Here is a 576,716-nt window from a genome sequence, read left to right as displayed (position 1 = left end):
AATTAAATCAGCATTTGGGTGGTTGTTTTCTTTTCTGATCTACACCAGACTGGTGTGTCTGGATCCTGTGATCAAGATAGATTTTCATTATCCTGGTTTTTGTCTGTGACCTGTCAGAGCGGACGACTGGGCCTGAACCGAAAGGCACCACATATGCTTCTGAAATGCTTAATTGTAGCAACACAGAAACATTGAATAAGCTTCACATTGAAAATGTTGTCAGTTCTCTTCCTAAGCCCCTCAGTGCTAAAACTGGGCAAAAAATAGACGGTTGAGCAAAGGCTGTTGTTTCCCTGATGTTCTCAGAAGCCAGTTCTCAGTTCTTGGCTTAGCCTTAGTGCCGAGTTTGAACTGAGGCTGGTGAGCAGGAAAATGCCATACAATTTCCCACAATGGAAATCAATTGTAGGCTTTGCATCTTTCTGGGGCATTGCACTAGAGTTCTGTTGATCTGGTTCTTTTGCTTTAAATGGAAAACCCTCCAGGGAAGTTTTGTGTACTCTAAACAAGATCTCTGTAGGATCAGATAATAGGATCTGTGTGAATGTAATACAAAAGAGAGAGAGAGAGGCGCATGCTAATGCAGATTAGAAATTATTCAGCTGAGACTTTCATTTACTGAGGCACATAATATAAAAATGCCACTCTCTCAACTGCCATTTTATTGTGATTTCTCAAAAGCTTTGGGGAAGCTTATTTTTAAAGCAAATCCAGTTTAACTCAAGAAGTCAGGTTGAAAAACAGAACTTAGTATGTGTTTCCCACAGATACTTGTCTACACTATTTATATTTTAAGTTGTACATGCCTTTAAGGTAACCTTTGAAATAAACAGTAGTGGATATGGATATGATTATCACTGATTTCATTTGGGTAATCAAGGAACAATTGATTTGAAAGGGGATCCTTTTTTTTAAAAGGGAAATATAATTAAATATCCTAACTTAATGATCCAAAGGAAATAATGTATACAGTGAAGATACTACTTTTAGTACTATGATAACCAGAAAAGACTGTGTCATGAAATCCCATAAATGCCAAGAATGTTAATCTTGGCATATCCAAATGTGTCAAAAATGTTAGTTCTTGGCGCTTTCCTTCCTGAATTAGTCAGGGTTCTCCAGAGATACAGATCAATAGGAGATAGATAGATAGAAAGATAGACAGATAGATAATAGATAAGTTTATTAGAAAAAATTGACTCATGCAGTTATGAAGGACCATTAGTCCTAAGATTTGAAATCAGCAAGCTGGAGATCCAGAGAAGCCAGCCACCATTAACAGTTTGAGTCTAAAGGCCTGAAGACCAGGATTGCTAAAGGTGTAGTTCTAGTCTAAAGACCAGTAGGCTCAAGACCCAGGAAGATCCAAAGTTTTAGTTCAAGTTTGAAGGAAGGATGGAACAATGTCCCAGTTCAAAGACAAATAGACAAGAAGAATTCCCTCTTACTGGAGAGAGGGTTCATTTTTTTGTTCAATTCAGGACTTCAATTGATTGGATGAGGCCCACCCCCAATGGCTGGAGCAATCTGCTTTACTCAGTTGACTGACTCAAATGTTAATCTCATCCAGAGACACACTCACAGACACACAAAGAATAATGTTTGACCAAATATCTGGGTGCCCCATGGCTCAGTCAGGTTGAAATATAAAATTAACCATCATATTTCCTGTTTACCATCACTCATCCTCTTATCCATCTGTCCACCCACCCATTTGTTCAATATACAGTGTAAGCACATACTATATGCCAAATTCAGGACTAGGAGCACACACAAAAAATAATGTGGGATCCATTTTTGGCACGAGAGCACACAGAGCTCCACGAACCTGCTCCCCAATGAAACTGGTCGAAGTTATTTTAAACCACAAAACAAAAACAAAAGAACCTTTTAAAGTCTCTGGAAAGGGTTCTCAGGGTGTACAACAAACCAAGAAACATTTATGCAGGAAAATCTACTAAACTCAGTAAGAAAAGAGACAGTTTGATATCTGAGCCTCTTTCCTTCTGCCCAGCTCAGTGAGATGAAAACCATGCTGTAGACAGGTGCAGTCAAGAACACAAGGATCCTTCTCTCCCATCTTCCAGTCAGAGGGTGATGCTAGCATCTCTTATCCTGTCTCCAGCTACCTGTGGTTGAGGCTAAGAGGTGAAAGTAGCCAAGAGGTGGTGGGGTAGGGGTGCTCTTTTCCAGCCAGCCTACACTTTGGGGTCAGAGGCTCCACCTTGGGTACAGTGTTAGTGAGTATACTGCATCCCTGATTACTCTTGTAACAACTCATAAGGTGATAGATCTATGCCAAGAAAAACAAGCTGAAAAGACCTAAGGCTTCTATCCCCAACCCCCTGTGCCAAGAACTCAACTCCAAAAATGAGTGGGGTCTTACTCAAAAAGAAGCACACCATTCTTCCCATTTCCAGCCTCAGAGGCTTTAAGCAGATGGAGAAGCAGACCACAAAGCAAAGAACTCCAAATCACTTCCTAAAGGAACTGAGCTCATTTGCACCAGAGTGTGTAGAAATTTAAGCCTACGGACACTCTCAAATACAATGGATTGGTGATAAAAGTAGTTGAGAGGAGATTGGTAGTTTCCTTAGAGATAGTTAACTCCAGACCAGTTAGTCGGCTGAAGAGAACCTGGGAAAGAGTCTTGTAAATTTGTGGAGTTTAAAACCTGGGCATGGTTAGGCAAAGAGAGAGTTACAGAAAGCCCCACCACTCTGACAAAACCGCTGTCATTTCAAAGTAACTGTAGGCTTACCCAAAGCTACATCCTGTGAAGAACAACATCAGAGACTTAACTTTGTGGAGAGAGAGGAAAACAGACTTCACCAAAATAATCCCGCAGTTATTAAACAAATAGACAAGAAATAAAAAGCCCAGGGGATAAAAAGTGCAATATCCAGAGTTGTTGATAATATATTATCTAAAATGTCCAGTTTCTAACAAAACATTATGAGACCTGAAGAGAAATAGGAAAATAGAAACTATGCATTGGGAAAACGACCAGGCAACAGAACCTGCCAGATAGAGCAATCAGACGTTGGATTTAACAAAGGCCTCAAAGTAGCCATTATAAATGTGTTCAAAGAACTAAAGGAAACCAAAGTTAAAGAAGGAAAGGAAGGGGGTGCCTGGGTGGCTCAGTGGGTTAAAGCCTCTGCCTTCGGCTCAGGTCGTGATCTCAGGGTCCTGGGGTCGAGCCCCGTGTCGGGCTCTCTGCTCAGCAGGGAGCCTGCTTCCCCCTCTCTCTCTGCCTGTCTCTCTGTCTGCCCCTCTGTGTACTTGTGATCTCTCTGTCTGTCAAATAAATAAAATCTTAAAAAAAAAAAAAAGAAGGAAAGGAAGGTCTGAGGACAATGTCACAATGTCACATCAAATAGAGAATATAAGTAAAAAGACAGAAATTACAAAAAGGAACCAAACAAAAATGATGGAAGTTGAAAAGTACAATTGACTGATGTGAAAATTTCACTAGAGGGACTCAACAGTAGATTTGAACTGGTGGAAGAAAGAATTAGCTAACTTGAAGATAGATCAGTAGAGTGTGCAATTCAAAGAACAAAGAGGAAAAAAGGAAAAAGAAACAGAGCCTCTCAGAAACATGGGACATCATGAAGTGCATCAACATACATGTAATAGGAGTACTAGAGAAAGATAGAAGGAAAAGAAAGAATGTCTGGAAAAATAAGGATCCTAAGCTTTCCAAATTTATTGGAAAACCTTAATATATAGGAAATTCAATGAACTCCAAGTAGGTCAAACAGAAAGAGATTCACAGACACATTATATTACAGTGATAACACTGAAAACCAAAGACCAACGACAAAATTTTGAAAGCAGCAAGAGAAAAATGTCTTGTCACTTGCAAGGGAAACTCAACAAGATTTATAATTAACCTCTCATCAGAAACAATAGAGGTTAAAAGTTAATGAAATAACATATGCAGAGTGCTCAGAGAAAAAAATTGTCAACCAAGAATCCAATATCTAGCAAAGCTATCTTTCAAAAATGAATGTGAAATAAAAGAAATTCCCAGATAAACAAAAACAGAAATTTTTGCCAGAAGACAAAACTATGAAGGGAAATTAAGTATTTTATTAATACTAAAAAAAAAAAAAAAATTCTTCAGGCTGAAAGAAAGTAACCCCAGATGGTAATTTGAATCCACACAAATAAAGAACACCAGTAAATATCATTATGTAAATATAAAAGACAGTCTTCTTTCCAATGTCTGCAAATGTCTTCTTTATTCTCTGTACTGATTTTAAAAGCAATTTTTTGGTTTATACATAATACGTATATAATGGAGTGTTGGTCTTATAACACATAGAAACGTAATATCTTTGCCAATAAAAGCACAAAGGAAGTGGGTGGAAACAAAGCTGTGTTGAACTAAGGAAGTGAGTCCAGATGGTAATTTGAATTCACAAGAACAAATGAAGAGAATCAGAAGTAATAAATAAGGCTAATATTTTTAAAAGCTATAACTATGTAATTTGCCTTCCTTTAGTTTCTTTTCCAAAAGATATGAAATTAGGGGCACCTGGGTGGCTCCATTGGTTAAGCATCTGCCTTCAGCTCAGGTCATGATCCCAGAATCCTGGGATTGAGTCCCTTGTGAGGTTCCCTGCTCAGCAGAGAGCCTGCTTCTCCCTCTGTGTGCTGCTCCCCCTGTTTGTGTGCTCTCTCTCTCTGTCAAATAAAATAAAAATCTTTCATTTAAAAAGATATAAAATTATAAAAAGTAGTCATTATAATAATATATTTTGGGGGTTCATAACATTGATATATATAATATGTATAAAAATAATACCACAAAAGTGAGGAAGGGGAAAGAGCTATATAGGAGTAAGATTTGTATACCTTACTGGAATTTAGTATAAATCTGAAACTGATTCTGATAAGTTAAGATGCATATAGTTAAGTTATCCCAGGGCAATCATAAGGAAATAACTCAAAAACTTTAGGGAAAAAAATCATTACAGGAATTAAATTGTACATTAGAAGACAATCACCTAATACAAGAGAAAGCGGGAAAGGAGAAACAGAGGAACAAAAAGTGACAGAGATATAAGAAACATAGTAAATAAAAAATAAAAGGGAAGATGATAGTAATATTCAATGTGAATGAATTAAAAGTAATCCCAAGGCAAAGATTGTCTGGATGAAAATACAAGATATAACTATATACAATCTACAGGAAACACAATTTAAATTCAAAGATACAAATAGGTGTGCCCAATGGCTCAGTCCATTAGGTTCTGACTTCTGGTTTTGGCTCAGGTCATGATTGCAGGGTCATGAGATTGAGCCCTGAGTTGGGCTCTGTACTCAGCAGGGAATCTGCTTGGAGATTCTCTCCTTTTGCCCCTCCCCCAACTCATGCATTCTCCTTCTCTCTCTCTCTCTCTCCCCCTCCCTGTCTCTAAAATAAATAAATAAATCTTTTAAAAAAAAATGAATAGATTGAAAATGAGGGATAGAAAAAGTCCATGAAAATAATAACCAAAAGAGACCTGGGATGGCTATACTAATATCAGACAAAATAGGCTTTAATTTTTTGAGAAAAACTGTTACAAGAGCCAAAAAAGATACTATATATTGGTAAAAAAATTAATCCATCAAGAAGATACAACAATTATAAACACATCAGTACATCACAAGAGAGCCTACAAATACATGAAGCCAACATTGATTGACTTGAAGGGAGAAATAGACAATTCTACAGTAATAATTAAAAACTTCCATACCCCACTTTCAATAATGGATAGAAAAACCAAGTAGAAGTTCAATAAAGAGAAAACAGACATCACTAACAGTATAAACCAACTCTAGTTAATAGACATTTATAGAAAACTCTGTCCCAAGCAGAATACACACTTTTCTCAAGCACCTGGGGAACATTCTGCAGTATAGACCATATCTGAGGCCATTAAACTAGTCTTAATACATCTTAAAAGACTGACAAAAAGCACAAAGTATCTATTCTGACCACAGTGGAATGAAATTAGAAAGGAAAAGAAAGAAATCAATAACAGAAGGCAAACTCTGGAGCTTATTACAGAAAAGTGGAACCTCTTGAGGCTTGTGACATATGGAAATTCTAGAACTGAAGTCAAGTAGTAAAGGTCCTTGAAGAAGGAGAGCAGAAGATGGGCTCCTCCCTACTTCTCTAGCACCATCAACAACCACTCCTTAACTCAGGTATTATTATCCAATGCAGGTAATTTTCTGCACACATTGTGCTATTTCTCAACTCCATGATTTTGCTAAAACTAACCCTTCTCTCTGGAAGACCCTTCTTTCCTCCTCCCCTGCCCAAACACGCACAAAGCTCCCCAACTTTCCTCCTACTTATCTGTCCAGTCTTGGCCCATTGTTAATTCAGCTAAAAGTTTTTCACTCATTTCTACTGGGCATGACATCTCTGTTAAGAGTGGTGATACAACATTAAACTAAGAAGGTAAGATCCCTACCTTCCCAAAACACATTCTTATAGAGGGAACCAATGTCACAAGAGAGGAAATCAATAAACAAGATGATGACAGGTCTGCAGTAAGTGCCACAAAGGGAATTGGGGGATGAATGTGAGGTAGACTAATGGGGGCATGTGGTACCATTCATACAGATACACTAGCAGGTCTTCCTTGTCTTTTTCCTCTTCTTTTTAGGCACAAAACCAGACTACCTTTCCCAGCCTCTTTTTGCATCCAGGTATGGCCATTATAGCCAATGGAATATGAGTGGAACTGCTATGTGTCATTTTGGGGTCAAAGATTTTGTTGTTGTTGTTGTTTGTTTTGTTTTGTTTTTAAAGATTTTATTTATTTATTTGTCAGAGGAAGCGAGAGCGAGAAAGCGAGCACAGGCAGGCAGAGGCAGAGGGAGAAGCAGGCTCCCCGCCAAGCAAGGAGCCCGATGAGGGACTCGATCCCAGGACGCTGAGATCATGACCTGAGCCAAAGGCAGCTGCTTAACTGAGCCACCCAGGCATCCCTAGGGTCAAAGTTTTTAAGATCCAGCTCTGTCCCCTCCATTCTGCCAGCTGGATGTAAACAACAGTGAGATCCAAGGAGACGGCATGGCCACGAGATGGATCTTTGTTTGAATCCTGCATCAAGAAAACCACTTGGCAACTAGGAATGCCCACGTGGGACTATTGCAGAAGTGACAAAATTATTTGTCTACACATTGGAATTTATTTGTGACCATAGCCTAACCCATTTGAGCAAATGCAAAATGCTTTAGCTACAGTGCCCAGGAAATGCCTGTCAAAGGATCTGGTGCTAGGTGTGAATAAAGAAGGGGAAGAAATGGCCAAGCTGAGAGCAGGAACCCTCCTGGCAGAGGGAACAGCACAAGTAAAGGCTCTGAGCTGAGAAAGAGCATAGCATGTTTGAAGAACAAGAAGAGAAGCCAGGACAGCCACAGTGCAGCAAATAGGGAAAGAATGGAATTAAGTGAGCCAAAGTAGTAAGCAGGAGCCAGATCATTCTTAGCCTTCTTGGCTTCCTGGAAGCCGCCATCTTAAACATCCACCATGATCACTACCAGCTCAGCTGGGTGACCAGTCCTGGAGCTCCCACAGTAACCATGAGTCTGCCTCTTTCACCACCTTTTTATTCCCTTGTCATGATCTGTTTATCTATTGGTTACCGTCTAGATAATGAGCTTTTTTGAAAAAATTATCCATTCATCTGTTTATCTCCAGCATGCGTGCCAACATGTATAGGTGCCCAATAAATCTTTCTGGTATAAATGGATTAAACAAATGGTGGCCTTGCAGCTCTCCACATGACATCTGCTGGGACTCCTGTGATGGCGCTAGGGAGCGAAGAAAGACGCTGAGACAACTCATCTCCATACACACTGCTAGTGTGATCTGACCTCCTTTCACGAAGTCCTTCCCTCCTCCCACCCACCCTTCCTTCAGATTCTTTCTAAGGATGACCCATTTCTAAATTTCTTCAAGATAACAGGTTGTTGGGAGCCTTCATTAAAGAGGAAGGTTTCCCCTTCAATGAAAATGACTGGGAACAGTGAAAAGAAGCTGAAGACCCCCTGCCAATACAATGACCCAGTTAGGAACCAAAACAAAGAATAGATAAATCAAGGGAATAAAAGTCTCCCCATTGTACCCTTCCATCTTCTCTACTCGCTGCAGTGATTTCTATGAAGTTTCAAACTTGAGGAGCTAATTTATTTCCCTAGAATTGGAAAATGCCATCCTCTACCTCAAAACTTCTTCCCAGAAAAGTGGAGATATAATTTTATTCACTGTAATGATGTGAGGAGGTCAGTTTTTATTCTCACTGCTAAGAGGGCACACTTCTTTCCATTATTTCACCTTCTTTCCCCGCCTCCCCTCCCCACCTCCATACACCTTAGAAAACTCAATTTCACCTGTGGCTCTCAAGGCAACTCAGCAACAACTCTCCACTTATTAATATTGCGGTGGGCCAAGTGTTGGAAGGTATAACAGAGGACTGGTGTGGTGAGGAAAAGGAAATTATATGCTTTCGGGAAGTGAGTTTTAAATATTTCTACCGAATGATCTCCTAATAGCAAAGAAAAATGAAAGAATACATCTTAGGGTCTGAGGTCAGAGCTTGAAACAGGTACAGACATGCCTAAGAAATTTTTGAAGTTTCTTCTTTTATCTTCAAAATTGTTGCAAGAGTTATATCAGACTCTCTCTCTCTCTCTCCTCTATGTTTGTATTAAAATTAAAATATTCTGTCAGTCAAATGTTTGAGTAAATTGGCAAGACAAACACCATGAAGTTTATACTGTGCCTTCAGATGCTTATATTTCCCAAGCACATCATCACCCCCTTGAAGGTACTCCCTTTTTATTTTATTGTATTTTGGGGGATATTTATTTATTTGAGAGAGAGTGAGAGAGTGAGAAAGTGAGGGGAGGGGTAGAGGAAGAGGGAGAGAGAATTTTAAGCAAACTCCACGTTGACCATGGAGCCTGATCAAGTGCGGGGCTCGATCCCACCACCCTGAGATCGTGGCCTGAGCCAAAACCAAGAGTCCAAGGCTCAGCCGACTACACCACCTGAGCTCCCCCATTTAACCCTATTTTAGAGGCTTGTTCCCAGGACATTCATCCTTGCAAATTTCAGACAAGCAGGCCTAGGGCATTGAGGTTACCTTTAAGTTTCAGTGAGACCATGGGAGACCAGATTCTCTATCACTCCTATTTTAAGGCCATCTCATTTGGGCATTTTAAAAAATGTGTTAGGGAAGATGTCAAAGATTGAAGAGGACAGAATTAACCCTTATGCCACCCTTTATGGCCGCTGATAGCTAAGCATAAATTTACAGCAGGTGTCCTTATTTATTTCCTTATGATCCATGGGCAGGTAATTGAGACATGAGCATGGAACACAGAAAGGTGGGCAGGGGTTGCTCAAGACGGCTCCTAGCTCACCAGACTTCGGTTTCTCATGAGCCTCCTTCATCTCCTCTACTCGACAGCCTAATCCATTTTCTCCTTCTTATCAGGACTCCAGAACGGGACGTGACTAGAGTTACTCTTACCTCATCTGAATTTTCTGAGCATGACAGAGCACAGGATAATTGTAGCTTTGGATATATATTTTTTTCCAACTAAAATGTGATTTTTTTTTTCTGTTGCTCTTGCAAATTGTCATTTTCATTGCAAAAGAAATGTTATTCCATAAATATTTTCCCTGTCTTGTCAATGCATTAGTGAAACACAAATCTACGGTACAAAAGGACTCCACACTATAGAAAATATTTTGTAATTTCCATATTTCTTTTGCATTGATTTTTCTTCCAATACTTTTATTATTTTTATTGTTATTATTTTATCTATTTATTTTTATTATTTTTATTATTATTATTCCAGTATTTTTACTCAAAGACTTGCCAACCTGTGGACTCAGGACCAGGTTCAGTGATTTTTTTTTTTTTTTCTTTTCTAGGAAACAGGAGGGAGAATTCCCTCTATGCCTCATCTAGGACAGGTGCTAAAGAAGATGTTCCTGCCCAAGAAACACACACTTCTGTTATGAAATAACAGCAAAGATGTTTTTTTATTTCTCAGTAGTATCACATCAGTTTTGCCCTGAGAACCACCAGTCAATAACTCTCTACTTTGTTTTCATTTTATATACAGAAAGACTGAAATTCCTATGGCTTATAGACTTCTAGCAAGTTAAAGAAGACAATTACTGGTCCATTATCTTACCCATTAGAAATGTCTCCAAAATGCCTGACAGAATCCCAATATTTTAAAACCATTTGCCTTAAAACTTCTTCACAGTAGTGTCCATTTCTGACCCATCTTTATGTCTTCACTGTAGAAGGTGGAGAGTCTAACCACGGTCTTATAGTACAGGAAACCAGTAGCTTTGTCATACAATCACAGAGCTAAGGCAATATCGCAGAGATAACATGCTGAGGAAATGGTGAGAAAAAGTTACTATTGTATTTGTAACTTCCAAGGTTAAAGAAGTTGCTCAAACCACTCATTCAGTAACCTATTGAGTTTTGTCTTCAGTTAACCCAGCTAAATCTTTTTTAAAAGTTATTTTTTAAAGATTTTATTTATTTATTCGAGAACAAGAGAGAGCAGGAGCAGTGAAGAGGGGCAGAGGGAGAGGGAGAAGCAATCTCCCCATTGATCAGGGAGCCCGTCAAGGGGGCTGGATCCCAGGACCCGGGAATCGTGACATCAGTGGAAGGCAGACACATAATCAACTGAACCACCCAGGCACCCTCCCCCACCCCAGCTAAATCTTTTAAAGTTAGAGTTTATCCTGCATTCTCTCTTGAATGAAGCTGTTACCATATTTGTAGTATTTCCTATGCAAACGTAAGCTAAGCCAAGGTCTCCCACCATTCAAGTGCTATGCATTTGTTCCTGTCTTGGGAAGGATGGTTGCCCCTGGATGGCAATCACAGGTGCCCTTCAGAGGTGATCTAATAGGCTCGTCCATATCTCCTCTGGGGGCAAGGCACTCTGGAGAAGACTTGGGAAGAGTTGGTCAGCACATTAGGATCAGAAAAGAAGAAGAGGGCGCAGAAGGAACTAACTCCATGAGATGTCTCCTGGGTTTGCTTTCCAGCTGCTGCTCTCAGGATGTTTTCATGGCTTCTTCCGAAGACCTGTTTCTTAAAAGAAGCAGGTGGCTCCAGCACAGCTACCAAGGTAGGCCCTGGGGATCTTGCTGTTAGCTTTCTTTCCTGACTCCCAGTGGTGGCCAATAATTTCTGGCTGACCAGCTAATGAGGGATTCCTGGAAGGAGAAGTGAGATCGCATCTCTTGAACATCTTTGCCAGGCACCTGACTGGATATTTTGCTGTGCTGTTCGGGTAGTTCTCACAACATCACAGGATATAATTCCCCATTTACAGGTGTAGAAATCGAGGCTCAAAGAGCACAATAACTTGCCCAAGTTCACATACTGTAGAAGTCATGTAGTAAGTCATGCATATAGTCCACAGGAGCAAGAATTGTAAAGAAGTCAAGAAAGAAAGACACTCCATCTGGAAGTGCTCCATGGGGGTCCCCCTGGTCAGAACCATCTCGAATAGGAGATGCTGTAGAGTCCTCCCTGTTGGACAGCTGGGGGAAGGCATGCAGGATCCCCCCGACAGGCCCTTGGAGCCCTGCTCATAACTGGCTAGGGACTTTTTCAGAGACCTCCCACCACACTATACCCTTCAGGGATGGTGGGGTAGGCAATCAGTGACCACAGTCTGGTTTTTCAGAGAAGATGCAAAGAGGTTAAGAATTTCTCATTCAGAAACCCTGATTTTAAGCTGGAGCAAATTGCAAGGTTCTCCAAAGTGCCCTAGCTCTCAGATTCTCAGCTACTGGAGACAGTTTAATTTCTTTTCTGTTTGTCCTGAGTTTTCCTATTTTGAGCTTCAGGAATTGTTTTTAGGTGAGGGGGAAAGATGAGCAATTGGTCTGCGTTTACTCTCTTCATGTAAATCTTTCTTTCTTTCTTTTTAAAAGATTTTATTTATTTATTTGAGAGAGAGAGAGAGCTAGCACACAAGAAGGCAGAGAGGCAGGCAGAGGCAGAGAGAGAAGTAGGCTCCCGATGCCGGACTTGATCCCAGGAATCTGGGACCACGACCCAAGCCGAAGACAGCGGCCCAACCCACTGAGCCACCCAGGCGTCCCTGTAAATCTTATTTCTCCCTGACTTCATCTGTTCATACCAAAACAGTCCTGATGGTCTTAGTCTGCCTCACACAGAAACATCAAGAACATGCTCTAGCTCAGTACCCATTCTCTTAACCATCAGTCAGGTTAGTGGCCCCAGGCAGAATGGAACCACCACAAATTCCAAGCTCCATGGCCACGGGAACCATGTGTCAATATTCTATCCCTGGTGCCCAAGAAAATGCCTAAAAGAGAAGTGCTTTTACCAGTACTGTTGAATTCAATGCATCTTTAAAAAGAAATTGGAGAGCTGGAACGAATCTACAGAGGATGGAACTCAAACTCCTCACTGTACAGAAGAGAAGCAGAACACGATAGATTTTTCAAGGATATGCAGGTAGCAAGTGGCATAGCCCCGGCTAGAAGCCACGTCTGGTCCACTGCTCTCTGCCACACAGCCTCAAAATTGAAGCAGGCTCCATAGTTTCTAATTGACTCTCTTTTAATAACTTGGTTCTGCTTTTCGAATCATATAGGGTCAGATGTGGTTTGTAGACTCACTTGCAAATGATTAAATGGCCCCCACTTAAAGCACTACATTAGATAAAATGCTTTGGGCTGCAAGCGACAGAAAATCCAAGCTAACAGGCTTAATGAAGAATTTTATTGGCTCACTTAATTGGAAGTCCCGAGGTAAGTCAGGTCTTACATATGACTTGTGGCAGCTTCTAACCTGTCTTCTTGTGACCCCACGACTCTGCCCTGCTCCCTGTTGCTATTCTCAAACAGGCAGTGAATGGTCATGATAGTCCCGGTCCTCATGTCCGTACTCTACAAGATCAGAGGAAGGGACTGTCTTCCCACGTATCTCTGTTAGGGACAGGGAAATTTACCTGAAGCTCCTAATGAACTTCCTCTTACCATGTGTGATGCTTAATTATTGTCAACTTGAATGGGCTAACGGATGTCCAGATAGCAGGGAGGATATTAGTTCTGAGTTTCTCTATGACAGTGTTTCTAGAAGAGATTAGCATTTGAACTGGTAGACTGAGTAACGAGCATTGTCTTCCTCCATAGGGATGGGCATCATCTGATCCACTGAAGGTCCGGAGAGAAGAAAAAGGTGAAAGAAGGGCAAATTTGGGGGCACCAGAGTGGCTCAGTTGGTTAAGTGTCCTACTCTAAGTTTCGTTTCAGGTCATGATCTCAGGGTCGTGGGATTGAGCCCCTCATGGGGCTGCACTTACAGAGGAGTCTGCTTGAGATTCTCCCTTTCTCTCCCTCCACACAACTGTGCATGCCTGCACTCTCTCAAAATATATAAATGAAATTTTAAAAATTAGATAAATAAGGAAAAACTTGCCCTCTCCACCTGAGCTGGGACATCCATTTTCTCTTGCCCTCAGACATTGGCTTTCCTGGATCCCTTTGGGCTTGGACTGAATTAATTACACTACCAGCTCTCTTGCCAATTCCTATAATCTCTCTCAATCTCTACCCCGACTCCCATGTGTGTGTGTGTGTGTGTGTGTGTGTGTGTGTGTGTGTGTCTACCACAGAATAAATTGTTTCTATTTTTCTGGAAAACTCTAATCTGCCACATTTAGGACATACAGACATGGAAGAAGGTCACCAAAAAAAAAAAAAAAAGCTTACAGTTTCTGAGTGGGAATTCCTGGCTATGGTTATAGCCCATGGGGAGGGAAGAAGCAAAAATTCACAGTCCTGGGGCAAGGAGAAGCCTAGGGAGCTTACCTCAACAGGAAGTTGGGAGCAAAGATCAGAGGATTCAGCCTGGTTGTAAAAAGAGAAACAAAGGCAAGATTCAAGTGGAAGCAAATGTGATGTGATGTTAAACCCTAGGGTGTTTAAAATTTAAGACTCCACTCAAGCAATGATCGCTCTTGAGAAGTGCAGATTCTGAAGTGAGAAACTGGGGATGGGGGAGGAGGAAGAATTCAGAGGTGAGAATGAGCTCAAAGACTCCTCTGTCTGCTGTGTCTTCCTTGTTTGCGTCTCCCATCCTGAATTTTTCACAGAGTTGGCCAATATCTGGGATGTTTGCCACCATTTTATATTCCCCACTCCCCATTACTTGCCTTGATAATAGACTTCAATTTCCAGCCCCATGTGGAGGCCCAGGGGTAGTTCCTGTTAACCTGTGCCAGCAATATCAAGATGTTTGTAAGGGTCATGACCCATTCTTGAAGTGATCAGTCTATTCATTAGTCAATCATTTCTTAAGACATACCCTAGTCAGAAAGAGTGAAGTTGTCTTCCTAGTTAAGACAATGAGGTTATAGTGCCACAGAGCTCAGAAAGTCCTTCCAAGATGGCTGTGTTCAGCCTTCCAAATTCTTACTGAAGTTGGTTTTACCACTCTACAATCTGATTTTGTAAATATATTCTTACTTTCTCACTCTAATAGTCAAGGGACTACAAGTTCTAAGAGAATTGGGTCTCTATCTGATGAATCCTCTATCTAGAATGGTGCTTGAACATTCTACTCAATAATGACAGACTGGATGAGCCAGATCCACAAATTACAGTCCAGGGTCACCTCATTTGTCAATGAGGGGGCAACCAGAACTAAGGTTTTTCTATTCCTTGGGGTTTCTGTATTACAAAAGCTAATATATACATATACATATATATATATATATATATATTTTACTTTACCATAGCTATATGTCTTTCATCATACCTTCCTTCAAAACATATTACAGTATTTTGCAGATTTCCTCTTTCCATTCATATTCCAGTAGAGAGAAATTATTACTAAAAAGAAAAATAAAGAACTTCCCAAAGGACTCACTGAGGTAAAGAATAGTGAAGACACCTTGTCACACAGCTCCATTCAGTTTCAAACACTTGTCTCCTTTGCTTTTCAAACTAATAGTTAAATCTCCTAGTCCCACTCCAAGGCAAAGAAAACGCTGCTAGCTTTGTCAACAGCAAATAAAACACGGGTAACTACTTTACAGTCAGTTCGTGTATTTATCTCTCAGCATCCATTATGAATCTATTATGAATCAAGCTATACTGGGCATCTCTGGGAAAGAGCGTGTGAAGCTTTCTCGCAGAACAAAAAAACAATAACACCCATATTCATGGATTGTGATATTCTGGGATAGCCATATGTGACTTTTGTGTCTTCAAAATATTTTATTCTGTTGATACATAAAAGGTTTGAAAATGTTGTTTTCTCGGCCTCTGCCGTTCAGGGAGGCTAGCTGGCAGCTAGCTGGATTTTTTTTTTTTTTCCTGATTCGTATGCAAAACCTATATGGGAAACCCCCTTCCGACATAAGAAGTTCATCATCTCTCCAAGAGCAAAGTGTGTGCCCTGCTTTCTTGGGCCACAAAAGGCACTGGGCTTTAACAGAAAGCGACTGCTAATAAGTTATAAACAAAATGGGGCCCCATTAGTGACTGTTTTTAATGGTACCATTGAATCAAACAGGACTCTCCCTGACTCTGAATCAAGTTTGGCATAGCAACATAAGAATGTTGTATCGGGGCTTCTGGGTGGTTCAGTGGGTTAAGCGTCTGCCTTCGGCTCAAGTCATGATCTCAGGGTCCTGGAATCAAGCCCCACATGGGGTTCCCTGATCAGCAGGAAGTCTGCTTCTCCGTCTCCCTCTGCCCCTCCCCCTACTCATGCTCTTCCTCTCTCCCTCTCTCTCTCAAATAAATTAATAAGACCTTTAAAAATATGCTGTATCATAAGGAGAAAGAAGATACATGGTTATATTCTATTTATTAGTATCTCATCTAGTCATAGGAAGGATTTAAGTCACCTTACATAGAGACTCACAGGGTAAGGAGAAGAAAAGTAAAACAGGTAAAGTAAGTGAGAAAAGTAAAGCCAAAGGAAAGGGAAGACAGTATATAAAAATTGTGTGGCATTTGAGATGCAAAGTCATACGTCAATGCCTGAATTTTTCACCCAAGAAATATGCACAAGTATGTCTTACTTTTTAGAGAACCGAGTACACGCAAATCCAGGCAAAAAACCAGAGAACTTAGGAAACTAATTCTGACATAATACCCTCTAGTTCCACCCATGTCATTGCAAATGGCAATGCCACCCAGGACTTTCATGGCTAAAGAGAAGTCAATGCCTGCCTTCAAAGCTTCAAAGCACAAAGTGACTCTCTCATTAGGGACTAATGAGCTGGTGACTTAAAGCTGAAGCCAATGCTCATTTAGTAGAGCAAAAATCCTAGGTCCCTTAAGAAAGATGCTAAATTGGGGTGCCTGGGTGGCTCAGTGGGTTAGGCCGCTGCCTTCAGCTCAGGTCATGATCTCAGGGTCCTGGGATCGAGTCCCGCATCGGGCTCTCTGCTCAGCGGGGGCCTGCTTCCTCCTCTCTCTCTCTGCCTGCCTCTCTGCCTACTTGTGATCTCTCTCTGTCAAATAAATAAATAAAATCTTTAAAAAAAAAAAAAAAGAAAGATGCTAAATTTACTCTGCCTGTGCTCTATAAATGGAACAACAAAGCCTGATGACAGCACATCTGTTTACAACATGGTTTGCTGAATATTTTAAGCCCACTGTTGAGACCTACAGCTCAGGAAAAAAGATTCTTTTTGAAATACGACGGCTCATTGACAACACACCAGGTCACCCAGGAGCTGGTGGAGATGGACAAGATGTATGTTGTTCTCATGCCTGCTGGCACAACATCCGTTCTGCAGCCCATAAGGAGTCACTTCGACTTTCAAGTCTTATTGTTTAAGAAATACATTTTGTAAGGCCACAAATCCTAGAGATAGCCATTCCTCTGATGGATCTTGACAAAGCAAATTGAAAACTTTCTGGAAAGCGTTCACCATTCTAGATGTTCTAGATGCCAGTAAGAGCATTTGTGATTCATGCGAAGAGGTCAAAATATCAACATGAACAGGAGTTTGGAAAAAGTTGCTTCCCACCCACAAGGATGACTTGGAGGGGTTCAGGATATCAGTGGAGGACGTCACTGCAGAAGTGGTGGAAAGAGCTAGAAACTCATAGTTAAACGTGGAGCCTGAAGATGGACTGAGCTGCTGCCCTCTCACGACCACAACTATACGGAGGAGGAGTTGCTTCTGATGAATGAACAAAAAACTGGTTTCTTGTCATTGAATCTGCTCCTAGTGATGATGCCGTGAAGACTGTTGGAATGGTGATGAAGGATTTAGAATATGGCATAAACATGGGTGATTAAGCAACACCAGGGTTTGAAAGAATTAACTCCAATTCAGAAAGAAGTTCTACGGCGGATAAAATGCTACCAAACAGCATCAGACACTTTAGAGAATTCATTCATAAAAGGAAGAGTCAAAAAATAAATAAATATAAATAAACAAATGAAAGGAAGAGTTGATCAGTGTGGCACACCTCATCGTTCTCTTAAGAAATGGCCATAGACACCTCCCCCTGCAGCAACCACCACCCTGATCAGGCAGCAGCCATCCGCACCAAGGCAAGACCGTCCACCAGCAGAAAGGTTATGACTTGCTGAAAGCTCCAATGACATTCAGCATTTTTTTTTTAGCAATAGTATTTTTAATTAAGGTATGAACATTTTTCAGATGAGGGACCATTACACACTTAACAGACTATGGTATAGTATAAACATAACTTTTATAGGCACTGGGAAACCAAAAAATTCATTTGACTTGCTTTATTGCAATATTTGCTTTATTGTAGTGGTGTGGAACTGAACCTACAATGTCTCTTGTGTGCCTGTATATTCCTATTTAGTGATGATTTTGCACTTCAAATACATTCATGTTGTTGTAGATAAAGCTCAGTTTATATATGGCATTTTGAATCCTTTCTGCTGATAGACGTAAGTAAATCATTTCTATTGCAAACGATGTAAGTGTACAAACTATGCAGGGCATGGTGTTGAGAACTACCTTAGAAGTATATTTTTTAATGTAATTTAATTTTTTTTCAGTGTTCCAAAATTCACTGTTTATGCACCACACCCAGTGCTCCATGAGATATTTAATCAAAAACATGCATGGTGGGTGCCTGGGTGGCTCAGTCAGTTAAGCATCTGCCTTCAGCTCAGGCCATGATCTCAGGGTCCTGGGATCGAGTCCCAGGTTGGGCTCCCAGCTCAGAGAGGAGTCAGCTTCTCCCTCTCCCTTTGTCCCTCACTCCACTGTGTTCACTCTCTCTCTCTCAAATAAATAAAATCTTTAAAAAAAAAATTCCTGGTAAGCAACCACCACCACAAACAGCATATGCCTTTCCAATAAAGCCCAGATGCCATGTCCCCAATCAACTGTAGGCAGAAATCACACCCTTATAAGTTCTCATCCTAAATCCTTCCTCATCCTCTAAAAAAGTCCCATCATAATGTTTACTAGGTTTTAACATCCTTGAGAACAAGCCTATCCACCTGAACCACCCCACTCAACACTATGAATTCAGTAGGAGCCTAAAATATTTCCTGACGTTTCCATGGGGAAAAGAGGGAACACATTTCTTTTTTTAAAATGATTTTTATTAACATATAATATATTATTTGCCCCAGGAATACAGGTCTGTGAATCATCAGGCTTACACATTTCACAGCACTCACCATAGCCAATACCCTCCCTAATGTCCATAACTCAGCCACCCTATCCCTACCCTCCTCTCCCCAACAACCCTCAGTTTGTTTTGTGAGATTAAGAGTCTTTTATAGTTTGTCTCCCTCCTGATCCCATCTTGTTTCATTTTCTCCTTCCCTGCCCGACCAACCAACCCCCCTGTCCTGCCTCTCAAATTCCTCATATCAGAGAGATCATATGATAATTGTCTTTCTCTGATTGACTTATTTGCTAAACATAATACCCTCTAGTTCCACCCATGTCATTGCAAATGGCAAGATTTCATTTCTTTTGATGGCTGCATAGTATTCCATTGTATATATATATATACCACATCGTCTTTATCTATTCATCTGCTGATGGATATCTTGGTTCTTTCCATAGTTTGGCTATTGTGGACATTGCTGCTACAAACATTCGGGTGCACGTGCCCCTTCAGATCACTACATTTGTATCTTTAGGGTAAATACCCAGTAGTGCAATTGCTGGGTCGTAGGGTTAGCTCTGTTTTCAACTTTTTGAGAAATCTCCATGCTGTTTTCCAGAGTGGCTGTACCAGCTTGCACTCCCACCAACAGTGTAGGAGGGTTCCCCATTCTCCGCATCCTTGCCAACATCTGTCGTTTCCTGACTTGTTAATTTTAGCCATTCTGACTGGTGTGAGGTGGTATCTCATTGTGGTTTTGATTTGTATTAGAGAACACATTTCTTACTGATTTCCCCATCCATGGTTTTTCCAAGTCAGAGGACGTAAGGTTCAGATTCATGCACACATTTCAGCTCAGCAGTAGATTAATTTTGGGCTCCCACTCTGATGTTGCAGGACTGACCACCAGTAGCTCAGCAGTGCCTCATAAGGGCAGGGACAGGTCGATAGGGTAGGGAGATGGGGCAAGAGGAAGAGGCCTTGCTGGGTAAGAAAGAGGTGACACAGCTGGTTTGACATAAGAAAGATAAGAGGGTCAGATATGAACAAGAAACCAAGTCACTGCCATGAATGGTCTCAAGGCAAGTGGGAGGAGATGCCCTTGACCTTTCCATTTTTATATCTCAAGAAGCAATACTCTGTGGGGTTTTCCCTCTTCAGGGCTGCCTTTGACATTCATTCTAATCATAAATGTCAGAGTTGTTGCCAAAGAGTGATTAAAAAGCCCTAACTCTGAGGTTTCCAGGATAGTCCTGGAAATGAAAACCTCCTGAGGTCAGTCCTGCTATGTATTCTCTTTTAGCTATTTTTTACCATCTAGATTTGCCAGTCATTTCTTTAACTCTGTGTGTGTGTGTGTGTGTGTGTGCATGCGCACACACACACACATTGCTTAGGGAAAATAATCCATTTCAATCAAAAGAAAGCTTCCTTTTTAAGTTTTTGTAAAGCCAAAATACATTCTGAACTTGAGAGTCGTATCTTTAAGAATGCTCTGGGCTATTCTTCCAAAGTAGTTCTTAAAATATATTGGAAATAATGTGGTCCAGTTAAAAGGAAAGTACTAAAGTTTTGCTTTTAAAATAAGTAGTATGATGTGGAGTCCCTTCTTAGTGTTCACATAAAATCCTTGAACAGTTAAATCCCCCCAAAAAGGTAAAATAAAAATCTGTGCCTTTAAATTTTTTCCTGTTTAAAGTTTGGGGTTTTTTTTGTAATTTATTTTTGCATTGATTGTTGGATGATGATGTACTACAGAAATATATAAAACACAAGCTGTCTCTTACTCTGTTTGGTGATAAAATGCTCAATTAAAAACAGGTTATGTTGCATGCCCTTGGCATCCTGTACTGATATCGTATTGTTCAGAAGAGTACATGTCACCCTAAATAATTTCACATGCATCTGTTTTATTAGTAGGTGCTAATTAAACATGCATCTTGTGGAGTGACTTCCCATAAGATCATTTTGCAGTTTCCTGTATTATTTATGTAACACTTTGGGATCTGTGGGTCACAGATCCTACTAGAAACTTTTCCTCCTAAAATTATTAATGAAAAGTGAAGTCCCTCTCTATAGTATTTTTCCAGACATGCTTGGAAATATATTCCAGCGCAAAATTCGAAACAAACAAAAATGTATTAGTAATATACACAGTGTTATCTATTTCCCAGAAGATTTATAAGCCACCACAAATGTTCATTAATAGATGGCAATGCTCTCTTTTCGCTGAAGGTCTACAACTCCTCCCCCCACCACCCCAATATCCATCCAGTCCCATTGTTGGGGCCAAAATATCCATGCAAGTCATGGTCAATATGAAGATGGCCGAGCGCAAGCTCCTCTGGTGCAGGGAGCTGCCTTGCCTAAACACTCTGCATAGTCCAACAGGTCATACCCACTGACTCAGTCTGGCCAGCATAGGGCTGCTGCTTCTGCCCCCTCCTCTTTCCCAACTTGTGTCAAAACCTCAAATCCATGGCCATTACTTGCTTCAGAAAGGACCACCATCCTTTCTTCTTCTGTTTCCCATGCAGTGTTACACCACCATGGTGGTCTGCATTCAAGTAAATCATTCCAGAGCCATGTGCATGTAGGTAGTTTTGTAACATAAGGCAAAGCCCTGGACTGCTCTGAGTCTTCTTTTCTTTTCTTTTCCTCCTCCTCCTTCTTTTTCTCCTTCTCTTTCTTCTTTTTTTTTTTTAAGATTTTATTTATTTATTTGACAGAGAGAGATCACAAGTAGGCAGAGAGGCAGGCAGAGAGAGAGGAGGAAGCAGGCTCCCTGCTGAGCAGAGAGCCCGATGCGGGACTCGATCCCAGGACCCTGAGATCATGACCTGAGCCGAAGGCAGCAGCTTAACACACTGAGCCACCCAGACGCCCCTCTTTCTTCTTTTCTAAGATTGATTTTGTTTGTTTGTTTGTTTGTTTTAGAGAGACAGAGAGCAAGCGGGGTGGGGGGGCAGAGGGAGAAGAAACTCTCAAGCTGTCTCCCTGCTAAGCACGGATCCTGCCGGGGTGGGGTGGGGGGCACCCTCCATCTCATCATTCCAAGCTCATGACCCAAGCTGAAATGAAGAGGTGGACGCTTCGGGGCGCCTGGTTGGCTCAGTGGGTTAAAGCCTCTGCCTTAGGCTCAGGTCATGATCTTGGGGTCCTGGGATCGAGCTCTCTGCTCAGCAGGGAGCCTGCTTCCTCCTCTCTCTGCCTGCCTCTCTGCCTACTTGTGATCTCTGTCTGTCAAGTAAATAAATAAAAAATCTTTAGAAAAAAAAATAAAAAGTTGGACGCTTCACCAACTGAGCCACCCAGCCTCCTATCCTTTTTGCTTTTTGTTCTGGAAAAAAAAAAAATCCGCATTTCTTAGAGCACTATGTTCATAAATTGAAAAAAGTATCAGGGAAATAAGTTTTTGACCCTCTTTGTGTTGTATATGAAACGTTCTAAGAAGCCCTATAGCAAAGAAACTCATTTGGCTTCACTTAACTCCATGTCCCACAGAGCACTGGCTCTGAGAACCTTTCTTCTGATCATATGTTGCCACCTTCAAAACTCATGAGAAAACATTTTGAGAGTGCCACACTCAACAATCTTTAATGGACTGTTCTAACAGTGATGGATACTCTACGGTTCCCTTCTGTGATCCTGCTCTTTCTCTTGCAAAGGATTTGAATGTTTGGTCTCAGCTCAGTTAAACTAAATGACTCTATACAATCAATAGTTTATATATATGTATATATACATATATATAAACACACACACACACACACATATAAATACATCCAAAAAGTATGGCTTGAACTTGAATCTGGGCAGCGGATCTACCCACCAGTCCCATAGTTCATGGCATTTACCACACTCACACTGCAGAATACAGTACATTAAATCTCTTAAAGAGTGACTAATACGCCACCGTGATGGGACAGACGCTTGGGGTTTTAGCCAAATCTTGTAAATTTAGCAAAGAATATCAGAGCAACTCCTTCTGTTACCCTAAATGTCATGGACTCTTACATTTTCATGAAGAACACGCAGGTCTTGGTTTTAAAGGTCTTACATGAGCACTTTCGTTGAAAATCATAAGGTTTGCCTACACTGAGAACATGAATACTGCAGTGAGCCCATTCCGGCGGTTCCAGCAGGCGCTGGAGAGTCCAGAGTTAGTGGGGGAGGGAGAGAGTTGGGGTGGAGGTGGCCGAATGGGTTGAACCTCAGCACTCTGAGAGCTCCAGAGAGCAGATTTCAGGACCAATATGACTTCTTTTCACCACAACCTATTTTTAAGTATAACACATGTTTTCTTGCTCTACTATCTAGAATTGAGACCATCCAAGAGCACAATTTGCCCCCAAATACTTCACTTCACCAACATAATCCAATTACCCCCTCTTCTAAGTAATCACACCTTATTTCCAAACCTAGACTACTTAATTCTTGCCTTAGTTCTACTCCACTGTGAAGTTCGTAAGACAGTCAGTGGAAGGACTTAGTTTTGAGGTGCCCACGGGGCTAGCACCTCATGTCTCTATGATTGTTGGCCCCCCGACCCATCTAGTTCCAGTTTATTTGCTGAGTTTTATCCTTGTGCCTTTGTTTTGATTTCCAACTTTGCTGTGTTCCTGACAGGTCCATTATTTTCAGAGAATTGGCCTCCCATGATTGTTTCTACCCACCCCCCCTTAGCTCACCTAGATCCTGACTCCAACTATAATTATAGCACAATACTTTATCCATGGGTCCATTTAGGGGTGCTGGGGCCACAAGCATTGAGCAAAGACTGCCCAGTACATACAAATGAACTGAGCACCTAGCAGCTGGGCTGAGTCATTTTGCAATTAAATGGCTACATTTGTGTAACACTTGTGCAAGCCTCTTGGGTATAGTTTCGTGATCTTGCCTTGTATGTGAACTTGAGCCACTGTGGATTGCTCAATTCAACGCTCATCTTCAGGAAGCCCAAAGAGTCTCTTTTTTTGAATTTATATAGCTCTTACAGTCTGTGCCTGCTGCCAGAAACTTACTTGAATTACCTTACCATATCTCTGGCATTGAATTATCCAATGGTCTCTTTGGCTTTCTGTTCACACAGTATAGTCTTCCTAACTAGATGAGGAGTGTACCTAAAAAAATTTTATATCTCCCACAATATGTTATATAAAATAACAAGGAAATATTCCCATAATCTCATCAACTAATGTGATACAGGACAATGAGATATCTATTTGAGTTAAGTGGAAATTGAGATAGAACATGTGTGTTGAGTGGGATTGATGGAAAAGGAAGAAGAGGCATTGAGAGGTAGAATGAAGAAGATAAGAGGGAAGTTCAACCATCTGTTCCTGGGAGTCTGGTTTAACTGGACCCTGCCATTTTCTTTGTTCCACAGGCTTTCAGAATTATCTTCCTGTTTACATAATTACCTACACTAGATGAATTAGACAACAAGGTCTTCCAAGAATTCCTAATGTCCCCATATAACAAGCACAACAAAGATCCCAGGAGGGGCACCTGGGTGGTTCAGTCCGCTGAGCATCTGACTCTTGATTTCAACTCAGGTCATGATCTCAGGATCTCAGGATCATGGGATGATGGAACCCTGCTTTAGCCTCCACGCTCAGTGGGGAGTCTGCTTCTCTCTCTCTCTCTTTCTCTCTCTCTCTCTCTCTCTCTCTTTCTGCCCATTCCCCCACTTACTCTCTCTCTCTCAAATAAATAAATAAATCCTTTCTAAAAAACCCAGGAATTAAGATTTAGAGCCTCCTTATCCCTCTGACAGCTCATGAAATGCTCAACTAAGGTGAGAAGAAAACTCGGCCAAAAATTCCTTCCTCATCTCCTTAACTCAACGTGAGCTTCCACGGTCTTTGGGAAGCTAAGACTCCTTCCTGCTCCGAAGACTACGGTGCCCTACTTAGAACAGCTGTAAAGCCAGAAACTCTCTTCTCATTATCACAAACAGTAATTTGTTTTTTCTTTGCAATAATTTATGCCTCAGAGTAATTAGTTTGCCCTCTTTACATATTCATATCTTTGTGTTAATCTATTATATGTAGCCATGTCTTTACCAGCTTAAAAAAAATTTTTTTTCTAGAAGGATAAACACTGGTTTCTTCATGGTAATATTTGATTAACCTCAATAAATGATTCAGCAAATTGTTGGCTTTTAAAGATGTGAATGTGAACGTGAATGTGAGGGAAGAGTTTTCTTTCCAAAATAATTACAGTTGTGCCCAGGCAATTTAGTGAGCTAAGACACTCCTAAATTGGAGTGTCAGCCTCCCCTTGGGGATCAGGTTGCAGAACTCATAAAGGCCTTATCAACTTACTTTCAGACTGATAGCTGTAAGCTGTCTAATTGCAAATGAGTAGTTGCAAATGTCCAGTTCCTCAGGGGCTGGGGCAGTTTCCTTTCATCTGTAATTATAAACAGGAGCAAATGACTGTCCATCTAGTAGGATGTTGAGAGAGAATCCCCATAAAGAACAGGTAACATAACAGACTCTATCTCAAAAATCTATCAGGTAGCTAGACTGCTGTGTGGATCCAAAGGGAGACCTATATGGTCTTAAGGTTACCTACAGCTGCAAAAATTAGAGAAGTTGGGATAGAGGAGGCCCCGGAAGTAAGATACATTTATCTCTAATTATTGGCCTGCTATCTGTGTGCTCATCAGGCCCGATACCATCCACTGGAGTCAGAAGACCTACGTTGTATGCCTTCGCTTTGCCTTATCCTCACCGTGTGGCTTGAAAAACTTTATATCATCTCTCTGAGTCCCATTCTCAGGTTCCTATTCTGAAAAATGAGGACACAAGTGAGTTGCCTCTCCATCCGAAAAGGGATGTCCACAATGAGGGTAATGTATGATAATTTGGGAACTGTCTTGATGTCCTTAAGAGCTCTGTGTCTGCCTCATTGGCAAGACAAGTCTAGGGGAGAAATCCCTCAAGTCTCCCTCCCTCTGTTCATCAGGTTGTTGTAGATTTCCATGCATGCCTGCAATTCACTAGCCACATGCCAGCCAACCCCGTCACAGACTCTGCTTCTGATCAGGTCCTTCTTCTCCTCCTCTTCCCCTTCCCACATAATCTTTCCCCCCAAATACCTTGAAACTTCCCAAGATGGCCTTCATCCAAAATATAGTGTCCAGATCCTTTTTGATCCACACCCAGGAGTCCTAGACTAGACCAGTTCAACACGTGTTCAACCCCTTGTCCTAAAACTCTGACAGGGACATGACCTCAGACTTCAGCTTGCCTGGAAGGGATTTAAGACCAGTTGATATGTGAAGGTGCTGTAGACTGTATAATTCTATATTCTGCTATAAAGTAGCCACTGCTAAGATCATGTTCGTGGATGATCCATGTGGCCCTTATGGCTTGTGCAATAAGGGGTATTCACTGAACCTTTGGAGGTAACCTATTCCCTCTATAAAAGAAAGCTCCAATGATTGAACTAGAATGTGGGTCCCAGTGTGGTCCCACTGCTACTCATTGCTACCATACAGAGGCCTAATCACCAGTCTGCATAATAATTAGAAACATATTTAAAGAAATTTTCTTTTCTGCCCCCCACCAAAAAAATATTTTTTCCCTGTTGTTTCTAGTAGATATATTGTCTAATTCTGTATTGCCTTGTTTTCTTATCTCTTAAAAACTCCCCCAAGCCCCCCAAAACCCCCCAAAAACCACCTCTAGTATTTCTAGCTTGATTGTATACTAATAATAATGACTAGTACTAATATTCAGCTAATAATCTTCCAACTCCTCAACAAGATTATAATGCGTGATTTTGTGAGATTTTTAATGAAGGTCCAAATGTAGACTAAGCATGAAGTCCCCAAAATCTAGATTATTTCCTTATCTGCAAGCCTGATACATTATCAACGAGAGAAATCAATTTTCTTTGACAAGATTTGTCCTTAGTGAATCCATGCTCGTTCCTGGTGATCACTGCTTCTTCTGGAAGTAAACCATTCTAGCATGTTGTCCAGAATTCACTTTCATTCTCTTTCTGGAAAGCAGAATGGCTTCTCTGTTTTTGAACATTCTCTGTTCTCTTTAACAGCACCCAGATTAATGGTAATGCCCCAGCAACCTCTTTTACATTTCTCATTTGTATCTTTTGATAAGGGATGAAGGGAAGAAACACTAGTTGGATTGAAGAATAAAAGCAGCTAATTGTGTGTGTGTGTCTGTGTGTGTGTCTGTGTGTGTCTGTGTGTGTTTGGTATGGGCACTTCTTTCTATGGAAACATAAACTTGTAAATTTCTGAGATCCCAGAATTCTCTTTAGAGAGAAGCTGGTGAATTGAGACAGGAGCTTCCACCATCTTGAAAAGTCAGAATCCACAACTTTCTTTGTTCATGCACAGTCCAAAAGAACATGCATTATTTTCCAGTAGGCTGGGTCCGCAGCAGGCGTAGGAGGGAAACAATCCTGAGCAGAAGCAAGAGGGAAGGGCCAGTAAATGATGGATGAAATGAATGAAAATTAGAACATGTGTTCTAAAGCTTCCCAAAGCGCAGCACCCCTAGAAAAGAGACAGAACTATATTTGTCTCCGTGTTTCTCCACTTGGGTTTGGCATAATCAGCAATATCTCCTCGGCGAGGGAGAAGACAAGTGTCTGCTGGTCTGGATTAAGACGCATTAACAGGGGAAGCATATGGTCTTTTACACAGTGCGTGTTCCCACACTGGGCCAAGGTTAACAAATTAATAAAAAGGGAGCAAGCCGCATAAATGTTGAACCTTATTAAGCATGAGATCATCACTCCGAGCTATCTTTATTTTACAAGAATCTAAATGAAAGAAATTCAAGCCCCACTTTCATACACACAGGCTGAAAATCATTCTTATAATAGCTGATCATACTTTTGAGGACAGACAACAGCACTTTTTAACTGGAAGATGGTGAAGACAGATTCTGTTCTAAAAGAGTTTTATTGAGATGATATTGGAAGGAACAGCATGATTTATTTAAGTACTGCATTGCATTTTCCTTTGTTCTTTCAACAGGTTAGTAATTACAGAAGTAGCGATTAGCCTTGACAGAGAGTACACAGAACATAAATGGATACTGTGCGCAGTGGAGGGGCTCTGTGGTGCCAAGCTTATAATTTTCAGTCGGAGCTAATTATCCTTATTATACTGCATGACTCTTTTTTCTTGAATTATGAGTGGAAAAGTGCTGAATAGAAATTTTTTTTCCAAAGTGCCCTGAACTGTTCAGGGAAATGGAAATCACAAACAATGAAAAGCTTGTTAGACCATGAGAGCAATCATCTATAAAGGGATTCTGAAGGAAGTTCCCTTTTCCTGAACTATAGAAATGTAAAGTGCTTATCAGAAAATGATCTGGGGTTTTTGTTGTTGTTGTTGTTTAAGTTTTGCCACGGGGATGGTAAGAGAGAAAGAGCTAGCTAGCCTCTGCGGCCCCCAGCCTCCAGCACGCAGGCTGGAAGAAAGAGGGAAAGGCTTGAATATTTGCCCAGAGCCAGGAAAGGCATGGGGAGGGAGGGCTGGGTTTAGACTCAGGGGCACAACGGAATTGGCGGTCACCTACTTATTTGGGCAGTTTAAGTCCCCGAGCGCCAGAGCGCTCCCAGTGAGGGAAGGTGTTGAGATCCTACCTGAAGCCAAGTGCCACCTGTGAACGGGTCGGAGATGAGAGGCTGAGTTTCCAATCCAGTTACAACAATCCTCTCTCCGCGTTCCCTTCTCCATTGCCCCCTCCATTATAGTGATGCATATGAGCAGAATTCCACAGATGGTGCATGCTTTTATGAGCTCAGTCCTGAAATTTGGTTTGAAATTTCCCCAGTGTCCTCTGTGCTTCTGTCTTTGCAACAGATGCACTTAAATGTTAGCAATTTATTTGTGGCCTGTGCTCCAACCCGAGCTAAAGAGGGGAGAGAGGGCTGTCACAGGAGAAGCGGAGCTATCAAGCACCGGCCTGGTGAGCCACGCCACCGGCTGCAGGAGCAGGAGGAGGGCTCTGTTTCTGCGGGTGCAGCCGGTGAGCCACGCAAAAATCAATTTTGCCTTCCCCTCCAGTTCAAGTCGGTTCTATGAATACGATGTTCAATCCAATTATTCTGGAGGAAGTTCTCGGCTTTCTTTAGCCTATCCTGCTTCGTACATGACATCTCCTTTTCCATTGTTACCATTTAGCAGGGCTCTAGATTTCAGAGGGCCAGGATGGAGAAGTTCATGAGAGTCCAGGAGGAGGCAGATTCTTTTTTAAGGACACCGGAGCTCTGTAAGGTGACACCATCTAAGAATACAGCCCTGGTTCCAGGGTAACGTGTGAGTCAACCCTTTTATTTAGTATGTCAACAGTTATATGCTCATTTAGCGCTACTAAAATATTCTTGAGCAGAAAGTTATGGGCTTTCTGTGTGGGTTTAGAAATGTCAGCCCAGATAAGCAGGCAATTAACAAGAGCATAATGTTATCTTCCACTAAAGCAATCATCACACATGTGATTAGGAGGTGATGTGTAATTTCCCAGAGAGGGGCATGCACTAGTAAAACACAATTAAGGCCGGTAGGGTATCAACAACTTCGTTGTTTAACTGGGATAAAATCCCACGGGTGCCTGTGATATTATTACATAAGGCAGAGAGACTACTGGCCAAATTGTCCAGATCCCGTTCTCCCCCCAGTGGTATTGGGAAAGCCACTCTCACCCCAGGGCTCACAACTTTCCATCCTTGATACAAAGCAAGTCTTGTCACCTTCTTCACCTTCACCTTTTCCACAAGGCTCTTCATTAAAGTGAAGATATTCCAATGTCACCAAGTCTACGTTTCTAATTCTAACGAACTGGGTTGAGTTTGGAGGTTCTTGAAGGGCCAGCCCTGCAATTTTGACCTTGCCATTTGCTTCTTGGATGACCTACGCAGGTGATGTCGATCTGACCCTCAACACCCTTATCCATAAAGTGGGGACACTGAGAGAACTTATTTTAAAGTTCCTTAAACACCCTTTCAGCAGAGGCCACACTGGTATCCAGTGTCTTCGCACACACAAACTGGGTCACGATGCTTGCCTGACGTGTCTGGTCTCCCGTGGCCTGCTTGGTAAGGACAAAGTTTCAGCACACGCACTCACTCAGTCATTCTAGTGAAAATTACTCTTCAAAGGGATTCAATTAGATACTTTAAAAAAAAAAAAAAAAGCTTAGCCCTATTCCTGGCATTCTAAGGGTTCATAATAACTGCTGTGTGTATCATTTTAATTAACAATACTGTTTATATTTAAATAATTAATACAGATTAAGTAAATTTATATTTAATGATTATACAATCAATAATTACGTGTGAATAAAGATATATTTCAGTAGTAATGTAGTGATATTACGTATCATAATCATTATTCTCTGATATGTATCTTGCTTCTTTAAAACAAAGCAGCACGCATTACATAATCATGTCAGTATTATACTCCTGTACTATAAAAAGACAATAATGCATTCGGCCATGGTCATCATCGCTTGCAAAATGTTAAGTAGAGAGTATCCATATGAATATCGATACAAAAGAAGCTCCAAATGGGGAACGAGTTTTCTAAAATCCAGATCTGATCAGATCACTCACCTGCTTAAAACCCTCCGTAGCCCCTCCGTAGCCCCCACGGTTCCTAGTGTAAAACCCAGACCTCCCAGTGAGACTTCAGGAGGCCCTTAGGACTGAACCAGGTCTTGCCTCAACACCTCCCTCCAAGCATACGCTCTGGGACTTCCTTCCCCTCAACCACCCCAACAGGGAGCAACTACACAAGCTCTAGGGGCCCCCTGGAGTAGGACTTCCTCCTGGATGTCTTCCCAGTTCTGCAGACCTGAGTTGGGTCTCCCTCTGGGTCTGATCATATTTTTGTTTTTGTTTTCTCACAAAGAATTCTCCAGAACTGCCTCTTTTCTTCTCCCCCACTAGCCTGGGAGCTCTGCAGGGGGTGGTGAGCTTTGAATTCACCACAGTGTAAGCACTGCGTACTTATGGTTCATTTACATAACAAATTTTCTAGAGTCTCTACATATGCAACGCTAAATCCTCCATCCCCTGTAATGTGAGCTGCATTGCTCAAATGGATTAGTAATTTAAAATTAGATTTAGCCTAATACACATACATATCATTCTGCTCAGATTGGCTTAGTCTAGTACTTTATGACTTTGGGAAACTCCAGGTGGTGGTCAGCGTTCGGGACACCTGCCAATAACTTCACACGAGTCAGTTTTTCCTAGGAACCCCCAAATGCCTTTGTGGGCGGGGCTAATGGGACAATCTGGTGAGGGCGGGAGGAGACATCTTGACGTTTATGTATTCATGGGGGTGCTGTGGGAGAAGGAGGAAGCCCCACCCACCAAGCCATCCTGGGGTCCCCACCGTGCTGTGTCTCTGCTAAGGCCTTCCGCCGCGGGTGAAATCTCGGGCTGGAAATTCCAGAACGCAGGAGCAAAGAGAGCTGGGCCTCCATACAGATTTTTGCAGGGCTGCGGATCCTCCTAGGGTGTTCTGGGTTGTCAGGCAATCCTGGCAGATGGTGCCATTCCCCGCTACATTTCAACACCTGAAGTTCAGATTCTCTGATTAAGGGAAGGGAGGCTTTGTGTTCCTTGTTGACAGTTATGAGCGATAATCATGTTTAAATCTCCCTGCAAACCGTATCTGTTATGCCAAAATAACTCTGCAAAGGTTTACAGCCTGCTCAGAAGAGTAACTCCTGACATTACTAGATTTTTAAGCAGCTGAGACGTAGTGCTCCAGAATTTATGTCCATGGAAATTCATAGATTTTGTTAAGTATCTTCCTCAGTGATAAAAAGAAGAGGGACCAATTTTGTTTCTGCTCGTAGTTTATTGTTTGCTTGGCTAAAAGTCAGGTTGCCATCAACTGGGAGGCTAGAGGATGAGTCAACGACTAAGAAAACTTAAAAAGGCTTAGATAAGGCTGCTTCAAGCTTTCTGAATTGCTGGTGCCCACTTAAAATAACAGATGGACTAATATTTTCCCCCCGTGTTACACAAATGCTAAGGGCAGTGGAAAGCTGATCTTCTCATATTTCTAAACAGTTTTAGTTCGATTATGACCCTGCACTGAAATGCTAAGATCTGCTGGGAGCTTTTGGCTATAATTATTCTGCTGCTGGTCAAAGCTGATGTGAGATCAGTGAATGGCAGAAGCGGGCACTCCTTCCCAAAGACCATGAGGCGTCTGCTAATTCCTCCAATAGGACAGATGAATTATATTAACGTGTCAACATAATTATGATAAGGATATGAATAAAACGAATGTATAGGAATAAAACATCTTTGCCTACGTAACTGTTGAATTCTGCCCTGGGGGAAAAGAAGTCTGGTGTTTGTGTTTAGTGATTTTTTATCTCCAGTCTGTCAGAAGCAATAATTATATTGTTAAAGGTAAAATGCCCTTCTCCTTCAGAGAGAGGAGCAGGAAAATCACATAAGTCCCTGAATATCTCCAGGGGAGGTGGGGGCCAGGGGTTGGGGGAGATGGACCGTCCATGTTGGCAGGAAAGGTCAAAGAGATAGCGTTAAGGTCGTTCGTAGGGTTTTAGAAGGATGTCCTCCAGATCTTCTCTATTATCTTACTCTTCCTCTATGTGCCTGATCAAGGTCCTGTCCTGGGGCAGACACACAGGACCCAAAGAGTACAGCTAGATCATAAAGTTGGCTGTTACTAGGTAGTAAGTCAGGATGCCCTTTCTCTTGCCAAGCATTATCAACCAAGGCAAGCGAAGATCAGCCTGCTGAAGGAGTATGCCACCTTGCAGATTACCTTGGTGACTTAAGTGACTCCGGGGGTCTGAAGGGAGTCAGTAAGCTCAGGTGATGCCCCGGGGGCATGAGCTCCCTGCCTTGGACCTTCTTTTTCTATCCTTTTCATTATTTCTCTTCCTGACACTTTTGCTTTTTCTTCTGTTTTCCTCTCCCTTTTCTTTTTAATTTTGATTTTCTGATAAGAAAATTGTAAGAATATGCAACAGGAGATCTCCCCTCTTAACAGATTTTTAAGTGTACATGCCTGACTTGTTAACTATCACTAGGCATAAGGTCGTACAGCAGATCTCCAGAACTCATTCATCTTGCATTCCCGAGGCTTCATAGCCATTGATGGTCAACTCCCTATTTCTTAATCTACCGTAGCCCGGGCAACCACAATTCCGCTCTCTGCTTCCCTGAGTTTGACTCCTTTGGATACTTCAGACAAGTGGAATCATGCAGTGTTTGTCCTTCTGTGACTGACTTTCCTCTTCCTTCTGACTCAGCAACCTTAGACCATGGGATTAAAGAGGTAGTCAAACAAGAATTTGGACTCCCACGTCCAAGAGGCACTTGAACCGTGATTGATGGAGGAGTTGGGTTTTCCATTTCTCTTGGAAGCGGGCATCACTCTCTCCTGAAGCAACCAAGCCAGTGAGTGAATGGTCAGTGAATGGTTCTTGCTGACCAGTGATTCTGCCATGACACAAGAGTCTCTGAACCGTAAAACCAGGGAATTATTAAAGACTTCCGAGGCTTCTTTATAAGACTGAAATCTCATCCTTTATTCTCTAACTCATTCTGTTTTACGAGCTGTGAAACAGTGTCGTGAAGGATCTTCGGGTTGGATGACCCACAGACGGCCTCCCGGCAGAACTCTGTTTCCATTTTGTGGAGACTGCATTATTTCTCTCCATATTCTGGAAATAGGTGGCTTAGTTCTTGTTTGTTGCTTTTGTTGTGCCTTTGATCTTTTTAAATTTTTATTATGTATTTATTTATTTATTTGAGAGAGAAAGAGAGTGTGTGTGAGTGGGGGGGAGGAGCAGAGGGAGAGGGACAAACAGACGCCCCACTGAGCATGGAGCCTGACGTGAAGCTCCCTTCCAAGACCCTGAGATCATGACACTTAGGACTGAGACACCCAGGTGCCCCTAGTGGTAACCTTTTATATGAAGTTCCGGATTTACTTAAAGGCTCTAAAATAAAATAAAATAAAATTGCATGAGCATTTTGATGTGCTTTTGTAATTCTTTTTCTGGTGAAAATTTTTATTTCAATTGTCCTGACCAAGAACCTCAATTAGTTATGGCTGTTGGTCTGTGTCACGTGGTGTGGGCCCTTTTGACTTTTACTCTATATACATCTCACTAAAACCATGACAAGGTATAAGTTACAAGCATTTTGAAATACAATATTCTGAAATTTTTAAAAATTAATTTACAAAAACATATATTCCAAAAGTCAGATTATCTCTTTTTTTTTTTTTTAAGATTTTATTTATTTATTTGACAGAGAGGGAGATCACAAGTAGGCAGAGAGGCAGGCGCAGAGAGAAGAAGAAGCAGGCTCCCTGCCGAGCAGAGAGCCTGATGCGGGGCTCAAGTCCAGGACCCTGAGATCATGACCTGAGCTGAAGGCAGAGGCTTAACCCACTGAGCTACCCAGGTGCCCCCAGATTATCTTTTCTTATAACACCATATATTTATTAACCTTACAAACCACCTGAAGAATTTTTTATTGAGGTATAATTGACATATAACACTCCTAGTGCAACATAATGATTTGTATTTGATATTACATCACAGATATAATGAATTGATATTATATGGCAAAATGATCACCACAATAAGTCCAGTTGACATTTATCACCATACATAGTCACAAAAAATTTTTTTCTTGTAATGAGGACTTTTACAGGGAGTCAGGCATGTCTTAAAAGGACGCTAAATATTTTTTAGTAGCTCATAGAGAAATTTTAGCTACCTTTTAGAGACAACTTCCGTTTTAAAAGAAGCAAACAACAGCGAGAACATATACAAAAATTTCTGAGAAACCTGTGCGCATTTAGAAATCCAATGTATACGTGTATTAATAGCAGTGTCAAGAGAACGGAACTCATGTTGAAGAAAACTGTGCTTTGTCCTTGTCCCACCAGGAACTCTCATGATGTCTGCACTGAATCTCAGTTCTTTGAGCCTCATTGTCTTTCCTGGAAAAGGGTGATAACATCTTCCAGCCTCCTGGGGTTGTCGTAAGGCCAAAATGAGAGGACTGACATGAAGCACTTTGCAAAATTGAAATTGCTGAGTCAATGCAACATCTCATTATAAAAATAATCCAGACTGAAAGGTCTGACGTCACTGAAAAATAGTTTGTAAAATAAAAATAATAATATGCTTAGAAAAGTCAGACAATAAGTTCTATGGTTGTATGGTTTTGTTTTGTTTTAATATAGATTCTCTGCCATTTTTTGGATAGTTTGTCATCTCTCCAATTCCCCCATGACCACTTGAAGAAGACTGTCCAGTGTTTCTGGGATTAATTTTAGATAATTGTTTAAATCATATAGGCCTAAGAACTGAAACACACCTTTTTCTAGAAATTCTCAACTTAATGAGACACTTTCCTATCCTGGAATCGTTTTCTAGTCTCAACTTTTCTTTTTAATTTTTTTCCCAATTATATAAGCAACATATGATTATTTTAGAAATTTGAAAAATAGAGAAAAGCAGAGAAAAAGAAAATTAAATTACCCATAATCCCATTGTGTCTTTTAAAAGTTACCTAAATCAAGAAGTAAAAGGTCCCTCTTCACACCACTACTCCCAATGCCCAGACACAGCCACCGTTGTCCCTAGGAACCCATATCTCCTTTCTTACTTATCCAAACATTGCCAGCCCATCAACAGACCATCCATAGATGAACAGTAATAATCGAATCCAACTGCTTTATAGCCTTCCAACTTTCTATCATATAAAACCATAGCTTTACACATATTTTTTTCGCCTTTGTCCATCTGAAGTTATATTTTAGTTAAAGAGCTTATTAACTTGATTTACCACTTTTACATACAGCCACAGATGGAAAGTGGCCTCCATCTGTGCGCTGGTCCCAGGCTCTCCAAATGCAGGGGGGGTGGGGGGAGGTGGGCCAGGGCTGAACCAGGGAGCCTGCTGCACGTGCTCCCTCGTCCCCTGGCTCTGGATGGCCCTGAAGGACCCCTCAGCCGCCATCTTGCTCTGCGTGTCAAGCCCAGTCCTGGACTTTCCTAGAGAAGCTGAGGCATGGGACAGAAGACTCAAAGAAAGTAGAGCAAAAAGGAGACCATGAAAAAGATGGAAAGGGATCCAAGGGCACACTGATCCCTGTCCTAATGACTATGATACTGTATTGTAAAAGTTTTTTTTTTACTTACCCATTCCTGCTCAAGACTGCAAGCTTGTAAGTGCAGCAAATGGGTCAAATTCCAGGTACAGAGCAGACACAGACAAACAAGAACTCTTGAAGCAGCTACCTGAATCACTAAACAAAGGAACAAATGAGTCCTGAAACCTTGAAGTGGAAATACAGAATGACTTACAAAAATTCTGAAAGCATGGGGTACCAGGTGGTGGGTATTATAGAGGGCACAGCTTGCATGGAGCACTGGGTGTGGTGAAAAAATAATGAATACTGTTTTTCTGAAAATAAATAAATTGGAAAAAAAAAACTTAAAAAAAGAAGAAGAAGAAAAAAATTCTGAAAGCACACTTCCGAGACTGTATGAGTAAGGTGCCTTTGGCCACCTCATTTCAGATGTTTATCTTCCAGTACGTTTGCGAAAATATCAGTGCCCTGAGCCAGAGTCCAACGTGAGGTTTTCACCCTAAATATGACCCCTAACACGGAGTCCTCTAGTGGAAGTTGTAACAGCTTTTTAAAATTAACGCGTCCTGCCTATAGCTGAGATCAACCTTTTTTTGGTGTTGACTCTGTCAATGTATTTATTATCAAGCTCAAGTGTGTGTGCTTCAGTTTGACAGCCTATCAGCCAGAATTGGGATTTCTTTGACCCTCTGCAGGAATAATGCAGTAAGCAATCGGAAGACAGCCGCGATAAGGTAAGTGAGGGTCTGTTCGTGCATTTTAAAGGCAGGTAAAACAAGCCGTGTCAGCTAAATTCAGAGTAAAGTTGCTAGTGCTGATCAAACAGTAGCCAAAATCTAGGAGCTTTTCTGCTGGCAGACCCAGAATGACCATTTTTATCTCTAGGATCGATGTTTATATAATATAAAGGAATCATAAAACAAAAACACAAGCATCACTGAAATACAGGGGTCAATGTTTCCGCTGGCCTTTTGCAATCACAGGATCAGCCATGCAGCTGGGCTTGGATTTTCCTACCTATAATCTGGCAATTCTACGTTTAGGGAATTTATCCTGAGGAAATAATCAGCAAGATATACTGATACACAAAGATACTCATAGCAGCCTTGCTTATACGAGCAGAACACTGAGAACAATGGTAATGCCTACTCCAGGAGAGTGGATATATAAACTGCAGTGTATCTATAGGACAAAACATAAAACCATTAAAAATCACGGAGTAGGAGGACATGGAATCGTGAGGGAAAAATAATCATGGTACCTCCCACAACGTACTGTTAGAGTAAAGTCTGCAAAACAGTATACAACGGGACTCTCCAGTTGTTTTTAAAAATTCCCAGGTATGCATCAAAAACTGACCAGAATGATCAGCAACAATATTTTACAGTGGTTATCGCTGGGCAATATCAGAGGATTTTTTACTTCCATCTTTGCTCCTTTCTCTATTTTATGAATTGCTTACAGTGAAAGTAGAATAAAAAAATATTATTTTAAGAAAGGATGACCCGATTCCAGCATTTCAATTTGTGATGTTGAAGATCAACTTCCACACTTGACTCGAAATCTGCAAAGTTCCCCACCCAATGCCCTCCTTGCTCACGTGGTGTTGTTGGGATGTCTGTTTGCCTTACTCACTAGATTGGATGCTCTTTTGACGGCTGAGTTCGTATCTAAGTCATTTTCATGTTCCCAACAGGAGATAAATGAAAACTCACAAAGCAATCCTAGGTTTTCTCGGAGATCCAGACAAAACTAACCAGGGGAAATCCTGAATTCCATGCCACCACAGAACACGACCTCTATCCTCTCTTGCAGTATGAGGCACAAGGCAATCGTTTAGGTTAAAACATCATAGAAGGGGCACCTGGGTGGCTCAGTGGGTTAAAGCCTCTGCCTTCAGCTCAGGTCATGATCTCAGGGTCCTAGGATCGAGCCCCACATCGAGCTCTCTGCTCAGCGGAGAGCTTGCTTCCCTCTCTCTCTGCCTGCCTCTCTGCCTACTTGTGATCTCTCTCTCTCTCTCTCTGTAAAATAAATAAATAAATAAAATCTTCAACAAAAATAACAACAACAAAAAATCATAGCAGACACAATGCGGTGGGCTCCCCCTGTGTCTCCCTAATTTACGTATACTTTCATAAGCATTTTACTATTCACTGTATAGACATATCACTCAGGTTTAAATAAATAGTTGATTAAACATGGTAATGGTGGCCATTTCAATAAAACCCTGAGAACTAGTCTGTTGTTCAGACCATAATCCTCATCACTACATTATTTCAAAGAGGAATCAATTTTTTTTTTTTATCTTTCTCCAGGAATGGTCTCCCTCCGAGAGTGCGAGAAATGCTCTCACACCAGGGGTTCTGGGGGTGGGGGGCAGGAGGGAGTGCCCATCATTCTACCGGAGCCCTTGAGTGGCGCTGATTGTCAGGATGCCATTAACCCACGCCGTAGGGAATGCATGAGCTCCAACTCCAGTCCCAGTGACCAAGGGCCTTCTTCGGAAGGTCTGCGGTGGCGTTAGACGCTCGTGCCCGTGCTTCTCCGGCAGGTCATCAGGGACAACGCACCTAGTCTAGACTGGGACTTTTCCAGCACACCCGGCCAGTGATACGCGTCAGGCTTATTGTTAACATGATTCAGCTTCAGTGACTCATTGGCAACACACACAGGACAGTCTGTTGTGTCTCGAGATGGGCAAGAGAGTTTAAAGAATTAAGAAACTTTTTTTTCTTTTTCTTTTTTTTTTTTTTTTTTTTTTTTTTTTTTTGGCCTAAAGGTGCAAAGTACTCCAGGGATGAGTGAGGAGAGCCTACTGGTAAGGCAGAGAGCAACGCTCGCTGATGCAGAGTTTTGTGAAGCGTGCGGACGGCTCCCTCCCGGCATTGTCTGCACGGCTGCGTTAGCACGCAGCATATGCTGCTTAGAATTGTAATTATTTTGCATTTATAGATGCCTCATCCTTCCAACTTTGTTACATGCTCCAGAAGGGTAGGGGCCACATTGCTTTCGTCGGTCTCTAGCCCCTTCCACCCCGCGTCAGGGAGCGCGGGGCCCCGGTAACGGCGACCCGTCCCGGTTGTGTCTCCGCGACTGTGGTGGCATTGTTGGCGTCACCAATTCTGCAGACCAAATAAAGGTAAAACTTTTAGAGGTGCTGTCAAGCTTGATTGCCCAGTGAAACTTCTTTGGCCTGCTAATCACTGAAAAACAGGCTCTCTCACTCATCTGAGATTTCCCCTCCTTCCTGTTCTCAGCTAGAAATACCATGAGAACAGACTGTCTCACAGTGTTTTCAGATTTCCACTTCTAGTCCCTGCCAAAAGCAGGAAGTGCAGAAGTGGGCGATAATTCTTTTTTTCTTTTTAGAACACTTTATTAAAGAGTTTTGGTTGTTACTTGTTTTTCCCCTTGAACCTCATTAGAATTAATTTGAGCAATACTTTGAATTTGCATAATGATTTTCTTATAAGGCTCACAAAGCATTTTATCAATTCCATTCCCCAGGAAGGAAACGTAGAAAGAGTACAGAGGTAATGGAATATTAGAGATCGAGGGCATGTCGGGGATTTTCTACTCCAGCTAATTTTTTTTTTTTTTTTTAACTAATGAGAAAATTGAGACCCAGAATTCTCACTTGTGAATTTCTTGCTCTGTGTTCGCACCTACTCCTGGAGCCTCACACTGTCTCTCCTCTTCCTCTCTACCACAGTGTGACCCCCTTGGTCATCTTGTCTCCCGCTTATACCACGGGACCTCCCACCTGCCCACCCTGCCCCCATCTCTTCTGCCCTCTCTGCTCTGCTGCTCCTTACCCAACAGTCAACCCTTTCATTTGGGGGAAATCAAAAGCAGATTACCATCACTAAAAGTGCCAAGAACCACAGTGTCTTATGATACTACTGAAAATGGAAGGAGAAAGAAAGAAAAGGAAAAGAGAAAGGAAGAAAGAAGAGTAAAATCTGAAAGACCAAGAACAAAAAAGGGAAGGAAGCATAGTTGCCGTCAGGGGCCAAGGAAATCCTTTCGCTGTGACTGGCCTGGTAACTCCTTTCAGAACCCTACAGGGCCACCACATGGTTGCTGGGATTGCTGTTCTAGGCAAGGTGCCATTTTGGTTCTACCCCCTGGAGGTGATTATCCTCCTTAACCTTGCTCTCTGATGAGTATTTCGGAGCCCAACAAGGTGAGTCCTCAAACGAGGGCCAATGTGAAAGCAGAAGTTGGCCTCGAAGGCGCTATGAGTTGAATTTTTGTCCTCCACACAATTCCTAAGTGGAAGCCCTAACCCTCAATGTGACAGTATTTAGAACTAACATTTTTAGGAGGTAATTAAAGTTAAGTGAGGCCATAAGTTGGCGCTCTAATCCAATAGGACTGGTGGCCTTACAGAAAAGAAAGATTTCCCGCTCTCTCTTTTCCTCTCTCTCTTTCTCTCTGAGAATTCTCAGAAGAAAGGACATGTGGCGAGACAGTGAAGCCAGGGGCCATCTACCAGCCACCTCAACATACCTTGTGGGGATAATGATTTCCCATCATTAGCTTCCATCTCAAGGAACAGACCTACACTAAACTGTTCTTGGACCGAAACAAGGTGACAACATGGAACAAAGTCACAAAAAGGCAAGTGATCATTTGCAAGTGTTCAGGATCATGTTCACTTCAGAGGTGGATTTCCTGGGAAGTTCACAAAGCTTTAGCTTCAGGTCGGCCAACCTTACATGAACCCTTCCTAAGCCCAGAACCTGATTCTGTACTCCTATAGCTCTAATTTTTAAAATAGAGCCACTCCCCGCCCCCCGATTGTATGTACCTTATACCCCACCTCTCACGTTGGCATCCAACAAATATTTAGTATACCAGGCTTTATGCTAGACACGGAGTATAAAGGAGGCAATAAGGCAAGACTGTCACAGCACAAGAGAATGAGTTTCATAAATAGATTATTTGTGTAATTTAGATAAAAACCATCAAGAATGTAATAGATGCGAGGAGAGGAGGGAGTTTATGTTCACGCCACAAGACTCAGTAGATGCAACCTGGATCCAGCTTGTTCCTGCGCCTGCAAAGGTCCCAGTGATGAGCACATCTTAATGGGAGGAAAACAGATTTATTGAGGACCCGCCATGCTTCAAGGAAAGTACTCCGTATTTTGCATATGCGATCTCAATCATTCCTTCTTTTTAAAAAAGGTTTATTTATTTTAGAGAGAGAGAGCAGAGGAAAGGGCAGAAGGAGAGGGAGAGAGTGTCCCAAGCGGACTCTGCACTAAGCACCGAGCCCGAGATCGAGCACTCGATCTCACGACCCTGAGATTACAACCGGAGCCGAAATCAGGAGTCGGACGTTCATTGACTGAGCCACCCAGGCGCCCCTTAATCGTTTCTTACATCCACGTGGCATGAGTTCTGTTATCTCCATTTAGTGAGGACACCGAGGCTCGGAAATGTGAAATGATCCGGCCCATGGTGGGGCTATCTATGTCTATGCCCAGTTCCACCTGACTCTTGCTTACAAAGCTTCCAGTTTGCCAAACCTGCCAATGAGCCCCTGAAGCTGGGGGGGCTGCTGACAGGAAGGGCGGGGAGGATGGAGGGAGAGCAGAGAAGGGATCCTCGAGCTTTCTGAGTTATGCCTGCACAATCCTTCCACCGGCACTCCTTCCACGTTGCTCTGACTCACGTGGGGTCCAGTTTCCGAGTGCAGTGCGCGGCTGTGGCTGTGAATGAGCGCGGGCCGGAGGCTTCACCATGCCCGGGAGTGCCGTGTTCCAGATCTTCCTCTGCTTTATATAGGGTTTTGAGCTCTGTAACTCTTGGGATTTTTAAATCCAGGAGCCCCCTGATTTATATTGATTCATTATTTGGATGCCTAATTCTACAAAAAAAAAAAATCATTTGAATTTTGAAAATTTTGGAACTGAATTAATCATGCCTCACTGTAAAATCTTCACCCCACATAGCCCTTATATAAGCTCTTTTGAGGATGCTTCCTGTGCAAACGAAAAAGAAAAAAAAAATTGTGTCAAATGATCATAAGCTGCCTCTCCTCTGGCTATGAGTATAACAAGAAGCACTAGTATGACATGCAGTTTTTCTCCTTTTATCTTCTTAAAAGACCAACCAGAAATCCAACGTGAAAAAAGCTAATGTGATACTAAGTTTGCAAATTTAAACTAGGAGTTCTGCAGTCGAGACATGTAAAAGTTTCCATAGCAACATTAACTCTCATCTTTAGGAGTTTCTGTTCTATTAAAGCCATTAAAAATCATACTTTTGTATATACATCAAATGTATATACAATGTGGTCAAATTGAAGGTCGAGGCTTGTTGTCTGTATTTTGATTCTAATTGATTCCTGGTCTGGGCTCCTGTGCCCGTTTTGCGAATGTGCCTTTTGTAAAGGGATACTCTGCAGCAGCAGGTTGAAGTCTTTTGTTCTTCGCCTAATTTTGTCCTCCTTTATGTTCCATTCCCTCAGTACCTGGGATGCCGAGAGCACGAAACATAACAGGCAGACAGCCATCAGCAACACCAGGATCCCACCTTACAATAACCACGGGGCCACCCTCACCCATAATGCCCAACCAGCTTCCTCTGGGAGGCAAGACAGAGAGGGGCGGGGACTGAGTGTAGGTTCTTCCAGACACCCCAGGACTGACCTACTCACACCGGCTTCCTCCATAATGCGTTTCCGGATCACTTTTTAAAGCTGGGAAGGAAATTGGCTTTGCCAGAGGTCACAGTCAGCCAACTCCCGGAGGGGGTTAAAAATGTCTCCTCAAACTCAATCTGAGCACAGAATCCTAGTAAAATCCTGCATCAGTTGGAAAGGATAGTTGTACTCAAGACTTCATGAGCTATCCATAGAAAATCACACATGTAATGAACATCTCCTTGAAGAAAGAAAAAAAAAATCCTAATAATCGTAAATTCTTGCTCTCGGTGTGGATGGTGTTTATTTTCCCAAAACAGAGTGAAGCAGATGGGGATGGGAAGGATGCCGGCAGATTCCCGTGAGCTCCCCTAATGTGAAGCCGTGTTGGACAGTTGAGGACATCTGGAGTGAACGTGGGGGAGGGAAAGGAAACATTTCTTCAACGCGCTTTTCGTCTGAAATAGTATCACGGTGTCATAGACACGCAGAAACCCTGAATGGAGCAGACAAATGCATGTGGCAGAAGGCTTAAAGTGAAACCAGCCTCCAATGATTGGGGCTATTTTTAGTTTTCTAATGAAGAAAGCAGCTGTATTCAGAAAGGCTGTCACTCGCTACTTATGAGACCTATTTGTTCTGTTCTGGGGGTTCCAGCATTCATCGCCAGCGAGGCTCCTCTGGGATCCTCAGAGAGGGGCCCAGAGCAGCCGGTAGTGTGGGGTTGGGGTTTTTAAAGGAAGATGGAGAAGATTCGTAAGAATCGTAGTTTCTAGACCTATGAGACCGGGGCGACTGATACGCTAAATGATAAGCTTATACCTTTCCAGTACAAACCTGGTCCCACACAAATCAGTTTCAGAGCCTGAAGGAGCAAAGCACACAATCCCAGCTTACTCTTTTGATGACCTACGCGTCAAGGCTCTGACTCTTCCAATCTCTTTGGCCTGAGCTGCTACACAAGAGGAGAGAAGACAGGAGACATTTTCCAGAAACTGAAAGGCAAGCACTGAAGAGTGACCCACTTTTAGAAATAAGAGCGAGCAGGAGAGTGATTTACTGCTGTATTAAAGAGGAATGGAAGGCATTGAGGTATTGTGAGTGAGAAGGCTGTTATCTGAGCTCCTGACAAAGCTGGTTTTCAGCACACGGCCTGTCACCCTCGGGGGTGGGATCCCGTGGACCCAGGAACTCCTCACTCTGACGTTCATGCATCAGCTCTGCCCGGGGCTTCGTCCAACATCAGACCCCACCTAGGACCTTCCTTAAAACCGCTCTTACTTGGCAATAGAGGATGTCTCTTATTTCTAAATATTTAACTCGCTGGTAGAAATTTCCCATTATGTTAGCACATGTGGGTCATAAATCACACCCACAGTTCCAAACCCTCCTCTGCCTTGGAAAAACGGAGAGGAGGATGGCAGACCAAACGGGCGGGGTTCCTCCGCTGAGCACTGATACGGCTGCAGAACCAGCCCAGCCCATCACTCCTCCCCCTCCTGTGTACCCAGTTGTCACTGTCCAACGTCGAGGGACCTGGATGCAACCTACAAGAAGACAACCACCGTAGCCACTGCGGATGAGGTGGGGCTTTGAGAATCATCGGGGCATACCCCCAGGTTCAACTCAAATGAGTTTGAAAATCTCTTGCAGGTTAAAAAAGACAAAGGGAGAAGGAGGTATTGAGGATGTAAAGAAGTAAGCTAGCGAGCGAAACCATCAATAACCACCAAGCTGTAATCCCGGATGCTGTCCTTCCGTCACCGGTAGAACAAGACAGCATCCACGATGCTTAATATCTCCTTCTAGTTCTCCAATTTGGACACAAAAGATGACAGAAACTCCCTCCCCACCAGAGCCTTCATTAAAATGTGTAAGCGCTCTCACATTGAGACCCCCTGGGTCTCAGCCCTGGTCACGCAATTGAGTTGCCTGGGAACTTTTAAAAACTAGTAACACCCAGGCCTGCACCCGGGCCAAGTAAGCCACAATCTCCAAAATGGTGGGACCCAGACCTCCCTATTTCTCCAGCTGCTCCATGGCATTTCCTCCTCTCAGATGTTCAGAACATCCTTGAGCTTGGAAACTCCTCCCCCAGACCTGCATGGCCCAGGACACCGTCCCTTAGCCACAGGGGACCCCCAGAGCCATAAATGGGGCTGAAATGCCTGATTGTTAAATTCACACCAGGTGTTTATGACTTAGCGTGAAGAATGCAAAATATATGATTAAAGTAATTGTATACTGATTACATACTGCAATATTTCAGATACATGGACTTCAATAAAATAGGTTATTAAAATCATTTTTACCTATTTGTTTTACTTTGTTCACAGGTGATGACTAGGAAATTAAAAATTACTTACACATATATTTCCACTGGACAGCACCGGGCTAGCCATATTTTAAGCTTCTGCTCATCTTTCTCTCTAGTATTCTCTTCCCCGCCTGGAGAGTCCTAATTCTTCCGACTTCTTCTCTTAAATGATTTTTCTAGGATGAAGGGCTGTTGTTCTTCTCTGAACCTCTTCCATGGTAGAGCTTAGAGTAAATAAAGCACATTTGGGCTCCAAATTTGGGAAGCGGCCGGGTCGGGGCATCTGTGGAGTAGCACAAAACTTCCTAAGCTTGGAACACCTCTTCCAGTTCTCCAAGGCCATTAGGAATATTCCTTCGGTTAAGACACTAGTTGCCCCAAATCCTTCACCAAATATTCCCCTAAGGACTTAACCCACGAACATTCACCATATCTGCAAAGAATAGCATTCGGAGGGAATGACATTCCTGCACAGTTCGCCCATGTAGATCAGAAGGGGGTGTCTGGGTTGCGAGTAGCCAGGGCGAGTGAGAATAAAATCGGAGACCTCACCAATAGCCCCTCTGTGCAGTTAGGGCACTCACCAGGATCTAGAGTTTTCTCCAGAAGCTAGAGAGAGCTAAGAGGCCCATGAGACAAATTTTGTCTGCTCAATAATTTTGCTGAAGGATTGTCCCATTCTTTAAAAAAAATTTTTTTTTTTAATTCGGTCCTCAGAAATAGGTAAGATGGGATGTGATTATTCATTTGGCCAGAGAATTCCTCTTTTAGATAAAGATGGGCTCTCTTTTGCCTTTAAATGGCAACTTCCCGGAAATATTTTTAAAAGCATTCTATTTACAAAAGTTCTACTTCATTCCATCCACCGCAGAGAATGAAGCACCTTGCACCACCAGACCAGGGACCAGCAAACTGTTGCATGTAATGAAACCTCATCCTCCTACTGTGGTCTGCATGCATTTCAGAATTGTTGTCTATCTGGTCACCAAGCGGAGAGCATCCACAGCGGCTTCAGCAACTGTCTCTCTGGCCGTCTCCTCCCTTGATCCTGTGCACTCGGCATTTCTCCCCAGGGCGTCTTTGTAAAGATTTGGAGTCCCCTTTGTCTCAGACACCCCCTTCAACTTCCCAGGGCAGCTTTCAGATGCTGGGGCCTTTTCTGAGTGGAGGGTGCACTAGGGCCACCCCAAAGGTCATTTTCCCAGCTGGGGCTCAGCCATAGGGTTCTTGTGCATGGTCCCTGTTTTCACATGCAAGTCACCATGGAAAATGCATAACACAGTATAAGGTGAAACTCCATGGGGACGGGGGCAAGGGAGAGGCAGTTGCTAAGCAAAGGAAGGGCGATTCCAGCTTCTAAACTCTTCCCTTTAGAGAACATCCTGCCCCCACCAGTGGGGAGCACTGCCTCTTTCCACATCCAAACCCAACTCTGTTGGTGTGTTCTTTAACCTGGATGTCCCTCCAACTCATTTCACATCTACTATCTGAAACTCCTGTTCTCACCGAACCATTTAAATTGCATTTGAAACCCCTTCCAACTCCTTCCTGTGGACTTTCTTTGCTCTCCACGGCACACTGCAGGGAGGGAATAATTCTTGGCCCTTCGGCCTGGGTTCTCGATCCAGCATCTATAAATCCATCTGGTACCGCCGAAGAGTGGTGATTGGAAGCCTGCAAGCTCAGTGCCAGGGGACGTGACGGGCTCGGCAACCCCATCCCAGGCTCCTGTCCCCACATCATATCTTCACATCTGGCCCTTGATTCTATCTATTTCTGCACCTATGCTGGTGAGCTAGGATTTGTATTCCAAGCCCATCTCCCCTTCTACTCCTTGAGGGAAGGAAATGTGTCTTATTTCTCTCCCTATGTGTAAATGTCGGATAAAGCTATCCACACTGGGGACCCCATGAGTGTTCAGCAAATGGGTGAATGGATTCCATATGCTAAACAGCTCTGCTCAGCAGAGAGACTGAAAAAGAGATGTCTCCCAGACTCATATCAGAAACCTACTTCACGAACCATTAGGAATGAAGATGTTTGAAGCAGAAATGAGACGTTTCTTAGGCCAGTCCCCATAAGAAAGTACACAGGAGGCAAAAAGGCCTAGCAGAGGCCACTGAATATCGTCACCAAACAGTACAGGGCAAGGAGGCTGGGACAGGGCTGGGAGAGTGACACGCCCCCTGCAGCAGGGCACCAGGCCACGGGGGCCCGAAGGGAAGGAAGCATCAGTTAGACGCATGCAGGACGGCACACAGCCCAGGGCTCTGGGGGTGGTGGGTGGGTGGGGGTCCTTGGATGCCCAACGACCTGGAGGTCAGAAGTCTGGCTGAGCCCCAGGAAAAGGGGCATGAGATGAAGGGTAGTGTTGAAACCAAAAACTAGCAAGAAGCAGCTAAAGACGACAGAGACTGGTCCGGTCCAGCACACTTCCTGTCCATCAAGTGTTGGAGAATATGCCGTTCCTCCTGTGGACCAGAGGTCCTGGGTCACTGACCAGGGACTCTGGGAGCAATCTGAAGTGGGCCGGGGAGCACGGGCTCACCTCCAAGCCAGAATCTCTTTTGCTAACCCCCCAGGAAAGGCATCTCCCGCCGCCACTGGTCCCTATGGTGGGGGTCCTGCGTGCACCGCCCAACATCACCTTTCTTGGAACTGAGCACACCTACTGGGGCCCACCCAGACCTCCTGATCAGGGGAGGCCCAGCAATCTGCATTTTTACCAACACTCCAGAAGATTCTGAAATGAATTCTGAGCAGGTTAGGCTCAAGAAACTCCAACCTTAGAGATTCTAATTGCTCTGGAAGCTTCATCCCCCAATGATTCTCCTTCACAGCCAAGGTTAAGAACAGCGGCTTATGGCTTCTATGAGCTCCTGTAACTCGAAGTCAGTTTCCTCTTCTCCCTGGGCTTGTTATGCCTTCTCTAAAACTGGGATAATGCTATCTTATTTACCTCAATGCAAGGTACCAAATTAGATGAGTTCCTAATGTACTTTTCAACTCTACAGAAAATGATTGCCTGGGTCCTTGAAAAAGAAAAGGAGAAAGAAAGAGAAACCGGGGGGTGGGGAGGGAGAAGGAGAGGGAAGGAAGGGAGAGAGAAAAGAGAGAGAGAGACAAAGAGAGAAGGGGAGGAGGGAAAGAAAGACCAGAAAAGGCTCGTATGGTAAAGAGCAAGTCAGCTAATGATGGACAAAGCAAGTCTTCTAGAGGAGGCCATGGGATATCTGTAACTGAATCACATAAATGGGACAAGCAATACTTGGTATCTCTCCATTGGTAAATGCATTTTTTTAAAAATAAATTTTATTTATTTATTTGACAGAGAGAGATCGCAAATAGGCCAAGAGGCAGGCAGAGAGAGGGGAAGGGAAGCAGGCTCCCTGCTGAGCAGAGAGCCCGATGTGGGACTCAATCCCAGGACCCTGGGATCATGACCCGAGCTGAAGGCAGAGGCTTAACCCACTGAGCCACCCAGGTGCCCCTGGTAAATGGATTGTAATGCAAGGACCATTTCAAGACACTTTTATATAAAAATCAAAGACTTGTGCTGTCAGCAGTTTCCATAATGAAAATTATGCTAAAGGCCAGACCAATATCAGACAAAGGGGCCCAGAATGGGACAGGCGTGGGTCTTTTTGAGATCATTTTAGTATTCCCGTTTTCTTTCCTCTTTTCTCTGCCCCTACCCTCTAAGTAGAGGAGAACTCTGGAAATCTTCTCTGTTTCCAGACAAACCTGGGACAAAATGGGACTACACCACAGGATAGCCTAGGGTCTGGGAGTGGGGGCACCATTGGAAATAAAAGCATCAGCAATAGATTCTTTGATGTTCCGTGAAGCTGTGTCCTGGCTGGGAGCCAGGGCTGTATTGAAAAGTCACTAGGCACTGCCAAGAGCATAGCAAGGGCCCAAGTTCCTGTGTTCAGAATAGTGGAAACCGAGAGAGGAGCCACTGGTATGGATGAACCTTCAGGAAGCTGGCTGTGCCAAGCGGGGATGATAATTAGAATGGCTAAAAGAGGACGTGTTTTGGGGACCAAACATAGATCACAGCTAGCGAGGGGCAGAGAAGGCCAGGATTCAGTGCCTGAGAAGAAATGTCCACTGTCAGGTCCATACACATAGATTATGATAGGAATGGTGCCCCCTTGAGTTGTGCAGTGCTCAGTGTGAACAACGGTGCATGGCAGCACCATAGTAGGAGATCAAGAGATATCATTGGGGGTGACCCTCTATTTCTTCCAAATAATGTCTCCCCCCGCCGCCCCGGGACTATTATGTTAAAGATACCACACAAAGGGCATGAATGTAATCTAGCTTCTAATTCCCTGTTCCTGTCGTTTCCCATACCTTCTTACGAACTGGTTCCTTAGCTTCTCAAAGACTGACAGGGTAGCTGGGATCAGAAATAGGGCTAAGCATTAGCAAGAGCCATTTGAGAGTCAATTAGATCACCCTTTCAAAAATATGTTAACATTGAATCAATTTGGCACAAATTTAAACTAGAAAGCTTGAATCTTTTCTGTTAATTATTTTGAGCTATAAAGGAAGAAAGAAATAAAGAAGAAAGAAAGAAAGAAAGAAAAAAGGAAGATAGAAAGAAAGAAAGAAAGAAAAGCAGATGACAAGATCATTTTATCTTGCAAACTTCTTTTCAGAGAAGTTATGCAAGATCCCCAAAGTGTGTCCTAAATAAAATCCTGGAAAAAAACGAAATCTCTATCCTCATCGGGATAGTTACTCGTGAGCTCTGAGAGAATAGAGTCATTTCACGAAAGACAGAAACATGAGCAAACGGGTGGCTTGGAAAGTGTCTTGCCTGGAGATGGCCAAGATACAAAGAAAAAGAAAAACGTACCTGGCATCTTGGCCACATTCCCTCCTTAGCACAGAACTTCATTTTATGGAAAGACATAATTATCTCCCAACTCCTCCAATGCTGGCTGTCTGGCTAATTCTATAGAGACAGCCTATTTAAATGTTCTAGGAATGCCGTGCTCGCATATGAAATGCAAGGCCTCCCAAAGAAATTTACAGAACGGTGGGGCCTGTGGTGCATAATTCCGTGGAGTGAATAGCTTGTCAGACCTAAAAGTAGGTACCTTTTACTTTTTTGTAATTCCATGCATATTTTAGAGACTATATACATTTGCTTGTTCTACTTATGGCTACATCAAGGTTAAGACAGAACTCGGGCTTCTGTCTGAAGTATGGAATCACTTAGCAAACTCACTGGGTGAGTGTTCTGTTGTAGGGACATACCTGCAGCACAGGGCCTTCAGGAACTGAGGGAAGTGGGTGCAAATACCCATCTTTAGGCTCCGCGGAGCTAGGACACCATAAACTCCCCAGACTGAGGAAGACCTACGGGGGAGTGGATCTGACTTCTTGTATCAGTCAAGGCCAAATCCCATGTTCCATTGGCCCCAGTGCATGGGAGACACAGAAAAGTCCCTCTCCTAGTTCTCACAGCAAGCTACCCTCAGATGAGTCCCTGTGAACGGGATCAATGATTGTTCATGGATGACCACAACTGATTCCCCGGGCTGTCATCACCCAATGTCCTGTTCAGAGAGAAAGTTTGAGTAGCCTTGGAGTTATGTCCTCACGGTGATGGGGAAGACATATAAGGAAGAGAGACTTCTCTGCTCTGTTCCTGAGCTCACTGAAGTCCCCTCCCCTGCTCAGAAGTGGCAGTTACTCTGGTAGGATTTTTGTGCTCCTGGTATTACCTTTGAAGAATCCCAGGAGAAGCCTTCGTGTTTCCAAAAAAAGCTTGTCATGAGAAGGGCAACGATATTCTGGGGGTGAGCAGGAGGAAATCCAGAGATGTCACCAGAAAAGGAAGAGCCTAGTGGGGAGGGTCTTGGGAATGCCCAAGACAGTACTAGAGGAAGGAACTGGAAAGGTGCTCCTGGCTCCTTGCTCTTTCTTCTTTCTGATAAAATGAATTCATGCCTCTATTTCTTTTCCCCACTGAATTTCAAAGCATCCCCCATGGATCAGCATTAGCTGAGGCATTAGACAAGTCCGCATCTGAGAAGCACCTTAATGACACCTAGACTCTGCACGTGGTGCAGCGATTTCATCCGCCTCCCACCAGAGAGTGCAGAAAGCCAGGGAGAGACTCATCCCCTCCCTTAGAGGGATTTTCGTCCTGACTAAGAATAGGTCCAGTACACATCGGGGTCACCACCTCTAGTCCTAATGGATGCCCAGTTTGAAGGTAAATGCACGTGTCCATCCAAAAGAAAAATTTCCAGGGTTGAAAAAGAAATGCTACCCTAGGACAGGGGTTGGCAAACTTTTTCCAGAAAGGGCCAGAGAGTCGCTATTTCAGACTTTGCAGGCCATCCTGTCTCTGTTGCAATGGCTCAACTTCAGTGCAAAGGTGGCCACAGGCCATTCGTGAATGTACCAGTGTGGCTGTGTTCCAATAAAACTTTATTTATAAAAACAGGCAGCCATTGGTCCCCAGCTAGAGTTTGCCAACCCATGTCTCCGGCTATAAACTCCAAGAGAGAGGGACCAAATCCCTCATATTCACCTCTATGTCCTACTGCCAACATCATGTCGAGCACACACTTACTGCTCACATTCTGATTATTTCTGAGTGAATGAATAAAAACTCCAGAGGGACCCATTTCTCATTTTTTTAAACATTGGAGTTCAGCATACCTGTGTGGACTGTGAAATACACACTTCTAAGTTCTGCCAACAGACTTGACAAACAAATTTCTGGAACTAAGACACCATATCCATCCAAGAGACACCATATCCATCCAAGAGACACCATATCCATCCAAGGGGTTCAGGCTCTCTGCAAATAGGAGTTACATCCAAATAACAACAACTACAACAACAACTACAACACACACATACACACACACACACACACACGAAAACAAGCAAACAAACAAAAAACCAGAAGTGACAACAATCTCCCGGATCTGTCCTTCTTCAAGCATTCTCTGATTGTCCCTCATGGACTCCTCTGTGGCACAAATGGTTGGCCTCTCCTACTGCCGGGCAACGCCAAACCCAAGGAGTAACTTGACAACTGCAATTTCTACCACTTTGTTCTTGATCCTCTGCCCCGGTTCCCCGAGGATACAGGCAGCCCAGTCATGAATCCCCTCTGGAGTCAGACAAGCTCATGGACCCGGAGTGATTTCCTCTCTTTATGCCTTGAGCTCCACACCTGCAGAAAGGAGACAGTGACGTGACTGTCTTCCCTGGTTAAGGGGCTGATGATACAAGACGACGCTCAGCATGTTGTCTCGTTAACAGGCCCTCAACAAAAATTAGCTTTACTGTTTCTGGACCAGCACCTCGCACCTGCTGAAGTCATGGCTAAGGGCAGCCTTGCCGTGGCTTTAAATGGACAGTCACTGCCTAGGAAAGAAGGAGCCCGAGAGGGGCCTACTCCTGCCCTCCCTCTCCCATCTTTATCTTCCTTCCTGCTCTTCCCCTGCCCCACCTGCTGGTTCCGCACACCTGCAGGAAAGGGCAGGGCCCTGAACCCTTTGGGAACCAGGACATCCCCTGGAAGCTGAAGAACATACTCCCAAGTGTTCAGACAAGAGAGAGGAAGCACACTTGGAAACCCCCTCGAACAAGCAGCTGGGAATGAGTGAACCGCGCTGTGCTCCTTCGGCTGGGCTGCAGAAGGCAAAGGCTCTGTTCCTAGCTTACCACGAGCAGGTCTGAGGCCTGAACCCCGTCGGAGCTTCCCCCTGTGCCTCAGTGTCCCCGTTTGAGAACAGGAAATAATAATTTGGGGACCATCGAGGAAATCATGAAAATGCAGATAAGAGCACTTTATGAAAACAAAATGTGATTATCATAGGTTGGCATCACTTAATGATGTCATGATTATACAGATAGCAGGATCGTAATAAAAGCCACCATAGGTCTAAAATCGTTTTAGAACAGCTCTGCCTGGAGGGTAAATGACCTCAAAGCACTTTTTATCTGATTCTCTATGACTGCAATACACCCCCACCCATGTCAGAATAATGTACTGGGGCGGGGGACGTGATGCCCCTCTGAATTACTGAAGAAATAGACTTTATTGCAATGGGTCCGTTAAACCCAGCTCTTCTAGAAAAAAAAATGGATATAGAATAACCAAATGTTCCTATGATATGTTTACTTAGTAACAGATACAAATTATTTATAGTTGCTTGTACCTGAGGTGTTTACAAAGAGTCGCAGGGAACTCAGAAACTGTTTATTCTCTTAATGTAAATTTTTGTCTGCAGCCTCTGGCCCCAGTCCTGGGGGTGGTGGTGTTTTACTTTTAGTTAGGTGTCAAAACGAAGATAGGAGCTCCTTCGTTTTGCTTAACAAGCCCTGTCTTCAGAGATAGTGCAGATCTAAACTTAAATATTGCCTATCTAAATCACACAATTTCAAAATGTATGGGATCTGCATCCCTAACAGCTTGGGCCCCCAGATTGCCATGCAAATTCACAGGAGTGTCGAGGGCTCAGCTTGGGCTTTTTGGGGAACAAGTGCTGGTAAACACAGAGGGACCTCTGGCTCGCCACCGCACCCTGACCCATAGGGCGCTTGGCAGCAGGGCTATGTGGGAAAGCGTGCAACCTCTGACCTCCTGGGAGGAAAAAAAAAAACAAATATAGTTAAATGACCTACTAGCCTGTGTATGGATCCTAGCCCATGAGAACTTTAGTCAAGGTCCAGAACTTTCGACAGCCAAGGGGCTGTGAGCTAGCTCACATAGTTTCTCGTTCTAAATGGGCTTGCCCTTCCATGACCTCTGTATTGACCAGACTGAGGTTAAAACAAGGGCAAGTTCAGAGCAGAAGTGCAAATTCCAGGGGGCAACTCCCACTGCATGCAGAGGGCTGGCCCAGGCATGCTAAAGAGAGGTTCAGCCAAGAATCAAGCTAGGACTGGTGCCTGGTCAGTGACAGTGGGAATCATCCAGGCTCCATCAGTATCTTGCTGTCTGTCACCATTCTGTGACCCTACCTCTAAGCCCAGAGCCCATTGCATAGTAAGCCCTCAATAAAATGAATGAAAGAGTAAATAGATATTTGTTTCTTGGTTGAATGAATAGAAGTATTCAGGCCACACAAAGTTATGGGTGAGGAGGTCTGGGGCAAAGTGCATTTACAAGGGTAGGCGCAGAGAGGATTCGGCAGCATGCTCCTTTTCTCTCTCTCTCTCTCTTTTTTTTTTAAATTTTTAGATTATTTTATTTTATTTTATTTTTTTATTAGTATGCTTCTTTTCTGAAATTGCTTGCCTCCGGGCCCACATTCCAGATGTCCACCCCTTGTTCAAAGGACAGCTCACCATGTTGGCTCTTCTGAGATGTGACCCCGTGATCTCTTTTAGAGTCTCTCCTCTTGCAAGTGGAAATTATCATTTTTTTTAAGTTGGTGATACTCCAGAGGCAGGCAGGTTTGCTGAAAGTCATCCACTTTTTACGATCAGCCAAATATTATCTTGCGTCCAGCAGATGGCACTTTGATAACGAAAGCCCCCAAACCCCTTGTAGAATATGATAATGGCTTCTTAAATTCATGCAAACTTTTAAAATATGACGATCCAGCCACAATGAACCATAATTGTGGTTATGGATGGTCAGTATTTGGATATAAATAACACCAACACTCTCTAAAGGTCCCTGATTTCAGTCTGAGATTCAGGAAGTGGAGAAATTTTCTGCAAAAATCGAAGGCAGGCAAAATTATTCCAAGTCCTCAAGAATCCTGAAAGAAATAAGGTCACAGGGCCTTCCCTGGTGCTGTGATGTTTATGTTCCATGATTTCTTTCTCTCCTATTAAATGTACCATCTGGAAGCAAGCTTACCATCTGGAAGGACGCGAAGTGGATTCCAGATGGATTTCCCTTTGATCCAATCGATATAGACAGGAGAACACAGAGAACAAGCTCTATTCTACATTTCGAGCTGGCTGCTACATTTCAGCGTGTGGCTCACAAACCAAGCCCCCCACGGACACATGGGGAGCAAACTCCACAGGGAGAAAGGGTCAGGCCCGAGAAACAGAAGTGGCGGGAGAGAAGGGCCGGGAGGGACGAGTCAGAGTTTGAGGACACCCAAAGTCCTTGCAACAAAACAGATCGCTGCCTCAGAGGAGGGTGGCATCATTTCAGGTTTTGCTTTGTTTATTTATTTATTTATTTATTTATTTATTTATTCATTTGATAGACAGAGATCACAAGTAGGCAGAGAGGCAGGCAGAGAGAGACAAAGAAGTGCCTGCTTCTTCTTCTTCTTCTTCTTCTTCTTCTGAGCAGAGAGCCCGATGAGAGCTCAATGGGGGCTCGATCCCAGGACCCTAGGATCATGACCTGAGCAGAAGGCAGAGGCTTTAACCCACTGAGCCACCAGGCGCCCCAGGCTTTTCTTTCCTTTGTTTTAACCAAAAGGTCACGGTCTGTTTTCACTCATCTGGCACATTTGAGAAGAGGGGAAGATAGAAACTCAAAGATTACCTCCACCTTTTCCCCCCTGAGGCTTTGCCACGCTGCTCCACGCACCACCATGCTAGGGGGAGAGGAGATAAAGTCAAGTGCAAGGTGCCTGGTGTGTCTTTTGAGCCACCCTGCACGCAGCCCCAAACCCAAAACGAGAGAACTGAGATGAGATTCCCCGGAGAGAAGGAGGCAGAAGAAGGCATGGGAAATGTGAGCGCTAGCTATGTCCTGACGTGAGAATACGGATCTTTACTTCATGGGGTTGTTGGAAGGAACAAAAGCATTCCTTTTCTCATGAATTTATGATGATTTTGCATCAATGATCTTGGAAAGGAGGTCCACATATGGAGACTTGATACGTATTTTTTTTCAGAGGTGCCTTATTTGGGGTTGTTCTCAATGGCCCTGTAGGACATCAAGTAAACCCTTCTGGTTGGACACATGCTTAGCTGTGTGTGAGTGTGTTTCTACTCTGGGCTAAAATACAGGCACTTAGCCTTGTTATTATTCAGAAACGAATAACCACTGTTGTAATTCTATGCTACACATAAAATTTAGTATACTTACATTTGGTAAATTGCACATAAAACAAGATACTTACGGTATTTAGTGTAGATGGATGATGGTGGCACATAATCCAAATGAGGGAAAGATAAAAGAAAATACCCTAAAGAGGAAAGAAAAAGGTATCTCTTTCATGTTTTATGATTATCCAATGTTGGGTTATATGGTTCTAATTTGTTCCTATAATTTTACTAAAGACTTCTGGGTAGTCCCCTCGTAAAGCTCTATTTATGGAGAGCTGAAAAAAATTAAAAAGCAAACTCTTGGCAGGGGAGAATTTTCGATGTGGTTGGTCATAGTCTAATTTTTTGCCCAAAAGATGGCTTTTTTCCAGGCCTGTTTAGCTATTGGAATAAACCTGGGTGCCTCAGCCACAGAAATTTATTTCATCTCATAAAAACATTGTGGAATTTGCATAACATATTTCCATACCCAGGAGATGTTCGGTTATTTATTTATTTACTAGTGTGCTTATTTATTTATCCAGTCCTATTTCTGAAAGACATGATAAAAAAATAGCAGATAGCCCCAGAGAGGCGTATGCTGACATTGTCCTGCCTCGCAGTCCCTGGTGCATGTGTTGAGGAATGAACGAGCCCGTCTCTCTTGGCATGTGATACACCACAGGCTCCTGTCACAAACTCGAAAGACCCAGAGATCAGTGGTTCTCGGTGGTGGGGAAACACGGTTTGGCACCCAGAGCTTCTCCTTCCCTGGGAGTAGTGGTTTAATTAATGATGTTGGAAAAGGAAACTAAACACAGACACTGTTGTAGGAGGAGGCGGCAGCATAAAGGCCCCACCTAGGGATTTGGGCCTCAAGCCAAAAGGAATTCAAGAGAAAAATGGCTGCCATCTGGCCAGCTCCTTCGGGGATTTTGCTGTGGCCAGGAGACTCACAGTGCGACGCTGGTGCTTGCACCTCTCTCAAGAGTTAAGATTAGTTACAAGTGCTTCTTGATCTCTTGTCACCTCACAACACGTTGAAAATAATATTTGAAGAAGGACGCTGGGGGGTATGAATGCAGTCCTGAGACCAGAGGCCCTAGTTCAAAGAGCTCAGTCCTTCCCCTCCCCCTCCCCATTCACAGTGGCTGAGGAGACCAAATTTCCTTCCTTCCTTCCTTCTTTCCTTCCTTCCTTCCTTCCTTCCTTCCATTTATTTATTGAACTCCAGTGTAATTAGCATACAGGGTTAGGGTTCGTACAATATAATGCTTTAATAGTTCTCATGACTCAGCGCTCATCTCAATAAATGGACCCTTGACCCCATCACCTGCTTCCCCCCTCCCCCACCCGCATCTCCTCTGGGGAACCACCAGTTTGTTCTCTAGAGTTAAGAGTCTGGTTTTTTGTGTGTGTTTGTCCCTCTCTTACTGTTGTTGTTCTTCATTTCTTAAATTCCACACATGAATGAAATCATATGGTATTTGTCTTTCTCTGACCGACTTATTGATGATGAAGAGACTGATCTTCCTGGTGGTCTCGTAACCCACTCCTGGTATACTGGGAGGACACCTGCAAATTTGGGCCCCGGGGAAGGAAGGAAGAGAGGAGAAGCATATAGACATCTAACAACAGTGCTGGTATTGGAAATACTATCAGTAATCCCGGTCATTACCATGTTTTAATGATCCCTTTCAATTTAAAATAAATACTTATCTTGGGTAAAATGTAGTTAAAGTATATACTAATCAAGTGAGAGAAGAGACACAAAACTACCTCTGGCTGCCCAATCAGGGGCCATTCCTTACAGTGATCAAGACGTTCCAAAGTCTGCTCTTCGGCTTTGCAGATCTGGACCTTTTAAAAAATTTTTTCAGCATACCCAGATGCTGGGGGTCTAGTTCACATTAACCAACCTCATAAGAGACTGATGCATAAACCACAACATCAATTTAAAAGTTTTTCATGGAAGGGTCGTCTGGGTGGCTCAGTGGGTTAAGCCTCTGCCTTTGGCTCAGGTCATGATCCCAGGGTCCTGGGATTGAGCCCCACATCAGGCTCTCTGCCCAGCAGGGAGCCTGCTTCTCCCCCTCATTCTGCCTACTTCTGACTACTTGTGATTTCTCTGTCAAATTAAAAAAAAAAATCTTAAAAAAAAGTTTTTCTTGGAAGTTATTTTCTTCTTACATCTTAAAATTTAAAGCTTATCATCTAGCTTACCCAATTCTCAATGTCAGAAAAGTCCATTTGTGTGTGTGTGTGTTTTAGAAAAGTCCATTTGGAACAGGATTTGGAGAGTGCAGAGTCAGAACAAAAAGGGATGGCCGCGTTCCCTTTAGAGATACTTTATCTTGGCCGTGGACGGACCATCCTTGCCTTACCTTGGAGTGCTCCTCGCTAGTGATCGTGATGTTCATAACTCCCACATCCAGTGTCTCAGTCCCTGAATAATACTGAACAAACACATTGTTGACCCTCTAACCTCTACTTTTAAAAAAATCTAAGCAGGCCATATTCTATGGTACAATATAACCGATCGGCTTAGTAAAAAAACCATACTCTAGTCACGTCCCTGGAATTATAACCAAGTCATTTTAAATGGTATTGATAGTTTTTCAGACCTTTTTTCTTTCCTTAAAGATTTAATTTATTTATTTGACTGAGAGAGAGAGAGAGAGGAATGGAGAGAGGAGAAGCAGGGGGAGCAGCAGGGGGAGAGGGAGAAGCAGACTCCCCATGGAGCAGGGAACCCCACTGGGGACTCCATCCCAGGACCCTGAGATCATGACCTGAGCAGCCAGAACAGATGCTCCCCTGACTGAGCCACAGTTGGCCCCATCAGTTCTGTACAGAGTCTGAGTGTCGTCAAGCCAATATTTTCAAGTTCAAGGGGACACCTTACTTCACTTTGCTTCACCAGCATCCTCCAATGACAGGTGAGAAAGGATAAGATCCATGTTCACCAGAACATATGTGAGTCAGTACTTCCTAATAAAAATTATAGACTTAAAAAAAAAAGCCCAGTTATCACTATAGCTCCTTAATCAGTTTACTTGGGGGAAAAGACTAACTTGAATTAGCAAAAGTCTTAATCACAGCTTTTGTCTTTTTTAAGCTCTGATTTAATGAAAAGGAGTCTGAATTAGAATGAGTATTCTATTTCCCTTTTCCTTTCACTTTGGGCAAGACCACTAACCTCTCCTAGTCTGTTTGCTCATCTGCTTTTAAAAGGAGACTCTGTAGCCAACATGCCTTCAGGGCCCTCCCAGTGTTTACTTTCTTTAATGTGTGTATCTGCAGCTTTCAAGAAACAAACTGTGGTTTTCAGGCTAGTAAGACCTCCTTGTACTAAGTCGATGATCCTGCCCCAGTGAGACACAATGTTTCATCCATGAAACTCTAAGGGGTTTAATGATGACAAAAACAACAGACACTAGGTTTCAAAATTAGTTCTGTGTTTTCTTTTAAGAATATACAGCATCTCTTGGTTACAGCTCAGGTCCTGATCGCAGGGTCCTGGGATGGAGCCCTGCATTGGGCTCCCCACTCAGTGGGCATCTGCTTGCAGATTCTCTCCTCTATCCCTCCCCCTGCTCATATGTGTGCACTCTCTCTCTCTGTCCTCTCTCTAAAAATAAATAATCTTTTTTATTTTTTTTAAGAAAATACAGCATCTGAAGTTGGGCTTGAATGAATGCCAACTGTTCAAAACCCTTTATGGACCCCATATTATTATTTACTTGGATTTGAGAGGTGAAGGGGAATCACAGAGGGGAAGACAGTGGGGTCCCTGCCCTCAGACCGCAGACACAGCAGGGGATGCTGCGTAGGCACAGCTGCTCTGTAAGATGGTACCAAGTGGGCCAGTTTACATGAAGCCCCCTGACAAAACACCCAAAGGATGGAGCAGTTAATTTTGCCCAAAAAGGAAAGGGGACAAGAAGTCTTCCCCAAGGAAGTGGTATGGAGTCAGGCTTTGCAGGATCAAGTAGAGAGAAGGGAAGGGTTGGAGCATGGGGTAGGGCAGCATGGAGGGTGAGCTGGGAAGGGGAAGAATTGTCCTAAGATATGGCTGGGAACGTGAATCGGAATATGAGTGAGCTTTGGATTTATGTACAAAAGCATTCGGACTGCATCTTCCACCAGGAGAGTTTCATGATAAGATTGGGGAAACCAAAATATTGTGGATGGGGGTTCTGAACAGGAGGCGAGACTATTATAATGGGCCAGGTGGCAAGGAATGGGGGCTTGTGCTAAGACGGTACCAGAAGGGATGGATTTGGAAGACATCCCAGAGGAAGAAGAGCCCACAGGAACTTGGCAACTAATTGATGTGGGAGTTCGGTAAGGGGAGTCATGAAAACAAGACTCGTTTTGTTGTTGTTGTTTTATTAGATTGGTAGGGCCCAGTGGGCAGTGGTCTCCTTTATGCTTACAGGCACAGATATCCTGTGACATACAGAGACACCGTGCTTACAAGAGATGAGGGAACTTGCGACTTGCTGCATTTGGATAATCATAATCCTTTATGATTATGACTCACCAGCAAAAGGATTCTTCATGTCTGCAGACTTTACATGACAGGGAGATATTAACATAGGAAAATCAAAATGACCCAAAGAAGTGTTGCATGTTGGGGAAAACATGGTTTTGAGAGTTTGAAGTTATATTTTGTTTAAGGTTATGTTTGCTTGCTTTGTGTGTGTCATTTGGTGTGTATGTGGGGGGGCATGTGTGTGTTTTTGCACGTGTGTGTGTTTAGTGTTTTCCTGCATGCTTCTTTGTTTGCCTAAGACACTGGTTATTAACCTTAAAATGGAAAAAATGCAGTAATAACAAAACAAAGTGTGACAGATGTAGATAAGCCCACTTCAAACACTAATATGCCCTCTTGCCCCCCGAGGGAAAAATTACTACAGGGCAAGTACAGGGCAGCATGCACTACAGTATTTTGCATTTTTATACCCAAACAAGATGTAAAATAGATTACTTTAAGATGAATGTTGCCATTGACATGTAATAAACGATCCTGTAACTGACTGTTCCAAGTGATTGTTCTAACAATCTTTATCATCCTGCTGAATCTCACAACAGCGAGGGTTCTTGTTTCTATTTAACACGTGAGAAAACTGGAGGCATAGAGAAGCTAAATAACTTACCCATGACCATGAAGCTCGTAAACAGAAGGACTGGAGTTTGAGCCAGGCAATCCAACCCCAGGATTTACGACCTTCAACTCTCTGCTATGTTACCTCCAATTAAATACGACTAAATGTTTTGCAATGTTTGCAATTAATAAACAATTAAATGTAGAACATTTGCTGGCCTGGCATTTGCTGGCTTACAACGAATTATTTTTTGAGTAAATAAAGTTGTGAAACTTTATACCATGTGGCATGGTATATAATTCTCTTAAAAATTACACTATGTGGGGCACCTGGCTGGCTCAGTGGGTTAAGCCTCTGCCTTCAGCTCAGGTCATGATCCCAGGGTCCAGGGATGGAGCCCCTCACTGGGCTCCCTGCTCGGCGGGGCAGACTGCTTCTCTCTCTCCCACTCTCCCACCTGTATTCCTTCTCTCACTGTCTCTGTCTCTGTCAAATAAATAAATAAATCTTTTTAAAAAATTACACAGCATATATTACACATGTATACACATTATAGACATAGAAGAAATTATATCCATAGTTAAACAGTGAGTGTCTCTGTGTGGTGGGATCATTGGTGATTTTTATTTTCTACTTAATAATTTTCTGCATTTGTCAGATTTTCTAAGCTACACTTAAAAATTGTATTTGAATTTCCAGTTGCTAGTCCGACCTGTAAAGAGCTTAAAAGTTGTCACCCCTGTCCTCACAACAAAAAAGAAATGGAAGAAGCTGAAATTCAATGACTTTTCTGAAGTCCCCCAGAGAACTGAGGTCACAGAGCAAACTGCAGCCCCCACCCACCCACCCACCCCCGCGAAACTGGAGAGCTGGGCAGGCAGATACCAAGGATCACAGCTGACACGAAAGGAAAGTCCATGGCTGTACTTGACAAATTACTGGAGGCTCAGTGTATCCTAGCTTGGGCATTAAAACTTCTACCCGGCCTCCTCCTGGAGGGGTCCCACTACTCCACTTTCCTGAGTTTTAAACCTCAAGAGCCCTACCGGGTCTGCACGGTGAGGTTGGGTGGAAAATCCCCTCAGCTTCTGGTCGGGGGTTGGGGGTAGAGGAGGAAACGTTTTGGAAGAAACCCAAAGCAGCAGGCTGCCCTCAAGAGAAACTGCTTAACTAAATGTAACCCACAGGGGTTTTACAGAACATAACCAACCCCAGGAAGGGAAATACCCAACTCCCGGCCCTTCTAGCCTTTGCTATGGGGGAAGGGATATACCCATTGCAGGTTCCCTAGAAGGCAGACCTAATGATAGGTCTGCAGAACACTTTCCCTGCCCCCACACCTTGCCATCACATCCATTAAAGCCTCTGTTTAATCATGGGTGATTGCATCTAGAAGACCTGTGAGCCTCGGACCCTACTGAAGGAATCTCTAGGAAATCCCAAAGACACGGGGGCAGATGAAATACAAGACACCAGAAGCTTTACCCTCTGATAGGATAGCTACACCAAAGAGATATCCAGCCTAACTGCTGGATGCACATAAAACCTCATGTTAAAAGTTTAACCACCTCCGTTTCTTCACCGCCCCCCCAACAGGCCATGTCCAGCTTTCAACAAAAAAAAATTACAAGGCATAGTTTAAGGCAAAACCCAAGGTCTGAGGAGACCAAAGCAAGCATCAGAACCAGACACTGACATGACAGAGTTGAGAATTATCAGAACAGGAATTTTAAAATAACTGTGATTAATATGTGAAGGGCTCTAACAGGAAAAGGAGAAAACATATAAGAACAGATGGGCAATGTAAACAGAGAGATGAAAACTCGAAGAAAGAATCAAAAGTAAGTGCTTGAAATCAAAAACACCATAACAAAAATGAAGAACGTCTTTGATGGGCTCATCGGGAAAATGGACACGGCTAAGGAAAGAATCCACTTGAAGATAGGTCAGTAAAAACTTGCAAAGCTATAACACAAAGAGAAAAAAAAATCAGAAAGACAAAACAGACTATCCAAAAACTGTGTGATGATTATAAAAGGTTTAACATACATGAAGAGGGGATACCAGAAGGAGAAGAAAGAGAGAAAGTAACAGGAAAAAAACATTTTTTAAAGTAATAATGACTTGAGACTTTTCCAAAATTAATAATAGATCCCAAGTCACAGATGCAGGGAGCTTAGAGAACACCAAGCAAGAGAAATACCAAATACACTTAATACATACAGTATTTAAACTGCAGAAAATCAAAAAGAAGGAGGAAACCTTGAAAGAAGTCAGAGATTTTTTTTTAACTTGCTGATAAAGGAGCAAGGCCAAGAATTATATCAGATTTCTTTATCAAAAACCATGGCAAGAGGAGAGTGGAGTGAAATATTTAAAATGTTGAAAGAGGGGTGCCTGGGTGACTCAGTGGGTTAAAGCCTCTGCCTTCGGCTCAGGTCATGATCCCAGAGTCCTGGGGTTGAGCCCTACATTGGGGGGAGCCTGCTTCCTCCTCTCTCTCTCTGCCTGCCTCTCTGCCTACTTGTGATCTCTGTCTGTCAAATAAATAAATAAAATATTTTTTAAATAAATAAGTAAAATGTTGAAAGAAAAATCCACCAACCTAGGATTCTCTATCCAGTGAAATGATCCTTCAAAAGGGAAAAAATAATGAGTTTCTCAGACAAATAAAAATCAAGGACATTTATCACAAGTAGACCTGCCAGGAAGAAATGTTAAGAGACATCCTTCAGAGAGATTGAAAATGATCTAGGTCAGAAACTTAGATCTGCATAAAGCAAGAAAGAACATCAGAGAAGGAATAGATGAAGTAAGCCAAAAGCCTAGCCTCACACTGACCATGCAGGAGCCCAGAGTCACTTACCATTGTCACCACCACTGCCAAAGTCGGAGCTCTATGAGGACAGGGCACACTCTGTTACCACAGTTGCTAGAATTTCCCTGCCCCAATAGGCTCCCAGAAGCTTCTGGAAGCTTCATCAGAAGCCAGAAACAAACAAACAACAACAAAAATGGCTTCTTCTCTCTTTAGTTAATCTTCCATCAGTCTCCCACAAATATTCAGAATGGCCTTCTTTTTTTTTTTTTTTTTCCCACCATCCTCACCATTCTACCATGTAACAAGAATTGTAGCAACATCGTGTCTGCCCGGCCACATGCAACTATTTCTATTATAGCAAAGATACCCTCACCTTTTCCCTAAAAAGAGGAAGCGCACAATCCTATCCACTACCATAGCCCCATCTGGGAGATGTTGATTCTGCTTCTTGTTCAGCCACAATCCTGACCTTTAAATTCTATAATCAAGAGACGAAATTGTCACGTTAACAACCACCCACAAAACCGACAGACTCGTCGCACAACTGACCAATAGAGCAAAGGGAGGAGACGCAAAGAGCCACCAACATTCTGCGTATCCAATAGGAGTAAGTACGGAGGAATAATACTGATTTTGTACACTGAAGTATGGTGGGTTGAATCAAGTCCCCCTAAAAGTCATGTTCAAGTCCTAGCCCCCAGGACCTATGAATGGAGCTCACTTGGCTCATCGGGGCTCTGAAGAGGTCATCAAATTAAGGTGAGGTGACTGCGTAAGTATTGGTCTAGACACACACGGCGGGAAGAGGCCACGTGACATTGGAGAGCATCAGGGAAGGCCAAGGACGGCCAGCAAACACCAACAGCTGGAAGAGACGAGGAAGGAGTCGCCCCTGGAGGCTTCGGAGGCAAGGCTGGCCCTACTGACACCTTGATTTCAGATTCCTGGCCCCTGGTACAGGAGCAGCTGGGACACAGCTGGGCATCTGGACCCCCTCCCCGGCTGAGTCTCACGCGAAGCATGCTTTGTAAGAGCCAAACTACAGTTTTTTTCCCCTAATACACTGTATCCTGACTTCATTTTTCAAATATGCATCTAATTTTCAGGTAAAAGCTTAGCTACTGTGGTATTGAGGAATTTAGATGAAAGTATTTAAATGATTTTTTAAGAGTATTTAATTCTCTCTAGGCATTTATCTGAACCACTAATAGTTTTGTTCATTTTTTTCCCCCATCTAATTCTTACCTGTATTAGTCAGGGCCCCAGCAGGAAACAGGTGACAGACAGCCTAACTCTGGGGTAATGTGAGGAGGTGTGTGCTGGGTGTGGGGAAAGACCAAGGGGTAGATGGCATAGAAAACAGGGACCCATGACAGCAGAACCACCACTGGGACCAAAGGGACATGTGACATTTGACTGGAAGAACGTATCTTAGAACAAATGTTTGGATTCCACCGTGAGTAGAAGGCAGGGGGCCGGGTGCGGGGGGAAAAGAGTAATTAATACACATTCTCCTCCCTCCTCGTGGGACTTTCCGAGCAGGTGGAAGACAGACACTCAGCAAATGACGACACAAATTAGTATCACAGACGGTGGGTGAGTTCCATGCATGAAAAGTGGAGGAGGCGATGAGATACTTCAGCCGAGCTGGGACCCGGTTCCCGCCAGCCGGGAAGGCTTTTCTGAGAAAGTGATGCTCGCGCTGAGTCTGCAGGATGCAGAGGAGGTTCCAGCTCCAGGAGTGGGCAGGGAGGGACGCGTGTGAGAGGGTAGGAACAGTGCTGCCGAGACTCCCACGCTGGAGAGGGTAGGGTGCATCAAAGGCTCTGAAAGAGGCCCTGTAAGGTTGACGCTCACCCCACAAGGGCGAGGGGAGAGACGTAGAGCTGGACAACGAGGAGGGACCAAATCATTGGGACCAAATCCTCCAAGGTTAGGTTGGGGATTTGGAATCACATGAAGAGACTCAAGAAAAAAAAAGGGGGGGGGGCGGATTGTAAACGGGGATGCCAGGATCTGTCTGCATTTCTAAATGATTCTTAAAGATGAGGGTGTATTTCGCTCATTTTCTAATCCTGTGTGGTAACTTTACACAGAATTGATACTTAACATATTTACTGAACTGCATTCCAATTCTGTGAGAATGGTATTTTGGAAATCGTGTTTAGTAGTAAGACCTAAGGGGAGGGAGTATGGAATTAAATCTGGGACTGGCCATACTTGTTTCTTTCCGGAAATCTATTTTCCCTGATTACTCAATGTCAGGGTCACATAAAATGAAAAAAAAAAAAAAAAGATGCAATTGCTTGAAACAACATAACATCAGCAGGAAAAAAAGGTATTTCTCATGGATACTGTTTAAAACCATCAGTTATGAAATCAGATTGTATGAATCTGTGCGTCCTCAAGTAGGTTCCTCAGCCTCTCTGGGCTTCCGTTTTCTTATCTGTGAAAAAAGATCATACTAGTGCCTGGTTCATCTCTTTGTTTCAAGATGACATGAGAACACAGTAAAAGCTTGTGGAGGATGGCCAGGCACGGTTAAATGCTCGATGAACGGTCCCCTATTACTAATTGCTACAAATTTCATGGTGTGTATAAAAAGTTGCTTTCCCCAACTGTAAAATAATTTGCTCTTTAAGATGTTCCCATTCCTTGATTGACGATAGCTATTGTTTATGTGCTCATGATAATTAGACAATGGCAAAATGACTTTTACAGAAATGTTTAATGCATCAGGGTTTGGTTGGGCTTATTACACCGAATAATAAGATCTCTCCCCATTAGTGAATTGTGTTCTGATATGTTCTGGATAATGCCCTTTGAGAAAAGCTGAATGCTAACAACACAGACGCGTCATTTTCCTTGATTTCCAGGTGATTAGAAGGAATACTAAACATGTCTGGAGTTCACGTACAGTCAGAGCCTTCATTTTTTTTTCTTTTGCACATACATCAACTTGCAGAAAACTATGTGTTTTAATATTTTTTTCTTCCCCATAACCCTCCCCCCCATATATGTGTAAGTGAAAAATCCACATGTCAGTGCATGAACACTCACACAAATTGATTACGGAGGCTCATGAAGGTTAAAAGTTATCCTTTAGCTCAGGAGACAAGATATTCATTTTCCTCCTCCCAGCTGCAAAACAAGATTTCTTGTCTGTTTCATAAATCATTCTCCAACTAGTCCATGACAGATAAAGATCAAAGAACAGGTTAGCACTGAACTGGTTACAGATTAGAGATCAGGTGACGGCAGCCCCCATTGTTTTCTTCTGTACTGTACCCTAAACGAGGACGCCTTTGTGCATGGGAGCACATGCCCATACTTGTTGACAGAATCATTTTTAGAAAGTAATGCTTTTCCATTTATAAAGCCCAGAGAGAGGCAGCAGAACGTGTAGGCTGTAGTTCCCAACCCTGGCTGCAGATCAAGATTACCTGTGGAGCGTTTAAAAAATTGCAGATCCCATGACCTCACTCTAGACCAGCGGTTCCCAGCCTGGGCTGCGCGTGTAAATCGCCTGGGGAGTTTTTGAAAAGTAGGATCCCTGCCAGGTGGCCCCACCCCAGACCAATTGCATCAGATTCTCAGGGGGTAGGGCCTAGAGAGAGGCACTGCTTAATCAGCTCTCCAAGTGATTACCATGGTTCTAGGTGGTTTGAATTCACTTATTCATTCAACAAACGTGTTCTGACAGCTACTCTAGGCAAGGCATTGCTGGCAACACAGCAGTTAAAGAAATGAACCTTCCCGGCTCCTCTGGGATTAGAAATCTGAATCAAAATCTTCCAAGTTAGGGCCTAGGCATCCGAAACTTCTAGAAGCTAATCAGGCAAGATTGAGAATCAGAGAGTAGCAGAAAGAGCAGGGAGTCTGATCCCTGCGTTTGAATCTTGGCTCCTCGGCTTGGCTGTTTGATCTTGGGTAAGTTATGTAACTGTTCTAAGTTGCTGCTTCCTTATCTTGAAAATGGTGGAAAGCAAATCTTCTAAGGCTGTTAGGAGTTTTAAATAATCATTTTTAAAAATTGATAGAAACCTCAGTGCAGGAGCTGTCACCTACTAAGCATTCAATAAATGTTCGTTTTCTCCCTTTGTCCTGAAAGTAATATGTGTGCTAAGTACATAGGCTGCACAATTGAAATATAAGACCCTGGCCTCAGCTTTCCAGGAGTTATGGTATAATAAACCATTAGCCACCACATCATACATAAGCTATTCCTAGGTGTCTGCTATCAGCTTCCTTTATTGTTGCAGGGGTTCTGAATGGAGAGAAATAATCACTGGAAATGAGGAGGCAGAGAATTCCTAAAGAGGAAGAATTTGAGAGGAGGCTTACCAGTGGGTAGGTTTTACCGGAAGAGGAGAAGAAAGGTATTACAAGCTGAGATTTGAAACAGCATAGCAAAGGAAACTTCTAGATGATACTTGAAGGCAGGTCATCTTTCAAGAAGACATTTACCTTGTCAAGGTTATTGGACACGCGTCTACACAGGTCATCGATCAACAAAGTGGAGTTTACCTCCCTATCAATATCTGTGTGAATAACACTGTTTGAGGTCCTTGTGTCTAAGAAGCTGTATGAGGTTTATGTTTTTAATGATGTATCCATTTGTTTTATAGGCATATTCCTGCACATTATTTAGGAAAATTTTGCCTGCATCTGTTCATTTTTACTCGCACTCTCCTTGGGGGTACCCGCGTGCCTTCTTAGACATAAGTCACTAGCCTAATAAATAACAATGAATTTTTCAACAACACCAGGAACAAAGAGCTGAATCAAGATGACATCATCCTTCTCCTAGTGAATTTTCATTCAGGCTCCCATTTAAGTCCTGCTAGAGATTTGTCCCGGGGATTAGTCCCTGTCCAATTGTAAACGGCCCAGAGAGTGGGTCTGGCGGCCGTTTGAGGCAGGTGAGAGAGCCCCTCGCGGTAGCCGCCTCCTGCCAGGCGGATCAGTGGGTCCGCTCCAGCCTCCCCTGCAAGGTCTGGACCTCCTCACGGGCTCTGGGGACGGTGGCTGCCGGCGCACCCCTTCTCTGCTGAGATGGCTTGGAATGACCTACTTTGAAAATGGTGTGAACTCGGCCCAGCGCCAAGGAGTTGGGGTGCAAACAGGCCTGCCCAGAGGGCCTCCAGCAGCAAAGAGCAGGCTCTGTCGGGGCTCTTCTAGAAGCCTGGTGTACGGTTTTGGTTGGTGGCGGGGTGGGAGGGAGGAGGAGGAGGGAAGGGGTTGCTCTTTTTTTTTTTTTTTTTTTTTAATTCCCAGGGCCTGGGCTGTTCCAATTCATCTTTCTGCTCTTGGAGTGCTGGCCACCGATTGGCGGAGCGTGGTGTTATGTCAGAGAGAGACAGCCAATCAGAGCAGGACTCTGCCTGTCTCCCGGCCGCCAGCGGCTCAAGCAGGGATTACCAGCTCCGCCGGGGCCGGCCCGAGCTCAGCTGCAGCCGGTCTTGATCTTTCCAGGGCAGAGCCGGGAGGAGCACTGGGACTCGAAGCTGAGTCACAGATCGGGGGACCTCCTGAGGCTTGTATCTTGCCCCCCACGTGGAGCGCTGGCTAAGCCTTCCCCCGCGCAAGGGTTCATTTTTCTCTGAGTTTCTGGCTTCTGAAACTAACATGGATGACTCTGGGGCGTGGGAAAGGGAGAAAGCAGGCGGCAGATACCAGAAAGGTTGTGATGACCTTACCTCCACCACTTTTAAGGGACGACTCCAGATAATCCCCTCCCCGCCCCCTCTATCTTCAGGACTGCCTACCCAAAAAAGGAGCCGGCTGCGAATCTAGGGGAATTATCAAAAACTTGTAAATCAGCTTAAAAATGACTTTTTCTTTCCCCAAGCAGCTGCCCTGAATTCAGAATAGGTAAATTCCAAGAGCTTAGCATCCGAGAAGATTTTCCTTAAGATGAAGTATTTGTCTGTACACATATGAAGAGAATGCGGTCTGGCTTCTCAACTTTTCTATTGGGATACTTACAGAATGATCCTTTATTTGTGTTGAAGGAGCTTGGGCTGTTATCAAATATGAAGCAAGAGAGAAATTCTACTTTAACTCCTACCTTTGAACTTAAAATGGGATATGCAGTATTTATCTGGAACACCTATTTAAAATTGTATACAGTTGACCCTTGAACAATGGGGAGGGGGTGGGGGCCTAGGGGTGCTGACTCCTGTGAAGTTGAAAATCCTTCTGTGAGTTTTGACTCCCTGAAAACTTAGCTGACAGCCTGCTGTTCACCAGAAGCCTGACCCACAACATGCACTGTGAATTAACATGTATTTTGTATGTTATATGCATTATACACTGTATTCTTACAATAAGGTAAGCTAGAGAAAAGAAAATGTTATTAAGAGAATCACAAGAGAGTATACACCTACAATACCATTCTATGAGAAAAATCCACATGTACGTGGGCCCACACAGTTCAAACCTGTGCTGTTCAACGGTCAACTGTACTTATAACAATTCTGACCTGCTGCTCAGAGTGCCTCTCCCCTTGTTTATTTGGAATTTTTAAAACCATGAAGATATCTCCCCCTGCCCCCCATGATTCTCGACCCTGAAGTCCTCTCAGTCTCCAAGGGCTCCTGTGAAACCTGCCACTTTGACTTTCATTCCAGCATTCCCATCCGTCTTAGACCATGGTTTATGGCACACCATCCAATGAGGACTAGAGAAACCTCCCTGAAAGAAAGACCTAGCAAAATATTAAATATGGGATCATCACCCCGAAATGCTATGCATGATTCTTCACATAAATTCACAGTTGGTAGCACATTGGTAAATGTTGGCCAAAAAAAAAAAAAAAGTGCTATTGGGGTTTTAAAACAGGAAAAGAGGAGCAAATTTTGTACCCATCTTGAAATGTATCCTGACTCTGTTCCATGCATGATAGACTCGGGTGTAGCGGGTACGAACCCTGTCCCGCTTGTCAGGCGGACGAGTTGCACGGGGGGAAAACAATAGAATTCCATGATTTTGACACGTAGCAGTTACTGGCTGTACTCACCATATGGGCCAGGCCAGATCTCACATTATCTTTGGCAACCTATTGTCTCTTTCTTCACTCTGACTCCTTGGGACCCTTTGACTGACAGATGTAAGAGCAGAAAAGCTACAGTGAAGCTGAAAATGTGTATCAGCAGCAACACTCACACAAGCCTCCCCCTGGCAGCGGGTTTTAATTTAAAACTCCGGATGGAGGTTTGCTGTGCCTTGAGACTTGATGGTTGCCAGGCAAAAAAGAGCCACACTCTTCCGGTGGGGGGAGAAGTATGTGTGCGGGAGTGGGGACCAAGCCCTGGGCTGAGAATGGCCTCCTGGATGCAGGAGGAGAGCCCCAAGCACTGAGGAAGAGAGAAGGACCCACAAAGGAAGACAAAGTCAGGAAGCCACGGGTCTGGTAATGTCTGAGCCTGGAGAACAGTTGTAATGATGGAGACACGGCTCTGTAGGGCAGCTTAGCCATGTGGGAGGGACAAGCCTAATGTGTAAACACGTCCGTATTTTTCCCTTCAAAGAGTGGAAACTGGTTTTCGTTTTCATTTTACAGACCAAGGAAAATGTCGCAGGCTATGTGAAGTTATCGCTCATCATCAATTAATATTCATTCCTTATTAAACACCGGGAGCATGCGATGCTCTGCGAGGCATCCCTCAAGAGTGGGGCAGCCCAAAAGGAATGTAGAGGCACAAACAAGGGACCGGAAAGTATCTTCATGCCCTTGACTGTAGGGTCCCATCTTCCTCCTCCTTCCCCTACCCCGGGAAGCTTCATAAACGTTTCCGTGTAGAAGAGCTACTTAACTTTCACCAGATCAGCCACAAGAATAACGGATACAAAGAAAAAGGGAAAAAGGGGTAAAGAAGGGGTGAAGGTTTGGATCCTTGGACACATCATAAGATGCTTGAGATTTTTACATGGTGGAGCTAAATTCTGCCTGAAGAAGAGACACTCACCTACTGATGAAAATTCCTGAGCTTCTACTGACCCCCTGTCCCTGAGTTTTCTCACATTTTCCAGGAGAGAACTTAGAGGTCTCTGGAAAGACCATCGAGATAGTCCGGCTTATGCCTTGACTCTACTTCTTTGCTTTCTTCCCCCCTGTCCTACACATCATCTATTTAAAGAACCACATTGAATTTGGTGGTAGTAAAAGCAAATACTATAAGACAGATATAGAAGGAAAAAAAAAGTGTTGTCAGTAGATACAGTAGAAATGGTAATGTTTGGGCAAGAACAGGTCTTAGGAAGGAACAGTCCCTCCACTCCAGGGGGAGGGGAAACGCCATGATGAGGAAGGAGAGGATTCTAATTTCATATCTGGGGTGAACATTTTTTTGAAGCCTTCCAAAGATAGAGGCGAACAAACCTGAGACGTGTTTGGGGACAGGGCTGTGATTAGATTTTGCTTTATCATCTTCCATACAAGTAAGCTCATTAGTAGGCAGACAATGGAGTGTTGTCAGCTTTTCACTGGGGAATACAAGTACAGCATCTCCTGATATCCAGCTCCCAGGAAGAGGCAAAGGGGAGGTAGGAAGCTATACCCACTGCATAGACATAAGACAAACATAGTGTTGCAAGGTCTCATTCACAAAGAGAAGAAGGTATCGAGAGTACAAATACCAATTAATGCTTAGCAGGGACATCGCATTTGCTGGTGACAGAACTGTGATTGAGCAAGGAGTTCTCTTGTCAGTGGGGGGAACGGGTCTTTGTGTTGGAAATGTCTATATGGCATCGTTGCGGGAAGGATGTTCATTTCATCCAGGAGATGGTAAAAAAAAATAAGCTAAAGCCGGTCACCAGGTATCAGAGCTGTGGGAAAGTGATTTCTTCTTCAGAGGCTGCGCTGGGATCTGCGTTAATATGAAATTAACCACACACTACTCACATGGAACTTAGCGTCTAAAAAAGGCTTGCATTGTGCTTTAAGCCTTGCATTACAAAATAATAGAAGTCATGAGGTTAAAGTTTGTTCCTGCAGTTTTCTCTGAAACATCTGTACAATTTCATACAGGGGATGAATGTATGTTCCATGTGGGTCTTTGTCCATTGAAAATGTGGCTGAAGAGCTAGAGGTTGGAAGCTGAGGCTCGCGCTCCCTCACCCCACCCCAATCACATACATAGGATTTCCTGCTTGCAAGCACTCCAGAAAGAAAAAAAAATTTTAGAATAAGAAATACCTTTTATGTTCACATTCATTGTCATTATTATTATTTGCTGTGTCTCAACAGTATGACTCATTCCAACTAAAAGCCCCCAGGGGAATAGAGGAGAAAAGCTAAGAAGCAAATTCCATTCAATAAATTACTATTGAGCTCCTACTATGTTTGGCACCGGGAGGCCAGAGTCCCTACAGAGTGTGCAGCCCAGTGAGTGGGCCCCGTCAGGCGGATGTACAAATAACCATAAATCAGTGCAGAGCTGGCTAAGTGTCTTACCAAAGTTGGTAAAAATGTGGAGTGGGGGGTAAGATCACCATTTGAAAAGGCTCAGCAAAAACCTACAAAAGGTTTTGTAGAGAAACCAGTAACTGGAAAAGGGTAAGTGAGCCCAGTGACAGCTGCCTAGCCCCTCCTAAAAAGCTTGTCTTTGAGCATTTAAAAAAAAAAAAAAATCCGTCTTGCTCCCCTTCTCATTACCTTACCACCTCTCCTCCCTGCTTCAAAGCCAAGATTCTCGAATGTGCTTTCTGTGGCGATGGTCTATACTTCCCATCATCCCAGTCCCTCCCCAAGCAATTGCAGACAGGTGCCTGTCCTCACGTTGTTGAAGCAATGCTTGCCGACATCTCCAAAGGCATGTTCTTGCCGAAACCCGTGACACCTTTCAACCTTATCTTACTTGACATCTTTACCGCATTTGCACAATTGATTCTATCTTCTCTTGGAGAAAAATCCCTTCTCTTGGCCTCTTTTGCTTTCCTTTAATCTCTCCGGCGACTCAGCGGTCTCTAGGAAGTCTCTCCTTCCTCTGTCAGTGCTCCCCTGTTTCAGACAGCCTGTGCTCTCTCTACATGCTACTCCTCCATGCACATCCAACCCTTGAGTCCTCCCTCTCCTGATTCCCTGTGAGGAATACATCCCCACGTCCGCATCGCAATTCTGTGGGGTATTAGCCAGCCGTGGCTGCCACAGTAAATTCCCACACACTGAATGGCTTAAACACAGAAATCTGTTTTCTCGCGATTCTGAAGGCAAGAAGTCCCAAATCGGGCATGGTCAGTTTCTGGTGAGGACGGTCTTTCAGGCTTGTAAGAGGACTGCCTCCTTCACCGTGTGCTCACCTGGAGGAGATTGAGAGCAAGCTCTATGGGGTCTCGCCTTCTAGTCTTCTGTGGACACTGATCTCAGCACGAGGGTCCCACCCGCCTGACCTCCTCTAAACCTCTTCCAAGGTCCCACCTCTAACTACCATCCTGTTGGGCCTGAGAGCTCCAATGTCTGCCTCGTGGGGCATGGACACACAATTCAGTCAAGGGTACATTGCTCTGAAATTCTTCTGCATTTCCCATCTCTGGTGCCATTTTTCTTCTTACCTGGATTATTTCAACGGTTGCTCAGCTAGCTCCTTTGCCTGTGTTACCTCCTTCAAAACCATTCTCCATACCGCTGCTAGACTGATTTTTTTTTTTTTTGAGTCAGAAATCAGGCCCCACCAGTCCTGCAAAAGATATTTTAGGAGCTTCTGATAGACTTCCTGGCAAGTCTACACACACTCATATGTCATGGAAATGCCTCCATGTTGGGGCACTGGTTTCTCTCTCAGGCCTGACCTCTCTCCCTTCCCCCTTGCACTCAGCAGTACCTCCGTACCACAGTCCTTAGGGCTCTGGGGACACACCCTGCCCTTATTAGATTTTCCACATTCTCAAGACTCAGTTTAGATGTCACCTCCTCTAGGAAGCCTTCCATGATCCTTAGGCTGGATGAGGTTCTCTTTCCTAAATGTCATCCCAGGCCCACAGCGTGGTGACCTCTGACACAGCCCTGAGCCCACGTTGTCAGAGTTGTTTTTCATCTGTCTGTCCTCTCCCCTCGGCTGTAAGTTCCTCAAAGACAGCAGCTCATCCTGACTCCTCACTTGATGCCAAATCAACGGAGACGGTCTGAGCACAAGTAGACACTTCGGGTTTATGAGGTGGAAGCCCTTTGGGGCAACTTCTTTTATTTATTTATTTTTCTTTTAAAAATTATTTATTTATTTATTTATTTACTTCATAGACAAAGATCAAAGTAGACAGAGAGGCAGGCAGAGAGAGAGAGAGAGAGAGAGAGAGGAGGAAGCAGGCTCTCCACTGAGCAAAGAGCCCGATCCGGGGCTCTATCCCAGGATCCTGAGACCTAGGCTGAAGGCAGAGGTTTTAACCCACTGAGCCACCCAGGCACCCCAGGCAACTTCTTTTATTGATGAGAAAACTAACAAACAAATGAGAGCCAGCATTGACACTGCTGGAAAAAGTGACTGGAAACAAATTATTTTACTTCTTTGGGCCTTTGTCTGTAAAATGAAGAGCTCATACTAAATCACCTCCTGAATTTCCTTCCAATGCTAAAAAGTCATAATTTCATGTATGGAGACTATAAATTCCAACCCAAATGGTCCAGTTGGAATTTTTCAGAAAGCACGAACTTGCTCTGCCAGAGGAGAATTTGGGGGTAACGGGTTTATAAAGACCTAGGCGATCAGGGTTTCCTCCCCACTGCCTGTTCATTTCCTCATTCATCCAACGTTTATTGAGCACCTACTGTGTGCTGAGCATATAATGCTTTTCAGGTTAGACATTTCACAAGCGCTGATAAACAGTAAGTTACAAGGGCCCAGTTCTCTACGAAGACAATCTGATGTGTAATTTTCCAAAGTTCAGACAGAGACGCAGTGACATCATAGGGGAAAACTATATGGAAGGAACCGCTCTCTTCAATTGCATTTAGCAACGGTTATATAACTATTCCGTTGAACAAGCATGACTCATAGGATGTAATCAATCATAAGGCGACACTTCAAATTGATTCCACAGAGTTAACACTTTCTCTGCTCTTGGGTGAAATTTAGAGCAACTTTTTATTCTCCGGTCACTTCAGGTAATAAAAATGTCCGTGGGTCGGTAATTAACATGTCTAGAGTCGTGTCATAGTAAAAACGCCCATCTGGTTTTGCCCTTAGTCTTCTCCCCTCCCCAGCTCAGCCTCCTACAAAAAAAAGGCTCCTGTCAGGTTGGAAGAGCAGCCCGTGGCCTCCCTTTTCCCAGTCCCTGAGATTTCTCATCTTTCTAACAGGGATTTCACACTTCTCTTGGGTTGGAGTAGCGGGAGGACGGGGAGAAAAGCAGAGCAGAGAGGTTCTTACTCATCTGGTAGTCCCGTGAAGATTTAGTATCTGAGTTCTCTCACCTTACCAGGTCTCCCAAGTTGCATCTCCAGTTGGTTTTTCAAAACGCCATTGGGTAGGGCCTCTCTCACCTGCGTTTCCCTGTCAACAGATGGGTTACGTCTTAATATGGCAGATCTCTTATCCTTCCCTCTGACTGTGGGAGTCTGGCACCGACGCCAGCCTTTTCGTTCATCTGGTCACCCATCCAGATGACCCTCTTAGAAAGGACACAAGGCGCCCTCATGGTAGGGGGTCTACATGTCCTCCAAGGGAACCACTCACACTTTCTTTGCCCTTGAAGATTTGGAAAGGCCAGGGGGCGAGAACATCCAGCAGACAAACTACTTGATACAAAGCAACCCTCTCCTTGCATCCCTGCTTCTCATGTTTAATGTAAGAAGTTGAAAAATTATGTGATCAGATTTTTGACAACCTCCCTTGCAAATTTGGCAAAGGAAACTCTCATACCTCACTTTAAAATACCTCCCTGATAGCAATGTCTCAGGTGCTTTAGCTGGAACTTTCATTCTTTTACGGTTCTGTCTGCCTTGCCATGTTAGAATGACCCATTTCTCATCATATCTTTGGTCTATATTCACCATGTCACGGTGACAAGTAGGCTTTTCCTCGATTCCTCTCGTTATCGAAGAGAAAGTCGATATGAGTTTTTGTGTAACTTAGAGCATTTCCTTTCATCACCTGGAAACCGGGCATCCTATGAGTTTTCTAGGGCTGCCGTGACAAAACACCAGAGACGAGGGGCACGGGGGTGGGGTGTAAGCAACAGCAATTTACACATCGCAGTCCTAGAGGCTAAAGTGAAATCCAAGTGTCAGCAGGACCACATCCCTCCAAAGGCTCTGAGATAGAATCTGTCCTAAGTCTCTGTCTTAGCTTCTGGGGGTTACCGGCAATCTTTGGCTTATGGCCGCCTTGCTTCAATTTCTGCCTCTCTGTTCACATATGTCTGTGTGTCTGCATGGCCTTCTTGTGAGGGCATCACTCATTGGATTTAGGGACTCCTCTAGCCCTCTATGCCATTACTGTAATCTGATTATGTCCGCAAAGACCCTACTCCCAGAAAAGGTCATATTTACAGGTTCCGAGTGGACATGGACTTTGGGCGGGGGGATACATTATATAATCTAGTACCAGTACTGTAATATTGTCTACAGAAAGGTTCAATATCCGTGCATGTATGATGTGGCATGTGTTCCCCCAATCATGTGTGCATGTGTGTGTGGTTTTTTCTTTTTTGTTTTTGGTGGGTTTTTTTTTCCTTGCAATGGAGGGATTACATTCATTTAAGAAAGGCCTATAGAAATAATATCTCTGGGTTTCACTGCATAGCAAGAGTCAGATTCATGGGGGAATATGACAGAGATGGCGTACAAACAGCTTAATAAGCACGGGTATGTATCATATAGGAGAATCGATGCAAGCTAATAATAGCTACCCCTCGAGATGAGCGAGCGGATGCTTTTTCCGCAGCTGAATCGTGAGCAGGGTGATGTAGTACTTGTTGATTTTGCCACATGACTTGGGAAAACAAAAGAGGTACAAAGAAGACAAATGACACTGCAATTCTGAGTGGTTTGACTGTACCCGTACTAAAGTTATAACAGCACGAGGAGTGATGTGCTGTGCTATATAATCATCCATTTTTAAACCTCTGCAACATTTTGGAAATTTTTTCTGGGGGTATTCTTCCCCCTGTACTGGATTTTCCTTTCTCCAAAAGTCCAAGCGGTGGCTTGGAACCTTGCTCAAATAATGACATCACAGCAGATATGCCACCGAAAGCAACGTCACGGTATCTATCAAAATTGGCTTGGTGTCGGGGCACCCGGGGGGCTCAGTTGTTAAACATCTGCCTTTGGCTCAGGTCATGATCCCAGGGTCCTGGGAGTAAGCCTCGTCGGTCGGGCTCCCTGCCCAGTGTGGGGCCTGCTTCTCTCTCTCCCACTCCCCCTGCTTGTGTTCTCTCTTACGCTGCGTCCCTCTCTGTCAAATAAGTCAACGAAAATCTTTAAAAACAAAGAAACAACTGTTTGGGTTTTTAACACAGACTTCAGTACAGTTTCCTCATGGTTTCTTAACTAAAATCTATCCTGAGAAAGTGTGGACCTTTAGCAAGGTGCAATGACTAGTGAATGCTTGTACAGACTCCATTTCCTATCCATTCATTGTTTCTGGTCTTGAGTAACTTCTTCCTTGGACCTCTGATTTTGCTTGGCCGGAAGTGCTTTCTGGAAAATCATATATTTACCCATCCTGGTTAAGTTCACGAGCTTGTGACGCAATTTTAGAGCCTGGGAGTGACTTCATTCAATAGCTGGTATTTCTTACTCAGAATGGTGTTAGACATTTTTCTTATGACTACTTGCATCGCTATTTTATACATAACTTCTTTTCTGAATATGGCGAAAGCCACCAGGTACCTACGTACTTTTGCAGGTGCAAATGGAATGGGGTCGGTGGACACTTACCCATTCCTTTTGGGCAAATAACTTATGCCAAATTTAAACCTTCCTTTGGGCAAATTGTTTTCCTTCTGTCTTACTGTGTTACTGCATCTTTATTGCAATTTGTATTGTATTTTCTTCTTAAGACATTTGGATTCTTGTGAAAGTGTTGTGTATGTAAATAATGGAAACAACACCCACACCATTTCTTAGCTCCTGTGGGTGCTGCCACACTTCTTTTCTTCCTGTTTTCTTTCTTTGCCTTCTTCTTCTTTTTTAAATCACCATAAGAATAGTTCTTCGGAATCAAGATGATGCAACAATCTTAAAGATACAGCCTGTGCTCTATTATTAATTAACGGAGAGTACTTTTTTTTAAAATTGTCCTCTGTAACTGACAGCCAACAGGATTGTTTTGAACTTCATGACATTTTGTGCTGGTTTAAAACACAGTAGCAGGTGTGATGCGCATTGTATAACGTTCCCCCTTAAATTGAGCATGGCAGGAGGCGTAATACCCTCAAAGGGAAATGGTGATATGGTAACTAGAGAGATTATTGAGCTTCTGTATGGCTTGGCCTCTTTTTATAGAGTGAGTCGAGCAGCAAAGATTTTTCTCTGCTTTGGAGAAAGGGCCAGAAGTGCAAGGGATACAAAACCACTGAGCCTGTTTGTACTCAGTAGTCTTCTAGGACTTTCAGAATACTTGTTACCTAACAGGCTCCAAGGGCACTGTCGGGAATTTCAAGGTCCATTCGGAAGCATGCCCATAGAGCCCTGCAGTGAGAAATGCTGAGAGAGGAGAAACTGCAGCTTCCCTCCGTCTCTGTGGGTTGCCTCGTCTTTTGGAAGAGACATCTGGGCATGGGACAGGCTGTGACCACATCAGCATAGGCCATGGGAAGGGGGAAGTAGCCAAGATCCAGTGGGGCACAGGGGCCAGGGCCCGTCTTCAGAAGCTGGCTCATCCCCAGGAGGCCGCCAGGCAGGCCAGTGAGCAGCGGTCAAAGGGTATGACGAGCTCAGATTGGGCCAGGCTGTTTGGATATCAGAGTGAGTCCTCTCTGCCAGCAAAACACAGTTCTGGAAGAAGGCCAGGTGACAATACTCAAAATCAGGCATAGTTCCAGGTGATCGGTCCAGCCACGGCAGGCCCCCCGCCAAAAACTGAGACGAGGGCTGGAAATCACATCCTGCTTCTGAAGAGCAGGGGGAGCACCAGGGTTTGGCAGAGCATCGGGACCTGGACAGAGGAAGCAGGGGTCCAGGGCAAGGAACCAGCCATTGCAGAGAATGAACACGCTTAGCAGAGCAACTGAGGCCGGCTGAGGTCACGAGGCTTTGGCCACGGGAATAAAAGAACTCGGAGACTCGGAGTCTACACCAGGAACCAGATTTCCAGGTCTCTAGGCAACCAAACCCGTTCCATCTATTAATAGGTCTCGGGCTGATGACACGGATCAGGACTGGCTCTGACTGGTTGGGGACGACTAAGAGCTTCTGGAGCTTCCACGTGGGTAAGAAGTACCTGGGATCTTGTTAAAATGCAGATTCTGATTGGATAGGTGTGACTGGGGCCACTAGTCTGTGCTCCGGACAGGATCCGAAGGGAGGCGGCTGGTTTGCTGGGGAAGCAAAACTCAAGAGAATCCAAACTTGCTGCGACTCCCTTCCCTACCCACCATTGCTCTCCAACGTTTTTACCTGCCCCAGCGACAGGCGCCTCCTCCCCAGCCCTCCTCATCCTCAAGGCTGACCATCTTCTTTTCCTTTCCTTTGCTTCCCCCTCATCGCCCCATCCCCGCCCCCGCCCCACCCCCACCCCACCCCTTTGTCCTAGAGCATTTCCTCCGTCCAGACCACCCACAGGAGAAGAGCTTTGGTTTGGATAATAGAAGGGCCAAGACAACAGAAGCCAAAAACATTGTTCCCCTTGTCAGCACACAGCCAAGTACTTCTATGTTGGATAGACATGAGTGTTCCAGATTAATGTCCTTTTCAGTTACTGTTCCTGTAGAGCGTAAAGAACATGTGACTTCTCCCCGTCCCCTCCAACAACTCCCGTATCCTCCAGCAGTGAAGAAATACCTTCTGAGGGCTCATTCCACAGCACACACACCAAAATTAGAACAATGCGGGACGCCTGGGTGGCTCAGTTGGTTGAGCGGCTGCCTTCGGCTCGGGTCATGATCCCAGCGTCCTGGGATCGAGTCCCACATCGGGCTCCTTGCTCCGCGGGGAGCCTGCTTCTCTCTCTGCCTCTGCCTGCCACTCTGCCTGCCTGTGTGCGCTCTCTCTCTCTGGCAAATAAATAAATAAGATATTTAAAAAAAATTAGAACAATGCGGAGATTATCAGGGTCCCTGCGCAGAGTGGACCCACAAACCCCTGAAGCTAGCCATCTTTTTCAAAAGTCATTAAAATGGGCACAAATGAAGAGCTATACCGCGCTTACGAAAGAAAGGAAGCAACGCCGTGAAAATTTTAATTCTACTCAAGTTCGTCTGTAAAAATAAAGCACATCCAGTAGAAAGCTCAGTCGAGTTTGAGTAAAACCCAATTCTAGAATTTCAATAAGAAAGCCAATGGCCAAGAATAGCTAAGAAAATTTTGGAGATAAAGAAGTACAGTCTTGGGGGGAAGAAAAGACTTGGGTGTGGGAGGGGAGTTTTCACTCTGCAAGAGCTCCAGACTTAATCTGTAGTCAGTTATTAAGATGGTAAAATAGTAGCTAGCTCCATTTAACGTGATCCTAAGCAATTTGGATTTTATGCCTCTCTTCTGATTTTTTTACACCAGTATGTACCAGTTTTGTGACGAAAAGTAAAACAAAAACAAAAACAAAAAAACCAAATGCTTTGAAAACTATCTACTGAAGGATTTTTTAAAAAAATCTGAATGGACTCACATGTTTGCTTTATATGCCTATTCCGACCCTAGATCTGTATAATATACACTGAATGTGTTTCCGCTTATAGCGTAAGAGGGGTCACTAGCTCCCAGCTTACCCTGAAACCGAGTTCTATCATGTAGGGCTGCCTACTCAAGCTCTCCGTGCTCCCACCAACGAAATGGGTGTGTTGTGAGCTTCCCAGCTCCCCCCGGAGGACTGGCTGCGGCAATTGTACAAGATCACATATGAAAGTGCTTAGGAAGCATCCGGCACCGTACAAAAATCACCATTTTTGAAACTGAGCAGTTACAGATTTTAGAATTTCGTACCTGCCTGTGTTAGCGTGATGGAGCCATGGAAGCCCTTTGTGCTGCCCAGGGAAAGAAAGGGAGTTAGTTGGCGAAGCCTTGTTTCTACCACTGCCCCACTCCCCGTGTCGTATCTCATGGACACACTGTTGTCCCTGCTCAATGATGGCATATTTCCTGAGCACCCTGAGGCACGAGGCCCAGAGTGGTGATGGCGAAAGACGCTGTCCTTGCACGCACGAAACCTACAGGGAAGCAGAGTATTTGTGGACACGAAACAAGGCAACTTCGAAACAGGATGACAAATGTGGTGACGTGGTGAGTGCAGGCTGCCATGAGCTCTGCTGGAGCCACCACCAGGGTTCAGATGGTCCCAGGATGGCTCGGGTCTTTTTGTTTTCTTTTGTTATGTTTTTAATTAAATTAGCCAACGTATTGGTTTAGCCAACGTCCTTGGTTTCAGACGTAGTGTTCAATAATTTGTCAGTTGCATAGAACACCCAGTGCTCATCACATCACCCGCCTCCCTAAGGCCCATCACCCAGTTACCCCACTAGAATGGCTCTTTAGCCACGGAAGAGTTACAATGGTGAACATGGTGAAGAGGCGGGGAGGGGGCCCGGAGATAGGGCAGGGCGGAGGGAAGGCTCTTTCCAGGCATCGGGTAGAACATTTGGACAACCCCCCTGGGGCATGAAAAAACAGTGGACCTACTCTGGGGTTAAAAAATAATAATAATAATTAAAAACTAGATCTTTTTAAAAATCTGCTTCCTAATGTTGTCGAGGCCAGGCTCAGCATGGGCTCAGTGGGAGGTGTTTTGTGTTAAGTTTTAGGGTGACCCTCTTCTGACCCAAGCCTCCCGACCACTCCCTTGCTGGCCTTTCCCCCTCATTGCCTGGCCTTTCCTTTTGAAAAGAGAACACTCTGAAGAGGTGGAAAGAGGCTTTTTCTCTTTTGAAGCAGCGGCATTATGAACAGAGAAGGAAAAGTCTCCCATGAGCTGTAGCAAAATCCCACAGATTGGTTTATGAATCAATGTAGCTTAGGGTAAAGCAACCTAATTTCCTGAAAGCCACTCCATGGCTTTAGGCTTCCAGAGGGGCATAAAGCTTGTATGATATTTACTCTTAGTTAAAATTAAATGGAAATGGTGGGGTGGGGTGGGGCTTGAAGAGGAATTCTTCTGGAAGGTCACATCATTAAAGAAAAAAAAAAAAAACTAAAGCCTGCAAAGCAAGTGGGGGGGAGGAAAACGTATATATTGCATTAAAGAAAGTCTGGCAATACACATACCAAGGTGTTGAATTATTAACTGTCTCTGAGTAATTGGGTTTCATGTGACTTTTATATCTTTTTTATTGTGAAATATAACACACATTTGGGAAAGCACACAATATATAAAAAAGTTTCATTTAAAAAATTCTTGTAAAGTGAACACTCACGTAACTTGCTACTCAGGTTAAGAAATAGGACAGGGCCCGGGATGCCTGGGGGGCTCAGGTGGTGAAGCGCCTGACTTAGGCTCAGGTTGTGATCTCTGGGTTGTGGGGTCGAGCTGGCGTCAGCCCTCCTCCTCCTCCTCCTCTTCCTCCCCGAGTGGGCTCCGCACTCAGTGCGGAGTCAGTCTTCTTCTCCCTCTCCCTCTGACTTTCCCCTGCTTGTGCTCCTCTCTCTCTTTCTCCCTCTCCTAAATACATAAAAATCTTCAAAAAAAAAATAGAACATGGCCTGGAAGCCCTCTATCCATCTCTTTCCGGTCTCAAACCCACCCTCTCCCCCAAGATGTCACTGTTGCCCTTACATTTATGACAATCTCTTTTCTGTCTTTTCTTGAATTTTACCAGCTAAGTCTATATCACTAGATGCTATAAATACTCTAGAATTATACCATGTACAGTGTTTTGCCTCTGGCTTCTATCCCTTAACATCAGATTTCTCTGTTTCATCCCCGTTGCTGAGGGTACTATGGTTCGGCAATTTTCAATGCTGTTTGATATTCCAAGGCTGGATATACACTCTCTACTTGTCTCCACTGTCGGTGGACAGTTGGGCTTGCTTTCAGCGTGGGGCTCTGGTAAATAGAGAGTCGCACGTGCACGTTACTGTTGGGTGTATACCCCTGGGTAGAAATCGGGGTCACCAGATATGCATATCGTTAACTCTCAAAGATAATGCCAAACAGTTACCCAAGAACAACCATAGCAACTGACATTCCCTCTAGCAGCATATGAGAGGTCCTGCTACCCTCCCCTCAAGCTTTCTGTAATTTTTTCCTTTAGCTTATCTGCATTTTCTATTTCTCCCCTATAATACATATCTATATATCTTTAATTAGGCGAAATGGTTTAATTAGGCAAAATGCTATTCTAATATTTCTTAAAATCATCTTTCCCAATGGGGATATTATTTTTAAAATCTTGAATTGAAATGAGTCACTCAGAGGAAAAGCACACAGATCGCAACTCTGTGGCTTAATGAATTGTCACAAAGTGAACACAGTCACGTGTGTGCCACCCAGGTCAACAGAGAGAACTTTCTAGCAGTCCCAAAGCCATCTCCCTGCCTCCTTCTGATCACCGTCCTCCCTCCTCATCAATGGGAAGCCATCAGACTTTGTTCCAACACGAGAGATGAGTTCTAAAGAATAGAATGATCCAATACACAGGATTTCGTGATTTGCCTTGTTTTCATTTTTGATCGAGAGGTTCATCCATGCTGTGACGTGTAATGGTAACTTGCTCATTTTTTCCGCCTTTTCTTGCCACAAGGAAGAAATACTGACCTAAAGGAGCTGAGCTGCTCGACACTGTTTCAACTCATGGGCTATGTATGACCAGGACCACACATGGGTTAGAACGCTTTACAGCCATTTGTATTTTTGTTGTTGCCACACAAATAACAAGCTTTGGGGTTAGAAAGATTGTAGGGAGAGGGAGTGGGGTACTCGTGAGCGGCCCTCTGGTTTCTGCAGTAATGACTCCTCTGGGAACCGTCTTTCGGTGAGAACTGATGTTTTCTCTCCCTTCTTGTCCACCTAAAATGCAAAGCAGTGTCCTGTCCCCAGGCTGCACACTTTTACGTAAAATAGAGCTGCCACAGGATTTTACTGGAAAGTTGATTTGTTTCTAAGGATCATGAGAGTCCAAGGATGAAACTGGCGTGTAGCCACAGAGGGAGCCCTTGACCTAGAAGCAGGGACAACTTCAAAGCTGTGTTGGTACATAATGGAACACGGCACTTTTAGCATGAATCGTACCCTCAAAACTTTCCAAGGTGGTGGGAAAAAAACCCAAAAACTGTCTTCGAAAAGGGAAGGTAAAATCAATACCTTATATTTTTTTACTCTTTCAAATAAGCAATGCTAAGCCCTTCCACAAAACACAATTGCTTAAATCAAGCTTTTGGGACTTTTTCCATTTTCTTCTTTCTTTCTTTCTTTCTTTCTTTCTTTCTTTCTTAAGAACAAACTGTCAGCGGAGCTTGAACTCTTAAAACGGAATCTTGATATCAGTCTATTTTTCAAACCCGTCCAAACGTTCTGATGTGTAACTCTGTGAAAGCCTGTGTGCAAATGCGTAGTAAACATCATTTTTCTTCTTTTTTTTTCTTTAGGCCTTGAGATATAATTATTAAAGCTTCAAATGTCTGTAGTGATATTCGCAGGATATTCAAATTTGGATCACAAGAATGAAACCATCTAAGATCTTTCCTCAGAATTATTCACGGAAGATAATTCTGCCCTCCCGCACCCACAAATCTGTAGGTAGACCATGGACATAGCCAGAAAATTTAGCAAGCATACTCAAAATGGTCAAATTGATTCTCAAAATAAAGAACTCCGCATTTAAACACAACAGGTAAAAAATTTTCCACCCCCAAAATAAAACAAAACATTGCTGAAATCATGTGCAAAAAGCGACATGTCAAAAATGCTGAGTAGAATTGCAAGATTTAGGAGTCCTCGTTTGCTACACGAGCTATTGAAGAGTTTACTGATAAACTTTCTGAAAAAAAAAAAAGGAAAGGATAACATTTCTTAAACAGCTGATTGAGAATTGTTTTTATTAGTGAACTACATAGATACCCATTGGAGAAAAATACCTATGACGGTATGAGTTATTTTTAATAAGAATATGGTTAATTTTGCAGAAATTTAAACTGTGAAATAAAGATTTCTTTAAATTGAGCAGGGCTAATGTGCTTTTTATCCTTTCTTTCACTAGGGAGGTAAAAATCACTTTTCCTACCCTCGTCCCCTCCCCCACTGCCCACCCCTCTCTCCGACTGGGGCTAGGAGAAATTCTTAAGACCAAGAAGGCACTGGGTAGAACGTTGTTGTTCTCTCTTGCCAATGCTTCTTAATCCCTATCTACCAATCTTCCCCGCTATTTCATAAAAAGGGGATCCCAGCTGTGCCAAATTGTGTGAAAGCTGTATAATTTCAAGCCACACAAGCCACAGGGGTTTAGGACAGAAATTAACAAATATGTTTCAGCTTGAAACCTCACCTAGAAAGAATATCAACTAGTTTCTCAAACATTCGTAGGCCAGAGACCCCATCATCTTGCTTTTTAAGAACCCAAGAGTGAGGATTACCATGAGAAAGGTCTTTTAGAATTGGATCTTGCTTGTCACAGAAACGTCCACCTTCTGCGAGTGCTCAAGTAGAGAAGTAGACGGCTCAGGTTCCAGTACTGAATTTGCCACCAACTAGTTGTATCATCGTTGCCAATTTCCTGCAATTCTTTGGCCCAGATTCCTGTCTATAAAACGAAAAAAAAAATGAACTAGATTCTGTAAGGATCCTTCCAGTTCTAATAATATGGTATTGTATAAGTTATATTTCTAGACTGTGATTAAGTAATAGACCACTCTCTCCCCAATTCTCTACATCCAGCTGGATTTACCAAGACCGTTTCGTTCTTGCAGACGCACTGAGAGGTGGTGTTAGGTTTGGAAACCAGACTCATTGCTGGTACCCATCTCAGGTCACTTCTCCGTGCCACTGAATGTGCATCTCATCTCCTTAGTTCCTTCTAGAGACATCCCGTATCATCGCTGGTTCTTCTCGGGCATTGGGATCCTCCTGATGTTCTATGGGAGCATTAAAATATCAAAGAGAAAAGCAAGGCTGGGTATGGAACTCTGGGCTGCCATATATGTTTGGGTCACTCCTTGGAGGACTGAGGATCCGTAAACACCAGGACCTCCTTCCTTTTAACCCTTCTTTTAACCTTGGAGAGTTATCCTCAGGATAGCATCAACATTCAGTCCCTGTAAGTAGAGCTCAGACGACCATCTGAAAGAGTAAGTTTTACAGCATCATCCATGAGACCTGACACAGGAGAGAATTTTCCCGCACTCGGAATGCCAGCGGGTGCCGCCATGAGGAGCTGCAAACGGGGAAGCGAATCCACTCCATCCTACGAGGAGCCCTTCCTGTTTTGTCAGCCAGCATGGTTTCCTAAATCTCAGATTGCAACAGAACTGTTCTGCAATTCCATGGCTAGCTATTTCGGGAGCCTAACACAGCAGGACAAATGTGCACAAGTCCACACAGTAAGACAGAAGAATTAAAAATGTATTTACCATCTGTTGGTAGTTTCCTTACGGGGCTTTTTTCTTTTCCTTTACTGCAGCCACAAATAGGGTCTTCTTACTTCCTTCCCTGCTCAGAGAGCAGAGTTCTCTCTTCACATCATTGCAAACACAGGGTTTTTTTGGTTACCTTCTCCTTCTTCTTCTTCTCCTTCTTCCCCTCTTTTAAATTCCCCCGGAGTGTTAACTCTGGGACGATTTTGGGTTCTAGGATCATTTCCTTCACATATAAAGTGGAACGAGTCTGTGACGAGGTTGTAGTGTTTTGTACATTTTTCACGGCTAGGTTGGTTTCAGATCCTATACTTGTGTTCTGGGCACAGTGGACTCTAGGAAGCTCCAGTGGGGAACAGGAGGCTAACTGAATGGAAGTCAAGTCCTTAAATTGAACTTGGGAATTCGTATTGGCCCTTTACAGTCTACTTAATCCTTACCATGATGGGATGTGCCAGATGGGAGCCAACATTTCTAATAGGAAAGGATCCGAGGGACGTGACCCTGGACTTCAAGGGAAAGCCATTTACAGGCATGTGATAGCATAGGCAAAAATCATAAGCGAGAGTATAGCTTTGCTAGTTGAGAAAAAGTAGAGCTTTGTTAACTACTTTGGTTGACCTGAAGCCTTTGGTTAATGTTGGAATGCTCAATTCTCAACAAAAATCACTCGCTTTCATTTCTGAGGTGCACATCTCATTTGCACAAAAATAAAATCTAATAAATAGAGGTGGGTATTGAACGTGTTGCTTTAGCCAAAATATTACGATGTGGTGTTATGACTCTTACTGACCTATTTCACTCGAGTTTTGTTAAAAATTTGTTAAAAAATTGTTAAAAATTCTCAGGCTGCATAGGTGGGTAACTTCACCTTGAAAAAACTGGGCAACCTGGGGCCCTATGCAAGACCTTTAAACTCCAAGTCTCAGTTTAATCACCAAAGAAATGGGGATCACGATCTTTCCCTCAGTGTATCCTTGTGGGATTAGAGGCGATGAGGTTTGCAAAACTCTTATCATGTTGCCTGGCATAGAGTAAGAGCTTGATAAGTGGTAGCTTTTATTAGGATTATTAGAAACCATAGCTATGCTACCATTTTTCTCAAAACCTGCCATCAGCTTTATACATTCTCTTCAATTCTACCTTTGAATTTTGTGTTTTAAAAAGTTCTTCGTGAATCTGAGCCTGATCATGAAATTCAGCCTGTTCTGACTCAGCTTTATTAGTGACACCAGACATAATTAAGTCAAAGATCAAGTAAATAGAATAGGCATTTGTACAGGATTAGCTGTAATAAGACTGCTGTTGTGTTGGACCTTACGAGGCTTTGTACATAGTAGGTCTGGAAAAATATCATCGCTCATTTAACAATCAATATATCTCTAATGGGTATCTATCATGGGCTAAGGACTCTTCTAGGCACTTGGGGTTTATCAGTGAGTAAGACAGACAAAACCCCTGTTCTCCTGACAAACAAAAATTTTAAAAATTAAAAAATAAAAGAAACGACACAGAATGCTCTAAGGTAATGCATTTATGGAATAACAGAGCAGGGCAAAGTGGGTCAGGAAAGTCGGAGGGTATAATTTTAAGGAGAGGGAGGTCACATTAGGCTTCTCGGGTAGGCTTTTTTTTTTTTTTTTTTTTTTTTTTTTTTAGAAAAATAAAAAAAAAGACGGAAGAAGGTGGAGAAGGGAGCCCTGGATAGTCAAGGAAAAGCATTCTGAGCAGAGGGACCAGCAAGCAGAAAGGCCCCGAGGCAAGAGAGAGTGTGGCTTGTCTGAGGACCAGCAAAGACGACATTGAGGCTGGAGCCCTGGGAGCAAGGAGAGAGTGATGGGCTATGGGATCTGAAAGATTGAGGGCGTCCTGATTGTGTGGGGGCTTTGTGGGCCATGGGAGGACCTTGACTGTGACTCCAAGGGGAGTAGAACCATTGGAAGCTTCTGAGCCAAGGGGAGGCATCACATGACGCAGACCACTGGCTGCAGTTTGGGCTGCTAAGCGCAGGAACAGAGACAGTTTAGGAGACTGGTGGGAAAACCCTAGTGAAGGATGGTAATGCTTTAGCTTCCATGGTGGCAGTCCACGTGGCAAGAAATGGTCAGATTCTGGCTCTCTTTTGGAGGTAGAGCTGGTTGGATTTGGGGGGCAGATTGGATGTGGGCAACAAAAGAAAGAGAGGAGTAGAGATGCTTTTGAACCCAGATGGTTGAAAGGATGGAGTTACCATTTCCTGAGGTTTGTATGCAAGTCTTGGTGTTTACATCCCATGACGAGTCTGAGAATAGATACCTCAGGATTCTGGGCTTGAGTGTAAATCAGAAAGACTGAGGTTTTTATAAGCACTTTTACAAGACTCCAATGAACCATTAAACAACCACCACCAACAACAACCAGCCGCAGTGATTTGGTTGTATTTACTTAATGCCAAACAATTAGTGTAGTTCTCTAGCCTTTTTTCCTCAACCTGTTCCACACACTGGAATGCCATTTCTGAAGCAGGTCGCCGCTGGTACCTTCTGGAATCTGGCAGAGGGACCTGAGGAAGCCGGTGGATGACTTTTGAGCTGAGGCCCACTGGGGAGCACAGGCTGCTCCCTTAGACCTCTGCCCCCCCAAACCCTGTGCCTGGGGCCAAAAGCCAGCCTTCATTGGAATGATGGGGGATGGTTCTGGAAGGTTCTTGACAACTTTCCTACTCCATCGGACCTTTTGTGTATTGGTGGTGTCATGAGAGACCATCCACACATCCAGAACTGATGACCTTTGCAGATTTATAAAGGAAAGAGATCAGACTGTATAGGTAAATAAAGAGAAAAAAGGAAGAACACAACAGGTCTGGAATCACAGATCTCATTAAGAGGGTGTATTGGTTTGCCCAAGCTACAGTAACAAATGGCCACAAACTGGGTGGCTTGAAACAAGTTCTCTCACAGTTCTGGAAGCTAGATATCAGACTTAAGGTGTCAGCAGGGCCGTGCTTCCCCTGGGGCTCTAGGGAAGCATCCTTCCTTGCCTCTTCTAGCTTCTGGTTGCTTGTCTTATGGCAGCGTAATACTGGCCTCTGTCTTTGCTTGGCCTTCTTCTCTGCATCCACTCTGGGTCTCTGTGTTCCTCTTCTTCTTAAGAGGTTAGCAGTCCTATTGAATTAGGGACCATCCTAACCCAGGAAGACCTCATTTCAACGAATGACATCTGCAAAGACGCTGTTTGCAAATAAAGCCACACTCAAGAGCTGCTGGGCTTAGGACTTCAGTCCATCTTTTTGGGGGGGCTAAGGATTCACCCTGCCACAGAGGGCAACAGGAACTCACGTGAAGAAATGACCTGTGGGACGAGGCATCGACGAGGAGTCATGAACTAAAGGAAAACAGTTGCATGCTGAAATGATAAGCAGAGGTCAAGATGGTCTGGAGAGGTACAGGAAGTGTTCTGATAAGAGACGCTCTCACTTAGGATACTCTTTCCATCTGTGCTGATGGCCCTGATTTTTTTTTTTCTGTCAGAGTTTTAAAAAAATATTGTATAAATAAAAAGAATAAGAAAATAGCACTTCTCTGACTCACACGTTGGGCAGAGCACAGACTTTTGTGATCATCAGGAAAGACTTCACAGAAATGTTGATGTTTGTGCAGGATCTCAGGGTATGAGGATAAGTCACCATGCAAAGAAGAGGTGCTGGGGGGGGTTGTTGAGGGGAGGGGGCTTCCCATACAGACAGACAAGCACATGCAAAAGCACAGTGTTATTTCAGGGATAAACTCTTTACTTCTGCAAGCAGGGTGAAAAGCCTTTAAAGGCAATGCTGATCTCCTCGACCCAATCTGCATTACTGAGAAACAGTGTTATAAAATGAAGGCGGGGAGGAGGGGGACGTTTTTGGTTTTAATCAATGCACAAATAGCCCACGGATAACCTGAAAGAACACGAGGAGCCTATAGAGGGAGGAGTTAATTGCTGGACGCATTCGCCAAAGCACAAATCTGGAAACCCCACCCTCAGCCAGATCTGGAGAAATCAAAGGGCTGAATGTGGTATAAATTCTTCTGCCCTGATTGCATAAGGAGATCTGCCAACATTTTTTCTCTGATATATTCCTTTCTGCATCAAGGACTGAACCGGGTTCTGAAAAACCCGATGGTGAACTGAGATGGGCAGTTCTGAATCACCCCCACGATCTAGGAAAATGAACTCCCCACTGAGCTCCCCGAAGAAGCACCCTCGCTTGTGGCCCCTGACATCGGGCATCAGGATCTGGCCGGGATCCTGTCATAGAGCGACTCCCCTTTTTTGGCAGAAGAATGTACAGGATGCCAGTAAAGTTCACCCTGGGTCATCTAAGTCTCTTTAAATGCGCGATGATTCATTGCTGGGGTGGGGGAGAGAGAGGACCGTGAGGGGGAAGGAAGTGCGGAGCGGAGAGGCGGAGCGATGTAATTATGAAATTGACTGCAGGGAAAAAAAAAAAAAAGCGAGCTCTGGGAGTGATGGGGTCACATGTTCTTACTATTGGTGTTTCAGCTACAACTTTTCCACGGGGGAGGAGGGGGGAGGGGAGGGGCTGGGAACCAGATCCCGGAAGGTGATTGGCTTTCGGAGGGGATGCGGGCACCAGACGCCTGACATATTTATTAGCCTCCCAACGTGTGGCTTTCTCCTCCTTTCTGACAAAGAGAGAAAAGCTCTCTGGTGACAGTACAGTTAGAATAAAAATCTGGCTGCAGTGGTAGGAGGGAACCATTCGTCTTCTTCTATTTGATTTACTCGCACTCGGGCTGACAGGGTCTTCCATTCTGTGCGTTCGTTTTGTACTTAAAAAGGGATTGTTTGTAATTTACAGCTTAAGTCGGAGTGCTATTATTCTGCTCTGTCAGAAAGCATCTGTGGCAGGAGCTTTTGTTTCCGGTCTATGCTGCAGACACCCGGGCAAATCGGCATCTTCAGGCGTCAGTCTAGAGAGCTTCCCCAACTCTGCCAGCAGGGAAACTTGCAAGGGGCCTGGCAGAAAAGGGTTCTTTCTGCAGATAACAGACAGCCCTCTCTGAAAGCCAGCTTCCTCCGTGAACTCTAGTTATGTAGGTCAAAAAGCGAAGTTTGCCAATGCATTTTTTCCCTGACCCTGCCTTTTTGGGGATAAATTTGATAAATTCCTCATAAAATAATTTTCTTAAACCCTCCCCCCCCCCCCCCCCCCCCCGCCACCACCACTTTATTTGGGTTAGCTTCTCCTGGCCCATGTTGACTCAAGAAAAATAAAGTAAGTGAGAGAGCTCAAAACGGTGTATTTTAATGTCATACGCTGGAAAAACAAAGAACTCCCATAGCAATCTGATGTTTATTTTTTTAGCCCGTTGTTGCCCCCATCTTCTTTTGAAGGCATCCCAAGCTCAAGATGTACAACCCATCAACTGCCACTACAAGTTCAAACAACGGTGGCTTTGGGCTTTGATATTAATTTGGGAAATGTATTTCTTTTGAGGAAACAAAATGCCAAATTGTTAATGAAATGCTTTTAATAGATGCCCAAATGCTCCCAGCCAGTAGCAAGCAAAGTTCAACTCACTTGTCCTAAGCCTAAAAAGGTCCCTTCTCTTTTCATGTTACAAGGTCTCTGTTCTGCAGATGGTGAAGACCATATATTCTGATCCTTCATAGGTCACTGCATTACTTTTGATCTTGGTCACAGTTGTATTGATGAACATCTCTCTGGGTCTTGCTTGCAAACTAAATAATGATGGCTAAAAATCACCTCATTTCCTTTTGACATGCTCTGTTGTACTGAATGTATTAGAACGTGTTTCTTAAAACACGGATTTCCTTTTGATGGCCTTGACTTGTTTTCTAGTTAAGTGGCAATTATGTAATTTTCATTATGAGTGCTCGTCGGTCACTAGAAGGTATCCACCCCCAGACCGTTTAGCTACAGGCAGCAATGGCAGCTGTAACTCTAGAATGCTATACTTTCTAAAACAGAGCGTTAAGTTTTCTAGCAGCTTCCCCAGGGTGGGAAAGGACCGGAGATCCTCCCAAAAAAGACCTAGTTAGAGATGAACCTAACAAATCTATGTTTTGCAGGCCCATGCTAGATCTGCCAGTGAGATTTCGGCTCAGTCCCAGGGGTCAATTTCACCAGGGAGAAGGCCCATGTTGTATTAGATAGTGCAAGGGGGAAACCTCTGGAAGGTAGAAAATAATTAAGTGATCTACCACACTCCTACAGAAAGCCATGCCAGGATCCTGAAGTCTCCAACTGTGGATTCTTAGAACTCATTCCTGTACCTCTCAGCCCCCTTAGCTCTACCAGTGCTGTCCACTTGAAATATAATATGTGGCCCTTCCATATGCACAATTTATAAAATTTTATAGTAACCACAGTAAGGCGTAAAAGGAAATATGCAAAATTAATGTTAACAATCAATTTTATGTAATCTAACATATGCAGGATAGTTTCAACATTTAATCAATACAAAAGGATTGAGGAATACATATGTGTAAGTATGTATGTATGCATATGTGTGTATGTACATGTTCATACTAAGTCTTTGAAACCCAAGGTATATTTCATACTTACAACACTCATGCGCTTGAACTAACCACAGTTCAAGTTCCAAATAGCCACGCTGGAGAGTGCAGACCTATCCCAAAGCACTTGTTTTGATTTTAAATCATAGATGGAATCTTATTGAAAATTGCCTAATGTGTATGCTGTTAAATTATGAAGTGTTGGTAGACTACAGTAACTTTAATTGCACTCTTGACTATCGGTGATGTCATTTGGATTGGCCAAAAGCCAGTCTTGCTACAGTTTGGTGGAGGGTCAAATAAAGATGATTCAGGATCATCAAGAGTCTCTGCTCTGCACAGGGCCCGGTGACTGTAGTTTGGGTGTGGTGAGCTTGACCTCAGACTCTATTGTGTGAGCAATGTGCCCGTTTGTTTTCGGTTTCTTTTACTTTTCTGGCCTCAGCAGCTTCATTTGGGAGTGCAATTTAAGAAAGATATATTTGTTTTGCCAGGACACTCTGATTGGCTCGGATTTTCAAATGACATATGTAGGGTAACACCCTCCCTGTAATAGCATGGTTAAAGGTCTGTCAGTGTTTCCGTTAAAAATTCAAACTTTCCAGGATTTATTACACAGCCATAACGAATGGCTCCAGGCAGAAACTTGGCAAATCCTTCTTGAATGTAGGAGGAAATCTTTTTTTTTTTTTTGACAATTTTTAAAAGGGGGAAAAAATAAACAAGTGTTTACCACTTCCATTTACTCATGTGATTCTTTTGATAGGAAAGACATTCAGAGAAAAGACACAGCCTATCTTTATGTTTTGTTTGTTTTACAAACTTGAGATATTAATATGAGCTTGCAAGTCAAATTTTGCCAGAAAGGTCTATAATTGTCCTCCTACCGGACAAGTTTTCAAGGATTCTAGTATTGGATTCTCAGGTTCCTACGTCTGATGAACATACTGATTGGGGAGGTGCTGGGTCAGTTGATGATGAGTCTTTACTCTTCATCCTGGCAAACATGGACAGTTTCAAAAGATACAATTTGTTTTGGTGGGAATTCCTTGCAGACAGAGAGTTCCTACTCATCTAGATTCTCAGGGTCTAGTTATTGTAGAGGTACAGTACACGACTATGGGAGAATGAATGATAAATACATAAAAAGCATCTTGAGAATTAAGACACAGTCTCTGTTCCTATTTAAATATTCTCTTATTAAATATTTGCTATCTAGTAACTTGGGACAATCTTTGAAACGGTAAACAGCATGCTGCTGGATCTTTCACGTCTATGCCTTCCCCTATCTGTGAACACCTTGGTGGGTTATTATAGCAATTAAACGACCCAATGCTTCGAACGCACAAGCCAGTTCCAAAACTTTTTTGAGGCTTGCCTCTCTCTTGTCTCTTCTACCTCTTGGGAGTATCTATCCAGAAGTCTCTGGAAAATGTGAAATGCTGTGAAGATATCATTCAAACGCAAATGCTCACCACTGCAAATGTTAAGGATAACCCCCCTCCAATTACTGGGAAAGTAAAACATGGTGAGAAAGTGCACATTCTCTCCTTGACATATCTGAGTCCAAATCAACCTGATTTATCTGATGTTGTGCTGGGCTGATGGACCCCAAAGCTTTTGAGATATGTAGGAGATAGGGGCACCTGGGTGGCTCACTGGGTTAAGCCTCTGCCTTTGTCATAATCTCAGGGTTCTGGGATCGAGCCCCGCATCGGGCTCTCTGCTCAGTGGGGAGCCTGCTTCCCCCTCTCCCTCTGCCTGCCTCTCTGCCTACTTGTGGTCTCTCTCTGTCAAATAGATAAATAAAATCTTAAAAAAAAAAGATGTATAGGAGGTACTCTTAGAGTGACCTTTTTCTGTATTCTATTATTTTTTCCTCAGTTTTACTGAGAAGTAATTGGCATACACCACTGTGTAAGTTTAAGGCGGACAGTGTGTTGGTTTGATTCGCATCTGTTGTGAAATGGTTGTTTTCTTTTTTTTCCACTGGAGAAAAGCGAAGGGGTCTTTTCTGAGTATGACTTTTGAAGTCCACTTAAAAAAATGAAGTCTAGAACTGTAAATAATATGTCTATATTCTACTTAACATCCAATCTGTTCACTTATTTCATTGTTATAACCCTGTAAGCTGTTTGTGTTTGCTTATTTTTGCTTCATTTTGTTTTGAACTATGTAAGAAAGAGGCTACTTTCAGTGAAAACATAGACTACGATTTAAAATCCTTCATGATTCGGAGGGCTTGTATGCTTGTTTTATTAAGCACTCTTGTGCTCCCTCTGCTGCCGTGAAGAAAACCTTCACATTCAAGACCCCACGACATTCCTCAGAGTCCACTTGGCAACGATGAAGCTGATTTCCACATGAAATCAGGGCTCTCGTCTGAAATACAGTACTATTGGACCAAAACATAAAATGTAATCGCGTTTCATTAAAAAGTGCAAATTATTTAAAGGCGGAGGGAATAAAAAAGGAATAAACTGAAGAATTAAGTTCTACATCTGTCGGCAAATGCACCTAGACAGCCCTGTATTACAGACAGCGTTCTTGATAGCGTAGCGTGATCGGAAATCACCGGAGGTGCTGGCTAAAAGGTGGTTTGCAATTCAGTAGGTCTGGGATGGATCTCTCATTCTGAATTTCTTCAAAAGCTCCCAGCTGCTCCGAAGATAAGGCTTCTAGCAGCAAGATGTAATACATAATAATATGATATCAAATATACTCAATAGCCCACTTTAAGCCCTCAAAAGTAGATACTATCAAAACAATGAATTAGATGTAAGGGATAAAAAATGATTTTCCATGGCATTTGAGCAACATAGAACACAGACTAGGAGTAAGGCTAGGCAGGCCTTATCTCTCAATTTCTTTTTAAGTTTGACTTATGCTTGTATGAATACAATATCAGATTTATGAATAGGATTGTAGTACTACATATTTGCCTACTGGCTTCTCGAAAGCCCTGCCCTTTCACTGAGTTTCTGTCTGCACAAGAGAGCCTTGTTTTTAAAGAATGAGTGTCAGTTATTTGCACGTTTAATATTTTGCCACCTGAAAATAAAACATTTCAGTACTAAAGGTAATGGAACAGATCAGGAGAATACCGCTTTGCAGGAAGGAATAGTTCCAGACGTTAACAGCACTTTCTGGCTTTAATCTTAATAACTAAGAAAGTAAATGACACATTTCTTATTAATTGTTTTTACTGTTTGGGTAATATACATACTTGGCGTCCTTAAGGGAACATTTAAATTAATTGACTCGCTCTAATCTGAATTATGGGTTTTAATTTGTTTAAGGCTGTTAAAATAACTTAAACTGCCTGTGTCAGTGTAATAATTAAAATATTAGCTGTTTTTGGCTGAAAAAAAAATCTCTCAATGTAAAAATGTCTAAAAATAGAGTGAAGGTGGATTGGACAGTCTGCAGAAGAAAAAAAACAACTCAGTTAAGCCAAACACATGGCAACCAATATTTTCTGTTACAAAGATATTTTAGATGGAGTTAGTTTTTAAGAAAGCTGTCCGAAGCGGAGATGAATAGCAGAAGGTCTGTTTATTCGCAAGGCGGTACTAACCATGCCCGCAGCACAAAGCACACGTCTTTTCAGTGCCCAACCCACTGCTTCTGATCCTTTCGGGAGCCAGCCCAGTCTGCCAAGCCGGGGGAGGAGTCAGTACCCGGTTCTGTTCTGAGATATTAGCCTTCACCTTGATAATGCTTGTCAACAACAAAACGCCAGGAAGAGCCTTTTCAGGAAACTGATTTCAACTGTCCACTAGAGGCTGTAATGAGACCAACAATGTCACTTTAGACCAACCTGGGGCTTTAAACTGTAGCAATCATTGCGTTTTAAATGCGAGGGGGAAAAAAAGTTGTAGAACCCAGTAAGAGTGAACAGTAGTAGTTTTCTTTTCTTTTTTTCAAATAGCCGTGTGTATGTGCATGGTATTTCAAAATGTGAGAAAAAAAATGATTTCCGGGGCTCTCCACCTTCCTAGTTGTTAGTATGCTTATTTTTATTTCTGTAGCACGTTGGCTCTACGATACAGTTGTTTAAAAGCTGACACATTTCTCTTGGTGATTCTGTATCCTGCTTCAGTTGGTGACTAACCGTTAGGTCATAAGGAAACTCAGCCAAAGGTTTCTCCAATACAGCTTACAGTCAATAGTGGTGGCTTCCAGGGAGAAACTTGGGTGGAAAGATCATGTTTCTAGACACTTGGTTCTAAGCACCTGAAAGAGGTCAAATGCTGCCCCGACACCTACTGGTCTTCCAGAATTATCTGCAGCAAGGAGCTCCGCTGCACTGAGCTCCCTTCAGCATGGAGGGAGCCTTCGCTTTTTTCCAGGCGCCACACCTGTTGGCAAGGGGCACCCCTGCACGGAAGATTCCTTCCCACCGAGAGCTCACACCTGGCGGTGGTACACGCAGAGGGGGCGGGGTAGTGGGCCGCTGAGAACCGCGCTTCACAATTGAGCGCAGAGGAAGTTCCTCCGCGTGGATTCACGAGAACTGCCATCTGATGCTCGGTTTGCTTTCTGTATCTCCTGCACTGGTTACCTCATTTCCGATTAAATTAATGATCCCGAATTAGCTGCGAGAGGAGTGCGCGGGTCGTCTTCCCAGGCTGGGGCCGGGGACTTCAGTACTCAAAGCGGATTTGCAGACCTGCAGAAAGCGAAAGGGGAGGTGGGGGCAGGGAGGACACCCGCTTTCAGAGGCAGGAAAGGTGACGGTGCACATGCAGTCGCGGGGACCCTTCAAACTTTCCTGAGTTGCACGCACAGGCAGTCCGCGCAGCCCCGCGGTCCTGGTTCCGGAACGAAACCGGTTTGGGGGTAAAAGTGCACGACGATCCGAGTCAGCCCTCTTAGACGATTCTCGGCGCGCCCGGGGCGAAGGGCACGTCGGGATCACACTTGACCCCCCCCCCCCTTCCCGGGGTGGGTATTTCGCCGGCTGCGAGCTGAAGCCCGACACCCCTCCGAGAGTCCTCCAGGGCGCCCTGAGTTGCACCCCGCTGTCGCTCTGTCCCCTCCAACTAGGTGCAGGGACCCGGGGAGGCGCGCGAGGACCGACCGGTCACCGCTAAAATTACCTCATCGCTCCAGCTCCCCGCCCCTTTCCCAAACCTGGAAGAAGCGTCCCCTCCGGCCGGAGTCGCACCCCCCGCCCCCTGCTCCCGAACCAGTCTCGGGCCACGCGCCGCCTCCCCGGGGGCCGCCGGGCCCGGGCCGCGCGCAGCCAAGGGTTAAGGGCGCCGGCCGGCCGGCCGCCGCGCGGTGCGCTCGCGGTGCTCCGAGCCGCTCGCCCCGCCGCCCGCCAGAGGGTGCCCCCCCACCCCCAAGTCGGATCCTTAAGCTGCGGCGGCGGCAGCCAACTGCTCCATATTTGGCTTCTATTACACATTTACATACTGGAGCGAGCGAGCGAGCGAGCGCGAGAGAGCGCGAGGGAGGGAGGGCGGGCGGGCGGAGGGAGGAGGGAGGGGAGGGGAGCAGGGGGGGTAGGAGGAGGAGGACGAGGAGGAGGAGGAGGAGGACGAGGAGGAGGAGGAGGAGGAGGACGAGGAGGAGGAGGAGGAGAGAGCAGAGTATACCGCAGACATCATTTCTACTACAGTGGCGGAGCCGTACAGGACCTGTTTCACTGCAGGGGGATCCAAAACAAGCCCCGCGGAGCAGCCGCCAGAGCTACAGCAGCCGCAAGACACTGTTTCTCTCCCTCTGCCCCCCCTTCCCCACGCAACCCCAGATCCATTTACACTTTACAGTAAGTGGCTATTTTTTTTTCTCCTCTGATTCTCTCTTCCCCCTCCCCCATCCCCTTCGCCCCTTATTTAGATTAAAATTTTGCCTCTGCTCCCGCTCTCCAGAGAGGGGCAAAAGCAACAACCAGCAAACAAACCCCAAACCCCAGTCGCCGGCACAGAAAACAGCTGGAAGAGGAGCGAAGGAAATCGACGCGTCGTGTTGTGTTGTGTGTGTGTGTATGTGTGTGTATGTGTGTGTGTACATACAACCTTCTCCCGCTCCAGCCTCCCGGGCCGACACCCCCGCTCCGGGCGCAGGGACTGACGACAGGGGGCTGCGGGGCCGGTGGGCGCCCGCCAGGCGAGGGGGCGCGCCCGGGCTGGGGGTGCGGGCGCGGGCGCGGGCGGGGAGAGCGGCGGCGGCGCCCCGCTCCGGCGGCTGCCGGTCCGGCCGCGAGTGCGGAGAGCCGCGTCCCCCTCCCTCGAGGTGGCGTAGGGGTAGCGGCGGCGGCGGCGGCGGCGGCGGCGGCAGCGGCCGGGGGTCGCGCGCTGCCCCCTCCTGCCGCCGCCCCCTCCTCAGCCCTCTCCCCACGGAGGGCGGCGGAGCGAGTGGGTCTGGAGGAGGGCCGGGCTTCCCCGCGGGGTGGCCGCCCGGCCTCCGAGCCCGGGGCGGGGGTCTCCCCGCGGAGGCCGGCCTCGCCGGGTGCGCGGCTGCGGGCCGGGACTTTGCGCGCGGCCGGGCGCCGGGCGGTGGGAGCGCGGGGGGCGCGGAGGGGTGGGCGCGGGGGGGAGCCGACGCGCGGGTGCCGGCGGCGCGGCTGGAGCGGCGGCAGCGGCCCTGCTGTCGCCGCCGCCGCCACTGCCGCCCTCTTGGTGCGGCCGCTTCCTGATCATGTGCAGCCGCCGCCGCCCGGAGCCGGCAGCCCGCGAGCGCCCCAGCCCGGGCCGGCGCCCCCGCCAGCGGCCGCGGCAGGAGCGGAGGAGCGGCGGCGGGCGCTGCCCTGCCGGCGCGGGGAGTGAGCGGCTGCGCGGCTGCTGGGAGGGTGAATGAAGCCAGGAGGAGGGGAAGGAGGAGGCGGCGGCGGCGGAGGAGGCGCTGCGGGGACTGGGATGCGCCCTGGAGCCCCGCGGCTCGTTCACTCTGGGCCGGGCCGGAGACTCCGCCACTCCCGCGGCCGCCGCCGCCGCCGCCTCCTACGTGGTTCCAGCGCTGCGAGCAGGCCGGTCCCGCAGGGGGCAGGGAAGGGGCCGGCCGGGCGGAGCGAGAGGTGAGGCGGCGGCGGAGCGCGGCGTGAGTGTGAGTGAGTGCGTGCGCGTGTGAGTGCTTGTGTGTGAGAGTGTGTGTGTGTGTGTGTGTGTGTGTGTGTGTGTTTGTGCGCGCGCGGGGGGGGGTGCGGCGAGGGCCGTCGCGCTGGGGAGCGGCCCCTCGGTGGCCACTTGGCTGACTCTGCGGCGCCCCGACCCCTCCCCAGCCCCCCGCCCTCGGGCCGCCTTCCTAAACTCCGGGGTTTGTGCTTTCATTTTATTTCCGACCACGTAGGGGGCTGACTGGAAGCGGTGGAACAATTCAGGTTTTCTGGGGAGATTGAGCAAGGACCTTAGTGGGGGGTGGAAGTAGGGTGGTGGTGAAGATCTTGCCAGAAAACAACAACAACCAAAAAAAAAAAAAATCAGTTTCCAAGGACCGTGGGGTTCGGTTCAACCCTGTGGCTGTTCTGTTTTGTTTTGCTTTCCTAGTATATAATCCTGCAGATAAGAGGGTAATATAAATACTTCGGGAGATTGGGAAATTGCTGAAGAGTAGTAAGGGCAAAAAAAAAAAAAAAAAAAAAAAAAGCCAGTCGGAAGCTGGTTATATAATGCGCGATGTGGCTAACGAGAACGGCAAGCTATTTTTATTTTGTTTACCGTATGCTGTGCAGTAGGGACTCCTCCAAACTGGTTCTGTCCCCGAAGAGATTCTTAGCTTCCCTGCGAGATCCACAGGATACAATTAGTAAAATTGGAAGACCCTGGTACACCCACAGAATAAAAACTACCGCCTTAGAGTGGCCTGCTCCCTGCACACCCCTTCGTGCATGCAGGGAAATGTGTATATGCAAATAAGCTCTCCCTTGGCAATCTAGTAGTCCCATCTCAATGACATTTGTGTTTTGTAATGCAGGCTGTTCTTAATATCTAAACATTGTGGGTACGTATCGCACAGAGCAGTGGGTAGTTACTTGATGGTTATTTTTAGGCATAGCTAGTTACTTTTCCAACCCTGTTAGGGAAGCCACTTCTCTTTGGGTTTCTCAGGAGTCTTGCAGTTCCTAGAAGCCCCCCCCCCCTTAGCCCACCCTGGGGGTTATTTGTAGTGGGGTACTTGGGTTTTTTTTTTTTTTTTTTTGGTTTGGTTTTGGTTTTTTGTTTGTTTGTTTGTTTTTTGGTGGAATGAAGCCTAACCACCAATCCCGCACATGAACTCCTGGAAAGGGGTTGCACCCTAATGCTAAAGCTGTGGCATTTAATATCCTCCGACTGTCCTACGACTGTGTGAGCCTCAGTCAATATTTTAGAAGCTCCGCAGACAAATGGGCTTGGGGGCTGCCTTCTGGGTACATCTGAGGGCAAAGGGCTCCCCGGAGCCTCCTGGCGGCCCATGTTTCTCTTCCTACAGATCCGTGTCAGGGGTGTAGGTTTTCCCTGCACTTACTCTGCGGATCACTCCTGTAATTAGATCAGGCTGCCATGGCAACAGACAGTGTACCTCGTCCATTCAGGTGGGTTTGTCTTGTGCCTGGACCACTTCAAGTGTTTCATGCACGGTGTTTGCGCCGTTCCAGCCGGAGGGCACACTTCACTCCCTCAGTTATGGCGTCTTTCAGTCATTTGGCCGGGAGTCACCGGATGAGACCTCGGAGCCACTCAGCTTTGTAAAGGAGACCCACAAGCTGGTCTTGCTGGGTGTGGTATGTGAGCTCCTATCCCACACTGTGAAAGGGGCCTGGCAGGCCTGCTGATGGTGATTGTGAACAAACAAGTATTTGGTACTTGTTAGAAACCTTTCAGAGCTTACTCAAGCCACATTGCTTTTGCAGTCTGGTGCCTTTGGCCTTGTGGGTACTTAACCCCTTCGAGGGGGAGAGCACCCGTCCCTTAGAACCTATGGTGTCTGTGGCCAAGGACCGGGATTCTAAAGGGTTGACTCGGTGGAAGTTGTTTATTTAGGAATGATCTCTCCGTTGTCACATTTCACAACTTCACCGTGACAGTAGCCGCTCTAATACCAAAAAATGGGACTGACTGGAGGGGCCATTCTGAAATGGATATGTGTTTAATTTGGACTTCTTGGCCATCCTTAGTCTTTCCATCTGTCAGTTCCAAGGTTCTTCTCTCAGGTGAGAGATGATAGAGGCCTAGAGCTTGGGGACTGACGTTGGGTGATGCTTTTACACAGGAAGCAACTTGCACTGTGATATATAATTTAATGAGCATTCAATAATTTAGAGAACAGCCACTCTCCCTTTGCATTAGGGCACCCCCTCATTAGGTTCACCAGGCAACGAAAAATAATAATCCTGTTGCCGAAAAATAAAAAGGAAAGAAAAGTAAGTAGCTTTGGTGGCTGAAGCTTTTGGGGCACAGGCGAGCCACCTGGGGTGGGGAGGTATTTTTAATAATTTTCATATAGGAAAGAGAAAGTGATTGAGAATAATAATGTCTTGATTTGGTCGTGATCCTGCCAGAGTGTTTCAGTTTTCAGTTTTATAGCCCCATAGCTAAATTGGTAAATCCTCCCCCCCCCCCCCCCCCCCCCCCCGCCCCGGAGCTAGGATTTGTTCCCCACGGGGGGTTTACCACTTTCTACCATTTAGTGAGTTTATGTGGTTGGTAACTTGATTGTGGCCTGTTCAGATCAAGTGCTTCTGTGGTTAAAACAAGCTATCCCCCCCCCCAATGTAAATAGATGAGAAGCAAGGATATGGAGTAAAGCACGGAAGTTTAAGTTTTACACACTTTGGAGGTCCTGGATTATATCTTGCAATATGCAGAAAATCTCTTGCAGTAAAACGTGAATGTGTATTTTTGAATGCAAAAATAAGTATGAAAATGTACTTGATGGGGGACTGTGAAAGTCAGTATTTTCCTCTCTAGATTTCGTTTTAAGAGGGTTTGGTTCACAGAAGTGATACTTTGTGGGGAATATTATAACTAGGCTCCAGGGCCTCTGAATTGTATTTTAGTCTTAGAGATGCAAGAAAAACTCTTAGCCGTCAGATTCTATGTCAAGTGCCTGTCGAAGGCCTTACATTTCATTGTTTGTGAGTCCTGGGAAAGGCCAGCCCTAAGAGATTATTAAAACATTAGTAAACACATTTCTATGACTCCTGTGTTTGTTGTCATTACAGAGTTTAAGGACTCACATTCCTTTTGTGTAATATGCCTTTATTTATTTTTTCCATTGTGAAACATCAAGAGGAGTTTACTTGTGCGCTTACCTTGAGTGACAGTTTCTGATGACTAACACTTCGTAGCAGCAGCTCCTTTTGTTTCCTATTAGAAGTTAGTTGATAAAATAAACATTTTTTATTAAAAGCCTAAAAATTAGTGTAGGAGTGAATGTTAATTCTTCCAAATATAGCTGTGAGCAGGTAACCCATAGTTTCGACTCTGAAAACTGAAATAGTTGCATATTCACGTGACAAGTAGGAGACAGAGTGGACACCGTTTTCAGGGTGGACATCAATAATTTGGTTTCCATTGCTTTTTATTTTCAGAGTTTATTCAGTAATTTGAAAGATTGGCTTCTGTGAGAGCTTTAGACATGGACGGGCTTAACTGCTTCAAAGAACAGATTTAGTTCTGGTCATATTTCCAAGGTTATCAGAAGCAAGCCCTCCTTATTTTGTACAAGCATCAAGAATAATACATTGCAGAAATCTCAGTAGAGAGAATCATTTCTGTCCCACGGTGTTCCATACAGGACTGCCCATTTTTTTTTTTTTCAGGACTGCCCATTTTTAAGAATGAATCTTGCAGTCCTCAATTATGCTGTTCAAATGTTGGTTTCATTGAATTCAGTTTAATAAAATACTCACTCAACATGTCTTTAAGGGATGATATAATAATGAGCATACAGAATGCTGTTTTAGAGAATATTTTTAAATGTTGGCTGAAAGCGTTGTAATTGGATCAAGGTTCTGAAAAAATATATATACATGCTTAAAATTGTAGGAGCGATAAAAAGATTAAGGTAGATCATCTCTATTTGTGGAGACAGTTTTAAAAATCTTTTTTCCTGTTTCATAATTTATGTATTTTTGTCTTTATCAGTGTAGTAATATATTTTGTGATCCTTATACATAGGAACTTTCGGGCTAGCATGCTATAAATGTTTGTAATGCGTATTACCATCCTGAATGTAATGAAACCTGTTTAGAATTATTACAGACAAAAAAGCGACAAGCATTGTGTTTTCCTTGATATGGGTGATGTTAGCAGAAACGTTTCATTGATTTTTCTATAACTTTTAATGCGTACTATTTGTGGAGTAATGAAAATGCAGTGGTAATTGTCATAATGTAAGCAAAAATGGTATCCCACCTGAAAATGACTTTTCAGAAAATTCACTGGAGTGTAATCAGAATTTGAGACTTAAGGGGGCAGAGGTTGCCCTAATTATGCTGTTTTGATTCAGGCTCAGAGGAACTCCTTATTCCACTTAGGGGTTCTTTAGCACGACACATTTTGAGGGAGTTATTTAGCAGAAGTTTTTAGTGATAATCGTCTTAGCTGCTAACCTATAAGCAATTTATCTCCTAACATGCGAAGAAAATGTATTCTTCTGTCACTGTGTATGGCAAATTGTCTTTTATTGCACCCTTAGATTTGGCCTACCCTCCCCGAATTATCTATATTATTTACTGTATTTATTCATCTATTATTTTCTCCTTACCACCCCATTAGTATTATTTAGGCCATCTATCTTGGTAATCTTCCTCTCTAAATGGAATTGCATTATGTAGTTCTGCTATGCTTTTAAAATATTAAGTATTCTGTGTTTAGTGCATATGTTGTAGGAAATGTTCTATAGGCTAGTATTGGTTGTTTTTTTTTTTGTTGTTGTTGTTTTGTTTTTTTGTTTTTTGTTTTAGTAATTTGTCTGTATGTTCTTGAAATGAATCTTCTCTGCCTTGCTTCTGTTCTTGTGTTTCTTCCCTCTGATGGAACAGCAAGTTATGTGAACTCGTTTAATTCCTGTAACTGGTGTAGCAACACAGATACTTTTGAAATAAGTAGGCATGCCAGTGTGAGAGTAAATTAATATTTTACAGCATTCGCATCATGCTTGACTGTCCTGTGCACTTGAGCAGAGTAGGAGGAGACTGTAATTTGGACTCTATAAAACCTTATCTGCGAGGAGGTATGCAACTAGGACTGTGTGCACACACGCATACACCAGCAAACACTCCACTGTTAGCTCTTAAAACAAGTGCTGCCCGTCAGTCCACAGTACCGCACCTTGTTCAGAAATGATTATCCCGTATGTTGATGCTGTGTGCGAAGTTACTAGTAGAAACAAGGAAACGGTGACTGCGGAAGGGCAGATAGAATTCCGTGAGCCTCTCTTTAACTTGGCCACCACTGACTTTTGTAACTCACCGAGCTTCCGCAAGGAGAGAGCCTCAGTGCAGTCTTCCCAGAGCGTCCAAGACGTTGTAGGCTAGGACAGCTTCCCCGTCTTCTCTGGAATCACAGATTACATGTGGAGAAGCCGCAATTCGAAAACTTCCTTCTTTTGCCTATCATTCCCCGGCATGTAGTAGATGCTTAAGGAAATACTTGCTGAACGGATTCGAGAGAAGTAAGGAGGCATTGGCTACTGTTCGTTGCTTTGAAAAGTGTTGGAAAGCGATCGAAATTATTTTCCTTTCCAGCTGGGCTGTGCTCTTAAAAATAGTGAGTGTATATGGTTGAAAATAATCATGACTACGGAGATGTGTTGCCATGTACCCAGGGATAATTGGCTCACTTACCTGTTTACAGATTATTCACATTGGAGATCGTGTTCATAACTCCAGAATAGTTTCTTTCTGATATCCAGCATAATCCTGGGCCTCCTCCTTCCTCCTGTTACCTGGCGTGGGCTTAGGAAACCCAAACTAAATTTAAAATCAGCCCAAACAAATATACACACCAGCTCCAGTAATCAAACGGAAAATCTGCCTAGCAATGACTAGTTGGGGGGTTAGTTTATAACTGTGCTTTCTGATTCTTTCTGTCTCATGTGGGCAGAGGGGAATGACCAGTATCTAAAAATATTATTTTAATAGGGCTGAGAACTCTGCTAGCAGATCAAGTCTTCAACTTCTTCCATTTCTGTGCATAGGTCTTTACCTCACAAAAACTACTACAAGCACCAAGGTCCCTGATGGAAAGGTATATGGATGATTCATTCATTCTCCTTTCGTCCGCTCGCACATTCACTCATTCATTATACAGTGGATGATTTTTCCTCAACCGTTTGCAAGGCATTGTGGCACAATGAACATGAAATAGACATGCATTCAAAGAAGCAATAGTGGCAAGTCTAGTGAACATGTGCATACTTTCACAGTTTATTCTGCATTTGATACATTTTTCTATCCCATTCGAACGCTATGCTAATAACTATGCTTTTTTTTTTCTTTCTTTTTTTGGGTGATTGTTCCTGAAGTTGCATGTTGATAGTAATACATGACATGTGAAAATTAGACTTTGGCTCAATTCCTATTCAATCCATGCCCATTTCACCTGATCTCCCTGTGGTTACCAGCATGTGTTTATCAGATGATCGGTTAGAATCATTAGGGAAAAGAAGGACAGTCCCTGGCTCAAATAGGGAGGCCAAGCTCTTCCTTTGATTGAAGGGAGGACCTTTTTTGTGGTGGTCTCCCTCTGAGCACTGTGGACTTGAACCAGGCCTGCCTTCTGAGCTGGCTGGTATCTGTAATTCTCATAAGACAAAATGCACAATTTGATATCCTTCAAGTTACTATTTCCGTATCCTTAAGGTTGGGGTTCTTTTTGGAAGCTGTTTGTCCTGGTTTTCATTTTGGATTTCTTCTTCTCCCCCTCTCCCAACCCCCTCTGCCGCCTTGACCCCTGCAGGAGCCCCAAGCAGCAAGTCGCCAGGGTGGTCCGGGTGGTCCATTTGAGCCTGGGATTCCTGTGTCATCCTCGCAAGGCTGTCCCCTCCCCCACGGCCACTCCAGGGAAGTGCGTCACGTATCAGGTGAGACTTTGGCTATGCTTGTCTGGTTTCCATCCGAGGATCCAGCCTGACCCGGAAAATCACCTCGTGCCCATGCTTTTGCGTGGCGTGAGTGGACTGTTTGCCGCCACTGCCTTTACAGACTGCATTCTGAGGGAGATTGAGAAATTGCCATGAGCATTTAAAAAAAAAAACAAAAACAAAAACCAAAAAACTTGGCTTGAAGTGTCTCTCTTTTTGACTTAATTGAGAAGAAAGTGGTTCATGGAGAAGTCTGTGTTTGACCTGGTGACCACTGGTGTTTGCTTGTTAGACTTGAGCCTGACCGTCTTCATTGTCCCCTTTTCCTTAATGTGATGAGACCATTTTGCTGTCAAACTGTGACCGTAAGTGACAGTTTTCGTGTCTTAGGTTTCTGTCGTAGCGTGCTTCAAGTGTAGGGAGACAGAGGCCTGTTTGTTCAGTGGCAACTGGTCTTTGTCGAATCTTGAATTTCTTGGTGTCTGTTTGGCTTTTACAACTTCCTGATTGCCTCACGTACAGTAAATTTCTCTGGCCTGGAGAGTTTCGTAGACGGAGAGTGTATGCGGTGTTGATGACTCATGGCTCTGTACGGAGAGAGGGCAAGAGGATCCTGCCTGCATGAAAGCAGGAGACATGGAAGTTAAAAGTTGGGGCGAGAGGGCTTGGGAGCACGGGTGTAGGCAGCCAAAGGGGATTGTGAAATAGATCCCCTCTTGCTGTTTACTTTGGGAGCGGTCCTGCTGGGACCTGTGGAAATGGACTCCTTCAGAGGTTCCCAAGCTTGGCTGAGCAACAGAATCACCTGGAAAGCTTAAAAAGAGAGAGAGAGAGAGAGAGGGAGAGCGAGCGAGAGAGAGAGAAAGACAGAGAAAGGACTTAGGGCTCCACCTCCTGAATCAAAATGAACCCTTAATGATCTCTTACAATTGCAGTTCTGCAATCCTGGAATTGTACAATTGTATCAGGGTTTGGAAACTGCTGGATTGGGTGGTCTCTGGGCGGCTCTTCCCAAGTCGTGTTCTTTTTCCTTGCTTGGCGAGAGACACCGTCTGCTGTTATCACACCTCACATAGAAGATTCTCGGTGTGCAACTCCTTTGTTGCAGGGTGGCTCTTTGCTTTCCCGGAATGTTCCGTCGAAAAACGATTCACCAGCTTTCTTTAAGTAAAGGGCTCCCCTTGTATACCTAAGATGGAGTTCATAAGTGAACATCTTATTCCCACGGCATCTGAGCGACGAGCATGGGGCTCCGGAAGCAGCCTGTCTGCTTGTAATCCCTGCAGCTGTCAACATGTCCTGGGGAGTCCTGTTAGCTTTCTGTGCCTCAGTTTCCTGATGAGTAAGGTGGAGATAAGATTAGAACTTTCTTTGAGGGCTGCTGTGAGAACGGCGTGAAATAGTGTGTGTTGGTGGAGAAGGAGAGTACCAGCGTATGGTTTGTGATCTGGGAACATAGGTTACCTTGGTGCTCGTGTGATCGAACCTCTTGACAGGATGATTACCACGTTCTTGCTCTGTGACGGTGGCTCCTGGACCAGACATGACTGGGAGCCAGCAAATACACCTGTACCTTGGTCTTTGGACCGGCCCTATAGACATTTGCAGCTGTGCAAAACAAATGAGCTTTTTATTTATTTTTCTGAATGCTGCGTGAGTCTGTCTCTCTTGTTGCGATAGGGTACATACGGAGTGTTTTACTCTTGTTGCGAGGTGGGAACCAAGAAGTTGGGCGCACAAATGAAGTTATTTGTGGTCTGAGTAAAAAGACACAAAACCCGGAGTGACTCAAGCTCAAATTTCATGATTCAGGAAGGGTAGCCGGCAAAGTCCTGCTTGGGGGATTGGGGGGGCGCAGGAAGGAATCCTGAACATTATATCCTTGAGAAATATGGACCTGAGTCCTTGACATTTTATGGCCAATGGGTCAGGGAGGTGTCATTTAAAAGGAAATAGAATAACCCCACGGTTACATGTCAAGGTGAGCTTCTTAAGGTCTGCAAATGTCAGCTGACTGGCCAGGGGCGAGACGCCTCCCCACCACTGCTTTGGCTCCTAGGGGTATGACCATTTCTTAGGCTGGGCAGAAAATCCTCACGTTGAATTTTTTGGGGCACTTGTTTCATTGCATACGTGGTGAATACGCATGCACCTTTTTATCCCCCCCCCCACCTGTGGTGTTTAAAAGAGAATTTCATCGTGAAAACACAAGCAACGAAAGATCCTATCTTTTGGCCAATAGGTGCAGCCTACTGAGAAGACACTAAGGTTTTTATAGTATATTGGGCAAGTCCGAGTGTCTTATGAATACGTATTGTATTACCGGCAAAGTAGTGCCGAGTCACCTTGAATTCTAAGCTGCTGACATTTTCTGTGACTGCATTTAAAGGAAGCGTCTGAGCATTATCTAAACATTTTGCAGAAAGAATGGCCTCCTTAGAGCGCTCACAATTGATGGTTAAACGTGAGCAGGGAAATCGTATTGTTTATGCTGTACTGTTAGTTTCATTAAGGCGTTTTTTTTTTTTTCTTTTTTAATTAAAACGTAGATTGCAAGTATTTCTGGTTCTACTTATTTCATAAACACGGTAGGGCTCTAGCAAAGTTTCGACCTAACTTGCTCCCAGGCACCATCTATGTAAAGAAATGATTCATTCATTTATTCACTGTGTCTTTTTTGAACTACTACATGGTGCTGTGGGAATGCCAGTGAGTAAGAGCTTCCAGAAAGAGCTTGCATTCTCCGCGGTCAGGTAGGGGAAAGAAGAAATGCCCGGAAAGAACGAATACAAAGCAGAATGGGGCGCGTTGTCCTTCCTGGGGTAAATTCTGACACCGAAGGAATTCGGAATGACGCTGAGTGGGATGGTGAGGAAAGGCTCGGAGGAGGAGGGATCATCTGAGTTCAGCTCTGAAGGCTGGTTAGCATTTCTGTGGGAAGAGATGGATGGAGCCGGGAAGGCCGTGTAAGTGGCTGGGAAAAACCAGCGAACGTGGGATGTAACCCACTAGGCCATTTTGGCCGGAGCACAGGTGCCGGTGGGTACCAGAGTTGTAGATGGGGTGGGAGATACAGTTGCTGAGAGGTCGGGTCTGGGGATAAATTTGGAGGAGTCACTGCCTTAAAAGGGGTCTTTGCAGTTGAGCTGTGGGTTTGCCCAAAGTTTGCCAGACGGGGGTTGGGGGGGTGGGGGCGGGGAATGACTATATTTCAGGACTGACATCAGTGGACGTGGAGTACCTGGAGGGAAGGTGAGCAGCCGTGGAGAGGAGCTGGGACATTGGCACAGCGCAGCCTTTGTGTGCTTGGTCTGGGGAGACCGAGGGCCAGGGGAGGCTGGTACCAGGCTGAAAAGGGTGGCTGGGCGGGTGAGCGGGTCTTCTCCCTGGAAGCTCAGCGCCAAGCTGCAGCTCAATGAAATCACGTTGAAACCTTTCTTCCTTTAAGACCTTAAAAAAAAGAAAGAAAGAAAGAAAGAAAGAAAGAAAGAAAGAAAGAAAGAAAGAAAGAAAGAAAGAAACCTGAGCTAATTTTAGCTACATCTAATATGTGTGTGTATGAAAATGAATGCCGCTTTTGAAATTCAGTGTGCGCGGTATCTCTTTCCATTTCAACAAATGATCCCTCTGTTTTCCTCTCAACAGTTTTATTAAGATTTTCAGCGAGGCCCTGTACCTATTAACAACAGTTCCAGCGTTTCCTTTGATCTTTTCCACCGTCGATTTCTTCATCTCCCGTGATAGACGTAAATCACTTTGTGCCATCCACTTGACTCTGGGGCAGTTGTTCATTTCGGGCCATTTGTTTTCTGTCCTTGGATAGAACGCATGAATATGGGTGTGTTTTGTAACTTTAAAGGCTTTCCTGGAGGCTTTTCTTGGAATCTTTTGAATGTGACATACATACAACTCACACATGTGAGGCGTGGCTTTCTGGGCAATTTGGCTTCTTGTTTATACTTTATTAGTGAGCCTTGACTCTAGGATGAAAAGAGGCTGAGACACACAGCTCAAAGTGAAGGGGAAGGCTGAAAATTACCTGGTTGCATGTCTCTTGGTTGGCAGTCTGCTTTAGTATATAAGTAGAGAAAATTGGCAGATTATTGAAGATTTTTTTTTCTTTTTTGGACCCGGGTTATTCAGAGGGCTTGCTTTTATTCCCCAAACTAGCTCGGAATGAGGCAGTGACTTCCCCACCTTCCATAAAAGACGAGAAGGTGAGGACAGGAGCCAGAAGGATGGAGAAAACACCTCTAGGGGCAGATCATTCTGTCTGCACATATTTACCGTGCATCTTCTGGTGAGAGGCATTGGGCTAGCTAGGACCTAACGGATTTATAGAGCCCATCAGTCGCTCACACTCACTGTGTATTAACTCATTTAATCCTTACCGCAGTCCTTGGAGGTAGGCACTCTCAGTACCCACTCGGCAAATGAGGGAAACTGAGGCACAGAGAGGAAAAGTAACCTGACCCAGGTTGATCAGCGGTTCGGTGGGGCAAGTCCTGCTTGGCTTCCATCCTGGAGCGAGGCGTTGTCTCTCCAGCCCGGAGCCCTGTCCGTGAGAAGCTTACAGTTGAGTGGAGAAGGCAGGGCGTGTCTGGGAGTCATGTTTAAAGCGTCACGGTAGACATGCAGCATCCTCGGGGAGGTCCAGATCGGGGAGGGGCTCGTGGATGCTGGGCCCTCCGTCTGCGTGCTCGGCCGCCTGCTCGGAGTTGCACACAGGCTGTCCTTGAGGTGTCACCTTCCCTCCCCTCACTCTTCCTCATGCCGCCCTGAGATTTCAATAATTATTAATTGAAGAAAGTGATGACAGTGGCAGTATGCTTATCGGTGTTCCCCAAGGATTGGCTTCGTTGGGCTCCAAACGCCACTGGGCATCAAGAGTCCCAGGGAGACGATGAACTTTTGACTCCCCTGAGAGCTTCCCTGGGTCATTGCTCAGCTGGTAAGATTTGGCAGATGATACAGCCTCCTCACGGCTCCAGTTTGCGAGGTGGTGAGGCTGGCAGCGGATGCCAGCCCCAAGAACAAAGCGTGCCGGGAAACGGGGGCACACTTGGGTTGCTGTGACTGTTGGGAAGCCTGGGTCTCCCATCCCCTCCCGTCCCCTCCCCTGCCCCCCCGCCGGGTCTTTCATTTTCTCTCCTCCTCTGGACCAGTCGATGAATCTTTAAGCGACTCACGTCAGACAGATAGAGAAAGGATAAAGATCACTTTTCTCTTAGGCTGCTTTGGGGAGACTAGTCTGTCTTTCTTAGGGTGAATGAAAATCATAGGATTGGAAAAAAAAAATGTCTTGAGAGGCACCGTCTCTCGCTTTATAGACACGGAGAACACGGGGGGACTTGGGTTTTACTATCCGTGCGCTAGCCTGGCAGGGCCAGCCTCCATCCCAGCCGTAATCATATGTGATGCATTTTTATTTACAGATTAGGAGGCTCTGACTCTGACATATGAGTAACCGGGAAGCTCCTCCCTCTAGCAGTCGTGTGTCATCTGCTTCAGAGAACTAATTGCTTGGCAATTCCCCTTTGGTAATTCCCTCTTTATTTTCTGATGAGTTACTTAACAGTGATGGGCTTGTACGGCAGAGCGTGGAGTTTAATGTGTGCTCCAGAAACTCCCCTGTAGGCCTGGGGGATATGTTTTTCGAATCTTGTTTGGCTTTACTGGAGGAACACTGAAACCATTATATATATGGCCTGTTAATATTTCACTCAATACGAGGTTAAAGCCAGAGCAGGGTGCAATTTTCCAAAAGAAATCAAAACCAGGCCTCTTTTTAAAAATGTGCCCCTGTGCATTTGAAAATTATTAAAAAGGAATTTAATATTTATAGAATGCTTAATGCTCTTTTAAAAATCTGATTTCAAATGGAGTAGCTTTCCAGGACGAGGCAGAGGGAGGGTACCGCGGTGGGGAACAGAGGGACAGCTCATTTGGGGACCGAGTTTCTGTTTCCTGACCTGCTGCAAGGGGACTGGGGATGCGCATTTTCCCTTGCCGAGCCTCAGTTTCCCCGTTTACAGTGAACGAGGTGACGGGGGACCCGATGGCTTGGACCCCTTCTCAAACACTGTGCAGTTCCATGAACAAATTTTCTTGCAGTCCTTCCCCTTGGCTCCCCTAAGACCTTTGCTCTGTCAAACATCATTTGCTGTAGTTTGACTTTGTTATGTTTTGTATTTAATTAGAATTTACATTTTTAGCTGTTATTGTGTCATAATTTATAGAGTATGTCAGAAGAGGTGCCTACAATCATTTATCACCCTATGTATATTCGGTTCATACCTGAAGACCTCTTCTGTCCCTTTTTACTATTCTTGCTACCATGCCCCAAACACCGCCCGTTTCTGGAGCGGCCGCCTTATGGCTGGAAGGAATCTCTCAGCTAATTGGGGAATTGATTTTTGCAAGGAGAGTGCGGGAGCTCTGCTCTCCTTGCAGTCATATCAAGGGTCATCTTGGGCTTTTAATTTGCAAGTAGAAATCCTTTTGATGTCACTTGGTTTTACCTGCACATGCCGGGTGGAGTTGCGAGATGATCCCTTTCCTGTTCTGCCACAGTTTTCCAGTCCGTGTGTGCTGCATTAGCTTATCTTATTGATTAATTTTCAAGTAGTTCCTATGATGTCTCTTGGTCCATTACCGTTTGGTCTCTTTAGGCAGTTAGTACAGACAGGACAGGTGACAAATCAGAGTGTTGTTTTGTTTGCCTCGTAGGCAGAGGGGAAGGGAAGAAGCCCTTCTTAGGGTGGGTGCCAGCGAGCCTTTGAAGGCAGGGAGGTTGAGATTTGAGTTCTGGCTCTGGCTCCTTAGGCGTGTGAGCCAGGCCACATTTCTTGAGTCCGTGATCCTCAATGTCTGCATCTGTAAAATGGGCACGATGACAGCATGTGCCGTACAGGGTTGTTGGAAGGATCAAATGAGCTTTTACCACATATAGTGCATGTGGGATGATTTCAATGCATAATCAAAAAAAGAAGGGGAAGGCATAGAACTTAAGAACTGGGGGGGGGGGGAAATGAAAGCAGAGGAAAGGGCTGTGTGTTTGGAGGTACTTAGGGTAGGAGGAGTCCCTAAGGTTTCCTTGTGGTCAGGCTTTGAATCCCAGATGGGCCTTTGCAACTTGGGAAGGATTGTGCACCCTCCGCTGATTCAGGAGTGATGTTCTCCACCAGTCCATCAGCCGCAGCCGCACAGAACAGGGTGTTTGCTACAATGTGACTGATAAGAATGCTACATTGTAAACGTCTCTGGCCTATACATCACAGCAATAAAAGAAAACCAATCAAAGCAAAAGTTCCCTTTTATCCCACCATCCCAGTCGGCAAATCACGTTCACTTCTGTGTGTTGTCTTCTAGTCCTCGATGATGTAACACATAAGTTTTTTCAGTTTTGCTTTTTTTTTTCCATTTAGCATAAAAATTCTCTTTTTGTAACCTAGATTTTGCAGTCATCATTTGCAAGGATTATGCACTGTCTCATGCAGTTGTTTTACCTTAATTTAAGTTTTGTGTTACATGTGGACATTTGCATGGTTTCTAGTTATTTACTTATTTCTTAAAATTTTTATTATTAAAAAGATTTTTTTTTACTGTGGGGTTTTTAAAAAGATTTTTTTATTAGAGAGAGAGAGAGAGTGTGTGTGTGTGTGTGTGTATGCACGGTGGGGAGGGGTAGAGGGAGAGGAAGAAAGAGGATCTCGGTCGGACTGTCCTCTGAGCACCCAGACCCATGCAGGGCTTGCTCTCACGAGCCTGAGATCTCATGACCCGAGCCAAAATCAAGATTTGGATGCTTCACTGACTGGGCCACCCAGGCTTTCCTACTTACTTGCTCTTATAAAGCAGCAGTGGATACCTTTGCACACTTAAGTATTTACTTAGGTTATAGTCACAGCAGAAGGCTTACATAAACTGCCATGGTGGGGGAGTGACTCTGAATTGCTTTCTAAAGGGCCTGTGCTTATTTCCATTGCTACTAACAATATGTGAATGTGTCTTTCTCCAACCTGATTAATTGTGGGACCTATTCCTTTTTGCATACTTTAATAGACGTTTTGGTTTTATTTTTTATTTTTCTTAAGATTTCTTCTTCTAAGAGAGAGAGAGGGACAGAGAGAGCACAAGCTGGGGGAGAGGCAGAGGAAGAGGGAGAAGCAAGAGCCCCATGTGGGACTCCATCCCTGGACCCCGGGATCATGACGTGAGCCCAAGACAGATGCTTTACCAACTGAGCCATCCAGGCACCCCCAGCCTTCTTGGTTTTATACTTGCATTCCTTTGATCCCTCCCAGAGATATTTCCATATATGTTTACTTGCTAATTTTTTAACAATTAATTTAATTTAATTAACAAATAAACTTACATGTTTATTTGTTAATTAAACATGTATGGTTTTTTTTGTTAATTTGCTAATTTTCTTTACACAATTAACAAATGGAAGTCTTGATACTTCCTAATCGGAGTATATGAGCTCTTCCAGTGATCTAGACCTCGGTCTTTTTATTTATTTTTTATTTTTATTTTTTTTAAAGATTTTATTTATTTGACAGAGAGAGGCACAGTGAAAGAGGGAACACAAGCAGGGGGAGTGAGAGAGGGAGAAGCAGACTTCCCGCTGGGCAGGGAGCCTGATGAGGGTCTCGATCCCAGGACCCTGGGATCTTGACCAGGGCCAAAGGCAGATGCTTAATGTCTGAGCCACTCAGGCGCCCTAAATCTCAGTCTTTTTAAAATCCCATTCGCTGCAGCCATTTTCCCGGGTCTGGTTTTCTTTTCCTTGGATTGTATTACTTTTTGGCGTGTGGAAGTTCAGGTGTTTATAGGATATCTGTGGTCTCCTCTGTGATGGCACCCAGGGCCAACCTGGAAGGGAGTTCGCATTCTGCGCCGGCCAGCAGCTTTACTGGGTATAGTTCTCATGCTCCTCTACCCACAGCTTTCCTTGGGAACTGTTCCCTGTTGAAACCCTGTGCCCGCTTACTGCCAGGGGCCCCTTCCGCTTTTCCTCCCACCTGTTCCTGACTCTCTGCCCTTCAGCCAACCTGGGCCAGTTTCCTAGGGTCTCCTCTCCCCACCTTTGGGCTTCTCCACCCTCGGCGGCTGACCCGTATTTGCTCTCGTTGGGCCCCACCGTGGGAACTGCGCTGGCTGTCTGGCAGCCTCCCTCCCAGGAACCTGAGCGATCAATCAGGAGTTTCAGACCTGGTGAAATTGAACTGTTATCAAACATCCTGGGTTGGGGTCTGATTTTCATCCACATCGGACTAGAGACGCTCACTGCTACCTGCATCTTTCCTGTTTCCCCTCTTCTCTGGAGAGGGCTCTTTGGGCGGGTGCTTGCGAGCCGTTGTCTAGGTACTGAGCTTTGGGGAAGGCTGGTGTCAAGGACTGAACTTGGACTCGTGGCTCAGCAGGGCAGGGAGGTCTGGGATGTGATATATATTCCCTGCATTCCCTCCCCAGATGTCCCCTTGCGCTGGTCCAACCCGTTTTCCTCTCCGGAGCCCAAATGCATGTTTCTTACGGCTAGAGATCTGTTTGCATCTGTTTTCCTTCACTCCTTCCCCGAATTTTCATGGGCCTCAGGATGAAGCCCACAGTCTGTAACCTGGCTCGGCAGGCTTGGGGGACCTTGCTTATCTCTCTGACCCCTTATCTGCTGCCTCTTATTTGGGTAACTTCAGTCACACTGCATGTCCTCCTGAGAAGCCCCTTGCGCCGCAGCTCTGCGGCTTGCTACTCCCTTCCCTCCTCCCTTTCTTGACGTCTGCCTGCTCGCCGCTATCTTTCTGGGTAACTTCACCTTATTTTTAAAATTTCAACTGAATCTTTTCCCCAGGGTTATATGCTGCCGGTCTGGGCTCCCAGCACCCTGTTCTCCCCCTTTTATAACACTTTGTCATCCTTTTTCGCAGCTCAGTGACAGCGAGGACCCCTTTCCCAGCCCCTCCCCGCCCCCATTCTTGGCATTTGGCACCTAACAGGCCCCCAGTGGATGGTACAGACATTTCCCCTGTGATGTGAGTTTTTCGGATACACACTGGATATGATTCCATCTGTTAAGGTAGACCATGACACATGTCACTGTGGTCCGGAACCAGCATGGGGCCCTAGTGGATGCTGGATTTGCCTAGTGATATTTAAATTTCATAGTACTGCACTTATCACCACACAGAACACTATTATTATAGAAATTCAGTGCAGGAAAAAATTGCTCTGTTTTTTAATGCCGAAAACGGTCTTTCTTGGTCTTGGAAAAAAATCCTGTTGAGTTTTGAGTACATACGTGTTCTTAGGAACACAGCCATCATGTTGAATGAGTGAAAGAACTTGAGAGTCACCTCAGTGACACCTGTCCTCTGGCCTTGTGACCCCGGTCTCCAACGCAGGTGGAAGTTCCTGGACAGAGAATTTTCTCAAGGAGATTATTTTACCTGGAAGAGAGTAGTTGTGGAGTCCTAAGCGAGGTTGGCCACATGGAGATAAAGCCCCCCAGGGACTGGGGAAGGCTGAGCCATCCTCTGTGTAACCCACTGTGGGGGGAGGGCGGGCAGTCCACCCGTGATATTTCTGGGCCCCTTCCGGGTGGCCATCGCCTCCTCTCTCTTGCATCCGAGTTCATCCAGAAGTTGCCTGTTGGTGCCTGTGAGGTTACGTTTTCTGGGTCCAGGGTGTTCATTTGTGGCCATTGGTGTGAGGAATGATACGCTTCTGACAGAGATTCTGAGGGATATGGGGAAAGGTATAGAAGCTGAAGCCTGCCCCCCCCACCATGGGATGCCTCACCCCCAAAAGGGAGTGCCCAGAGCCCTGTTCCTCTTGCTCTCTTCTGGCAAGTTCCTTCCAAGTGGGTGCTTTTTTTCTTTCCACAGCTCCATTTTCTTTCTTTAAAGTTTTATTTATTTATTTGACAGAGAAAGATCACAAGTGGGCAGAGAGGCAGGCAGAGGCAGGGGCGGGGCGGCGGGGGTGGGCGGGCAGCAGGCTCCCTGCCAAGCAGAGAGCCCGATGCAGGGCTTGATCCTAGGACCTGAGATCATGACCTGAGCCGAAGGCAGAGGCTAAACCCACTGAGCCCCCTCCCCCCGCCCCTGGCATTTTCATTTTACCTCTGGGTCTTCCTTGGTCCCTGCAACCCAGTCCATTGTGAGGTGTGACCTCGAGCTGCGGGTTTTGGGAGGGGGGAGTCGAGGGGAGAGACAGCCTTTCTTCTTCTTTTCTTTCTTTTTTTAAAGATTTTATTTATTTATTTGTCCAAAAGAGAGCAGAAGCATCGGGAGAGGCAGGCAGGGGGAGAAGAAGGCTCCCCACTGAGCAGGGAGCCCAGTACGGGACTTGATCCTAGGAATGAGCCAAAGGCAGGCCTTAACGGAGGGAGCCACCCAGGTGTCCCGAGACAGCCTTTCTGTAAGGAACCGGGAAAAGATTGTTTACCTTTGCTGCTTCTGCTATCGTGATCTGACACTTTTCGTAAGAGGAACAGTTCTGTTTTTCCTTTATAAGAGGTCATCCCAGAAGACAAGTTTATTATTTTATTGACAGGAGAAAAGATGATCTGGTTATTTATTCAGAAATCTCCTTCCATAAAACCTGGCTTTCGTTTGAGGTTGAAGGAAATGCGGTGAGAGCATCTACGCCCCAATTTTGCTGTTTTTGTATTAGCTTTCCTGTTCTGATGAAGCCTCTGTCACCCTTTGTACTTCTCTCTACTCTTCGGAAAGAGCAGATTGAATCCCCCCTCCCCCATTTCAGTGTTCTCCAAATGAACAGCACTATTTAAAAAATCTGTGTAAATCAATAAAAAGGGAGGGAGAAATTTCCCCCCCCTTCCTGCAAGCTTTGAATCCATTTCCGTCAGCCTAGAAGTCAGACGAGGCCAACGGGAGGAAGAAGCAATGTTAAAATGAAGGAGGCTTTTCCCAGTGCGACGTTAGGACGTGGGTCTTCCCAGTAGTAGAGGAAGCTTCTCCGAACAGAGCAGCGCAGTTCATTTCATCTTCAGGTCCTGCAGAGATGGTTATTAATCTATGGAAAGGAACAAACACTAGCTGTTGGTTATTCTGCTATGCAGAGAACATTCGGTAACCTGAGTAATCTCAGGGTTTCTGTATCTAAGTGGTACACTTTTTCCTCTTTGCCCTGAAATCTCAGGAAACCATATCCTTTAAAAAAATATATTATTATTTTTAGCTTTTCCATTTAAAATGTGCAGGTTTGGGGCGCTTGGGTGGCTCAGTGGGTTAAAGCCTCTGCCTTCGGCTCAGGTCATGATCTCAGGGTCCTGGGATCGAGCCCCGCATCGGGCTCTCTGCTCTGCGGGGAGCCTGCTTCCTTCTCTTTCTCTGCCTGCCTCTTTGCCTGCTTGTAATCCCTGTCTGTCAAATAAATTAAAAAAAAAATCTTAAAAAAAAAATGTGCAGGTTTTCCAAGACTTTGCCAGCATGAAAAGTCCTATATTTCCTTGCTTCTCTTGTAGGTTAGTCAGCACTGCCCATTTCTGTCAGGGATCTTTCGCGGCCCGAGCCTCTGATTTAGTAAAGACAGCCTTAGAAAGCACGGTCATTTAGACTGCATGAAGTGGCTGGCGTGTCACGGGTCTGCCGCAGCTGCTAATAGCTATCATGGAATTCGGGGTGCTTCAGATAAATTGTTTCCCTGGAGAGTCACAATGACTCTCTGCGTGGAGAGAATGCTCCTCACTTTCCCGGGGAGGAAGCAGAACACAAGAGGTTGACCGAGAGGCTGGGTTCCCGTGGCCAGAGCCCATGTAGTCGGTGCCATGAGCCCAGCTTTCTGACTTGGAGCTCAGCCCTCTTCGCCATCACCCCAGGAATGATGCAGTTGGGTCTCTGAACTTATAGACTGAAAAGTCATGACTCTGCTTCACCAACATGGCCCGACAGAGCAATTCTGAGATGGAGCTGGGAAGGTACAAGAGGACGGCCCCTTGAATAGAAATATATATATACAACTCCTGGCTACCTGAAATCATTTCATCATCCATTTCATGAGACGTGCACGTAGTGCCCCAGCCTACGCTTCACGGATGGGGCTTTCCCTTTAGCAGCCGCTGTACCTTTAACGTGGAGCTTTCTAGAGCTGAGTTTCCTTTAATGCATCAGTGTGAGCCGAGCCAGGAACATCAGGACATCAAACTCATCTCCTACATGGAATTTTGAAATCAGATGCCATCCCCTCGGAGACTGGTTGGACAGGCATCACGCTCAGATCTTTTCCATGCTGTGGTCCCCACTGTCTTTCTGCTGGACGCCATGGAGAGGATCGAGGAAACTCACGCAGCCGCCTACAAATCCGATGGCTACCTCCTGGTCTGGCCAGAGGCAGCACAGGACACTGGGACACTGAGCTCCTTTTCATGATGCCTGTCTATGGTCCTGCGACATCTAGAGGTCAATCATTTCGTAAAAATCGTCATCTGTCTCTTGATGCCGGGAGCTTCTAGAATCACTACGATGGGAGCCTTTTCTTTCTTTGCAGAAGTAATTCGGTGGCTGATGCCCAGGCACTTGGCTTCAGAGATACCTGGGGTCTGATTCACGTGGAGATTCGACCGCAGCTAGATTTTATGTGCGGAACCTCATGAGCCATTCTGCAAACACGATCGGGGGCATCTCTCTTTTAGGCCTTTCCCCCACCCCCACCCCCCCAGTCTCTTCAAGGCTTTTTCCCAGGAGCCAAGATGCTATAGCCTGGCGGGGGAGCTTTGCTTGGTGACGGAGTAGCTAAGAATGTTTCTCTCTAACAGGTCACAGAGAGTGCTGGTGGACATCTCTTCTTGCCCCAAGATCTTCGTTGGAAGTCCACGGGACTTGGTGTCTTTGCCGTTCAAAGTAGATATGAGCTCGCCGGGAGGCATAATGAGTCACCATTTTATTCTGGGCCACCAGCTTCAGAGACCTCCTTTGGACATCATCCCTGAGAACTGTGTTTTAGGTCTTCCATTGTCTGAAAATCTGTTTCTGATGGATTTTTTTTTTTTTTTTTTTTGAGCTGGCTCAGGCTTAGTCATTAAATGGCGAGCGTGATGTTGAATGTTCCTCCTTGAATCCATTCGCAGCCGCACACCTTTTGTCACTTACGGAGAGAGCAGCAACTCCCTCTTGAGCTCCCGGTGTGCCTTTACACAGATAGGCTTGAAAACGGGCACCCGTCCATTCTTTCCATCTTGGCGTTTGCCCACAGGCCCAGTCCTGGGATGACCCAGAGTCAAGGCAATGGAGGGTAGATTTATCTCACATGGACATGCTCATGCTGGCTCTAGACGATCTGTCTTGTGTTTAAAGACACCGTGGTCGGTTTTGTGTAGAAATGTGTGGATTGTTGGGCGGGAAGAATTTTCTCCCTTGATTTCTAGTTGTTTACAGAAGCAGATAAAAAAGAAAGGTTCTAGCGTGGATTTAATAGCAGGGCCCATTTTAACGAGTAGAGGCCCTCTATGATAGGTCAGAATAAAACATAAGCTTTAAAAAAAAATTTTTTTTTAATTGTGACACAGTTTAAACCCCAGAGGTGTATATTCATGTTTTGCCAGGAAAGGGTCAAAACCGAAAATTTGCAACAAAGGCCAACTAGAATAGAAGGAGTGCACACAGAAGCTGACAAGTGTGTGCCCCTTGTTGGGAGTTCAGCCCATGGAATGTTCTGTAGGACAAAAGGAATGGAAGAGATAGTTCAGTAACATTTTGTTCTCTGTCAAAAACCTTCTGAAATATAAATCTGCTGTGTATTGGAGAATGGATACAGCAATTGATTCAAGTTGAATAGCTTTCATTTAACTAGAATATCCCACAGAAAGCTGTTCTTGTTCTGACAACCGTATTTTTGCTTTTCTCGACTTAAAGAAAATTGAGTTCATGTTTACATATTTTATAGGATTGTTTTATGGACAAAGACACAGGTCAGATCGTATCTCAACACAGGGTCTGCTGTTACAGCAAATAGAAATATTTCTAAGTGAGATAAACGTTTCTAAGCTGTGGCCTATAATAATACCAGGTGGATATTATGAAACCATTTATAGATGTGCTTTTTTGAAAAACAAAAAACAAAACAGTTTTTTTTTTTTAAAATTCTAGTCTCTTTCCAACACACATACCCATAGATATACTTTGCACAGTAGAAGACCATGAGTATATGTTAATAGGAGTAACTTTATTTGGGGCTTTCTAGAACAGATCACCTTTTCTCTTCTCTTTGCGATGTTCCCTGAATTGTTTCCAATTATTGGCATTTCCTGATTGTTCACAACTACGGATGTGTCCTGAGTTGTCCTGTGTTATCCAACCCAGCGGAAAGCCAGTGGCCAGTGCTAGTGGTTTAAGAAGCTGAATTAGGACCCCCAACCCCTGCTAAGGATGTTCCTTTTTAAATTCCCCATTTCATACCTTCTCAAACAGAAATTAGGTGCTCTTCTTCTTCTTTTTTTTTTTTTTTTCCAATTCCCAGACCATTCTGGCATTGATCCTGGACTCATTATAAATGTAATTTTTAGCAATCAGTATTAACTCCTGAAATATTTTGGCTCTCTGTGGCCTGTGGTTCTGCAGAATCTGGTGTTTTCCCAAGTACATTAAAGGCTTAAATACAGAACATCTTGCAATTACAGGGATATTGGTCAAAAGCAGGCTTTAAGGTTCTTAATGGGATGCCTTATATTTTGTTTCCTTTTTGTGTTTGTACTGATTTGCTCTTTAGGTCTATTTTCTATTTGGAAACAGTTTTTTTTTTTTTTTTTTTTTGGGGTAATGCACAGTTCTGAAAACTATAAAACGGTTCCCACCTGCTCATTCTTACCTCAGCTCTCTTTTCTATCTTCCTGCTAGACCACTGCTTCTCTTTCTCCTTCTCTTCTGGGATTTGATCCTGCTCAGCACTTCTCGTGTGTGATTCTGAATTCTATGGTTGACGTTTCCTGACCACCTCCTCCCTGCATCTGAGTTCATTTCCTGTGTTTAAAGCTTTGGCATTCCATTCACCGTCCTCCTCCTCGTAGGCAGAACTGAAACTTCCAGTGCTAATAAGATTAGTCCTTGCAGTACTATTAATTTCTTCCTCTCAGTTTCATACTCCATTGTTATTTCTCTAAGATGAAAATTTCTTTGTCATCAGGAACTTCATTTCGGTGACACTTCCTCAGTGCCTCCCAGATTTTTCTTCTTCAAGCTGCAGCACCCACGAACAGGTCTTTGACAAATGAGTTGTCCCTACACACGGTTGACAATATTGCACTAGCTGTTTAAAAATAATTAAGCTTCTCTCAGTGTTCTTTGCTGTGGGTCAGGAACTTGACTGGCTTTGCCATCCAACACAGAAGTTAATCACAAACGGGTCCTCTGAACCAAATAATTAAAAATAGAGCAAAGTTTCTGAACCAGGCAGTTGGCAGAAAAGTCTGTACTTCCATCTGTGCACAGTTAGGAAAATATTTCATGATGTTTAAATAGCATCAGCTTTGCTCTCTTGTGTGTGAGAGTGTATCTGTAGGACTGCGTGTAATTCACTGCTCCGAAGTTCTGTTTGATTGTTTGCTCATATACATAGATCCATAAATATGGATGTATGTCCCTGGCGAGAAACAGGAAAGCAGAGCCAGGTGTTTTGTGCCTGTATTTTTAAAATTTATTATTATTATTATTTGCTGGTTTCTGCAAAGGGGACATGGTCTTGGGGTCCTTTTTAAAATTTTTCGCTTAGCCTGTGACTCAGAAAATTAGAGAGCATTGCATCTTAACTTTGAAATCTTGATGCCTTTGGATTCTTGTCTTTTGATTTCTCTACTCACAAGGCATCTTTGCTGATGACTTTTAGGAGCTGTTCTTAGACATGTACGGTGCTGTACGTGAATCTGTTTCAGCTTGGCATGCGGCAGATGAAGCCTTTCTGCTCTCTGGACGGGGATCGATGCCTGGATATACATCAGACTCCAAGACACTTTATGACTTGGGTGCAGATATCTGAGTGACTGATTTTGAGAGAAATTTAATCCTTCAACTTGGGTTTTCCTTTGTTCTTGCCGCTGATCTATATCTCATCAAACATGTTGAGTTTTGGCCAGCTTCCAGCTATGATATGCCTTTAAAAATAGATTTTTTTTTTTGTTTAGCATGTTTTAATTGCTGTATAATATAAAAACTGTTTCTCTCTGGTATTTTTCTGTTGCGACTCTTTCTATTTCTATTCCTGGAAAACTCTTATTTTTACGTTGATTTCCCCCGCCTCCCAGGAGAGCCATTGTGTTAAATAACAACTGATGTGTAATAAACACACCAATGGGAGATTAGAAACTATTAAAAGTAAAAAAAAAATTAATTTCATCATTTTGGGTCCAAAACATATGTATTTCTCTGAGTCACCCATGTCTTCCAGCTTCCAAAAGCTCAGAGCCCTGGCATATTCTTAATGCTTTGATAGTGGAATTGACAGCTGTGTTTTGACCATGCTCACATTAATTGAAATTAAGGAAGGAGGAATGTCATCAGTGAACTTCGTTAGTACAGTATCAACAAATTCTTGAGTTTAGCCGTAAAGTTCAGCCAGAGCTGGCGATTGTTTGGTCCTTTAGACAGTTTCTCATTTACGATGTAGGAGGGACCAAAGGCATCTTTTTGATTGGCTTCCTCGTTTTATTTATTTATTTATATTTATTTATAAAAGATTTTACTTATTTGACAGAGATCACAAGTAGGCAGAGAGGCAGACAGAGAAAGAGGAGGAAGCAGGCTCCCCGCCCAGCAGAGAGCCCGATGCAGGGCTCGATCCTAGGACCCTGGGCTCATGACCTGAGCTGAAGCTTGCTTCGGCAGCACATATACTAAAATTGAAGGTAGAAGCTTAACCCACTGAGCCATCCAGGTGCCCCATGGCTTCCTCATTTTAGATTCAACTTAATTTTGTTCATTTCTTATAAACCTACTGTGTGCAAGGCACTATCTCAGGAGGGAACGATAAAGTTGGTTAAGTTGTGGCTTGTGGCTTCAAACAAATTAATCTTTGATTTTCTTTTCAGTATTACTTAGGAGGGGCAGCTTTTAAAGAGATTATAAATGATTCTTGCTAATTGCTATTCTTCGTCGATCTGAGATATTAGGGTTTAACTTATTTTGTGGACTCCAGATACACATAAAGGTGAACGGTTGATGTTTTTGAAGTTTAAAGTTGACGCTGGGTTGGTCTTCTCTTCTATGATTCAGCTAACAGCGTTCATTAGACTCCTCTAAAACAGCACCTGGGTAGTCAAGTTGCTCGCACTTCCCTACTGGGATGGCTAAATTTGCATTTTCTAGACAGGTGTATGGAATCCGAATTTAAAAAGATAACAAAAAACCCTGCATTTGATTGTGGCTATCAGTGAATTATTGAGAAATAAATAAATGACTTATTCAGTAAATCATGCAGCGAACAGATATTTATTTACCAGATTCATGATCAAAAACACATGAAACAGTGCACACACACGAGGAAGGTCATCATGTAAGAACCGATTCTTTTAAGAATGATAATGGCTCACTGGCGTATTGAGGATTTAGGATGTGTCAGTCACTGTGCTAATCACTTAATCCTCACAGTAAACCTAGATGGGTGGCTATGATCTCGGGTTTACAGATAAGGTAACTGGGTTAGTAGCTTGCCCAAGGTCATAGGACTAGTAAGTAGTCGGACTGGGATTCAGCTCATACCATTTTAACTTCAGACCCTGTGCTCCCAACTTAATTTTTCTTGACTGCTTACCACCCTTGTCATTGCGGGACTTAAAATTGTTTTGATAAATATTGAGTGTGTATGAAAGCATAGTCACGAAACCAAGGTAAACTATTAAAATTTGAGAAGGATTCAGTAAGGCTCAAGTAACTCTCCACCTATGTTTAAAAATTAGCATGAATTTGATGAGCTCCCTCCGGGCCCCTTTCTTCCCATCTCAGAAAATTTTCACCCAAGAAAAATGGTGTTTTGAAGTATTTCTAACAGAAGTGCACACAAATGTGAACCATGCCAGGTGATTGTTTCATTTTCCTTCATTTTTCTTATCTCTCTTCCCTGCTCTGTCATGTCTCTTACTTCTTCCCCCTTTATATTCTTTTTTTTTTCAAGATTTTATTTATTTATTTGACAGAGAGAGAAAGAGAGCACAAGCAGGGGGAGCAGCAGAGGGAGAGGGAGAAGCAGACTCCCTGCTGAGCAAGGAACCTGATGTGGGACTCAATCCCAGGGCCCTGGGATCATGACCTGAGCTGAAGGCAGATGCTTAACTGACTGAGACACCCCGGAGCCCTTGACATGATCATTTCTTTGGTGCTGGCAAATGACACATCCCCTGCCAAGCAAGGCGTGCTACGTAGGGGCTCTGACAAACACACCCTCACCCCACCAGAGGGGATGATGTCCTAAGACTGTGTCGGCAGATCTTGACAATACTTCTTGGGTTATATGTCATAAATATTAGCTCTGTAGACATGTGGTTCCTTGATGGTATTATTCTTATAATAGCAAGACATTTTTGGTAAGCAGTGTGACAGCACTTCCTAACACCATCAAGAACTATTGAGTGGAACACGTTAAGATAATATAACCTGTTGTCCTTTCATGCTTTAGTGCAATCTTTCAGCAACTAGTAATACCTGGGACAGGACCTAAACATCAGACTGGGTTCTGGCCTGGTGGGAATAATACAATTCTTTCATCAGTTGGAAAATAAAGTCTAGTAATTAACTACATTAAAAAAAAAAAAAAGCAAGGAGTTCTTTTTGTTGTTGTTGTCGTTGTCGTTGGTTTGTTTTTTTGTTTGTAAATTGTTGTCTGTTGCATGAACATTTTCCCAAGGACTGTACAATTCTGTAGGAGGAGGTGGCAATTTAATGCAGCCTTAGCTATTAAGGATTTTAGAATTATGTTACTTTTAAGTTACTTTTGGGTAATCACAAAAATATGTCATGGATTTAAGAAGAATGAAAAAGAACCTCATCTAGCCAAACATAAAAATGCCTGTAAAGGCATGTGCAATGACCTGGATGTCATTATTTGCACATAGAGACGTATATATGTGTGTATTATATGAATATTTTTCTAGGGCTGTATGCACACGTATTATAAATATGGTGTGCACCCTCTATAAAACTAGTGTTAGGGGATTCTTTTGCAAGCCAACTGTATGATTTGGAGCTTTGTCCCGTGTAGTGATATTTTCGGGGGTCATGCTTTTAGCTTGTAACATAAGCAGCCACAGTAATGAGGTTGCAGGGTGAGTATGTGTCTGCTGTCTAACCTGTCTCTTCTCGTTTTGCTTAGAGACAAATCTGTGTTGAAAGATGTGTACGTACTTATTAATATAAAAGAACTACAAATGACACCTCATTGCAGTTTTGCACATTGTCTCAAAAACACCCCTTAAAATTACGGAAGCTAAGAAAAATCTTGGCAAATGGAGTCTGTGAGCGCCGCTGCTCTGAAAGCCGCATTTGAGTGTTCGAAGCACTGTTCTGTGACGGCTCTTAACTGTAGGAACTGGCACCAGCTAAGAAAATTTACAGTTTAATACTTTAGAGCAAATAATTGCTTCAGATGCTTTAAATAGCACAGGAAATGTGTAGAGTGTTTACTTGACATTTGTTATATTGAACACTAATACTGAAACAGATTCTTTGACCACAGAGAATGCCAGTGTAGGTGGGGTGGGGGTAGATGGGAGAGAGACAGGCAAAACCCAGCCAGCATGATTAGATAAAAATTAAATGGCAAATGAGCTCTTCATGATAGAGAGATACCAAGAAAAAAAAAAAAAAGCTTATGTGTTATATCAAGGAGTCTTCGAGTGTGGTAGCAGAAAGCAAAATAAGACAGCTCCTTGAGAGTAGGTATGTCCTGGTTTTAAGGCGTGGAATCGTGTTCAAGGCTGCTTTCCACCAGGGGTCAAGGCTCCCAGCCCTTGATTGTTCAGGTTTATTTTTTAAGGTCCTAAAAGCAAGAGGGATGGCCTCCCTTTTTATAAAAAAAGAAAAGAGCCTCTCTTGTTATCTGTTTAATCTGCACATGCTTGTGAATGTTTTTCTTATGACAGCTCGGGTGCCCTCATTTCTCAGCACAGCTTAGTCCTTGTGATGCCTTCTCCCCGAATGCCTCCCGCACTCCCAAGTCCTCTGTTCATCCTTCCCAAGAGCTGTGCCTCTGCTGGGTCTTATCTCAGAAAGGGGTCTTGTGGGGTGTATAGTGCAGCTCTTAAATGTATAACGTTTCTTCTTGCACAAAATGCTTGGCATGCATTGAGAATCAGCTGCACTTAGTTGGGGGTGGAAATCGGGTATGTTTTAGGCTCCCAAACCCTCTCCCATTCATATGTCTCTGAGTCCATTTATACCCTGTTTTCAAGGGAGTTTTAAATGCGTATGTAAAGAACGAATTGGCGGGTGTGATAGGTCCAGGAATGTGAAATTGTGCAATGTTAATGAAATTTGTAAAAGCGTCTTCCTTCTATCTTGTTAGCATGAGCTGCTTTTCAAGACTCCAGGGAATTTTGAAAACAGCAATCAAAAGTCAAAATTTCACCGTTGCAGGATGGCCCAGTACCCAGAACGCTCAGCTGCAGAGAGGCTGTATTTACGCCTTTTCCACTGACTTGAGATTTGACCTTGAATGCATCATGTTTAACTTCTCTATGCTTCAGTTGGCTTCTGAAAGATATGTGTGGTTGTGTATAGCCAGTGGGGAGGCAGTCACTGAAGTTCACAACAAAAGGGGAACGTGGAGGAGATTTTTATTAGAAAAGAGCGGTGGGCTTGGATGTAAGCCTCATACAGGGTGCTCTTAATAAAAAGTCTTGGGGCTCCTAAGGAAGGTAGGGGGCTTCTTATAATACTCTGGCTGTATTTGTAGATTAAAAAATATATATATGTATACACATTATTTTACCCTTTAACTTTAGAAGGCTTTGTGTTCATACCTCTTTTTCTGTAGCTTCTACCTGTAAAGGGGATTTTTATTTACCGGGCTATAATTCACATTGTGATCAAGCAGTAACAGATTTCCTTTAATTGCCCAGGCATTTAATTTTATTTTATCAAGGAAATTCTAAGGTACTCTTCATTTTAAAAAGCTCGTTTCTTTTGAGTCTGTTACTTACTACCCCTGAGTTAATCTAAGTGTTTGTTCCTCTGTTGGGGAAGAAGGGAAGAAAAGTAATCAACATTAATGGAGTCCCTATATGTGCCAAACACACAGCTAAGCACTTGGTCTTTAAGGATCCCATGTGATTTGTATTCAAAGGGCCTATTTCCCTTTCTTGGTGTGCCTGGGCTCCCTTGGGAGGGCCAGAATCCATAGGAGAAAATAAAATGTAACCATTGTGATCGGTAATTGAAAGCAGGTGCTTGGGGCACCTGTGTGGCTCAGTGGGTTAAGCCCTTTGCCTTCAGCTTGGGTTGCGATCTCAGGGTCGCGGGATCGAGCCCCGCATTGGGCTCTCTGCTTGGCAGAGAGCCTGCTTCCCCCTGCCTCTGGGTATGTTTGTGATCTCTCTGTCAAATAAATAAAATCTTAAAAAAAAAAAAAGGGGGGAGGTGCTCTTTGGTTGGTGGGCCCCGAATTGCCACAGGGTCACGTGAGGCTGTGGGATGTCAGCAAAGCAAAGCGGTAGCCCAGGTGCCCTCCACTCACAGACCTCCCCAGCCTGAAGGAGCGAGATTGCGCAACGGTGCCAAACCACATCTCCCTGGCCAAGCCATTGTACTGACTGCTTCGTTTTAACGTACATTGTTGTAAGAAGGACTTAGGCCCTAGGAGTTAAAGTCCCTGCAATTGGGAGGAAAGATGACGAGCTTTTCAGATTCTGGAGTCTGAGATGGTGTTTTGGGGGTGAGTAAAGACAAGGCCCACAGCTCCCAGCATAGAGGAGAGAAAACATTTCAGAGAAAGCCAGAGCAAGCTTACAGATGGAACACAGTCCCCATGACTCACTTTCTCTTTGCTCGTTCTGTCCAGCCGTTACTCATTTACTGCTCACCCCCTAGGAAGGCTCCTTTTGATGTTTTCCTCCGGCTGCCTTGCAAAAAATATAAATACACACCTTGGAGGAAGAAGGGTGAGAGTGAGGGAAGAGGCAGAGGTCACCACTTTTATCTTGGTTCTACTGATAACAGACCCTGTGACCAGATACTTTGTACAGCAAGGGACGATGTTTTTAAAGTCCATTCTGAGTTGCCAGATGGTAGCTATCACTCAGTGGAAGGGCTTGTCTCTGGGCGGCTCGCATGTCCGCCACGTTTGGGCTGTGGAGGGGCCCAAGGAGCCATCCATTTGGACCTGCTGTTGCAGACTTTTGGAGGTGGCCTGAAGATGGGACGGCAGCCTTCAGAGCCTTTAGCAATTAGGACTGGATTGTGCTGGGAGGCAGGGAGGTGGAGGCTGGGGTGCCAGGCTCTCCTGAGGCTGCTCTCCCCGCCCGTTGGGTGGGAGTTTAGGCCGTGTGGTCCGGTTGGAGATGAGCCTGCCACAATGTCGCCATCTTCTGTGATGTGTCCTTCCGGTTTTTGTTTGTTTGTTTGTTTCATCTGGAAAGTGGGGATCGTAATCCGGGTGGGGATTACATGAATTAATAATATATGCAGTGTTTGCCCTTGGAGCCTGGTAAACGCTGTCCGTGCTTGACCTACTGCGACCACGTTATTGTTCTCCTTTGGCGTTTTCTGATTTGCTTGTGTAGCATTTAGGGCACACGGGAGATGGCAAAAGTAGGGCTGGTGGGAGGCAGACTGGGGGTCGTAGGGAGTGTGGGCAAGTGCTGGTGTCTGCCCCGGGTCTCCGACTCTGCCTGGACCTAGGTTTATTTCTGAACACCGGGCTTGCTCGTCTGATTGCCCAAGCCCTCCGCCTTCCCCCGGCTGCATTCTGCTCCACTACGATGTCTGCCAGGAGCCTCCCCACCGCCCTTGCGTTTTATCGTGACACTCAGATGTCTTCCTTCCCATGTGACTGGAGGCTCTTGGCGCCTCTGAACATGCAGGGCGGTGAGGCAGAACGAACAAGGACCAGGGGCAGAGGGGATACACTCACTCTCTACTTTCCCATACACTCCTCGTGCCCAAGGCGTTTGGTCCCCGATCCTCCGAGCCCGTTCATGTAAAATCAGGGTCTAGATCTCTCCATTTCCCCTTTCATCGTTGTAGAGTAGTAAATGGTGAACAGTGTCGAATCGAACTGATGTCCTTTCTCCAGCGGCTCTGTTAGGGCCGACGTTGTTTTGTACCCACTAGCGCCTCCGCTCGGTGCATGGAGGAAATGGTCTGTATGAGGAGCTTTTCACTTTCATGGGGCAGATAATTTTGCTCATTTTGATCCTTTTATGGTCTGAATCTGTGTCCACGCCTGAGTTTAATGCAGTAATTTGTCTATGAGAAAAGATTTTCTGTGCTAAAAAGTAGAGCAGAGAATATCACAGACTAATAGATGTGAAGAGTACGTAAGAAAGGAGAAGCGCACCTAGGAAATCACTTTAGAAGTTTTTGTTTGCGTGCATTATAGTAGATTTTGTATATGATAACACAAATAATATACAATTATATAAACTCTCATATTGCAATCATTACAGAATTCATTGATCACATGGAACACTTTTCCAAGTACTTAAGAGACTTAAAATTATATTTCTTTTTAAAAGTTCATATTTTGGAATTATTTTCTTATTCATGTTAAGTACCTTATCTGCATACCCAGTATGTTCTGCATACCGAGAACATTATTTTTTGGTGTGTTAGGAGAGTTGACATATATGGTAGTCAGAAGTTTCAGCATCCTTCTCACTTTGGAATGATTTGTACATTTCATTTAATCCTTTTTCCTAATATCTATAGCCAGAGCCAAGATTGCTTGCTGGTTTTTTTTTTTAATCATTTTTAAAGTGTCTGTTTACTTTACAGTGTTACAGATGTCTGAATATTTTAAACAATTGTGAAAGATTTTGAACTTCCGGATCTTAACTTCCTAGGAAAGGAGGGGTGGGGAGAGAGAGAGAGAGGGAGCAGAATTTGGACACTTGTGTTTGTCACCATCTTTGTACTTATTACAACATCAGAGCAGTGGCTTAGTAATTGAGAAAAATTGGGGGGAATAAACTGCTCCTTTTTTTCAAACTGTTACTACTTCCTGGAAGAACTAGCTTTTGAAATATTTGTTATACTTGTTCAGACCAAGGAGGGAACATGTTCACTGTCTAATTAGGCTCCATATGGCTTGAACTCTTGGGAGATCCACCTGAAATAGGACCCTGTTAAGAAATTATTCTGTGTCATACATAATCAGGTTCAGGAGGTCTTAGGAATTTGCATTTCAGAATGATAATTGGCATTTTTCTCAATGTTGAGTTCTGCAAACTTTCATGTTTTCTGATTCAGTTTAGCAACAACACTAAGCTATATATTAAAACATTTTCTTTAAAAAAAAACAAAAAGGTTTCCGTGTGAGGAGCAGTTGAATAAAATCTTTTTAAATATTAGTGGAGGCCCTCCCCCACCTCCTTCAACTTTTTTATGGTTCACAGAGTGTAAGAAGTTTCTTTCTGGTATAGTCATCTTAATCCAGTGATCAAATTCTGTGTTATGACCAGAAGGAAAAATATATGTGGCTGTTGTGGGAAGGAGGACTTGGAGGACAGGAGGTCAAGAGGGTAGAGAAATATCAGCTGCCTTTATTTTCCAGATATTTATCCATCATTTAGCTTTTGTTCCTTGTGTCCTTGGATCTGAATTGATTAAAAAAAAAAAAAGTCTGTGTTTATTGAGGCTCCTTGCTGAGAAATACTTAGGCTTCCCTTTGATGCCCCCCCCCCTTCTTTTTTCTTCCCTTCTTTTTTTCTTTCTTTTTAAAATGGTGCAGAAAAATGTTGGAATAAATGTAGGCAATTTGTACGAAGATGGTTCTCTCCCTTATCTGGGCATAAATATTGTTGGAAGAGAGAGAATGTGGGAGTAGGTACCCGCCAAATATGTACACTGAGAACAAGTGATGATTGACCTCACCGACGGCAGAGAGGAAGAAAAATAGTTTAAAAAACTGTTTTTCACCGGATATTTCAACCAAGATGTTTTTCTGAATTCGGATTCTGATTTGAGAACTGGACTGAGCTGTGTTTTGTTTCATCTGAACACATTTGAATTGGAGGGGGGAGAGTGTTTCTTAAGCCTCCCTATCTTCAGGCAGTGAGTCATTTCCATGCTGCTGAGACAATCTCGAGCCTTTGCTGCCATGTGTAGTTCGTGCTTTGCTCTGGATGTTTTGACTTCTTAAGAAACTCGCAATAACAAATTAACAATCACACTCTCTGAATTGAAAACATGCGGTAGCCGAGTAATAAGCAGCAGATCTGGAAATCTGAGTAGAAACCTCAGCTTTCACATTGGAGAAGGCCCTAAAGAAGGAGTCCAGTATCCATCATTTAAAGCCAAAAAAACCCCAAGAAAACAAAAAAACCCAAAAAACGAAAAACCACACACACACACACACACACACACACAAAACCCCTCCCCCCCAAGAATGCACTTTTCATCTTAATCATCTAAAAGATTGTCACGTAAGCCCATAAAGCCACTTCTATTATTCAAAATTATTATTTTTAGTCATCTGACCTTCCTTTCCGCCTCTGGACCGTAAGTTAGTTATCACATTTGTCTTGATAGAATGAGTTATATTTGCTTGAGAACCCCACCTTGGCCCGGACTTCTCCATTTCCTGTCTTTCTTTGGTGAAACTGGGAATAGCGCCTGGGCGCAGACCTGGGTGGTAAAGACTTGAGTCAGCACAGCCCGCAGACAGAGCGCTTCTCCGCTCCACGCGTCATCCTGGAGTGTCCCGGCCATTGTCTCATTGGGAATTTTGTATCAGACCCAGGTAGTAGGTGGAGATCTCCAGTGGCTACTTTCCCCCCAGTGGATGGGGGCTGCTTGGTCTGGTGGTGTGGATGGAGTAAACTCTGGAGCCCCTCAGCACCCACATGTGGATATGTTAAGAGGCCACTGTCGGGAAAAATACTACAGCTCTTCCTCATCGTACGTGCTTGGCCGGCAATGGGCAATGGGCAATGAAAGAACGTGACAAAATTTCATAAATTTTCTCTATATTCTTTTTTAATATTTTATTTATTTATTTGACAGAGATCACAAGTAGGCAGAGAAGCAGGCAGAGAGAGTGGGGGGGGGGAGTAGACTCCCTGCTGAGCAGAGAGCCTGACCTGGGGCTCAATCCCAGGACCCTGGGATCATGACCCGAGCCAAAGGCAGAGGCTTTAACCCACTGAGCCACCCAGGGGCCCCAAATTTTCTCTAGAAAGAAAAGGACCAAAAAAAGAAAAGGTGATCAGAGGAGCTGGGGCTGGTGATTTTTTTCCCTCCTTGCCTGTTTTCAGTTTCTCCCGAAGTTTGTCCATATTTTAGCCTAACTGGTTGAAAGGGAGTGCCATTCGTTCTGTGCTTTTAGGACCAAGAAGCTCTTTCCTCACCTGCCCGGAATAGTGATGTGGTTGAACTTCTAGTCTGAGGCATGGGAGTCAGACAGAAGCAAAGATTTAAATGCTATTAACATGAGAAAAATCTTTTGAACATGAAGTCATCATGCCTGAGGTTTCTTTGAACTTTTCTTGTAGTCATTTTTATGGTTGGTACCAGAATCAGCATGCTTTAGTTTTGTACTGAGAGACGCAGTGGAGTAAAAATGGACACATATTTGAAATGACACAATAGCCAGAAACTTACATATTAAGGAAATGTTAATGCCCTAATAAATATTTAGTGAAGATACTTGACTCATGGGCTATTATATTTTTTTAATGGTTTCTGGCTTTAGGAATTTCTAAGCCAGATTCTTTGTAATTTAAATTTCCTTCTAAGCAAGGAAGTACACTATGTTATTAATTTAAAAAATATATACTTAGAAGTTAAAATTGTGTAATTATCTTAATGCTCCAGAGCCTCTTTTCTGACTAAACATTGGAACTTATTCTGTTGAATGCAGGGAATTTGTCCAGAAAAGCTTAAGGAAATTTAGCCTACGCAGGAACATTTGCTAGATTTATAAATAAAAGGTTTGACTAAAGGGCTGATACATAACACAATTTTGTTTTATCTATGAAAGATTGTATTTGATTTTCTGTCTCTTAGCCCTTCTTTTAGGATTAAGTATTAATTGTGGCTTACTTTTTGTGGTTGCTTTATAGTAGTAAGTTTTTTGTAAAACTTTGGGTAATTGAATTCATTTTAGCTGCATAAGGGTAGACTGCCTTTTATAGCATCACAGAAAGGTATCTTTTCTTATAAAGTGAAAATGTCCCAGAGACAGCACATGTGAGATCTTGAAGTAGTAAAGAAAGAAAATAGAAGTGTGCCATTCTGTCCCTTGAAGGAATGACCCCTTCTACTGAAAAGTGACTTTAAAGAATTCAAAGTTTAGGATTTTTAGTTGAAATCAGTTATAAATCATGGCACTTTGCATCCTTATAGAATTCTTTATTTCTAAGAAGGCTGCATAAATGTTTATATAAATGTAGCCTTAAATATTTTATTTATTTTTAAAGAATTTATTTATTTGTCAGAGAGAGCGCGCATGCATGTGAACAAACAGGGCAGGGAGAGGGAGAAGCAGGCTCCCTGCTGAGCAAGGAGGCAGGACTAGATCCCAGGATCCTGAGATCATGACCTGAGCCAGAGGCAGATACTTAACCGACTGAGCCACCCAGCCTTAAATAATTTTATTTTTATTTATTTATTTATTTATTTATTTTTTTAATGTAGTATACCAACATTACTTAAAGACATTATTCATGAGAGTGTGCATTCAAAGTTTTTAGGTAAAATCGCTTTGTATCTTCTTGCATAGTTGGTTTTATTTTGTTTTGTTTTTGTAAATTCTTGAAGATAAGCTTTCTGGAGCAGACTAGGAAACAAGTATTGTTACACTGTATACAGAGAATGAAAGAAACAACAGCTTTCAGCTTTAGCAGCTAGATGTTTTAACTAAAGAAGTTGAGTGATAAAACCTATTACTGCAGAAAATATTAATAGTTTTTGGTGAAGCTGATAGAGATTCAGGTATGGTGACTACAGTGACTCAGAGGTTTATAATCTAACATATTTTCTTTTTGTAATTTTAGGCTTTTCCTGTTATTTTGGATTTTTTTTTCATTATTTACTATGGGTTCAGCACCCACGTAGCCAAGAAAAGCAATAGCTCAGTGTACAGAGTCAGTTTGTTGGACAAAAAGGAAAAAAAAACCACCTTGTTTTTAATTTGACTCTCCTTTGGCTTTTAAATGTGGTGCCCCCCCCCATAACTTCACACACACCAGGCATAAAAGTGAATTTAAAAGAGGGCAAGACGTTGTAGTAAAATTAAAAATTCAAGCTTCTTTTTTGTGTGTGTGTGTGCATTTCCCACTCATTCCTGTTGGGTTGGACTGCTGGCCCATGTGGATGCCGGATGGCCACGTTGAGCAGTGCACTTCCTGTGGCCCATTCATGGGCGGTGACACAGTCTGGAGAATCCCTCATGTGCTGGGAATCCTAACCGCTTCTCTTCCACTACCTTCACCCTGGCCAGGGCTGCATGGTTCGTAGGGTGACCAGGGGAAGAGAATCATGTGTATGAGGGAACTCATTTGCCAACAGCATAGGAAGGTGATTGGGATTCTTTACTTCGGCTCACTGAGCTCTTGCAGAATTCCCGTGGCTCCTAGTCACTGTATGACGACACAGCATGACATTATAAGCTCGTATGTTTCTCTGGGGAGAGGGATGCAGCTTTCCAGGCCCCCAAAGGATTCTCAGAAGGTTAGTAAGAACCACTAATTATGGGTTAAGCCTCTGCCTTCAGCTCAGGTCATGGTCTCAGGGTCCTGGGATCGAGCCCCACATCGGGCTCTCTGCTCAGCGGGGAGCCTGCTTCCCTCTCTCTCTCTGCCTGCCTCTCTGCCTACTTGTGATCTCTGTCCGTCAAATAAATAAATAAAATCATAAAAAATAAAAAGAACCACTAATTTAGAATAAAGAGGTAGGCGTACCTTTGAGGCAAGAAATACAAGGGCTGTGCTACCTTTTTTATTTGATTAAAAATGACCACGGCATGGACACATATGAACTGCATTAAGGTAGCATTGCAAACACACCTGGTAGGTCTGTGGCACCCATGTGTTTATTTTGAAATGGGAGCGGGGAGAAAAAAACAACAACGTCTCTGGGCTCGTTGCATCTGCGTTTGGAGCCAACTAGATGCCGTGTCTTTGATGGTGGTAGCTCCATGTTTTTCCTGTATTTGCAGCTACCCAGCATGAGACACACGAGGAAATGTGTGAATGAATGAGTGAAGACACTAACAGCTATCTTTAGAGAACCATCTTCTGGTTTGCATTTGTATGAAGGACTCTGCAGAGCAGGAAAGTGTCGGTGGTGCGGAAGTGAGGAGTCTGTTACCTGTGCAGTGTGTCAGGCACAAATGTCATAGCCCGTTAGGTTTGCACAACACTTCACGGTTTTTGCAAAACTGAACTGAGGGGTATGCGTGACAAGGGCAGCTCCTCCTTGTGTGGATCCGAGCTCTCTCACCGCGCTGGCACGCTACCTGGCGTGCACAATGTCTGCAGAAGTGTTTTGTTGGCTGAATTACCTTGGTTGGTTCTCCTGGAGGTCCTGTGCATATAGACACAGCTAGCCTTGGCATTCCTTTCTGCAGACCGAAAGGGGGCAGTTAGTTACCTAAGGTCGCGTGGCTGGCAGAGAAAGCATTTAGGCTTCTTTACGCCCTGTTTTGAATTGACCCAGATAATGAAAGTGCAAAGGCCACCTTTTGATCAGCTGAGCTGCGTAGAAGAGAATTGGAGAGTGGTTGACACCCTTAGATATTCTCCAAAATAATAGGAGCATTCTTGGTTATAACAGGGAGAAAAGCTTATGCTAATATGCCTTGTTGTTGTTCTGAAGTCAGGCTTTTATCATTTAGTGGGAGAAAAAGACATCCCGTACTTGGTACTTGTTCTCATGCCGTCAGATATTTATTGACTGGCCCTACTCTGTCCCAAGGGTAGTTGTGTGCACTGGGAATACAGCAGGGGACGAATGTTGTGTAGGTCCCTGCCCTCAAAGGGCTTACCTTCTCATAGGGGAGAGATACTTCTAGGTCAGCCTACAAGTGTACTCTGTAGTTCCAGGGGGAAAAAATAGAACAGGGTATGTTAGGGGAAAGGGAATGATGGTTGCAGTAAGGGGGATTATTTGGATAGGATGTGGCATTTGTACAGGAGCTGGGGCTCGGAGTGTGAAGGAGCTGGTGCTGGAAGATGGGGATGCTGAGGAAGGGGGTGAGATAAGAGAATCAGGAGAAGAGCACGGCTGGGAGAGAGAACGGCCAAGCAAGGGTCCTGAGGTCAGAAGGAGCCTTTGAGTCTGGAGCTTTAGAGGCAGAAAGTCTGGGATTTCACTCTCAATGGGATGCGAGAATTCATTTCCTTGGACAGCCGTAATAAATCGCCACAGACTTGGTGGCTTAAAAACAACAGAAATCTCTTCTCTCTCAGTTCCAAAGGGTGGAAGTCTGAAATCAGGATGTCCAAAGGGCTGTACTCCCTCTGAAGTCTCCAGGGGAGAGCCTTCTCCTGCTTGGTTCAGCTTCTGGTGACTCTGGGCATTGCTTGGCTAGGGAATATGGCTCTTGTCTCTGCCGATCTTTGCATGGTCTCCTGGGTTGTTGTTGTTGTTGTTGTTGTTGTTGTTTTTTCTTTCTGTCTCTTAAGGATATTGGTCATTGGACGTAGGGCCCGCACAGGTTATCCAGGATGATCTTATCTCATTTTCCATCATATTCACAGGTTCGGGGATGTCTTTCTGTGGCGCACTTTTCTGAAACCATCGAATTCCCTAATGGTTCCCGTTATAGGAGCCACTGAGGAGGTTCAGGCACAGGGAGTGACAGCATCCACTGTATTTTAAAAAGATGGCCCTGGAGTTACAGGGGAATGGCCGCAAGCCACAAAAACGTTACCAGGGCGACCACGTGAAGGGCTGTCACCGTGATCCAGGTGATGGGGGAGAAACAGGTAGATTTTAGGCTGCATCACAGATGACACAGATGTGGGTTGTTGATGGAGTGCAGGAAAAGAAAAACATCCCAGAGAGCAGGTTCCTTCACCGGGAAGGGGAAAACTGGTTTAGGACCTGGCCAGTGCAGCGGTGATGACCTCCAGAGTTCTGTTCTGTGTGCGTGAACCAGGAGCAGTGGAGGGGTATTTAGGCATAAGTACCTGTAGCTTGTGTAGACATAACTTGAGCTTTGTCTGCCTAGAGATGACTATGTCTAAGGCCAACAGACTGGACACAGCTACGTAAGGAGAGGGTTTTCACGGAGTGGAGACTATGACACAGTCCGTTAGTGCGAAGGTCACAGATGCATGTACCACCCCAGCCCCTGACGTTTCCGTCGGGACCAGAAGAAGGACAGCAAGTGGGATTCGGCCACGAGGAGAGCCTGGCTCCCCTGGGATGGGCTGTCGTAAAGGCCACGTGTGGTGAAGTTTTACTTCCTAATTGCTCTTGGTTTCTTTCCAATCTTTCGTTCTAAGCCCTGCATGCCCGATTGGCAGATTGACTGTCTGCTTTTTCTGGTTTGGGATTCTGTGCTTTTTCTTAAAGCCATCCTCATCTATTAATCTACATTCATTTTTTAAAATTTCAGTGCCTCTATCAATAATTATTTTGCCTGACCATTTCTGACAGCCTGCTGCTACATTTAGCTGTTGAGCAGGAATTCAAAAGGTGATCTCAACTTGGACAAAGGGAGTAAAGTTGCTCTTTTATCCCTTGTTTTGGGGGGAATCTGGAACCATGGGCTTGTTTACTCTGCCCTGGGGAGTTTTTGATGTAGAAATAACTTAGTAATTTTCGGTCTAAGAAGATAGAGCACTGCAGAGCCCTAAAATTTTCCGTTACTTTGCATTTTGCTTATTTCGGAAATCCACTTGGAAGGCGGGATTTCTCTTGATTGGAGTTGATTCTGTGAGGTCAGCTGTTCAGCATTTGTACTCATTGTGTGCGAGGGACCGCGCTAAATGGGAGGGCAAATTATACACTGTCCTCAAGAAGTAGAGGGGACAGAGAAACAAAAGCCACCTCTAAAACGACAGCCAGAAATACTTAGAAAATGAGAATGTTCTCTTGCTCCATCTGTGCACCTGGGATGACCCTCCCTGGAAATTCCAAGTGAAAACGACAAACAAAAGTGCACGCTTGGCTTTTATATACATCACACACACACACACACACACACGTGTGAGCATATCACAGCCAAGGACAAACAGAGCTGAAGGCCCAACAGGAAGGGGCAAATGTCCTTTCTCCCGAAATCACAGTGTTACAATTCTTGGCAGTTTAGATGGTCTCTGCTGTAGCTGTTGGTTTACGTTTGGGTAATTTACGGATGAGCATATAATATTTAATTCCTGGTTGGATTGGGCAACTGCACACAGCATTTCCAGTGAAACAATGTAAAATGTGAAAGTAAGCATTTCCCTTGAGAACTTGAAGCTCACTTACTCCGTCGGTTCCTCCGTGGGTGTGAGCATGACCTCTAGGTTAGACGTTCTGGAACAGAGGGAAGAGAACAGATCGCATCACAGTTAACAGGAAAGGAGGTGCCCGGTACTCTCGCTCCCGTGCACTTGGCCCTGCCTGCCCTCCGTGGGCTGGGGGCGTTTGGCCTCCTATATCCTGGCATGATTTAGCGGAGCAGGTATGACCTCCTGGTGCCCTCTTTCATTTTACCCGGGCGTATTCATAGAAAAAATTCATGGTTACATTTTTGTGGCCCAAACTTTTCCAGCTCTGGTACAGAGCCTTTGTTTTTCAGCTTTATAGGGCAAAAGATTATATATAGCATTTTCTGGACACTAGTTGACGCTTCACTGTGATTTAGCTTTTTTTTTTTTTTTTTAAATACGTAAACTTCATTGCACCTGATTGGGACAGCAGTACTGGTGGCTGATGGTGCCCTGGGTCCTCGGCTGCTGCTCTTACTTCCTTCGCTCTGGTTTTTAGATGACTTACTTAAATCGGGTGCCGGTTTCCAGTCTGCGTATTTAGAGAGGGGCGCAGACATAAACTCCGTCCCGAGGTATCACGTTCTTTGGCTTCGTTGTCTAAGTAGGAACCAGTTGAAAGTGAGCAGAGCCGAACATGATGCATTAGCCAGGCGGTCGGAGAGGGCAGGCTGGATCTCCACGCCATGGTTGCCTCCGCCCTGGACACCAGATCTGGGTTCGGGTCTGTGTCTGGGCTTTGCCACGCTGACTCAGGACACCGTGGCCGATGAGGCCTTCATGTCAGTTCACAACGCGAGACATCATTTCCGTATTGTCCGGTCCGCTCGATCATCACATTCTGTCTCTACCGAGGAATGTAGATCCCACCGAGGAATCTAAATCCTAGTCGGAAGCTGCTTTGTTGATTCCTCTTGAGAAACTGGTACCTGGATGCAGGTAGCGATGGCCTTCTCAGCACCTGTGTTTCCTGCGGAGGTAGCAGATGGCATCCAAAGGTTGCTTGGTGAGCAAGGAGTCAGAGTGAGGACGTGGGGGGAGTTGCTGGTGAGTGGCTCCAAGCTGACATGGCTCTGCTCATCTCCGGACAATCACGGTGTTCCCTGGGGGATCAGAAACACTTACGTCATTGGCGACAGCCCCCCGTGGTCATCTCTGGAGGGCGGCCTTGCCAGTGAAGCCAGCTTCCTCCCCCAGCAGCCTTGGCACTGCCCACATTACTTTCATGACTACACTTCCCTTAGGAGGACACAGTCTTCATAGCTGCTGGCCAGGGCCGAGGTGATGGTGGGATACGTTCCTTTCTTCATTGGACTTTGTGTTCGGAGTCGCGTCTCGTTCTTCCTGTAAACCTCTTCCGGGCACTCTCTTTCCCTCATTTCCAAGCTCCTGGTGGGGAAGTGGTGGCATGTACCTCCTTGTACTTTTAATAAGTCCCTTGGTGACTTTCAAATAAACATTCCATGAACTAGACCTTTGGATCGAGCACTGTGAATGGCATGGCAACGTGGAGACAGTGGTCCGGACCAGGAGTAGACAAACGATGGCCTGCTGGCCAAATCCAGCCTGCCAGCTGTTTTTGTAAATAAAGTTTTATTGGAACACAGCCATGCCCATTCATTTATCGAACGCCTGTGGGTGCTTTCGTGCTACAACTACAAAACCGAGTTGAGTAGTTGCGCAAGAGACCGTAGGCCAGCACAGCCTGAGATATTTACTTTTAGGTCCTGTTCAGAGAATATTTGCCAGCCCTGGTCTGTAGAATTTGCAAGTCATCATTGCTGCAAGTGAGAACTAGAAGTGCCCCCACCATGTTGCACCCCCCCCCCGATTCCACAATGAATGGAGGATCAGACAAGGAAGGTGACTTGCCTGAAGGTCACAGAGCTGGTTAGGGGAGATGTAGAACCTGAACTCAGATCTTCCAATTCCTAGCATAAGTTTTCGCCTCCTACTTTTGTGAGTTTTAGGGCTTATAGGCAATCTGCCATTACAACATAGCAAAGCAAACCTTCTCTTGTAGTAGGTGCTTTCTTCCGTACTGACTTCCCCAGATAAAGTCACCAGCCAGATTGGTACCGATACTCATTTATGAGTCTCACCAACAGCCACCTGCTGGATCTGGGAGTGGAGGCAAGGGCTAGAGACAAGGATGAATGAATAGTGCCTTTCCCCTCAGGAAGTCTGCACGAGTGGCCAGATCGTTGAGCACCCGTTTTTGCAGTGTGTTAAATGTCCTAATAGGGCCGCACATAGGAGGCAGTGACCATGCAAGGATGTGTCGATTCAGCCTTGAGGAGGTAGTGTTGTTGTCAGAAGTGGCTCCACGGGTTGGAGGTATTTGGGCTGTGTCTCCAAAGAAATGGAGTCCTTCAGGCAGAGAATGGCAGCACAAATGGCCTGGGGCCCACTAGGCGTGAAGTTCAGGAATGCTTGTCGACCACTCCTAGAAAGTTGGAAAGGTAAATTGTAGAGCCTCTGGCATATCACGGTAAGGACTTTTAGTTTATGTTCTCGAGGTTTCTGATCTATAGATTCCAGAACACATGTGAGACCACAGTTCTTACATGTTGATCTGGCCATTAAGCATCGTCTGTAGATTTAATAATTAATATCACAAACACAGATATAGGAGCTTTCTCCCAAATATATGTAGCTGGCTGGTACTGTGATTCATCAACCAAAAGTTCATTTGAAATGTTATACATTAATAGTATCTTCCTGCTCATTGTTTATTTTCTTGATCAGCAGATACCGAGTAAAAATATCTGTTGCCCAAAGTCTGCAACATTTTTCATTAAAAAATAATACTGGGATCTACTGCTATTGATGACAGATAGTCATGAAGTTTTTTGAGTTAGCACATAGTACAAGTTCCAGAGTCAAGCAGCTCCAAATTTTACTGGCTGTGTGACTTTGAGCAAACAAGTTATTTAACCTTGCTAAGCTTTAGAGATCTTCCCTCTATTGGCCAATCAATAACATTTGCTTTTTAAGGTTGTTAGAAAGATACAATAACATATGAAAAGTGTGTAGCTTGAGAGGTGCTCAAGAACGTAAGCTATTCTTGCTATTTTTGGTGGTACACACAGATGTGTCTTAGATCTGACCCCCCTCCCCATGAGGATGACTTAGAAGTGGGGAGTTGTTAAGACCTTTTGTTATCTAGGTGAGAAATGATGGGGGCCTGGATCAGAGCAGAGGTAGGGGACATGGAGAGTATGGAAAAGTACACATTCCCCTTCAGCAGTGATGCAGAAAATGATGGGATAGGGAGGGAGACAAACCATAAGTGATTCTTAATCTCACGAAACAAACTGTAGGTTGCTGGGGGGAGGGGGGTTGGGAGAAGGGGGGTAGGGTTATGGACATTGGGGAGGGTATGTGCTTTTGGGTAGATTGGAAGGGGAGGTGAACCATGAGAGACTATGGACTCTGAAAAACAATCTGAGGGGTTTGAAGTGGCGGGGGGGTGGGAGGTTGGGGTACCAGGTGGTGGGTATTATAGAGGGCATGGCTTGCATGGAGCACTGACTGTGGTGAAAAAATAATGAATACTGTTTTTCTGAAAATAAATAAATTGGAAAAAAAAAAAAAGAAAATGAACCCAACTTCTGTTCCTTCCCAAAGCCAGGGACCAGGCAGAGACTAGAGTTTAGAGATACCTAATGGCATGCCTTCTTGGCACCATATGGGGTGAATTATCTATTAAGTTTAGATGGCTCTTAATTCCTGGAATTGAACTAGATAAGAATTCACCTAGGTTAAATTTATTTTATTAGTTTAATGAATTAATAGCTCCTGTCTGGGACTTGTCGAAACTAGAACTAGAATGTAAGTTTGTTGTTTCATTATGATTTAGGATAGCCCTGAAGTTTAGCCTATGCCCATACTATAGCTCTCAAAGAAATGTATACAAGATGAGGTGCGGCAGGTTCCAATTAGTAAACGTTATTAATTAAATTATTAATTTTTATTTTTATTAATTAATATATTACCAATTATTAAGTAAAATTTCTATATTATTAAATATACGTCTGTGTTTAGAAGAAGTCAGACATCGTAAGTGTTCAGTGTCATCTGAGAGATTTTTATCTCCTTCTTTGTCATTTCTATTTTTTCCAAAATGAATATATGTATTTTTAATACGTGCTAAAAAGGAAACCAGTAACAAAAAGGAACGGATCAGGAAGGCTGAAGGAATTTGCCGTGCCTGTCTTTTTGAGTAGCTGTTTACAAATGCTGGTGGTAGTGGGTGCCCTCCCAACTGTGTTTCAGTTCCGTCAGATGGCATGTTCTATATCTGGTGATATGGGGGCTAGCTCCTAAAGGTGGGTGGGAGTGAGAAATTAGAGTAGCAGTCGTACGTGCTGATGGGGCCAGTCAAAATTTGACTATTATATTTTATTGAATTATTTTTAATGTGAAACTCGAGTCCAGGCTAAGGCATATGATTTTCTGTCACTTACCATCGTTTCTCAGTCTGCAGATTCTCACACGCGTGGGTTTTGGCGCCCAGACATGAGCACCTACTGTCGATGGGCCTAGCATTCACCATAAACAGCAGGAACGCTGATCCAGAAATCAGGAAGTGGGCTCCGCTCTGTCGCTTAGTTTTGTAGCAGACCTGACTAAGTCATTCGCCTCCCTAAGCCCGGCTTCTTCATGTGCGAATGAGGGATAATCAGACAGTTCCGAACACCTCACAGGATTATTTTGGAAATCCATTTCCAACAGATTATGAAATGCCATGCCTCGGGGTTGTTGCAGTGCTGGCTTGGCCATCCTTCAACATGTGGTTATGGGCAGGTGACAGAAGTTCTCTGGACCCCAGTAACGTATCTTTAGAGTACTATTTTTTTTAAGTTTTATTTTATTTTATTTATTTATTGGACAGAGAGAGAGCGAGAGAAAGATCACAAGTAGGCAGAGAAGCAGGCAGAGAGAGTGGGGGAAGCAGTCTCCCTGCTGAGCAGAGATCTCAATGCAGGGCTCGATCCCAGGACCCTGGGATCATGACCTGAGCCGAAGGCAGAGGCTTAACTCACTGAGCCCCCCAGGGACCCCTATGGTACTATTCTTTATAGAATCTTTAACTCTTCTATCCATCCAACACAGAGATGTGGGGTTCAGAGATAGTGGGTCAGAGGAGCACCCCGGAGGGCAAGTGGTCTTCAAACAGAGTAGACATCAGAATCACTCAGAGTGTTTGCAAAACCTCGGATTTCTGGGCCTGACCCCCAGGGTTTCTGTAATAGTGTGGGGCCTGAGAATGTGCATTTCTAATGCATTCCTCCAGGGTCCTGGTGTGGCTGTCCCAGATGCCACCTTTAAGAGTACAGCTAGGAGGACTGTATGCTCTATGAGCCTTCTCATAGAGCATCCAGCATCCAGTGGTGTGGTGGTCAGTATTCACCGCCACCCCGCCAGGACTCACACACCCAAATCACCCAAACTAGATGTTTTTTGACATTCTTTCCTTTTCCTGAATATTTGGTTCTCTCTCGACGCCTCAACCAGTAGAAACACAAAGTGACTTTTGGACGAAGCAGTTCTCACCTGAGTCACCCTAAGTAACGTTGACAGATGGTGAGTACCCGGCCTCAGCTAGAACTCCGAGAGGCTTAATTCATACACGTATGTGCCCCAGAGGCCAGTGATGGCTTTTGGCTTCATTCTCCTTTTTTTAAAAAATGCAGTGAGTAAGCTAATTTTATAGGAATGTCTCAGAAAGCTATTCCTGTAAACCCAGCATTGTTAACATTGAAATAGAGGAAGCAGGGCTGATTAGTGCAATCTTACTGAAACCTCATGGTAGCTGTCCCTCCAGATTCAGAGGGTTTGCATGGGAACCCTCCTACTCACCCCTTATGGCTCTGTTGTATGGCGAAGTCGCGTTTGCTCACGTGGCCACTCCTTGTTCAGACAGGGTTAATACCTCCCCGGGATTCTTTCACTGGACGGGATGAGTAAGCGGGGGAGACTCGGTATTAACTGCTTCATCAACTGTGTGTGTGAGTCATCTCCTGCTTGTCTTATTAATTCAACTGGAAGGAGGAGAAATGTTATCTCTGGTTCCTGAGGCCAGCTTGGGCTTCAGCGAACTAGGATACTCCCTCGAGGGGCTTGCGATCGCGGTTTCATTCACTGACGAAGGGAATGAATCCGTTGTGAATCTCATTAGTGTAGCCTGTATACGTAAATACATAAATGGCAAACTGCAGCCGTGGTGGGATGTTTATGGATGATTAGCTGCCGCAGGTGGCATAGGAGCCCTGGAAGGGTTTTCTATGGAAGGTGGTTGACTTAAAAAAAGAAAAAAAAAAAAAAAGATAAATTCAGGTTATTCAAGTTCCTCTCCCCACTGCACGCCCCTCCTCTTGCTTCTGATTTGATTAACAGAGGTCCTGGGGGAAGAAGAGAACAGTTTTCCAAATAAAATTGCCTGGGATTTTTGTTCGAGTTTAATGTAGTAGCTGGATTATCTTGAAATACAGTTATATGCTTAGTTTCTACTTCTGATGCTCAGTTCGCTCGTGTCTTCCTGTTTGGCTTGTACCTTCCCCTTCTGACTCAGTTTTCTCTGTTTCTCTTCTTACTCTGCCAGACCGCTGTTCTTCCTCTCTGCCTTTGGCTTTTCTCACTTACCCTCTCCCTTGTATGGCCTTTTTCACTGAAGCATATCTCTCTTCACTCTTTCTGTATCCCACACAGACCTTCCAGATGGAAGGTATCTTTCTTTTAATGAACACATTCGTTTTGATTCAGGAAGAATTTACATACGGAGAAAGGGAACATAGATCTTAAACATGCAGTTCAGTGAGTTTTGATAAGTGGGTACCTCCCTGCAGTCAGCTCCCTGATCGGGATAGAAGACATTTCCATCACCCCAAAGAGCATCTTTCTTCCTCCTTCCTGCCAGTTCCTATCTGCTGCTCTTGGACTCCATACAAATGGAATCGTTGGGTGCATACCTTTTTTGTATCCGCTTTCTCTCGCTTAATGTATTTTTGCGATTCACCCACATCGTTGCATGTATGAAGACATCATTGTTTTTAATTATTTGTAAAGATTTATTTATTTTAGAGAGAGGGAGTATGAGTAGGGGGGTGTAGAAGCAGAGGGAGAGGGAGACAGAGAGAATCCCAAGCAAACTCCGTAGTGAGCGTAGAGTCAAACGTGAGCCTGGATCCCAGGACCCTGAGATTATGACCTGAGCCAAAATCAAGAGTCAGCCGCTTAACTGACTGAGCCACCCAGTGTCCCAAGATTTCGTGATTTTTAAAAATGCTGATTAGTACAGGGGTTCCTGGGTGGCTCAATCAGTTAAGCTTCCAGCTGTTGGTTTTGGCTCAGGTCATGAGCTCATGAAGGCTGGGATCAAGCCCACGAGAGCTCCACACTCTGTGGGGAGTCTGCTTGATGTTCTCTGCCTCTGCTCCTACCCCCACTCATCCTCTCTCTCTCTCTCTCAAATAAATAGATAAATCTTTAAAAAGAAATGCTGGCCAGTTTTCCATTGTGTATGTAGCTATACGTTATTCATTCACTTGTTCACAGATGTTTGGGTTGTATTCACATTTTCACTGTTCCGAAGAAAGCAGCTATAAACACCCTTGTGTTTTTGTGGACATATGTTTTCTTTCTTTTTCGAGTGGATTAAGTGGGACATAGGGTAGGTGTGTAGCTTTGTAAGAAACTGCTTATAAAAAGCAAGTGGTTGTAGCCTTGCATGCCTCCTCCAGAAGTATGTGAAAGTTCTAGCCACTCCAAATCCTCACCAATATTTAGTGTTCTTGTTCTTTTTAATTTTAGCTATTCTAGTGGTTAAATGAAATATCACAAGGCGTTAATTGCATTTCCTGATGACTAATGATGCCGAGCACCTTTTTCTTATGTGCTTTTTGGCCATTTGTTTTGTGTCTGCTCCAGTCCTTTGACCATTTAAAAAACTGGGTTGGTTGCCTTTTTTGGATGTGTAAGAGTTCTTTATATATGCTGGGTATAAGTCCTTTGTCAGAATATGTATTACCACATTTCCCCCCACTGTTTTGGCTTTTCTTTTCTTTTCTTTTTTCTTTGTTTCTTGTGTAGGCTCCACACTGGGGTGGAGCCCACCCAGTGTAGGTCTCAAACTCACAACCCTGAGATCAAGACGTGATCTTAGACTGAGAGTCAGATTCTTAACCAAATAAGCCACCCCAGCACCCCATATCTTTTCATTTCTTAACTGTGCTTTTAGTAAACAGTTTTTAATTTTTTTCTTTTTCTTTCTTTCTTTTTTTTTTTTTTTAAGATCTCATTTATTTGACAGAGAGATCACAAGTAAGCAGGGAGGCAGACAGAGAGAGAAGGCGGGGGGCGGGGGAAGCAGGCCCCCCACTGAGCAGAGAGCCCGATGTGGGGCTCGATCCCAGGACCCTGAGATCATGACCTGAGCTGAAGGCAGAGGAGGCTTAACCCACTGAGCCATCCAGGCACCATGACCTGAGCCAAAGGCTGCTGCTTAACCAACTGAGCCACCCAGGAGTCCCTAACATTACTATTTAAGTCTGTGTCCCATCTCAAATTAGTTTTAATGTATGGTGTGAGGTGTAGGAGTGAAGGTTCAAGATTTTTTTCATACATTTATTGAACTGTATGAAACCATTATGGTTAAGATTTTCTTTTCTTATCAAATCACTTTATCGCCTTTGTTAGAAATCAAGTGACTGTGTTTATACTGTTTCAAGACTCTTTCTTCTGTTCCACTGATCTGCATGCTATACTGTCAATACCATACTGACTTGTTTAGAATAACTTTACCGTAAGTCTGGTAGTGTGAATCCTCTAACTTTGTACTTCTTTTTCAAGATTGTTTTGGATGTTTTAGCTCTTTAGGGGTCCATGTAAATTTAAGCATTGGCTTGGTGATGAGCACTGGATGTTAACTAAAATAAAAAGTTAAAAACTAAACAAAATAAATAAAACAAATTGTACAGCTGAGAATAAAACCTTTTAGAAGTTTGTCTGGACTGCATTGAATTACGAGAAATCAATTTAAGGACAGTTGACATTTTAGCAGCTTTGAGATTTCCAATTAAAAAAGCACTATGTTTCCCTGTTCTCTTATTTAGTAATTTATTTAGTAATTTCTCTTAGTAATGTTTCCCTGTTTTGCAGAGGCATTTCACATTTTCTTTTTTTTTTTTTTTTGTAAAACTTAACCATATTGTAGGCTTTTTGATACCATAGTAAGTTTAAATTTTTAGAATCATATTTTCAAATTATTTAATATTTAGATAAAGAAATACTTTTGTTTATTGACATTATATCTTAGGGACTGCTAAATTCACTTACTGGTGAAGACACATAACCATGTTCCTTATCTTAGGGGGAAAGCGTTCACACTTTCACCGTTAACTGTGATGTTAACTCCTAAGTTTTTCATGGTTGTCTTCTATTGGCTTGGAGAAGTTTCCTTCTATTCCTTATTTTCCAAGGGATGTTTGTCTGTTGTTATCAGCAAAGGGTTTTGAATTTCATGTAGTTCTTTTTCTGCATCTATTAAGATGCTGTATCACTTTTTCCCCCTTAATCCTGGTGAATTACATTGATTGATTGATTTTAAAAGTTTACCAACCCTGAGTTTCTGGGATAAGAAAAAGTTATCATTATGAAGGTATCACTATTCTTCTTACCTACTCTTTCAATATTAAGTACTTTTTTTTACCATTGTGTCCATTAAGAATATTTGTCTCTTATTTTCTTCCCTTGTGTAGTATTTATAGGTTTTGGTGTTAGTGTTACGTTGGTCTCATACGATGTATGGTGTATTGCTGTCTTCACTTTTCCCTGAAAGAATTTTTTGTAGGATTTTATCTCTTTTAAAGATTTGGTAAAATCCAGTAGTGAAACCATTGGGCCTGGAATTTTCTTTGTGTAGAGGTTCTAAAATTATTATAAATATGATTAAAAATATACAGTAAAGTGTCTTTTTTTCTTATGGTATACAGTTTTCTGAATTTTAATACATCTATAAAATTGAATAGGCAGTCAGGATACATGACAGTTGACTCATGGTGTGCTAAGGTTTTGATAATGAATTCAGTTTCTTAACAGAGAGCAGACTATTCCCATTCTTAATTTATTCTTCATTATGTTTTGGTAAATTATATTTCCGATTTTTCAAGAAATTGTTCCTTTCATCTGAGTTGTCAAATTTATTGACACAAACTCTTTATAATATTTCCTTATTATCTGTTTAGCGTGTGTAGGATCTCTAAAAATATACCCCTTTTCACTTCTGCTCTTGGTTATTTTGTCTTTTACTTTTGTGATCAGTTAATTAATTTTATTTGTCTTTCCCAAGAATAAACTGTTGCTTGTTTTCTTTTCATTGATTTCCATTCTTACCTTTATTATTTCCTTCTTTGTCCTTCCTTTGGGTTTAATTTATTCTCCTTTTTCTAGATCATTGATTTGAAGTTTTTCTTCTTTTCTGTTAATGGTGCACACAGTTTTAGGATTATCATATCTTCCTAATGCGTATATACCCTTTAATTATTATAATGGTCCTTTGGCTCTGGTAATTCTCCTTGTCCACAAGTCTCCTGATACGGATGGATGTGGCCGTAATAGTTGTTGGCTGTTCAGATGTCAGTGACCAACTTGCCATGAATCCTCCTAGTTTTGCTGCTTGGCACAAATTCTGATGTATAATAAATACTTTTATTGTTATGTCACTCAGTATAGACGGGCCCCGACTTAAGATGGTTTGACTTAGAATATTTCAATTTTATGACGGAGCAAAAGCGCTATGCCTTTAGTAGAAACCACACTTAGAATTTTGAATTTTGATCTTTTGTTGGGTGTCCAAGTATGCAGTGCGATGTTCTCCCATGGTGTGGGGCAGCTGCAGTTTCTCAGCCTCTGGTCCCAAGAGTAGACACTGGCTCAACCGACAACCGTTCCGAACCATACAACCAACCATTCTGGTTTTCATTCTCAGTAAAATATCTAAGTGTTCTGAGCACATGGATGTAGGCTAAGCTGAGTTGTGATGTTCAGTAAGGTTACACCTATTAAATGCATTTTCAACTTAGGATATTTTCATCCTATACTGGGTTTATGAGGACATAACCCTCCTGTAATTCAAGGAGCATCTATATTTTGTTATTTCCATTTTCATTCCTTCAGGGATGTTTAATAGTAAGTATTTTTAATTTCCAGGAACATGGGGAGTTTTTGAACTTTTTTTTTTTTTTTGATTGCTAACTCCATTTTAATTTTTTTTATTTATCTGGTTTTCTCCAAAGGTGCTACTTTAAATATTTTGAAGCCATTTTGTTAGGTGCGTATGTGCTTTTGATCATACAGTCTTCTTCACTGATGATTCCTTTTGCCAGTATAGAATGTCCCTTGTGGTCATTTATAATGCTTTTTTAAAAAAAGATTTTATTTATTTATTTGATAGACAGAGATCACAAGTAGGCAGAGAGGCAGGCAGAGAGAGAGAGGAGGAGGCAGGCTTCCTGCTGAGCAGAGAGCCCAATGCCGGGCTCGATCCCAGGACCCTGAGACCATGACCTGAGCTGAAGGCAGCGGCTTAACCCACTGAGCCACCCCGGTGCCCCATTTATAATGCTTTTTACCTCATGTTCCATTTATTTGATATTAAAATTTCCATTTATTTGATATTAAAAGTCCTGGGTTTTTTTTTTATTTCATTCATATTTTTTTAGTTCTTTATTTTCATCTTTGTTTTATACTTCCTTTTAAATGGATCACTGTTTTTTCCCCACATACTGTGCAATACTAGTCTTGTTATTTTTTATTTCTTTAGAGAGAGTGTGTGAATAGAGCCGGGACAGAGGGAGAGAGGGAGGGAGAGAGAGAATCCTCCACATGAGGCTTGATCTCACAACCCTAAGATCATGACTTGAGCCAAAATCAAGAGTTGGAGGCTCAACCCACTGAGCCACCCACGCACTCCTACTAGTCTCTGTTTTGATTAGTGACTTTATACCCAATTATAATTATTTTTATTAAGACTTTTCAGTTTTGTCTAATTTATTTCTACTTGCCATTTATTTTTTCCCTTTCCTTCCTTCCTTTAGATAGGTTGAATTTTCTTTAGGTAGTTTAAAAGAACACATCTTATATCATTCTTACAGTGCTTACCTTTATCTTAACCTAAACTTAGCTTGTCTAAGACTTATCAGTGACTTCATTGTTCCCCAAATCACTCCCCACCTCATAACCATTAGACCTCTCCTGTCTCAGACCCCTGTTTTCCCCAGTTTGCCCCCTCCTGAATTTCTCCCAAGAGTTTCCCTGGATACTTGTGTTAGTGAATGGGAGTAACTTTGAGATGTGTTTCAGTCTGCAGCCTGTGCAACTGCCCCATCTTGTTTGGAACCAGAAGTGACTTGATCTTTTAGAAAGTTCTTGCTTCTAACAAAATGGAGGGTAGAATTGATTGGGGTGACACTGGAGACAGAGATACCCCTAGGGGTCTGTTGCAGTAGTGCAGGAGAGTTAGGATGGTGGCAGTTCAACGGAAGGACTGGGGGAACATTGGTGATCTTGGTGTGTTTGTACTTGAGGAGTGTGGGAGATAGAGAAATTGATGAAGCTAAGCACGGTGGTAAATATATTACATTTCTCTACTTTTTTGTATTCTATTGTATTCTTTTTCGTGTTCTGTTCTCTTCCAAATTCCAGTTATCCTGTTTCTCATGAGATTAAATGAGGAAAAGCATGTGAAGTACATGACATATTCTGGTCTAGAAGTGATCGTTTAAAAAAGTGAATGCTATAGAGGGCACGGCTTGCATGGAGCACTGGGTGTGGTGAAAAAATAATGAATAATGTTTTTCTGAAAATAAATAAATTGGAAAAAAAAAGTAAAAAAAAGAAAAAAAAAGTGAATGCTGATTTCCACCTTTCTGCCTCACACGACTCTATGAATGGGTATAAGAAGGCTTCAGGTGAGCCAGGAGGAGGAAGTGGCTTTTGTTGTTTGTGTTGTTTCTGCACTGGAGAACAGTGGATAATGTAATTATTTTATTTTGTTCTTTGTCACTTTAAATTTGAATTGCCGATGGGACATCTAGGTAGCAGATGCTTGGATATATAAATCTAGAGCTGATAGGAGACAGGGATTTGAGAATAGTTAGTAAAACTATAGGAGGGGCACAACAGAGTGAGAAAGAGAAGAGAGCCTTGAGAAAACATTTATGGGTTGGATTTGGAAGAAGATCCACCAGAGAAAATGAGGAGGCCTGGATTCTTGTCCCAGTTCTGACACTGACTGGTTTTCTTAACCTTTGGAGAAACAATCCTTTCAGGGGCTTCTCTTTCTTTCTCTTCTCTTTCTTCTTTCTTTCTTTCTTCTTCTTCTTCTTCTTCTTTGGAGAAACAATCCTTTCAGGGGCTTCTCTTTCTTTCTTTCTTCTTCTTCTTGTTTTTTTTTTTTTTAAAGATTTATTTATTTATTTGACAGGGAGAGAAATCACAAGTAGGCAGAGAAAGAGGAGGAAGCAGGCTCCCCGCTGAGCAGAGAGCCTGATGTGGGGCTCGATCCCAGGACTCTGAGATCATGACCTGAGACAAAGGCAGAGGCTTTAACCCACTGAGCCACCCAGGTGCCCTGGGGGCTTCTCTTTCTTTTGAGCTTCTCTTTCTCTTCACCCACCCCTTTCCTCCTTCCCTCCCTCCCTCCCTTCATTCTTCATTAATTTAACAAATGTTTCATGGACACCTGCACAGGATACAGAACCACAGAGAAGGGGTATGTAAATCGGACTAACTGGGGGGGAAAGGGGAGTCAGAGGAGGCTTTCAGAATACATGTCCTTCAAACTAAGCTTTTGGGAATGAGGAGTAGTTTAGACAAGCATGTGCAAAGAGAGACCAAAAAAAAAGTTGCAGAGTGGTGTACGGGCAGACAGAAGAGGTCTGGGAGGCAGGCCTGGCAGCCCCGGAGAGGTTCAAGGCTAGATCAGGGAGGGGCCTTGTGTGCCGAACCCAGGAACCTGGCTTTTATCCAGAATGTAAAGCCAACCCCAAACCCACTGAGGGCCCTGAGGTGGGGATGTGAGAAGGCAGGTGTGTGTTTTAGAGACCTCATTTTTCTAGTGCTGGGCATGTGGCATGAAAAGGGACCAGGTGGTTGGCAGGGAGACCAGAGAGGAAACAGTTACAGAAGTTCAGGTGACAGAGGAATGTTTATTTAACCACCGTGGAGCACCTGCTCCCTGGTAATCACTGGTTTGTGTGCTGAGGATCCCGCATGGGCCAGGACACGCAGGCCCCTCATTTTTAGGGAGCTTGGAGTGATACTGGAAGTGACAGACAGGGCAAGAGCCCACAGAGAAGAGGGATGTGAACGAGGCAGGATCTAAGGACTTGAAGGTGCGTGAGAGGGCAGGGTTTCTGCTTTGGACCAGCGGGTGGACAGCAACACCACTCATGGCAATGGGGAGCCTGGCAGAAGAACTAAGGAGGGCCTCCAGGTGGAGGTGTCCTCAGCTAAACCGCTCTAGACCTCAGAAGGGGCCTCTGCAGCTTACTTCTCTGCTAAATCAAAGAATGGAACTAGATGTTTAACTTGATTATATTCGATTCCATGACTGAGTCTCAGTGTCCGCCTCTGACGGTGGCTTCGCTGAGGACCAGACTTCCTTCTGCATCTCCCCAGAACCTCCTATGGGGCTGGCCAGTACAGTAGGTTACTCATGGTTTGAGGTGGACCTGGAACCCAGGGCTGTTGATTTCATTACTCTCCACGGGTCCTTGCTTTCCTCTGACCCCGGCAGTCACCCCCTTGCCTTTGGCTTGCTGTGTAAACTGCCTCGGGCCATTCTCCCATATTCCTATCCCCTGCACTCACAGAATGTTCCAGCTCCGAGAGCTTTTGGGATGGTTTGGGTCCACTCTGTGCATTTCACAGAGAACAGGCCTGGTGGCAGGTGGTGAGGTTTCCAAAGCAGTAGTGGGGCCAAGATTAGATCTCTTCATTCACTGGTCCCTCTGGCACTGCGTCCCCTTCCCTTCCCTTGGTTCACACTGGGGTCCTCAGAGAGTGAGCTCTCAGGTGGGTATTTGTGCAGAAGTCTGGAAATGATTAGGTCTGGTTGTGTGGCTCGGAGACCTTGCGTCAAGATTGCCAGGAAGCATCAGGTTCCTTTAGCTCCGAGGGAGACGGTCCTTGAGGCCACGCTTGGACTCGGGCAGCCGTGGGCCTGCAGGTCCCTGTGTGGGTGCCCTCCCTAGGCTCCCTGTCAGGAATCATTTCACCCCAGGTGGGGACTCACACTGCTCTGCGCCTTCAAAGAAAAAGTAAAAAGTGCAGAAATGACCCCACTGAGTGTGAGAAGCACTTCTCGCTGGTAAGAGTTTCAAGTACGGGAGAAAGAGACGTGTTGAAAGAACATTGACTTTCATCAGCTTTGAGCATCTGCTTTTTATTCTTTAAAAGGAAGCAACACCTCAAATTACAGCAGTCCCTCGGCAAGCAGGCACTTGAGATTTTGATCTGGGCAGATTCTTCGAGGGAGTGCCTCGCACGGAGCTCTTAGGAGTGATTTGTTGAATGACAGCTTTTGTGGGGAAGAGGAGAGGGCAGCAAAGACAGGGAAGGAAGCCTCTGCGAAACAGCAAATGAGCCATTTCTCTCCTGCCTGGGTGCTAGTGGAAACTCTTCTCAGCAGACCCCGGAGACCAAATTAAAATAGATAGGAAACGAAAGCTAAACACCATGTTTAAAAAAAAAAAAAAATTTTTTTTTTTTAATTTTTAATGCGGTGCCTGCTTCCAGAGCCCTCCTGCAGCGTGGGTCCCATCATCATTTCCCCTCTTTTATGTAGATTTTATTATTTTTACTGTGCCTGAAATGCCCAGCATAAAACTTGCCCATTAAGCATTTTTAATGTGGGGTTCCGTGACATTAAGTCCGTTCACAGTCATGTAGGTCACGACTATCCTACAGTGGCAGTTTTTTTAATTTTAGGGGCAAGTTTCCCAAATGAGGCATCTAGGGAAGTAGGGAAGGGTCACCCCTCACCCCACAGCCCAGCATTACTGCTGTTCTAATGAAGATGGTGGTCTCCTACGTCTTTCCACTTATCCATCTGATTTTGTGCAGACCTGCAGCCATGTTCAGGGAAGTCATATGTGAATTTCAGAGCTGTAAGGGAAGTTAAGGACAGTTCCCTCCATTACCCCCTTTTTCAGATTAAGAGATTCATAGCTCAGAGGGACGGTGGCTTGTGTCGCTGGGTGGTGGCGGAGCTGGGTCCAGCGTTCAGGTGCTCCATTGCCTGAGACCAGTGCCCTGGGCTGGTCTGTCTTTAGTTTCAAAATGTGCTATAAAAAATTCATCGGTGGTTTATTTTTAGGATAATCTTTCTCTCTCTCTCCCTCCTTCTTTGTGTGGTTTCCATGTCTGGATTTTTTAAAATGCTGCTTTCAAACAGGAATTTGTTTTATTTATTTTTTTTAAGATTTTTATTTATTTATTTGACAGACAGAGATCACAAGTAGGCAGAGAGGCTCGATCCCAGGACCCTGAGATCATGACCTGAGCAGAAGGCAGAGGCTTAACCCACTGACCCACCCAGGTGGCCCCAGGAATTTGTTTTAAAGATTTTATTTATTCATTTGACTGACAGATCACAAGTAGGCAAAGAAGCAGGCAGAGAGAGGGGGAAGCAGACTCCCTGCTGAGCAGAGAGCCCTATGCTGGGCTTGATCCCAGGACTCAGGGATCATGAGGAATTTGTTTTAAACAAGAAAATCACAACATTGTTATTACTTGTGACCTCGATGCAGCCAACATTCAGGGCTGTCTTGCCTGTGTTCAAATATGACTCTACCCAGGATCTTCCTGCCTCCCCGCAACCCCCCTTTGTTTTGCTGATTGTAGTAAAACCAAAGTTTAAAGGTGATTGTTGTTTTCTCAGGTTGGGGTTTTAGACTGTTGCTTTTCCTTCTTCAGAGCTCTTTCCCACTTTGGAAAATTGGGTGAAAACCTAGGGAAAGCAGAGCCTGCCTTTTAAGAACAGAATGTCTGCTTTTCCCACTTCACACCTTCAGGGCTGACCTGCCCATTAGATCTCCCCTCCAGCCCCTCCAGGCCAGCAGCGCTCACCTCCTCCTCCTGCTGGCCCTGGATGTCTGTGGGAGGTGGTTAGGAAGCCGGAGGAGGAGGAGGACTGGGGAGCTGGGGTATATTGTTGGGCTCAGCCATGGCAACCACAACAGTAAAAGGAACAGGAGTAGCCTTGTGCGGCTTTGCAAATGGCCACGGTTCAGCCCTTATCTTGGGACTCCCGCTCTGCTCCAGACAACCCCATCTCCCGGTAAGGTTAAACTTGGCCTCTCCTCCTGCCCTCCGTGATCAGCTCGGAATGGCCCTGGGGTGGGGGAGGGAGTGGGGGAGGGAGAGAGTTCAGAACCCAGTGAGATGTGCACCCAGCAGAAACGGGAGCTCCTGCTTTTCCAGGACTGAGCACCTGACTTCAAAGAGCCTGCCCAACTTAACCAGTGAGGCTGGCTGGAAGGGGCAGCCCCGGGAAAGTCGCAGAAGACCCCAGAATTGGTCCATAGGGAAGCTGGGACGCATGAACCGCCTGGCACATGCGTTTTCCTTAAAACTAATTGAAGAAGACAGAGGAAGCTCCCCTTGCTTCATAATCGCCTTTTTTTTTTCCGGGGCGGCAGCGGTGGGGGTGGGGAGAGGCACTTAGAATAGCATTTCTTTTCATTCAGCAAACAGATCATTTTCGGTGTCATTCCGTTTATTTTGAGTAGTGTTTCATCCTGAGCAGATGAAGAATTTTATTTTTTTAAACTCTGGACCGTGTTGCTTCCTACCCGGGGAAACTTGCTTTTCTTTTTTTAAATGCTGATGAACCAAGTCTATGTGGTCAAGTCCTGAACTTTGAGTATGTTTCTCTTCCAAGAGGGCGAAAGCGTTGATTCTTCTTCAGAATCATGTGAGTCTGACATTTCACTAGGGGAAGTCTAAGGAAGTTGGTGAGGGCTCCCATTAAGGAAACAAGCGTCTCTTTTTGCTCCTTATCACCTTTTAGTATCTGTCGTGCTGGCTCGCACGGTGTGGTCTGGCTGGGCTCCCTCCCTGGAAGTCACATCCTGCTTGAGAACCTTCTTTACAACCACCCACGTTTGTGGGTCTCCGGGCTCCACGGTGAGGAGCCAAGGGGGTGAAACCAGCAGTAAACCAAGGGGTCTGCGCTCCCCGAAGCCCACTCACAGTGTGCCTCTGGATTCAGGGAGACCTGCCTGGGGGGGGCTTTACACCCTCACTCACTGCTCACCTACAGGGCTCTGCTGTGCCCTTTTATTTTCACTTTTGTCATTTGAGTAGTAACGGATGGATGGGGAAGTAGTTACTCAATTTGTAAAACGTTGGGTGGTGAGGTCACAGATTCTGAGAGGGGCCTGCACTTTGTGCTGTTTCAGTGGGGACCACAGCAAGATTTTTGCTTATATATTTCGGGGCCGTTTTTGTTGCTCTTTTAAATGCAGTATAGGGGCGCCTGGGTGGCTCAGGGGGGTAAGCCTCTGCCTTTGGCTCTGGTCATGATCTCAGGGTCCTGGGATTGAGCCCCACATTGGGGTCTTTGCTCCGTGGGGAGCCTGCGTCCTCCTTTCTCTCTGCCTGCCTCTCTGCCTACTTGTGATCTCTGTCAAATAAATAAAATAGGGGCGCCTGGGTGACTCAGTGGGTTAAACCCTCTGTCTTCGGCTCAGGTCATGATTTCCGGGTCCTGGGTCCTGGGATCGAGCCCCACATCAGGCTCTCTGCGCAGCAGGGGGCCTGCTTCTACACCCCCCCCCTCCGCCGCCTGCCTCTCTGCCTACTTAGGATCTCTCTCTCTCTGTGTCAAATAAATAAACAAAATCTTTAAAAAAAATAAATGCAGTATAACGGGCAAAAATAGAAAAGTTGCTTTCTGTCCCCGAGCTGCTGAACCCTTGAACACAGCAGATCAGCAAATACAGATGAACTTCCACAGGCAAATAATATTTCTTGTCTAGCGGTGAACTGAACATTGCACAAAAGAAAACAAAAACAAGGGGACTTTTTTTTTTCATGGAAGTAAAGATCAGGTATTAATTTCTGGACAGACCTTGTGTTGCACAAGTGAAATTAAAAACAATTTTTTTCCCTCTCTTGGTTATATTTTCTTGACGTGGCTGAGCTCTTCTGCCTTCAAAAAATTTTGCTTAGTTAAAAAAGAGAGCAGTATTGAACACTGTATTTCATTTTATTGAATTGGAAGGACAATCATAAAATCAGAATTTTAGAGCTGATGAAAGGGGCTTTAATCTAACCAAATGTTCTGATTTTACAGGGGAGAAATCTGAGGTGTGGTGAGGTTAAGGGACCAGCCCTGCACACACACGGCTCATTTGTATGAGGGCTGAGGCTGAAAACACAGCTGTGCAGAGACTCCTAGCTCTGTGTTTTTTTTCTTCTTTGGGCAAAGCTTTTTAGCTTCAGTTAGGATCTTTTTCTCTTACTGGGATTATTTTTTAAGTGGCTTGGTTTTGAGAATGTGTGATTGCAATGTCATTGTTCTCATCTTTCAAGAAGAAGAAGAAGAACAAAACTTGACTCAGAGAGCCTGGGTGGCTCAGTGGGTTAAGCGTCTGCCTTCAGCTCAGGTCGTGATCCCGGGGTCCCAGGATTGAGCAGCCCCACATCAGGCTTCCTGCTCAGTGGGGAACCTGCTTCTCCCTCTCTCCCTGCCATTCCCCCTGCTTGTGCTCTCTTTCCTGATAAATAAATAAATAAAATCTTAAAAAAATAAAAAACAACAAAAAACCTTCCTCAATAAAATCACATTAGCATACAGCATGGAAAGTGTAAGTACTTAGACCACTCAGACTTTAATGATTATCAGTGTGCCCGAACTATCTAGAAGTTTTAATCCTCTTTGGACAAAGGTTTATTTGTTTAAGAAAAGCTCAGCATTGTGTTCAGTGCGGCTGTAGACCTGGAGCTGGAAGCATCACCCCCTAGGTCTTGGGAGGCAGAGTAGGAGAGATGGGGAGGGGTGGGGCCCGTGGGCTGCTCGGACACATTCTTGTTCCCGTGTCCTTCCCGGGTTACTCAAGAGATAGACCAGTGCAGCCCTTCTTCAGTGCAAGCCATGAATGACTAAGTGATGTGTTTAGATTTGAAGTTTCCAGGTGCTGTTCAAATAAATAAGGGACATAGTCTGTTTGCACTGCAGGTGAAAAGGTAATCATTCCGAGTGGACGTGGTTGCCACCCCCCCACCCCCATCCTGTTACCCGCTATGACATTATCTCTCGCTGTACTGTGGGCAGAGATGATTGGAGTGGGCAAACACCCTGTCCTGGTGTTCCTAGCCATAGGAAAGCACCAAGGGTGACACGTGTCTCCAGCGCGAGCAGGAAGGGGCTACCTTCTGTATCCTTGGGCAGAGCACTCCAGGGCCCCGTGGGTCTCCTCCCCCTCGCAGCTGGAGCTCAGGAGTGCTGTGGCTTTTGATTGGGGAGAACAGTACCGCCTCAAAGGACTTGATTATTTGTTTGTCCTTAGGTGTTGTGAAGGCTGATTTTCTTGTCGTTTCATCCCCATTTGGCTTTGTTAGAAACGTATTAGAAAGTCAGAAGGCAGAAATGTTTGGTCCCTTTGGAAAGGCAGGTTGGTCATTTACTCACTATGGGCACTCTATTTAGGAAACTTTATACTGCATTTTACAATAATTTTTTCCTGAAAATGCTGAGATGGTGGTTCCCCCCCCCATGTGAATAAATTGAAAACATTCAAGGATTAAGCCTAGTGAGAGTTTTGCCTCTTTTATGAGAAATTTGGGGACTTGGGGACAACTAGAGGGGGACAAGAACATAGAAAAAAGAATTTTAAAAAATGAAAAAAATTAGACTTAGCTCTTCAGAGACCACGAAAAATTTTTAAAAAAATGTAAGCGCAAAGAAACAAGAAAAGAATGGAATAGATGTTATTAAACAGCCATATTCTAAGTAGCTTTGCAATAACTGGGATCTGAAGGGAACACAAGGCCAGGAGAGGTCTTAGGAAAGTCTGGGGGCGGGGCGGGGATTACAGCAGTTTGGAGACATCCTTGTACTTGGAATAATTTTGTCCCTCATACTTGATAATACGTTAATAGTATGCCAAGGAATTTTCCTGATTTGTAATCTAAAGTGAAATCACCTCACACATACGCAGTCTGTGAAATCCAGTTAAAATAGAATGTGTGGGTAGGTGCCTCCCTGTCCTGTCTCCCTCCCCGCCCCGATGGGCGTCTCCACTTTAATATGGTGGCGTGGGTGTCCTGTGCCATGTCTTAGAGAGGAGTCAGGGAGCCTTGCCAGAATTTTCCTTAAAATTCCTTCTGACAGAAGTATCCTATATGTAGCGAAGATGTTTAAGAGAGGGAAGAGTTGGGCGCCTGGGTGGCTCAGTGGGTTAAGCCTCTGCCTTCGGCTCAGGTCATGATCTCAGGGTCCTGGGTTCGAGCCCCACATGGGGCTCTCTGCTCAGCAGGGAGCCTGCTTCCTCCTCTCTCTCTGCCTACCTCTCTGCCTACTTGTGATCTCTCTCTGTCAAATGAATAAATATAATCTTTAAAAAAACAAAAGTTAAAAAAAAAGAGAGAGAGAAGAGTTGAGAAAGTATTGGATGAAAAATGCCCCCCGTCTTCTCCTCTCTTAGCTTTCAGGGTCAACACTACCTTTCCCTTGAACATGAGAAGGGGAGAAAACCCTTTTTCCACTATTCCTGTGGCAAGAGATTTCAAAACTCTCTCGGCTCACCTAAAGTCGGGGGTTGTATGACCTCTGGCCAGTAGATCAGAAAGTAAATTTCTTTGATTCAAATATTTCTCCCCATAAAAGAATGCAACATTGTAATTCTTTCGAGTTCCTTAATGATTAGTCACTTTTGTTCCCTCATGTTTCCCTAGTAAAGATTTAAATATTTAATTTTGTGTACTCCTGGAATTAACTGCTTTCAGATCATATATTTTAGTCAGTATATTTAAAGGCATCAAGTTGCTGACATTGTTAGGAGGAAGGAAAGAAAAAAAAAAAAACCCACCTCCACATTTTCAGGAAGAAATCATTGTAAGATGTGGTATAAAGTTTCCAAAACAGAGTGTAAGATAGTGAACAATAATTTATCCTTTTTCTTGGAGATTTATTGTCATTTCTCTGAAACGATTACACTGATAACAGTACAGTTACGATGCCCCAGAAGCTTGTAATTCTTCTTGATGTCCGGCCTCTGCCCCATTCACTTTTCTTGGTTGCCATGTCTTACAGCTCCTTTCCTTGTCTCTGCCTGCCTGATCTGTTGTCAACTTAAGGGAAACCAGATAACCAAGCTTATAAAAATTACTAACCTGAACTGTGTACCTTAATTCAAACCCCTTTCTTTCCCCACCTGCCAGCTGGGTCCAAGGCAGTCACGGCCACATTCTGGGTGCCTGAGGCCAAGACAGTAGGGGGGGACTGTGCCAGGTTTCATGGGCTGTATGTGTGTGTGTGTGTATATAGAAGGCAAGGGCTGCCAATGGGCATGACGTTTTTTATTGAGTAATGGCCCAAATGGGTACTGAATAAAATAATAAAAATAAATAGGGTTCCTTCTCTGCTTCAGCCAGTCACGGTTCTAGATGAATCGGTAAGAAGACATCTGTGGAGGACTTCAGCATTGACTCCAACAACGCAGAACGGGGAGGCCTGTTTGGTGTAGACCAGGAGTGTCGGGAGCAATGTCAGTGCCACGCGGCTTGTCCCACGTGCCTGGCCGGCGTTGTCGGGGGACTTGGGTGGAAACTCCTGGGATCCCTGTGACTTAGAGAAAAGTCCATGCCCATGCACGCTCCTACTCCCTTCTGCTCTGTCATCCCAGAGGGGTCGGCCGGAAGAGCATGAGTCTGTTGGCTCTGGCACGTCTGCTTCTTGTCAGCTCCTTCTAGCTGAGGCAGGAGGGCCTGGCCGTTTTTATGTGTGCACCAAAATCCTTACCCGACTCATAATGGGGGGAGGAAGACAGAGTGGTAAATGATGCTGTGTGTGTGTGTGTGTGTGTAACATTCTTCCCCCCAAAGTAGCAGCAGTGATCTATAAAGGGGTTCTTTTCTGGAAAGAATATAAACCTGACCTTTGGAACTCAGAATATTTTTTAAAGACTTTATTTATTTATTTATTTATTTATTTTTATTTGTCAGAGTGAGAGAGAGAGAGAGAGAGAGAGAGAGCATAAGCAGGAGGAGGAGAGAGAGAGAGGGAGGGAGAAGCAGGCTCCTTGCTGAGCAGGGAGCCCAGCACAGGGCTCGATCCCAGGACCCCAGGATCGTAACCTGAGCTGAAGGCAGACGCTTAACCGACTGTGCCACCCAGGCGTCCCCAGAATATTTTTTCATGAAAGCAGTGTGTGCTCTAGCTGGGTCCCATGAAAGCCCACCAAGTCCCCTGAGGTCTTTAGGACCATGCCCATTGTAGTCTTAGGGACCCTACCTGCTAAAGGCCCTTCAGCTGGTTCGGCCCATGGTTATGAAGAACAGCCTCTGGCTTATGGCATGACGGAAAAATGTCAGTAGAAGCAGGTCATTGTCTCCCTGGTAAGATGAGCGAGGCTAGCAAAGGGCCAGATGGGAAGGGAAACCACTTACTGAAGTGGTTCCCGAGGCCCCAAATAAATGTGAACTAAGAACTAATAATAATGTGAACTAAGGTAAGGAGAGTTAAGAGTTCTTCCACTGGAGGAAGAACATTCTCACCTCAAGAACAAGCTGATTGATGAGGGACGGAGATTGACATCACCTAAGATTTGCAAACAGCAGTGGGAGGCCTTTCTCGGGAAGAATTCTACGGAAGGGAGCCATATATCGAATGGAGAATAATAATATACTACCCGTCCTTTTTCTTCTAACACTGAAATATGATTTTATTTCTTTATTTGACAGAGAGACACACAGCGAGAGAGGGAACATAAGCAGGGGGAGGAGGAGAGGGAGAGAAGGCTTCCCGTGGAACAGGGAGCCTGATGCGGGGCTCAATCCTAGGACCCTGGGATCATGACTTGAGCCGAAGGCAGACACTTAAAGACTGAGCCCCCCAGGAACCCCTTGTTCGAGTGTTTAAATTCATTGTTAGAAAAATGAAACCCATATTCAACACACGTAGGAGTCTTACATAGTTTAAATTTTTTATGATTTCAAGATTTTGACATTAATATTTCTGCACCTTAGTGGTCCTTAAGGATTATGCAGGGCAAGGTTCTTCTGACATTTATAATTAGCGTGCTGCATTTCCAGCTTTTCCTTCCCCAAGGTGGGTTGTGTTTTCCAGTAAACTCTGATAAAGTCTGGTTGGAGGTAGGACGGCGAGGACAGGCTTCTGTTGAGCAGGGAGAACCTGTGACTTTCTGTCTGTGCTTTTCCGAGGTCACCAGTTTTCAAAGAACTTGAGTATAATTAAATACACTTTATAATAAACTAGGCTGAATATAATTTAATCTTTCCCTGAAGGTACTCCGGAGTCTTGGAGTGCTCTGGGGTCATGGTGAACATCAATTACCTTCTCACGGTGGGTGTGCAGAAGGAGGCTGATAATAGAGTTCCATCTGATTGAGTCCTGGCTGACCGGACGTGTTCTGTTATCACAGGGAGTTCAGTTCGAGACTTTGGAACTGCTGCTTCCTGTGAAATTCACAGGCAGGAGTGAATGTGATAAAGATGATCTCTCTGGTTTTGAGAGGTTGAAGGATGATAATCATTTCTGTAGACATTGTGGTACAGATAAAACACTCTTAAGTGTCTAAAACTCTCTCCTATAACTTGTCCATTATTCGATTCTTCTTCTTTTTCTTCTTCTTCTTCTTTTTTTTAAAGACATTTATTTAATAGAGAGAGAGAACCCGTGAGAATGGGGAGAGACAGAAGGAGGGACGGATCCTCAAGCAGACTCCCCATGGAGTGTGGAGCCTTGACGCAGGGCTCGATCTCACGACCCTGAGATCATGACTTGAGCTGAAACCAAGAGTTGGACACTTAACCCACTGAGCCACCCGGGCGCCCCCATTATTTGATTCTTATGAAAGTCCTAGGAATGAAGCCTGGCAGCTGGCATCCCATTTTGACAGACACAGGTGGACCTCACCAAGTTGAAGTGACTTGGCTAAGATCATATAGTGTGTAAATGGCCGAGGCCGCTTGACTCCAGAATCCAGTGTTTTTATTAACATTCCAAGGGTACTAGACATTTGCACGTCGTAATATTTTTGAGTGCTTACTGTGTTCTCTGTGATGTGTTTATCATCAGCTCATTCAATCTTCATGAAAGCCCTGTGAGTAGGTAGATCTTGGTTCGGTGGATACTATTATGATTGCGATGTTTAGAGGTGAGGACCCGAGGCACACAGAGAGATTAGGGCATGCAGCTGGGGAGTGGCGGGGCTGAAATCTGAGCTTGGGCTGCGTGGTCTAGGCTCTCCCCTTCATGCCTTCCTGCTACTCAGTGTTCAGACACACCAGTGTGAGGAAAATCAAGATGTGTCTATGGGCACCTTCCCATCTGGAAAGACCTCTGCCTGTACGTTGGGTCCAGAATCATTCTGACAGACGTTTTGAGCCCAGGTCAGCCATTCTGAGATACTTAGCCCTGAGGCCCAGTTTCTTCATCTCTACAACAAAGATGCGGAACACCTGATTTCTTTGTAAGAACGAGACGAGGTTTGTGTGACACGCCGAACACAGTGCTTGTCCCATAGCCTTTATCTGTCAAAATTGTTTCGATGATCGTTTACTCACAACGGCCAAAGCCAGATCAAGACATTCCAAAGAAGCCATCGTATTTGTTTCCGCTTGTATGAATGTGTATGTGTTAGTGGGGGTGTATTGTCTTTCTTGAGTCTTGAAAATAGGCAAAGCTGATAATTACCTTTATTAATACCGTTATACCCTGCTGCCCTTGTCTCGGCGTTCCACTTTGTATCCTTAGAGAGCTAGCAAGCTGTCCAAGAACCTGACGTGATCGTCCAAATTCTTTGTCCTGTAGTCTCTCTGTGACTGTGATGAAGTAGATGTTCAAGCACAAAGAACGATGTTGATGTCCGTGGTTGCCAACAATTCCATAAACTCTGTAGAGCTCATTAGCAAGTACACAATGGCCACGCACCACCTAGAGCTGCCCATTTGCCCATCATTGCAACCACCTTTGCTTGGCTTTTATCTGTGTGTTCAAGGTACCTTCTCAGTAGCTCTTTGCCGTCCTTTACCAGGCTTTCTGGGCAGTGTGCTTTAGTGGGAGGAATCCTATTGGGATAACTGTGGTACCTACTTAATAGATAGAACTGGAGGTAACTGCGTAGGAGGAGATTTGTACTTTTAATATACCTCATTTTGATTTTTTATTTCTTATTTTTTAAAAAAAATTTTTTAAAGATTTTTTATTTTATTTATTTATTTTTGTAAAGATTTTATTTATTTATTTGACAGACAGAGATCACAAGTAGGCAGAGAGGCAGGCAGAGAGAGAAGAGGAAGCAGGCTCCCCACTGAGCAGAGAGCCCGATGGGGGCTCGATCCCAGGACCCTGGGATCATGACCTGAGCTGAAGGCAGAGGCTTAACCCACTGAGCCACCCAGGCGCCCCTTAATATACCTCATTTTGTAATAAATACAACCCTTCCCATCTTTTAACATTAAAGAAAAAAAGATTATTTATTTTAGACAGAAAGAGAAAGAGAATGTGAGTGAGTACGGGAAGGAGCAGAGGGAGAGGGAGAAAGAATCGTCAAGCAGATGCCCCACTGAGTATGGAGCCTGATGCAGGGCTTCATCTCAAGACCCCGAGATCCAGACCTGAGCCGAAATCCAGAGTTGGACCTTCCCCGACTGAGCCACCCAGGTGCCCCTTAACATTCTTTTAAGTTTTAAATAGGGCTTTTAAAAAATTTTTCCCCCATTTTCTCCGACTGTACGTGGTAACACCACATCGGCACTTCCAGGGGATGCATCTCTCTTCTTGCCTCGTAGGAGTTTATATTCATTCTTTCAGTGAATTTTGCAGAGTACCCACTTTGTGCCTTGTACTCTCTAGGTTTAGGGGATCTAATGAAGAACAACACAGACGAGGTTCCTGCCCTCAGGGAGCTTGGCCACTCTGCCTGAGGATGGCTGTGATGAAAAGAGTTCATAACAATTTGGGACCTGGGACCCCTCCAGGGAATTTCTGCGCAGGCATCCCATCCCCCCCATCCCCCCCGAAAGCATGAAGCACACATGACATTATGTCAACACTCATTCAAGGGGAATGAAAGGCACAGGTAGTGTTTGCAAATGCTAAAGTCGGTTGCAGTTTGAGTCTTTTTTTTTTTTTTTTTTTTACCTCCTTTCTTATTGCCTGTTATTCTTTAGTCTCATTCTCAATTTTCAGAGCTTAGTCATTATTGCCTACATGTTTCCTGACATGTAATCGGGGGACCCAAGGGCAGGGGGCACGGGTTGCTTGAATTGCACCATCTGCGAAGGGGACCGGCTGGGGAAGAGGATAGCATGCTGCGTGGCCAGGTCTGCCTTGAGACGGCAGTCACGAAATCTGTGTTGAGTTCAGTCTGTCTGGACAAGTCACTCTCTCTGTACCTCCATTTTCTCATTATTCGGAAAAGGAGTTGAAAGAGAAGGATTTTCTCAGGTCCCTGCCAATGCTGCAATGTTGTGATTCACATGTTCCTGAAAAGTTGAGTGTACTTATTTCAATAAATGGAAATATATTTTCCAGTGAGCCTGGAAATCTATTTTCCAATTATCCTCTCCCCTGGTTTATAACTTAGCATCAGTGTGTTGTGGCTTCTAACACTGTTGGCTGCTCTAAGCCCATCAAGAGGTTAATTACCTGTGAAGAATGAGGAGCTTCTGGAAAGCTGTAAAGTGTTCCAAAGAACTTTGGAGCTAATCTCTTTGGTAATGGGAATAAATAAATGGTCCTTCATGTATCTGGTTTCCAGGAGGAGGCAGAGCAGTATGGGTCTGTCTCTGCTGCACAAAGTCAAGTTGCTGGTAGAGGGGAGTAGTATAGATCATGGGCAAGCTTATCGGTATCATCCTCTTTCTCCTAGAGATTATTCAGCTGGAGCACAAATGATGCTTTTAAAGGAAACGACTGGGTCCTTCCATGTTCTCTTAGGAACGCAGAATAGTACCATTTTTGTTTGTTCCATCTCGCTCTCCTGGAGTGGTTAAAAACTCCAAACGAGGAAACAGATAAGGAATTTGTATAAAAAATATTATTTTTTTAAGATTTTATTTATTTATTTGACAGAGAGAGATCACAAGTAGGCAGAAAGGCAGGCAGAGAGACAGAGGGGGTGGGGGGGAAGCAGGCTCCCTGCTGAGCAGAGAGCCCGATGCAGGACTCGATCCCAGTGCCCTGAGATCATGACCTGAGCCGAAGGCAGAGGCTTAACCCAGTGAGCCACCCAGGTGTCCATAAAAAAAATTTTTTTTTTAAAGATTTTATTTATTTATTTGACAGACAGAGATCACAAGTAGGAGAGAAGCAGGCAGAGAGAGAGGAGGAAGCAGGCTTCCCGCTAAGCAGAGAGCCCTATGTGGGGCTCAATCCCAGTACCCTGGGATCATGACCTGAGCCGAAGGCAGAGGCTTTAACCCACTGAGCCACCCAGGCGCCCCCAAAATTATTTTTTTAATTGCCAACAAAGTTCATCTCCTTTTCCATTCTTTTCCATCTGGACTAGAACAGCCCCAGACCCTAAGCTTGCTTTCCTATGACTTCCGCAGACCTCACGCATTGCAGTCCTATAGCACTGCCTGACTCACAAGCTCTGTCCTAAAGAATAAGTATTGTCTCCGTTTGTTCTAGAATATGCCAGGCAGGAAATCCCCTCTGCATATAGGGAAGGTAGTATATTTCAACACACACACACATACACACACACTTATCACTAAGCACATCTGTTCCCATGCTTCCTTTCAGTAAAGCACCCCGGAAAAAGAAAGCTGTCTAACCAGCTTCTGGTGGCTGTCAGGGATGTCATTAGTGGGAATCTCAAGATACTAAATTAAATTTTATGAAGTAGTTTATTGGCAGTTTTGGAAGGGCATTACTTTTTAGATAGTCCCGTTTGTCACTGAGCAGGAGGAAAGCAGGTTGAATGTCACCAGGAATATTTTTGTGGAAAGCGGACATACAAGGACTTCCCTCTTTTCGCCATTACCCTTGTATTTTGGGATTGTCGCATTAAGTCCAAATGGCCTGGACATCCAAGAGGATGTTACAACTTTGAAAAATTATTCAGCCTTTGGGGTTAAGCAGGACATCCAAGAGGATGTTACAACTTGTGAAAAATTATTCAGCCTTTGGGGTTTCGCTATTTCTGAAATTAGTTAGTGTTTTACGGAGGAGGCCAAAGTTGGGGGTTTCGCCTGTCTTTGATAAGGGAAGCCTTGAGCTGTTGACTTGGTGTTCATGTACCAGCTTGCTTGCCTCTGGTACTGGGCTGAGAACCGTGTCTCCACTGATTCTATCTGTGACTTCAGAGCTGTTTTAAGAATTCTTTATTGGCTTGGCACCAAGCGTGCATTTCTCAAGTTATAGGGAGTGATGGACTCCCAAGAGACAGACATTGTTTTAGCCCCCACATCCTCCAATCCCTTTATAATAAAAAGGCTTTGTGGGGCCCCTGGGTGGCTCAGTGGGTTAAAGCCTCTGCCTTCGGCTCAGGTCATGGTCTCAGGGTCCTGGGATCGAGCCCCACATCGGGCTTTCTGCTCGTCAGGGAGCCTGCTTCCCCCTTCCTCTGCCTGCCTCTCTACCTCCTTGTGATCTCTGTCTGTCAAATAAATAAATAAAATCTTTTTTTTTTTAAAAGAGGGCTTTTTAAGTAAAGCCTCTAAATGATATATGTCATTGTCAAGGGAATTTGTCACTTTATTTATTCATTTATTTATTTTTTGTCTCCCATCTTGATACTTTTTACTTTAGGGAACCACTACAATACAGTATATATAAATCCCAGAGCTTGAAAATGAACTGAAGAGCTAATGTGATTAGAAAGTTCTCAAGTCAGTGATACAGGAACCCGGTGACATGTAATCCACATGGCGTCCCTCAGTGAACTGGGTTCTCAAGGGACTGTCACATACCGTTGCTGGTATGTGCTGCATACCACCATATGAGGGTGCTGGAAGGGGCCGCATAGGAAAGTACAGCTTCTTCACGCCTTATATTCTGTTTGGTGAGGATTTCTGGCGGAGACATTTTGGTGGGGAGGTCTCCTGGTTGCTATGGCAATACCGATTGACAGAGTTTTGGTGACTTCACCAGTACCAAAAAAGTTACTTACAGCAAAGGCATGAAAATATCAAGCAGATCATGTGTCTTAAATACAAATATTTCATTTAAATTTGTAAGCATCTTTGTCTTCATTCCTCATAGTGTGTTTGTTATCCTGTATGTGTGTGTGTGTGTGTGTGTGTGTGTTTCTTCTTTTATTCTAGGCTGCTTGAGGAAAAATGCTGATTCATAGTGTCATTGTCTTTTGTTTTCCCAGGGAAATTCTGGGTCTGTTTCTAAGTTCATTTTTCTATAGCCCAGGGTTTAATCTTTCTAGATAAATCTTTATTTTTTTTCCCCCTCTTACAGACACAAGGCATTTTGCTTTGTTTATGTTAATAAATGTCAGGCTAGTCCCAAAGAATTAGAAGAAATGCCAGTCATTTCCTAAGGCTCTTGAGCATGCTTTCTTTCCCCTCTGTTTCCTAATACATTGAACTTTCTGGAGTTTACATTTTAGGCATTTGAAGGCGATATTAGGAGATTCTAAGATTTTACTGACAGTATCTAGAAGATCTTGTCATCACTGATCTAGAACACATATCACAGGGGGACCCTCGTGGAAATGTTCTCATCCAAGAAGTTTAAAAGGTTTATCTTTTGGAGAGGAAGAAGTTTTTCAGATATATCATATAGATTTTGCCATAGTGAGGTGAGTGGTACTTCCAAATGACTGTTTCTCCTATAGTAGCCAGCAGACAGTTTGGCTTCCTGGTGGTAATTATATGCCATGGGCTTGGTGGTTATTATTTTAGAAACTGAGTTCATCATGGACTCCCCGAGCATGTAGAGTAGCACACCCTGATTGTTCCCATTAAGATTGTAATTCCATCCAAGGTTTATAGTGTCATCGTAGAAACTAGATGGAATTACAGCCCCGTGCACATTTTGGAAGGCTGCATTATTTATTGAAATACGTTATAAAGTTAAATAATTTTGTAAATATCCTGCAAGTACTTGGGACTTAGAAACATAATCTTCGCCACATAGAAGGTTCTCAGTAAATATTTGTTGTTTATTTGGTTGACTTCGTTTACGTCTTTAAATAAATTATGTTTAAAAAAAATCTGGAGAGGCTGTACTTGTATTTGTAGGACTTAAAAAAAAAAAAGAACTCTTGCCTTGAAATGCTTATAAGGTCTCCTGCTTGTTAATTGATGGAATTATTGGCTCCACGTAGGAATATATTATTGAATCTCTTCGGTTTCTATCCTAGAGTGTAAAATTGAATGGGTCTAGTGGTCAAGGATCTTTATTTCAGATAAGTCCACTTGTCCCAAGTAATCTGTTTTACCTAAACATCTCTTTTCGGCATCATGTTCCTAAACCCGTAGGTTGCATGCCTTTGAGGTAGACCCCTATGAGGTGAATAATTTTACAACCAGAAAAGTTGGCTGTCTGTTGGAGTATTGGATGGATGCCTTTCTTACTGGTCTTAATTAGGGCAGGGACTGTTAAGATAATTCACTAACATGGTGTGTTACCAGATTTGAATAGCCTCTGTTTTTCATGCCCCCGGACATACTACTTCAGAAAAGCATAAGGTTAGAATTTCACAAGCTAGATCACGCATTTCAGAGTCTGATATAGTTTTTATTTTATTTTTTTTTTAATTTTATGTATCATTTTTAAGTAGGCTCCTTGCCCAGTGTGGAGCCCAGTGTGGGGCTTGAACTCCCAACCCTGAGATCAAGACCTGAGCTGAGATCAAGAGTCAGACTCGTAATCAGCTGACCCACCCAGGTGCTCCTGGTAGGGTTTTTAAGTTGTAGACTCTGTTACATATCTGGGGATGATTATATATACTCTGCATAACAAATTATTACTGAATAATAATTCAGTTATTATTAGATGCTAGACGTTAGATGAATATGATGTGCACTGAATTAAGGTACTGAAATTCAATCACTGCCTGTAGTAGTTAAGAAGCTAGAAGTCATATTTTGAGTTTTTTTTTTTTTTTAATTTGCAATTTGGGGAATTCGCAGGCATGTATGGACAAGGTTTCAAAGCTAAAAAAATTTCAGTGAAGGAAGTTCTGTATTATGCTATTTTTTAATTATCAGAGATAAATAACATTATATTAATAATCCATTACTTATGAATGTATTTGTTCTGGAAGCACTCCAGTTTTAAGGGTTCGTAGCTAGAACTGAGATAACAAATAGGTAGAGCTAAAGTCCATGCTTTCTGCTCTTAAAAGAATTTATTGAAAAAGAAGATAATCTTTACCTTGTTATCTTTCTGTTTAAGGGCTTAAAAACCCTTAGAGAATGTTTCAGCTTTTAACAGTTTAAAGGTTGAACAATGGCTTGTCCCTCTGTCTCCTGATTTATTTTGATGGAAATTCCAACCTTTTTTTTTTTTTAATCACCTGTAAACATTTTATGTTAGCCCTATGAATTACACAATGGTTTAACTCAGTAGAACCTTTTGATACACCTTACAGTGAACAAAAAGCAGTATTTTCTTCTTCAGCTTCTCACAGGGAGTACTGCTAGATTTTATATAAGAAGTTAACTTTAAAAGTGGCGGTTTTTTGTGTGTGGTGTGGGCGTAGCAATATTGTGCATTTCTTTCAAACGGGTCTGTGGGTGGGGGAACTACCTATGGTGCCCTTACTACTTACTCACTCACTTGTTCCTCACCAGAAAAGGGGAAACCCAGTGCTTAGTACCCACTCATTCTGAATAACAGGGCTTGGGGCTGGGGAATGGTAGGATGCTGTCCTTCAGCAGAAGACTTCGTTATATGATAGCTTGGCCAAATGCAGTTTTATTCCTCCTTTTTTTTTTTTTTTTTTTAAGATTTTATTTATTTGCCAGAGAGAGAAAGCACGAGCAGGGGGAAAGGCAGAGGAGAAGCAGACTCCCTGCTGAGCTGGGAGCCTGATGTGGGACTTGATCCCAGGACCCTGAGATCATGACTGGAACCAAAGGCAGAAGCTTAACCCACTGAGCCACCCAGGCATCTCCACTTCAATTCTTTTACTATCAGCATTTATTACAGGTTATTGTACAGTGACACTAGTGATCAAAATGGCATACGACAGTGAACAAAATTTATACTGTACTTACACATTCATGGGACATAGACAGTGAAAGCACTTAAGTCCTTTCCCAGGTAATAAGTGATTCCTGGAGCCAGAAGTAGAAGGCTAGTTGTGTATTTGTGTATGTGTGTGTGCATGGTTTTGGAGAGGTTAACAAATACTGGTTCATTGACCATTTCCTTGTTTTTCCTACAGAATATTCCTTTTTTTTTTTTTTTTTTAAAGATTTTATTTATTTTACAGAGAGAGAGAGAGCCAGAGAGCATGAGCTGGGGTGGGGAGGGGCAGAGGGACATGGAGAAGCAGATTCTCCACTGAGCAGGGAGCCCGACGTGGGGCTCGATCTCAGGACCCTGGGATCATGACCTGAGGTGAAGGCAGATGCTTAACCAACTGAGCCACCTGGGCAAGACCCTACAGCAGATGTCATTCAGTGTGCTTCTCGTTTGTTTTCCATGAGGCCGCTGTCACTTCTAGAATATGAAGGTGAATTAATGAAGAATCTAAAATACTTGTAATTTAAGAAGGGGGGACACTTGCGTGTAAGACCATAAATATATAGGTTATGCCACAAATTCAAAGAAATTGAATTGGATAGCCATAAGAAGACATTATCTTTACTACATAGAAAATGCAGGTAAAGAATGTCAGTGGTCAGGCGACACCAAAAACTACGGGAAGTCAGGCTTGTCATTAACTATTGTGTGGCCTTTGGCAAGTAACCTAAATTCTCTGGGCCTTAGGGAAAATGAGGAAGTTGGATTATATCAGTGGTTTTCAGCTGTATCTTCAGAACCCGTTGGAGTTGCTGTAGGTCCCCCACTAGGCCTCTACCAAATTACCTGAGAGCTTGGGGTGGGGAGTGAGGTTGAGGCCCAGGAAACGTTGTGCTGTAATAGCAAGTAGGCGTTTTCAGTTTGTGGGACCTCTAAATCAAATGATTTTCAAGACCCTTTCCAACTCTTACATTCCAGTCAATCCCGAGGGGGGAAAAATCGTCCTTAGTCAGCAGGAAGCATTCTAATAAGGAATCAGGCCTCCACAGAAGAACACTTTCAAATGGGAAAGGAGGTATGGATTTGATCCTTTCCAAGGCCTGCTGCTTGTCCGTGGTCAGATAATTGAAGATCTTTCCAAAGGCCTGGAGAGGAGAGCTGAGAAAGGTTATTCCTCTCTACAGTCTCTCCTTCAAAGACATTGGGGATAAGAGGGAAAAAGGTCCCTGAGGTCGAGAGGGACCTCTGGATGTCCCTGTGTCATCATGTGATCAGTCATAGGCTGGCTTTGTTGGCCCTGTGGGCTGCCTCAGAGTAACAGACAGACGCGGATCACGGTGGCCATCTGTCATCATGCCAGACCAGGGAGGGGCTGGGAGAACCATGGCGTGAGCTGGGCCCCTGCTGGAGGCTCTGACCTCTCCCTGCCACCCAGACCCTGGCCTGCACCCCTGCAGCTTAGGCTCAGTGGAAAAGGGGACGAGGGGCAGGGGAAGAGAGAAGCCTGGAGGGATCCAGAGTGCCAATACCCATGGTGGCAGCAGAGCTGTTTGCCAAGAGGAAAATTCTCTGGCACTCGATGCCAAGCATGTTTGTACTAGAATGGGGTTCAAAAACTCCAACAGAACACTGTCTGTTTTTAAGGACTCATGTGAAAGGTTTGTTTGTCCCAAGCCTCAACCCAAGAGTCTGCCGGTCATAAGCATGATCCAGTTGGCCCCGGACCCATGGATGGTCATCGCCAAAATTCAGAAGATGGGACGCAGGGTGATGTCACCTCTCTGATGAGAAGTGGGAAAGAGTTCTTCTGAACACATCTGCCTTATGATTAGCAAGGGAGGGCTCCATGTTGGAAGATCCTGCAGGACAGTTAGCAAAGGGGAAAGTTGAAACAACCTTACAGGCAACGAAGCTGAGAAACCGTCCTCTTTATCCTTATAGTCACAATTAGTTTTGGAAGGCTGTCAGTGGAGAAACTCAGGGCGGCGATTTCAGAAGGCAGCTGTGTCGGCTGCATCCGTGGGGCACCACGCCTGTCTCACACCTTGTCTCAGTCCCCGGCGAAGAAAGCGGCATCCTGCTTGCCGCTGGACCCCCACACGGGGACCTCTAGACTTCCACTCTGAACACTCAAGGAAGTGGTTGGTCGCATGACAAAGGCAGCCCTCTTTGGCAAGTAACTTTTTTTTCTTTTGCAAAAGCTCGATGGAAGAAAGCAGAAGGAAGGATGCCTTTCCGCTAGTGTTCTGGAAACCTGGATCTCATCAGCTTTCTGGTTGGTTTTGGCTATCGAGGCTCCTTAGGCCAGAACCACCGTGAGCCAGGTTTCTGAGGTTCCTCCTGACCCACGTTGGCAGGCTTTTAAGAATAACTATCATTCCAAGTTCTGCTATAATATATAACTCAACAAATAAATATGTATAAAGCGTATGAATAGAAGTAGCAAAGGGAGGTTAGTGGACCCAAGAGTGACAGCCTTGCCATGAAAAATACTATAAAACACTCTTTGGAAGGTTGTTGTTTATGTTATTACTGTACAGTAAATGGAGAGGCTCTGACCCATTTCTCATGATCCGTGATTTCCCATTTCTCTGTGGCAGGTTTGAGGTGCTGACCCCCTACAGATTTTCTTGGGGGGGGGAACCCCAAAAACTTCCCTCGTTGTCTGTCCCTAGTTTCTCCCAAGCAGTGTGTGGGCAAGTTCAGCGTCCTGGTAAAAGACATGAAATGTCATGCTCACATCTTCCCTTCTTTTTTTTTCTAGAAATGTTCTTTTATGTTGTTGAATGGGATCTCCTCAAATAGAGGATTACATAACGTTCGCTGATCGCGCGTGCATGTGATAGACGAGAGAGGAGAGCCCAACGGAGAAGGGAGCGTCTACGGGCTTGGACCCGGTGCTCACTGCATCCCAGTACGGATATTGACAGGTTGGGGGTGGGGGCGGTTCTTAAGGAGAATGAACTGCAGACCCAGAAGATGTCAAGAGTCTGTTGTTCTTCACCTGCGGTGCCCGTGTTTTATCAAGGCTCTTCCCGACATGACCGTCGCAGAGGAGGGAAGATGCTGAAGCCTGGTTTACGGGGAGTGGTTTGTTACCCAGGGCGGCTCTCATTTGCAAGGCTCTCCTGTGTTCAGAAGAGTCAATGTTGGTGCTTTTGGTGTTCTTCCCCGCCCCCCCAGCCCCGCCGCCCCCCTCCCCTAGCTTCTGCTATCTGCCGTGCATATATTTCATTTGGCATTTAAGTGCACGGTTCTTAAAACTGCTGACGAATAATCTTCCTTTCACATTTTGCTGGCACCGTCGTCTCACGGCAAATGCTCTCTGCATGTTCTTGGGAAGTTGCATAATTGCAGGTACTCTCGCTTACTGTGTAGTGTGCTTGGTGACTAATGGCCTAATCAGGACTTGGAAAATATATAAACAGTTCAACAGAAGCCATTGATTCCCTGAGCTCTTTTCATCCCGACAAGGGTGAGCTAAGGGGAGTTAGAAAGACGGAGGTGTGCAGCCTTTGATGCGTGGCAGTTCACGGCGGTTCCCACAAACCCCGTGTGCTGTTGCTCATTGATGCCGGGCGTCCTGTTTCATATGCATGAGCCCGCGGTGCCAAATGGGCGTCCTAATTGGCTCTTCCTTGGTATTCCCTGATGTGGATGTCATGTGCGTTCCTACTTTTTCCCCCTTTCTTCTCCATACTCCTGAGGGGGACGGCTTTGGAGAGGCAGGCTGCCTCATCTCATGCGTTGCCCGTTGTTGTCGATCCGGGTTCTGGTTCTCTTGTCCTCAGCGGTACTGTTCCTTCCAAAACACCCTGACAAGGTGCACAGAGGTAGATATTGCAGTGGGGACAGAGTATCCCAAAGAGGACCCAGGTGTCACCCCGGAGCCCTCTCCGGTGGGGGAGGAGGAGTCATCACTGTCACGTGGGGAGCGTATTAGGTAGCCCCTAAATTCTGCATCTCGTCCCCAGCCAGTTTCTTCTCGTGCCAGATTTGCTGTCCCTTAGCTTGACCGCTGATTGAATTTCTCAATTTTTGATGACCTCGCGGAATCTCTGGAAACTAACATCTCACTGACGGAATAATTCAGAGCATCCGAAAAGAAAGAATTAATGGTGTGTTTTCTGAAATAAGACACATGTCTGTTCATTCATGAAGGATAAAAAAAAACAAAAAAGAGTTCTTTCACACGTTCCACGTCCCACATTCGTGGTAATGTCTGGACGTTTTTCTGGCTGTCTAGGAATTAGAGGGCCGCCAGGCTTCTTTCCGGAGAACAGTGAATGACCACTCACCACTGTTACTTGTTTCGCTTTTAAGTTTTAAGCTGCTGGAGCATAAGAGTGTAATGGGTTTCCCATGCCTTCCAGGACGCTGTCATCCTTCACTCTCTCGCTTGGGCGACATGCCCTCACCCTCGTGTGGGAACAGCCGTGGGCCTCTCTTCCTTGGAGGATCTGGTGAATGTCCGACACTTTCTGCTGTTCGTATCATACCCTGTTAGCTCTCCTGGAGGAATGTGTGTTTTGGAAAAGTACGGTGGTTGAGAATTTCTCCCGGAGCTCAGCATGCTGTGGTTTAGGCAGTGAAAAGAAAGGGAAAGGGGTAGAGGGAGATGTTTGGGAGCTGAAGGGCCTTTCTGGGCCTCTTGAAAGCAATACATGTTAAGGTCATCACCTTGACCCAAGGCTACCTGCAGCTCTGCTCTGTGCCCTGACCCCCACAGAAGTCATTTTGGGGGCTGCTGTCACCAGAAAAGCTGGCGTACAGAGCAGAGATGCAGGACGGCGTGCTCCCATAATTACTTAAATTCTGCATAATTTGTCAGAATTTTATTATCTGTATTATTTAAATTTTTTTAACATAGCAACCAGATTATAACTTTTTAAAGAAATTGTTTTTCAAGTTACTCTTAATACTGCTGCATTAAGAATCTGAGATACGAAGCCACAATTTCTTCAGCTACAACAATAGTAAATGTATTAATATGCATTAAGGTTAAAGAAGCTTAATATTACAACAGAACAGAGCAAGATCTGCTGGAAGGCACTAACGCTTAAGCGTTCTTCGTCTAATCCCTGCATTTAATTGCAGAGATGGAATGCTTATTTTAAGAGGTGGCTGGTTGGATGTTCCGACTTTGGTGGGTGAACCTCCGGCGAGTTCTTCCTCATTTAACTCAGTAGCTCCTGGACATCTGTGTGAAAGTTGCTGTAAAGAGTTGTATGCACAAAATCACGTTTGCAGTGTCTTACGGGAAAGCTAAGGGATTTTCAAAGCTAATTTGGATTTTATGTGACTTTTGCTTAACTTTTGAACTTAACCTTCCACATAAAAACTGTACTCTACTGTCTTTTGCTCCCTCTGTCTCTATTTTTCATCTTTTCTTTCCCTTCTCCTCTCCCTTCCTTTTTGGTGGATTAAATCCCACAGATTTTTTTTTTTCTTGCGAAATCAAAATAGTGGTGTCTACTTATATTCAAACCAGAAAATGACTAATATACTGAATATTCAAATCTCTTAGGAAAAAAATAAATAATGCAAGTATTCTGTAAAAGTCTATCTAAATTCCCTACCCTGCGTTCCTCTGTGGCTTTCTGTCTTCGGTTTCCCATTTTTAGCTGGAAACGAATACCAGCCAAAAGACAGCCAGGGTCTCTTTGCAGCAAAAGCATATCAAACCATCTGTAGATGAGAAAGGAACATTTTGGCTTCAAAGCCGCCTTCTAATATAAGATAGAATGGAGACGATCATAACTAATAGAGAATAGAAAATGGCATTGTGAATAAGAATCTGAAAATAAGATTTTCTTAAATAACCCAAGGATATCCGGTAGTTGGGTGAAGACTCCTGTGATACACATGTGTCCATTTTCTCAAAATCAGAAGGAATTAAACCAGACACCCAAGAAGTCAGATTACGAAGAAGAATGGCAAGTAAAAGATACGTCAAACACTATTGCCAGAATTTGGAAAAACGAACAAGCAATCAACATTTTGGCTCAAGCAGCAGGTCTGTTTAGGCAAACAGCCACAGATAGGTAAAAGTTACAAGAAAAAAAAAAATCTCATCGTACACCGAACGCTTTCAGATAGCCATTTGATTTTTTTTTTTTTTTTTTAGTTTTATTTGTTGAAGTCATCTCTGCACCCAATTAGGGGCACGAACTCACAGCCTTGAGGTCAAGAGGTGCATGCTCTTCCGAGCCAGCCTGGCGCCCCAACAACCATTTAATTTCTTAAAATCTCACAGGCATTTTAAAGAGAACAGTAAACACAGAAAACAGGTCGTGGTGATGGACGAAAACAGAACGAGTTAAGAGCACTTCTAGAAAACGAACAGTTACACCTGAGTTTCATCCATCATCCTTTGCAATTCTTCACAATTAGTCATCCCTCAAGAAGCAAATATAGGTGAGCATTTTAGCTGCTTCAAAGGACAAATGTTCGGGTTGAATTTCACCGAATTATAACCCTCAACAGACTGCGGTGTAAACAGGACACAGCCTTCCCTGGTGGGAGTGAAGCAGGATACAAGTAAAATGGGGAAAATAAATAAGATTTGGAGAAAAACCCTAGTATATAGAGAATTTAAAAATAGAAGACTTCCCTCCCCCTGCCCCATACCTGTATTCCAACTTGGAGCCCTCAGCCTGCAAAGTTCATGCCTTCCCAGCACTCACCACATACCTCTTGATTCACACCTCATTGCTTGTTTTCATATCTACCTCCCGGACTCAGGGTGGAAGCTTCTTTAAGGACAAGGACAAACTCTGGTTCCTTTTTACATTTCCCGTGGTGCTTTGCTCACTGCGGCCGCGCAGACATTAGTCATCGATTTAAAAAAAAAAAAGCACAGCTAGCTGGTAAGTGAAAATAAAATAAAATAGCAAAATGAGATAAACACTCAGATCTGAAATGGAACAAAATGATCGTCGATGGCTCTTGAACACAAGATCAGACGGACATGCTAGTCCAGACACTGTGATGGAATCATCGAGGCTGGTGTAAAACTTCGTCAGCTGAACATTCCATAATAGAGGCCAAAGGCATAGCTACATTTATTTAGTTAGGGAGGTGTTTCCAACCCGAAAGAATCATACTGAAATCCTTTTGTCACCATGAACAATCCACAGCAGAAAATACAATTTGTGAACTGGGAACCATGGTAAGAAACCCAAATTGATATTCTTTTCATAGAAAAAAAAAATACCTGTCTTTTCACTTGTACTGCTTCCTCTTTTATAGCCTTGGCTCCCTCTTTGCCGTTGTCTCTCATCCCACCACTAGATGAACCATATCTTGTTCATCTGTATTCTTGGGGTCTAGCACAAAGTAGGCACTCAGCAACTGTTGCAAGAAGAAATAAGATGTTTCAATTTCCCTAACAGCTCAAAGGATCTATAAAACCAGTGCTAAGATCAACAAGGGTTGGTTTCATATGCTGGTAATTGTGGGTTTGGAAATAAGGAGCTACTTTATACATTATTTTTATAGAAGTGTGTTGTATACCTGAGTAACTTTCAAAGTAAAAATTTATAGTTGTGGGATATTAAATCTGGCAGGGACTTAAAACCTGTAGCTCAATCCGCTTAAGAGCATTCCCCTGCTCTTCTCAACTAGCCATATAAAAGCATGGAGTGTGGGGTAGTAAATAATCTTTTCAGACTCTTAGCTTTGTGTATGTTTTCAGCAGATTGCAAACTCACCACACTTGCTACTTTATTGCTACTGTGGTAGAGTCATTCCTGGCCTGGGGAGGGTAGCTGGCTTGAAGACAGAGGCTCTGTGTTGTTCCCTGTCTCCATGTGCCCATTCATAATGCAGCGCTTTGGAATCTGTTACTTTTGCATGTTAGAGACAATGCCTAATGAGGGCCAAGTTCTTTCTCCCCACAACATCATCCTCATCCTCGGCAATGTGCTACACCCCAGATCTTAAATAGCATTTAAACAGCATCCGGTATCCATCCCCACTTCCCTGGAAAATGCTTTCCCCCTGTCCCTGCCCTCCTCACGTGACTGCTTGTCATGAATGCTTGAATTTCACCTCTCTGAAAAGTGTTGAGAAAGCTCTCTGTGGCTACCTCGGTTGAGTGCCCTAAGGCCAGCATCATTACAAAAAAAGTGAGTGTAGAATCTGTACTGAGTATGCTGTTTGGTTTAGGACGTTGGCTCTTCGAGCTTCAGAGTCACATGATCTTATTTTCAGGCTTTCTAAGAGTATTGTGCACTTGGATAAAGGCCTCTGAGAGAAAAACGTGAAATTCGAAAGTCTTAGGATTGATACGGTGGTCATTGATGGAGGATTAATCTACAGGGACTGCAGTTAAGTGATCAGTTAAAAAGCCATTGGTTCCATGTTCGTACTAGGGATGTGTATGCTAATGTTCCAGAAAGAACATTCTGTAGTCACTGCAGCTCCGAGATCCACCTCCGTCCAGAATTCACAGGGCCTTCCTGCGGCTCTGGCTTTCAGTTAGACTCGTGGGGATCCTGTGAATTTCACATCCCATGTTGGAAACTGTAATCTTGTTTCAGATTCCAGGAAGAACAGGATCTGTGTTTCCCATTGACTGTGTGGTTATTTTGAAATTGAAATGGCAAGTCTGAGCAGAATTAAGAATTACGTAAAACAGGATCTCTGAACATCTTTGTTGAAGTCCTTTTCTTAAAGAGACCTTGCCAAGGATATTATCTGTGTCTCTGCTAGACGGGCTTCTCATTCCCGGAGAGTGGCTATTTCCCAAGATCCGATTCCAAAACATCTGTACTGTCATCAGTCAGGCTTTCAGTCGTCTCCTATTTGATTTACACTGTGTTAAACCTTCTGATGGAAAGGACTTCTATTAATGATGTTTAGGTAGCGAAGTTGCAGAGGGCTTTAGAAAGTTACTTGTAACAGTCAAATAGCCTCTCTAGCAGCAGAATGGATTGCGAGCTCATTGGCAGGTCTGGGTTGTGGGTCATTGTGGAATAGCCATGTTTCCGTTGCCTGTGGCTGGGAATATGTGTAGCGGGGCCATTAAAAAAGCCTGTGGTTCAGTTTTGACTTAGAGCTGTTTTAAACTGCCAAACAGACTGATTCATGGCAAACTATTTGAACGAGTCCAGCTGCAATGTAAGAGTAGATGTATACACATATGCTGGGGGCTTCTCCTCCATCAGGGGGGACAGAGGGAGAGAGGAGCAGAACACTAGATAAATGAGCCTGAGACCAGTGGATCCCAGCTGGGGGGGGCACTTCCTCCCCGCTCAGGGGACATTGGGCAATGTCTGCAGCCATTCTGGGTTGTCATAAGTGGGGGACAGTGGGGTAGGTCTACTGGCATCCAGTGGGTTGAGATCAGAGATATTACTAAGTATCCCACCATGCACAGAACAAAAGAATGACCTGGCCCCAAATGTCAGTAGTGTTGGAGCTGAGAAGGTCTGGCTTCAACCCTCTCCTCTTTGTACTTTTCTAAGGTGATCCCCCAGTCTGGCGTGGGGGACGGTGAGAAGATAAGCTGCAGGGGTGAGTGGGAAGAGCTGGTTAAGTGCAGAAGTGGACAGAGGGAGTGGGGGTGTGGTTTGAAACTATTTGGGCCATAGCTCAGTTGTATGCAAGGGAGTATTTAGGATTCTGTCTTCGACGTGCTTGAGAAGACTGGAAAGTGTGTGGGCACCTGGACCAAGGCTTTCCTGTTGGAGGTAACCTGTGTGTTTATCATTTTTTTCCTCCAAAGAAACTGCATTCATTTTTTTATTGCTGCCTTGCAACAAATTAGCAAAAACTTGGTAGTGGAAGACAACACAAATTTATTGGCTTACGGTGTCATAGGTCAGAATTCCAACACAGATCTCATCAGGCTAATGTCAAAGTGTCTGCAGGGCTGCATTCCTTATGGAGACAATCTGTATCATAGCCTTTTCTGGTTCCTAGAGGCCACTTGCATTCCTTGGCGTGTGGCCTTTTTCTCCACCATCAAAGCCAGCAACACTGAGTCTCCCTGGAGTCACCTCTCTGTTGACTTTATTCTTCTGCCTCCCTCTTCTGCTCCTGAGGACCCTTACGGTTACACTAGGTCCACCTGTGTAATCAGGGTGTTCACCCCAGGGTGCTGACTGGCATCCTGTCTGTGGAGTTCCTTTTTTCTAGGCAAGGTAACATTCCCAGGTTCTGGGCATTAGTTAGGATGTGGACATTCTGGGATGCAGAACCCAATGTATTTGCCAGTACTGCATTTTGCTGACTCAAGCTAGATACATTAAGAAAAAAGGAATTATAAGAATTGTTTGAAATAGAGTAGTCTCCCCCGCCACCCTCCAATTCCTCCCCTTGTCCGTAGTTTCCCTTTCCACGGTTTCAGTTACTTGTGGTCACCTGTGGCCCAGAAACGGATGATCCTCCTGGCATACTGCTGGAAGGTCAACATTAGCTTGATACTGCATCACAATGCCGGCCCCATTTACCTCACTTCATCTCATCACGGAGGCCTTTTATCATCTCACATTATCACAAGAAGAAGATGGATACAGTACAGTAAGTTCTTTTGACAGAGAGACCACATCTCATACAAGGTAGAAGGGCCCCCAAATTGTGAACACTCCCTTGAGGACCGAGGGGATTGTGCACCACATCAGGCGTCCTGACCTTGCAGGGTGGCTCCAGAAAGACAAGCCCCCTAAAGTTCAGGTTTTGGACATCAGTGGGGATTAACCCAGGAGAATTATCGAACTATAAGAAATGGAGATCCTATTCTTTAAAGACGTATGTGCAAACGCACTCGCCCTGAGATCCAACACAAATTCACCAGATGGAAAAGCATCTAGACCAGAAGTGAAGGAGACCCACTTGCTAACATTAAAGCTGCTGCTGGAGAGGCAGGAACCTGCAGGAACTATATCTGGGGTGTGGAAATGCTGGTGGACAATGTTTTTGCAAGCTCATTCTAACTTGCTGGTGAAGGAGCCAACAGGCACCATTTTTGGTGCCCTTCCTGTAGCCTGCCAGAGCCGGAGGGTGTCCTCTGCCTACACCACAACATAACCAAGCTGGGTGAATGCTCCATGCTCCGCCTACCCTCTGCAACACAGGAGCTGTTACAAGGCTAGGCTTACACCCTGAGCCCCACCCAATCTGTGTAGGTGTTGAACCAAAACCGGTGGGATAAGTGCCCAAGCTCTGCCTACCCCATGTCATGGGTGAGCCACAACCAGGCTGGTGAGCACCCTGAGCCCTGCCCTCTCTTCATAGCAGCCAGGCCATAATCAGTCTGGTTGGCCACTCTGAGCCTGGCGCACCCAGCCCAGACACAGAACTGCAACTTGGACAGAGAAGTGGCTTGAGCCCCATTTTCCCTGCATAGTGACTCAGCTGCATTTGGGCCAGGTGAGTACCCCAAGCCCTGCCCTCCTGAAGCAGTGGGTGGGCTATCGTTGAGCAGGCAGTTGCCTAAGTCATAGTCAATGGGCACACGCAGCACGCATGAAGAATGACTATAGAGCACCTGGGTCTGGTAGCCAGAGAAGACTGAACTTTTGGGTCACAGGGAACAGCCACTACACAGGGCCACCCCAAGACTGAGGGAGGTAGTCATTTCTCCTAATACACACAAACACAGAGAGATAGGGAAAATGAGGAGACAGAAGAATGTGTTCCAGTCCAATGAACAAGACAAATCCCCAGAAAAAAACCATAATGAAATGGAAGTAAACAGTCTACCTAATAAAGAGTTCAAAGTAATGGTCGTAAAAATGCTCCCTGATCTTAGAAGAAGAATGGATGAACATGGCAAGAACTCCAACAAAGAGGTAGAAAATAGAGGTAGAAGTTGAAACTGAACTGAAGAATACATTAGAGGGTTCAGCAATAGCATGGATGAAATAGTAGCATGGATCAGTGAGCTGGAAGAAAAAGTAATGGAAAATACCCAAGCAGAGAGAGAAAAAAGAAAAAAAAAAACCAAAACCCAAGCAGAGAGAAAAAAAACAAGAATTAAAGAAATGAGGATATCTTAAGGGACCTGTGGGGCATGATCAAGTGGAATAACATTTGCATTATAGGACTCCCAAAGGAAGAAGAAAGAGAGAAAGGGCCAGGAAACTTTTTGAAGAACTAATGCCTGAAAACTTCCCTAGTCTGGAGAAGGAAGCACACATTTAGGTCCAGGAGGTCCAGGGAGTTCCAAATAAGATGAACACAAAGAGAAACACCGTAGGACACATTCTAATTAAAATAGTAAAAGTTAAGAGTAAACAGAGAATCTTAAAAACAGGAATAAAAGCAAACTACTATATACAAAGGAAACCCCATAAGGCTATAAAGCAGGTTTTTGTAGCAAAAATTTTACGGGCCAGAAAGGAATGGTGTGACATATTCCAAGTGCTAAAAGGAAAAAACTGCAAACCAAGAAGTCTCTACCTGGCAAGGTTATCATTCAGAATTAAAGGAGAGACTAGCAGTTTTCAAGATAAGCGAAAACTAAAGGCATTCATCACCACTGAACTAGCCTTGCAAGAAATGGTAAAGACACTTCTCAGAGTTAAAAAGAAGAGGCACTAATGATTAGTAATAAATAAGAAAACATACTAGAGTAAAAATCTTACAGGAAAAAGTAAATTAATAAAAGTTAATGGATCAGGGGTGCCTGGGTGGCTCAGTAGGTTAAAGCCTCTGCCTTCAGCCTAGGTCATGGTCTCAGGGTCCTTGGGATCGAGCCCCACATCGGGCTCTCTGCTCAGCAGAGAACCTGCTTTCTCCTCTCTCTCTGCCTGCCTCTCTGACTACTTGTAATCTCTATCTATCAAATAAATAAAATCTTAAAAAAAAGGTAATGGATCAACCACTTATAAAGCAAGTATGAAGGATAAAAGACAAAAGCAGCAAAATTAATAAAAATACAGTAATAATTAAAGGATACATAAAATAAAAATGTAATATGTGTCATCAAAAATATAAAATATGGAGGGTGGGGTAAAAATATGACTTTGAAATGTGTTCACACTTAAGTTCCTATCAAAGTAAAAGACTGTTACATACATAAAATTTTCTGTGTGAACATCAGTGTAACTACAAAGAAAAAACTACAATAAATATGCAAAAGCAAAAAAAAAGAAAGAAAGAAAGAAAAAGAAAAAAAGAAAAGAAAGAAAGAGAAAAAGAAAGGAACAGAATAACAAAAACAACCAGAAAACAGTTACCAAAATGGCAGTAAGTACTACTTATTACATTAAATAGAAATGGACTAAATTCTTCAATCAGAAGACATAGTATGGCTGAGTGGATTAAAAAAAAAAAAAGGCCCTTCTATAGGCTGCTTATAAAAGATTCACTTCAATCCTAAAGACACTCACAGACTAAAAGTGAAGGGATGAATATATCATGCAAAAGGAAAAGAAAAGAAAGCTGAGGTAGCAATACTTTTGTCAGACAGAATAGACTTTATAACAAAGAGTATAACAAAAGACAAAGAAGGGTATTACATAATGATAAAGGGGGTCCAACAAGAAGATTAAAACATTTGTAGACATTTATGTACCCAATACAGGAGCACCTAAGTATCAGTAACTAAGCAAATGTTAACAGAAATAATGGGAGAAATAGGTAGCAATACAATAATTGTAGGGACTTTAATACCCATGTACATTGATCCATAGATCATCAAAACAGAAAATCTAAATAAAGAAACATTGACCTTAAAAGAATAGATTATACCAGTCAGATGGACTCAATAGATTTTTTACAGAACATTCCATCCCCAAATAGCAGAATACACATTCTTCTCAAGTGCACATGGGACATTCTTCAGGTTAGATCACATGTTAGGCCACCAAATATATCTCAATAAATTTAAGAAGATTAAAATCATATCAAATACCTTTTCTGACCACAATGTATGAAACTGGGAATTAATTATACAAAGAAAACTGGAAAAAACATATGTCTATCAGCATGCTGTTAAACAACCAATTGATGAACAAAGAAATCAAAGAGGAAGTAAAAAAAATATTTTAGACAAATGAAAATGGAAACATAACATTCCAAAATCTTTGAGATGGAGCAAAAGCAGTTCTAAGAAGGAAGTTCATAGTGATACAGGCTTCCCTAAAGAAATAAGAAAAATCTCAAATAAACAATGCAACTTTACATTAAAAAAAATAGAAAAAGAGCAAAGGGTCATGTACCATGACTAACTGGAATTTATTCGAGGAATGCAAGGATGATTTGACACCTACTAATCAATCAGCATGGTAAACCATGTTTATGAAACACAGGATAAAAATTGTATGATAATCTCAATAGATGTAGAAAAAACATTTGACAAAATTCAGCATTCTTGTATGATTAAAAACTGCCAATAAAGCAGGCATAGAGGGAATGTGCCTCATCAAAATAAAGGCCATATATGACAGACCCACAGCTGACATCATACTCCGTGGTGAAAAGCTGAAAGCTTTTCCTCTTAGAAGAGGAACAAGACAAAGGTGCCTGCTGTAGCAGGCAGAGTGCTGGATCTGAAGTTCTCAGTTTCAGCAACTCAGTGATGCTGGGGTACCAGGAACAGGCTTAGTGGTTCCCTAAAAGGGATAGGACCTCAGAGTCTTTCTCACCATGCAGCATGACATCACTGCTTTTTCCTTTTGATCCTGTAGCTGACCCCTTCTTGGTTAGGGGTCATAGCACGTGGCTCCTTCAGCTTCACTTGGGGGGGGTCTGAGGTGTCAGGTCCTTGGGTGTGTGGGGGCCACTGATGTAAATGTGGAGGGAGGCAAGAAGGAAGTGTTCGTTTAGAGCTGCCCTAGTGTATAATGTGAAAGGCAGTTTAAAAAAAATTATCAGCCTAAGGTAGCTCACTTCAGATTTTTTATTTGACATAGTATTAGAGATCCTAGTGACAGCAATAAGGCAAGAAAAAGAAATAAAAAACATCCAAATTGGAAAGGAAGAAATAAAACTCTTGCTATTTACAAATGACATGATACTGTATATAAAAAACCCTAAAGCTTCCACCAAAAAACCGTTAAAACTAGTGCATGAATTCAGTAAAGTTGCAGAACACAAAATTAATAAACAGAAGTCTGTTGTGTATCAATATATTTATAATGAACTGTCAGAAAGAGGAATCAAGAAAATAATCCCATTTATAATTGTATAAGAAAGAGTAAAATACCTAATGAGCACTATGTGTTATATGTAAGCAATGAATCATGAAATTCTACTCCTGAAACCAATATTACACTACAAACTAGAATTAAAACACTGTATATGGGGCATCTGGGTGGCTCAGTGAGTTAAAGCCTCTGCCTTCGGCTCAGGTCATGGTCTCAGGGTCCTGGGATCGAGCCCTGCTCGGGCTTTCTGCTTTGCAGGGAGCCTGCTTCCCCGCCCCCTCTCTGCCTGCCTCTCTGCCTACTTGTGATCTTTGTCTGTCAAATAAATAAATAAAAAATTAAAAAAAAAAATAAAACGCTGTATGTTAACTAACTAGAAATAAAAACTTTTAAAACAAATTTTAAAAAATACCTAGGAATAAATTTAACCAATTACTCTAAAAACTCTAAAAGTTCTAAGCACTGATGAAAGAAATTGGAGGTGGCACAGAGAAATGGAAAAACACTTCAGGCTCATGCTCATGGATTGGAAGAATGAATACTTCTAAAATGTCTATACGACCCAAAGCAATCTACAGATTCAGTACAATTTCTATCAACATAGAGGTGGGGTGGATGGTTGGAACAGGTGAAGGGGATTAAGTGATACAAACTTACGGTTATAAATAAATCACAGGTATATAATATACAGCAGAGGAGAAATAGTTAATAATACTGTAATAAGTTTGTTTTGCAACAGATGGTAACTAGACCTGTTGTGGTGAGAATTTCCTAATGTAGAAAAATAGTGCATCCCTGTCTTCTGTAACTAAAAGTATATCATCTTATGTGTTCATTCTACTTAATACAAATCAACAAGTTTCATCATAGGTATGTAGTTATGGGGAAAAAACGTAGTAAATATAGGGTTTGATATTGTCTGTGGTTTTAGGCATCCACTTGGGGTCTAGGAGTGTATCCCCAATGAATAAGGGGGGACTACGGACATCCTCTTTTCAGTGGTGTATTTTCACTGTTTTATTATTTATTTATTTGTTTGTTTATTTTTAATATTTTTATTTATTTGACAGGAAGAGATCACAAGTAGGCAGAAAGGCAGGCAGAGAGAGAGGAGGAAGCAGGCTCCCCGCTGAGTAGAGAGTCTGATGTGGGGCTTGATCCCAGGACCCTGGGACCATGACCTGAGCCGAAGGCAGAGGCTTTAATCCACTGAGCCACCCAGGCACCCCAGTTTCACTGTTTTAGAAGCAGTTTTCCTTATAGTCATTATAAGGTGACACAAACATTTGGAGGATATTGAAGGATAATTCTTTAAATTGGCAAAGACACATTATAATAAAAGAGAAAAGGAGAGGGAAGCAGGTAGGGAAGGACGCTACAGGCCAGAGGTTTGAAAACTTACATGGGTAGCCAGTCCTCACTTGGGGGTAAGGGGAGAGCTTGTTGAAAATTCAGATTCCTGGGCCCGGGGAGCCGATGAAGTACGTTGGTGTTGGGCCCAGGGGATTTATTTCTTGTGATCTACTCTCCTGTGATGCATTTAGTGTTAAAGGTTCTTGGATCACATTTTGAGAAACAAATGTGAATAACTATTTTTTTTTTAAGATTTTATTTTTTGACAGAGATCACAAGCAGGCAGAGAAGAAGGCAGACAGAGAGAGAAGAGAAAGTAGGCTCCCTGTGGAGCAGAGAGCCCAATGTGGGACTCGATCCCAGGACTCTAGGATCATGACCTGAGCTGAAGGCAGGGGCTTTAACCCATTGAGCCACCCAGGTGCCCGTGAATAACTATTTTAAAGCAAACGTGTGTTTTAATAATTCAGCAAAATGAAATCATTGCATAATATTGATGTTAGGGGACAGAATAAATAAGTATAATTATTGGCATTCTTGACACTTCAGTTACATTGATGGGCATGTGATTTGGCTTTGGCAGATTTAAATTCTTATTTAAAAAATATTTATTTATCAGAAAGAGAGTGAGAGGGAGTGAGCAGAAGCAGAGAGAGCAGCAGAGGGAGAGGGAGAAGCAGACCCCCTGCCGAGCAAGGAGCCTGTTGCAGGACTCAATCCCAGGACCCTGGGTTCATGGCCTGAGCTGAAGGTAGGCGTTTAGCCGACTGAGCCACCCAGGCATTCCTCTAAATCCTTATTGTATTAAGCCATATTTATATTCAAAATACATAATGATTTTGACCCTTGATTGTTCTTGTTAAGACTGTCATCTTTTCTGTGTGATTTTTATGTTGCTGTAAACACCACTTTGGCTTCCGAATGTTTAAGGAGAACTAATGACTCTTGGGGGTGTCGATGAGTCCCTGAGTCCTTTTTAAACCAGTTACAAACAGACTATCATTCTGAGTTTGTTGGGGGTCACATTTGTGAACTTTTTAACACACAGAAGTTGCCCCATAAATGCTAGTTTGAGGGACAGCCCAATCGTTTGAGCTCGTCCTGGGACTTTCATTTTCGGACTGGAAACAGGAGTTCAGAATGGCCATCCATCTAATGCTGAAGGCTACCCACCTGCCCTAAGGAACCTTCCCTGAGACCCTTTCCTCTTGGGCCATTTGTGTACATGCTGTCTTCCCAGATAGAGGCTAAACTTCCCAAGGGCGTGTGGATCTGAGAAGGTTTCCTCTACTTCAGATGAGCGCCTGGCAGAATTTCCTTACAAAGCACCCTAAGAAGTGTGTCAGTGACTTGACTCACCTCCCCTGACGAGGATGGCAGCATCTTACAGGTTTTCGGATATTGTTCCTCACTTGCTTTAGAAATTGAAAAACTTTGCGGTGACTTTTTGTCGCATCAGCTCTAAGAATTTTGATTTACTGAGCTTTTTAAAGTCAATGATATCACAATATCAAAAAATGAGCTGGAGCGAATCTCCTTGAAGGAGAGGAGGGGTGATTCGCGAGCTGGGTGATATGTTCCACATGTCACAACATCCACGCGAAATGTGAGGTGGGGTTGTTGGCGTGGGGTTGTGCGGAGAAGCCATTGTTGTACGTTACTTGGTAGAATTCATATTCATATCTTGTCAGTTTACACTGAGCCAGAGATTTAAAATAACATTTGTTTCTGTTTTAGTAACTGCTTAAGAAAAAAAATCCCAGATCATTATGTTTTCATTTTCTTTAACTTGACTTCTGGTAGTGTTTTTAATACGTGGCCTTTCAAGCAGTAATGAAACGTATCAGTGCAACTTGGCATTGCCTAACAGGACATGCTTCTAGGATTATTCTTAATGATTAAAAGTCAAATTGAGTTTAAAAATTAAAAAAAAAAAAAGAAAGAAAGAACTTGACCTAAAATCTAGATGAGCCAAGAAAACCCAGAGGGGGGTGGGAAATCTGTGAATGAAACATTGGTTCTTGGCCTTTTATGTATCCTTCACATCTGTGTTCTCCAGATCTCTTCTTAACTGCACATTCACAGCCAAAGGGGAAGGGCGGTGGGGATCACCAAGTGTGATTTACTGATGCGTGGTTCATAGACCCCCTCCTTCTTCAGAGATACCTTGCAGGGTGCTGTAGTTATCCACAGTTTCGGGGTCTGTTGGGGGTTGCAGTCACGAGATCTGTTGGGGGCCACTCTGGAGAGCTAGTTGGAGGACCCAGAGAGCAGTCTGGGTGGGCGGGTGGAAGAGGGGGGTGAGAACAGAAGTGACGGTGCCAGAGGGGTGGAAAGGGAAGGATCCCGGCAGGGTTACCGGGAAGTAGAGTCGATAGGACTGGGAACCAGCTCCCTTGTGAAATAAGGGGGAAGGCGAGTGATCTGGAGTCCTCCGTTTCGGCAACTCCGTGATGTTGGGGAGCCGGGAACAGGCTGAGTGGTTCTCTGAAAGGGATGGGACCTCAGAGTCTTTCTCGCCATGCAGCATGACATCGCTGCATATTCCTTTTCATCCCATAGCTGACCCCTTTTTGGTTGGGGGTCATAGCACGTGGCTCCTTCAGCTTCACGTGGGGGGTCTGAGGTGTCAGGTGCTTGGGTGCGTGGGGACCACCGATGTAAATGTGGAGGGAGGCAAGAAGGACGTGTTCGTTTAGAGCTGCCCTAGTGTATAATGTGAAAGGCAGTTTAAAAAAAAAAAATGTCAGCCCAAGGTTACTCTTCAGATTTTGGGAGCACTGGGAGATGGACGTGCTCACCGACTAAGAACATCAGCCCTTCGCTAAATAATGGCAGTGATTCAGAGAACTTTCTTTTGTGGTACAGCACCCTGAGGGGTCTACTGAGACAGAAAAAGAACAGTGTTTCATAAACTATAATTACTTAAGTGTTGCCATAAGTAAATATTTAAAGTATACTAAAATGGCAACATCAGGAAATATGACTAAGAGGTCAATATGCAACACACCCTTCTCCCCACCTTTGTGGTTGTTGAAAATTTCCACCAAGAATGATAAAGAAGGTTAAGATCAGGGCTGTTAGGTTTCAGAGGAAGGCCAACATTTGCATGGTTCTGTAAATCTAGTCATGGTGTTCACAAGTGGAAACCCAGAGTTTAAGTTCCATCAGTCCATGGCAGTCATTAGAGATGCACTTGGCGATGGCTTTCCAGTCTCCTGTGCAGAGAAGTTCGGCACGGTGAAACAACAAAACAGGCCTGCTCCTCACCGTGTCGCTTATAAATACACAAGCATCCCATTTATTTAGTTGGTCTGAGAGAAGGGGCCGTTTTGGAGAATGAAATGCCCTTCTAAGTTTGATATAGTGTGGAAGGGTTTTCTGGTGTTGTTATCACCTGATAGTAGTTCATACCATTTTTTTAAAAAGAGTTATTTATTTATTTATGAAAGATTATTTGCTTATTTGAGAAAGACCACACACCCCTGAGTGAGCTGGACTGAGGGCAGGGAGGGAAGGAGCAGAGGAAGAGGGACAAGCTGACTCCATGCTGAGCACGGAGCCCTCCATGGGACTTGATCCTACGACCCTGAGATCGTGACCTGAGCGGAAACCAAGAGTCTGCCACTCAAGTGACTGAGCCACCCAGGTGCCCCTGGATCATACCATTTATACAAAGTATGAAGTGCCATTTTCCAAGGGTAATTATGGTGTTGAGAGAATGAGCTGGATTCTTCTGTGTTCTCTAGTCTGTGGTGCACAGACCTATTCGTTAAAAAGTTCCGTGCCAGTTTGGGTATTCATATTGAAAACAGATCTACCGAACACTTCAATGGGACATTTCCGTGTCCCTACATAGGTAGGGAATGACATTAAGAGTGGCTGAGCATTTAGAAAGGGTAAGACACAGTCAGTGGATTTCTGGGTATACCCCAAGTCCACCTTTTTCTTCTTTCTTTTTTTAAAAATCCTGCTTTCTTCTCAAATCAGTTCACATTATGATGGACCTGATCCTTTTTCCTCTGCAAATGGCACAAATAAACTGGCATGGAGTTTTCAGTGAACACCACTGATGTTATTGTAGACCACTATTCTCTTTAAAAGTATCTCCAGTTTCTGGCTGAATTCCACTGCCAATTTTGTTTAATCTCAGGACGGACTACTCTAAAGATGTTTAAAATAAAACTGACATAAAATTACGCTCCTGTGTTCTTTAGTCTCCAGCCAGTCAAGAAAAATACAAGCAAGCGTGATATGTTGTATTTGGCACCTGGGAAGTGATTAACACTGATCTAGGAAGGGATCTGGTGTATTTTAAATGATTCTGGGGTGGCAGAAGGAAAGCCCTTGAGGTTAGAGTAGTAATGGATACGATGCATAGTGACCCAAGAGACCTAAGGGTTTAGAAAGCACTTGAAAAGGAAGCCCAGGTGTATGTCATGTATTTCAGGTTTGGTTCCAGATTAACGCAATAAAGCGAGTATCACTATAAAATCAGTCGGTGAATTCTTGGGTTCCCCGTACATAACAAAAGTCATTTTTACACTATACGGTCAGCTACTAGGTGTGCACTAGCATCATGTCTAAAAAACAAGATATCTATCTATATATCTTAATTCAAAAATAATGTCTTGGTAAAAAAGGCTAACCATCCTCTGAGCTTTCAGTGAGTCGTAATCGCTGATCACCGGTTACTATAACCCATGTGATAATAATGAAAAATTTGAAATATGATGGGATTTCCCAAAATGGGACACAGAGACACAAAGTTACTTAGCACCCTCAGTACGTTTCTTAGCACTATTGACCTCCATTTCTTCATTTACTGAAGGTAGAATGAGGCAAGTGTCTACCACCAAGAATGGTTGTAAGACTAAAAGGAGATCATGTAATTTGAGCATTTAACACTCAAATTTTAGCTGTTGGGACACCTAGGTGGCTCAGTCAGTTAAGCATCTGACTTTTGATTTTGGCTCAGGTCATGATCTCAGGGTCATCAGCTCGAGCCCTGTGTCAGGCTCTCTGCTCAGTGTGGAGTCCGCTTGAGATTTTTCTCTCTCCCTCTGTCCCTGCCCCTCCCTCCTCTTTTAAAAAAATGAAAACCTCCACAAATATAAGCTATTATTATTATTATTATTTTGCTTGTGTACATGAACACCCAAGGATAGTCAGTGTTGTTTTGTCATTCTTAAAATAGTTCATGGTTTATGATTACATACCTACTTTTTTAACTGATTTCATGAAATAGGTCTTTCTGAATCTCGCTCAGGGTACTTAAAATGTTTGTCATCTTGAATGAAAACAAATCCTTACTAGATTATTAAAAACCTGCATTATTAAAAGAAAGTATTTGCTAAAGAAGTCTAGAGTATACCAGGTTCTTACCTGGAAGCATCCAAGTAAACAGATGTTCTCTTGACGGCATGCCCTTTCCTACTGGTCCTTCATGGCTATGACAAGCCTACATGCTGACAGAACCACATATCACAGAAAATTGAATTCAGAGGCACATTTGAGAACTTAGCTTTTTTCTGTTAAGACAGATATATCTTTTTAAGATTGATTGATTGATTGATTGGTTGTAGGCTCCATGCCTAGCATGGAGCCCAGTGTGGGACTTGAATTCACCACCTGAGATCAAGACCTGAGCTGAAATCAAGAGTCAGGCACTTAACGGACTGAGCCACCCAGGAGCCCTTGTGAAGCCAGGTATTAAAGAGATTTGCAAAACTTCAAATCAGTGTCTCTCTTCTCACTAACCTTTTTGTCTTGGAAGATATGGTTGCTTTTTCGTAAAGAAAGGTCATTTTATGTAACATGCAGTGGGTATATTACTGTTTGCCAGAAATGAATTAATTTTAACGTATTTCAGATTTTTCACAGTTTTAATTTCTTAAACAATAAATATTGTTCAATACAATCTGCCTAATGAAAAGCTCTTTGGGATCCTTAGTATATTTTAGGGATGCAAAGGGGACTTGAGGCCAGAAAGTTGGAGAACTCTCACCTCGGGTATGGTTTACTAGGATGCATTTTGGTCAGCGCTTATCTTCTGGCTGCCTATTTCTTCTGGGAAAAGGATTCTGTGGTCAAGAAGTATGGACCAAGCGGCATGCTTTCTTTCCTCCTTGAGATTTACAATACCAATCGCTACACCACTGTCCCTCAAAAGTGTTTCCCTGATGGGTCCAAGTCTTTTTTGTCCTCCTTTTATTTTCCCCATAACTTGGTGTTTCACCGTGGGACACAATGACTAGTTCATGATGTATGCTACCCTCTCCCCATTTTTCAAAAATAAAAAGCAAGATTAATCGAGTACTTTCTGTCACATCCATACTTTACTTAGAAGAAGACTCATGAAACTTTACCATCTGATGGACTCTCTTTTTTAAAAGAAAAAAGAAAAACACTTATCCATTATCGTTGGACACTCTTTTTGCTCATCCTTGTCAAGGCTGTCTTCACTATGCAAACACGTGTGCCTGCAAAACTGTTTCAGACATTTGTGTGTGTGAATCAGGAGCATCTGCTCGTTGGGTCACAAGACGTCGCAATGTCATCCCCACACAAATTGTCCGAATTGCAGGTTCATGCTGGCTGCCTAGCCACGGGGCTGTCACTGCTGTTCGGTATTTTTAAATGGCAAAAAATACCTGTGGGGATGCATCATGTGCCTTTATAAAACACAGTTTCTGTTTGTAACAGAAAGATTTATAAATGGCAGTGGGTTTTTTTTTCTTTTTTCTTTTTTTTTTTATGATTCTTTCTTTTCAGTTCTTTGGCTTCCACTAGTCGTGGGCACCATCTTAACAGTTAAAACAAAAAGATTCCACAGTATGGCTGAACATGTTCTTGGCTACTACTTGATGGGCGTTCTCAAAAAAATAAGGAGGATACAAGAGCCGGGAACAGTTTCCTTTCTGACAACAATGCCATTCGAAATTTCTATGGAAGGAGAGAAGTATAGAGATCACTTCTTTCACTTTCTGTATTTCACATGTCTGTGTCAGGGAAAGAATGGGAAAGTCTCAATTTGTTATAAAAACTAAAGGGACGATAGTTCCTGTACTTTATGTCATTTAAAAGCTTTTCTTCCTGATGGTTTTATTTTTTTAAGGTTTTATTTATTTATTTGACAGACAGAGATCACAAGTAGGCAGAGAGGCAGGCAGAGAGAGAGGAGGAAGCAGGCTCCCTGCTGACCAGAGAGTCGGATGCGGGGCTGGATCCCAGGACCATATTATGATCTGAGCTGAAGGCAGAGGCTTAACCCACTGAGCCTTCCAGGCGCCCCTGTTCTTGACGTTTTGATCTCACCAGTTCCTACTTAGAAACTTAAGATTGTTTGGAGGCACCTGGGTGGCTAAGTCGGTTAAGGGTCTGCCTTCGGCTCAGGTCATGATCTTGGGGTTCTGTGATCAAGCCCCACGTGGGGCTCCCTGCTCAGCAGCGAGTCTGCTCATCCCTCTGCCCCTCCCGTCCCCCTCCTCACCTGCTCACACACGTGCATGTGCACGCTCTCTCTCTCTCTCTCTCTCTCTCAAATAAATAAAATCTTTAAAAAAAAAGAAACATAATATTATTTGAATTCTTAGTGACTCTGTTGGCAACTGAAAATCAATTTTCCCTTCTTATTAAAAAAAATTTCAAGCAGAAATACGGTCACTATCTTATCCAGTATCTTGGCGTTTTTTTTTTTCCCCACTACTGAGTCGTTTTAGGGAGAGCTCTTTAAATATGCAAAGGGACAGTCAGTCCATAGGAATTCATATTAAAGCATTTGCAAACTATTCTGGAAACTCCCTCATAGTTAAGTCAAACAGATGAACCGTACTGAAATTAAAGAGCCATGGGGAGGTTACTCTTCAAATGGCAAGAGGCTACCTTTCCATCTTCGACAGTTGAGTATATATTGTAATATTTTGGGGATATTGAAAGTAGGATTGTAGAGCTATGTGACAGGTGAAGAAGTTGGCAGAGGTGCACGTGGGCCCTTGTTTGTATGAACTCTATGGTGTTAGCACTCCCTGCAGTGGAAAAGTCACATTTCAGGGATGCACGTCCAAGGGTGGAGAAGGTTATCTCTGAGTGATCTCGTCATGTAGTCACAGAGAGCCTCGGCTCTGGAGTCAGATGGCCCGAGTTGGATTCCCACCTCTGTCACATATGTGTGCTATTGGGCAAGTGATGCTTGCACATCTCCACAACTTCTTTGTGACTCAGTTTCTCCAACTGAAAAGAGTCGTATAAAATCCCTAGAAGAGTGCTTTTTGCACATCAGAAGAGTATTAGTTATCTAGTACTGTGTAACAAATTACCCTAAAACTTGGTTGCCTAAAACAACAAATACTTCTTTTATTTATTTATTTATTATAAAAGATTTTTATTTTATTTATTTGATAGACAGAGATCACAAGTAGGCAGGGAGGCAGGCAAAGAGAGAGGAGGAAGCAGGCTCCCCGCTGAGCAGAGAGCCCGATGCGGGGCTCCATTCCAGGACCCTGAGATCATGACCTGAGCCGAAGGCAGAGGCTTTAACCCACTAAGCCACCCAGGCACCCCACAACAAATACTTCTTATTTCGTAGTTTCTGTAAGTAGGAATGAAGGCACACTTCTGATCAGTGTCTCAGGCTTGGGATCTCTGTAAGGTTACAGTCAAGCCATTCATTAGCCCAGGCTGCAGTCTCATCGGAAGGTGGGGTAGGGAGAAGTTGGGATCTGCTTCCAAGCTCAGTCACATGGTTGCTAGCAGACCATGTGGGCCCATCCCACAGAATGGTTTCACAGCCTGGCAGCTGATCCCCCCCATTTTGAGTAACCCTGGAGAAAATGTTTGGGAGCATCCAAGATGGAAGCCAGTCTTGTCACTTAATCTCGGAAATGACATCCCATTGCCTTTGCTGCCCTCTGTTTGCTACACGGGAATGGCTCAATCTTGTCTATAGACAAGGGGAGAGGACTAGACAAGGGCACGAATACCAAGAGGTGGGATCTTGGGAACCACCTATGACAGTCAACTCATGCTTTAACTTGTATCTTCCATCCACATGTCTGTGAATTTCAAACTTACACATCCTACTGGCTACTTGACATTACCCATATCCTGCGGTCTGCACGGTTTCTCCCCAGGATGTCTACTAGCACCTTAGATCTGACATGCAAAAATGGAGTTCCCGACACCAGCTTCTCCCATGATCTTTTCTGGTCTAGTGAATGGCAACTCCATTCTTAGAGATGGTCTGGTCAAAAACTTGAACGGATCCTCCTCAACTCTTTTCTTTCTCTTATACCACTTGTCTACTTGCCCTTCAAAATAGATTCTTTGTCTTATACCACTTGTCCACTTGATCTGTAGAATATATCCAGAATCTCACCAGTTCTCCCTCCCCCTCCCCCAGTATCACCCATTCACCCGTGTGTTGGGTGTCTCACCTGAGACAGGTGAGACAGTCGTCTGACTGCTCCCCCTGCTTTCAGCCTTGTCCCATTATGGTTTCTTCCTTACAACAGACAGAACAATCCCTTCAAACATAAGGAAGATCGTTAGACCGCTTCATTCACAGTTTTTGAATGTCTTCCTGTGTCACTTGGAGTAAAAGTCAAAAGTCTCTGCAGTGGCCTACAGGGCCTCTCATGATTAGAAAATTATTTTTCTGTATTTAATTATAGAAAATGATGTATATATGTATAATAAATACCCTATATATGCATGTCCGTGGAAATATGTTTATGTTTTAATTATTTAATTTATTAAAATTTATTTTCTGAATTGTGTAAGATGGGGATCTGACTCTTTCCAAAGAAAGAGCTGATTTTCCCGGCCCTGTTTATTGACTAGAACATCCATATCCCCCTGAAGTGGTGTTTCACAATGAATCTGTTTCTTTCCTTTTTTTTTTTCCCTATGCTCCTATGCTGTATCTCACTGTTGAATTTTAGAACAGTGACGTACCTGACAGTCGTATAAGATACAATTGTGTTTTTTGAGATCTCATTTGATACGGTATACTCAAACACGTAGAAAAGCCGCTTGAATTCTAATTGGTAATTAATTATGGAGAATATTTACTTATGTCCCTTTATTTGATAGATAAGGAACTAATTCTACGTAGGATATGGTGCTTAAATTGAAAAATCCAGTTAGTGGCAAAACTGAGATGAAAAGAGAGAGGGAAAAAAAACCTCATGGCTTTGGGGGCACTGTTTCTGAATCGTGTTGATACAGTCTGCTGCTGTTGCTTATTTGTAAGTGTTTCAGAAAATTATTACAAAAATGCTTATCGGATTTCAGACCCCGTAAGGATATCATCTGGATTGGAATCCTGGTTTATATAGATAACTTCCCATGTTCAGGCAGATCTGTGAATGCTCTCGTCCCCTGGTGTTCTTTTCTTTTTTTCTAGACTTTTGGTCTTGTCTCTAGAGCTTCAGCTGGCAAACAAGAATGGATAGGCAAAGGAGATTAAGTTCAAGTCTGTTTGGTTATTACCAACACTGCTGAAAAGTTGACTGAAAGAGGAAAGGATATCAAAATTATTGTTTAAAACGAGGTGTATTAGAATGTCCAGTGGTTCTTCTTTTGACAAAACCCGCCCCCTACATGGTGCACTATGTGTAATTGAGGGTCAGCTCTAAATCCTGAAATGAATCATGTCCAACTTCTTCACATCTACAGAGATAAGAATGGAAAATCTTGTCTGGATCAGGCCTAGCTTCCCCTGCTTTTTTTGTTTTGTTTTGTTTTGTTTTGTTTTCTCCTCTCCAAACAGTGTGACTTGCCCCTCTGGACACCTGGCTTTGGCTGCGGGGGAAGGGCCCTGAGCTAATCGGGGGAGCCATTCTGCCTCTCCCAGATAAGTTGGGTCCACATGGTGGCAAAGTCTAACCCAGAAATGGATGGCTTTCTTTAGGGAAAAGCAGCACAGAAAGAGAACAAGTACCAAGAGAAGGTACTGAGTTTCTGGTAAACTCTTCGAACCAACGCCATACATGGCATTCAGTGAGTCAGTAGGCACGAGTGATTAAACCCTAGGTCTGCTTCAGGCCCAGATTAACTTGTGGTGTACTGTCTGCCCCACCGGGCCGGCAGCTTCCTTTGAGGAAGAATCGTGAACCAGACAACAGAGACCCTCCCAGTTAACATATCAGGATAGAGGGGTGCCTGGATGCCTCAGTGGGTTAAAGCCTCTGCCTTCACCTTGGGTCATGATCCCAGGGTCCTGGGATCGAGCCCTGCATCGGACTCTCTGCTCAGCAGGGAGCCTGCTTTCCCCTCTCTCTCTGCCTGCTTCTCTGCCTACTTGTGATCTCTGTCTGTCAAATAAATAAATAAAATCTTAAAAAAAAAAAAAAGAGAGAAAGCTGGTAACAAATGAAAGAAAGGCAGCAATTTATTTTTAGTAAAAGAAGATTAATATCAGCCAGGAACGTGCAGTGGGCTCACTTACATCTTCCTCCTCCCTTTAAAATTCTGTTCTTACCCAAACGGTAAGATAAAGACAGTTTGTCATGCTTTGAACTTCCTGGCTTATGTTGATTTGTAGCAATATGTTACTGTTACACATTTGAGTGGGAGCTCGGTTACATTGCATGAAAGCTGCTGGGAAAACTAATAAAATCGTGACAACCCCACTTTCAGTGGGTATTGATAGCATCAAGAAAATAAAAAAGACTTTGCCATTTTCAGGCAGTCGCTTTTCCAACTAGACTGAAAATATAATGGGCTTCAACTCAACTCACTTGTTTAAACATTAGCGAAGAGGAGCTTTCTCTTCCTCCTTGGAAGTTCTGAGTGCCTACACGCAGATAACCACAGCTAGACACTAACCCCTCCCCTCCAGAAGTTCTTTTCAAACCTGTTGAGTCTTCTATAAAGTCATAACTTCAGAAGGCTTTCAAGGAATTAATTGTTCATGCAGTCATCGAGTGAGGCATGAAGGTATATCCTGTCTCTTAGGGATGGGACAGGAACGTATATCCTGTCTCTTAGGGATAGGGTCATGGGATGGTGACCCGGCAGTGGCCTCAGGACCTTTGGAGATGCGGAGGGTTTGGCATCCCACGCGGGATGCAGTCATCGGAGTGCAAGAGCGGGTTGGCAGTCTTGCAGCGTGCTTTCAAAACAGACAAGGAAGAGCTCGTAAAAGGCTAGAAGAGGTTGCAGACATCTTTTGAAGCTCATTTCCAGACCCAGATGGCCATTGTCACAAAACAGTGGGGTGGACTTGTCTGAGCATCGGGAGAAGCTGGAACAGCACCCAGGGACAAGGGAACATTATAATCTCACAAGGCAGAAGAGAACTTTCCAGAGCCACCTTGTCACACACAGTTCTAGTGTGTAGGCTTTGTCAGCTGCTCTGAGTGGGGGTAAAGAGGCGTGCATATTTTAACCTTTCATTTCATATTCAGCGTGCGAAGTAAACGCCGCCTCCCAACTGGGCTGGGGCAGTTCTTTATGGAGATGTATCGAGTCAGGGTGAAAACCTGTCAATGACCTATTTGTGGTGCAAAATAGAAAATTTCCTCCTTCTAACTCTGCCTCTTTTTTTTGTGTTCCATCCTAACAGCCCGGTATTTAAAGATACTACTCTTAGCTCAGTGAGTCTGCATCTATAATGGGCAAAATCAGATGAACTTTAATTTGAAACAAAACAAATTTCCTACCCTTGGCGACTACACATCAGTTATCTTTAATTATGAAACATCATGGATGTTTCTCTGTGTCCTGATTTCAGTTAGTAAACTTAGAATTTGGTAGGCATGTCCCCGGTGGTGTAGATCATGATTTTTAAGATGTACTTCCCACCCCAGGAGGTGCTCTGTTTTCTTTCTTCCTCCCTCCTCTCACTGCCCCCCCCACCCCCAGCATTTCAGGGCACCCTAGGTAGATCAGTGGTGTGATAGCTTCATTCTGATAATTAACATGCTTGTTTGAGGTTATAAAATATACATCTGAGAGAAGCCAGGGATTTCCCCCTGAATATCAACTAACTGCTTGAAGTGGCATTTCTCATTCTGACTTGTTTTGTTTTCTTTTCCTATAGCATACTGCAGCAGAATGAAAGCATTTATTCTGAGGCCTCAAAAGTAGTGCTGCCCTAGACCATGAGCAAGAAGGCGTGGACTTCAGCCTGCACGGATGGTCTGGAAACACAAACGGCCGTGGGTAAGTCGTCTGAAGGACTCAGTGTTCCTTAGCTCTAGGTTTCATCAGTCAACATTTATTTGGGGTCTCGGGACCTCTTATTCAAGTGCCGGCTGTTTCTCTACAGCCCATGCATGCAACAGGTCGTTGGAGAAAATGTTGTTCTAGCAACAGGGAGCCTAAAGAACAATGAAATTTACTTAGTGTGTTTGTTTCAGACATTGCAGTGCAATGTAGTTGTGGTTAAGGAAGACCAAAACGGAGGGGGGAAAAAAAGAATCCCAAACAAATGAACACACAAATGACCGGCAAAGTTTGTCTTCCAGATTTCGCTTTTAGCTGAGAGCGAAGGGATTAGTCACACACGAGACTGTCGATCCGATCTGATGGCAGATTTCTTACCCCACAGTGGAGTATCAGGGTGGGGAGGGTGAGGTGCACTGGGGTTTTCCAGGTCTGACTCAACCTACATTTATTGAGCACCTTTTAACTACATGTGGTGCCCCACATGATGGCCTTGGTCTGGAGGTGGAATTCAGGGCTCCAAACTATAAAGAAACAAACAATACAGGACACCAAAATATTGTGGATTTCCAAGCAAGTTTGATCAGCCTAGTGAACGGTAGTTCTTAGAAAAAGTCGTCAAACGGAAACCAGTTCTCCCCACCCATCTCGGGGACCTCGGACAACTTACTCATCCATTTTTTTAGAAGTGACCCAGAAGGAATGGGTCACTTCTAAAAAAAACTCCAGTGCATGCGTCGGTGACCTCCAAGGTCTCTTGCAAATCTAAAAATTCCACAGTTCACACTGCTGAAATTAATTAAATCATTATCCCCTTTGATTCTCGCTCAGCCCAATAGATGTGAGCCCTTGGTGGGCTGTGTTGGGCAGGGAGGCTCCTTGGATGGGCCAGTGTGGAGACAAAGGGCCAGGCACTGTGGGGTCCTTTCTTCCCTCCTTCTCCCTGCGATCTTGTGAACCAGGCCTTTGATCAGACAGGCCTTGTGGTATCTGTGGTTAGTAACGCATTAAAGTAATGCATTAAAGACAACGCGACACATTGTTACATGAATACAATATCATATAAATGTCGTCCTGTAGTTTTCCGTCGGGGATCTCACTCCTCCTTCTCTGTTTGGCTGTCACTGTCTTCCGGGTTATCTGCCAGTCCCTGAACCCTTGGGGCGCCCCAACCTTTTTTTTTTTTTTCCTTAACATTGAACAGAATTTATTATTTTTCTTTCTTACTAAACATCCCTTTTCCGCAGCAGAGCTGTGAATGACACTTTAAATGATGCTCAGATGTCACTGTTGTTGGCAGCTGGCTGGCTGCCTCGGAGCAGTGCATTATTTGGGTTTCGTGACAGCATTTTTTTCTCTCTCACAAATGTTAAATTACGAACTTCAGGAAACCACATGAATGCGGTGGAATGAAAAGGCGAACGTGGCGTTCTCGGGAAATGCCGGTGTTACGGTTCTCCTGGTGACAGTCCCCTCCCTGCCCTCAGCACACGAAGCCCGTGCACCTGCCTAGTGGCAGTCTCTGGACTCTTGCCTTGATCTTCACTAACGCGGCCCGCCACGGCCCCCTTATCACACTGAGTCAGGAGGTTTGATAAAGACGATTGCATGCGGCTGTCTCTGCGCAGGGCCTGCCTGACCCCCGAGCCCGGCTCACCCACTAAGTCTTCCTGGTATACTCGGGCCTCTGTGAACTCCTGTAACACTTAGAACATGCATCCCGTGGGGCGCCTGGGTGGCTCCGTCGGTTAAGCATCTGACTTCGGCTCGGGTCATGATCCCGCATTGGGCTCCTTGCTCCACAGGGAGCCTGCTTCTCCGCCTGCCGCTCCTCCTTTGTGCTCTCTCGGACAAATAAACTTTAAAAAAAAAAAAAAGTGCATCATTAAAAAAAAAAAAAATCTATGGCTGTGTAGCGCCTTGTGGGGGTTTGTTATCAACCCATCTGGGTTGCAGACTTCCTGAAGGCAGGGATCAGATCGTGGCCCCATGTTTCTCCAGGGTGGTCTAGCCCCGGGGTCTCCTGCAGCCAGAGCCACCTGGGCATGTGTCTTAAAGTCACAGATTCAGCAATACTAGGTTCAGTGAGTCAGAATTTCGGGGGATGTGAAGCCCGAGAGACTTACCACAGAGAACTCTTCTGCACACTGAGGTTGGTGGACAGCGGCCAGCGTCTACTTGCTCATCCTCTGGGCCTCCATACCTGCCGCGTTGGGTCTGGATCTGAGCACATGGTAGGTGCCCAGGAAGAATTTGCTTGTTGATTTGAGTAGCCCCCAGCCATGAGGGTTGCCTTTATCCTTCAGCATCTTTGAGCCTTTGTGGGATGTGAGGTCTGCGTGTTCTCTGAACCCGGAAAAACCCCGTTTTGTCCAAAGGTGTAAAGTTCCCTTGGTCAATGGCTGTTCTGGAAACCTTTTGATGTCCCTTCTCTTCAACCGGTGGCTCTGACTGTCCCCTATTAGGGGCCTGGCTCCTGCTGCGGGCAGCCCAGCAGTCATGTCGGCTGTGGGGAGAGGGACCGGGGCGTCAGGACAGGTGGCGATCTGAGGCGGGAGCAGTGTCGTGGGAACCCCGTCGCTTCATCCTCCGATCCCGAGGCCACGCCCGCTGCCCTTGGCAGTTTATCTCCAATGCTGTTTCTTTGAGCTGTTGGGGCTCGGGGGTTGTCAATTTCAGCGGCGGGAGAGCCATCCCGCGGGGACACGGATCAAGTTCAGCCACAGTGGACACACATCAAAGTGTCGTCAGTGCGAGTAGCAGCTTCGAGATTTCAGTCTGATGACAGCAGCCTGCCGTGGTCACCCCAGGCCCCCTCCCTACCTCCTCCACTTGCGTCCAACAAGAGCAAGCCAAGCCTTGCCGGGTGGCATTGCTCCTAGCTCGTGATGCCCTCGCTGGCAGGTGCCGCCCAGGGAAGAGATCTGACAGAAGCCAGCCCTAAGAACCCAGAGAAGTCTCTCCAGCCTATAAGGGAACAAGTGGGTGCATCGGAAAATTTATTAGCTGTGACGACAGCCACCACTGCCTGCATGAAGGCCTTTTTTTTTTTCAACTTTTCTTCGTTTTCACTCTCGCTTAGTCATAGTTTCACTCAAGTTGTGTCACTCTTGAATAAAGTTTGTGTTAAAAGGCACATTCAGGCAAGGGATGGGAAGCGTCTTCTCCTGGGCGTCCATCTAATCTTGGCGATCAGAGCATTGAGGAGTGGGAAGGTAGAACACATTGGGAAATGGGTTTTTTTCCCCTCATTCTCAGCTAAGGGAGGAAAAGAAAGCACAGGTTTCCAAAGCAGAATTAAGAGCAAAAGAGGCTTTTGCACATGGTGCTTCATTGAAACCTGATTAGACTTTTCTCTGGATGGCCCCCCTTCCAGTGGGGATGGGGTGTGGGCTGTGTTTGTGATGCAGGAGTCAAGTGCGTAGGCTGTCAGTCATGGAAGGAAAATGTGCAGTTGTTGCCATCAGTGCCCTGAGCCTTCATTAAAGGTTTCAAGGTGGAGGAATACCTAGGGATGAAATTAAAGAAATTGTAAAACATATGATTTTAGTGAAATACCAAAGGCATTGCTGTTTTGGAGGTCTTCAGCAATGCATGGGATATTTCCTTATGAGTAGTCATTTGTGGTTGGAAAGGTGAAGAGCTGGTTTTAACAGAACATTTGACTGCATTCCTCACGTTGTTTACAGTGAAGCATTCTCAAGAGCTGCAGGGTTTCCAATTGACTTCCTAATTCATGGGCGCTGCTTTTGGAAGGCAGGTAGACATAGGAAAAGAGGCAGTTTGGTACCCTCCCTGAAGACCATCGTTGGAAAGCTCTTGAAAGGCTTTCCAGCTTAGAGAAGTTAGATACACTTCATGTCCCCAAGCTGACGCTCTGTAAAACAGTACCAAGCAAGCCTTCTGTGAAATGTGTTACAACTCGCTTCTCTTGCTCATACTATCACGCGCTAATTGCATCAGTCCCCTGGAGAAGCTGGGTGTCTGGGTATAACTGAGTGAAACCGCACCAGTTCAGGAAATGCAGTGAATGGTCTTATAATAGGCATCATCAAAACAGATGGTGATTAACTTGGAAGGTACCCTTCCTTGGTGACAGTTTGAAAGCTTTGAAAGGAGGTGTTTGCTGTGCATCAAAAGAAATTAGGATTAAACTGCCACGTGGGCACATGGTTGGAGAGAAAACAGAAAGGAGCTCACCGGAGCTCCTTACTACACATGCTTTCCCCGAAGACATCATCATCACATCCCGGCATCATTACTAGTTCCGCTCGGATGACGATCATGGCTCTCTCTTCCTCTCCGGAGCTTAAGATCACTGGCTTCCATCTTCCTTCCCAGATGGCTCCAACTGGGTTAATCGTAGGTGTCTTTGACTTGAGTCTACACCTCCTCCTGTCACTGTCCTGACTCCCTTTATGGGTCCTTGTCTAGAGAAACAGGATCAGCTGCCAGCCAGTCATGGGTGCTGGATACCATCCTCTCTTCCTATGCTTCACCCCTGGACCACGTGCTGGAGTTTTGCCTCTTGCTTATTTCATGGTCTAGCACTCTGCTCCATTCCCCTGCCCTTGGTCTGCTTCTGCAGTTAGCATCATTTGCCTGAGCAAATCACAGCCGTTTCCCAAAGAGTACTATTGCCTTAAGTCTGTCCTTCTGGCATTCCATTCACCCTAGGATTTTGAGAACGGTCTTCCCAAAGAAAGGGTCTGATCGAATTACTCCCATTCCTAAAAACGCTCAGTGGCCCGTGAAGTATGGAACAGTCTTTGTAATACAATGGAAGCCTCAGATACATCCTTCAAAACTGCGCCTGCGACGGATCACCCATCGGTACACATTGATTACAAAGTCATGATGAAAATGTGTGCGTGTCCACAAAGAGTTGGAGTAAATAGAGCAAAAATGAAGATGTTTAGAGCAGTTGGTACTTTCTTTAACAATGATAGTCTTCTGGTATTTTCCAGAGGAATGAGTGACTATGATGAAGTGGAAGAAAAAAATTCAAAGGGTTTGGTTAACTTCCCTTTCCCTGCAAGATAAAATGGTAACTCCATTGCACGCACGACATTCAGCATCCCTAGGAATTCATTATCGACTCACCACTGAAATCTCATCCCTCCCTCCCATCTCCCCACAGGACACTTCTTCCCTTTCTCCATACACCGTGTTCTTCAGCGACCATGCCTTCTTTCATGCTGATTCTTGTGCATGAAATTCTGTTTCTCCATCCAGTGAATTTCTCATTCATTGAGAAATGAATGAGAAATTCCTACTGGGAACCCCCCCTACCCCCTCCTGTGTTAGTCTGTGGGTCACAGATCTTTGGTGATGCTGGCTTCTCTGTGGTTGACCCATGAGGGTGGGGACTGGTTTATTTTAAACCTTGTCTTCTAAGTGGTAAACCCATTTCTCCACATAATACAGCTTAATAAATATTTACAAAAGGTAGAAAGAAAGAACTCATTTGTAAATATATAAGTAATCCTTCAGGTAAGATTTCACATTTCCTATATGCTCGGTGCGAATTACCATGCGGTAAAAACGACCCAAAGTTGATGCTTTGGGTGAAACAATTTTTACAAAGGCAGTTGGGTTCCACATCCAAGCACTTTTAAGCAAACGAGGAGGGTGAATCTTTGGTATCTGAAAATTCTAACATCAGGTAGAATCAGTTCAGCTTCTCAGAAGCCATATTTGTGAAACGACTAGAAATTGCTTTTTAAACTGTTTTATGGCCAAATCAGAAATCCACCAAAATGACACATCCAGTGTTGGCAACATAATAGGGATATGTGGTATTTTTTTCTTAAGGGAATTTAAAAAGCCAAGACTGGGTAACATTAAAGGATTGATGTAACATTTTCAGTTCTGAAAGGCTATTCTACTCTAGAAATATACTTGTTACTATTTTTTCATTTCTAAGAATTCTGTTTGGTTAAAATTGCAAAGGAGAAAAAAAATATCTTGGCTTAAACAAAATGAAAAGTCATCTCCAAAATTAATTTGGCATCCTCAAAAGTTCCTTTCCAAAGGGAGGAGGAGGAGGTTTTTTAATATCACATGTTAAAAATGCCACTAAAAAAAATCATCATTTGCACTTGTGAGCAAGAAATTCAGAATGGTATTTAATGGAGAGCAATGTGTGAGGCATGTCACGCATCCTCTGAAACAATATTTTGACATTAGGGAAAGGCTATTTAATAGTATATATTATTTTATAATGTATATTATATGTATCTACTATATTTTTCCTGTTAATGTTCTAGTTAGAGTCAGTAAGTTGAAATAGATCATTTCAAGTTAAGATTTGCCACTTTCCCTGCATGATATACTTACCCAGCCTTCAGGTTGCTTGCCTGTAAAATTATGACAAAAGTTGAACCACTGTTAGAGTAACAGATTAAGAAATTGGTCAGTCCACATGTACTGATGGACTACTAACTTGGAAACCTTAAATACCACATCCCTTGGCAGCATCTCACGGAAGCTGATCTTTGTCTGTTTTGCACAGTGAAGAATCGTTGCTGAATTTATTATTTATTTATTATTTATTATTATTATTTTATTATTTTTCTGTTCTGAGCCTTGCATTTATTGAAAATCCTGGCCATTTTACTGTGGAGAAGATCCAGCAGGAAATATGTATACTTGAAGCCATCAAATGTATGTAAAGTAGTTTCATTTAAAAAAATACACACACACATACACACACACACACACAGACATACCATGGCTAAGGTGAAATGATTTCACCTTTACCTAATTCTCGTTCTTTAGCTGTAATGAAAGCAGTTTTCATTACAGCTTGGGGTGCTTCCCGATGCAGTTAGGTGCTTATCTTGAACTGACCTCCACAGACCACGTAGATTGTGGCTACAACTGATCGAAGGCTGCTTGGCGTCAGCACCAGCAGAGAAGGGTCTCCCAGCACAGGTAGCCTCAATGAGGAAGGTGCAAAGGGGAAGACAGCTCTTCGTGAGACTTTAAAGATCTCAATACAGGACAGAATTCCTTGATGGAGCTCAAAGTTTTGAAAATCCAGCCCCGAGAAAACTGATGACTGTCCTCATAGGATTTTTTTGTTTTTTTGTTTTAGTTTTTTTGTTTGTTTGTTTGTTTTGCTTTTAGCAGTACACAATCCATTGCTCTACCACTGTTGGAAAACAATGTAATGTACTGTTTAAGAGCAAAGGTTCTTGAGGCAAATTTCCTGGGTTTGAGTACAGATGTGCCTCTCAATAGCTGTGCAACACGGAGCAAATTAAAACTCTTCATGCCTCAGTTTATCCACCCATGCCATAGGAGAATTAAAGAAGCATCTATCAGAGCTGTAAAACCTAAATGACTTCATGCCCATGAAGCTTAAACAAACAAACAAACAAAGTTAGCTCTTATGGTCATGTTACTTTCGTGGTGTTCAGTTAGACAGCTACTCAGTTTGTAACAAAAACTTTCCAGCCTTTATTCTGGGTGCCTTCCTTCAAACTGAATTTATGAGCTTTTACTCTGTAAGGGAAGGTAAAATATGGGAGTGGGCCCAATCAGGGAGGGTGAGAAAGTGCAGTGGGAACGTTAAAGGAAGGAGATAGTTGGTTTAATTATTACGTGGAGGAGGCGGTCTGAGCTCGATTTTGAAGTATGGACAGGATCCCACATGGCAGGAGGACAAGGGAACGAAGGTGAGGAGACGGAAGAGGATGGTCTGTATCTGAGGCACGTCATGGGCTAGTTTGGATCCAACGTGAGGTGCGTGAGCTAGAACAATGAAGGGTTAGGAGGGACAAGGTTGCTGTGATAATGATAGTAATAGTAATAATAATAATTAGCATGAACTATGAGTTGAGTAAGCTACCTGACCCCAGTGTCTGAGTGGTGCTTTACAATCCTCTGTAACATAGTTAGTTCCAATTTACAGGGGAAAACAATGGGTTTAATCCCATCCTAAAGGTTGGAATTTTATCTTAAGTGGTGGAGAGCCATTGAAGGTTGTGGAACAGGAGAAGGTGGTGGTCAGACTTAACTCCTGTTGACTTAGCTGTTCTGTTAGACTCTAATGGAAGTTGAAAACCGGTCTCCTCCTGTCCTGTGTTCCTCAACAGGATGGCTACTCCATAAATATTGGTGGAGTCTATTTTAAAAGCTTCCTCAACAAAATTTAGGAGACACGTTTGGTACATTTTCCCCTTTGAAGAGGAAACTAATCAATCTAAGAATAGTTAATAAACTAAATCCCTTTGTGCTTATACATGTTTCTTCTCATCTGATCCTCAGAAAAACTTTTATAGATAATGACTCTTTTACATTGAAATTTTATGTTATTGGAGTGGATGAGATTATTGGTGCCAAAGATTTCACTCACCTTGTAGGAAAAAAGCTAGGATATGAACCCTGGGCTCTCTGACCCCTTACCTGTACTCTGTCTTCACTCCTACCTCTGTTGAAGCACTTCTGATTTCCAATATGCACTACGGTTGTTATTTCACTGGTTTAAGGCCACTTTGCTGGGACTCTGTTGCTTTCAGAGAAAGTAAAGCCCCACAAGGACCTAATCTACTTTGTAGAGGTTGATGGGAAAGAAATTACCTTCAGCTGTCCTCAGGACCAGCATCCTTCTAAAGGACCCTGTTGGCAAGTGGCCATTTCTAGGAGTCCATCAAATTACTACTCAGAAGAGCCTGGTGTCCTGTGTTGGATACCACGCAGAGTGAACTTGCTCTTTGCAGTAAAACAGAGTTTGGGGGTGAGTACACGGCAAGAACCCTAGATATTTAAGGGAAGCACTTTGCGTCTTCCGTCTGATTGATACAGAATTTATTTCACTAAAAAACACTCAGCAACAGGCAGAGCAGCATGTGTTTCCAAATGGTGCTTGGATTTTGCAGTGACATTTAGTGAAAGGGGAAGTTCAGGTCCAACTATCAAAGGTCATAGCCCGCCAACCTTCGGGCACACATTGTGTAAATTCAACCCAAATCTGTTCTAAACTGACAAGTTTTGGAGTGGTTATCTGTTCTGTGAAATTGATCTTCAGTAGGCATCTTCAGAATATCAGATCTGCTTAATGCATTTAAATCGGTACTTGTAAATTCTTGATGCCCATGTGGGTGCCAATTAGCAGAAGCTTATCTCTCGCCTGCAGCCGTACCCACTTTGCAGGAATGGACATGGTTTTCTCTAATTTCCTGGTGGGCGCCTACATTGGTCTCACCCCCTCCCTTGCCGGCCACTGCCCTCATCCAGTTTCTCTGTCTCAGGTAACTAGTCATCAATCTAGCCACTCCATTGTCAGAATGTCTTTAATTTGATTTTTAAAAATATGGTTTTTTAATTATGGTAAATACATGTAACATAAAACTTGGCACTGTAACCATAAGAGTATGATTAAGTGACTTTAAGTATGCTTGCAGTAATGTGCTACCATCAGAGATTTTCATCATCCCAAACAGAAACTCTGTACCTGTTAAACACTTACTCCCTGTTCCTTTCCCTCCGCAGCTCCTAGTGACCTCTACTCTACTTTCTACCTTGATAAGTGCCTATTTTAGCTACCACATACACCTGGAATTCTATAGCATGTCTCTTTTTGTGGCTATCCCTTAATATATTTTTAACATAGTGTTTCAAATAAACTTTCCTCATGTATTCACTTTTAATACTTTATTGTATTAATAATTATCAATAAGATTTAATTCTCATTCTAATTTAGGAAACTAGGACCTGTAAGGATAGGTATAGGCAACAAACTTTAAAGTATAAAATAAGTAAGGCACAGATATTGAAGAATACAGCATAGGGAATAGAGCCAATAATACCATAATAATGTTGCATGGTGACAGATGGTGACTACACTTACACAGGACTGAACACTGAGTAATAACACAGAACTGTTGAATCAATTATGTTGCACACCTGAAATTAATGTAGCCTCGTAGGCTAATTATATTCCAGTTGAAAAAAGGAATACAAGTATGCAGAAGACATAGAAAATATTTTCATTAGTAACTGAAGAAAATAGCATTTGGAAGTCAGAACTTGAATGCCTTGAACTTGAATAGGTAATGTCACATTCCTCTTTGGGACTGATTGTCCCCTGCTTGGGGTTTACCCCTCTTCAGCTTGCATCCTCTGCAGAATTTCTAGAAGCAGGTTTGCATTTCCCTCATGCCTCCTAGGAAGAATTTGGAATTTGTTAGATACCATCTTGGGGCCGCCTTGCCTTTTCTTTTTCTTTGTGTTGATTTTCGAATTAATCATCCCATTTCCTTGCCCCTGTCCAACAGCAGGCAGAAACATGTGATGAGTGCCCTCGGAAAATTCGTGAATCACAGCTCTCTGCTTGCAGTGATGTTACGCAAAGCAGAAGTATTCCTTTCTGCAGAGGAACAGAAGCGTTGTAATTTTACTGCAGCAGTGAAATTGTAGTAGAGGTGAACATAAGTCTTCTTCTATTTACATCTTTAATGAGCCACAATTAAAAGTAGTGGGTTGGCGTGTCAGAGTGAATGTGTTATTTTCAGATTTCTATTCTAGGCCTTGCTGCTGCTGGTCTAAGCGGCACTTCCCTGGCACCCTGGGGCTCCCGGAGCCGTAAGAAAGAAAGCCCAGAAAGGTCTAATCTACTTCCTGAACGTTAATGGAACAGTAATGACTTTCTGCTGTGCTAAAGGTAGAGCTTTGCCTCAAATCCCAGAAGCCTGTGATTCTCAAATCTTCTATCATGGTACATCTTTTTCTTCTGTGAAATGTTCCATGGATTGATTTAATGTTGAGGTGCTCAGAGAGTTTTCCCCCTTCCCATTTTGCCTTGCTGTAATTAAGATGTAGTGGGGTAGGGCGCCTGCATGGCTCAGTCGGTTGGGCGTCTGTCTTCCTTCGGCCCAGGTCATCATCCCAGGGTCCTGGGATCAAGTCCCGAGTCAGGCTGCCTGCTCAGCAGGAGAAGTCTGCTTCTCCCTCTCCACTCATGCACTCTCCCTCTCTCTCTCTCTCGAAATATATATCTCCCTCCCATTCTCTCTCTCTCCCAAATAAGTAAATAAAATCTTTTAAAAGATGTACTGGGGTGCTCTTCCGGCACTGGATACCTGGTGTGGGGTGAGACTGAACATCGTGTTTTAAGAGGCCGTTTCCCCAGCTCTGACTGAGCCCAGACCCAAGCTCATCCCGTCTCAGGGGCACTGTGTTAGACCACTCAGCACTGTGTTCCCCCACCTCCTCCACAACCAAGGATAACTGCTGAGTTTAGCTGCACTGTGATGCTAACCTGAGATGATCTCTTAGGAACCCTTAGCTGGGTGTCCACAGATCATGCATGGCTGCTAAGTAAGTGACTTTGGCCAACAGCCTTTCCTCACAAGGTGGTGAAGCCACAAACTGGGATTCACATCATAGGTCATCTAAAACATCATGTGTAAAGATTTCTGTTTGCCTGCTTGAGCTCAGCCAAAAGGTGCCTGGAGGTATCTGCAGTCTAGCGTCAGAGAGGACTGTCAAGAACCATGTAGATCTTGGCCGATGGCAGATGTCCCCACCCTTGTGACGCATGCGTACGTCTGAATGTGTCACGGACCAGGCACACTTGTCCTGGCTTTAGCTGAGAAGCTCCTGTCGGGTGCAGGCCCCTCCTAAGACCTGGTATCAAATTCTAGGGTGATAATTTCGGGAACTCTTTCTGGCAGACCCGCCCACCAGTACCCTCTCCCATTCTTTGACTAACTTTTTAAGCTTCAGACCCCACAGACTGGACCCAGCCCTGAGGAAGAATATGTATAAAGCATCGCCTGTGTGTATGGTAATTAAATCCCTTCACTTCTCCTTCACACCAGTGGTGAAATTCCCCCAAATCTGCCAGCCCACAAAATAGGAAAATTAAGGGTCTGTGCAGAGCCCTTAGTATTGTTGCCGGTTGTTCCCAAGGAAATTTGTATCTTGGACATTTAGCAAATAATAATATGTTTAACTGATAGTGATTGTGTCCTAAATTTCCCAAAGTGATGACTAACAGTCATGAATCACATATTCCTTGGACCCTCCCTTCCCCCTCTTGCCCTTTGCCTGCAACATTTACAGTGTATCAGAGTTTCTTAGGAGTTTGCTACAGTCCAACTATATATATAACTTCTTGGCTTATCCCCGGACCATCTAAAGAAAAATTCATTTAGTGGCGATTTTATGAAACTTTTTTTCCTAGCTTGACATGATTATTTGAAAGTAGATAATTTTCCCTGGGAGGGAGTCACTTGTTACAGGTGACTTTGATTTGAGAAACAGCTGTTGATTTCTGGTGCACTACATTAATTTCTTTCTTCCTTTTCCAAAGAGTAGTTTTATGGTTCCCAGTCTTTCGTTAGGTGTAAAAGTGAATTTGGTCTCGATTAGTTCTTAAAATGCACCTGGTATTCAAGCTATGACATTTCCTACTGAAATAACAAAACACAACACAACCTTTTCTGCCTGGGCAGAAAAGACCCCAATTAAGTGAAACCCATTTTTTTAAAAAAAGAAGAAAGAAGTATTTGTCTATAGGAAGATTCTAAATTAATTAGTGATATTTATTAACCATTTACATTTTTTATTAGTCTGACATCTTAAGGAGGTGTGATATCATAGACCATTAAGGGGGAATGACAGTCGGTGTAGGCAGAAAGTCCCTAGGCATGATTCAGAGCAGAGTGACCGCTAGGTGCAAAACAGGCATATCTATTTCGTCCTGCCTGAAAAAGGAGGCCTATTCCAATGGCCTGCTTAACAACAAAACTTCTCTTGATGACTTGGGCCCAGTGGAGGGCTGGGAAGGGGGGATGATACAGAGTTAGAAAGTAGACTGCTTTGGGAAGAGGGGATGACTACATGATCTAGGCTTCAGGTTTTGCTATACCATGAATTTTTGTGCCCTTTGGAAGATTACTAACCTTTTTGGAGCAGCATTCTCCTCCAGAAGAGGAGGGCAGTAGCCCGGGTAATCCTTGGAGGTTCCCTTCTCCAGTGACGTTCTGTAGCTGAGGATTAAGAGACATCAGATTCTTATGGGAAAGGAGAGGGTTAGATAGAACCAGAGCAGGTGGAAGGGAGGCAGGTGTGTAAATGGTGGTCTAGCACACAAGGTGGAAATACCCCTGGTGTAAATTCAGGTGTGTGTTTCTCTCCACGGGCAAGTGACTTTGACTGGGAAACTGAGCACCGCCTGAGGTTAGGGTTACACCTTCCAAAGAAGCCCAGTTCCCTTGCACGGCCTGTGCTCCCCGCCCTTCCCCAGCACGGGAAGCTTTGTATTTGTGCTCAGGGCTGTGCTGCCTTCCTTGCTGCATCAGTCCACCCATTCTCCCCTCTCCTTCAGTCGCGCCTTCAGGAAGCTTCTGGAGATGCTCGTGAGCCACAGCAGGTCATCCTTCCCGTCCTGAAGCCCTGCTGAAATTCTGTCTCCGCAAATTTAGACGTATTTATTTATCTTGCCACTGTCCTACTTAGAGAATCAGATACGATTGTCTTTGTTTGTGCCTGAACTCACCGTGTGAATGAGCTCTTGTCATCAGCACAGTGGGTTGAGTCTGAAGGACGTGAGTCCTTGCCAGGCTGCTACTTTGTTGTTCGGTCAGCACCGAGCTCCCTCCCAGCCTCAGGTTTCTGGGCAGTGTGGGAAAATAGCTCTTACTTCTGAGAGTCAAGTAGGCAGGTGACGTGGACCGATGCCGTTGTGAGCGCGAGTCACAGAGCAATCAGAATAGGAATATTCATGAAAGCAATGGACGTTTTCTGAGCGCTCTCTGTGTACCCAGGTACTGGGCTAATTAGCACTTTACGTGCACTAAACGTGTGTGTCTGCATACAGACACAACAGAGCAAAAATAGACCTTTCATTCTCACGGCTCTAAGAGATTGCCATTATTATTATCCGCCTTCTACAGACGAGAAAGCCGAGGCCCAGGAAGGAGAAATAACTTGGCCAAAGGTACAGGTTAGGCATGCGGAGGATTAACGTTTTCACCAAGAGAAATCTTTGTTAGCACTAAGGAAGTGCGAAGTCTGTGGGTTGGGTGGGCGCCAGAACTGGTCAGGGTTCGTTCAGGTGGGAATAAGGGAGAGCGTGGTTTCAGTGGGGTTTTGTAGGAAGGAAAGCATCCTGATTGTGCGAAGCAGAGACAAAAGTGCATTTCAAGCTGGAGATGCTTGCCTGGGAGGGTCTGACACAAAGAAGCTGGACGACAGACAGGTTGGTTCGGCTGGAGGGAAGAACATCTCCCCCGATAGCAGCTAGGTAATCAGAATCAAATGAGCAGGGACCTGTTTTGTTAGCTGTCATGTAGGCATTGCCATAATTAGTAGCAGGTCAACACCTTATAAAATCCCTCTGGAGTGTAAAGACATGTTTCTAACAGCAGTGTGTTAGTCTGCGAAGGAAATAAGGTGCAGGCATTAACGTCCTGTCCTTCGGAGATTTCCTCTTGGGTTCTCTTTACCAAACGACACGAGCTTCACACCCTTGCCTTGTGCTGTCACCATCTTTCCTTGGGTTTCCATTAATTAGTTTCAACTCTTAGGTCTGCAGTCACTTGAGGTTGCTCAGGACAGATTTGCTCTGGCGTCCCTGGGCAGCTTGGGAGATTTGCCTTTTCTGATACATCTGCCTTGTCCTGGCAGCCACATTCCGTGCTCTGCACGGCGGGTGCCTCTTGGGGAGGGGAGTGCAGCAGCATCTGTTGGCAAACGCGCGTGGGCAGTGACAGCCTATGGAGGGCTCCAGATGGTAGGCATTGGGTAAGAGATTTGAACTTGGGCAAGAATGGGAGAAGCAGACTGGGGAGGCCTGGATTTGTGGGTGCTTGGGGAGAAAACCTCAAAACGAGGAGTCGTACATAGGTCATGCTTTTTTTGAGGGTTCCCTCCTCCAAACCTGGAAAAGAATAAAAAAAAAAAAGGCATTGGGAGGGATTTCCCTAGGCTTGTCAATGGCTGGTTTGTGTGTTTAATTATTGAATTAACTAATTGCTTTGTTTATAATCTTCCTTGTTTGGAAAAGATTTATGGCCATGCCTTAGATCTCTAAATCTGTCAAGCAAGAAAATCACATGAAATAGTCAAATTAGCAGGCTATAGTGCCTTTTAAATGTTTCTTTATAATAAAATGATTGTATATCAGGAAGAGATTTCTAAAAATTACTAGTTCATGGATTTACATTTCTCCTCTGTTTTCCGCTTTATAAAAAATGCGCTTTTCTTTGAACTTCAAACGGGGTAGCAATTTCACGTTTTCGAGCTTCTGTAGAGGTCGGTGTTTGTGAAACTCCGGTGTTGACATGGGAACTCTTGTTTTTTTGTTTTTCTTAAAGCCCCTCCTGCTCTTTGGAACTCTTTGAGTACAGTGGGGGCTGCCTCCCCAACCCTTCATCCCTGGGCTTCCTTATCTCGTCGTGGTGTGCCTGGCTGCTTGGCTCTGGGAAGTTTGAGTGGTTCTGGGTCGTTGACAAAACTCTTGCCTATAGGAATTCAGATCAGAACTCTGGAGAGCAAGGACTTCCTGTGTCCCTCTCAGCCCACCAGTCTCATGGAAATAACGGAGGCCCCCCAGTGCTTACCTCCTGCTTTAGTTCATCAGGCTTCCGTGCCCATTGCCATGTGAAATCCTCATTCACAGCTCTGTGTGCTGATTTGGACAGAGAAGCAGACTTTGCTGGGTCACCCCAGGGGGTGACAAGACTGGCTCCGTGCCTCCCCCACCACGCTGCCCCAGGAAGGGTGTCTCCAGCCTGTGCAACACGGGCCAGTGGCTGGGGCTTCTGTGGGGAGGCAGTGGGAAGAATAGGGAATAGGGGAAGAGATAGTGCTCAGAATCCACTCCTTGTCAGACTAGAGCAGAAGAGGAAGGAACTTTAACCTCATGCCGGACCCCCCTTTAGGACCGTGACTTACCACCTCCCATCTAGACCTCATCACACGTAGGAGATGAGCACTATTGCTTTTGATTTACAGACGATGCAAGACCAAGGCTGAGTCCAAAAGGGTCATAGCTACCATAGAACAAGGATCCTAAACCAGGCCTGCCGGATCCTAAACTCATGCTCCGTTTCCAAGCACGAGTGGGTTATTTTTGAGCTGTTCTCTTCCACTTTCCTTCTGAGGCTCAATTTTTAGTTATTTTACGGCAAAGGGAAACATTCCACAAAGGGTCTATAAGGGCAGATGTATCTGAAACAAAACTGGATTGACTAGCCCTTCGAATGAAGTTTTGTGGCTGAGATGAGAGTTTTATAGTCACCTTGGGATTTCACAGCACTGATTTGAAGGACCGAGAACTAAAGGAGTGAGAGTCCCATAGAAATGTGGATCAGGAAGCCAAGGATCTGAGTGAGAGGTAGTGGGGGGAGGGCCGCTGATGTTAGAGGCCCATGGAGTGTCCATTGAGACCTCTGGGGTACTGTGGGGGCCTTGGGGATTTAACTTTGGAGTGACATGGGATTTTGACCTATGACACCTGTGCTTTGTGTCCTAGCAAGAGCTGACCGGGTATGGCACCGATATCCAAGGGTGTCAGGTGGCAAATGGAGGTGCCCCTTGGGTCGGAGCAGATACTGAGTTTTGCAAACAGGGGTGACCAGAAGTGCCCGTCTTTCTAGACCCATTTCTGTGGTCATTATCCATTTCTATGGCCCCATGTCTCTGTAGGAAACACCATGCTTATGATGTCACTAGACTTTGGACCGTGGATATTCATGGCAGTGGGAGGAAGCATGGACTTGGGGGTCAGAGAAACAAAGTTCAAGTCCAGCGGCCGTTGTCGGTTAATTGTGAGAGGATGAGCAAGTTCCTCCAAGCCTCCATTCTTTGAGTGACACAGCAGGGAGAATAAGTGTGTCTCATAGGATTGTTGCATCAAATTCAGTCAGCACAGAGCTTGGCACATAAAAGCACCTAATTATTATCATTATCTAAGAGCAACGGTGGGTTTTTGTTTGTTTGTTTTTATTGTGATTGTAAAGGCTATGGTGTTCCAATGAAAGGGTCCTTCATCATTCATCAGAAGAAATCCTTGAAATTTCTGCTGCAGCAAAAATGCAAATTACCACTGGGTACATTTCTGGCAGACGTAGAAGCCATTTACATAATGAAACCTCTCTAATATTATTTCTATTAATAGCCACACTTCTAAGTATCAATCTGACCATTTTGTATTTAGAATCATTCTCTCTGTGAACAGATCCCTTTTATTGCAGCATCTTCTTAATATCTTCTGACAAGTGTCATTATGTCTTTCCTTCATCTTCTAGTGTTTGTGATTTTATGAACTCTCCAAATGTTAGTTTACCACCCAAGCAGCACATTTTTAAATAATGCATCCCTCGAATGTCAGAATTTTCTAAGGCACACGCAGTGTTATGGTAAGCACAGTACTAGGTAGGTTCCTAGTACCCAGGAGAACTAGGTCCTCGACACCTTTATGCTCCGCTGTCATCATCTGCTTTGATGCAGTCGCTTCTGTGAGCCATTGCCTACCTCCTCCCCTGTCAATGCCTCTTCGTTCTGGTCCAAGTTTGTTCGCACGTTTGGCCCACACGGTCGTCCGTCCCCTTGGACCCTTAGATTTCCCTCCAACCAGCCTTGCAATTTTAACTGGCCTTGCAACAGGCAGCTTTAACTTCACAGCAACATGGCTCGTGTCCTTTGTTAGGAGGAGTGCTCCTTAATGGCATATATGACTTTTTCCCGTGTTTGCTTCTGAGCCCCAGCAAGTGGGTTGCAAAATACAGAAGTCCTCTGATGCTTGTTGGAAGAATTAATGAGAGCGCTCCTTGTGAGGGCAAGCTTGGAGATGCGAGGGCTTACCCTTGGTACGCAAGAGTCCAAAGACCCATTCAGGTCCCTGACAGGAAAAACATGACAGGTGCGCTCTCCGAAAGCATCCCTCTCTCAGCCTTTGTGATATCTAAGAAATGGTCAGGAGTTTTTTTCTGTTAAGTTGCCCTTTCCACTAAAGGGTTAGAAAGGCTTTAAGCAGGCCACATGGATAAGTCCTAAAAAAATTTTTTTTAGGTGTTTATTATTATTATTATTTTATTTTTTAATTTTATTTAAAAAATATTTTATTTATTTATTTGACAGACAGAGATCACAAGTAGACAGAGAGGCAGGCAGAGAGACAGAGAGAGGGAAGCAGGCTCCCCGCTGAGCAGAGAGCCTGATCCAGGGCTCGATCCCAGGACCCTGAGATCATGACCTGAGCCAAAGGCAGAGGCTTAACCCACTGAGCCACCCAGGTGCCCCTATTCCTATTATTTTTTAATGTTACTGCTTTTCTGTTGTCTTTGAAATAGGGGTTCACTGATGAGAAGTCTTTTCATTGCCAGTGAGGGAAACTCATCAGGGGCAGTTTCAAAGAGATGGGCATTTTGACGAGGACATGGGAGCATCTCCTGGACTTTCGGGAAGGATGGCAGCCGGACCTTAGGTGCTACAAAGCAAAGCAAACAAACCCCAAGCCACAACTCACAGTCTGCAGTCTATCTGGGGCTTGGGTCATGGAGTAGGAACAGGACTGTCGCCCCCGGGGTGGGTAGGCGGTTTCTAGAAAGATGATTGCTGGACACACAGTCCGCTATGTAGCTTTAGAGATGGTACCACGGGTACGTGATTGTTTCTTTGCCTTCACTTGTGCCACTGTTGAGGATTTTTATAATCATTAGTGCTAATATTGCTGGAGAAAAAAAATTAATTAAGACATCTATTCTTCTGTTGTGGTAATTTCTGTTTGTAGGGCTCATTACCATCTGGGCTCTGAAGGAGCAGCTCTTTCCTGGCTGGTGTACGCGACAGTTACACGGTGTGCGAGCCTTCTTCTGCTTGTTCTTGTCACTTCCTCACGTCGCTTCAACCTGCTGTCCCCCAGGGGCCGGGGGGCACAGCGGGGCTGACTTGCATGGGTGATCCCCTCGATGGTAGGATGCTTACGGAGAGAGGGTCTTGCATGTGGAGCGAGGCTGGCTGATGTTGATGAAAAGGTTCAAGTGGGAAACGGGAAGTGTTTGAGGGGACGCCCCTGATGGCTGAACGTAGTGAAGGAAACGCACACGCACCCCACTGTCCTTTCTGTCCTGTCCTGGCAGGCAACACTGAGTTCCCCACAGGGTGGCCCCTGAAACGGCTTGCTCCTGAGATCTGCACTTGTGTCTTAAAAGGAGGAAGCAGACCCAGAGTAATGATGGGCTTGAGCGAGAGGTCGGGCTGGAACCAGACGTGGATACATGGGCTCCTGCCTCCTGTCCCAGCACTCTCTCCGCGGCGTAGCAGTAAACCTTTCTGTCTTTCCAGAATGACCATTTACAAGGCCGTAGCTCAGTCTTTGGAAACCTCTGTGGAGGGCAGCCATAGCAAAGAAGCACAGACTCAGTGGCTTAAACACGAGAAATGTATTCCTCACAGTTCGGGAGGCTGGAAGTTCAAGTTCAAGCTGTCGGCTGGGTTGGTTTCTCCCAGGCTTACGGTGCCCTCTCTTTCCTTGGCTTGTAGCTGGCCATCATCTCCCTGTTGTCCTCAACTGATCTTCCCTCCGAGTCTCCGTGTTCTGATCTCTCTCTCTTTTTTTAAAAATGATTTTATTTCAACAGAAAATATTTGTCTTTGGAATTAACATGTCACCCAGGACCACATATCAAAAACGTGTTTATTCACAAACTAATCGCTTTCATTTTACTAGTAAATGCTTTATTTTTTTTCTTTTTGCACGTGTTAGTTGGGTATTCCGCGGTCTGTATTTCTTCAAAGTCGAAGCTGTTCTCTTGCTGTATGGAGAGGCACCTTTGGCAGTTGTGTTAACTCTTATAATAGGACACTTGAGTGCCATTTAATACACCAGACCAGTACTATTTAGCACCCTTACGACAGAGTCCCTTACGCACCTGGGAGATTTGATTCAGCACCTGTGTTATTGTTTTAGAATTCCTCCCCAAAGGACACATTTCTCAAGGTAATGAAAAATAACTTGAAAAGAGAGAGAGCTTTCAAATTTTGTCGACTTCCTCTTATATAAGGGCACCAGTCCTATGGGACTGAGATCCCACCCGTTTGACCTCATTTGACCTGAATTACCTTTTAAAGGCCCTATCTCCAAATACAGTCATATTCCGAGGAACTGGGAAGTAGGACTTCCAACATACAAATTTGGAGGGAGGGACACAACTCAGCCCATAACAGTGTATGTAAATTGTCTTGATTCATTCATTGAACTCACTCATTGATTGATATCGATAATAGATTGTATTCGTGATCCAGTCTTTAGAAATCCATTTCAGCACATTTTACCGTCCTAGGCCACCAGCTAATTTAAAACTCTGTTGCCATTAATGTTTCTAATTGCTCAGTGGGAACCAGGCTCTGTGCTAGTCACCAGGGAGAACCGCACACAGGAAACGCTCAGGAAAAACCGCACACAGGAAAGTCTTTTTCGAGGTTGGAGTCTGTCAGGGAAGGCAGACAGAAAAAAAGGAGTTGTGAAGTCTGTTATGAAAGCGGAAGTACACATCCCATCCCTAGATCTTTGGTAAAATCACCCCTTTTTATTATTGAGATCTCCCATGGTGGCCAACTTGCATTAAGGAAAGTTGGTCCTTTGTCTCTCTGTGGGTACTGGAGCATTCGTGCATCTGGAATGCCCAGTAACTAAGGTTCAGAAGAGAAAAGCTTCAGAAGATAACACTGTGCTCATTGCAAAAATGCTCTCCTGTGGCCAGAATGTTCACTCACTAACTGGATTACTTATGTGTGCTCACTGCAATTTTTCTTTTTCTTTTTTTTTTTTTTGGAGAGGGCAAAGCTGCTATTTTTACCAGCTGTAGTGTTGCAAAGACTCCATGATGAAACTGTTTGGTACTGAACCCCCATCTGTCTCTCTTCTGAGGCCACGTCGCTGTCCTGTTTTTGTCCCTGATGTCAGGCATGGTGCCTGGCATTTAGTAGGTCTGCAGTAAATATTTGCTGAATGAATGTGTGCTGATTAAAAAATGGTCTATTATGACTAGTTCCCTGCACTTAGGATAAATGCCTTGCCTCTCCAAAGAGACGTGGGCTTCTGAGCAGGAACCTGGTAAGTCACACGTTGTGTACCTGACTTCTGTCCACGGAAGTGATAGATATGCCATCCCTCCATCCTCCAGCCCCTGCAGAGTGGCCAGTCATCCTTCTCTCGGGGACCGAGGAAGATCCTTCAAGGTGGGAAAAACAGATACAGGTTATTGCACAGACATACGTTAGAAACGTAAGCCAAGCAATTGCCATGCAATTTACTATTTGGGGACCTACGGACATAAATGCACACTCATTCCTTGTCCCCGGGGTAGTTCGTACTCTCTTCTTCGCTTCTGCAATCACAGCTGCCTTCATTAAAAAATCACAGGGAAGTGAATTAAGGTGAGCTCCAAGAGAAGGAGGAGATGGAGGAGCTGTAGCTTGCTGGACCCACGTGGGAGCAGGAGTGGGAAGGTTGTTCTAGACATAAAGACAGCATCAAAGGCGGCTTGCCTGTTTCTCCGTTGCCGGTAATCGTTGACAGTTTTTATGGTTTCACATTTTTTAAAGTGTCCTCTGAACCTCAGGCTGTTCAGAAACAAGCATTTCAGGGTAGCGATTATGTCAAATGATAAGAGATGCATTGTGTCATCAGTGGCAGACTCAAAGGTTGAAGCTGCCGAGTGATGAGAATCTAAACATACAGAAGTCAAAAAATTCAGGAGTTTAAGTGAAGCTGCAAGCGTGACTCAGTCCCCTTGGGCATATGTTAGTAGCATTTTCTGAATCGTGGCATATTCTGTTAAATTGAAGCCCTTGTTTTTGCAAAGTCGTTGTGTCAAGGTTGCAATGTGAGCAGTAACTTTAGACTCAGGATTTTTTTTTAATCTTCTTCTCACCCACAGTAGATGCTGTTGTAGCATTTGTGCACTGAAATTCGGTATTGCTTATAAAAATAAGAAAAGTGGGAAAATGCTCAGACTTTGGTGCACAGGCTATGTGACTTCATGAAAAAAGAAATTCTCTTTGCTTGAACATGACCGTATTAACACTGAAACAAAGCTACTTCTGGGATACATTTAGATACATACATTATATACAAATATATATACACTATGTATATATATATTAGTGTAATATGCAGTGTATATATTATATGTTGCATACATATAACACCTATTATCATTTACACTTCTATATTACATGAATATATAGTACACTAATATAAAGACATAGGAGTGTAAAGTACACGTAAAATTTACCATCTTAATAATTTTTCAGTGTAGAGCTCAGGGGCATTAAGTACATTCACATGGGGGTGCATCTGTCGCCAACGCCCATCTCCAGAACTCTCTGTTCTGCAAGACTGGAACTGTCCCCATGAACTGCTGACTCCCTGTTCTGCCCATCCACCCAGCCCCTGGTGACCACCTTCTACGTTCTGTCTCTGTGAACTGGACTATTCTAGGTTCTTCATGTAAGTGAGGTCAAAAAATATTTGTCCTTTTGTGACTGGCTGTTTACACGTTGCTGATGCATTTTTAATAATAGCTTTATGGTGAGATAATTCACATACCATAAAATTCACCTCTTAAAATGTACAATGCTGTGGTTTTTAGTATTCATAGCTACCATATTTTTGAAGGGAGGATGAATTCAGTCCTTTTTTCTTGGTTCTCAGAAATGTGCACATGCCTTCTATCAGACAAGTTTAGTTATAAAAATGCCACGAAATAAAAGGAGCAGGAGGCCAGGAGCAGATATCTAGATTATGCTCAGTTTGGTTCAGATTAATGCAGAGACCCACAATATCTTTAAGCATGTCTGCTTTCCTTGAAACATCTTGTTTTTGCATCATGGCTCCAGCAAGAGCTGGTTCTCAATCGTTGTTCTTGTTTGCGTGTGATGTTTTTGTGAGGAGTTAGCCAGACATCCAGCGGAAGTGACATTTCTTCAATTCTGGATTTGTTCAAAGACCAGCCTTGACTTCACTGAGGCACTTGAAGGATTCGAGGTCTGGAATTCCCAGTGGCAAAAAGGATATTTTGGTCTAAGATAGAAAAATGGCATTTCATGCTTATGGACAGCTGGTGGGAGTGTTAATTGGCACAAATATTTAGGCAAGAGTTAAACATTATCCAGTAAATGTGGACCCCCCATGACTCGGCAGTTTTCCTTCCATGTTGGTTCCCTAGAAGAACTTCCGTATACACATACCAGAAACCATGTGTGCTGTCCATCACAGCTTTACTGGTATTACTAATGGCTTAAAAAATACACCCAAACCACCCAAATATTTCAGAGTAGAATAGATGAGCAAAGCATGATATAATCAAAGAATATTGTACAACAATGAAAACATGTATGTAGACCAATACAGGTAAATCCCAACCGTCTGATAATTAAGCCAAAAAAAAAAAAAAAAGTAGGTTGCAGAAATATTCATACAGTGTGAATGACTCAGTTTATCAAATTCCAAAAATATGCATAACTAAACAGTAAAGTAGAATTATCCCGAGACAGTTAAGAGAAGGCGGAAAGCCTAGAAAGACATCTGCTAGAACCCTTTTCCCTCTGAGAGCATAGGTGGAAATGAAAATGTATTGGCTATTTCTGCCACTTACGTGCTCCTATGAAATTTCTAAGTACCCTGCCTCCTAACTCTTTAAGATACCACATACACGCTCTTATCAGGCTAAAGCCCAACAGAAGGATGGCTGGGGTAACAAACAAACATGCATGCAGAATATTTTCATTTCAAATAATTTGCATTCCTGAAATAGAATTTTCAGAGAAGCTTTTCTTGAATGATGTTAGATTGACGGATACACCTAAAAATAGAGCTGTAGTTTTTAATAAATGAAAATTAGTCGAGATCCTTATCAGTACTTCCTGTGTTCGATACTAATTTTGTCACTTTATGGCTTTAGTTACCAAGGGCGGTGCCTGTTCTCACATCCCCTGCATGCGGCTGGCTTTGGTGTCCTGGTAAGACCACCGCCAACCAACAGCAGCATCGTCTGGGCACATGTTTTGCAAGCCCTGAGCTTATCAGCTCCTTGCAAATGTCCCGTGGAATGCAAGCCTGTTCCTGCCTCAATCTGTTTGCATTACTGGTCCCTCTCCTTACGGGTCCCCCCGCCCTCCGTCCTCTGGCCTCATGACTCACTCTCTTACTTGTTTTGGATCTTTGCTCAAATGTCACTTTAACTGAGAATTAACTGTAAAAGAACACCCCCATCACTTTCCATCCCTTTAACTGCCTTCATTTTTCCTGATACCACTTGCATAAGTTTCTTTCTCTCTCCTTGCACTCAATTAACCAGAGATTTTGAGTCTATGTAGGTCGAGGCTGGTCTCCTCTGGCCTCTCTGGTCTCGGCATCTGGCCCTGCGCCAGCAAATCTCGAGGCTCCCTAATTATGCCCGGGGTAAATGACTAACTCAGTCTTTCCAGTCATCTTTGAGAGAGACATGGCTACTACCATTCTACGTCCTTTTCAAAGTGGAGGCTCCAAGGGCTTAAACTGCTTGCCCATGTTCACCCAGCTGGTGAGCTTACGGTAAGGGCTAGAATTCAAAACTAGAGTTCCCGACCCCAAAGCTTGTTCTCCTGCTCCCCTTTATCTGCCTTCTGTCACCTACCCCTGATGCTGATGTGTGTGTGTGTGTGTGTGTGTGTGCGCGCGCGTGCATCTTTGCTCCTCTTGAGATGATCGAATCATCAATGGTTTAATTCCCTAAACCCACCTGATTAACAAATAGCTAGGTCCCCTTTTAGGATTATTTCGGTCTTGTGTGCAAAGAATTCCTCCATGTTTCAGATTCAGTGAAAACATTTCCTTTCCTGTCCTCCGTATTGCCTTCTCCAGCCATGGCTAGTGCCGTTGTCCGGGCTCTGAGCATTGCTGGTGTGTGAGAGCCGCAGACAAGACTCAGAGTGGAACGATTTATAGATAACCCGCAGAGCTGCGTTATCTCCCAAATGCATGTGTCCTTAGACCATTTCTGATGGCATCTCATGACCTTGCCCGAGCCTGGTAATCTGCACTCATTTGTCATTTTCTAGATTTTGTCACTTTCTGCTAGATTTACTAAAATAACACGGATGGGGAGAGCAACATAAATATTAGGGATGCCTGGGATGCTTTGTTTTTTTTAATTTTCGTGGGCTTGTTTGGGAATACTGGAGCTGGTTCTCAAGTTAAAAATAAAACGACTGACGCGAGGAGCTGAAGTTGTCATCCTATGTAATAGAAACTCCGATGCTGATGGGGCCCCCGAGAGTTCCCGTGGGGTCAGTGAGGAGCGTGTGGTCTTGCAGGATGACATGCTCGGCTGGTGGGGGGAGGGAGCGGTGGTCCTAGAAACTGGGTGTACCAGCTGGCTTTCGGGGGCTCCTTCCACAGCCCAGCTGCCTTTCCCTGGGTGTTTGCTCACCCAATTGAAACGCTGTGTATACTACGTTAGAGTAAAAGCTTTTCTGGGACCACACATTGGCCAACTAATTATCAGCAGTCTCTGTTCTCTTAGATCATCCAGCTTCCTTATCAAAACCATCTTCTTTTGACCTTGGCTGACCATGGTGGACTGTCCACATAGCTCAAATGACCTCTGTCGAGGCTGCACGTTAACTGTTGCTCAAACTTGTCCTAATCCTAGGGCATGAGGATCTTCATCATGGGGTGGGCGGGTGTGTGAGAGAGAGACAGAGACAGAGAGAGAAGGGAGAAGGAGAAACAGAAGAAAGAGGGGAAAAGACTGCAGGAGGGGAAGGGTAGGAGGGAGAAAGAAAGAGAAGGAGAGGGAGGGAGGGAGGAAGAGAGAGGAGAGAGGGAATGAATATGAATAATGAGCATTTTGGGTGTACAACCGTCCGAGACTTTTTTCCTCTGGCACAGGAATAAGCCCAGACAAAATCTCTTCTATTGTAAAAGTTTGGAGGTGGATACTGTTGCTTTAAAGTCAAAATAATACTAATAAATATTATGTAGTAGTATATATTATAACTTGCCATGGTCCAGATGCCGTACTAAGCACTTTATATACGATGTAACATTCAGTCGCCACAGCAACCCAGTGCGGTGGTTACTGTTACTAGTCTCACTGGACAGAGGAGGAAGTTGAGGACAGAGTGGATAAGCAATGTGCCCAGAGTGGCAGAGGCTTAGAATGCGGGTGCTTTGGTTGTGAATCTGAGTAGTCTAACTCCAGAGCCTGTTTCATTGTTTCCCTGATCACAGAAAGGGCGTATATTCGTTTTAGAAATCTGGAAATGCAGAAAAGAAGTGAAAGGCAAATCCCACCCCTCCCAACCCCCAGCCAAGATAACCAAGAACGGGTTAGTATTTCTAGTCCTATACCCTCTTTAACTGGGATCAGTTAAATTGATCGGTGAACTGGCCCACGGAAGGGGAACATGTCGTCTTGCCACTTGTTAGTCCCATGTGGCACGATTGTATTGCCTATGTAGTTTTCCATCTCTTGTAGATAACTGTAATTTACACAAGTAATCTAATGTACTGAGCATTTAATTCTCCAGAGATTTTCCAATTCTTAGTAATGCTCTGATGGATTTCCTCAAACATGTGTCTTCTCTGGACCTCTCTGTGTTTTTAGGATACATTTTTAAAGTGGGAACTAGGGGTTCAAATAGAGCCTTTGTACGGTTTTGATACATATGATTAAAGTACTATATTTTATCACTCATCAGCCATGAAAAAGAATGTCTGTGTGTCTGCACTCCTGGGTAGCACTAAGTGCTGTCTATTCTGTTTTTAAAAAACAGAAAAACAAAAACTTCGTCAGTTTAATAAGTTGAAAATTATATCTTGTTTTAATTTTGCATTTGTGTGGTTTTGAGTGAAGTGGGACTTTTCCCCCTCATGTTTTCTGTTTCTTATGTATTTTTAAAAACTGTGTTCTTTGCTTATTTTTGTATTAGTTTTTTTTTTTACTTATATATATGTTCATTTTACATAAGATTGTTAACTCTGATGTTACAAATATTTTCCCCACTTTGATGTTTTCCTTTGAATTTTAGTCACAGTGAATTTGATGTACAGATACTCAAATGCATGTGAAGTCAAACATATTTTATTTTTTTATTTTATACCTAAAACAGCCTCCCATGCGCCAGGGTCAGATAAATATTCACCTATAATTTCTTCTAGCTCTTTTATTGTCTCATAGTTTATATTTAGAGCTTATTTTGATGTGTGATCTCAGGCATGAGGATCAGATGAATCTTGCCAAATAGCTCATCAGTTTCCACATGTCATTTATTTAATACTCTTTTCCCCCAGTGCTAGGAAACGCCACCTTTATCATGTACTAGGTACTTTTACAAACTTGGTATCTTTCTGAGCTTAAATGCTATTTTCTCCACCTTTGTAGTTTGGCATTTTAGTTTGGAATCTATGGCTTTCATAGTTTTTAATGTGCTGTCTTAGATTCCTCCATATAATTTTGTTTTTCCCAAAGCCCTTAGCTCTTTTTTATCTATTTGCTAATTTATTCTGCCATGTAAATATAGGGCCAGTTGGGTCATATTTTTTCTTCTTCTTTTTTTAAAAATATTTTATTTATGTATCTGACAGAGAGAGGTTACAAGTAGGCAGAGAGGCAGGCAGAGAGAGAGGGGGAAGCAGGCTCCCTGCTGAGCAGAGAGCCCAATGCGGGGCTTGATCCCAGGATCCTGGGATCACGACCTGAGCCGAAGGCAGAGGCTTAACCCACTGAGCCAGCCAGGCACCCGGGCCATATCTTTTCAAAATAGATTTTAATGGTCATAGATGACATGTTAACATAGAGAGAATTGAAGTCTTTATACTTTTGCAAGTTTTGTTCCATGTACTTATTCTTACTGAAGACTCCTGTTTTCTACCTGAGTCAAGCATTGTCTATTTTCATAGGATTTGCGTATTCTTATTACATTTTCCTTAGAGATTTTATAGTGTTGGTTACAGTTGTACACTTGGTCTTTATTTCTCTTATATTTTCAGCTTATCCCTGGTTTATAGGAAAATACTCCCTCTTTCTGTATAAGCATATATATGTATATATATGTGTATATGTGTATATATATGTATATATATATATTTTTTTTTATAAAACACAGATATAAATGTGTGTGTGTGTCCATGTACGTCTAACAACGGGCCATCTTGTGAACCTCACAAAGTCACAGTAGTATTTCTGCTAATCGCCTTAGATGGTCTAATTAGACAATAACAACATTTCTTTTTTGGTGGGGAGGAGCAGAGGGAGAGAGAGAGAATCCAAAGCAGACTCCATGCCCAGCCCAGCATGGAGTTCCACACCCGGCTCTATCTCACAAACCTGAGATCATGACCTGAGCAGAAATCAAGAGTTGAATGCTTAACTGACTGAGCCACCGAGGCGCCCCAATCATAACATTTTTAATAATGAAAATATTGTCTCCTACATTGTGATGTTTTTAATTTTCATTTCTTCTAGAACATCCCAGTGCCATGTTAAATAATGGTCGAGCCAGGTACACTGACTTCATTCCTGAATTTAATTACTGACTCTTTTAACTTTTAGTATGTTGACTATTGGTGTAGGTCAGATCTCTTTTACTGGAAAATAAGAAACATCCTATTCCAATTTTCAATACCCCTTCCCACAGAATATTTTTTAAAATGCCTTTCTAGCATCTTTAATAATGATAACTTTTTCTATTGAACCAGTGATGCTGTGAATGGAATAATGTAATCTCTGTATTATGTCCATGCCTGGAAGCTTTAACATTACTTGTCCCTCATGGGGCGCCTGGGTGGCTCATTGGGTTAAGCCTCTGCCTTCAGCTCAGGTCATGATCTCAGGGTCCTGAGATCGAGTTCCGCATTGGGCTTCCTGCTCAGTGGGGAGCCTGCTTCTTCCTCTCTCCCTGCCTGCCTATCTGTCTGCTTGTGATCTTTCTCTCTCTGTCAAATAAATAAATAGAATCTTTAAAAAAAATAAAATTACTTGTCCCCCAAATTATTTAACTCAGGTCCTTTTCCCATTGTATTATAAAAGCCTATCCTCCTGCCCCTGCTCAACACACAGTATTTTTCTACAGTAATTTTTCTGATCAAGATTTTTACTTCTCAAATTAATATTCAAGATTTTAACTTTTCTAGGATATCTGCCATTTCCATATTTAACATTTTATTAATGTAGAACCAAATTTTACATATTCTTAAAATTTAAAAAAATCCTCCATACTTTTGGTTTTATTCTAGTTGTTCATTCTTCAGCACACTACATTAACTAGCAGTAATTCTGTTCTATTTTGGGGATATTTTTAAGGGCCACCTTTTGAAGTCTTTCTTTTTTGTTTTTTTTTTGTTTTGTTTTGTTTTGTTTTTTAAAGATCTTATTTATTTGACAGAGAGAGATCAGAAGTAGGCAGAGCAGCAGCCAGAGAGAGAGGGGGAAGCAGGCTCCCCACTGAGCAGAGAGCCTGATGCGGGGCTCGATCCCAGGACCCTGAGATCATGACCTGAGCCGAAGGCAGCGGCTTAACCCACTGAGCCACCCAGGTGCCCCTGACGTCTTTTCTGTTTAAAACCTTGACTTTGTTTCTGTCGTGATTTGTGCGTGCCCTGCCTTCAGTTTGCTTTCCCTGAGCTCATTTCCCTTTTCTAATTTCTTGAGGTGATTGTTCTTCTAAGTTTTTCTGATGATGAAAGTATTTAAGGTATTGGCCTGAGTGTGGGTCTCCTCCACTTCAGTAAAGAATGTGCTCCTTATCTTCATGGTCTCAGTCTGCAGTTACGGGATTTAGCCTCCGTTAGACTCTACACCTGTTTTGAAGACTGTTTCGTAAATGTACCAATGTACTTGAATTGTTCGTGCTTTTGTTTATTCATGTGAAGTTCATCACATTGTGATCATAGAATATTGAGACATTGTGAGGTGTCCTTGATGCCCCCACACTTGACTGGTTTCTGCTAATGTCCCATGAGTTTCTGTAGAGAAGATGCGGGCTGTAATTATCAGGTTGATCTCATCGTGAGATAAGGCATATTTATTTATTTATTTATTTATTTATTTATTTATTTATTGACCCTACTTCTCTAGACCTTCATTAAATTCTTCATCTGCAGAACTAAAAGCACTGGGGTAGTCTTTAATAAAATTAAAGCATATCACTCAATCTCTGCTTATTTTTCTTCACATATTTCCATGCTGTGTTATCTATCTTGGCATATACCTCATATGTGTATGTGTTTTAAGGTTTTTATTTATTTACTGGAGAGAGAGTGTGTGTGTGTGATCACAAGCAGGGGTAGGGGGAGAGAGGCAGAGGGAGAGGGAGAAGCTGACTCCCCACTGAGCAGGGAGCCTGATCTGGGACTTGATCCCAAGACCCTGAGATCATGACCTGAGCCAGAGGCAGATGCTTACTTAACCCACAGAGCCAATCAGGCGCCCTTGGCACATACAATGTTAATATTTCTTTTGAATGTAGCCCTTGTCAGTAGAAACTGATACTCCTGTTTAATGCTTTAAATATTTAATTCTGATTTTACTTTAATGTATCACTTTTTTAAAGTTCCATTTAATTTATTTTTTAATGCTTTTATTTATTTTAAGTAAGCTCTATGTGCAAGATGGGGCTTGAACTCACAACCCCAAGATCAAGAGTGGCACGCTTTACCAACGGAGACAGCCAGGTGCCCTTAACACACTGCTTTTCAATGTGCGATTTCCTAGCGTTCCTTTGTCCCAGTCCTCTTGTCTTTACTGTTACAGGTTTTTTGCAGATAGCATAGAGGTCATTCTTAATTTATGACTCCACCGGAGACTCTTTTGTTCTTAAAAGAGAATGAATACCAGTCTTCAGTGCCGATCTACTTGTTCTCACTCTTGTCATTTTATTCTTTTCCCTTTTATGATTCCTTAATGTTTGCACCATTTTCCATTTCCATGTGATAAGAGTTACTCTGTGACAGTTTTCAAGTTACAATGTTTAATTTTTCAGTTATCTTCTTAAATTTGAAAAAAAAAAATCACCTGAATTTCTGTATGAGCAATGTCCCGAAGCTTGTTGACCTTACCTTCTCTTTGTGTAAGATGAGATTAACACGTCTTTGTTTTCCTTTGGGGTTCTCCTTTCCTTTTAAAAAAATAAATCTATAGATATTTTGATTCAGCTGATCATTTTTTAAATGTTGTAAATTTTCTTTATAAGAATTATCTAGTGACCTGTATCATTCTCTAACTATATTCGGTTGTTTGCCGTTTCTATCGTTTGATTACATTTATTTTTTAAAGATTTTATGTATTTATTCAAGATCGAGAGAGAGAGAGAGAAAGAGAGAGAGAGAGAAGGAGCTCCACGCTGAGCAGGGAGTCCAACTTGGGTCTTAATCCCAGGACCCTAAGATCATGACCTGACCTGAAGGCAGATGCTTAACCAACTGAGCCACCCATGCCCAGTTTGATTACATATTATAAACTATCTTAAAGCACAACTACTCCTTTCTTTTCTTCTTTTTTTTTCTTAATTAAATTTTTGGCTGACTATAGAACTTCTTCAAATACAGTCGACCCTTGAACAACATGAGTTTGAACCCTGAGGATCCACTGATATGCAGGTGGTTTTCAGTAACAACATTACAACCCTGTGAATGTGTTTTCTCTTCCTTATGCTTTTCTTAGTAATGTTGTCTTTTCTCTAGCTTACTTTAAGATTGTGGTTTATGATGCATACATGAAAAATGTGTTGATCAACTGTTAATGTTATTGGTAAGGCTTCCAACAACAGTAGATTATTTGTAGTTGTATGTTGGGGGAGTCAAATTTATACTCAGATTTTCAGCAGCACAGGGGTTGGTGCCCCTAACCGCTGGGTTGTTCAAGGCTCAGCTGTATAATATTTTTATGAAGTACATTTTCTTAATGATGCTTTGCATCCAGAATACCTCTTGCATTTTTTTAGATCTCATACCTTAACAGAAAACTTGGTTTGTTAGAATCCTTTTTTTTTTTTTTTAAAGACTTATTTATCTATTAGAGAGAGAGAATGAGCAGGGGGAGGGGCAGAAGGAGAAGCAGACTCCCTACATGGAGGGACTCCATCCCAGGACTCTGGGGTCATGACCTGAACCAAAGGCAGATGGTTAACCGCTTAACCGACTGAGCCCCTACGTTCCCCTTGTTGGAATTCTCGTATCAACATTCTCTGCCTTCAGAGCTGTGCAGTTCGTTGCTTGCTTTCTTCTGTTGTCAACTAGAAGTCTAAGGCCAGCCTGATTTTGTTCTTGCATCTTAGTGGCCTGGGTACCTTTATTTTTTCCCTTCCCCATGTGATGCTGGCAGTCTTCTTATTTTGACCCCAAAATTCCAAAGTTTCACTGGAAAGTAAATAAAAGACAGTTTTCCTTAATTTATGTATGTGCTTATGCAGATGTATCTATGTTTTCGTTCCTTGGTTGTCTCATACAGAGTGAGCTCCCCCCTCCCCCCCGCCCTTTGGGAACCCGGTATTCCTTCAGGTCAGAAAAGTTTCCTTACATGGTATCTTTCAGAATCGCTTCTGTGATATTTGTTCTGACTACTCCAGGTACCGGAAGTGTCTGTATCTTGGCTTCCTCTTCTGTCTTCAATATCCATGATAATCGACCTTTTTGTCTCTTTGCTCTCCATTGGGTATGATTTTTGAAGTTTGTTTTTCACATCACTGATAGGATTTTTGAGTCTTGTCTTTCCTTGGTATGGGCCCTAATGTAGGGTCAATACCTACCTTTTGAATTACACTTTTGAAAACTGACAGTTGAAAACATTCCTAATTATTTTTTGTATTTCAGTTTCTTTTTGGTTTCATTCACGTGTCTTTCTTTAATCTGTCACGCCTTGTTCCAGAGTCTGGGTTTTGTCCCCACCCCCACCTTTTTTTTTGGCAAGCAAAAATCACATCTTTTTTTTTTTTTTTTTTTTTAAGATTTTTATTTATTTATTTATTTGAGAGAGAGAGAGAGCGTGCACACAAGAGCATGAGCAGGGACAGGGGCAGAAGGAGAAGCAGACTCCCCACTGAGCAAGGAACCTAATGCAGGGCTCCAACCCAGGATCCTAAGATCATGACCTGAGCCGAAGGCAGATGCTTAACTGACTGAGCCACCCAGGGTGTCCCAAGCAAAACTCACATTTTGTTTGAAACTTGTTTCTATTTCCAATAGTGTATCTTTTTCCACATTACCTTTTTCCTTCATTTCTTAGATGTTTTAAGCTGTTTTTATCAACAAGTCTTTCGCGGCCCAATGTGACATCGTTTTGGCTTACTCATCATTGAATGATTAAAGGTCTAGCCCAGCCTGAAACTTGTTCCTGAAAGATCCCATACCTTCTGGAGAAGATAAGATTCCTTCTCTCAGTCAGAAACTGACTGAGACGAAATGACCTCCGTGGTCCAGCAGCTGCTGCACAAACTTGGAGGGAGCTGGAATCATGGGCACTTTCTGCTGGTGTTCTTTGCACGCTTTCTGCTATGTGTCAGGTGAAGCCACGGAAGGAGAGAGTTTCCTGACCCCAGATTTCTCCCTGACTCTGCTCTCACTCCACATACCCTGTGTGATGCTGACTAAATGCCTCTGATATCAGGGCCCTGCTATGCGGCGAGATCTCCTGCCTCTGGTAGGGTAACTTTGGGTGTGGTGGTGCTTCTTCTACTCTCATGCCTTCTGAATGCTGTGGTTCAGATCCCAGGGAGTAGTTTTGTCTCCTACCAGCCATGACCTCCAGCTTTCATTCTTCTCATTTAGGATGGGTACTCATGTGTTTCTCTCAAGATCTCTGCTTGTTTTATCCTCGATAGTGCTGCACTCCTTTCTCAAGAAGGAGAATCAAAAGTCCCACCTGTGGATCGACCTTTGATGCTACACGTCCTATGTTCTATCAAACAAAGGTGTTTTTAAAATGATGGCATGTGTCTGGTACCCCTGCTCTGTTTTCTCTTCTTTTCTTTCTTTTTTTTTTTTTTTTAAGATTTTTATTTATTTATTTATTTGACAGAGATCACAAGTAGGAAGAGAGACAGGCAGAGAGAGAGGAGGAAGCAGGCTCCCCCCCTCAGCAGAGAGGCTGATGCGGGGCTCGATCCCAGGACCGTGGGATCATGACCTGAGCCGAAGGCAGAGGCCTTAACCCACTGAGCCATCCAGGAGTCCCATGCCCTGCTCTGTTTTCCAGCAACTCGTGCATAGTTCCTCCTGTATCTACATTCTTTGGCTAGTGATGTTGAGGTCGATGGAGAGTGGGGCAGGGTGAGAGACTTCTGGAAGAAAATCTGGTATTTAGGGGCACCTGGCTGGCTCCCGTCAGTGGAGCGTGCAGCTCTCAATCTCGGGGTTGTGAGTTCAAGCCGCATATTGGGTGAAGAGATGACTTAGAGGGAGGTAAAACATAAGAGACTCTTATTCTCAGGAAACAAACTGAGTGTTGCTGGGGGGCCGGAGCAGGGCATGGAGAGCGTGGCTGGGTTATGGACACTAGAGAGGGTATGTGCTATGGTGAACGCTGTGAAATGTGTAAGCCTGATGATTCACGGACCTGTACCTCTGGGGCAAATAATACATTATATGTTAATAAAAAATAATAAAAATAAATAAAAAATAAAAATTATCAAAATCACCCCCAAAATAAAATCTTAAAAAAAAAAAGGAAATCTGATATTTCAAGATCTACATTTCTGAAAACACAGATGGAGAGGACTGTGAATTTTATAAAACATTTGTGAAATTCTCTTAAATAATGAACTCCCCCAGGACACCTAGCACATAAAATAATTTATAAAAGTTAGGCTTACACAGAAATTGTCAGACACACAGTCTTTGTTGATAGTAAAGTACACCTGTATCTCTGTGTAGTCCCCATGAGCGTGAAGCTGAGTGTGGTCCAGTTAGGCACAGGAGAACACGCATGTGGCAGACAGTCACTTTGCCTGCGATAATGTTTAGGATTCACAAGGATGTCCGTTTCACCCTTTGCACTTTCCCTGGCAGCGTTTGGGTTCTGATATTTCAGCCTAGCACGTGATTGCTTCACTCCAGAAGCTTCGGGGATCCTTGCAGGACCTCTCCTACTAAGGAGAGCAAGAATGCCCACATACTTGAAGGAAACAAAGAACAGTCGTGTCCCATGTCTTTGAATAAGAGTGGAGAAATAGCTCTTTCCACATCTGAGCACAATGTAGTCAGAAGCAACAAGAGAGTAGCAAAGCATACTTTCCTTTTACTGGTCCACCTTCAATGATTATCCATCAAGGCAGCTCAGAAAAAGAGACTGCTGGGAAAAAAAAAAAAAAAAAAGACTGCTGGGGGCGGGGGCAGCAAGGGAGGGAGGAAGAGACCCGGGGGGTGCGGGGGTGGAGTTGGGGGGGATTGGAAGAAGACCTAGGTGGAGCTGGTCTGCTTCCTGCCAGGACATCCAGGTCACAGACAGTTCTAGAACAGAGGGAGGGCAGCATGCTGGGGCTCTGTGGAAGAGACCCAGACTTAGTGCTGTGGCTTGCAGGCCAGGTCAGTGGCTCATACTGAAATGTCACTGTGTGCATTGCAGTTTGGGCTAAAGATCCACTTACAGCTTAAGACACAAACTCCTGACTTTTTTTTTTTTTTCCTATGAGACTTTAATCTCTCATTTACTGATAAAATTATATATGGGGAGGAGCCATGATGAGAAAACAGACGAGGAATCCTTCGCCAGTCCCTCAGCCCGGGTTCAGGGGCCTTGGTCTATAGAGTGAGCTGCTTCCTGTTCTTTGCCACCCTGGGCACGTCAGACCAGCTCATGGATCCCCGGAAGCACATGTTGTGATGTTCAGGCCTGGGGGTGACCACCTTAGGATCCCTGATCAATGTCTTTGAGATTTTGCATGTGAAAAATGGGCCAGGAGTCATCATTACAGATTAGGAAACAATGGTGGGGGGTTACCCTGGACCTAGGGTATCTTTGTTTCCCGTGAAACATTCTGATGTAAAAGCAAGGGCTGGTTCCTAATGATAGACCGTGTTGCATGTGGCAGATGGGGACATTGCTGTGTGTTTTGACATGTCAGATGGAAACACACCTGGCTCCTGCATGTCCCCCTTAAATTTCCCACCCCAGACAGGGACAGGCAATCTATTTTGAAATCGTACGTGAATATAACACTGACACATTGGAACGTGCTTTCCACGGTTACTCATGAACTAACACGTACCTAACCTTGGAAACACTTTCCACGTCCAGGTAACCATCACACGTTTAACACCGAGGCTCTCTTAGTGGCCTTGATTGATTACTGAATATTGATTGAGCGTATGTACTGTGCAAGGTGTTCTTAATATACGATTTCATCTCCTGTCACAACTCATTTGAATTAAGTATCATCATTTTATGGTTAAGGGAATATAGACTTGGAAAATTTCTGTAACATGTCCTAGGTCACATAGCTAGTAAGCTTTGAGGCTCATCCCGGGGTCTCTGGCTTGATAACCTACATTTTTTCCCTACTGCACTGTGCTGACTCTTGATTTTCTTACAGAAGAGAGGCTTTGTTTCTCCTAAAGGTCGTGTCATCCCAGAGTCTCTTAACCCAGAGTTCCAGAATCTCTCCTCCTGAGCTGTCCCTTTCCCCAAAGATCACACCCGTTTCCCATGTCTCTTGAACAATCCTGACTCATGAGCAAATGGTCCTACAGAAGGAGCGGGAGGGGATTGTGTCCCCACAGTGTTATCAAAGCACACAGTGTTGTAAGGATAAGCCTTGCAGCAGTGCAGGGATCATGAACTGTATTCACAGGTCCGTTCGGAACTGGTTCTCCATGGCTTTGGGAAGGCAGGACCCTGTCCAAGTTTCTACATCAGTGAAGTGAAAGGGTGAGGGTAAGGTCCGTTCTAGTGCAGTCAATATGCACTGGAAAATAGGAAGCCTGACCATCTAAAACAGAATTTAACGCTGTCATCAAATGGAACATACACAGTGAGTTAATGGAACACATAGCTCATGATTCAATTCACTGATACTGTGCCCCATAGTAGTTGGCTATTAGTGGGAGCAGATCACATAAGTGGCTATAATTTGTAGTACTTTTACACAATTAAAACATTTTGTCATTTTTCACTTCTTGGTTTGTTGACTAATGTCTATAATTAGTGGGTTTTCTTCTGATATGATACATAATTTTGATATATACATGTGTATGTGTGTAATTTACATATAACCTTCTAATAGTTGGGCTTCTCTGTATCTCCCTCTTCCAAAAACCTAAGTGTGAAGCATTTTCTTGATCCCATTATTCTTTGTCTCTTTTTATTGAGGGGCTCTTGGAAAGCATTTGCATCTGTTCCCCATTGCTCAGATCTGGGCCTTTACCGATCTCTCCTTCGTAAAGTCTTAGCCTAGGAGAGGACCAAACAAGGAGACCCTGGTTTGTGGATTCAGCTTCCATGGCCCTTCCCACCAGGTCCTGTTCTTTTGGGGGGAGGTTGGGGCTCCTAATGCCAACCTAGGAGCAGACCCAGGGACTGATGGGAACTCAGCCTGTGTCCCTCATGTTACAGCTGTGTTGGCTGCAAGCATCCCACATGCTCTTTGCCCTGAATCTTGCCTGTGGGTCCTCCTCCTTCCTGCATCCCTTCTCCAGCCTGGATGCCTCTTTGCCCCATAACTTCCTTTCCCTGGCATTCTGTTTGCCCCGCTTGGCATTTCAAGCCTCACCTGCTTCTTCCGCCTGTTCTGCTCTTGTGATCATGCCCTCTCCTGCCTCTCTAAACCTCTGCCACAGTGTTTATATTTGATCTGTGCAACTCAACTCAGATCCCCACAAAGCCTGAGTCAAGCCTGGTGCTTTGGTGAGCTCACCACATTTATGGTGGGGTGGGGCCTCTCTTCCTGCCGGGTCACTTGCACATCTCAAAACTTGCCTTTCCCTGTGAAATTTGTTTTAAATAAATTATGCTCCGGCTGCCGGGGGCTCAAGGCTGACTAACCTCAATTGTGGGGCTTTTGGAGGCACCCTCCCCCGAAAATTGCTACCGGATGGAGGACTGGGAGGAGGAGGGGGCGCCCTGAGGGCTGGTGCTGTATCCCTAGAATCCTGGCTTCCAGGATCTGGTGGGGGGGCTGAGAGGAGAGGCACAGAGAAGGGTGGTAGGTGAACTCAGGCAGGAAGAGAGCCCAAGAAAAGAATGGCATCTGAGAGAAGGACTAGTCCCCGACCTGCCTTTAGGGGGCGCCTGGCTCCAGGCGCACAAGCTCCAAAGCTGGTCAGAACCAGGTCCTTTTCAGTTCCCAGTGATTGTGGACAGATAGCCTTAGATGGGAAGGAATCAGCCCCAGGCGCTGCACCCACCTCCACTGGGGGAACCCCAGCGTTCTTTCTGAGGGTAGTGTATAGTCTTCAAGATAGCACTATGCCAGGCACTTTATATTCATGATCTCCTAATGAGCATATCATATTACATGGTATCATAATAATTCCTACTTCACGAACACATTCCTGAGGCTCCCATGGTCATAAGTTTGCCCATCGTCTTAGCAGAGAATGACCCCAGCCTGGGATTTCGACGTTTTTCCGTCATTATGGTGGGCCTTAAAAGTGAACCAAAATCAGCTTTTTAAAATGAGAGAGTTACTGTAATTTATCTCCCGGTTCAGAATGTTGGCGGCTGGCCTATGCTGGGGTTTAAAGGAAAGCAAAGCTTTCGATTCTTTGGTTAAAAAAAAATCAAAAGTTTTAAAGGACAAGTATTTTTTTCGGAGGGCAGAACACTGACCAGAGTATATTCATAGTGAAACAATGTGTTTCACTGGTGTTAATATTGACAGGGTAGGAGGGGGAAAGAGTTACAGAGCAGAAACCCCTGGGGCTTGAAGGGGAGGCACCGTGGGGGACCAGTGGGGAAGGATCCTGTAGACAAACTTCACCTACTTTACAATCTGGGTTAACACAGCTCTGCTTCACCTTCCCCTGGGATCAGAAAAATAGATGTTAGGCCAGTTCCTTGGCTTCTGCTTCGCTCACAAAGGACAGTTTAGTGTGGGGGTAATATTCATTCCTTGAATTCCCCTGGCGTGGGTTTTGAAAACTTTTAAGATTTATGGATTAGTTGAGAACCCTCACTCTGAAATGCATGAGAATTTTCTCCTTGCAAAATAGATTCCACTTGGACAAAATCTCGTTGTATTTCTCCTCTTGAGTTATTGAAACAAATAGATTTTAAGTGTCTGGCTGGCTCTTCACCGCATCCTGTTAGAAGGTCAGAATGGAAAAAGATGGGTGTTAGCTGTGCTGCTGGAAGAATACATTCGAAGCCCCCTGGGGAACCTTGGAACTCCACGGCTCATCCAGTATCCTGCAGGCACATTTTTTTCCCCCTTCCTCTTGGTATAAAATCAATGCTGGCATGGAGCGGTTTGCTCTCCGTGTCTCATTAGAGTGAAGACATTAATATTAGGAATTTCGTGTTCGGTTTTAGCCTTTTGATGGGGGGTTTTCTTTTTTCTTTCTTTCTTTTCTTTTCTTCTTCTCTCCCCCCCCCCTTTTGGACTACCTGTGTAATTTCAGGAACAAGCCCGGCTTTGTTATGCTTCCTTAATCTTACCTCACCTGGCCTAGATAACATGCATTCCAAATTGAATTGAGAGTTTGCAGGGAGGCAGCTAAGCAACAGGCTCTAACAGCTGGGTCATTTTCTAAGAATCAAAGGACGTGGCTTCAGTTTCCAGGTCTGGCTTTGGCCTGCTTGGTGAGAGCTGACATTTAACTTGTCTCAGCCTGTGCACTTGGGGATGATTAAAGTGGCTGTCTGATTCATAACTTATAGGTGATTACACTTGTAAAGTATTTGGAAGCCCTCTTCTTTCATTCATTTATTCAAACAAACATTTGTTGTTGAATGAATGGTGACTTTGATTTAAAAACACGACAGACATAAAACACTGGCAGCTTGTAGATAGCAATTTTTTTATTTGCTCTCCTAAAGGAATTTCATTACCAAATCCTCGTGAATCTTGAACCTCTGAGAAGAATAATCCTTTCCTTTGTTGGAGTTTTAAATTTAGAATAATCAGACAATAGTGAAACATTCTGTTCAAAGCATTCCTTTTAGGCTACCCATTTATTATACACTGCTCTTAAGAAGAGATGAATTTGATTAGCATTGAACATTCAAGTCGGTGTTTTTGCATTGCTAATACTGGGGAGAAATTTTCAAAAAGTTGTGCCTGCTGTTTAATATTATTATATAGTCAACTTTTAATTGTCTGTACTGATGGAATATAATCAGCGATGTGTGGACTCCAAAATCATTTCCCTTGGCTTTGGGAAGCTTTTATTTACCTTCCATTATGGTTTTGCTCAGACTAGTATTAGAATTGTGCCACATTCTTGTGCACACAGCTCATCATAGAACGTAGGATGAAAAGCCCAAAAGTATACCAGGGGGTTAGGGAAAGGTCAACTGGAATTCAAAACATTTATTACAGATAATACACAGAATGAAGGATTCCAAGATTATTCATCTTGATTATTAGATAGAAACTAATGGCCCATCTTTCACTGCAGTTGTCTAAGGGGGGAAAAAAGCACAATAAACCACTTACAAGTTTTCTGTGTACTGTTCTATTATTGTTGCCCCTTTTGCCTTTTGAAATTTTGTAAAGTGTAACCTGCTTAAGTCACCCCAGTAACCCAGCAGCAGTAAACGCTGTCGGATCTGTGACCTCCAAAGTGTGCTGTGCACACCCCTGGGGCTCTAGGTGGGCCTTTTGGGGGAGTAGAAGGGCTGGAGTCTTGACCTATTAACGTTTCTAAATAATGTCACTGTTACTGGTGTTGGCTCTTACTGTTTATTACTAAAAATACCTCTTCCCTTTTTGTTATTCAGGCTAAGCTTGTTTTTATGGGCAGCAATTACAGAAGGGAATTTTTGGAGGGTTTGTCTTCTGCATAGTGGCCTTCTGGATCTCAAAGGTCTTCTCCTCATAAAAATATATTTCTGTGTCAGCCTGCTCTAGAGCCCTCCCCTCCTACCATTTTTAGCCCTGTGTGGTTCATTCACCTGAGCGCTTGTGAAATTGCTTAGTTGTGCTTTTGGAAACCCATGAAAGCTGGCTCTTCAGTGTGAGATAAGGGATGCTCTGTGAGCATGAAGTTGCGGACACACAGGAAAAGAAAACCATGACGATGCAGTTTGGTGTGGCACCAGTCCTCGATAAGTCAGGAAGGAGGTCTCCAGCCCCGCTCACCTGGCCTGTTGGTTGGTGGAATCTGGTTGCCATCGCTGGGCTTCAACAAGTTGGAAACTGCACTTCGTATCTTCTGCTGGCCCGCTTGGCATCTGGTCAGGGTTTCACCTGATTCCATGCCCGTGCAGGTGACGCTGTAGTACACAATCCTTCATCACCCCAGCTGGACACCAAGCAAGGAGAGCCTTGGGAGGGGTGAGGCGTGGCTCTTTGGTGGAGGCTGGTTTCTAAGTTCATGTTCTTTCCAGCCAGCCAGCATTGCAAATACATGTCCGCTTGCAACCACCACAGGCCCTGGAGCAAAGCTGACTTCACATTTGGGAAACAGACTCTGTTGTCTGGCCCCAGGTCTCTTGCTCTCCGGCTGCCCCGTCCCCATCTTTGCTGACCCGTTCGCGTCATTTCCACATCTGGAAGCCAGCGTCCTCGTGTTGTCCTGACTTACTCCCTTGCTCTGACCTCCTGGAAAGGAAAAGAAAACCAGTTTCTGAATGTCTGCTCTGCGTGTGGTTTGGGCTGCATACTTTTATATACATAATTGAACTTTATCTTTGCACCGACTTTCTGAGGCAGGTGTTTGTCTCTTTTCACAGTTGATGAACTTGAGAGTCAAGCTAATACATAACTTCCCCAAAGTTACAGTAAAACTAAGATAAGTACCCAGCTTTGATTCAAAATCTGTTCTCTTTCCATACATGAGTGTAGTCCTCTTTCTTTCTTTCTTATTTCTTTGATATTCCACTTCCAAGGTAGCATATTATTCCTACATTTAAAGAGAGAGAATCCTTAAGCTAAAGGAAAGATTCTAATTATAGAGTTTCAGGTATCCATGAGTTGTTGGAGGGCTGTGCCCTTCCACAGTGCCACCCTGGTAGCCGGCCCCTGCTGGGTGTGACAAGCTCTGTCATGTGCATCAAAGCATCATTCTGGACGCGCTCTCTTTCTTTTCCTGAATCCTAGACGGCTCGCTTCTGTTTCCAGCAGTGTGGAGAACTCGGTGGCTTCTCTTTGCTCTGCTGGCCAGGGATGTGTGCTTTCCTGGTTTCCTAATAACACTTGAACGGTGTCGGGAGCGCAGATACCTTACTTCCAGCCTTCTCTCCTAAGTGTAGGATTTGGCAGCCCTGCAATGAGGTCTATGCTTCCCCTTCCACTGAAGGGAGCTTTATGTTGTTCATCAGAGGGCCGCGGAAGACATTCCTCCCAAAGAAACACTTTCCTGCCCTGCTGCAGTCATGGTGACCGGCAGAAGGCGCGGTCCCTACATGCCCAGCAGGACTAAGGGGCGTGGGTGAGCACATCCGTCTTGTACCCTGGAGACACTTCGCTGCTGACGAAGTTCCCTTACAGAGCCCAGAGGAATTTTCCTCCTTCCACCGGAGGTGTTCATAACCTCTAATTTGCTCACCATGACTCTTGTAGAAAGGAGTAGGAGCTGAAGCCACTGGCGGGCTGCCACGGAGCCGCTGCGGGCGCGCGTCCCAGAGCGGTGGCGCTGCCGCGTGGGTGCAGGGATGCAGATGGGGCGGGCCCAGGGAGGCGGAGCCACAGCGGCCCGGCCCCCTCCCCACGCCCCGGAGGTGTGTGCCTCGGCCCCCGGACAGCCAATCAGGGAACGGGGCGTGGCAGCAAAGGGGAGGGGGGAGAGGGAGGGGAGGAGCTGAGCTGAACTGGTGGGTGGGTGGTCCGGCTTGTTGGAAATGGCTCCTTTGCAAGACCTTAGAATAAATGTTTCGCCTTTTTTTTGTACTCTGTGCCTGACAGTGAAGGGCATAGCCCTTGCTGGAGATGTGTCCTCATTCAGGTTCTGCCATGGGAAAAGGGCTCCTCTGTGCCGCTGCGGTAACCTCCACTTGCTGCTGTGGGCATAGAAGTGGGCGCTGACCTCATTTCCCGTAGGAGTTTATGGGGATGGGAGGAGGACTAATTAGTCCCTCATTAAGCACGTACCGCGAAGTACAGTAATTCTCCTGAAAAGGTAATCTAGTCGCGGAATAAAAACCAGACACCCTTGCGAATCGGAATACAGAGTCATTTTAAATAAAAGCATTTTGTAGTTGTGGAAGATGATTGTGTTTGAATAGGATCTTTACATTACCGTGTTACAAAGGGATCCTTTAAAATGTGATTTGAAGGGCACCTGACTGGCTCAGTGGGTAGAGCATGCGAGGTTTGAACTGGGGGTTTTGAGTTCGAGCCCCACACTAGGTGTAGAGGTTACTTAAAAATAAAATATTAAAGAATTTTTTTTAAAAAAGGCTAATTTTATTTTAATATTTTTGCCCAGGTTGAAAGTTGTCTCAATCTGGAGTTTCAGCTGAGGTTCCAGACACTTTTTTTTTAATGTAAAAAAAAAAAAAAATGCTTCCAGCACCAGATACTAAATATCAAAATAGAATTGCTTTGTTTACCACACTTTTCAAAGTAAATGGGAGTCGGAGGGCTTTCTTGACCAGGAAGGAAAGGCTCGCTCTTTTTTATACTCCCTGGCTAGGTTCCAGCTTACTGGCCTAAAAAGTAAAGGCATTACCAGTGTGATTAGTATAAGGCCCCTTGGCCCTACTTAATTAAAACAGTGAGAGAATATAATAAGAAACAGAAGACTTCACTGTAGATGCCAGAAAGAAAACACACACACACACACACACACACACACACACACACTTAACAGTCCTTGATAACACTGGTTGTTTGTTTGACTTTTTATCACATACAGTGTTTCAGAGACATGCATCCTATAGTTGAAGCCTCTGATTTTTCCTCCCCCCCACCCCCCGCCTCCCGCCTGGTCCCCTTGCTGTCTGCCTCTTACACATTTCTTTGCTTGTTGGGGTTAACCAGTAAGAAAGAGACCAGACCAGAGAAAGAATGCAGAAACATGGTCAGGATAATTTAAAATTCAGATAGTGGTTATAACCCATAACGGATACTGTGGGGAAGAAAGTCAAAACTGTTGACAACAATATTGGCCAAAAGCTATGTTTCACACACCTCGGTTCATGTAAGTTACAGAAGGTAGACTAGCTCCTCCCGTGATTCACCTCCCTGTCTGCTGTGCACTTGTGCTGTCCCTTGTTACTGTTCCAGTAAAAAGAGGTTCTGTTCATTGTCTTTGCTTCTCCTTATGCCCTTTATTTGCTAACTCTCCACGGAGCCTCAGCCCAGTCTGTTGCTACTGGGCAGGGAAAGATCCAGAACTGACTAGTGTGGCATTCACACTCTGAGCCAGGATCAAAGGTCAGGAGCCTCGTGGTTCTGGTTTTTGGGAGAGGGAAGAAAACTTTCCCTCTATGCCTACATCTGTCAATATCCAATTTTTAAAATTTTGCCATTGTGAAATAAAAACTAATAAAGCTCTTCTTCATCTCTTGAGTATCAGTTCTGATTCTCTCTAATACTGAAGGAAATAAGGAATTCTCTCAATTTGCCGTAGTGTTATGTGTTTTAGGGTCCTACGTGACTTCCTATTCCCAGTACACAGTTTCGGTCTCTGGAACATAACGTACTCTAGGTTCACACTCTTTGACACCGTTGGTAGCCACCTTGCTTAAGAATTAAATGATTGGGAAATACGGCCATGAGGAACTTTCAGATTCTTTATCCTCATCCACTCTAAATTATCAGTTAATGCACATTTGAAGGTGAAGAAATAAACCTATCCTGGGAAGGAACTCTCCCTTGTAACAGTTAGTGAGGAGTAAAGTATATATTCACCAACGTGACAGGTGTAGGGTGTTTATTTCTTTGTGGATAAGTTGGGGCTACCAAGTAAAATAAAAAAAATACATTAAATAGGTCTTTTTCTTGATTTTAATATGATTTAAAGACTGGTGGTATACACTGCTGTTAGGACCACAGATTGGCATAGCCATTTTGGAAAACAGCTCAGCAGTGTTGGCTGAGTCTGTGTGTTCACGTGCCTTGTGACCCAGCTGGTCTTAGGCAGCACCCCAGAGAAACTTGGCTTCTTTGTATTGTTTCTAATAGGGGGAAAAATTAAAAATAACACTAGAAGCTGAAAGTGTCTTAAATCTATCAGAAGTAGAGTGTTGAAAAATTGGCACAAGGGAGTATTATACAGCCATAAAAATGAATAAAGCACAGGTTATTTGCAACACCATAGTTAAATATTAGAAACAGTGTGGTGTGAAAAAAAATTGAGGCCCAGAAGACTCCATGTAATATGAGAGAATGGTTTATAAAGCACAAAATTAAATTGTGTATTTTAGGGCATGATACATATAAAATTCAGGGTTGTGGTTACCTTTGGTGAAGGGCTTAAGGAAATTGCAGATAGGGGTATGCAGCACTGCTAGCAATGTCTTGAATAGGATGGTAGATTTATGAACACTCTGTTGTTACATTTTATAGATTACATACACATGGCTTGTATTCTCATGGAAGTTTCAAATTGTGCATAATACAAATATATATTTTTTGGATTGAAAGTTTTTTCCCATTTTTATGAGATAGAATTGACATATGGCAGTGGTCTAAGTTTAGGGTCCTAGTGCTGTGTAACGTTTTGACTTAACATATATCGTGACATGATCACCATGATAAGTTGAGTTAAAAGCCATCAGCTCATGTAAATAGAAAAAAAAAATGTTTGTTTGTTTGTTTTTAACCTGTGAAGAGATGTCAGGGTTTACTTTTCTTAGCCACATCCTTATATATTATAGAGTAGTATTAACTGTTGTTACCTTGTGGGCAAATACATGTTAAAAATAAAAATATTTTTAAGGTGATAACGTATAACACAAGTCAGAATTTTTTCTTGTTACTTCCACGTTCTACCCATTTCTTAGTAGAGTCCCCGGGGTCTTGACATCACACAGGAGTGGTTGTGAAGGTCTAGTCCAACAGTGAAATCCCTGGGGTCGTTTGGGTGGCGTAGGGTATAAAGCGAGGCTGACAGTAGCCACTAAGTGGAATGAGCTAGAAGACACAGAAACCCCCCCTTCCTTCCTTCCTGTGAACACCCCGAAAATCTTGGGGGATGGAGGAAAGAGGACCCAGCAGGTAAGGCTTGGTGACCTTTTGGAAAATCCATATTTATTGCCTCAACAGTGACGAATGGTTCCAAATGTGGACAGTCGGCGTGGCTGGGTTATTACGAGAAACTTGCTCTTTTGCTGCCCACTGTTCTTTCCCGAACAAAATATGGCCTTTTGAGTGAGGGGGGATTTGGCATGTGTGCGATGATGTAATCTGTTACGCAGCCAGGCAAAGTGTCACCGGCTCAAAGGTTCAGTCTTGCAGAATTAACATCAGATCTGCGAGAAATTGGTCCACGTGGGAGTAGGAATTACAACCAAAGTGGAAAATGCACGCCAGGGCTGGTGTTGGGTCCCGAAGTTCTCCACTGCTGAGACGCGTCACGGCTGCAGGGCCAGCGGGTCCAGGAGGGGAGGGCACCTGTCCCCAGGGAATCGCCAGCTCTGTCGTCAGAAGCCAAACAGAAGAAGGTGTGTCAAGCTGGTGTGCAGAGGGGGAGCCTGACTCTCGATTTCCATTACATGAGTGCGTGGAATCGATGCCCAACTGAGCGTTGGTCACGAGGACACGGGAGTGCCCCCCCAACCCCCGCCCTGTGTAGTGTGGTATTTTTCAGACTAATTCTCAGACAGGAAAATGTGCAGCATGGCTCTTGTCTAAAATAGTTTCGACATCATTTATGTAATGTCAGTACATCTGGAAGTGAAAATGCTAAGAGTTTCATTTCACTAAAAGTGGGAAAAAAAATTTTTTTTAACTTTAACCTTTAACTTCAGATCACAATTAGTGGCATTTTCACCACCGCATTGAGAGTATCGAAGTGTGTGTAATCATTGACACCTCGAGCCAGTATCGACTGAGAACATTTTATGCACCAGGAACCTTATGTAGGTTGTTAGGGAAAATGTGGAGAGGTGGTCAGTGACTCTCAGGGCCTCATAGTCGAGAGAGGGAAACATTACGTTGGACAAATAGGGTCTGTGTGGGGGCATGTCATAGGGGAAGTGAGGTTAGTGGTATCTGAGCTGTATCTTAAAGCAGGAGTAACATTTGAATGAGTGCAAAGGACATCCCCAACTGTTGATGAACCAGCATAAAGAGGAATTTTGCCTTATGAATCCCTAAGATTTCACCGGATTGTATGACACAAACACAAGCATCATGCTAATGAAATTAATAGTAAATTCAAATAAAAATAAAGTAAATTGAGACTTTTTCCCCCTCAATTTGTTCAACCTTTCCATCTTAATTATGTTATAAAGAACAGCATGTTTGGGGCGCCTGGGTGGCTCAGTGGTTTAAACCTCTGCCTTTGGCTCAGCAGGGAGCCTGCTTCTCCCCTTTCTCTCTGCCTACTTGTGATCTCTCTCTCTGTCAAATAAGTAAATAAAATCTTTTAAAAAGAAAAAAAAAAAAAGAACAGTATGTTTGCATTACGTTAAAGTGCCCAGTGGTTGTGGCCAACGAGTAGAATCATAACTCAGTTGAAGAGTAGTTTCATATTTTAGTGGTAAAACAATTAGAAGTTAACTAGTAAACTAGAATTACTAGAAGTAATTCTAGTTTGTTTCAAAAAATGGGTGAGCCCCAGTTAGAAATCTGACTTGCTTTTTCCTGTGTCACAGAGCTAAAGAGGAGCTGAGAACAGAAATCTCAAAATGCAATAATGCTGGTACGTTATAGTATTGCGGTACTATAGCATTCATTATGCCTTTTGGCCAGCATGCAAGAGAGAGAACGGTCAAGGGCCAAATTAAAAGTTTGCTTCTTAAGGTAAAGTATTACCAGTTCATTCCGCTCAAGCGTGTACTGGCAACACTTGTAAACAGTTCCTTCTCACATTATTTTTTTTTCCAAAAAACTGTTACAAAATTGCCTTGCCTGTTTTTCTCTCCTTTGCACAGTCTGTGTCCTTACGTTTCAGCAATTCTAAATCAGAGCGGCATCTGATAGATGACACATGGAATGTATTTGCTAATCATCTATGGCCTATTCATTAGGCTTATAGGGAATATTTATTTATCAAATCATGATTCTGTCCAGTAATTAAAAGAAAGGGACGAATTTGTATCTCTATCATTTTTTTTTTAAGCAAAAGAAGTAGTTTGTAGTAAGCACTTCTAATCATCTCAGCTGAATGTTAATAGTGTTGGAAGGATAAGATGTGTTGTTTCAATCATTTAGATTTTATAGATAATTTTTATACAGAAATACTTTTATTCTGTTGAGGCTTTTGTATCTCTCCACATATGTGGCAGATTACAGCTTTGCGCAGTGGCAGTATCGTAGCCAATGAGGTTTATCCGAGGCACGATTATTGCTAATTGAAAGAACAGTTTGTCCTTTAGCTATAGTAAGACTCTTCTTTATCCCTAGTTTGCTAGATGCAAACTTCAGCCATTTTTATGGCCTTACAGAGACAGTAATACTAATTAATGTTTTAATAGGAAAAAGTGTTGGCCAATAAAACTGTTAAATTTGAAGCTTGGATTGTAAATTCAACTTGGTTGCCCTAATGACAATGTTGATACTGATAATGATTATGCAATTAATATTTATGGAGTGCTTCTAGAATGCTGAGCTCTGTTGTAAATATTTTACTTATATGATTTAATTTCCCCAACTTCTCAGCTAAAGGAGGTGTTCTTAGGCCCACTTTACAGATGAATTCATAACCATTATATCTCACATTTAGTAATAATTAAAATATACTATGTTAATAACCTATTTTAGGGGCTCCTGGGTGGCTCAGTTGGTTAAGCATCTGCCTTCGGCTCAGGTCATGATCCCAGGGTCTTATGATCAAGCCCCACATCAGGCTTCTTGCTCAGTGGGGAGCCTAGTTCTCCCTCTCCCACTGTCTCCTAACTCATGCTCTCAGTGTCTCTCTATCTCAAATAAATAAATAAAATCTTTAAAAAAATAACATTTTAGGGGCGCCTGGGTGACTCAGTGGGTTAAAGCCTCTGCCTTCAGCTCAGGTCATGATCCCAGGGTCCTGGGATCGAGCCCCGCATCGGGCTCTCTGCTCAACCGGGAGCCTGCTTCCTCCTCTCTCTGCCTATGTGTGATCTCTCTGTCAAATAAATAAATAAAACCTTAAAAAAATTAAAAAATAACATTTTAAATACTCAACTCTGAAGCTTTGCACATATGAAATTTGTATGTATCATAATAGCTATGTTTGTATATGTATATGGTATATATATGCATATACATGTTTGTATGTGTATATATATCTAGGTATGTATGTTCTTTTGTTCATTCACAAATACTGATTTGTAGACTGTGTGTTATAGGCTGCTGTGCTAAACTGTGGAGATAGTACAGTCCCTTGCCTTTAAGGGACTTCCAGTATATTGGGAGAAGTGGACTCATTTAAGATAAAAGTACAAGAAAATATGATCATTGCTTAATATTTTTAAAAGATTTTATTTATTCATTAGAGAGACAGAGAGAGCACAAGTGGAGGGAGCAGCAGGCCAAGCAAGAAGCAGGCTTCCTGCGATGCGGGGCTCGATCCCAGGACTCTAGGATCATGACCTGAGCCAAAGGCAGACACTTATCCGACTGAGCCACCCAGGGCACCCCTGATAACTGCTTTAATAGGGAAAGTACAGGGTGTTGTAGAAAAATGGGCAAAGAATGGCACCAGCTTCCTAGAAAGTACCAGAGAGGTTTTCACAGAGAGGAGTCCTATTTCTGAGACTTGAAGAATGGGTTTGAAACAATGATGTACCAAAGGGACAGAGAAGGTTGGGGTACAGAGAGGAGCTAAAGCAAGGCAGGGTTGGTCAGGCCAGGAAGCCACAGGGATGGAAGTGCTACCAGACCAGGGACATGGCGGGCTGGGGTCGGATCTCAAGGAATCTCGTGTGCTGTCCGAAGGAATGTGGACCTTACATTCTGTGTGTTGAGAAGCCATCAGGAAGTTAATTCAGCAAACACTCATTAAATTATGATAAAGGATGCTCTTCTTCCCACGTTCTCTCCTTCCTTTTCTCATTTATTCATTCAGCAGATTTCTACTGAGTGTCTCTAATGTGCCAAGCATGTGTTGAATACTGAGGGTAAAGGGTGGGCAGGAACATACACAGTTTTGCTTTCCTGGAGCTTACTAGTTAGTAGGAGAAACAAGCATTAATCAACGAATCTAGAAAAAAAAAAGAGGCAAAATTAAAAAGGTGACTGGTATTTAAAAAAAAAAAAATCAAAGTGTTTCCATCAGAGCATGTGGGGAAGTCAGGAAAGGCTCCCCCAATGGGAAGAGGGCCGAGCTGAGATCTGAAGGCAAAAAGAGTACGAGGTCATCTGAAGAAGGTGGGTGATTTGGGGAGAAGTCTTAGTGAAGAGGAGATCATGTGCAAGGGTCCTGAGGCCTAGGAGAGCAAAGTGCTTCTTAGGAATTAAAAGAAAGCTGGAAAAGCTGGAGTGCAGGCTGCAAAAGAGCACAAGGACTGGACCCTACTGGGCCCTGGTGGCCACATTAGGAATTTTAGCTCAATGGAAAGTCACTTCATTACTGTAAGAAGGAGAGTGGGCTGAAGGGTGGCAGGAGCAAGGGCAGGGAGACCATTTGGAAGGCCAGTGCAAATTTCCAGTGAGTCGTGCTACTAGGTGGCCTAGAGCAGGGGTGGTGCTGGTGGGGAGAGGTAGAAGGGCAGTGTGCTGGTGGTGGAATCCATGACTGGTTGGTTGGGTGTAGGGCATGATTAGGGAGAGGAGGATGTCAGGGTGCTGTTGGTGCCCATTGCTGAGCTGGGAAAGCAGGGGAGGGCAAAATCCACTGCTTGGATTTCCAGGAAATATCAACCTGGGTAGTGGGGGGGTGGGGAGTGGATATCATAAGGAATTGAGGTTTGAGGTTGGCCTTGAAGAATGAGTAGGCATTTTCTAGTTGGCAAGTTGGAAAAGGCATGCTAATCAAAGGGACAGGCATGCATAAAAACACAGAGGTATCACCAGAATAGTCCGAAGAAATACACACACACACACGACTAAAAGGGAAATTAATATGTGACCCACAAGTAACTTTGCTGGTTTCCTGATGTGCTCACATTTGTTTTGTGTTGCAGTGATTTGAAAACCTATAGTATACAGAATTTGTAAATAGGTAAAAATGTTTAAGTGTTTTTTTAAACCACAGACATATAAAATATAGAAATTCCTTTCTTTACTTCCATATCTTAAATTAGGGCTTCACATATGGCTCTTGATTTTGTTAATCTGTCTTCTTTCCAATAAAATGTAGCCATTTAGGGAGGACTTGGATTTTAGGTTTTTCCTTTGTGGTTTGACATCTGGATTTGGGATTAGTTGGCATTTTTAATTGACTAAAATAACTATGAATTTACTCTTGATTGAAATAGGAACATGTTGATTTCAGTTTAGCTTGGGAATTAAAATTGCAGGGTAGCCACATCCAAAAAGACTGAGTAATGCTAAGACCTATGTAACATATCAACTTGGTGGGAAAAAATAAGGTGGTGTCAATTTGATAGTTAATGTTTTTATAATAAATGCAGGCATGTTGATAGCAGGATCAATTTGGGAGAGATGGTACAGTCCTGGAATTATAAACATGGCCTCTGTGCACAGTATTGGCTTAAATCCTGGCTTTAACACCTGCTAGCCCTCCGAACACTCAGATCTCTTGAGTAATGATTGCTAGCTACTTTGCAGGATACAATACAATGGGGGTAATGTGCATGAAGCCAAGAACATAGTAAGTGTTCAGTAAACATTAGTGAGGACTTGGAGTTTTACCACCAATAGCATGCTAGACCTCAGCCATCCACAGAGAGACACATACAGTTGTGAAAGCTGATGCTGGGCTGTTATGGTAAAAGCAGGTACCAAATTTGCTTCCCCTGTGGCTGGAAGGAATCTTAAGACACCATCAAATTCTGTAATGTTGCTGACATTTTCTGGAGGAGAACTTTTTTTTTTTTTTTAATTTCTCTGAAGTTTTGGAATCATTAGGGAAGGAGGAGAGAGAACGACATCATTTTGATGGGGACATCCCTGAATTTAGAAGATGGCCAGAAAGCTTCCATCCCCGGAGATGAGGACCAGCCGTGGGTCCGCTTGCTGAGTTCTTGACATTCTGCCATAAGAATTGTGGGTGTGGGTGTGCGAAGCCGGCAGGAGAGAGATTATGCAACTATGTTTCTCTTTTTTGTGACTTCAGCTGATGTGAATGAAGGCCACAGAAAGCTGCCTCACTCAGTGGGAAATTGTTTTTATAATTACAGGTCTAGCCATTTTACCCTGAGTTTCTCAACTGCCACCCCTTCCACTCCAGCACAATCGGTGTGGAGAGATCTGCAGGGAAGGAAGTGACTGCTTATGTTTCTCCAGTGTGATGAAAGCACATGGTACAGGTAAAGACCTCCCAGACCTTTAACTATGAAAGCAACTGTCATTTAGCGTAAGTTTCCCAAGATGGTGCTGACGATGTTTGCCTACCTGGTCTCACACACACACAAACCCACTACGTAACTGTACACCCAGAGATTCACATATTCTCCGGGTACTCATGCTTTCTGTCTTGTAAAAATGGAACCCTTGCTTTTTTTTTGTGGGAAAGAAAAGAGCTTCTAATTATTTTGGGATCACTGTTTAGAATGGATGATAAAGCATTGATAAGAAAGAGAGAATTCTGATGATGGCGTTCAGAACTCAGCTGGGAGAAACGACCATCTGACAGCAGTAGGGAATAATATAATATGTACTAATACCTAACTTTTTTGTTCCTCTTGAATATGTAATAATGAACATCTTTTGATACCAATGGATATATATTTATAGCATGATATTTAATGATTATATACAGTGGACCATTGAATGCATATCCTAAAATTTATTTAATTGATCTCCTCTATTGGACATTTAGAGTGTCTGTAATTTCTTTATTTTGGGCTTTTATGCTATCATGAATGTTCTTATAGCTTTATATCAGTTGCCATTACTAGTGACTTCCTTAGGATACTGCCTTACCAGTAAATTGGAGAGTTTAAAAGTTTTCGAGTCTTAAGACTTTTTGATACTACTTGTTGCCAAATCATTTTTTCTATAAAGTCATTACCAGTTTATATTTCCAGAGGCAGTATATGAGAGTACCTGTTTCCATACAGTTTTGCCGGTGCTGAGAATTTTGAAAACAAAGTGTCTTGCCAATTGATTATGAGAAATGGTATCTCTGTCTTATTTTTATTTTATTTTATTTTATGTTATTTTATTTATTTATTTGACAGAGAGATCACAAGTAGGCAGAGAGGCAGGCAGGGGCGGTGGAAGCAGGCTCCCCGCCGAGCAGAGAGTCTGAAGTGAGGTTCAATCCCGGGACCCTGGGATCATGATCTGAGCTGAAGGCAGAGGCTTTAACCCACTGAGCCACCCAGGTGCCCCTCGGTCTTATTTTATTTTATTTTTTTTGCAAGGAGGTGTTCATTTGTAAATTTATAATTCATACTGCTTTGAAGAACCTTCCTCCAATAGACAGTAGCATGGGTAAAACTCACCAGTTTTTGACATTGGTGAGATAATACTTAAATGGAGAAGGCACGGAAGGGTCCTAGAGAATTTCGAGTGTTCCCCCTTTTTATGGCCAAGTATTTTCAACAACCACAGTATCACGAGATAGCAATTCTTTTTCAATTTTTTCATTTCTTAGTAAAAGTATTTGCTCATGGCCCACATTAAACACGGATCTAAAATTATTATGAAATTAAAAGTACAGGTATCTGTGTATATTTATTTATGCATGCACCTGCCCAATGTCGGGAGCCTGAGTCAATGTGATGATGACAGCTCCATACGATTCAGATCACCACAGAGAAGGTTCCAGATTTCTTGGATTCAAATTCCAGCTTCACTGTTCTCCTGAGGTGTGACGTTGGGCAACTTCCTTCACATCTCGAGTGTCTTAGGCTATAAAATTTGAAGAATAATAGTACTTACCTCCTTGGGTGTGGTTGCAACAAAACATAGGTGAAATGTTGAAAATTATTAAAAAATCCCATTTCAAAACCATAATTGATGATAGTAGAAAATGCTTAGGATAAATGGAAAAAGAAACCAAAATACGACACTTAAACATAGCATACCTCAGTCTTGTTTGTACACATACAAAAAATGTTACTTTTTTCTTCTGCCTCTTTCTTTTCATCCTCCTCTGGCATCCCCACCCCCTAATGTGTAATATCTTTCTAAATGGGTTTAATTTGAATTAAGGGAGTCATCGCCGTTCTGGAGAAAGTGTCCGACCGAAGTCTGCAAGTCAGAGAGAGCCATTCACCCACAGAGCGGTGACATCTGTTGATGTCCCCTGGCCCCTGGGACCCTGGGAGCAGCCCTTGCATGAGGGCAGGCTGCATAACTCCTGTCCCCCAGTGAGCGCCTCAGGTCAGGCAGGCTTCCTGGCCTCTTTGAGCTGCACGTGGAGAATCTCCATCTGGTCCGTGCGTGAGCCGTCGGCCCCATCTCTTCCCCCACAATAAACAAGCTTCCTTTCCCTAATTAAATGAACGAGAAGGTAAAGTGAGAGACCTCCCCCCACCCCCAGCTGTTAGGAAGCATATGTTTCATCCCACATAAACACAGAAGGGAAACCTGTGGGGTTGTGCGGTGCCTCCATCCTTTAGCTACATCAGTCGGTTGAAAAATAAAAGGAAAAAGAGGCAACAGATGATTTGACGTTAGCGAGACAAATACAAGGCCATTCGGCGAGCTTCGGCTAACGCTCTGCACTGGCCTGCCCCGCAACCCTTGCGTGTGAATCCGCACGTTTGCTTTGGCCCACGCTTACAGTCTAATTTGAACAGCTCTGTATTTTTCAATATGAGGAAGAACCTCTGAGTTCCTAATTAAGACAGTTTAGCTTAAGAATTCCTCTTTAATGGCTCATAAATTATTCTCCTGTAAATGATCGTGAGAGCGAATAAGAAAATGCAACTTGTATTTGTATACATACATCGTTATTTTGATTAAATGAGTGAGTGCATAAAGGGAGAGAGGACAAGTGTGTCGGCAAATATGGGTCAGGGAAAGAGTTCACGGTGTCCTGCCAGACTTCAGCGAGGCGGCTCACGGGCGTAGGTAGGAAGGCTGGACGTCATGGTGGTAAGAACGGTAATGGCACTGCCATATGGAACATTTGGTATTTGGATAGCACTTGGACTCCTCCTGAACTACAGAATCAATAGGAACTCAAACACCGAGGAAGAAACCGTTCCCTTGCTGCAGATCACTGGCTGGGCCGCAGAAATGCCGATGTGTGGATTCTTTAGGGCTTTACCTTCTCTAGGAAGGCAGAAGAGTGGGGGGACTATCCCATCATATTTAACTGTGCTGTGGCCTCACACCTGTGGTCCCATCCTTTTTGCTTATTTCTATAACCAAACCATTTTTTTGCAATCGTGGAGGAAATCTGTCTGCAAGACCAGGTCAAGACCACTGTTGAAAACTCAGTTCGCAGAGTCCCATGGGGCTTGTGGAGTGGTGAGGACTCTGCTGGTACAGAGTGAATTGTAAGAGGCTGAGACCCTGTCTTCACATTCTTACTCCATTCAGTCCCGTTTTACCCATTTATTCATTCAGCAAATACCTCATTGGTAGGGGTACTATGTACTGGTATGGGTCTAAGCACTAGAGACTGGGAATGTAACAAGATAGACAGGAAGCCTGCCCTAAGGGTGTTCCCATTTCCAAGGGCAGCACCATCCATAGCATCAGAACCTAGTTCAGGTGGACCTGGAGCTGAACTGGGCTGTTTTAAAAGGAGGTAGAGAATGCATCTGAAATGAGAGAACCCAATGGAGAAAGACCCATTGATCTGAAAGGCAGAAAGAACCAGAGAACGGTCAGCCATTGGCCGTGAGGTGTTGGTTACTAACAGCAGTACTGGATTGGGAAGGGAGTAGAAGGTGGAGAGAGAAGAAGCTGCTTTAGTACTCTGCTTGGATGCACATGGTCAGGGCCAGGAACATTCCAGCAGCTACGGACTCAACGTAGGTAGGTCATCGAAATGGTGCCCGCGATTGGCAAGCCATATTTTAAACCGTCGTGGAATGAATATGTTGTTGTCTACGACTCTGTGAACGTGCTAGACGGAGGGGTGGGCGGCCCACAGTAGATGGCAGCAGTTGCTGTGTTCAGCCACGACCCAAAGAATGGGGGGAAAGGTTGATTTACCAGAAGCTGCGTACCTTATTCTGATTTTGATTAACCGCATCCTTTTTCTTACCTTATCCACCGTCATTCGTGTTATAAGGGGAGATTAAGTATACAATTAATTCTACCTTTCGTGCACAAGCATAGTTAACTTTACGTGGTTAACTTGAAACGGACAAAAGTTCCCGATCAAAATAGTCTCTTTGGCCGTCACATCTTGGTCTCTCCAGTATTTGGTGGCCTTCTGCTCTTCTTGTTTCTGGGACTGAAACCAGAAACAAGATTCTTGGTTCTTCTGACTTTCTTCTCTCCATTCCCGGGTGATTTAGTGGTCTCTTAAATAATAAGATCTGCTCAAGAGATTTCTTTTGTCTTCTTTGGCCTCCAGCATGGGTTTGGTAAAAGCTTCATTTCTGGCTTTGGATTGACTATCACTGGCGTGGGGGTGGCTTTTTCTCTATTTTGTCTCTCCCTGGTCAATGGCTTTCTTCTGGGGCTCCAACCTCTACCATATATTTTACCCAAATGCTTTTTCCTTCTTTGACTTGCCCATTTTAGTTGCTTATCCCACTTCCCAACCCAACCCACCCAACTACCCAACACATGCATGTACTATGCATTCTGCATAGTACCTCAGCAACGCACATTTCTATGGTTAAGAAAACCCTGTTGCTATTCGTTAAATATTTAAAATAGACATCTCCTCCAAACTTATCTTCCAGCATCGATATGTTCTTCCGTTTTCCACTCCAGTTCCTGAAAAAAAAAAAAAAAAAAAAAAAAAAAAACCTCCATAATTCATAGCCACTTTGGGGGAAGGTATTTATTTTGAAACACTTAATGATGTGTTTCATAGCAAAATGAAAAACGTAGAGACAAAGACTCAAGAGTACATAGTGTTTTAGATGTAGGCCTAGCTTTTCAAAACTATTGTGGAGTGTGTTTGAGTTTCTAAAATAATTTACCAGACTCCCGTGTAAAGCACTTTATTCTTTGAAAGCCTTATAAATCATGTGATTTTGTCAATGCACAGACCTTCACATGGTTCCTTTACCTCATGAAATAAGGTAGATTATTGTGTCACCTATTGGAGGAAAACATGTAAGAAAATGGTTGACTCCAAAGCCTACCATTTTGTCTTTGGGACCCTGAGGTGGAAAGCTGCAGAAATCCTTTCCTCTCGACGACATTGATGCTGCCCTTGACATTGGTACACTGCACTGTTCCAAGTGTAAGCAGTGAGTAGAAAGAGAAATATCAAAGGGTCAGTTTTCTGGAGTACCTTTCAAATTAATGCTGTTTGGTTTTTTTTCCCCCTTGTAGAGTTCATCAATGGAGATGAAACATTTAAACACGTTTTCTGAATTGTAGAATGTTAGGTATGATAGCTTCCGATGTTGTAGTACTTGGACGTGGAAGGGAACCTGAAGATCATTTAGTCGCCTTGACTCCCTACCTCAAGACCCCCTCCAATTTAGGATTTCACTACGTGTTTTAGTAAAATTGGGAGAGGTAGCGTTCATGACGTGGCGGCTATATTTGGTCCTGCTGTTTTCTCTTCAGAAAGATTCTGTCTTCTCTAGCGTTCATTTTCCTGTTCTTTAAAGTGAGGACAACAGGTCACTGTGAAGATCATATACATACAGACCTTTGCACATTTCCTGGCCTGGTGCTGTGTACTGCTGCTGCTTCTACTCTGCTTCTCCCTCTATTTCCACTCTGGTTTCTTGCTCACAGAGATCAACTTTAGATCCCGAGTGTCTAAAACAAATGAAGGGTCACCAAACAGAACAAGAAATTTAGTGCCGATACCACATGCTTTAGAAGCTGGAGCTGTCTTTGGTCCCCCAGGCAGAGCTGTGATCATTTGTGCATGTCTGTGGCTGAACCCAAGTTCAGCTGGTAAGCCCTTGGCCTGGGGGTCTGGATGATCAGGAGGGCCACATACACTGCGCCTCCAAATATTATATCTGTATCGAATGGGTTACTCTCTGCGGCCTCTTCCCTTCTAAAAATGATCATCATCTTCCATTCTAGATGTTTTAAGGCTTTGAAGTCCCTGTAGGAAAGAACCTGGGAAAAGTCCTAGTCGGTCTTTATATTCTCTTGGCACATTTGAGTATCTGCGTGCCGTGTTTTCTGGTAGGTTCCCCTGTTCACGCTCAGGTGGAGTTGATGACCTGCTCCTCCAGGAATGATAAGACAGAATAAAACAAAACACTCCCTTCCTGCATAAAGGCGTCCCCCCCTCCCCCAGATGCTTAACCTCTGAAGCTAGCGTTTCAGATGATATCAAGGGAATAACACTTCACTTGCCACTGAAATACAGCCGTCTCGGGAGTAGGATTTGGCAGCTGAGTTACAGTCAAGCTGCAGTACTTACATGACAGTTTGGGGAAAGGAGCGAGACAGAAATAGCAGATTCCAAAATAATCCAATTAAAACAGCAGGAAAGCGGAGTTGGGCGGCAAGAAGGGAGGGGTGGGGCACCCGGAGCGGGATCATTGCTAAGGTTGACGGTGTGGCCAGCGGCCTTGGCAGCCCCACGCTGACCGCCGCGAACACTCCCCTACGCTCACGCCAAAGAGGGGTCTCGCCCGATGTCCCATTAAGCTGTCATCTGGGGATTTTCTCTCTCTTTCTTTTCCTCGTGGTCTAATTATCGGGCTGTGTCGGCACATAAATAGATCTGTCTGTTTGGAGCTACTTTTCCTTTTGCCTCCCTCGTAGGGATTATATCGTGTTCAGTATTTATGACATCAGAATGTACTATGCTGAGAAGTCATTCTGTTGAGGCACCTTCTGAAAGGCTCAGGAAGAATGAGCTGGCAGACGACGCTTCTGTTTCATTCAAGGGTCTTCATAATAACAGTGGCCGGAAAGGAAAATTCAAGAAATGTGCATGCTAGACAAAGGCCATTGAATAAACATGTAGAACTCCTTAGATTTTTCTGGGGTGGAAGGTAACCACTGTGAATGCTGTTAGAATAAGGACATGGAGGGGCACATGGCTGGTGCAGTTGGTTAAGTGTCCGACTCTTGGTTTTGGCTCAGGCCGAGACCTTGGGGTTCTGAGATCGAGTCCTGCGTCGGGCTCCATGCTTGGTATAGTCTGCTTGGGATTCTCTCTCCCTCTGCCCCTCCAGTGTGTGCTTTCTCTCTTTCTGGAGTAAATAATAAATCTTCAACAAACATAGCAGTAGCAGTGGTTAAAATTGAAAAATACTGAGTAATGTGTGCAAGAATAGGAATTTTTAAAAAGCAAAGAATAAGAATTTTAAAAAAGCAAATAATTTTTTAAAAGCATAGAAATAATCAGATAATTTGATAATAGGACATCTGATCTCTCAAAAGGGAGGTTTGGGGATGAAGGAAGCAGGTGCTAAAGGAATGTGGGCATTTTAAGTTAACCAGAAAAGAGAGAACTTTAAAAAGAAATATACGGCTTCAAGGGTTAGTTACATTTAGAGGCACATACAGTCTTTAGCAGTGAGCAGAGTTCATACATCCTACTATTATAAAAATGGAACTGATGAATTCAGGAAGAATTAAGTAAAATTCATGTCATGGGGAAAAATGATACTTGGTATCAGAAATTCTGGTTTTGAGTTTCAGTTGTATAATTTACTAACTCTGAAATCACTTAAAATCTGAGGGTTGTTTTTTTTTTTTGTAATCTACAAAACGGAGACAATTGTATCTAATAGGGTGTTATCAAGATGAAGTGAGGGACGCTTGGGTGGCTCAGTCTGTTAAGCCTCTGCCTGCAGCTCAGGTCATGATCCCAGGGTCCTAGGATCGAGTCCCGCATCGGGCTCCCTGCTCAGTGGGGAGTCTGCTTCTCCCTCTGCCTGCCACTACCCTGCCCCCTGCTTGTGTGCTCTCTTTCTGTTTCTCAAATAAATAAAATCTACAAAAAAAAAAAAAATAGAGAGAGAGAGATATCAAGGAGGTAGGGCGTAAAAAATGTTTTGTGAACTCTGACGCCTGCTCCATGCTATTTCTGTCAGTGTGCAGTGTGCTTGCGGTGTGGGGAAGGTATCAGGGGCCGTGATCACCTTCGAGATCACCTATTAGAATACCCCCTGGAGAACCAGTCATGGACAGGGGGAAAAAAATCTATTGTGAAAACACTGAAAAATATTCACGAATTATTATTATTTTTTCCTGCTCCTCATTTTTCTGGCCCAGCACCCTTCTGTGTATATGGGATTTTTCCAAAATGTTTCCGTTGAATTCCATAACAGAGTTGTCCACTCTCTCTCGGGGCTTTACACCACATCATTTTATAGTAATTTCTTTTTTCTCTGAGTCAATGTTGAATAAAAGCCTAATGAAAAGGAACGCTCTTTTGTTACATTTAATAATGCTCCTTTTGGGGGGTCCGTGGGGGAGAGATGGGGCAGGGCGGTGTGCAGGCTAGGAACAAGAGGAAGGTAAGTAGGATGCTGAAGGAGGAAGGCTTGAAGCGGGAAAGGTGAAACACGGTAAAGCTTCATCAGCGTGGGCTGGCGCGCCCAACTTCCCTTTATGCGGCAGCCCATGTGTCTCCTTGGCTTCTGTTTCTTAATCACAGACGCCATGAAGTGTCTTCTTGGCTTTTTTTTTTTTTTTTTTTTAATGCTTTCTATCTTAATCTCCTACCAAAGGTAACAAAAGGAAAGCCACCGGATTGCATGCTGTGTGGTGTGTCTGTGTGTGTGTGTTCGTGTGTTCATGGACATGTCAGGCAGCGGAACAAGCTAGATTTCTACGTGAATACGGACATGGGGATGAATCGGCATGCCTATGAGGCTGTGTGTGTGTGCATCCGTGAATGTGCGTGCATGCATGGGGATAGCCACAGACGCGACACGTAGGTGTGTCTGTGTTGCATCTGTTGTATACACCCTAACATAGAAAAGACACATGGATAGGACTTAGAAAGGGCGCAACGGCATATACTGTTGCAACCAAAGTGCATGATGTAACATCAGGCATGTTGGAGAGCGTTTGCTTGTTCATCACAGAGAACAATGGTAGGAGTTAAATAGTAACAGGTTGAAGTGTCAAGAAGTATCTAAAAATACAAATTCTCTATTGTTTGCGGCTCTTGCAATAAGGCAAGGTCTCTTTGTGTGTTGGATGTGTCTCTGCTTGCTGGGAGTTCAAAATGCTTTGGATAAAGAATGTTACAGAGTGTAATTTGTGACAGAAGATGTGCCCCAATTGTTTGTTTAGTATTCTGGAGGATGTCTGCAGGTCTGAACGTGGAAAAGAACAGCTTTGTTTGGAAAATACAGTAGGAGCGGTACAAGAAAACTGAATTAAGTAAAGAAACTTAGGGAGTGCATCTCTGATTGATGATGCTTCTTATTTGCTCTTCATTATTCCCTGTGAAGGCATAAAAACTATGAAATTGCATTTGGAAACTGGATTAAGATAAATGGCTTCTCAGATTTTTTTTTTTACCTTAGCTCTTTCCAATTTTCTTCGTAAAGCATATAGTCACTATATAAAGAGTCTGTGTTTATTACATTAAATCTTTCTAAAAAGCATGCCCTTGAGGTTTGATTTTAAGAATTAGTTTAGATGGGTATACCTGCTAACCGTGTTACGGTATTTGTCTCTAGATATTTTATATGCCCACTTATTTTTATTATTTTATAGAGCAATGGAGTAAAAGGGAATGAAACATTGTTTTTCTTAAGGCAGTTTTTTTTTCTCCTACCACCCTACTCTTTTTTCTCCAGGCAGAGTTTACTGTAGTCACATTTGAGCTCTTGTGTTATTCCTCCAAATATTTTTTTAAGTGCGTTTTCCTTTTTTTTTTAAATTTTTTAAGATTATTTATTTATTTGACAGAGAGAGAGCGATCACAAGTAGGCAGAGAGGCACGCGGAAGCAGAGGGGAGCAGGCTTCCCACTGAGCAGAGAGCCCTATGCGGGACTCAATCCCAGGACCCTGAGATCATGAGCCGAAGGCAGACACTCAACCCACTGAGCCACCCAGGTGCCCCACTCCAAATATTTTTATCAGGGACTGGTAGATACATACACAGGAGTCTCTATTAACTAGACTGCAAATATGAAATAAGGAACTGTTTATTTGTTGTAACTCTGGCACCTAAGTTAAGGCCATGAACATTATCGGTGGAGTGACTGAATCAGTCAGTCAGTCAATGAGTCAGACACCTACTGTGTCCCTATCATTGTCTTAGACACAAGGGAAAATATCTAAGAATAGGATGTGACCATATTTGCTCTAATCGGGCCTAAAATTTAGCTGGGGGTTAGATCAGCTCTCATGATGAAATAATAGTGGACTGCAACCCAAAGAATAAAATAAATCTCCATGAGTCCATATTGATATAAGTAAATAATTGAATAAGTAAATTGGTAGGGCAAAAGAATTCTCCTTATGGAAGAATTCCAATAAATAAACAAATAAATGAGAGGCATCATTAGAACCCATAGCAGTAGATGTCATAGGGAAGTTCCACTGATGAATGCTAGAGCTGGTGAGCCAAAGATTAAGGAGAAACAGCATATGTGTAGCATCGTAAACTATCTCCCTCCAAAATACTTAGTAATTACAAAAAGAAGTAGGTAACTCCACCTAGAGAATCCTGACGGACTTGCCTTAACTGAGTAAGTTTTAGGGTCACCAATAATGCATACCGACATTGGGTGCCCCTTCATGGGAGATGCTGAGAAGGACACACCGCTGCTGTGGTATCCTTCCCACTCCTGCATCATCCCACTCAAACCCAGAGAAAATAGCCAACCCAAGTTGAAGAACATTCTAGAAAATGGCTGATGATGAGTACTCTTTGAAAGTGTCATGGTCTTAAAGATAAGAAAGGATTGAGGGACTGCACAGATTGGAGGAGACAGGATATGTACAGGTCCTGTGAAAACCTAGATGGGCTTCTGAAACAGAACAAGGATGTGAGTGGAAAAAACTGGTGAAATCCTAAGAAATTCCATGATTTAGTTGGTAGGGTTGACCAGGCTTAATGTTTTAGTTTTGATCATTGTCCCATGATTATGTAAGACTTGAACATAAAGCCTGGTGCTGGGGACAAGATAACTCAGTACTATTTTTGCAACTGCCTATAAATCTAAAATTATCTTTATGAAAATCTAGCTGAGGACACAGTACCAATCCCCAAGGAGCAATACATGACCGTATACAACCAAGAATTTGCAGGAGGCAAATGTTGAGAGGAAGAGGGTATGGCTGGAGGGGTGAGGGGTCAGGACGAGTTTCATAGGAGAAGCACCTTGAAAGCAGGTGTAGAGATGATGGATGGTGCAAACAGGGATAGGTCTGGGGGTACCTGGGGGGCTTAGTTTGTTGAGCGTTCAACTCTATTTCCGCTCAGGTCATGATCTCCGGGTCATGAGCTCTAGCCCTATGTCAGACTCCATGCTCAGTGGGGAGACTGCTTGAAGATTCTGTCCCTCTCCCTCTGCCCCTTACCCCCTATGTGCGCACTCTCTCTCTCTCTTTCAAATAAATATATTTTTTAAAAAAGGCAAAATAGGGATGGATCTAGGAGCAGGGACAAAGGCTCAAGGGAGGGATGTAGGTCACCTGTGTGGGAAAGGTGGAGGGGCCGGCCGAGGGATGTGTGCATTGTTGCTGGAGATCAGCATGAAAGGAAGCTGGGCCCGAGGGGAGGACAGAGTAGAGGACGACTAAGTTGTGGCATTGGAGTTTGAAGCTCATGGGGCAGGTGACGTGGTTGCAAATTCTTGCTCGAGGAAGTGACCCAGTGAGCTGGTACATATGTAAAATTGGCAAAAGCATGTCGAGCTGGCTGGGACTTGGGAAAGATGAGGACAGATGAGTTAGGAGTGAGAGCTGCCGCCCAGCCATGGCCAACCTACTGAGTTTTTCAGCATTGCAGTGGCCGGTGAGTCCTTGGACTGCGTCTCCTTTGAGCTATTGGCAGACAAATTTTCCTAAGACAACAGAGAATTTTCCTGCTCAGAGCATCGGGGAGAAAGGATTTGGTTATAAAGCTTCCTGCTTTCACAGGATTGTTCCGGGTTCTCTGCACTGGGGTGGTGACATCGTCACTTGCCGTCACAGCCTGGGAGGCCGGTCCTTCGGCGGAGAGAAAGTGGATGATGAGAATTTCATCCCAAAACACACGGGGCCAGGCATCTTGTCCATGGGGGATGCTGGCCCAACACAAATGGTTCCAGGGTGTTCATCTGCCAAGCCTGAGTGGTTGGATGGCAGGTGTGTGGTCTTTGGCAAAGTGAGCGAGGGCAGGAGGACTGGGTCCAGGAATGCGGCACTTTGGGTCCAGGAGTGGCAGGACCAGCAAGAAGATCACCATTGCTGACTGTGGACAAATGTAAATCTGGCTTGCGTGTTATCTTAGCCACCCGACCATTCCTTCTGTCCTCAAGAGAGCCCCCCATCACCCCCAACTGCTCCAAACATCCTATAAGCTGTGTGTTCTCGCTAGGGTCCTGTGGATCCATATTTTCCTTAACTCCCCTCCAAGTGTAGCTGGACTGCAGAGTTAACTAAACAGTATCAGACCTCTTCTCACAAGAGGCCCTAAGAAGCTATTCATCTGAGGCCTGGGGTGGGGCAGGAGGGTCATTAAAAAGAAGTAGGAGCCTATCTAAAAGCACTGGAAGAGGTAGACTTGTAGAAATTAGTGGTGGATGGATGTCGGGCATGAAGAAGGAGAAGTCAAAGATGATTCCCTGGTCAAGATCAAAGGACAGACAGGTGATGCAGGTGTCTGTAATTGAAATAATTCCATCAGCAGGTATTTGAGGATGTACATTGAGGAATTGTGTGTTCTAGGCAAAGAAGGGGGATGAAAAAGCTGCCAGTGAAACACGAACAGGAAAGCCCATGGCTTGAGCTGGGCCGAATGGCTTCATAAGTGACCAGCTCAGACCCCTCTGCTGGGGAGGGGGTGGTGGTCCCTGTCCTCCAGATGAAAAGAAGGGAGGGGATTTGAGGTGATTGCTGTCTTCCTAACAGCAGCCACGGACAGTGTTAGGGTTTTTTTTTTCAAGTTGACATTTCTCTCTACTTAATAAAGATGTCAAGCCTACTGTTCAGTCTACTCACCAAAAACCCTATTAAATCACCATTCTGCTTGGAAAAACCCCACACGTACTCTTTGAACTCTGCCGAGATAGAGATCTCTGGGTCCCAACAGTCCCAGACACAAAAGTTAAAATACTATAAGAGCACAAGGAACTTTATAGAAGAAATAGAAAATTAAAGTGGGGCGCTGAAGTGTTAGGCTCCCGATCTTTTGGCACTGTGTCTTCTGGACTTGTTTTATATAATGGTGCCCATCGGGCAGACCCTTCGTTAATGTTCTTCTGGACAGATTCAGCTGTGTTCTTCTCTTGGGCTTGTCCCTTCTCTGTGTTACTTAGCAAAGGGTTTCTGTATCCTTCATTCTTTTGTTTTCATCATTTATTTCACAATTTTCCACTTAAGCCTCAAAGATGACTATATATATGTATGTATATATATATATATATACATGTCCATAAATGTATGTGTGTATATATATATGTGTGTGTATATATATGTGTGTGTATATATGTGTGTGTGTGTGTGTGTATATATATATATATATATATATATACTTTTTTTTTTTTTTAAATCTCTGCCACAAGCTGGTAGCCTTCTCATCAGCAGCTATGAGCTGTTACCACACAGTCGGAATCAGTCTTGGGGCTTGACTAACATTAGGCTTGGGGCCGAAGAGTGGGTGTATTCACTTCGTACTCCCTTGGACTTACGCACTTGATTATGGCTGGTAGTAACCGGATTTACGTATTAAAGGCCTTTGCAGGTTATTTCCATTCCTCTCCCAAACAACATTTTTTTAAAAGTTATGTTTCTTAAACATTTAGTTCTTGCCCCCTTTTTCTTGATATTAGTCAATGGTTAGACAAAAAGAGACCATAAATAGACATTTGATTGAGAAAAGGAAGCTGAAGACCAAGTCAGCCCATTTTGGGGTTACCTGGACATGAAAATCGCTCGGTATTCTTACAGGCGTGCAATTGTGGTGGTTCTGATTCTGGTGCAGAATGACGCGTTGCGTATCACTTTTGCAGCATGTAAACGTCAGCTCCAAACATCTTCTTAATGATGAGAGCACTCCATGAACTACGAATTGCCTCCGGTGTTACTTGAAACATGGTTTAAATGGCAGTGTGTTTCATAATACGAATAGGTGTTTTGTGTAGAATTAAAAAGAAATGATGTCTTTCGTAGAGTGGACATGGGCAATGACACTCTATGGGGTGAGTACGAGGTCCCCTCTATGTTCAAACTAGCAGGGTGACGAATCTTTGTATGGTCTTTGTGTGGACGTCAGTATTTGTTTCATAGGGAATTTAGTTCTATATTTTAATCATAGTCAGTGCTTCCATATAAAGGTGCTTCCTTTGTCCACTGGTTCTTCCCACAGAGCCATATACACCAGTCGGCACCGTATCAGAGTGCCCGATGCGTCTGAGTAGAGTGCATTTGCTACAGAGGCTGTCTGCTTTTCCTTTAGTGGCAGAAGTCGGTGTCGTATGCTGAATTTAGAGAATGATTTGGGACTTAATCTCAGAAGCTTGTAAGGTGAACGAACACAGGCACAATCCCTGCTCTATAACCCTCAGCGGAGCCCCATAGGGATTGAGAAACCTATCGGGCTACCCTGATAGGACCTTTTCCCAACAAGATGCAACAAAGAGAAAGGCACAGAAAGCAAGAATGCTGCATGAAGAACGCCCGCTGGTGAGAGTTAACTTCCAGGATCCCCAGTTGGGGTGAACGTATCCACGGGGTGGAGACCCCCAGACCCAGACTCCTTCCATCTCAGGGCTCAGCCTCTCCCTAAGGTCACTGGGACACCTGAAGTTTCCTCTGCAGCAGTTGCGGGGAAGAGAGAGTGAGAGCTCTCATTGGACATTTAATAATGGAAGAGGTGTACATCACTCTCTTTCACGTTCCCTTGGCCAGATTTCGCCAAATGGACACACCCAACAGCCAGGAAAGGTGGGGAATGCCAACCTTTATCCCTTGGGAGGATGAGAAAGCTGGTGTGGGGAACACTAACCAGCCTCCGCTGGGTCCTGGCAGGTACTGGTACCTTCTTGAGCCTGATGTCTTCCTTCAGCTCCCTCCCAGCTGCTCTTGGGGGCACCCCTGGGGGAGAACCCAGTTCTTGGCAGAACAGCACAGCTCCGTCCTCGGAAAGTCAGGAGCCCCCTGAGGTTGCGTGTCAGGACTCCTCATTCTTCAGACCATCTTCCTCTGAACACCCATTCCCTGATGTTCTCTTCAGTGGGAAAGAGAGCAAGCAATCGTGTGTGGCTCCACATGGAAAAGCAGGGACATTTCTAAATACGGCCCCTAGGGGAGGGCACCCCCGCCCCCATCCTGGGCTTTAATCTGTGTCGGTTGGTGAGGAAACTGCTTCTCCTTAAGTTCTTCCAACTGCACTTGCAGGGTCCTGTTCCTGTTAACATAGCTAAATTCAAAAGAATTTCTGAGATTATCCAGTCCTTCCAACTGTCTCATTATCCGTGTTCTACGCTGAGAGCCTGGTTTCCCCCCATCGCACTCTCTGGAGATGGTATCTCCCACCAAACTCTGAAGCAAGCATTTACTGAACTGAACTCTCTCTGTAAGCTCTGGTCAGTCATCTGAGCACAAGAAGGGAAGTATGGGGGTGGGGGAGGGTCAACTATATAAAATTATTTGGGTGCTCTCTTCCACGCGTTGGGATGAAGTATTTAGATAAAGGGATTCAAATGAAAGTAGGGCTGGAAGTCTATCAAGAGAGGCAGGCAGATGCCAGAAAAAAACTTTGGAAGGGCCAGATGAGGAAAGAGAAACCTTCTCCCCACTCCCCGAAAACTCCTCTTGATTTCTGGACCTGTTGTTCCCTGCTCAAAATAGGGACGACTTGCTTGAGAGCTGTCAGTACGAGAATTTGTCAACATTATGGCCTTAATAGCTCTTGTTTGCCTTCCTGCAAAACAAAGCACTATTTATAAACTTTGTTTCTCTGAGAAAATGGGTTTGGAGTTCCAACTGACTAACTTACAAATGAACTTTGTGTGCACAGATCATTCATAAATTGAGGACTGCCTGTATTGGGCTTGTAACCCAGAGATAACATTTATCTGTGCTTTATCAGTATGGGCTTGTCAAGTTAACTTATGTTCACTCTTTTCTGCATTCATTTTGATGATAGCCCTGCTCTTAAAATTTAATACTGTCTTTATGTTTGGAGAAACATTTCCTTTGGAGGTGCCTCAAATATTCTCGTGAATTGGGAGAGCAATTTTATTTTATCTACCCATTTATCTTTAATACGATTCATGGCTATGAAAATCTTTTCTGCGGTGAGTCTGTAAATTGAGGAAAAATTGAGAGCCATTTAGAGGAAGTGGGGGAAAGAAGAGTTCTTTGCTCATATTACCCCAGTTTGTCAGATATCTTACAATATAATTACTGTGTTGGTTTGTAAAGGTTAAAGAACACTGAAGTTTATAATTCTCTTTTGGGTATGTGTTCCACACATACAAGGGGAAAAAAATCCAACACATCAAAGCAAAATGCCTTGTTAACATAAAAGTTCTGAACAGTTTATAGTTTTTCCACACAGAGACATAATTCATGGATTTTACATTTGCTTTTACAAATATCTGATGAGCCCAGTTATTTGCTCCAAGGAGCCAATTTGCAGATTACAGACCTTGTTTATCTCAAGTCTGTTTATAGGTGTAACGCCTGCACAGAACTATTCTTGCTGGCCTCGTATGGTAAAGCAAAAAGGTAGAACCTGGTCTTAGAGCTGCTCCTTCTTAGGGAACTCAGTATCCATACACAAGTGAAAAATTCTGCTGTGAGCAGAGCAGCTGACAGAATATGATCACAAATGTTACTGATGCTGTTCTGTTAGGAAGCAGAAATAGAATGCCCAGGATGGTGCAAGCTTGTCACAGTTAGATTGTCAGGGCTATGTGCTGCTGCATTGAAAAGAATACTTTGTTCCCCCCTCACACACACCCCTGCAATGGTAAGAAACTGCTTCAGCTGTTACTCTGATTTGCACTTGAGGCTCAGATGCTGATGCTAGTGTTGTTGAAATTTAGTGACTAGCAGTCATGTTTAATGGTCTTCCCCTCGTGTGGCCCTTGCTGGAAACATTTCCTTTTAGTTTTAAGTTTATGTATTTTGTTGTATCTTTTGCTGGTTCTTCTTTACTGTCAAAACCACCGGAACAATTATGATGTCATGATCTTTCTGCCCTCCCCAGTCTGCAGTCTCTTTCTCCCAAATTGTCCTCATGGATTTCAGGCACCTCTACTCTATGTTAAGTGATCAGTAACTGACTTATACTTTTGAAAGGGTTTAACAGAAATTGAACAGCAGAGCTATGGTTTAATACAAAGAAGCCTACATGGGTGTGAAAGAAAGCCCTTTATGAGCTGTAGATTACTATAGGAAAGTCAGGCATTATAATTAAATACTGTCAGGTTATTACTGAGCATTGACTGTCAAAACGTATAAAAGGCAACTTACATTTTCCCCATAAGTACACTGCTTATAATGTTTCCAGTGGAGCTCGAAGTTATTCCAATACAGCGAGAGAGTGTTTGGTGGAATCCAGTCTTAAAATGCCAACAATAGTCGTTAATGAAGGAAGAACTCTTGAAGCTACCTCCTTAAGACCCCACAAGAAATATAGTACCATTTGAATTTTTCAGCCTTAGCCAAATGAAAGCAGAATAAGGCATTGTCCTTCTTATATTTGGATGCAACCAATCAACAAACAAACAAAAGAAAAACAAACCATGAAATGCTGAATGTAGAATAAAAATCATTAAGTTTAATGGATTTCTGTTTTATGAACAGCTTGAGCTTACAGCTTTCTGGATATCTGGAGATCCATGAAAGCTTTGCTGTTATTATTCAACTTAAATCTTATATAATCTTCTCTTAACTTCCAATGTCATGAAAAATCTTTTTTCTCGGGGCGCCTGTGTGGCTCAGTGGGTTAAAGCCTCTGCCTTTGTCTCGGGTCATGATCCCGGGGTCCTGGGATTGAGTCCTGCATCAGGCTCTCTGCTCAGCAGGGAGCCTGCTTCCCCCCAATCCCCCATCTGCCTCTCTGCCTACTTGTGATCTCTGTTGAATAAATAAATAAAATCTTTTTAAAAAATCCTTTTTCTCCCTTTCTGGAGACCTCCTCCCCCCCTTCCCGCCATGCCCTGCCAGCTTGAGTCTTGTAGGTTTCAGCACTGATAGTATTTGGATTCATTTGTAGATTATACACACCAAATGGGGTTGGCACCTCTTCATGAAAATTGGACCCAGTGGGCTACTTACAGTCACTGAATGTACTTGTCTCCATGGAAGTTTATGTATTACAGCTGACATGCCACTGACCTGTGTAACCTGTCATAAAACATGGGACTTCATCATCTGTTCCGTGCCTTTGGTCCTGAACCTTGAAGCTGAAACACATGAAGAGACTTTATTGACATTTATTTTATTTTTTAAAGATTTTTTTCATTTATTTGGCAGACAGATATCACAAGTAGGCAGAGAGGCAGGCAGAGAGGAGGAAGCAGGCTCCCCGCTGAGGAGAGAGCCTGATGTGGGGCTCCATCCCAGGACCCCGGGATCATGACCGAGCCGAAGGCAGAGGCTTTAACCCACTGAGCCCCCCAGGCACTCCAACTTTATTGACATTTAAAGAGACCCGATTAACCCTATGGAGTAAAACGGCTTTCATGGAAGTCTCTGAGAAATACTTTTGTGTTCGATTCCTGGAATGTTTGAAGACTACGGCCAGGTGTGCTTTGGGGGTCAAAAGCCAGCACTACCCAGAGGCCGTTCAGAGCCGTGCAGACATACTCTTTGCTGTTGCATTTTGTTATCGTGATGATGAGGATTGCAAATGAATAAATGGGGATTCTGATTTTTTGACCGAAGTATTCCCTTAAAAACACTGCTGACTTTTGTGAAAAACATTGATTTCCTGGAACCGATAATACTATGGGTTTGCTTTGTGTAGGCAGAGTTATTGGCGTGTTTATCAGATAAATCAAACATCAAATGGGCCACGGGGAGTGGTTTTTCAATACCTTATCCTTGCAATTTGTTCCCTAAAGAAAATCATGTTGACTATTAACTGGAGTGGTCTGGAGAAAGCATTGCTTTTAGGGCCCCTGCCTCATGATGTGGAGAAGCCTAAAACCAGTGCTCCCGCACGCACCCCCTCGGTATTTTTTCATAAGCTTGAAACTAGGTATGAAAAGCCCTGTCCACTGAAAGCTTTTGCCTGAGAAGATCAACCAGAGATTGATTTCTAACCACTGTGCTCGTGGGGAAACCGAACGCAGTAGCCAGGACTGAAAGAAGCAGCTAGAAAGAAAAAGCAAAATGACCTCCCCGGCGCCCACCTGACCGTGTCCCCAGAGGATGAGGATCGATGTCTTCTGATATTCACAGTTAAAGAAATTGCTGGAATTCTGCATTGCATATGCGCTGCCCATCAAGATCTCTCACCCAGGCAAGACAAATGCTCTTTATTCAGGAGGTGGGAAGCAGGAGGCGTTAAGAGCTGTATAGCTGGATTTTTTTTTTTTTAAACATACAATCTTTCATTGTTGCTTTCTTCGCAGAGTTGGGCATCAGTCATCACCCTCCAAAGAACTCCCTGTGCGTTAGCCGTCACTTCCCATCTCCCCCAGCCCCTCACCCCCAGCTCCTGGTAACCACTAGTCTGTTTTCTCTGTCCGTAGATTTGACTGTTCTTGACATGTCATGTAGATAGAATCGGGCAGTATGTGGACTCTCGTGTTTGGCTCTTGCACTTAACATAATGTTTCCAAGCTCCGTGCCCCTGGGAGCGCGCACGCCATGCTGATTCCTTGGTAGGACTGAATTCTGTTCCCTTCCGTGAAGGTGCTACATTGTCCTGACCCACTCGTGAGCTGACAGCCATTGACCGTTGTTCCTTCTTGGCTCTCATGAGTTCCTGCTGCCGTGAACATTCCCAGACAAGCTTCTGGGTGGGCATGCTTTCATTTCTTGATGTAGCTGACGTGTAGGCATTTATAAATGAAGATAGTAAATGATCCCCCCTCCCCCCGCCAGCCCCGCTGTCATTGTTTGTTTCACTGTTCTCTCTTCTAACCTATCTCACTTTTCCAAAAAACAATTTTCCTTGAGCAGGTGGTTGTTAGAAGAGTAAGAACCTCAATGAATTTTTCACCACTCCCAGCCACCAGACTCTCTCCTACACACCGGATATGTGTTTCAGCATTTCTCAGACGGCTTCGCTTTCCAGATGCCAGGGCTGGGGTGTAGATGGGCCTCCTCAAACCTGAAGTGATTGAACCAAAAAGTGGGAGGAGCTGGGATTGGGACCCACGTCTATTTCACTCTTCATCACAGGGCTGTCTGCTGCCTTCCCCATCCCAAGATTAACCCACCTGTTCAGACTCCTGTTCCCCTGTCAGAGAACTCGATTTCTCTGCTTGAGCGTCCCCATCCATCTGATTTGGTTGGGAAAACTAAGAAATGTGGCTCAGGACCCTTTATCACACGCCCAAGGACTGGAGCAGGCATCCGTATTCCCCCCTTGATAAAGTGATCATGTCCTTTTCTGTTTGAGCGAGGGGCTCAGTCCAGCCCAGCCCTTAGGCTCTGCCCCGACACTCTGTCTCCTCACCTGAATCTCACCTCCTTGGGGCCAGACCCGCACATCCTGCCACCGCTACAGCCTGTTTATCCGCTCGGGCCGACACTGCTTTACACCTGTCCACATCCAAAAATCCGAGCTCCCTGCGACGCCCTTCTCTGGGCACAGCTTGGGGCCTCCTGCTTTTTCCTCCCAACTGCTGCCCCTCCCGCCCACTCTCTTCGAAACTTACCACCACTCCTTCTTTCTGCAAAGGAATAGTTACTCCTCCTGCTTTCTGAAACTCTCAAGACATAAGTCCTTCACCTGTCTCTTCTCTTCCGTTCTGTGTGGTGGCCCAGTCCCCTGGCCTCAGACGTAGCAGTGGGGCTGGCCTCCAGGATCAGATACACTGCACACCCCACAATGCGAGCCATCAGGAATTCAGAGGAGTCTTTCAGAGGCCAGTTGGGTAGGAAGCCTGAGTTTTATAGGATGTTTCTTGAAATTCTTTTGATTTTTCATTTCAGGGAGTTTCTCTGTGTTATGCACAAGCCTATTAACTGCTTACTCCCTCCTTCGTGAATGCAGATGGGAACGCGAAAGGGTCATTTTTCTCATCTATAGGACAGGAGGTTGAAATTTGGGGCTAAAACAAAGTTGCACATTACCTGTGAATTTCAGCCACCTCTGCCCTCCAGCCTGTCAGGTGGACAATGGTAAAAAAAAAAAAAGGCCTCTAATGGCTGAGAAGGTCATAAATGGGGAAAAATAGGAGAGACATGTCTCTTCAAGGGATTCCAAAAAGTTCCACTTGACAGAAGAGGTGAGGACAAATGGATTTTCTGCAGTCTCTGGGAGAGGGTTAGAACGAACAGTTCTGTTTGAGTCTGAATGCGCTTTGCTTTTGCTGACCGGTCCGTTCTGCCTCAGTGCACAGGTCTCCTTCGCAGGAAATCGGAAAGGAGCCAGGTGGGTACAGATTGGTCTCCATCCTCCTGTCTTTACCCCGCTACACACACACCACCCCCTTAGAACAGGTGCATTAAGGAAACGTATGGTGAATTCATTACAGTGTTTATCAGGACATTTTTATGGCTCTTTTGTTCTAAATTTAACTGATGGCCAATGAGAGACTTAATGTGGGGATGTGGGGGTACGAGGGGAGAGGGTGAACTCACCAAAGCCCCACGCATCGGAAGCTTTGCTGAATCCATCTGTTTTGCAAAAAAGTCGAGTCAGACTCCTGGATGGTCACTGGATGATGAGGGGTTTTCTTTAATTATTAGTTTTTTTCTGAAATATAACTATATTAAAAATAACCCCCAAACCTCTCGTACATTCGATCCCATATTTTGTTTATTTTGTATTTCAGTGTCCTTGCCATACTTGTTTTCTTTTTTTTAACTAAGAGAATTAACTAATTTGTTTTAAATCCCTAGAAGTATAAAAGGTGCCTTATAAATGTCTAAGGAAAAATAAGTTTCTTAGTTCTGTTCCCAAGTCATCAAATTCACTCCTAGTGGCACTCCTAGAGGCTCCATTACTGTTTTCTTTCCTTAGCATTCACGTAGCCTGAAATACCTTTCAGGATATTTTACAACTACATAAGCAAAAATATGTTTGTTAAAAAAAAAAAAAAAGAAACCATAATGTTTACACCATGCAAACTGTTCTTTACTTTTTTTTTTTTTTTTTGTAACCTAACCGTGTATCCTGGAATGTCTTTTTGTCAGAACTTAGAGAGCAGCCTTACTCTTTTTAGTATCTAAATAGTATTCAGTTGTATGGTTTTGCTACAAGCTGTTCCGGTCCCACATTGATGGACTTTCGCTTGTTTGCAATTATTTGCTACTATGAACAATGCTTGGGTGAATTACTTTCTATAAATAGCATTTTATATGTCAGCAAGGATCTCTGGAGGAGAAATTACTCAAGTGGAATTGTTGGATCAAAAGGAATGTGCAGTTTTAATTTTGATAAACCTTGCCAAATTGCCCTCCAATTTGGCATCCGCGCTAATGTACGCTCCCACCAGCACTGCGTGAGTGCGCCTTTTCTCCACAGACAGTGATATTAAACTTCATGGTCTGTGCCAATCGAAGAGGTGAAAAAATACTATCTTTTAGTAGCTTTCATGTGAGTTCGCTCATTACAGTGATGATTGAATATGTTTTCACATGTTGAAGAGCCATTCCTATTTGCTTTTCTGAGAATTGCATGCTGACATTCATTGCCCGTGTTTTCCGGGGTTTTTGGTCTTTCCAGCAAATGGATTTTTAGGAGTGCTTAGTAGTTCAAGCAAATTCGTCCTTTTGTCTTGTACTTTTCAATTGTCCCATTTATTTTTTGACCTATTTTCTTTATGCAGGATTTGTTTTTAAAATTATGTAGTTGTATCAGATTTTGTTCTCTGGCTTTCTGCCTTTTTTTTTTTTTAAGATTTTTGTTTATTTATTTGACAGAGAGATAGAGAGCACAAGTAGGCAGAGAGAGAGGGAGAAGCAGGCTCTCCACTGAGCAGGAAGCCTGATGCGGGACCTAATCCCAGGACCCTGGGATCATGACCTGAGGTGAAGGCAGCCGCTTAACCTACTGAGCCACCCAGGCACCCTCTGCTTTTTGATATGCATAGGTCTTCTCCAGTCAAACATTATGTAAAAAAATGGTCTCGTAGGTTTGCTTAGTATTTTTTAAATCATAGCTTTATGGAGCTAGAACCCACATACCATAAAATGTACTCTTTTAATGTGTACTGTTTAGTGGTTTTAGTGCATTTATGGAGTTGGGCAACCATCACCACAATCTAATTTCAGAAAATTTTCATTACCCCCAAAAGAAACCCCATATGCATTAGCTGACAACTCCCCCTTCCGCACCCCCAGCCCCCAGGAACCACTAATCTGCTTTCGTTATGGATTGGCCTATAAATGGAGTTATATAATTTTTAGTCCTCTGTGACTGACTGCTTCTACTCAGCATCGTGTTTTCAAGGTTCTTTCTAGTATTTTTATGTTTTCGGTTTTTGCATTTAACTCTTTGGTCACCCTGGAATTTGTTGTAGTGTAGATTAGGAACTAGGGATCTGATTCGACTTTTTCCAGGTGGTCATCTAAGTATTGAATGTTCCTTCTCCCGTTATCATGCGCTGAATTCGTTATGTCTTTGAGTTTATGTATTTTTTTTTTTAATTGATCTTACTTGCTGTTCCTGTGCCAGTGCCCACTGATGTAGTTTCCGGAGCTTTATAATAAGTATTTCTGTTACCTGCTCCGTTAGTCTTTCCTTATTGCTTTTTGCATCATTTCTCTGGATATTCCTTCCTATTTATTTTTCCATATGAACTTCAGAGTTAACTTCCTCATGGCATTTTTTGACATTGTATCAAGCTTATAGGTTCATTTGGGGGAGAATTACTGTCTTTCTTGATAGTGACTTCCTGTTTAAGAATAGGTAGAGCTTTCCAGATGTTCTCGGCCTCTCTGTTCCTCAGGAGTGTTTCAGATTTTTTTTTTTCATACCTCTTGCATATTTCTCATCCAGTTTATCATCTGAGTACCTTGGATTTTAGTTGCTGTTAAAAATGGGGTGTCTTTTTACCAGCTGTCATTGAGGAAGGCTATTGATTTTTGCATATGATTTTTGTTAATTACCTTATGGAATTCTCTAATGGTCTACAGTAGTTGTTCAGCTGATTTGCTCAGATCTGCAGCCACAGCATATGCAAGTAATGATTTTATTGCCTCTTTTCCAATTTTATACCCCTCCTTCCTTTCTCTTTTGTAATTAAATTGGCTAATTCCTCTGGAACAGCTTTAGATCACAGCGACAACGGTGGACAGCCTGGTGGTGTTTCTAACGTTAATGGAATGCTTCTTGTGTCTTCCCCATTAACAGTGAGGCCGCCTTTGGGGTTGAGCAGGGTTAATGTCCATTGGTGTTTGTAAGGCTTTATCACGAGCAGAGAGCAGTTTGGAAGTGCTGCCAATTCTCCTGCAGTGACGTAATGGTAGGCTGATTTTCCTTACCAGCACTGAGGACTTTGAGTGGGAAGTCCACGCTGGAAGGGAAGAAGGTGGCAATTATATCCCAATCCCCTGCTATTTTTCTTTTGCCAATCAAGTGAAAAGACCAAGGAGCTATACGAATATATAGCACCGTATTTACCGATCCATGAGGATTAGGTAAGGGCTTTTGCTAAAGGAGAAACAGAGGAGAGGAGAGAAAAAGGGATAGGAAGGAATAAAAGGTAAAAATGTCTTTTTCTTCACTGTTCCCTCCTTCCCCCCAATCAAGGCATGGGATAAACCAAAATATTTCTAGGGTCATTTTCCCCCCCAGAATATTATGAGCCAAAGAACGGTACAAAACAGAAATTATCAGCAAACGTGATGAAGAGTTCAAAGAAGGCTTAGAAGAAACAGTGAAATCTACCATTTGTAAGCAGAAGTGACTAATAAAAGAGTTCCAAATATTGAGAAATCACTGAAGGGAAAGGCATTCGTGCCGAAACATGTTTACATGTAGATTCTTTTTGATGTTGCCATTAAGAGAGCATTTTGATCTCTCGCAAAGAAACTGGAGAGGTATTTTATGTGCTAACCCTGAACCTGACATTACTCTAGTCATAAATACTAGGACGGGCTGTCCCTTGCATTAGCAGAATCAGAAAACAGTGACAACTGAGCCTTTGATGCTTGTTGGAAACGTTTAATATACAGAGCTGGTAGGTTGTGGTTAAAAACAAAAGGAGTTTAGGCTGACTCCACAAATGAGAGAAGCTGGTGGTGATTCTTGGGGACTCACAATCCCATCATCTGTATGGCATGCGGGAAAGAGAGAGTCCTGGGGAGTGAACAGACTGCATGGGTATGCCCCCTGCTCCAGCCCAGAGGATATGCGCACCCCTGGCTGATCTTGCACCAAAGCCCCGGATGTGACTTTCACACTGCACTCTGGGTACGTGTCTTCTCATCTTCCTGAGCCTGGAGCAGGAGGATCTGGTTCTAACGTTTGCTGGCTGATGAACTTGACCAAGTTCCTAAACCTCTCTGAGCTTACTTGCTCATCAGAAGCCGTGCCTACAATCGAGGACTTGTGCTTGTGTGGGTTGATTAGCTATTGTATGCATCTAGCATAGCACAGGGCTTTGTGGGAGCAGTCGCTCTGTAAGTGTTTGTAGATGGGCAGAGGAAGCAGTGGAGAGGAGGAAAGAAGGAAGAAGTCCATGTATCAGGCGCCATGATACACAGAGAATGCTGGGAAGACTCGTACAGAGAACCACAGCAGGATGGGGATGGAGAAGGGTTTACTGGAAAGATTTGTCTGAGAGATGAGTTAGGAAGACTAAGTCGGCAACATGTTCCAGGGAGTGCAGAGAAGGGCAGTGTTTTCAAAGGCTGTCAAGCAGTCAAGGAGCCTTAAACCCAGGGAGGCATGAGTAAGAGATTATGGCCGAGGCAATCAGAAGTTACGAGGTGGTAGACGGGATCAGTTGTCAGACCTGCGGTTGAAGAAGGTCTTGTTTGTCTTGCTTGAAATATCATTATGAAGGGGGTGGCTGGAAGCATGAGGACACTATTATGTTCATATTTTGGAAACCTTGCAGCAGGGTCTACGGGGCGGGTTTAGAAACTGGTGGGAGGGACTGGGGTCTGAACCACGGTGATGCTTTCTTCCATAGTCCCCACAAATCCTGACATGGTGCCAAGCACGTAGTAGGTCTTCAGGAGAAACTTCTGGATGGACTTGAACAAAAGCTGTTGTTTTGTCTGGCATCAAATTTTCCATGATTCACTTGCTTTACCATTTATAGATTAGTCTCATGCAGATTTGATCATTTCCCCCCAAATTATATTTTGCCCTCAGTTGAATTCTTAAACCATGTGTGTCATGGCATAAACACAGCTAGTCTACTTAAAGCGTGTCGTGCAAATGTCATTGTCATAAAAGAGATCTTAAAGGGCATTAGCCTCAAACTGCATGAAAAATTGCCACTCAAGTGTTGCCCTCTCCCACCAAAAAATGGCCTATGTGCAGAGGGATAATTGTTCCCAGCCCTAAATGCTGTAGGTTTTGCTCACACTCTCTTTCAAAAAAGCTTTCCCTTTTTTAAGATTCTTTCAAGCCTCTTGGTTCTCTCAAAAGAGAGAGCTTATAAAAGCTCTTAGTTCCTGATGGATTTCAAATGTTGCAAGTTCAATGTCTCATTTAGGGGAGATGATCCTCTCCTACTTAGGATGGCCATAGGCACAGGGCATGGAGGGCCACGGTCAATGCCAGATACGGCAAGAGATCATTGTACTTACCATGACTGGATGAATGAAAAGAACATTGGATTTTATATTCAATCAGTCCACTCATATTTTTTGAGATTCTACGTTTGTGCCGAGTAGGTTGCTGAGAAATTGGTCCCTATTCTGTGACCCTGTACATCATCATTATTGTAGTAGAGTAGGTGAACAAGTAACTGGTCGATTGCAATAGAGGGAGCATCTAGGAGAGGCCCCGACTCTCCCTTGGGAGGCCATGGGAGACTACCATGAAGATCCAGAGTCTCCTAGACAGAAAGAGGACTGAGGTAGATCTTAAAAAAAAAATTGAAGCATTGTGGATTTTGCTGTGGATTTATTATGAACTTTTCATATATCCATCAAAATTGCCTTTGAGCCGTGGAGTGTCTAGAAGGTATGCTTGGCTACCATGATGGGACTCAGTAGGACCATTGGTCTTCTCAGACCCCAGCTGTAGGGTGTGTGTGTGTGTGTGTGTGTGTGTGTGTGTGTTTCCCTGTGTGTCTTGACCATGTCAATTGTCCAAGGAGCACAAATCATAGAGGCCCATGGCCCGAAAGAGCAGAGCCTGGATAATATCTCAGAAGAGATCTCCAGGTCATGGGATGTGTGCTGTTGCCATAGGCAGTGTTCCTGAAGTTGGAGCCATTGTGCTCTGTGTGGTTTTAACAGTGTAGTGTCCTATCAGTTGGGATACACGGAGCAGCCATCCCGCTCTGACAGGGAAGCCGGGATCAGATTGCTCTCAAGGAGAATTCGCTCTGTGATCAAGGTGCTGTGTGGAGCGTGAGTGGCTGTCAGATAGGTGTGGAAATCTCGAGGGTATTTGAACAGGACCCATGTGCACCGGCAGGAGGAGACATCAAGGGGACACCGGCCCGTGAGGTGACATTCTGATCAGATCCTGGATAGCAGACCAAAGTGGTGGCTTCTGTCACAGCCAAGAGAAACGTTGAACGTGGGCCAAAGGAGGTAGGCTTGTCGGGAGAGTATGAGTGTCTTTCTAAATTCGGTGTGTGGAGTGGCAGCCCACCTACACTCTGAATTTTTGTGTTTGGAAGCGATGTCCGGAAGAGGGAAGCGGAATTCGTCTACATTATAAATGCTGCTTTATTCAAAACACACTGTATGAATTAATGTGCTACTTCTCCTCTTTGGGAAAGCAAAGGTTTTCACGGTAGTGTTTCTTTTGAAGCAGCAGAGTGAAACTTTAACAGGAAAAGACTAGTTTAGTCCTATTTTAAAAGGGTCTCATGGAAGTTGTTCACCGGTCTTTGGGGGGTTGCTCTCTGCCACATAGTGTCCTAAGAATTCAGGGGCCACTTGGTCTCTAGGAATAGAATGAGTTGGTGAGAGAGATGAGTGTGGGTCATTTTGGGTCCAGGGACAAGGGATGCTTGAGATATTGAGCCATTCAAGGTTCTGACTCTGTGCTGTAATTGCTATTTCTAAAGCCAACCTCTGCAGGTGCACGGGGGCAGCTCTGATGGGCAAGAAAGTCACTCTAGCTTGTCACTGAGAACTTGTGTCCTTGGATGGTATCTAACCACACTGCCCCAGGTCTCCCACTGTGAATATACATGTGCACGTTCCTTTCCAGGATTAGATGTCTCATACCGTTAAGAGCCTGGGCACAAGTTAGAAAGGAATGACTAACACAGATACTTTTTTTTCCCCCCAATTTAAAGACGTTGCTCTTTTTGCCCTGCCTCTTGAACAGGATTTCTCTGTTCCTCGTTTATGTTCAGTCTCCTCCAGGGAAATGTCAGTTTTTCAGACCCGCCACTTTGGGTAGAATCACAGAATGTTAGATCTAGAAAAGACCATGGAGATCTAACATACGCAGTTGGAAGTGCCTGTAGGATAGCCACGTAGAGACACCCAGCAGGCATTCTGGAAGACATATCTAGATCCTGGCAGAGGGGTCAGGGCCTGACTTGTGGGTTTGAGAGTCCCTCCCTTAGAGGGAACAGGCAGCACACATCTGGTGAGGTCGTTCTCCTGCCCAATCCCACTGGAAGCACCTTCACGTTTTCCAGAATCATCTCCGCTACTCAGAAGGGCCTTAGAGACCCTGCATAGAATGGTCTCCGTGTTTCCCTCCCACTACCGCCTCCCCACACGTGCACCTCCAACCACAGTGGTCTGGTGACCACGCTGGGATGCACATGTTCGTCAGCTCTCTTGTCTAAAACTGTTCTCTCCTCTTCTACTTCCTTCTGGAAGCCTGCTGTCGTGAATTCGGGTTGTGAAAGACCAAAGGGAATCTGGTGGTCTGTCGTGATCGAGAAAGCATATTGTCTTTCACCAGTCACAGATCTCATGTGACTTGCCGAGAATAGTTTTTTCACATTTTAAGGGACATCTGAGGTAACGGAGACTGTCCTGTCTCCCAGCGCAGGCAGGTATCTGTCCATTCTGACACCCATGACACACGGGTGTACCGCTGCTTCCGGGCAGTAAAATCAATGGGAAGTTACTCAGTTTTTTTTTTCCTTTTTATCCTTCAACGCACATTATTGTCTTTCCATTTTACATATCTCCAAGGATGCTGATGTTGAATTACCCCCTTTGTAAAGTCATACCCGTTTTTTAGTTAGTATGCAGAAATTCTTATTTCTCTCCGCTGTCAACTCCTTGGTCTCTTCAGGCAAATTACTTAACCTCTGCCTTCATTTATCATCCATAAAATGGGCCTAACGGTGACTCGCCTGTTTTTTTAGAAGGATACATAAAACCTCAAATTGAAACATTTCGAAAAATGTCTTAAAATGTGGAATTATAAACATAAGGCTTTATTGTTGCTACCATACTGCTTAGAGTCAAGAAAAAAGCTGAATCCTTGACAATTTCACATCGACTATGTCATATGATGTATTGCGTAAGAATACGGCACTTGACGTCAGAAGAGATGAGTCTATATTTGAGCTCTGTGATTTCCCAGCTGTGTGTCCATTACTGAATTACCCGACCCTTTAGTTTCCTCCTCTGGAAACTGGGAATCCCGATGTGGTCACTGCCTGTTAGAATTGTTGAACAGTTATAGTGTGCAATGGTCATCCTTGGAAGACCCCTTTTAAAACTGTAGAAGAGCATATTCATTTTTTAAATTTATTTTTTAAGATTTTATTTATTTGACAGAGAGAGAGAGAGCATGTGCACAAGCAGAGGGAGAGGGAGAGGGAGAAGCAGGCTCCCCACTGAGCAGGGAACCCAATGCGGGACTCCATCCCAGGACCCTGGGATCATGACCCGAGCTGAAGGCAGAGGCGCTGAGCCACCCAGGCGCCCCAGAAGAGCATATTGAACAGTGACCGTCATGGTCCAGTCATTCTGCTGGCTATAGAAATAGGTCAAAAATGTATTTTGATTCCCTTTTCTAAGATACCTCTTGGCTCGTCCTAAATGCAGAAGGACAAAGGAGAGTGGAAAATGTAGCAGAGGATATAAAATTGGCAGATGCTGTGAATGACTTCTGGGCAGTCCTGAGGTTGAAAGGGACCAAAGTGACATGCAGACTGCACCGGACCCACATGGCCCACGCTGAGGCCAGGTTCAGGAGGGAGGGCCCTGCAAACGGGCCCTGCTAACACGATAAAGCTGACCGATGCTTTGCTAGGGTCTGTCCAGAGGCATGGTGTGCTTATTCTTGAGTGCTCCTCTGAGCAGCCGTGGACAAGCTAAAACTCGGGTGGCATGCTCTGTGGGACAAGAGGGACCTCATGGGAGCTGGCTTGGCTTCCCTCCCTTGTTTCTCTCAAGTTAGGTGCAGATACGGCGGTGTTTTGCGTTAAATTGTGTCCCCTGCCTCCCCAGATGTGGAAGTCCTAGCCCCCTGTATCTATGAATGTGCCGTTAACTTGAAAATAGGGTCTTTGCAGATGACCCTGTTGAGATGAGGTCATTAGGATGGGCCCTAGGCCAGTAGGACCAGTGTCCTCATAAAAAGAAGGAATTTGGACATCAAGACAGATGCTGGGAGAATGCCACATGAAGACGGGACTGAAGACAGGCCAGTGAATACCAAAGATAGCCTGCCAAACACCAGAAGCTAGGAGAGGGGCCTGGAACAGATCCTTCTTTCATGGTCTCCGAAGGAACCAACCCTACCGATATCCTGACCTTGGACTTCCAGCCTGCAGAACTGGGGGAAATAAACATCTGTTGTTGAAGCACCCCCCTTCTCCCAGTGTGGGGTACTTTGGTTTATGGCCGTCCCAGAAAGTCAACACAGGCGGGTAGGCCATTTTCCCAGACCCATCTGCTTTTCTGTGACCTTGGCCCCGTCGTTCGGGCTTTATGGTGAGGTTACACATGGAAGGCATTTGTTGCCAGTGTCTAGGAAGAAATGACAAGATTTTCTGTGGTTTGGCTTTTGAAAGCAAGTGCATTTAAAGCCTCCGCTCAAGGTTTGGGGTTAACTTCGAACGGGGTTTCTTAAATGTTGTAATGACTTCCCTCCTGTAACCTCCCCTGGACGGGAGCTTGTGTTTTTTTGAGAAGGAAAAAGGATACCATTGAGCAGCGTAGTTTGGTCCATCGCACAAAACCCTGCATTCAGTTATTATTTTTCCAGGCTTGGACACTTGCTTGAGAATATTTGGTGTTCTGTTGTACGTCCCCTTCAGTTCGGGGTTTGGCAAGTCCATCACAAAGGGAGGGAATGTTTCTTTTTTTCCTTTTCACTTTCCTTGGGCTTGCCTGTTCTTTCTCTGAAAGATGCTAGAATTCCCCCCAGGGAGAGGGCCTGCCTCTTTCCTCTTTGGGAAATGTTGATTTATATTATATGAAACATTTGTTTTTCATAGAAACTTTCATTTCAACATGTTGAAATAGTTGGTTCTAATTTATATGTGAAAAATAAATAAACGTGTCATGGAAAGGCTCTCAGGGTACAGTTACATAATAATTATGTGTGCCCTCCCCCAAAGCCTTAACATGGGAGACCTCACCTCGCTGGTGTTTCTAGAGCTCCATGGTTTCTCACAGTCCGTCCCCAGATCTATGAGAACACATCAGAAATAACTGTTGCGACTTGGAGATAACTTTTGTAAGTGTGTCGTAAGTAATTGTATCTCATGGTGGCAATCTCGTAGCTCTACTTAATAGCCGGGACAATTAAGGCTCAGTAAAGTGCCAAATTAAAATTAAAATTAGATTAAAATGGAGGATTTGGTGATGTCTAACCCAGCGCGATGGTTGTTTTCTGTGTTCTTATTAACTGGGGTCCGGGGGTGGCTAGGGCAAGAGAGACAGGGGTGCTTGGAGGAGAGAGAACATTTGACCCTCGGGTGAGAAGACCTGGTTCCGGCCCCAGGACATTTGACTTGTCAGGCACTTGAGAAAATGAGGGAGGTTCCCAATGCCATGCTTCACACTGAAATATTTAGGGAGTCAATGGTATTTCTGGGATTTGCTTGCAGGCAGAGATCGACCACGAGTTGGTCATTATTGGTGCTGCATATCTTGTCTTCTCTTGCAAGTCCTTTGGGCTCGTTTGAAATTTTCCATGTAGTAGTTAAGAGAAAATGTTATGCTTCTAAATGTCTACCTTTAATTCTTTCCATCTACTCTTCTACTGGATGCTTTTCTTTAGCTCACTTACTTCTCCCGAACAACAGACTCCTTCCTGGGAAAGCAAACAAGCCCTTTCCGTTGGTGTGATCCTAACATATGTCTTATTAGAGGCTTTCTGACGCCTTGCCCATTTTTAAAAAAAAAAAAATTTTAACAGATAATACGGTGGCTCTGTTTTCATAATAAATTCAGAAGCTGCTCTCTTTTCCTCACCAGTTTGAATTGTAAAAAAAAAAAAAAAATGCAGCACAAAAGATTAGAGTACTTTAAAATAAATTTCAGCTAATTATACATACAACCGCATTCACGAAATGTGAATATTTTCAGGGCTTTCTTTGCTACCGAGTGCCACCTGCTCATGATTTAAATGGGCACAAATTTAGTTCCATTAAACGAAATACAGCAACTCTTCTCCTAGAGCACCGAGTTGTTAGGTCCTATTTTGGAGGTGGGAAGCCAGTCCTAGGGTTCCTTTGTGAGCTCCGGGCCCATGTCGACCGTTGGTGACTTGAATATTTTGCAGCCTTGTTTTACCAGTCCCAACCGGGAAGTAGTGTGTGATCAAGCCCCTTTGGGTAGTGTTAGAGCAGTTACCAGGCCTCTGAATTGAGGAAGAGAATACTTGCCTTGGCTTTTACAGCTCATTAAGGAGACTTTTTACGATCTATTGCCAAAAAAAAAAAAAAAAAGAGAGAGAGAGAAAGAAAAAAGAAAAAAGGAAGAAAAAAATTCTCCCTCAAAACTTTATGTTCTTGGCCCAGATTTTGGTCACCCCAGAAGCTGTGGGGTCCCACCTTGCCATTTTAAAGTTATAAAGTCATTCAGAGGAATCCATTCATGTGGACCATTCAGGATCTCTGTGCATCCAGAAGATGGTGTTTCTGGGGGGTTCGGGTTCGCTGGGGCAGCTTTCCCACCCAGAGAAGGGCTATCAAACGCTTTTTTACGAGAAGGGCTTTCTAGGAGGGCCTCATCTGCTACATTTGGAAGGTTAAGAAAAAAAAGAAAGAAAAAGAAAAAGAAAAATCCCACAAGCTGAAGTGCATATTTACCATGCTTGCAGAAACCTGATTTCCTTCCAGAAACTTCTTTGTCTCCAGATCTCTGGACCTGAAGTCCTTGATATGGTTTTGGCCACAGCTGTCTATCAAGAAAGGAGGAAGGAGCAGCTTCTCTGTCCTGCAAGTCCTTATTTTCTCAATCTTCCCCTCTCTCTACCCCACCCCACACCCTTGCCCTACATTCCTTTCCATTCTGCCCTTTCAAACACTCCTCCCTCCCTTAGAAAAGCTAAAAATAATGGTAATGCTTTCCAGTGATCTTCCCTCATTAGGATCGCAGATGCAGGCTGCAGGCAAAGAGGAAATCCTTCATGGGCTTGCCGGTGCAGAACTGCATGCTTACAAATCTTGGCTCACCCCAAGATTTTCTGATGAAAATCTCATCTTGGCTTTTCACTCTCACTCGAGTCCCCTTCTTCGAACAGGACTTAGCGTCATCACACACTCAGAAAGAGACCTTCCCTCTTCTAGGCACCCTGACCCTGAATGCCAGGCCCGCCCCCCCCACCACACCCCACCCCCACCCCAGGTTGCTTGCAGATTCAGAGAAGCAGGGACATACCTGTGTCCTCTCGCTGTGCTTGGGGGAGCCTTAGGCCATTGTGGCTACACTCCAGATTTTAAAGCCTCCCCTGTTACTTATTAAAGATCACAGACCCATTCTTGTGTTCCCAGGAGGGTGCTGACCTGCAGACCAGGGCCCAGAGGAAGTGGGGAAACCTGGAAGTTGGGTCTTCTACGCACAGTCCCCAGTTGTAGGCATCCGTGCTCCCTAACTTGGCTGGCCTGCCTGGACAGCTGGGGTTACTGTGGGAACAATGCAAGGAAGGCCCTTGTCACATTCCTCTGGGGTCAAAGGCACAACATTTCTAACACTCTTGGTCCCTATTGGCAAGAGGGAAAGACAAGGAGCGTGGAAGCAGAGGCTTAGAGAATGCAGATGACTGTAGAAATCCCTGAACTCCCTTGTTTCCCCTGGAATTAAAAACCGGGGCCCAGAGAAGTCCTGTGACCTCCTCAGGCCCCCCAGCCAGTTGGTGGCAGACCCAGGAGACAGGAGTCTTCTAACTTCTGGTCCCCAAATACCCTGATGTGTCTCTTAGCGTTTTGAATACTTCAGGCCTGTCGTGGAAAAGAATTATGGGTAAATATGTATTTCGTCATGTTATCATGTGCTGTCACTGAGTTGGGATTTAGGGATGACAACCTCTGTTACTTTGGCTAAGTCCTTTCAGCAACCGTAGGATAGGACGGGTGTAGCCCACTGACTGCATCTTCAGTAATCCTGTGGGAAGGCGTTGGCCTTGAGCCCCTAACCCAGAAGTTAGGGTTCATTTTTATGGACCTGTCTTCTCTGCACTCAGCTATGGATACCTGAAGCCATCTAAATCCCTCTGAGCCCTGACCGTGCTGAGGCTCTTGCTTAGAAAGGAGCTGAAGTTATAGAGGTTAGGACACATGACAATAGAATTACTGGGTAACATTTGTCACACATGCCTTGCTACAAGGTATTACAGTGCGTCGTTCAACTGGGAGGGACTGGGTCATTCTTATTGTCTGAGCCCGCCTTCCTGGAAGGAGTCTTCTGCAAGCCTTCCTTTAGCATATGTGCAAGCCAATAAAGGGATTTCATTTAAGATTTTTACTCTTTTAAAAATACACACTGGTATGTGTATGCCCTGGTCATGACCTGTCCCCCAACGAGAAGAATTAGAGACAATATTTTTGAGAAGACGCTTCTAGATGATGAGGCCAATTTTCCTTTCACAGGAAAAGGCACCGTACATTTCTTCTCATCCGGAAAAGCGGGGCTGCTGGGACATGGGCCTTCCCCCATAGAGTGCCACGATGGCCACGGTGGGAAGCGACCAGCAGAAACCACCGTGGCCCCGTGTGCTCTGCCTGCTGCTCATTTTCTGGACCCTGTGTCCCGTCATTCCTGGAGATCATTTGTGGATATCCATAGTTTAATGCCTCACTTTCTGTTTAAAAAATATATATATATTCTTTATCTCCAAGCAGACTTTTCCAGGTGCAGACACAGGACTATCTTCTCAGAAAGGCTGTAATCTTGGTCGTCTTTTGTCTGCCAGTGAGTTCTGTTTGGCTGCTGTGAAGGCGTCTGGGCTCACCTCCAACGGGACTTCCTAGGTGCTCCTGCAGCATTTGGTGGGAAGGTTGAGGGCCACCATATTTTCCCTCCACTGAGAGCCCCCCACTGTGAGAAACCAAAGATGTCTGCGTGTTCTCTGAGCCCTGGGATGAGCCCGGGAAGGGTGCAGCCCGTGGGAGGGAGAGCAGAAGAAAACGCTGTGCGCCTCTCACCGTGATGATCTCTCTTTCCCCTTACCCAAGCACAGTGCTCTCTGCTATTTGAAGAGAGCAATTTAGATTTATATTAAGGGATGAATAAATATGATGCAATGATGAAATCTCATCTGGAGTGAATGCAAATCGGGTATGCTAATGATTGAGCGGCCGCTCTCACATTCTGGCAGAAGCCGGGAGCCCATTGAAAGGCCTGGGTGCTTCTCCTGTCTCTTCCCCATTCACCCATTACAGAGCCATGTGGGCAGCCTGGAAAGGTGATCTTTCTGTAATATCTTTCATTGTTGCCCTTTGCATTAGGGGACCTCCTAGCACTTGGGACAAACCTTTGGGTGACTGGGGGGTAGGATGTTTTTTCCTGGAGGGCCTTTAGAGAGAATTTTGCACAGATGCATATTTCTTGCATCATTTGACATTGCAAGACAGTCTTTTGGTGCCTCCTGCAGTTTCCATCCTACTTTTGTTCCTTGTGGTTCTGCATGTTCAGGAGCAGGAAGCCAGAGATCTCTACCTGGAGCCGTGCCTCTCTGAACCCGGGGCGAAGTCATTGTATGTTGGAGGGTCACAGCGTCCCTGGGTGTTGGACAGGGAGTCTGGACTGCTGTCTCAGAGGCCCTGGCTCTTGACGCTTCATGTTGCCCGGGGCCTCCTGCCTGCTGAGAGTTGGAGCGACAGATGTCTTCCAAAATTTGCTCCCTCCCTGCTCAGCTCGGCCACCACTGTGGACTCGAGTCTGCCATTTTGAAGAATCCCAGATCTGATCCAAGGTGCCCCCGTTCTAGGGAGCCACTTGCAAGGCCCCTGAACCCACGTTGCCCTCTCTTGCTCCAGTCGGGGATGATGAAGTAGGTCACAAGAGCTTGCCCCTTTTCTAGTCATCAGCAGGGGAAACCCCCAGGGCTGAAAAGGGAACAGATACAGAACAGCTCCAAAGAAGAAAACAGAAAGAGATGCCTGAGAAAGGAGGCCAAGAACAGGTCTACGAGCCCCACTCCTCCCGAGAGGGAGAAGAACCAGACCCGGAACGCCAGTGGTTGCCGAGGAAAGGGAATGCTATCCTCTACCTCCTGCCCAAGGAGCAGGAGCCCCATGGGACTTGGAAATGGTTGGTCGTCCTCTGCTGGAGTTCCAAGGGGCTGCTCCTGCATTTTGCTCCTGGTCGGGGTCCTGGCGGCCATGCGAGGTGCCACAGCGGTTCTCTGCCTGAGGGCTGCAGGTAGACACGGGGTGGTCATGGGCCGGATCTAGCTGTCCCCCCTGCACCAGCTCCTCCTTTCACTCCTTTATGTTCTGAGTGTCTGTAAAAAGATTGTGTTTTCTTAAAAACGTTGCACAGCTTTGGAACATTTAAAAACCACTGGTAAGTCGGGGAGGAGCATGTATTTGAAGCAGCAGGACCCTGGACAAGTCCTTGGCTTTGCCTGGATTTTGTTTTTCCTGTCGGAAGCCAAGATTCATTGTATGTCCTCTGTCTCTGGCACAGACGGATTGAAGGATTAATTTCGAGTCAGTTACTCATTCCTTCACTCCACAAACATATATGGACACTTCTCCTACACAAGGCTCTGATGGGAGAGAAATTCATAAGTGAATATGTGGGACTGTTACGCTAAGGAAAGGGCAGAGCGTGTGCAAAAACAAAAACAAAACTTCTTACCGTGGTTGCTGGTGCTGCCGTGGACCGAAGTTCAAGGCGGTAACTCTGCTACTGAACTGGGTCTGAATCCCAACTCGGGCCACTTACCAGGGGGACGCCAGACACCTTACTTCACTTCCTCGCACCTCGGTGTTCCCATCTGTGCAATGGGGATGATCATAATAATAGAACGTCAGGTTGTTGGGAGAGCAAAATGAGTTAATACGGGTCAATTAAAAAAGAACAGTGACTCATACGCGGTGAGCGGTCTCCGGTGTCTCTTACCGTTACTGGTTTTGATCCTTGCACCAATGCATTGTGACATGGGCACTGCAGGGCGTGTTCTTTTTTCTTTTTTTTAGGATTTTATTTATTTATTTGTCAGAGAGAGACAGAGCACAAGCAGGAGGAGCGGCAGGCAGAGGGAGAAGCCCACTCACTGCTGAGCAGAGAGCCCGATGCAGGGCTCCATCCCAGGACCCCGGGATCATGACCTGAGCCGAAGGCAGATGCTTAACTGAGCCACCCAGGCACCCCAAGTAGAGCAGGTTCTTGCTGGAGGGGCCAGATGTGCTGTTCTTAGTGCCCCCAGCAATTACGCTTCCATTTTTGTCTTCCCTCCTGCCCTGTGCATCCCCAGAGGACACATCCTGTGTCCCAGAGGAAGGTGGGACGAGTGTCCCATCAACGAGAGCGTGCTCTGTTTCCATTGCGTGGAATCTCTCTTCTCTTCCCTGCTTTCGAGGTGGGAAGGCTGCTTCTCTCGGACCAAAGGATCTGTGTTCCGCGTGTCCTCCGCCTTTCAGGGAGCCGTGTGTATCCGACGGACGCGGGGTGCTCCCCGGAGGCGGCTGTGTTGGTGACGCGCACAGGCCTCTGTATCGATTGGTGACATAACAGTTCTATAGCGGGTGAATGAGGTCATTTTCACCGTGTTACTCAAGCCGCTGACCTTGAGGCCCATCGCCTGACTAAGCCACATAGGTGGATCCCTGGTTCCAGAATGTCCTTGTTTAAAGGTAAATCGGTGTGAGGGTGACTAATGGTTTTAAAGAATTGACTGCAGGCGAATTGCATGCCCCTAACTGAGAGGCAGTCTGTGTGAATAAACCGCGAGGCCACCAGGCGATCAACCGCGATCAGGGGGGCTGATTTTCAAGAGTTCCTTTTTCTGGGCTCCTCTCTTATCTTTTCTCATTAGATTCCAATTCTCTGTTAAGCTGGCCCTGGCAGTGTGTAATAGCGTCAGTGTGAAGTTCAGAGCAAAAGACTCAGGCCTCTGAGCTCGCTGGCTGGTTGGCTTTTTCTGTCCCTTTAAAAAAAAATTCAACAGGGGCGCCTGGGTGGCTCAGTGGGTTAAAGCCTCTGCCTTCGGCTCATGTCATGGTCCCAGGGTCCTGGGATCAAGCCCCACATCGGGCTCTCTGCTCGGCAGGGAGCCTGCTTTTCCCCTCTCTCTCTGTCTGCCTCTCTGCCTGCTTGTGCTCTCTGTCTGTCAAATAAATAAATAAAATCTTAATAAAGAATGTGTTTCCTTTAAAAAAAAAAATTCAACAGGAAGGTGGGACAGAGCTGAAAAGGAAAAGATTTTTAATACTGCAAGAAAAGAGAGGAAGTAGAAGCGTGATGATAAAATCTGCATGTGAAAAACCCTGACTTAAAAAAGGAGAAGTGGACAGCACCGTGAACTCTGCATTTAATCTGATGAACACCTCCGGCTTGCAAATAAGAGTTTCTGCCCGCGGACATCGCTGCTGGGGGTGACCAGGCCTTATTACATGGGAATAGGTGGGGGTCTTCAATGAGCAGATTTTGGACAGGCGGGCAGGTGAAGGGCAGTTTGGGGGTTAGGTGGGTGGGGTTCGTTGTTTGGGAATCCTTGGTGACAATGAACTGTTTTGGCCTTTGTCAACAATAGCAAATGCTGGTGTATATACAGTACTTCCTGCCAGGACCCTTGGGACTGCTTTTTTACATGATAACCCTTTCATCTTTACCACGATTGTTCTGCAAATGCTGTGCTTCTTCCTCTTTTTTTTTTTTTTTAAGATTTTATTTATTTATTTGTGTATTTGACAGAGAGATAGAGAGCCCAAGTAGGCAGAGCGGCAGGGAGGGGGAGAAGCAGACTCCCCGCTGAGCAGGGAGCCCAGTGCGGGGCTCCGTCCCAAGCACCATGACCCCAGCCAAAGGCAGATGCTTAACCACTGAGCCACCGAGGTGCCCCTGCAAATTGTGTGTCTTGAACAATGAGGTTAGGAGATATGTCCAAGGTCTTCAGGCCCCCCTGGCGTTGGCTCTGGAGTTGGCGCCCTGACTACTTACAACATGGGTAATGGGTGTTGGAGCTGCAGAGAAAGAGGGAGTTCCTGTCCTCCAGGGGCACATATCTTGTGCTGGTCCAAGGAATTTAATTATTCCAAATCCGGCAAGTTGCTGAGCTGCTCACCATGACTGGGTCAGGAGACTAGGGTGCAGACTGTGCACGTTATTCCCGAGAAGACCCTCCCTCTTCCTGGACCGCAGCTCTATTCTGGTTAGAGCGCATTTCCAATCCACAGCTCCTCCCACCCTGGACCCTTGTCTGAGGGTAAGCAGAAAGCCGGCTCCCACCCAAGGGGGCATCGCCTCGCAGGACAAAGACACTTGTTTCCTATGACCTTTGGAGAGGCTGTCGATTTGCAGAGAAGGCTTGTGGGACAGACCTCTGGACAGCTTTCCTATTTGCCAACACCCATAAATTTGTCAGGCCTCTAAACTCAGGACAGCGTACACCTAAAATGATCCAGAATGAGATTTTTATCTGTTAAAAAACACAGCAACAAACTGATCATTGGAATCAGAAGAGGCACTTTTTCCCCCCTAAATCATTTAATTAACTCCTATCTCAAGAAAAAACTTCTGTGTGTGAAACAAACAAAGAAAAGCACTATAGGAGCTCAGGCCAAGTAAGAATTGCAGGTCGAGTGAGTAAATGGGCAGGTTCATGGAAATTATAAAAGAAATAAATGTGTTGTAACTGTGCCATTTCACTGAGCTGTTTATTGACTGGGGCAATAATGACATATTTTTGATCAGTGATGAGTACAAATGTTGAAATCCATCCAAGCCACAGAAGTGGTTAGAAAGTTCCGCAGAGCCTGGAGCTCATATAATATACAGCTTTTTGCTAATTAATAAACATGGGCCTCAAGTCTGTTACTTAACCACCAAAGCCTAGCACACAGGCTGGCAAAAATGCTGTCTTTCACTGCAGGACGGTGGGAGGAAGTTTTCAGGTGAAAGATGTGAAAAGGAGAAATCAGGAAACTAATTTTTAAGACGTGTGATGCCAAAAAAGAATGAGATACATGTGTATTTGGGCCAAATAAACAATTCCCGAGAAACCATTTTATGATGATCATACATAATCATCCACAGATTTTTAAAATATACACACTTTTAAAGCATAATTTTAAACCTACAGAGAGGTTAGATGAGTTGCAAAGTTAATACCCATATACTTTCTTTGTGCCTCAGTGTTCCTATCGGTGCAGTGGGACTAATAATAGAACCTATCTCATGGAGTTGTTGGGAGGGCTAAGCACGTTGATCTTTATAGTCATTGGCATGTCCTACGCACTCTACCGTCTTTATTATTGTTACGTTTATCGTTGAGTTCAACAGCCCGCTGTGAAATGGCCACTGCAGGAGAAGTTCTTCATGGAGGGGCTGACTGTGCTGTTTTTGGTCCTCGGCATTGGAGTACCTTGTAATTCAGATTCAGGTCCTGCCACTTACCAGCTATCTCCCCCTCCCCCCACCAAGTGACTCAGCCAGCCTCCCTCTCCTTCAGCTTCCTCCCTGGGACTGGGAATCATGGGAGTGCTGCTTGGCTCTCTTGGGTTGTTGTGGGGATTAATGAAGTTGAGACACCTAAGAGTCTTCAAACAATTCAAGGCAAGTTTCACCTTGAATTTCTCCAGTTACCAAGTCTGTTGTCTCAGGCAAAAGACTTCTATCTCTTATCGTGTTCATCTGTAAAGTGGGAATGAAGCCATTTAACAGCCTTGTGAGGATTAAGCAAAATAACCTGTGTAAGTCACTTAACGGAGTGCTTGGCAGAATTTGTTAGTAGTAGGAGGAGGAGAAGGAGGAGGAGTATTAACCAAAGTCCCTACTTCATTGACATTTCCTTAGTTTTCACCTGATGTCCCTTCTCGGTGCCGGGATCCCTCCAGGGGACCACAGCCCGTGAGATGTCATGTCTCCTGCAGCTCCTCTGAACATGACAGTTTCTCTGACTTCTGTTTTGATGACCTTGACAGTGCTGAGGAGTGCTGATCAGTCGTTTTGTGGAATGTCCCTCAATTGGGGTTTTTCCTCTTTTTTTGTTATGATTAGAAAAACTCCAGTCGAGGGACAGTCTACAAAATGACTGATGAGTATTTCTCGAAGTTGTTCGATTGCCCTATCTCTCCCGGACCGTGCGTATCAAGGGCACACACTGTCGGTGTGACTTCCCGTGGCTAACTGGCACTTGATCTCCCTGCTGAGGTGACGTGTGTCAGGTTTTCAACACTTTCAAGGTACTCTTTTCATACACACCCCCATCTTGGGAAAGAACCCCCCATCTAAGGAGAGGGGAGCTAGGTTCCTACACAGGCTGGGTTTCTACACAGAGTTTTCAGAATTCTTGTACACGGAGACTGGTCTGTTCTTCCTCCACTCATGTATTTATTCAGTCGTTTCTTTGTATCTCTGTGAACGTGTGGGGTTTATTTCATACTATAGGTCACGATCTAGGACTAGTACATTGCTGTTTGCTTTGTGGTGTACGTCGCTCCAGTCTGGGGCATTGGCAGCTCTTTCAAGCATATAAGGGAGATTGTTTCCTGTTTCCCTCTGATACGCTGCAGTCATGGTGCTGGAGTTCGGGAGCATTTCCTTTATGCTCATCTTGACTCTTCCCGGCCCCAGTCTCGGAATCAGCCATTTCTCCAGTGAGCTCTGATGCCTTTTCTCAAGGAATGGTGTTAAGGGACCAAGTTCCGGGCACAGGGTCTTACAGGAATTGGATGCTCAACCAGTATTCGTTCCCTCGCTCCTTTGGTGGGCGTTGGGCGTGCACAGGAGTGCACAGCAGGAGAGCGAACTCACTGGAGCTGTCTGGGCAGAAGTTAGCCCCACCAGTCAAGCCATGGGGTTTCAGTGAGTTCAGGCCGGGTCAGACCCTGCCCTGTGCTTAGCCAGCACTGTGAGAGCTTCCCCTGCCTTCACGGAACCCGGCCCTCAAGAATCCCATGAGAGGACAGTAGACTCGACGGGCTGGGGAAACTTGGACTAGAGAAGAGCTCGTAAGATCTCAGAGCTGTTGGGGAAGGTTTCTTACATGAGATCGGACTTGAGTGGGGTTTATTCAAGATGAGAACACTAAAAAAAAGAAAGAAAGAAAGAAAGAAGAATGTGGGGAACAGATATCTTCTGGTGGATATGAAAAGGCTTGATTCCTGACAGACTTTAGCCTTGGTGGGGGAGCAGGGTTATTTTAGATAGGAAATGGGGTTTATTGATCTTGGTGGGATGATGGAGATGGGTTTCAGCCAGTGGTATGTGTTGGAGCGAGACTCACTGGCTCTCACAAGCCAACTGTTCCATTTTGAGGAATTTGGAGCGCAGGTTGGCACTGTGTTGTTAGCTTGAAATCGGCCATGGTGGGACTGTTTATACTACAGACATCTGCAAACACTACAAATCGGGGCTCCCCTCTCCCCTCCAGCTAGTTCTTCAGTATTTTCCTGCACGCTGCTGGCTTCAGCTTTCTCAGTATCTGGTATACACCCTTACCCTGGATTTTTTTTTTTCCCCTTCCTGTTGTTTTTGGGTTTTTTGTTTGTTTTTCGTATACACGTTTTTGTTCAATACTTTGAGTTCTCTGACAAAAACCTCTCAGAAATAGATAAGAAGAGATGGGTGCCCTCCAATGTAAACTACATTTTCCTATGTATTGGTTAAAAGTCTAATAGCCAGAAAGCATTGCAGTTTAGCTGGGAGATACGGAAGCTTTGATGACCATTCTGGGTAACTGGGTTGGAAAACCACAACCCTGTCTTACCTGTAACACGTGCGAGGGTTGGTCATCACCTAAGGGTAATCACCAATGTCCTCCATCAGCAGCCTGGCCATAGGACTTTTCTCCTCTCTCACGGTTGGGCTGGCTTGGAGGTATATTCCTATTTCTTATCAAAAATACAGGAAGAAGTGGTACCATTTTCGTTCAGCTGAGAAATCATGACTCGGCATCATTTTGCTTATAGAAGGAAATGCAGCCCTCCATTAGCTTGACTTTTGCAAGGATGATACCTGAGTAATCCATGGAATAATGCTAAATAAAGACAGCTTTCATGAGGTCACCTCTTATGCATGCGATATGGTATTAAGTGTTATGCTGAATTAGATTCAGTGGAACTTACATTTCATGCTGGTCAACTAATGGTGGTCCCATGTGGGTAGCCAAGGAGAGCAAGGTTAGGGAGAGAGAGAGACTTACTCTTACCTGGAGATGGTGAATTTCTCACTGTGATCCTAAAAGAAGATAGAGTTGCTGTGTCTTAATTACCGGGATTTTTTTTTTTTTAACCTTTTACCTTGCTTTGTGCCTTCCATCAAGGAGGTAAACTTCCCTAACTTTTTTTCCTGCCTATAATTGACATTCCTCCTGGTCTACTGTCAAATGGAAATCTGTGGGGATAGAACATTCAGAATATTGCAGGCATCCTGGCCATATCACAATTCTGTGTAGAGTTCACTCTGAGTCATCATATTCCCTTTTAGTCCAAATGGTTCCTAGATGGGAAGGCTCTCAAATTTTCACTGAATTCCTAGAATCCTCAACCCCCTTAGCTGCCTCCCATAAATCAGCCACCTCAAGCAAGAGTGACTTGGACGTCTTGGGGATATCCTGGTCCAAATAAATCACTTAAAAAGCTCCCACAGAGGACCAAGGGTTCATGAAGCTGTTTGTTTGTTTTTTTAATTGTGGGAAAATATATGTAACATAGAATTTACTGTTATTTTTAAGGATTTTATTTATTTATTTTGAGAGAGAGCGAGCACGCACGAGAGCATACAAGTGGGAGTTGGGAGGAGGGGCAGAGGCAGAGGGAGAAGCAGACTCCCGGCTGGCTGAACAGGGAGTCCGACGTGGGACTCACTCCCAGGACCCCGGGGTCATGACCTGAGCCGAAGGCAGGTGTTTCACTGACTGAACCACCCAGGCGCCCCTAGGATTCACTATTTTTAAGTGCGTAGTTGACTGACATTAAGTTCATTCATCTGGATGTGCAACTATACCACCGTCCATCTCCAGAACGCTTTTCATCTTCCCAAACTGAAACTCTGAACTCATTGGGCAGGAACACTCCCCACCCCCTTCCTTTCCACCTCTATCCGCCGGCGACTGGTTCCATTTCCTGTCTCTGTGGATTTTATGCTCTGAGCACCTCAGATAGGGGGAATCATGCAGTATTTGTCTTTTAATGACTGGCTTACTTCACTTAGCAAATGGCCTCCGGGTTTTGGGTATCGGGAGGGGCAATTTTCCCACATGCTGGCCAGCATGGTTATTTTCTGTTTTCATTGCTTTGTGTTCATCATTGTCTGTGAATGGCCACCATCATGGGTGTGAGCGACCTCACCGTGGCTTTGATTGGGGATGTTGAGCAGCTTTTCAAGGGTTTGTTGGCCACTCAGGTATCTTCCCCATAGGAATGTCAGTTCAAGTCCTTTGCCCATTTTTAAAATCAGGTTGTTTGTTTGTTTTGTGGTTGCATAGGTGCTTTCTTGATTACCTGGGTAGCACACGACTTGGGGAAGCTGAGGAATGTTTATTCGGTGTCCTGTGGGGGCAGCCCGTTCTGTTGGCACAGACGTGACGCAGAGATGAGCACACGGAGACTTGCCAGTCTGTAGAGCTCCATCTCGTATTGAAAGATCTGCCCTTGCTGCTTCACTGTGAGGGGTGTTTAACTAAGTCACTCACTGCTTTTGGACACTGTGTGTGTGGTATTACCATCTAACTTTGTACAAAGTATTAACCTTAAAAATAAAACTTTCAGTTACTTGTCAGCAAAAAAAGAATGACTGCTTGGGACGTGGAAGCGACAGAAATAGGCAAGTCCAACAAACAAAGAAGAAGAACGTTATTTTATGGAGAAGGAGGAAGTTGGGAGGGGTTGTGTGGAATGATCTATTGGAGAAGAACAAGGGCTCAAGGTGATGACCGTTTCTTACTGGTTGAGTTGCAGGGGTGGTCGAACTATAGGAGATGCGACGTGCATCTCTCCCTGTTGGGACGTGTAATTGAGGATTCTTTTCTGCTGATGATTCTTGTCTTGGGGTCTGTAATTAACAATTTTCTTACAATTGATGCTGAGTGGTACAGCTCCTCCTCACCAGCCTCCCCTTCTAGTCTCCCAAGTCTACGTTAACGAGGTTTCCTTTATTAATTTCCACGTAAATAGCAATATAATCTATTTGGGGGAAAAGGAGGAAGCTAAGATGATGTCTTCTCATTTCCCAGCATGATCATATTCTGGACCAGGGGTTGACAGACTCTGGCCTGTGGGCCAAATGCTACCCCCACCTGTTTTTGTAAATAAAGCTTTATTGGGGGGGGAAGATTTATTGGAACCCAGCCATGTCCATTGGGACAATATTGTTTGTGACTTCCGTGGTGTGGTTATGATACAGATCATCAGGCCCACAGAGCCTAAAACATTTGCTTTCTGGCCCTTTCCTGGGAAAGTCTGCGAGCCCTTGGCTTGTTGTAGACATTTAAAAGATACCCTTTTAAAAAAATCTCATATATAATATAACAATGTTGACAGCTGGCTCTTCACTCTATGGTGAGCACTTTGCAAACTATAAAGCTCACATAGATACACGTAGGATAGCTTTTCAAGCTTGCCTCCAACAATGTATCCTTTTAGCCTTTGTTATTTGGCGGGACCAGTAGCTCTGCACCCAGCACTCCCCTGTGCTGGGGCCAGAGGAGGCTGAGACGCGGCTGAGACATGGCTCTGTGCAGGGAGCCCCTGCAGAGTCGTCGTCCCTAACTCTGGCCTTTCCCCGGTGCTCTTCCTGTTGATACTGAACTTGGGTGAGGTTGCTGTGATCTTGAACGGCAGTGAGAGGAGTTGTATGGCAGGGGCATGGCCCGAGAGTGTGCAGCATGAAAACCTTGCTGCCTTTTACCCTAAAAATAGCATCCTGCTTCTCTTACTCCTCCCTCCAAGTCCAAGGTGCAGCTTTGCCAAGGCAGTGATTGCCAAGTTTGGAATTCTGAGATACTGTTGGTTTTGCTGATTTTGTTTCATCATCTGTTTTGCCTTTTGGCTGCACATACGATAAATGTATGCTGACTGCTTGAAGAATTGTTGAGCTATAGGGACAGGACACTGCCTTTGAAAAGTCTACATGGCATGTTTTGGCAATTCCAGAATAGTAAACATTTACTATATTTATATATCACCTTATTACTATAGATAATACTCTTTGAGACCATGGGAAATCCTACACACACACACACACACACACACATTCACTCATACCCACCCACAGATACCCAAGAAATCATCAAGCCAAGAGCGGCATCTACCTGAAGATATTTTTCTTATAAGTCATTTTGTATAATCCAAATAGGATCCCACTAATGGGGGAAACTCCTCACATTTTCCTACAGATATCATACTTACCTAAAAGCAAAATAGAGTCCTTGCCCCATTTCATAGACTCTTACTGCCTCAACTGAGATGTGTCAATGAAGTGATAGACATTGGTTGCGATTGAGCTGATACATTGAACACTTGGTAGTTCTTTCCCTTAACTTTCTGAGAAGGAAAGTTGACCTCTCTTCCCCCCAGCCCACTGCCCCATAATCCAATCATCATTCCTTCTCTTCCAGATCTGGCACTCTAACCTCCAGTGATTTTAATTACTCTTCTTGGGAACCATTCTCCAGATGCTGTCTCCCTCCTCAGTTATCAACTTTGCTGTTGAGGTTAGCTCTCTTGGGATGGTCTCTCTGTAGATGATCTTCTTTAGTCAGCATGAGGGCCGTATTTTTTTTTTTAATTTTTATATTTGTGTATTTTTACTCCCTAAGAGCAATTTTCCACTAAATGTTTGGTATGTATATGCCATTATCTTTCCAGTTTGAAGACAAGTCTTGGAATTCAGACCCTGCCCTTTGAAGTCCTGGTGACTTCTCAGAACAACTTGGCCTCCTTCATGCTTTCAGTAGCAGGCTTCTTCTTCATGGTCCAGTGAGAATTCATTCATTTCTGCATATTTTGATTGTCTGCCGTAGAGGCCAGACACTGGGCCAGTGGTTGGGAAGACAGATATAAATGATGTAAATTCCAAGCTCTCCGAGCTGGGCCACAACGGCGGAGCACATCCCGCAAAAATGTATAACAGAAAATGGGAAGTGTTCTTTGTAGAGGGATGTACGACTTGCGATATTAAGCCTGGGGAATTTGTAAACTTACTTGAATCTTTGAATTGAGTTTGATGGTGGATAAACGGATCGGATGAGAAACACATAAATATTATTACTTTTTTTTTTTTTTACTGTGAGGTAATAGATGGAAACACGGAATGAAATAAAATGCCCGTATTGTAACCAAGGGCCCCCAGCGAGGCTGGTGCTCTTGCATCATTATTGTTCTGGCACATTCTTGGCGTGTGGGTCATTAACATTGAGTCGAGGTCAGACGAGCGCGCGCTCCATCTGCCACGCTTTGATAAGTCAAGTAAAATGCTGATGGAGATCATTTGAGATCGTCTCCGAGCTGTTGATTGCATGCTTGCAGTTCGTAATCAGAATGATGCAAAGTAATTGTTAGACCAACTTGCCAAGGCTACATTTTGTGTCGTTGCGACTGTCAGCACTTTGGTGCTGCTGTTCTGCGCGGAGAATGCTTGCCTGGCACCTGTTGGACAACTGACGCCGTGCTCGCCGCACAATAGCCTGGATGACTCTTCTGGCGTCCTTGCTTGCCGCCCCCATACAGCCCCTTGGAAAAGGAGCATCGGCGTATTGGGTGAGAGCGAGTGCTCTGTTTTGTGTGGTGGACAGAATGCGGCGTATCGCAGCTTTCTTGTAAAAATCCCCACGCGTGGTGCCTGCTTTGCCTTCTCGCTTCGTCAGTGACTGGTTATGGGACCTCGGGTAGCTTGCGTGTCCTGAGCCTTGTTTTTCTCCTCTGAACAATGGGGCTAAGAGAACTTATTTTGCAGAGAGTTTGGGAAGATCAGAGATGACAGGTGCCGTCTTGTCGGCATGAAATAGCCACTTGGAACATGCTAGAAGCTAATGGGAAGGCGTCCAGTGTGGCTAGACAATGAGAAGACAAAAATTTCCAAAGTCAGTAGTCCAAAAATATATCGTTAAGTGTGGAATGTATGGTGTCAGCCCAGTATTCCTGGCTAGGTCGTACTTGCCAGAGGCACACCAGCGGACAGGGATGTTAGAATTCACAGTTGTCCGTGGCTCTGCAGGTCTGCTATACAGAATGCATACTGGGCCATCCCATGTACACCATCAAAAGATAGGAAGGCCCTTTCTAAAGCAAAGTTAAGGAGGTGCATCGTTTAGCCTTGACTGCATAGAAGAGACGTTGCCTAGCACATAACATGGCCCAACCATCTGGTTCTTTCTCATTGTGGAAAAAGCATTGACCATAAGAGAGTTAAGCAAAGCAAAATCTCCCTTCCTTTAAGAAGTTCACTGTCCGATCTAGGGACAGCCCACTGGCTCCTGAATTGTACCATCGAAGGAGATCTGGGAGTAGTAGTTCAGTCTGTATTCTGTGGAAGAAAGTCGCTGGTGTGAGTTGCCGAAATGTTTCTCTGATTTTATCCAGTGCTAAGTTCTAACATCTGTGTTCTTACCTCCTAACATCGACTCTTCCACGTGGTCAAAATAGAACAGTAGAAATCTCTTCCAAGAGCATGACTCCTTCACAGACTCACTTCCCCCCCAAAATTGCATCAGCTTGGAGAGGGATAAAGTCTTAGAGAATTTTTGTTGGAAGGTGGCACGCAAAGGGACCATCGCCTGTCCATTCGTGGTTTCACAAATCAAACTGTTAACATTTCTCTCCTTTGTTCCTCCACTTTAGGTCCCTCCGAGATTTTCTAGCTGGTAGTGGATTTGGCATTTTTCTGATGCCAACATTCAGTCCTGCCTTTCTCGGCTGCTCCCTCCCCGTCCCCCACCTCCTGCCTGCTTGTCCAAGCGATGTCGACAGTACTTAGGGTGCCTCATAACTGGGGGAGGCATTAGCCCCACACTCTTTGCAGATCATGGGGATACATTCACTCCCTCAGCCTCCCCTCAAAAGTGGTATTTTCCTGAAATGTTGCTAGTCAGTCACATTTCGAGGCATGGCACGATTTTCTCAATCGAGGACAAGGATATGTCGTGCAACTGAAGCAAAACTGTATCACATATGTTTTACCAAATCAACCATTCCCTTCGAGGAGGAAACTAGATTAGAAATACTGAGTCTGTACAAACGTTCCACCTCTTGATGTTTTCTAAATATGGTAAATCCTGATTTTTTTTTTTTTAGGTTTTTTAAAGTTTACGTAATGCGATTATAATTTTGAAGGTTAGTCAAGACTCTGCGGTTTTCAGTTTACCTTTATATCATTAAGTCACTTCACCGTGATCACGCTGAGAACAGGACACTCCCGTAATGTCACACTTGGGATTTCATAGCTGGACCATTGGCATCTTTGTCTACCCTCAGCCAGAGGCTTTAAAGCATTGTCCTCTTCCAATATATTGGAAACTCACCGAATATTGTCATTGGCGATGTTCCCTGTGGTGTTTAGTGCCGGTTTGTAATCTCAGGGACACCCACACAAACCCAAACAGTTTTTTGTTGTTGAGATTTCTGAAATTTATCACAGTTTGCTTTGCTCGATCTTGACAGAAATGTAAAAGAAAAAAGAACCGTGTGCTACCATGTGTAGTCATCTCTCGTAAACGTGGGGGCATGTCGGTAGACTCTGTACATTCAAGAACTGTTTAATGGTTCGTTCTTTGAATGGAAGAGTCAAGCATTAGGATAGAGGAGCACCTTGCCGGCTCAGTGAGGAGAGCAGGCAACTCTTGACCCTGGCCCTGGAGTTGTGAGTTCAAACCCCATGCTGGGGGTGGAGAGTACTTAAAAAATAAAATCTTAAAAAAAAAAAAAAAAAAAGAATGATGCTGGGGATGGATTTATTGCTATTAAAAGAGATTTGTAATATAATAAGGAAAATATCATCAGCTGCAAAACAGCATGAGTGCTGTCATAATATGTTAGGAATAAATTACAGGTATGTGTATAATTTTATTTATGTAAGTATTTGTGTAATAAACTCTGTGTACCTGACTGTAGGAGAGATCCTAAAACCACATAAGCGAGATGTTCATAGTGATTATTAGTGGGGCCTACTGACTTATTTTCTTTGTTTTTTTCCCTCAAGTGTGTCCTCTAATTACTCACAGTAAATGTTTTGTTCTGCTCTCATTCGACGACTCTAATTTTGCGAGGTTGGGGCACAAGCGAGGGCAATACAGGTACTCACATCCTGGCAAGTTATAAAAATCTCTCCTGTGTCTTCCGGATTGATGCAGACCTAGAAAGGCCTCGTGCCACATGGTGCGAAAGCGGTTTCTTTCCCCCAGTCTCTCCCACAGGCCAGACGCTGCCCTGAGAACGTGGAACGGGCTAGGAAGTGGGCACTCGTATTGCCACGGAGGAGAGCATTTTGAGAGTTTATACAACTTGAGTCCCACAGCTGATGTGCACCTGAGCTGAGAGGCAGGCTCGGGTCTGACTCTGAAATTAGCTTTTCTCATCTTGCTGGTTCTTGCCGTAGACATCTTGCTGCCGTTAGGATGAAAAGGTTAATGTATGTGAGCGGATTCTAAAGTGTTGCTTTAAAAAGAAGGTGCTCAGAGCTTGTACCAGCGTGTACCATCTTTTGCTCCTGCAAGTGTTTTCAGTGAGACTCTGAGCTTCTCAGGAGGCAGAACCACATGCTCTGAGTCGCCCTGCCAACCCCCAGGCCTGTGGGACAGTCTAGTGGGCAGGCTGGTCTCTGGGACTTGGGCGGGGGCGCACCTTGCAGAATCCCGGGTCTGGGAACTTGCAGCCCATGGACATCCCAAGGAGGAGACTGTCCCCGCTGCCTGAGCGGCCACAGCACTCCCTTCCCTGTAGGGCAAGCCGTGGTCCTCTTGGAGCCCACAGACTTCATCCCGAAGGCTCTGGGGTCTTGAACGATTTGTCAGTCCGGGAGCAGCTCTGCCTCACATCCCCTCCTAAACCTGCCAAGGCGTCTTTAAAACAGTCTCTGGAAGTTTCTAAAAACTTGGATCTTGAGCCGAGTTCCTTATGTGATGTAGATTACACAATCTGTTGCTGTCACCCCCTTATCTCTCTTTGTCTTTCAGGCTTCCGCTTCCAACACTCACATCAGCTCGGTTCTTTCCCACACTTGATCCCAAACACTGTGGCTTCCTCACGGGATTACTCAGTCGGCGTCTCTCTGCCAAGTCCACATTCCCCCCGAGCCGTGTTACAGACCCCTTTGGGGTAACTGGCTTCAGTGGTGGGGGCGTGCAGCGGCGGGGGGGGGGTGCCGTTTTGGGGTGGGGAAGGTGTGTGGGGAAAGGGCCCAGGGCAGTCTTGGGGTACGCTGGTCACTTATTAAGACATCCTCAGTTAGCCCCACAGTGGGGCTGCAGACATAGTTTAAAAGACCCACCTGATAAATGAGTTTCCAGGCACGACCCTCAGCCCCCGTTTTGTTGTGAGGTTATCATTTCGTGATAAAGGAGTCGCTCACAGGCTTACTTCCTACATAATAAATGTTCAAAGCTCTGTTTTCAAAATTCGTGTAGTGAGTGCCCTGTCCATCCGGCATCAGGGTTGCACCTACTAAATTTCAAAGCGACAGGATTTCATGTTGTTTATTTAAAATCTCTTTCTCTTCCAGTTTTCCAAAGAAATTAGTCCTTTTTCTGGGTGAAACGAAACCAGTTTGCTGTTTTCCTAGGGTGAGTGATCCTTTAACCCTTTTATATATTTTGGAGATGACTTTATCTTTTATATGTATTTTGTTTTACATAAAATATATTTTATATATTTTCCCATCAAAATTGTATCCGGTTCTCATGATGCTCCAAGAAAAGGGCTTGCTAGCATCCATTTCCCACTTGGCACCAAAGCGTTCTTTCTACTCCTCATATCTCTTCCTCCAGAAAGGACGGTTTCACTCCTGTATTTTTCGGCCATTTCTTTTTGCTGTACACGTTTTGCCTCTTAGGAATTATTACCATTGTTGCGCTTACCTTGTCCGGCTTACAGGGAGGAGGAGAGAGGGAGGTTTCTCTTTTTCTCAATGACTGATGCAGAGAAATACTGTGGGCGAGGAGAAACCATCCGTTTTGTTCATGTGACACGCTGTCTCGTGAATATCATGACAGAGAGTAATAAGAGGTGAATGTGAGATGGGACCTTAGAGCCCATCTGGCAAAGCCCTTGTGTACAGCTGGGGCAACTGAGGCCCAGAGGACCTCCCACCCCCCATCTAGGGACCTCTCGGACAGCAGCAGAGCTGGGATGTTGAGGAGTGCTCTGACTTCCGGACGCATGGTGGTCTCCCCTTGCTTTCCCCCCCAACCGCCCCGACCCACCCTCCATAGATCTGTCTTTCAAATCCCCTTTATTTCTGAGGTTACAGAGCTGTAGGTGGTGAGACGGAATAACATCCTTCCAAGGCATGCATCAGGAGGGATGCTGTTTAACTCGTTAACTTTGCAGTAATCGTGCTTGGCTACTACCAAGTGGGTGGAGGGGACAAATCCAGAACACTTCTGTTACAGACCTCCTCCCAGAGGGCGTATTTTCCTTGGTGCTTCCCAAACCTCTGCATTTGCAAAGTTCTGTGCCGGGGCGGGGGTGGTGCACTGTTTTGCAGCTAGGAAGTGCAGTGCACCTGCAGGGTCTGGCCAGCTGCAGACCCACACCACCCCCTCCCCCGAGCCAGACTGTACGCTCCTGCAGAGAAGCACCTACAGGCTTCCCTAGCGGGCAGCATAGATTTGACCCGCAGTCTCTGAGGCTTACGGAGAAACATTTCTTCATTAAAAAAAAAGAAAAAAGTTGTACTGTTTTTCGCGTGAGAGTGCAGTTGTGGTATATGATGGAGGGAAGTGTGAGACTCGGATCGTCCACTGGAATCCTAGTAGGCGAGCTTATCTGCGGCTTTTTCAAGGATGCCTATGCCGGAGCAGGCTCTGGGTCGTGTTCTTGTAGTTTGGTGAGCTAAGTGCACTCATTTCCACATTTCATCTCACCTGGGGACGGTCTAAGTATAGTCTTGAGAGCCTGTGTCTGTTATTTTATCCCACTTGTCAACTTAATCATCGTAGCTTAACGAGTGGGGGCTTCTCTTCTGCCCTAACTGGGATCATTATTAAGGAACGTGATGGCTTCTTAGCGGGGTGCGGAGATAGTCGGCTTTCTGCCATTGTCCGGAATGGGATTTGGAACATGGATTGCTAATTCACGGGCCATCGACTGCTTCCTTCTCTCATCCTGATCGTCCTGTCCTGAACTGCGTGATGTGGGTGAATGTGTGTCCATCAGAGGTCTCCACTTTGGGGTTTCCATTTTTTCCTCTTATCCAAGAAGAGCCCAACAACAGGTTTATCCCCAGAGCACACCAGAGTATGATAGTGGGACGTGAGCTCTCCCGCTCTCTGGAGAACCTCAGGGCCTCCACGGAACCAGCTGATGGATGGAGACTAAAATAAAGGACAGTTTAGGGCCCCCAAAAGTGGGGAGGGGACACATCCCATGCCTGCTCTGTACTAGTCATTTAGTAAAGAAGAAGCTGCTGGAGAGGCCTGAAGCTAGAGAGATAAAATTGGGGCCCCCTGAATGCATGCCTACCACTTGGGGGCCTCTTTGGTTCCCTCTGGGGTGATAAGTGGTTGAAGGTGACTGTTGGGAGTCACCAAATCATTACCCCCAAAATACCCCGGGCTGTTTGCTTTTACCACTTGCAGGAAATGAAACAAAACGTAAAAAGCCGCCCAGAGGCTGGTCGGCACGCTCTGGGCTCCTACCGTGGAGGCCCACACGCCCCATGTAGGTTCGCCTCATAGAACCTGCGAGGCTGGGCTCCATTCCATGGTTTGCAGGAGGCTGGACCCTGGAACAAGCCCACTGTTGTGCTCGATGGTATCCCTTTAAGGGAAATCTGGGAAAACGCTCCTGCCAGTGATGTGATTTTCTTTGCTAGAGGCCAAGTCGCAATGGCAGTCCTGGTTCCATAGCAACATGTCTGCGGCCAGAAAAAATATAATGACTGTGGCAGCCCATATATCTCGGGCAGGAGGAGCCAGCCCACATGCCCCTTTCCATTGCCCAAATCAAATCATTGATCTTTGCCCTGGCCGGCTTTAGCCCTCTTTCAGAGAGCGAGGATCTCGTAATTGCTATGAACTGTCCCCACCGTGAACAGTTACTCCCTGTCCCCCCGTCAAGCTCGGGACTTAACAAGGGAGAAGACGATGTCTGTAGTAGAATTCTGCCTGCCCCATCATGCCAGCAGAGCTTCGCAGGGGGAATGTCAGTGGAGAGTATGGGCCTCTCATCGGCCCTGTAGCAAAGCAGCACCATCAGGATGGCCCCGTGGGTAGAGCGTGTCCTGGGCGTCACAGTCAACAGCTTCTGGCTGGAAAGTGGGCAGCCACATGGACCCGTGGGGAATCTCGGGATCCCAACAGAGGACCCATTCTGCTACTTGGAGTTAGGACACATGTCCCAGGGTAGAATGTAATGCCAAGCACAGAAGGACTGCACAAAGACATGCGGTACACAGGGCTTGTGTTCTAGATGCTTCTACCAGAGGTGTGGTCTCTGATTCCAGTTTCTCCGGCATGTGTAGGTGGGGTTTTTAACGTGTCTCTGATGTTGTCCTATCTCTACACTCCTCCATGAAACCATTGTGATCACTCTTGAATTCAACAGATGCTATTCTTGCCCTGAACTCTAGGAGCATCTTTAAAAATCTCTACCATGTATCTGACATGCGTCTGGTGTTTCCTTTTTTTGACACATATTGCTTTAGGGGGTCTGAGCAGACTTTCTAGATGAAGGTAAGGCATTCAAGGTCAGGGACCATTTATCTTATTTGTTGGCATTTTTTTTTTAAATTTCCCTGATGTTCAGAATTGAGCCCTGTAGATAGTAACCAGGCCATTAATATTTCTCCCCAATAACGTTAGAGTCCCATCCTGTCTCCTAAGGAAATTGTGAAGCTAGTGTGTAAATATATTGAGAACGCTTTTAAATTCTTCGAAGATAAATCGAGCAATTCTTTTTCTAGCATGGTTTAAAAAAAAAAAAGACTGTAGATATGAAATCAAAAGCTAAGAATGTCTGAAGATTTCACATGTCTCCATCTTCCTCCTTGTGGCTCCTGACAGTGACCTGTGGGTTCTAGGGTTTGAAGCTGGCACTGAAATCTTCCTGTTCCTCATCCCATCCCCCGATACTTGTGCCTTCTGTTGAATTTGCCTTTTTATACCATTTGGGCCAGACTTCTCAGTCACACCCCTAGCAGTGTCTTTGGAGCTACTAAGTAAAAGATTTGAAAGATTTTTCATTAAGGTTGACAGGTTTGATAGATTAGGATAGTGGTTCCTAATTTAGTTTTGAGGTCTGTTGAGGGAGGGAAGGTTTTTATCATATAAAAACTTTTATCTTAATCATCAGAGTTCTCTTCCCTTCCCAAGTAGTTCTGAGACAGTCGAGAACTACGACAAGCATAGTAAGGCAGATGGAAGCCGAAATGCACGTATGCAGCTGCTAACAGTGAGCTGAGCTAGAAGCTGTGTCTTGGGTTGAGAACCCAAAATGGGCTTCCCGCTCCTTCATCCCTTGTCTGGGTCTGGAACAGCCCACCTGCAGGGACATTTGGAGTCTGTGGGCCACTGTCTGTGTGAAGAAAGAAGGAAAACACACTCAACATTTTAAGACTACTCAGTGGGAGATTCAAGGTTGGTGGGAAGGGGAGGTTCAGGGAAAATTCTCAGCATGGACAACAGAAGTGGGGGGTGGTATTCCCTCTGGCTCTGCTCATGCCTCTCCCCATTCGACACGCTACTCGGGCAAATGATCCCCAGCCTCACTCCAGACATCTTACCCGCTGTGTTTTCTCCATAGCTCTTTGGTTGATAAACTGGTTTACTGGGTTTGTTGTTTGTCCCTTTTATTAGATTGTTAGCTCAGTGAAAGCAAGAACCTCATCAGTATCCTTGACTTTCCTATCCCAGCACTTAACGCTGTGCCCATTGCGTAGGAAGCATTTGATACGTGTTTGTTAAATGATGGCCTGTTGTTTTATGCCTCTTCTCACACGCCTTAAGGGCCTGGATGTCCTTGTGCCCTCTCCTGTCTGGAAAATACCTACTCGTACCATAAGACTAGGCTGAGCTCTGATGCTCCCGGCAGAGCCTTTCCTGGGTTCCCTTCTTCCAAGGGGAAGTAGCACCTTCTTGTTTGTAACTCACTTGTTTGTATATTCATCACCCTGACTAGATTGTAAACTCCTGGGGATCTGGACAACCTCTTGTTCTTGTTCATCCTTGTTTCTCTGATATCTGCCATGTAGTAGGTGCTCAGTAAATAATAATATTAGCGTTCAGAGTACAGACAGCATGGCAGGAACTGTATCTTAGTACTGTATCTTAGTACTTAATTGTATCTTTGTACTTAAAACCATTTTCTAAGTTCTTTACGTATGTTCCCTTGTATGATTCTCATAACCAATTTACAAGACAGATTTTTAACTCCTGCTTTCAGGGAAGAAAACCCAGGGCATAAAGATACGAGGTGACTAGCTGATGCTCTTACGGCAGGTCTGATTCCAGTGGTGTTATTCTCAGCTGACTCTCAGAGAATGAGTTTATCAATGGATGAATGAATCAGAATCCCAGAATCCCAGATCTGTCTCATTTAATAGGGCCACAGCCATTGGGATCAACAAAATAAGTGAGTAAGAAATGATCAGCCAGCAACCTGGTGATGGGCCATGGTTAAAATAGAATATTGAGGCCACAGCTCAAGTAAATCCACACATGAATCCCTAAAGTCTTACTGTAGCTCTTGAGCTTAATTCCTAATTATCCATGCCGGCATAGTGCTTTCGGTTAATGAAAATCAACAATTATCATTATATTGGGGGTATTATTTCCTAATGTGAGGGAGAATATGAAGTCATCCGTTAGGAGTTAAACCATTGCTGTGCATGAGGCTCACTCCTAAATTTGGGGGGAGGTGGTGGATAGGGGGACTCCTAAACCCCGGGCATAGGAGTTGGGAGTTGAAGAGGAGATCCCCAAAATATAAACCAAGGTCACTGTATATGAAAGACTCCAGCCTAGTTGCAAGGACAGGAAGTTAAGGAAATGTAAAGAAATAAAGGGCAGCAAATAGAACTATCACAAAGCATTAGTACCCGTGATTATTTGCCAGATGGTAACATTAGAGAAAATGAGAGCTGTTGTATCAGTCAGGGTAGGATGGGGTTATGCTGCGTGAAGAGTCAACCCAACACTCTCACGAGTGAGAAGTTTAGTTCTCACTCATAGGGTGTCTGCAGTGGATCTCGTGAGTCTCCAGGATGTCCTCCAGGCATAGCGCTGTGACACAGGCTGCTCTGATCTTGGTGCCCTGTCGTCTGGGGGTCTCCTTCATGATCGCAGGGCAAGAGGGAAAAACTGGAGAATTGCACCAGCATTGAAATGCTTCCGAGCTTTGCCCTGGAAGGGACACAAGCCACCTGCTCTGTCCTAGACGTGGCATCCACCTTTTATACAGCTCATAACATTCCAGCCCTCTCATTCGTTTTTAGGTCTTTCTCCCACCTAGCACACGGTGGGTGCTCAGTGAATGCTGGGTAGGTGGAAGAATGAGAACATACCATATTGCCTAATGGTTTTTACCGCAGTGTGGTCACCGCAGCCTCAGAAGCACAGACTTGGTCATAGATGTTTACTAAAAAGAGCGTGAACAAAAGCAACTGCGTAGCTAGCATTAGTTAGCTATGGTGAGTGGGACATCATAAAGACATGATGCAGGCGACATCCAAATCCGTCGATGGTTGAACTCACACTTCAGTCCTGTCTGTCGGCCACATCCCTGTCTAGCGGTCCACAGTGAGATTCGCGGTGTGTTGTCTGGTGTCAGCCTGCCTTTTAGAAAAGGCTTCTTCCTGAGATACAGATCACTATCCTTATTTAAAAATTAAGAAACTTAATTAAGGAGAGGTTAATCAGTTCGGAATGCTTCCATGATTGCCACCCGGGTGTCTTTGACCGCACCGCACCGCACCATCTCTCTCCTGTTTTAGGCTCACTCCTTCACCCGCAGTTTCACACCCTGGGGTCCTGGTGGGTGGGCAGCATCTAGCTCCAGATCAGTGGGGCAGGAGCTGGGGGAGGACTGGTTTAGACAGGAGCAAACCATGTGCTGAGCAAAGCATACGCTGCTGAAGATGAAAAACAAATTGGAAACTGTATGTGTGATTCAGTACAGAGTGGAGAGTTTATAGAAAGGAAGTGGAAAATTGCCTTGGAAGGGTAGGTTGGGGTCATACCACTGTGTCAAACCAAAAAATGGGTCTCTCAACCACATCTTGCTCCATAATCATTTGTCGAGAGAAACCAGAGTACAACGGGGGACCCATGATCACGGCCACTAACAAATCCTAGAAAATGGTGCTTCTTTGTTTGTGGTTTGGGGTGGAGGTGGTGGAGAGGGAGGGGGCTGAGCCCTCTAACGGTCACTCTTCAAACATGAACACAGGGTCCTAAACCAGGGGTTGCTGGTCACTAGAGATGTTGCAGCAAGCCAGTGACATGACCCACCATGTTCAACCACGTAACCGGTGAGGTTAGCTTTGCCACTGTGTTCATGACGTATGAGAGGGTGGGGAGAAAACTGGACACGAGCGCCCCGTGAAGGGTGAGGAGGTTATTCCAAGCATAAGGAGATGAGATTTGAAAAGCTCATGTGGGAGCATGATGAAGAGGCAGATGTGGGAGACACTTCAAAGAAAAGCTGACCAAGGCAGTGCAATCCTTTGGACTTGAGAAACAAGAGAATGGAAAGAGTTGGCGGTAACTGGGTTTTTGAGTCCCACTGGCCTTGTAAGGTGCCCTGTCTTCTTTAGTTTGGGGGCTTATTTAAGTAACAGTGTCATTCTGTGAGTCAGAGCCTCCTAGCTCGACCTGGGGCATAGCTTTGGACCAACGCAAGCCCCTTTACGTAACCGAGAATGGTCTTAACCTTGGCCCTTCCACCATCTCTCCCTTCCCCTACCCCTCCTTCCCAGAGGTTTGGGATGAAATCTTCAATCAGCAGCAAAAACCAATTGTCAGGCTGAAATTTCATCTCCACCCAGGCCCTCTAGTGGAGATAAAATGGTTTAAACGTGAGCCAAAAAAGCAAAATCAAATGTGTGATTCTGCGCCTCGCTCCTGATAAGAGAGGGCTCCCCGTCCATGCCGTGGGACCTGTCCCCATCCTGCAGACTTGCCTTGCCATCAGACACAACCTCCTCACAGTTCTGGGAAACGAGTGGTAGTGTGCTGCTGGCTAGTCAAATTTTTGCAAGCTGACAGTTCTGAGGCTCGTGAGGCCGCCGTATACCACTTTCTCAGTCCTTCCGGTCTAATGAGAGACTCAGTGTTGAATTGAGAGAAAGGAGAAAGATGCTCTCTGATGGCAGAGAGGACGAAGGACCTGCATCCCATTTTCCTTGACAGGGCTAGTCTGCTTCACTTTGCCCAGGTGCCCGTCTGTGGCGGTAGAGGACAGTCCAGTGAGACAGGCTGAGGCTGTGTTCAGCCCACACACAACACCTGTTACCTCTAAGGAGCCGGAGAGAGTGTGTGGGCTCCCAGGGCTCCAGGACTCCTTCAGCCCCACATCTCTTTCCCCTGAAAGTCGGCGGGAGCTGGACAGATGCTACAGGGGAGGACAGAACTCCTCACGCCCTGCCTTTCCCCCTTGCTCTCCGCATGGCTGTGTGGAGCAGACACCTGGAGCAGATGCACAAAGTTTAACAGGGCAGGAGGGCCTCTTCCACAGGTGCCCTAACGCTGCCCTTATTGGTCAGACCCTCCTTCTTACTCTGCTGCTGCCCTCCACAAAGCCTCTCCCCCTCCCTGGGGCCAGGCAAGGCATAGGACCTGCTCGTATGGTAGACTGATGGCCTTGGCAATCCCTGCAGTGCCTCGTACATACCCATCAATGCGGCACGATTTGTTAGATTGATTTGTAAGTCAGGTTACTTTGGAGTAGCAAGATGATTGGGGACCTCTCTCATCTCGGGGTGAGGGGGTCTATATTTAGACAGAGAGCTCCCCTATTAATGGACCATTCTGTGTTGTGTTGCTGGAGAACAGAGAAGCTGGCTGTAAGTTTTGTTCCACATCTTCTGTAGTTTCAAAGGTATTTTCTCACTAGTACTAGAGACTTTAAACATTTCGAGTCTCCCGTGATATCTATATTCTTTTGATGTAGTCTACATGGAAACTGGAGCAGGAACGGGCTTCAGAGTAAGCCAACCAAAGCTTCTTGGGGCTTTTGATCACTTTCCATTAGCACGAACAGAAATCTGTGTCCTGTCGGATTTTGTATGAAAGGCCGTTCATTGTTTAATGAAGATAAACATGTTGCTGGGTATTTTAGGGCTGACTTGTCTCCTCAAGTCAGGAGCTAAAAAATTCATATGTGAGATCAGCCCGGTTGGCACAGAGGGCATCCTGAATGCCCCGAACATTTCCCTGGCCATTGGCTGAACTTTTGAAGTCAGCTTGCATGTAAAGAACAGATAACGGAAAAGAGGCTTTACTTGAGGCCGATGGGCCCCTCAGCCACATCTTTGCTACATAATATTTGGTCAAAAGAAACCTGAGTGCAGGGGCGCCGGGGTGGCTCAGTCAGTTAAGCGTCTGCCGTCGGCTCAGGTCATGATCCCAGGGTCCTGGGATCGAGTCCCACATCGAGCTCCCTGCTCACTGCGAGACTGCTTCTCCCTCTCCCTCTACCCCTCCCCCCCCCAGGCTCATGCTCTCTCTCTCTCTCTCTTAAATAAATAAAATCTGAAGAAGGAAACTTAGTGCAAGGAGGACACATGATCCCAACCACTAACAAATTCCTAGAAAGTGATGTATGTTGTTTCCTTCTGGTGAGATGGGAGCGATGGTGGGCAGAGGGTCCTACCCACTCTCCCTGCCCCTGCTGTATGTGCCGAGGATGCTTCTGGCTCTTGCACCACCCCCCCCAACCCACCCCGACTTGCAGGAGGGAGGGCATGGCCGTTGCCGGTGGCATCTGGAAACCGGTGGACAGAACTCTGGGAAAGCAGCTCTCAGGCCCGGCTGCGTGAGTTCCTCAAGCGCATTCTGGTCCTCGGGGCTTTTTGACATTGGGGGAGAAAAAAAGAAAAAAAAAAAAAAAGGCTTGCATTCTAAATTTGTTTCTAAAAGGGAGTGCCTTTCCAATGCTTAGAACTTGGAAGTGCTGTTGTTTTGTTGTTGTTGTTTTCTTTTCCCATGTAGTATGTGACAAATGGGGATGCTGACGTCACCCTTGGAGTATGGAGTCCAGGTTCCTCCCCGGAGAGAACAGTAAACAAAGTGCTTACTTTGTTTTTCATCTAAAAATGCGCCCCTTTCTGTAGAGTGGAGAGGTGACTTGAGATGTTCCTGTTTTCCCGTTCAGCTGTTTCCTGGTTCTGGGAGCTACATGGCATTCCATGGCTCAAAGTATTTGAGCAAATTGTGTCTTCTGCCGGAGCTATTTATGGATTCTCAAACAAATGGTGCTTTCTGAGGAAGGAGAAGCGTGTATGAAAACTCTTGTGGTAAAGCCTTTTGTGTGAGGCGTGGCGGCAGAACTTCTGAGAAGCTGGCTTTGGGGGGGATGGCATCCCCACCGGCGCCCGTGAGGCCCAGGGGAGGGCAGCCCTCCTTGTGTGTTCTGCTGTGAGCGAGCACCTGGCTGCCTCAGGGCGCCCGGCTGAGATGAACCAGGGGACGGGGAGGATGGGGTACGAGCTCAGAGCCCCGTCCCTACCAGCGAGGTGCAGGAGGAAGCCAGCTACGTGGTTCTCTGGTTCTGGGGCAGCCACAAAGGCCTCAGACGAACATTCTCACTCCCCCCTCAGAGTGAACGCCGTTGCCTCCAGACCTCCTGCCCTTGTAGGCCTGTCTCCTGCTCCCTGGAAAACGTGTTTGCAGAAGACATAAGCTCAGTTAGAACTTCTGAGACCGTTAGTGAACAGTCCAGGGAACAAGGCGGACGATGCAGGCTTTTTAGCTGTTGCTGCTGACGTACTTCTGAGGGAGAAAGGAAGAGTAGAAGGTTGGAGACCTCGGATTAGTGGAAGGCGAGCCCGCTGATGGCAGGGTCGGGTGTCAGCCCCCAGTCCTGCTGTGTGTCACGACTCAAGCTTATGCACTTAAATGTCTGTGTGTGAAAAGAGGAAAGAGGTCTGTGAGCCACTTTTATGTCTTCTTGGGTGATGGGCCTTCAGGAGGGCACTCCTTCGTGACGAGCACTGGGTGTTCTAGGCAACTGAGGAGTCACTAAATTCTACCCATAAAACTAAGAATACACTGTATATTACCTAAACTGAATTTTTAAAAAAAATAATAAAAAAGATAAAGGAGGTCAGGTGTAAGTTCCACATCACTGAAGCTGTGAGCTCGTTCCCTGCCCGTTTATGAGGGGGGAGTGGGAGATTGAAGAGGGGGGGTGCACTTAATTCACAAGCAGAACACCGTCTGTGGGAATGATGAAACCAGGATCTTTGTTTTCACGTCGCAGTGCCCTCTAGTGGTCAGCCTGGGGCCCTTCTAGAAGGTCATTCCAGACTCCCAGGAACCTCCTGTTTCCTCACTGAGTGAAGTGAAGCACCCACTTCTCAGTGGTGGAGTCTGTGTCTCCTGATCGTGATCTGTCTTCCACGTAGGGAAAAAAAATCAGAAGCTTTGTTACAGAGCAGAGAAGATAGTGCTATTGCTACGTCACATTAGGATGAATCTTCTTGGGGCACATCCCAGTTGGTAAATCTGCAGGATGGGACACCGGCCTCCGAGAGTCCGATGCAAGGATTTTCACAGCCAACCAATCCATTCCAAGGAGGAGACTGAGTAGGCAAGTCCTGTGCTGGCTTCCCACCCATACACAGACAAGCTTTACAAAACGGCAAAACCTTCTCAAGCTATGTAGTTGGCCAACGCAAAATTTGTTTTCCTCCCTCAGAAGGTTGATGTCGTTAACCGTCTGCCGTCTATACAGCTTTGATAGGGTTTTCCATAGTGAAAGCATTAGTCACTCACAATTATCTTTGAATGAATTATGTAAATCGTGTTTTGGTTTTGATATCTTGTTTTTCTCGTCACTTCAGCCACTTAAGTGGCTCCTGAGTGGTTCCTGTGGCTGCGGTCAAGTACGTAGGCATCACCTTAGGAATCTCGTTAAAGGCAGCTTCTCACTCTTGTAGGTCTGACGTGGGGCCCAAGATTCTGCATTTCCAGGGACCACACTTGGAATAACAAAGTAATAGGTGAATAACAAGGTGTTCGTGATGCGGGCAGACAGTCTGTCCTCAAAGGGACCGGAGAACGTTTACAAGTAATAATGGCATGAAGACAGAATGTGATGAAACACCTGGGTGGCTCAGTCGGTTGAGCATCTGCCTCTTGATTTCAGCTCAGGTCCTGATCTCAGGGTCCTGGGATTGCACCCCACATAGGACTCTGCCCTCAGTGGGGAGTCTGCTTAAGGATGATCTCTCTCAGTCTCCCCCTGCCCCTCCCCCTGCTCATGCATGCTCTCTGTCTCTCTCTTGCTCAAATAAATACATCTTCTTAAAAAGACAGAATGTGGTCATATGTGTAATAAAATTTAAAACATGCTTAATGTGATCACTTCTGACTGGAAAGATCAGGAAACATTTTCTGAAGAAGGTGATTTTGAAATGGGACCAGAGATTTGGGTTAGTTTGTGACAGGGATGGGTAGGTAAGTATGACAAAGGCAAATGAGTCAGAAAGTACAGGTTCTGGAAAATGAAGAGTATGTGCGAGGAACAGGAAGCTGCCATGTGCTTGAGATGGGGAAAGCACGAGATACTTGGAAAGGCAGATTAAAGTCCTATTATGGACTATCAGGAAATCTAGGGTGAAAAGGCTGGACTTGGGAAGCAAAGAGGAACCAGCCATGAGAGATTTTGAAACAAGGTGAATTGATTGAAACAAGATGAATTTGGCCCATGTAGTATGTAGAATAGACTGGAACAGGGAGGGATGTCATTTTCCGGACAGGTAGGGACAGGACGGATGGCATGAGGCATATTAGCAGGTGGGAGAATGAAGGATGAAGAGGTGCAGGAAGAATCCGAAGGCTCCCTGGACAACATCAGCATTCCTGTCCTGGATGGTGAGAAGCACAGTTGCACCATAATCCTAAATGGGAAAGTCAGCTGAGCTATCGAATGTGTTCAAACAGGAAAATGACCTGGATGAATACTCGAATGTCATTTCCAAGAGGCCTTCCTTGTCTGTCCTATCTAAAATAGCACCCAGTCTTCTTACCCTGCTTTACTGTTTTCATGACACTTTTCGGTGTCTACATCATTCTCTACGAATTTATTTGTGCCATGTCGCTCCCAGGAGTTTATACTCTACTGGAAGAAACAGACAATAAACATGTAAACTAGTAAATATAATTAGAAATGAAGAGGAGAGAACAGTCACACATGCAAAAGAAGAACAAAATTGGGGGGTGGGTCTATGTTAGATCGGATGGGTAAGGAGGGGCTCTCTTTGGAGATGACATTAGATCAAGAAGGGGCACACTGTGGGAGTGAGAGTGTGGGCAGAGAGAATGGCATATGCAAAGGTCCTGAGGTGAGATGTGCCGGGAACATCCAGAGATCATGAACTCGAACCACTGTTGCTGGAAGCTAGAAGGAGCTGGGAGAAGAGTAGGAGAGATTGATGTTGATGTTAGAATAGACAAGCCACAGAATAGATTGATGTTAGAATAGACAAGCCACAGATAGTGCAGAGCCTTGTGTCTGGCAAGGGAATTCAGTTTTATTCTAAATGCTTAGAAAGTCATGCAAGGGTCTAAACATGCAAGATGGTTTGGAGGGTGACAAAGAAAAACAGGGAAATAGGGAGAGCCTCTCCTTACCCAACAGAAAACCTGAAGTTGACCAGAGGAGAAGCAATAGTGGTTTGGACCTGATTGATAGCAGTAGAGTCAGAAGAGGAGTAGATGGGTTCATGGTATCGTTCATTCTCAAGACCAGCTGTGCATACCATGTACATTTTTGATGGGAACAAAGACATGATGGTGATCACCAGAATTCCCCAGCTTCGGGCTTGAGCAACTAATAAAATGAATGCACCGTCCACAGAGGTGGGGAGGACAGGCACATAGCAGAGTTTGGAAAATGTTGAGTTTAAGGTATACATGAGATTTTTTTTTTAATTGTGGCAAAATACTCATAAACTCTGCTGTCATAAAGCCTTTGTAGATTACAGTTCAGTAGTGGTGAGTACGTTCACATCATGCATTCAGCCTCCAGAACTCTTTTCATCTTGCAAGACTAGAACCCCCACACTCATCAGACTGCCACAGTCCTTCTTCCCTCCCCCAGCCCCTGGCAGCCACCACTCAACTTTGTCTGTCTGTCTGACTGCTCTTGATCCCTCATATAAGTGGAATTGTACCATATTTGTCCTTTTGTGTCTGGCTTATTTCACTTAGCATAGTGTCCTCAAGGTTTATCATACTGTAGCATGTGACAGAATTTCCTTCCTTTTTAAGGCTGAATAACACACACACACACACACACACACACACACACACACACACATTTTATTTATCCATTTATCCCCTGGTAGACGCTTGGGTTGCTTCCACCTTTTGGCTGTTGTGAATAATGCTGTGAACATGGATGGACAAATACCAAAATACCTTTTCAGGATCCCACTTTCAGTTCTTTGGGGAACACACCTAGAAGTAGAATTTGCTGGATCATATGGTAAATCTATTTTTTTTTTGAGGAACCCCTGTACTGTTTCCCAAAGTGGCCGCACCGTTTGCTATCCCCACTAGCAGCGCACAAGTGTTCCAATTTCTCCACATCCTCGCCAACAATTACTGTTTTCTGGTTTTGATAGTAGCCATCCTCATGGGGATGAGATGGTGAGACATTGTTTATAGTGGGTATTTCAGATAGGCTGTTCAGTCTTCAGGTCTTCAGATCAAGAAGAGGTCTGGCCTGAGATACACCATAAAGTTCAAGTTTAAGCCATCTTCCGTATTTTCAATTAATTGTTTTTTTTTTTTAATCAAGCATTTTTTTTTGAGATTTTATTGATTGAGAAAGAATGTGCATGAGTGGGGGTGGGCAAAGAGAGAGAATCTCAACAGACTCCCCACTGAGTGCAGAGCCCAACGTGGGGCTCCATCCTGTGACCCCAAGATCACACCTGAACCAAAATCAAGAGTCGGATGCTTAACTGATTGAGCTACTCAAGCGCCCTTTCAATGAGTTTTTATGCCAACTTAACTGTAAGCATCTAAGAACTTGGAAATTTAGATAAAGCCATTAGATTTCTGTTTCAACTACTTAGTCTCACAAACATGTTTGAAGTCTTGTATAGATTGATTTAGAAATATTGCTTTTGTGTGCTTTCTTACTATGTGAAAGAATTCATTTGCAGCCTTCATCTTCGGTACTGTATCCTCATCATCTTTTGAACCACTTTGTCAGTCATCTCACACAGTTCTCCGAATGACATCACCTTGACTTCCATCTGTGTCATCATCTTGACTTCCAAAACACATGCTGTGTTTTGAACCTGTGTGTGATGCTATCACCGGGAATTTCATTCCCAGCCACAAGCACCCATTTCTAGATCTACAGGTTACATTTGTATAGCTTACTGGCCAAAGCAAATCACACAGTCAAGCCCACAATTAATGTAACCATAGACACAGGGGGCATGATATATTGGGAACTGCTATTGTAACAATAGCGGTCCCAACTGGTATTATTCCATTCTTCTAGTGAGTATCTATTCATGAATTATACTACTTCCATTTATTGTATTGCTCTTGAAAGCAATTTTTATAATGCTTTTTTAAGTTTATAGTAACATCCAGTGTTTGTGACTATAAAGTCATACTCCAAAGAATAATTACTAGTTAAATTTATTTTCTTCCTCAAAAAAAAAAAAAAATCTGTTACTTGACTTGTATAAGCATGCAAAACCAGCAGTTGGCCCATGGAGTTCCAAGGGACTATCTTTTCCCCCATAAAAAGAAATTTGTTGTTTCAGAGAGAATTTATTGAGCAACAAAGAATATGATAAGCTTTATAAAGACTCAGAAATTAAGGGAAGTCATTCTGTTTTGAGTTTGGGGAAAACCTTACCTTGTATCAGGCTTACAGGATAAATTATAAACCTGACTTTGAGACTTGAGTGTAAGGAAGAGTTTCCACACAGTGAAAGTCCTTAAATGCTACACTAGTGAATGAGCCCATTTCTCATAAATGTTTAAGAATAATACGGGTCTGGTATGTTTGAAGTTTAGTCTTTCCTGGGGGCATGAGACTTCTCTCATCGTTCCTTCTGATCTTCAACAGTGTGATTGAGTGATACCTCTTACCTACCTATTCACCCATCTGTTTGTTCATTAATATCAAGCAGCTTTTCAAGTCCAGGATTTCTGAGTACAATGTAATAGAAAATCTTTGTTTTATCAGTTTAACAACAGAGAAACAGAAAAGCAGCAGATAGTGAACCAAAAGGATTTCATTATCTCAAAATTCCCCACCCCAAACTATATATAATATATAATAACCCCAAACAAAATACAATTCTGTAATTAAAATCCATTATATTCCAAGATCTGTTTCTCCAGGGATAATTGGGATTAGGAAAACAGGGTTCTAAGGAAGTGGCCTTAATATTATATCGGATATTAATAGAATATTAATAGAAGTGGCCTTCATATAACAATATAATATTTTTGGTTGCCAGCTGGACATTTGTGTAGCCAACCATCCATCCATTCATATATCCATACAATGTTTAGCTAATTTTTACCTGTATCAACTTGTTACATGGTATTGGATAAAGTTTTTAATAATCATGGACATGAGCTTTACTCACTTAGGTAAAAGTGAATACTGCAAACAAGTTCTCCCTCTTATCTTAAAGTTCATGGGCTTTTAAAAATCCTAATTAGACCCACTAGACCATAGTTCATCATTGAGATTTCACTGAAACAAATAATGATAATGTTCATTGCACATCTTTGACCTGGGAATTGCAACATGATTTACCAACATTAACTCATCAATCCTCTTAACACTTCTGAAGAAGACACAGATATTTTTAAACTCAACATATAAATGGATTCCCCATTTTCCAGTGAATTTACATGTCTTTGCCACCATTAAATATGGAGTGAGGAGAGCAATTAAAGCTAAAATCATCCTTTTCTGAACCACTGCTCCGTGGTCCGACCTACACAAGAATATCTTATCTTATTTTCTGGAAATTAAAAAAACAAAACAAAACAAAAACAGGGAGGTAGTGAGGGGAGAGCACCAACTTGACTTATGTCAAAGGATTCAATAAAACCATACTAGAGACCAAAAATCTTACAGCCCCCAAATGACAATGTTCCTTAAAACTCTCCCTCCCTCCGATTTGATGCTTAATAAAAAGATGGACCTGCTCTGCGTTGCTCCAGGGATGAGTCAGAGCCTGTGAGCAAATGAAAACAAATCAGCAGAGAAAAGGCCAACTTCTGTGTTACCCTAGAAATATTTCTTATTTTCCCAGGGCTTCCGATGTTCTTCCATTCCTGCGTAAACTCAGCTTATAGTAAGCCCTGGTGCCAAGATTTTTCAGTCAGTTCTCTGCCAAAACCATGATACTCTCAGCCTGGGACGAGCCACCGTCCCACTGAGGAAGAACAAGGGAGAATTACCGAGCCATATTTCTCATGGGAGGCGGTGGGGCGGTGTGCTGTTCACGGAATATCGTTCCCGGTCACTGGGCATGTGGAGGCTAAGAGAAAGCAGAGACTTTTTTTTTTTTTAAGTTTTTAATTTTAATTCTGGTAGAGTTAACATATGGCATGATACTAGTGTCAGGTGTACAAGATTCCACAATTCTATGTATGACTCTGTCCGTGCTCATCATGGTAAGAATATTCTTTTTTTTTTTTTAAGATTTTATTTATTTATTTGATAGAGATTAGAAGCAGGCAGAGAGGCAGGCAGAGAGAGAGAGGAGGAAGCAGGCTCCCTGCTGAGCAGCGAGCCCAATGTGGGGCTCGATCCCAGGACCCCGGAATCATGACCTGAGTTGAAGGGAGACGCTTTAACCCACTGAGCCACCCAGGCGCCCCGGTAAGAATATTCTTAATTCCTTTCACCTGTTCCACCCATGCCCCCACCCACAGGAAGTAGAGGGTTTTGTTTTTGTTTTTGTTGTTGTTGTTGTTGTTGTTGATAACTTACATAGTCTGGCAATTGAAGCAACACTAAAATTAGTTAAACGTTTTAAAGAGAGAGGTTGTCACAGTTTATGTTCTCAATCATCTGAAGTCATCCCTGAGACCCTAAATTGCTTTCTTTATATATTGTTGGTTCTTCCTGAACATGCTTTCGGAATAGGGGCCATGTAACAATGTCCACGGGTCGGTTATAGTACAATATTTCAGGAAATGTAAGTACTCTGCGAAGAGTCAGCTTCAGTTTTGTTGAGGAACAAAGACTGCTTTTTCAGCAAATCTGGCTCGTGTTCATGTTAAATCCCACCCTCCCCCTTTTCTTGCAAGGGGAAATTTCAAGATCTCATTGCTGTATTTAACTTTCTATTTTAGACGCTGCCAATGCACTTTTCCTCTCAAATAAAACCTATGTGCGTTCTTTCCCTAATTAACTTTTTAAGGGTTGGGATGTCCAGCCTGACCTGATGTTAGAATGCTCAAAAATAGTACTGATACCAGCACCCTAGGCAAGACCGATGGGGCCCTTTTTCATGCTGTTGGCTTATTTCTTGGTGAAGGAAGGTTTGGTGCTATGGCTCTAGCGAGTTAAGCTTGGCGGAGGATAGGCGGATCAGGCAAGAAGTTGGTCCTCTGGGGCACCGATATGATGCCTTCTTTCAAGCCAGGACTGAGTGGCTTCCTCATGTGTGTCTAGGTATCCGGGCTCACCACAGCTAGGAGGGAGAACTGTAGGCTGTGTCTGGCCAAGTTTTGGGCCCCTCACACAGCCTAGGTTCCCTGGACGGGTACGTAATTAGGTGCTGGGGGAGGTAGAAAGCAGTAATGGTCATCCAAGTTGGAAAACAGAGCTAGAATTACAGTGCTTCAAAAGTGGGAGTAGGAGAGCTGAACTCAGGGGGAGGAGGCTCTCCCCATTACCTGATGCCAGAACCAACCATGCCAAGGAAACCATTTGGCCCTTGAGCTTGTGTCCCGGTGTGGATTCTAGAGCAGCGTCAGAGAGCTACTGGATATTGGTAGAGGAAGGAGGTCAGGAAGAGCTTAACCCTGTTTGAATTTTAGTCTACCCCATGTAATCTATACATGGCAAATCTGAAGCTGGAGGAGGGGAGAGATTTTCATGGGGTGGCAGTTGGTACTAGATCCTGGCCTCGTGTCTGGGTCCCTTGCTGCCCACTGCCGGCCTCCCTCGTTCCCCAGGGTGACTTGTCACCCCTTCAAGTCCTTTTACTTCTTTGCCTTAGACTCCTCTACATGTCAGATTGGAAATGGGATCGTGATATGCCAGCATTTTAGACTAAAAATCTTCCCGTACAAATATGAAATATTTACCAGCTTGCCCCAATTTCTCTGATGCCCTGATTATAAGATGCACCACAGATTTAATGATTAGTTTCCTTGAGGGAGGAGGGGGAGATAGAAGTGCTATCACTTTTTTATATATTCATCATATGTGAAACAAGTTCTAAGTTCAGAAATGTCCAAATACGAATAACTCACATGGATATCACATTCAGGCTACGTGTGTTGTTTCTAGGCTCTGTTATACACATCCTCCTTAAAAGCATGCTTTCCATGAAGCCCAAAATAGTCCCCGGGTTGAAAGCTGACTCTTAACAATTCATGGTGGTAAGTATCAGGGAGGGCTTAGGAAAACAATTTAGAAAATTCATTTTGAACAACTTAAGCTGCTAGCTATTAGCTAAACTAGTAGCTAGGAGTTTCATTGACCACATGTCTCAACCACATTGACCACATTTCTCACAAAGGAGCATCCTAACTGTGGATGAAAAGGCATGAGCTGTACAGCAGGTGGGGGCAAAGGGGAAGTGAAGACGCTGGGCATTCCACACCCGAGATCATTAAACTATGTTATTAAGAGTTCTTGAGTGTATGTGTATGTAAGAATTTCAGTTATGCAAAATGAAGAATTCTGGAGATGGATGGTGATGATGGCTGTACACAGTGTGAATGTACTTAATGCCCCTGAACTGTACATTTAAAAGAGGTTAAGATGATAAATTTTATGTTCTGTGTACTTTATCACAAGTTTAAGAAAAATATGGATTTAATATATACATATGCTTATAAATATTTCCCACCAGTTTGATTAAAGAACAGCAAGCCATATTGTCCGTCCCTCCATCCGTCCACCCGTCTATCCCTCTTTATTCATTTACTCAACAGTTATGAGCCCCATATTATGTGCCAGGACCTGTGCTGAGGGCTGGAGTGAACTATAAATACAGTATACTCTTTATTCTTGAGATACTCATGACTTAGTTTCGGTGAAGGTGGCATGAGTAATTACCACCCAGCACGGTAGGGCAAAAATGGATGCATATATGGAGTTAGGATGGTGTCCAAGTGTGCCGAGTTGTGGGGTGTCTCTCACCACATTGGCGAGGGGCATGAAGGGATCAACTAATTTGGAACAACACGAACAAAGCACGGGGAACAAAGAACAGGGTACCTAGTGTGCACAGAGACCAGTTGGTTCTCCGTCACTAATGACGCATCGTGTGACGGGGATGGTGAGCTTGTAAGGCAGAGAAGTAAAGGAGCAAAGCATAGAAGGCCCCTGACGCCATGTTTAAGGAGTACAGACTCCTCAGACCGATGGAGGTCAGATCACACTCTCCAATGGGCTAAGGATTCCTCAAAGCCCACTAACCCTCCAAGGGCTGCCTGCAGAAGTCCTTGGTTATGATGGGTACAGAAGTGGGGGAACCAATGCAGGTCAACATGAATGGCCTCCGTTTTATTTGTTTTATGTATAGTCGACCCTTGAAAAATACAGATTGAAATTGTGGGGCCACTTGTTTCTGGATTTTTTCCTGTACAGGACAGTAAATGTATTTTCCCTTAGTAACATTTTCTCTAGTTTACTTTATTGTAAGAATACAGCATATGATCTATACAACATACAGAAAAAGTGTCAATTGACCCTTTTGGTAAGGTTTTTGGTTAACACTAAGCTATTGGCAGTTAAGTTTTGGGGGAGTTAAAGTTCTATGTGGATTTTTGACTGGTGGGTTTCTATGTTCCTATGCAAAATTTTCTATGCAAAATTCTATGTAAAATTTCCTTTGAAGATAGGGTTGTGGCTAAAAAAACAAACAAACAAAAAAAAAAACACAAAAACTGAACCAAATCACACATTCAAAAAAACTGCTGTTGGCAAAGAGGACTAGCCAAAAATTATTAGAATTGGTTATATTTAGCTTTTTGTTTTAAAAAAATCGATATCCTGAATTCAAAGCAATCGATATGTTTTATTCATTTCTGAACCTTGTATCTCACCTAGCAATACTTTGCACATGACATACACTCAACGAAATGTCCAATGGGAATTATTGTAGGAATCTGATTTACACGCTATATCTATGAGGTCAAGTTCGATAGCATATTGTCCACTCACTCAAAAGCAATTTGTAGAAATATAAATGAATTTTCTCTTTACTCGCTTTTTCTCTATGTAAAAATTGGAGTGCTCTAGCTGGTTTTTTTTTTTTTTTTTTTTTCCCCTGTTTCCTGTGTGTTGTTGAGACATTGGCTTTTCTAATTTGATGCCTTGGACCCGGTTGACAAGTCTGATTATATGGGATCGAACTTCGTAGAAAATAACAGTTAATTGTATTTTTTTTAATGCTTAACATGATATTCTGGGCAAGTTTTGTTTCTTTATGGACTAGAGCCAGAATCCTACTGTTTTTCAATTTGTTTAAATGCAACAGCTTATACAACATATGTACATGTTCAGTTGAAGATAAAAGATATCATTATTTTTAGCCTATTACAAAGAAAACCACATTCTCTCTTAAATGTCTTGGCATAAAGTAATTTGAACACAATTTCTGCACAAATCATGTTCAAGAGATTGGCTGTCAAGTGTATTTTTTAAAGTAGCACTCTCTCAAGAACCAATGAGACTTTGCAAATTTAGGTATATTCTCAGCCTGAAATGTGGTTGAAGATGTCAGTTTTTAAACAGCACTTTGAGAAGTAGTTAGCTTAAAAGTACAGCAATTCAGAGCACACTGAGAATGATTTTGAAGAGTAAAGTCTTGATACACTGGAAGGAAAGTTGACAGATTCACTACAATTAGGAGACAAGCAGGTACAACTCCCACTTGTAAAAACTTTTCTCATCTAACACACTTCTGATCCTGGCCTACGAAGACATTCAGCAAATCCTTATTGCTTTCTAGCGTCTGAGTCCGTTGGACAGAAATTCTCCCAGCTTCCTTCTGTAGGACACAAGAAGTGTACCCACCACTGCTTTTCTTAAAGATAAATAAATGACACCTATTTAAAAAAATGACAGGACCGAAATGTATTTTTCCTTCAAGCCTGGTGTGTGCATGTGAGTACACATTCATGCACACACACGCACTCATACATGTGTTTACACAAGCAGTCATGCCCAGACGCACACGTTGGTTTGAGTGCACATGTCTGAGGAGGAAAAAGTGACCTGAAACCTATTTCCCAGCTTTTACTGCCATTACCGATAGATTTTACCAATTCTGACTTTATTCTGCTATTATATAAAGGTTGGTGAGCGTGCCTTGTGCTTCAGCAGGCAAGAGGATATTGTGAGGGTGTTGTACCTTCTCCACCACCAGAACCTGAATATTTAAGGATTGGAGGTTTTTGCCTGATATCCTTTGGCCTTGCTGTCTTTAACGATGGAGCTTTGTAATCATATGTGGGCATCAGATTAAATTCACAAAGGAAGGAAGAATTAGTCCCCTCAGTATTTGTTTTTTGTGCACCGTAATAAAGGTTTATCATTGCCTGTTGCCAGTCTTATCAAAATACTGGAAAGAATTACTGCTGCCCAGCTGTCTCTGAAAACCTGACCCAGCTGCATTTTTGGAAGCATGTCATATCTTCCTAAATTCAGATGAATCCCCAAGGCCCACTTCCCTTGTATGGACACACGCACATGCTTGCGCACACGCAACAGAAAGGACAGTAGATCCCACTGTTCTCTTCAGTGAGGGTACACCCTCAGCCCCATCCTACAAAATGAGTGACGGATGGAAGATGTGAAATGGCTATTCTCTTTGTGGGTCTTGGAACCAAACCATAGGACCCTCCTCCTAATGGTTGGCTCTTTAAAAAAAAAAGATTTTATTTATTTATTTCACAGACAGAGAGATCACAAGGAGGCAGAGAGGCAGGCAGAGAGAGGAAGGGAAGCAGGCTCCCCGCTGAGCAGAGAGCCCGATGCAGGGTTCCATCCCAGGACCCTGGGATCATGACCTGAGCTGAAGGCAGAGGCTTAACCCACTGAGCCACCCAGGCGCCCCATGGTTGGCTCTTCTAAAATTATCGAGAGGGTTTACATGGTACAGACTTTGGGGTCGCAAATCACTTCACTGAAATCCATTTCTCTGCCACTTAGAAGTTTTGGGCTCTGGGGCTGTTGCTTAATCTCTCAGTTGGTTTTGTCCCTGGTCATTGGGGATACTAACAGTGTTTGGGGGAAGACTAAATGAGAACTAATAGAAGAAATTCAGTTTTTGTTAGTTTTAAAATGAGAAAACATAACAGAAATGGAAGAATGTACATCCCTAACACACCGCAAGTGGTGTGAGGTGGCCAGGAAGGCTGGCTCCGACGGTGGGGGGGTCAGGAGCCACTTCTGACCCCTGACTTAGGACACTGGCTCTCGTCTTCAGTTGTACATTAGAGCCCCATTGCCCAGGCAGCACCCCGGATCCATTAAGTAAGGGTCTCTCGCAGGCCTCAGCATTCTTAAAGCTCCCTGTGCAATCTCAGTGTGCGACAAGTTTGAGCAATGATGCTGGAGGGGGATTCGAAAGTCTCTGGTTCATCCAGTGGCTGAATGGTTGATGCCTGGAATTCTAAACTTTAATTCTTTTTCCTTAAAACTGGAATTTGGACATCATATTTGATGTATATTATGTCTGGCTTACTATCAACTAGATTATTAAGTTCTCTTTATAATAGGCAGGTATTGGGGTGGGGAAGAGAACAGAGGTGTTTAGATGTCGAAGGACTAAAACAATTCAGTAGAGGGGAAGAGACATGGAAACAAACGGAACTAAAAGAACAGAAGACCAAGCCATTTCAAGCTCCTCCTCGTTGCTTTAGGAAATTAGTCCCTGCAAAAGCACTACCCAAGAGCTCATTCTTTCTCTGAAAGCTCAGGATATGGTCCTTTTCAGTCAGAACCATTGAAAATTTGTTATATCTTCAAAATGTGGGATGTATTCACTGTAACCATAAAGTCATTCAAAGGTAATTTGCTAAAATTTTTTTCAAAACACACACACACACACACACACACACACATATAACACCTTTTTGGAAGAGAACAGATTAAAATAATTCCATACTTAAAACCTCTTTGACCTCTTTTTCACAAGTGGTGCTGGGATATCTGGGAAGGACAGATGAGACACATGCAAAGGAAAAAAAGAAAGCTGGACCCTTCGCACCACATCCAAAAGATTAACTAAGATGGGCCAACGATCTAAATGTAAGAGCCAGAGTATAAAACTCTGAGAAGAAAACAGTGGAGTGGATCTTCATGACCTTGGGTTTGGCAATGGATCTTTAGGGGTGACACCAAAAACAGAAGCAACAACAACAACAAAAATAGATAAATTGAACTTCAACTAAATCAAAAACTTTGGTGACTCAATAAACACTATCAAGAAAATCAAAAGACAACCCTGCAGAATGGGAAAAAATACTTGCAAATCATGTATCTGATCAGATTCTGGCTTCCACCATATATAAAGAACTCTCAGAACTGAACCACAAAAAGACAGACCACCCAATTTTTAAAAGGGCTTAAGTGGGTAGGAGAAGAATCCATGAAACAAGATGGGATAGGGAGGGAGACAAACCATAAGTGACTCTTAATCTCACGAAACAAACTGTGGGTTGCTGGGGGGAGGGGGGTTGGGAGAAGGGGGGTAGGGTTATGGACATTGGGGAGGGTATGTGCTTTTGGGTAAATTGGAAGGGGTGGTGAACCATGAGAGACTATGGACTCTGAAAAACAATCTGAGGGGTTTGAAGTGGCGGAGGGGTGGGAGGTTGGGGTACCAGGTGGTGGGTATTATAGAGGGCACGGCTTGCATGGAGCACTGGGTGTGGTGAAAAAATAATGAATACTGTTTTTCTGAAAATAAATAAATTGGGAAAAAAAAAAGGACAAAGGACTGGATGGACATTTCTCCAAAGAAGATATACAAATGGCCTCCAAGCACATTGATAAGACATTCAGCATCATTAGTGGCTATGAAAATGCAGCCCAAACCACAGCGAGATCCCACCTCATACCCACCGGGGTGGCCATAATGAATAATAAAAGGAGAATAACCAATGTTAGCAAAGAAGGAAGATCGGAGACTTCATACATTTCCAGAAAACGGAGCAGCCAGTGTAGAAAACCAGTTTAGCGTCTCCTCAGAATATAAAACATGGAATGACCACATGAGCCAGCAATCCCTCGGCGTACACCCAAAAGAACTGAAAACAGGCATTCAAACAAAAGTAGGTAGAATAATGTTCCAAGCATTCTTCCTAATAACCACAAAGTGGAAATAACCCAAATGTCCATCCACTGATAGAGAAACAGTCTCTACCTACAACCGACTATTATGTAACCAGGAAGGGAACAAAGTACTAGATGGATCCTGAAAACGGGATGCTAAGTGGAAGGAGGTAGGGACAAAAGGCCATATAGTACAGGAGTCCATTTAGAGGCAACATCCAGAATAGGCAGAGCCATAGAACGGAGAGTAGATGAGTGGCTGCCGGGAACAGGAGGAGGTGGGAATGGAGAGGGCGTATGGAGTTCCTTCCTGAGATGATGAAAATCTTCTTGAATGAGCTAATGGTAAAACCCCAGCATTGTACACTTCACAGATGATTAAAATGGTTTTACCGTGACTTTTACTTCAATTACAAAATCTCTCTCTGGCCCTGTCTGTTGTCTCATCTCTCATTCTGCTCAAGGGGCCATAAACCAATCACTTAGCCATGCCTGGAGGTCTTGTTCCATCCGTTAGCCTTGTAATTCCACTCTGATGCTAAGACTTTTTTTTCTCTCCAATGTCATACTTCTGTAGCATCATTCTCACTGGTCTCCTCTTCCCTACCAGAATTCCATCCATCACCCCTCCTTAGGCTTTGGTCCCCAGCAGAGCCATTCAGAGGAACATGGCGGACCGTTTGCCAATCTCCATCTGTAGATTCCATAATCTGACCTGGAAGGCTCTGCATTTGCACAGACAGAAGCTCAGACACCTCTTGGTGCCTCGGGGGCCTTCCAGGTTTTGAAATTAGACATCGGGTTTCCAAAGTGGCCATGTCACATAGACGGACTCCTCCATCACTGCCTCACCAAGGACTGTCAACTCTTGAGGACAGATGGAAGAGCTCACCCAGTATTTCCCGGCAGGCCCCGGTGATTCCTGCAGACTCACAATGAAAGTCACACGTACAAAAATGTAAATTTGTGTGAGATGGGATGCTGTTACTCACAGAGTTTAAGTGCTTTTAATTAAGGATAATAGATTGCTCTGAAAGCTTTAGAGATTGATCTCTGAGTCTAAGGAGTGGTCCAAATGTGGAAGGAAATGGTATTTGTCATTCTAATCTTTTTTCTTTCTTTCTTTTTTTTTTTTTTTTTCCTTCCACTCTTTTTCTGCTGGGGTCAGCAGAAATGGGAATCTTTTTTTTTTTTTTCCTTTGTAGATCAGTATTATTATGATTATGATTATCTGAAAGACCTGTATGGGAGGAATGCTGCAATCTGAATTAAAAATAGCATTTTTCCTCGCCCACACACAGCACTTGAGTGCTCTGAATGCCTTTTATAAATGCAGACTTTCTGCCTGGTTAGATAAAAGAAGCTGTCACTTCATTTCCATAACGAAGTCATTCCCGGGAGAATGCCATTGTTTTAGCAATAGAATTTTTGTAAAAGGCCTCTTATTTTGCCTGAAAAAAGGTAACAAAAATGAACTTTTGAGAGCTTATTCGACAAAACAATTAAGGAGCGAGAGATTTTCTCCTCCTTGGATATGTTGGGAGTTGCTAAGAGTGAGAATCCCCTGAGCCATGATAGGAGGATAAACCCCTAAACCCAGAGGCTGAAGGAGGAGGGGAGAAAACCCCGTATTCTTTCTTCTGGTAGACATGGGGTGGGGGGGGCAGGTAATGCTGTTCCCTGAGAATGTGTGTTCTCAGGCCATGTGACAAACAGATGTTGCTATGTCTGTGGAGTTTTTTAATATTTATTTTTAAAGAGATGCAGGGAACTTTTAGAATGCTCATTATGTCAAAAACTCCTTGGGATCTTTGATGAAACACCATCATTAGGTATTTTGATGGTGTTTCAGGACGGTGAAGGCAAATCATGGCTGCATCTTGCAGGGGGGGTGGCGCTGGAGGGCTGTCCTTTGCTCAGAAAATAATACTTGGTATTTCCCTTTGTTTGGCCTTAGAACATTGTAGCAAGTGGGATAGGAGGTCTTTCTTTAGGCAGTGTAACTTGTAACTAGCTCAAGCTGGCCCACGCCATGCACAGGCCCTCCTGCACCCCTCCCTGGGCTCCCCCCACCCCACACCATGGATCATCTTTACTCCAAATACGGTATCCTCTCTTCACCTCCAGATTCATAGAAAAAAGAATAATTGTATTTCTTGGTAGTTCCCCGGCACCAGGTAACCCACATCAAAGTATGCCTGCCTTTGGTGTTTCAACAGGTAATCCCCAGATTTCATGCCAAGTGGCATTTCTGTTACTTGGTGTTTACAGCTCAGACCATTGAAATCTCGGGTTTTAAGCTAGAATAGTTTTATTAAGCCTCCTCTAAAAGGAGAGAAGTTTACAATAGCCCCTTTGTCCTGCAATACTTTTGTACTGATTGCATCAGAAAGTTGTAATAGTTAAACAAGGAGGCAGCTACTTGGAATAGTATGAAAAAGAGATTAAAATATAAGGTCATGGGGGTGGGGGGAGCCTGGGTGGCTCAGTCGGTTGAGCATCTGACCTTTGGTTTCAGTTCATGTCATGATCTCAGGATGGTGAGATAGAGCCCCCAGGCTCCATGCTCGGTGTAGAGTCTGCTTGAAATTCTCTCTCCCTCTCCTTCTGCCCCTCCCACTCATGCTTTCTCTCTCTCTCTCTCTCCCTCTCTCAAATAAATAAGTATATTTTTAAAAATACATAGGGTCCTTATATTAGTTGGCTTTATTAATTCAGTAAAGCAGACAAAAAGGAAGACAAATGAGATTCTCCTAATAAAATTACAGAAAGTCCTCTTCTCTGAACCTTCTGCAGAAGTTGGGTAGTTGTGCCTATCTTGAGTTTGGGAAAATAATTCTATTTTAAAAAAATCTTTGGGGGCGCCTGGGTGGCAGTGGGTTAAGCCTCTGCCTTCGGCTCAGGTCATGATCTCAGGGTCCTGGGATTGAGCCCTGCATCGGGCTCTCTGCTCGGCAGGGAGCCTGCTTCCCCCCCTCTCTCTGCCTACTTGTGATTTCTCTCTCTCTCTCTGTCAAATAAATAAATAAGATCTTTAAAAAAAAATCTCTGAAGAGCCTTTTTCATGTTACTGCGCTCAAACTTACTTGTAAAGCATGAGTTGTAGAGCCGTGTTTTTACATAGTAGTATTTCATTAAATGGAAAGGAAGTTGTGGCTTTGATAGGATGCTTTCAGAGTTCTGTTTTGAATACCTTTGGTGAATTCTATTACTTGTATCTGTTCAAAAGTAGGGAGGTAGAGGGGTATGTGGATTCTGTCTTTGTCATTTTACTTTGACCCATTGAAATAAAGTATTTTGTGATGTCGGACCAAATCAAATGAAGATGCTATCATAGCATTCCTAATATTATGTCAAAAGAGAACGAGAGGGAAATATTTACATTTCTTTCTTAGAATGTTTACTAATTGTGTTCTAAATTTTGGTCTAATTTACTCAGTTTTGTCCTAGAGCCAAAAGAGCAGAAATGGAAAGCCGGTTAAAATCAGAGCACTCTCCCCAAAGGAGACCCTCTCACTGCTCCTGATTTGTAATTGCTTTTGTGAGCGATGAACCCATGAAGCGAGGGCCCCTCCCCACCTTCCCCAATTCTCCCAAGCCCTTCGGCAGCACCCAGGCATGAACACAACTCCTTCAGAGAGAAGGTGTGTGATGACTCATCGTGGTGGGAAAGGGGCTCGTAACCCAGAGAATGTGGAGCCTCGGTGTGCTGTCTGGGCTTCTGGAGCAAGATTCCTTCGTGTCCTGGGCCAAGTGCCTTCTGATGGGCTCTGGCAACCCTGCGCAAGCCAAGTTTTAAACAAATAAGGCCAGGAAGAAATTGTCAATAAGGATCACGTGCCATCTTGGTCTTAAAAATTACGATTTCCTAGAGATAATCATTCTACAGCTGTTCAATGCAGACAGCATGTTTCTCATCTGTATTTTCATTTTATTCTTGCTATGCAGACCTACTTTTCTCTGGATACATAATTTTCTCAGTAAACTTTGATCTATGCTGGTAAGGAGATGTAGTCTGCACATAGACACTTGCTGAACCTAATGTGTGTGGGCAAAGCTTTACCTTTGTGTGATAAGGTCTGCTACATAGTAGGAGAGAAACCATGGCATGAATCAACAGGAATTAGAATTTTTTTTTAAGTTTGGTCACAGGATTTTTTCCCAGCGTATGTATGTCTCCGATGATGTGTCCTTTAGATACATAATAATTTTAGTTTTTATTACCGAAACACAAACCGGTCAATATCAGGAGAAAATATCCCAGATGCCTCCCAATGCATAATCCAAGGATTACCAGTTTGGAAAAAGATTTGATAATGGATAAGTCACACAAATCATCAAATGTGGATTGAGTAGGGGTCCCACAAGGTGATGAATCCATCGTATTCTTCAGAATTCCTTCCCTCCGGGCTTCATGCGGCCCTTCCCCTTCCTCCAGGTCTTCTTAAAATCAGGCCGGACACCATCCTCTCAGGAAAGTTCTGCATTGACCTTCGTTGCCTTTTGGGGACAGAGGAGCTTTGGGGCCTCCGTGACTGACATTGATGCTCTTTTGTGAGCAGAATGGAGACAGAGGCTGGGGACCCTGCTGGGCTGAGCCTGCTTACCCAAAGGAGGTGATTCTGAACTCTGCAATTTCCAGCAGCGCCGGTTGCTTCTCTTTCTTCCTCAGAACAAAAATACAGAGTCTGCTTTGGTCCTGAGTTGGAAAAGGAGGCTCTTGCCCAACATATCACTGATTGAGCAGTTTCCATAGAGGCTTATGTAATGGTTTTTCTCTCAAGTCACCAGAAAGGGAGCTCTCCTGTCTTGGAACCACAGAGTAGAGGAGACATGTCAGAGTGAAAGTAAAATATCCCATTCTTAGTTCACTGATAAATATTTATCGTTTACCATTTATAAAAGCACTCCGACCAAGAAGGCAGATTCAAGCCCTGACTTCATAGAGTTTCCTGCAGTCGACTGGGGAAATGGTATCTGTCTTACATAAGGAAAAAAATTATTAGTATCCTAAGGCAAAGGAATAAAAAAACTGTCAGAGTTCACTTTTTATTTTTTAAGAGCACAGGAGTGCCCCATTTTCCACGGGGACTCCATTCTAAGACCCCCGTGGATGCCCAGAACCATGGATGGTTCCAAACCCAGGATACACTTCTTTTTCTTCCTATACATGCAAAGCTGTGCTAAAGTTTCATGTATAAATTAATCAATTTACAAATGATAAATTTATTTGTGATCTATTAATTATAATGTATAAACTAATAAATTAAAAAAATAATAACGAGTAACAAAGTAGAAAATTCATAGTGTACTCTAGGAAAAGTTAGGTCAGTGTGGTCTCTGTCTCTCCAAATATCTTATTGTGCTGTACTCACCCTTCTTTGTAGGATGAGGTGAGATGGTAAAAGTCCTCCGGGACTGGGCACAGTGAGGTGAATGACGTAGGCATTGACCTTCTGACTGTCCATCAGAAGGAGGATCCTGGGGTTTTGGACCTTAATTGCCTGAAGATATAGCTAAAATCGAAGAAAGCAAAATCACAGATGAGAGAGAAAGTTGTAAGATAGCAGGATGGAGGAAAGAGTGAGGAGGAAGGAGGCTTTGTGTGGGCTTTGGGAGCCGTGGCTTGGATTCCAAGCTGTGGAAATGGGAGCAGCGCCTCTGGCTGGGTTGAGATGCATCAGGAGGAAAACACGTAGGGACCAAACTGTGAGGGTCTCCGCCATCAGACTGTGGACAGTTCGCACACGCTGTAGGAACCCGTGATGGTACAGTATGGAGAAGTTGTATTACCTGATCTATTTTAGGAAGTACGACCCAACGGGGATGACTCGTGCAGGGTGCGCAGGGAGAAGACTGCAGGCGAGGAGACCCGGGAGCCAGGGGCTGGTGGAGGAACGGGGTCTGAGCCGGACTGGCGGCGTGGGCTTGGAGATCGGGCTCCATGACACTCGACAGCGAAGGGGCGCAGGGAGGAAGAGAAGAAGACAGTGGTGCCGTTAGCTAGAGTCAGAATAAAAAGGTGCCCTGGCTCGGGGGCAACAATGGGGAGTTTTGAAACAGACGTGATTTCTGAAGACTGGCTTGAAAGGGGGAGACGCCAGGGTACAGGTTGAAAAACTCGAGGCAAGAAAAGGAAATTGGCAAAGAAAGAGAAGAGGGCTGAGCGTGTCTCCTTGGGGAACACATACCCTGGGTCTAGAAGGAATAACCAGAGGGGACACAAGTGGAAGAGAGGAACAGCAGAGTCATGGGAAGACACCAGATTAGTACTGCCAGGGAGCAATCATGAGGACTAGGATATCTTGGTTACAAGAGACAAATGAAACTCAAGGTGATTTAAACAAACAACAAACAAAAACCAGAAAAAAAAAAAAACCAAATTTGTTGTATCTCATATATATTTGTTGTCTATTGCTGCATAACAAATTACCGTCACTTAGGGGCTTCAAACCACACCCCTGTTATCTTGGCCTCTGCACCTATCCTAGCTTAGCTGGCTTCTCCATTCAGGGTTTCATAGGGATGAAATCAAGGTGTTAGTTGGGCCACATTTTCATCGGGGGCCTGCCATCCTCTTTCAAGGTCATGTGGTGATTGACAGAACTTATTTCCTTGCGGCTGTAGGTCTAAGACCCCCATTCCAGGGCTGTCAGCTGGTGCCCCTCTGGTACCTTTTCATGGGCTGCAAGCCCCCTCCCCCCAACCCAAATATGTCCTCTCATTTTGAATCTCAATCTTGGAAGAGCCTGTCCCTTGGAAGGGATCGCCTGATTAGGCCAGGCCCACCGAGGACAACCTTTCTCTTTTAAGGTCCATTGATTGGGGGCCTTACTTTTAGCTGCCAAATCCCCTCACAGTGGTAGCCACTGAATTTGTGCTTGAATGAATAACTAGGAGAAGGTGTCTGTGCACTGGGACATTGGGCATTTAGGGGACCACTGAGGATTTTTGTCTCTCACAGTATAACTGAAAAATCCAGGGATAAATTTCACTTTTGGCATGGCTGGATCAAAGGCACCTCACCATCATCAGGAATTGGACTTTCTGTCTTGGGTTTGCTCCCTGTTACAGAGCCTCATTCTCAAATAGGTTTTCCTCATAAGGGAGTAAAAACAGCTCTTAGGAGAACCACACTTTCATGTTCTAGCTTGTCCAAGAGAGTTGCTGATTGGCTTTGATTATGTGCCTGTCCCTAAAACCAGTCCTCATAGTGAAAGGGATATGTATTCTGATCTTCCAGAACTAAGCCATGTGCCCATCTTTGCACCCAAGGCGTAAGACCACCCCAACCCAGATAATGAAAGGATGGGGGAGAGGTCACTCCAGAAAGACACTGTTGAGGCAGAAATGCTAGTCCACTGAACTAAAGTAAAAGGAAATTGAAGGAACTATTGAGAAGCCGTAACCAAAGAGTGGAAGAGAAGTCAGGGAGGGAAAGGCCACTGCTTTTAGGAGGCAGGTTGAGCTCTCTCTGGTATAATACCAGCACTGAATTTATACCACACTCTCATGTTCGTTAGTGAACAGGAGAGAGGCAACAGCCATCTGGGAACATCTCCTAGGGATAGCAGTGGCTGAGTATCTTGGCCAAGAAGTTTCCAGCAGAGAAGAAGAAGACCCAGGGGGAGATGAAGGGCAGAATTGACCCAGATAGGTTGGAGCCAGTAGAGGGGAGAGTAGACAACAGCCCAACACCAAAGCAACAGAAATTTCCTCCAGATTATAAGGTATGTGGGCCTTTGGGGGGTTTATCACCATTGCCACCTCTCTAGGCCAGACGGGTGTTACTCTTTCCACTGTAGCCATCTTAGAGTGATTAAATATACCTGAAAGATTTGTGGCCTCTGTCTGGCTAGATCATTGACTGGAAGTCTTAACCTTTAGAGCAGGCTTAGCTTTCATGGTTCTTAAAGTGTGGTCCGTGGACCAGCGGCACCAGCAAAACCCGGGAACTTGTTAGAGATACAAGTTCTCTGCGCCACACCACCCCTCCCCCCCCAGGTCTAATGAAGGAGACATTGGGGAAGGAGGGAACCCAGACATCTGTGACCTCTGGGCGTTTCCTAAGACCTATAAGTTTTTCTTTCTTCTTTTTTTTTTTTTAAGGTTTTATTTTTTATTTATTTGACAGGGAGAGAGCACAAGCAGATGGAGGGGCAGAGGGAAAGGGAGAAGGAGATGCTTCTCTGCTGAGCAGGGAGCCCTGCTGGGGCTCGAACCCAGGACCCTGAGATCATGACCTGAGCCAAAGACAGACATTTAACTGGCTGAGCCACCCAGGAGCCCTGACCTCCAGATTTTTCTGATAATGGTTCAGGTTCAAGGGCCCCTGCCTCAGAACATCCATACCTCCCCTCCACATACCACCAGGGTTTCCTTAACAGAGGCTTGGGAAGCTACGAGAATCAAGGATATTTATGGCAACTCTTGAAAAGCCGCTAATGACTCCAAATGTAATGGGTTGGAAGAACAAAAGACAGAAGGGGAAGTTGTAACTTAATTGTTCTCCCATTCATGGAGGGCTTTCATGTAGATGATAGAGACATGTAGGAGCTACAGGACCCCAGAAGAAGGGCTTAAATGATAAGCTGTAGAGCATTCCTTTGGAGTAAAGTTTAAGTCGTAGAACAGGTTTTGGCTATGGTTCATTTAATTTAAATGCAAGCTCTCCTACTAGACACTGTGAGCGGTTTGCAAAAGAAAGGCACTGCAAGCTTTCTTTCATCAAGGAGCTTATAAACTTTTTGAACCTCCAAGACTTAAGTAAATTCAGGGGCAAATAGAAAGACAGTATAATGGAGTGCTGAATTGAAAAGGACCTCGAGTCCAGATGTGTGGTGGTCACTGTGAGTGCTGTAGCAGTCAGGGAAAGGAGACATTGGCACTGTGTCATTTTCTTCTCTGGACCACAGAATGCAACTGTCAGCCTGGTACCATTTCCCAGGTCTGACGGTGGGGGTAGTGGCCGCTTGGGTTGGAGAAGTCCTTTTTCCTGCTGTCTCTTCTTTCCCAGTTTGTTGAAGTTTGTCCAAACTGCAAAGTCAAAGCAAGGAGTTATGTTTCGAGACTTTGAACTTGAAGTACTCTTAATGTCTTTGGTTATATGAGAAACTTGTAGGAGAAATTACATGTCGTCCTGGGTGTCTTTAGATGGGACGAGACTCAAGTGGCAGTTTGGCTTATTTGTTTCAAACAGACTTTCAGACTTGAACTTCGTTCACGGGGAGGACATGAATGAACCTGTCCCAGGATGCCTTTGTTTTGCCGGATGAAGAAAGAGAATGAGCTGATTTTCCTTCGCAGAAGGATTAAGTTGTACCAGATCGGGGATGATAGGGAACGAGAAAACACTTCAGATGAACGCAATATTTCCATTGCTTTTTATGCTTTTCATCCTGCTGCTTCCCTGGGTAAATAAACAGGTGACCAAGGCGAGAACCAAAAGAGAAGGCTCACAGGACGCGGACATAAAGGCTGTTTGGAGTCCAGAGAAAAATAATAAAAACATCTTAATAGTAAAGAGGAAGCCAGCAAATTTGGAACCTACTGCAAAGCACTAGGAAGATTTTTTCAGAACTTTATGGGTGATGCGATCTGTTTTTAGCCCTGGGGGAGGGTAGGGGGAGGGTCTTCTTAACTCCAGCTGTGGCGTGCAGGTGTTAACAGAGAGCTCCCTTCTCTTTCTCCGTGATGACGGGGTGACATGAGATGCATTAGGAAACCAGAGGCTTCCTCTCCTGTCACATCAAATGTCATACCTGTCTTGAGCCAGGCTCCTCTAGCAGAAATTACTCGTGTTTGTTGTTCTGGTAGTTGGGAAGAAGAAACCACTCTTATTTCAAGATCCTGACAACAGCTCTTGGGCTCATTTCCTGATAAAGGAGACCCAGCTAAAATGGCCGGGGGTGGGGGGGGGGGCAGAGAAAATAAAATACCAGAAACGAATCGTACCTGTCCAGTCAGATCACATCACGCAGAGGCTGTGTTCTCTACCTGCTGAACTTCTCTCACCTGGTCGTTTTGTAAGAAAAGCCGTCCGAAGCTCCCCGTGGCGAGTGTGGTACCCCCAATATGATTGCAAATCACAGTGTTTCTTTTTCCTTCCTAATGCCTATCCGATTTGCAGATTTCACACATGGACTACAAATGGTACACACTGGTTCTCATCTGCCCCTCTTGATGCAGTGATCTCCTTAAAGGTCGGGTCCTTGGCTGTTTTGTTCACTATTATGAACATACACCCTGCTGAATATAGGAAGAACCAAGTAAAAATTTGTCCAGTGAGTGAATGAATGAATGAATGAATGAATATGAAAGCACTTCGTACACCTGAAACTAATATAAACTTATCTGTCAGTTATCCCTCAATCAAGAAGAAGGTGAAGAAGAAAGCACTTTGTAAACTGTATTCACTCTAAAAGCCCCCCATTAATTATATTTGTATCAGATTCCTCCTTTCTCCCTTCTGTTCTAATTTCCTTCTTTCCATTTTTTTAGTTTTTTTGAGGTATACTTGTCAGTGTCTTACCAATTCCAAATCGAAGATTTGCTGTTACTCGTTTTTGCCTCTTTTTTTAGGGGATGAGGACTGCATTTTTCCCTCGAAAACAGGGTCACTCCTACAGTGCTAGCCCCGAGCCTCCCGTCTTTGTTCGGCATGTGCTTTGCGGCTTTGAAAGGGAACTCGTGGATGATTTGTCTGGGAAACTAACAGGGTGCCAGCGCGGCACTTAAATTCGTGGTTTCTCACGGTCCCCAAAGCCCGTCACGTACGTTCCCATACCTCAAGCCTAGTCCCCCAAGAATACCCAAGTCAAAATAACTTGATCGTGTTGGCCCAGACAGCGCCATTCCTGGCTCTGTGTTCAAGGAGGGGGGAAGAAATCAAGAAATCCAGGTGTGGAAAATATTAAGGATTGGGATATGAATAGGGCTTTTCTTTAAAAGCAACAAACAAACAAAAACTCTTCCAGTCCTCTCCAGCAGGGCCTCAGTGTGCACTTCTGGGCGTGTGTGTGGAAGTGTTACCCTCGGTGGGCGGGAATGGCAGACAGCCAAGTGGAAAATTTCACAGCCCTGCAAACCTCCAGTGCACTGAGCGCTGTCAACCAGCCATCGGAGGCAGCCCAGTGGCAGGGACCAAAGAACCATGCGCCTGCACAGGCCTTAGTTGTCAGCCACCTTCCACCCTCCACCCCCCTCCCCCTCCCCCTTCCCTTTGCTTCCCGCTCTGTTCCAGGCCTTCACTTTCTTTCTCCCTGAGCTTCCAGAAGGCTCTGTTTCCGCTGCTGGGCTTCTCCGGACCCCTCCGTGGCTGGGACGTTTTTGCACAGCAGCCCATGCAGACTTCTTTGCACATTCGGGTGCCCCAGGGAGAGCGGACCGTTGGTGGCTAGCCAAAGCTGGCTTTTAAATTCTGGCTCAGAGCTCAGTAACAGGCTTATGACCACTAATAATACTTGGCGTTTACATAGTGCCTTTCTTCTCAGGAACTCTGAGTACTTTGCCAGAGTGATCTTATTGATTTTCCCAACAACCCAGTGAGGTATGAAAATGGCAAGAGGTGATGGTCCCAGCTCCCTCCCTTTTGCAGAGAGTAAAATCAGGTGGCTGTTAGGAGACCGTATTGCACGTTTGCATCTCAGCTGGGATTACATCTGGACTGCCCCAGAACCGGCTTCAACTTTATGGGTGTGTGTGTGGGGGGGGGAGCTTGGGGGGGAATGGAGGGGAGGGACAGAGGGAAAAGGCTGACGGGGCCACGCTGCGTCTCCTGCGGCCGGAGCAAAAATCCTACACTGCTTTTTTTTTTTTTAAGGAAAGGGTCCTGGAAAGTGGTCTTGGGCGAGTCATCCGTGAGTGGCATGGACCACGAGACTTCATTGGTTGGGATAACCGAGTGATCGGATGGGGCATTTACCTGTTCCTTTTTCTTCTCTCTGACTCCCGCTCTAGGGATTTCTCACTCCTCTGGAAGGAAGAAAGAACACGCCTGAGCCCGGGAGCGCTCCAGCTTCTTGTGGGGAGTCTCTATGGTGAAGGCTCAGCCCCCGCTACCTGCGAACAGCACGCAGTGAATGTCGTAAGTGCTCGCGCGCGGCGTCTGGGGTGGCTGCTTCGCAAGGATCCTTGAACCATTGCGTGTCACCGAGCCAGGGAAACGAAGGGGCATGAGCATGCGTTCTAAGGGATCATCCAATTAATTTCTTTTTTTAGCGGAGAGGTGCTGTTTCTATTTGCCACGGACTTGCCTCTCTCTCTACTCATTATTTCCTTCTGGTGTAGAAGAGTGGAAGACAGTGATTCTTTTCAATGGTTAGTGCCCCCCTGTCCTGGGACAGTTACACAGAATCCACCGCAGAGTGGACTCTTTTAGCAGGGCTGTCCAGCTTCTTTGGGGTTCGGTGGGTAGAAATCCTCCGGGCGAACGATCAGCCACGAGAACTGGCACCCAGCCGATATTTTTATTCATGGAACGTTTTATTGTTGTTGTTGGTTGGTTGGTTGGTTTTTGGAATGAAACTTTTTTTTTTCCTTTCAAAAATCTGAGGTATGCAAATACAGTCAGTTGTGTTGGGTGCTTGTCTTACTCAGAATTGGCTGACTTACTGGTTTTTATCAGATTGCAAGGTCAAGGCTTTGGGATTAGTAAAGTATCAGGGGCTGGTTGCTTTTCATGAGGAGATTAAATATCAAGTCGTTGAAGAGATAGACCACACACTGGGTTGCAGGGAGCTTATTCCTGCGCAGAATTTAGGAATCTGACCAGCTCCTTTGCTTTCTGGAGATTTTAACCTCATTGCTAGATTGGGTCCAAAAAAAAGTTTATAAGGTTTTGATCAGGAAAGAATACAGCTGCAGGAAACCAGGGATGGGCTATGAGGGTATTGTCTTCAAGTTTTAGAAAATGAAGAACCAACTTTGACTAGGACTTCATGTGTGTGTGTGCATGTGTGTGCATGTGTGTGTATGCCTATATATACATGCAATACATATTTAATACATATATTTAATATGTGTCATATATTTGTGCATATATTATATAAACATAAATACATATTTTCTGTGTATATAGAAATATGCAATATTTATATATAATATTGTATATAAATATACAATATTATATATTATAATATAATAAATATATTTATATATACACACAAGTATATGTGACATATATATTTAGACATACTATATAAAATTTTATATAATCAGTTCTTAGCTTAACAGTTCAGTCAGGAAACTTCTCTAGGCATTTTTAACTTACATTTTTGCAGTTGCACAAATGATTTTGAAAGAGCAAGGGGCAATACTATGGGGGCACATACCAGGGAGAAAAAGCATTAACGTTGAAACAAAAAATTTCCACTGGATATTTTTTATTTTGTGGTTTTCTAAAAATTTGTATTAAAATATGCATCTTTATCCATATTTCCTCAGGGCTAAATAGTCATACTCAAATAAACTTATTAAATTTAAAACCTCCCAGCACCTCATAGTAAATGGTGGGAAACACTGGTGTTTTAATGTGTTTCTGTTTAGTGCATATGATCACATTGGTTCCCATGGAAATGTACATGCAGCTCCTGGAATCAACAGACCTGAATTCTAGCCCTGGTCCTATGGTTGAGGTCAAGAAAGTCAGCAACTTTGACAGGTCACTAACCCCCATCAAGTGTTAAGTCTACATGTTTACTTTTTATTTTGTAAATCTGTATGCAACAGCAAATAACCTGTGAATTGATCAGTTAACATCTTGGTTTGATGTCCCCAAAAGGGGCACAGTATTGTATAAGGCACTTTAATACTTACTTAAAGACAAACAAACAAAAAAAAAACTCTCTTGTCGAAGTTTCTCCCACTATTAAGGAATAATTTGGGTCCTAGAGTAGTAGGATATTTTACTAGAAATTATTTTCCCACTGAGATGGCCGTTAGAATACGTGATTTTTTTAAAGCATTTTTATCCTAGGAAACAAGTATTGTATGGAATAGTGTTGTAGGTTTCAGGTTACATCTAAGTGAATAACGCAGACACTGTCATCAAAATAGCTTTTGTTTCAAATCTGATTTTTTTTTTAAATATTGCTTTGAAATGCTCATGTGATTAACATTAAATGAGGTTTTCAGAGGAGTTCTGAAGTATAAACTTTAAGATGCCACATGCCCCACTAAAGTAATTTTAAAATCCAGCTGTAAATAGAGTGTGTTGAGAGAAAGGAAGAAAATACGAAATTCTGGTGAACTCCTTCAGTGCTAAGGACTTCCTCTTGCAAATCGCATTTGCTTGTTGGGGGGTGTTGGGGAGGATTCCAGTTTTCTCAGCAAGTTGTGAAATTAGTGATCTTAGTCATTAGTTATCTTTTGAGATCTTGGTGTGTTTTTACCTTGAGTTCATTACTTTGGTATCCTGGGTGCCCCAAAACCTGTGCCATTATGATCAGGAGAGCAGGAGATTTTTCAAAGAACATGTGCTTACATATGGGGTAGGAACGTGGATGTATAAATATTTGAGTAACCATCATAGCAGCCATTGGTATGAGCAGCTTCTGTCCTCAGCATTCCTTGCAGACTGCACCCCAAACTTAGTGCCTCTGTGGGACCCCTCTGCCTGTCCCATTTGCTACCTCTCAGATCTGCCACCGTCTTTTTAGCAGATGATATCTCAAAGTCCAGAAAGTGTCTCAAACTGGCCCAAAGATGTGGTATCTTGTACATGAAAGGGGTGGTCATGAAAATTTACCTACGAATCAGGAGACCTGGGTTTTACACATGGTGTTGCACTTAACCTTGGAATCTGGGAACCCCCAAAGCTCTGTGGACCCAGTTTATGAGGAGTAACATGAGAAAGTTAAGTGATGTCTGGTGATTCTTCTTGCTGTGTGTGTCACATTGCATAACATACCAGCTTGAATGAGGCATTCATTTTAGCCCGTTTGGCTTCTAAAAATCAGTGATTTGGCACAACTTCAGTTTACAACTGTTTTTAAAATATTGAGCACAGTTTTATGCTATTATATGTGTGTTATGTCTGTCACTGTCGTGATACCTGCCCTCCCAGATAGGATGATAACTCAAAGGTGTTCCTTTGGGGCTTTCTAAGAATATAGTTTTAGTCGTTTAAATTAAGGATCCACCGATCGGTCTTTTTGAAAATTAAATGAGTCGCTTTTGAAATTAAGTTTCTTAAAACTGTCCACCTCCACACTCAAATAATGCTTAGCACAGGGATGCCTGGGTGGCTCAGTCATTACGCGTCCAACTCTGGATTTCAGCTCAGATTGTGCTCTCAGGGTCCTGAGGTTGAGCCCCACACTGGACTTTGCACTGGGCATGGAACCTATTTAAGATTCTCTCTCTCCCTCTGCCCTTCCCTCTCTCCCATCAATCTCTCTCTCTAAAAAAAAAATATATATATATATATGTATACATGTATATATTCTTAGCATATATGCACAGAGGCAATGATCTTTATTTTTTTCTTAAGCTTCTCAGCCTCCTTAAGTAGGACTTCTCAAGTTTACCATTTCAAAGCAGCCTCTCCTAACCTACGTAAACTAGCACCCACCCCATCCCTCTGTACCAGCTAGCATACTTCGTTTTCTTTTTAAGCACTTTATATATTACATATTTATTTGTTAATCATCCATCCCCTCAACTAGACTGTAAGCCCCATGAAAGCAGGATGATGATGGTGATGATGATGATGATGGTCGTGGTGATGATGATGAGGAGGACGATGATGGTGATGATGGTGATGATGATGGTGATGATGATGGTGATGATGATGATGGTGATGGTGATGATGATGATGATGATGGTGATGATGATGATGGTGATGGTAGTGATGATGATGATGGTGATGATGATGATGGTGATGATGGTGATGATGGTGATGATGATGACGATGATGGTGATGATGGTGATGATGATGGTGATGATGATGATGATGGTGGTGGTTACCAGCTGAATCCACAACACCTAAAATGCCACCTGGCCCATTGTAGGCACTCAGCAAATAGTTGCTGAATGAGTGTCCAAGGAGAAGGTTAATGTACGCTGGGACTTCCCACGTGGGCTAACCCATTAGAAGGAGGAATATAAAGAGGGTTCTGATGAGACCTGCTTGAATCGGATAGTAATGTGATCAGGCAGGGGATGGCGTGGAGAGACCCATCTAGTTTCTTTAACTTAGAAGTCGATACTAAATGTCTGTGATGTGTATAAGTAAATGTGAGAAAGGAAACAATTTGTCTAAAAAAGTTTTATAGAACTATCAATAGAGTTTGGGGGTTTTCTGATACTCTTTTTAAAAAATCCTGCCCTGTGTGTATTTCCTCTCATGTTCCATTTGAGTGGTTTGCCTTATCAGTTCTTTCTGAGCAGCTTGCCCTGGCATTCTGTGAATGGAGGTAGCTTGGTCTCTCCCCATCATGTCATTTCGTCGCTCCTGAGAGCGGGAGCCGGCCTTGAAGTGAGCTCTCTCCCCAAAAAGAAACTCACCATTTACTGAGTAGCGTCATTTGCCCTGTCTTTACTGCTGGATGAGGCACCATTTGGAACAAAGAAATGGCTTGCTGACACAATGTAAGGCCACCTAGCGTCTCCTGTGGTGTGAGCGAGGGCCTTCACAAAGTCTTTCTCTCTCTCTCTCTCTTTCGAGATTTTATTTGTTTATTTGTCAGAGAGAGAGAGTACAAGCAGGGGGAGTGGGAGGCAGAGGGAGAAGGAGGCTCCCCAGTGAGCACAGACCCCGATGCGGGACTCGATCTCAGGACCCTGGAATCATGACCTGAGCCAAGGGCAGATGCTTAACCCACTGAGCCACCCAGGCGCCCCTCACAAAGGCTTTCTTAAGTTATCATCACTTGATAACTTTCTTAAGTTATCATCATCCCACGTTGCTTTCGAGGATGGCAAGAATAAAGGTTCCTTGCATTTTGTGTGTTTATGGACCCCCCCCTTTTCAGAGGAACTGCTCTGAGTGCAGAAGTTAGGTTTCTCCTAGGAAGAAACTGGGAGACCAGAATACACACCTCTGTGCCCATTTATACAGCATTATGCCGTCTTTATAAGCTTCGAAAAATGGCACCTGAATTTCTAGTCCCCAGAGTCAGAGAATTGCATACACACGCTCTGATAAGAGTGATTTGGGAATTTCCTGCGTGTCTAGCAATTTGTACCTTTTAGATTTGCCATCTGTGACACCACATTCTCTAGCATTATGGCAAAAAAAAAAAAAAGAGAGAGAGAGAGAGAGAGTGAGAGAGTGAGAAAGAGAAAACTGAAGTAGATAAGGGGGTCAGGAGAGAAGGGGAGACTTCGCTGTTAGAATAGGGAGGGAACCAGCCAAGCTGTTTTCCGTCCTCACTTCTGAAGGCCCCGTGACTTGGCCTGTGACTTGGCCTGTGTGTCTTCAGGGCTCTGACTGAGCTCTTCGGTGCACAGCAGAGTCTCGTGTGGTCTTTTTGGGTTTTCAGCTTCACCCTTTTCTCTCCCATTCCCAGACTTCCTTCCAGCGTGTCTCACTGATAGCCTCACTAATTCCTGGCCTGGGCCCCTCTGGCGGGGCCTCCAGAGGAATGCTCCTTCTGCAAGCTGATGTCAGAGCTCCTTCCTGAGTCGAGTCCTTGGCAAAGTCTAGCCCATCCCAGACACACCCTTTCCCCTCGGCGTCACCTTCCCCCAGCGCCCGGCCTCCTCCTCTGAGAGGAGAGGGAGAGGGAGAGGGAGAGAGCCACAGAGTCCCCAGAAGCTGTGGAAGGGAATATTCGTGTTCTGTGGGGGAAAGGGAGCCCCCGAAGCCTGGTGAGACTGTTTTCTAACTTGAGTGGTGCCAAGGTCAAAGTCTGTGTGTTCTCTTGAAGGTTAGAATTCATCACATAAATGATACTTAGGAAAAGACTCTTGGGTGCCAAGGTTTGCTGAAGTCTGTTACGGATACAGGGATGCATGATCGATGTTTGCCGCCCTCTGAGACGTTGCTGTTGGAGCTCTTGTCGGGGAGGGGGGTTTACACTCGGGGTGTGAGCCAGGTGTCCTAAGGGTGATGGGTCAGAGTGCTCAGAGCCCGGTGCTCAGGGAAGGCTTCAATCTCTGCTGCACAGCAGAATCAGGCCTGCTCTTAGCCCCATGGGCATGTGGGCTTTGAGAAGGCAAGGCAGGGAGGGCAAATAAAACCGGTCTCGTATTTACCTCCTTCTACGTTCGGGTACATGACACCTCTCCATCAGAACCTTCTTTCCATCAGAAAAGATGGGATAGGACAGCCAGTGGAGACATTGGATGGGGATTTGTAGCATCAGAAAACCATTCTCCTTTAGCATCACCTTATGTATCTCCTTGCAAAAGCTGAAGCCTAAACTTGGGGTCACTCAAGGAAAGGATGCCATTCAGCCCAAGTAGATAGAATGTTTTCAACTTGAACTTCGATGCAGAAACCATACCCCAGATTTAAAAAGTGTTTCTCCAGGGGTGTATCTTTGAGGTGTCCACTGCGGAAGAATCCTTGTGCACCAAAGTAGGAATGACTCACTCCTGGTGCCTCCCCCACACCTGAAACTTTTTTTAGAGAGAAATTAAGTAAGTCCCACACTTCTGGGCATCTCAGTGGCTGGCTAGATCGCTCATCTTTGTTAAGATATCACTGATGTGAGTGGTTTCTCACCCTGTGTCTCATCCCATAGTATTTGAACTGCTTTCATGATTCCTCTCAAACATGGTCATTTCTCGTTCGCTTTCAGACAGAAAAATGGGACACAAACAGGAACGAAATGACATTGTTTTGTCTAAAAGCCTGAACAGAATTCATTGGTTGTTTCTTACCAGCAAATAAATTGTTCCTTGGGACTAATGTCAAGGAAAAAAAAAAAAAAGACAAACAGAAAGATGACCTCATTCTTTTAATTCCCCCACACTTTTCACTTTTGTAAATAATCATTTTTTAAAACAACAACAACAAAAAAAGGCAAACAGAAAAATGGCCTCATTCTTTTAAAACCCCCACATTTTTCACTTTTGTAAAATAATCATTTTTTTAATATAGAAAGTCATTCAACCACTTCTCCAACATATATTCATATGATATTTCAAGTGGTAGCTATACAGTGAATTATGCTAGGTGAGATCTTAGATTGAAGGAATTAATTTATCTTCTATCCATCCTGAGCATTAGGTTAACTTTTTGCAGACGCTTAAATAAGTATGTTTACATGATTTGGAAAAAGTAACTCTCAACACGTACAAAATGCTTTGTGTGAAACCTTCGTTGGAAGAAGTCAGTTTTTCAGTCTTTTTTTTTTTTCTCTATTTGTGCTTATGTTCTAAAATGACTGAAGTTGAGTCCCCCTGCCCCATGGAAATATTAATGGGACATAAATGGCAGTCTTTTGAGCATCTTTAATTTCTAGAAATCAGGCAAGTTCTTGTCACCATACTCTTTGGACTCCAAGCCATCTTCTTCCACTTAGAAATCCCACTTTTCTCCCTATACCTTCGTCATGCACATCTTGTTGCCATCTGCCTTTCTGGCCTGGAAGGTCTGGTACCAGGATGGTCTTGGACACCATGCACCATGCACCATGCCGGCAGAATTCCTTGCTAATGACCCTAGTGACCCTTGCACAAGTCCTGGGCTCTTTCAAACTGCACACGGCCATCCTCATTGGCTTCTGGACACCCAGCTCTGGGCATCTAGAAAGAAGAACGTGCTTGCTGGGATTGTTTTCTCAAATTTCCATGAGGTTTCTCTTCTCTTCATTTCCCCTTTTTCTTCTCAAGCCTTTACAGTTTGCATGGAACTGAAAAATTATAATTTCTCCAGGGCTAACATCCAAGACTTTAATAGGCCGTCTTAATACTCTGGGCTCCTACGAGTTGCTACCCGTTAGAAACATTGTAAAACTCCGCAGAACAAAGAAAACTGGCCACAAAGATTATTCCCTTCCTCTACCGTGGCAAGCCCTCGTTTTCCAGTTTTCTTTGCCTTTTCTTTGTTCCCCAAGGAGAGGGGGGCATGAGATTAGGATGTTCTTGTTCGGAAAGGGGACAGCTCTGGCCTGTACAAACAAGATTTCCCATCCCCCCTTCCCTTTGGCAACCTGAGTGGTTCTACCTGTTTTCTGGCTCCCAAGCTTCTGCTTGTGAACAGGCTCCCTCCCCGCCACCTGCAGGACACTAATAAATTAAAGATACAGTCGTGAGTTCGTTACTATGTGTATCCACCACTCACAGAATTTATAATAGAGGCATTGGGGCTTTATCTGAAGTGAGTGTCTTGCCCCCTCCTCATCACTACCCCATGGAGCCCAAGTGTCGATTAAAGGGTAGTTTGTCAAGGTGAGAGCTACCCCCTAGGTAATGTTAGTCTGTCAGTTGCCCTAGCAGAGCCGATTAGCTGCCAATGGGTATCTTGTTGCTGTCATCGGACTTTGTAATCCAGGTTCCCAGCACGGCTGCCGAGCTATTTCTGTGCCCCTAGTGGTGACGCCAGTCGTCCTAGCAACCTGCTGGTTGGCACTTCCCCTAAGTCAGGAAAGGGAGTGGCAGGGGAAGGCGATGGCCTCCAGTGGGTCAGGAGGGAGCTGGCCGTCACCTTGCTCCTAGAGGACTTTCCATTTCCTTCACTGGGCAGGCCTCCAGGAAGGGATGTCAGTATCATGGGAGTGTCACTTACTCAGGATCATGGACCACATGGTCGTTCTGGAACGGATAGCATCCCATGGCGAATAACACACCAATGAGTGGATGGTCCAGGCAGAATGTGGGGACCGTCAGGCCAGGATATCAGTCCATCTCAGAACGTTAGATAGTATCAGGTTTTCTTGTGAATTGGGTTCATGTTCTTGCTGTTCATCACCACTACCATCCTAAGCTGGGGACCCAGATAGCTGTTTGGGAGGAATCAGGTCAGGAGAGGGAGCATGGAGGGAAACACCCCTATGGTGGACCTTGATTCCTTTTCTAGCTGTTGGCTCTGGCCCGAGAGCAGTTCGGTGGAAACAGAGCTTCCATGCTGGGTTCTGGTAATTGAACCACACACCCAGCATTGGAAAGGAACACGACTAACCTTGTGCTCTTCTTTTTCCTTACATTCCTCCTCCCTTTATGTGAAATTGAATTGGCACCAAATCATTTCCCATCCTTTTCTGATGTGGTTCCAACAGAATATAGAAATCCTGAGAATATAGAAAGTCCCTAACCTAGTTGGCCTTGCCTAGATGAAGTCTAAAATTGGGCCATCAGTTGACATGGGATGTCTTGGGGACTTCATGACACAGCCACTTCGTGATGGAGGGCCCTAGCCAAAGACTCCGGCTGGCGTTTCCTCCTAGGGCTGCTTCCATCTGGGTTAGCACAGAGAACGTCAGGACGTTTTTCATGAAGGAAGAACTGAAGGCGGGGTCTGCTTACAAACCTTGTTCAAGAGATGGAGAGCAAAGGGCAGATAAACGGGATGTCCCCAGAACATCTGAAACTGGAAATGACATAAAGTATCACTGGTACCTTTCCTTCGATTACCAAAAGGCTTTCTGCACCATCAGAGACCTCGTATTACTTCCTCCACGGAATGGCCAACTGCATCTTTCTGCCAGGGAGGCCAGTTGGAACGTGAGAGAACATTCACAGCACACTTTGAACACTCAGCAAATGCTCATTCCCCCTTCCATACCCGGAATAAGGGTAGACTGGAATTAAGAGAAATAATTTTTGAACCAAAATGAAGCACCTAGGTTGCTGTTGATATTTTCGGAGTGTCCTGTGATTCCAGGCTATTTCTTTCTTTTTTTTTTTTTAAAGATTTTATTTATTTATTTGACAGACAGAGATCACAAGTAGGCAGAGAGGCAGGCAGAGAGAGAGGGGGAAGCAGGCTCCCCACTGAGCAGAGAGCCCGATATGGGGCTCGATCCCAGGACCCTGAGATCACGACCTGAGCTGAAAGCAGAGGCTTTAACCCACTGAGCCGCCCAGGTGCCCCTCCAGGCTGTTTCTTAACACATAAAGCAGTTCTGTTTGACAATGTGTGTGCTGTGCCCAGTAGATCATTACTTTAAGTTGTTGAAGTGGTTTAAATGGTAGAAGACACTGTGTGTTCCTAGAGCAATGAATACCTATGTGAAATTGTAGAGAAGTAGAATCGTTTTTTTTTTCCCCCCTGAAATCATTATGTAACCCTTCATCCAGTATTTAATGGTAAATAGTCATCATTCCTCACAGTACACAGGCCGTGAGGACAGTTGTCTCATATTGACAGGAATAATGAATATAGCCAGTGTGAACTATGGTAAAGTTGGAAGATTAAAATCCTTCTCTAGGTCTGATGTTTGCTTTTTTTAAAGGAGATTGGATAAACAGATGATACCCAAGTAGGCCTCATCCACACAATGCTCATATTTTTCTTTTTTTAAGATTTTATTTATCTAGTTGAAAGAGAGAGTGAACACATGTGCATGGCAGGAGACAGAGGGAGAGGAGAAGGAGGCTCCTCACTGAGCAGGGAGCCCGACATGAGATTCGATCCCAGGACCCTGGGATCATGACCCGAGCTGAAGGCAGACTTCTGACCGACCGAGCCCCTCGAGCATTTTTCCTTTCACAACCGATCTAGACACACAGTGATTGGAAGAACACCTAGAATAGGGAGATCCTGATCTCTCTCTCTTGAATGTGTTGTTAGTCACAGTGGTAGGAGGGAACATAAATAATAATAATTAAGGAAAAGCTGGAGATGCCTTGGGTTGGATCCAGGAGCAGGAGTCTCAGGCTAAGGACAAACATCTGGTCCCCTTCCCCCAATTCCTGCCCTGCTGAGACTATGGGCAAGCTACTTTCTTCCTCTATGCCTCTCTTTCCTTGTCTTCCAAAGGACATAGTTATCATTCCTACTTAACAGCATTAGATTTAAAGGTATTAGTCCAAATAAGAGGCTTTTGGAATCTTCTTTTCTCTTCTTTAATCTTCTACTCATCAGCTCTGTGTCCTTGGGGAAATTGCCCAACTTCTCTGAGACTTATTCCCTTTTCTGTAAAATAAGGTTAATCATACCTACCCTGCAAGATTGTTTAGAGAATTAAATGAGACACCGTGGGTTAAGTTTTAGCCCAGAGATTGCTCCCTAGGAACGGTGCAGCTCTAATGCTATTAGGATGATAAGCTTCACAAAACAAAATTTATCGTAATGTGTTGCTAAGACGAACAGGTGAACAACTGCAACTTGCTAATCCCTTTGTTGCAGAGAGGTTTCCTCTATTGTACGAATTGTCATTAACCATCAATGTCATTGCCTTGATGGTGAAATCAGTTCTCTCCTGTTAAAATGTTCTGCTTCTTTGACATATATAGTAATTATAATGGTGAACGTGACAACATCTGTCAGAATTATCCCTGTGCATGTATACTGAGGGCCCTTGGAACTTTAGGTGATTTTTTTAGTATTAGTCAAACTGAAAGGCACAGTAAGTTTGGAAGGTATGATAGTCTCGTCTATAAAGAGAATAGGGAGATTCCCAAAGGCTATTGATATGAGTGGAACGCTCAAAAAGAAAAACATTAAGATATATTTTGATGTGGTTACCATGCCTAGGTGGTGAGAGGTAAAAATTACCTAGTCTAACTCTTTTCAATTAAGGTTAGAAAAAGGCAGAAGGTAGACACATTCCTGTATCTTCTTTCAGCAAATATGCAGAGAGTGCACTGTAAGGAAGACATCCACAACGGCCGAAGGAGCCTTCGGTCGCTGGGTGAGGGATGAAAGTAGACACCCCCTTTCCATGATTGCTGATGCTCTGTCCCGTGGTACCCACAGGAGGCTGCGGATACAAACCCACAAGGCATCTTCAGGCTTCAGGGAAGCCTTCATCCTCAAGACTTGAAGGATGGGCTGGTGTTAAGCAGGAAACAGAATGAGTGTATCAGTTTGCATCTACCGTGTAACAAACCACCCCACCGTTTAGCAGTTTCAGATCACAAACATGAATGGTTTCTTGGTGATGCTGCACGTCCACTGGGCTCGTCTAGTCTGACCCGCTTGGCTGGGACTGGTGGGACCATATGGCCTCACTCCTCGGTCTGGTGGCTGGTTGGAAGGCTGATGGGTGAGGGGAGCTTCCATGGGGATGGCTTGGGCCTGTTCCTCGTGGTCTCTCATCCTCCAGGATGCTCATCTGAGCTTCTTGGTATTGTAATCTCAGGGTTCCCAAGGGCAGCAAGAGAAGACAGACTCCAGCAAACAAGTGCCTTTCGGCCTCTGTTGGCAAGATCTTGGCTAATTTCCCTTTAGCCAAAACAAGCCACTTAATAAGCCCAGATTCAAGGGAGGTAGGGGGAATGCCAGCTTGGGTTGCTTTGTGGACAGCATGCACCGGGCACAGAGGTAAGGGAGAACCTGGCATGCTGACACCACAAGTAATTCAGAGTGGCTCACAGAGCAGGTAAGATGTGTCACGGTCAGGCGCTGGATCGTCAGGTGTCTTTTCAGTAAGCTCCACTGAGGAGCTGGGAGTCTGTCCTAAAACTGAGGAGTCATTGAAAGATTTTCAGCAGGATATCGACACAATCAATAAGATATCTAAAAACCTGGGTGGCTGGCAAGAGCCTGAAAGCATGTGTTGGCAGCCCAGACAATTCAGGGACGATTCCAAAAAGCTGTCCTGGGGGTACCTCGGCAAAGGCAGAAATGCTATAGTTGAGAGGTGGTTCCAGGTTGCCAGGTTCTATCTAATCAGTGGGCCCCGACTGAGGGTGGAGGTCCACCAGGGGATGTCGAGGCACACAGAGGAGGAGCAGGCAGGGAGCGTGAAGCAGAGGAAGTATGCGCGAGAACTCAGCCCAGCTTGAGGGAGTCAGATCTCGCTGGCTTTTTTCCATTCCTCGTGGGTGGATCCTGCCACACCTGTGTCTGGGGGCTTCCAAAGGCCTGCCCGTGGGTTGACAGTCTCCAAAAGTGCCTTCTCCTGGTGAATGATGTCACAGCGTCCCCCCACTATTTTCTTCCCAACTCGTTTCCCCATGACCTGGAAACCGACAGTGTCTCCCAAGGGCCCTCGGGCTCTTCCCAAAATCCTCCCCTGCCCTCGGATGGGACCAGGGCTCACCCATTAATTTCAAGAACTGACCTTTTAACTGTGTTATTAAGTGTAACTCTTTAAAATGACAAAAATAGAAATGACTGTTTCATTTCACTAATTCAAGTCACCGAGAGTGAGAACTTGTGGTTTTTGCCGATACGTTGGGGAACCAGTTTATTATCACTGAAGCTACCCAATATCAGGGGCGGGGTGGGGGGAAGGCAGGTGGGACCACCTGGGTATTTTTCAGAGCCTTGGATTATAACTCAAATGCTGAAAGTATTTATCTTTTAGAGATAAAAAGTAGGGGAGGGGACACCTCCATGTGCATTAAGCAGGTAATAATTTGCCATGCTTTCTTTCTAAATTTTCATTAAAAAAAAAAAAAGAAACAGAGAGAGAGACAGACAGACAGGCAGACATAGAAATGGACAGGCAGCATGGTGCAGGCTGCCGGGGATGGCCTCTGATTTCTCCTGTCTTAGCCTTGATGGACACCATCCCTAACCATATAAATGAGAATCCTTGGAAATCGGGGAGATGGAGGAAGGCAAGAAGGAAAACTACAAGCCCAGACCATAATCCTGTGAGGGCAGGTGGACAACTTTTGTAGCCGAGTCTCACATTTTCTCCATTTAAAGAGTGCCAACAGCTTTTTCTAAGTCACCATCCCAGGGAGGACCCTTGGCCATGGGAGTTTTTCGCTCTGTGCTTGCCCATAGGAGTGTTTGTCATGTCAGCTTTGCTTTGCTTGGGGGCCCGGACTGGTGGCTTCGCTCTTGGGTAGCCCAGATGTTCTTGCCAGGCACTGCTCCTTGAACGGGATACATTTTCGAGGACAGGAAAGGGCTTGAGAACCCCCCCGTGCTGGGTCAAAGGCGAAAGGTATTTTATTTTATTTTTTCCTGCTGAGAAACAGCAAGCATTTTTGGTATTTGTATCTGAGAGTCTCAGTCAAGCTGTTGTGTGGAGGACTGAGAGAAAAACGTGCCGCAGAAGACCTTGTCATAAGTGCCCAAATCTGGTGAGCCCCATAATCGTGTGACCCAGAAATGAAAACGTGGCATGTTTTGGAATTCCTGATTCTGCCTGTTTGCTTTAATAGCAGATCATTGCCTAAACACTGACTCATTGTATTTGACACTGAAAGGAAGATAGGGTTTGCTGTGCTCAGGCCAGTCCGGCTTCTAGAAGAGTCTAGAAGGAGTGCCAATGAACGGAGCAGGACAGGTAACCGTAGGAGTACCCAGCTCCTGTGCATTTGCTGTACATACCGTGATCTCCTCTGAGGCTTTGCAGGCAATATTAATAAGAATAATGTGCTCCTCTTTATAAATACATGTTCAGCCTGTCCTTGAGTATGGAGAGCATAGGAGAGGAAAATAGAACCTTCTTATTTTTGAAAGTGGGGTGCAGGTGTGTGTCTGCTGCCACCTGGTAGTGTAGCACTAGGTTTTGTCAGCTTCTTCTCTTGCCCACCGGTGCTTCCTATGGTACTGGAAGCAAGGCGACCGTGCCCGTCCACCGGGGACAGGAGTATACAAGTGAGGTCAACACTCTGATCAAAACCACCTCCTGTTACCTACTTTTTAAAGAAATGGTAGCAATACGGTGCAGTCAGAATGAGTGGAACCTTTTTCCAGAATCCACTGGATTGTTCCTTTGATTACTGTCCAGGGGCAGTCATTAGAATCTCCAGTCTGACTGACAGGGTACAGAGGGAGGAAGTAGTATTTGTTAGGGATTGGGAGTATCTTCTAAAGAGAGACAGGCTACCTCCATTCAGAACCTTGTTCTCTCCCCCCTTTGCTTATGGGTCCACTGTCCTGATGAGAGTAAGGTCTGGCTCTCCCTCCCTCTCTTTCTCTCTCACAGACAGATACCCACACGAGCCCCCCGGCAGGCCCTCCAGGGCAGCCCAGAGGGTTGTGATGGCGCCAGAGACCGTGGCCAGCTTGCTAGCTCTCTTGTCTCACTCTGTCACCTGGGCAGAAGGGGACGGTTGTGAGCTGCAGTGTTCACTTGTCTTAAATTAAAGGCCCTCTGACCCCATCTGTCCGTCTCACCAGAAGATCCTCCGTGGATCTTGAGTTTTCAAACGTTGCTTCCTCCTTGCAGCCGACTCCAGAATGCGGAGCTCTGAGGCCTGTATGTTTACGTATCCTACCTCAATCTTAAATTTACCTACCCTACTGCAGTGCATGAAACTGAGAACTCCAATTAGTTTCTGGGATTAAAGCAGTCTCCATGGCCGAAAGTGTTTGGCAGAAGCTATGTAGATCTTCTGATAAAATTCTAGGTTTTACGTCACACCATTTTTTTTTTTTTTAAATTGCTGGGGATCTTTCAGACAGAAGGGCGAGCATGGGGATGAAAAAGCAGAAATTGGATGAGAACCTGTGGCCAAAGGTCAGCCGTGGTGTGGGGAAAATTTCCAAGTAAGCACAGGCTGATTTCAGGGGTTCCTGCCTGTCCCTTTGTATCACATCTCCCCGTTCTCCTTTTCAGACCTAACCTTGCCTCCCCCTGCAAAGGCCTCACATCAATTCACGTCCCCTAGTTGAGAAACAGTCTGCTAGAGATACCTGAAGTCGGTAGGGACCTTGGGCAGGATAATTGCACTTTCCAGGGCTTAGGGACCTAAGGATTGAATGTGTTTAATGCTGGAATTTCAACTGATCCTGGAAGAAATCTTTGGATGTCATTTTTTCCAACATATCATGAAGCAAGCAGCTTACCCATCAAAATCAATACCTGTGCTACCCATTTTGATGCCTATACCATTACTTTTCATATCAAGTAACCAATACCTTAATAATCATTTAATTAACTTTGCATATAAATTTCATAGCTATGGTATCTGTCCTTTATCAACTTTCTTTCTTTTTTTTTTCTATTTAAAATATTGTGATAAACACATAAAAGAATTTACTATCTTAATCATCTTTTTTTTTTTTTTTAAGAGACTGAGGGGTGGGGGCCGACCAGGGGAGAGGGAGGGTAAGAGAGGCAGAGTGAATCTTAAGTAGGCACCACACTCAGTGCAGAGCTGGACATGGGGCTCAATCTTACGACTCCAAGAATACGACCTGAGTGGAAATCAAGAGACAGTTGACAGACTGAGCCACCCAGGTGCCTCCACCATAATCATTTTCAAGGGTATAGTCCGGTGGCCCTCAGTAGATTCATACGGCAGTGAGGACAGGCACTGCCATCTGTCTCCAGAATGCTTTCATCTTGCAAAACTGGCACTCCCATCCACCATGAACTCCCCATCACACATGAACTCCCCATCCCTCTTGCTCCCAGCCCCTGGCAAGCACCAGGCTTCTGTCTCTCTGCATTTGGCTCTTCTAGGTACCTCAATAAATACAGTATGATTCTAGGTGGAATTATACCATATTTTTTTTTATGATTGATTGATTTCATTTAGTATAACGTTCTTAGGATTCACCCAACTTGCAGTATGTGTTAGACATTGCCTTCCTTTTGAAGACCGGATAGTAATCCGTGGTATGGCTAGACCACGTGTTGTTTATCCATCAATGGACACTTGGGCCGCTTCCTTTCTCTCTTTGCTGTGAACATGTGTATGCAGATGTCCGTTCACCATCTTCACCAGCCTTGTTTTATGTGCTTGCCAAACGCAACTGCTTGAAGGAGACATACCCTTTCTGAGCCCTTTTTTATGATAGAACCAGGTAGATGTTCTGCCCAGTAAATGTTACATGAAATATCTTCTGGGCCAGTCTCTTACCTTCTACCCGAAATGCTGCTGTTTGCAGTCCCCACGCATTGATTCAACCTTCCCTTTGTTTTCTATTAAAATGCAAATGACCCTGAGACCTAGGCCACAGATAGAGATACCAACACCTTGGTATGAATTGGTTTAAGGGGGGTCCTGTCTTGGAAGCTTTCTCCGCCCACCCCTGCTCCACCCAGTCCGCTGCTCTTTGCTCTGTCTGTTCCTTCTTTATAGCCTTGCATTATTTCTGCAAGTACCACAACCATATTAAAGTTACTTAGTTATATTTTGCCTGTTCCATAGAATAGACGCTTCTTAAGGACAGGACCCTTGTATATTTCATGTTGGTTTTTCAGGCTTTAGTAAAATGTCACACACAGCTCTGAATAAACCATTCATTCATTCGTCAGGCATTTATTGAGTGTGTCGTGATTGAATCTTAAAATTGTGCCTTTCCGGGGGCTCTGGGTGGCCGACGAGCAACTTTATCCACTGCAAGGTTTGGCAGGTTTTAGAAATCTTTGGTTCAACCTTCCTATAACTGTAAGTGCAAGGACAGTCTTAGATGCATGGATCAAATAATTTTCTATCACAAATCTACCTAGTTTTTTTGTCCTTCTGCTCAGAAAAAGCATCAATCTATGTAAGTTTGCCTCTTATTCAAAGGTGAGACGAGATGGGCATCTGTGTCTCTTCTACCTTCTGGAAGTGACTTCTAAGGGACTGCTTTTCCCCCTCGCGGCTAGGAACAGTTCGATATATATTCTCAAACAGCCCTAAGAACTTCTGGGTGCCCTTAATCTCATTATTTGCGATATCCATCCTGTACCATTTACAAATGCATTGCCAACACTTACATGCTGCTCACTTCGATCCCCTTGGAAAAAGGGACTCAGGTTTGACTGGTTCATGTTGGTCTGTAATTGTGCACCTCTCTGTATGCTAGTAACTCGTAGCCCAGGGGTAACGGATGCTGGCTTCCTGTTCATTCATCCCTCAGCAACTCCCTAGCAAACAGAAGTCACTGTGATACCAGTTGGATGCTGCTTCCTTCCCCCTTTATAAGGTAACAGTTATTACCTTATAAACTAATTCATTAGTCTTCAACTATATTGTGGCTTTCAGCTCTAGCCTCAGAGTCGATGAGTTCTCGGGGATGTTACTATCAAGGCTATTCAGACCAGTCATTATTCTGATTTATATTATCCTTGCCACTGTTGTCCCGTGATTATTGTCATTGCTACAGTTTCACATTTGGGCGATAAACAGAGTGAAAATGCTCAGTGGTCACTACGTGGAACCCGAAGTTGAATGTCTTTACCAAGAGCATAGACATGTTCAATAGGGAACAGGAAAAACACGAATAAATGGGGTCTTCAGACCATCTTTTAGTCTTCCTTTAGGCAGTTCTGCTTCTTCTCCCATTAAACTTTTGGGCAAGTTTGTGAGCAAGTAAGAAAGATTAAAGTCAACTGTGGGGGCGCCTGGGTGGCTCAGTGGGTTAAAGCCTCTGCCTTTAGCTCAGGTCACGGTCTCAAGGTCCTGGGATCGAGCCCCGAGTCGGGCTCTGTGCTTGGCGGGGAACCTGCTTCCCCCCTCTCTCTGCCTGCCTCTCTGCCTACTTGTGATGTCTATCAAATAAATAAATAAAATCTTTAAAAAAAAAAAAGACATTGTTTAAAAAAATAAATAAAGTCAACTGTGTTACGTCTTACCTTCTGGCTTTCTCATACTCGTATTTTATCACAATAGAAATGGAAGTTACAGGAAAGATAACAGGGGAATGCCTACATAATGAACTACGGTAAATAGCTACAGTGAATTTATGCCCATAGAAAGGGAGCATTCTGAACAGATGGCTTTTGATTAAAGGTGCTTCCTGTAACAGATTTCAAGATGACACTGTTAGTTTAGGAAAGATGATAGATCTGTCTTTAAAAAGAGTGCTGGGGGGGATACCTGTTCTTCCGCACCCCCCCCCCGGCGGGGCCACTCTTCCCTCCTCTGGATTTAAAGCAACAATTTGAAGGCTAAGAACAAACATGAAAATCCGACACTGGTGACTGGACCATGCATCGGTCTGGTTTGTGGATGGGGAACACGACCGTGAGTCACGCCTGCTTCTGGCCATGCTGCTACAGTATCTTCATAAATAATTTGCATCATCGGGCGTTTCTGCATGTCTTGTGCATGTTACTGTTATTTTTAGCTAGGATTTTTTTTTTTTTTACAATGGTAATTTTTAAAGCAGACGAATCAAGACGCCTCTTCCAGCGATGGGGGAACAAGTGGTGGGAGCGTGGGGGTGGGGGGGGACGCTATGTCTCCTCTCTCCCCAAGGCATTTTCCTTTGCTACCAGGCTTGCGGCTCACGCCATGACTTTTTGTGACTTTAGTTTCTTGCAATGTTCACTCCTTTTTCCCTTATGCATAAAGATGTGGCTGTTGAAGTTATTTATGTAATGAGAGAATGTGCCACACGGATATAAAGCAACCACTGGCTTTTATGTAAGGCGCCCCGCTCTTCCCAAGGACAATGTTGTTGGAACTTGAAGTATGGGATCTAAAGAGCATTAACTCTTTCACTTAAAAAATTGTCTTTTACAAGTAAGTCGTCTCTGCAGTCACTTGAGGAGGAGTTAGGAAAACATAGAGCCCGAGCATGACAAGTCTGCCAGGTGTGGAGACCCATAGATGTTCACCACTGTTAGCATCTGGGTATGTTTTCTTCCAGAATATTTTCTATGCATCAAAACAGGAATCAATACACGTAACTTTCAAAACTGGCATTGTAATCAATAGGCTTTTCAGAACCTTTTTTTCCTACTTCATAATCTGTTATGAACATCTTCCGTCATTCATAGATTCAGATCTTTAAAAGACATTGATGGCTCCTGAGTTTCGCAGGGTCTGGGGAAGTCAGAGGATGTGCCCGCTCTCCTCCCTTGTTTTCTGTTTTGCCGCTCATGTCTGTTGCAGACATCTCGCTCTGCTGCTCATTGTGGTCGGATGAGAAATCCAGGCAAGAAGAAATGGAGGAACCCTGTTTTCTGGAGAGTTCCACTCTTGACTTCCTTCCTCACAGTCCGGGACTTCTGAGAAATTCTTAGTCTTCCATCTTGGTTTCTTTATCACAGCTCATCATGTCTTTTCCTAGAAATGTTACTTTCCTTTAGGTATCTAGGATCTTCTGTTTCTCTCGTGTTAGGCTGGTGATCATGGCTCCCTGTCTCCCATGTCTCGAGTGTAGCCTGAACCTAGCAGAGACCCTTCCTTGACTATCCTGCTGGTTCCATGATGGTCCTTCCCCGTTGACTGGAGCGACCCTCCTCAACCTTTATCTCCCATTATTCACCTTGTGACCTTATGTATTTCACGTGTGACCTTTGCCTCTCTGTCCAGCACAGAGCACTGTCAACGACTGTTCTGGGACATCCTACCCATCACCCGCACCCTTGTGGACACCCCCGTCAGACTCCGTGTCCCCCCAGTTCTTGACCCATAAGCCCGTTGCCTCTAGTCCCTTGAACCCTGGCTGGGAGTCGTCTTGATGGCACGTCTCTGGTTAATTCCATCTGGCTTTAGCCAGTATCTGGAAGGACCTCTGTGGGAAAAACCTCAAACTGCTGTCAATGCAGAGGTTGCTTTGTTTTTTGTATTCAATTGTTTTAATTAACAAACTCTATTTCTTTAGAGCAGTTTTGGGTTTATGGAAAAATTGATGGGAAAGCACCGAGAGTTCCCATATTCCCTGTCTCCTTCCCCCACCGCATCCTTCGTCACTTAATGTCTTGCATTGGAATGATACCTTTGTCTGCATCAATATTGACATATTATTAACATTAACTAAAGTCCCTAGTTTACAGTACGGTTCACTCTTTCCGGGGTACCTTCTGTGGGTCTTGATGAATGTGTGATGGCACGTATCCACCACTACAGTACCCTACAGAATGGTTTCCCTGCCCTGAAAATCCTGTGTGTTTGGTCTATTTATTCCTCCCTTCCAACCCCCCCCCAAACCTGATCTTTTTACTCTCCTCATAGTTTTGCCTTTTCCAGAATATCGTAAAGTTGGACTCAGACCGTCTGTGGTCTTTCAGATTGGCTTCTTTCACTCAGTAACAGGCATTTAAGGTTCCTCTGTGTCTTTCATAGCTTGATAGCTCATTTCTTTTTATTACTGAATATATCCCATCGCATGGATGTGGCGTGATTGACTTACCCATTTGTCTCCTGACGGACATCTTGGTTGCATCCATACTTTGGCAATTATGGATAAAGCTGCTATAAACATTGAAGTACAGTTTTTGATGTGGAAATAAGGTTCACCTCCTTTCAACAAAGACCAAAGAGTGTGATTGCGGAACTGTGTGGTAAGACCGTGTTTCATTTAGTAGGATCCTGCTCGGTTGACTTTTACGGTGGCTGCCCTACTTTGCAGTCTGACCAGCAGTGAATGAGAGAGAGTTCCTGTTGCTCCATACCCTCTCCAGCATTGGGTGTTGTCGGTGTTCTGGATTCTGGCCATGCTAATAGGGGTGTAGTGGCTTCTCAGTGTTGTTTTAATTTTAAATTCCCTAGTGTCATATCATGTAGGGCATCTCTTCATAGGAACATGTGCTGTCTGTTGGTCTTCTTTAGTGAGCTCTTAGTGAGGCATGCTTTCCTTCCTTGGTCAACCCATCTGTCTTCCAGAGCATTCCACTTCTACATGGTACACGCCCAGTAAATGCAGTCTCCCATCCCAGTGCCCAGCACGCGTTGTCCTGAGCTCAGAAACCTGGGACCAGTCTCATACATCCTCTCCTTTCCGCTGACTGTCATGCATGTTCTTTTCATACACAGTAGTGATGTTCACTTCTGAGCTCTCCTGAACGTGAGCTTATCTACCTCTTTGTGTGTCCAGGCTGCTTATTTCTTGCAATAACCAAGACAAGAGTCAACAATGGACAAGACAGTAGTTTGCATAACAAAATTCGCAGTCTTGGGGTCCCATTTTGAATCTGAAGTGGTGTTAAATTTAAGAAGTTGCCTTGGTTTCTTCACACTAATTCCCAAGTTTTATTCTCTGCTATGATTTAGTAGCATACTTTCAAAATGTTGTTTTTTTTTTTTCAATTTATTTATTTTCAGAAAAACAGTATTCATTATTTTTTCACCACACCCAGTGCTCCATGCAAGCCATGCCCTCTATAATACCCACCACCTGGTACCCCAACCTCCCACCCCCCCGCCACTTCAAACCCCTCAGACTGTTTTTCAGAGTCCATAGTCTCTCATGGTTCACCTCCCCTTCCAATTTACCCAAATTCCCTACTCCTCTCTAACGCCCCTTGTCCTCGAAATGTTATTTTGATGCCTGTTTGGTTTTACTTGCTGACAATAAAAGTCGTTTTAACTTCATCTTGTGGACCCGTTAAAAACACTAAGTCTGTGGGGCGCCTGGGTGCCTCAGTGAGTTAAAGCCTCTGCCTTTGGCTCAGGTCATGATCTCAGGGTCCTGGGATCGAGTCCCACATCGGGCTTTCTGCTCAGCAGGGAGCCTGCTTTCTCCTCTCTCTCTGCCTGCCTCTCTGCCTACTTGTGATCTCTGTCTGTCAAATAAATAAATAAAATCTTAAACAAACAAACAAACAAAAAAACAAACCCTAGGTCTATGGCAGTAAGAAGGTATAAGCTTATTTGCATATAATTTTGCATATGAATGCAAGAATAATTAACATGGGAAGAAATCAATACAAATGAGTGACATTTCTGGGTCATTGACTACACGATAGGTAAGGAGCTTCTCTATCCAGCATGTTACAAATGGGCTATACATATGTCAGAGTATCGATCACCTTAGCTTTGGGGGCACCTTGAACCCTGACACTATAGAGCCCTGGGCAGAGGGAGGAGAGAAGAGGGGGAGCCTGGATGTACTGATATAATGTAGATTGGGAAAAATAGTGCTTTGGAATGCAGAAGGACCCCATTCATTGTCCTGCTGTCTGCTTAGCTCACTGTTCTGTCTGCACACTTAAAATGGTGCTTGGTGCATAGTAAGTATTCAATAAATATCAGTTTAATTCATGAACTGTACCAGAATTCTAAAGTCATTGAGCCTGTTACTTCATTTTCTCTGTACCTCGGTTTCTAGAGCTGGAAATGTGATTTGTTTCTACACAACAGTTGTGAATTTCTCTGTAGATAATAGGGCTCTTGTTGTGACCTAAAGTGACATGACACATGAACCGTCTCTGTCGTGGCTCAGGGTAGGGATGACGGGGGGTCCTTTTGGTTCTTTCTTACCCTCACTCATTTGAATTATTTTCAAGTCTAGGTGATGATGATGATGATGGTGATGTTAAAAATGATGTCACTTGCATAGAGTTCATCAAGCTTATTGCCTTACGCTGATGTAATAATCAGGGCACTTCTTAGACCAGATTGGGGGGCCTCATTCAAATAAATGATCAAACTGAGGCTCAGAAAAATGCACACATGGCACGCCACAAAAATAGAACTGGAATCCGGATTCTTTAATTTTCTGACTTCCAGTCTCCAGGACTCTCATCTCTACCAAACATAATGACTTTTCATCGAGACTCACCTTAAAGACGAGATCACTTCCAGGGAGCCCGCTATTTGATGCAAATGATGGCGATACAGTAAATATAAGAAAGCCTCAATGAGGGAAACATTCCTAAACCTTTAAAAAAAAAAAAAACAGGCAACTAAAAGGAGGCTTAAGCTAAACGCTAGGAAGAATATTTGAATTCTAATTCTTGAGGTTCTGAATTGGTAGTGGAGTTTTAATGTGAATTAATTGTGTGTAACGTTTTCAGAAGATAAAATGATAAAAGCATAAACCTACACGCTATTATAAAACTTGGTGAGATGAGATGAGAACCGATGATGTACTCTGAGAACCAGAAGGATGTGAAGAGACAGGTTTATGTGGATACTTTAAATTCATTTGCTGCCGTCCATTTGACAGGAAAGTATGCCTTTCAAATCTCATACCAGCGAGAGGGAAAAAATGCAGCAATATCTCTTCTTTTTCACTCCTTTATCTGAATGTTAAGTCACTTGGTCTGTTCTGGTTTTGATTCACAAATGAGTTTTCAGAAACTACCCTTCTCCTCTTTGTTTTCTTTTTTAATGAAAGATTTAATTTTTCCTCTGAAGACTGATAGAGGCCTGCAACATGAGATAGGTTAACCCACTCTCCCATCTTCCCCATTTTGTTAGCTGGATTTATTTTATACTCTCTACAACTGGGGAGGCTTATTTTCTGATAAGGGCCAGTTCTTGAGCAGTGATGATGATCATCTCTGCCTTTATTCATTCTCCCAAGATTTACTGAATGCCAGCAGCAGGCCCTGTGCTGGGAGAAGAAAGCTTACCTCTTGGCCTTAGGAAGTCCCCAGTCTTAACTCTAGTGCTTGGACGCTCAGACATCTTGTTTCTCTTCTACCAAATTCCAAGCCTCTCTGTGGATCCGGTTGAATGCTGTTTGCAGACTGTCCTTGCCATAGTTATGTATCTGTCTTGCTCATTAGCCACAGGGAGAAGCTCACAAGTTGTACAGAAAAGGAAAGGGAATCTGTGAGTGGCTTTAGGTGCGGTCCCCTGGGCAGAGGACTGTGCCCGTGATGCTGAGGGACACCGTCTCACAGTGTCTTCTGTACACAGAGGAGGACCTACATTTGGCATCTCTGAAAGGCAAATAAAATAAGACTAAAGATAGAACACGGGGAGGGGGATGACAACCTTTTAACCTTTTAAGCAGCCATGTTTCTGTTCAGTTTATTCCTGTTTGCGCTAAGGGGGGAAAAAAGAGAGAGAAACTCTAATTACAAACTTCTTGTTTCTCTCAACTATACTATTTTCAATTCTATCTAATTTGTACAGCTGAAGAGGCAAATGATTGCTTTTCAATGTAAAGAAAAGGTGCGCCCCCCCCATTTAATGCTTAGAAAAGATTGACTTTGATTTCAATGAAAGGAAAATTCTCCATGCCTAATGATTCGTGACTTGTAATCACCAGGGAGCCGCCATCTTGCTCTGCACGGCCTTGTTCCTTGGCCTTGTGGGACACTGTCATTCTGTAACCCCTGCTCTCTCACCTCCCCTATCTGTTTTTCTCTTGGATCAGGTGACTGATGTCACGCTCACAGTTACAGATGACTACTACAGTGGGGCGCATGGCTGCATTCCTGGAAGGGGCTCTCATGACCGTCAGGCATGGTGTAGGCTCTATCCCTCACCTGGGAAATCCGTTCCCAAGATAGGAATTTGATGCCCGTGGCTGGAACAGCTTGATCAGCATTGCTACCAGGTCCCAAGAACAGGACAGAAGCTATTTCCTGAATGCTTAGCAAGGGGCTAGATGACTTGCATGTGTTATTTTTTTACGAGAAGTAAAGGCCTCTTGACAAACTCTTGGGTGGATTTCGCCATGTCTGTGCTACAGATACAAGAGGCTCGACCAAACAGAAGTGAGTCAGCTCAGAGTTACCCTGCTAATAATAAACATGCTGGCTTTGACCCTGAGTCTCTCAGAGTAATGACCCATGTTCTCTACTGCAGCACGTTCCCTCCCTTGCATCAGAGAGTACTTGGTGGGGAAGGGTGACAGCAGGGACCACTTTATCTCCAGCAGGTGAAGCCATTTCTGCCCCCCACCCTACTCTCTGGGAAGCTGTCCACGTGGGCAAACATGTGTCACATCAGTGATCGCTTCAGCGCTTTGCCTACTTGACTGCAAATGAGAAGACAATGACGTGCACTGAAACATGACTTCTATCTAAGCGCTTGCTATCATGGGGAGGGAAAGTTCCAGAAGGACTCATTTTTTTTGTTTTAGTTTTTTTTTTTTTTTTCCTTTTGTTAACACATTTAGGTCTCACAGAGCTACGGCAACAATCACCCACAGGTTCACATACCATTCTTTGCCTTTACTTGATGATTTACAAATATTTTTAGTGTCAGCTCCTTCTAGCACCATTTTATGTGAAACCTCAATATATAAACGGCTAAGGGAAGATTTTGTTAGCGTGGTGTTTTGTTAGATCTCATCTTATAATGCTGACTTCTAAAACCCAAGAAGAGAGAACAATGAGGCTTTGTGATGAACACAGAAATTTGAAATCATTGTTATAGATGACAGCTGCAGGCTTCTCTAAGTTCAGTTTCCAATTTATTCCCTTTTGTTGGTGGTGGTTTGTTGGGTTTTTTTTAAATATTGTTGTACTGAGAAAATCCTGGTTCCCTAAACTAAGAAGTTACAAATAAGAACAGCGTAGTTTAGGGTTGTTGGTTGCTTATGTTTTTTTGTTTTGTTTTGTTTTGTTTTGTGTTTTGTTTTTGAACAGCTACCTGGCAATTTCAGGATTTCTTTCACTTAAACTTAACCATTTAAAACTTATTCACTTAAAGCCGAAAGAAGAGTGGAAATGGCTTCTTTTAAAGTTGAAATCATTAATAGTATGAAACAATTTGCATTCTTTAATTGGTGAGCTTGCAGTTTGGGGAACCAATGATCACTTCCTTGGCCACTCTGAAATTTTCCATCAGAGGCAGAAAACACTTTTCAAATTATAATATTAATATTAATGAGATGCTCATTGATGTTGAAGAAGGAAGGGGAGGGGCAACAAAACGGATGAGCCCGAGAGCCGATCTCTGTCTATGCAATTTCAGAAGCCACAGATTCACCTTGTTTTTCAGGATGAGTCTACTTTCTGACTTGGGATTTCATCAAAGGACAGTTTGCCTCCCATAAGCATGTTACCTTTGACACTTCACTACCAGTAAATCATTCTGTTACACCATTTTATGCAACAGACTTACTGATTATTTCATACCAAACTCCACTGAAGACAAGGACTTGGCTGTTGTCTGGTCTTAGCCAGTAATTGAATGTAACGTACCCAGGCTAACCTAGGGTGCTTACTTAGGAAATTTCATGCTGGACATAGAGAGACCTTAAGTTTATATGTTGCAAAAAGGAAAACAATGAGGTTCGAGCTGCAATGTTTCTATTTAAAGGACGGCAGATAATATGCACTGAGATGAGTGGAGAAGCTTTGTTTTGAGATCTGAACCAGCCTCGTCGTCATGGAAATTTGGTTTAACTACCAGAGTGACCGAGAGTCTCCCTCTGGAGCACTTCTACTATCGTCTCTTTTAACCCTCGCAACAATAAGATCAATTAAATATTAAAGGTAGACTTACTATCAAGATGGAATTAAGGAACCACTACACACAAGCAAGAACACTTGAGATTTCTGTCCATGGGGCATTAAAGGTGCAGTGGTTCGGATGCCCACATGCACGGCTGTTGTAGATTTCCACTTGTGCCTTAGTCTAGCCCACTGGTTTTCAAACATGAATGTTCATGATAATTAGGGCACAGGGCAGTATAAAGAAAGAACCTTCTCTACTATTCTCGATGAGCAATACAGGGGAACTTTTTTATTCATTCATTAACTCCTAATGAGTGCCTTCTCTGTGCAGGGACTTTATGGGTGCTGGGTGGGAGCCGTGAGCAAAACTCCTACCTTCCAGAAGCATTGTTCTGGGGTGGAAGACAAACATGGAACAAAGAAGGAATAAATGGTAGAGGGTCCACGGTGATGAAGGCTCTGAAGAAACTTTACAATGAGATCAAAGGAGCCAGAGGGAGGCTGCTGTCTTAGCCAGGGAGATCCAAGGGAGACATCTGAGCAGAGACCCGAAGGAAGGGGACACATTTTGTGATTTGCCGGAAAAGAAGCCTTCTAGGTAGGAACGGGGTTTTATGGCTGGCACAGGAAAAGGACCAGGGAAGCTGGTATGCCAGAGCAGAGCAAAGGAGGGAGACAGACAGGAAGTAAATAGGGGTGTCTGTGTGTCTGTGTGTCTTTGGTGGGTGGGGGGTGTCACACAGTTGGGATCAGATCCTCTAGGGCCTTCTAAGCCTTGATGGGACCAGGAATGTAGATTTCCCAATAAATACGGTGGGAAGCCTCTGGAAGGGTAAGTGGAAGATCATTAGGATCTGATTTGCACCTGAAAACCTCAAGGATAATTTGGATCCCACATACTTTGTGGTGGGTGGCAACCTTAACCCCTGCATGGGGCGCTGTCCTACTGTGTGAGATGTGGAATGCTTTTTTCTTAAATTACATTAAAATAGTGAGCGATTTAATTTATAAATAAAATGCATTTGCTCCAGAGCCCTTCAGTAGAATGCTTGAGTTGTGGAACAAGTATAAAAGCTACATGCTTCAACAGAAATTTAATTAGAGGGCGCCTGGGTGGCTGAGTCAGTTAAGTGTCTGCCTTCAGCTCAGGTCATGATCTCGGGGTCCTGGGATCGAGCCCCACTTTGGGCTCCCTGCTCAGCGGGGAGCCCGTTTCTCCCTCTCCCTCTGTCTGCCACTCCCCCTGCTTGTGAGCTCTTTCTCCCTGTCAAATGGATTTTTTAAAAAATTTAAATCAGAAATCTTATAATGCCAAGCTTCTAAGACAGTACCTAGCATCTTAGTAATGTGTACTGAGTGCTGACTCTGTCCCTTTCTGCTCCCCCTTGCTTTGTCAGTACCTTCGCTGTTGAGGTCTGGTTTTCATTGTTCATCATCCGGGTGAGCTCTTTGTTTACCAAAGAGACAGAGTCATTCAACAAACTGCCAGCTTCTAGTGATAAGTACCATTATCAGAAAGAAGTGTGTTCTTTGTGTCAAGGATAGTGAACCCTCTTTTGGGAAAATAGCTCTTGTGATTCTAGGGATAGTTCTTGAATGATGTTGTAATTGGATTTGGGAGCACTTTTTTTTTTCTTTTTAATAAAGATTTTGCTTATCTTTTGTCAGTTGGCGTGGCTTCCATAAAAGAGGCACATTTTGGTGACTTCATCCAAGTGACATTGGGCTCTTTCCTCTAGTTTATTAACCCCAAGTGCTGAGCAAACGTTAGAAAGTATGATCTGTTGCCCTACTCTCATAATATGTGTTTAAAGTCACTTATCTATTGATCTATGACATGAAGAGAGGAAACATTTTATTGAAATTAAACAGTAGCATGTGAAGGATATTTTAGGTCACTGTAAAGTTCTTTTAGTAGGAAAAACAATTTTTCTATGGGCTGTTTAATACCCTTTGAAAACAAATAATTTATTTTATGCAAATAATTAAAGGCAAAATGAGGTGTGCAGATGACTCACATGCATAGTGTATCTAAAACGGCAGTTTTCTGGGCTTTACACCCAGATGTTCTGATTCAGAAATCTAGGATTGGGCATAGTTTTAATTTTATTAAGTACCCCCAAGTAGACGGATGTAGGAAATGTGACGTTTAGTAAGCCCTCTGAAGGACAGCTGTGGAAAACCACATTTCACAAACACCACTGGCTTCCGGGGGGCACGTTAACTCTGTGCTCTAGAAAATATCAAACACATCTAAAAGTAGAGAGACACTAAAATGAATTCCCATGTCCTCATCACCCCTCTTCCACAGCCACAAGCATAGTTTCATTTACTCCATCCATGTGCACAGATTATTTTGAGGCAAATTCCAAACATCCTAAATATTTTAGTATTCATATAAACAGTTGGGAGTCTTTCTTTATACACAACCCTGATAGCATCATCACCCCTAAAACGTAATTAACACCGATATCTTAACATCCTCAAATACCCAGTCAGTGTTCATATTTTCCTAATTATCTTAAAAGTAACTCTCTGTTATGTTGCAGGGTTTTGTGGTTTTGGTGGTGGTGGTGTTGTTTTACTGTTTACTTGTATCAGGATATAAATAAGGTCTATTTTTATGTCTCTTAAGTCTCTTTTAAGTTATTGGTTTCATCTCCATCTTTTACGTTGCCATACCTTCTGTTGCAGAAACCAGACTGTTTGTTCAGTAGACTTTCCCACCGTCTGTATTTTGATGATTGCATCCCTATGGTGTTGTTAAACGTGTTCCTCTGTCTCCCGCATTTCCTAGCAATTGCTAGGAAGTGCCAGAGTCACTGTTTTCTTTGTTTTGCTCTGCTTGACAACTTCATAGTTGGCATTGTGTTGCGTATTTCCATCAGGGGGGGATGGTTAGTATCTCCTTTTGCAATGAGATCTTGGTCCAAACAGATAAGTTTATTAGAGACTATAAATGCTGATACTCTAATTCTGTTATTCTTTGTTCACTTATTAGCGGGACTCATTGTTCGCAAAGAGACACTTCCCCTCATCGACAGTGTGTTTACTCACTGTTTCAGGTTTTAGACAAAAGGCAGGATTACTACTTGATTCTGTCCCTTACTTTATGAGTTTTCAAAATAAAGTTTTGTCCCTAATGCCCTCCCAAGTCACTATTCCTTAAAACTGTTACCATGAACTTAGGGCTTTAAACATACTTGGCGTGTTTCAGTCATCATTGTATATGTTTTTGTTTTAGTTTTTTAAGATTTTATTTATTTGTCAGACAGAGAGAGAGAGAACACACAAGCATGGGAAGGAGGAGGGGCAGAGGGAGAAGCAGAATCCCAATGTGGGACTCGATCCCAGGATCCTGGGATCATAACCTGGGCTGAAGACAGACACTTAACCATCTGAGCCACCCAGGTGCCCTATCATTGTTATTATTACCTTTATTGATGCTCAGATGGCATAATCTTTGACCACTGGTTGATAACCTATTCAGTTTAGCTGCTGAGTCCTTATAGGACAATACCAGCCATGTTTGATAGTTCCCTCGCTTTTCTGATATGACAGTATGTTCCAGGCTCATCTTGTACATTTCCTGCCATAGGCTTGGGATCAGCTTTCTTCCAAGGAAAACATGGTTCCTTTTAGTGAGAAATGGTATTTGGAGACCATGGTCTGAGCTCCAGGACTGAGTTTTACAACTGGGATTGTCCTTGTTTCTTAGTTTTTTCAGTGGGTGCAGTGTGAGGCAGGAGAGTTCTTTCGCATGTATGTTACATATATGTATATGTATTGTATGGTCTGTGTGTGTTTTTAAAAATCCAATACATCCCAAGTTTCTACTGATGTACTCATGAGGCTCTTCTTCATGTCATTGATCTTACATCAGCGTTTTCTTTGTCTTAAGCTACAAATGCCATTCTTAACCACACAGACCCAATCTACTCACTAGCTTTATCTCCCACTGCACGCACCACAATTTCCAAGAAAGAATGCCGATGACACCCCCAGCAATATGCTCCCTGAAGACTTTTTAATGTTTTTTGTTTCATTTTCTTTTAGCTTTTATTCCAGAATGGGATGTCTGCAGTCCCCTTGTAACCTGTCAGGGTCACTTGGATTAGCACCTCTGGGTCTGTTTATACCTGGATATACATTGACATCCACTGATCTTATTTTATTTGAGATTTTTAAAGGAGTCATTGAGAAAATTATTTTTTTTCAATAAGTGTGAGAAAATGTTTACATTTTCCTGAAAATCAAACCTACAAAATGAGTTGAAGTCACTGCAGTCTGTCTTATGTTCCTGCCCCCTTCACTCTATTTTCTCCTTTCTCTATACATACTCATTTCTCTATATATGTTTCATTTTTCACTCTAAGCAATGATATTATTTAGGTAAGTTTTTATATTTTATGATGCAATTATTATATTTAACAATTCCTCTATATAATACCCTTAATGACCTCCACTTTTTTTTTTCTTTTTTAGCTCTTATCTTTTGGTTTCCTACTACGAGTGGTACCGAAATTTCTAGTAACCCTTTCTTCCTTCTTCCCTCCTCTCCCTGTGGTCTGATTTGAAGTGATAATGTTTACTCGCCCTTAGATCTGAATCAGTGAGTTTATTCCTCTCTTGCACATGCTCTACCATATTGCTTTTTGTTTTTTGTTCCTTTTTTTTTTTTTAATCATTATACTGACTGCATCATCAGGGTAGATAACCATACTCTATAATGCATTCTGATATATATATATATATATATATATATATATATATATAATCAGTCATGTCCCCCTTGGTCATCTTTGAGGAATAGATCCACAGCTGATCATGGGCTTAATGTTCCCCCGTCCTTAACATCAGTGCCCTGCCAGCCACTCTGGTGGCTTGCCTCTCCTCCCTAGTGGATTATTTAAGGAAGGGCTTTTGGAATAATATTCCCTCCCTGGGTCTGTATGGATTCCTAACAAATTATTGTTGAGTTGGAGGTCATTTCAGCTGGATATAAAATCCCTGGTTTCATTGCCTTTCCTGATTATCACCCTTTTGACTTCTACCATGAAGCCTGGCTCTTGGAAAGTCTGTTGGCTCTCTGACTTTCTGTCCCTTAGAGGTAAGTGACTTGGTCATTTTGCCTGGATTATCCAAAGGATTTTTTTAAAATCATTTTTCTAGGTCATGTTGTGTCCTTTAAATATATAGTTTCCAATCTTTTTCTACTTCTGGAAAAAGCTCTTGAGTTACAATTTTTTTAAATATATTTTTTAAAGATTTTATTTATTTATTTGACAGACAGAGATCACAAGTAGGGAGAGAGGCAGGCAGAGAGAGAGCGGAAAGCTGGCTCCCTGCTGAGCAGAGAGCCTGATGCGGGGCTCTATCCCAGGACCCTGAGTTCATGACCTGAGCCGAAGGCAGAGGCTTACCCCACTGAGCCACCCAGGTGCCCCTTGAGTTACTATTCTGTTGCTTTGCTTTGCTTTTTTGAAGAGTCTTATTGAAATGTTAGGTTGGATTTTCTTTACCTGTCTTCTCTCTCAAAGGCTTTCTTTTGAATCCTTTCTATCTCTTTCTTCATTTCTTTTTGATGTCCTAAACTCTTTTTCTTTCCATGTTCTAATACTTATTAGGCATTCTCTGTTATGTGTATTCCGTGTGTGTTTCTTACTTTTTAATCTTCATTTCTACTTTTTTTTTCACTTCAGATACTTCCTTAGTATCTTAGTTCTGTTGCCTTCCTATCCAAAGTTTTCACCAGTCACTTCATTTCTGAGTTTCTTTTTTTTTTTTAATTAGATTTGTGTTCCCTTTGTATCTTCTTTTGTTTTCTCAAGTTCCTTTTAGTTCTTTTGAAGTATGAATGTGAAATTTTCATCTGTTTGGGGGCATGTCTCTGTGGTAAGAATGTTATTCTGATCTTTATTCCATTTCTTTCTTTCTTTCCTTTTTTCCTTCCTTCTTCCCCCCCCCCCCATAATCAATGTGCATTGGATTTGACCACAATCCTATTGTACTCATTTTTAAGTGAAATGAATTTTCCTGAAGAGGGACAAGGGATGGGCCAGATAAGCTTCTAAGCTCTAGAGCTCCCTCTTCTGTTGTTCCCATGAAATGACAAAATAAGGTCCATACATTGTTAGCTCTGTCTCCTCTGCTCCCTTGGCTTTTCTTTGCCCCTCCCTTTTCTTGGACCTTGTTATTATTGTCAAGTTCAAGGTGGATTCTACCCTCAAAATTTTCTCTTTATTGAAGTTGAGTTGTGGAAAGAAGCTGCATTTTATTGTTCTTGAGAGTTAATCAGCTCCATACCACTTCAGATACTTGTTGAAAACCTTCTGCAGTCTCTTGCACTTATCCCACAAATGGAATTCTGCAGGACTCCATGCCAATTATGCTGCTGGCTACAAAATAGCTCACCAACCAGCTTACCTACCAATGAGGACCTTTTGGAGATTTGGGGCTTCTTGTTTGAAAGCTTGTAGATGCTCACTGCCCTTCCTCCAGCTTTTTCCTGTCCGGCTGTCACCACCACTGGGCTCTACAGCTGTGGATGGTTTGGCCACACCCATTAATATTTTCAGGTTTATGGGCTACTCAGCCCCACAGTTTTATTTTCGTGTCCTCCATGGGTTTTTTGGCTCACGATCCTGATTTGTTTCATTATTTAGCATTGTTGTTCTTGGGGTGGGGTGGGCAGGGATTCCGGGAGGCTCTAGTCTTTTCATAGTGTTACCAGTGCTCAAAAAGATGGTTTTGCTAAATACCATCCTTCTGGATTCAAGATAAAACACTTCCAGTGGGAAAGCATTGGTTTTGATGAGATTTTTAGTAAGCAGATTATTAAGGAAAACTATAAAGTGCCTTGAAAAACAAAAAACTTATTACCAGTGTTACTACCTCTTAAAAACTAGAGAAAACTAGCCACACTTGGTATTTATTTGAAGTGAGTATCTAGGAAGTGAAATTTTCCATGTATCATTTCTAAATTAACAAAGTCAATAGCTTGCGATCCAACAAAAGATACAAAGTGTGTCAAGGTTAGGATGGGCTGGGATTGGGGGCTCTTAGTAAATGGTGGCTCCGTGGGTCTTCCTGATACACATTCTAATGACCTGGGCAAATAAGTCAGCCTCCCGCCTTTTCTCTTCCCAACAACCCAGGAAGTTCCTACCTCCGAGAAGTGATTTGTTACAACTTTGAAAATATAGTTGCCAAATTGCCATTGAAAATCACATTTCTCTCCTCGACTTTTAATCGCTAGATATTAATACACAAAAGGAACAATATGCCCTTTTTCTATTTTGTCCTTTTCATATTCTTGGAGGTCCTTCATGGCGTGAAAGACAGATCAGCAAACATGCTTGCCATGTATGTTACATTTGGCACCTTTTGGCGAAGGGTCTGCTTCCTGTGGAGTTTAAATTTAGATCCACTGAGATTCTGAGAAACTCAGTCCTGAAAGGAGAACTTTGGATTTTCCGCCTTTGGAAGCTCTCTTTATTAAATTCCACTAATGATTCCATTCAACTTTATCCCCATCTTACATGAGAGACTAGAATAGTAACTTGAGTTGCTTCCTCCTCTCACAGTCATTGCTTCAATTGAGCCTGATGGAGTGATGCCCAGGTACCAGGCTGAGGGCTTATACATATGACTCTTTTCTCCATTCCATTATTTTAAGAGTTGCTTGGTAGCCTACTTACCTAAGAAAGGCTGTTAATAAATTTATCTATTTCATAAATACTTTTCTGGCATCCTTCTTGCTGGGCTTTTAAGTATAAATCAGTCTTGGATAAAACAGACAATATACACAGTAAGTCAGCTAGTCCTATAATCATATATGCTCCGAGTATGGGCGTCTCCAGAGGGAAAATACCTTGGCATTCTTCAGTTAACCTGTCAAGATGACTAGGCTCCTCATTTCTGAATATCTAACTCATTTCAACTACAAGATTGAACCTCTCCTTTCCCTTTCTCTTTACGACTTTGAAACCTTGACCCAAGAGCACTTGCCGTGTTATGCTAAGTATCAGGGATCTGAAAAAAGGGAGAACAAATAAAAAAGAACTTTTTTTTTTTTTTAAGTAGGCTCTATATCAAATGTGGAGCCCAATGTGGGATTTGAACTCAGGCCTGAGATCAAGACCTGAGCTGAGATGAAGAGTCAGAACCCCCCCTTTTTAAAGATTTATTTATTTATTTGACAGAGAGAGAGAGAGAGAAGAAACAAGCAGGCAGAATAGCAGGTGGAGGGAGAAGGAGAAGCAAGTCTCCCTGCTGAGCAGAACCATCCCAGAATCCTGGGATCATGACTTGAGCCAAAGGCAGATGCTTAACAACCGAACCACCCAGGCGCCCCAAGAGTCAGACGCTTAACTGTCTGAGCCACCCAGGTGCCCCTAAAAGAACCTTTTAAATTTAGCTCAAGGCCCTTTAGCATCATCCGTGGTTTTCTTTCTTTGCCCTGCAGATGGCAGACATTTTAGGCCCTCTAAGGAGGCCTTGACCACAGTCACCACCTCTCCTGCTAGCCTGCTGCTGCTCCTTGAGCTCCCTTAGCAGCAGGGCCAGAGTGAGTGTGGTACCTGCTGGGGGACAAGGCTCTGTGGGAATTTGCATTTCCGAACGCAGGAAGCGCCTCTTAGAATCTCTGCCGCCCAGCTTCCTCGGTGATGGCCAAATTCTACTCCATTCTGAGCCAACTCACCCGTTTCAGAAGAGATGAACGGAAAACATCACATATGGGCTCGAGCAAAAAGAAATACCGATATTTTATAAGTTAATTAAACCATGGTAAGAACAGGAAGAAAGACAAGGAGTTCCGATGATGTGTGTGTCTTGTTAGAAAGTCGTCAACGAAAATATCCCGGAGTCTCATCAGTGCTGTGGGTGTTTGGCAGAAGAGGAGCGAATGAGGTCGTGAATTGTTCCTTTGATGGCCAGCCGTCCCTGGCCTCTGCTTCCGGTGGCCCAGCTGGCTTGCTGTCTGCTCAGCAGCTGAGGGCATGACACGTGCGAGAGGCACAAGCATCGCATGATGAGCTCTGACATCTGCCACGCACCTGTGCCGGGCAGCCCTCCCGCGTATACCCCTGTAACACTTGGACGTGCTATTTGATGTCCCGTGCTCACGGCCCATGACTTCCGTGGGGGCGGGACTGCTCAGACCCCCATCGGTAGCCACGACACCTGTCAACAAGCCCAAGAGTGAGAGTAGCGTATGGATTCTCAATATTCGGCAGCCCCCGTGCTCAGTTCTCACGCCTCCTTTGCCTTCCTGTTAATCTCTTAACACTGTCTTGAAGCCCACAGCTTCTCCAGCCTGGCCTGGCCTTTCAGTGTCAGGCTTGGAGACCCCACTGCCTTGTAAAAGGCCCCATTTGGATGAGTTCTTGACCTTCTCCCTCACCTGTTCCTCCCACTGTCTTCCCACATCCGAAAATGGCAGCTCCCTCCTTCCAGTTGCTCCCAGCAAAGGCTTTGATGCTGTCCTTGACTCCTCTTCTTCTCTCCTACACAACCCCCTGGGTCCAAACCACCATCACCTCTCGCTGGAGCATTCCAGTAGCCTCCTAACTGGAGGCTACTTCTGCCTTTGCCGCCATAAAATATATCCTCCGGAATGGACATGTGAAAACAGATTTCAGGTCTGGTCACTCTCTGATCAAAACCCACCCTTGGCCTCACCATTCCTTCAGAATGAGAACCACAGACCTTATCATGACCTAAAGCGTGTATCATAGTCACTCCCCCTATACCTTCATTTCCTGCTCCCTCCCTGCACGTAGCTAGCCCTGGCCCCAGCCACACCAGCCCCCATCTCCATGCTCTTTCTCTATCATGCCAGCCCCAGGACCTTTGTGCCTTCCGTTCCTTCAACCCAAAACAACCTTCCTGAAGTCGCCACATTACTTTCTTCATTTCTTCAAGGCTTTTGCTCAAATGTCACTGTCTCTATGAAGCCTCTCTTGGCAGACTTTTAAAAATTATATTCTAGACCACTGTCCTAGCCCCCTTTTCTGTTTATCCTTCTGCTTCTGTTTATCCCTCTCCTTGGGAAACTTTTTGCATGTTTATTTCCACGAGGATAGATAATTCGTTTTTGTTGTTGTTGATCATCCTGTCCGTGAGTCTGATACAATGCCTGACAGGCAGGGCCTCGATAACTAAATTTAACTGGTTAAGAGAGTGTAGACAAGAATAAAAGACTAGCGTGCATGTGCTAAGCAACTAATATGTGTCAGGCACTGTGCTAAGTGATTTGTATTTATTAAGTCTCCCAACAACCCAATAGGTAGGCGTTCTTTCCCTCGGTGTGCGGTGAGAAAATTGAGCTCTAGGGAAATTCGGGATTGGCTTTTAGTCTCATAGCTAAATGGGGGAGCCAGAACGTGAGCCCTACAGCCTGTCACCGGTACCTGCACTGCTGCCCCTGTTGGAAGACAGTCCACAGACTGTCCTCCATGGGCTCCAGCTTGGTCTTTACCCACTCAAGTCCACACTCTTGTCTCCCACTAAGGTCATCTTTGATTTCCATGTCATTGGTTCTCATCTTACTTGACTTCTCAGTAACATTGCCAGTGCTCTTCACTCCCTCCTTTCAAGTACACCTTCTTCCCTTGGTTTCTTAACATCCTTCTGATTTCCATCCTACCTTTCTGGTCCATTCTTCCTCATGGGGTTTTCAGTGTTCCTCCTCTGTATGCTCTCCACACCTACATGATGGCGTTGCTCGTGGCTTAGTCCTTGTTTTACTTCTCTCTTCCAGTTATGTTTCTATCCCAGATGATCTCATCCCAACTCCTGGCTTCCCGATGGATACAGACTTCTACATCTTTACCTCCAGGCCAGATTTCTTTACAAACTTGAACCTGTATATCCAACTGCCTACTCTATTTTTATATCATAAAGGCACCTTTACTGAACATGTCCAAGGCCAAAATATGAACCCTACCCCCCCCCCAATCTCTTCTTGCTCCTCTTCTCCAGCTCAGCCACTGGCATCGTCTGCCTTCCCAGGACAGATACCTAAAAAGTCACCCTCAAAGTGTCCCTCACTCTCTTCCTCTGCCTCTGTCACCAAGGCCTACTGATCCCACCTCTTAAATATCTTTAGAATCTGCCCACTTCTCCACCTCCACTGCCACACTTTAAGTCCCACACCTCTCTCTAGGAGCCCTACTTCCCTGACCTTTGTATACCACTTTCAAACATTCCCAATCACCCTATACTTTTCTTTGTGAGCCATTTTCACATATAAGCTTCTTTATTTGTGTGATTGTGTCATTTACGTCTTTTCTTCCCCAACTAGAATGTAAGCTCTCTGAAAGTAGGGACCACGCCTGTTTTCCTCATTCAGTCTGTACCTCCCAGCAGCCTGGTGCCTCCCATATGGAGACGATCCACTGATAGTTGGTTGGGTGAAAAAATAAGGTGGAGGTGAAGTGAGAAAAATATTCAAAAGCAGACAGAAAAGTGTGCCGTGTCGTATAACTCCCTAATGAATCGATGGTTATTTTGCAGAACACAGAGTCATCAAAGAAAGGTTAAAATGGGTTGCTTATTCTCAATATCAAAAGGCAGGTACATAGATCTAAAACTATCGAAGAGACGAATCTTAGCCAAGTATTCATTCAGTAAGCAAAGTTTTAGATGAGGTTGGGTGCATTTAGGGTGGTAGGACCATAGACAGCAGAGTCTTAGAAGGTGAAGAGGGATTAAGTTAATTTAGGTCACTACTTCATTTCCTGGTAATGCAGATACGTGTTTATGTCTAGCTGGGAGCACAAATGGCATGACCTCACTTATGCCTGCCTGTGGAGGCTAAGGCTACACAAATAGTTGAAATGATAATGAATAAGCAAAGGGACTGATTGATTTGCATGCTTTTCCTTAATCATGGGGGAATTGCCAGAGAATCTAAAAAATGGGCAACAGGAAAATGGAGAAACAGTAAGAATCTTGGATAATCCCCCACGGGATAATTAAGATTTAACTGGGTCTGTTTTGATGTGTGCACATGTTTCTGTACACGGAAAGGGATGAACCCACAAATATTACAAATGCCAATTTTCAAAGGCTTTTGGAAAATGCAACCCATAGCATATGGTATCAAATTAATTTGGGGTTTCACTTGTTTCCATCTGATTTGGGCACATTGAATTATGAGATAATAGCTTGGCACCCATGTTCACAGCACTGTTCATAAACCTCTCCATTGTGCAAAACTCCTCTGAGGTCAGAGGATGTGTGATGACCCTCGTGGAGCGGATGAGGAACAAGAGGTACAGTGCCGATCTGTGGTGTGCCTGAGCTTTGGAAATATTAATCGGGGAGCTGTCAAGACCTAGGTCTGCAGGCTGTGGCTGGAGCATCACCAATGCTGCCTTTCCTTTGGAACTTTTCTTATTTTCATTCTCTTCCATGCCCCCCCGCCTTTTTTTAAATGATTTATTTATTTATTTGAGAGAGAGAGAGAGAAAGCATACATGTCCAACCAAGCATGGGCGGGGGCGGTGTCAGAGGGAGAAGCAGACGCCCCACTGAGCAGGGAGCCTGATGCAGGACTCGATCCCTGGACCCCTGGATCATGACCTGAGCTGAAGGCAGAGGCTGAACCCACTGAGCCACCCACGCTCCCTCTTCCATGATGTTTTATGCAACCTGTTTCCTCCTGCGGCCCCGTCACATTAGACAGAAGAAAGAACTTAAAACAGGATGGATTGTGTTTGACAGTAAGGAGCTGCACAGCTGAATTCCAATCAAGACATAAATGTGCCTGTAGCCCCAAAGGTATTAAAACTTGCCAGCGGTGTTTTATGGCAGCCTTACCCGGACTCCATGTGGCAAGAAGATGCCTAACCTGGAAAGACATCTCTCTTGTTTGTAGTGACAGGTCGCTGTTACTTACCCACCTCCAAGGTCTCTTACTGAGAGCACTTGGTTTTCCTCTTCTCCCTTTATTAAAGCCAACTATCACATTTAATTAGATTTTGAGCAGCTGTTTCTCCTGCAGTCCATGTGAAATCGGGGGTGTCAGCTAATTGTATTAAATATGCCAGTAAAGAAGTATTCCAAAGGTGTGGATCACCAGTTGCCTTTTGGCAGAGCTGTTGAACAATGACTAACAGCAGTAGGTACTGTATTCAGCTGCCACATGAAATGCAAAAAGAAAATAAAATAAGATACTGCCTCCCGTTTACGTAATTATTTTTTCAATATTTGTAGTTGTTTCCAAGATTTCTCCAAACCTGCCTTTTTACCCAGTTGCTAAATCTGAGGCACAAAGGAAAACAATTTGGCTCAAAAGCCATCACGTGCCTGTTATTGATGCTGTAGATGAAGTTAAATGCTGCACAGTGAAAGGCCTTTGCACATCTCGAGAGCAGAATAGGATTGTTACATGTTGCTCTGAACTGAGAGGTGAGGATTTAGCTCTGTAGTGCCTCAGAAAATATCAAAAGAGTTTTAAAACATGAGTTTTGAGAGATTGGAATACATAGAAACTCAGAATGTTTGAACGTCGGCCCAGACGTTGGCAGACTTCCATTCAGATTTCGTTGTGAGTAAAATGTGTACTCAGCAACTAGGTTCAAGCCCTTGGTAGTTTGTAAGCACATCTCTCTGCTTTTTCTAGATTGTTGCAGGAAAAAAAAAAAAAATAGGTTAAGCAAATTTTGTGGTGCACAGACATGCACGGGGCCTTTACATCTTCCAAACTTGGAAAGCATATTTTAACAGCACAAGTATATCTAGGCATTTGATTTACATCAGAGCCTCTCTTTTTCCCCCTTCCTCACATGCTTTTTAATTATATCATTTAAATGTTTTACCTATTAAATCTGTTTGGTCTTCAAGCTGTAAACATCACACACAGCTAATAAGCTTTAGGAAAGAAAAGGAAATTGACATTTAGTATAGAGGTTCTACAAAACCAATGAAAAACTATGCAAATGAGCTATAGAACAGACAGATTTGCATCTCCTTGTTGGTTTCATGATGATATTCTCAGCATGAGCCTGGCAGACTTGCCTTTTTACCTCTTGGGATGATGCATGTACTAGTGGTAAAGCCTGCAGGGTCAATTTAACAAGTGTAACATTGTGATTTTCCATGCGGTTTCTCAGAACCACTAAGCAAAATGCAGCGATAAATAGTGACAGAGGAAATCGATTTTTGAAGTAAATACTTTTGGAGGACGGTGCGGGGAGGGGGGCGGATTGGGAGGGACAGTCTATCAGTCTTTAATGTTGCCAAGGTAGGATGAGCAATTTTTGGTTCTGGTACCGTGGCATTTCAAAATAACTATATTCGCTCACCAATTCCGCCACTCTCTCGATACTACCAGACCCACACCTAAAACTCCCGCCCAGAGACTGGACAGATTTTGTAAGCCTCCTTTGATTGCATCAGGGTCTCTTATCGGAAAAGCAGGCTAAGAAATCTGCTTTTGCCACTGTCCTGTTAGAATAATAAATAGTAGCATGTATTGTCAGACATGGATACATGGAAACACAATTTCCTTGTGGCTAAGAAGGACTTTGGTATTGTCAGCACTTGGATTTGAACTCATTTCTGGCATGCCTCCCCACCTTGGTTTCTCACCCATACATGGGCATAATAAGGTAGTTGTGAGGATTCAAGAAGAGAGAGTATGCAGACTTGTTTCCAGACTGCCGAGCTTAGAGTAAATACCTAATAGATGGTACCAATATTTTGAAATGCTTTCAAAATGATAATATTTTACTTTGTAAAATACAATTTTTAAAAAAAATCAAAGTAGCTTTCTGAAGAGGGGAAAGGAAATGAAACTCACCCCTGAAATGTACTTGGAGAATTTTAGAGGGTCTTTTGCAAGTTGTTATAAAACACCTCTGAAGTAAATTTGCCCATTTCTGCCCACACCAATTCTATAACATTCCAGGAATAAAATCTGCACTTGGGTTTAAAAATAAAACGGGTGGAACAAACTGAATTAGAAGTCTTTGGCAGACATCCCCCCAACAGAATGTTCTCGCAATTGGTGGTAGCGCAATAAAAGAGATGTATATTTTTTTAATCTGCCCTCGCCCCCCACACCCCCGCCATCCCTTCAGCCTGTTGGCTTTCTCTATTGTAAAAATCCCCAGTATGCTTGGATTTCACCTACCCCGCCCTCTGATATCTGCACCGCCACCCCTACCCCCTGGAAATAAACCACATCCGCACAGACAGACCCTCCTTCCCGAGAAAGCGCCAGGCAGAGCTGTCCTCTGATACCGTATATGTGCATACTGGACTGTGCCGAGGGCGTTAGAAGAACAGGGGAGGCTCTGCTGCGCTCAGTTGTAAAGACTGCCAAGAAAGAGAAACATTCTCCATATATTCACATCTCTCCCGCCTCTTTTTCCTTCTGTAAATATTCAGGCCCTTTGGAGAGACACTTTTGATAATGTGTTATCCCAGCAAATGCCATGAACCTTGGAGGGACGGAGTGCTCCCAGATCCTATGGGGATGGCTTAGTAAAGAGAGTGCGATCAAATGCAGTTGCGGGATTGGGCGGAGAATCTTGTTACTACGCGCGCGCACACGCACACACACGGGCGCGCGTACGCCCCAGCCACCCCCGGCCCATCATCACCATAGAAATGATGTAAAAACGAGACATTCTCCTCTCCCTCACACAGGCAGTTGCATCTTTCCCAAAAATGGAAGGGGAAAAAGCTTTCTTTGGCTGAGCCATATGCAAAAAATTATGGAACATCTGTGTAAGTAACAACATACAACAAGACAAATTATTGGTAAAAGGCAAAGCCCTTGTTTCAAAAACATGTCTGGAGATAGTGTGTATACAGAACCTTGCTTTGTGCTAATTAAGCAGAATAACTGTCAGCTTTGCAGACCACAGGCTGGGCTATCAATAACTCACGGTCTTTTCCTGTTTTGTTCTATCCTTCCTTCCCTCCTTCCCTCCTCCTTTTTGATCATCATTGAATGAACTGTATGGCTTTATTTCCATAGCTGCTGTGATCTGGAAGATGAAATCAGAGGCATGAGGGACTTGGGGGCTCACCTTTTGAAATGGACTGGTGGGCAGATGTCCCCCTTCACCCCTGATCCAACCTCTTCCCTCCAACACCAGCCTGAGGAACTCGGGGACTGTGGGTCCAAGCCTCTCACCAGTGAGCTTGAGGAATTTTTTCCTTCCCACATTTAACTCCTGTCCCGTTCAGCATTTAACTCACCACAATAATAGTGTCATTCCAGGCGAATCGGGTTGCTTTACTTCTGAAACTCACTGTGATCTTGCCTGAGTGGCAAGCCTCTTGGGCACATGGACTAAAAATGTGATCTGATACAGTGAGCTTCCAGGGGGAGTCCAAGACCTTGGTGTGCGCCCCCATTGGCACACCGTGTCATAGTGTGATCTTGGGGAGGGAAGCACTTAGCTATCCCTGCCTCTGTTTCTCTTTGTCAAGAGGGAGATGGTAATGCCTGCTTGAGGTTCTCATGTGGATCACGTGGGATTAAAACTGTAGAAACCCGGGTCCTGTTATTGTAAGAGAAATCCTGTTGCTGTTGTTTTTTTCTGCTAAAAGGGCTCTCGGCATCTCTTGAGCAATCTGCTGTCTTTCTTTGCGCGTTTGGCGGTGCCTGTGAGAAATGTGGGGTCTCCTCCGTCCGTTGAGAAAAAGGAGTTTAAATAATGGGATGTCTCTTATGGGGAAGAAATAGTAGGGCAGAGTTTAACCCTAGGGTTCTTAGGAAAGGAGTCCCACCAGAGCTGCAGACCGGATGTGCCCTCATCAGAAGCCCCCGAGCTCTCCGCACACGGCGAGAAGGGAGCAGGTGCAGTGACTGGTAGCCAAGGTGACCTCTGTCTTCCCCAGCCTTTCTTCCCTATCCCCCCTATTCCCACCATCGGTAGGTACAGCCGACCTTCCAGCCTAGCCTAACTCCCATCGTAATTCCAAGATTCCCCGCACTTTCACGTCCGTGTGCCCCTCATTCTGACCCAGCCCGTCACTCCTCCCCTGCTTCAACACCCCACTCACATCTGTCTCCTCGACCAGCCCATCTAACCACCAACCCATCTCGCCTGTCCCTCCTTTGGGTTCCCAGATCCCTTTTATTTTTTGTACTTCTTTGCTATGTATAACACTTAGCACCGCCTGCCTGTTAGTGCAGTTAGCTATTTGAGCAGAAAAGGGCAGCTCAGCATGCCCGTTAGATGGTTAGATGTGCTCGCGCTGGAGTGAGCCTGCCTGGGTTCAAATCCTCCCTCCAAACCCCCCCCCCACCCCCGCCATCTACTAGCACTGTACTCAAGCTAAGCGCTTAACCTCTCCATCTGGTTTCCTCCTTTGCAAACTTGGTCTAATAAAAGCACACAGACTGGTGAGGACTGAATGAACGTGGAGCTCTTACAACAGCGCATACCCACTTAAGAAATATTAGCTATTTACTGGTCGTCCCAGTGTACCAGAGAAAACGGGGCTGTGCCTTGTTTATGCTTTCATGCCCTAAGGACCGTACTTTACACATAAAAGAAGACCCAATCCATAAACAGCAAAGTCAATATCAGGTACATTGAGCAATGTGAAAATCTGTTCGTTTGAGTCAGCTAAATAATTCAGAGTGCAAGCCTCGCCTCCCACAGCCCCATCCCTCTAGTCACTGAAAATCTGTGAGGAATCAAGAGTCTTTCAAAACAACCTCAGAGCCCCGCAGAATACATTTTCAATCGTCGTCATGCGTCTGCTTTCTCTTTTGGGTGCAGACAGTTAGCAGAGCCCGATTATAAGGCATGCATATGTATGCAACATTATTTTGCAGAAGCTGAATGAGAGAATGGGAATTGGATCCTGCCTGAATGTTCCCGTCCAGGCTTTGAGAGCTTTCATGCTCCTGACGCTGCAGGCAGCTAAGGTCACTTTAAAAACGGAGCCCTTGACACTGTGCTTGGGCTTGAGATACATTCAAAACAAATCAGGTAGAAGGAAGTATGAAAAACATCAGAAAGGGGGACGATCTTTTCTTAGAGTCTTTGCAATCATATCAGATGTGTGAGAGAGTGTGTCTTTCAGTGTGTGTATTTAACCTTCATGCAAGAAACAAGAGAGTAGTTTTCACTTGGAATGAGCTAACCCTCCGTAAAGCTTATCTCGGTTGTTCTAATTTCATCCCCCAGGACATCAGTCTTGCACAGGACATCCGTCTTGCACAGGACACCCCCACCCCAAACACACAGCAGAGAATTAGCCAGTACAAAATGTCAGTAACACTGAGGTGGAGAAACCCTAATGAGGAATGTTGATCATATCCGTGTCCATCAGAGGCCATGGAGCTCCAGCTCTGGACTTAGACCACACACGTCCACAAAAATCCCTGGTATTCCTCCGTCCACGTCCCAGGACCCCCAGGCAGCCCGTGAGCATCCACTCTGGGGGGAGGGAGGCTGGTTCCGACTTTGTCCTTTGCTGGCAGATTATTTCTGCTCGCTTCATCGGAATCCTGCCTCGTGTTGGTTTTTTTATCATCAGTTGTTTTTTTTTTTAATCTTTTCGTGTCCTGAGATGATACGTATAGAAATGGGAGGGTTAAGGCAGCCGGAGGACGCTGGGTGGGGAGAAGAAGGGAGCCAGAAACAATAAAAGGAGAAAGGAGGGGGGTACCAGTGAAGACCCATTTGGTTTAATGGTCTGGAGTTTTCAGCTAGCAGTTTTGTCGCCAAAGTCTTGCCGTCCCACACGTGCACACACTCACACACACACACACACTGCTCCCACCACCACACACAGGCCAGGTGGCTCCTGCTTACATACATGGCTTGGCGCTTTTACTCTTTGGCTGAGACCATTTCACACATGAACAACACAGCCTCCTCCTAGAGATTTGTCATCCTTCTGCTTGCAGAAGGGCTGTCTGTTTCCCTCCGAAAACTGGTCCAATCAACATTTTCCTTTGGCCAGGGTGGCTTACCAGCAGCTTTTCCATAAGGTCCATAATTGCGATTTCTCATTCTCATTTGCCTGGCTGGCTTCACCCTTCTGTCCTCTCGTGACGCCTCCCGCCCAGCCCGCCCGCCCCCCACCCCCCACCCTCCTCCTCTCCTGTTAAGAAAGCCCGTCAGAATGAATGACAGAATCTGCTTCCTTCCCCCCAAACGGCTCAGTACTCATGACTTGAAAGCAGTGTTGCCTTCTGTCCTCGCATGATTTGCAGATTTCCCCTAGAATGATCCCCCTTCCAGAGTGAGATAGTGGATGGAAGCCTTGTCTCTCGCTCTCTCTGAGCTGCGCCACTGGAGCCGTGTTGTGGGCAAATATGCCACCGAGTCTTCCCTTGGGATCTGCTCCCGCCTGCCTCTCCCTGTATGCTGGCGGCAGACCGCGGTTAACAGGGTCTGTGTGCCCGGAGGCTAGCTCTCAGACCTCCCAGTAATGTCATCCTGCTGAGATGGGGCGCAGGACCCTCGCTGCCCAGCAAACAGGCTCTGGGACGCGGGCCACCACCCCTGACAGGCCGCCGTGTCTGTGGTCGAGGCGGGGAGCCTGGGATGGGCACAGGAGGGACCAAGGACCGAGCCGCGTTTCAAGGGGTCTCCGTTTCCTCCACCTGCTCCCGCAGGACTTCTCATTCCTAAACTTTGAGAAGTGATGCCAGTGGGATAGATGGCGTGAGAACCCAGAAGTAAAGCTAGTAAGAAACCCTTGGTATTTACAAGAGAATTGCCTGTGCTCAAGCTTTCGGAACCCATTTGACAATGGAAAGGTTTTATAAAGGCATCTGAAGTCTGCTGTTGGGAAGGCAAAAGAAAAATCTGGAGGATGATTAAGATGGCTGTGGTGACTCCTCAGCCGCAAAGGGGTGTGGGTTCTGCTTCTCTGTGGTTTACTACCGGGTGAGCGGGCCCTCTGACCAGTCTTGGTGTTCCAGGGTAATGTATTTGGGGCATTTCTAGACCGTGAGTTAAGGGGTAAATGCAGTGAAAATGCTGCTGTACAAAAACAGGCGTTTTAAACAAATCCACTTGAGTGAGGAATGCAAGTGCTTGGTGGGTCACTTTTGGTCAACAGTTTGGCACAGTGAAGTGAAACGGGTTCTCCTCTTCCCTAAACATGCAGTTTGCGGGTACACAGGGATCCTAAGAAAGTACTCGAGGATGTTTGCTTTTGCTCTGATCCATGGAATCCTGAAATCAAGCCTCTGTGCACTTTAAAATATGAAAGAATTCAGAGATCTAGGGCTTTGTAGTGAGAGAGCACAGGCAGGGGAGTGACAGAGAATGAGGGAGAAGCAGGCTCCCCGCAGACCAGGGACCCGGATACGGGGCTCGATCCCTGGGGATCCTGACCAGAGCCGAAGGCAGACCCTTAACTGGCTGAGCCACCTAGGTGCCCTTATTTATTTATTTATTTAAGTAGGCTCCATGTCCAGCATGAGGCCCAGCTATGGGGCTGGAAATCCTCCTGTGAGTCCCCAGACGAGCTGTGTGGGTGGTTCCAGAGGACCGAACGCCTGTGCATGCAGCCCGCTCCTACACACTTGCACACACACCTTGTGTACTTCTTTTCTGTGTTCATTGGAGCCCATAGCCCCGAGCCCATAGCCCCGACTCAGCTTGTAGGAGGAATTACGTTGGACCCACAATCACAAAAGAAATGAAAGTCAGAAAACCTGAGTTCTGCGCAGGGCTCACCACCCGCTCTCAGGAGGGTTGAGATCATACGCGAACGTAACAGGTGGCATTTCGGTTTTCAGACTTGTCAGTTAAAAGAAATATTATTCAAAGGTCGCTGTGTGATTGTAAGGCTTCTCCCCTGTCCCCCGCCCTGGTTAATTGTCCCTTCATTCAAAATGAATGTTAGAGGGGCACCTGCTGGCTCAGTCAGTTAAGCATCTGCTTTTGGCTCAGGTCAGGATCTCAGGGCCCTGGAACCGAGCCCCCGCATTGGCCTCCCTGCTCAGCCGGGAGCCTGCTTCTCCCTCTCCTCTCTAGCTCCCCCTGCTTGTGCTCTGTCTTTCTGTGTCAAATAAATAAATGATATCTTTTTTAAAAAGTGAATCAGATCAAATGCCATGTGGCATTTTTATGAAGATATAATTGACACATAGTATTGTTTAAATTTAAGGTACACAAGGGCACCTGGGTGGCTCAGTAGGTTACAGCCTCTGCCTTCGGCCCAGGTCACGATCCTAGGGTCCTGGGATCAAGCCCCACATCGGGCTCTCTGCTGAGTGGGGAGTCTACTTCCTTCTCTCCCTCTCTCTGCCTGCCTCTCCACCTCCTTGTGATCTCTGTCAAATAAAAAAAATAAAATCCCCCAAAAATAAAAATAAATTTAAGGTACACTGCTTATTGATTTGATCCCCCTCCCTGACCCCCCCCCAATAACCACCATTGCCGTGAGTTCATTTTGAGTAGCACTTTCCCTCCTGAGGAGGTTTTCCTGGAGGAAAAGTTTTCGCCACTGGGTCTGTATAATGAAGGAGGAAAGCGTGCCGTGTTGGGTGGATTCCATTTTTGACTGGCTTGGCGACTGGCAGGACCTCTTACTATTGCTTCTCCCTATTCCTTCCTCCCCACAGAGGGAGGAAGAGGCTTCCCTGATACCATCCTGCTAGGCACACAGAGCCTCAGAACCCTGCTTTGTCGGGTGTCTCTCCAAGACGTGGGGAGCTTTGCAAGTCGAAGAGTAATTACGTCACTAAATGCAGCTGGAGCTCTCTTGGGGCTTCCAATCATTTCTGGTAACGGTTTCGAAGATACCAGGAGAGGAGAGCACATCGGAGGAGCTGTGCTGTGACTCCAGGTGTCAAAGCCATGTCACGTGGCCACGCACACGATGCCCGGCTGCCTCCCATTCACCTGCGCCAGGAGCCCCACCGAAGCCTCCGTGTTGGCAGAAACAGGCGCTCGGCGCTCGCTGTGTTGCCAGAGGGCTTGAGTGTCTGATCCTTCTCGACGCGGAGTCTACCCCCGATCTCTGAAACCTCAAGACGTGTGGCCCCTCTCTAAGGAGAACTGTTGGCAACAAGCAGAGGCGGTTCTGTTCCAACTTGGAATGAATAAGAATATGATTTTGCCGTTCTTTTTTGCATACCGAGGCAAAAAAAAAAAAAAACCAACTGTTATGTACTTCAGAAGATGAATATCCTATTTAAGCTCATCTTTGCAACAGGTGCCCAGACGAGACTTGGAGGAGAAATACAGACGCCGTGGCCATGAAATGGGCTTAAAGGTCAATGTTGGCTGAACTGCATTTTAACCCTGTTTATCTCCATAGAAAATCACCTATGTGGGACTTAGCTGTGGCTGATTTTAATTTGTCGTGGGCGTGCTTACCGTCATCACTGCCCAGTTGGTCCGCAGGAATGTGTGCATCCGTGTGCGTGCCCTCCCCGCCCCCCACATGCATGTGTTTGCCTTTGCCTTCATCCTTGGGACTGTAAGTCACCTTCTAATGTCATTCGGTAACCTGCATACATGGGAGGCAGCCCAGTGTTTAATGCTACATTTTTTTTTTCTGTTCAAAATACTTTTTGAAAAATGCCCATTCAGAGCAAGACGAAAGACTCAAACCCAAGAAGTCTAAGCATTTTTACATCGCTTTCCCTCTCTTCCTCTTATTGTCGTATTGATCTGTTATTTAAAATTTACGGATTTTAGTCCTCTTTTATCCCAGGAGAGGCCAGCAAATGTAACTGTTGGTGTCCAGGAAGTGATTTTGCTTCTTTTTTTTTTTTTTCTTCTTTCCTGCTCTGCCTTTGCTGCTGTTGAAATGACACCACTGACGGATACGAGGGTGATAGGCGCTCTGTTAGTTTTAGTACAAACTATCTCACCCTTAAGGGCATGAGAACTGATGTCCTCTCCTACCATATTAGATACGAACCTAAAACGAGAGGCCCAGAAACAACCAGAAAGCTCATGCTCCCGAGGCAGCTCGAATTGCGTGAACCTGGTGAATAAATATGAAATTGTGTCCAGTCCTATGTGCTCCTTGTGACTCCCATCTGGGAACCTTACGGTTTCACAAGCACGCGGAATAGGAATGCTAGTACCCAGGGAAGGTGGTTTTTTTGCCACGAGCCAGGAAATGTGCACACATCCCATGTAAATCAGGGCGACAATCAGCTACGCGACTAACGAGAAATTATGCAAAATCAGATGGATTGTGTACATGTTTTCGGTTTTTGTCTCTTAGCAGTTTAAATCTTTAATTACACTGCAGGCGCAAAGGGCACAGGCGGGAACTGTTGGACTGTGTGTGCTCTGGTTGTCAGGTAGTAGCCTTCCAAGTTATTTTTATGGGTCATTCTATCTGGTGGCAACTTAGAATTTAAAGCCGTGTCCTAGCTTCCCCAAAGTAATGTCTGTTTTCTCACTTTCTAATAATTACTTCAAGCCTGAGAGTAAAGACTTGTCACCGTGAATACAAATGAGTGAGCTCCGGGGTAGGACTAAACGTGGATTGTTGGCGTCTGAGTTTTATCCCTTTGGGGCACAGTAGGGAGATATTATGGAAGTCTGCCTATATGCAGGCTACTCAGAACACCTGCACAGTGTCTAGGACCGTCTTCCTCATACAGCTGACCTTTGAACCACACGAGTTTAAACTGCGTGGGTCCACTTATACGTGGATTTTCTTCAGTAAATACAGCACAGCCCCTGTAGTTGTATTTTCTCTTCCTTATGATGTTCTCAATAACATTTCCTTTTCTCTGGCTTCCTTTACTGTGAGAATGCGGTCTGTAATACATAGAACATCCGAAATATGTGTTAATTGACTATTCATGCTCTGGTCAACAGAAGGCTATTAGTAGTTAAGTTTGGGGAAAGTCAGTTACATGTGGATATCCAGCTATGGGGTGGGGTGGCCTCGATCCCGATCCCCCACGCCTTGTTCAAGCATCAATTGGACCCCATAGTGTCCAGTTGTTAAATAAAAACATGCATGTGTGTGGAATCTCCCCCCGCCCCTCCCATTCTCAACCTCTTAAGTGGTACAGAGAGTAAATGCATTTTAATATTTATTTAGGAAGTTGGCATTCTGGGACTGTCTCACAAGATAGCACATTTGTTTGAAGGTCCCCAGAGACCTTGAAAGTCATACTGCCATATCTCTGGCCGCCTTCAGACCACAGAAGTGAAATTCAGAAGAGGCTACTCCCAGCTCAATGTTTATGGGGAACACTGGTGCGGTTGTAATTTCTGGTGGATTCAAGCTATTTCAAGCAGATTTCCATAATTTGCATGAACGTGTGACTTTCTATCATTGTAAGTGTGCATTTCCATTACAGCAGAATATCTGCGGGCTGTATCCTCTCGGGCAACAAAGGGATGTGTGTATGTATGTTTTATAAAAGGTTTTAACCTCCCAAACCATCCTTGGGCCATACATTTCTCTGCACCAAAGCTAAAGGCCTTCAATCAAGGCCAACGAGGCCAAAGAAAGAGGGCCCATCCTTTCAAAGCTCTGTAGATAAGAGGAGGAGCAGCCGCAGCTACTTGTCAGTCACACACACCCCCACCCCCGCTGTGCAGCCACTGGCCTCTGCTGGTAGTGGGGATGGATCGGACGAGAGACAAGGATTTTGCCAGATGCTGGCAGGAAGCCCTCAGATTCCTTCTACTGTGCCATCGGCTCCATTTTCCCTCCCAGCCTCACCTGGAGTGCTCTTTGGACCTCAGTGGCAGACATGGACAGTTGCTCACCACACGCACAAATCCAGCCGCCTTTCCCTCATATCCCTTCCTCCTCAAGCGTCCCCATGTTTGCTGATTATTATTTCCTCTTTTTCTTCTTCTTCAAAGGTTATTTATTTATTTATTTGACACAGAGAGAGAGAGACAGAGACAGAGCAGGGGGAATGGCAAGCAGAGGGAGAGGGAAAAGCAGACTCCCTGCTGAGCAAGGAGTCTATATGCAAACTCAATCCCAGGACCCTGGGATCATAACCTGAGCTGAAGGCAGACGCTTAACTGACGGAGCCACCCAGGCGCCCCTTACTGATTTCTTCTAAGGAAGATATAGAATGTGGTTTGAGCTGGGCCTCGCGCCTCCTGAGAATGGTACCACGGAGGCCCGGGCCCGCTCCTGGGCATGGCACGGTGCCCAGCAAGAGGGGAGTGAGGTCCATTTTATAGTAAACCATTTGGACATTTTAAACCATTCATTCTCAATAATATTTTTAAAAATGTAAAATACTTACAAAAATTGGATAATTCCTGGGCAAAGGAGTCATGAATAGATAGTAAGAGAACTATCCTAGGAATAGGCTTGGTTGTGAATTACAACAATAATCATGATGCTAGATAACATTTCTTGACATGTTATTCTGTGCCAAGCGCTGTGCTATGTGCCTCCGCTCTTCAGAACCTCACGACGGTGGTCGGGTGTGTGTGCTCTGATTATCCTCATTCAGTAGAAAAGGAAGTGGAGGCAGAATTGGGAAGTGGCAGAACTTAAAATCACAGCTAGTCGGTAGAGGAGCTGGTTCAATGAGGCTTCTGTGGGCAAATGAAGGGTAAAGTCCTGGGCTGGTGACGACCATGAGGTTCCCACATAGGTGATATGGGATGAATCCCATCCCCCCAGATGGTCTAGAAGAAGACCGTGTGGGCCAAGCTCCACACCATGACGTATGCCCACATCACGCTCATTCCCTCTATCTAAGGAACCTATAGAAATTTGTGTTATCATTTGTGCAAAGTCATCACCATTTGTACCTACAATTTTTTATAGATTATTTATTTATTTGATAGACAGAGAGAGATCACAAGTAGGCAGAGAGGCAGACAGAGAGAGGGGGGGAAGCAGGCTCCCCGCTGAGCAGAGAGCCCAACGCGGGGCTCGATCCCAGGACCCGGAGATCATGACCCGAGCTGAAGGCAGAGGCTTAAACCACTGAGCCACCCAGGCGCCCCTTGTACCTACAATTTAATTATGGGTATTACATGGTCAGACTATCCAAATCCCATGAGTGGCCCATGCTTCTGTTTCTTCTTTGATTCGATTTATGTCATGTTATATACTGGATGGATTTCTGCATGTGCTACTTTATTCCAAAGGCCAAGCATTTCTGAAAGCCTCTGTGCTCTGCTGGGAGGAGGCAGGGGGCTGATGGGAAGGGGTGATGAATGGGCCTAAGGAAAGAAGCACCAGTTAGTATGGCCAAAAAGAATTCCACTTCTGTACAAATACAAAAACTTCTTATAAGGAACCAGAGAATCATAGTTTAGAGGAAGCAAATAATAGCACAAGGGAACAATATCTACTTTGACAATGAAAATAATTTGAGAAATTACATCTTCCAGACGTAAACAGTTGAACAGGAAGAATTGTTCATTAATTCTTTCATTCAGTGAACATTTTTAAGCGCTCATTATGTGCCAGATATCTTTTCAGACCTTCATTATAGCGTTCATTTCCGAATCTTCTGCAGAACCAGAGTGATTCAACGCACGCTCCCTTTGATCACCCTCGATCACTTCTCCATCTTTTCATTCACTCATTCATTCCTTCACAGAGCCCCCATAGCTTTTTTTTTTAATTTTTTTATTACCATATAATGTGTTATTAGCCCCAGGGGTGCAGGTCTGCTAATCGCCAGGTTTACACACTTCACAGCACTCACCATAGCACATACCCTCCCCAATGTCTATAATTCCACCCCTCTCTCCCAACCCCCCTCCCCCCGGCAACCCTCAGTTTGTTTTGTGAGATTTAGAGTTTTTTTATGGTTTGTCTCCCTCCCAATCCCGTCTTGTTTCATTTATTCTTCTCCTACCCCCCAAGTCTCCCATGTTGCCTCTCCAACTCCCTCATATCAGGGAGATCATATGATAATTGTCTTTCTCCGATTCATTCACATAGCTGTTGACCTCAAGAGCCCTGAGGTTAAAGATGGAATTAACATGGAGGGCTTCTGAGAAGTTGACTTTTGAACCGTGTCTTCAAGGATGAATTTGGGTAGTGGTAGGTGGAAAACTGGAGAATCGAATTCTAAACATAGATGTCCCATTTTTGCTCAGATTTGTCTCTTCTTGATAACAAGCTAAAATTTAGAAGTCCCCAACTGGAGGCTGCGAATCATTATTCCGTGCTAGATTTATAGAGTCCTGTCCTTCTAGAACAGTCTACAAATTGTTAAAAAGTACATGTTTGGGGGGGGTGGGAGGTTGGGGTACCAGGTGGTGGGTATTGTAGAGGGCACAGATTGCATGGAGCACTGGGTGTGGTGAAAAAATAATGAATACTGTTTTTCTGAAAATAAATAATTTAATATAAAAAGGTACATGTTTATATAAATTGTTACTGAATATAATTGGACTGGAATTGGTCATCATTTCCAGTGCGCTGTTCAATAATGTATAGGGTTTGTATTGTTCTGTGGCATAGAAACTTATTTATTTGGCTTAGATCTCAGTGCAAAGGGTAGTACTGCAAGGACTGGTAATATCCTTTAAGTATGAGCTGTTGATAACATGCCGTTGATAACAAATGATCAGCCTTCTTTGGGGCAGAGTCATGGATTTTTTCTTTGAACCCAAATGGTATCAGTTGTTTGGTAGCTAGATGTAGTATTTATAAACTGAAAAGCAGGGAAGGCCATGAAAAAAAAAATATCACTCCATCTCTTTGTTAAAGTAGACCTATAATCAGATGCTTTCTCATTCTGATTTCTCTTAAGAACCTGACTTAGAAATGACTGGTGTGTGTCTTACCATCATGACAAAAACCTTCCAAAAATCCCAGATATATTATCTGTGAACCAAACCGGGGATAGGACCGGTGGTACTAGTATCAAGTCAGCCAAGATGGGATGGATGTTTTCCTTTTTATTCTTGAGAATTAACAATTTCAAGCTTGTGGAAAGAGCACAAGGTGCTCCTTTCAGGGGAAGTTGACAAAGAAAGCTTAAAATATTGTTACAGTTATTGCCTTTGAGGCCTTAGGATTTATTCCATTATACATTCATTTATTGACTCACATATTAATTTGTTTATTCAATAAATACTTGTTAAAATCGATGCTGTGTGTGGTGCTAAGCCACATTCTACTGAGTACACTGGGGTAAATGCGATAGGGTTTCTGTTTTCCAAAGACTGAAAGTGTCCTGGAGGAATTCAGACACATAAGGCCATCACACAAGGAGGAGGAGATGGGAATCGTGAAAGAAACAGGTGGAAAACAGGACGGGATTCAGAGGGGTCCAAGATAGAGTAGGTAATGAGGTCATTTTAAAAGCTAGGCTGTTGGCGATCTCTTTAGGAAACACCTCTCTAGTAAACAGAACTCTGTATACCGAGAGGACATTAAATGTAGTTGGCATTTATGGCATTCTTTATATGTACCAGGTACTGCCTAAGTGCTCTTTGTGCGTTGTCTCATTAAATCCCCGCAACAACCCTAGAAGGTGGCCATTATTCTTCTGTTTTACACATTGCTCTGTTGGATGTTGCATGGTTATAGCAAAGGCTTTGTCTGTTAAAGGCCCCACAGATAGAAGGTGCAGAGGAAAACAGATGTGTAATGTAGTATTCGTTATTGGGCCAGTCAGATCTCTCTAATTTAGATTATTTTAGGTGGAAGTCATTTTACCTTCATTCAAACTCAATTAGGGGACTCCTTCTAAGAAAATTCCTTGTGTCATGTCAGGTAGTCACAGCCATATAAATTATTGACAAACATTTTTTTTTCCCTAATCTATAAATACTACTCTTCAGGAACTAGATAATGACCATTCGTTATGGGCAAAATGGATGACCAAGAAAGCCTGATGTTGCTTCTTGTGAAGAAGTTAAACATCATTTATGTTACTGACTTCTGTGCTATTTCCCCTCACCGTGTATAATTCTCCTCCCTTGCTGAGGGAAGGGGAAAAAAAAAGATTCAGAATTTCTCCTCCTTCTTTGTCCTGCCTTGAGAGGATTCTTGCTTCTAGAAGAGCTGAGAGGGAGGGCGACTCTCACGTAGAGCAGGAAGGCTCTAGATAACTAGAACAGATAAGGTTTGAGCATTTGGGGGGCAATAACTGAGGGTTTTTTCCCATTAAAGAAAATGTTATTCAAGGATGCCTGGGTGGCTCAGTCAGTTAAGCAGCTGCCTTCAGCTCAGGTCATGATCCTAGGGTCCTGGGATCGAGCCCCACTTCGGGCTCCTCGCTTGGCAGGGAAACTGCTTCTCCCTCTGCCTGCTGCTGCCCCTCCTTGTGCACACGTTCTCTCTCTCTCTCTCTCTCTCTGTTAAATAAATAAATAAAATCTTAAAAAAGGAAAGAAAAATGTTATTCAACTTACCTCGTCTTCATTAAACAGGCAAAGGTTAAGTTAAACTTGTCGCCCGCAGCAGCCTTGCTGTTTCCCAGAGCTGGAGTAGGGGCTCAGAACCGGGGCAAGACTGGATGGGTCCCTCTTTCAGCCGCATAAGGAGACATAAACGTTAAAAGAACCCCCCACCTCAATCAGTACATTCTGTTGGGGTACAAATGAGTCTGGCCCTCCATAGGAATATCTAACTTCTGCCAGAATGATCATTGGAATTTGAATTCTGTCTTTACTTTTATTAGAAATTATGTTTTGGGAAAGCTGGGTGGCTCAGTTAGTTAAGCATCTGCCCTCAGCTAAGTCATGATCTCAGGGTCCTGGGATTGAGCCCCACTTGGGCGCCCTGCTCACCGGGATGTCTGCTTGTCTCTCTCTCCCTCCCCCTACTCATGCTCTCTCTCTTTCTCAAATGGATACATAAAATCTTAAAAAAAAAAAAAAAGGAAATTATGTTTTAATAGGTACCTTGATAAATAAAATCTTTAGAAAAGGAGGGGGGAGACGCCTGGGTGGCTCAGTTGGTTGAGCAGCTGCCTTCGGCTCGGGTTATGATCCCAGTGTCCTGGGATCAAGTCCTGCATTGGGCTCCCTGCTCAGCGGGGAATCTGCTTCTCCCTCTGCCTCTGCCTGCCTCTCTCTCTGCCTGTGCTAGCTCTCACACTCTCTCTCTGACAAATAAATAAATAAAATCTTTAAAAAAAAAAAAAAAGGAGGGGGGGCACCTGGGTGGCTCAGTGGGTTAAAGCCTCTGCCTTCTGCTCAGGTCATGATCTCAGGGTCCTGGGATCAAGCCCCTCATCAGGCTCTCTGCTCAGCGGGGAGCCTGCTTCCTCCTCTCTCTGCCTACCTCTCTGCCTACTTGTGATCTCTCTCTCTCTCTGTCAAATAAATAAATAAAATCTTTAAGAGGTACCTTGACAAACACATAAAAGAAAAATGAGCTCCATGTTTTAGAATTATAGATGCCTATCGCCACTCTTGTCTCTCTGCTTAATATTAATTAATTGGCCATCTTTTTATTTTATTTAAGCCTTCCTATTTTAAAACTATTATTTCTGTTGGAGAACCCAAGGCATAAGGTAATTTGGTATCACAGGTGGGAAAATGGATACCCCAGAGAGGTAAGTCACGTTCTGGGCTCCTGGTGTCCTGCCCTACAGCATACTGACATTATCCTTCTAGAATCCAGAGAGCCAGACTTCCCGTCCGTTGTGCTGAGCACAAATCCACAGATCCTTCCAACCATGCCATCTTGCTAACTTAATTTTCAAGAGCCAGAAAGAAGGACTCGTGAGGAAATGTCCCAATCTATTGGTATCGTTATGAAAAGAAAGGTCAATGTCATCCTCACTTCCAGAGGCTTCCAGCTGTTTATTACTTTCAAGAGGCCGGTATGGGCTTGAAACGTCGTGGCTGTTTTGGGGATAAGTAGGGAAGCACAGACTGACACAAATCAAGAGGCCCGAGTGAAGAGGTTCTGCTGGGCTTCTCTTTGGTCGCCATCATTCGGTTGTGTGTTTCTACACTGGTTTCTGGTTTATAAGCTGATGCAGCCGCAAGTGTGAGTGTGAGCTATGAGGAGCGGGTTTTGAATGCGTCTAGACATTCTGGTTATCTTCTGTCTAGCATTCATTTGTGTCGTGGGCGTCACACTCCGGGGATTAGTGTTTCATTATGCAGAAGCTGTTTTATCTTTGGCTTCCTTTTAATAGCTGACAGTGATTCTGAGCGGAGAGAGAAAAGGGCCGGGGCTTGGGATCGGCAGGGATCGTACCTAGATGGGCTGGACGGGTTTTCAGTGGGACCGATAGGCACAGTGACCTCCCTCTGTGACAGTTCAGTGACTTAGATGCATGTCCTTACTTCATTTAGTGCACCGCAAGCCTCGGCACTGGCCAGGATTCCCCGAGCAGCGAGAGGGGGAGGAGGGTAAAATCGTTTTCTGTATCAAGTATCTGACACCTTGTGTAAGTGTTAGCCGAGAGGGAGTCCAGCGGTGCCGTGGGAATCCGGGGGCCTGTGGGACACCTCTGTGTGCGTAATCTCTGCCTGGTCACATTTTAATTAGCTCCTTTAGGCTACAGAAAGCTGTTCAACGTTTAGCCCTTAAATTAAGCATCTCTTCTATAAGCAATCAACATTTCATTAAAAGAAAAAAAAAAACCTCAATGTGGAACAGTGTTTCATTTTCCTTCCTTTCTGACTTGGACAGTGGATCTCACACTGAGAAGGCAAATAGGAGTGTCACATTTGCCCAAGGAACCACCTCTTTAATATCCTTCTAGACGAAATCTTGGCCTCGGACTACGTTCAGGGGCCCGTAGAAATCAGCACGGTGTCGGGTGCGCCGCTTTGTCCGTGACAGCCCAGGTCCCCAAGACACACACAGGCTTTTGCTCCAGACACCAATATGTCCCATTCCGTGGATTAAAAAACAAAACAAAACAAAAAAATAAACAAAAAAACTTGTGATTAAGATTTACTGCTTGCCTAAGACCCAGATTGCCAAGTGAGTCCCAGAATGGACTTGTCAGTTGTGTGCCTCCCTTTCTTCTCGCACCCCTGGTTCACACTGATTCGTCCCTTCCTTCCACACTTGCTGCCTCCAGTGGACCTGCTGGCTGGCCTCCTCTGACCAGGCTCTCACCGTGTGGCCGGGAGCCCACGGTGACAAGAGGGTCACACGGACACTAAGTGGACATTCAGCCCAAGTCTGTAATTGAAAGGATGAGTCACGCCTTCTCCCCTTCTGCAGAATGGACAGGCTCTACTTTGTACCTAAAAACCAGGGTTTTTTTTCCTTTTGAAAGGCCACCTGGTGGGAGGGAAACGCATGGGCCTGGGTCTGCATCCCGTGGCCGCGCGGCGTTGGCTGCGTCATTTCCAGAAGGTTCTTGAGAGATTGGCGGTGTCTTTAAATGCCGTCCTTGTTTTTAGGCTGCAGGGTTGTGTGCACATGAGATGTAAAACATGCAGCATAATGATTGGCACATTGATTTTGTTACCTATTTATGAGAGAGAGAGTGTGGGTGGGGAGGAGAGGAGGGGCAGAGGAAGAGGGAGAAGCCGGGAGCCTGACGCAGGGCTCGATCCCAGGACCCCGAGATCCTGACCTGAGCCGAAGGCAGCCGCTGAAACACCTGAGCCGCCCAGGCATCCCGTGGTTGGCACATTTGAACAAAGTGTTCAGTAAGTGCTGTTTCCTTCCCCCTGCTTCACTTCCAAGGTGGTGTGGGTGGGGATTGAGGGAACCTTTTTACTCCTCCTCCAGGTGGAAACCTCATCAGTCTCCTGCTGAAGAACCATAGGACCTTTCCTTCCTGGGCAGTCCCCGTGGGGCAGTACCTCGATGCTAGAGGGTCTGGTTCGCTACCTCCCCACCTGCATGGCAGGTATCCAGGGTTTCACCTCCCCCGCCCCCCCAGAGACCTACTTTCCCCACCCTGAGCAGCGTGCATCACTCTGATGACGCCTGCAGCTCCCAGGACAGACAACAGCCCCGCTGCATGGCCCAGAGGACGGCCAAGTCCCTCACCAAGGCACTCCCTCTCGGGGATGCCGTTGTTCCACTGCCAAACCGATGACCTTCGGGGAATTTGAAAATTTACTACTCTGTGGGGGGAAGGAGACAAAGAAATTCAAGATGAAGCTTTGTATAAGTAAAGGGCTTTTGTGAGAAGGGTGTCGAGTTGGGTTTGGATTTTGCACACCCCTCAAATTTCTTAGGGTGTGGGTGAGGGCGTCCTGGGAGATTTAATTAGTCCCTTGAGAGGTGCTGAAGTTTGTGACAGCGAGGCCCCTTTTCTTCTTTTGTCCACTGAGGTGGGGGACCCTGGAAATTAAATTTCTGAAAGCCTGAGACTGTTGCCATGGGAAGACTTGTATGGATATTTGAATATAGTGTAGCTACTTGGTTGAGTGTTATTTTGTTGTTTTGTTTTTGGAAAGGGGAATTTAAAGAGTAAATCTGGGCACAGAAGGGTGTGTACAGTCCAATTCTAATGCTCTGATGGGCTTCCGGAATCAGGAGGAACGGGTTGCAGTGTTAGTAAAGCCTGAAGAAATAAGGATGCAGAGAAGGCTGCCCAGTCATCGGGACAAAGACCTCACGTATTTCAAACTGGATTTCCTAACTTTTGAGGTCTTGGATACAAGCTCTAAACCGGCACAGCAGAAGGAGAGGCTTTTCAGAAATATTCTGTCATTGGCAGAGTTTCGTCTTCTGTGGTTCACGGTTCAAGGAATCAACATTCCTATTAACTGAATCAGATGTCAAAATCTCAGAATGTGCATACAAGATCCCACAGCATTTTTACTGCCTTGATTTCAGCAAATCTCTGTTTCATGCCCTTGGTCATGTGTTCAGCGAACACGCATCATCTCCCCAGAGCAAGATGCTGGCAGGAAATGAATGAAAGCGTACGAGTTAACCTCAAGAAGGGTGACAGTCTCCCTGGGGGAGATAAGGCATATATATGAAACGACTTAAACACAGACAAATGGCACATTACGTTGTTGATAAGAGATACTGGACTTCCGTGGGTGGAGAAATTGCCTCTTTCTGGGGAAATCAGAGAAAGGCGTGCGATCTACCTAAGCAGGGACTTGGAATGACGGGAAACTCAGGTCCCCTGCTTTCACACTGCGAGCCAGCGGCATCTTCCCATGCAAGGACTTTTCATTTCTCTCCCCGGTCAGTCATGGGCATGAGACTGATCACCCTTGAACCTCATCAGCGGTCGGCGTCCTTGCTGTCATCCCTCCTTCCTCCCATCCTAACCCCCTCTCCGCCGCCCCTGCCGGTATCTTCAACACTGACACAGTCAGCAGGGTTTGTTCTTACCTTCAAGGAGATGGCTAGGAGAATTTGGACACGCATGTGGACTCCTGCTGCCTTCTTAAGAAAATAGCAGGTCCACGTGGCCTTGACTGTGTGGACTTTCTGCCAGTTGCCAGAACAACCTCACGGTCACGGGCTGTCACTGAGCATCTCTGATCAACAGGACCCCGAGTTTCCCTGTTTTTGCCTACTTATTTATGTATTACGAATCCATCATGGACTTTCATTCAATATCAGCACTGAAGTAACATGTGGTATTTGTGAGATTGATAGGAAGAGCCATACCCCAGAGCCAATAAGATATGAAAATTATTTATGCATAATTATTATTGGTTATGCTTGATATATGTCATTTTCTTCAGGAGCATAGACCGTAGCTAATATCAGCTAGCGTCCTCTAGGGTTTCATTTCCTAAGCATTTTGCATCTTTCCCGTTGGCCTTTCTCCTCCAGAAAGAGGACAGTTACACAGAGAGAACCCTTAACCTCACATTCACTTCGTTCTGCAGATGCCGTGTGTGACCTCAGTCTGTGGGATCCTCGCACACTTGTCACTCCTTGGAAGTTCCTCATTTAAAGGAAATTCATGATGAAGACTTTAAAGAATAGTTTAGTAAATCCAAGGATTGCATCACAGACTTTTATTATATTTGCCCTTTTTTTTTCTTCCTAAATGGGCTCCGTGTCCAGCGGGGAGCCCGGTGCGGGGCTTGAACTCACGACCCTGAGATCAAGACCTGAGTTGAGTTCAAGAGTCAGACGCCCAACCAACTGAGCCACTCAGGCACCCCTATATTTTGATTTTTATATATTTTGAGTTTTGTGCATATAAACCAGACGGCATCCCCTGACACAGGTTTAGACAAACCAGGGGCTGCATCCTAATCTCCAAAAGATTGCTGCCTCAGGAAAAGCCCAGCAGAGTCTGTGAAGTGAGTTTCGGTCTGAAATCCCATGCCGGCATCCAGGAGGACTGTTCCCACGCCTCACCTCTGTAAGTCAGGTTTATTCTTCAAAGGTCATTTCAGGCTCTCTTCCACGAAAGGCCGTGCAGCACCTGTTGGAAGCTCTAATCGGCCAGCGATCTTCTCTCATCAACCAGATTACAGATTCCAAGGGAGGAGGCCTCAATTAAGTGCAGAGGGGAGTCACCGTATTTCAAAATTGGAAGTAGTCATTGGGCACAAGGAAGGTGGCGTGAGGTGGTGACTTGCCCAGGGTCACAGCAAGTAACAGGCTGCAGCAGGACCAGCCCTAGGGTCTTCCCCACGCACCCCCCCCCCCCCCGCCCTGTCTTCCCTGCTTCAGGGACGCCACTTCCGTTAAAGCTCTCTGTACGGTGTTGGTGATTAGGCGTCTGTCTTCTGCAGCAGAGAACTTGAACCCTAGCTCAGTTCTCAAAGGGTAATTTCCAGAAGTGAAAGCATGCTTTAGAGCCAACTTGAGCCTGTTCCTTTTGCTGTAACTTCTCCTGGTCCCACACCGCAGTGTCAGCCCGGACACGGCCCCCGCTCAAGGCCAGAGCCAGGGGTACAGTCGCATGCAGAACCTGCCTAAAACTGGCCGTTGTCTCCAAACTACAGACCCAGGAATGGGAGGCGGAGAGGCCGAGAAGGGCCTGCCTTCTGCATGTCGAATGGTCCTCAGACAACATTCCAGCGCCCAGCTTTTTATATGACACAAACTGCAAGTCAGATTCTTAATTGACTGTAAAAAGGCTGTAAGAAGGAGGTGCAGGGTAGCAACTACAATTACCATGCTGCTTGTTTGTTCCTAATTTGCCTTTATGAATCAGTTGTGCTTTGCATGGAGAGGGCGAGAGCAAAGGCGAGGTCCTGGAGCTGAGCGACGTTTCCAGGTCACCACCTGCCTCCTGCTGATTTATAACTGTCCGGGCTAAGCTGGGTTTGTTTTGGAAAATAAATGTCAGAGCAAGTCGGAGTCATTTATTCCTTAGCAGAAAGAACGGTCTGGTGACACTGTTCGATTATAATGACCGTTTCCATTGTGTTAAATGAACGAGGTATATTTAACCAATTTAGGTGAAGAGTGGGGCTTCTTGTGCCGTTGGGTTGCCCTTTGGTCAGAAGTCCCTGCATTGTTGTAGCCGGCTCGTTTGTCCCATCTTGGGTTTCATGAAGTGCCTACTGTGTGCCCAATGGTCTGCTGGGTGCCAAGATCAAGAACTGGGTGTTGGGGTTAGATGCACCTGTGTTCAAGTTCTACGCCAGCCGCCTACTGGCTGTGCAGACTTGGACAAGTTATTTCTCCACATCATCGTCCTTCCCCTTATAACTGAAACCATAGAGGCCATTATGGCCATGAAATGGCAGAGAATCCATGCTGTGATCCTGAACAGAGGGTTTCTGATGGTAATACCTACATTATCGCTTGCTTTATTGCCGCCATCATCATAGTTCTCCTCCTCATCTTCAGGGTACCCATCCGATGAAGGGAAACGTGCAAGACGGCAGCTTTTCTTATGAACGTGTTTCAGAGTGAACTGGATTTAGGACTGAGAGAGAGAAAATGTGCAGGGCTTCTGTGAGGCCCTTATTGAAAATAACTATAACTGATGCAAAAGAGATCCGCACTGAGATTTTGCAGGGCTTTGCCATACTGAGGATACTTTGCAGGAAAACTCATGAAGTGACCTGTGATATATACAATACTTTCTCCCCCTGTCTCCCGTCCACCCCCACCGCGTATATGTCCTCTTGCCTATGCCTGGGATGTCACCAGGGTTCTCCTAAGCACCTTCCGGTCTCTGGTCCCGGCCTCATACCGACCCCTCTCCTTCCTCTGTCCCTCTGGGTTCAGGGTCTGGCCTCTAGATACCCTTCTGGAATGTTTCATCCACTTTTGTTTCTGCCCTTCGATGTCCAAACGGGTTGGCGATGGGTCATTCTTGTGCTCTCTGGCCAAGCGCAGATAGGGAAGCATGTCCCCAGCACTGCTCTGTGTTAAAAATTCTGTCTTCAGACCACGAAACATGGCTGCTTCATGTTCTTTATGAACCTACTATCCCTTCGCACCCCGGTCCGCAAGCTGGGTTGGTAGATGTACCTAATCTAGATCCTTTTCATTGACACCACTCTGCCTCCTTTAGCATCTCTCCCTGTTGAACCTTGACCCCTCTACTCAGCGTTGGATCCTTCTTAAAATGCCCCCTGTTGAGAAGGTCCAGGAATTACTGAATTTCAGAGACCATATGGCGTTCCTTCCCCAGCTGCCGATGACTGTATCTTTTTGTCCCTATCCAATAGCCTCTACGCAGATAGAACCCATCTGTCTCACGAGCCACCCAGATGTGGCTGGATTCCCAATGGGTATGCACCAGCCATAGGGTGTCTGCCTACGCTTGATCCAGTGATGGAAACCTACTGATGTGGGACTTCAGAGCACAGGTTGCTAGCCTCCTTCCACAGCTCCTAACAGGACCGCGCCCTTGGCATTTTAGTTACCTCCTTACTTCTTAGCTTCTTCTGAAGTAGTTTTCACTGAGCACCTAGGGATATCTAATTGAATTGACATAAAAATAAACAAGATATTGCAAAAGAAACATCTTCAGCACCTGATGGGCGACACAGATGTTTTTGAGGAGGTGGTCATCTCTGAGTGACCCCAGTGTGCCATGGGGAGAAGAGTCCCCACCATTCAAATAGCCATTGGTTTGCTTGTCAGTATCTCACTCCACTCATTCCATCCGTGTTATATTGAATCGCCAAGACCTAGTCTTAGGGGAGGACATCTTTAAAAAGAAAAAAAAAATTTTTAGTAATGTGCTTATATCATGAACCTCAAGTTAAGACTTTGGGAGAAGGACAGCACCGTACAATGTGATTGTTTAGACTTAAGCCAAGTTCGCAGTCCTTCTTGCCACTTCCTCTGCCACCTTGGTCACAGCAGGTCATCTCTCTGAGCCAGGACTTCCTCATGGGTGATCTCTGACCTTCCCCTGCCGGGAAGGAGGATCTGTGCTCCTCCTGCTGTTTACTAACCTGAGTCTGTCCTATGGATGGTCTGGTAGTGCCTTCAGAAGTTACGAATGCAGAATATTTGTTAGGTTTGCACTTTGGAGTCCCGCATTACCTTAAAAGTAGAGCCAGCTCACGTAGTAGTCGACTGGTAGCAAATCAGTATAGGGATAACTAGAAGTTTCCTTTAGATTCTTGAAAAACTATTTAACTTGGGTTCTTCCTGGTATGATTAATTTAGAAAGAAAAGGAATCCAATAATCCTGTTTACCTCATTACCTCTCCAGGTGTTTGATTTTCTTAGTCTCTTGTTTTAATTCAGTGAAAGGAAACTGCTGAAGGAGAAAAGAGAGGAAGAGAAGACGGGCAATGAAGAGGGGGAGAGGTTTGAGGTCCACAGGAGAACCGTCGGCTTTATCTGCACATAAAGCAAAAGAAAACATGTCCTAAACATTTGGGTGTAGCCTTTCCCTTCCCAGGATGGTCAGCGCATGGCAAGAGCTCCCTCCTGGGCTAGTTAATCCAGTGTCCTTTCAGGAAGAAGTGGGGAGCAGAGGTAAAGCCCGGAAGTATGGCTTCAACCCCCGATTCTAGTGCCTCTCCCCATTTTCTGCACCTTCTCTCACCTCCAGTAAATGTACTGCCTTTCTAGGAGCGTGGCTGTCCCGAGTTTCCTGAAAAAGACATTAGCAGCACTTTGTACATAGTATGCACAGGTATTAGCCAAGGCCAAAGGCAGCCTGTTCCCCGAGGGGTCTACGGTAGGAGGAGAAGGGTGGGAATTGTGGTGGTGCACCTGGCCGTCCTCCAGTCAACCATGGCAAGCAGCCAACCCGGGCGCTCCAGCAGCCAGAGGGAGAGTTTGGGATCCTTGATCTCTAACATCCCTTCTCATCCAGGGCTAACATTTTGTTTCATTGCTTCCTGTATTACCCGTCGGTTTGATTTCTGGGCCCGGCTCCCCGAGAGCATTTTGCATTACATTTGCATCATTTCCATCAACGAGGTGCGTGATGTCATAGCGGACTTTGGAGAAACAGTGTCATACTCGCATTAACTGGAATGGAAACCCCCCAGGTGGGGAAATTAAAATGAAGATGTTTCAAATCAAATACATAGTAGCACACCAGCTACAGTTACTGATGTAACTGTGACCGGAGAGTCATTTCTAGCATACAGCTGGGACTTTTGGCTTTTATGAGGATGCTATAAATAGGCAGCTCCTTAAGAGTAGAGACTATGTCTTTAATCAGAGGTTGACATTAAGTTTCATGTGCCTGCGATATACTTATTAACCCAGAGCAGATATCTCTTCTGTCGTGTGGGATGAGAAACACTTGAGGCGAACGTGCTTCACACCTGAATCGCGCCTTGACTCCAGGGCACTGAAGGGGTTGTTGGAGTGCGAGTTCCTGTTGACAGGTCACGTTTGGGATTCTGAGAAACCCCAATGAGAAAGTCTTGCTTCTGAGACATTCATTAGATGATATCCCAGGACACCTTGCAACCTAGCACAGCAAATTCTGCTTTAGAAGCTCAGTAAATAATCATTAAACGAAGAAGGAAAGTTTCCTAGACCAAAGCCTGCACTGGAAAAGTGATTATTACGAATACAAAATATAGGGTGTGCTTCGAGGCTGGACAACTCTTCCCAGCCTGGGTGAACAGCCTCACGCTTGCAACCCTACCTCCCGGGGCTGGAGGCTGAGCTGTACTTGGCGTTTTGCGGGAAATGCACCAGCAAACCACCTGCTTGGAGCGTGTGTACGTGCGCGTAGGGATGGGGCTGGGGATACAACTAGAACACAACCTGGGATGAACCCAAGGAGGGGAAATGCCAGGGCAGGCTCTGCCCTGCTCCAGCTGAGCTTACACTGCGGATTCAAGCAGGGGGCTGGGTCTAAGGGCCTCTCAGAGTGTCTAAATGCCCCTTCACCCAAGATTTCCTGGCACCGGGCAGATCAGAGCCTTTTGTGTTTGGGACAAGAGGGCAGATGTGCGCCAGATAGATGCCTCTTCAACACAGGGGGCTTTGGGAGGGAAGAGGGGAGTGCTTTCCTCCCAAAGCACCTTCCAGTGGGTAATGGGAAAGCAGAATGTGCCCAATTCCAGCAAGGGTCACTTTTTCGATCCTTCTTTTGCTATTTTCCTTTGCCTCTTAAATACTCTCCTTAAAAGAACTCTCCAACAAAGAGGTATGTTTTTCAGAGGTCATGTAGAAGCCAAGAATAATTGGCCTCCTTTTTTGGCTAAGGAGTCACAATTTAAGGATGGCTTTATTAGTCGCCGTGACCTCCCACCACCGTGCACACATTTATATTGGTATCAGTAATTGGTCTGCTGCTCTAGATCCAGGTCAAGTACACACACAGTGACCAGCACAAGCCAGAATTCGGCACGCTATCCTCCAAAACATCAACTTCTCTTTTTAATTTTGGAGTATTTAATTCCAGCATTTTTTCCCCCTATCACTAGATCTGGAGAGCTCTCTCCAGTATCCCTATGTTGTCATATTTATTTTAAGCTTTTTCTTTTTTTAAGATCATTATTCTTTTAAGTGTAGCAGAGAGCGTATTTTCTTTATACTCCCAGAGCTGCTCACGGAGCCATGAAATGTCACGTGTGTCACGTGGGGAAGGTGGAGACCTTCCTGGAGGTCCCTGTTTCTTTCATGACCAGGAAAACTCGGGGGGCAGGAGAAGGAAGGCGCCGTCAGAGGACGGTACCAAGAAAGAGCAGTGTAATAAATATGGTGTGAAAGTGGCTTAGCTGGAAAGAACTTGTTGACTCCCCTTCTTTAGAGAATGGAGGAAGCTTGATGTTTGGGCTGGGAGGCCAAGACCCTGAGATTCCTCTCTTGCCCATTCTCTTTCCCTTCTCCGTCAAACGAGGCAGCATTGAATGCCCTGTGTGTTCATGATTCTGGTGTGAAGGCGGTGTGCACATGGCGAGGGGAACGTTGTCTGCTGGGGTTGGGATCTGGCAAAGCCCTCCTTCACCCTAGAACCCTAGTCTCGCAGAGCGTGTGATGTGCGTGGCACGTGTGCCCGTTGGTGTGTGCGTGCTTCTATTTACATGCTTCTGTGTTCACACGTACATCTCTGTGTGTCTGCATATAGAATCAACAGGATGTTCAAACTCCAAAACAGTGTTTTAGTAGAGTTATTGAAAGTCTTTATGTCCAAATTTGAAACCAGACTGGGTTAAAACCATTGCCCTCCTTCAGTTGGCAAGAAGAGGGGTTGGGTATTATAAAATTTTCCTCTAGAGGTAAGACATCATCTGATACAGGGGAGCAAAAGTCAGTCCCCTGCCTCATCTCACAGAAAGCTTAGAAACTCTGAGACCATGACTTTCTCCATGCTGCCTTGCCCTCTTCACTGCTGCCCGGGTCAGACGATGCGCCCAGAACACGGCAGGAGCCGGGTTTGACATCAGATGCCCCCAGCTCCTGCTTCATGGCAGCAAGAGCTGGAAGTTGAATAAATGAGAACAGGAGGGGTCTGGGCCCATGTAAATGATTCTCACTTGAAAGGAGAAACAGCTTTCATAATTTGTTCCAGCAAAGCCTCGCATGCGTTGCAGACTTGATCCTAAGCAGGGGGGAGGATCTCATAAGTAATGTTTTATGTTCTCTCTGTCTCTCCTCTTCTGTTGTTCTTGGCTCGCGGGTTGTGTGCGTCTTGTTAGCAAGAAAAAGAAAATTGCTATAAGCCAGTTGTTTTTAAAAAACAATTTAAGTGGTTTTCAGCCATTTTTAAAAACAAATTAGAAAAACTATAAACTCTCTAAGCAATGGACATTGGCCCTGTTTTATGAAACTGCATGAAAAGCACAAATAAAAAGAAAAGGGAACAGTCATTAATATGCAAAGAGAATGCTCTAAATTCTAGGGAAGTAAGGGACCAGCAAGTGTTGGACCTAGAAACAAATAACAGACAAGAGAGGTTGTTTTCTTCAACCACTTGGGTCAGCTGATGATTGAGAAAATGTAGCAGCTTGTGATTACAGAATCAGGGGTTCCCTAGGGCAGAACTTTTGGCCCTTGGGAAGAGAAAAATGCTCAGTTACATTTAAACATGGTTTAAATTTTTGGTTGAACTTTTGTCGCAGCTGCAGGGAAATGAACAGTTAAAAAAGTCAGTTCTGATTGGGGCGCCTGGGTGGCTCAGTGGGTTAAAGCCGCTGCCTTCGGCTCAGGTCATGATCTTGGGGTCCCAGGGTCCCGGAATCGAGTCCCACATCGGGCTCTCTGCTCAGCAGGGAGCCTGCTTCCTCCTCTCTCTCTGTCTGCCTGTCTGCCTACTTGTGATCTCTCTCTGTCAAATAAATAAATAAAATCTTTTAAAAAAAAAAAGTCAGTTCTGATTAATTTCCTCTTTCAGGACAGACTCAAAATGTTTCCACCAGTGGGCACTCTTCCGACTGGAGGCAAGATCAGCCAAGGTTGTTTCTGGTGGTGATCCAATTTCTCTTTTTATCATCTCATCTCCAACTAAAGTAAGAGTCTCAGTGTCAGCTATACTCAAATAAAAATAAACTAAAATCAGATCAATCCTCGGAGCCCCAGATCTGCCAGTGTCCACTTTCGGGATGGCACTGGGGTCCTATCCCAGAGGCAGTCTTGTTGGTGTTTGGGTCATTTCTCCTGGCCTCGGAAGTGTTAAACTCTTGTCAGGGTATTAAGCTTCCTATTTAGCTAGCCGAACTTACTTTCCTGGTCACTGAGAAGATGTTTTCCTTTTTACCCCGATTTTTATGCTTTTATGAGAAGATGGTGAAGACGGAGGAGCAAGAGATCTCAGAAGTCAACACCGACTTTAGAACTCCATCCAAGAGTTGGGTTGTTTTTTTTTTTCCTTCCCTTCTTCCCTTCTCTAGTCCATACCCTGCCTCTAATGAAACTCAGGGTTGACATGCTTTTGGAAAATACCCTCCAAAATTAGATTCTCGTTAGTTAGGAAATCAAATTTCTATAAAGTGAATGTTCATTCAGGAAAAAAGATGCCTTCATGCATCCGACATGGGAGGGAGATGCACATGGATGTTGAGTGAGTACTTGGACCGTTCCGTTTCTTTCAAACATTATTTTTGGCTTATCTGATTTTTGAAAAGAATTTAATTATCTTGCTTTTGAACTTTTTTCTCCCCCTGGCATGCTGCTTGATTAGTGACGACATAATCAAGATACAGGAAGTCAAGGAGAGGAAGCAGGTTGAGTGCTGTTTTGAACATTTCTGGGCTTTCAAAGACAGATAACCGGCCATTGTCTACGAATCGGGCCACTGACGTGGGGACAGCTGCTGACACGCTGTGTGGCCCCTCAGACTTACAGCCCTCACCGCTGTTGGTATAGGCCCACCTTCCTAGCTCTGCCTCCAGGGTAGAGCCACCCTTATGGGGAGAAGAGGTGGGAAGATCAACCCAAAGAAGAGATTGCCCCCAGGAAGCTTCACTCTGCAGCCAAGAGCAGGAATCGCCCAAGTGGGCCATCCTGTCCTCCCTCTTAGAGGCAGCCAGCCCAAAGCATGCATTCCAGTATCAAGAGGAAGAAGCGTTCCAAAGCGAAACCCCCTCCCTCACCAAAAAAAAAAAAAAAAAAAACCAAAAAGCCATATATTTCCAAGGACATTTCACCTCTTAATTCTGTGTTAGAACTTCTGCCACTGAACCCCATCGTCCCCTAGGAAAGGGGGTGACAGCCAACTTCTTGGATCCCCCTCTAAATATGCATATCTTGTTAGTGGTGGTAACCAAGGGATGGCTTAGAGGCATTTAGGGACTCACCTAGTTCCTGCCATTCCTCCCATTTTCATCAAGCACAACTGCTGATCTCGCCATCTTGGGTAAAGAGCCAGGCAAATGCGGCTACAAAGCAAGTCTAATGAACCCCACCGCACAGACTGACTCCCATCTAGGCAAGCTTCTTGTTGGCAGGACTTGAGAGCCACTGCTCGATTTCAAAGATGATTTTTTTTTTAATTAGTGGGGAACTGACATACCTATATCAAATCTTTTTTTTTTATTAGAAGGACACCGTGAAGTAACTTTTCTAATTTTTTTATACGTTTGTTGACATCCCCAAAGGGAGAATAATATAATTTCAGTCACAGAAGTTGAGTGATGAATTCATTATATTGTCTTTATTTTTCTTTGTTTCCGTGGATGGGCCCTGGTTCTCAGAGCAGCGTGTGGGAACTACTGGGTTAGAGTGTAAGCCAACAAAAATGGCCAAAATATCCCACCCGGGCAAGAATAGACCATGACCTTCTGTGAGCCTTTCTTCGGCTTGTAATTCTTGAAGCTCTTTGCTAGTGCCAAAATAGAGACTTTTCCCCTCTTCTTCTTCTAGGCTGTAAATTCTTAGAGAATAAAGACAGTCTGGTGCTTTTAATATGTTTAGCACAGTCCTGTACAAAAGAGTCTCACCATAATGTTTGACGAGTATTCTGAAGTGGGGGGAAGGGGTGGGGGGGCAGTAGAGGTGGTAGTGGTCGATGTTGCAGAAGAAATGAAGAAACCAGGAGTCCTTGTGTAAGATGACCATCCGTGTGGTCACTGCATAATTTCATGGTTAAGGTGAGGACGGATAGGAATGCTATCAGCCACATTTCTAGAATATCTGTAAAGGCTACAGGTGACTTGGAAATGGGTACCTTGAAGCAATAACTATAAGCAGGTGGCCGTGTCATGGGCCTGGCCATGACAGAGTCAGAAGAGAAGGTCTGACAGAGTCAGAAGAGAAGGCATTTTTCGTTTTTTGGTTTGGCTTTTCTTGGGGGGCAGCAGAGGGAGAAGGAGAATTATAAGTAGATTCCATGTCCAGTGCAGAGCCTGACATGGGGCTCGGTCTCACCACCCTGAGATCATGACCTGAGCTGAATTCAAGAGTCGGACGCTTCACCAACTGAGAAGGTACCCTGAGAAGGGATTTTTGAGTGAGGGTAGATGAAGGGGCGGAGCCCGGTGTGGGGCTGTGAGGGAGGAGCTGCCCCTGCCTCCAAGGGCTGTCGGGTGGACAGTGGCCTCTGCCCGGAGCCCAGACTGGATCCTGTGCCGGGGGGAATGCTTGAGAAAAGGTTGGAGTGGGGGAGAGCCACTTTCTACTACAAGGCTTAATCAGGGAGCAGAGTGGAAAAAGGTGACACTGTGTGAGCAGAGACATGGACAAATGGAGAAGGACCGGAGGACAGTGGAGGAGAAGCTTACTCAGTGCTTCTCAAACTTTTAAAGTCAGAGGACTCACCTGGCCGTGTGCTTGAACCACACGTTCTGGGGCTGTTATCCTGACATCCCTAGCCCATTGTCTGCTGCTGCCGGTGCTGCCAGCCCGTGAGCCACATTGTAAGAAGCGAGTGTTCTTACAATGAAGAAGAGAAGAAAGGTATGGAGGGAACCCAGGGAACCTGGGGACCAGTGAGACTGTCACTGGGAAATCCTCTTGCAACAGATTATGTCTGTCTCCGTTACAGCAGCGCCTCTCACCAAGAGCCCTGTTTTTAAAATTTGAATTCCAGTATAGTTAATATACCATGTTGTATTAGATTCAGGTGTACAAGATGGCGATTCCGTAGTTCTGTACATGACTCAAGGCTCATCACGACAAGTGTCTCTTAATCCCCTCCACCCATTTTACCCATCCCCCCCATCCACCTCCCCTCTGGCAGCTACCGTTTGTTCTCTATAATTAAGAGTCTGGTTTTTTTTTTTTTTTGTCTCTTTTCTCCTTTGTTCTTTTGTTTTGATTCTTCGGTTCTACATATGAGTGGAATCATAAGGTATTTGTCATTCTCTGACTTATTTCACTTAGGACTGTACCTTCTAGATCCATCCATGTTGTGGTAAATGTCAAAATTTCATTCTTTTTTATGGCTGAGTAATATCCCATTGTGTGTGTGTGTGTGGATGTGTGTGTGTGTGTTGTGCATATACACACACCACGTCATCTTTAACCATCCACCTGCCAAGGGACCTGGGCTGCTTCTGTGGTTTGACTATTGTAAATAATGCTGCAATACAGGGGTGTATATATCTCTTCAAATTAGTGTTTTTGTATTCTTTGGGTAAATATTCCGTAGTTGAATTACTGGATCATATATTTCTATTTTTAACTTTTTTGAGGTGCCTTCATACTGTTTTCCAGAGCGGCTGCACCAGCTTGCGTTCCCACTAGCAGTAGGAAGGTTCCTTTTTCTCCGTATCCTCGCCAACACCTGTTGCGTTGTTGGCTTTTTGCCATTCTGGCAGGTGTGGGGTGATATCTCCTTGTGGTTTTGATTTGCATTTCCCTGATGATGAGTGATGTTGGGCATCTTTTCATGTGTCTGTTAGCCATCTGGATGTCTTCTTTGGACTAATGTCTCAACATTGCTACTGACATTAGGAGCAGCAAGTCTTTGCTGGGATGGGCGGTGGGGAAGGGGCTGTCCTGTATGGGATATTTGGCACTCTCCCCGGCCTCTACCTGCTGGATGCTGGTAAGGTGCCCCCTTTCATTTGTGGCTACTACAAATGTCTACAGACATTGCCAAGGGTCCCTGGTTGCGGGGGGTTACTACCCTGCCCCCGCCTGAGAACCAGTAGGTTAGAGGGAGAATTATATGATTTCCCTCCCCGCCCCCCACCAGACACATCTACCTCCTATCTTCTGGAACCACGAGGCAGAGAAATGACTTAACCCTGATATACTTAGAAGACAACACACTATTCACTATTTCAGTCTTTAAAAATGCTGAGAAAGTGTTTGCTTTCAGTTTGACAGCCTGGATTACTGTAAAGTGTCCTCAGCACAGACCAGCACCTCGGCCCCCCATTTCCTTACAGCTTTAGCAGAACAGGGAAATTTCTTTCCAAGAAAGTGTTGGCTAAGTAACCTGACATCATTTCAAGTCATCAGCACACACGCCCCCCTCCAAATCCTGAGATAAACTGGGAACCCCGTCACCTATTCTCAGGTTCCCAGTGTTAGCAATTCACCCATGACCTCGAAGAATTTCTTTTTCCATCGGCTGCCACATTTCACTTTTCTTACACGGCCTCGGAAAGCCTTCATAGCTACGAGGTCAGTCCATCGACAGTCTCAAAAATCCTGACAAGGGGGACAGATGGGTTTGCTTTTTGCCGTTGTTACAGTTATTTCTGTTTAATGTGTTGAGAAAACATCTCAAGGTTTTAACCCTGGCTGGCATCTTGGGCCTGGGGCTTTTTAATGGGCTCGCAATTCATCTGTCCTCCACCGCCGCCTTTGTACTGGAAGCCCGAAGGCCCCCTTCGCACAATCAGTTAAGCTTTCTCTGGAAGCCAAAGAAAACTTAGCTCCAAACAGGCTTGCGTCTCAAGCTAAAACAAAAATGTACATCATGTCGAATAGCCTCCTCCAAGTGCTACAGTTAATAAGCAGTGTTGTGTTTTTACTGGAAAAGCATGTATCTAGCCAAGCATTCTTCACATTTTTCCCAGGATTTAGTCATAAAATCATTTTAGACATATTACAAGGATAAAATGTGTACATATCTGATAGAGGGCAGCAATTTTTTTTTCTTCTTTGCTGTATAGCTTCCTAGGGCTGGGAAGTCAAACCACACACACACGCGCACATGCACACACACACACACACACACACACGTACCCACTTCCACCACTGAGTACAAGAACCTGGCTTCCTTACGGACTGTTCTAATTCAGTTTTACTTGGATCCCGTAGACCTTCCCCTGGATTTGCACAATTTAGATCCAAAGTATAGAACATTTCCTAATTCTGCCCACATGCCTCCAACATCTTTAGGAAATCAAACCAAAGTGTGTTTGGATCTGATTTATCTAGGATGTTGCAGCAGGGTAGACATAGTTTCCGTGTGTGGTCAAGAAAAGAGCAGGGCTGTGGAGGCCTTTACCCGTAAACGTAGACACGGGTGTGTCGTGGTTGGCTGCTTTGCTAACCGAAGGATGGAGGAACAGAATGAACTCAGATGTTGGTTGCTTGGGGGGAAAAGTCTCATTTTTAAAACAGATCAGCATAAAAGCAATAATCTTCAATGGGGTCTAGTGAACACTAGACTTGGGTTTCTGGGTGTTGAGTCCCATCAGAGCACCTTATTGGATGCATGACCTTGGATGGGTCACCTAACCTCACGTTCCTCATCTGTTATATGAGGGTAAGGAAACAACACAGTGGTGGTTATATGAACTCAACAAGATAATCCGTCCGATTAGGAGGACATTACGAAGGATGTTTTTGCGGATGTCAAGTGGCATTCTTTCTTGGAGATTTTATCCTTGTGTGAGTTCTTGCTGATGCACACATAATTCCATTTCTGAGTCAGACCGATGGCAGTAGCAGATAATGGAAATGGTACATCATCGGTAGATTAACTGGAAAGTCTAGCCCAGTACTCACTTGGGGGATGGGTAGGTGTTGTGTGTGCTGTGTGGTGTAATGAGGGAAAGGTCACGGGTCCTGCTGCGATGCTGTCCAGATGCTAGTCCTGGCCTTCGTGAGAAGAAGCCCTAGTCCCCTTAAGAGAAAACTGGAATGAACGGCACAGTGTGCTGATACCATGAGGGGATGTCAGGGGTTCTGATGTATAACATTTGCTGATTTCCATGACGTAAATTCTCCCATGGTGACCGGTTTCAACTCTGTCCACGTGGCATGATCGAATGTGAGGTTGCCAAGGACGCATAGTAGCTCACCATTATATATAGAATTTCTACCGTCTAAGTTGATGGAATTTACCTCGACCAAAGAAACGATAGTAAAATAGAGTCAAATAATTAGGGAGTGATCACTTTTTAATATAACATGTTTAACTGTAAGTTTATATAGTTTAATTTTTCATAATGGCCGTGTTTAACCTGAGGCTTGAAGGTTTAAGTCCCGCTCTCTCTGACTGCTATAACTTGGTGCCAGCATACCCCTGTTTCTCGTTGGCTGCTACAAAAAAGCACAGAATTGCACCATGAATCAGCAAGTTCAGGACCATCCTGGAAAACCAGCATGGAAAGTGCAGCCATAAATGGATTTTTATTTCTGTGGATTTTGGATGAGCCGTCCGTTCCCAGTCCCCCACGTTTTCTACTGACTTTCCCTTTGGCTAAGAAAATGAGCATTGGTTTATGAGTGTGCTTTATGGATCTAGTTATTAACATTAGTATTTGAAATACTTTCAACTTTTTAATTATTTGAAAGATATGAAGACTTAAAGAGAACTGAATTTTATAGGCACTCTTGTTCTCTTTATTGGTGCTTAAGACAAGAATCTAGAAAATATTCTCCAAAAGAGAAAAGTATATTTTTTTTGTTTGTTTTAGCTCTCCTGACAGATTGGGGGGAAATGGTTTGGGGGAACAAAGGACTTAAAGTTTAGGCCATTTGTGTTTATGGTGGTGGACACGCTCAGGAAATGGAGCCACAGAGGACCTGCACTTTTCCATAACCAGAAGGTGATACAGCGGCTGCCTCACGTCTGACCAGCCACACTAGGACTGTGGAGAATTTGAGAAGCCTGGCTGGAAACAGAGGGAAAAAAATGTAAAGGCAGCCTTTGTAATCAAAACCATCACAAGGTCTAAAAGCCAACGAAACCAATATTTCAGATACTGAATTATTAAGTTACGGCTAGATGTGTTCCAGGCACTGGGATTATCTTGAGGCAGAAGTGTGTACGAAGACCAAAGAAAATTTTAGACCCATGAGATTTGGGCCAAGTGTAGGTTAAGGGGGTAGGAGTCTGGTGATTGGAAAGGGAATGGTCCCGTGTTAGAATCCATTTTGAAAATGTATTGTACTGTACTGTACGGTAGATAGAAAAAAAAATTCCTTTTTTTTTTTTTAATTCAGTCCCATATGCAAGCCAAGCATTGCATTTTATTTTCCTGAGGAAGTCTTATGTTAATGCCGTCAACCCATGCTGGGTCTGTGCACACTGGTCCTCTATCATGAATTTGGTAGACGTTTTTCCAGGCAAATAATGTGGCAATAGAGCCACACATTTTAAAATAAAACAACTTAACCATAATTCTCCTATTTAATAATTTGTAAGTCATATGCTGTTTTTGTATTGGGGAAATACGTGATGTTTTAGTAGTTCTAAAAAATTAGTCTTCATCAAGCAAAAATGTCCATATGTTACTGTGTTTCACTTATGACTTCACTCGGATAAAATGTTTTAAGATCTTGAAGATTCTTGGGGAAAAAAAAAAAAGGGTTCTTATTTCCTTTGGGCATGTTTATGTTAAGGGGAGCCCTGTGATTTCCTAGGATAAGGGCTCTCAAATTTTGAGCGGATCAGCATGGCCTGGAGGGCTTGTCAAAACACAGATTGACCTATCCCACTCCAGAGCTTCCGATTCGACAGGGCTGACGCCAGGCCTGGAAGTTTGCATTTCTAACAACTTTTCATGGGATCCTGAGACTCTTGGCTCTAAGGACCATGCTTTGAGAACCACTGACTGGTGATTTTAGAGATAAAGAAGGAGTTGGGGTGGGGATGTCCAGCAAATCAGTAAGCGTAAAGTGACCATGAATATAACTTCAGACATGAGGCTTCTAAAGTGGAGGGAGGAAGTCAGGCCATTTTAGGAACACTTAATTTATGACTGGCAGTTTTCCAGTTTGCAGCTGATGGAAGGGCACTCGGCTCTAGCTGACTTTTAACACTAGCCTGTTTCCATGTCGGTGGGTATATTGGGGAGACCGAGTTCTGTCTTTGCTGTTTGCAACCCTCCCCCCATGTCACGAGTCTGCTGGTAAGATAGGAATTTCTATCAAATTGAATAGCCTGACAGCAGCCATCTGAAAAGAAGGTGGTGACAAGATTATTGATGACTGCTAGTGACTGTCCTTTCTCCTGCCAATCAGGCAGACAGAACTTTCTGGTGTGTTCTTGATCACCATGATTCCTTGTGTCCTGCAGGGGAATCAGAGTTTCCTGCTACCAAACTCTGCTTTTCCACCTTCCCAGTGCCTCTCACTAAAGTCATTCTGCAGGGGTCACTGATCCTGGTAACTGGCTGTAGGGGACTCTAGGACTCTAGGACTCTAGAACTCAGTCCCCAGATTGTTGGGTGGAGGAGACACTAGGCCGCTAGAGGCCTGGTGGAAACATTAGGCATGGGAGAAAGGCGCTTCTCCTCTCTGGGTCCTTGAGAGCAGAGAAGAATCTACATGGGGAGAGGCACAGAGGCAGCACTAAAGTTCTGTAGTCAGCCACTGCCATGTGCACATTCCTCACATACAGGTTCATGAGACACACTGCTTCTCCAGAACCTTCTAGTGCCTTCCAGAAAACTCTCCTCACAGTTAGACTCCATAGTACTACTCAGAAAACATACACTTAAGCTGATATCCTCTGCAGGAAGGAACAGATAACAAATTCATGAATCATACTTAAGTTTCTTCAGTCACAGAGACACACGTTTTTTTAAAAAAGTGGACCCTAAGCCTAAGTGACCAGCATTCTTTGGAAAACACTTTTTTTTTTAATACTGTTTCCTTTGTATCAATGCAGAGAGCTCAAGCTCCATAGATGATGGAAGATATCTGAGAACATGTGTTTACTACAAGGCCCACGGTGGTGGTGATTCTGATGGGCAGCCATGCCTGTGAACCTCTGATTGGACAGAGCCCAGTCTTGATGGGGAGGATTATGCTGTTGCTACATTAGGAGTCATTCAAAGAAAAGTCTCTTTAAAAAGAAAAAAAAACCCTCCAATAGAAATTCATAGCTATAATAGTTCTAATCTCAATAGCGTTCTCTTACTTTCAGAAGACTTTCATAACAATTATGTTATGTTCTTCACGATGTTCCTGGGAGGTAGGTGACGGGACATGTGTTACTGGCACCATTTTACTTCTGAGGTGCCACTACAGAGTGGAACCAGGATGAGAACCCACCCTTCCAGCCTTGTGTCTGGTGTGCATTCTACTGTAGGACCGTTGGGGCTTGCTATGTGGGTGCGCGTGTGCGTGTGTGTGTGTGTGTGTGTGTGCACTTGATACCCTGCATCTGTCCTCTTGCTTTCCAAGAGTGGATTACTGCTGCCATTTGCAACAAGGTGGATGGAGCTAGAGAGGATCATGTTAAGTGAAATAAGTCTGTCGGAGAAAGACAAACACCCTATGATTTCACTCACGTGTGAAATTTAAGAAACAAAACCAAATTAAAAAGACACAAACCCAAAACTAGACTCTTAACTGTAGAGAATGGACTGATGGATGAAATAGGTGAAGGGGATGGAGAGTTCACTCATCCTGATGGGCACCGAGTGGCGTGTGCCACTGTTGAGTCACTTGACGGTAAATCCGAGACTAGCATAACACTGTTTGTTAATTACACTGGAATCAAAATTGAAAAAAAGAATGGACTACTGGCCACTACCACAGATAATCAGGGTGTATGTGGAGGTGAGAAGCCAAACTGAAAACAGAGGCAGAAGCAAAAGTATCCCCAAGGGGTCTGACAGCTCAGGTTCTGAACTGGAGAGCAAGGCCAGAGTTCATTTATTGCATTGGGGGGTAACTAGAGATACAGTGTCAAATCAGGTATCTAAAAAACAGATTAGTTCACAAGAGGGAGTTACTTGCATGCATACCATACATAGAAGTGTACCCCAAAAATGTATGTGTGCATACAGTGATCCCAGTGGAGTCCAAGATCCAGGCTGTGGAGGATAATAGAGATTAGCTGGGAAGGTGATAGGGCAGCAGATGCTTGAAGATATGGGAATGAGAACACCATAGTTCAGAAATAAGGATTTACAGTTGCCTTGGTGGCTCCGTCGGTTAAACGTCGGCCTTTGGCTCAGGTCATGATCCCAGAGTCCTAGAATCGAGCCCCACATCAGGCTCCCTGCTCCAGTGGGGAGTCTGCTTCTCCCTTTCCGTCTACCTTTCCCCACTCCTGGTTCCCTTTTTCTCAAATAAAGAAAATTTACTGAAAAGAAGAAGAAGAAGGATTTGCATTGCCAGAAGTTCTTGAGAAGTGAAACGAGAGCTTGGGGTTATGGGTAATGAGAGGACTAGCAAGAGGGTGCACGGGAGTCTGCAGGTTTGGACCAGCAGTGAGTTTGAAGGCTGGGAAGCTCAAGTGAGCTAGACCGGATGCCTCTACTTTGTTACATCCCCTGGAGCAAGCCTCCCTTTCCTTGTCTATAAAGCAAGGAGCTGGCAAATTAGCAGTCTCTACATTTCTTGCAGCAAGGAACTCCACGTTTGACAAGGGAGTAGCAGAACATGGCTCAGCGCCGTGAGTTGATGGGCAGGTTGATGAGAAATGAATGCAGGTGGGATTCCTCAGTGCTGATCCCTGGTCAGTGGCCTCATTGCTCATGGGCATCTCCGTTGGTGCAGTCGGTTGTGGCACAGGGAACACACCACCAACCTGTAGCCCCATGAGCTGGTTCCACGTGTTCAAAATTGGGCAAGCACAGCACCCGTGTTCGTCATGGGACTCGTGTGTGTTTGGTCAGTGCATCCCACTGGCCCTCTTCTTGTGGCTGCGGTCTCTTTTTTCTCCAGAAGGAAAACAAACAGAAGGTGTGTCGCATGCTAGCTTATTATCATCTGCTGAGTAGTTCTTGTAGTGAAAGGATGAGCAACAACCTCCGAAACCAAGATGAGTGCCTCCCCTTCATCCATTCGTAGCTTTACAGCCTAGAGGAGGACAACCAAATTAAGGGCTCTCAAGACAGAAGGAACTCAAGCGAACCTGGGAAGTGGATCTGCAGTAAATGTAAAACACGGCGCTTACCCGTGGAGCCCCTCCTGGGGCGGCTTCTGGGTTGTAGGTCTGTGTGGAGATGTTCCGTAGAGTCCTACTGAGGGATTCTAATGTCTTTAATGGAGGCACGCTGGGCTCAGTAAAAGAGAAAGATGTTGAGTGAGAATTGGGCAAATGAAGGTGGCATTGGTCGGGTGGGCAGTATAAACCAAGTAGAGTGGAGACTCTCTTGTCTTCTCTGTTTTTTATTTTGTTTTGTATTTTAAAGATTTTGTTGATTCATTTGAGAGAGAGAGAGACAGAGAGGACGATCAAGGAGAGAGGAAGCTGACTCCTCACACAGCAGGGAGCCCGATGTGGGGCTCCATCCCAGGACCTTGAAACCATGACCTGATCCGAAATCAAGAGTCAGATGCTTAACCAACAGAGCCACCCAGGTGCCCCTCTGTTTTTTAAAAAATGTAGGTGATGCCACTGTATCTCTTCGAGTCATATCTCCAGAGTTTACTTGCCTACCCACTGTTCCTTCATTTTATCTTCACAAGAAGCCTGTGAGGTGCCCACAGCTGCTGCAGAATACAGATAATCTTAGATTAGAAGAGTTTAGTAAGAAGCAGAGGCATGAGAATTGGACAGTTTCCTTAAGGTCATGCGGCATTCTACTAGCTGAGCCTTGATTAAAAACTCAGCTACCTGGTGTCTCATTTTTACCTAGTCCCACTGAATCATGCCAGCTTTCTGGTACAGTCCATAAAAAAGCCATAAAAAGCCACTGGTGGAATTCCCAGTGGTAACAATGACAGACTTCCTCTGAAAGATACACACGAGACCTGATCTAATACGTTTAATTTGAAGTAGCAGCATTTCCCTGCCCTGGAGTTCAGAAGTTTGCCTCCTCGTGGACTTGGGTCTTAAGAGAGTCCATTCATCTTATGGAGCTAGACATGCTTCTGGATCCTCCATTGTCTCCAGGACTTTCATGTGTTATTATGAAAAGAATTGCTCTCAGGGAAGTTCTGACCTTTGGTAGCAGGGACTTTGGCCAGAAGTCGGTGAAACACATGCAATTGAGTTGTGCACCATTGTTGCTGATGGATTCTTCCAGTGATGGTGGTTGACAGCACCTTTTCACCTTGGTTGTAGGTTCTTGGGTTTGGGGATTCCATCTGTGGTCAGACCTTTGCCCCAGCTCCTCGGCATCTCCATGCTAGCTCTGTGCACGGCAAGCCTGGGGTTATGGTCCACCATGAAAACCAGGATCCTTGTTTAATGGTCAAGTCTAAAGACTTGAACCTGGGTTCACATCTCAGCTCCTGCATTTATTGGTAAGTTGCTTTTCTTCCTCCCTGAATGCATGTCTTCATCTAGGAATTAAAAAAAAATACCTACCAAATTAGTTGTTGTGAAGATTTGGTTATGTCCCAGATGAACTCCACCTGACATAAACTGAGTACTCAACAGACATGGACGATCAGTAGTACTACTGTAGATATCCTCAGATGTAAGACCCTGACAGGTGACATCTGCTGACCTGATTAAGTATTTTATGCAAAGAGAAGAATGAAATACAGAAAGACCCTAGGATAACACAGCCTGTTCTCGTGGATGTCTAGATGGCAAGTATTTCATAATGAAGCAGGCGGGACAGCCCTGAGCTATGCACTCTCTTGTTCATTGTAGTACAAATAGTACCCTGGTTTGTCCCTGCCCTCCATGCTAGTCATGTCCCCCAAGTTATTGTGAAGATCCAGAATGCCTCCCATTCCTTTTCGAATGTCCCTGGGAAGGTAACACCCTCCTTGGCTGAGAATCACCCGCAGACATGGGTTTGGCTCTGAACCAGCACCAGCGCCGCCCTAGTGGCCAGTGGGAGAGAAGCCAGCTGAGGAGGGCGGAAGTTCTGATCTAACTCCTTCTCTTGGTTCAGGGCTCAGACATGGCTGTGCCTCCAGAGGGGCCATCACCAAGCTTTCCAGTGACCCTGCAGAGAGCATCAGGGATTTTCTGAGGGAGCGAGGACCTTGGTTCTACCTCATCTGTGTGCACATACTTTGAGCAGGACTCTTGGGTTAGTCTGAATGCCTCTCCATGACCCCCCACTGAGCCACGCACCTTCCATATCAATCTATAAGTCACGGACATGCTCCATCCCTCATTCCAGAGGCATTAACAAACTGACATTTATTAAGTATCTATTCTAGGCCAGGAGCTGTTAGACACATCATACTATAATGACTAAGATGTGGCCCTTGTCCTCAAAGAAATAATAGCCCTTGCTGGAAAACAGAGCTACATAGAAGTGATGTAAGGGAGTGGCATCCCGTTCTTGCTTAGGGGCAGTCTGTTAGCCCAAGAAGCTATGCTACTTGCCTATATGTACATCCTGTTGTCTATGAGTGTGTCTCTTTATTTCTTTTAGTTTTGTCTCCATTGCACTCCTTAAGAAGGTGTTTGCCCTTCACCAGGGAGCATCAGAGACTCAACCCAGGTAGCCCAGTGTGGCGGGCGGGAGGAGCTCTGGGAGCACTACCATCAGCTCTCCTGACTTTCTAGAGGAGTGCAACCTTCCCGTGGGCATGTGTGCCACTCTGGCATGGACTTGTTACTTCTGTATGCAGACGTTTTGTTTAGGGCTCCCTCTGATCGGAAAGGGAATCTTGAAGATCTCAGCATCTTTCTCCTAATGATCTTGTGCCTTGGCAAACAGGTTAAAACATTCTCAGCCACCTCCAGCCCTGAACTCCCATTTTTCACCATTAACGGGCTGTCAGCACTCCCCAGCAGTCTAGAAAGCAGCAGCAGGAACAATGCGGAGAGCTCGGTGTTGAAAGCCCATAGGAGCAGAGGACATGTTGTCATCTCAGGAATGGCAGGGACAGCAAGAAGGAGTGATGGATGGGAACTTGGTGGACCGACCTCCGCTTAATTAGTTCAGCACAGATTCCCAAAGTGTGGCTTCATCGCTAGAAAAAAAGAAAAAAAAATCTAGTAAATCAGAGCAGACTTTGTAGTGTGTTGTTGTGTTTGAGGGTTACGGCTTTTTCTCTTAGTACCCTGAGTGTCTGTCTCTACCCCAGAATTCTTTATCTCAGGGCAGATTAGTAGCCTTCAGGGTGAAGGAGAGGACGGAGACCCTAACCAAGATAGGAACGGGCGGTAATCAGATGGATGTCCAGGAGCCCTCTATCAGGAGGGAGAATGGTTTGAGATGAATGCATTACCAGGGAAGGGTTGGCACTTGTTTTTACTCTTTGAAAAAGTTACAAGGCATGTCTCTTCTTTCACAAATGCAAAGCAGTCGTTCAGAAAATGTCGCTATGTTGGCAGCTGGAGAAAGGTGTTTTTGTGTGTCCAGGTTGCCGAATCAACTGATGGGTACTGAGTACTGTGTGTAGTGAAGTCTAGAGAGGTTTCAGCACCAAGTTAAACATCTTAAACTTTATCCTAAAGGTAAGATGGGAAATTAAACCATGGGGTTAGCAAGAAGCTAACGTAATTTCTCCAGTATCCCTGTGTGAGTGGCACCAGCCCACCGAAGTCTCCCCATCCCTTTCTTTTTGTGCACCCATGTCCAGCCATTCACTCACCGTGGCATGGATTCTGCCTGCATGGTCTTCCTCGTCTGCTCTGCCCACGCACCAGGCGGGACCTCATGATACCACAGTAGCATTGCGGCAAGGTCCTGCTGGCTCTTCTCCCTGACCCTAGAACTTGATACCTTCCCACCCCGTCCTCCACTCTCTGGCCAGAGTGAATTTCTCAATAGGAAAATGTACCTGCTGAACCCTTCAGAGATCCTCCGTGACCTTCAGGAGACAAGTTGGGTGGGGAAGGACACTGCCACCTTTCTCCCTCCCCTCCTGCATACTTCACGCTTGGACTTCCTCAAACGTGGCATATTTTCCCTCATGTGCCTTTGTGCACATGCTCCTTCCTCTGTCTAGAGCTATTTTCTCCTCGGTTAATTCTGATTCTTTAAAACTCAACATTGCCATCACCTCCAAGGAGTCCACCGGGACTTCTTCCCTCCTACTGAGCCGTGCTTGCTTCCTGCCCATGAAACTCATCATGTAAGATTTCTCCTGTCTGTTCTCTGGACCATGTCTGCACACTAGGTACTGAGCTCCTTGCAACCAAGAACTATGTCTTTTAGATCTTCGATTTCTCGTGTCTGGTACAAGAACATGGTATCAGTGAACCCTTACTCAGTGCATAAAGTCTTAAGTCTGAGCTGAGTAGGGATGGATATGAAGAGATACCACCCTTTTATACTCCTTGCTTTCTGTGTCATTTGTTACAGCTTCTCTCTAACGTCATCCATCCTAAGGAAGGTCATACACTCTTTTTAGAGAACCTTCTGGGAACTCAACCCCACGTTCAGTGCTTTTATCATGATTTTCTTTATATAGGGTCCATGTCCCAAACAATCAATGGGAGAGTATTTCTGAAAGCTTTGACTGTCGTGGATACATAGAGAAAGTCAGGAAAGGCACATGTTTTTTGACAAAGCACAGTCTCTTTTCGGTAGTGAAAGAGATTGAATAATCTTGACATTCAAGCTGCGGTGTCAAAATATCATTATATAAATTGCAGTAGGGCACCTGAGTCTCTTGAATTACGTGGGGGTACAAAGTAGAATTGAAGACAGAGAGCAGAGAGAATACAGCCCAGATGCCTTATGTAACTTCAGCACAACTTGAAAATTGCTGGCATAAATTGGCTTTTACCCCTGATCACAGATTAGCACGGTTGCCCCTTTAAATGGAGAATTTCTTTACTGACCCAGTTTCGTGAAGTATAATGAAACATTCTATACCTGGCATTGCATCCATAATCTTCTCTGAGACAAGTTAAGTCTTTTCTTAATGTCCTGGTGCATTGGCCTTTATCTCAGTGGCCAAAAGAGCCCCCCAGTCCAACTGATTTCCTCATGTGTCAGTCCTGTCCTCCATGGAGGGCAGGAATGATGGCGTCTTACCCATCTTCGACTCCAGGTTCCTAGCTAAGTGTTTGGCACATGGATGTTAAAGGAATAAATTGTTTTGGCAAAGCTATTAGCAGAATGATCTAATGAGCATAAACAGGAAAGTGTGTGGAGGGGAAACTTATATTTTAAGAATTATGTTTTAATAAGTGGTGAATTATTTGACTATAAATCCAGTATTAATTATCATCAATAATGGATGAAATAGTGAGCATTTACTCTGAGCACTAAGCTCTACTGCTTCTCCCATTAACTGAAAGACTAAATTTTATGGTTTGGGGGAAAAAAAAGGAAATATAATTAAATGTGCATTTAGTAGCGAGAAGAGCTCAGTTGGAACAAGTTTGGTAAGACATAGTGTCCCGAAGTAGAAGTCCTCCAGCTCTGTTGCGTTAATACAGATTGTGCCATGAGTAAAAGAAAAAAATGAGAAATCATAAATATTTGCAACCCTCTCCCTTCCTCACCATCTTGGGAGGCCCCTCAAGAGAAAATATGGTGGTGATTGGGAGCTGGGGGACATGACAGCAGGAATGTTCGGCCTCTAGGAGAAGAGTAGGGTGAGGTAGGAGGCGGGTCAAAGAACCACGACCCACACAAAGTGGAACTCGGGAAGAGAGGTATAAAAGGCTTTTTTAGGAAGTCATTCTGTATATGGGGCCACATAGTGCCTCCACACCCTTCCTATGACTGCCCCCGCCCAAAATCCACCTCTGCTCTCCATGTCCCCCTGGAAAACTTTGGCCAAGACCTAAAAGCTTGACAGCAGCTCCTCTAGTGTCCAATTTATCTTTCTTTTAGATGGGACCCAAACTGGGGAAGCCCAGCTTCCACCTGCTCATGGGATATGGGGACCAACTGCTTTAGAAGAGTTTTGGATTTTTTAAAAATAATACAGTATCATGAGGGCCATCTGGGGGGTTCATCCGTTAAGCATCTGACTCTTGGATTTGGCTCAGGTCATGATCTCAGGGTTGTGGGATTGAGCCCAGGGTCTGGCTCTGAGCTCAGCTCCAAGTCTGTTCGTCCCTCTCCCTCTGCAACTCCCCTCCACTTGTGCTCTCTCTGTCTCTCTCTCTAAAATGAGTAGATAAAATCTTAAACATATATATATTAATATATATATATAAACTGTATATATGTATATATATATAATGTATATATGTATATATATAAACTGTATATATGTATATATATACAGTTTAATGAATAAACTGTATATATGTATATATATACAGTTTAATGATTGTTTAAACATTTTCGTCCTCTCCCCTTCCCCTCCCCCACTCCTTTGCATTATTAATTTTCTCAGCTAATCCTAGTTCCAGAAAAAAAGCCAAAACTTTCGAGGGAGTTCTTTGTTCCTGATTGGGTAAAATTACTAATAAGACCCAGTTACCAATTAGCGAAGCCCATGTTCATGCAGTTTGATCTATTCCAAATCATCTCCCGTTCTGTATAAGTCCGTGTTTCCAAGCGCTGAGTGTAGACCTCTATGAGTGTGGAAACGTCTGTGGCCCTTAGATCATATATGGAATAATAACCCTCCGTCCCTGTCTGAGCATCCGGGACGTCTCAAATGAGCAGGAGGTTTGGTACCTACCTGAGAAGTAGTGGCGTGTGCTGTAATGCCCAGTGTGGGCGACCGGACGGATAGAGTCGTTGATTCCAGAGGGGAGAGAGGAGCTCAGGTCGCTGTCTCATGCACTTGTCTCGGGCTTTTAGTAGGAATTCTGGAGTTTGGGGGGGTGGACACCATAGATGCTGCGAAGAGTCTGATGCTGTGGATATGAAACCTGATCGCTGAATTCCAGGCCCTAGATGATGAAGTCCTTCCTTCACGCACAAACAGCATCCGATGCCTGTCTGAATTTCGCAGGAATGCATTAGCCGAGCTCCACAAGCAGAGGGACTTCAGCAACAGAACTTCAGGAGTGTCATCTCCCACAGTTCTGGAGACCAGAAGTATTAACCAAGGAGTCAGTGGGGCCACCGTCCCTCAGAATATGCCAGGGAAGGACCTGTTTCAGGTCTGTCTCCTGGCTTCTGGTAGCTCCTTGGCTTGTGGTATTGTGACTCGAATCTTCCCTGTGTGGGTCTGTCCAGATCTTCCCTTCTTATAAGGACACCAGCTGTGGTGGAGAAGGGACCCACCCGACTCTGATAGGCCCTCCTTGTTGCTAATGATTTCTGCAGTAACACAACTTGCAAATGCTGTCCCATTCTGAGGTACTGGATGGTAGGACTTCGGCTCCCCACCCCCATCAATTGGGGGAGGGACACAATTCAGCCCATAACACTGCCTCACAAATGATGGCTTTAGGGTTCTGGCTGAGTTTAGCAGCCCTACATTCAACAGAGTCCTCTTTTGGGGAGGTGAATAACAAGCATTCATTGATTTCAGGTAACGGGGCCTTCTCGAGTCTGTGATGTAATGTCACACTCCCCCAAGAGCTATTTATGGCCTCCAAGCCCGTGAACATTTGAATGCGCGTGTGCAGAGAAGACAGCCAGACAGGTTTCTACACCCACTTAAGAGCCTTCACATGGATCAGTCACCCATCCTGAGCCCCACGTTAGATCTGACATCTGAAATGTGTCTGGCATTTTCAGGCAGAGAAGCCTTTAAAAAACATCACGTGGATGCCGGTTCCTTACTCTCTCTCTCTCCCTGGACGAGCCCAGACATGGAGATCTAGACACGGGGACCTGCAAGGGAACTAGACCATGAGTAACCAAGCCTCTGAATAAGTCTGGAGGGAGGGTACAGCGTCTGCAACCTCATCATATTTCAGGATGATTAAGCTTCCTTTTTTGTACTCTCAGTCCACTTGATATGTACTCAACACTCACTGAGATCTTAGAACCGATGAGTGATGACAGACTCTCTTCCCTGGGCATGGATCATAACGGTCTCTGCATTTGTCCCTTTCTCTGTTCTGAGAAGGAGGACGTGGATGCGTCACTGCTCATACGACCCGGGCACATCCGGGAGCTCACAAGCCAGCGATGGACGTCTCACTGACATCCCAAGGGAAGTCCATGAAATACACATCCAGCCTTAACGGAAAATCCTGCAAATGTGCTCAGTGCGTGCTAGCCCCCCTGTTCCCTTACGTGGTCCTTCCTTCTTTCCGCTGCTCCCTCTCTCCTTGCTTCCTCCCTCCAAGACCTGTCTGGAGGTGATCTCCCAAAATGGACCACCTGCAGGCTTCCCCAGCACGTGTAGCAGAGGGAGTTGCTGACTTCTTGGCCTTCCCACCAGCACTTCATGGACACCCCCGGAGCCATTTACGAGCCTGCATTTGAGGGGGCTCTGCACACAGCCATCTCCCAGCTAGATGTGGCGTCTCAGTGACATGTTGCTTGTTTTGGTTTCCCTGATACCTGGCACAGTACCAAGCTGCCACGTACTGGGTGGTTAGTATATGGTCATTGATAAACCAACCAAATGAATGAATGACTCCCAGCTCTGGGCTGGCACGGCACTGTTGTGAGTCATCGTGGAGGGCACAGAGTAACGTAACTAACGGCAGGACATTCTTCCACGTAACTTGCGTTATAAAATCCAACACAAGTGGCATCCTAGTAAGGACACAAGTCAATGGGAGGGCCCAGCTTGCCACTGCCCCTAGACTCCAGTAGGTTTGGAATCCCAGTCCTGGCCCCGCCAGTTACATATTCTGGGACCTTGGGAATTCCCCTTAATCTACCCAAGCCTCCGTTTCCAGATCTGAAAAATGGGTCTAATGCCCATCTTTAAAAATTACTGTGGATGTTATAGGAAATGATGCACATGAGCTTTGTAAGGGACAAAGGGCTACATAAACCTAAGGTGTGTTGTTGTGACACGAGGCAGTGTCTGAGTGAGGACAGGCCGGCAGAGAGGGATGGGTAGGAAGGGTTCTGAGTCTGTAGGCCGAAGAGGGCAAGTAATGCACTTGCAGGTATACCTCTGACGGGAGCATTGAAGACAAAGGCTGTCTTGCAAGGCAGAAGGAAGGAGTGGAGCCTGATAAGGGTCCTCCATTTGCATGGGCAAGGAGTGCATGGGGAGGGGGACCATGGACAAGGCCGGTGCCCGCGATGGCTTCACCCATCCTGGAGCAGGCGCAAGGTGCTTCGAGCGTCGGTTTCTCCAACTGAGCTAAATTGCTCATCCATTTTATTGCATAAATCCTTGCTGAAGTTTCCGACAATGCTTCATCGTAACAGAGCTGGGTCTCAAGTGTAGAGGTAGGAGATCTCGCGCCATTCCCTGGACACGCGGCACCCTCTTCTGCCGCTTGTCTTACCCACGCTCCACAGCAGTCATTCACCTGCTGTCCTTCCTTCTTCCCTGCCTGCTCAACCCCCTAGATCCAGCTAGACCTCGTCTTCACGTTCCTGACAACAGCCCCGTCTCACCGCTGCCCTGCACAGACACTCTTTCCTGCCCGCTCTCTGAGCTGAGCACTGGCTCCCGCGTCCACTGAGCAGCCTTGACTCAGCCTGCTCTGGAGGTTTGCTCAGGGTCTGTCTTTCTCTGTGACTCTCTCCCCTCCCGAGCACCTCTCCCAGCCCCTGTAATCCTGCAAGTTCTGTGCTTCACTGACCAAGAAAGGCGGGACCTTTGCCATTAGATCTTTGCCAGTAGGAAGAGCCGAATCCCGGATTTCCATCAGGAATTGAACTTGAGATTGATGAGAACGAAACATGATCCCATGGCCAATCAGCCCACTTGTGCACCACAGCTTTCTGAAAGTGTGCCTTGTCCAGGCTCGTGGAGGGGTTTCAAACTTACTTCCTTTGAGCTCAGCAGATTTTTGGCTTTGGGCAGAAACCATGATATGTTGCTCTTGATTTATAATTATACATGGGCTTTGTTTTGATTTTATTTATTTAAATATACAGGAATTTTGTGGTATAATTCTTGAGGTTACTGGAAATAAACTGATGGGAGCACTCGTGTGAATGAATGAATGAAATCATTCATTCATTCATGAAACAAGATAGAAATTAGATTCAGTCATGAATCAATTCATGAATGAAACGAGATTGCTAGGTGCCCGCAGCCATTTCTGGGTACGCCCCTACCCTTTCAACAATACGGTATTCTCCACAAAGTAACCCTCCTTGAGCGAAGGTAGCTAGAGTATGACAATGCTTTTAAATTGGACAGTACTGAAGACAGATCATTTGGAGACCAAAGAGTAGAATTTGCTGTCAACATTTGTATTTAAAAAAAAAAAGTGAATTCAGAGTTCGCCAACGAATTATTCAAGTGTCAGAAAACATCATGTAAATGGCATTCTTAAGAAACTTATTTTTGCATTCTGGGTTTTTTTGAAATGAGGGGAAGCTGTGTCTTGAAAAGCTATAGTTTTTAAAGGAAAAGGAAAGTAAGAAGCTGGTGTGATTTGCTTTTATCTTTGAGGCACCTCGGTGTGTATGTGTTGTCTCGTCAATGCTGTTCTTGACTCTTCCAACCCTTAAGCCCCATGTCAGCTGTCCATGCGGTTCTTTTTTTTAGGGGGGTAGGGGGTGTGCACTGTGTGGTTGGTATAACCCACAGTCCATTCAGATCCAAAATGAGTTCCACTGGATTAAGTGCAATTCTGTGGATAGACAGATGCATCCAAATAGAATCCCCACAGACCCTCAAGCGAACATTTCTTTTCATTTCAGATATGCTGTGGGCACGAAGGAAGGATTTTGTCCAAAGTGCCTTTGGGTCTTGTTCGGTCCAGAGAATGATTTCCCCCCCCTCTTTTGCCTATAGCCATTTTCTTAACATTACTGAAAGGACTTTTTTCCTAATGAAGCATGAAAATTGATTGTATCTTGCCAAGAGGGTTCTTCCTAAGTCTTAAGATATTAAAGATTTCATGAGAACCACATGAAGAATATCTTCCTGAATCATTTACATTTTCCCCTTTTGTAGGCTTATGTAACCATGCAGAAAATCTAATAATAAGTGTTCTATTAGTGTCCCGTGTCCCATCCTGCAGGCAGCAGAGCTGTGGGGGCAAGAAAGCAGTGCCCAGGGTCTGTGGATAGCATTACAGGGTACAAGTGTCTGAAGAAAGCTCTGCTGGAAAATCTGTAGCTAATTGGACAGAGAATCCATTTTTTATCAGGCTCTTTTTCTTTCCCTGTTCAGTCTTTATAGTTGAGGAAGAAGATAACACAGGGGCCATGGGCCTTTCTCAGTGGGGTCCCAAGTTGCTGGAGTGATTTTGGATCTCAAAGCAATGTTGGTCTAGCGGAGATGATGCTGGCTCAGAACAGGGAACAGACAGATAAATTTGGGTGAGAGAGAGCCCTTCAATGAGGGTCCCGGGAAGGCAATTAACAGGAAAAAGCAAAGACCTAAGCATTATCCTCCCTGGTAATTTACCTCAGCATCCATTTACAAATCAGAAGGAATTGATATCGCCCAGCCTTTTACATGTCCCAAAATTTAATAAAAGGTTTCTATCCAGGGGGCACCTGGGTGGCTCAGTGGGTTAAGCGTCCAACTCTTGGTTCCAGCTCAGGTCATAATCTCAGGGTTGTGAGATCAAGCACCGGGTCGGGCTCCCTGCTCAGTCAGGAATCCGCTTGAGATTCTCCCTCCTGCTGCCTCTCCCCCTACTCTCTCTCTCTCTCTTTCAAATAAATAAATCTTTTTTGAAAAGGTTTTCTCCAAGGCGCATGGGTGGCTCAGTGGGTTAAAGCCTCTGCCTTCGGCTCAGATCATGATCCCAAGGTCCTGGGATCGAGCCCCACATTGGGCTCTCTGCTCAGCAGGGAGCCTGCTCCCCCCCCCTCCGCAGCTGCCTCTCTGCCTCTTGTGATCTCTGTCTGTCAAATAAATAAATAAAATCTTTTAAAAATAAATAAATAAAAGCTTTTCTCCAGACCCGAGAACCACAATCAGCAGCATAAGAGAAAGAGGGATGAAGAATTTTGTCGATTCCCCTACTTCTGTAACCCAGCACGGAGGGACATTTGGTAGGCTTGGGATAAAAATCAGCATCTGTAGTAGATAAAGGAACTGGAGGATGGTCCACAGCTGTTTCCTCAGAGAAACGCCTCCTACAGATGTTTGCTTTGGACCCTAAGTCCCAGGCCGTCGTTCTTCAAGTTTAACCATTTGTGCCTGAGAAGAGAGTTTTCTGTTTAAGGTGGCTTCGTCCTGAGAATCTGCAAAGTTGAGTCTGGGCAGTAACGTAGTCCTTCCAAATCCCTGTGCCTTCCTGATAATCCCAGAATTTTCTCTCCTCCTTGGTGTTCTTCGGAAGTGGTGGTGGGGTCTGAGCACATCCGGGCTCTGCCTGCTGGGTGCAGGGGGAGCGGGGAGTCTCGGTGTGTGTGGTTGTGTGGCAGCCTCCTTTCTCACTCTGTTCCCCACACGTCTGCAGAGCCACGAGACACCCCGGGGAACAGGTGCCCATTCGCCACCAGTAGGAGCCGTGTCCTTCTGCAGGCTCTTTAGCAGGGCTCACAGCTGCCTCGAAGCTGGGCAGACTTGTTGCCTCTCTGCAAAATTAGTCATCTTCGAAAGGGGGTTGGGCTCACACTGTGTTCTCCTCTTTCCTTGGGAAAATACAAGAAAATGGGCAGATCTCACCAAAGGTACTCTATATTGTTCAGATGTCTTTCCCTTCGTTCAGAGTTTCTCCCTTCACAAATTCCCCAGAAATCTGTGGGCTGGGACGACGGCCTGGAACTTAGGGTCCAAAGCAAACATCTGGGTTTCACTTCATTCCCCAGCCCCCAAACCTCCAGTATATCCCGACACCAGACAGGGGTGGGGGCTGTTGATCCGTGGGCGACCTGACCCTCCAGACCGCATAGGGGTGCTTTGAGCCCAGCCGGCCCGGAGCACGATGCCCTGATGATGAATCACCACCCATAGCATCTGAGACATCTGCCCTTTCACGGATGCTCACTTGGCCCTGTGGTACCTCACGAAGGTCCGGAGGTGCTTATTAGAATGAGCGCGAGCCGGTGTGCTGAACGCGCCTCGCCACCCTGAGTCCGAGAGAGGGCTCTGTGGAACTTGTTAAAGAGGGCAGTGGTAGATCGCTCAGTTAAAGGATTAGTGTTGTGCTAAACCATTTTCAGGTTAATCAGTCGTGGGAAACCAGATCTGATGTTTAAGCAGGCTTGAACTATGGCTTTGGAGTGCAAAAAGTTGGTAAGCCACTGTAACTTCTCATAAACCCTCTAGCTTGCTAATTATACTGGACAACTGTGCGCTCTAATTCCATTACCTGCGAGCCTTGTTTTTGCATCTGGATTGTAAGTTCCTTTCTTGCAGGGGCAATGTCTGCATGTGTGTGTGTGTGTGTGTGTGCACGCACGCATACTCGCCCATCCTAAAAGCTTCTGGTGCAGTTCTAGGTACACAGCAGAGGTTAAAGAATGTGTTTATGGAGTGATGGCTCCATCTTTAGAATGTCATTCCAGTGTGGGATCATATGCTTTGTGTCATGGTGATTCACGGGAAATGTTGTATCTCTTTATAGAAAAGGCAACTGATGCTGGTTCTATGTGTTGATCTGTGAGCAGGTTGTTATCAGTGATAGAGAAAAGCGCTGTAAAGTGCATTTGGAAGTAGAAAAGATAAACAGGTCTCATCTGGGTGTGATGCTATTAGCCCGATAAAGCGGAGCCTTCCAGACCACCCCCTGGAATGGCCTGGATTCTCTCACCAAGAAATGTGGGTGGAACAGATCAAGAGGTCAGTTTGCCTTTGACCTTCCCCTTGGCAATTGCTAATACTTGCCTTTTGCCCCTGCACATTAACATGTCCTTGAAGCAGATGGAAAATTAAGTAAGTAAAAGTGGTTAAACTATTTTTCAGTGGCAAAACGAAGGCACAAATGAGAAATATTAGGTCATTTGCAAGCAGTGCCTAGGTCATTTGTCAGTAGAAAGCGTGGTCTCGAGCCGTGGAGATGCAGGCGCGCAGGTGCTAGTTGCAGGCCTCTAGGAAGAGCACGCACCCCAAACAGATGGGCTCACGCTGTCTGCACAGGACATCCCCGGGCCTCCTTGAAGGAGGAGTTACTGGAGCACCTGCAAAACCCCACAACCTTCTCCAGTGGGACCTCTTATTCTGTCTCGTATCATGAGCCCCTTCCTGCCCCATAGAGCTCCTATCCCTAATTCTTGACTCTTCCAAAGCCACCTTCTCCAGCATCCTAAATGAGTCCATTGACTGGGCACTAGGATCCTTACCATTTCAGAAATGCCAGCTACCGCCAGCCATGACCAAAATGGCGTCCACCTTATCCAAATGGATAGTTTGGGGGCCAGATGTAGGGTGGATGAAAGGGAGTCATATTGCATTTCATTTCTGTACTGAAGGCCTCTCAACGGTGAGCTCACCCATCCATCCCAGCTGTGAGCTTCTCTCTTGTTCACTCTCAACTTCTTTTCCATTCTCTTGTCTTTCATTTCTATATCTTCTGCTTCTTTTAATTGCCTTTTCCCTTCTTCCTTGTTAGTCTGGCCCCAAGTCTGGGGAGGCCAAAGACTTGACACGCTGTAGGCTGAGGCCAGTTGTTCTTCCAAAGCACAGTCTCTTTCTTGGCATTCCCTCAGATGTTCATCTGTCTGTTTTTCTAATGTTCTTTCCAGTTTTTTTTTTAAAGATTTTATTGATTTGTTTGAAAGAGAGGAGAGATCGTGCAAGCAAGCATGAGCCGGGGGTGGAGGGTGGGCAAAAGGAGAGGGAGAGGGAGAAGCAGACGCCCAGCTGAGCAGGGAGCCTCATGCAGGGCTCAACCCCAGGACCCTGACATCATGACCTGAGCCAAAGGCAGATGCTTAAGCAACTGAGCCACCCAGGCAGTCCTGGTTGGTTTTTTTTTTTTAATGTGACTTTTAAAAATGTGTATCAATAACATTTTATAGAGGGAACTGGCCTAAGGACTCTGGTCTGCCCTGGATTTAATCATAGAGTCATTATACAACAGAAATTTTACAGTATCATATGGTCCAGTTAGGGAAAGAAGTCAAAGAAATATGTAAATTTCTGTGACCTCTTCAAACACTTGGGATCAAACCAAATTAAAACACTTCTATCAGTTTAATTTAAATATTGGTTTTAAAAAGCCAGAGTAGCATATTACATATCATTTGTGATCACATTTCCTCTTACCTGACCAACCAAAATGTGACAAGTATTTAATTGGAAATATTAGCATCTGCAGAGCAGATCATGAATTTTTGTTTAGTATAATAAATCCTCATTCACATACTTAGAGAAAGTCAAGGCTTAAATGGAATGTAACTGCCTCATTTTTAGTTCTTGTATTGACTCATATTTAGCACATATAGGTGTTTGAAAAGATACTTATTTTTAGTTAACAAAATATTTGTGTTCAGTTGGGTATTTTTAAAGTGATTAGAATGGTTCCTTCTTGTAAGTAAATTAAATGCTATTCTTAGAGTATGGTTTATACCATTCATTTGCTATGTAAAACTCATCTTTCTAGCTAGTGTGAAAACAAATCGGTCCAGCTCTATTCAAATACATTGCATTTCGCTGATTTCTGAGGCTCTAGAATAGAAGCTTCCAAAGTGAAGGACACTGTCTTACCCGCGACCCCATGCCTGCTTTTTGGAAAGCAGCCTCCAGATGCTTGGGACCCAATCAATATTTGCTTATTGATTAAGATTTAACTCTATTAATATATATGCCAAAACTACTTACCATTTGCCAAGTGCTTTTGAATTTGACAGTTAGTTCTAAACTGTGCTGAAGGTTTTTTCCAGTCTTGTCTTATCCCTCCTTTAATTTTAAAAAATAGGTGGTTGTGTCCTATAATTCTAGCAGTACAGTGTTAGGTGAAAGAGAGTTTAAGATATATTCAGGATTATTCCAGTTGTACAAACATATAGAGATACGCATGCGCTTTAAATATATACACATATATTACATAGTTGCCAAAGAGAATCAAAATGTAAATAGCGGCTCTATCAGGTTAGTGAGATTACGAGCAATTTATATATAGTTGAAGTTTCTCCCAGTTCCAAAAAGGAGCACAGTTTGTTTTTATATCAGAAAAGGCAAAAACGTTCATGCTGTACATTAGAAATATTCAGTTTTTTATTATGATGCTTTATTTTAATTCCAGTAGAGTTAACACACAGCGCTCTATTCATTTCAGGTGTACAATATAGTGATTCAACAATTCTGTGCATTGCTCAGTGCTCAGACTGACAACCGTACTCTTTACGCCCCATCCCTATTTCACCCATCCCCGCCTAGACCCCGGAAAGAAACGGTTGTCATCACCTCTCTCACAGGGGTCTCAACTCTTCTAAAGACCCTGTGTGCCCACCAGGTGTATTCATGACATCACTCAGTTCTTAATGTCTGCTCTCGAGACTTGGCAAAACCAATGGGAAAGCAGTTCCAGAAGCTTCTGGTCTTTGGTCGTTGCGTACCTTTCAGATCTCTGACTGTTACTAGTGAAGAAAAGGGTGGACCCAAATGGAAAACAGTTACATTTTTAAAAATATGTCCAGGGGGTTAATGTGGAAAAGAAAAGCTCCTTGTGAACTTGACAGCTGAGAGATGGCAGTGTTGCCATTCTCTGTCTGGTTGCCTGGAGCGTAGCATTTAACCTTCTGCCTCAATTCCCTCTTCTGGACACTATAATATTCATAATACCCACCGCATGCAGGATCCCTCGGAGAGCAAATCAGATGATAATACGTGTGCAGGTGCTTTGAATGATAATCGCGAAGTTATTGTCGCCACTGGCATTATTTCCAGGGCCGGAAAGGCAGAAGTGCCGAGAGGCAGATGGTCTCTTTATCTGGTGCAGGAGTCGGGAAAATCCAGGTTTTCTCTGCTTTGCCCTCCAGCACGAAGAGTCAGAAGGTAAATATCAATATTGCTCTTCATAACTAATAGCCTCATGGTTCATGACAGGTGATTTCTTGGTTTGTGTTAGCATTTCAGAGACCATGATACACAGCAGTGCTCCTTTGCAGAGGTAGAGAAAACTCATTTTCTAAGGCAAATAGTCTCAAGGCAAGGGTTCGGTCCTGGTGGAATGAAATAAAGGAAGGCAGGCAAGCTAGCATTTAAGGAGACGTTTAGAGATGATCGGACATGCTGTGGGGGTGGGGAGCATGGAAGACATGGTTCCCTTTTGCATATCTTGAAATATCTGTAATTGCTCAGAAGCCAAAAGTGAAACCGTAGATGTGTGCAAACGTTACAGAGGTTAACCCCATCCATGGGCATTCACCAAATAAGTGAAGTGGATCATGTGGTGTGAGATTTGGGCTCTGCTGCTTCCTCGCTCATTGTCCTTCCAAATTTGGGGGCCGTAACTAAGGGGCAGAAGACCCGGTGTTGGATATTGGGTTCATCGTCCACATGGATGGGTGGTGATTTTACCAGAAGTGGAGCACCATACAGGAAATGACCTGCTGCCCACCCCTCTGCTACTGTCTTCATTTTGAATGTTAAAAAGCAACAACCTTGGAGTTTTAGACTAGGTAGCTGATTCTAAGTTTCTCTAACATATGGGAAGAATGCTTCCTTCTATTTTTAATGGCCGTGGAGTGATTTGTGGGAGTGACGATCGTAGGGTAGGAGATCGGGATGGACTAAGAAGAGACACTGATTTATTTTTCCTCGTTAACTGAATTTGATAAGTGGGTTTTGTGATATCCTTTAGTTTTGGAAGGTTATTCTATGAAAGCATCTAGAGTGTGTTCGTGGTTACCTTGCCTATGTGTTGAAGTAACCTTTTAACATTTCGGATACTGACTCATCCCCCAAATTTGAAAAGTGAGGGCTCCCTTAAACGTCAGTGCAAAGTAACATAGTCTTATACATTTAAATGCTGGGATTCAGATGAAGGCGCGCACCAGCTAACGAACATAGCCGGAAAGAAAATCTGCTCATGTCAATTCAGTACTACGCCTCCTTACGTTTTTTTATTTGTTTAATATCTTATTCCTTGAAAATGTGTGATTGGGGATTCGATGTGCCAATTGGAAGACCTCGGAGGTTCAGAAATTCACAGGCATGTGAAACATAAAACCATATTCATTTAACAAATACTGATAGGCATATAAAATAGAACCTCCATCATCTATCTTTAGAAGTAGCAGATTAAACAGAAGTGTAATTAATTTGCCAACTCTTCTTCCCTGATTGAGACATTTATCACTGTTGATCTTTAATCATTAGATCCCTTATCTGTGAAATGAAGTCTATTGTGACCTCTAAGGTCTGCTTGTTATAGGATTAGGTACAGTGGCATGTCTTGCACACATAGACACACGAAAGCGAAGTCTAAAAAACATAGACTCTTATTCCTCCCGCACATAGAAGAGGGAGAATTCCAGGACAGATGTGACAGCTACACGGACTCAGGAACCCAATTCTGTTGTTCTGCTCTGCTATCTTTAGTCTGTTTCTCACGCACAAAGTAGCTGCTGAAGCTCCAGTCTTCACATTAGCAGCCCCAAAAACAGAAAGAAAGAAGGGAGAAAGAGAACTTAGACCTCTTTTCATGGATACTTGCCAGAGGTACCGTACCACACTTTTGGGTACTTTGTGTCAGCCAGGATTTAGTCTCAATCCAGCAAAGGGAGAGAGAAGAGCAAACCCTTCAGTTCCACAGCCATGTGTCCAGTTCAAAATCAAGGTGTCTACTTCTAAGGAAAAAGGGGGGACAATGGATATTGGGGCAAACAACAATTAGCCTAAGGGTTTTAGCTCAAAAAGCCACAATCCCATATTTCTGGGGGAAACGTGACCCGTGCAGTCAAATCTGAATGTATGCAGAGCGTGTATGAATCAAGAAACTCAAGCTTCATTAGCTGTACCTGTTACTTAGACCTGCGATTCTATTTTCAGTCCTGAAATCAGAATTTTGTTAGGTTGAGTGTGTGTGTGTGTGTGTGTGAGAGAGAGAGAGAGAGAATCTCTTCTGCAAGATGTGATAACAGTCACTCCGCTTTGGAGCTGCCCTTGTCCCTCTCCCTTCCCCTGCCAACCCGGTGTCAGCATACACAATGCTACCCCACACTATCCGCACTTCCTATGATTAATAGTGCCTGGGAAGGGGATGCTAGCTTTCCGGAAGAGTCATTTGCACCTGCTAAGGTTACTTGGGGTCACAAAGGCTACGAATAATTGCAGCCCCATGATGTTCTGCTACATGGCTTGTCTATTAAAACAGGTGTGGGACTGAGGAGGAGAGGAGGTTCCCTTGGCATAACTGAGAGAGAAAATCACTAAAGGTTACAGCCCTCTGATTGGGGCTCTATGCATAACATCGTTCTAGAAAGTAAAAGAGAAATAAAGATCACACAGTCGTATTTTTTTTAAGTCCCCCATTTTAGTAGCTAATGGAAACTAGGACTCTTCTATTCTGGGCCAGAGTCTCCACAGGATCTTTGTGAATATGTTATACGTGGGTTGCTTGAAGGTTTAAGCCTGTTTTATTCCCTGCGTGCATATGTTCGAATGTGTGAGATTTCTTGATCAATTAACAAAATCCAAGAGTTCCTTTTGTTCTATTCTAAGTCCATTGCTGCACCTGATGGTAGCAAAGAGGTCAGCTGACAGGGTGCCAGAGCCAGAATTTAGCTAGGGGACGGTTTGTGAATTCATGTGAATTGCTGTGTGCTATAATGTCGTTTCCTAGGAAACTGTTAGCATCCCGCTAACCTCCAGGAGGGCAAGTGGTCAGGAAGGTGGAGGTGGTGTTCGGACCATTATTATTGTTGTTTTTAACAGGCAGACGTGTCCTGAAAAGTCGCTGGAGAGGTCCCCTCTCCATAGCTCAGCAGGGCCTCGCAGGTAATAAAAGGTAGACATCTGAGACTGTTTCTTTAAATGCTGTTATTGGGCTGCTCAAGATTTAGCCACAAAAAATAAACATAATCCCTGACGCCGAGAAAAGGTCAGAATGAGTTGAAACTCAGAGGAACAAACAAAGAAGCAGGAAATAATTTTCTTTTTCACATTGGTGTAGATGGGGAGTGGGCATAGGTAGGACTCCCCACGGACCCCCCGCCGGCTGATATGTGAGCGGAGGAGATCAATATGGAGATACAGTCCCTTGCAAAGAGAAGCAGCAGGACGTTCCTAGAGCCGACGACAGGGGAGGACAAGATAATTGTTCAATACGAGGTCAGCCCAGATGGTTTGAGGCCAGTGAGATTGCCGTTGTCTCACCTAAACACGGCTCTGTACCATTGGCAAGTTTGAAGATACTCTTCGGACCATAGTCTGTGCTATGGATCGACTAGAATTGACGTAGAAATGAAAAGTGAAATAATTTTTCAAGAGGTTTTCTATCTGGTTTTGTAGTAATTTTCTCCCGCTAACATATCTGGCTACAGCCTAGGTTGGTTAAGACCCCAAATGTCATTTAGATGTTTCTGGAGTATAAAGCGGAAGGAAGTAGAAACACTTTAAAAACTGGTCATGCAGTTTGAGTTCTCTTTGCTCTACTATTAAAAAAAAAAAAAAAAAAATGGGCACCTGGATGGCTCAGCAGGCTAAGTATCCAGCTCCTGTTTTCAGCTCTGGTCATGCTCTCAGGGTGGTGAGCTGGAGCACCGCCCCCACCCCCGGCTCAGCCCCCATATTGGCTCTGCTGTAGGTATAGAGCCTACTTAAGATTCTCCTTCTCCCTCTGCCCATCCCCCTACACATACTCCAGCACACATTCTCTTTCTCTCTGTCAAAAAATTTAAGATAAAAAATAAATTTTAAAAAATCAATCCTTACAGAGAGAACACACATCTCATGTTTTTGTCACTCCCATGCACTTGTAGCTTATGGCCCGTCATGCTGGAAAGACAGGAGGAACTGCATTCAGACTGTAGTCACTGGGCTCTCCTGCTGTTCGCCCTTCTGATTGGAAGTTCTTTGAAGGAGACATTGCACTAGGTCAAGTTCTTTGTCCTGTCCCAGAACCCTCATGTGCCCCCTGGTCCACACAACGTTTGTGGCATAATCCCAATGAATGGGTCACTTCTAGCTTCCTAAGTAGGATGTAAGGAGAAGGGTACATCCATGAACGCTGTGGTCTTCATCTTATGCCACAGCTTCCTATTGGGCTAAAAACCTAGGTCTTTGGAACACTAGAGGTATATGTATCTTTGGAAGTAGAGGCAGACCATCTTTATTCTTAACAACCTACAAGTATCTAGAACTTTGGCATGAAATCATCTCTAAAATAGTGCCCCACTCTCAGTCAATGATGGGCGATTCAACTTGGGGGATTCTTTTTTGTAAACCGGATAGTGAAACTCACATGATTCGAGCTGCCCTAGAGACAGTGTTTAGTGTAATTGAAATACCGAGAGGTCTTCAATCATCCTTCAGAGTCCCCTTTTAGTAGACACTGCCTATCGAACTTAGTGAACCAGACACTTTCAAGTCCTGAGCGTGGAAATAAAAGCGAGCGCCTACTGCTGAAATGCCTCGTCTCATCATGAGGACGATTTCTAGGGCGTGCCTCAGGCCCTGAGAAATTCCCATCAACTTGGCCATTTTAGGCTGGGTCTCTATTGCAGTCAATTAAAAAGATCTCCCCAGATGTCATGGCCCCAACATTTATCAGTGACCTCTGGATCTGGGAGCTAGCTCAGTCAACCCCTCATCTAAGTCATGCCCGCCTTGACCCAGGTCACATGACGTTCTTCCACACTCACCCCTAACTCCGCTCTCCAGCCCAGGCCAACCCAAGCGACAAACCAGAATGGAGAGGAGGCTGGTAAAATTTGAGAATACAGTGAAAATCAGCTAGTTTGAGATGGTGGGAATAGAAACGGGCCTTCAGTAGGTTCTACCTTAAGAATCTTAGGAGGAAGGCTTCTTCTGTGTCTTCTTGGCCTTCTCCTGTGGCTAAGACCTACCACTCTCAACAGACCAGTTCATGTCACAGAGCATTGGCTTTGCCTTCTCTATACCACAGCTGTGTCCCCCTTCACCCTTCATCTACTCTAAGCAGAACCCCGACTCCATCTCTGGATTTGTTCCGTGTCCTTCAGTGGAGGCACCAGAAGAGCCCAGTCAGCAAATATGCGTAAGCATTTAGGATTATTACAAGACACGAGATAAGCACCTTGTGACATTAATTTGTGTAACATTCATGTCATGTACGTACATGGCGCTGGGTGGCCAAGTGTCAGGGCTGGGAGGAATGAAGAATGAAAGGCATATGCTTGCCTACGGGGAGCCGAGAGTCTAGAGCTTAAGAGATTCTGTTTTCCATGTCCCTCCCTTCGTATTTCCGACACTGTGAATAAGGCATTTAGCAAGCATTCCTATTCCCAGAAAAACTCTCTTCGAGGTGGAATAAGGGAGATGAGGATAGACATGGGGGAGGTCCAGTGACGAAGGGTCAATGCACATACAGGTTGTGTAGTTCTGTCTTTGTCGCTGTGACTCATCTCATTCGATCAGATAGGATTGTGGCCGCTGGGGGAATGCTTACTTCCATGACATGTTCTGTAGAAAGTACTCGCATGGGGGCCTGGGTGGCTTGGTTGGTTGGGTGTCCGACTCATGACTTTGGCCCAGGTCATGATCTCGGGGTCATGGGATCGAGCCCGGAGTTGGGTTCCACGCTCAGCAGGGAGCTTGCCTGAGATTCTTTCCCTCTGCTTCTCCCCCTGCTCGCTCAGGTGGTCTCTGTCTCTCTGTCTCTGTCTCTGTCTCTCTCTCTCTCAAATAGATAAATAAATCTTTAAAAAAAGAAAGCACTAGCATATAGTAGTAAGTGCTTTATAGATGCTAGCTATTATTATCTCCACTCCTTGTCATTAATATAGAGTAGGCCTTGAAGAAAGGTTTGTTCAATGGGTGGATCGGGGATGAAAGTCAGCGCCAGCACTTACTGCGTATAACATGTCTGTATAAATAGGGAACCTTGCGTAGTAGGAGTAGAACCAAGATGTTCACATTCTATTCTGACAAAAAGGATCTGAAACCTTACTCAAAACACATAGGCCTCTAAAGTGTTTCTTTGCCCCATGTCACCCTCCCACGTATAAAGAAGTGACAGCAACTTCTCCCTTGTGCTGCCGGTAGGAAGACCCATGGGAATGCATCCTTTCATTTCCCTCTGGAGGAAAGTGGGACCACAGGGGAATGAAGTGATGCACTCGGTCATGGGAGCCCAGGTGGAGGGAGGGCGGTGAGGGCCAGGACCAGCACAAGAGCATGAGCGTTTGAAAACAAAGCTAACCACTGAATACCAGGCAGCTTCCTGGGAATGTCCCCCAATGCCAGCCCTGTCCTTTCTCAAGACGGGGACTAGCTTCTTGCTTTAGGGGTATCAAGCTCCAGATGGTTACAAAGGACTCCTCAGAGCCAGACCTCCCGTGGCATCCACTCAGGAGGATAACGAGCTGCCTTGTTTCTCCAGAGTCACCAGCCGGCTCATCTGGGGGGTGAGGGGTGAGGCAAGAATGGCTTCCATTGTCTACCATTTCCATGCTGGTTCTGCAGAGTGCTCAGTGCAGCAGATGTCCATTAACTGGACCTGGCAGGGCTGACAGAGGTAAAGGAAGTCACGGACATTCTCCAGGTAATAATGCAACATGGCGCCACTCCCTTGAGACATGGGCGTGCACCGAGAGCACGGAAACATCGATCGTTTAGGACCAGAAGATCATACTCGAGGTTGGCCTTGCAGAGAAATCAAATATAATGATTGACGTAATGAGTCCAGACCAGACAACAGAATTATGGGTCTAACATGAAGACAACTGGGGGGATGTGGAGGAGGAGAATTTTGGAAAGAGAGAGGACAGTGGAATCTGCTGGGAGTAAATTTATAACTGAACTTTTTTTTTTTTTTTTTAATCTTCAGGTTAAAGTTGAGAGTCATTTTGTTTATAAATGTCACAGTGTCTTTTCCCTTAATTTGTTTATACAAGTTTTAGGGGCTAGTTGCATTTTTAGCATACAATCGACTTTTATTCCCAGAGGGCTGCCCCTAAGACATTTAGATATTTCCTCAAAGCTCTGGAAGAGGGGATAAAAGGCATATCTTTGAAAGGTGGGTGTATTTGTGCAAACTATGTTTGTTTTAAAGAGATCTTAAATGCTGTAGAAATAATTAGCCATGTGCACGAACCAAAATAATTAATACCAAATGGTACATTATCCTTTCTGAATCCTGTTTCAAAACAGAACTGAATGAAACATTAAGTTCCATCTTCTTCCTTTGTCTTCCCCCCCACCTCGCCTTGTTACTCCAGATTTTATAATATCAGTATTACCCTCTTGGCTATGAATTTAATGTCCCTGTATAGGACCATCCTCCTAACTCTCTCTCTCCATTCCTCTCTCCCTTTAAATGCTTCATGGCTTTGGGACGTACATTACTTGCTTTCTACAGGGGCCCAGAAATAGGAACTATTGAACCTTTTCATTGTCTGCAGTAAGTTAAATGCATGTTGAAAATGTGCTACTCTGTTGAAGAAGCTGCGCGTTCCATGCCACCTCGTCCCTGGGAATCATTTATCTAGAATCGATGAGGTGGTCTCACGTGCTGGATTCAAACTTGTGATCTTGTTGTGTTGTTCTATAACAAATGGACGGGGCTATTCTAGAATCCAGAATATAGGTAAGGGCTCAGATGAGGTGTTGGGCTGATGGAGACAGACATTTAAGGGTAAGTGTCTGTGTTGGTGGGGGTCTCCACTGTATCTTTTCAGATGTAAAGTGGTTAGATCACCGAAGGGACTGAGAAGGTGATCTACGTTACTGCTCACCTAGTGTGTTACCATCAGAAGAGCTGAGATTGGCCACGGGGTCCCCATGAATGAGCCCACAGCTTAAAACCAGTGGAAGAGAGGACAAACCACAGGCACAGTGTTTTCCAAGAGGTTTACGTCCCTTAAATTGAAACACAATCATGTTTCTTGGCTTTCAGGGCACTTGTACAAAGCCCATCTGTTTATTCGAGCATTTGCTTGATGATGTGGGAAGCTGAGCCAATGTCATCCCAGCCATGTGATTTTCAGATGCTGAATGTGACTCAAACACATTATTTCCCACTGACATACGTAACTTTAAAGTAAGATTGTCAATAATGCAGGTTGATCCATTGAATCTAGGGGCTGGAATATATCCATTCTGCTGCTTTAAAGGAAGACTATAAAACTGTCCTCTTGGAAGTCATCTGTATCCACACAGTTTTTTTTTTTTTTAAGGTTTTATTTATTTATCTGAGAGAGAGAGAACTCATGTGAGCTGGGGGAGGGGCAGAAAGAGAGCAAGAGAAAGAATTCCAAACAGACTCGACGCTGATCGGAACCGACGTGGGACTCGATCCCATGACCCTAAGCTCACAACCTGAGCTGAAACTAAGAGTCAGATGCTTAAGCAGCTGAGCCACCCATGTGCCCCTGAAGTCCTCTGGGTCCACACAGCTTAATCCAGTGGTTAGGAACCCACATACTGGGTTAGTATCTTCTAGAAGCTCTCTAGCTCTCCAGGGTTATAATGTCATCATGGATTGAGAACCACTGGTCTAATCCAACGGTCTTTCTTAGGTCATGCCTTTCTCAGTTTCTCCACTACATTGAATATAGTCGATGGCCTTCATTTGCTTCCACCTTCTTGACTACTTTTCCTCTCTTTAACCAAAGTTAGGTGTTTGCCCTTCTCCCTTTTTTTTTCTGCCCTCCTTGGGTATCTCTCCCGGCTTCAGCGTTCCTCATGGGATATCGGTACAGCTTCTGAGATGTTGGTCTCCTTACCTGCTGTCTGTCCTCCCAGAGGAGCACCACACCATGTGTTTGTCTTACAGCCATGTAAATTGGAATGAGTCTTGCATTGATTACTCTTTCCTCCTCCAGAATAACATCCTTCTCATTGTGCCCGTCTGATGATGGCCGTGCCCTTCACATTCCCATTTGGGCAATCTCATTCCGTTGGCTTAAATTCAGCGTCGTCCAGGAATTCTGAGCCTTGCTCATTCTTCTTACCTCTCTTCCACATTTGCATAGCTATGTTAGTCCAGACGCTGGGAGCCTGCTCTGATACTACTGTAGCCTTCTGCGTGGCGAGACAGGGCAGAGAGTCAGAAGTGCAATGAAGTAGGCGTTGGAGAGACAGAATTCTAGTCTCAGTTCTGCCTTTAAATAAAACATACTCTAAAGCTCTTTGACCTTGATAATACAAACCATCTCTCTGGGCCTCGGTTTTGCCACCTATTAAAAAAAGAGGCCCTATTTTATAAATAGAGTAACTTACTAACTAAAAGCGTAGGTGGAATTTGTATAAATTCCTTAGAGATTCGGGTATCTTGGCCTGATGCTGAGATCAGCGTTGGAAATGCTAATGGAGAGAGATGAAAGGGGCTGGCATCATACACCGTTTTGCTGGCACACCTAACCCTCTGGATTGGTTTATTCCACGAATCCTGCTCTTGCTGTCTGGACTTCTGGAACAGCAACACCAAACACAGGAAGGGTTGGGGGGGTTTATGTTTTTCTTGAATACAGTTCAAGTGTTGTTTGCTCAAGATTTATCTTCCTAAAAATGTTTGACAAATGCCTAACTTGAAAATTCACCGACTGCCTTTGAGCTACCATTTAGAAGAGAAGCCTGGTCCCGAGGACATTTGTACTTGGTCACTACACTGGGATCTTAAAACACCCAATAACCCAGGGTGGTTTGCATATGCTACATGCTTTTGTGCAAGGACCCCAAGCAACTTTCCTGGTATCCCTTTACTTGTCCTTAAAATTTGATTAGTTTCGGGACAGACCACACCGTGCTTGGCAGCTTACAAGTGCCAACAGAGGTATTTTAGTGGGACCCCCCCCCGCCAGTAGTCTGTCGAGGAACATCGGAAAAACACCATGGAGGGAAACACTAACAATTATTTGAGCCCTGACTGTAGATTTGGAAAACTTTATTCGTCGGAGGGCAAAGTACATTACTATTCCCAGAACATTGCCAACAGCAAAGTGAGCATGTTTGGAATCAAATACAGCCCTGTTCCATTTCACCTTTGCTTGGAGACTCAAGGAGAGACAACAGGGGAGCCATTTTCCAGCAAAGGTCAAGTGAGGTCAGAAACACTTTCATGTGCAACCTTCCATGCTGTAGGACGAGCAGGGAAGAAGTGGCACATCCATGACTTGTGTCGTTGCTCAGTCCCTGATTGGTCTGTCCAAAGAGCGCTGGATGTATATTGCACGACGTGGGCAGGGAACAGGAAGGAGGAGGGAATCTCACCTTGGAGGTTTCCCAGGTGTCGCAATAAGAAATCCGCGTACTCGCTTACTTGCATTCAGGTCACACGGGGGTTGTAAGCAAGAGGTGCCTTCGAGGCCACTTGCCTAAGTGGCTTCTTTCACTGTGTTGGTGCCTTCGAGCTCCCAGGAGGAAGAGTGGCGATGACAAGGAAGACACGAGCTCCACCCACGGTGCTCCCAGAGGAAGCCCTTCCTCTGTTCTTTCTAAGAAGGGGCATTTGGAGCTGGGGGCGTCTGTGGCTACAGGAGAAGGCAAGAACGGGGCGAGTGTGAAGGATGGTGAGAGAGTGGACAGTCATGCCCTATCTCGTGGAAGAGCCTTCCGCTTCCCCACCGAGCTCATACATCGGGGTCAGAACTGTCCTTCTCTCCATCTTAACTTAGAAGAGCCTGCTAGGAATGCGACAGATGACTCAGCCCTCAGGAAGAGTAGGTGTTGGCCCCCAGGAGAAAGGAAGCTGGTAGTGAATCATGACTGCTGTTCTCCATGAGACTCAATCACCACGTCTCCGTGCCCCTGCTTTAGGTGCTTGGCGCGCACGGTCCTGTAGAAATATGGTAGCGTCCCTGGGCGGCAAAGTTGACTCGATTCGGCTCCCGGCAGACTGGTTCAGTCCCGAGGAAAAGGCTTTGGACCTCCCTTTCCTTTTTTGTCTATTCCGTTTGCAGTGAGTTCAAGGCGGTTTGGCACTGTATGTCACAGCGGTCTTCATAATTCAAATCAATACCTGTTCTCAAGGGAGGGAGAAAAGAGGAAAGATGTGCACAGTGGGATCCGGAGGCTCGGGTGGTGCTGGGGACCCAGGACTCAGGAGCGGTGGGGGCGGAGGTCGAGGCGGGGAGATTGGCAGGGCCGGGTTGTAGGCTCGGGTGGTGCTGGGGACCCAGGACACAGGAGTGGTGGGGGCGGAGGTCGAGGCAGGGAGATTGGCAGGGCCGGGTCGTAGAGCCTTCAGTTATGATTTGGTCTGTGCTCCCAAGCGGAAGCTTCAACGGGACACCTGCTCCACAAGCGTCCTGCTCATCAGACCACCAGGGCCTGCTGCTCACGTGGCATATCCCTTGTTCCTGTCCCAAAGGGGAAAGGACCCACATGGCATTGGGCACCAGCCCGCCTCTCCTGCTGATCGTGATGCTGGCCTCCGAGTGACTTGGCGGGGGCTCTTCTCAGAACTCTGCGCCCTCCCAAATCATAGGAAATTGTATTATCCTCTATGTATCTCACGCCCATGCAAAAAGACTAGATTTTGCAAGACTAGATTTTGCTTTCTGGGGAAAGCCAAGTTCAGGAAAAGTAAATTCCTCACGGGTCAACAAATAGGATGGGAGCTCAGTACGTTTCTAGATGGGCCTGGAAGTAGGTATTGCGTTTGTGTTTCTCTGTCATCGGGACACTTCTCTGCTTTAAAAACACAGGGACCGTGGCTGTATTGTGGGGAACCTACCACATGGCGGACACTGTCCTCGATACTAGGGAGCGACTGTCCGTATGACCCTGTGTGTCCCTCAGGGATCTTAGGGTTTTAGGGCGGTGACTCTCAATCCTGGCTGAGATTCCGTATGCCTTGTCCCACCCCAAGCTTTATGACATGTTGGTTTGGGGTATGGCCTGACCAGCGGGACTTTTAAAAATCCCCCAGGTGATTCTGACATACTGCCAAGGTTAAGAACCATGGGTTTCGTGTAAGAGGTTCCCAAATGTTGCTGCCGATCAAAATCACCAGGGGAAGGGGGGTTAAAAATACAGATTCCTGGGTCCCAGCCCAGATCTGCAACATCCTGGGAAACTACAGAGACGGCATATCTCACAAGGTCCCAGGAATTTCTGATCATTGACTCCATTGCTGAAACTTCACTGTAACATACACGACTGTGATCTAGAAACTTAATGCTCTGTGAGGGATCTTATAAATCCATGCTTTTAATGAAAACATCATCTTACATACTGTCCTTGAGGGAAGTTTCAAGTCAGCTGTGAAATAGGAAATAGGAAACAAAACCCACCCATCCACCGCATTACTCACGCCCGGCTGTGTGTGGTACGTCCCTTCAGATGCCCCACGGAGAGCGGGCGAAGCTCAGTGGCAAATGCTGTGTCTGTGTTACGGTATGTTTAAGACAGCTTCACCTTCTCATTTGCCCTGGAAATGTTACTGACCACCTCAGTCACTGCCTGTTGCTGCTGTTTACCACCAAATCCACCCTTCGCGTGAGCTAGCCAGAGCAAAATGGAAGCAAACTAGAGAATTTTATAAACTATATTAAGGAGATAGATCTGATTTTGGTTGTCTGATGTCAAATAGATATGTTTTATATTATCTACAATATATATGTTTTATATTATACATGTAATATACATAATACATATTTTATATATGTATAATATGTTATATATAAAATATATCTATTTTGTATCATGTAATATGTAAAACATACTTCATATAGTAGGTATCTTTATATTATATGTAACATATAACATTACATAGGTCATATAAAATGTATAAGATATATATTTTATATGTGTAATGTTATATGTAAAATATTTTATATCATATTTTATAATATATAATTATAATATATAATATACATTTTATAGTTTTATATTATATATTATATATAAGATATATAATATAAAATATGCCTATTTTATATGATACATAATGTATATTAGATGTAATATATATTTAAAATGTACATAAATATATATATATTATATATCTGTTACATATATATTTTTTATAGGAAAAGCCCAACCTGTTTTAAGACATTATCTCACCATTATCACACTGACATAAAGGCTTTTTCTTCCATTTCTCAATCAAAAGTATTGTCCGTAGAAGAGCAGGCAGGTGGGGACCCTCAGCACACATCTGGAAGTGCGTCTGTAGTCGCCATCACGAAATCAGGGGACACCGATAGATCCAAAATGAAACAGTAAAACGAGGCCCAGGCTCCCTTCAGTCTGTTGGAATTACATTCTAAGGAAAGTATATTGATCCCCCTTACATAAGAATGAAGAAGAATTTTTAAAAAATCAATCAGGAGGTGGGGTGCCTGGGTGGCTCAGTGGTTAAAGCCTCTGCCTTTGGCTCAGGTCATGATCTCAGGGTTCTGGGATCCAGCCCCGCATGGGGCTCTCTGCTCAGCGGGAAGCCTGCTTCTCCACCTCACCACCACCACCACCCCCCCGCCTGCCTTTCTGCCTACTTGTGATCTCTCTCTCTGTCAAATAAATAAATAAATAATTTTTAAAAATCCATCAGGAGGAATAGTAGATCTCTAGAAAGGAGGGCAAAAGCAAAACTCGAAAATACTCAGTGGCAGGTAGTGAAAATACTGAGTGCTGGCAGACTTCTCTGTGCTCAGACTGTTTCCTTCCCCTTGTAATTATAAAGGGAAAAGAAAGGAACATGGAGGTCATTTCTCCTGAATGCATGTTTTAGCTCATAGGTACTGCACTGAATGCTCTGTGCGTAGGTACTGTGCTAAGGGTCATACATAGTACCTCAGGGCGCCTGGGTGGCTCAGTCGGTTAAGCATCTGCCTTCGGCTTAGGTCATGATCTCGGGGTCCTGGGATCGAGCCCCGCATCGGGCTCCCTGCTCAGCGGGGAGTCTACTTCTTCCTCTGTGCTTTCCCTCTCTTTCTCTCTCTCTCAAATAAATAAATAAGATCTTTTAAAAAATCCATAATACCTCACATAGTGCTCACCCCACTCCTGTATGGCATGTGTATTTATCCCCATTTGAGATGAGGAAGTAAGAGACTTCTTTTCTGTAACTTGTCCTAAGCACAGGGGCTCCGATCAGGTCTAACGTTGACGGCCTCCTGCAGCCAGGAGCGAAGGCTAGCCCTTTCTCTGGCAAGGCCAAGTCCTCAGTCCACGGGAATGGAAAGAGGTGGGAGAAGGAAGTCTCTTCCCAGTGGTGGTTGGGACCTTTTGAAGGAAGACCAGCAAACCCAGTGGAGTAACTAGGAGTGGAGCGGTGGGGAGGCCCCCAGGATGAGGCTCTGCTCTTACCCCCGGGAACAGGCACAAAACCATTAGCACCAGTGCGGAACCAGAGCGGAAGCTGGTGTGAGAGGCACGGTGAGGGAAGCTGGAGCGTTCGCGTGGAAATTCCCTACCGGCAGTCAGGGCACTGAGACTGATGGCCAGGTCAGAAAATGCACTCGGGGGGCGCCTGGGTGGCTCAGTGGGTTAAAGTCTCTGCCTTCAGCTCAGGTCATAGTCTCAGGGTCCTGGGATCGAGCCCCGCATCAGGCTCTCTGCTCAGCAGGGAGCCTGCTTCCTCCTCTCTCTCTCTACCTGCCTCTCTGACTACTTCTGATCTGTCAAATAAAGAAAAATCTTAAAAAAAAAAAAAAGAAAAGAAAATGCACTCGGATTCCTTCTGTGATAGACTCTGCGCTTTCTCCCGTGCCCCGCCCTCCCTCGCGGTGAACTCTTGAGAATGTCATGACTGTCCACACATTACAGAGGGGACCACAGAGGCTCAGAGAGGTGCACTGTCCTCCGAGGCCCCCGTGTGAAGAAGAAAAATGAACTCTTGTCAGCAGGGCACTGGCGGACTCTGCTGCGTTTCCTCTGTCCGTCGAACATTTTACTTCTGGTTGAGAATACAGCCCTGCCTGCTTCCCGCCCATGGCAACGGTGCTGGTCGCCTCTCGTTTGCTGTGAGGGCCTCCGGTCCCCATTCCTGTGTGTGCATGTATAGTGTCATAGAGACTCCGGGGAGGGCATGGGTGCCCTGAAGAGGTTAAGTAGGAAAGAGGTTGGTTTAACACGTGATGAGTATTTATGCCTAATGAGTGCCCTGTGCTCCCTGTCAAAGAAACCCAGAAGCTTCTATTTATACCGCAGGAGTACATGGTATGTAATACAGACAAAGCCAAATTTAAAACACGAGTGCATGTGGATTTTACTTTTGAATGTAGATGCAATGGATTATTTGTTCTGCAGACCAGGCCTTAGTCCGGTTTAGAAGAAAAACGTATCAATCACCAGCATGCATTGTTTCCTAGAAGACAGTTCTAGAGACTTGGTAAACTTTCTGAACTGCTAAGACTGACAATTTCTTGCGAACGGAGGGGTGATAAGGAACCTTTTAATTAGACATTGTTTCACCTAACGTCTTTGCTGGAACTGGCTGGTGCTGTGATTCACCAAGGAATCACAGAAAGAAGTCAAGAAAGGAAAGTATTTTTGTAGCACGGATGAAATGTGCCCTGTGTGAAGGAGGGGGAGTGGGGGCCCTTCTCACGAGATAATCCTAACATCAACAGCCAGTTTTCAACATGCTTGCAGCGTGCCAGACCCTGGTATACGTTCCTCGAACGTGGGAACTCACGACAAGCCTATGGGGTACGTTGTGGTATTATTCCCACCTTAGTGCTAAAGGGACAGAGGCACAGCTGGCGGGCGAAGGAGTCAGAATGACAGCACCGGCCGTTAGGATCCCAAGCCTGTGCCCTCAGTCCCCCAACAGAAGGTCATTTGATGCTTGAAAGCGGTTCATTGCTCGAGGTCCCTTGTTTCGAGATACTCCAGCCCGTATGCTAGGACCTGGCCGCATTGTCCCATAACAACGCTGTGAGCGAGGGTGTATTACTAACTCCTTTTTTTAAAAAAGGAAATCAAAGCTTAGAAAATGGAATAGCTTCCCTAAAGTCACCCGTCAGCAAATGGCAAAAGCCAGTGGCAGAGCCTAGATCCATGTGACACCCAAGTCCCGCCGTGCCCTGAGAACAACGCCCAAAGCAGCGTAAGTCTCCAAAGGCAAGAAATCGGTAAAGCGTTTCTTCTCTTTGGCCAGCTTCTCATGACGTCTGTCCCGTTGCATGGCCAAGGAGGGGCACACAGAGGGGCGATTCCCGTCTTCCCCGACCCCAAGTTCAATAAAAGAATGTAAAACCGCCCCTGACATCTTCTGCTAAATGCAGCTAGTCCTCACTGCTAAATGCAGTGCCTGACGTCGAGGGCACGGACGTTCTTCCGGGGAAAGCGTCAACTATTTTCTTAGTGAATGACTATCTGACGGCGGTAATGGCACTTAGCCGGGGGAGGAGGAGACGGTCGGCGGCTGGGTTCTGCAGGGTTCCTGGCGGCCCGTTCAGCGTCCTCGGGGCTCCACCCGCTTCGTGCTGGCTGCGTGTGAGCCCCGTGAGAGACCGAAGTAATTATTCAGCTTTTTGATTGAGAACGGCGGCAGGTAGCGAGTCATCCCATTGTCCATTTTGCTGGTGATTGGAAAAGACTCAGGGGTCCCTTCGGCTTCCCTCTGTAGCCTCATTCTGAAAGAAACGAAGGTGGAAAGTAGGTCTCCCCCTTGGTCTGCTTTTCAGAATGAACGGCTCATCTCCGGAGGGTCAGAACCCAGCCACCCATTCACCGAGTGAGTCATACCCCTAATTTTAAAACAAACGCTTATTTCGGAGAGAGTTCCTATGTTGGCTGCCTTATAGCTTGTTTCCCCGTCCTTTCTTTTTTTTTTTTTTTTAAGATTTTATTTATCTATTCAACAGAGAGAGATCACAAGTAGACAGAGAGGCAGGCAGAGAGAGAGAGAGAGAGGAGGAAGCAGACACTCCGCTGAGCAGAGAGCCCGATGCGGGATTCGATCCCAGGACCCCGAGATCATGACCCGAGCCGAAGTCAGAGGCACAACCCACTGAGCCACCCAGGCGCCCCCGCTTCTTCTTTTTTTTTTTTTAAATTTTTATTTATTTATTTATTTATTTTCCAATTTATTTATTTTCAGAAAAACAGCATTCATCATTTTTTCACCACACCCAGTGCTCCATGCAAGCCGTGCCCTCTATAATACCCACCACCTGGTACCCCAACCTCCCACCCCCCCGCCACTTCAAACCCCTCAGACTGTTTTTCAGAGTCCATAGTCTCTCATGGTTCACCTCCCCTTCCAATCTACCCAAATTCCCTACTCCTCTCTAACGCCCCTTGTCCTCCATGCTATTTGTTATGCTCCACAAATAAGTGAAACTACTAGAACTCATACAGCAATTCCCCATCCTTTCTATGCTTGATTTAGGCCAGTTTCCGCAGAATTGTTGTCTTTGTAAATACATACTCCTTCCAGTAAATCCGAAGACGACCAGAAGCGTTTCCTTGGGATTGGCGGTAGAACAATCTGGACATAGTTTGGGATAATTGGATGTGGACTTTTCAGAGGCCTTCCCATCGAGCACACATCTTTAATAATCTCTCGCATGGCCCGCTCATACTTCCCGGTGCCGGAAGGCTAGGAGGTTAATCATCTCACATGAGAATTTATGTTTGAAACGGAATCTCCAAGCACAGATGCTTTTCAAATGCACAGTATTTTGTTCTTTGTCGTGAGTTCAATGTTTGCTCCAACACTGTATCCAGAAACCTAGAAAAAGATCCAGAAATGCTTTGCCTTTTAAGGAGCCAACTTCTAGGAAAGACGAAACTGCAGTAGGCAGACGCAGGGTGAACACCGTGAACCAACGAAGATGGGTCAGCAACCGGGAAAGTCAAGGGGGATGAAATTTCAGGCTGGACCCAGCACGGGGTAGGGAGAGGGGGGAGGGGGTCACGATCTAAGGGGAAGGACACACAAAAACAAGTTGCAAGGACAGTGAGGGCAATGAATTAAGACCAGGGGTTATTGTAAGCGCTGGTGAGCCTCGGAGAAGGGCAGGATGGGTCAGACTGCAGTGGTCTTGCGTGGCTCGAAAGAATGTTTACAAAGGAAAGTAACAGTGTTCCCGCTGTGGGCAAAGGTGTGGAGGGGGTGGTCGGGATTAGCCCAGGGGCCAGACTGGGAGAGGAGTCAAGCAGAGAGCTGTAGGACAGTGTGGGGGCGGGGAGGGTGGACAGAGCAGGACACAGAGGAGAGGCATGGGATATGGGGTTGGGAAGGAGACCCATGAGAGGTAACTTAGAACAGTCGTGCTCAACGTGTGGCTCCCAGACACTGGCCCCTGCAGCATCTGGGACTCCAGATGTGAGAATCACCGGATTAGAAAACAGGCAACAGGGCGCATTTGTGGAGGGGCGGGGGTTGGCGTGGAAGTGGCCCAGAGTGCAGGGATATGCACCCCCGGAGAGGCCTGGAGCCCGGCGTGTTGGAGGGTTGGACCGGGACCCAGCCGCAGACCCTGGGTTCCGTGTTATCTGTGGCCCTTTCACGCTGTAGTTACAGAGTGGAGCTGTGACAGATACCGCATGTCTTGCAGAGCTGAACATATTTACGAGGTGGCCCTTCCCCCGAAGCTTGCTGTCGCTGATGCAGAGGGCACGCACGCCCCGGGAACTGAAGTACAGGGGGGCAGAGGCGGCTGGGGAAGCCCCCCCAGCCCTCTGTCCTGAGCCGGCAGCCGCAGCATGGGGAGCTTGGGGATGCCTCCTGACATTCGTACACCTGAACTTCTCACCACCCGTCATCCCGGTGGGGAATGTGAAAAAGTGCGTACCATCGTGACGGCTTTCAGAGATGCTCTGAAGCCCAGCCAGGGAACGCGGGCGATCGCCAGCAGGCGTTTTGGTGAGCCCTGCATCTCCAGGCAGAAGAGGGGGGCCCACGTCGGGGGCACAGCCAGTTGGTAAACAGAATTGCTGTGGATCTTCAGACTTTTAAAATGGTGCCTTATAATTCTGGAAAAATTCTTTTTTTATTGTGATAAAATATACATAACATAAAATTTCCCATCTTAACCCCTTTATATGGACACTTCAATGGCATCGGGCACATTTGCGTTTTTGGACAACCATCCCCACTATCCGTCTCTACAACTTTTTCCTCATCCCAAACTAACTCTGTGCACACGCTAGAACGGTAGCTCCCCCCCCCAACCCTGGTCACCTCTGTTCTAGTTCCCGTCTCTGGGAATGTGCCGATTCTGCATACCTCTTGTAAGGAGAATTATACATTTGTATTTCTACATCTGGCTTCTTTCAATTAGCCTGATGGTTCGAGATTCAACCATCTTGTAGCACATATCAGAATCCCCTTCCTTTTTAAGACTGAAAAATAGGGGCGCCTGGGTGGCTCAGATTTTCAGCATCTGCCTTCAGCTCAGGTCATGATCTCAGGGTCCTGGGATCGAGCCCCGGATTGGGCTCCCTGCTCAGTGGGGAGCCTGCTTCTCCCTCTCCCACTGCTACAGTCCCCACTTATAAGCTCTCTCTCTCTCTCTCAAATAAATAATATATATATTTTTTATTTTTAAGTAATGGCCATTCCCATGGGTGTGTAAGTGGTATCTCCTTACAGACATGTGATAGATGTTCTAAGTGCAGTGAGAGGAGGTGAGAACACGGTCTTTCTGTTGGAGGACCGGATGCTGTGTTTAAGCGTCGTTGAGGCATTCTGCCGAGCAGTGGTGGAGGTAGAAGGAAGGTCACGTGTGTGATCTCACCTCTGCCTGCACTTTAGAATCCCCCGGGGCATCTTTCAAAGATGCACCTGCTGGTTCCCACCATCGAGGGCTTGGACTAAGCCGCCTAGAGTGAGTCTGGACATTGGTACTGTTTCTAAAGCCCCCCGCCCCACCCCGGGTGAGCCAGACAGGCAGCAAGGTTGACTTCTCGGTCTGGAGGTGCAGAGAGTAAGGCCCTGTAACGAAGGCTACTGGGTTTCTTGTCTCTCGGACCAGAGCTGCGCCCGCTGACATCCCTGCTGTTGAGCAGAACCGAGAACACAGGGAAACCGCTGCTGTCCGAGGCATGTGTGCACCTTCCTTCGTGTTCTGCAGGAATTACTTCCTCCAGAATCTGGAGAGCCAGTGGATGGGGTCCAGCCCTCCATTCGGTCTGGTGGGATGGTCAGTATCCGGCAGTCATGGGAGACTTCCAGCAAGTCCATTCATCCGGCAGACGGAGAGTATTCAGACACTAGCGAGTTAGCTGATGGGCTGCCCCCATTGCTCCAATACTCTGAGCTCTGGACCTAGAAAATTGAACCACTCAGTGCTTGTATATGCGTGTGCCACTGGGTGATTGCCATGGGGAGGACTTCTGGACGGGCGCTGGCTCAGGCTGGATTACGCTGGATACTGTGTTCTCCTCCCCCTTTCTGTTCTCATTTGCTTGGCTGTCCTTTGGAGGGACACTGATTTGGACTGATCTAGTTGTCAGTTAATGACTTGTTCTCATCCATGAACCCTAGTGGACTTCGTTTATTATGTTTTTTTTTTTTTTAAGATCTTATTTATTTAGAGGCATCTGGGAGGCTCAGTCATTAAGCATCTGCCTTCAGCTCAGGTCCTAATCCCAGGGCCCTGGGATTGGGCCCTGCAAAGGGCTCCCTTCTCAGTGGGGAGCCTGCTTCTCCCTCCCCCTCACTCTGCTTATGTTCCCTCTCTCACTATCTCTCTCCCGATCAAATCAATAAATAATATCTTTTTTGAAAGATTTTATTTATTTATTTGATAAACAGAGATCATAAGTAGGCAGAGAGGCAGGCAGAGGGCGGGGGGGGGGGAGGCAGGCTCCCCCTCTAAGCACAGAGCCCTATGCGGGGCTTGATCGCAGGACCCTGAGATCATGACCTGAGTCAAAGGCAGAGGCCTTAACCCACTGAGGCACCCAGGTGCCCCAATAAATAATATCTTTTTTAAATATCTTTAAAAAGATATTATTTATTTATTTGATTGAGAGAGAAAGCACGAGCAAGGGGAGGGACAGAGGGACAAGCAGACTCCCCACTGAGCAGGGAGCCCAACTCGGGGCTCCATCCCAGGACCCTGGGATTATGACCTGAGCCAAAGGCAGATGCTTAACCGACTGAGCCACCCGGGTGCGCCTGTTTATTTTATTACTTGATCTGTTTAAATATATAATCTTCACGAGCTATAAAAAGGAGCCAGCTACGATGGGCCAACTACGACGTTAGAGAGAACAGTTCTCACACGGTTTCCATTACTTCTGACACCAGTTACAAATCCGAGGGGAGGTTCCCCAACCAGCCTTAGTTTCAGTTATTCACTGGGAGTCACAGAACTCGTGGAAAGCTGCTACACGCACAGTTAGAGGTTAACGCAGAGAGAGGATACGGACTTCCGTCAGCCAGGGGAAGAGGCGTGCGGGATGGATGCTGGAGGGACCTGAAGATCCCAAGCTTTCAGGAACCTTCTCCCTGCAGAGCTGGAGGGCCATACGCCCTCCCAACCTGGTGTGTCCCCGGTGGAGTATTGCCTCCCAGGGACATTCACTAGAGCCTTCGTGTCCATAGAGTTGTTTTTGTTTTTTTTTTTTAAATTGGAGCTCAATTGCATACCATCCATGTGGCTACCCTTTGTCCCCAGCCTCTCCCGGATGTCGGGGTAAATACCCTCAATCACGTGTTCCTCCAGATGTCGGAACTGATCCTGCCTGGCCCAGAGCCCCCATCCTAATAAATCATGTTAGGCTGTCTGGTGGCCACACCCCCCCCCAGGCAAACCAACGTACTTCCTATCTGGCAGAACGCCCCAGAGGCCAGCGCTGTCTTGGAGTTAGGTTAATCGCGCACGGCATACCAGCCAGTCCACTGCACCATGCAAGAACGGGAACCCAGGGGTGTGCAGCAGACACACCAAGATCTTCGTCTTACTTCTGCCCTGTAGGAGCCACGTAACCTCAGGCAAGTTCCTTACACCCTGAGTCCGAGCGCCCTTGTCTTTGCCATGCACGATCATACGCCGGGTGTTACGTCTTGAAAGGACCGACCTTCCTGCACAAGGAACGCCTCAGTGACTTCTGTGATACCTGCTTTGCCTTGGGGAGGCTGGGTCCCAGGAGGTCTCAGGGCCTTTGTAGTCAAGAGGTCTGAAAAATGGTACAGTATGCTAGAGACCAGAAAATAACCAGAGGAGAGAAACCAACATTTACTATCCTGGAGGAGGGCCTCTTCAGTGGACGGGGTCCCCTTTCATCCAGCCACATCAAGGGCAGTAATGCGGAGAACCACCCCCACCCCCCTACCCCGAAGGCCTCAGGGCCAGCAAGGCATTTTTCTAACATGGTGGAGACTTTCACATTCTCTGTTCGTAAACTTGGACCATCTGATCTCTCAGGGATCCGGGCCCTGGTGGCCGGTAGCTCTCAGCCTCCCATAGCTGCTGCTGGTGCGCTGCTCTGTGGCGTGTAGCAAAGCTGAGGAGAGTGTGTACAGGGAGACAGCTGGCAGCCTTCCTGTGGGATGTGGAAAGAAGATTCTGCATTTCTCCACCAGGCCTTTTGGGAATTACTCATCCAAGAAGTATTGTGGAAAAGCAGGCAGAGCGGAACAAGGGACCCGGACACTTACCCTTGACCGGGAAATGCTTGTAACTGGAGTTTAGCAGCCCCCTTCTGTTCGCTCTGCTGGTCTGTGCTGCATGCTCTTTGGTGGGACTGGGGGGCCTCTGCTTTGGGAACTGTTATCATCCCATGGATCGACTGAAGAAAGAAAATAAATTCTCAGATGCCCATGACTTTCTCTTTTATGTAAATCACAGGTGTGGGGGGAGGAAAAAACCACCCAGGTGTTTGAAAGGATTGACAGTTTGAAGGTAACCATATTTATTTTAGCGCAGAACCAGGAGCGATGAGCCCCAGATGGAGGCAAGAGAGAACCGGGAATTGGCAACAACGCGTTTGCCGAATTAAAATTACGACGGCTACTATTTCACTGAGTGTGCACAGGATGCCAGGAGCTGTGCGTGTGTCCATTTAATTGCCCGAGACGTTAATTACAACGTGACACATGGTTGATGAAACACTTGCCTCCCTAAATGGGGCATGTGTGTCATTTAAGATTAAAATGACATTGAAGGAGAAACTATATTACATAGGCAGTTAGAGGTGAAGGCAGGTTTAGAACCTATGTACCCTGCCCACGCATCGCTTATTCCTGTTATTGTGCTCTGTCCTCCTTCTAATTAGTATAATCATAATATTGTATGTATCAGTCAGTATTCAGATTATTTGATGTTATATGTATAATATTCCCTCTCATCCATATTTGTATAAAAATGTTAATATTTACCCTAATATTGCAACTATGCCACATCAACTCTGTAGAGAGATGTCCCCGTGTCATGCTAACATTGAATTGAGAGTCAAAAAATGACAGATTCTTTGTCCTCCCAACCCGGGCTCTGTGTTCCTGTGGTCAGTTCTTTGCACCTGTCGCAGGGGGCCCAGGGATGGGGCCCTGAGGGCACCACTGCCCTCAGAGCAAGGTGAGACCCACCGAGTGTAGGGCGCTGGAACATGCCCGCGCCACCGACTCTTCCCTGTCTCCAACTGGAGTGGCGAATACAGGGAGATTTGGGTGTCCCTGGGGAGCGCGTGGGGCACCCATGGACACTGGAAAGCAGAAAGGTATTTGCTTGTGCTCTGAGCCAGGAAAGGTCTCGACAAGAAAGGCATTTCCAGCTTTTTTTTTTTTTAAACTCAAATCCCGCTGGACAGTCCATTTGGGACCGGTTTCAGTCCAGATGGTTATCCCTCCAAGTGATTATTTTTCCATCGTGAGCCTTTCCAGGAATTCCAGCACGGGCAGGCTGCCAGGGGACACTGGCTCCCCAGATGCTGCAGTGACCGTCCACGTGAGCTGACTTCCAGGGATAGCACAGCCCAGCTGCGGGCTTGGCCCCGTCCCGCCTCCTTCCTGCATCCTGTCCCCCAGCGCCCACAAACACGGGGGGACCCCATCCACATGACCCATCTCCTTGACCCATAGAGAACATCCCCATCTTCATGGTTGTCATGTTGGCTAGGAGCCGCAACGGCAGAAGCAAGGAAGCAGAGTCAAGTTTCGCCCAGACTTGGTGAAGGCTGTCTCTCTGTGGGGTTCACAGGAGTAGCAAAGAGGGGAGCCCCGCTGAGAGTGAGGGACACAGCAGTATTGCTCCTTGCCAGGCAGAGGATTGCAACAGCAGCAGAACAGGGCAGCCGTCCAGCTGGAGGACTCGCCTCTGACCTCTTCACTCAGGCTTTCAATCAGAAGAATGACTCCCAGTCTCCCAGTGCGACGCCCAGCCAGGCAGCACTCTGATGGGACTGTGCTCTTAGGAGCGGATTCATACCTTCTAATCACTGCAGTGTGTTTAGTGCCCCTACCTGAGGCCACAGCATTCTAGAGATGAGGGGCCCGTGGGGGGCTTTGTCGGCTGAACATCCAGCCATCCAGCTCTTGGCTTTGGTTCAGGTCATGATCTCATGTTCTCTCGGGCACAGTCTACTAAGATTGGATCAGAATTGGGTGGGTAGCATTGAGCTGGGTGGTGTTGGGGATCCCCGGCTCACTTACCTGTAAGGTGACAAAATCTGGTTTCTAGTCACCCCAGCCCATAACCTTGAATACCACGTTGGCCACAGTCCATGATTAGCGCTGGCTCCAAGTTCCTTGGCTATCTTTCCGCACTTACCTCAGTGCAGCCTGGCTCTTTCGCACGTGCAAGAAAAGGACTTTTGCCATTGGGCTGCCATCTCCCCTGGTGCGTCCTGCTCCAGCAGTCCACCCAGCATCATGGCTGGAAAGAATAAGAAAGTTGTTTCTAGGGCTAGCTCCCCGCTCTGATTCTGAGGCCTTACCCAAGCCTATGTCCTCATGGAGGTAAAAACACAAACCCCAGGAGTTTGTTGTGAGAAGTAAATAAGATGTTGAAGTTGAGTTATTGGCATGTATTAGCTGGTCGGTCAATGGGCACTGTTTCCTAGGGCTGCCGTGACCAATCACCCCAAACACGGTGTTCTGTAAAACCACAGAAACTTATCTGACCGTTCCGGGGGTCCCATGTCTGGAGACAAGGCTCATAGGGAGGACCTGTCCCAGCCTTCTCCAGCTTTGGGAGCCTCAGGTGTTCCTTGGCCTTGGGCCATAAAACTCCACTATCTCTGCCTGCGCGTCTCAAATCTTTCTTGGCTGTTCTCTTACAACGAGACTTGTCATCGGAATTAGGGCTCCCTTGGATCCTGTTCTCCCATTACATTCCCTTTTTTCCAAAAAAAAAGTCACACTTATCAGTTCCAGATGGATATACCTTTTGGGGGTCCGCTGTTCAGTCCCCTCCCCTGTCTGATTAGTGATACAAATTAAGGGACACATATACGTGTTCTTTCTGTCCTTCGACTTTGTGTCGATTGTGCATGACAAGCTGTCATTCTTCGCTTTTTCTCTTTGAGCTCACGGCACTTCTGTGAAGATGAAGATCCATGTCCCGGGGTGCAGAAGAGAGAAAGGGGGGGGCCTGTATGTGTTGGGGTGAGGATATCAGCCTCTTCTGCAAAGTTGTGCTCACCTCTCAAGAGGTCTCTGGCCTAACAAGACCTGGGTGGGACCCTCCATCCCCCTCAGAAGCCACCTCATTTTGGACCAAGAGACCTACCCAGCGAAGCTCCGTGCGAGGCAGAGCAGACGGAACAAATGAGCGGTTTTCATGGAGGACTCAGCAAAAAAGAAAATTGGAAAGTAGGCGAGGCTTATCCTAAGCAAGCCCCCTTGACGCAGATAAAATCACAGTCTCAAAGTCCTTGCGATGAAAAAATATAAAAGTAGGTGACCTGAGCACCTCCTGACCACGAGCGGTCCGCCCCACCTATGTGGGACCCTCTGTTAGAGCCTCCAAACTCGGTCTTGGTGTTTGGGGGTGACACAGAGCCCCCAGCTCAGCCCATTCTGAGCAGTTCTGATTGCTCTCGGATTTTTACTGTGTGTGCTCATTTAATGTGGGGCTCAGGTCTGTTTTCCCGCCTTCCAGGGAGAGCCCTTTACAGACCTGAGCAATACACCAACAGTCTGGCTTCTCTCGCACTTCCCCGGACCATACGTTCTCCGTTGGCCCCTCCGTTCCTTGCCTGGCTTGTGTCCAGACCTCTGGCTAACCTGACCATCCCTCCCGGGCCCACCCCACCGTGTCCTGACCCCTTGGACGGAGGCTTTCCCAACAAACGATGCTGCAGTTTTCATCCTTTATTTTGAACACTGCGCATCTATTGGTGAAGCTGGTAATTACTCCAGTCTTTCAGGCCCCCTACCAAAGCGCTGGTTCCTGTTAAACGGATGGTGGAATGCAAGATTCCTGGGCTCCGTCTTTTGAGCCAGTCATAAGCCAGGTTCCTCCAGCCCCTGCTATCAAATGTATTGAGCTATTGAAACCGACTGCAGGCATTTACGGTTACTCTCATGAATCTTAATTTTCTTGGTTTTGTGCCATCACTTCCAGCTTCTGAGGATATATAGGACCCCCCCACTATCTCAGAGTAGAGCGTTCCTATGAAAACTCTTGTACACCAAAATGACATTAAATGAAGAAGCAATTACCATTAATTTACATGGAGAAGGTTTTAGCGTCCCCAGGCCCCCAAAAAACCCCTCTTAGGCTTTTCTGATACCTCAGGACACATCTTGCTAACAGATGCACGAAATAAATCCAGATAAAGCCCAGATGCTGCAAAACAGGGTTCCAACTCTGGAGGCTCACTGCGGAGATGCTGGGTGTAGTTCCCAGGAAAGGCGCGTGGTGGCACCACTCTCACTGCTCAGGGTGCGCGCGGCTTCCCCCGCCCCTCCCTGCAAAACAGATGCTGAAGGCTACCTTTACTTTTAGCCTTTTTCATTCGAGCAAAATCCTCTTTGGATTTCTTTTGGTTTTCAAAAGCAAGTGCTAATGCATGTCTTTAGCAAAAGCAAAGTGTGTACCACAAACTTTGAAAAAGTGGAGGATCCATGTATTTGAATATTAATTGCAATAATAAAGGCTCTCCTCCGGCTTTCTCTTACCTCGATGACACCAAAAACGCTAATAAAATGTTGAACAGACTAGAACTAAAAATAGAGTTCTTGCATGCCACTCGCTCCATGCAGACGCTGAACACTTAAGGCCCACGGTATGTACTAGAAATGAAGTCAGTAGTTGACGAATGAATGGGCGATCCACTTCCCTTGGGGTGTGCTTGTCCAATCAACTGTGAAGGCATCTAACAGTGCTGCCATCCAGCGCATCTTTCTCCATCCTGGAAGCCCCACGGATGACGGGGTTAGGCCGACTTTTCCTTTCTTTTTTACGATTTCATTCATTTATTTGACAGAGAGAGAGAGATCACAAGAAGGCAGAGAGAGGGGGGCAAGCAGGCTCCCCACTGAGCAGAGAGCCCGATGCAGGGCTCGATCCCAGGACCCTGACATCATGACCTGAGCCGAAGGCAGAGGCTTAACCCCCTCAGCCACCCAGGAGCCCCTAGGCTCACTTTTCATATTTAACCTAAACAAAGTCCTCTCTGCAGGGCATGACTCGAACCTTCCAGCTTAGTAGTAGACTGAAACAGAAAGGAAGATCGGCACGTTCCGTACTTAGAGAACCCTTGCCGTGCCCTGGTGACCTTGCCTGCCAGGGCCAGATGTTCTGTCTCCTGAATGCTCATCCAGTTTTTCTGGAACTGACCCAGGCTTGTCATTCTGCAGCTCTTCCTCTTTAACTCAGAAACCGTGCCTCTGTGGGATCCACTCAAACTGAGAAACTCGCACCATGGGGCATGCTCGGAAGAGCAACCCCAGTTTACTGCCATGACCTTGGGGTGCATTTTTAGGACTGTATGTATGAAGTTCTAAGGAGTGGCTTCCACTCAAAGCAGTTCATTGTTATTTACAAGACTAAGAGTCAGTGGGGACACATTCCCACATCTGCCAGCTCAAAGGCATCTCGTTTTCCTATCATTTCTGAAAGAGTGTAAATCCATAGTCGTGGGGGAATTTTGTTGAATTTATAGCAGAGATGGAAGCGTGGGGCTTCTTTTGTTGAATTTTGTTTTTCTTCTTGGAGATGATTAAGTCATGTATAAAATTGATGATAGCAGCTTTTTTAAAGTGTGCTTCCCTATATTTTTTGGAGGCACAAAGAACCAGAAGAAAAGGAGCATTCGCTACTTAGAACTATACTGAGTCTAAGTGACCCCAAAATAACCCCCTGGATAGTCCCTAAATATTAGCTGCCCACCTCCGAGGCCCCATCCACTCGTGCGTTTGCATAGGCTGCATTCAGTTTTGTTTCTCAGAAACTACCCCATCAGAACGAGAGGCTAGAGATGTTTAATTTGTTTAGGAGCTGATGATTAGAAAATTTACTCTCGTACCCGAGGTTCTGAAACCTTTCTGTGCCTATGAATCATCTGGGGATCTTGTTAAAATGCAGATCCGAAATCAGGAGGGCTGGGTGAGGCCTGAGATGCTGCATTTCTAGAGCGGCTGGGGGCCGTGGGGATGGGGGGTGGGGACCGGTACTGGTGGTCTGAGGACAGCACTTTGGAGAGCTAAGGCCCCTGAGCTAAATCATAAAATACTGAGAGAGATAAAAATGTAGACGTAAAGACACTTAAGATGAGTGCATTCAGAACAGAAGTTCTCAGGCAAACCATCTGTAAGTTTGCCTTAATTCACCCAGTATCTTCTTAATGATAATGCTTGCACAAGGGGTCCGCATGTGTGGTTCTTTGGTAGCATCTATAAAATAGCGTGTGGCCCCATGTTTGGGAGAAATCTTTCCGTTGTGCATCCATAAGTGAGCATCCAGGGGTCGGGGTGAGCCGCGGGTGTGTTTCAGCCCCAAGAAGGTAAATTAAGGACACCATGAAGTGTCCATTAGGAAGTGAGGAAATGAGGAAGCCATTTGTCTACAGCTAGAAAGAGACCGTGAAAGCAAAAATCCTACTCTCCTTTTTTCTTCTTCTCTTTTTTTGTATCTCTTTTCCTCTCCCTTCCTTTTCCCCCTTATGTGTTCTTCCACCTTCAAAATACACCTCTCCATTCTTTCAGTGCCGTGACAACCAGTCCCACAGCCTTCCAGGGACTTGGTGGCAAACTGTGGCGCCCTCTGGTGGTCCTCTGAAAATACAGCGACTCAATCCCTCCCCTCACAGTGCTTCTCCCTGATGGGAGACTGAGATAGTATAGAGCCGGTGAGCATAGAGAAAGGACACATGACCCCAGCATTAGAGCCCCCCGTCTCCTCCAAGCTGCACTGGGTAAGTGGTCCTTCTACATGGAGAGGGAGGATAGATTGGACTTTTTCTCAGTCTGGCCCTAGGTGTTCCAGCGCCTGTGTTTATCTCTGGATCCTGGATTTATCATTAGTATTATCTGGAAAAGATGTTCATCAATGGATGGCTTTTCAGAAGAATAAATTTGAATCTGTGCATTAAGGCCAATAGGTCTTAGTGGTCCATTAGCAGAAGACAAGCCCTGGAGGCTCTACAGAGACCTTGAGGGCTAGCTAAGCCAGTGTGTCTCAAATAAGCACGATAAATAAACCAGGGCACTACTGAGAACCCAGTCAGCATTCCTTTTCAGATTCACTAAAGCTGGGTTCTTTAAAAAGTACCTTCAGAGGGGTTTTCTAGTTTTGTATATTGTGCATTTGGTTGTACAAGCAATTTTACATTTGCATTGCTAATGGACCTCTTCTGAATGTGTTTGACATTTTGCTTGGCTTTGAAAGGACTTTTATGCTGCTGCTTTTTCTTGCCTCGAGCTGCCTTGGGCTAATTAACCTATTCCCTTACTGGCTGGGCCTACTATATGCAAATGTTCTCATTTTGGATTCTGACATATCACTCTTGGATGAACATCCCTAATGAAATCCTGTGGGGTTTTATTGGAGCAGTGCTGACGTGGAACCAGCAGGGGGCGCAGGGAATGATTTGCTTTGAGCAGATCTCCTAAATGACTTTTCTTTGCTAGTTGGTCTGGGAATGTGGGAGCTTATACAATTGTTTCTTAAGTGACTCTTGAAATCTAAAGATAAAAGATCATTGTCAGTACATTTTAAGCAGCCAGAAGGGGCCACTGATTTTTTTTTTTTTTACAATTCTGTAGTTTAATTTTGTTCTGTCATTATTTTGAAAATAGCACTGGGGCGCCTGGGTAGCTCAGTTGGTTAAGCCTCTGACTCTTGATTTCAGCTCGGGTCAGAATCTCAGGGTGGTGAGATCGAGGCCTGTGGCAGGCTCCGCCCTCAGTGGGGAGTCCGCTTGAGGCTTCTGTCTCCTCTGCCCCTCACCCTGCTCACGCACGCGTGCACTCTCCCTCTTTCTCTAAAATATATAAATAAGTCTTTAAAAAATAGTACTTACCACTATACAAAAGAGAGAGAGAGAGAGAGAGAAAACAGCACTGTCATCCTGATTGATTTGCAGATACTGTGTGTAAATTATGTGCTGCACTGTTTATAAAAGAAGGCGGCACAGAACAGTTATTTTGGACTTCTAAAAGCCCTAGTTCGGGAGGGCAAATAATTAACATTACTCTTTCAACACAGTTATTTCTCCAGCATTAACATCCTAGATGTCTTCCCTTTTTTTGTTTCCATTCCAATCTTTATTTTTTTTTAAGATTTTAATTAATTATTTGAGACAAAGATGGAAAAAGAGAGAGCACGAGTGGTGGGGGGAGGCAGAGGGAGCAGCAGGCTCCCCACTGAGCAGGGAGCCCAGTGTGGGACTCGATCCCAGGGCCCCAGGATCATGACCTGAGCCAAAGGCAGACTGAGCAAGCCAGGTGTCCCTCCATCCCAGTCTCTAAAGTGCCTCTCTTGTCCCCTGACAAATCCTGTTGGTACTGAAATGAGCTTTGACATTGAGAAGCCAGATTTATATACTTCCGCCTCATATATACCTGGGTCACTACCATTAAGGATGGGGACTTCCTTTGGTGCCATCGCCCCTTTCGTGGTGATGTTTCATGATGATGCTGGAGCACGAGCAGCAAGGATCACTAAATCACGGACCAAAACAAAAGTTGCAGATTAGGGTGGGGGAGTGGAGCTCCCCGGGAGAGAGGGGGGAGAAGTTGGTGCAGGCAGAGGAGAGGAAGGAGACCGTGTTACAGTCGGCATGTCACCATCGCATGGGCGTTGACAAAGATCAGGTACCACAACAAGCTACCTTGTTGTGTTTGCTTTAAAATCAGATTGTAAAAATAGAGCATCTGGGTAGGGGAGATGCTAAAACCCCCCAGGGCCTGGAATTCCCAAAGCCTAATGCCCATGCCACGGCTTTCCAGATCCCAGCACATAGGGGTGGTCCTGTCTGCAGCTATTCCTAGAGGGGGCACTCACACCTGCTGCTAACTAGCCCTCTTGGTGCCGTGGATGCCAGTGGGCATCCATGTGCAGTGGTCGCTGAGAGACTGAGATGTGTGTCCATAACACCTCACTCCTGAGCCACTATTGATTTATAGATCAGGATTAAGCCCATGGGTCTGATTGATCTGAAAGAGGTTTCATCTCTAAGATTAATGGTGGGCTGGCCCTTTCCAAGGAGAAGGAGAGGAGGTCAGAGTGAAGAGAAAACTCAGAGACTACCTGGAAATAAATAAATAAAGGAAGGAAGGAAGGAAGGATGTGAAAGACCCTTCAATCCATCCACCCTCTTAGTGCGTTCTTAGTCTTGTTTTTAACCATAACCATGTTCAGTTTTTAACTGTCTCGCAGATTTCTTTTGGCTTTCTGTTACCATATGAGTAGCTGTACTGGGAATTCTTTGGAAACTTGTAGAGCACAAGATTATTTTTGGCTCCCGCTGCTGAGTTGGCATGTGTATTGTGTGTGTGTGTGTGTGTGTGTGTGTGTGTTAGGGAACAGGGAATGGTTGTGGATCGAGTATGGACCTAGAGTCAGGCAGAACCTTTGAGTAGTAGTTCCAGTAGATGAGGCTTCAGACCTTATGCCCGGAGACTGCTCGGGACCCCCACTCCTCACTGCTCCTTCCCAGCACGTGCATAGGAGGCTGACTCTCCCTGATGTCACTCTCCCTGTGGGCTTCATTTGATTTTCCGGCAAAGGAACGAAGAGGTGAGGAAGAGACCAGTGTTTCTGAAAAGGAAATTTAAGAAATAAATCATCTACCCTCTAAGAAAAAAATTTTAAAAAGGGAGAGAGGGTATGTTGAGAAACAGGTCTTAGGAAATGCAGACAGTCTTAGGGGAGTGGTTAATGCCATAAAAAGGAATCTGCTGTGGGGCACCTGGCTGACTAGGTCAGTTCAGCATCTGACTCTTGATTTCAGGGTCAAGAGTTCAAGCCCAGTGTTGGTCTCCACGCTAGGCTGAAGCCTACTTTTTAAAAAATTAAAAAAAAAAAAATTAAAAGAAGCAGCATCTGCTTTAAGGTTTTGTCTCCCCTGGGATGTTCCTCATCTTCCTGACCTGCTGTCTAGCACAGGGAGTGTTTTATGTGCTTTCAGGTTGGGGCTCTCATCAGGTTTGGGGAATTCATTATGAAGCCAGAAGCCTAGTCTCAGTCTGATATTTTGATTTCCTTTTCCCTCTTCCCTTCCTCCTGCCTTGTCTCTTTCCCTTGTCCCCATCCTCTTCCTTTTTCCCAGATTCCAGAGCTGCTGTGGGCCGATAGCACCCACGGGGAGATGATTCCTCATGAAGAGCCTGGATCCCCTACAGAAATCAAATGTGACTTTCCATGTATCAGACTAAAACCAGAGCCAGCCAGACAGTGAAACAGTCACCGTGGAGGGGGGACGGCGAAAAATGAAATCCAACCAAGAGCGGAGCAACGAATGCCTGCCTCCCAAGAAGCGCGAGATCCCCGCCACCAGCCGGCCTTCCGAGGAGAAGGCGGTCCCGCCGCCGAGCGACAACCACCGGGCGGAGGCCGTGGCATGGCTCCCGGGCAACCCCGGGGGCCGCACCCATGGGGGTGGCCGGCACGGCCCGGCAGGGACTTCCGCGGAGCTGGGTTTACAACAGGGAATAGGTTTACACAAAGCGCTGTCCACGGGGCTGGACTACTCCCCGCCCAGCGCGCCCAGGTCTGTCCCGGCGACCAGCACGCTGCCCGCGGCGTACCCTCCCCCGCAGTCGGGGACGCCCGTGTCCCCCGTGCAGTACGCCCACCTGCCACACACCTTCCAGTTCATCGGGTCCTCCCAGTACAGTGGGCCCTACACCGGGTTCATCCCTTCACAGCTGATCTCCCCGACAGCCAGCCCCGTCACCAGTGCCGTGGCCTCTGCCGCGGGGGCCACCACTCCATCCCAGCGCTCCCAGCTGGAGGCCTATTCCACTCTGCTGGCCAACATGGGCAGTCTGAGCCAAGCCTCAGGACACAAGGCTGAGCAGCAGCAGCAGCACCTGGGCAGGACGCCGGGGCTCATCACCCCGGGGTCCCCTCCACCCACCCAGCAGAACCAGTACGTCCACATCTCCAGCTCTCCGCAGAGCGCCGGGCGCACGGCCTCCCCTCCGGCCATCCCCGTCCACCTCCACCCGCACCAGACGATGATCCCACACACGCTCACCCTGGGGCCCTCCCCCCAGGTCGTAGTGCAATACACCGACTCCGGCAGCCACTTCGTGCCCCGCGAGGCCGCCAAGAAAGCCGAGAGCGGCCGGCTGCAGCAGGCCATGCAGGCCAAGGAGCTCCTGAATGGGGAGGTGGAGAAGGGCCGGAGGTACGGGGCCCCCAGCTCGGCCGACCTGGGCCTGGTGAAGGCCGGCAAGTCCCTTCCTCACCCGTACGAGTCCAGGCACGTGGTGGTCCACCCCAGCGCCGCCGACTACGGCGGCCGGGACTCCGCGGGGGTCCGGGCCTCTGTGATGGTCCTGCCCACCAGCAACACCCCCGCCACCGACCTAGAGGTGCAGCAGGTGGCGCACCGGGAGGCTTCTCCCTCCACCCTCAACGACAAAAGCGGCCTGCACCTGGGGAAGCCCGCGCACCGGTCCTACGCGCTGTCCCCTCAACAGGCTCTGGGCCCCGAAGGCGTGAAGGCCGCCGCCGTGGCCACGCTGTCCCCCCACACGGTCATCCAGACCCCGCACAGCGCTTCAGAGCCCCTCCCGGTGGGACTGCCAGCCACCGCCTTCTACGCGGGGACGCAGGCGCCGGTCATCGGCTACCTGAGCGGCCAGCAGCAAGCGATCACGTACGCCGGCAGCCTGCCCCAGCACCTGGTGATCCCCGGCACGCAGCCGCTGCTCATCCCGGTGGGCAGCGCGGACGTGGAGGGCTCGGGAGCGGCCCCCGCGATAGCCACGTCGTCGCCCCAGTTCGCGGCCATGCCTCACACGTTCGTCACCACCACCCTTCCCAAGAACGAGAACTTCAGCCCGGAGGCCCTGGTCACGCAGGCCGCCTACCCCGCCATGGTGCAGGCCCAGATCCACCTGCCCGTGGTGCAGTCGGTAGCGTCCCCCGCCGCGGCACCCCCCACGCTGCCCCCCTACTTCATGAAAGGCTCCATCATCCAGCTGGCCAACGGGGAGCTGAAGAAGGTGGAGGACCTGAAGACGGAAGACTTCATCCAGAGCGCGGAGATCAGCAGCGATCTGAAGATCGACTCCAGCACGGTGGAGAGAATCGAGGACAGCCACCACCCCGGCGTCGCTGTGATCCAGTTTGCCGTCGGGGAGCACCGAGCACAGGTAACGCTCACCGGCCCCGCCCTCGCCCAGGTAGGGGCACCCACCATGCCACCATCACCTTCTCCTGGCCAGAGTGTCTTCTAAGAGGTAGACCCGAATGTGCTATGGGGAGAATTCAGGGTTTTCTACCCAGAGAGTAGACCCGTCCTCTTTCCCAGCGGGGTTCTGTGAGAGAGGCTTAACCCCAGTGCCCCAAGGCATCTGCTGTTTGTAATGAATTCACTTCCCTGCTCCTGTAGACTGAAGCTGGTAAGGGACCGTCCTCCGTAGGAGTCAGAAAATCACCACTCAAGACAGCTATATATATATATATATATTTATTCTATGGTTTAACATAATTCTAATAATTCTAATTCTGTGGTATAGAATATTCTCTATTTCATTCTATGGTTTAGATGAGGAACTTTGATGGAGAAACAGTGCAGGGCTCAGGGCCCTTCTTAGGGTCATTGTGCCCATTTTACCTGTCAGGAAAGAGACAGTGCTGGTCAGGTGGGGACATTAGATGGAACAGTCACCATGTCCCGTTCCAACATGTGTGTTTCAAAATGTAGATGCTGTTATCATTTAGCGGTTGTAAGGCCCACCGAGGAGAACACAGCTGCCATTTAAAAGGTAGCCTTTTATACTCAGATCACAAAAAGACGGGGCGTACCAAGCAGGGCCGCACGGGGAAGCACCGGGGTCACTCAGAAGACAGAGGGAACCAGGAGGGAACATGGCCAGGAGCCTGTATGATGGTTTCCAGGGGAAGGACTGAGCGACCTGGGGTAATCAGGCTGAGGATTAACTGTCATGAACAATTTCTCGGGAGCTCTGAGGACCTAGGGGCTGCCCCTGGGTGTCTGGTACCTGGGCATGGGGTGATGAGGGCAGATGGACAGTGGCCCAGAGGTGAGAGCCCATTGGAGGAGAGGGGCTGCGTGTTTGGTGTGCGTGTGATGCTAGCCTCAAAAGAGGCAGTCCCTCCAGTCAGCAAGGCTCCAAGATGTCAAAGCATCAGAATGTAGAAAATCAAGGGCATGGTCAACATCTTCTGGACATCCCAGGTGATCTCCTGTGCATGTAGTAAATAGGAACCCCAAAGGGTAAGATGGAGTCAAGGTCGGTTATGTTAAAGCCTGGAAGTATTATTAACTCTTGTTAATTTCCCTCGGTCCTCTCTTTTACAGTCTGTTAAATCACTTGAATACTTCTGTTCCCCAGCTCCTTTGTAGAAAACAGCACTTTCCCCATCCAGGTGGCTTGGAGACAAACAGGTTTGGCCTTCCCGGCCATCAGGCCCTGAATTCCACTGTCCTGGGAATGTTTGCATGGAGGACTTCAAAAAACCCCCAAGTGATGGCACCTCCTTCAGCTTTGAGTTGAGAACGGTCAGGCTGTAGCTGATGTTTGGGAAAACAAAACAGAAGAAAAACCAGTTTAACGGTTTGAACTGTTTGAGTACATTTTTAAGAGATCAAGTTGCAGGGAAGGGGGGATTTCGCAGCTTTTTCCAGAAGTGCTTGTGAATGACCAGATGTGGGGTCTTACACAATGTCAGAGGGTCAGCACTGCCAAGAGCTCTTGGCCTCCAAAGATGTCTTTTTTTCCAGTGCAGGGTCACCATAGGCTTACAGTCTTTGGTAAGATCCAAGAAAGATTTCTCAAAGTTCAATTTTTTTTTTTTTAAAGCAAAAATCCAGATTTTTTTTTCTTAAGTGGCATCTTTATTTTGAACTCACTGCCCGTCCGTAGGGGCCACTCACTCCCCCCCTGCCTGCAGGGGTTGGAGGTGGTCACGGGGAGAAGAAAAATGACTTGTCTTCAGCAGAGTTGTCTCCTAACAGACTCCAGGTGAAGCCTGGAAAATGAACAAGAAAGAAAGTGCATTTTTTTCATAGCACCATCAACCCTTCAAGCGGTACTGTGACCGGGCAGCAGGCACAGGAAGAGGGGTCAGTTTGGAGAGCTGCTGGTTCCTTACCCACACACCTCCTTTCACCCCGAGAATCAAGAACAGCTCTGGCTGTGGGCAATATCTCCAAGACCCTGGTAGCCTCGTGGATGTGAGCTTCCCAGGCCCTTGGAGGCGGCAGACGGACCCAGCATTCTGGAAAGCAGGCAGCTCCCTGTGCCTGAATGATAAAGCCCTCGGCTTCCCTGGGAAGTCTCATTTCCTTCCGGCGGCCAGACCTTGAGTCTCTGCCGACCACCAAGGTGCAAATTAGAAGGTAGAATCTTTGTCGCGGCCCTTTTGCAGGTCTGTGGGCGGCCCCGCGTGGGGGTCCTGCATGCTAGGGACGGTTGCCACCTACTGAAAAGGTGGCTTGGGTTTTGAGCTAGAGAGACAAAAAGTACAAGGCCCCGACGCGGCCAACGATTTGTCGCTTTCCCCAGAAGCCTATCAGAAACAGGCTGACATCATCACAGCTCAGATACTCCACCAGCTGTGGTCGCCACAAGTGACAGGATGAGGATGACGGGAGAATCAGAGAGAAAGCGAGGTGGGGGGAGGGGGGAGGAGGAAGGGAGCCAGAGAGCTGATATCTGGATTTAATTTATGTTCCCAGCCCAGGGTTGCAGGGTTGCCTCCCTCGCCAGTGTGGTGCGCAGAAGTTTTCTACTCTAGCCTGGAGCATCAGCCATGTCTTCTCAACTCGTTAGAAATCACTGACACTCACACCCACGGGGAGATTTAGGGATGTGCCAATTGTTTCACTTAATTAGCAAAATCACAAAATTGTTGGGGGGAGTGGTGGGAGAAGGGATGGTTTCCGACACGGGAGCTGGATGGCTTTGTGACTCCAGGCTTGGGATTCCCACATGGAAGGAGAGCCGCGGGGATGTGCGTGACCTCAGGAAACCCAGCCCATCCCTGTGGGACGCAGCCTGGCCCGGGGCGGTGGGGGGTGGGGGTGGGGGAGACCACCAGCCTGGGCTCTGGTGGGCTGCAAGACAGGTCGTTTTTCCCTCCCCCAGTTGCCGTTTTTCTCATCCTTGAAACAGGCGAATGATTCCTTATACCAGATTTCTCGCAGCCCCCCTCCATTTTTGGAGTCCCAGGCTTCTCTGCCTCGCAGAACAGAGCTTGTAGAAACCACCAGCTTTTGCTAACCAAAAACCGAAGCGTAAAACGGAGGGGGTTTTCGTTTTGGTGACTATTTTAAGGAGCTGAACTCCTCACTGTTATTGTGGAAAGACGCCTCCGGTGTGTCTTCAGCTGGAGCTCCGGAGGAGACAGTGTGGGAGAAAAGTGCTGTCGTGGAGCCGTCCCTGTCCCCGTGGCGTGGCCGTTCCCGCTGCAGTGTTCTTCTGTGCAGGTGAAGTCTCTGCACCCGGCCCTCCGGCCCGCAGCTATGGGGGAGCGAAGAATTCCAGGTGTGATGGGTTTCCACCAACTGCGCCACTGGACCCCTCTTTCTGGCCATGCTGCATCTCTGTCCTCTTTTGCTGTGGGGTAGGGAGCACCTTCCACCCTAGGGAGGGGAGCCTGCCTCCCTGCTTCCCGAATGCTCAGTGATTCCAGCTGAAAGCCCTGATGGACCACAGAATCCCTTCCCTTGGGGCCTCCCTCCCAAGTATAATCCGATGGATTTTTCTTCTCCCAACCATACAGATTGGGTCTGTGAGTCTGCAGCAAGTCCAGTGGGAGCCAGTGGGGCTGAGCAGGAGGACAGGGCGTCCTCTCTGCTGGAGTGGGCAGCAAGTGAGCTGGTGAAGAAAATGCAGGACTTGGAGCTAAAAATACCGAAGTTGAATCTCTCTCCCATCCCTCCCGAGCACTGGAACCTTGTGCAAATTGTGTGCAAATTAGTGCACACATTCTGCATTGATTGCACAAACTACCTCAGCCTTCCGGTCCTCTGACGTAGTGGGAAGAATGAGGGTTGTTGTAAGGATTGAAGAAAATGTGTCTAGAGGAAGCGGAGCAGTCAGTATGTAGCATCTGTAAGCCCCTGACAGCATCAGTGACCTTCCCTGCTTCCATTTAGGTGGCTTTAGCCCTGCGAAGAGAAAGGTTAGGGGCGTCTGGGCGACATAGTCAGTTAAGCCGTGGACTCTTGGTTTTGGCTCATGTCGGGCTCTCAGGGTCATGAGATCGAGCCCCACATCTGGTACCCCGCTCAGCACAGCATCTGCTGGAGTCTCTCTCCCTCTGCCCTTCCCATTTGCGCTCTCACTCTCTCTAACAGAAGTAAATCTCTAAAAAGAGAGAGGGAGAAATGTTAGATTCTGAAAAAATAAATAGAAGGCTTCATGGTCTAAAAAAGAATTTATGAAAGGAGAGGCAGTCCAGAAAAGTCCAGAAAAAAGGATGGAGTTCCAGAGCACCCACACCGCTATTTCTCCAGGAAGAGCTAAACGCCCTCCTGTAAGCCAGTTGTACAGACACCTGCTGTATCTCTTGGAGCGTGTGCTGGCCTGGAGGAGTGCACTGGCGGCCCTGCCATCCCCGTCAGTAAGAGCCCCCAGAATAGAGGTTCCATGCGCCTTTCCTCTGCCAGGCGCCCCCTGGGCAAGCCTCTGCCCAGGATGCCACCCCCTCCACTTCCAACCAGCAAACACGCACCACCTGTGAGCAGCCTCCCCATCCCTCTGTCTCCTGCTCCCCAGGCTCAGCTTTGCTCAGGAGTATGCAAAACTTACTCAGTAGCATGGTAGTAAATTTTATTTGCAAAGTGCTCTGGGGTGACACTTTCCTTGGACTGTGACTTTCCTCACTGGCGAGCTCCTGTCTCTCACTTCCCAGATCCTCCCAAGGTGACTGCTTCCTTTTACCTCCTTGGAGGTTGGCTCATATTCGGTGCCATTTACCTTTTGTAGCTGAGCGGGTGGGGGGGTGGGGGGCGGGGGGAGGGTGCATGTGTGTGCATGTGTGTGTGCGTGTGTGCAGACACACTAGTACAGTGTGTTACAATGATGTGCTTCCTGCACGTTGGCCGACGGCTTTTCTTTCATGCCTCTCTTTCTAATTCGACTGCTGGGTTCTATGACTCATCAGTGGCAACATTATGCTTTAATGGATTAGCTGATGCCTAAAAATAGCCAAACCTCATGCGAGCAGCACAGAAGTCTGCATGGTCCCTTAGCAGCCAAGGCAAACTGACTTGCCAGCATTTCACATGCGGGGCTTGGTGGGAATGAATCCAAATGTATCAAAAAATAGGTAGTGACCTCCCCTGTGTGCGAAAGCCCAGCGCTGGGGCTGTGGTCCAGCAGTCGGTGATAAGCCTCCAACAGAAAGAAATGGTATCAGAGCACATTTCTGTTGATGCGCTTGTGTACCCCTCCAAAAAAAAAAAAGGAAAGGAAAGAAAAAGAAAAAGGCTCTTTTTTAGCCCATGTGTGATAGACACGCCCCCCAAGGGGGGGGGCCGTCCTTACATGTATTAGGGAAGCAGACTCTCATTGTTGGTTATAGCTGGTTTTTAACTAATAGACTTTATTGTTTAAAATAGTTTTAAGTTTAAAAAAGAAAACACAACGAGCAGAAAGTAGAGGGATTCCCAGACACGGAGGTTCCCCTGTTGTTAAAGTCGTGCATATTTATAGTGTGTGTGTGTGACAACGCATCAGCCAGGGCCGATAGGTGATTTTACCATAAATTATGTTAAGGCTCATTCTCCGTGCTGTGGCGTAGAGACATGGCAACAAACGCACCATGTCATCTATACACCGCTGTATCATTCAGAGTAGCTTCATTGCCCTAAAAATCTCCGTTTCACCTATGCTTCCTGCCCATCCCCACCCCCACCCCCAGAGTCTGGGAAACCCAGCCACTCATCTGTTCTCGTCTCTGTAGCTCTGCCTTTTCCAGAATGTTCTATCGCTGGGATGACCCACTAGGTAGCCTTTTCAGACTGGCTCCTTTTACTTGGCCATATGCATTTAAGGTTCCTCCCTGTCTCTTAGTGGCTTTGATCGCTCATTTCTTTTTAGCAGAGACTAATACATTGTTTTCCGAAGGCACACCGTTTAGGACCCTAAAAGAGGAAGGCAGGTGGGAGAGAATTCGGTGTGCCTGAGAGCTGCTCCAGCCACCTGTTGAGTCAGATCGTAATGGGGTCTCCCTGCGGTGTAGGCTCTGGGAGCCAGCCTGCAGCATATGAGGAGAACCCAACGTGTCATTTGGGATTTGTGTTCGGGGGCGTCTCTGAGCCAGGGTGTGGGTTTACCGAACAACCCTGAAATGCTTCCGCCAACGACTGAGTCAGGTTTTCGCATTTAACGTGATTAAATGTTTTAAATAGAATGCTCCCAGATACTCTTACACTCAACTGAAGAGTTGTGACTGTTTTTATTAATGATCTTTTAAACACTGGCGTAAATGGGTCTCTCGCTTATCCCGGTCATCTTTGCTCCGTGTTGAGAACATAGTCATGCACACTGGCCTTCAAGGAAAGCAGATGGGCTTTTTTTGTTGTTGTTGTTTTCCTCCTGTTAAAACAGGATCAAGTATTTCACTTGTAGACCAAGTTGGCAATTCCCAACTTAATAATTTCACCAAAAGCCAGCCATGTCGACTGAAGCCTGGCTTCTGAGCCATCTCCCTGATCCCGGGGAGGGACAGAATTTGTACATTTGGGACAGTATCAAGCAGAAATGGTTTGTAAAAGAGATGCCCTTCACATTCGTGAAAGCAGGGATTCTCGTGGAGGAAAGGGGAGACATATTTAAACAACAGACGTTTTGTTTTCTTTATATCTTGTTTTTGGTGATATGTACATATGTGTGTATATAGACACAGCACCAATCTAAGATTGAAATATATATGCAAAAGCATAAATATGTAGATACGTATACAGTGCTCAGATATGGTAGTTGTTGACTAAGTAGTTAAGAGAATTTTATTAAGCTTATACACAGAAGAGCTAAAAATGATCTTAAAAGCCAGTCATCAGCCAGACCAGGAAAGTGACATTGAATAAATAATCATCAGCCCAGAAGCGAGGATGTGTTGCCTCTCTGTCTTGGTGCTTTCATCCTGCATAGAAATTGGATGTGATCGTTTTAAAGGAGGTGATTTGCGGGGGGTCGGTGCTGGGGAGGTTTGCTGGAGAGAAGGAGGGGTGGGCAGATTTCTCAGAGAAGCAGCCGTGAGCTAACGGGTGTGCCTGCCGCAGCAGGAGGAGGGCAGGAAAGGGTGGAAAAGGACGGGAGGTGACCCGCCCCTAAAAAGGAGAGGTGCTGGCTACAAGGCATCCAAAGATGAAAGGCAGAGGGGCCTCAAGCTGACATAGGACAAAGGCTGTTCATGCTCACATTTCATCCTGCAGACTGCTCAAAGTGTTTGGAAAAGAATGTATTTATGGCTCAGGGAAAAAAAAAAAAAAAAGGGCCGTGTTGAGCAGCCAGAAGTTATGTAACATGCTTGGGTTTTATATGGCACTGCCCTCCCGAATGTATTTTCCTTGGGGTTTCATCAGAGGCTCTTTGAACCCCAGCATGATCTCAAATGAATTAATGATTATTGGCACATCCGAAAGAGCAAAAGGGAACTCAGGAGTGGAGAGAAAGCATCTACAGTGTGATTCGGTGAAATCAAGATGAATTGAGGCAGCTGTCACTCAGCCCAGAAAGCTGCCTGTTCAGGGGTGAGACAGACCCAGGGAAGGCTCCGCTCTTCTCCCTGGGGAGGACAGGAAGTCCAATTTAGTCCCAGTTGGTGAAAAGAAACAAGGACAGGCAGAGCCTTCTGGTGTCTAAACATTGACCTCTGTTGGCCATTCGTGCCATTGCAGTGTTCTTACATAGGGAAAGCGAACACAGAACTGGTTATGCTTTCAGATGTTTACTGAGCACCTAGTACACTCCAGGAAGTATTCTGCACTCTGGTGAGAGAACAACGAGCAAAACAGGCAATATCTGCACCCTCGTGGAGCATAGAGCCTTGGGGGAGTTTGGGGAAAGAGGTGACACAAACAAATACATAAGCAAATATAATAAGTGCCATGGGGAAAAAATAAAGCAGCCTAGAGAGGATAGGAATATTGGGGATGGAGGGTCATTACTTTAAATAGGGTGGTGGCCTGTGAGGCTCTCTCTGGAAAGGGGAATGGGAGGCAGCAGTACACAGGGCAGGAAGGATCCCAGATGGAGGAAACAGCAGATGCACAGACCCGGAGTCTCCTGTCTTTCAGAGTTCAACGAGGAGATCAGGGTCACTACAGTGCAGGGAGTGGTGGCAGGACGGTATGCAGACCATATTGTCTTGTTCGTGGCGGCTTTTTCTCCCAGTGGGCAGCTGGCTTGGCCAGGAAAGTGGTGGTGGAGGCAGGAAGAAATGGTCTCATTCTAGATACATTTGGAAGATGGGACCAACAGGATTTGCTTATAATTTGGAGATGTGCGGGGTGAGAAAGAGCTGAGTAAAGTATGATTCCCAGCACCTTGACCCAAACTCCTGGAAGAGTGGGGATGCCCTTCATGGAGATGAAGAAGAGCAAGCAGGCACCAGTACACCAGAGCAAGGGCATACCGGAAGGGCTATCCGGAACACGTGAAGTATGAGTTGCCAGTAGACACCCTAGTGGATGTCATCAGATAACGTGGCTGCCATTGTCCAACTCTGCCCTTGTGAAGTTACTTGCTTCGTGCGCATGTTCTGTCTCCCCCATGGAAGGCAAGAACTGGATCTTCAACCAGAGGTACTCTTTTCTAGTCCCAAACACTTAGCAGGTACTCAGGACTACGTATTGAACATCGCTAAAACCGTAAACCCTGGAGCATGTATACTCAATCAATAATATCTTGAAGTTCCTGACACCCTGGGGACGACCCATGTGGGCTTCAGATTCAAGCAGTTCACAGACTGAACATTCTGGTTTCAAATAACCTCATGTCACAAAATCCCACCTTCTTTGTTTCATCTCCAAAACAGGACAGGGTTTTTGAGGTAGGTAATGCTCCTCGCCAAGGGAATTCCAAGGAGATCAACCTAACCATCTATATTCCCACCGAAAAACCCTCGGTGTGATTTCTTCATTAACTGTTAATGATCAGTTAACCTTTAAGAAGGTTTGTGTCCTCCTGACAGACCCAATTATGAAATAAAAATAGATTTGTTGTGAAGACATTAGTGGGCTTATTTGAGATGTGTGCGGTAAGAGTTTGACTTCCACCAAAGAAAGAGGAAAAAACTCATTTGAGGTCACATAAATGCAGACCCCCAAAATGCATTATGTAGATAATTCAGTCTACATAATTAGGGAGGAGAAAAATATTAGTGAGGATAAATATTAGCGAGGGTAAGCAATTAGAACAAAAATAACATTCGGCCAGAGCTATCCTGCCTATTGCTTACAACAATCAGATCAGCTGAATAGTCTTTTGCTCCTAATTTGCATAGACCCAGCTGAGAATGTGTGATGTGGTGCCTTTCCCTGGACAGCAGAGCTTCTCTGGAAGGAGACAAAGCTAGAATTTAGGAGGAAGGGACCCAAAGCAAGCCTTTGAAATGGTGGAGAAGATCTTCCCCCAACCTAACCAGGTTAAAAATAAATTCTATTATTATCAGCTCTTTTTAGTCCACGGCTCAAATACTCTTTTCTCGCCTTGTCACTTTCATGAATTTTTAGGTAGGCTCTTCAAGCTACAGACCACATTACAACATTTAATTCTAAGACTTGTCTTGGGAGTGTTGAGATAAAAGAGTAATAAGGGGCTTTCAAAGTGCCCCCCCCAAGATTGTGATCCGTCTAATGGGAAGCATATACGTCTCCAGCATAGCTTTCCGAGTGATCAGTAATGTTACTTCTCATAAAGGCCTTGGAGATACTTCATCTTAAATATCTATCTACAGATACTTGGTAACGTGTGGACGTTTTCAGTTAGATTTGTCTACAAGGATACAGTAAATGTGACATTCAGAGCTTGAAATGTTGGCCACTCGGAGGAGTTCATACAATAGGGCTCACACATCAAGAACTTGACCATTAGCAGGTGTCGGCAAGGAGACAGACTCTACCCGAGTACAGGGGATCACGCGGGAAAATGCAAAGCATACTAGAGGCCAGTGTGTTTAGAAGTAGGGTTTGTAGTGTTACAGACATCACACTACCTCTGACCAGTGTTAAGTGGGGATAGGCAAGTGGATTCTTAGGAGGTCTTTACACTTGAGAACTCTGTTTCTGTGGCTTTCAATTGCAACTAAACAATCCCCACTTGAAGTAGGATACGTTCCTTCTGCATGGCATATGATGTTAGTGCTCTAAGGGGTTTGAGACTGGATTTATGGTCCTCCCACTTAGAATTGGCTGGGCATACCCATCTGACACTGTAACTTGTAGGTATCTTCGTACATACAAAAATGCAAATACATTTGTGTGTGTGATATAATGTAGTTCTGTAATTAAATATCAGCCTCCTCACCCATTATGTAAGGAGATTAGAATTGTATGAGTAGGGTACAAGGCAAACACTATTCCACGATTTGCTGAACCATGAAATAAAGCGATGAGCTTGTGCCATTGGATCTTACTTATTTCAGCTAACATTTCTCACTGGTGGGGGTAGTAGAAATGTTAAATTCATCTCTTTTATGGCATTGTAATATCTCTGTTCACAGGGGCAGAGATAGGATCAAAGGGAAAGAAAATGGGTTTTGGGGGGGCCAAAGACTGGGATTAAATCACTATTCCATCAGCTCATCGTTAGGATGTTAGGCAAGTGACTTAATCTCTCTGAGACTGTAGTTCCTTATTTGTAAAATTGGAACACCAGTACTTTTTATTCACTAATCTGGTGTGAGCATAAACAAAATACTTTTTGGGGAGTTTGTACCTAAATGTTTGACAGGTGGTAGACTCTCAAAAATGTTTAGCTCTCTTTATGTTGTTAAAATAGCCCAGAACAATTTCCCCCTGAAAATACGCAATTTATATGGGCTCACGTTTACACACGCACTAGAGTAGTAAACTTCAATATCCACTCTAGTTGTTCCCTCTAAAAATACTTATGACTTTTATGAAACAAATAAAATATATCATTCAAGAAGTGTGTGTACAACTAAACCAATCATCGTTACCAAAAAAGATAAAGTAGGTAAAATAGAAAGCCACAGTGCATATCACATGGAAATTTACTACTTTTTATGGTTTGGGGGGATGATATTTTAATTACTTCTGTGTTTGTGTATGTGTGCCTGCATATAAAATTCAACAAAACATTTTTAATATTATTATATATAGTCAATATTATTTTGATTTACCTACATCTACCATTTTCATTGTTCCTTGTTCCTTCCTGCATCTACAAACTTCCATCTAGATTGATTTTTTTTCTCTATATAAGGAATACTCAGTAGTATTTTCTTTAGTGCATATCTATTAGTGGTGAATTCTCTTAATTACTGTTTGTCTGAAAAATTTATTTTGCCTTCCTTCCTGAAGGCTCCTTTTGACCAAAGACTTGATTGGCAAGTCTTTTTCTTGAGTGTTTTAAAGATACCCCATTGTCTTCTAGACAAAACGGTTCCATTTTTTTAAGTCAGTACATTTTTATTTAAGGGATTTCACATGGGAGTCCTTCCACTGCCGATCACCTTAGCTCCTCCAAAGTGGGAATCACAATCTTCAAAATAACCCCTTTACAAAGAACTTTTGTTCAACCCACAGTTGTCGCTGTCAGTCAGCCCACACTTCTTATGGTTGGGCTTCTCTGATCTCCGCTTGAATACGGACAGACTTCTTGCTTTTGGTTTCGTTTAGCTCATAGACAAAGACTTAGACAAGTGGGAAAAACAAATCTTCTTTTGCAACCCAGAACTCATTGTTCAGTGCGAGTTTTGATACAGGTGAAAAGGCACATGATTCCGAAAACAGTTCCTTTCTTTTTAGTGAGAAGTCAACTATGAATTTAATTGTTGTCTATTTGGAAGTAATGTATATTTTATTCTGGAGACTTCAGGAATTTTCTTTTCCTGTCTTTGGTTTGTAGCAGTTAAACCGTGCCCTGCTGGGGTAAGAACTTCTTTTTCTTTTTCCTGCTTGGGGGTTAGGCCTTCTTAAATCTGCAGATTATTGTCTTATACCAATTGTGGAAAATTCCAAGCTATTATCTCCTCAAAAATATTCATTCTGCCCCATTATCTCCTTCTCCTCCTGGTATGATTCAATTTACGTGTCTGTTAGGTCTTCTCAAGGTGTCTTCTCTGTCTCTCACCTCGCCTCTGTGTTAATTTTTTTTTTTTTTTTTTTTTTGGTCTCTATGTCTCATTCTGTATAGTTTCTTCTAAAGCAGCAACTAAGGAATCCACTTCACCAGTTCTGTCATGAACCACATTTATTCTGTTGGAAAATCCATTGTGTTCTCCTGATTTTAGTGAATGTATGTTTCTTTATTCTAAAATTTCCATGATCTTTTGAAAACAGATTCTAGTTCTCTACCAAAATTCTCAAGCTTGTCTTTAACCTCCTTTAATATTATAAACATAGGTCATTTTAAAATCTGTGTCTGATACCTCTACTTTAGAAGACCCCCACCCCCGGGCTTTGGGTCTGTTTCTATTATCTGTTGTTTCTATTGGTTTTTTATTCATGTCCTCTGGTCTGTTCATGGACTTTGTCCCTCTTTTTTAATTGAGTGTCTTTTATTTGAAAAACTGTGGAAATAATTCATGACCTTAACCCAATTTTAGGGGCTAAGATGATCAAAATCTGAGCTTCAGACCTTGAGAGGGCCTATCTACTTCTGGTTCACCTTACTCCTAGAGTACAGCACTCAGCACTTGGGGGTCACAGCCCAAAAGAGTGGTGCTCACCAGAAAGCAGCCTGCCTTAGCACACCAGAAGGGTAGACCCTGAATTTCATTCCCTACTGTCCCCCTCTCCCATCCCCTGGAAATTACCAGAGGTCTACTTGGTTTTGAAACTGCTCAAATTTGGAATGTGCAGATGCCCTCGGGGGAAAATAGGTTTAAATCTCTCAACCATCACCCTTTTCTGAGCCTTACCGGGTGGTTTTTCATTATCTTATTTTCTGTCTAATGCCCATAAAAAAAAAATCATGTTTTACATTTTTCCCTTAGTTTTTGTTTGCTTGGTTTTTGTTCAGAGTATTTAGTTGTCCTCAGTGAGAAGAGTGTTCCAGACTATCTAGTGTACCACCCTGAGAAAAGCTATTGGAAGCTGACTCTTTGAACCTACTTCATTGTTTTTTTTTTCTTTTTTAATATAGCATAAAGTCAAAGATAATGAATTTCTATGAAAATTAAACTGTTTGAACCTCAAGTGCCTTTCAGCCTGGTTTAATGGTAACAGTAGGATTTTCACTGGACACTATCTCCCTGCCTTTGCTCACCTATCCCTACTTCCAGGAGTGTCTTCTCCTTGCATCCACACCTGTACTCCGCCCCCCAGTGTTTCAAAACTTAGCACAGTGTATTCTTACCCGGGAAGACTTCCTTAGTCACCTCGTCTTCAAACTGGCCTCCGGTATTCAGGTATTATAACCCTACTCACCACGTTGATCCGCAGTTATGTTCACGTGCCCATTTGCCCACCTGATTGTGAACTACTTTAGGATTGGATTTTCAGTTTATTTCCTTAGCACAGTGTGCACATGGCACATGGTGGTAGAGAAAACAGCAAACTCTTGAGAGGATACTGAGCTTCCCCCACTTTAGATATCTGTCTTCAAACCAGTGCACAGGCTCATTCGAGTACCTGGTACTTGACCTTGGATGGGCCAAGTCCATGAGCCCTCTGTGTCCTAAATTTTACCCTCTACCAACACTGTCCCCTCCTCAAACCTCTCCACATGCTGCCCAGCCTTCGGGGTCCCAGGAAAGCTCTTCCTCTTTACTCCAGCCTTCAGTGGTTCTGCTCCCCTCAGTTCCTGAGTACACACTCATTATCCAATAAATATGAAGCTTCAACCATGTGCCAGGGTCCCTTTTTGGAGCAAGGGATACAATGATAAACAGGTAAGCACTGCCTACGGGAGCCTGGATACAAGTTCACTCTAATTAGCCCCGTTATACATGAGAATGGTGTTTACCCAGTGAGCAGATAAAGTGCAGGACTGTATCTTGAGCTCCAGTCACCAACAGAGATTTGCTGAGTGCTGAACCCTAAGTACCTGTTCCGCATCCTTGGGGGCCCATCCATCTGTTCTAAAGGAGGCCAACTAGAAAGCTGATACTTAATAAAATAATATTTTGAGGGACACCTGGGTGGCTAAGTTGGTTAAACAGCTGCCTTCGGCTCAGGTCATGATCCCAGCGTCCTGGGATCGAGTCCCACATCGGGCTCCTTGCTCAGCGGGGAGTCTGCTTCTTCCTCTGCCTCTGCCTGCCACTCTGTCTGCCTGTGCTCACTCTTTCTGACAAATAAATAAAATCTTAAAAAATAAAATAAAATAATATAATATTTTGAACACTAAAGGGGCTTTTACTGGCGCCTAACCGACACCCATACGTGGTCTATAATTAAGAGCCTCAATTGTGTGTGTTGGTGGATGAGGCTTATATTGGTGGGTGAGGAGGAAGAGCTAAGTCTTCTCGCATCCCCCCAAATCTGGCTCACACACGCGTGGGTGTGTATGACCTAAAACAAGAAGAAAATGTCTTCACCGTCCTTTTCCCTATCTCTCACTGTTTCCACAGGTCAGCGTGGAGGTTTTGGTAGAGTACCCTTTTTTTGTGTTTGGACAGGGCTGGTCATCCTGCTGCCCGGAGAGAACCAGCCAGCTCTTTGATCTGCCGTGTTCCAAACTCTCAGTTGGGGATGTCTGCATCTCGCTGACCCTCAAGAACCTGAAGAACGGCTCTGTTAAAAAGGGCCCGCCCGTGGATCCCGCCAGCGTCCTGCTGAAGCATTCAAAGACCGACATCCTGGCAGGCAGCAGACACAGGTACGCCGAGCAGGAGAACGGCATCAACCAGGGAAGTGCCCAGATGCTGTCTGAGAATGGCGAACTCAAGTTTCCGGAGAAAATAGGATTGCCCGCAGCGCCCTTGCTCACCAAAACAGAACCCAGCAAGCCCACGGCAACGAGGAAGAGGAGGTGGTCGGCTCCGGAGACCCGCAAACTGGAGAAGTCAGAAGACGAGCCACCTTTGACTCTTCCTAAGCCTTCTCTAATTCCTCAGGAGGTTAAGATTTGCATTGAAGGCCGGTCTAATGTAGGCAAGTAGAGGCAGTGTGGGGAAAGGAAATTCGGCTCTCCCTTATCATTTGTATCCAGATTACTGTACTGTAGGCTAAATAACACAGTATTTACATGTTACCCTCTTTAGGTTTCTGTTCTAACCTTGTCATTAGAGTTACAGCCGGTGGTGCGCAGGAGATGGGTGCACTTGCTTTTCCGGGAGTGTCTGGCAGTGACAGTGGCAGGTTGGGGGGTGGAGAGGGACGGCCAGGGCAGGCCACCCCCCTCCCTCCCCGCGCAGGCTCTGGGGCGTCCTGGTAGAAACGAATTGTGGCTTCCGAGCACCTGCCTTTTCCAGCCACACAGAAGCCTCCACCGGGCGCTGACTTCCGCCGCTTTCCCAGAGAAGTTCTGCGGGGCAGGGAGCTGTCCGCGGTGCGCACGTGCGTGCGTGCGTGCGTGTGTTCCCGCGGGGGCGCGTGCACGTGGGGGGCACAGGTGCATGGCCAGGGAGGGTTCCCCTTCCCTCTGCCTCCCTCCGGCCCACTCTCTCCGGCCCTCAGCACGGGACTGGAGGTCCAGGGGGAAGGTACTGGTGAGGTTCTCCCGGCAAAACCAACACAGGAACTCAGCAGGGCCTGATCGGGGGCCTCACTCAGACAGCAGATGGGAAGCTAACTGTGCAGAAGATCCTTCTCCCCACCCCCCCAACATATTTTACAATAAAAGCAACTTTTAATCCTATAGATATATATTTCCCCCTATGGGGCCTGACTGCACTGATATTTTTTTAGAGCAACTGCCACACGTGGGATTTCGTTTCTGCTTTACTAGCGCAGTGATGTCTCCTGGGTGTCCCGGTGGGCTGGGCAGCTCCTGCTGGCCAGCGCCCCGCACGGTGGGGGGTGGGGGTGGGTGGGGCGGCGGCCGGGGTGGCAGAGGGCGGACACCCACTCTGGATTCCGTGCAGTGTTAGGAAAACCAATCAGGTTATCACTTTGACTTCGCTCCCAAGAGGTAGGCGCGAACTGCCCTTCAGAGAGCCGCGGGAGCTCTTGCATTGGGTTTGCAAATCTCGTCTTTTAACTTTAGTACTGTTTATAGTTCATGACTATGGACAACTCGGGTGCCACTTTTTTCAGATTCCAGTGTGACGTGAGGAATTAGATTTTGAAGATGAGCATATATATTACTATCTCTAAGCACTTAAAATGCTGTTCACACTTTATTACCAAGCATCTTGGTCTATCATTCAACAAGTACTGTATCTCCCTTTAAACTCTTTGGGAAGAAAAAAACAAAACAAAAAAACTAAGTTGCTTTCTTTTTTTTTTCCAACACTGTAACTACATTTCAGCTCTGCAGAGTTTCTCACGAGCAAGATATTGGAAGTTTCAATGTGGTTTAAAGGGATGAATGTGAATTATGAACTAGTACGTGACAATGGCCACCGAGTACTGCCTCACAGAAGGCACTTTTCACTTTGATGTTTGAGAAAGAATTAAAGGCCTATGCAGAGCTGGCAGAGAAACTGAGAGAAAAGGGATGGAAAAAAGAATACTCATTTTTGTCCAGTGTTTTTCTTTTTAAGATGAACTTTTAAAGAGCCTTGCAATTTGCACATCTTGAGTTTATAATTTGTGTGATATTCCTGCAGTTTTTATCCAATAACATTGTGGGAAAGGTTTGGGGGACTGAACGAGCATAAATAAATGTAGCAAAATTACTTTCTAACCTGCCTAAACTCTAGGCCGTTTTATAAGGTTATGTTCCTTTCAAAATTCATTTTGGTCTTTCTACCACATCTGTCACAAAAAAAAAAAAAAAAAAAAAAAAAAAAAAAAGGTCATAGCAGGACAACTCTGAGAATTTTCTTCAGACTCATTAAGAAAGTTTTCCATAAAGACATTTATATATGTGATCAAGTTTTTTAAAAAAAAATCACTTTATCATTGTTGAAATTACTGTTATTTTCAGAATGACTTTTTTTTTTTTCCATCGGAAATCAAATCAAGATTTTAATGTTTGGTACAAACCCAGAAAGGGTATACTTCACAGTTTAAAACTTTCATCCCCAGAGACCTGAAACATTGTTTGTGGGTTTTGAGTGAGTGTCTTAAAGTGCTTTTTTAAAAAATAGTTTTATAAGTAGGGAGAAATTTTTAAATATTCTTACTTGGAATGGCTGCAGTCTCTCTGAACAAATACTTAATTGGATTTTTCTTTTACCACTGAAAGGAGTACTTCTTGCATTTCACAAATTTGAAAACAAAAATTCTGATGTCGACCCACATTTTGGCTGTTGAGTATTCCATTATATTGAGCTCTCACCAGAACTAATGATATTTATAAACCGTTTTCTGGGGTGTACCAAAACATTTGAATAGGTTTAGAACAGCTAGAACTGGTCCTTGACTTTCTGTGGATTTCATTACCTTCTCAGCATGCTGACAGAGAGCTGGGTGAGCCCATACGTGGGGTCATACTGCTTATTTAGTGCTGTTTTTGGTTTTTTTTTTAACGTTTCCGCTCAGAGAACTTGCTTAATCTTCCATATATTCTGCTCAGGGCACTTGCAATGATTAGGTTTTGTTTTTCTTTTCCTTCTGTAACCTTTGATGGTAAGAGGAATACGGGGCTACCATATAGAGACTCTGTCCTCATCAGTACCACTATTTACAGAAACTCACGTGGACGCAGAAACACACACACACACACACACACACACACACCACCTTTCAGTTTAACTTCCAGTACTGAACTAACTGGATCCTCAACACCGACACTAAAATGGGAAAACATACATGGTTTGCAGCAATAGGAACATCACCATTAATTTTTGTGCTTCTATTTCAGGTATAGGAATAACACAGTCATGGGTTCTCTCTAAACATTGTCCCATTTCATTTTCTTGCTTTTGTAGCGTGTGCAATACCTCCCGTGCCAATAGGCCCGACCAGTGTGCTCTAGGGAACACTCATCCCCTGTTGGGCCCATCATCCCTGTTCTGGCCAGAGAGGGGCTGGAGGGGAGGAACCAGGAAGGGGAGAGCTTCCCACAGTGAGCTCCCGCCCAGGATGTGGAGGGCTGGGGCTGGGAGCTTTCGGGAGCCCCTTGTGTCTGTCACCACGTTGCAGAAAGAGCCAGTGGAGGAGAGCTAGGGGAGGAGCTGCAGTCTCCCCATGGCCACGAGGAATAGGGTGCAGTATGGAGAGGGCAGAGGCAGATTCGTTTCTCAGGTGCCCCCAGGAGCAACTAGAACCGGGATCAACCCATTCCATCTCCACGGTGTTTTCCAGAGCAGCAGGTTCCTCCTTCCTGGGTCTGTGTCCTTGACGCTTTGAGCCGTTCCTCTGGGCGTGGGCAGGAAGTGTGGCCTGATGTGTGTGTGTGCTTGTGTGTGTGCACGCTGTGAACATGCGGCCAGTGGCCATGGAGGGGCCACCTGCAAACAATGGTTACCGGTCCTCTGCGGCAGCTTTCTCTTCAATAGGAAGAACATCCAGAGGACAGGGAACCTCGTCTCGTTGGCAGACATTGGTGAGCCCAGGGTGGCCTTGGTCCCCACTCCTGTGTAGCAAACCTAACAATGACAGGCGTAGACATTCTCCACTGCCGAAAAGCTTAACGAGGATCAGCCATGTGCCTCTGTACGGTGTCCACTTTGCAATAGTTAGCCATCTTTAGTTCTTTCTTTCTCTCCTGTTTTCCATTTCTAAAGTACTAACAGCAGGCCTTTTGCGTTTACAACGAAACACAATCACCAAGAAATCAATCAGGGCGAAAAGGAAGGAAAAAAAAAAAAAAAAAAAAAGAAACCAACAAACAGGAACCTCTCTTTATAGGGATTTCTAAATACGTAAAATGACTGTTCCTTAGGATGTCTCACTTAAGAATCATTTCAAGTTTGTTTGGGCCACATTGGGGAGGGGGTGGGGGATACAGAGAAGGATGCCACTTACCTCAAACCTTGTAAAGTGGAAATCCAAATTGGATTTTTGTTCAGACTTGGGGATAATTTTCTATGTCGGTCAGTTTTTTGGTTCCCCCCTTCCCCCCGCCAACTCAACCTGGCCTGGTATGGGATTTTTTTTTTCTCCCGTGGCTGTTGATCCCCATTGCTGACTCTGAATGGTGCCCCCTGTGTTTTCTGTTAGGTGAGTGTGTTGCGCTTTTCTCACCCCCCCCCCCAGGAAGTGGCAGCATCCCTCTTCTCCCCTACAAGGAACTCTGCGAAACCTTTCTCACCTCTTACTCAGGGATGGGGCTGGCGTGTGTGTGGCACACTGGTGTGTCCAGAAGCAGCATTTCGCCTGCTCTGGAGTACGGTTGCATAAGTCCGAGGAATGTGTAGATTTCCTGCATCGTGTGGATTACCCCTTAGATACGGCATACATTGCAATATCATGCTGCGTGTTCATGAGGAACAGTAGCTCCTAGTAATCATAAAATTCACTCTTTGCACATAGTTTTGATCTTTACTGAAATGTGTTGCCAAAATTTATTTTTGTTGTTGTCGCTTTGGAATTCTTTTTGTTTGTTTTTTAAGGAAACAATTGACAGTACCCTTTAACATCCGTGACTGCTAAGGAAACCTATTTCTTTCGTAGAGAGAAAAAAAAAAAATCTCAAAATGCTTTTGAAGACACTAATGCCATGCTATTTCAGATGTGGGAGAAGCAGCAGAGCTCTTGGGACGGGAGGCCAGGCTTTGTGAGCTGTGCTGGTTGTCATGGCTACCGTCTCCGGAACCCACAAGCAGCTCGACAAACTGGTCTGTTCTCTCCCAGAAGGCTTTGCACTTCTGTTTCCTAGTCACCCACGATGATTCCAGGTGAAAGACGGGCCGGCCGTCTCAATCCAGCGCCCAATCCAGCGCCTTCGGTGGGGATCTAAAAGGAAAGGAAGTTATGCTTTCTTTTTTAAAGTGGACTGGAAGCCTTTGCTTCCACCTTTGTGTTTTTAACCCAGAATTTCTGAAATAGAGAATTTAGGAACACATCAAGTAATAAATATACAGAAAATATACTTTTTTATAAAGCACATACGTGCATATGCTATTGTGTTGGGTTGGTTTCCTCTTTTTTCCACGGACAGTGTTGTGTTTCTGTTGATAGGGAAATTCCAAAGAATTTGCACACCTCCACTCCGGAGCTGAGATTTCTTTTACATAGATGACCTCGCTTCAAATATGTTACCTTACGGGATAGGATCTTTTCTTGTAGCACTATACCTTGTGGGAACTCTCTTTCTCTCTCTCTCTCTTTTTTTTTAATGTACACCTAATTTGAGAAGCTGAAGAAGAAAAAATTTTGAAGCACTCATTTTGAGGAGTACAGGTAATGTTCTTGAAAATTGCACAAAAGAAAAATGAATGTCGAAATGATTCATTCAGTGTTCTAAAGACATGGATCTGTTGAAACAATGAGTTTCATACCCTGTTTGTAAAAAAAAAAAAAGAAAAAAAAAGCATAAAGGTTGAAAGTTACATGTTTGGGTTTTTTTTTTTGTTTTTTTTTTTTTGGTTTTTTTTTTTTTGGTTTTGGTTTTGTTTTTTGTATATAGAAAACTGTTATGTCTCAAATAATCAGATTTGTGAGGTTATGGCCTGGAAGAATTACTACAGAAAAGGCTCTTAAACTATACCCACACTTTATGTTTTTGTTACATAGAGCCCTCTTCCGAGGGAGGGCACCTCTGTATTCTGCAATTTGAGAATACTGTTCATTCCTGTGCTGAAAGTACTTCTCTGAGCTCCTTTCTTGGTTTAAACTCTCAAGTCCTTGCAACTCCTTTTTTCTCCAGAGATCACTTTTGACATCCTCCGCACTTCTTGTTCCAATAAACCCAAAGAATATAATCCTGATCAAGAAGTGTTTGTAACAAGAGATCCTAGCTACCAGAAAAACAGAACTCATTATAAGGACAACAAACAAACAAAAAAACGCTCAGCCTTCCTCCCCCCACCCCCCGACACCTCATTTAAATGGGGGGCTCAAACATGAACTTCAATTTCAATGCCTCGTTTTACTTTAGTTTGGGGGGTTTTTTCCTTTAATCATGAGGCCAAAATCAATGGAGAGCAACTTTTCAGAAGAGTCCCATTTTGTCCCCAAATCAAGGCAGCCAGTGGAAACTGGACAGCCGCGCGGGAGCATTAAACACACCCACATACAGTTCTTAAATTCAGGATCTCAGCCCCTCCCTTACTCTTTAAAATGCAAGGCTTCTGGTAGCTGACATTCACCTGTACGATGACGGGAGTGGACAGTGGCTTCAGCTTTTCATGTCCTTCATGACTTGCATACAAACGGTTCAGCTGTATTAAAATTAAGTGCATTTGGCCGATAGGTAGTATGTATACGGTAAGGGTCTCTAAGAATTTCCGTAACTTTTCTTATCTGAAAGGACTTAAGTCTTCCACTGCAGATAATTGGAGACTTTGCCCAAGTTTTCTTCCCCTTTAGTTTGTGTGTTCGTTTGCTGTCTGGATAGCCAACGAGCCTGTCTCCTTTTCCATGGCCAGTCTGAAGGCCTGCGTTGGAAGTGCTGTTTACAGTAATCCTTGCCGGGATAACATCCTGTCCTCCGGAATGTCAAGTCTTGAGATGCCGGACACTGGCTTAGAGCCGGGTCTTTACAGAGCAGTTACCAAGAAGTCGGGGGTGTAGGTTTCCTCTGGTTCTTACCCAAACCACTGAATCTTTAAGGCATCCTTGGGTCCAGGAGTGGGGTAAATTGTTCAGTCAGTGAACCTTGAACTTAACACCTGTTATGTTCAGTTCTGTGAATACTGCCCTTTTGGCTTATTAGGGTCGTTTCTTCCTCCTGGGTCTTCACCTGTAAACCCATTTAGTGTAAAGTGAATGGAGGTTTCAGGAGAGCCCTGCCCAGTATTTTGGGGGGCCTTTGGGTAAGATAGTCCTAACTTCTGGCCCCAGGGCCATCTCCGAGATTCGTACCTTAGTCTGTTTTACAATCAGATCATTACCCGCCGAACTTCCAATTGTATGCCTCCCACCGGCCAAGGGAAAAGAGACGCCAGAACTTTGAGGGCACTATCAGACTGATATGGCCAGTACAGAGGAGAACTAGGGAAGAAATGTTTTGCACCTTATTGAAAAGAAAATTTTAAGTGCATACATAGTTAAGAGCTTTTATTGTGACAGGAGAACTTTTTTCCATATGCGTGCATACTCTCTGTAATTCCAGTGTAAAATATTGTACTTGCACTAGCTTTTTTAAAACAAATATTAAAAAAAATGGAAGAATTCATATTCTATTTTCTAATCGTGGTGTGTCTATTTGTAGGATACACTCGAGTCTGTTTATTGAATTTTATGGTCCCTTTCTTTGATGGTGCTTGCAGGTTTTCTAGGTAGAAATTATTTCATTATTATAATAAAACAATGTTTGATTCAAAATTTGAACAAAATTGTTTTAAATAAATTGTCTGTATACCAGTACAAGTTTATTGTTTCAGTATACTCGTACTAATAAAATAACAGTGCCAATTGCAAACATGTGTCCTTCCGTGTCAGATCCTTGAAGAGAAGAGGCAACTGAGGAAAAAATGGTAATCCCACACTTCGCCCCCACTATGAGCACCGGGTCGGTGTGTGCTGGGGAGGGTCACAAGGCACCGGTTTTCCTACTGCTTTTTTGGAGGGGGAGCTAGGGGGAGGCAAGATGTGGTGGTTATGCCCTAGATGAGGTCCGCAATAAAAGGCACATTTCGACAGCCTATGTTTCGACTTACTCAGTTCGCGTTTTATTTCTATCTGAACCATGCTGTTGACAAGAGAGATTTGTTTCTGAACAGCATTTGGCAGCTTCATGGGACTCCTGTAGCGTCATCGATAACATTCTGGAACAATGTTGCTGTACGCTGGTTCCGGGTCGAATTGCAGAGGAAAGTTCCTTCAGTTCGTGCCTGACAGAAATTCCACAAGCCAGGGGCCTCCCTGCATGCACATGGGGGGAGCCTATTTGTCTCAAGGGTACAGCATTGGGGGCGTTCACGGTGCCCACTCAGCCGTTGCCCCACGAAGTAATCCTCCCAGGACCCAGGCAAGGGAACCCCTCTGTCCCCTCTGTGCATGTGGCCATAGGATCCTTCCAGCCTTAAGATGTTGCAGAGGTGGAAGGGAATTCTCGGGGTCAAATTCAGAGTTTTCTCTGAGCCCAGGGAGGCGGGGGTGATGCCTTTCCTTTTGCTGCCTTCCTGGTGAGTGTCTGGGGGCATCCCGCCCGACTCTCCTCTTGGGACTCAGAGTTGAAGTCCTGAGTGCTGTGAATGTCAGTGCTGAAGAAAGGTGCACCATGCAGGAGCTGCTAAGGTGAAGGGCATCTCATTCACAGACCCCGCCCCCACCCCAACTCCTGCACAGGAAGGCTTGCAAGTTGCAGCAGACACTCAGGTATCCTGACTGATACCAGGTCTGAAGGCGCCCCCAGCACGGGGCTCCTCTGCACCCCTGAACATGGGAGGCAGAGATGAACTGACTAAAGCAAAGCATAATGGAGCTTTTGGGGTGCTTTTTGCAAAAATCTCTGCTTCAAAGTGATTCACTTCCCTAAAAACTAGGTGAGCTCAAGAACCTGCTCCCAGCTCGTGGAAACGAAGATGCACAATCTGTACACGAGCGGGATAGAGCAGGCACAGGTCTCTGAAAAGAGCACAGCCTCCAGCGGGCTGCTGGGGGTCCCCCTCCCAGACCACTCCCTCTGGGTGTGGCACAGGAGTGGGCTGTGCAAGAGGGGACAGCGGCCAGCCCGAGCTCAGGCAAGGGTGTGCCCTCAAAGTCCCCCTTACTACGGCTGGTGCATTCGGGATGGGTTTCCTTTCCTTTCCTTTCCTTCTCTCCCTTATTTTGCAACAGAGAATCTCTTAAAACCAACACACTGAAGGGCCTGAGCAGAAACTATCTTCCACAGGCGCCTCAGGGGGCTTAAACCTCAGACTAGCAGAGAAGGGGGGGTGCCTCCAGGTAAACCCCACATCTCGCTCTGTATGTTAAACATTCTCCAACCCTTCATCTCAAAAGGCTGGCCCATTTAGGTCTCCACCAGTACAAGAACTATCCTCAGTGGATCGAAGGGGGGAAAAGTGTGACAACAGAGTTCACATTGCTGGACCTTTAAGTGGTCCAGCAAATGGACCTAGACTCTCCTGGAACATTATGGGCTGGATGGACCCTTGATGTGGTGGCAGTTCACCACAGGCCTCGAGCCATTCATTTGTCCTTAAACAGCAGCACGCGTGACCCTTCTCTACTCCAGGGTAGTCGTTTGCTTTTTCAAGGAAAATGGACTCTTGTGTCTGCTTCGTTAAGCCTCGTTCAAAAGAAAATAAAGCAAAACATCCTGGCCTGCATATACTTTCCAGTCCTACTGCTCAAGGAACGCTCCAGAAGCAGTGGGCAGTCATCATTAATAAATCCATGTTCACTATTCAAACAAGCACAGCGGCAGGATTCCTCCAAGGCCATGGGTCATCCTCCAAGAAAATACCATTGTCACCAGTCAGCGAACACCGTGTGGCCCTTCCTCAAAAGTATGAATGGCCTCGACAAGGGAATAGTTCTAACTCCTATTTCCAACCAATGACTTGTAGAAAACGGCCGGTCAAGGTGTTGGCTGTTTCTCAGGAAGGATTCCACTTGCCAATGTTTTGGTGGATGACCTTTGAAGAAAACATCTCGTGAACTTCAAAATAATGTCTGTTCTCTTTAAGAGAGAGGCCAACCTGACCAGTTGGGATTGAGGAGGGAAGAGAGGAGGGAAAACAAAACTCACTGAAAAACCAGGAGAGGGACAGTATCCCCAAAGCAACATTGACCCCAGAGTGCCAGATACCTGATTGCAAAAGGCACATGTAACGCAGGTGGTGGAGACACGTCACCATACCTCAGATCCAAAAGGGGACCACTTCTTCAAGTTCATGGGTCAAGTCAGGTGCTTTGGTCCTTTGCTGGCAACCAAAAGCAGAAGAGGGGAACCCAGTGACTCTGACTGGCCCGGCCACCCCTATCCTCCCTTACCCTCTCCTCCCGCCATGCCTTAACTGCTAACGGCCAAGCAGGGGAAGAAGGTAGGAAACCCCCAGCTCCCCTGACAACTTGTTTCCAGCAAATGCAAACTCCAGCACTCCACCAAGTCTTAAGATAATTGCATTATATTAAAGTGAAACCATTTTTCTTTAAAAAGAAAGAGAAGAAAAGAAAAGGAAAGGAAAAGGTGAGTTAGTTTTAACAATGAGGTTATGAGTTCCAGGCAGCTGGGCTCTGACCACTGACCCAGTCAATGCCCTGCTTCCAGTGCCCCCCGAAGGCGCCAGGGGAGCCCCAAAGCCTCCAGGGGACAGGGAGGGGAGCAGGAGGCAGCAGTCCACCATTCAGGAGAGGCCAGCAACTCTGATGTAACACGAGGGCGGTGGGCAAGCAGGTGTGCGTGGACGCTGCCTCGAGCCGGACGTCACCTCATCCTCCCGGTTAGCTGAACACAGTGTTGTGCTGTTGGGTCACTCGGATGAATGTCGCCCTCCTGCTGAGCTCTTTGAGTTTCGCGGCCCCCACGTAAGTGCAGGTAGACCTCAGTCCCCCAAGAATATCCAGAATTGTGTTTTCTACATCCCCCTTGTAAGGCACTTCCACAGTCTTGCCCTCAGAGGCCCTGCAAGAAAAGAGAAGCTTGTCTTTTAGTCTGGCTTTTTTTTTTTTTTTCCTCCTTTACAAACCCAGCCGGGATTATTCCCAGCTTCAGCCCTTTCAGCAGCCAACAGCCCCCCGGCACACTCCGGGAGCTAAATGCCCACACTGCTAGGGATAGGTGGTGGCAGCAGCAGCCCAGATGAAGGCGAGGCCCCTCCCGAAACACACAGCCTTGCTGCCGGCTGCCCGGGCACCAGTGGCTTTGGAAGAAGGGACACACACCTTCCCCCGCAAAGTGCCCTCCTCACTCAGGGGCACCCCGTCACTTACGGGCCTCCACTCTGCCCCGAAGAGAAACCAACGGCACCCTTCTCCTCCAGCTTCATCCAGAGACCAGTGTGCCCCCGACCCAGAGCCCCAGATGCCCCAGGGGAAGAAGAGCCCGGGCCAATCACCTCGAGTGACCCCTGCCTCTGTCTCTTCTTGTCACCCTCCCTGATCAACAACAGAAGCCCAGAGCTTCGCCCTCCCACACGCCAGCTCTCCAAGCAGACCCCCAGTGTCCTCGAGGACGACCATCGGGAGGAGGAAGGTAGCAATACAGCCAGCCTCCCGCTCACAGTGGTCTGACTTCACCACAGTGGGCGAGCGATACACACTCGGTAGAAAGCAAACCGGATTTTGAACTTGGATCCTTTCCCAGGCTAGTGATGTGCAAACAATCCTAACTGGTGAAGGGGGGTCCCCGGTGGCTGCACTGACATCAGCCCGAGGACCGGGAGGGGGGACAAGCACTCTGCACCCGTACAACTGGGTCTGTTTCTCAGTAGAGACCTTCAACCCCTGATTATCAGACAGACCGGGTGCTGGATGATTTTGCCCATGGCAGGCTACCGTCAGCGTTCTGAGCACAGGTAAGGTAGCCCAGGCTAAGCGAGGATGTTTAGTGGGTTCCGTATCGCAAGCTCATTTCAGTTTATCCTATTTTTACCTTAAGATGGGTTTATCGGGATGCAGCCCCATGCCCTAAGCAAGAGCTGTAAAATGCACAACTCAAGCCTCCCCGCCCCCCCCCCAGGTAGTAGGGACATTCGGTCCAGACTCGCCTTCGGAGGGGCGTTACCAGAAGGAAATGTCCAATCTATGCAAAACCCTAGCCCTCATCTGAGGCCCAGGCAATCTAGAAATTCTAATGGTTAACAAATTCTGGAGCTTTCTTTAGCTGGTCTCTTCAACTAGAAAAAAGATAGCATCTCTCTATCAGAAGCTCCTCGCCTAGAATTTCAAAATGGTATTGACTCTCGTGCCTTGGAATCCACACAGGCAAGATGGTCCTGAAGTGAGACGAGATCTCCCTCCCTAAACCACTGACTGCAGCCAGGGCTGTCCTTGGGGGCTGGTTCAGAGCATCGAGCTCCTGACGCCCGTCCCTGACCACACCCGAGACGGCTCACGTCCCCGCACTCCGTGACCCCAGACCAACACCTACACACCTATACCCACGACGACCGCCATCTCACTCTGAAAAAGATTTCCATGGCCTGCCTGGGGCTTACTGGAAGTCATCTAGATTCTCATCGTTGCCTCTTTGCTGATGGGTGACGGCCCCTTTTGCAAGACATTTATTGCTGAGGTTCACGTCCTCTCGTCTGGTATACAAAGGTACTTTGATCTGTCTCCCAGGGCCGGTGTGAGGCATAAATGGTTAATGGCTGGGAAGGAACCAGCAAAGCATAAATAGCATTACCTTCATTAAATACCACCATCAAAGGAGGACAATTCTTGTGAGGAAACTGTGGGGAGGGGGCAGCAAACTGCCAGGGAAAGGGGAGGTAGCGAGGGAGGCAGAGTCACAGAGGGACAGAGACAAAGAGAAAAACACAGGCAGCCTGCAGGGCTCGGCTGCCTCCAGACTGAGCTTCAAATTCCGTTAGCACCTGCCTCTCCTAAGATCTGAAACCACTTCCAGAATCTTCTATTTTCTGTTTTGTCTAAACCCTGCTGAAATGACAGAAGGGGATTTTTTTCTTTCGGTGCCTCGGCTGCTGCGTGCGGCATAGCCTGGTCTGCCCTCTTCGGTCTAGTTTCCTGAGAACCCAGAACAGATGTAGCTAGAGGAACCGAGTGTCCTCCAGGCAAAGCATCTAGCGGTCACCCAACCACGACGGCTCCACCTAACGTGGCAGCGCATAGCAGACACGGGCGCCGGGGTAGGGACAGTGGTTGCTGGTAAAGGGTGAAGCTTCTGAGGTCCAGGGGGGCCCCCAGAGGTCCAGGGGGGCACTGAGGCAGTGACTGACCCCCCTGCCCACCCTCATTACCCACGCCAGCTCCTCCATGGGGCACCACGTGGGAGAAAGAGCCTTCTGAGGCTGCACCAGAAGGAGAATCCTCTTGTTCTCACTTTGTGAAGTTTCCAGGATGCGGGTGAGACCTAGCTCCCTATTCCCCTTTCCCACCCTGCCTTCCCCACACTGTGGCATCTTGACGCAGGTCCCCCCATAAGAGGAGAATGAGATCGGACATCAGTCCACCGGTCCCCCCACACTGAAGCACAGAACACTTGGGAGAGCATCCCATGCCTCCCGCCCACCCCTGTGAATCTCAGTGGGGTGCTGAGATTTACCTCCAGCAGGACTTGAACCTCGGACAACACCCCTGCCTCCCGTGTCCTTGAGATAAGCTTTCGGGTGAGGGATGAATGGTAGGGAATGCGGGGTGTCCACCAGGGAGGGCTGGAGCTCCCGCCCCGGTGCCCGAGGCTTCCCAGAGAAAGGCAACCCCTCCCTCCCAGCGGACTCCCTGGTGAGAAAGTCCACCTCGTGCGACCTGTCCTCAAGCTAATGCTGAGGAAAGACAACGGCAGTTTCTAGGGAACAGGGCCACGGAGTGGATATGTGCTGTCCTGAGGTTCTTCAAACACACATGCAGACAATTAACATGGAAGTGAAACAGAAAAGGCCGGGTTATATTTGGGGATCGCAGATTTGTTTTAAAAAAAAGAAAAAAGCAGAAGCCATCATCCCTTCTGCGCTAACACAATTAAATGGCTAAAAATGCTGCCTGTGTCAACCGTCAGAGCCTGGAGGCAGGTGAGAGTCCTGCCATAGGGGAAACATGGCACCTTCCAGAAAGGCCTGACCTCCACGCGGCGGTGTGCACCACGCCTGTTTCAGACGCGATGGGAAACCCCGGCTTCAACGCGATGCTTGCAGCCTGAGTTCGTTCCAGGCTGGAGATGGGAGGTGACGGGGCTCACTCAGAGCTCTCGAAAGGCTCTACCGGAAGGATGAGGCAAAAAGACCGTTGCCTGTGTGACCCTTGGGAAAGTCTGGAGCATCACCTCCTGGACTGGCCGAGCAGGAGTCCCACCTGCTCGCACATCCCCCTTTCGTCACATTTTTATCCCGTCCCCAAACCCTGCTGCCTTCTGAGGGCCCCAAACAGAGCAAATGCCAGTTGCATAAAAGCCGGACTATTTCAAAAGCAGACCACGTGTTGCGACTCCTTCCCGCGGCGCTGATGTCCGCGGCTCACCTGTATTCAGCGACGCCCCCCGCGTGCTTCTTCATGGCCGTGTCGGAGCTCATCCCGTAGAACAGCTTCAGCTTCTGCCCGTTCTTCTCGATCACCTCTCCAGCACACTCTGTGTGGCCCGAAAACATCCCTCCCAGCATGACAAAATCCGCGCCGGCGCCTAGACGCCAACAGGGGGACAAAAAGCAGCCGCAGGGCAAAGAGCTCAGAGAAAATCAGCCCCAGGAGGATGGACGTGGGACTCCCAATCCCTCCCCCCCACCACCCCCACCCCCGCTCCTTGCTCCCAGCCATCATCAGGAGAAAAGCTCGACCTCTCCCTTTCTGGAAAAAGTGAAGAAGGCTTGTGTGGGGGGAGATGGATACTCAGAGGAAGAGACACAGTTGAAGGCTAAGGCGGTGGACAGTCCTTAACGGTCTTAATGGTAACCAATGATGGACTATGACCATCCTCCATCCACAGCCTGTCTGAGTCTCATCATCAGAACGGCAGTAAGAAGTGGGCAGCACGGGGGCACCTGGGAGGCTCAGTCATTAAGCATCTGCTTTCGGCTCAGGTCATGATCCCAGGGTCCTGGGATCGAGCCCCGCGTCAGGCTCCCTGCTCAGTGAGAAGCCTACTTCTCCCTCTCCCACTCCCCCTGCTTGTGTTCCTGCTCTTGCAGTCTCTCTGTCAAATAAATAAAATCTTAAAGAAAAAAAAAAAGAACGAGGCAGCATGTTCTACAGCACGTTCCCCGATTTCATCCCCAAGAGTCACCCCACCAGTGCCCTCATCAGGCATCTGGTCGACCTGAGTCTATTGGCACCCTCACACTCTGCTTCTGAAGGTCATGGAAGACCCACAACGGACTGAAACCTACTCTCTCTCCTGCAGTCTGCCTCCGAATGACTTCAGTGTACTTCTCCTTCTTGATTTGACCTAAGGAAGCACCAAGAGGTTTTGAGTGCTGCCTGTGTGTTTAAGAAGCCTGAAGTCATTAAGCTAAAACCCAATGTTAAATATTGGAAGCCACGTAACTTGTGCAGAAGGAATATACAGCGAACATTGTGGCGGGGAGGGCGGCGAGGGGGGCTGGCTAGAGCATAATTAGGGCAGGGTACCTAGGCTGGATTTTCTGTTTTTCAAAAATTGGAATTGTAATAAAAATTTTTTTAGATGCACTTTATCAATTTTCAGTAACAAATGGGGATGGAAGATCTTACATTGAGACTTACTTGGGGGTAAAAAGGGAGGTTTGCCCCCCACCCCACCTGCCCTGCCATGACTTCAATGGGGCAGAGGAAGACCAGTGTCCAGCCAGGCCTCGCAATGACCACGACCCCAGCAGCAGATGTCAACAGCATGAACCCAGAGCACAGACCCACCCCGACAACCCTTTGAAGTGGCTTCTGATTATTTCTGTCTCTGAACGTTCTCACGTCCCTCCCTCACCAACATTTTCCCTGACGCAGTCCCTCTCCCTCCTTCCGCCGAGCCTCAGCCCAGGCCAGGCCACGCTCCCCAGAAGAAGAGCGAAGGAAAAGATGTCACAGCGGATTCCAAAGACCAGGGACCGTTACCTACGAGGCACCTTCTTCACCAGCTGGTCCCTTGAAAAGCATGCCTGCTCCTAGTCTGTGCAGGGAGCCCAAGGGTCTGTGGCTAGTGATCCAGATAAAGGGGGCGTGGGCACACACAATCGGAGCAGGGGTCCTAACTCCCCTTGCTCGGCCACCAGCTATGGGACCCTCACTTTGTCACACTCACCTCTCAGGGCCTCAGGCTCAACTATAAAGTAGGCGCCTGGGATGTCAAAGAGGACCCGTGTGTTCCCTTCCAAGACGCACGATCAGAAGGGGATTACATCAGAAGGCTGCCTGTTTGCATGACGTTCCCCAGGGTTGGTACAGAACCCCACTGCTAAGAACCCTGTCCCTGTCTCCTTGTCCCCATCAGTGTTTTATTAGAAGAAAAAGAGAGAGAGAGAGGGGGAGGGAAATGGAGGGAGGCAGGGAATCAAAGCCTAAACCTAAGACAGTTCATGGGAAGGTCTCCAAAGCAGTAGTCAGAAAACATAGAAGGTGCCAAATGCAGGTAAGGGGAAGGACCCCTGGCACTCCGTAGGAACACCGGAGACAGAAAGTTCACCTCCACAGGAAAAAAGGGGAAAAAAGGGGGGGAGGAATCAACCGTGAACTTGGCCCTGGCCTCAGAAAAGGGGTGGGGCCGCATGGGCTGTTTTTCTGTCACCCCTGGGCACGCACAATCTGCACGCAGTATGCCAAGGTCAAGTGGAAAGTGCAGGGCACAACATGTGGAAAACTAGGGCTTTCCCAAGAAAAGGCCAGCCCCCTCCCACCCCCACCCCCATCTCCACCCCGCCCCCTGCCCTTCCCCAAAGCCCCAGCTGCATCACAGTTGGACGCTGCTGCCCCCTGGTGGGACACAGGCTCCTCGGTCCGGAGGGGGAGAAACTTCCAAGGGACACTAGCCCTTCCTGAAGGTTGCCCCAGTTTAGAACCCGGAAACCCTCCCTGAAGTCGCTGTGCTTCAGACCTGGTGCTGGCCTCCTCCGGGGGCTCCCTGCGCCGTCTAAGCCATGACCTCACCCACTCCTGGCTTGCAGGCTGTCTACCCCCTTCCACCCCCTGGGCACCCCGCCGGCTCCGCAGAACCAAACCAACATCAGGATTCTGGCCAATCGGGGCTGAAATCCAGGGACGGGGAAACTCGAGACTGGCCCAGAATTTCCCAGCACGTCCCGCCTCTTCATTCAGGTTCCCACCGGAGGCCAGCACGAGGCGGCAGGGAACTCCCGCCCCTCCCTCCCTGTCCTCTTACCAAAGGCTTTGGCGACATCTCCTGGACACGTGCAGCCTCCGTCCTTCAAAGAGAGAAAAGCAAGGAAAGGGTATCAGTCAGCAGGGGCACCCTTGGCCAGGCGGTCCCCCTCCCCTGGGGCGATTAGGTCATCAGGAGGGGGTCTCCAACGCACCCTCAGCCAAGGGCAAGCCCCCCGCCAAAAAAGCGACCCTCAGAGTCCGCTCCAGTTCCAGCCTTCCTCAGTCACTGTGTTTGGACTTAAATTTGCTCCCGTCGATATTGCACCTTCATCCCCCAGCCTCTTGGGATTTCCTCTCTGGGTCTGCCTCACCCACCACCTGCCCACCTGTCTGCATCCCAGCCCCCTGCCCCTGCCCATCCCGGAAGCCAGATGCCTGACCAGGGCCGTCCGAATTCATTCTCATCCCACAGTCCCTCTTTCCCTCCCTGCCCAGCATGAGGTGAAGTTTAGGTAGTAAGAGCTGAATTACTTTATGAGCTGCGAAAGGACACGGAGTTCCTTTAACCTTCCGCCACCCCACACAGCCCCTATCCACCTTCCCGTAATGGGCCCAGTTAGCTTAAAACCAAACGTACCTTCCTGATCCCCACTCTACCCACAGAGAGCACAAGCCTGGGGCTGCTTTAATGCCCAGCAGGGCAGTCACCTTGGGCTGCCCAGCTCAGCTCTGTGCAGCCATGGGGGTGGGGGTGGGGGGTTGGGGAAACACCAGCAGCACAGTGTGGGGCTTCCAGAATACAGAGCCTGCCAGGTCCCTTACCAACACAAGCTGCTACCTGCTCTTCCCAATGTAGTCTGTGTGACGTCCAAGGAGAAGGCCAGCGAGGGTGGCCCGGAGTTGCCACCAGACTCCACGGAGAGAGAGGCAAAGAAGCAAAGGCCCGGGGTTGGGCGGGGGGTGGGGGGGAGTGCGGGAAGGCAGGGTCCGTGTTGAGGGCTGGCATGATCACAGATCACTGAGCTCAGAGCGGGTCTAGGAGGAGCACCAAGGTCTCAAGAGGCAAGCACCTGTCCCTGGAAGGTGGGACCCACCTGCCTTGGGAAGGACACAGGCTGCCTGGGCTACCGGGCATCACAACTGGCAGGAGGGGGTGTTGCGCTCCCAGAACCAGAGGGCATCCAGCCAACCGGGATGACCACCATACGAACAGCACCTCCCATGGAGAATGGGGGTCTCTGTGACTCATTTCCCTTTTTTATCTGCTTTTGAGACCTGTCACTCCATGAGCTATAACTTAATTTCTGCCTCCTTAACTTCTTTGCAGTTGGGATCCAAAGGTGGACGTGAAAGCTTGAACTCTTTGTTTTTTTTATGAATATTTATTGCCTATAACGATTTCCTCCATCGCGTCTGTTACGGGCACACCCCAGAAATATTGCAGGCTTGGTTCCAGACCACAGGCAATAAAGCGAGTATCCCAACAAAGTGGGTCAAATGAATTTTGTGGTTCCCCAGCGCAGAGAAAAATTATGTGTACACTCCTCTGTGCAACAGCTTTACTGTCTAAAAAAAAGGTACACAGCTTAATTAAAAAAAAACTTTATTGCTAAGAAATGCCAACCATCTCCTAAACTTTGGCTGAACCGTCATCAACGATCACAGATCGCTGTAACAGAACGCAAGGATGAAAAAGTGGAAATTTGGTGAGCATTACCCAAAATGCAGCCCACAGACACCAAGGAGGCAAAGACTGTTGGAAAAACAGTGCCAAGAGGCTCGTCCTGATGTGGGGCTGCCAAAGATCTTTCATTTAAAAAAAAAAAAGGGGGGGGGCAAAAAAACACGGTATCTTTGAGGTGTGATAAAGCCTACAGTCACGTGTCATCTCTCTGACCCCCGGAGGGCCACGGGTGCTAGGGAGCGGTCATTTCCTGCCGCTGTGTGCTGGGGCCCAAGCTCTGGCGGATCTACTTCCTCTTCCAAAGCTACAAGCCCCCTCCATGCCCTTCACTGGCCCTGCCAACTTTTTTGAATGCTTTATCTCTTTACCAAAACCAGTTTTATACTCAATAGGCTTTCAAACACATGACCTGAGAAGATTAAATAAATTCACACCCCCATTACAGGAGGACGTTTTTGGACTTGAAACCACACACACACACACACACACACACACACAACACACAACACACACAACACACTCCCAGGCTTGCAAGCTGTGACTGCCACAGCGGTTCATGTGGGACCCAGAAAATTCCACATTCTTGTGGTTAGGGAAGAGGTCACTGGGATCCTTGAAAAGGAGCTCTTCTCCTCCCAGAATGGGCCAAGACGACCACGGTTAAGAAGGCTCCGTGACGTGCCCCGGAGAGGAAATCCGACTTACAGCAGCATCTTCTGCTCACTGTACTTGGAAATGCATTTATAAAAGGCAGACCAACCACACCAGACTGCGCGTTTAACCCCGTGCAACCCAATGTTGTGATATGCTTTAGGGCAAAGGAGTCTGCTCCCTACTCCTGTTCACGGGTGATTTCCAGAAGCTGTTCAAAGCGTCCTTTTCATGCTGTCAGGAGGCAAGGGCAGGAGAGGCAGATCTCTGCGATCTAAGACACACATTTATTTTTGCACAGAAACATCACAGGCGCCGGAATGTTTTCAAAAACAATGTGCAAATATTCAAAGAACTGCTTGTGTTGTTTTTCAAGAGTGTTCCCGTTGTATTTCAGGAGAAAAAGCATCATGGAACTCTGTCTGTGAACTGTCGGCATACCTTTTCTTCTTAAGAATACTTGCCCTGGGGGCGCCTGGGTGGCTCAGTGGGTTAAAGCCTCTGCCTTCGGCTCAGGTCATGATCCCGGCGTCCTGGGATCGAGCCCCGCATCGAGCCCCGCATCGGGCTCTCTGCTCTGAGGGGAGCCTGCTTCCTCCTCTCTCTCTGCCTGCCTCTCTGCCTGCTTGTGATCTCTGTCTGTCAAATAAATAAAATCTTTAAAAAAAGAAAAAAAAAAAAAAAAAGAATACTTGCCCTGCTCTAAAATCAAGGGCGGGAAAAGCAAGTACGGGGATGGGCAGGCGGAATTCAAATCAAGCACCTACTATGTGCCGGGACTGTTACAATTTCATTTTTCCGTTCAAACACCAGAAGCACCTGAAGTTGATATTTCTATAAACGGGCGGGGGCGCGGACTGAGAGGAGCTCAGAAAGGTTGAGTGACTTGCCCAAAGTCACACAGCAACAATGTTAGAATAAGATATTACAACTCTGGTTAGGTATACATTATAAAAACATCTAGAAACAAAAATAAATAAAAATTTAAAAACATAAAACTTGCCTAGAAGCATACTTACTAGATCATTAGCCGTGGTTCTCTTGAGAGGCTAACAGTTCCAGGAACCTTTATATTTATCTGTATTTTCTAACTTTTTCTAGGCTAAACCTATCCTGTTGGGGAATTTTTCACCCTCAAAAACTTTTAACTTTAAGCATAACTTTAAGTCTTGCTAAAGAACAATCTAACTGCTTCTGAAATGCTATATTAAATCATTAAATTTATCAGAAATTTGCTGATCCGCCTTTACTTTTCTGCAGAGGGTCAGTGGACCAGTACAAGCACTGATGACCATGCGCAGAAAAGGAAAAGTTGGGGAATGACTTTGGATCATCTGGATCCTTCATGATACAGGGCCTCCTGAGCCTTGATAAGCACTCTTTATAAAATGCACTGATTAAAATGCTGGAGCCTGAGGCAAGAAGAGACCACAGTGATCCCTGTCTACTCCCAGGACTTCTTTCTAGGTCTTATAAAGCAGCACAAAGTCCAAAGAGTGCTTGGTTATCAGTGGATCGTGAACTCACTGGAGGTTCAAATCCCTCCCCTTCTAACCATGCATCGGAGACTGACCGTCCTCTTCCCTCTGGAACACATGCGTGGGGGCCCTGTGGGGAAGGACAGAGGAAGTGTATGTCTTCCAGAGCACTGGGGTGGAAGAATGAGCAGGCGGGGTCGGGTCCTGTACGACCCTGCATTCTTATGCCTTCAGCAGGCCTTTCTTTTTCATTCTCTTTGTGACCTCCTCATTTTCCAAATGGGGAGGAGCAGTCAAGGGAAGATAAACAGGCCTCAGTCTGAATGTTGCCAGTAGGGATGCTGGACAAGTTCCTTAAGATCCTGAAGCTTCAGAGCCCACCTGGTCGCAAAGGCTAATTTATGTATTAGCTGGAGTAGGCTAGAGTGCTTAGAAACCTCATCAAACATTAGTCTGGGTGTTTCTGGGAGGGTTCTCTTCTTTTCTTTTTCTTTCTCTTCTCTCTCTTCTTTTTTTTTTTTTTGGATGAGATTAGCATTTGAATTGGTAGACTGAGTAAAGCAGATTGTCCTCCTGGCATGGGTGGGCCCCATCTAATCAGCTGAAGGCATGACCAGAACAACAGGGCTGACCCTCCTCCAGTGAATCTTTCTTGACTGACTGCCTCTGAATAAACATGGGCTTTTTCCTGCCTTTTAACGTCAACTGAAACATGAGCTCTTCCTGGCTGTCAGGCCCTCAGAGTCACACTGGAACTATACCATCAGCTCTCCTAGGTCTCTAGCTTGGCAACTCACCCTGTACATCTTGGGACTTCTCAGCTCCCATAATCACGTGAACCAATTCCTTATAATAAATACCTCCTCCACCTCCTCTCTTGCCACACACATACACACGTGCACACACACAGACATACATGCCCCCTGCCTAATACACCTGTCAAGTGAAACTAACTGCTAGTTTGTCAGGTTGTTCCAAGAATCAGAAATTCAAAGTGCCTTGTGCCTGGAAGGTAGTAGATGCTCAATAAACACTAGTCATTCCTTCTTCTAAGTCTGTTTTCATCTTGAAAATTCTCTTTTGGGTGATGTCCCTAGCAGATGACAAGACAAAACTAACTAGTCCCACCTCAATCTTCACCTACATAGGGGGTGTCCTGAATCTATAGCTCTCTGCCTCTCGGAACCCCATGTGGGCCACAATAAATAGAAACCCGATTCAAGTCCAGCCCCTTGAGCATCAGCACCTGCAAACAGCCCCCTGCTGTGACTTCCTTTTACTGAATTTCAACAGCGTGGATGTGCTAATTCAGCAACCAAAGTGTGACAGGAGACAGCTGGACGGCAACTGGGCAGAGTAGCAGGATCCAAAACGCGTGGTGGGTTTCCAGTGGCTTTAGGGATGACTGGCAAGTGGAAGAAATCTGCTCGTGAGACACAGGGGCGGTCGCAGAAACGGCCGCTCTGAACGCCAAGGCACTCAGCTGGCCAGGAGGGAGGAGCTCAGGTCAAGGGTGCCAATCCCACGTGAGCCTGTGAACTGCGTCTGGTCTTCCAGCTACACACGCATCGTGTGCCCCCATCCGGGTAATCTCTCACCATTACTGAGAACCGGGGAGGTCCCCGACTGCAAGCCTGGGCGGTCACTGTCCCTGTTGGACCAACTCAGAGGAGCCGCTCCCCAGGCACTGGCAGCGAGACCCGGCTCTGAACACGGACCCCACGACAGGAGCCAGCACTTCTCAAATTCAAGAGCACGTCACGACTACTGGAGGGCTGGTTAAAACACATTCCTGGGCCTCCCCTTCAGCGCTGCTGATTCGGTAAGCCCGAGAACTTCTAACAAGTTCTCAGTTGATACTGATGCTGTTGGTCTGGGCACAGCACTGAAACAACCACTAAAAGAAGCTTATCAGGGGCGCCTGGGTGGCTCAGTGGGTTAAGCTGCTGCCTTCGGCTCAGGTCATGATCTCAGGGTCCTGGGATCGAGTCCCGCATCGGGCTCTCTGCTCAGCGGGGAGCCTGCTTCCTCCTCTCTCTCTCGCTCTGCCTGCCTCTCTGCCTACTTGTATTCTCTCTCTGTCAAATAAATAAATAAAAAATCTTTAAAAAAAAAAAAAAAAAAAAGAAGCTTATCAAAGAGAACCCAAGTTGACTCTCAGTCACTGGTGGTGCAAGCAGAGCCTCCCTTTCCCCCCCAAACCCTCCCCAAATAGGGTTCTATCAACAAGCAGGCGTGAAACTTCTAGAAGGACACAAGTAGGGGAACTCGGAACATGTTCCCAGTAGAGCCCTTCATTTCACAGCTCCCTGATATGGAAATGGTATACAGGACACAGGGCCCGAAATTTGTGGAAGACTCTTGATGGTGAAAACGGTCACGTGATAGAGATGTAGGGCTAATTACATAGGATGCTTTTGGGGCCAACCTCATAAGAGTCACCTTTGCTTAGATGGGGTCCAGGAATTTCTTTTTAAGAAAGCTTCCCTGGTGATTCTCAGGCAGCCAGCCCAGAAGAAGGCCCCAGGGAACCCCTGGGACCCACTGGCATCCCGGAGACTGTGCAGCGAGTTGGATCACAGTACTCAGCCTTTTGCACACAATAAATGAGTGTTCCTTCGGGCCCTGGGACCAAAGCTCAGCAAAGGGGTGAGGCGCGCAGGGTCTCAGAACGGTCAGCGACCAACAAACCTTTCTTGTCTAGCACACAGTAGATGCTCAATAAAAACATGCTGAAGGACCGGATGGATGGGTGGAAAGCCTGCATGAAGAATGAGGAGGAGCCCAGGGAATCCGCCCTGGACTGCGAGGTCAGGACAGGACAACAGCCGCCACAGCCCTCAAATGCTAAACTGGGGCTCAAAACGAGGGAAGGAGCACGTATTTAAAGAGTAGCATCGTATCCTCAAAGCACGTCCAGAAATCACAGGTCAACTTGTTGCAGGGCGGGTGTGAAATCAACAAGACATCATTCTGCAGGGATATGTAATCTGATGCATTTGTAAAATTTTTTTAAATCACCTATCAATTACTTAATGTGGGAGACTGGCTCAGCAACTGGACAGGGAAAAGGTCTGAGGGTTTAATTTAATACAGTCGAGTCAACACTGTTATGGGACCACTACAATTAGGCTATGAATTCAGAATTTGTAAAAAAAGAAAAAAAAATATATATATATATATAAAATATCATGTTAAAAAAGAAAGACACATTAAGTGGAAGTCATGGTTCTGAGTCTGCCCAACTTTACCCCACATGTTCTTTCCTATTCTGAGCATTTTACCTGGAAGGGGAGAGCCAGGATTCTCTCTTCGATGGTCTGAATGGTTGCCACATCAGCGAAGGAGGATCCAAATTATGGCTACGCTGAGGACAGATACTAACTTGGCATTAACTCATTCACTCAATCTTTAATGTTTAGTGGCTGCATCCCAGGCTGCTTTCCTGCCAGGAGCTTCCTGGAAGTGCTGCTAGATCACGGTCTCACCCCTTCCCATAGACTCCTCAACCTACTGCAACCTCCTTCTGCCCCCAACACGCCACTGGATCCACTCTCACTCCAGTAAGGGACCAGTGGCCCCTAATCCAACATGACTGGCATCCTTACCAAAAGGAGAAATGTGGACACGTGCGCACATATGCACAGGGAGGGTACCGCATGAGGACGGGAGTTATGGGTCACCAGCCACGGGCGCTGGAAGTTTGCAACAGAGCCTCTAGACCCTGCTGAGACCTCAAGCTCAGACTTCCAGCCTCCACACCTGCGAGACAGGGACTGCCTCTTCCTTGATCCACCCAGGCTGGGGTGCTTTGTAGCAAACAAGCATGTGGCATCTTCTCCAAGCTCCCCACAAATCCCCCAACACGCCACCCGACGCCATGAGTCGTTACTGGCTCCCATGTCTTCGTCCCTCAGTGCAGAGTCAGTAAGGAGAGGGGCCTGGGTCTCTGCCACATGGGACTGGGCAGGGACCAGGTGCCTGCTGGGACACACGAGGTGTGTGGGACCTCGTGCTGGGACCAAGGTGCCCAGCTCACAGCTAAGCCCACAGGATGCCAATGGGATGAAGGGCAGCCAGGAAACAGGCTTCCTCAGGGGCCCAGGAACAGGGGCCTCCCCCCGAGTCCTGAGATGTTCTCATACCCATCCCCCTGCCCCGCGGGAGACTTACGGAGATGATGTGTCCCTTCAGGCCGTGGGCAGAGTCTGCGCATTCGATCACGGCGCTGAGCTGGGGGTAGCCCACTCCCGTCTTGGTGCGGGTGGTGCACACAGAACCTGGAGAGCAGGAGAGGTGGAGCCCAAAGAGAGATGGTCAAGAATGAGCAGAACGCGATATGAAGCAAGACTGTGTCCCTGGCACACAGCCCAGCCCCGATTGACTGGGGGAGGGGGACACACGATGACAACACTTTCCTTCTGTCGGGGAGGGGCGGGTGGTGAGAGCCACACCATCAAGCCACGTGATGTCTGGTCCTCATCATTGTCAGCCGCTGAGGCCCGGGACACTGTCACCGTCACTCACCATGACATCAGCCCCCACCTCTGCCTGCTTCTATCCCGTCCCTCTCCATGTCCCACGCCTTTCAGCACCACCATGCTAGACTTCAAGGGAACCCCCAGGGCTCCTCCCACAGCCTCTTTGCCTTCAACTTCTGTCAAATTTCTAACTTCTCTCAGCCTCTTGGCCTTGCCTACGAAACAGAATTGGAAACACTGACGCACGGGGTTGCGGTCCATCACTAACCCCATGCCCACGCCCCTCCCGCCCAGCTCCGTCCTCGGTGGGCCCCAGCCTCCAGGTCCTCGTGACCGCCTGTCCTGTCCGGGGTCCCCATCTAGCCTGGGATGCGGGTCCAGCTTCTGTTTCAGGACCAGCCATCCAGATGCCCACAACTGCCCCTGACCTCTGGCTTTCCCACGGTCAACCCCAGTCCTGGTGGGTGGAACCGTCTGCAGGGTATGGTTCCAGCTAGGTCCAGGCTGAGTCACGCTCAGAGCACCACCATCTCCAGCACCTGTCCCCTGGTTCAAGTCCGGACCCTCCCTCCCTCCCCTCAAATGAGCACCCCCCCGACTCCCCAAGATCACCCAGACCAAAATCCTGAATGTCCACCTGCTACCTCCTTGGCCACCACCTCGCTCTCCCTCCTACACTCCAGCCATGGGACAGTCCAGTTCCTCGGGCACAGGGAGTTTCTCCCCCTCCCTGGGGATTCTCTGTACGTGCTGTACCTTCTGTCCAACCACTCCCTATGAACCAAGCCCCTGGTCCTGCCAATGCTTCTCATCTTTCAGGCTTTATCTTAAATGTCACTCCCTCAGGAGAGTTGTTCCGCACAGTGCTCACTTCAAACAGAGGCATTTAAATAATTCTTTGTGTAAGAGCGCAGGGAATGTGTTTTCTCCGCTGGACGGTAAGCTCCCCGGACTGTCATTGTTGTAGACCCAGCGCTGAGAACAGAGCCTCGTACATGAGAAGGGGCTATAAATAGTCACCAAAAGAATGTGTGAACTTAAGAATAGATGAGTCACCCACATGCCTGTGGCTCCCCGGTTTCCCAGCTCCGTCAACGGGGCTTGAACTCTGGGGCCATCAGGCCCAGGGACAAGGCTACTGGAACCCCCACTTCCCCATCACCACTGATGCCTTCACAGCCCCCCACCCTCCAGATCTCTCTCCAGGGCCTTGGGGACAGGACCAGGCAGAGAACCACGTCCAGAATTCCAGGCCTGGATTCAGCAAGAAAACCAGAAGGATGGAGGAGCCCCTTCTGCTCCCACCCGTGCAGCTACAGGGCAGAATAACATTTCTTCACGTTCATCCTCACGTGTACTGCCCACAATCCTGGAGCCAGCAGAGCCCCTCTCCCCGCCAAGGCACCCTCTGCCCCACACACCAGACTGGCATTGTGCAAGGCAGGATTCATTTCCTAATCTCTCCTTCCTAATTGGCTTTTCTCCCCTCGCCCTCCACAACCAGAGCCTTGCAGGAAGGCGGGGGTCTCTACCCCAGGGCCCCGGAGCTCTGCCCCAGGGACAGAACTCTACAGAGGTCAGGCCAGTCACCTTTCTTGGAAAGAAAGGAAGGGCTTCCAAACAAGGCATGGGAACGGTCTTGATTAATGCTCAGGTTGAATGGAGAAATGAGACGCGTGTTTTCTCCCAGTTAGAGAGGCAGGACGCCCATTCTTAATGCTGCCATTCACGGAATACTCGGTATTTTTACTCTAAAGAATTCATGAAACTTAAATGTCATCTCCAATCAGTTTGAAGAAGGGGCTCTAACAAAGCTTCTTACCCTCTTTGGTCATATCTGTTCTACTAAGACAGGCCTGCCTGGGCTGGGGAGAGGGGATGGGGCACACAGCGACCACAGAAGGACCCTCAGTCTTCCGGGGAACCAGAGTGTATACGCAGAGGGAGTGCAGGAAGGAAACAAGTCCAGCTGCATGCTCGGAATTACCTCGAGTACATCAGGAACAGCTCTTCGAGAGCCCAGACGACAACCTACACACCTTCACGTCCCGCCCCCAGCGCAGTGGCAGCCGGTTGACATTCTGTACGTATCTCTGATGGACCAGGTGACCCGTAAGCGTCGTGCTTTTGGAAGAAAGAGTCTTCCTGGTCTGTTAGGAGCCTGTTCTTTACTAGCTCAGTCTTTTACAGCCTGTCCTAAGCCGGGAGCTCCTCGGTAAAAACCGGGGCTGTCATTCCTCTTGCTTGGACTACGTCGTTAGCTTGGACTACGTCGTTAGTTGGCCCGAGTAGCTATAAAGTATCTAACGCCCAATCTTGAGGGTTTTCCTGGATATTAAACACTCCAGTCCTCTGGGGAGCCTACAAAAGCCTCTTCTTCCCTAATCCTTGCTTCATACACATCCTGTTCCCGCAAGGCCGATGGCTGTGCCAAGTCAACAACACAACGATGTCTCCTGCCCCCTGCCGCGCATTCCCACACTCTTCTCATATGGCTTGACGGTTTGCTTCCTTTTTTGGTAGTGTTCTTTGGGTGGGCGGTATTTTAAAAATCTTTGCTATTTTTTTATTCCCCGCTGAAAATGTATAGCTTCTTCCCTCCTCTCCAACGTTAGTGTTTGTTTAGGAAGGGATGTGCAAGGGAGAATTTGGAAACAAGCACGCTCGTGCTCAAGGCTCGCCAAAGGGAAAGGAGGCCGCCACCTGGCCCACGAGAGAAAGGAGCTGTCCAGTCAAGGAGAGAAAGGCTCGGCCTTGCTCCCCCCAACTCAAGATGCCATTGGGTGGTCCTAGGAGAGAATGCCCAAGAGGATACGGGCAAACAGAGCTGGATATGTACCAGGTGAGGAGAGGGGGGAGATGGAGTCATTCATGTCCATTAACCATCCCTACGATTCTTCACACCCTGGCCTTCCTCTCCAAGGTTCATGGGATCATTGATGAAATCTGCATTCTCTTCTTCCACATTAGTGCTCTGAAAACCAGGACCTCCCATTCTACCCACATCCCAACTCCTTTAAGCCCTCCGTGGGGGCATCAGAAAGCAACCCAATGACATTTCCTAAAAGAGCTTCTTTTGGAAGCTCAACTTCCAAAAGTGGTGTGATACTTCCAAAAGAAAAGGGCTTTATGCTTGTGGCTGGGGCCCCCGTGGGCTCCCTTCTGACCACATCACCAGTTTCCCCAAGCCCCACACCCCAGCACCTGCCACAGAGCCACTGCAGGACTTCCCAGCAAGACTTACCTGGTCCAACGCCGACTTTGATTATGTCTGCTCCAGAAAGAATAAGCTCTTCGACCATCTCCCCTGTTACCACGTTCCCTGCCTGAGACAGAAAAAACACAGCCCATGATCACAGACTATTCCTGGTGACACAAAGATGAGGGAATGAACTACTCCACACCTGGCCACACAGTCAGACACGTCCTGAAGACACCAGGTGCCCTGGGGGCCAAAAGAGGGAGGTCAGCAGCACAATGCACTGAATCTCTGATTCTAGAGTAAATCTAGATGGTGGGTCAGGACAGTCCCCTGGTGTCCTCCTCTAATGAATAGGAACACAGAATCTGACACCTGAGACCACAGTGGGCTGAGCTGATGGCAGGAGAAGGTATGCCAAGTGTGTAATTTTTAGAACTACAAGAGAATGGAGGCCATCTAGGGCAGAGCGTTTGAACATGTCTGTGGTGGACAAAGTAAAATCCTACAGAGAACCCAAATATATTTAAAAAAAAAAAAAAAAGCAACGAAACACTCTTTCAGATGATTATCACCTTTACTGTGGGGCATAATATGTTTCAGAGATGACACCATCCTTGACGAACATTTATGGAACTCCAGGACCTCTGGAATATGAAACCTGGCGATCATCTCACCAATGGGAAATGCCTGTGTGTCCCCCCCGCAAGGGTTGGTGGTTTCCACCCGGACAAGAAAGGGCAGGTGAGCCTTTACGGACCAACACCACTGCATCCCACTCTAATTTCGGAACTCAAGGCTGTGGCCCTAAGAAGAAACCAGGAAGCCACGACATGGCAGAAGCTTAAAACCTTAAGGATGCATCTGGTTTGGAGACTCTACAGGTTCTTTCCCCGCAAGAGCAGGTGAGCATGAAAACAGCCCTCTCTATCACAACTCACTGCCCTGCAGATTCTTTGGCTGGTCCATAGGCTCCTTGGCGAGATGCCTAACTGAACATTCACGACAGCACAGAGTCTTATTTCGGGAAATGCATGCCTACTCATGCTACCATGATTTTTTTCTTTTTTGCGTTGAAGTGCCAGTGTCTTTTTCTTTTCACTGAATTCATTCCTGGGTTGGTGGGGTGGGGGGAGTATTTTTCTTTTTTAACCTACACAAACTTGGTATATTTTTAACTCGGTATAAAAGCATCTTAGAAAGATGGAAGAGGAAGGCTCAGAGCTGCTTTAATCCAACAGCCATCTGACCACTGAAAATGCTAGACAGTCCAGAAAAAGGACCGGGACATTGAGAATACTGTGTATAATGAGGGGCACATTACACGTCAGTAAGCAGCAGAACAAGGTTTCAACACACGGTGCTGGGGAAAGGGAGCTTCTGGAAGTAAGATCATAGATTCTCATTCATACTGGTCCCCAAAACCAGCTTCAGATGGATGCAAGAGTTAACTTAAAAGTTGTGCCCTTCCAGATTTAGAACACCTCGAAGACGTAACTCTAATAACCATAAAAATGGAAAAAAGATATACAGGTACACACACATAAACACACACACTCATATAATCAACAAAACTAAACGGCAAGTCACGTGGCGCAGAAAAATCCCTGCGATTATGACCGTGTGTTCCTGACATTATTAAAGCTCCCCCAAATCTGCAAAAGAAATGCCTAATGCCTCACAAAGTGACGGCCAAAGGACATGAACAAACTAAAAATAAATAAATAAATAAATAAAAGTGGTCAATGAACCCAGGGAAAGCATTCACCATCACTAATCCTTGAATTTATTTTTTTTTTAAGATTTTATTTATTTATTTGAAAGAGAGAGCGCGGGCACGAGAGAGCAACAGAGGAAGGAGGAGAGGGAGAAGCGGACGCCCCTCTGGGCAGGGAGCCTGCCCTGGGACTCGATCCCAGGACCCCGAGATCATGACCTGAGCCGACGGCAGATGCTTACCCAGGTGCCCCTCTCTAATCATCATATTCAAAGTCAGATACTAGTGAGGTAGTCTTCATCACTCAAATTATCAAGGACAATCATGACTAAATACCAAAGAGGAAACAGACACTGTCCTTCTCTGCTGGTGCAAGGTCTCTAGCACAGGTTTCCCTGGGAAGCAATTTGTCCTTACAGAGCCAATGCGAAGAATACAAATAACTTTGATCTAGTGAGTGTACTTCCAGGATCCTCTCTGGAGGGAACACTCAGAACTGAGGCCAACGATTTAAACACGAGAATGCGTATTATTTCTAACAGTGCAGAACTGCACATGTATTACCCAAAATGGGAATGGTTCAACAACCTGATGTTTCTCAGCTACGTGAGGTTTTTAAGATGGGTCTGATGGTGTGGGAAAACAGGGTCCTGGTATCATGTTAGGGGAAAGAGAAGGAAACAGTAAGATCTCAGTTTTGCTAAAAACAACAATAACGAGAAAACCCTGCAAGTATACGTGTACATGAAAACGTACCCCCAGATGCTAACAAGTTATGTACAAAGGGAAGAATTACCCAACTTTTAAATTTTTTCTGCAAAATTCTCTGGATTCTAGAGTAGGAACAGCATTCCTTTTTTTTTTCTTTAAAGATTTATTTATTTGAGAGAGAGAGAGAGCAGGGCGTCTGGGTGGCTCAGTGGGTTAAAGCCTCTGCCTTTGGCTCAGGTCATGATCCCAGGGTCCTGGGATCGAGACCCACATAAGGCTCTCTGCTCAGTGGGAAGCCTGCTTCCTCCTCTCTCTGCCGGCCTCTCTGCCTACTTGTGATCTCTGTCAAATAAATGAATAAAATCTTAAAAAAAAAAAAAAGAAAAGAAAGAAAGAGAGAGAGAGAGAGAGATCACAACCGGGAGGAGCAAAGGGAGAGAAAGAATCCGAAACAGACTTCAAGGTGAACACAGAGTCCGACGCAGGGCTTGATCCCAGGACCCTGAGATCACAGCCTGAGCAGAAACCAAGAGTCAGACACTTAATCGACTGAGCCACCCAGGCGCCCCAGGAATTGCATTAATTTTATAACGAAGTCTGGTGGTTTGGGGTTTTGAGTTTTGTTTTATTTCAGCACAAGGACCAACATCAACTTTGTAGCCAAGGAGTTAATAGGAATCGAGAAACAAGACTCCAAGCTCTCAAGTCTCCCTCACCACCGGTCTTACTAAAAAAGAAAACTTTTTTTTTCAATTTTAAAAATAAAAATAATTAAAAAATGAAAATACACACAAACATAACTCAGAAGAAGTTACTCTCAGCTCCCTCCATAGTTTCACTTTCAGTGTGGATATTTTCTACCACCGATCTGGTGCTGCCAACAAATCATTTGATTTTCTAAAGGGCCTACTTTACACAAAATAAATTCAAGCCAGTTCATGGCACATGCACCAGGTCCAACCACACAGACTCAAAGTCAGTTTATTTTTTTTAAAGATCGTCTGTATTTATTTGAGAGAAAGGGAGCATAAGCGGGGAAGATGCAGATGCAGATGGAGACGCAGACTCCCCACTGAGCAAGAAGCCAGATGCAGGGCTCGATCCCAGAACTCTGGGATCATGACCTGAGCGAAGGCAGACGCTTAACCAAATGAGCCACCCAGGCGCCCTCAAAGTAAGTTTAAAGCATGAGGAAGGTGACCCTTCCTGGTAGCCCAGAGGCTTGCACGGGTGTCCCCATTCCCCCTCGGCCACCCGTGGAGCTCCTTAACCAGTGGCTGGAAGGTGATCAGTCACTGCAGAGAAGTGGCCGGACAGAAAAACCCAAGGATGCACAAGGATGCAGAAGACAGAGGCAAGAAGGCTGACCTGCCACATGCAGGAGTAAAAAGCCGTCTCATCAAAGTGGAAGCCAAGAAAGGCAAACACTAAGGGAGAAAGGGAAAGGCAAAATCAGACATGAGAAGGACGACAGGACGTGATCGGGCCCCCAGCTTGGCCTCAGGTCCCACCCAGGAAACAGCGCATGAGGTGATTAGATTCGGGGGTGATTCAGCGGGGATGCAGGAGGGATGCCGGCACATGCGGCTGGCCTGGGGTGATAAGCAGGATGCAGCCTATCTGGGCCCAATGCACCTCCTGGCTGGTGCAGATAGCACGGCCAGAACGTGGCCACAAATGCAGCACACGCTCGTTTCACGGGCCGTGACCAACTGCAAACTCTGGACCCTCCCAGGGAGCAGGGGGTACTGAGACAGGCAGGAATGTCCATGGGGCAGCCCTCTTTCGGGGGAGGCCGAGCCCCCTCCAGGGCCCGCACTCCCATACTCTGCTGAGGGAGACAGTCTCCCTCTGTTCAAGGTCAAGGAGAGGCATGGGCGGGTGGGGGGGGGGCGCCTGGGTGGCTCAGTGGGTTAAAACCTCTGCTTTCGGCTCAGGTCATGATCCCAGGGTCCTGGAATGGAGCCCCACATCGGGCTCTCTGCTCAGCAGGGAGCCTGCTTCCTCCTCTCTCTCTGCCTGCCTCTCTGCCTACTTGTGATCTCTGTCTGTCAAATAAATAAATAAAATCTTTAAAAAAAAAAAAAAAAAAGGAGAGGCATGGGGGCCCAGTGAAAAGCAAAAAAAAAAAAAAAAACCACAATAGGTTTAAAGAGGTTCCCCTGGGCCAAAACCAAAACCAAGACCGTTTGCCCCAATGTTGCCAGCTTTCCTTTAGATCCAGATACCTAAGAGAAGGTAGGTTCAGAAAGCCCCAGGGTCCACAGGCCGACCCTTACATCCAGGCAATGAAGGAAGATCTAGGAGGCTCCATTTCTCCTGCTAGAATGTAGGACGAACCACACCCACTTGGTGTGGTCAAGATAGGGTTTACATAGAAAGTTCTATTCAGTTCCTAGTACAAAGCCCAGCTCTCAGTTTGGTGCTCAATAAAATGTTAGTCCCTCTAATTAAGAATGCTTTCTGTATATTGTTTGTTTTGCTCGCTTCTTTTTTCTTAAATTTAATTGTGGTCAAATATCCATGACATAAAATGCATTGTTTTTAGTGATTTTTTTAAGTGGCAAGGTCATGAAGCCGTCACCACCGTCCGTCCCCACCACGTTTCTTCATCCCAAACTGAAATTCAGGACCTATACATCAGTAACTTCTCTACCCACCTTTCCCTAGCTCTTCTGAGGACCCGTGCCAAGAAAAATCCTTTCTCTAGGATGATGGGAGACAAGGGCCGGCAGACAGCAGCAGGACAGATCTGGCCTGGGGGCCACAGTGTGCCAACTCCTGATATCAGGTGGTGACACACTGAGGATGCCTGGGTGGCTTAGTCGGTTAAGCCTCTGCCTTTGGCTCAGGTCATGATCTCAGGGTCCTGGGATCGAGCCCTGCATCAGGCTCCCTGCTCAGCGGAGAGCCTGGTTCTCCCTCTTCCTGTGCCATTCCCCCTGCTTGTATTCTCTCTCTCGGTCAAATAAATAAATAAAATCCTAAAAAAAAAAAAAGAAAAGAAAAAGTGGTGGCGTGCTAATGATAGTACCTTCTCCTAAGCACACAGATCTGTCCCGATGCCAAACACGGAAGCAGGAAGTAGCAGAAGCTATCAAGGCGATAACCATCTTTTATGGCACATTGAACTCCGTTTACTACAGGACTCTCAGAGACCCACATACCACCTGGATATGAGGCCCTTCACGGCTTCTAGCACAGTTCCAGCTCACACCAGTGCCAGGAAGAGGGTAAAGCCAGGAAACCCAGGCAACTCAGGGGCGCGGTCTGCCATAACCACCTCCAGTGAGGCACGTTCCACACTCCACGAGGGAGGCCGCCCACGGCTGACAGCCTGCAGGAAATTCTAAAGGGCGTCTGCCTCCCCGGGAAGAGGGCTGGAGCAGGTTGTGTCCCCCTGTGGCTTTGAAACTTGTCTGATCATGAGTGCTGGAGAAGGAATGCCAGCAGGAGACTGAGTCACTGGCCATGTGCAGAAATGCTGAGGCCGTGCCCACAATTACCTGGGGATCAGTCAACCGTGGCCAAGGGGGCCTACCCCAGCGGCGTGGAGCTGGGCCTCTAGTCTGCCCTCAACAGACTAGTCTGGGGTGTCACAGACCTACCTCTTCACGACCAAGTGAGGAAGAGCCACCAGCGCAAAGCTGCTTGTCAGACACTACACAGGGACACCCGTGTCCCAGCAGCTGGCTGCGGAGTGGTGTAATAGAAGATCACGGGCCATGGGGGCAGGCGACCGGCTCTGAAACCCAGGCCCACCTCTTAGTGGCTGTGTGAGCCTCAGAAAGTTCCTCGAGCTAAAATGGAGTTTCACGTCAGTAAAAGCAGGTGCTGTTATCCATGCTCAAAGACTAGACATCATCAGAAGTACCCCACCCACCCCAATAGGGCCTTTTTCTACAGCACCTGGAACACATCTGTCTCCTTCCTCTCTGGAAGCCACCAGGCAAATGGCCCTGGGGCTTACTACACTGTCGGAGCACCCAGCACCTTCTACGGTGCTGTCTGTCAAAGTTTTCTAAAAATCCCTGCTTTTCTCCTCCTTCTATGTGGCAAGGTAGGCCCTAGGGGAAAGGCTTCCAGGAAATGGGGTGTGCACATGAATCCAGGATGTACGGGAAGGGGGAGCTACAAGCCCTCGCTCCCGCGGGGAGCCCAAAACAGACCCCCAGAACCACCAGCCTCAACTGAGAGCATTTCTGCGCACCCCTCCTGTTCACGGCACCAGAGCCATCATGATGACTGTACTGTATACCTTTTGGTTCCAGAACATTGGTAATGCATCCAAAAGTCGTAAGGGAAATTAGACTTCCAAAACTAAGGGTGTTAAGAGTAGTGGAGGTTTCCAAACGAAGCCCAGATCTCAGGGGTCAGTGCAAGCAAAGAATGCCTCAGGAATAATGCGTCTACCTCGCCAAGTCCAGCGTTCATCACTGGGGAAACCAACAGGAACAATGAAAACACATCCCAGAGCCAACCAGCAGACGCTAAAGAGGCACTTGCGGGTGGTAGCTGCCCAGAGGGCCGTGGGAACGCTGCGCCAACCCCTCCCTCCCGGCCTCATCCCCATGGCAACCCCCAAGCTTGGTACAAAGCTCTGGGACAACGCTCCTTCTCTTGAGCTACCGGCCTACCTCTGCACCTGCACCACCCGTCCCCTGGTCTGCAACCCTAAGGGGTGACGCACCCACGGGCTCCCGGGGTTCCACAGCTGGGGGCTCCCCTCAGCCCTCGGCAGGCCCAGCTTCGAGATAAAACTCACAGCCAATGGTCGGGAGCAAGTGAGAGAAAGTTCCAGGGCTCTCGCTGATTTCCACTATCACTTACCCTTTTTGAGAGAAGTGGTACGGGTTTTCTAGATCTTCTTGAAACAAAAATGAATAACCCCTCCCCACCCCCATCCCACCTTCCATTCTTCTTCTCTGTCAGCCTTCCCTCTGTGACTCAGCACTCAGGGTACCTGTCCTCAACGGTACTACCAGCCGGCAAACATTTTGTGAATACCGCAGGGTACACAACACATCACGCCATCTGATCCCCCACTCCCTGTAATTCTCCAGCCGCCATGATCCTCGACCGCCCTTCCACAGGTGAGGAAAATGACACTCAGAAGGTTGTGTGACTTCCCCAGCATGACTAGGCTCCTGGGGCCACACCAACCTTAGGGGCACCAAGTTAGCGCTTCAAACAGTGTCGTGACGAGCCGCCACGCAGCGCAAGGGGAAGGCGCAGGTGGGGCAGGTGGGCAGCGGTATTAATGATTCGTTCCTGGGGTAGTCGGTGGGGCATCCAGCTCTTGGGTGTGGGCTCAGGTCAAGCTCTCAGGGTCCTGGGATCGAGTCCCGCGTCACGCTCCCTGCTCAAGGGAGAGTCTGCTTCTCCCTCTCCCTCCTGCCTCTCCTCCCATTGGATCTCTCTCTAATGTTCACTCTCCCCCCACCAAAATACATATATAAAATCTTTATTAAAAAAAGAAAAAGAAAACTAGAAAGCATGAGCAGTGATGAAACCAGACTCACACAAGGAAGAAAATGATGGCTAGACTCAAGGTGGGGCTTTCATCTTGGATGGGAGGAGGGGCTTCTGAGTGTAGATGTCCTGGAAAGACCATTTATCTTAGGACCATTTATTAAACATGAATGTTCCAAGCACTCGTCTGTACACTTGTCCTATTTCACAATGTAATGCAAGAATTACCAGAGAAAAAGAAAGCGGAACCACTGAGTGGCCTCACCCAATCCATGTCATTTCTGATTCCTAACCCTTCAGAACTCTCTCTTCCACCCCAAAAATGCCAGAGGAGGTAAAGCACAACTTCCAACTTTATCAGTCACTTCCATCCCCAGGGCAATTAACCCACCAGAGGTGCACTAGAAACATCTAGAAAGATCTAGGCCCGCCTCACCTCAGATAAAAGGACCATTAACAGCAACCCTGGGCCTGCTTGATCTCCTTCCCTCCACGAGGAATAAACAAAGGCCTCCACTCCCGGCCAACATCTGTGCATCATGCTTTTTCTAGTGCCATCCACTGTTTCACAGAATTTACACTGAATATCAAACACTGTTTAGAGAGACCAGGTCCCAGCTAAGGGGCCGGGGGCTTCTGCTCTCCTGGGAGTCACGCTTTCTGTTCCCTCCTGTACGAGAAAACATTACCAGAGGTGGCTGGGGACAGAAGGGGCTCAGGACACCAGGTACCAGATAGAGATGACCTGGCTTCAAGTCCTCTCTTAGCCGGTCGGTATTGGTATGGCCTTGTGAGCCATCCAGAAAGTCTAAGAAGACATCAGACCCAAGATTCCTCATCCTGGATAAATGTGGGACAACAGTTCCCGCTCCTTATAGAGATCAAAACAAACCAATGACAAGGGGTGCCTGGGTGGCTCAGCGGGTTAAGCCTCTGCCTTCGGCTCAGGTCACGATCTCAGGGTAATGGGATCGAGCCCCACGTCGGGCTCCCTACTCAGCGGGGAGCCTGCTTCTCTCTCTGTACCTCCCCCTGCCTGTGCTCTCTTTCTCAGACAAATAGAATCTTTTAAAAAAAATGACACTACAGTACTATTATGGAGGATAAAATTAATTTTTTGGTCTCCCATCCAACTTCTCACGCCATACAGCTGCTGCCCTTGGGACAACTCTCTATCCTTTCTTTTCATCTGAGTGGAAAGCACAGAAATACTGCTCTTAAAAATCCTCATGAACTCTTAACCGAAGATTTAACTCCACTAACAGAAACAGTTCCTGTGTCCCAACTTCCTTACGACGATGAAACATGGGGAGAAATAAAATTCCGAATTTACAAAAATGGAGACGAGGGTCAATTATCTAGCGGCCAATCTATCAAGGTCACGTTAGTTAAGACCAGGAGAGACGCACATCATCACGACGTAAACTTTCCAAAAGACCCAATTTAACCCAAGAGCTTCTAATCCCTTTTTCTACAAACCCGCCTTTCCCGGCAATAGCCAATGAACGTTCTGACCAGTGAAGATGTTCATAATTAGGAAAATACACAAAAGTCAAGAACAAAGGTCGGAGACCAAACAATACTCTAACCGATCTGCAGATAATAGCGGACTACTTTGGCTCCTGTTCACCTGGGAGATTTCAACTGTTACAGGAGACTGTTCTACTGGCCAGTTAGGAGAGGGGTACAGATGGCCCAAACGGGTTAAACTCAAACCCAGTTACACTATTTTCATTTTTTAAATATGAGCTCCTTGGTAAGGCACAACACAGACCTGGGTGGCTCAGTCATTAAGCATCTGCCTTCGGCTCAGGTCACGATCCCAAGGTCCTGGGATCGAGTCCCACATTGGACTCCCTGGTCCTGGATCCTGGGATCGAGTCCCACACTGGGATCCCTGGTCCTGGATCCTGGGATCGAGTCCTGGGACCAAGTCCCACATCGGGCTCCCTGCTCGGTGGTGAGCCTACTTCTCCCCCTGCTTGTGCTCTGTCTCTTTCTCTGACAAATAAATAAAATCTTTAAAAAACAACAACAACAAAGGCGTCCCATGGTAAGAAACATCTGATGACACGTAGCAGAGATCAAAAGCCCACATCCTTATGATGCTGATTTGGATTTTAGATTTTTTTGGAGAGCCAGGATACAGACCCTCCACTGACGCTGCCTTTTCTTTTTGTAATGATCTCAACTCGTCCCATTAAGTAGGCACCAACACAGCTCCCCCAACACGCTGAACAGCCCCCTCTCTTTGCATTCCCCTTCTAGACAGTGTTCCACCATACCTACCATGATGGTATGTTCTGGAAATCTGGCACGCACCAGTTTCACGAACTCCACAAAATGTTCTGAATACCCGTTGGCCACATCCAGGCATATGAACTTGACCTGTGGCACCGCTTCTAAGATGTCGCTCATCTTTTCCAGATCACTCTTCCCGCTGCCCGAACTCACGGCAACGTGCTGTCCCAAAATAAAGGAAAAAGGCACAAATGTGAGGAATCAGGGGCATTCAAAAGTGAGACCCTCCCTCCGTCCATTCTCTATCCTGGGGAGATGCTGTGGGTCTTTGAGGTTCCCCCAAACCAAATACACACACGGTGGATCTGCTCAAGAAACACGCCACACGGAAGGGAAAGGAGACTCGTCCTTGGCCACAGAATCTTCCAGTAAACAGAGTTTTAATTACAGGAAACTTAGTCCTTGGCTTTTCCCTCATTTCCTCCCACTGTGTGGAACCCTGAACCATCGAGCTGCTGATGCGAATTCTGCTCTTCCTGGAGAAGAGGAGAGGCAGAGGCAGACACCTTCCCACCAACGCCACGGCTGTCACCCTGGGCACCAGCAGCGGGAACAGAAGGCGGGGAAGATGTCTAAACTCCTCTGATAAAACCTCCTGTTTTCATCTGGACTCTCCATTCAATACGATCACAATATGCAAATCGTAGCCTACTCACAAAACCGCAAGATTCAGGGTTCCTACAAAAAAGGCAAAATGGCCAAAAAGTACAGGAATGGGCGGGCCTAAGATGCTTTTTCCCAATGGTACCTTTGTTAACATCCGAAGCCACCACACCCTCTTCAGTCACACACTCCTCCCCAACCTCCATGGCACTGGTGGTCTCCAACCCACCCCTCTGCTCCTGGGAAAATCTCCTCTTTGAGACAAGGGTAAAGGCCTACTTAGCCAGAGCGAGCCTTGTTGTTGTTTATGCAGTAAACTGAGATTGAACCTGCCCCTTCCCCCAAAAGGAAAGCACTTAGAAACAGAACTGGTAAAACACAGCCAAATAGCCCGGGTAATGGATTCCAGATACAAGGACATGTCCGGCCAGGTAGAAACGTCCAATCAAGGAAAAGCGCACGTATTACCTCCCTACCTGCCAAGGACGTGTTCGGCCAGGTGGAGACATCCAATCAGGAAAGCACCTCCCTAACCACCCAAAAATGTGGGCCCTGCCTTTTGGGTGCCAATTCTGACCAGAGTGATAGGCTAGTCCAAATAACTACTATAGGGTGAATTGTAATTCAATTGGCCACCTGTGTGTGGCCAGGCTTGACCACATGGCCTTTACTCTATAAAAGTTAGTCTGTGAGACCGGGAGGGGTCGCTTCTTTGCAAGAGATGACCCTGGCCGGTCAGTTTGATTCTCGATGCTTGGCACAAAATAAAGCTTTGCTTGACCTTCGCTTTGTATCAGTCTCGTCCTTTTGTCTACGGACCCTTTCAATAAGATTTGCTTTTAGTCGCTGATGCCTGAGTGCAACTAGGTCATGGTTTTGTGCCCAGTGTCATCACCTCACCTTTTATAAGAATATTGGTATTTTAGGGGCACCTGGGTGGCTCAGTGGGTTAAAGTCTCTGCCTTCAGCTCAGGTCATGATCCCAGGGTCCTGGGATCGAGCCCCGAATCGGGCTCTCTCTGCTCAGCAGGGAGCCTGCCTCCGCACCGCCTGCCTCTCTGCCTACTTGTAATCTCTGTCTGTCAAATAAATGAACAAAATCTTTAAAAAAAAAAAAAAAAGAAAGAAAGAAAGACTATTTTTATTTTATGACACTTCTCTGAGCCAGGAGTCATCAACGGGGGAGGGGACATATCTGAGTACCCTTTGTGATTCCTCCAAAATCTCAACAATGTATCCACAACACCGATACAGAATGGAAACAGCCTGGTAACTTGATACAAGTTTATCCCAGTTTTCTGTGTTCAGATCAGTTTTCTTTCACTCCTCTGGCTGCCAGTCTGCCCAGTGCTGGCCCAACCCATCCCTCCCAGTAGAGTTTTGCCACCCTTCCCGTTTCCCTCTCATTTCTGTTCAGGTTTGGCAAGTGGAACTTAAGACTGGTTCATTTCTCTCAATGTTACCAAGTTTTGGACATCCCCCCCCTTTTTTTCCTTTTTCATTTCCCCCCTTTTCAAATTAGCCTTTAATTGGGTCAGGGGCACAGTACCAAGTCAAATGATCATGCTTCGTAGTGAAGGACCGGGTTCTAATTAACAACACACTGCCAGAAACTCTTGTGCAGGAGTCAGAGGTATGACCCATTGCACCCCCCACCCCCAAAGAATTACTCGCCAAACTTCCTCCAGGAAGGAAAGACAGTGAAGCAATTAATATTCATTCTGAGACGACATGGAAAAAATGAACTTGATATTGAGCCAAAATTACTGTATCTCCAAAACCACCTTCTCTCCAATCAAAATCCACACAGAGCGGCAGCCAAGGAGAAACAGAAGCCAGCATAACCTCCCAAGTGGTATAAAGTGAAGTCATTTTCCAATCACAAACGATGTGATCACAGAGGAGGGCATCTCCAACCCACAGAAACTTCTCTGCTGTCACCGGCTCAGAACGACTCAAATGTACCAGGTGACAAGTCAGGTGTGTTCCACAATAATAAGAGTTTCTGTTATATTCGAACTGCCTTTTTTTTTAATAACCGCTTTACTGAGATATAATTACGTACCACACGATTCACCCATTTAGAGCACACAACATGATAGTTTTTTGTCATGTAACGTCGTGTAACTGCCCATTTTAAAAACACTTGTCACCCCCACATGCTTGGACCCTCACCTTCAAACTCCCACCCCCCTGCCTTAGGTAACCTCTCCTCTGCTTCATCTCTGTAGGTTGGCCTATTTTTGCCATTTCACCTAAACAGAAACATTTTCGTGTGTGGCTTTTTCACTCAGCAGAATGTTTTCAAGGTTCGCCATCCGTGTTGTAGCACGGATCGGGACTTCATGTCTTTTTACAGTTGAATAATAGTCTGTTTTGTAGACAGACCAGATTTTGTTCATTCGTGCACTGGCTCACGGACACTCAGGTGGATGGTTTCTATCTCTCCACTCCGATGAATAACACCGCTACGAACGTTTGCATACAAGTCTCTGTGTGGACACCTACTTCTGTGTGTGCGAGGTCTACACCCAGAAATGGAACTGCTGGGTCCAGTCTCAATTCTGCTATCTGACATTCTGAGTAAGAGCCAAAGTAAGTGCCAAAACAGCTGTGCTATTTTACATTCCCCCCAGCCATGCGGAAGGGCCCCAGTTTCTTCACATCCATGCCAGCGCTCATTAGGACCTTTCTGATTACAGCCTTCCTAATGGGCATAGGGTTTACTCAACTCCAAAACAACTCGTTATAATTTGATGTTTTTCCTCCCGTCAGAGGACTGTTCGGACTCGAGGCACCCCTTGCAGGAAACATAGGTCTTCCACAGGCTCTCAGGACGGAACACAAAATTTTTCAAGACAGAAAAAACAAAAAACAACAAAAAAACAAAAAAAAAACCCCAGATATTCTTATTCAAGATATCCTAATTATTTTAAAAATTGGATCCAGAACAGGTTTTCCCAGCAATGACGAAGGGCGAGGGCAGGGCCCACCACAGGCTTTCCACAGGTCTCTCTCCGCTGACTCTGCAGGTCTGTTCACTGCCAATGCAAACCTTTGCAACCACCCTGAAGTGCTTCTCCCCTCCCCGCCCCCCCACGAAGAAATGTAACTTAGAACCAGGTACAGTCCTACCTGCAGACATTCTGGGTGATGAGCCGCGAAGAGCTTCCAGTCGTCCAAGGTGTAGTGCTTGTGAATTGCTGTGAACATGGAGTGCTAGGGGACAAAACAGACTTCCTGTTAGGACAGGAAGTCAGGCCAGCCCGCTCTCCACCCCGCATGGGCTGGGGGGACCCAGCAACACAAAAGAATGGGTATAGGAACCCAGTTCATGCTTCACTTACTTTAAATATGCTGAGAGCCAAGAACAGACGAAGGAGTCACCAGTACAAACACACAACCATGTTCTCCGTTCTCATCTGATCAGACAGCCCTGATCCAGGACTCAAGAGGCTCTGCCGGGAGGCCCGGGAGGGAAAATGAAGGGTTCCCAGGGCCTGGTCCCAGCCCCACTGCCCAGAGTGGCAGGCAGCAGGTACCCTGCCCCAAAGAGTGTCGAGGCCCAACTGCTGTTCGGCCAACCCAAGAGAACCTCTACTTATACCTGAAAGCTTGCCTTTGTGTTCACAGTCTAAACATGGCTTGCTAAAAGCTAAACCCAACAGGCGGTTGGTATTCTTGAGGGATGGAATTCGACAAATCGTAATCCCACACCTATAACTACCGACCCAATCCAACACTGACATGCTTTGTGCCAACACTTCGTATACCATCTCATTGACTTCGAGCAACTTCCTACAGTCCCACTAGCTTTACAGACAGAAATAGAGTGTAAGCAATTTAGAGACAGCTTGGCCAAAAAGGGGCAAAGGCCAGAATCAAACTCAAATCTGACTACGGAGCTCAGGCTCCTTCCCTTCTCCTAACTTCTCTGGGTCTGTTTCCCCATCTACACTTTTCCATTCTAAAATCCTGTGCCTTTATGAATTCGCACTCAATCAGTGGCTCCTAGAGGCAGAAAATTCACAGTGCACACGCACATGGCTTCAGGGTACACTGTTTTACTGTGTTTACAATGTCCATGGTCTCAAACGACAGGGAGTCCTTCCTGTGAAAATGGGCGGGACGTAGCAAATTTTACACTTTTTAATGGACTCCTAACTCGAGATGGGAATTAATCTGGACAATTTATTTGCTCCCTGATTCCACCCACTTTCACACTAATACATAATTCATTGGTAGCAATGGCTGATCACAGAGCAGAGCAAGGGAAAGACATGGAGAAAAAAAAATACAGATTTCTTCACCAATTAATTTATTAGCCTCCGGGCCCAAGCTCAGTGGGGGCTGTGGGCTGACAGAGAGTACAGCTGATCACGGAATCAGACAGACCACCCCTACTCCATTTTTCAAATTCGTCATAGGTTTGAAAATCTTCCTTCTAATCACTGGCTAATAATGAATCCTAGCACCTCCCGGGGTCCCACAGTGAGAAGCTCTTTCAACTAATTGGATTTCTCTTTCCACTTGGCAGGCATTATCGATGCAAGAAGATACATACCCACTGTGCAGATCAGAAGCAAACATTTCATATCGAGGATGAATAAGATGTGTTGGACCTCAGACCCAGCCTTATGGGACAAAGGTCCTGCCCACAAATGGCTTTTCCTTTATTTCTCCAATGCCAGGACACCAACTACTCCCTTTATAGGACATGGGACTGGTAAGTGGCCAGAAGGGACCTTGAGCTTCGACTGTTAGCTATCAGTGTGAGCTGGGAATCATTCCCAAAGTCAGTCTGAGTTTGAATCTTGGCTCTTGTCTCTACTGGACTAAATGTCCTGAGCCAAGGGACCTCTCCTCTCCATCTCTGCCTCCATTCTGTAAAAGGAACCCATCCGGAGAGGCTGTGACAACATTACATACTTTCTATCTACTGTTTGGCACTTAAGTTCTCAATAAATGTTTTGTAGTAAGTGTTAGTGCACAGACTGCCCACAAAGCAGCTCTGCCTTAATTCCAAAGACAAGGTCGTTCTTCTTTTTTTTTTTTTTTTAAAGATTTTATTTATTTATTTGACAGACAGAAATCACAAGTAGGCAAAGAGGCAGGTAGAGAGAGAGAGGAGGAAGCAGGCTCCCTGCTGAGCAGAGAGCCCAATGCGGGGCTTGATCCCAGAACCCTGGGATCATGACCTGAGCCGAAGGCAGAGGCTTTAACCCACTGAGCCACCCAGGCGCCCCCAAGGTCGCTCTTCTATAACATGACAGCAGTCTAACTTTATAAGATCTCTAGTTTCTCAAATGATCATGAACGTTTTCAAGCAAGAAAGGGATGAAGATCCGGAGCATCTCACTGAATGTGAAGTCCACACTCCAGCCATCTTCTGACTGCAAAGGGAAGATAAGAAGTGCCCCTCAGCGTCCAGAACTAACTACTATGGGCAATGAACGACCCAAAATATCTCAATTTTCTCTCTTCTTCCTTGTCTGAACACGTCTAGGATAGGCCCCTGACAACGTGGCCAGGGTCAGCAGCAGAGGGAACGAAGCCTACCATCTTACCTGGGACATCACCACTGCCATCTCGAACGTCCCCACAGTGTCCATATTGGCCACAATGATGGGAATCCCTGAGTAGGTCTGCTTGGAATTTCGAAACGTGAAGGTACGCTCAAGATCCACCTGTTGGCAAAAAGGGAAAGTGCTTTGTTATTTAAGTGGTTTGTGAAGAGTCTGGAGCAAGGGAAGAACAAAAAGGAAGTGCATGTCCCTTGGTCCCTTGGTCTCTTAGGGGCTGAGCCCCGTGTTACAAAAATAGGAGAGTTCCTCAGGAGACCAAGTGACAGGTTGTCATTCAGGGACAAAGCTGAACCAGCCTCGTCAGGATCCTCAAGCACCAGTACAAGGCTCCGGACAGTGTTCCCTCAAGACAAACCTCGGAACGGGAAGTTTGTCTCCTTCAGTAGCCCCTCCCCCACCCCACCCACTGCCACCCTCTGTCCCCAGCCTGATCCATCCTGACCCAAAACACCCAAATCCATGCTATCTTCCCTACTTTCAAGCACCAGAGGGACCATTCCCCTTCTGGAAAAACTCCATTCTTCCCTGCCAAGGATGGTTTTCCCTATCATTCTTAGAACCAGACACTCCCGATTCACCCCCACAGTGAGCCGCAAACCATTAATCCCTTAACCCGTGAAAGGGAGAAAGTACTTGCAACCACAGGTCTGCGCATATCAACACTTGCTCCTTTGACATGCAAATATTTGGGGGGATGGCCCTCCCATTTTCCCCTAACTCCAACTTCAAGGCATTTGTGACTAAACTGGGGCACTCAGGAACCCAGGGCAAGAGCCAAGTCAAGATGGTGAGCTCAGCCAAAGCTGCGGGCGAGGGCCAGGCGCTCACCGAGTGTAAGCCGAATCAGAACCCCTTCTTCAACCCAAGCAGATCCAAGACTTGTAGGCTCATGGATCCATTCTCCACCCTTTTCTGGCCCCCCTTTTACCAGAGGAAGGCCACCCTTCCCCCACCCCACCCCACCCCAAGGCTCCACTGCCCAGGTTGGTTTCTGGCTTGGGTTCAGCCAATGAAGAAACTGGGTAGGACACGGAAGACCAGTGTGGGACAAGGCGGGGGAGGGGGGGGGCGTCTGTATGTTCTCAGGGCAGGTCTCCCAGAACTCTTCAGCCTTGGCCTGCATGGTCTTGGTTCCAGCTTTCACGGAGTGATCCCAGGACTTGGGCTCCATAACATCACCTCCACCCCTTTGGAAGTGGTTTTCCACTCTTGCCAATCTCTGGCGCCCCAGAATCTCATCGGGCATGTCAGCGGAGCTCAGATAGCTTGCATTAAATTCCCTGTTTTACATGATCAGCACTGTCCGTCCCCTTGGCTGGACCCTGACAGGCACGAGGCCATCCTGGAAGTGGGCGCTTCCCCAAAGGAGAACCGGCGGGAGACACACAGGCGCGCATCTTCAGTTTCTGAAATAACTCCGACCCCACATTAATAGCGGCTTCAGGAGTCCATCAGCAATAATCATTTCCGACCAGGGTTGACCTCCCCTTCCTCCACCCCTTTTCATTTCAGACAACTTTCACTTTGCCATCATATGTCAAAAAACACCAAGGGACACCTCGGGCCATTTAGCCTTTCCACACACCTCCATTGCTCTCTATGCAACTCCGAGTCCAGAAGGCTTCCTGGGTGAATGATGTCATAGGTTTGTCTGCTGCAGCCTTAAAAGCCAAGATGATGGCAAATGAAATGCAGTCACCGCCCGAGCAGGTGGGGCAGCTCCTCCCCTCCCCTGCTTCCTTCATTAGGATTCTTGGCTCTACTTCAGCGAAGCAATCTCGATTTACATTCGGAAAGCTAACTGAAGGAGTCTATTAGTTGCAACTTTCTGTGCTGTTAAGGGCACTCTAACATTCTGGCATTGAGGGCTTAAAATAATCAGAATAATCCTAGGTCTCAAATGACTCATACTCCACCCGAGATGCTTGGGGAGGGCTGCTACACTCTGCATCCAGCTGAGCTCACAATGGGTTTTTCCTGGCACCCCCAAACCCTATCAGCAGTATGGAAAATAGAGAGCTCTTCATGGAAAAAGGTCAGCCTCGACAGTGGGCTCCTGCCCCTCTTCCTAGTCTTCATGTGGTAGATTTCACACAACCCCTAATTCTAAGAATGAGAACTAAAAGGATCTTCCCCAAGGAAGAATAAACTATTGGGATTACATAAAAATAAAAAGCTTTGGGGCACCTGGGTGGCTCAGTCGGTTAAGCGGCTACCTTCGGCTCAGGTCATGATCCCAGGGTCCTGGGATTGAGCCCCACATCGGGCTCCCTGCTCAGCAGGGAGTCTTCTGGTCCCTCTCCCTCTGCCCCTCTCCCTGCTTGTGCTCTGTCTCTCTCTCCCTAATAAATAAAATCTTTTTAAAAAGCTTCTGCACAGCACAGGAAAACAATCAGCGAAACAAAAACGCAGCCTATGGAATGGGAAATGATATTTGCAAATGACATATCCGATAAAGGGTTAGGATCCAAAATATATAAAGAACTTATAACAACTCAACACCCCAAAAAGGAATAATCCTATTAAAAATGGGCAGAGCACCTGAGCAGACATTTCTCCAAAGAAGACACAGAGATGGCCAACAGACACGTGAAAAGACGCTCAACATCGCTCATTATAAGGGAAAAGCGAAGCAAAACGACAAGGAGGTATCACCTCACACCAGTCAGAATGGCTAAAATCGGAAAGGTGAGAAACAACAGATGTTAGCAAGGATGTGGAGAAAAAGGAACCCTCCTGCCCTGTTGATGAGAAGGCAAACTGTTATAGCCACTGTGGAAAACAGTAGGGAGGTTCCAGAGAAACTCAAAAATAGAACTGCCCTAGGACCCAGCAGTTGCATTATGGGGTATTTACCCCCCAAAATACAAAAACACTAATTCTAAAGGATACATGCACCTGTATGTTTATAGCAGAATTAGTTCCAATAGACAAATTATGGAAACAGCCGACGTGTCCACCAACTAATGAATGGACAGAGAAGATGTGGGGTGTGTGTGTGTGTGTGTGTGTGTATATATATATATATATATATAATGGAATATATATATATGTAATGGAATATTACTTGGCCATAAAAAAGAACGAACTCTTGCCATTTGCAATAACATGGATGGAACTAGAGAATATCATGCCAAGTGACATTAATCAGATAAAGACAAACACCATATAATTTCACTCATATATGGAATTTAAGAAAAACAACACATGAACAAAGGAAAAAGAGAGAGAAAAAGAGACAAACCAAGAAACAGACTCTGAATTCTAGAGAACACACTCAGCGTTCCCAGAGGGAGAAAGTGGGGGGGAACAGGTGTTGGGGAATAAGGAAGGCACTTGCTGTGATAGGCACCGGGTGACATATGGAATCGCGAATCACTCTATTGTACACCTGAAATTAATATTACACTGTATGTTCTCTATGCTGGAGTTAAAAATTTCTTTAATCTGGGCGCCTGGGTGGCTCAGTGGGTTAAGCCACTGCCTTCGGCTCAGGTCATGGTCTCAGGGTCCTGGGATCGAGTCCCGCATCGGGCTCTCTGCTCAGCGGGGAGCCTGCTTCCTCCTCTCTCTCTCTCTGCCTGCCTCTCTGCCTACTTGTGATCTCTCTCTGTCAAATAAATAAATAAAATCTTTTAAAAATAATTTTTTAATCTATTAAATTAAAATTTTAATTAAATTAAAATTAAAATTAAAATTAAATTTTTAAAAATCTTAGTTCTATCTTCCCTCATCCACAGGCAAAAAGACACACACACCCCTCCCCCCTATGCCCCCCCCGAATACACCGCTTATTCACCGAGAGAGGTATTTTAAATATTCCAGCCTCCCAGGAACAAAACTTGGCATTTAATCTGCCACAGCTGGTCGATGCACCAAATATAGCACCTTCAAGTTCCCACTCCACTCAGCCTGATTTGCAAGGGAACATCAAGTTATAAACTACCCCTCCTCCACCTCAAAAACGCATGTTTTTGCTGCCCTTTATGCTCTCCCCCAAGCATAAGCCTTTTACACCATGTTCTACCCTCCCACCTGACAAACACAATTTCATTAATCAACTGGAAAGTACCAGGACATGGTATAATGGGGAACCAGTGCCTGGACTCCGGTCCACACAAATGCTGACATGCACATAAGGACACTCCAGTTCTGCAAACCAAGCTCCCCACGCCCACACACGGCTGCCACTGGGCCACTCACTGAGGTCGGAGGTGAGCACAGCAACAGCATCTCAGGTCCTTGGGAAAACCCACCTGGAGCCCTTGCCAGCCTTGGAACTAGCCTGAAGTCATCTAAGCAAGGGAAATCCAGGATCCCGAGTACCTGGAAATGACCTAGAGAATAAGTTTGGTCCTCCACTCCCGTTCAGTGAGGAGAAGGGTACAGAAGACCAGGAGGGTCGTGTGGGGTAGGAGCCTCTTTTGCCTAGATCGGTAGGTGGTACAGATCTAAGTAATGCTCTGAAATAAATGATGATCTGTCTCACCTGCAAAAGGTTAAGTCTACAGGAGACTCCCTCCCAGCTTTATAATCCTCGAGGCCGAAAAGTGGGGAAGAAGTTAATGTCTGACCAAGGGGTAAGAATGATATTGTACTTTCAGGGCGATGCTGGGGTGGGCTCCTGCCCAGCCTTCTGAACGTTCTGCCCCCTGCAGGCTTCACCACCAGCTGGCAGGATCTGGAGAAGTTCGTGCAGCTGTGCATGACCAGAGAGCCCCGGGTTCCACAGGTGGGAAAGACTCCAGCGGCTAGCCCAGCGCATCTGTGTGCACATCAGAATCATTGCAGGATGCTTTCCAAAATACACACGCTCATGCTGCTCCAAACCTAGGGAGAGCCTTTGTGTTGGAGACAACATGTATATTCTGGAGCGAGTCTCCCTAGAACAATCTGACCCCACACCCTCTAATTTTACGGAGTAAAATTTATAGAGGCAGTTATGGTTTGCAATGTGTCTTTGAAAAAAGATGCCGAAATGCCAAACCAGGGGTACCTGTGAATTGTAATAGGGTCTTTGCTGAAGATCAAGGTAAGACGGGGGGGGGGGGTCAGGAGGGTAGGGTCTATCCCCCTATGACTGGTGTTCGCAAGGTAGGAAAATGTGGACACAGACACATAGAAAGGGAGAACAGGGTGTAAAGATCAAGGCAGAGATAGCAATGATGCCTCTATAGGCAAGGAACACTCAAGAGAGACGGTAAACAACCAGAAGGGAGGAGAGAGAAATGTAACAGATTCTCTCCTACTGGGATCAGAAAGACCCAGCCTGTGGATACTTTGATCTGGGGCTCCGAGTCTCCTGCACTTTGAGACAATAAATTTCTACTGCATAAGCCCAACTTCTTTGTTACACAGGGCCCCCTGAAACTAACACAGAGCCAAGACATTAAAATAGCACAGAGGTTGGACTAAAACCCAGGTCGCCATGCTCCCAGCCCTACGTTCTCTCCTTCCATGCTCTGATCCCCTGTGGACCAGCCAGCTGTGGACCCCCAGCCACGATCCCAATTCCCTGGATCTGCCTCTCCCTGGTATTTAAAAAAAAAAAAAAAGAAAGAAAGAAAGGAAGGAAGGAAAAAAAAAATCACTAATGAGTTTTAACACTGTGTCGAGTCTTCTCTGTCTAGGACAAGTGGTCAATTTTCTGCCGCAAATTTCTTCATTGTCAGACTTCCCAAAGTAATGGCTGTGTTAGTAAGTTTTTGTTTCTTGTTTTAAATCTTACCTTGGGTTCAGGGCTCCAGTGGGACACCAGAGTCAGGAATGGGTTTTGAAGAACAGAGCAGGGAGTTAAGGAATGACTCAATCTCTCCAGTGTGTCAGATAAAGACAAAATTCTTGCTTCTTCAACAAACATGAGACTTCTTTTGAAAGGCTGACCCAAATGCCCCCGTGCAGCCCTGCGGGACTTTATTCTTACGTGCCAGGGGCTTGTATGGACAGTTGAGAGAGAACCTCCTACCTGGTACGATCACAATAAGGCCACCTGAGCCACCTCCACTGGTACCCAGGTGCTGACCTCAAATCCATTTTATAAGATGCCTGCAGAAAAGTCCCTCCAGGAGTCCTAGAATGTCTAAGTGGGAAACCATTCTGCCTTTCTCTCCATTTCCTGCTCACTGCCTGATGATCCATGAGCAAACCTAGCTCTCAGCAAAACTGCTGCAGTGATAAATCTTGTCAAGACTCAAAACTCCCTTCCCAGCCAGGTCTGCTCTGGCGGGCTATGTTTTCTCTCTCCCAACTCCACGCTGCTCAGCTCTCTGGTTCAGCTCAAAGGCTGCCTTACCGGGGCGCCTGGGTGGCTCAGTGGGTTAAGCCGCTGCCTTCGGCTCAGGTCATGATCTCAGGGTCCTGGGATCGAGTCCCGCATCGGGCTCTTTGCTCAGCAGGGAGCCTGCTTCCCTCTCTCTCTCTCTCTCTGCCTGCCTCTCCATCTACTTGTGATTTCTCTCTGTCAAATAAATAAATAAAATCTTTAAAAAAAAAAAAAAAAAAAAGGCTGCCTTACCGTTTTTGCATGCAGATATTACCTCTGTCGGGGGACAAGCGTTCTAGACTTTTATCTGATTGCACAATGAATAGTTTTGATCATTGCCCGCTGAGAAATTTCAGGTATCCACAACAAACAGGGCAAACACTGATTAGAAGCCTACTCAGATCCAGGGCTAGCTAGATCCCTCCGACATCACCGAAGCAGGCAGACTATGGGAAGCAACCAACCAGGCACCTACACAGTTAGAGGAACCAACTGGAAAGGCGATTCCAGTTAACTCTGTTTTCCAGGCACGGAGCTGGCAAGTGCCCATAAAAATGGAAATATGAAAACATTTCTCAAGGGCACAGAGTTCTCACTGTAATGTGTACATGGAGACGGAAGGTGCCACTGGAAGTTGGGACATGAATAGTTTCAATCAGCCCAAAGTATGAAAGCAAATGATGCATGACATCATAGTAACCTCTGGAAAAGAAAAATTCACTCTATTACATGAATTCTAAATGTTTTACCTTCTTGAGATGCTTCCCGGCTCAGAAAATACATATGATTTATCATTGTTTTAAGCACATCATTTTTCTTAAAATTAAGTTTCTCTCTCCTAAGTGAATTTTGAACAAATACTGAAAGAACATTGAGGCCCCCGCCACATTATTACTTGTCTGCCCAGAATCCCCACATCTTGTCTTGTTCTGGCCTTAGGTACAGCCTACCTGCCACCCAAACTTTTTATTGTTTTTTCAAGGGTCCTAGGGCCTTTAAGAATGTGATGAAGGACAGGAGGAGGGTTAACCATTCCTGACCCCTTGCAGACCTGTCCTGTCTCACCCTCTCTGGGTCCAGCCGCCACCCCTCCTGCTTGAGATGGTGACTTGTTCTGGTCACTGGCTAGAAGACGCTTCCTCAAACCAAACCAGCCCTCGGCTGGCAACGCCAGGCACTGCAGTCAGGCCTGGGCACAGGCGGGCAGCTGAGTTCCTTGCAAGGGAATTTATTTATGATCTTGTGGAGCGGAGCGTTTGGAAGACTGTGCTGGCTCTGCTTCCTCCTGTTTACTCCCGCGGCCCAGCCTCCAGATGGAGTCATTTCCTCACCTCCTTCTCCAGCTCTTAAAAGACCAGGCAAAGCCATGGTCACCAGCACGCCCTCTTGCCCGGGGGACTCTGCTTTTCTGAGCAACTAGTTTATCCTTCAGACTTTCACCTTCCTCATCCCCAGCAGGGCTACCACTCGCCCTCTCCCCGGGGGCTACTGCCAGCCCAGGATCCACCTGTTCCTCAGGCTTTGATCTCCACAACACAGAACCAGCCAAACTACCCAGGGTGTCCCTGTTTGCCTCCCATGCCCATACCCCAGAGCTTTCTGCTTCCCTAGAACTGGGCAGGACTGCAGCTGTCCAGTAAGCGGGGTGCCACCAGGAACGAGTCCCCAGCCTCACTCCCAACAAGGTCACTGAAAAGTGGAAAGTAGACCCTGAACTTTTGCCACCCTGAAGCCCGTTTTTTCAGACATTTAAAAATAAAAAATTCCCTCGCTGGACCTGAGACCAGAACAGCTGATAGTAGAACTGGGCTGGACTGCAGCTGCCCAGTAAGTGGGGTGCCACCAGGAACGAGTCCCCAGCCTCACTCCTGGCCAAGGTCACTGAAACGTGGGAAGTAAACCCTGAACTTCTGCCGCCCAGGAGCTTGTTTATTCGGACATCAGAAAAAAAAAAAAAAAATTCCCTCGGTGGAGCGGATAGCAGAGCAGCGAGGGGCAGTTCTCCGCACCGAGAGACAGTGCCAAAATCACAAAGCTGTCCAGTCGTTTGTCTTCTCCCTCTACACCTGGGCTCCACTGGGTCAATTCCTTCCTCTATGCACCCCCCAACCACCACCACCCCCAAATCAGTTGACCACTTGATCTTTCTTCCTCTGTGCTTTGGTCCTCTGTGGACTTCCCCTCCTGCCCACCCGACCGGACGTATTTGTAATTTTACACCGCAGCAGGAGCAGGGTCCCTCAAGTCCTGGCTGAGAACCAGCTGGCTTCCCCCTTTCTCAGCAGGCGGGGAGGGTCCCTGGTGGAGGGAGGCGGAGGGTCAGCATCCCATCCCACAACACAGACACACGGAAAAGCCGGCAAGGTTAGCACAGCCCGCCTCCTTCCACCGGCCTCTCGCGAGCCACCCGGAAAACAAATCCCACCCCACTGCGGCTTTCGGAGGACCCCACCTCGGCGCGGCTCCTCAGGCTGCTCCGCTTGGGTCGCAGCAGGACATCCTTGAAGTCCAGCTTGAGGTCTGCATCTATGCGGGGCATGGTGCGGATCTGCACGCTGAGGCCCGCGCGGCTGGGGCTTGCAGCTCCTTCCTGCGGCGCGGGCGGGGGGGCGGTGCCCAGGCGTGGGAGGCGCGGGGCGGGGCGTGCGCGGGGGCGGGGAGGGAGGCGGGGCTCGGCGTGCAGGGGCGGGGCAGCCTTGCGGGGGCGCTGCTCAGAAGCCGGCTGGGCGCGCGCGCTGCGCTGGGGGCCCGGGGGTTCCTACCGCGGCGCTCCGCCCGCCTTTCCCGGCTCCAGCTCCCAGCGCTGGGGCGGTGGTGGGGAGGGGAGAGGGGCCTGGGGGGGTCCGGCGGGGTAGGCACAGCCCGGTGGCTCTGATGTCTGCCAGAGTGACATTTTTAACAAACCTCCCCCCTCAGTCCCGCTTACAAGCCTTGGCTCGTTGTGGTGGCCGAATTGGCGGCGGTCGCGGAGGAAGGGGGAATGCGCACCGTCGTGGGGGACACCGAGGTTCCCCACCACCACCACCACCCCACCAGGGAGGAGATTTGGCGTATGACCCGAGGGAAAAGGCCGCCTCCTGGGAGGTTTTGTTTCTTTTTCTAATTTCAAACCCAGTGTGCCGGTCAAGTGCTGAGTCAGACCTGGGGCAGGCCGAAGAATGAACCCCGGGGAAAGTGGGTGGGCAGGTCAGTCTGTTTGGCAGCGGTGGGGACGACACAATTTCTGTATCCCCCTTTTGGATTTCAAGGGTGTGTTTGTTAGAATAAAAGTAGGGAAGTGTATAGGCAACGCCGATCCTTGAGGTTGAGGGACCCAAGTCTGCTCTGCAGGTTACCTGTCCTGTCAGTTTATTTTTTTTATATTGATTTTTTATTTCTTTTCAGTATTCCAGAATTCATTGTTTATGCACCACACCCAGTGCTCCATGCAATCCGTGCCCTCCATAATACCCACCACCAGGCTCCCCTCAGCCTCCCACCCCCCCTCCAAAACCCTCAGTTTGTTTCTGAGTCCGGTTTCTCATGGTTCCTCTCCCCTTCCAATTTCCCCCCAACTCACTTCTCCTCTCCATCTCCCCAAGTCACTTTATTTTTAATTCACTTGGTGACCTGACTGGAACGAGCCTTAACTATAGGTTACAGATACGCTTAAATGCTTGCTCTGCACCTTCTCAGTCACTCAGACCAACCCACTGAAGAGGGAGCCACTCTGCAGATCAGGCAAACGAGGGTCACATTAAGGAAATGACTTGCCCATGGTGGCCTTAAAGATAAATATAAATCGCTCAGTCTTTTTTAAAAAAAATTCATTTATTTATTTGACAGAGATCACAAGTAGGCAGAGGGGCAGGCAGAGAGAGAGGAAGGGGAGCAGGCTCCCTGCTGAGCAGAGAGCGGATGTGAGACTTGATCCCAGGACCCTGAGATCATGACTTGAGACAAAGGCAGAGGCTTTAATCCACTGAGCCACCAGTCTTTAAAACTCAGCATGATCTTAACTAAAGCTAAGTCCAAGACCCCTCTCTGCCTGGGTTCAAAACCTGATCCCCACCGATTTCTCCTTAAGGGTGACCTTGGGGAGTCACTTTATTTCTTCAAACCTTAGAGGTTTTTTATAGGTTAAAAGAGAAGGGAAGAAAAAAGCTTTAGCCTTGTCATGTCCCAGCCTTTTAGGAGAATTAAATTGTGAGCATGTGTGTTTGCGCAAAATTTATATACCCTGAATTGTTGGCTCACTCTATGGGGCTCCTGAAACTCATATAACACTGTATGTTAACTACCTGGTATTAAAATAAAAACTTAAAAAAAAAAAAAACTAAAGTGTGCTGAAACAGGAATAAACCCAAATTTATGTCCTCTACTTGCTCGGTAAACCATAGCTAGTTTTTTCCGGTCACATGTTAGTTACATTATGTGCCTTGTGGTTTTTAGCCTCAGACTAGGTTGCTAACTGTGCAGAGGCAGGAATCAGCTTCACTTTCTTGTGGCTCTCTGCAGCCTCCAACTGTTCTCGGTGAACTCCTGTCCCCTAAGCCTGATGGGAAAGATACAGACCTATGCTCCCTGAAGTCAAAGGTCTGGGAATGATAAGGACCTTCCCCCATTCTCTTCCTGCCCCACAGGAAGTTCTTGAAGTTTCAGGGAAGGAAATGAAAGTTATCAGGGAGAGAATGAAAGTAACCATACAGAGTTGGGCCAATGGAATTGTTAGGACCCTGGTGAAAACCTAGTCTGATCTTGAGTTTGTAATTATAAAACAAAGTAAGGGGCGCCTGGCTGGCTCGGTCAGAGGAGTATGTGACTTGATCTCCGCGTTGTGAGTTCAAGCCCTGCATTAGGTGAGGAAATTACTTATTTTTTTTTTAAAGCAAAAGAAGATTTTTTAGTAAATAAATACCAAAGTAAAATACAATTACTGTATAATATGGCTATTTAAAAGCTATTCTCCCAAAAGGGGGGAACAAAACCCTAAACCTGTCAAGGATCTGCCCCTGGGATATAGTATAGGGGTTGGGGGGGGACTTTATACTTATTGTTACCTACGCTGTCTTAAGGGAAAAACATCCTTCCCCTTGAGCTTGTTCCTTTGCCCTGGGGATAGGACCTCTCCTCTTGGCTTCTTGTCCACTGTCTTTCTCTTAGAAAGAGAAAGCTTACTTCACACCGTCCTTTCCCTCTCCTTCTGGAAAGTTCCATCATACCTGCTCTATTCTCAGGCACAAAACCCTACTCCTATAAGAGTCAGCATGACTCCTTGAATCACCCACACCCACCTAGACTCCTTTAAAGATCCTTTGCACCTCCGAATAATCCTGCTGCACTTCTCAGTGCTCTAGTGATAACAACAAAAGTCACCTGTCCATACAAGGACCTCATGTAAAGGTTCTAACTCCCAACACAGAAAAATTCCTAAGAGATAGACTAACATTGTATTGTCTAAGAGTCGAGTGGTACCAATGACCTAGAATTTCTGGAGCGGGTTCTCTGGGTGACTATGCTCCTTTATCAAGAGCTTTGGAGATTGGTATCATACCTGACAAGTCACCGGTCCACACTCCACAGGGACCAGGCATGAGGTCACACCCAAGCCTGTATTGCAAATAACATCTCTGTGCTGGGCTTCTCAAGTGGGCTTTGATTAAGGGCTGAGCAGAAACAGAGCAGGGGTGAAGGTAAATTCAGAAGATCTTAGGGTATAAGAACAAAACCACTGCTTCTGATTCTCTTCTTCCCTCCATTTCTTCATCCTTCAACACGGTACAGCCTTCCCCCTTACACACACACACACACACCACATACTCTTGAAGCACATTGGTATCTGAACCTTTTGAATGGTCAGTAACACTAACATAATATAATTCACAGCAGAGGCCACAGCTGACAGCCCATGGACAGTATGCTTGGTTTGGCCAAGCATAATAGAGAACATTTTAATATCTTTGAATTAGTTGCTAACATTTAGAGATTGAGAATTTTTACACTGAAAATCTGAATGACTAGCTCCACCTTTAGAAATTGGGAGGCCTGTCCCAATCGTGCCATCAACATCATCCCATCGGAAAAACACCATCTGCTAGAGGTAATCAATCTTGTCCCCTGAGATGGGCGGGACAGGTGGTCTTTAATGAAGGAAGAATTGACCCAATGCTCCCGCCACATACACAAGTCACTTAAGTTCTCAACCCCTGATTAATAATATATGCTGAGAATAATGCTTCACTCTGTACAGAGAAAGTAAATGTAAATTTAATTTGCTTGTCTTTGGGAGCAGAGAAATTTGTGTGCATATGTGTGCATGCTTATTTAATTTAATTTTCCTTAGATGACCCAATGGCATCATAACAGAATTTAGACGACTAGATATGCCAAAACAAGGGGATTTGCCTGCAGGATACAATTTTGCCTTTAAGATAACATTAGAGATTAAAACCTATCACCATACTGTTCTAGAGGTTGTTATTATTACAGCAAGCCAAAAGTAGTCTGGATATAATTATCATCCTGGTGATCTCATTTCTTTTTATTAAAATCTTCAGTGTCAGACGTCATGTAGAAGGGCAGAAAATAATCTGCAAATTAAAATTTCCTGCAGAGTTTTCCTTTACGTGTTAACCTGGCCTGGAGCCAGTTTATTGGAAATGTTTTCTTGCACATTTTTCGCGGAGGTAGATTCTCCACTACTTAACTAAATTCTGGTTCCAGCTTTAGAGAGTGTTATCTGACATTGCTTTGACTTTGCTTTCCTTGATTTTGCAATAACTTCTACATCTGAAGTTGACTTTTTTACAAAGTCAGATACCTTGAACAATCTGATAACTTAGGCCAAAATTGTTATATTTTCAGATAAATACAACCACATGCTCACAGGTGATCATTTCTGTTTCCCTCCCAGCCCCATGTAGGAGGCCTCCCCAGACGTCATGTAGAAGGGCAGAAAATAATCTGCGAATTAAAATTTCCTGCGGAGAAAATAAATAAATTGGAAAAAAAAAAAATTTCCTGCGGAGTTTTCCTTTACGTATTAACCTGGCCTGGAGCCAGTTTATTGGAAATGTTTTCTTGCACATTTTTTGCGGAGGTAGATTCTCCACTACTTAACTAAATTCTGATTCAACTTAGAGAGTGTTATCTGACATTGCTTTGACTTTGCTTTCCTTGATTTTGCAATAATTTCTACCTCTAAAGTTGACTTTCTTACAAAGTCAGATACCTTGAGCTATCTGATAACACTTAGGCCAAACTGTTATATTTTCAGATAAATACAACCACATGCTCACAGGTGATCATTTCTGTTTCCTTCCCACCCCCATGTAGGAGACCTCCCCGTCTCTCCTTTGGGTGTGAGGACCTTGTGAATCTCTGGCTACAAACTCCATGTGCCAGAAATCTGTTCTTTACTTTCTTTCAGATTACTAGGACTTAGTTTCTAGCTCCCTGTCTTTTTTTTTTTTTAATTACTTATTTATTTGAGTGAGAAAGAGAGCAGTGCAAACCGGTAGCAGGGAGCCCGATGCAGAGCTCAATGCTGGGCTCGATCCCGGAACTCCAGGATCATGACCTGAGCCAAAAGCAGATGCTTAATTCAATGAGCCACCCAGGGACCCCTCTAGCTCTCCCTCTTGCTGAGATGAAGGCAGGGATTCATTTCCAGTTGTCTCTGGGCCTCTCCCATACCAGGTGTGGAGGTCTTGCAATGACAAAGGGTGGAAGTTGGCTCTCCATTCATCATTGGCCACACTGGTAGTCCCACTTTCTTGGTTCCCAAAGTCCCTTATGGTCCTGTGACTCGGATGCTTCTTTGCTACTTGTAGCAAAGGAATTTTGCTGAGTTTGAGAGCCCTAGACTTGGGGTTTCCTCCTTGGTCTCTGTACCACACCTCCCAGGGACTGATAGAGGGAGGGACAGGTTTGCAGAAAACACAGTCTCCTTTCCTATATCCAGAAGAATATCTCCCCTTCTTCACCTCACCCATATTCTCCCTAAAGTGCTGTCCTTCTCTCCCATCCACTCCCCACCCCCCAGGACATGCAACACAATCTTCTCCTTGTGTTTAGGCTTTCATAAAAGGCAGGAGGAGTGGTGGGTTTTTGCTTTCAGTTTTATAAAAATTCCCTAGGTAAGAAAACAGCGAGAACTTTGATGTGTGCTTGAGATGAGGGAATCAAAAATATACAGAGAACAAATTACAAATCAGTAGTTCGGGAGAAGTATCTGGCTATAAGATATGTTGGATTACCAATATACAGCTAATAGAGGTGACATTTAAGTAAATTTTCTTTGGGGAAAAAAAGGAATTAAGAAAAAAAATAAAATTGAAGTCATTTATTCTATTCCTTCAAAAAGCTTAAAAAAAAAAAAAAGCTTTTTGACCAACCTTGAGCCTGCTGACTGTTCTAGTTAGCCTATTTGAATGTATCAAAGCAAATGAATGCAGTTATATTTAATTTTTTTTTATTTTTTAGATATTTTATTTATTTGTTTGACATAGAGAGAGAGACAGCAAGAGAGGGAACATAAGCAGGGAGAAGCAGGCTCCCCATCAAGCAAGGAGCCTGATGTAGGGCTCGATGCTAGGACCCTGAGATCATGACCTGAGCCGAAGGCAGAGGCTTAACCCACTGAGCCACCCAGGTGCCCCTGAATATTTTTTTTAAAATGCTATTCCACTATTCTTTTTCTTTCCTCTGTAAATTATACATGTTTAAAAATTTATTTATCTATTTGAGAGAATGAGAGAGTATGAGTGGGGGGAGGCACGGAGGGAGAGAGGGAAAAGCAAACTCCCTGCTGAGCAGGGAGCCCGATGTAGGGACCTGATATCCAGGTCCTGAGGTCATGACCCGAGCCAAGGCAGACTCTTAATCGACTGAGCCACCCAGATGCCCCTAAAGTATACATTTTTTAAAAGGTCATATGGGGTGTTTCTTACAGCCAGATTTATTCTGGGACTATTTGCATTCTTAAAGTATTGGCCCAGAACAGCATGTTATCCAGGAAAGCCCATCTCTACACAGTCCTTCTCCTTTCCTGCTACACCGAATTTAGATCCTGTGCGGTAGGAAACCAAGTACTACCCTAACTGCATCCTATGTATTGCAAGTCCTGCACAAGAACTCTCTGGGCACCATGCACCATCACTTCCAAATTAGGACTTCTTGGCATTTGAAACTTAGGGGCTGGACCTGGTCTGACGCTCAAAGCATTCTTTCCGATAATAGTTAATTCTCACTATTCACGGTAGTTCTCTCCATAAAGTCGCTTTGGACACTGAATTTCCAAATACTGAGCTACTGTCCCCAAGGGAAATACAGAGTTAGGTTCCTGTAAACTTCTAGTCACAATGTTTTCACGAACCAATCAATATATTTTATTTTTTTAATTTTAAGTCGGCTCCCCGCCCAGTGCAGGGCTTGAACTCAAGACCCCAAGATCAGAAGTTGCATGTTCTACTGACAGAGCCAGCCATATGCCCCAGAACCAGTCAATATACACTGTTGCTTTATTTGTGTTTCTGTTTAAAAACTCCTGTTGTTGACGTTGAATTCACAACCGACCGCACTTTAACTCATGCCTGAAAGAAGCTTCTGGAACACACGTATTTGCTCCATAAGACACATCGCAGCCTCCTTGCACTTACAGATACTCCATAGGGCTTCAGCATTATGCTTGAGGCCATTTACAACAACAAAATTTTAAAAAAAAAGAAATTTAAATAATAATAAAAACTTCTTTAAATTACAGACGTGAAAAATATGGCATTACTTAGGTTCCAAAAAAGACACTTGCAGAGTATAAGAGCTGAAATAAGAGGCCAGAACGTCACCTTGTTCAGCCTCAGCTGGGAACTTACGAGTTGCACAATATAAGTTTTTCACCTCTCTGTACGTGTCCCCAAATGACCAAGTAGTGTGGCAAGTATTGATCTGGGGATTACAAATGAGTTTTGTAAATTTTGACTTTGCAAATACAGAATCTGCGGATAAGGAGGACAACTGCACTTCTGTCCTGGATGGTACCATGAGTATCATCTTATCACATGGGTCAGCACCGTCTCTTTGCTTGGAACCCGCTGGCGGACTCTGAACACTAGTTCTTCAAGCCAGAACCCCAACAGGTGCTTTTTGGTTCCTTGACATTTCTCTCGCCCCAGATCACCATTCCTTGGTCAGCGAAGATTCCCAAATGCAGAAGAAACTCAGAAACTGCCTACTCTGTTTTGCTTAGGATCTCGGACTCTCTTCATCCTCCTGCTCAGGGGGTGGGGGGGGCAGGCATCATCCCAAAGGTCCCACCTTCCACGGTGTCCACTGTCTGTGGGGATAAAATGCCCTTTCAGAAAGGACAGGGAGACTCCCACGGTACTGAAATTGTATTTATTTGTTTGCTTAAATTCATTCGGTATCATTGCTTTGCTTTTGTTTTTCATTACAAATATTTCAGCTTTGCAGGAAAACATCTGGACTACTAATAAGCTAAATGAAATTGTTGCTACTCAACTCCTACTGACAGACGGAAGTGGCCATTTCACATGACCCATGAGGAAATCTGGGCTTATTTATTTTGCTTTAACAAATCTTCGCATTTTTCCATCTCTATGTCAGAAAGTTATTTTTTAAAAGAAGTGAAAACAAACAAACAAACAAACAAAAAACCCTCCACCGTGCATTGCACTTGCCCTCCGTCTTCCTCTTTCTCAGAGTCCACCACTGTTCTAAAACTGGCGTGCTTGTCCTCATACTACAGATGTATCCGCAGACAACGGGCCTTCAGATAAATGGTGTCATGTACTATTTACAGTACTGTGGAAGAATTTCAATCCGAAATGGAGCCGGAGGAGAGAAAATAGAAAGTCTCACACATGGGCTGTCAACAACAAAACTTGGGGACCGAGAGACTGATTTTCCACAAAGGCCCAATTTTATAGAAAACTGACAGGGTTGGAAATTTCTTGAAATGATCGGGAGATCGGGAGATTGGATGTCCAGAGGCAGAAACAAGAAATGACTTAGGTCAGGTTGATCTCACAAAACCAGCTGGATTGCGCTTTGCCTGCATGACTAGACTGGTTTTGTCTGCTCAAGGAATTTCTGCTCAAGGAATTTCTGCTCAAGGAATTTCTGAAGCCAGTCTCCATTGGTTTTTGATTTTATCAGACTCCAACTGAATTTTTTTCTCTTTCTAGTCCCTACTCATAAGTACAGCCCACCGCAACCCCTCCTTGGACATGCCTGTAGCTTGCTATAGTTCATGTGTCTTGAATTGTAATTCCCCTGCTCTTCCCTAATAAACTCATCTTTTTTTGACAGTTTTGAACTTCCCATGGTTTACCTCCCTTCTTAGGTGGACGATATGGGGCTTTCTTTACTTCTCGCCTTTTCTGTCAACAGGACTGGTCTAGAGCTCCCCATAGGAGGGGGATACACGTGACCAAGCTTGTCACCCATGGGCAAGAAAGGATCATTCTCCCTCAGGGGAGGGACAAAGAATATTTTTGAGTAAAAGTTCCTGTGACAAACTTAGTTCTTTTTAAAATACTCTTTCTTTGAGTAGTTTTATTTTATTCTTTATTTTGAAAAATTGCAAACCTGGAGACATGTTGAAGGGTAGTATGGGGACCACCTGTAGAAACTTCCTTTAGATTCATCACTTGTTAACATTTGGGATTTTATTTTATTTAGCTCTGATGTACATTGTTCTGGACTGAATTGTGTCCAAGATTCATATGCTGAAGTCCTAACCCCAGACACCTCAAAATATGGTTGTGTTATTTAAGCATAGGATCTTTAAAAAAGTCATCAAGTTAAAATGAGGCCAGTAGGGTGGGTTGCAATCCAGTAATACTGTTGTCTTCATAAGAGGATGCTCAACAAAGACAGGCATGGAGGAAAAATGACGTGAAGACACAGGGAGAAGATAGCCACCTCCAAGGTAGGAAGAGAGGCCTCAAAGAAACGGAAGGGTTTCCAAACAAATGTCCCCAAAGTGTGCCACTTTGACATGTGGACTATTTTCAGCTAAAGGTAATCAAGACCCCACAGGCTCAAGAGAAATTTTTTTCCCTCCCTTAAGTACCTAGAAGAATTTAAATTGGGGGTCTTTCCAAGAATAAGATTTTTACCAGAGATGAATTTTATTTGATGCAGGGCAGACATTTAATTACCAAGTATCTGCTCTTCCTGGGGTCATGTGAATTTCCCTCCTCCCCTTTGAAGCCCAAGGCTCCTACCCCATTCCTGAGCTCAGGATGGCATATACACCTCATTTTATCTTTCTGTCTTTAACCTGTCACATATATGGGGTTCCCATATGTATGAAATTAAATTTGTTTTCTCTTGTTAACTTCTCTAAAGTTAACCTGATTATCAAACCAGCCAAAGAAGCAAGAAGGGTAGAGGAGAAATTTTCCTCCCTATCAGAACTAACACTGACGACCTTGAGCTTGGATTTCTAGCCTCCAGACTATGAGAAAATAAATTTCTGTTGTTTAAGCCACACAGTTTGTAGTATTTTGTTATGAAAATCCTAGAAAACTTATAGACCCACACACACATAGAGATATAAAAACATGCATATAGATATATACACAAATATGAATACCCATTTGAAAATAGATTGCAGGCATCATAATACTTTATTCTAAGTATTTCAGCATGCAAGGATCCAAGGATAAGATGTTTCTCTTACATAACCAAAATACCCTTTTCACATTTAAGAAAGTTAACCTTTAAATTAATAATCCCTCCTAATATACATTCTATATTAAATTTTCCCAATTCTCTCAAAATATCTTTCACAAGTTTTTTGTTTGTTTGTTTCAGTTTTTTGTTTGTTTGCTTTAGGGTATGATCCAAGTTTATGCATTGGGTTGCTGATCATGTTTCTTTTGTCTCTATTGATTTAGAAGAGTCCCTATGTCTTTGTTGTTGTCTTTCATGACATTAAATTTTGGGAAGAGGATAAGCCAGTTTTCATAGAATGTCCATGTTCAGGATTTGTCTCATTGTTGCCTCATCATCGGATTCAGGTTAAATATTTTTGACAAGATTACTACATAGGTTATGTCTTAAATCTCTTACCTAGTATCAGAAGGCATACACAGGTCTTCTCATTATTGATCATAGTGTCTTAATTTATTATATGTGTGTGTTAAGTTTTATTTTATAATAATCATAGATTCAAAGAATGTTGCAAAAATAATACAGGGAGATCACATATGCCCTTCGCCCAGTTTACCACCATGGCTACATTCCATGTAACAATGTAATATCAAAATCTGGAATTTAATATTGTTTGGGTAGTTCTCTGTCACTTTATCACATATGTGGATTCCTGTCACCAGCACCATACTCAAAACACAGAACTATTCTGGGGCACCTGGGGGACTCAGTAGGTTAAGCATCTGACTCTTGATCTCAGCTCAGGTCATGATTTCAGGGTTGTGAGTTCAAACCCTGTTTTAGACTCCATTTTGGGCAGGGAGCCTACTAAAAAAAAAAAGAAAAAGATACAGAACTATTTCATCACCACAAAAATCTCCCTTGTGCTGCCCCTTTACAATCTTGCTCACCCATTTCATATCTATAGATAGATAGATAGATATAGATATGTACACATACTTATGTAAGTTGAATCATGGTTAACTCATTTTTGTTCTTCCTTATATTTAGAAAATATACTGGAGCCTATAATTTTATCTATTTGTTTTATTTCAGATATAACTTTTTAAGTTTTGATTTGGGGTATATTTTTCTTTGGCCAAGAAAACTTGAAAGACACTTTGAATTGATCAAAACCAACAAGAAAGGATTAAACAGAGAATATGAAGTATCCTGTCTAGGGTACCCTTCTGGGGTATCCCTACCTTTCTTTGTTTTTAAGCTATTTTTAGTTGAAAGCTGGTAATAGTGCAATTGCTAATAATTTGCCTCCATAGATATGCAAATGAGCTTTGTCCGTTGGAATGCAATTGATTATAGCCTGTTTTGTGTCCATTTATAAATTCATCTCAGAGATGCTAATTATCAGTACATGTGTCTTTGAATCCTCCTTTGAAGATCTTCCTAGATTCCTCATTAATTAATGAGTTAAGTAAAACCTTTAACCAGGATCCATTTTATATTTGTATGAGTCATGATTTTACCTTTAAAAATTGTCCTTTACCAATCTGTTGTTAATTGTAAATATTACTAATTTCCATGATGGTTTCCTCTTCAATGGATAAAGTTATTCAGAGGTGACTTTTTTCGTTTCCAGATGTACCAATTTTTAAATGGCTTATCTTTTTATGTTGGTCTCAGTAGTGTCAGAAATGTGGGGTGTTTTTTATGATTTCTTCAAATTTTGTTGAAATTTCCTTTTTGACCTTGTATCTGGTCATCATTTGTCAATGACCTCAGAGTATTTGAAAAGAAAGCATCTTCTCTATTAACAAACAGAGAAGGTTCAAATCTTTTCTGGCTTTACTTATTTTATCTTTTAAAATTACTTTCCAGTAAATAATTTAAAATTTCCTACTCTGATGAGGAATTTCAATTTCTTACCACAATTCTGTTATTACTTTATATATTCTGTTAAGTTTCATAAATTCACAAATGCTTGTGTGTGTGTGTGTGTGTGTGTGTTTGAACTAGTTATTATTATATAGTATCCCTCTGCATTTCTATTACTGTTTTTTTGCCTTATATTTTATTTCATCTAATATTTATATTTTTAGATCCATTTCCCTTTTTTCATTATTGGACTGGTATATCTTTTATCATTTCTTTAGCTTCAACTTTTTTGTATAGTTTTGTTTTAGAGCTATTCCTAGTAAGCAGGCTATAGCTATGTTTATGTTTTGTTTTGTTTTTACTCAACGTGATTATCTTTTTCTTAAAAAAAAAAAAAATTAATCAGGGTGCCTGGGTGGCTCATTCAGTTAAGCATCTGCCTCCAGCACAGATGAGCCCAGTGAGGGGCTCATGATCGAGCCCCTCACTGGGCTCCCTGCTCAGTGGGGATCCTGCTTCTCCCTCTGCCTTCTCTCTGTGTGCGTTTTCTCTCTCTCTCTCTCTCTGACAAATAAAATCTTTAAAAAAATAAATATTTAAGTTACTTAGATGTATTAGAATTACTCTTCTATGTTGGGTTTGTTTTTTAACTCTTATTTTATGAGTTTTTCTTTTTGTTTTTTACAATCTTACTGCCCCTGTGTCTTAACTCTTTTTTTTCTCATTTTTGTGTCAAAAATTTTCTTAGACTCAGCCCCTTCCCACTTTTTTGCCATTTGTGTGGAAGCTACAGATTGCATCTCTAATCTTTGGTGATTGTTCTTGAAATTTTTTAACACATAAAATGAAAAGATGCCAAGTGCAAAACAATCTGCATAGTATGCTATCTTTGAGAAATAAAGAGGCAAATGTGAGAACACATATTCACATTTTGATATATTTACAACAAGAAAAAGGATAGCAAACAAAAAAGACAAAATAAGACAGTACTTAACAACCCAGTATAGATCAGTAATGGCAATGGCTCTAACCAGATTAACTCTCTTACTAAAATAGAATGAAGATCAGGCTACATTAAAACAAAATGAACTAAATCAGAAACTAATTAAAATGCCCACCTATAAAACAGTCTGGGGATTGAGAGAGATGGGAAGAAAGAAGAGAATGCGTTTTTTAATGTCATTTTGAGTTTGGGACTATATAAAAGCATCAGTTGCTAAAACTATAAAAGCTTTAGTTCTTAAAAATATATAATTAAGCTAAAATCAAAATATTTTTATCATGTAAAAAAATCTGATGTGTACACATAAATATAATTGTTTGCAACGGTCTGAAATAACTATCTTTATCCTTCTCCCAAATGCAAGGCATCTGTATCAAACTTTGCTAAACAACCTTCCCACACCTACCTCATTATTATGTAGACTTACAGTTTTCACCTTTCATTTTATTTTTTTAAAAAACACAAAAATTTTTTTTGAAGTTTTTTTTTTTTTTTTAATTTCAGAAAGAGAGCACGCAGGGCGCAAGCGTGGTGGGGGAGGGGCAGAGGGAGAAGCAGACTCCCCGCGGAGCAGGGAGCTGGAGGTGGGGCCTCATCCCAGGATCCCAGGATCAAGACTGAGCTGAAGGCATGCCTAACCAACTGAGCCACCCAGGCGGTCCTACAACACAAGATTCTTATTTTGTCTTTGTTTCTTATTTTATTCTCATAGTCAATTCCCTAATGTTTGCACTGTTCGGATTATGGGTTCTCCAGGTGGACTGATGTGTGATGTCGCTGACTCCAAGCCACGCCCCACCCTCCCCTACTCTAACAGGACGCTCTGATGAAGCTTGCATCAGGGTCAGCTTGGACCCTGCATCCAAATGATCTCGAAAGATCTGGGCTTTCCACTTTTCCCAGTGTACTGCTACTCAAGTAAATGACTCTAAATCTCTTTGGATGAGGCAGAGGGTATCGCTACTGTATGGCCTTGCTCGGTGCTAGAGAGCCTTCCTCATGGGGACATCGCCTTACTTCCGGGGATTCTGGATATGAAACCTGGCCCAGCTCTAGAAACGGGGCAGTCCTTTGTGCCCTTCCACTGGGCACCCATTCATTCTTGGTATCTGTCTCTCTACCTGTCTGTCCTGCCCCTTCTCTTAATATCTTTTGATACTAAGTAATTCATTTTTGGGATGCCCTTCTGTTTTTCCCCTAGAAACACTATTTTGCTAGCCATCTACATGGAGTCCTTACCTCGGGAAACCTGGGCTTCTAATCTTCCCTGGGAGGTAAAGGACCTACCTAGGAACTAGATACAGGGTTGAGTGTGTTCCCTCAGGGTACAAACAAGGATGCGTGCATGTCTTGGCGGCTGACTCTGGTTCTAAGGACATTTTAGCAAGCCGAGGAGGGAAGTGCTACATGATGTGGAAATGTAGGGCCGTAAATGCAGTCTCCTTATTAGATGAGCACCTTTCTACCCCAGAAGGATTTGGAATCAAATACAGAATATTTAAGAGTATCAAACCCATCTATTATTTTTATTTTGAGGCATTTGTACACTCTTGGTGTTTTAAGTATTTACGTTTAGAGAATTTGATGTTTTAGAGCAATGGATCACCCTGGTGACCTCAATTTAAAATGTGAAATCGAAGCATTGATTTGGATTTGGAAGGGTAGCAGAATGAGCTACCCCAACGTATGGCCCTGAGGGTTTAGAACATTCCATTCCAAATGTGCCATTTTCGCTTACCGATGATTTTGAGCTCTAGGCGCCTGAAACCACAAATGCAGGGAGAGGCTTTCTCCAAGCTCCCCTTACTTGTCTAAAGACCCTCCAAAAGGAATTCAACCATCCTGAGTATCCTTCCCGTGCTTCAGCTGGAGTTTGATTAACTTGTCACAGGAGAGGAGACTAGAAATCCATGCCACACCCAGAAAGACTCCGTCCCAAAATGTCAGAATTCCTACCCTAGTCTCTCAGGGCCCATTCATCTTTCCTAGAAATCATTAGCTTCCCACTAACAGGCCTGCATCTCCCCTCCCCTTTCCAAGTTAAGATGGTATCGAAGTCTGAATTCTTTTTTTTTTTTTTAAGCTTTTATTCATTTATTTGACAGAGAGAGATCAGAAGTAGGCAGAGAGAGAGGAAGGGAAGCAGGCTCCCTGCTGAGCAGAGAGCCCAACGAGGGGCTTAATCCCAGGAACCCCGGGATCATGACCTGAGCCAAAAAGGCAGAGGCTTTAACCCACTGAGCCACCCACGTGCCCCCTGAATTCTTAATTCACCTCAGAGAGTTGCTCCTTTTCCCCCAATATCTCCTATGTATACTTGAAGTATACATGTTAATCAACTTCTGTTTGTTGTTCTCTTGATAATCCGACTTTTTTTTTTCCAATTTATTTATTTTCAGAAAAACAGTATTCATTATTTTTTCACCACACCCAGTGCTCCATGCAAGCTGTGCCCTCTATAATACCCACCACCTGGTACCCCAACCTCCCACCCCCCCGCCACTTCAAACCCCTCAGATTGTTTTTCAGAGTCCATAGTCTCTCATGGTTCATCTCCCCTTCCAATTTACCCAAAAGCACATACCCTCCCCAATGTCCATAACCCTACCCCCCTTCTCCCAACCCCCCTCCCCCCAGCAACCCACAGTTTGTTTCGTGAGATTAAGAGTCACTTATGGTTTCTCTCCCTCCCTATCCCATCTTGTTTCATGGATTCTTCTCCTACCCACTTAAGCCCCCATGTTGCATCACCACTCCCTCATATCAGGGAGATTATATGATAGTTGTCTTTCTCCGCTTGACTTATTTCGCTAAGCATGATACGCTCTAGTTCCATCCATGTTGTCGCAAATGGCAAGATTTCGTTTCTTTTGATGGCTGCATAGTATTCCATTGTGTATATATACCACATCTTCTTGATCCATTCATCTGTTGATGGACATCTAGGTTCTTTCCATAGTTTGGCTATTGTGGACATTGCTGCTATAAACATTCGGGTGCACGTGCCCCTTTGGATCACTACGTTTGTATCTTTAGGGTAAATTCCCAGTAGTGCAATTGCTGGGTCATAGGGCAGTTCTATTTTCAACATTTTGAGGAACCTCCATGCTGTTTTCCAGAGTGGTTGCACCAGCTTGCATTCCCACCAAGAGTGTAGGAGGGTTCCCCTTTCTCCGCATCCTTGCCAGCATCTGTCATTTCCTGACTTGTTGATTTTAGCCATTCTGACTGGTGTGAGGTGATATCTCATTGTAGTTTTGATTTGTATTTCCCTGATGCCGAGTGATATGGAGCCCTTTTTCATGTGTCTGTTGGCCATCTGGATGTCTTCTTTGCAGAAACGTCTGTTCATGTCCTCTGCCCATTTCTTGGTAATCCAACTTTTATTACAAGGGTCACAGCTAAGAACCCTCAGGGTCCAGGGGAAATTATGTGTTTCTCCCCTATAATTTGTTATTTTAAGTTACAATCTCATCAAGTCTATACGCAGAGCTGGAATATTCACAAGGACGTAAAGTTCAACATATTTATAATTTCAACATATTAGATTTATGAGTTATTTAAATACATAAGAAGATTTTATTAGTTCAGTCAATTTCCTAAAAGGAAATTGAATATATTAAATCGAATATACTAAATTTAAATATGTGGCATGTTTAAAGAAATTCAATTAAATTTATAAATAGGACTAAATATTTTCAAAGTCTTCTTTATGGTAAAATTTGCTAAACTTATAAATAGGATAATATGATTAGAAACTTGAATTTGAAAGCCTAAAGAATTTAAAATGTAAAAATAATTTTAACTAACAGACTGTATATTAATTGTAAAACCAGTATAGTCATTTGAAGATCTTTTTCCTGCACACGGAAACTACACTTAGGGGAACACAAACATGCGCGCACACACACACATGTCCTCCCTTTAACTTCAATTATCTTTTAATAAAGATATCACTGTGGGGGCACCTGACCAACTGACTCTTGATTTCCGCTCAGTCATGATCTTGGGGTCATGAGACTGAGACCCTGTTTGGGGCTCTGCTTTGAGTGGGGAGTCTGCTCGAAATTCTTCCCCTCCCCCTGCTTTCATGTATGCACTGGTGCTCTAAATAAATAAATAAATAACATCTTTGGGAAAAAAATACAATTGTGTCCATTTAATAGATGAGGAAATTTGAGGCTCATTAAGGAGAAGGAATGAACATTCTATCAGGACTTGAACTCAGGTTCCTGGCACTAAAGGTAAAATGCTTCTTCTACTACACAATTCAGTTAAACCTCACATGATCCTAAGTGGGTAAAATTCAGAAACAGCCTGAAATCATCCCTTCTTTTGCTTTTTGTGTGTGTGTCCTAACTAATAACAATCATAAAGAGTGTGGTTTTTGTAATGTGTGGTCGTCACTAGACAGCTGCCTCCCAAATCAGAGCCACTCATATATAAAAAGTTTCTGGGATTAAGTGAAAAGGAAAGATGAGCCGAGTTGATGGTCATTCATGGTAAAAAATGGCATTTATGCCAAAAACTGCATAAAAATGGAATATGCAACAAAAACTAGCGTAAAGTAAATATCTGTGTAACCACCACCCAGATGAGAAAGAGAGTATTTGCAGCACCCGAAACCTCCTGCTCCCAACCCTCTACCATATCTCCCCTCCTCCCTCCCTCCCTTACCTCCTTCCTTCCTGCATGGGCTGTGACCCAGTGGTATTTGGGCTCCCAGGGAAACAGACTCTGAGCTGGACAATGGCATGGAAGAGGTTCTGGAAAGAAAGGGCAGCAAGATGGGGAAGTTGAGCTATATAGCAGTCTCAGCAGAGGCCACACCAAGCTTCTGGAAAGTTCTAAAACAGTGATAACCCTTCTGATGTGTCCAAACTTGGGGCAAAGAAGACAATTCTTATACCTCCTCCTTCTGCATGCAATGACTGATCCAGAACGCCCTGGAAAGAGGTGTGATTTTGAGGACGGTGTCTCTCTTTAAGCAATACAACCCCAGAGTTGCTGACAGTAGAAAGTTGTCGGCTGACAGCACTCCCAGGAGCTAGGGGTGCGTCCTGTATTCCCGAAGGGGGATCTGAGACAAGAACTCCAGAAAAATGTAAAAAAAAAAAAAAGTGACCGTGGATATTCCTTGTCCTGTTTCTGATTTCTCAGGGGGAGCTTTAATACATCACCCTTAAAAATCAGCCTTGATACGTATATGTACACATTCCTTAGCAGATTAAGAAAATTTTATTTCCACGTGCTGCAAAATTTATCTTGAATAGATATAGAACTTTATCAAATGCTTTTTCTTTTAGTGAGATGACTTATGATTTTTCAGTCTTCCTTTCAGGGAAGGTGGTGAATTATATTAGTTTGGGTTTTGCATCTGAGGCCAAACTTGAGTTCTTGAATTTTAAACTGAATTTGTGGTACAGGAGTTCCCCCATCATCCATGTTTTTGCTCTCTGTGGTTTCTGTGATCCAAGGTCAACTGCGAACTGGAAGCCCATTATCTTCCTTCTGATGAGATATCTGAAGGTCAGTAGCAGCCTAGGAGCTAGGTCACATGCCTACGTCATTCACCACACCTCACCTCTGCACGTGGACAATTTATCATTTCACATTGTCACAAGAAAGGTGAGTGCGGTATAGTAAGAAATTTTGAGAAAGTGACCACATTCATGTAACTTTTATTACGGTATATTGTTACAATGGTTCTATATTTTTATGGCTGTGGTTAATCTCTTACTGTTCCTAATTTATCAATGAAACTTTGTCATCAGTGTGTCTGCATAAGAGAGAACACAGTATACATGGGGTTCAGTCCTATCCACGGTTTCAGGCATCCATTAGGGGTCTTGGATGTATCCCCTACAGATAAAGGGGGGCTACGATAATATACGATATTTATACGATACTTATATACTATGATATTTATATACTGCTGGGTGTATTTATTTATACATTGGTGGATAATGTCAAACTCTTCTTCAAAGTGGTTGGCCTACTGGCAACTCCTACCAGCGATGTGGGAAACTTTCCATTGATCCATATCTTCATCAACACTTGTCATAAGATTTAAATATTTAAAAATAATTGGAAATATTGGGACGCCTGGGTGGTTCAGTGCGTTAAGCCTCTGCCTTCGGCTCAGGTCATGGTCTCAGGGTCCTGGGATTGAGCCCCACTGCGGGCTCTCTGCTCAGCGAGGAGCCAGCTTCCCTCTCTCCCTCTGCCTGCCTCTCTGCCTACTTGTGATCTCTCTCTGTCAAATAAATAAATAAAATCTTAAAAAAAAAATTTGAAATACGGATAGTGAGACCCCATTGTATTTTTACCATGTATTTCCCAGACCATCTTCTGCTATGAGCCAGAGTAGGGCAAGATAATGCCTTTCCTGAGAGCTCCAAGGGGCCAGGAACTAACTGTGTCTTGTAAATTAGTTACCATTTCAAGAGGTGTGAGGACCTGGAGGTAAGGAAACAGGATGACCTGCAGGGAGGCTGTTTGATTCCATCCGCTTGGTCTTCTTCAATGCCCTGTCTCACGGTTCACTCTGTCTCTCCCCATTCGAAAGCCTTGTCTGGTGTCTGCCAAAGTCTGACAAAAGGGGATCCCCTGCTCTCATTTCTAAAGTCCGCTATCGGCTGGGTACCTTCTGCCTTCTTGCCTTTCCCTGGCAAGGAAAGTGGCCTGGGACCCCAGTAGGAAGAGTGAGGCTTTTCTTACAGCGATTGTGCAGCTGATGACTAATTTGCTCTTTATTCCTTTGAGGTTATGACAATTTGGAGGACAGAACGGAGTGAGAAAGCAGGAAGGAGGGAGGATGGCAACAGTGTTCTCCTCCCCACACCCCATCCTGCTTTTGATTTATTATCATTTTAATAGGGAAAGGCTCCTCTTCTGAAAGCAGAGCACAGTAGGAAACCAAGCCATGAACTATCCTGGGTTCCCCAAGCAACAGAGGTTGGTTTTTTGTTTTGTTTTGTTTTGTTTTGTTTGTTTGTTTTCCTTTTAGTACCAGAGGGGACAAACTCAAATCACATCTGGTCTCTTGACTCTTCACATAATCTTATGGGTATCTAAATAATTAGCTTCTCTAGACTTTGCAGATCGAGAGCTTACTTTCTGCCCTGTGTTTGTCTTGTCTTTGCTGGGCTGCATTTGTTCAACAGACGGTAAGAAAAATAGCCCTAAACTCAGACGAAGAGCAGCTGAAAAGTCACATAGAGTCTGGCTTCTGTGGACATTCAGTGAGACTGTGATGTCCGTCCCCGGTGTTAATGAGGATCTAAGCTCTCAGCTCAACCTGGTTCAGGCGCCACATGAGCAAAACAAGATGGCCGCCACTCTTTATTTATTTGTTTGTTTGTTTATTTTTCTACTCAGCTCATGGACCTGTGGGCCATTTCCCTAATAAGCTACTTTTGTCTTTGCTTCTGTTGATTCAGGAAGTCCTTTCCCCTTTCCCTATTACTTCTCAAGAACGGGAAGTGTCCCATTTGTTAAGAATCCGTAAGATTTCATCTCCAAGAAATCTAAGTCTCTGTCCTCCTGGACAAGTCGGATTAGTGTGTGTGTGTGTGTGTGTGTGTGTGTGTGTCTACTATAACATCAGGCATAACATAGTTAGGCGTGAAACAGCCCTGAGTAGCACAGACTCAAGTTTCTCATTCTTTATCAGAATTGGATTCAATTTATATCAGGGGTCATGAACATACATGCGTTTTCTGGGACACGCAGAAAAAAATAAATGAGTTAGCCCGTTCTGGTATAAGTTGTCGTTTCTTGACCACCTGCCTTATGCTTGGAAAAGAATAGAAATAGTATCGAGGGGAGTCTAGGGTCCCCACGAATGTTTTCTAAACGACTCAGAACTTTGAAGAGAGTGGCAACAAGAAGATAAGAAAAGACTTGGGGGGTACATTTACCTGCAGATCAGTGGTTCTCTACAGGGAACAATCTTGCTTCGTCCCCGATTATGACAATGACAATGACAATGTCTAGAGGCATCTGTGGTTGCCACAGCTGGGAAAGTGGAATGTAGCAGGTAGAGCCCAAGGATGTGGCGGAACACCGGCAATCACGGGACAGCTCTCACCACAAAGAATTACTCGACACCAAATTTCAATAGTGTCAGGTATAAGAACCATGCCTGAGATAGATGAGAATTGTCACCTTCAAATTCTGTTTCAAGCATGCCTCCAAAATTTTACAAAACTGTATCCTCCTACATTTAAAAAAAAAAAAAAATCTCTACACCCAACATGGGGCTTGAACTCATGACCCTGAGATCAAGAGTCAGATCTTCTACTGATGGAGTTGGCCAGGCACCCCTACTCCTGCATATGTTTAATGGATAGCTAAGATTTTTAATCATAAATTTAGTTGCAAAAAATATAATTCCTGGCTTATTTCAGATGAAGCTGGTACATCATTCCAATGAAAACTAACACCATGACTATTTGGGCCACCACCCATCCACTTGAAAAACATACGAAAAAAACCTCTACTTTTAGAGCAATATCCTTTCAGGATAACTTTTATAATAACTGATACCCTAGTAAAGAACAATGTTTCTCAGAGTGCTGTGAGTTATTCTAGCAAATTATTCCAATCCAAGGGGGGTGTTGTTGGAAACTCTGCTCTACGGCTGGTCCCTCAGAAGCACACAGATGTTAATTTGATCTTGTGACTGGTGTGTGAAGTGGCCGGGGTAGGAGGTGAAGAAGCCTTTGAGGACAGTGCCCTTGACCTATGACCTTGATCTGTTGCTATCTCCATGTAGACAAGATCAGAATTGAGTTGAATTGTAGGACACCATGCTGATGTTGGAGAATTGCTTGTAAACAAGATGTAGACAAGATCAGAATTGAGTTGAATTGTAGGACACCATGCTGATGTTGGAGAATTGCTTGGTGGGGTATGAACAGCCCCCACCCCAACATGCCTACCATCTTCCCTATAGATGTAGGAATTGGGTCCTGACCCTTTAGTTATGATATTTTCCTGGAGGAGGACAACATTAAGGATCTCTCTCTGGCAGCTGAAATTTTAATTCTTAGACTATGTGGACTTCACTGATCAAAAGAGAAAGGGTTGATCTCATCACATTTTCCTCTTCTATGGATGTGCAAGGGCAAGCATTTATAGCTATATTTTGTTAGGCTATGATAAAGTCTTCTACTGGTGGCCCCAAAGAACTCACTCCTATCAGTTTCATGCCCTTGAGTTTTCCTTTCCCCTTGAACCTGGGCTGGCCCCAGAAATTGCTTTAACCCATAGAATGCTACAGAAATGCTCCTATGCCCACCTCCAGATCTAAGTCTTATGCAGGTGTGGCAGCTTCTCTTTTGTCCTCTTTGGAACCCTGTGCCAATGTTAAGAAGTCCAACTACCCTGCTGGAGAGACCACATATAGAGGTCACATGAAGCAAGAAGGGCCCTGAGATTAAATGGAGGGATGGAAGCCCAGCCTTCCCAACTGACTCCAGCTCCCATCTGACCCACTAGCTGAATGCGGCCATGCAAGTGACCACCGGCAAGACCACAGAAGGACTTCCCAGCTGAGCCAGCACAGACTGCAGAACTGTGAGCAAATAAAAAGGTTTAAGCCAGTAAGTTTTGGGGTGGTTGTTGCTCAGTCAGAAGCCACTAATGTGCCTTCCCAAGGATTAGACTTGTTGATCCGTAAAAGATTATTATGGGTTGAGTTGTGTCCCCCACTCAAAAAAGACATGTTGGAGGCCCCAGAACCTATGAATATGGTTTTTTTGGGGGGTGGGGTGGAATAAGGTCTTTGCAGATGTAATCAGGTTAAGACAAGGTCATTAGGGTGGGTTTCATCCCAGACCGCTGGTGAACTTATAAGAGGAAGAGACAGAGGGAGAACAGCAGGGGAAGACAGAGGCAGAGACTGGTGGCCAAAGAATCCGACACATTGCTCCTGTCCCCAGAAGCTAGGGAGAAGCACTGCACAGAAGGAATCAACCCTGCTGACACCGTGATCCTGGACTTCCAGCTTCCAGAACTTCGCAAGAATGCATTTCTGTTGCCCGAGGCTGCCCAGTTTGTGGCATGGCGCTCCGGCAGCCCTGGGGACCAAATGCAGGGATCCTGAATGGCAGTGGGCATGGAGAGAGAGGGGGAAGGAGCCCATCTGTGTGGTCAGCCCCCAGGGCCCTGACACTGTCTCCCTAGATTTTGCATCTCACCCTCCTCCCTAGCAGCAAATTATGAGGTGAAGACGATACGAATTCTAACCAGTATTTGCCCAGTGGTTTTCTAGCGTCTGCCGATTGTCCTGAAGCCATTTATTCTGAATCTCTGTGCAGTTCTTTCAGTATTCTCTGTGGTCTTCCCTCAGCCAGTCGAGGAGGGAAGGGGATCACCTCCTTACCTTCTAGGCTTAAGATGCCTTAAGCTGTTGAAACCCACCTCCCCTAAGTGATGTGCAAAGCAGTGAGGGCCACCCTTTTCTAGTGGTGTTTGTGACGTGGCCGGGGTTTATTGTCTCTGGAGCTCGATTCTGCAGACTGGCAGTGACATACCTCTATCGCCAAGGGTGGTGAACACACAGCCCTGGAGGGTAATTAAGAAAAATTTAGGGGCGCCTGGGTGGCTGAGTCGCTTAAGGTTCTGCCTTCTGCTCAGGTCATGATCCCAGGGTCCTGGGATTGGGCTTCCGGCTCAACAGGGGTCTGCTTCTCCCTCTCCCTTTGTGCATGCTCTCTCTCTCAAGTAAATAAATAAAATCTTAAAGAAAGAAAGAAAAATTTATAGAACTTAGTTTATCTGGGGGAGAAGCAGTTATCTCTCTTTCTCAAAAAAAAAAAAAAAAAAAATCCTTTACATAGAATCAGCATCCAGCAGGAACAAACATGTCTTGGGTACTGATCCTTCAAAGGAACTCAGAAGAGAAGGGAATGTGTGATCATGACATTCATGTGTCCTCTGGGTACTTGGGAGAATTGCTGAACTATGAGGGGAAGTCACTATGCCTCATCGGTGACAACTGGGCGGCTGAATTACAGCTCCCTGCTCTTCAGAAAGGACTCAGGTCACCTAAAGCAAATTTAATCTTTGCTTTGAGGTGTTAGGGTTTTGTTTTTGTTTTTGTTTTTGTTTTTTCCTTTCTACCTTGCCAGAATTCCGAGGGTGGTACAAGTCACAGGCTCGATCATGCATACATGGTGGAGAATGTATCCCTTGGAATGCGAATGCTAGGCTGAGTCCGTGTTAAGAGATGATTCCTAGCAAAGAAATTCCCAAGTGAGATTATTCCTGGAGCAATTCTTGCTGTAATAATAAACAGCTTTGCCTTCCTGCAGGGGAAAGCCTCAGGCTATCCAGAGACCAGATGTATCACAGCGAAGGCCAGGGGACGATCTTTTTGACCAAGGAAGGTTAAAAGAGTCAATTTGCAAGGTGGGGAAGGGGGCAGGTATGGTAATCTCACAGTTGAGTGCTACTCGGTGATTGGACTGGCTTCCCTGATTTAAATGGGGCAGAAAGAGGGCCAAGCACACAATGAAAAGTTGCACGCACAAGCAAGCATTTTTGTTCCCTCGTCACCTTTTTGCTCAAGTGTGCCTTTGAGTGTTTTTCATTGTCTTGGGAAGGGAGGAGGACATAAGGGCCCTGAGAAAACCTATGGGGCTCTAGCTATAATTTGTGAGCAGATAGAGGGGGCAGCCTATGGGAGCTCCAACAGCCCTTCCTGTAATAGGTCTTGTTTGTGAACTGGCGGTAGGGGCGGGATGAAACTATATGTAGGTGCTAAGGCTGAAAGCTGATGTTCTACAGGACAGATGTCTTTAGCAGCTATATTGACAGAAGAACCCTCCTTTTCAGACATCGCTGACCCGGCTTACCAGACAAAAACTTCCCAAGGGCAAAGTCATTGTCTCAAATCCAATGAACTCAAGTAAACCTAAAGTTCTTGTAGGTATTTTAATACTGAGAATGACTTTGGAGGATTTCACCTTAAAACCACATGGCTAGGGATGCCGGGTGGCTCAGGCGGTGAAGCGTCTGCCTTCAGATCAGGTCGTGATCCCGGGATCCTGGAATCGAGTCCCACATTGGGCTCCCTGCTCAGTGGGGAGTCTGCCTCTCCCTTTCCTCAGCCTCTATCTGCTGCTCCCCCCACTTGTGTTTACACTCTCTGTCATATAAATAAATAAAATCTTTAAAAAAAAAAAAGTACAGGGACGCCTGGGTGGCTCAGTTGGTTGGACGACTGCCTTCGGCTCAGGGTGTGATCCTGGAGTCCCGGGATAGAGTCCCACATCAGGCTCCCAGCTCCATGGGGAGTCTGCTTCGCTCTCTGACCTTCTCCTCGCTCATGCTCTCTCTCACTGTCTCTCTCTCTCAAATAAATAAATAAAATCTTTAAAAAAAAAAAAAAGTACAACTCCCTTACTTAAAAAAAAAAAAAAAAGAACAATATATAAAAATTCAGTTCTTGAAGTTTTGAGTGAAATTCTCCTTTGACTCACAGGTCAGATTTTAATTATACAGAAACCTCCCGTGGAACTCCAATCTCTCCAGAAGCATTTGGATTACTGTAAATATCCACTGATGCCAGGGTAAACAAATATAAAAGTCTCAATGCCAATTAAGAATGCTATGAAATATACTCAGAGAATATAATCATAAACTACAAAAATTAAAGCAATAACTAGAAAATGTCAGATGTCACCCTCCTAAACCATACCTAGAAATTTCATGAGAAACCTTTTGTATAGATTCATTCCCAGATCTGAGTTCTGCTAGAGTCTTTTTAGGCCTAACTCTTCTTCAATAGAGAATGTCAATTAACTTCTAGGGTAACTGCCTTTTGTAAGCAGGCATTTCTATAAGCATAAGCATTAGGCTCCATAAGCATTTTATACCTTTTGTAGGTTCTCCTTTTTTTAATTTTTAAGATTTTATTTATTTATTAGAGAGAGAGAGAGAGAGAGGAGAGCAGAGAGAGAGAAAGACAAGCAAACTCCGCAGTGACAGCAGAGCCCTATGTGGGGCTGGATCTCGTGACCTTGAGATCATGATCCAAGCCGAAATCAGGAGTCGGACACTCAACCAACTGAGCCACCCAGGTGCCCTGGTTCTTCTTTTGATGACCAGAAGAGGAAAGGCCTTGTGAGGTTCACCTTTCAATATACATATGAAATAGGTACTCATCAGCAAAATATTTAGCATCTGTTTGAGATTTTAACAGTTGCTCTGGAGAAGAATACTGAGTATCTATAAGGCGTTAAGGTATTATCTAGAAGAGTAAAACGTTAATAATTTCCTGATTGGCTGAGACTTTTAACTTCTAGTCTCTGTGACAAGTTTTGTTGATTTTGGATGGCTGATTCCCCATCAGACCTTTGAGTTACACTTGGTCTCATTTACAGACTTAAGCATCTTTGAGCAGTTGAATCTTTAATTTATTTAATCTATTTGATTTCCTTTTTAAGTATTTTGGTTTTGTACAGTAAGAAACATAACCCTCCCAAGTACTTAAATTGCTCCAATAAATCGAACATATATATAGCAAACCTTATAAATGCAGCGAGCCTTACATTCTCTTAAATGTTCCACCATCGTCTACTTGCTCTCCAATATTTATTTTCCCTTTCTTCCATAGTACTAGAGTGATTTTTATCTGGGTACATATCATGGGCTACTGCATTTTCCAACATCTCTAGTACGTACATGTCTGGCCATGTAGACAATCTTTTCTATAGGTCCTACTGTGGGTAAATTGTGTCCCTGTCCCACAGATGCATAGGGTAAAGTCCTAACTCCCTGTACCCCAGAAAGTGACTGTGTTGGAAACAGGTGATTTAAAGAGGTGATTATGGTTAAATGAGGTCATCAGGGTGGGCTCCAATTCAAGATGCTGGTGTCCTTACAAGAAGAGGAGTTGATTTTGAGGTGCAGGGAGGAGAGGACCCCCTATGAGTCAAGGAGAGAGGCCTCAGAAGAGACAACACTACAGACACCATGGTCTTAGAATTCCAGCCTCCAGAACTGTGAGGCTGCCCCTTGGTCATGGTGGTCCTAGATGAACAATACAATATGTAAGAAGAAGTTGTTTTTGAAAGTTTGGGAAGCTCTGTAAGGCTATCTCCTCTTCCTTCCTTCCTGGTTCCTGCTGGCTGCAATTAGGTTGTCCTGATGGCTGTCTTGCCCCCCGTGTGACCTCAGTAGAGCAACAAAACAGAAGGAACAATGTCCCTGTCATTCACTGGGGAGACCAGCCCAGCCCTGGGAGCGTGGTTTCTGGACCTCCTGATTACAAGACAGAAATAAACTTGCTTCTTATTTAAGTTAGTGCTATTTTTGATACTTCTATTTTTCATAAATCTCACCCCAACAAATACCCTCCAAATGTATCTATATCAAGTTGGAATTACAAAGCCAAATTTTCTTAAAGATTAAAAATACCCAACTACCACATATTCACACATTCTTGCTTAACTCAAAAACATTCACACTGTCATTTCAATTCTCTTAAACATTTTAAACATCTCGATTTAACAGAATTTAAACATCACAACTGAACAAATTTTAATACATTTAAAATCTCAAATAACTTCTAAATAATAATTATTTCTAAATATGTTTATTTGCTGGGCTCCCTATGAAAACTTTGTGACCCAGCACAATGTCAAGGGATAACTTCCCATGTAACTTTTTGGATAGGATCTCAACTTGCCTGAGGTTGTAAAACAGCCAGCAATTGTTAGCTTTCCTGTGAGTGACCAGGACGGTGTGCACTACAAGGTTCTGTAGTGGGAACATGAGACCTTGAGGCGTTGTTCGTATAGCTACTATGTTCCCATGTCCTGGGGCTCTCTGGACTATGCATGGGAGCTGCAATCCTCATTCAGACTAGGCCCTTGGTCTGATAATTTTCCTCTTAAGAGCTTGAAATATCTTCCCTTGACAACTCTAAAGATCTTCAAACTTGATGGAACCCTGAGATGTTCTCACAAACTCCCTACCTCTTAAGACCATGTTACTCTTGTAGATACCAAAGTGGTAGCTAATTGAGTTTTGGATTTCTCTCTCGGCTTTATCTGAGCGAGAGTTCCAGCTTTCAAGGTCATCATGCTGGCAGGACACACCTGGGTCTCAAACCCAGCTTTGTCTCTGTGGGAGGCAAAGCTGTGGGGGTTCCGGGCAAGTTCCATGTCCGATGGAGCCCCTCTTTACCCATGTAAAAATGCAGAAAATGTTAATCCTTCTACCAAGGGGTTTACTGGGAGGATTAAATGCAATAATGGATATATACATCTTTATCACCATGCCTGGAACACAGCCTTTAAAAACCAGTAGCTGTAATAATATATATTGTTAATATTATTTTACATGAAAACAAATTCAGCTGAGTTAATGAACAGTGTGGAAAATGGACATGCATAGAAAGGACTGAATATAGACGTCATCATACACGTTTCAGTCTTCCCCAGACTCGGGTTCGGGCCACCCAGAAGAGGGGACTTTGGAGACTTGAAGAGAGAAGCTGCAGAGACCCCCGTCACAGGTTTCCCTCGTCTCAGTTCAGCCGAGGGTCTGGCCTTCAGCTGTTTCCTCTCCCCTCTACCACGGCAATGGCCCAACGGTGCCTCCCTCACACCCATAGCATTTCTTCCCCCTTGATGCCCTGCATACAGTTCCTCTTCCCTGGCATGGATTTGATTTGATTTCTCTGCCTTCTTTCAACCTCTCTTTAAAAATAAAAACAATATCCTTAGGGTGCCCGGGTGGTTCAGTCTGTGAAGCGTCTGACTCTTGGTTTCGGTTCAGGTCAGGACTTCCGGTCACAAGATCCAGCTCCTTATCGGGCTCTGTGCCCAGCTCGGTGAGGAGTCTGCTTGGAA

General features: G+C 45.0%; 2 protein-coding genes, 2 non-coding genes and 1 pseudogene across 6 annotated transcripts; 4 read left to right on the top strand and 1 right to left on the bottom strand.

Annotated features, from left to right (window-relative positions):
- The first annotated feature begins 177,787 nt into the window (after positions 1–177,787).
- Positions 177,788–494,999, top strand: ATXN1 (ataxin 1). Of its 3 annotated transcripts, XM_044259362.1 has the most exons (7): positions 177,788–177,823; positions 204,406–204,527; positions 257,021–257,149; positions 309,553–309,613; positions 346,692–346,818; positions 477,128–479,183; positions 493,771–494,999. In XM_044259362.1, the coding sequence occupies exons 6-7, from the start codon at positions 477,288–477,290 to the stop codon at positions 494,299–494,301; spliced, it is 2,427 nt and encodes an 808-aa protein (XP_044115297.1). In that variant the 5' UTR covers positions 177,788–177,823; positions 204,406–204,527; positions 257,021–257,149; positions 309,553–309,613; positions 346,692–346,818; positions 477,128–477,287; the 3' UTR covers positions 494,302–494,999. The 3 variants fall into 3 exon arrangements, with proteins under 3 accessions (XP_044115297.1, XP_044115288.1, XP_044115306.1); XM_044259353.1 differs by lacking the exon at positions 309,553–309,613 and having other exon boundaries at positions 177,789–177,823; XM_044259371.1 differs by lacking the exons at positions 177,788–177,823; positions 204,406–204,527; positions 257,021–257,149; positions 309,553–309,613; positions 346,692–346,818 and adding an exon at positions 473,705–473,770.
- Positions 253,030–253,175, top strand: LOC122897154. The gene has a single exon (XR_006382476.1). It is a non-coding gene; the product is annotated as a U4 spliceosomal RNA (small nuclear RNA).
- Positions 265,706–269,344, top strand: LOC122908492 (annotated as a pseudogene).
- On the top strand, positions 490,849–490,974 carry LOC122898317. Its single transcript, XR_006382984.1, has one exon. It is a non-coding gene; the product is annotated as a small nucleolar RNA SNORA40 (small nucleolar RNA).
- A 9,417-nt stretch (positions 495,000–504,416) lies between the features above and the next one.
- On the bottom strand, positions 504,417–547,949 carry GMPR (guanosine monophosphate reductase). Its single transcript, XM_044259383.1, has 9 exons — positions 547,807–547,949; positions 539,075–539,194; positions 536,643–536,726; positions 532,893–533,066; positions 522,749–522,830; positions 519,197–519,303; positions 511,269–511,311; positions 508,445–508,604; positions 504,417–504,929 (listed from the first exon to the last, which is right to left on the bottom strand). Exons 1-9 carry the CDS (start codon positions 547,891–547,893, stop codon positions 504,749–504,751), a joined length of 1,038 nt encoding a protein of 345 aa, XP_044115318.1. The 5' UTR covers positions 547,894–547,949; the 3' UTR covers positions 504,417–504,748.
- Positions 547,950–576,716: the final 28,767 nt, after the last annotated feature.

The sequence above is a fragment of the Neovison vison genome, chromosome 1, assembly GCF_020171115.1.
Source record: "Neovison vison isolate M4711 chromosome 1, ASM_NN_V1, whole genome shotgun sequence".
Classification (NCBI taxonomy): domain Eukaryota; kingdom Metazoa; phylum Chordata; class Mammalia; order Carnivora; family Mustelidae; genus Neogale; species Neogale vison.
Note: the sequence above shows the minus strand (reverse complement) of the source record. Positions and strands in the feature narration are given on the sequence as shown.

Bases quoted from the DNA above. Each gene is read 5' to 3' on its own strand.
- ATXN1 (XM_044259362.1), top strand. From the start codon at position 477,288: ATGAAATCCAACCAAGAGCGGAGCAACGAATGCCTGCCTCCCAAGAAG. The intron at 479,184-493,770 runs GTAACGCTCACC...CTGTTTCCACAG, and splicing joins TCGGGGAGCACCGAGCACAG to GTCAGCGTGGAGGTTTTGGT.
- GMPR (XM_044259383.1), bottom strand. From the start codon at position 547,893: ATGCCCCGCATAGATGCAGACCTCAAGCTGGACTTCAAGGATGTCCTG. The intron at 539,195-547,806 runs GTGGGGTCCTCC...TTTTGCCAACAG, and splicing joins GCCTGAGGAGCCGCGCCGAG to GTGGATCTTGAGCGTACCTT. The intron at 522,831-532,892 runs GTAGGTATGGTG...TTTCTGTCTCAG, and splicing joins TTCCAGAACATACCATCATG to GCAGGGAACGTGGTAACAGG.